This window comes from Sturnira hondurensis, unplaced genomic scaffold (assembly GCF_014824575.4).
Source record: "Sturnira hondurensis isolate 20B ecotype Veracruz unplaced genomic scaffold, ASM1482457v3 Scaffold0018097, whole genome shotgun sequence".
Classification (NCBI taxonomy): domain Eukaryota; kingdom Metazoa; phylum Chordata; class Mammalia; order Chiroptera; family Phyllostomidae; genus Sturnira; species Sturnira hondurensis.
The window spans coordinates 1,891,956-2,374,976 of NW_028090728.1; the positions used below are offsets into that span (position 1 = coordinate 1,891,956).

A 483,021-nucleotide genomic window follows, 5' to 3' on the forward strand; every position below is an offset into this window, starting at 1 on the left:
TTGGTTGGAGCATTGTCCCATAAATTAAAAGGTCGTGTATTCAATTACAGGTCACAGAACATGCCTGGGTAGCAGGTTCTGCCCTAGGGGCTCATAGTAGAGGCAACAGATCTAAATTTCTCTCCCTCTCTCTAAAATCTATCAGCATGGCCCTGGATGGTGTGGCTCAGTGGATTGAGCACTGCACTGCAAACCAAAAGGTTGCCCAATCAGGATTCCCAATCAGGGCACATGCCTAGGTTGTGGAGCAGGTTCCCCATTTGGGGGCATGCCAGATGCAACCACATATTGATACTTGTCTCCTTCTCTTTCTCCCTCCCTTTCCCTCTAAGAAGTCTCATGCACCCCAGCGGGAACCTGGCCTGCAACCCAGACATGTACCCTAGCCTGGGAATTGAACTGGAGATCCCTTGGTTTGCAGGCCAGCACTCAATCCACTGAGGCACACCAGTGAGGCAAATAAATAAAATCTTTAAATAAAAATAATAAAATCAATAGGTATGTTCCCTGGTGAAGATAAAGGGAAAAAAGCATTCAGGAGAGCCTGATTAAGAATTTGGTTAAGGAGACGATCTTTGTCAGCTCTTTTTCCTATATTGTGCAGTCTCTTCACTTTTATTATTCTTATTATTTATATTCTAATATTTATTGAGCCTTTACTGTGTGTCAGACATAATGTAAGTGTTTTAGATCTGTTAATCCTCCTGACAGCCATGCCAGGCAGATCTAATTATCTCCAGTTCAAAAATTAGACATAAGAAACAAAAAGTGAAGAAGTCACTGGCATGGGATTCCACATATACAGAGTAATAGTGAAGAAGTTCGAATCCACCTTTGTCCTAATTAAAGGAACACTATGCTAAACTGTAAATAGGACAATGAAAAAGTTAAATGTAAGCAACTAAATTCACTCCCAACCCAGGGACTACACAAGATGCTGGGACAGACCCGCTCCGCCGCTGTCCTCCGGAAAATCCCCGCTGCCTAGGCTTTGCAGCCAGCCCAACACAGCCCCGCACCCCCCCGGCCTAGGGAATCAGGCGCACCACGCGGCCCTCGCCCGGCACCCAAGCGGGCCTAGGGGCCAGGCCCGCCCACCGCTCCTCCACAGAAGGTCACGCCTCCGCACTCTGATTGGGCACCTCCAGAGGCGGGGCGCGCTGGAGGCGCGCGCCAGGTGTGGAGTAACCCGCAGCTGCCGTGCGCCTTTCGCTCCGGATCCAGCGCGGCGGATTGCCAGCGCGGCGGATTACCCGCGGCCTGTGTAGCGGATTCTGGTCGCTCAGCCATCAGCGTGGGCTAGGTATCGACAGGGTGGTGCGCAGGATCTCTTTTAGGTAGGTGGGCAGCTTCGGGCCTAGGGCCTCGGGGACCTCAGTGCTCGTTGAGCACTTTGCTGTGAGCGTCCTCTGGTGGTACTCCCCACCCCCACGTGGCGCTGAGAGGCCCGAGGAAGTGGGGAGCGCCTTGTTAGTGTGTGAGGTGAAGGGTTGGGCGGCCATGAGGCCGCAGCTTCCGTACCTGGCCACACACAGATGCAGTAGAGGTGGGGGCCTCAGCTTAACGCCTGCCGCTCTCCTAAGCATTCTCCGGTTAAGTATTCAACTTTTAAGCGCAGCCCTTCACCTGCTACAGTATCCTCATAAAAGAGCTGCGAATAGAATACTATCCTGTAGCCCATTTTACAGATGAAGAAGGTGAGGTTCAGAGAGAAGGGCCGATTTAGGTGCGACCCCGCAGCTAGCAAAATGGCACAATCCTCAATCGAACCGAGGCTCACCGAGCCTGCGCTCTCCTGCGCTCTCTACTGTGTTAGTGGTCGCGCTCCTTTCGGAGTGCGACCAAATCCGCCTGGGGGAGGAATGCGCCTTGTCTGCAGTCTGCCGCCCCTGCTCCGGGAGACAGACGTCTCTTTGTTGCGTCCTTGGCTCGGTGCCCTGTGCTTCGAGGTTCTGGAAGTCAAGAGAACCTTGGTCAGCCTAGCACAGCGCAGACACGTGCCACCAATCAGGCAGGTGCTGCTCTGGAACCAGTTTAGATTGTTATGGAATCAAAGTTTTAATTTCTTTCTTGAGGGAACATGCAGTGAAGGTGGGTAATTAGGCTTTTATTTAGTGTAGAGTGATGAAGAAGGGCTTTGGAACTAGAGGTAAAACTGTTCAGATTCTCTTTATTAGGTGACAAACCCTGAGTCTCAGTTTTCTCTTCTGTAGAGATCACAGAATCTGTATGAGACAGGGTGGTTCCAGTTGTGACCAAGGCCCAGGGTCCGAGATTTGGAGGCATGGGGAAGCAGGTGACTTCAGTCTCTCTCCCAAGGGTTGAAGTGAGGGTCATGCCACACTGTTATGCAGTGAGCAGCATCCCTCAGCCCAGTCAAGTTGGTACATCACACTCAGGATCTTTGTCTTTCTTACTGTAATTCAGGATGCCACTGGATTTAATAGATTTAATTGACTTCATAGACAAAATAGGTTATATATATAATTGATGTAATTGAAACAAGACAAAGAATCTTGTACTCTGAATGAAGAATTCAAACTTCATGGTTAAAAAAAGTTTAATATGGACTTGAGGATATGCACCTGTGCAGCCTGGGGTTAAGTTCACCCTGGGGTTAAGAACGAAGTGTGACTTAGAAGTAGCATCTTGAATAAGGAAAACATTTGCAACCAGGGCAGAGGGCAGCAGGTTGACACTCAGAAGTGAAGTGATCAAGATGCAGAGGAAGGCAAGATGCTGTCCTTTTTCCTGAGCACAGTGGAACTGAATGCCTTTCAGAGCGCCTTGTCTGTCTGACCCGCTCACAGGAGAAGGGTTCCATGGGGACTTGAGTTATTCAGTAGTTGGTAGTCTTCTTTGTCACTTGCCATCCTCAAATCCCTTTTAATCTTGACTAATCAATATTTTTTACTGTGTTTTTTCATTACCATTTATCCCCTTTATAGCCCCCCTGCCCCCCCCCCACACACACACACTAGTCAATATTTAAAAGAAGCTTTTCTCTTTTGAGATCCTAAGACCAAGGGTCCTATTTTGGCTCTGGTGCTTTTTTTTGTGGGCCTACCACCTTGCTGAGGGCATTGTGTGTTGGCCTCCACACAGGTACACAGGTTGAATTGGCCATTCTTGAGCACAGAGGTCAGCGTGGAAAAGCCATGGGCAGAGCACCCGAACCATTTACATGCCTCCCCACCTTGGAAGGAAATGCGGGCCTGGCCAGCCACATTCAAGACTGCTGACCATCCTGCCTGCCCTTGGCAAGGTGGCCCAGCTGTTGCCACATGTTTCCATTGCATTTACATATAAGTGCTTCCACCTTTGTTTTGCAGGGTGGCTGCATTTCTAATCTTGTGAGTGTGGTAAAATAATGACTGCTTGAAAGCCCCAATTAGGAATTTCCTGGTTAGAGATTATTGATAGCTTCTTTTTAGGAGCTCTACCAGAGATTAAGGAGGATCACTGTAACTTGGGACTATTGGACTATTTTATTTAATGGGTATTAAATAAAGTACAAGTTAAATAATGTACAAATTAAGTACAGTTTGTCTAGCAAATTGTACTGTGTGTGTACTTGTCTAGGAACAGCTATAACCTTTCTGCTGTGTTTCTCTTTACTCTCACACCACCACCACACTCACGATACTTCTGACAGCAGGTATGTGGGGGTTTCCCACATATCAGCAGTTCAGTGACACCAGCTTGGTGTCTACAGTTCAGTTCTGATAGTAACCTGGGTTAATTTAGTTCCACTGGACCACCCTCCCTCACATATCAATCACAAGGAGTATGTCCCCAGGTTCCCCACAACTTCTGTCCAACTCGGCTATGCATTAAGTTCCCGTGCACCCCCAATTTCCACCATTTGTTAGAGCAGCTCACAGAACTCAGGAAGACCCTTAACATTTACCAGTTTTTAAAAAGATGTGATAAAGGATACAGACAAACAGCCAGGGCAAGGTCTGGGAGAGTCCTGAGCACAGGAGCTTTTGTCCCCGTGGAGCTGGGGTGCATTATCTCCTGGTGTGGATATGATCACACACCTGGAAGCTCTGTGAACCCTTACTATTGGGATTTCATGGAGCTTCCTCACGTGGGTATGATTACCATCACTCCATTTTTAGCCCCTCCCACCTCTGGGGAGATGTGGGGCTGGGTTGAGAATCCCCAGCTTCTAATCAGGGCTTGGTCTCTGGTGACCAACCCATCCAGGAGCCACCCAGTCTCCACATTAGAACAAGAGATGCTCTTTCTGCTCTTACTGCTGAAGAAATCACAAGGGTTGTAGGAGCAGAGACCAGCATGGATTTACTATTTCACAGTACTCTTGGGAAATGGGCTCTTTCATAATGTCCTCTCCTAGCAGAGGCCCCTGATTCTGTGCCCCCAGCACCCAGCTCTTGTCTTTCACGGCATTTTGCTCACTTCCTCCTTCTGCATATAGTGCATTTATTTTGTTTGCTACTCATCTTCCCCACCAGGGAAGTCCCTTGAAGGCAGGACCCCAGTCCGTTAAGTTCACAACTGTATTAGTCAGTTCACAACTGACTTAGCAGTTGTGAACTTCCAGGGGAATAGCAATGCAGGGGCTCCACAGAGAAGTCCTCAATAAATAGTTGTCGAATGAATCAGTTTTGGGTGAAATTAATGGAAAACTACAGAAAAGCTGCCTACTGTTGATAAGGGAGTTTGGGTCCTATTCATATTTAAATTTTCACAGTAGGGGAGATGCCACTGATCACAGATTCTTGTTCTTTGTAGAAACATGTTAAGAAATGTATATTTTTCAGTATTTTAATGGGATGCAGTTTTCTGATGAAAAATATCAACACGTAGATCTGACCTATAATTCTTATGGGGGGTTTATATTTAAGCAAGTGTGTGCTTTGACTTACAGTTCCTGTAGGAACCCTATGGGTATTTGGAGCATGTGATTTGGGGTTTTGAGTCTGACCTTCATGGTCAACTTGCTGTGTAGCCAGGGGCTAAGATACTGTACTTCTCTGGGCCTCACTTCCTGTTTTAAAAGATTTTATTTATTTTTAGAGAGGGGAAGGGAGAGAGAAAGAGAGGGAGAGAAACATCAATGTATGGTTGCCTCTCCAGCACCCCTCACTGGGAACCTGGCCCACAGCCCAGGCATGTGCCCTGACTGGGAATTACCAGTGACCCTTTGGTTCACAGGCTGGCACTCAATCCACTGAGCCACACCAGCCAGGGCTCTGAGCCTCACTTTAATTCTGGAAAAAAATGGAAAAAATAACAGGTAAGTCAGTAATTCATTTGTTCAGGCATTTGGCAAATATTACTTTATGTCTGGCTACACTGGATTCTGTGGGAGATTTAAAAAATAAAAGTAGCACACAGCCTGTGCCTTCAAGGAGGTGAATTTAGTTGGAGAAATAAGCCATACCCAGGAAGAGGCTAGTTGAGAAAAGTCAGCATAGAGCTGTCTGTCGGCTGGGTCAGGGTTCCTAGACGTCAGGCATAGTTCTCATTACTAACAGGATAACAAGCTGACATCCACCATTTAGAAAGGAAGTGGGAGTGCTCGCTTCGGCAGCACATATACTAGAAAGGAAGTGGGAGTCCCGTGCAGTGGTTTTGCAATAGAATATCTTCGTGTTTACTGGGCAGTTTTGAGGGAAAGGGTAGAAAATAGTGTTGGTCCTCCTGGCTGGTGCAGCTCAGTGGACTGAGTGCAGGCCTGTGAACCAAAAGGTCGCTGGTTTGATTCCCAGTCAGGGCACATGCTTGGGTTGCCAGCCATGTCCCCAGTATGGGACATGTGAGAGGCAACCACACATTGATGTTTTTCTCCCTCTCTTTCTTCTTCCCTTCCCCTCTCTCTAAAAATAAATAAATAAAATATTTTAAAAAATAGTGTTGGTTCTTTAGCAACTCAGAGAACTAACAGGTTTCAGTGAGCTTTGAGTAAATTTCATGTTGGAAGTTCTATTTTTAGGCAACTTTGAACCAGTGCAATGGCGACTGAGGTCAACGGGGCTCCCAAGGATGCTGACCTGTGGCGCTCGCATGATAAAATGCTGGCACAGCCGCTGAAAGACAACGACATAGAGGTGAGGTGTAAGGGGTCTTCATGGGTGTTCCTAAAAATAGTTTATTCAGAATAGCCTTGCAATTAGTACAGGAGTGCCAGATTTAAGGCAGCAGCTGACAAAGTGCTAAAGGCCCCTTCTGGGCAAATTTAAGTGCTCTCCAGTTTACAGAGTACCGAGCGCCATGCTGGCTGTGGGGGCTGCAGAAAGGGGTCCCTGAGGTTGGGCCCTTTGATACAGTTCAGAGAGTACATTTAGACACCAAGAAGCAGCTTTTATAATGTATTTTTATAGCAGCTTCATACATGAGATGTCATTCAATTACCATACAAATTATCTATTTAAAATGCACAGTTCAGTAGTTTTTAGTGTTTTCACAGTCAATTTCAGGACACTTTTGCCCTCCCACAAAGAAACCTTGAACCCATATGTAGCAGTTACCTGACCAGGCTCCCAAACCATAGGCGACCACTGGTCTCCTTTCTGTCTTTATTTTAAAGAAGAGAAGTGAGGAATAAGGTTCAGGGAGGAAAAACATGGTGAAATGTAGAACTAAAAATAAGGTGGAATACAATTAAAAGTTAGGTGAGATACTTATTTTAAGTATATCTGAGTTTGGCTATTTGGGTCATGGACAGCTTCTGAGCACAAAACATGGCTCTCTGACGGTGGTTCTTCTCTTCACTAGGTTATGGCTTTGATCAGAGCAAGATGCTGGATTCCAAGATCCAGATGTTTAGCATCTGTTTTTTTCTTTTTTCTTTATCTTATTAATTATGCTATTACAGCTGTCCCATTTTCCCTCCTTCACTCCCCTTCACCCTGTACACCCTCTCCCACCCACATTCCCCCCCTTTAGTTCATGTCCATGTGTCATACTTAAAAGTTCTTTGGCTTCTACATTTCCCATATTATTGTTTTTTTCTCATTAGGTTTACAACATCATTAAGAAGGAAAGCAAACGGCAGAGGGTTGGATTAGAGCTGATCGCCTCAGAGAATTTCGCCAGCAGAGCAGTTTTGGAGGCCCTGGGCTCTTGCCTAAATAACAAGTACTCTGAGGGGTACCCAGGCCAAAGGTATGTGAATGTTATCAAAGGCCTGCTCTGACTTAGTGAGGTGACATCCCAAATCAGCATAGAATCCAAACCACTCGAGGACTCCTGTCCCCTCCTGCTCTCTGACATAACTTTTTTCCAGTGCCCAGCATGTGAGATAGTACTGGTGTTTTAGGAGCAGCTGGACTCAGGGTCACCTTAACAATCCCTCTGGGGCTTTCTAGAATAACAGGCCAGCCCATAGAGCTGCCGAATGGTCGTCCAGCCTCTGGAAGACGGTCAGTAAGTACTCAGAGTGAGGGTGGTGGTTGCCGTCTCAGGATCTGTTTCAGGAGCGGCCCCAAAGTGGAAACTGTTTCCAGAACCTGTGGTACTGGGAACCCTTTCTGCTCCATTAATGTTGGGTTTCCATTTGCAGTGATTGCAGTCCACTCTTTCACCCCAAGAACCTCAAGAACCTCGAGACAGCATGTTCTTTTTTTTTTACAGTTGTCATCAGGCAAAAGTGGTGATTACAGAATCTGATGCGTGTGTTTTGCAAATGTGTACATCTGTGTCCCAAAGGACACAGAGCAAGGAGCGGCCCCCTTGGAGCTGAACTGGCATTCTATCCTGAGATGCCCTGAAGCTCTCTGTAGAAGGGCCCCAAACCAGACCAACTCTTGGACTGCTTATCTTTCTTATGCCGTGAATAACTAACTTTTGCATTGTGCCTTGAAGGGTTCACTGAGTATTTTCACAATTGATATCTCATTTGATCCTCCTGGCAGCGCAGTAGAGAAAGTAGTACTGTGTTCCCCATGTTAAAGACGGGAAAGCTAAGACTCACTCAAATTCAGTGACCCGTCAAGTTTACACGTAGGGAGCAGAGCTGAGTCGAATCCAGGTGTTTTCAAAGTGTGGTATGATCAAAACTACCTGGTTTTTGTGCTTGGTTTCTGGTGCTTGAGCTCCTAAAACTCTTGGGATCATTGGTGATGGGAATGTCTTTGTTTATTCATGGTAAGCATACCTGAGTTTATGTTACAGAGGTGACTCCGGGGGAGGTCTTAGGGAAAGATCCCAATACAGTATTCATTAGCTTTTCCAGATGTATCCTTTCAGGGTCATGGTCTCCACTGATTGGTTGGCATCAGGGCAGGGGGTCTAAACCACATGACCAGCTATATGGCAGGGAAGGAAGAGGCACCCTGGGTATGAGGTCTGGCAGCAGTTTTGTCCGTTGTTAGGCACCCAGTGTCCTGGTAACCTTCTGTATCTGCTGTAAATTGCTCAGCCAGTTTGTTCAGCTGTCTGTCTCACTTTCCCCGTTCTAGTTGCCAAGGAATTTTCCTAGCTTCTTATTAACCAGCCTCATTGTGAGTAAAATCCTTTCATTCCCCCTTTTTCCTTATTGTGGTAAAATTGGCATAGTAGAAAATTTGCCCCTTTTAAATGCCCAGTTCAGTGGCATTAAGTACATTCACAGTATGGTGCCACCATCACCACCATTCATCTCCAGAACTTTTTTATTTTGCATGAACAAAGCTCTGTACCCTTTAAACAGTAACTCCTGCCAACAAGCGCACAAAAAGGTGCTCAACGTCACTATCATTAGAGAAATGCAGATCAAAAGCACAATGAGATACCACCTCACAGCCATTAGGATGGCTACTATCAAAAACAAAACAAGACTTCCACCAAAATAGAGGCATAGCTGGAAACACTGTGTCTTTTCCCACAACCAAGTTTGCATACAACAAAGGTTTAGAGAACAAAGCCACAGCCAAAAAACAGAAAATTGAATTATACGGAAGTCTGACAACCACTAACTGTTCAACGGGGATGGTAAGAGGGGCGGAGCCAGCAGCGGAGCAGGGTCAGGCAGAAAAGATCCCCAGACCTAGGCGCGCAGGTAGCCCGGACCCAGTCAGGGTGTGGGGCAGACTGACCATGGTCACACATTCGCGCACAGGGAGACGGACCACGCAGGCCCCAGGGGGCGAGGGCCCGAAACGCGAGGGCCCGGTGACGGTGGCACCTGCCGCACCTGTGGCTGCGGCTTGGGACTCGGCAGACGGGACACCATTGTTCCTCTTTGACCCCGCCCCCACATACAACGTCACAACCCAGCGACTGAGTTGCCCTGCTCTGGTGAACACCTAGGGATCCGATCCTGCTACCAACAAGCATGAACAGCCCAAAAGATGGCGCAAGAAGAACTCAAAGTCCCAGAGCCGATAACTCTAAGCAACTGAGAAATTACCAGCCTCTCAGAAGCACAATTCAAGACACTGTTTATCAGGATGCTCACAGAACTGGTTGATTATAGTCACAAATTAGAGGAACATATGAAGGCTAAACTAATTGAAAGGAAGGGAGATGTCCAGGAAACCAATAGTGATGGAAAGGAAACTGGGACTCAAATCAATGGAATGGACCAGAAGGAAGAACAAAACATCCAACCAGAAAGGAATGAAGAAATGAGACTTCAAAAAAAATGAGGAGAGGCTTAGGAACCTCCAGGACATCTTTAAACGTTCCAACGTCCGGATTGTAGGGGTACCAGAAGGGGGAAAGAAACAGCCACGAGTGGAAAACTTATTTGAACAAATAATAAAGGAGAACTTCCCCAGTCTGGCAAAGGAAATAGACTTCCAGGAAATCCAGGAAGCTCAGAGAGTCCCAAAGAAGTTGGACCCAAGAAGGAACACACCAAGGCACATCATAATTACATTAGCCAAGACTAAAATGAAGGAGAGAATCCTAGAAGCAGCAAGGGATAAGGGGACAGTCACCTACAAAGGAGTACCCATCAGACTGTCAGCGGATTTCTCAAAAGAGACCTTACAGGCAAGAAGGGGCTGGAAAGAAGTATTCCAAGTCATGAAATCCAAAGACCTACAGCCAAGATTGCTTTATCCAGCAAAGCTTTCATTTAGAATGGAAGGGCAGATAAAGTGCTTCTCAGATAAGGTCAAGTTCAAGGAGTTCATCATCACCAAGCCCTTATTATATGAAATGCTAAAGGGACTTATATAAGAAAAAGAAGATGAAAAATATTAACAGCGAAAGGACAGCAAACTCACAGTTATTAACAACCACACCTAAAACAAAAGCAAACCTAGAGGACAGCTAGATCAGGAGTGGAACCACAGAAATGAACACATGGAGGGTTAGCAATGGGGATGGGAGGAGGAGAAGGGGAGAGAAGGCACAGAAAATAGCATAGACAGTAGATAGAAAATAGATAGGGGGGAGAGCAAGAATAGTAGGGGAAATATAGAATCTAAAGAACTTGAGACACATGGTTATAAACTAAGGGGGGAGAATGGTGGGGGAGGGAGTGTGCGGGTGGAGGGGAATGAAGGGGGGAATAGAACAACTGTAATGGTATAATCAATAAAATATATTAAACAAAACAAGTGTTGGTGAGAACAGAGAGGAATTGTAACCCTTGTGCATTGTCGGTAGAAATGTAAAATGTGCAAGCCACTGTGGAAAACAATATGGAGGTCCCTAAAAAATTAAAAATACAATTTACATGTAACCTAGCAATTACATTTCTGGGTATATATACTGAATAGAATTGGAAGCAGGACCTCAAACATATTTGCACACCCATGTGCACAGCAGCAGTATTCACAAGAGCCAATGGATGGGAGCAACCCAGGGGTCCATCGATGGATAAATGAACAAGCAAATGTAGTATACCCATATAATAGGATGTCCTTCAGCCTTAAAAAAGAAGAAATCCTATCACATGCTACTAGGGTGAATCTTAAGGACATTATGGTAAACGAAATATCCGGATCACAAAAAGACAAATACTGCACGAGCCCACTAATATGCAGTACTTAGAGTAGTCAGAATCATAGAGATGGAAAGTAGAGTGGTGGTCGCTAGGGGCTGGGGGAGGGAGAAGTGGGGGGTTGTCCTTCAGTGGACATAGAGTTTCAGTTTTGCAGAAGGAAAAAGTTCTATCTGGTGGAGCCACAGAAATGGAGATCACATGGAGGGTTAGCAACAGGGGTGTGGGAGGAGGAGAAGGGAAAAGGTACAGAGAATAAGTAGCTTAGATGGTAGGGAGAAAATGGGGAGGGTAAGAATAGTATGGGAAATGCAGAAGCTAAAGAACTTATGACACATGGACTCGAACTAAAGGGGGGAATGTGGGGAGGAGGGGGTGTGCAGGGTGGAGGGGAATGAGGGGGGAAGGGAACAACTAATGGCATAATCAATAAAGTGTATTGTTAAAATTTTAAAAAAGAAAAAAAGTTCTATCTGTTGTACAACATGAATGTACTTATCAATGTGAGGCACTTAACACTGCTTGCTAAACTACATGCTTGAAAAGGGTTAAGATGGAGCCCTTGCAGGTATGTCTCAGCGTAGTCCTGTAACTGAAAGGTTGTGGGTTCGATTTCCAGTCAGGACACATACCTAGGTTTCCGTTCCCATCCCTGGTCCAGGTGAATACAATCCATGCCTGGAAGGCAACCAATTGATGTTTCTCTCACATAGCTGTTTTCCTCCCTCCCTTCCTGTTTCTCTAAAATCAGTGAAAATAGTATGTCCTCAGGTGAGGATTAAAAAAATTATTTCAGCCCTGGCTGGTGTGGCTCAGTGGATTGAGTGCCACCCTGTGAACCAAAGGGTCACAGGTTTGATTCCCAGTGAGGGCACATGCCTGGGTTGTGGGCCAGATCCCCAGTAGGGGGCGCATGAAAGGTAACCACACATTGATGTTTCTCTTCCTCTTTTTCTCTCCCCCTCTGTTTAAAAATAAATAAATAAAGTCTTTAAAAAAATTAGTTGAGTTGGTAAATTTTATGTTATTTTTTTTACTATAATAAAAAATGTATATACATTTAATTTAAAATTTTTAGTGTTTTGTGACCATAAGGCATAAGTGTTAAAATTTTCTTTTGGATTAAATTATGATTATTAGGATGAATACAGATAAAAGCCATAAATGTATGATAAATTTTGATATGTAATTATTCAATGAAAAGTAAAATTTTATTAGCAATGCAAAAAAAACCCCCAAAGCTGTCTCCACCCGTCCTCCCATCCAACCCCACCATTCCATGCTCTGTCTCTGTAAATGTGACTACTCTTGGTACTTTACATAAGGGAGCTCACACAGTCACCACTGGCTTATTCAGTTTGCATAATGCCAATGCACGTTTTGCCCATGTAGCTCTGTCAGAATTTCCTTATAGATGAGGAGACGCTTGTTCAGAGTCACAGCATTTGGCACTGATGGAAGATGAGTCATGTGGAGTCTGTACTGAGTCTCTCCCCTTTTGCTCTTCTGTCCCACCCTGGCTTTGCTGACCTCTCTGCAATCCTAAGCCCCCTGCTTCTCTTACACAGGTATTACGGTGGCACTGAGTTTATCGATGAGCTGGAGACCCTCTGTCAGAAGCGAGCACTGCAGGTCTATGGTCTGGACCCCCAGTGCTGGGGAGTCAATGTCCAGCCCTACTCAGGTAATTACCAGGTCTTATTAGACCTGGGGCTGATGTGCCTGGAGAGGAGTCCTAGGAGGATTGCCCATAAACAGAAGTTACAAATAAGTGAAGCCCATCCTGTGTGTGTGTGTGTGTGTGTGTGTGTATGGTTTTCTCCATGTCCTTGTCCCCTGGTTCTTCTCAGCCCTCAGAGATAGTGCCCTGTCCCTGACCATCCTCCTTTCCTTCCTCTTAAGGGGGTTGGTACAGAGGGTGCAAGGAAGGCCTGATTGTTACCAGTCTAAAGTCCAAGTGCCCTACCCTTTGAAAGGCCAAAGCTCAAAAAGAGTTTGGAGAAAAGATGTATTGATTCACAAGGTGCCAAGATGAGATGGGACACCAAATCCTCAGATCAGGTTCTTTCATGTGAAGGGAAGGGAAAGTGGGAAGGGCTGTTTTTGTAAAAACTCTAGTCCCAAGCAATTTCCTCTCATGATTATCATGTCTGAAGCTAGCTATAAGCCTGAAAACTGTGAAAATGACAGGGATTGGAAGCAGAGGGAGTCAGAGAGGAGCATGTCACTCTGTTACATCATGGTGGACATCTGTTCTGGCCACTTCTGGTTGGTGGCCTAGTGGCCAAGCTTGGGTTCCTGCTGGCTGCCTCATGGACAAAAGCAATGGTGCCACTTCTGGTTTGCCCGGCCCAGGGTCCCCTGCCAACTTTGCAGTGTACACCGCCCTGGTGGAACCCCATGGACGCATCATGGGCCTGGACCTGCCTGATGGAGGCCATCTGACCCACGGGTTCATGACAGATAAGAAGAAAATCTCTGCTACGTCCATCTTTTTTGAATCTATGCCCTACAAGGTAAGAGTGTCCCTCTGCATAGCTCTGTAGTCTGTCTGCTCAGAAAGCCTCCAGTGCTCATGTCTGGCTGCCCTGTAAGAATACGTTTTATTCACCTGGCACTACAGGAGTCTCCACCTTTCACTATTTGTCATTTTCCTACCATGGAGATTCCTCGGACATACAGGGCAAGCTGGGGATAGTTGGGAGGGACACAGGGGCTGAGCTGAGGCACAGAGAGCCAGGCAGGAGAGGCAGATGCACAGGAAGTTCCAGCCACAGCAGGGGTACTGACTGCTCCAGAACTAGGGCTCAGTGACAGCTGGGACAACAGTTTCAGCAGCCAGGGGCACCAGGCCTGGACCCCTAGTGATAGCAATTGCGTCCTTAGCTCCAGCTCTGGAACCAGCAGCCCACCATCAGCACCTAGTCTGTTCTCCTTAGCCCAGTCAGCCAGGCTGTGTGCACACATGGGGCTGATGCGTGCCTGTGTGGGGGCCCTGCTCATCTATAAAGAATTTGGTCAAAACAATGCATGTAAGATTCATGGGCTCATGAAGGGCCTAGTGACTTACCTATAGAGATAATTAAAGAGATGGGTAGAAAAGAGGTAACTTGCAGGCTTGTTTATGGTATACTCTGTGTACAGGATGATTCTTTCTCATGTCCAGAAACTATCTTCTCGCGGTGTGTATTGATGATGGTCTGTTCATGGTTACTTTCATGTGTCCCACCATAAACAAAGGTGTCAGACATGATTTTATCCTTTTAAGAAAATCAAGCCATTGCTTTCTCTTGGTATTCTGAGGTCATTGTTGCATGTCCTTGATTGTTTGCTGTTTTTATTATTAGCCTTTGTCTCAGTTCTAGTATTTGTGGATAAGCTTTTTGTGCACAAGTAACAGCTCTTGTCTCTTCATGGAAAGCCTTGGAGTTTCTGGTGACAGGTATTGCATTGACCAACACTGACCTTGAAGATGGATTTTGAAACATGACAGTAGTAACACAATGTTCTGTCTTTGCCCTTAGACCACAAAAGCCAATTCCTACATTTTCTTTTACAATGAAAAGAATGGTGGCAGGGCAATCAGTGGTTTGCTTTCCATCCTTAGACAAGGCCTCTGGGGGCCTTACACTTTTTGGCTGGTGTCTGCTGTTACTGAAGCATCTTCCTGGCATTAGCAAGCCTGGGGCTGCACCATTTCCCCACAGCCACCCCTGTCTTTGACAGGCACTACACAGGCCACAGCCTGCCCTCCCCAACCCCCGTGAACGCTGTGGGGAGGCCCCACCCAGTAGTGGGCCTGCGAGGTTGTGGAGTGGCTGGGACGGGGACCCTTGCCAGCTCAGCCACCTCACCAGCCAGAGGGACTTCTGTGGTTACCAGCCTTCGTGGTCAGACAGCAGGACACAAACCTGCTGAGCCTCCCACAGCCTCCTCTGCCCATGAGGCTCCTTTCCTGACCCACCCGTCACGCCCCTGCCAGCAGTGGGACTTCTTTCACCCTCTGGGCAGCCGCCCAGCATAAGGCCAGGCATCCCACCTCCCTGTGGGAAACATGTACCTTCTGTTCCATGCCCTCCCCCTTTGTGACTAAGGAACCCTCCTTCCTTCCTGTCCAAGGTCTCTGCACCACTGTGGACCCAGGACAGTTTGTTAAAAATGCCTGTGAATTCTTTCAAGAGCCATTTTATTGTCAAAATTTCAAGATTAAAAAACAAAAAAAACCTTAAAGAAAATCCCACAAGTTTCAAAACAAAATGTGGAGGGAGAGAGTAGCAACAGACTTTGGGGTAATTATGTGTTTAAAAAATTTTGTAGAATGATGTTCATTTTTTTATTGTGGATCAACCATTGATTTTTCATCAAGGTAACAGTTTTTGTTGAGTTCTGGTGACTGAGAAAGAATCAGCTACACCCTTAAACCACAAAACAAAAACTACAAATCACCTCTCAGCCTGCTTTTCCACCTGACTTCTTGGTTCCCGTAACCTTGCACACAGGTTTCTGCCATTGTGTTGAACTGAAAGCCCTTTGTTAATTTGGAAAGGGTAACCACCTCCCCCCAAATCCTTAACCTCCGTGGGGCTTATCCTGTGCAGGGCTTCTGCACGGGAAGTTTCTCACCACCTCCTCCCATGCCCCACATCCCTGAATCTTTCCAACAGTAAACCCCTGCAATTACTTGTACTTTCCCTGAATATAAATGCCTTAACATAACCTTAATAAACTGACCTTACTAAGAAATGTGTTACCAAAAAAGAAAGTGTTTTTATCTTCCACATGTAGATGGATCGCAGTCCATCTGCACTGGGTTTCTGTATGTGGCTGAAGCAGGGGCGCAGGCACCACTGTGTGCACGGTGGGTGTTCGGCCGACCTCGTGCCTTCAGTGGGAAGGCCACACTGGTCCTGCAGGGCCCACGGTGGCCCGGCACAGAGGCTCTCTCTTCCCGGCGCCCTTCTGTTACTAGTCCTTTCACGAGCACATCCAGCTGTCATTACTGTAACATTTTTTACATGTTTTTAAATTTCTCGCAGTAAGGTTTTATGTAGAGGTCTTATACATCTTTTGTTAGATATTTTATGGCTTTTGAAACTATGTAATGATATAATTATTAAAAATTCGTTTTCTGTTTTTTGATGCTTATACATATGGATATAATTGATTTTTGGTTTTTGACCCTCTATCCAGTGACCTTGCTAAATTCACTTACTAATTCTAATAGCTTGCCTCCAGAGTCAGATTTTTCCAGGTACATAACTGTGGTGTCTGAGTAATGTCAGCTTTTTTGTTTTCTAATCCTTATGCCTTTATTCCTTTTTCTGGTCTCATTATACTTGGACTGAAAGTGCTGTTGGCAGGCACTTTGTCTCATTCCTGAAGGTAACTGTGTCTTTGCTTGTCTTCCACTCCTGTGTCATTCTGCAGTGGCTTTTTCATTCCTTCTCATCCCAGAAGAGCCCTGGGGGCAGGGGCTCACTTTTCCCCCTGGGACCCCTTAGGGCATCGTGGGTCCAAGAGTGATACTCGCTTGTCTGTGCCACTTGTGCAGGCCGAATACTCTGGTATCACATTTCACCCCCAAGTCCTGGCCTGGGACATCTTTCCTGTTTTCATGGTGGAGAGGAGCAAACAACTTTGGGCACGTGGAAGAAGTCATCTTGTCCTTGATGGCTGGTGCAAGTTCAGGTGGGGCGGCAGGCAGGCTGGAGAGGGCAGCCTGAGCTTTGTGTCCATGGCATTCCGCAGGTGAACCCAGACACGGGCTACATCAACTATGACCAGCTGGAGGAGAACGCCCGCCTCTTCCACCCGAAGCTGATTATTGCAGGTGACGAATGGGGCAGAAAACAGCTGTCTTAGTCCCAGTCCCGGGCCTCTTACAAAGCTAAGATATGACAGTGTTCCCCACCCTATCCTTGCTCACTGCTAGTTTCTGCCTTGGGTAGCTGAGCTTCTTGGATCTAAGTACATTCTCTTCTTTCAGGACAGGTGTCTGTCTTGTCAACATTAGTACTAGGTGGAATAAGATGTGAGGCTGTCCTCAGAGAAGCATCTAGAAATGTTCATTCTTGACTAATTGGGGATGGTAGTAATAGCTGGAGCCATCCTGACTACCATGACATTGAAGAGGCAGAGATCAGAGCAGTTGCCTTTGGCACAAAGATGTTTTTCAAGAATATTCTTCATTTCCTTTCTCAGATTTTAGACGGAGGAATCTCTAAGCTTTCAAATATGTATATGTCCAGAGGCCACCCTACAGCCGACCCTCAGTTGGCCGAGGGTATTTCTGATAACAGTGACACCTTTGCCATCTTAGGAACCAGCTGCTACTCCCGAAACCTGGACTATGCTCGATTGCGGAAGATTGCTGATGACAATGGGGCGTATCTCATGGCCGACATGGCACACATCAGCGGGCTGGTGGCGGCTGGTGTGGTGCCCTCCCCTTTTGACCACTGCCATGTGGTGTCCACCACCACCCACAAAACCCTGAGAGGCTGCCGAGCTGGCATGATCTTCTACAGGCGAGGTGTGCTCCTGGGTGTGGTGTGCTGGCATTGGCTGGGTATTCACATTTAATTTAGGAAGCTGCAGGAAGTGCTCACTTGGGGTCCCTTGATGATGTTAGGATCCCTGAGAGAGCTACTTAGAAGGGGACAAAAACAGGTTTTATAGAAGGGACCTAGAAAGAAACCCTGAGCACAGTTCTCTGGGTCCTGGGAGAGGAGGAAGGATGTTGTGCTGGGTGCCAGCATTCTTTGGCTCAGCTAATCCTCCTTGTGAGGCAGCTGTTGGGGTGAAAGGAAGGACGTGCACGGCTGGGCAGGCTACCAGAAGGCCTTGCAGTAGAGCGTTATTTTGGTGAACTTGCTGTAGTCCACCATGTTTCTCTCAAAGACTCACACTAATCAAACCATAAGGCATTGATGTATAAATCATAGTGCCAGTTTTATTATCTTAGTAAGGAATTTCTCTTTCCAGTAATGGAACGCTTACGGACCGCAGGTTTGTAGGTGCTCCCACTATTTTGGGGTTCCCATATCTGAGAAATCCAGAGCAGTGGTCAGGCCTCATTCAGCCTGTGGTGGGCCCTGGTGCATGAGCCTGGCAGCAGAGAAAGCAGCCCTCTGGAGACTAGATTTCTCTTTACCCCTAAATCAGGGACTCTAAGCCCCTAGACACGTGCATTTACCCACTGGAAGCCCCTAAACTCCTCTGAGGGTCAGTTGGGCTGTGGGTTCTGCAGCCCGGAGCCCTTCCCACCAGCCTGGGAGATGCTGTTTTTCTCCCTGGTGCCCTGGCTTGTTTGACCCAGCCAACGAGTGCAGACCTTATCTGTGCCCCTCATTTACTGTGGTCTCGGGCTGGTTGTGCACCCTCTTTGTGCCTCGTTTCTTCACTCTAGAGTAGGGATCATAATAGTACCAGTTTCTTTAGACCACTCTTGTGAGGATTCAACGAATTAATTTAGGTAAAGTGCTTAGAGCAGTTCAGGCTCACAAGAAGCTCTATAGTAACATTAGTAGTTGCTATTGCTGATTATTAACTTCTATTCCAAAAGGAACCTCATTTACCCCCTTATCTAGCCACAAAGTAGCTAGATACTTTGTCTCCCTCAAAGTAGTCATCTCAGAAGGCTGCTCTTTGACACTCCTTTGAGGAAATGTGCACATGGAGTGTTCTTTGTTACAATCTCTTTGGAGGGAGATTTTCACCTTTTCATTTCATCTGTGAAAGGGTGGTCTGCCCATGCTTGGAAGTGTGCTTCCTCTTGGAAGTGCCCTCCTCCTCTGCCTGACAGCATTTCACACCAGGGCGCACCTCCAGCAGTAGAGGCCAGGCTTGTGCTGAGTGCCCCGCTAGCCAGCCTGAGTTTGAGTCCAGGCAGGGAGAAAACAAAGGTAATAGCCTATCCGTTGTGCCCATTCTGATGTTTTTCTTCACCCAGGAGTGTGCAGCGTGGATCCCAAAACTGGCAAAGAGATTCTATACAACCTGGAGTCGCTCATCAATTCTGCTGTGTTTCCAGGACTGCAGGGAGGCCCCCACAACCATGCCATTGCTGGTAAAACATCACCAAACCCATCCCAAACCCTCGGACAGTGTACCTCCCCCTGGCGGGCCCCTTGCTGTCAGTCTGTGGGTTCTCCTGCTCTTGTTCATTTTGTGGCCCCTTACTCCAATCTCACCTCCCCACCAAAGTTTGTGCCAGGACTTCCATGCTGGGGATAAACAAGAGGAATATCTCTGTCTAGGAGATCTAACACGGGAGACAAGGGGAACTAGTGACTGGTATAAGGTAGGGACATGGGTGGCCACTCCTGGGCAAAACTGAGGGGCAGGCACATTTTGTGGATAGCCCTCTTTCAGAAATAACGGAAGGAATTTGACAGCTGGAAGAGGGCATAGCAGGGGAGTGCAATGACCAAAGACTAAGTGCCTCTTCCCTGACATCCTGTCCTTCAGCGGGGAAGAGGCACCTGTGTCTGACCCTAGCATCCTGGACTGCGGGGCTGCACCAGCCCCTGGATCTGTCTGACTCCACGACCGCCCAGCAGGCGGTCACTAACTGACTCCTCCTCTCTACAAGTGGCTTAGGAAATTGTGATGATCTCAGGAGTTATTCCATTGTCTTCTTTGGAACAAAGCAATTGCTAGAAGAGCCCAGGACAAAGGTGTAATTTCTCCATCAAGAGAGGCACTAGTGTTTCCAAAGAGGGGAGAGAAGGACACAGTGAATGAGGAACTTAGGCAACAGAGCATAGGACAGGGCATCCACCAGGGTATTTTCTTTTATATTCACTTTCTTTTGTACCTTCAAGCTCAGCACCTGCAGTCCCTTCAACCCTCAGATTGTTGAGGGTTGGCATTACCAACCTCTGAGCCTTTACCACTCATTTCCACACACACTGATTGGAGGCCTCCATGGCCCGTCTTGGGCACATGCATTTTGCATTCACCTCCATTTCCTGTGCCCCCTAGGGGCTCAGGATTGAACACTGCGTACCAGAGCAGTCTGGACGTGCAGGGTAGAACAGGCCTCACCTCACACCTGGACTCTGATCTGAAAGATCTGCATAACTTGGCATCGAAGCATCAGCTTTCAGGGCAGCTAAGCAGTCGTTTTCACATATCAAGCTTTAAAATGACTCTAAAATCTATCTTGCTTAAGAACAACTTTGCTGTGATCATTTTATTAGCACAAAACTTCTGTGCCTGGAAGAAAGGCTACCTCAAAAGCACCTCCTCCAATAGAAGAGGTATGGAGGTTTAGCCAAGTAACCGTAGGGTTAGAAATATGTCAGTGCCCTGGCTGATGTGGCTCAGTGGATTGAGCGCTGGCCTGCAAACAGAAAGGTCGCTGGTTTGATCCTCAGTCAAGGCACATGTCTGGGTTGCGGGCCAGGGCCCCAGTTGGGGGTGTACGAGAGGCAACGGATTGATGTTTCTCTCACACATCAATGTTTTCCTCCCTTTCCTTCTCCCTCCTTTCCCCTCTTCCTAAGAAATAAACAATTTAAAAAATCTTAAAAAAACATATATACATATGTCATTGTTGTTGCAGGGGGGTGGGGCGGCGGGGAGGAATGGATGTAATCCGTGCCCTTCTGTGACACTGAAAAGCAAGGAAGCCTGGGTGGAAAGTGTTTTTTTGTCAGTCTGTCTTTTGATCCTGCCCTTCCTACTTAACTCATTGTTTCTTCCTGCCAGGGGTCGCTGTGGCTCTGAAGCAAGCCCTGTCTCCAGAATTCAGACTTTATCAGCGCCAGGTGGTGGCCAACTGCAGGGTTCTGGCTGATACTTTGATGGAGCTGGGATACAAAGTAGTAACAGGTATCAAAAGAAACTTGGGGGGTGCCCACAGACCCCAAGCTGTGACCCTACCCCTTGTGGTTGCACACAGCCTCACACCATGGCTCGCCCAGTCAGTGTGTGTCTGTAGACTGGTGGCCATGGCATTATGGCTGCAGGTGGGGTATGAGTCAGGACCACGTCCAGAGAAGCAGGTACTGAGTGAGATGGACTTTCCCAGTGAAGGCCTTGCTCACAGGTGCCATCCACCTTGGTCACTGTGCACTTACACAATTAGGATGGCACAGTTTTTCTGGCAGACAGTGTACTTACTTTGTTATCTTTGCTCACACTGCTGCCATGTATGCTAGCAGTAGGTGGTCCAGGAAGGTGGGTCCTGGTACTCTGTAGAGCAGGTGCCTATTCTCTGCCTACTGCCCTCTGTGGGGGTCACAGCCCCCAGTCTGAGGAGTGGGCTCCCCACCAAGCCTTGTGAGCAGCAGAGCTGGGGCAAACACCACCTTCTCAGCAGTCCTGGGTATTTCCTCTTTGCTGTTTTGCTTCACTTCCTTTCTGTGCTTTCTCCTTCACCCTCCACGTATTCCAGTAACAAAGCCCCAGGAACCTCAGTCATCACAAGGATTTAGGCCATACTTTCTCTGGCTACAGGCAGCTCTGGCAGCCCTGCTGCTTGGAGCCTCCCATGGAGTCTCCCCCTTCCTGAGCTCCCGGGCCTGTGATCCTGTCTTGTTTACTCTTCTCTGAAGACTCGATGCAGGCAGCTGAAGCAGATTGTGGTGAATATGCCTGCTGTCGGCATTTCTGAATACCGGCCTCGTGCCCAGCACTGGCCAAGCACTATGTACAGCACCTTACTTACACCTCATGACAGCCTTGTATATTGTTGGTCATGTTTTACAAATGGGCGTCTGAGCTTCCATGGTGTCAAGCTGCCTGACTAGTAGTGGGAGGCTGTAGGGACTGTGACTTAAGCTCTGAGCTGTGGGTCCAGACCTAAGCATTAACTCAGCTCTCATACATCTTGGAAGTCATTGCTGTTGTTCATCAATGACTTGCAAAGGTCTAGGTACTTGAAAGACTTCTGGGTGACCTTGGACCAGTTCTAGAATATTCTTGTAGTGTCATATTTTCACCTGTACCACTTTGATAGTATAACCTTCACAGCATTAGGGATAAAATATATGACAGGCTAGTAGTGCCCGGCACCTAATATGTGCTCAGTGAAGGTAGTGGTTACCCACTGTTACTGTAAATGGAACTACTACCTGCTACTCTGATGCTGCCTCAGAGGGAGTCTTGAGGATTGATTTCAGAGATGTGTGGGAGCTTCCCAAATGTTTTGTCAAAGAAAACAGAAGCCATGGATCTCACTGAGCAAGCTGTCTCTCCCCAGACAAACTTTCGGGCCCTTTCTGGCACCCAGTGTGCTGGGTCATTGCAGTGAGCAGTGTGGCCATTTTCCCCTCAGCCTCAGAGCCTGCCTCTGCATCAGCAGGCACCCTTCTTACACAGCTCTGTCCTCTGTCAAACTCTCAGGTCCTGCAGCATCTTTTCTTTGCAGGTGATTAAAGCCTTTCAGGACACGTGGTGGGGTACTCACCTTCCTGACCCCATCTGCTTTAGCTTTTTCCTCCCATCCCTCATTTCTGAAGAAGAGACATTCCTTCACTTGGCATGGAATTGGCTGTCTGCATTCCTACATGTCCAACTTGGTTTCCAGGTGGTTCTGACAACCATTTGATCCTCGTGGATCTCCGTTCCAAAGGTACAGATGGCGGCAGGGCTGAGAAGGTGCTAGAAGCCTGTTCTATTGCCTGCAACAAGAATACCTGCCCAGGTAAGAATACTCCTTGGTTTTCTCTTCCACACCGCTCCTGTCTGCAATTAAGGGCAGAGGTACAGCTGATGATAACTGTTTTTTGCGGACAAGCATCAGCTGACTGGAGGATAAGTACACTATGCTGGACAGGAACAAAGTTGTGGCTCTCTCCTGGACCACTCTTTGCAACAGACCATCCTGCCAGGAACAGGAGACTGAGGGTGAAGGCTCTGGATGAGGGAGGCAGGGGCCCCTGGAAAAATACAGGCTGGATTTCTCCATGGGTTGTTCCTAAGGTATGGCTGTTGCAATCAAAACCCAGTCAGATGCTAGCCTCACTTGTAGGAGCAGAGGCCACATCACAGTCAAAATGTGCTCACTGCCTGTGCCTTGGCTTCCACCTCTAGTGTGAAAATCACTTGTGCTCTTCAATCCAACTGCCATCTGCAGGCCTGTTCGTTTTGCACAAGTGTCCCTTTGTAGTGCACAGTGGTAAGTTTGGGTGTGACCCAAACACTGCACAGAGCCTCTTTATGTTGAAGGTGACAAAAGTGCACTGCGGCCCAGTGGGCTACGACTGGGGACCCCAGCATTGACGTCCCGAGGACTTCTGGAAAAAGAGTTCCAAAAAGTAGCCCTCTTCATTCATAAAGGTAAGGATGCGGGTTTTCAAGTTTGCTGCATCATATTGTGTATATGGAATCTTTGGACAGTTGAGACCCAGCCACTGAAGGACATTTCTGTGTCAAGGCTGAGTGCTGGGGACAGGAGACAGCAGAAACTGCTTAGCAAATCATCTGGTCTGAGGCATTTATGAACCTGTCCTGCCCAAGGAAGGGCTCATAGAAGAATCAATCGTTTCTGGGATCAACGTTGATACTTACAGCTGTCCTGCCTGAGGTGGGGTATTTGGGCCTTGGGTGTATCTCATAGCCCCAGAGGACTCATTTGTCTCTGTCACACAGGGATAGAATTGACTCTGCAGATTCAAAACGACATTGGTGTCAAGGCCACCCTGAAGGAGTTCAAGGAGAAACTGGCAGGGGATGAGAAACACCTTAGGGGCATCAGAGCTCTCAGGGAGGAGGTAGAGAGCTTTGCATCTCTTTTCCCTCTGCCTGGTCTGCTTGACGCTTAAGAGGAGCCACCCAAGGCGCTTACCCAAGGACACAGTGCCCTTCCCAGGAGAGAAGCACCGCCCCACACAGGACCTGGTCAACTTCTCTACACTGAGGGTTTCTTTGGGGACTTTTCTCATGTTATCTTTACAAATCAAAATCCGTTTAAGCCTCACTGTTAGTATGTGTGGGACAAATTATTAAGTTTAAATCTGAACCTCACTACTATATGTGTAATTATTCTGGAAAAATGAAATATTATTTAGCCTTAATTCATTTAAAGAGTGCGGTAGGACAGAGCTATTGGAAAGATTTCAGTAATTTTACTCACCCTTCTTGTAGAGTTACTGGGTTTCCTCCGACTCAATGAAGTAAAGAAGAAACACAAGTTCACAGCTTGTAAAAGCTGCTCATATTTTTTTACCCAGTGGGTCACCAGAGAACTGAATTAAGACCTTACAACTGAAGAGGGAAATTCTCCTTAAGCTTCTGCTATGTGCTTTCAATCAGAATTCTAAGTTAGACAAGTCTATACAAGGTGCCACCCACTGTGTGGATTTCTCTATTAGCAACTCAGTATGCTGCAGAAATGGTCTTCACCATCCCCACTGGACAGGTTGGAGGGCCTGGGGCACCTGATCCTCACTTGCTCTCAGAATCAGCCACAGGCTCTCCTGCCCTGTTGAGAGACTCCCTTCTGTAATCAGGAAGCCAAATGTCACCTTCCCAAAGAAATTTTATTTTTCATAAAGCTGAAGTGCAAAACATAAATGACCATTTTTAATAAGCACAGATTTTAATCACAGAATGTCTACAATTATAGCTTTAAAAAATACAACCAATTTTTATATTTCAAAAATAACTCAAATAAATTAATTTCTTAAAAAGTACACTTCTCATAGTATTTGTTTGGCATTTACTCTGGTGCAGCCATAGCTACGAGCTGCTGTCATACACCTGTCATACTCTCTCACCCTCGCCACTGTGACAACTGCAGCTCATGTGGTGAGCTCAGGTTCATATTCACAAAGATGGACAAACATGCGGTAATAAAATACTTTTAAAAAAAATAACAAGATTTCCTCACACACTATGCTTTTCACTGCAACCTTAAAGGTGGCATTTCTCTCAGCCCAACTTGTGTAGCCAGCCAGTGTTGGGCAGTCAGTGGGCAAGGAGTCCTGTGGTCCGCCTGGAAGGCACCTGTGGCCTAGGGTCCTGTATGTTGGCATTTATCCTAACCCAGTGGGGACAGCTACTACAGTCTCTCTGGGTGTGGGTGACACACCAGTGCCCACATCTATGCCTCAATTTGGGAACTATTATGCTGCAAAAAAAAAGTCCTATCTTCAAGGGTTTGACTCCTCTCCAGATGAAGACAAAAGGACATTTCTAAGACCCTGTGTAGCCTCCATGTTGGAGCTGAACACTCATTCCCAGGGAGCCAGGGCTTGGAGCACCTGATCAGCAGCCTAGGTCACTGCAAAGTGCTCATTCCATCCCTCCTGCTTCCTCCTCTCCATGTGCATAACTAAACCTCAATAGGTAAGGCCACATTAGGTCAGTGCCAACAGAGAAAGGGCTCCAGCAAACTTGGTGTGCTCCAACCTTACCAGCCGAGACTGTTTCTGCTTCTAGCCAGTAACAACTTGATGCTTTTTCCTTTTTGCAGTCTGTTAACACCATTAACACTTATAAAAGATTCCAGTTTTTTCACTACCACAATATTAGAGAAAAGCCAGGAAGCTGGGTGGTTTGATTCAAAGCATGAACTAAAACCATTCTTACGTGCTCTCCAGGCAAATGGGGGGTAACATCTAATTGTTGGCCTGGCGGGGGGGAAGGGAGGAGGGTGGTCAGTGCCTGCAAAGGCCATCCACACCGACCGTGGCCCCCTGACCCGTTGAGTGCTACCACCTGTGCAAAGACAACAGGTCAACAGCAAAAGGCCCAGGGAGGCAGGGTATGTCATCTGGCAGAAGTAGGAGGTCAGTGAACATGCGAGATCCTCCACTGCTGTTGGCCAACAGATGCATCACTGAAACAACAGGCCTGGCATTTAAGGTAGAATCTATGGGCCTTCCTCAGATTTGAAATGGCATTTGTTTGTTTGGGGTTGGAGTCTATTATAATTTGTAGTAACTAATTTGAAATAAAAGTTAAAAGCTGGATTGGAAATGACAGGTGAGCTATCATGGCCCACTTCCAGATTCTGGTACAATGTGTTTAACTTCAGCCGTTGCAGTCAGTTATGGGAAAGCTACAATTTCTAAAGTCCGAACACTCCTCTAAAGGAGCAAGGTCCCTGGGGAGACAGGTGTGAGGCAGCTGCTCAGGCTGGGTGTCTCAACACCATAGGTGCTGTGAGAGCCTTCAGGCAATCTCTGAAGTGGAGCCCCTGGAATCATTACTGCAGAACTACTGGCCCAGTTGGCTTGTCAACATGGATTGCTTTAAAAAAGGAAGGGAGGCCAGTAATTGGAAGTAAAGAAACCTCACAGTTTCAGTGCCTGGGCCTTCATAGGACTAAGAAATAATAAGGGGCACTGATATCCTTTACTTTCTGGGAAGTTTTTTAATGTTTTATTAACACTTACTAATCTGTAACTAGAGGAAAACCTCAAATGAAAATTCTTGAAGAAAAGAGTAGCCCCATTACATAGGGCTCCCCACCATTAAAATTTACAGATGCATCTGAGACTTCTAGTAGGTCCTAGTCCTCCAAAGTGGGAGGAGGGGGGTTGAGGAGGGTCAGCTTCACAGGCTCAGCTGCCTCAGCCCAAACTGGCTCAGTCCAGGTGCCACTTTGAGAAGAAACATACTTGGCATCAGGCAATCCTTTGAAACTGCTACAGTGAAAAGTCAGATTTTTTTAATCAAAATTTAAATCCTGGAATTCACCCACTAGTCAGTGAAGCCAACCTGCCTTCTTCATGAAGAAACAACTCTGAAAGAAAATGGCTGTAGGTGTGCTTTGTATGAAAGGTGAGCAATCAAGTATCTGTATGTTCAAAAAAAGAAAGAAAACAACTCCAGCGAGATGCTCTTGGTTTGCCCTCGGTTTGCTCTATGGCCGGTCGTGCCATGTTCTCTTTACACTAGACTGGTCTCACCTTGAGTTCTCAGGCATTCGGAAGCATCCCGATGGCAGAGCTTCCGAGCAAACACCCTCCAAGGCAGACATCTAGGGCAGTGTGTGGCCTCCACTTGCAGAAGGCCAGGTCTGGCTGGCCTGCGCTATCAGCTTCCCCAGTGAGAAGTGTTAACTGCAGAGCCCACATCAGTGTGAAACACAGGAACAGCAAGGGTGGTGTCAATGACTACTTTTCATCTTGTCATTGGGGCTCCACAGAGCTTTCTTCCCTTGGACATAAAATGTCACAAACTCATGTCCCTGGAAGCCTGAGTAGGCAGCAATTAGCCACACGGTTAGAAAATAAAATAGCATCTTGAACATGTGGGAGGAGCTCATGGAGAGAAACAGACTTCCTACACAGCCTTTTCTACAGCCACACTTCACATCTCAAAGCTGCCAAGACATTTTAGGAGAGTCGTCTGTGTGAGAATGTGCAATGGACAGAGGTACAAGGGAAAATGATGAGATGTAAGCAGCACCATTTGCCATAGAAGCAAAAACCATGTCCACAAAGAAAGCCACACAGGCCTACCTCCTTCCTGGAGGAAATCCCTGCCATGACAGGACTGGGGACCCTGACCAGCAGCTGATGGGTGGGAGCCAACAAGGTCCTATCATTCTGCAGAGAACAGACCAAAGGAGTGATGTGAGGCAAACCCTCCTTAGTCACCAGGGGTCTCTGACTTTAATGGTGTGCTACAAAGCTGACAGGTAGACCAGGTCTCAACAACAGGGCCCCAACCACACAGAGCATGACTCCAATACATATGCACATGTGGGCTCAGGACACCACTTGTTGCTGGCTCAGGTCTGTTTTATCACAACTTTCTGGGGATAACTTAAAAAGTAGTAATATCAAGAGTTCTTCCTACTTAGGGAAAAAACTGCTTTAAAAAAAAAGCATAAAATTTATGGGTTTCAATAAACCCTCCAATCTACACGTCAGTGGCCATTGTGTAAGCAGCTCAGGGAGGTCATGGTGGGAAATACATGGGAACATCTCCTGAGAAGGTGCAGAGAGTCTCATGATGATGGAAGTGAGCTGCAGTGAGGTGAGCATACTTGGGGGGACTCTGTGGGGATGAGTGAGCTGCTGTGCGGTGCCTGTACTCCAGGCCTGTGAGACCTCCCCAAGCAGATCCATAAGGACAGCCACACAAGAAAGCTTTCCTCACTCCTGGAAGAAATCCCCTCCATGAGTCATTACCACCCGGACTGCCCACCCATGCCAGCCAGCTGAACCCAATTCTGCTGTCACTGTGCCCGTGAGACCTGCAAGAGGTAGCGAAGTGGTTGCAAAGGTTTGCTTTGGGTGAGTGGACAGCGCTAACTCATTCTGGCCAAAAAAAGTGGACCTGCTGGCTCTTCATTGCTTGCACAGTGGTGATGGCCTCATGGCACCTTGGCCCTGCCTGTCTCCTGGGCTCTCTGCCTCCAAGAGCAGTGCTCACTGACAACTAGTGACTACAATGATCTCTCCTGCTGACCTGCGGGAACAGTTTCCAAGGTGAGGGAGCGAGGGTGGGGACGGGGTGCTACTCACCCCCGCTGCAGCACTGGGGTCTGGAGGGTGTACACTTCCCACTGTGCAGCTGGGGCAGAGCTCTCTCCGTTCTCATTCATCCCAGAGCCTCTCCTGGCATGCTGGGCTCCAGGAGACCATTCAGCTGCAATCTGAATGAGGCAATGATGTTCCATCATCCTATTTTCCACCAAATCATTCCAGTGAAACAGGCTGCTTCACTTGATTTTGCTACTCAAGTGTTAAGCAGAGATGAATGTGGCCACCATTTTCCTCCCATTAGGGCTTCATCTTCCTTCCTCTCATCCCACCTCATTGAGGCTTTCCCCTGCCCTGGCTACCAGTCCTCAGTCCTAGGATCACTCCTTAACAAGGAGACAAGAGCTGATACTGTCCTTCCAGACACCTTCAGAGAACGCCAGGCTCTCCCTCTGCCCAAGTCCAACTGGCAGGGTGCCTGGAGCCACCTGGGAACCATAGCTGCCACACTGGTTTCCTTCCCAACTATGACAACATAAATCTACAAAGCTCAGAGGACTGCTTGGTCACACCAACCTTTCCCTTCCCTGTGCCCTGAATCACAGGTCTTGGTCACAGTGGCTGGGACTGACCTCAGATTTTGTGCAAAAAACTGGGGACATAGTCAAACCTAAGCATGGGATGGCTGATCCCAGGAGACTCCTGCATATAGTACAGTTTCAGCAGCTCAGCCAGGTACTTGACCACTTTGACATCTTCATTCACTAGACCCAGATTCAGCTTCAAAAAGCTTGCCTGCCGGCTGGCAACCAACTCCTCTATCTCCTTGTTGTGGGCAGGCAGGTGCAGGTGATGGCAGAAGGTGTAGAGGAAGGCCTTGGAGCAGAGCTGGGTGAGCATGCTCTGGACGTGCAGGTAGTAGGTGCTGCCCCTCTTGATTTGAGTACGGTGGTCTGCCAGCCGGGGCACGAGGGTGCCTCTGTAAAGGGGGCAGCGCAGGGTTTTGTTGTCCAGGTCCAGAATGCTTGTGTAGCGGCTGTAACGGCTCAGAACTTGGAGGGTGCTGGCACTGGCAGGGGATGCCACTCTGAAACACACAGGCCAAAGTCAAGAGGAAGGACAAGGGCCAGGAAGATGAAGGCAAATGCTTGGGTGTGGGGCTTCCTGTCTCTAGGCCAGCTCCCATCCAGCCAACACTCTAGCTCTTTCTGGAAGGTAAATGTGATCATGATCTTTAAAGGGTTCCTCACCACCCTCATGACCAAGTTCAAGTGCCTTGGCATGGCCCACAAGGCCCTATACCACCTGCTTCCTGCTGACCTCTGAGGCTTCATCCGTTACTTCCCCAGTGACTCTCTCTCCCTGGCAGTATGTCAAGCTTTCACAGTGGAGCCTCAAAATCACGGGTCTATTTTCTCTGCCTTCCCTCCCTTTTGTACATGACTTATGCCCACTTAAACTTTCTCCAGCCTTCCCTCATCACCTCTTCTGCTTTCCTGCTATGACTTGGTCAAGCTCCTTAACCTTTCCGAGACTTCTCTGTAAGACACAGATAATAGTTCCTATCTCATGGGGTCATTGTGGAGACACAACAAATGTGCATAGGAGAAATGTGTGGCCCTCAGCATCACCAGTCTGGCACTGACCAGGGTGATGACAACTGTCTGTCTTCTTGTCTCACCCACTGGACAAGAGTTTCTACAGACCCAGGACTGTCCCTGATTTGCCCTTCTGTCCTCACTGTCCTGCACACCAGAAGTAGGCAGGCAGGGTCTGCCCAGTGAGGGAAGGAGGTCAGAGTGGTCAATCTTAGTTATTAGCAGCTCCTTGAATCTCTCTCCCCTACATCAGTTTTCCCAGAGGAACTGTATAGCAAAGATTTGCTGACCAGAAACTTCAGACTGACATACTCTGGAATTTGGGGCTTGTGTTAGACCTAAAATGGTGTGTACAATGGACTGACAGTCACTTGGGACCAAGGTAATCTAGTAATATTTTTTCCTTCCTGAATGTTATTATCTTGCACAATTAACACATTTACTGGGCATCTACTATATTCTCGGTAGTGACCCAGGGGCTAAGCAGGCAGTAAATGAGCCTGGTTTGGTTGGGAAGAAAAGCTGAGTACACTGAGTGAATGGAGATGTGGTCTACCTCTTTGCAGGAGAGGGTCGGGGCCAGAAGGTCCCGGAGGAGTGGCCTTCGAACTGGGGAAGGCATCCAGACTACAGTGTGAGCAAGGTCAAAGGGATGGCAAAGCAGACAGCCAAACGAGCCACACATTCTGAGAACAGTAAAGACAGCATTGGGCTGTGGCCCGCATCCCACGGGCAATGGGAAATTGTAGGCAGCTCATTGGCTTCTCAGGGAGGCAGGCCTTTTCCCACATATACTCAATCCACTCCTGATAAAGCGGCCCAAGGGGGCCAGGCCACGAGCCACACTCCTCCTCAGGCTTGGCACATCTAGCCCACTAAAGGCTCTGCCACAGCAACACAGCCATGCCTCGCCTCATCTTCCTGCTTCTCCATCCCAGCCACCTGTCCTGATGGAACATCCTGGCCTCAGGCCCAGCCTCTGCTGGGAAAGCTCCAACACCCCACCCACTCCCACCTATGGCAGCACCATTTCTTTGAGAAGATGCTGCTCCTTCTAACATTTCTATTTCCCTCAAATTTCCTCATCAGGAGGCCAGACAGCATGGGAAGAAGCGAGTCCCAGGCCTGTCCCTAAGTTATACAACACTCATACTTCACCTCTCACACCTGTTTAGATTCATCACAGTCTGTCCCAAAGGGAGACAAACACTGTATAGAGGAGGACACTGAGGCCCAAAGAGTAGCCAAGGTCACCCAGCTTGAAAGTGGCTGAACCAGGACTCAATCCAGGGCCTCTGGCCCACCCTAGCACTGTTTCTTACCAGAACTGAGCTGTTTTTCAAATAGTGCAGGGCTTGTTATTTCTGTTTAGTAAGCAATAATCCCTGGTTTGAGCTTAAAATAATGGGAGATTGATCTATCTCTTGTACTTATTCTGTGCACAGTTAGGCCCTACTGCAGTAGGAAAAAAACCCCAAACCACCAGTAAGACTGGCAGTTCTAGGGTGGGAGTACTTAAAGAGCTTGTTGTCTGAGCTGGTTTTAGCTGGAGACAAAGCACCCAGGTGGGAAGGGAATCTCCTGAGTCACAAAATTTTGATTCCAGATTAATTTGGCACACAGGACCAATCCTCTTACTAAGCACCCCTACAGATAGGAAGCTCATGACCACACAAAGACAACTCTTATGGTCATACTCTCCATGCTGATCCTCAGATGGGCCTCGGTCTACCTCTGTCTCAATTCTGGGTCTGCCTGTGGGGTGACTCACCGTCCACAACTCCAGCACCTCTGAGGGCTGCCAAGTGCAGCACGAGGGTAGCACACACAGTGCCAGGGACTGGGCCCGCCTCCAGCCCCACAGGGGGGACTGCTGTAGGTCCTACTCACAGACAGGTTCAGTAAGTTTTGCTAAGTGCAGAGATAACTGATCCAAATTCACATAGCTAGTAGGGTTAATACCAGGACCTGAACTCAGCACACCCATTGCCTCCCTCTAACAGCTCCACAACTCCATGGATTTTCATCTCGTGGTACTTTCACATCCTGTCTACTGTTCACCTCACAGAATTTTTTCAAGTGATTCACAGAAAATCCAGTCCTCATTCCACTTCTAGCCCCTCAGCTGACCCTCTAGTGATAGATCCCCTAGGGAACAAGGCCTCCAACCCCTGTCTAACATTCCAAAATGCCCTGCAGGCAGATGCTCCTAATTCTCAGCACATGGGCACACTCAGGAGGTCTGAGCAGGAAAGCTTCACAGGAGAATTTATCACTTCTCCACTTGGGATTCTTGGAAAGATCTCAACTGTCACTCTGACAGGACTCTCATTTTTGCAGAGGGCTGCTTCAAGGCTCTGAAGTCTGGTGGTGTGGGCCACACTCAGCTCTTGCTGCCCTGGCCTGTCTTCCTCAGTCTGTCTGGGCCCTGGTAGGGTATCAGAGCAGAGCTCACACTGCTCAGGCACAGATCAGATGTGATGGGCCTTCCAACCTCTGCAGTCACAAGGAAGGCCTTGTCAGCAACCTCTGCAGATGGAAACAGCCAAGCCTCTCCTTGTCAGGAGAGGCCAGGCTGACAGTGGTGACAGAGCTGGGCTGAAGAGAGGGTTGACTGAGAAGGCCATGCTCCCGCTGTCCTGGGATGTACCACAGCTGCTAATCCTGGCAGTGGGCCCAACAGCTGGCATATAGCCCTCAGTAAGTACTTGGCAAATGATCATTCGGTGACCCAACCCTCTTATTTTCTCCGAAGGAAACAAAGGCTCAAGTGAAGGAGTGACTTGTCCAGTGCCCACTTTGGATGAACAGTGGTAGGGAAGGGGCGCCACAGGACTCAGACCACCTCATACCTCCTCTTCCATTCCAGGGTGCCAAATATATTGCCAGCTACCCCCTGCTGCACCCACAGAGACATCATTAATTGAGACAGCAGGATTTCCAGTGCAGCCCAACCTAGGCCTCAGAATATTTCTCAACAGAGCGCTTCAGTAAGGTACCCAGTAGACTGGAGCTGGTGTAAGAAATGAACCTCTGTGGCCATTCTGGCACATCCTAAGGAGAGAATTTAATGGAAAGCCAGTGGAAAAGGCAAGATTGTGTGAGCCTGGTCCTCAATAAGCCAGCTGACATCAATAGATTGATGTATGTTTTAGATTTTCCACTTTTGAAGTAAAAAAGTCAAAGTTCAAGGGTTGGGATGAGGGGGTCGAGTTGGAGAATAGATGTGTGTGTACACATGCGTGTGTGTGTGGGTGCATGATGCCCACCCATCATCTACCAAGAACAAGCAAAACACAATCTCTGAAAAGCCCTTCCCTTCCTGTGACAGAATGGTTAATCCCAAGAGCACAGAGGTGCCATTAGCTGAGGGTCGGGAATGTGGGAGGAAAGATAAAAGCTGCAAGGGCAATGAGTTCAGTCAGCTAACCTACTAAGCCTTAGATTCTGCATCCTTAAAGGACTTAATGGTTTCCCACGGCGCCCAAGGAATGAGTTTGCCCAGGTGTCTCAGGTACATCACACCAAGCTGCCCATGTTGTCATTCTTCCCCCACAATGGCAAACCAACCCTCCAGGCCATTCAAACCAAAGACCCCCAGGCCTTCTCCCTTCCTCCTTCCCACCTGTCACTAAATTACTCTCTTTTCTTAGAACACACAAAGCACCTGATGTTAGAACACTCATTTTCCTGTATAGTAAGGCTCTAGTCACCTGTCTGCCCCTTCTCCTAAACTACAAATTCTTACAGAGCAGTAACTTTACTCAGGTACCTCCAGAAGGTACCCCTGTAGCCACCAGCACAGCCTGTAGATTCTCAACAAGTGAATCAAGTCCTGACATGGAAGTGATACTTGTTTGAATCCCACCACGACCCTAATGCAGCCAAGGGTAAGTCTGAGTGACCTCTGTACAAAAGGTGAACACAAGGAGACTCAAGGTGGTGACCCCATTGATACTAGGGGCCCATGTAAATGGGAAGTTGGAAAATTAGAATAAACAGGGGTTGACTGCAGTGTGGGAGAAATTGTTTGCCCTTCCTATGTGGCATGGGAAGCGTAGGCTGTGTCAGCAGGGACCCCCATGATCACTTAGCTCAAAACCTTTGCTTTGCAGATGAGCAATGTGGGGTGCAGAGAAGGGACTGAGGAAACGGAACATAGTGCACACACTGAGGGAGAGTCCCTTGACCCAGACAACTTGTCAAGCAGTTTTGAAAAAATAAAAAGAATCCACTACAGCACAAGTAAGGAACACAGGGAAATGATACAGAACGCATTCAGAGAGAGGGAAAAGGAGCTGGCTTTTGCCTTTCCTTATTAAGACAGCCTTCAAAGGCAAACAGGACAGTGGAGCCCTGTAGATGTCCCTCTCACCAGTGATGGCTGCCCTCTTCTATTACCACAGCCCTTTCTCAGAAGTAGATCTCTCATAGTCACCTACACCATAGTATGAATTTGAGAATCAGCAAGAATCTGAGATCTACAAGTCCAGTCTTTTCCCAAACCTTGCTGTACACCTTACTCCAGACCAGCTGAATCAGAATCTTGGAAGTGGGGCCCAGGAATCGTAATTTTAAAAATTCTCCTGTAATTCTGACACAGCAGGGTACAGACCAGGATCAGCAACCACTTAGGAACTACAATCTCCTCATATGACTGACAGACAAGGAAACACAGGGCCAGAGAAGGGAGATGAATTGCCAAGAGTAACAGTGAATTGATGCTGGGCCCGGTCTGGAAGCCAGGCCTCCTGATTTTGGGTCCACCACCCAAACTTTTAACTTCACCCAGAGGGATGTACATTTGAAGCCTCGTCTCTAACTGGACAAGGCCCTTCCCCACTACCTGTAACCAATTACCTCTGCAGGCCAATTAGCTTCCACTTCTGAAAATCCATGATGTGCAGAGGGGAGGAGACCCAGTGCTTCACAGGTTTGGCATAGCGGCTGTAGTTGGGCACGAAGATGGACAATGCTGTCACAAGTTTCCTGACTACGGCCTCGTCCTCCCCCAGGACCACAAGCGTCCTCCCACTGAGCAGGGAATAGATGGCTGGGTGGGCAAAGGGGTACTGGCGGATGAATTTTAAGGCATTCTGGCCAGCCCTCTTTTTATGCCTCTCAGAAGAGGGGCCAGTGAGATGAGCAGAAGGAGTCCGGTCCAAGCTAGTGGAGGCTACACTGCTCACATAGCTGGTGGTGTCTGAGTAGTTGTCCAGGCTGGTCTTACTAATATCCCGGCTAGCCAGCAGGTGGCTTGGGTCCAGCTCATAAGCAGGGAAGCCTTCAGAACTGTTGTCTCGGGAAGAAGGGCTAGCATTTTCCACTGCAAAGTCCATGTGTAATCCTGGGTCCTTCTGCCTGTAGCGCTGTGGGGGGATGCTCACTACTCCATCCTCATCAGAGAGTATGTGGACTGGAGTAGAGAGTGGCACCAGCAGACTATCACTCTCCTTCCCAATGCAGCAGGAGTCTGCTTGTGATGAGGTGTTTTCTAAGCTGCCCTCCTCTGGCTCACCCAGCTCAGCTGGGCTGATGCTTGCCCGGAAGTGGATGGCTCCCTCACTATCATCTGCATATGACTCTTCCTCATTAATAGCACTTGGGTAGCTGGCCCTAAACTCATCAGGGATAAGGGCCTCAGAGGGGCAGGTGCTGAGGACTTCAATGCTGTCCTCACTGATGGTCCTATGGCTGACTGCTTTGCTCCGGATCACCTGAGGGCTCAATGGCACCATGAGGTTAGCCTGGCTGTCAGACTTAAACAGCGCAGAGGTAGACTTCTCCGTGCCTAGAACCTCAATGCTTTCACCACTGCTGATACTGCCTTTCATATCCATATCCAGGTAGTCCAAGTTTTCCTGAAGGTCAAAACTGTTCAACTGTGTTGCCTCCACTTCCTTGTAGTCCTCATCTCCAAGTTCCTGCTCCATCTTAATCAGCACAGACTCCACACTGGACTTGTAAGAGCCAAAACTAATTAACACTTGAGGAACTTGGCATTCTTGTAGAGATCTGGAAGGCAGCCTGTCTTGACTGGGCTTAGATGGTATGCTTTCTTTTGTCTCTACCACCCTGTCATAGACATCCACAAAGTCTTCAAAAAGGAAGTTTGTTATGCTCTGTTGCTTTAGTAGTGTTCTGTCAATCTGGCTAGTCAGAAGATAGCACAGGTCTCCTCTGAACATGTGCTCAATGTGGCTGAGCTGAGCCAGAGTCTTGGTGAAATATTCAGTGTCACAGAGCTCTTCCAAGGTCTTCAATTTCTTGTCAAAGCACTTGGTGGACTTTGCTTTGATGAGTTTCGGGGTGTAGGCAGGTCTGCAGGCGTAAAGGTCTGTGTCAGCACATTCATCAGGATTAGAAGTAGTGGCTGCCTGATCAGGCTGATCCTGAGTATGCTCCATCTCCCCAGAACACACATCAGACCCCTTCAACTTCCGCTGAGGGTATGATCGAATCTGCTTCAGCAAGTCTTGATGTTCGATGATACACTTCTCTACACTAGCCAATTCATTGGCTTTCTCAATTGCTTGAGATGAGTAAAAGCCTTTGTCATTGGCTTTCTTCTGGATCTCCGTTTCAGTGTGCAGCACGGTCCTTGTGTAGTCCAGGTCTTTCAGTTTTTTTTCAAGTTCTACAGCAAAGGCCTTCCTGTTGCCTGTCTTCAAGTACTCAGAAGCTTTGGAAAATTCAGCTGAAAGCTCCTGGAACTGCTGCATGATTTTGTGCTGGTCTGCTGAGATATAAGCCATGCAAAAGGGCCTCACAAAGCCACGGGCCTCCAGGTCGTACAGGGTAAGGTGGTGCACATAAGCAAAGGCTCCCTCTTTGGAGTCTCCCAGTACCACCTTGGAATCCTCCACAAAGTTCAGCTTGGGATAAGCAGAACCAGGGGGATGGCCCACGAAAGAAGCCTGGTAATCCACAGACATTATCCGCAAGGAGAAGTAATTGAGATCAAAAGTACCGAAAACTTTGGTGTCATTGGGGATGGTCAGCAAGGGTTGGGGTCCCACCTGCTCCGAAAACTCGGAAATAAGGATGAAATCCCGAGAAAACTTGGCTCCGGACAATTTGGACCATGGGTTAGCTCCTTGGCTTGCGAAGGGGAAGAGCGGCACCGAGTACTCTTCAGGCAGGGCCGGCTGATTGTAAGGCTCCTCCTCGTAATCATCCTTTTTGGTGAAGGCCACCACGTCAGGGGCGCTGATCATTATTTCCAGATATACGGAGAGAACATTGAGAGGAAGTGAAAAAAGAAGGCTGGGGTAATCAACACAGGGAAGCCAAGACTTTGGAGGAGGAAGCAAAGTCCTTTGCTGTCTTCTTTGCGCCTTTAAGGGTACTTGGCTGCCTCTCACACTGCCGCAAACTCCCGCAGCCCCTCAAAGGTGTGTCTTCCCCAGGGCTCTCCAGGCTTCATGAACTCCGCAGGTCCAGAAGACCGGGAAGGCCGGCCGCCCTTTCTCCACCTCCACCTCCTACCCTGGCGAGGGCAGCCGGCGCAGAGCACCTGCAACGAGGTCACCGGAACTTCTCCGAATTGACCGGTGACAGCAACAGCCTCGGCCCTGAAATGGTGCCTAACGTGGGGCTGCAAGCCGCCACAGAGGCCAACTGAGCGTTGCTGCCCCGACAACCCAAGACAAAACCCGTCGCGGCTGCTTGGACGCCACAACTAAAATCCAGTTATATCGGCGCCGCCATCTTGGTATCACATGATGCGCGGTAGCGGTGCCGTGTGACCCGGAAACCGCCGCGTATACTTCCGAGCGGGAGAGAAAAAAAGATGTGGCAAGGGGGGAAGATGTGGGCGGGACTGTGGAGCACCCTCCTCCAAGAACCAATCGGTGAAACTAACTTCTGTTTGGACGGAGAGGAAATGTGAGGGCGCGGAAACCTGCAGGGACAAGGGGTCTAAGAGCGCGGGGCAGCGTGGGAGTTGTAGTTTTCGGCCCTGTGGACCCGCGCCTGGCGGAAGTGGCGGGAGAAAACGGGAGGGAGCGGAGCGTGGTAGTGCGGGATTTGGCTTGCGGGCGGTGGTGGTGAGGGAGAGGCGAAGAGGCTGCAAATCCGAAGCCCGGCGGGCTGATGGAAGGAGACCGGAACGGTGCCCACGGCACTGGCGGCTCCTGGAGTCTCTAATTCCTTAGGGTGCGCTCGGGGTGGCGCTCAGCTCGATTTCCCCAGCATGCGCGGACACCCGAGATGATCTTCCCCGTAGTCCGCTGCGCGCTCCGCTGTGTGCGTTGGCCTGGAGGACGAAACTTGTCCGCCTCCGCCATGGAGGTGGACTTCCGAGGCGTGCGGAAAGTCCTCTGTGTGGCGGAGAAAAACGACGCGGCCAAGGGGATCGCTGACCTGCTGTCCAACGGTCGCATGAGGCGGGTAAGGATATGCATTTCCTAGCAGCTGTACTTGGTGAGGCCCACGGAGTGGGACATCGTGGTGGGCACCGGAAATAGGGATGAAGGCGACTTCTCTCCCCTGTGGGTCTTCACTGTGTCCCCGAGACCATTGCAATGGCCACCTGTCTTCTCTTAGGACTGACTGATAGACATTTTTAAATGTAGTGAAGAGGTTTCATTCATTTGCTTGAAAACCCTGGGTCCTCCCGCCGTTCACTCGTTCTTTCCTCGGGATTCTAAAACCCGATGAAGCTGGGAATCACTGACCAAGATCCTTTAACTTGGCATTCAAGCTCTGCCTGATCATTCCTAGGGAACCCTATTTTCTACCATACCCCCTGCAGTTCTGCAGACGTGCCGATTCTACAGCTTTTAAGGGCCTACTGACAGAGCAACGCTATACGGTTTGGAGGTTAGAGGCAGATCTCAGACCTTTTCCTAATGCCAATAATGGCCCTTGACTACCAGTTCAACACAGGAATCCCTAACTTGGGGTGCAGTGAAGAAGGAAACTTTATTCAGTGCAAAACAGCCATGGGTCTTTGAGCTTCAGCTGGGGAAACATTCTTAGGTGGACAGGGAAAGTGCTCAGAAGGGAAACTGATTTGTATAGACTTAAGTCCCCGCTCCTGATCCCTAATTAGTCCTTCTTTATGCAAATGAGGACTCCAAATCCTTGCAGTTTGGTCCAAAAGACACTATGGTGATTGGTCAGAATGGAGCCCCGCTGGTTGGTGGGGGAAATATAGTTGCACGACTCAGATGGGTTGGGAAAAGCCTCAGTCCTAGGGGTTGAAATAGAATTCCAGGAATTCCTTTGTAAGGGCTGCTCAGGTGGCAAAAACAGTGCAGGCTGGCAGTTCAGAGGAGGCTTCTCTGTGAAGACCAATTTGCATGAGAGGACCTTGAGTAGAAATGGTTGTTAGGCTCTGTTTTTTAAAAATTTGAGCCCAGTTAGCCAATAGGAGCCCTTAGTGGTTATCTTCTTTCACAGGGTCCCTACGATCATACAAATTCTGAGAGACAGGTAAGAAAGGGATTAGATGTATTGGAGACTCACTGGGGCACAAAGGAAGGGGAGAGTAAGAAAGGGTTTCAAAAGGGAGTTAACGTGAAGGCCTTAAGAGCAGTTCGGGAAAGTCTCTCAAACCACAAAAGTGGAGCCTGAAATGGTTTTCCAGAGAACATTTCTGAGAGCATGGAGTAAAGTTCCCTGTCCTTTTTCTTTCAAATCCCAGGGTCCTTAGAACTGTTGCTAGTGTGTGGCTAGTGGGAGTAGGAGCTAAGGTTGTATGGGTGCTGGGAGGTTCAGCTCTTTCCAATGCCAAGAGTCCTGGTGACCAGCTCAAAGGTTTGTCTACTTCAAGGGCTTTGGGTCTCCTAAAAATGGCCCATCTACACCTAACTTACTTCTGTATTCTTCGGGGCTTTGTTTAAATGTTTCTTCTTCAAGGAACCTTTCCTTGCATTCTCTCCCCCCAACTGGGAGAGGGACACTTCATGGTGTGCTGTCATGGTATGCTGATCTATTTGGAAGATAAGCTACCAATTACAGTGAAATAATGCACTGTGCAGTTATTTCTTTGATGTCTCTCACCACCCCTCCTTGGCCTCTAAGCTCCAAAGGAAAGGGTCTGTGTCTGTTTTGTGCATTGTTGTATTCTTAGTGCCTAACATGGTACCTGGAATACAGGAGTCTTTAAGTCAATAATTGTTAGATGAATGTTTGAGTTGAGACTTGAAAGTCTTACCCGGCAGTGGAAACAGTATGTGTAAAGAACAACCAGTGGCTTGAAACAGTTTGGAGTGTAAAAAAACTGAGAAGTTAGGAGTGGGAGGAGGAATCAGGGAGTTAAGCAAAGAGAGGAAGTTGAAGGCAGATCATAAGGATATTAGAGAGCCATGTAATGTTTTATACACAAGTGTTAAAGTACATGTAACATTTACCATTTAAACTATTTTGAAGTAGCATTTAATAATTTCTCAAATGTTGTGCAACCATCATTTCTATTGAGTTGCAGATTTTTATCACACCACAAGGAAACTCCATAGCCAGTAAGCAGTCACTCCCCATTCTCTACTGCTCCAAGTCCCTGGCGACCACTAATCTGCTTTCTATCCCCAAGAATTTGCTTATTCTGGATATTTCATATAAAAAGAATCATAACATGAGGCCTTTTGTGTCAGGCTTCTTTTACTTAGTGTGCTGTTTCTGAAATTCATCCATGTTGTAGCATGTATTAGTACTGTGTTCGTGAAAGACTGAATAATATTCCATTGTATAGGTAGATCACATTTTGTTATCCATCCACTCACTAGTAGATGACATATGAGTTGGTTCCACCTTGGGCTTTTGTAAAGAGAGCTGCTGCCCTGTCTGGTGTGGCTCAGTGGATTGAGTGCAGGTCTGCGAGCCAGAGGGTTGTAGTTCGATTCCCAGTTGGGGCGCATGCCTGGGTTACAGGCCAGTTCCCAGCAGGGGGCGCATGAGAGGCAACCATACATTGATGTTTCTCTCCCTCTCTCCTTCCCTTCCCCTCTGAAGATAAATAAATGAAAATCTTTTAAAAAAAGAGAGCTGCTGTAAGCATTCATGTACAAGTTTTTGTGTGAATGTCTATTTTCATTTCTTTTTAGCAAATTCCTAGATGTGCAACTATTGGGCCATAACTTCACTCTATAGTTAACTTTTTGAGGAATTGTCGAATTAATTTCCACAGTGGCTGAAACATTTTACGTACTCACCAGCAATGTTTGAAGTTTCTCTACTTCTTCACTAACACTTGCTGGGTTTTTTTTTCATTTCTTTTGATTATGTGGTAGTTTTGATTTGCATTTCCCAAATAACTAATGACACTGAGCATGTTTTCATGAGTTTATTGGTCACTGTGTATCTTCTTTGGAGAAATATCTGTTTATGTCTTCCACCTGTTTTTGAATTGAGTTGTTTGTCTTATATTGAGTTGTAAGAGTTCTTTATATGTTCAGGATTCTAGATCCTTCTTAGATAAACAATTTGCAAATATTTTGTCCTGTTCATTGGGTTGTCTTTTCACTCTCTTGATTGTGTTCTTTGACGCACAAAAGGTTTTAATTTGTATGAACTCCAGTTTACCAGTTCACCTGTTTTTTCTTCTTTTGTGGATTATGCTGTTAGTGTCATATCTAAAGTATTGCCAAATCTAAGATCATGAAGACTTGCCCCTATGTTTTCTTCTAAGAGTTTTAGCTCTTATATTTAGGTCATTGGTCCATTTTTAGTTAATTTTTTCCATATAGTATAAAATAAGAATCCAACTTTATTCTTTTGCATGTGGATATCCAGTTTTTCCCATTTGGTGAAAAGGTGATCCTTTTTTGCCCTGACTGGTGTAGCTCAGTTGGTTGAGCATTGTCCCACAAAAGCAAAAAGTTGCTGGTTCAATTCCCAATCAGGGCACATGGCTGGGTTGCAGCCAGGTTCCCAGTTGGTGCATGTGCAAGAGGCAACTAATTGATGTTTCTCTCCCTCTCTTTCTCCCTCCCTTTCCTCAGCCCAAAAATAAATAAAATCTTTAAAAAAAAAGTAAAAAGACAGACTTTTTCCATTTGGTGGTCTAGGAACCCTTGCCAAAAATCAGTTGACTGTAAATGTTTGGCTTTCTTTCTGGACTTTCAATTCTGTTTCATTTTTCTGTATATCTGGTCTTATGCTAGTATCACACTGTTTTGATTACTGTAGCTTGGTAATAAGTTTTGAAAATGGGCAGTATGAGTCCTTCAACTTACTACACTTTTTGGACTATAAGATGCGCTTGTTTTCCCCCCAAATTTGTTAGGAATAATGGTTGTTAATGCTGCTATTGAGTTCTGTTTACATTTATGTTGGTGAAATATTATGTTATTTATGTTATTAAATATTTTACCACATTTTTTTGCTTCAAAATTTTATTTTCTATTTTTCTCCTCTAAAACCTAGATGTGTCTTATGGTCCAAAAAATGTAGGTAATTCTCTTTTTTTTCAAAAATGCTGTTTTGGCTACCTGGGGCCCTTGCAACTCTATAGGAAATGTAGGATCAGCTTTTCCATTTATTTTGCAAAAAAGGCTATTGGGAGTTTTGTAAGGCTTGCACTGAATCTGTAAATCACTTTGGGGAGTATTACCATCTTAGTATTGTCTGCAGTCTATGAACACAGTCTTTCCATTTATTTAAGTCTTTAAATTCTTTCAGCAATGTGTCGTAGTTTTCATTGGCTTTGGGATGCTGCATAAATGGAATTGTTTTCTTAATGTCCTCTTCAGATTGTTCATTACTACTGGAGTTTTTTTGTGTGTGTAAGTTATATCCTGCAAATATACTGGATTTTTTTAAATCAGTACTAATAGTTGTTTTTGGTTTGTTTTGTTTTGTTTTGTTTTTGGCTTCTTTAAGATTTCTGTCTATAAAGTCTTATCATGTGTGAATAGAAGTATTTCTCCTTCCTTTCCAATTGGAATGTTTTTCTTTCTTTCTTTCTTGTTTGTTTTTGTTTTTGTTTGTATCTAATTGCTCTGGCTAAAATCTAGTAATCTTGGGTACAACAGTGAAACAGACATTCTTGTCTTATTCTTCATCTTAGAGGAAAAGCTTTCACTGTTCTGCCATTGAGTATCATGATGTTAGCTGTGGCGTTTCGTTATGAAGGATGTTGAGTATTTATTTATTAAGGCTTTTTCTGCATCTGTTGACATGAGCGATGTAGGGTTTTTTTAATCTTCATCTGAGGATATATGTTTCTTGAGAGAGAAACATTGATCAATTGCCTCCTATACACACCCCCACCAGGGATTGAACCTCCATCTTAGATATGTGCTCTGACTGGGAATTGAACCTGCAACCTTTTGGTACATGGGATAATGCTCCAACCAACTGAGCCACCTGGTCAGGGCAGCAACACAGGTTTAAGTGGGGGAGTACTGGGGTCATGTTTGTGTCAGAATCACTCTGGCAGCATAGGATTTGAAGAGTGAACACCTAGAGTTGAGGCAACAGCTGTTGGAGTTCCACTTGTGAAAGGTCAAAGGCCTGAACTCTAGAACCCATGGAATAATTCAAATAGGAGCAGAGGGAACTGAAAGGAAGGGAGTGATAGAAACTGAGTTTAAAAGTTCACCATGCTTTTATGAATCTTGGTCCCTCTTCTAGAATGATAATTTCCTTCTTTTTTCCTAATGAACTCTTTGTCTTTTAAAAAAGAAATGAAAGGCAACCTAATTGTAAACTCTTTTGTGAAGTCGTTCCTAATGTCCTCTTTATCCATTTCCTTCTCTGCTTCCAGATGCATTTTCATCTCTCTTGATGGTAGCAGTCATCATGAGTGGAGTTATCTAGCTATTTGTCTATCTGTCCTATGGTGTGTCACCTCCCCAAGAACAGTGACAGCTCCTATTCATTTTTTCAGCCCTCAAACAGAGCCAGCTACATGAAAAACACATGGTAAATGTTCATCACATGTCATAATCTCTACCATTTAAGGGACTTAAATTCTGTGGAGGTGCTAAAACATACAGATACACACAGATCAAAATCAAATGTTGGCCATTTTAGCTTTATAAGAGCAAGGAACTGAAATAACAAGAACCGATAATAGAAATGGTTAAATAAATTGTATGTAATTTGTGATGGATTATTAGACATTTGTTATGGAAAACACTTTAATATATGTTTTAAACATATATATATATACACATATATTTGAAAGAAATTCAAGAAATATTAAAGAGTTAGAATTTTTCACTTTTTTCTTTAACAATAGTTAAACACTTGTAATTATTGCACAGAATTCAGAGAATACATACATATATCAAGAAGTAAACCACCCCCACCAGCCACAGCAACCGCTACTAATAACTAATAGATCCTTGAGGATGTTTTTATGTGTGCACAAGTTTTCCATGATTTTATTTTTATATTCAAAAGGAAAAATTTTTTAAAGATTTTATTTATCTATTTTTAGAGAGAGGGTAAAGGAAGGAGAAAGAGGGGGAGAGAAACGTCAACATGTGGTTGCCTCTTGTGCATCCCACACTGGTGACCCAGCCTATAACCTAGGCATGTGCCCCAACTAGGAATCAAACCTGCAACCCTCTGGTTTGCAGGCTGGCACTCAATCCACTGAGCCACACCAACCAGGGCGTAAAAGGAGAAATCTTAAAAAGAATCCTAGTACAGATTAAGTGGCAGCAATGTGATCAGTTTCTACGAAGTACTTAGAGAAGATGTGACTTAGACTCTTTTTTAGTAGAGTGGATAGCAAAGACATCTCAGAGCTACATTCTTAGTCTATCTACTAGGTTTTCTTTCTCTGGGCTCCAAAACACTATAATTGGGAGTGGCCTCATGCATCTGAGAACTTCATCTAAGGGGTAGAATCACACATGGGAATTACAGGGAGATTTGAAATACCAGGAAAATATTTCACATCCTTAAGACTCTCCATTGGTAGAGGAGACTGCCTAGGAGAGTCCTGAACCTGGGGTCATCCATGTTATTTGCTAAATCATTTACCTGGAGATGATTAGAACAGTGGTGTTCAGACTGAGTGGGGAAAGGTTGAGTTAGCAGGACTCAGCCTTGTTGCAGCCAGGGTACTTCAACCTTGTTATGTGTCAGGATCTTTATCTGCCCTTTGATTCTAAATGATAGGTTTGCTGGGTAGAACAGTCTTGGTTGTAGGTCCCTGATTTTCACTACTTTGAATATTTCTTGCCAGTCCCTCTTAGCCTGCAATGTTTCTTTTCGGAAATCAGCTGACAATGTTATGGGAACTGCCCTGGAGGTAACTCTCTGCTTTTCTCTTGCTGCTTGTTAAAGATAAAGATTCCCTCTTTACTTTTAACATTTGGCATTTTAATTATTGTGGGAGCGATTTCTCTCTCGAGTCCCCCCCCCGAGTGCCACGGACAAAAGTGAATAATGACTGAGACATGCCAAGATCTGTTTGGGGAGGAGGAGTGGGCTGTGGCCAGTTTCTCAGGGGAGACAAAGGCCAGCAGCAGCCAGTTTCTCCAAGGAGAAAAAGACCCTGAGCGCCTTTCTCCATAGCCTTTTATTGGGTTGTAATACACAGGAATACAGGGCAGCAAGGATCAAACAGTACCTAACATTTCAAAGATATCTGAGGGCTTCAGAGTCTGAGTCAGTGTCTGTCAGGAAGAGTTACAGAAACTTTGGGAGACATACTCATTTCCTCTTGGACCCTAATCATATGAATGAAAGCACCCTTAGCAGACCAGATTTCACAGGTTTATCAGGAAGTCTTTGTGATGCCAGATTTTTTCCCCAGGACACGCTCTAGCAAGGCAAGGAGCTGCACCTCTCCCCAACAGGTACTCAGGCTTAAGGGGATTAGAGCCAGGAAGCACTTCTCCCAGAAAACATGGGGACTCAGGCTATGTCAAAGCTGGGGGGCGAGAGTCCATTGCTCTTTGTTGAAGCCCCCCCGAGTCCTTCCATTAAGGCCTCCCAAGTGATTGAGTCTGGCTTAGGTTGCCCCCAGCTGTGAGGGGTCTTACCCGTCATTGACTTCTGACCAAGTTTTGGGGGCAGGGAGAGGAACTGAAGCAGCATTTGCTACCAGAGACAAGCTTTGTCTCCTGTGGCTGGCATTCCAAAGGTCATCCCTCGCCCTTAGCCACCAGGGGTACAGATACAATTCCTAAAACCAGGCAGAGCGGTCTACAGCAAATTGTGATGTGACTTGGTGTGTTCCTCTTTGGGTCCAACTTGTCTGGGACTCTCCGTGCTTCCTGGACTTGCATGTCTATTTCTTTCATCAAATTAGGGGAGCTTTCTGTCTTTCTTTTCCAAATTTCCAATTTCTTGCTCTTAATCTTCTCCTTCTGGTACCCCTATGATGTGAATGTTGGATTGCTTGAAGTTGTCCCAGTGAATCCTTATACTATGCTTGTTTTTTTTTTATTTTTTTTCTTATTGTTGTTCCGCATGGTTGTTTTTTTCTTCCTTGTGTTCCAAATTATTGATTTGATTCTCAGCTTCATTCACTGTACTGTTGTTCCCTGTAAATTGTTCTTTATTTCAGTTAGTGTATCCTTCATTTCTTGTTTTTGAATATATTTTATTGATTATACCATTACAGTTGTTCTATTCCCCCCTTCATTCCCCTCTACCTGCACACTCCCTCCCCCACCATTCTCCCCCCTTTAGTTTATAACCACGTGTCTCAAGTTCTTTAGATTCTATATTTCCCCCACTATTCTTGCCCCCCCCATCTATTTTCTACCTACTGTCTATGCTATTTTCTGTACCTTCTCCCCGCTTCTCCTCCTCCCACTCCCCTGTTGCTAACCCTCCATGCGTTCTTCATTTCTATGGTTCCATTCCTGATCTAGCTGTCCTCTAGGTTTGCTTCTGTTTTAGGTGTGGTTGTTAATAACTGTGAGTTTGCTGTCCTTTCGCTGTTAATATTTTTCATCTTCTTTTTTTTTAAATTTTATTTATTTATCTTTTAGAAGGGAAGGGAAAGGGAGAAGGAGAGAAATATCAATATATGGTTGCTTTTGGTGCATCCCCTGCTGGGAACTGGCCCCTGCTGGGAACTGGCCTGCAACCCAGTCATGTGCCCTGACGGGGAATCGAACCTCCATCTTCTGGTTCGCAGGCCCGTGCTCAATCCACTGAGCTACACCAGCCAGGGCCATCTTCTTTTTCTTATATAAGTCCCTTTAGGCCCTGGCTGGTGTAGCTCAGTGGATAGAGCATGGGCCTGCGAACCAGACGATCGCGGTTCTGTTCCCAGTCAGGGCACATGCCTGGGTTGCAGGCCAGTTTCCGGCAGGGGCCAGTTCCCTGCAGGGGATGCACGAGAAGCAACCATACATTGATGTTTCCTCCTCTCTCCTTCCCTTCCCCTCTAAAGATAAATAAATAAAAACATATTTTTAAAAAAAAAGTCCTTTTAGCATTTCATATAATAAGGGCTTGGTGATGATGAACTCCTTGAACTTGACTTTATCTGAGAAGCACTTTATCTGCCCTTCCATTCTAAATGAAAACTTAGCTAGATAAAGCAATCTTGGATGTAGGTCTTTGGATTTCATGACTTGGAATACTTCTTTCCAGCCCCTTCTTGCCTGTGAGGTCTCTTTTGAGAAATCCGCTGACAGTCTGATGGGTACTCCTTTGTAGGTGACTGTCCCCTTATCTCTTGCTGCTTCTAGGATTCTCTCCTTCATTTTAGTCTTGGCTAGTGTAATTATGATGTGCCTTGGTGTGTTCCTTCTTGGGTCCAACTTCTTTGGGACTCTCTGAGCTTCCTGGATTTCCTGGAAGTCTATTTCCTTTGCCAGACTGGGGAAGTTCTCCTTTATTATTTGTTCAAATAAGTGTTCCACTCGTGGCTGTTTCTTTCCCCCTTCTGGTACCCCTACAATCCGGATGTTGGAACGTTCAAAGATGTCCTGGAGGTTCCTAAGCCTCTCCTCATTTTTTTGAAGTCTCATTTCTTCATTCCTTTCTGGTTGGATGTTTTGTTCTTCCTTCTGGTCCATTCCATTGATTTGAGTCCCAGTTTCCTTTCCATCACTATTGGTTTCCTGGACATCTCCCTTCCTTTCAATTAGTTTAGCCTTCATATGTTCCTCTAATTTGTGACTATAATCAACCAGTTCTGTGAGCATCCTGATAAACAGTGTCTTGAATTGTGCTTCTGAGAGGCTGGTAATTTCTCAGTTGCTTAGAGTTATCGGCTCTGGGACTTTGAGTTCTTCTTGCGCCATCTTTTGGGCTGTTCATGCCTGTTGGTAGCAGGATCGGATCCCTAGGTGTTCACCAGAGCTGGGCAACTCAGTCGCTGGGTTGTGACGTTGTATGTGGGGGCGGGGTCAAAGAGGAACAATGGTGTCCCATCTGCTGTCTCCTGCCGCGGCTCCCACAGGTGCGACAGCTGCCACCGTCACCAGGCCCATGTGTTTCGTCCCACTGCACGCAAGTGTGCCACCGCCATCAGCCCTCGCCCCCTGGGGCCTGCGTGGTCCGTCTCACTGTGTGCGAATGTGCGACCGCGGTCAGTCTGCCCCGCACCCTGACTGGGTCCGGGCCACTTGCGCTCCTATGTCTGAGGATCTTTCCTGCCCGACCCTGCTCTGCTGCTGGCTCCGCCCCTCTTACCGTCCCCGTTGAACGGTTAGTGGTTGTCGGACTTCTGTATAATTCAGTTTTCTGTTTTGTGGCTGTGTCTTTGTTCTCCAAACCTTTGTTGTATTCAAACTTGGTTGTGGGAGAAGGCAGTGTTTCCACCTATGCCTCCATCTTGGCGGAAGTCCTATCCTTCATTTCTGACTGCATCTTTTTCATGCTGTTGAGATCCTAACTTCCTTGAGCATCCTTATAACCAGTGTTTTGAATTCTGCATCTCGTAGGTGAACTCTATCCCACAGATCTCTCCTGGCCAACGTGGATGAGAATAAATCGTCCCAGACACAATCTGTTGTTCCAGCAGGAAAGAGGGTGGTGATTCCCTCTAGTGGGGAATGCCCCAAGCCCATCTCCCAAAAGGCTTTTATTGAGTTTAGCTTGCATAGGGATGCATATCAAAGAAAGGAGATAAGGTTTACAGATAACATTTCTGGGATCAAGGGGGTCCTTTTGAGTCAGGGTCTGGTAGACAGGGTGATGCCAATTAGCCATGAAACCTGGGGAAACAAACTCATTTGTGCTTGGACCCTAAACGTTTAAATTGAGGGCATTCTTAGCAAAACAAGTTTCACAGAATTTAATGCATTCTTTCTCAGGCTTGATCTGCCCCCTCCCCGACTTGGAACCTCGGTTCTGGCCCAGGGCTGCATCCCATTTTGGCATTGTAACAGGCCTGAATCAGGTGAGGGAAGCAAGGCAGCCAAGAGATTAGGAGACTTTTTACAGATGTAATGAGGACTCGGGCTATGATAAAACTGAAGGGTGGGGGCCTTTTGTCCCTCCTCCACAATCCTCTAACTCCTTCCCTGATGGCTCCTTTGTGAAAACTGTGTCTATCTTAGGTTGTTCCTTCCTTGAGGAATCTTACCTGTCATTGACTATCCAGCCATCCTCCAGGGGCCAAGCAGGGTGAAGTAAAAGGGGGCAGAGGCTGCATCCCTGCCGGGGGGGGGGGGTGAGGGGGGGTGGGGATAAGTTTTGTCTCGTTAGTGGCTTATGGTCCCAAGGTTCCCCTAGCCGTGGGGCCTTTTTGCCTTTTTGTGGGGTTACAGCTCCTGAAACCAGGCGGGACGGTTCCCAACAGCATTTGGTAGATATCTTATGTCAATTTTGTTTAGTTTGTTTTCTGGAGTTTTGATCTTTTCTTTCATTTAGGCCATGTTTCTTTGTCTCCTCATTTGGGCAGCTTCCCTGTGTTTGTTTCTGTGTACTAGGTAGAGCTGCTATGACTCCCTGTCTTGGTAGTGTGGCCTGATGTAGTAGGTGTCCTGCTGAGTCCAGTGGCACAGCCTCCCCTATGACCCAAGCTGGGTACTTGAGGTGTGCCCTTCATATGGGCTGAGTACAGCCTCTTCTTATAGTAGAGCTTTGCTTTTGGCAGGTCAGTGGGAATGATTTACCCAGCCAGTAAGCTCTGAGGACTGGCTGTGACCACTGACCACCAATCTCCACACTCTGTAGAGAATCAGCTATGCAGGAGCTCTGGGTTTTTCTGGGTGGTACAGGCCAAGGTCAGCCCCCATCTAGGTTCAGCCTGAGGCCTCCCTGCCTGAGCTGTGAAGCAATCTGAGATGGCTGTTACTTGTGCTGGGCTTGGAGGTTCCCAGGCAAAGTCAAGCTGTGAATCTAGGCTAACTGCTGCTTACTGAAGCCGACTGTTGTTTGTTTGATTGGATTTAGGAATTTGTGTGGCATGAGTCAAGATGAGTCATTCATATAGAAAAGTCATGGTTAACAGTTTGGGTGCAACCATAAGTTGGGAGGGACTGAGTCTTGGGATCTTTAGGGCTGGGCAAACAGTGATAACCAGGTTGATGGAGTCTCGGATGTGGTACCCGCCTGCCGGCTCTGTGGCTCTGTGGCTCTGTGGCTCTGTGGAGGGAGGATTTAGAAAAGGGACAGTGGCCTCTGCCCACCTTTCTGTCTGGGAGAAAGCTGTCCCCCAACTTCCACCTTGATGCCAGACACTTTAGTTCCTTTCTGCATGCCACTGGTGCCTTTCAAGCTGCTACCCCACTGCTGGAGCTCAGAGAGGGTGAGTCCGAGTAAGTCCATGTGCGGGTTCTTTAAGAGGAACTATTTGGGATTACAGAAGTTTCTTCCTCCAGTTCAGTCCCCACTGGTTTTTGCAGCCAAAAGTTATGGGGATTTATCTTACTGACACTGGAACCCTGGGCTGGGGGGCCTTTTGTGGGGCCGGGACTCCTTGCTCCTGAGATATCCCTCCTGAATTTTTGTCCACTACATGTGGGTGTGCGACCAGCACGTTCCACATCTCCACCTCTCTTACCAGTCTGGATGGATGTGGTTTCTTTAATTCCCATTGTCAGACTTCCATTCAGCTTGGTTTCTGATGGTTTCTGCATGATTGTTGTTCTATAACTTAGTTGTAGTTTTGATGTGGTTGTGTGAGGAGGTCAGCAGTGTTTACCTATGCTGCCATCTTGACCAGAAGTTCTGGAATGTTCAAGCTTAATGCTAAATCTGATGCAGATTCATTGCTCTCCTCACTCAGTCATTTTGAATGTGATAGCCACACAGTACACATGCTTACTCCATGACGTCTGCTGCACCCACCGACTAGTACAGTGAAGTCATCATTGATCACACATGCACATTCCAGTCCACTGTCCTTGGCTGCCAGATTACATCAATGTTACGCAAACCATTCTCGTTATGTTAACAGGGGTTGTACTTTTTTCCTGACAGTCCTTTTATAGGGTTCAGTAATATTTGAGGTTTTGAGGATCTACTGGGGTTCTTGGAATGTAAACCCTGAGGATAGGAGGGGACTACTGTACTAAAAATGCTTAACTAGTATTTAGGATTATAGAGGGGAGTTTCTTTTCTTGGCAACCATTAGAATAATGAACTCTCAGCTATCTATCAAATACTAAAATAAATTCCCTCCTTAAATTTGCTATTTATAAAGAACCTCATTCAGTGTTCCACACAGAAGAATTGTATTTGTGAGCCTGAGGGAGGATCTTGTCGACCCTGATTTTGCTTGGCCCTTGAACATTTCCCCAGTTTCCAGTTTGCCTTTCTCTTGTCTTCTGTGCAGTTGGTGTGAAACTCACATACAAAAGTACAGTTGACCCTCAAACAACACAAGTGTGAATGTATGCAGCTTTATGTATGCATTTTTTCCCAGTAAATACGTGCAGTACTATAAATATATTTTTCTTAATAACATTTTCTTTTCCCTACGTTACTCTACTGTAAGAATACAGTATATAGTACATGAAACAAACAAAATATATGTCGACTATTTGTTATCATTAAGCCTTCAGTCAAAGTAAGCTAGTAGTAGTTAAGTTTTGGGGGGAGGGACAAAAGTGATATGCAGATTTTTTGTGGCATTGTAGGGGTTTGCATCACAGCCCTGTTTGTGGAAGAAGGTGGGATATATCTAGTGAGAGTCTTACTCGTCGGTAAGTGCAGTTGAAGAAGTGCTGTGTAGACTGGATTCCAATCCTGACTGGGTCTCATAGGTGTTAATGGATTTCAGAGCCAGAGGGACCTTGGAGGTAACTTCATTCAAGAATAAATTGAGGTAACCCTGGCCAGTTTAGAGCATCTTTCCAGTACACCAAAGTTGTGGGTTTGATATCTGGTCAGGGCACATACAAGAAACAATGTATGCATGCATGAATAAGTGGAACAACAAATCGATGTTTCTTTCTCTCCCTCCCTCCCTCCTTTCCTCCCTCCCTGTCTCTAAAATTAGTCAATAAAATAAAAATTAAAAAAATAATAATAAATTGCCCTGGCTGGTGTGGCTCAATGGATTGAATGCCAGCCTGCAAACTGAAAGCTCACCAGTTTGATTCCCAGTCAAGGCATATGCCTGGGTTGTGGGCCAGGTACCCAGTTGGAGGTGTGCGGTAATCATTGCCATTTCTCTCTCACATCAATGTTTCCCTCCCTTTCTTTCTCCCTCCCTCCCCCTCTCTCTAAAAGTAAATAAAACTAAAAGCTTTTTTAAAAAAGAGAGTAAGTTGAGGTTCAGAAAAGCAAATGATTTGCCCACATTCACCAGTTTATTGGAACAGTTGTATAGCCAGGAAGTGGTAGTAATATGTGGAGAGGAAAGAGAAAATTGAGAGTTATGCCCTAATCCTTTCTTGGCCATTAATTTTTCTTGTGACCTTAGATAAGTCCATTCTCATGTATAAAAAGATGTATATTCACTCAAGGTTACTTTCCAAAATAAAAACTCCCTGGACTCTATCAAGTAGAAACTTAGTAAGTGATTTTTTTTAAGAATTTTTATTTATTGATTTTGAGAGAGAGGAGAAAGGAGAGAGAAACATCAGTTTGTTGTTCCAATTATTTATGTATCTATTGGTTGATTCTTATCTGTGCCTTGACTAGGGATCGAACCTGCAACCTTGGCTTATCTGGGTGATGCTCTAACCAACTGAGCTAACTGGCCAGGGCCGATAGCTGTGTTTTGAGGGACCACTTAATAAATGATGTTGGTAATTTAGCATAGTTTTTATCTATAGGAAATACTGTTACATTTTTAATATCCCCACTTAGCAGAGTTTTGCTTGATCTTTATGCTAAGGAATCCTTTTTATGTAGTTCATGTATTTTCTTTATTTCTGTTTTGTCTTACAGAGGGAAGGACTTTCGAAATTCAACAAGATCTATGAATTTGATTATCATCTCTATGGCCAGGTATAGTAGCATTTCCATTATATAACTAAAGCCTGCTTTTAGGTCATGTGCCATTTTGGTGTACATTTATTGGGTTTTTAATTATGACTAAAAAAGAGCAGCTTTTTACAAGTCCTCTTTAAATTGCTGTGCTTCAGAATTATTTGATCAAGAAGTGTTAGCCAGCCTAGCCGTTAGAGAATACGTCACTGTCTTTTAAGAGTAGCTATTGTTATGAACTGAAGATCTCTGGTTATAGGTGATCATTTTAATAAAATATGGTCCCATCTCAGCTCTTTATAACAAGAAAGAAGCAGATATACAATAGTTTGAGGAAATTTAAAGTGCTACAAAAAGCATCATGGTCATAGAGTTAGAATGGCAATTGTCATTTATTACTGTGACTTTTAGCTTCAGTAAGCTATGTTTATGTTTGTTTCTTCCCAGTTCGTTTTTGCTTTGTTTTGTTCTTTATCAGCTTAATTTTGTTAGAGCAGTTTCAGGTTCACAGTGAACTTGAGGGGAAGGTGCAGAGAGTTTCCACATACCTTCTGCTCCCGCACACACGCATGGCCTCCCCCATTATCAGCATCCCGCATCACAGTCCATTTGTTGTATTAATGAGCCAAACTTGACACATGATCACCCAGAGTCCATGGTTTACACTGAGGTTCACTCCATGTTGTACTGTCTGTGGGTTTGGACAAATGTATATGTAAACATATCCATCATTATAATATACAGAGTTTTTCATTGCCCTAAAAATTCTCTGTGCTCCACCTATTCATTCCTTCCCCTTTGCCCTCAACCCCTTTTTCTCTTTACTAGAAGTTTCTTCCTTTTATTTAAATGATCTGGCAAAATATAGTTGCTAAAAGACTAACTCAAATTTTGTTATCATTTAGAATGTTACCATGGTAATGACTTCAGTTTCTGGACATTTGCTGGCTCATGATTTCCAGATGCAGTTTCGCAAATGGTCAGTACAGTTCCGGGGGGAGGTCCTATCAGATTATTGAAGTCAATTGTAAAAGACTACAGGCATTTTAAGGCATGTTGATTTTACTGTGTAACCTATAATACTCTGATGACTCTCTGAGTCAATTCAGGCTGCTGTAATGAGATCCCACAGACTGGTTGATCAACTGCAAATTTACTTCTCCCAGTTATGGAGGCTGGGAATAGGAGATCATAGTGCCAGCATGGTCGGATGAGGGCCTTCTGGTTGCAGACTGTTGGCCTCTCCCTGTGTCCTTGCCTGGTAGAAGGTCTAGGGAGCTCTGTGGGGCCTCTTTTATAAGCACACTAGTCCCACTCATGAGCTCCCACCCCCATGACCTGATCACCATCCAAAGGCCCCACCTTCTACACCATCACTTGGTATTAGGATTTGAGCATATAAATTGGGGGGTGGGGAGTGGACAAACTATAGAGACTGTAGAAGTGACCTAGGATTAACTGACTTATTGTGAATTTTTACCATATGTTTAAAATAAATAGCTACTTTTATTTGTGCTCTCCAAAATAGCCAGAATTTTTCATTCAGTCGTTGGATTGCATTTGTCCTATTGCAGATAGGCCTGAAAGGGTTCTAGCATTTCTTCTTAGCAGCTCAGTGGTGCAGAATCTTGCTCTTAACACTGTGGCATTTTCATGTGGGACTTTTTCTGTTAGGGATCCATGTGTGAGTGCAATGGAGCAAATTTTCCTCATTAAAATGGAGGATCCTCCATTTGTGCTTTTTGTGTTTTCATTTCTTCTCTAGGCAGAGTTGCAATCCCCTTGTCCTCTTTGAAGCAGAAATTGAAAAGTATTGCCCAGAGAACTTTGTAGACATCAAGGTAGGATCTTTTGGAAGACCTATGGCACTGGAGTTGAACAACCACAAAATAATTGAACTGAATGACTTCTGTATTTTCAATTTATTGGAATTTAGAGATGAGATTTTCCACCAAACTAGGTACCATGACCTAAAAATTATTCTCACTCATTTTATAAATGAGGCCATTTAAACCAAGTGGACGAGGGACTGAGATAAAGCCTTTTTATGAATAGGAGTTGTTTATCTAAGTATTGTTAAATTACTAATTCTAGCTCCTACCCCACCTCTGGTTAGAATGAAGAAACTACAAAGTAATATAAATAGTTCTTTAATAGTAAATTTTGAGTTTTCAAGCAGTCAGAGCACCTGTAATTAGTTCAATGGTAATTGGGAAACCTTGGGATGAAACTCAGATGAGAAGTTTATTTTATTTATTTTTTTACCAGAACATAACCAGACCCATTAGAGTTAGACGTATGTGTTAGAACTGAGTTTTAGCATGCTGTTATAACTACATTCAACCCTCAGTCTTCTAGAAGCTCATGAATGGGTCTGTGATTCTAAGCTGGAGGGTTGATTAGTTACTTCACCATCCTTAGAACTGGTAAGAATAGTTTTTTCTGGTTTCTTTTTCTCACCAAGTTGACATATTTTAAGAACATTATGAATATTCAGTCAGATCTGTTTAGTATAGAGGTATAAATTAATTGCTCTGTGGGCTGGGCTCTCATTGTGTGTTTCCCATTGGGAACTGCAGAAAACTCTGGAACGAGAGACTCAGCAGTGTCAGGCCCTGGTGATTTGGACTGACTGTGACAGAGAAGGTGAAAATATTGGGTTTGAGATTATCCACGTATGCAAGGCTGGTAAGTGATGCCAATTCTGAGTTTCTGTGCCTTGGGACCACGTAAATAGATGATTATCCTGCATATGTGTGCAAGGGGCTATGCCTAAGTTCCTCCCTGTATACTCTTCTCCTGCGTTCATCTGCCATTCTCATTGGCTTAGAGCAAGTCTCTGGCCCCTTGGATGCTTGGACTTCCTCATCTGGAAAGTCAGGCCAGTCTGGTACAGATTCTAGAGCAGTATGAGGACTGAATGAGCCAACAGGTGGCACAGACCCTGAAGCCCAGGGCTTATCCTGTTAGCTCCAGTAGATAGCTAACTCCTCGAGAACAGGGACTTATGTCCTATTTTTTTTATTATATATTGAATATGTACAAAAGAATGTAAGCACCCTAGGTAAAGTATGAAGATTAATTCTAGAATACTTCATTTGGCCCTGGCTAGTGTGGCTCTGTTGGTTGGAGCGTTGTCCTGTGCACTGAAAGGTCACAGGTTCAATTCCCAGTCAGGGCACATACCCAGGTTGTAGGTTCAATCCTGTTGGGATGTGTATGGGAGGCAACCAATCAATGTTTCTCTCTCACATCAATATTGCTATTTCTTTCTCTTTCTCTCTCTCAAATCAGTAAATGTATCCTTGGGCAAGGATTTAAAAAAAATAAAATATTTCACCCTGGCTGGCGTAGCTCAGTGGATTGAGCTCGGGCCTGCGAACCACACGATCGCGGTTCGATTCCCAGTCAGGGCACATGCCTGGGTTGCAGGCCAGTTCCCAGCAGGGGACTCACGAGAGGCAACCATACATTGATACTTCTCTCCTTCCCTTCCCCTCGATAAATAAATAAAATACTTAAAAAATATATTTCAACTGTTTTAGTTGTTTTTTTTTAAAGATTTTATTTATTTATCTTAGAGGGGAAGGGAAGGGAAGGAGAGAGAGAGAGAGAGAGAGAGAGAGAGAGAGAGAGAGAGAGAGAGAGAGAGAGATAGATAGAGAGAGAGAAATATCAATGTATGGTTGCCTCTCGTGCGTCCCCCGCCAGGAACTGGGAACTGGCCTGCAACTCAGGCACGTGCCCTGACTGGGAATCGAACCGCGATCGTGTGGTTCGCAGGCCCGTGCTCAATCCACTGAGCTACACCAGCCAGGGCAGTTGTTTTCTTTTTTTAAATTAAGTTTATTGTTAATAACATAATTTTTAGGTGTGCAAGATTCACTTTTTTTAATCTATATTAATTTATTTTTATTATTGACATTGGAGGGAGAGAGAAGCATTGATTTGTTGTTCCACCCATTTATGCATTCATTAATTGCCTCTTGTTCATGCCCTGACCAGGGGTAAAACTCACAACGCTGGCACATTGAGACTCTGTTCTAACCAGCTGAGCTACCCAGTCAGGGCAATCTCCTATGTCAATTTTATCCTATAAACATTAATAAATGTTGAAGTGAACTGCAATGATGCATACAGGGTTAATTATTTCAGATAACTTAGAGCCGGGGTGTCAAACTTATTTTCACTGAGGGGCCATATCAGCCACCCGGTTGCCTTTAAAAAACCAAATGTAATTTTAGGACTGTATAAATGTCACTACTCCTTAACTAGGGGCAAGGAGCTTGGCGCTACCACCGGGTGGAAACAAGGTGCTGGGCCAGATAAAACAAGGTGGAGGGCGGGATTCGGCCCTCAGGTCTTGCTTTTGCCACCTATAATTTAAAGGAAGTGATGTGCAGGCCATCGCAGGCTTCAAAGACTGGGGGTGTTGCTGTTTTCCCTACGTGTTCTTGAGTTTGAAGCTATAGTAACTCCTGTGGTTTAAATACATTGCCTTTCAGGGACAATGTATATATGTCCTATGTTACTTCCATGACAGGATGTTAAATGCCCCTGTAGGGCCCTCACTGGCATAGCTCAGTGGATTGAGCACGGGCCTGTGAATCAAAGGATCACCATTCAATTCCCAGTCAGGGCACATGCCTGGGTTGCAGGCCAGTTCCCAGCAGGGGACGCACGAGAGACAACCATACTTCGATATTTCTCTCCCTCTCTCCTTCCCTTTCCCTCTAAAGATAAATAAATAAAATCTTTAAAAAATTTCCCTGTAGAGACCTTTGAATTAACATTTTTCTTTTCCCAAAAGGTCTAAGAAAGCAAATGAGATTAAAGTCTTGAAAGGCTCACCCAGAGAATTTTAGTTAATAGCTAAATTCAGTGCACTTCTATTTCTGACAGTACTCAGTTTGGTAGTTATAATGAAGTTTACCTCTTAGAGAGCATACTGTCCATTTAACCTAACCAATAAAATTAGATGCAGCTTCTTGAACTGCTTCCCTCTTGTTCAAGGCTGTTTAAGGAAAAGCAAGCCCTTGGTGATGAGAGGCAATGTGACTTGACTCTGACCGCAGTGAGTCTCTCTGTTCTGCAGTGAAACCCACTCTACAGGTGTTGAGAGCCCGTTTCTCTGAGATCACTCCCCGAGCCATCAGGATGGCTTGTGAGAACCTGACTGAGCCTGACCAGAGGGTGAGCGATGCTGTGGACGTGAGGCAGGAGCTGGACCTCAGGATTGGTGAGGAGCCGGGCTTATGCCTCTGAAGGCCCAGGTGGCCTCTGGGCATTGGGTTATAGAAGCCAAAGTGAGGTTTGTTTGTACAGTAAATATGTGCAGCTAACTCTGGCCTTGCAGTTGGTCATTTTCTTGTTTTTCCTGTTTTCCCTGTCCTTCCTCACTTTCCAGGAGCTGCCTTCACTAGGTTCCAGACCCTGAGGCTTCAGAGGATATTTCCCGAGGTGTTGGCGGAGCAGCTGATCAGTTATGGCAGCTGCCAGTTCCCAACACTGGGGTTTGTGGTGGAGAGGTTCAAAGCCATTCAGGCTTTTGTGCCAGAAGTCTTCCACAAAATTAAAGGTAGGGCTGGGTGAGTTATTTATGGCATGGAACCTCTTATTCGACGGGCCAAGGTCCTAGAGAACCTTAGCATGTTGTCAGTCTGGAGGACCAGCTATGAAAGGCATGGGGTTATAAGGACCTATGTGTGCACCCGTGGCAGCCAGCCCATGCAGTTGGACCACCACCCAGACTTTCCCAGTATGAAATTATACAGAGAACATAACACACGGGGTGCACAGGGGTGGGGGAGTGGGAAGGCCATGCTCTTGCTCACGTGCAAGCTGTGTGGGGCCAAAACACAGGCTGCTGCTCTGCAGTTGTTTACAATCCAGGCTCATGTCCAAGAACAATTTCTGTTGGGCCATTTCGTTTGTTTGTTTGTTTGTTTGTTTGCAAGGTCGGTCCCACAGTCACTTCCTGATGCTCTCATCATACCCTCACAGGGTGGGAGGGGCAGTTAGAGCTTAGGAAGGGGCCTGTGGTCCCCTTTGCTGTGCAGAACCTCAGGGCCCATTGAATGACCACAGGCGCTGTGGGCCAGCGGGGGTGCCCTGACAGTGCTCGGGTTTCCCAGCAATCCTGTCTGTTTCATATCCCTTTGACTGTCACTGTAGTACTACTGTTTTTCTCTGTCATGTCACGTAGCTCTGAGTCATGGCCTTCCTGTTTGTGTTCCCCTGGTAGTAACTCATGACCACAGAGATGGCATCGTTGAATTCAGCTGGAAAAGGCACCGTCTCTTTAACCACACGGCATGTCTTGTCCTCTATCACCTGTGCATGGAGGTAGGAAACAGTTTGAAGCTCCCCTGGTCTGGGACAGCTGATCTCTGCACTGGGAGGGGCGGTCCTGCTCTTTTCCCTCTGAGCTGCAGGTGTCTCAATCTGAATCTCAGGAGATCACTTTTGGGGACCAGTAAAGAATAGGACCCCACAAAAACAGCACTAAAAATGTGGAAGAAAAGGATCTGTAGAACTTTTAGGTAATGTCAAAATTTTAGGAAATATATGGCTGAAATTTTTCCCTAAAGCAGAGTACTATCATTAGTAAGTAATAAGAATTGCCTGGCTCTGTCTGCTAGGCCAAGGTTGCAGGTCTGATCCCTGGTCACAGCACACACAAGAAGCAACCAGTGAGTGCATGGATAGGTGGAACAGTGAATTGGTAACTGTCTGTCTCTGTCTCTCTCTCCCCCTCTCAAAAATCAATAAATAAAAAGAAATAATAAGGATCAGCTAGACCAGCCTAGGCCACAGACCCCTACAGCTAGAGAGAGAGGTTGCAAAGCATCTGGTCCAACGCTGCCATTGGTCAAATGACATCTTAAGAGATGGAAGTCACAACCGAGTGAACAAGTTAATTTTACACAATGACAAATGACGGGGGAAACAGGAAGGGGACTGTTCTAGGCATGGTGGACGTGAAGGACATGTCAAGGTTGACATTTGAGTGAAAGCCAGAGTGATTGGCAGGAGGCAGCCACAGGAGGACCTAGGGAAGATGTGTGTCAGCAAAGAGAGCAACACATGCAAAGGACCATGCTGGCTCAGGCCACCAGCCAGTCAGAGGCCCAGGTGCATCCCTCAGACTGATGGGCCACTTTAGGATGCCACTTCCTGTCAGTGCATGACTACCTGTATTAACCCAGGGGCTGCACACAGTGGTTACCTGCATAAAACTTGGGGCTCTCTAGGTTGGATTAGTCAGCTGTGTTTCTTGGTTGTAGCACATTGGTGGGTTTAGCATTGTTTTGCTAAGGGGACCAAAGACTGTTGAGCCCCTGCTACATGTCAGACACACTCCATATTTACATGTCATTTTCTCTAGTCCCGATAGTGCCTGTGCAGGTGGGCTTGCTTTTTTATATGACAGGTGAGGAAGCTAGACAAAGTGAAGGGACTGTATGGACCCATCAGGGCTAGGAAGGGGCCGAGCACAGGTCAGCTCCCCAGACCACACTGCTTCACCCTTTACCTGAAAGCCACACAGTCACCCTGCATATCTGTCTGTTCAGTACAGAAGTCCTGCGTTCTGTTGTGCTCTACTAGGATGTGGTGCAAAAAAAGCAGGTGGGCTACTTTGAACTCCTTGTCAAGAGCACTGGTCCCAGTCTATTTGGAAAGAGAAATTTGGATTTTGATACACAAATATTCTCATTAACAAATCACTTAAGCTGAGTTCTTTGTCCATTTGAAGTCTCTTAAAAGTGTGAAATTGGCCTTAAGTTTAGAGTTCTCCAGGTTGTATTACATAATTTCTTCTATTTCTAACTCTATCATAAAGAATTTAAAAAAAAAGAGTAACACCCTGGATGAGAGATAGGAAACTAAGGAGGTGTGTGGGCTTCTGTGTTTCACGGGCTCCAGAGGGGGCTTATGAGATTGCCCCTCTGAGTCTGGGCTTGAGTGGGGAAGAGGTGCTGGCATCAGCCCTGCTGTGGGCTGCAGGCCAGGGTCAGTGAAAGCTTGCCTGGGATGGCTCAGGGGGCTCTGCAAAAGGTGGCTGTGACCCAGAGGAGCAGGGGCTCCTTCTGAGAAGCTGGGGAAAATACCTCTGCAGGTTAGAATGGCATCTGCTTTTTTTGGGTTTCTAGGATCCCATGGCAACCGTGGTGGAGGTCAGTTCTAAGGCAAAGAGCAAGTGGAGACCTCAAGCTTTGGACACTGTGGTATGTTCTGGAGGGATTACACCAGCCCCTGACTTCTGGTTTTTGGGACCAAGGTTCTGCTGCAGGCAATGGCCCAGTGACATTACTACTCCCGGGGCCACATAGGAAAGCACTTGGAGAAAACAGAAACTCCAAACCGTGGGCCTGCTTGGCCTCAGTGCTTTTTTTTACATGAGTTATTAGTGCAGTATAACTGCTTTACATGGGGTTGGAGAAACAAAAAGAGACAGATAAGTCACCACTCACCATGCCATTCTTGTGTAATCACAGAGAAAATCTTGATATCGTCTCTTCCTATTTTTTTCATGTGCTTATTTTTTATGGATTAAAATTGGAATAGTTTTTCTAGCCAAGTATTTTTCTTTAATGTTTCTGTATAATCTGTGTAAACATTTAAGTATCTGCTTTATAAGCCTATCCTAGAACAGGTCTTCTCAAAATTTTTGACCCTAAGAAGAGCCACCCCCATGGGACCCAAGTCTGAGTAAACACGTTAGGGAGCCCCTTTCTAGTCAGCACTCTGCAGGAAAATTCAGAGTATAATTCCTGCGGAGGCTAACTCTAGAGGTAGAGTATGCAGAATGTATAGACTCAGAAACATGCAGGACTAGTAGGCAATGCAGTCTCTGTCTTGGATGTGATGCTGTGTGTGTGTGCATATGCACTGAGGGATGATGGGAGAGTTGAGATTTGATTTCACGGTAGGCATAAGTGTTTTATTCCTCATGGGTTGAATATGCTTTGACATGTAGCCAATCATTGTTGGAATGTCATCAAGGGGAAAAGACAGTCGATTATCTATCTTCTCAGGAGGCCTGGAAAATGGGCATTCACATTCAGGGGGACTTGCTGGGTCTCCAGTCGTGTTCCCCAAGGGCAGTTCTCAGACTACCTGTGTCAGTGTCAGTGTGTCAGGTAATTGCTTGTTAAAGGGGCAGATTCCAGCCTCTTTCCCTGCTCTCCTGTCAGAATCCCGAGTGCTTGGGGCCCAGGGATCTGCTTGCTTCTTAGGTGGACCTTGCTTCTGCACATCAGGGTCAGGGAAGCACTAGAGCGGAATCTGGCTCTGCCCGGAAGGCCCAGAAGTCTCTCCTGAGCATTGTCCTCTCTCTGTGTGACAGACAGTAGTTGGAGAGACCAGGGCCAGATGGTCTGAGGATGAGCTGTGTGGTTGTGTAGTGCCCTCTGACTCACACATGATGCCCTAACATGCCTTTTGACACTTTCAACAGGAGCTCGAGAAACTGGCTTCTCGAAAGTTGAGAATAAGTGCTAAAGAAACAATGAGGATTGCGGAAAAGCTTTACACTCAAGGGTAAATATTACACATCTGGAAGTAGAATTTGATATGTGAAGTAATTTAGAAATGGAGCTCATGGGGAAATAAAAACTGTCTAGATGTCACCTAATCTCTGAAGTAGAAGAATGTTGACAGTGATTTCTCTTTTCTGATAATGGGAAAGCAATTTCAAAATCTTTTCTAAAACAAGGCCCATAGGGTAAATCCAAATCCCAGCCTTGATCCCCCAGCAGCTCCCCCTGGGGTCCTAGCAGGTGGTGGGAAGCACCTTTAGGAGTGGTTTGCCCATTGTAAAGCATGCTGCCTCTAGGGCCTTGAGCACCCCAGCCCATCCAGTGTCTGGGATCCTCATGGACACGTGTGGCAGCCACATGCTCTAGCTGACTATTGAGTCCTTGAAATTTGGGTTGTTCAAATTGGGGTGTGCTTAAATGTGAAATGTTATCCTGGGTTTCAAAGATTTGTATGAAAAAAAGAATGCAAACAATCTCAATAATGTTGAAGTGGCTAACAGAAAATGTATAGTTGCATATAGGGCCCACATTATAGTTTGCATTGTTGGAGGCACTGTTGTTTCTATACTTCAGGAAAGATGGTAGAGTCCTGGCTGGTGTGGGGCAGTGAGTTGAGTGCCAGCCTGCAAACCAAAAGGTCTGCCTGTCCAATGCCTGCTCGGGGCACACGCCTGGGTTGCAATCCAGGTCCCCAATTGAGGGGTCAACATATTGATGTTTCTTTCCCCCTCTTTCTCTCCCTTCTCTCTCTAAAGAATTTTTTTTTAAGTTTTTTTTAAGATGTTATTTATTTATACATCTTTAGAGGGGAAGGAGAGAGGGAGAGAAACATCAATGTATGGTTGCCTTTTGTGCATCCCCTGCTGGGAGTTGGCCTGCAGGGAACCAGCCTGCAACCCAGGCATGTGCCCTGACTGGGAATCAAACCGTGATCCTCTGGTTCACAGGCCTGTGCTCAATCCACTGAGCTACACCAGCCAGGGCTAAAGAATTTTTTTTTTAAAAATCAAAAAAGGAAGCTGGCAGAGGCACACTCTGTTGCATTGTCGGGGTCATTGGGCTCACGTGGGTTGCTCTGTCAGACTGTCGCTGGACAGGGCCAGCGACATGCCCTAGCCACACAGCTGCAGGCTGAGCTGTAGCCAGTGTGCCCTACGCTGTGCCATTCCGTCATCTATCCTTTGGCTGTTTTGCGGATCCTAGCAGGAGAGCCTGCTGCTTCTCAGCTCATTGCGGGGTGAGGGGTCACATCTCAGAACTTTCCTCCATGAAGGTAACCAAGGTTGCCTTCTCTTGAGTTGGCTGGATCAAGTGGTTTCAATCTAATTCAGTTGTTTACAGACCAATTTCTTATTCTGTTTGTTTGCCTTCGTATTAGGTACATCAGCTATCCCAGAACTGAAACAAACATTTTCCCCAAAGACTTAAACCTGACAGCACTGGTGGAGCAGCAGACCCCTGATCCACACTGGGGGTCCTTTGCCCAGAGCATTCTAGAGCAGGGTGGCCCCACCCCACGCAACGGGAACAAGTCTGACCAAGCTCACCCTCCCATCCATCCCACCAAGTACACCAGCAGCTTACAGGTTTGTTCCCCCAGCTCTTCGGCCCGTTGTGGCCCCAGGGAGGCAGGGTTGGTGGTGGGGCTTGGATATACTCTGGGCTCTCGCTGCAGGGACTCAGTGATTTTGAAATGTCTCCTGCACTGCAGAAAAGTGGTGTCGGTGTCACATTCTCCTAGGTCACAGTTCTGCCTGGCTTCCCTGGGAGACCCCCATGGTGGAGGCTGCTCTCCAGCCAGCCCCACCCATGTCCCACTCTGCCCTGCCCCCCACGCAGAGCCGCCTAGCCCCCTTGTCCCCTTGTCAGCAGGAAGAACCCTGCTCATCCTCCTAGGACTGGAGCAGTCCCACCACCCGCTCAAACTCATGTCCACTCCTGTCATACTCCAGTCACAGTGGGACTGGCACACTTAGCACTTTCTCATCATCTTCTTTTAATAACAGAGTATTCGTTCTGATTTTCTGATTTTAAAGGTAATACATGTTCATTTTAGACAATTCAGAAAATATAAATGATTGTAAGGGGGGAAATTGCCTCTAATCTTACCTCCTACTGAGAACTGCTTTTTGTTTATACGTGAGTATAATATTCTTACATTAAAATTATAACCTTAGTTTCATAAACTACTTTTTTTCATTTTATATTTTTGATGTGCTGGAATATTTTAAAGTATATTTAAAAGTTGCATAGTTGTACCGTAATGTATTTTGCCTAATCTGTTTTTTAAGGATTGAGTTGTTTCCTTCTTTTTGATACATGATACACTAAAATCAACATTTGTATATATGAATATTAGTGTGGATCTCTCACTTTCTTAGAAGGAGAGTTAATGGATGTGAGTATGAACATCTTTCAGCTTTTGATAGATTGAGCCTCATCAACTGCTTGATTACTGAATTGATGGGAAATCACCATGACCCCTGTGTTCACGAAGTTGGTCTAAAGCTGCTGGATGCATATCTCACTGTATATCTCATGTGTACAAGGGTGTCTGGTTAACTGCTTAATGCTTTCACCTTGTTTTCTGCTTAGGTTGGGTTTACACCAAAAGAATCACTTCTCAGCCCTGGCCCCATGGCTCAGTTAGTTGGAGCATGGTCCCATAGACCAAAAGGTTGTGGGTTTGATCCCTGGTCAGGGCACATACCTAGGTATGGATTTAATCTCCAGTCATTGCACGTATAAGAGACAGCATGTCAGTGTCTCTCTCGCTTGCTCTCACCTTTTTTCTATCTATAAAATCAATAAATACATCCTTGGGTGAGGAATTTTAAAAATTAATAACTAAATAAATAAAAGAATCGCTACCCAGTCTTGAGGGCAACATGACTCCCTTGCTTTTCTCTGCCTGATGAGAGTTGTGCAGTTTACCAGCCTAAACCCATGAGCGCACAGTGCTACAGCTGCCTGGCACTGTGTGTTAGTTCAGGGGCTTCAGCAGTGGTGTGCCCTATTCTGCGCGGAAATTTGGACTGACAGGTGGCCTGCACCAGGTGAAACTACCAATGATGCTGAGATCCTTGAGCACTGTTATTCTGTAGGGAGGTTCAGACTTTCTTTTCTTCACAGGGAGATGAACAGCGACTGTATGAGTTCATCGTTCGTCATTTCCTAGCTTGCTGTTCCCAGGATGCTCAGGGGCAGGAGACCACTGTGGAGATTGACATCGCTCAGGAACGGTTTGTGGCCCATGGTCTCATGATTCTGGCTCGAAACTATCTGGACGTGTACCCATATGATCGCTGGAGTGACAAGGTGATAAATCATAGGTGCAATCAGATGTTGGAATCCACGTCTCACCCCATGGGCCTTAGGGAGGAGGGGACAACAGTCCTGGTCCTGTCTTAGGGCTGCTGGATGCACCAGGGCATGTTTGAGCTGCAGGTTGTCTTTGTCCACATGCCATGGCAGAGTGATTTGACTGACACTTCTGCTGCTCTCTGTAGACCCTCCCTGTCTATGAGAGAGGCTCCTGCTTTCAGCCCAGCACCATGCAGATGGTGGACGGGGAGACCAGCCCCCCTCAGCTGCTCACTGAAGCCGACCTCATAGCCCTCATGGAAAAGCACGGCATTGGTCAGTAGCTTGTCATCATGGTAACTTGTGGCTCTGGAGCACAACAACTGTAATGTGGGTGTTACATTCTAGACCCTGCTTTATAGCTGATGTGAGGCTTAGAGAAAGTAACAACTTACCCTACAGTCACAAAATGTGTGAGTTATTAAAACAGGTCTAAGAAACTCTGTGGTTCATGCTCTGCACCCTCCGGATGTAGGCACCTCAGAGCTACCGGGGGTTTGGTTCCAGACCACTACAATAAAGGCAGTCACACTAGTTTTTTGGTTTTCCAGTATATATAAAAGTTAGGCTTACACTATACTATAGTATGTTAAGTGTGCAATAACATGTCTTAAAAAAAAACCCACTGTATATACTTTATTTTTTTAAGCTTTTATTTATTTGTTCATCCTGAAGAGAAGATTTATTGACTTTTAGAGAGAGGGAAGGGAGGGAAACATCAGCGTATGAGAGATACATATATTGGTTGCCTCTTGCATGCCCCCCAACTGGGGACCTGGCCAGCAACCCAGGCGCATGCCCTACCTGGGAATCAAACTGGCAGCCTTTCAGTTTGCAGGCTGGCACTCAATCTACTGAACCACACCAGCCAGGGCTATACTTTAATTTTAGACTATTTTACTGCTAAAAATGCTAATAATCATCCAAGACTCCAGAGAGTCACCATGTTTATACTAATGAGGCAGGGGGTCTTGCCTTGATGTGGCTATAACTGCAGTATCTGAAAGGGCAATAAAATGAGGTGTGCCTGGCAAGACAAGCATCTTCCCATGACTTGGGGTCACAGCTGAGAGCAGGGGCTGCCCGTAGACTGAGTTTTTTTGACTTATGCTGGGATTTATTTCTTTGTTTGTTTGAGTAAGGTGCCAACATGTAAAACTTAGGAAATTTCACGTAAAAATCTGTCTCCTTCATCTTTTGAATTATCAGGAGATCTGGCAGCCTGAGCCTCTGCTCCCACTTGGACAGTTTGGAGTCGAATGGCAAGGAACCAGGGGCCTCAGTTTGCCAGCCTGCTGTCAGGTGTGGGGAGCCCTACTCTTAGGTTTTTGTTAAAGTATTTCCCAGAATTGTTTAAGAATCAGAAAGTAGGTTCATATGGTGGTACATGGGTGCTAGATTTATCAGGTGATCATTTCATAGTTATAAAACTGGGTGGGTTTTTTTTAAAGATTTTATTTATTCATTTCTAGAGAGAAGGACAGGGAGGGAGAAGGATAGAGAAACATTAGTGTTTGGTTGCCTCTCATGCTTCCCCTACTGCAGCTAAGGCATGACTAGGATTCAGACCGGTGACCCTTTGCTTCACAGGCCCATGCTCAATCCACTGAGCTACACCAGCCAGGCCTCATAGTTATATAAATGTTTAATCAATGGGTAGTGCACCCCAAACTAACATAATATTGTACATCAACTGTAATTGAGAAATAAATAGTATCTTTTTTAAAGAAAGAAAATAGGTTTAAAAATAAGAGATAGGCCAAAATGGTTATTTCCACTAAGTCCCTGTAGACAACCCACTGCCTGTGGTCAGTTCTCACCACAACGCTGAGGAGGATTGTCTCTGGAAGCCTCATTGCGAAGGGCCAGTGCAAGCTGGAGAGGGGGAGGGGTGAAGGGAGAGGATAGCTCCCTGGGCATGGTGTGGAAGCAAACCATTGCCTCTGGGGTGCAGCTGCCTCCCTACAAAGTGAGTGTTGTCAGTCTGAAGCTCAGGAAGACATGCCCTCACCTGGAGTCCCCTAGCCAGAACTGGACTATGCAGAGCCCATACATTTGGGTAAAATTAGAGATAGTTTACCCCCTTGTGATTTATTTTTTTTAATTTGTGTATCTTAGAGGGGAAGGGAAGGAGAGAGAGAGAAAAAAAATATCAATGTATGGTTGCCTCTCATTTGTCCCCTGCCGGGAACCGGGAACTGGCCTGCAACCCAGGCATGTGCCCTGACTGGGAATCGAACCGCAATCGTGTGGTTCACAGGCTCGCACTCAATCCACTGAGCTACACCAGCCAGGGCTGTGATTTATTTATTAAGAACATACAAAGCATGCCCTGAATGGTGTGGCTCAGTGGGTTGAGCATCATCCCTCAGGCCAGAAGGTTGCTGGTTCAATTCCTGGTCAGACACATGCCTGGGTTGTGGGTCATGTCCCAGTTGGGGGCAAACAAGAGGCAAGTGATCAATGTTTCTCTTGCATATCAATGTTCCTCTTCCTCTCTTTCTCCCTCCTTTCCCTCTCTAAAAATAAATAAAATCTCTGGGAGGAAAAAAATGTATGAGATTTAGGCCTTTAGTACACAAAGAGGACTACTGCCTAGTCTGTCCCTTCAAGGGCTCATCAGGCAGGAGAAATAGTCCAAACCAACACATTAGATACAATGTAATGGGTTCTGAGGGGGCCTGAAAACCTCACAGTAAGAATTCTCTGATGAACAAAGGCAAGCCTAGCAGTGCAGAAAGCACACAGACAGGACAGGGTGGGGGGTCAAGGTCATAGAAATGAGGCCAGAGAGGTGGTCTGAACCATGCTGAGCCAAGCAAAGGGGCTGATCAGCACAGAGCTATCTTAAGATTTCTAAGGAAAGGAGCAATGTAGATCTGTGTTTTTTTTTAAATGTTAATAGCTTTATTGAGACATAATTTTGATATATAATTCATTGATTTAATGCAGTACTTAGTATACAAGGCTTATCCAGAAAGTATCCAGTAGTGTAATCTGAAATAGAGACATTTATAGAAGATACAAGAAACATTGTACATAGGACAATGACATCTCAGTCCCCTTCAAAGTAGGCATCTTGGGTCCTCACACAAGATTTCCTAGTGCCTGCAGTTCAAAACACTGGTGATCAGGATGCTCACAGAACTGGTTGATTATAGTCACAAATTAGAGGAACATATGAAGGCTAAACTAATTGAAATGAAGGGAGATGTCCAGGAAACCAATAGCGATGGAAAGGAAACTGGGACAAATCAATGGAGTGGACCAGAAGGAAGAACAAAACATCCAACCAGAAAAGAATGAAGAAACAAGAATTCAAAAAAATGAGGAGAGGCTTAGGAACCTCCAGGACATCTTTAAACGTTCCAACATCTGAATTATAGGGGTACCAGAAGGGGGAAAGAAACAGCCACGAGTGGAACACTTACTTGAACAAATAATAAAGGAGAACTTCCCCAGTCTGGCAAAGGAAATAGACTTCCAGGAAATCCAGGAAGCTCAGAGAGTCCCAAAGAAGTTGGATCCAAGAAGGAACACACCAAGGCACATCATCATTACATTAGCCAAGACCAAAATGAAGGAGAGAATCCTAGAAGCAGCAAGGGATAAGGGGACAGTCACCTACAAAGGAGTTCCCATCAGACTGTCAGCTGATTTCTCAAAAGAGACCTTACAGGCAAGAAGGAGCTGGAAGGAAGTATTCCAAGTCATGAAATCCAAAGACCTACATCCAAGATTGCTCTATCCAGCAAAGCTTTCATTTAGAATGGAAGGGCAGATAAAGTGCTTCTCAGATAAGATCAAATTCAAGGAGTTCATCATCACCGAGCCCTTATTATATGAAATGTTAAAGGGACTTATCTAAGAAAATGAAGATAAAAAATATGAACAGTGAAAGGACAGCAAACTCACAGTTACTAACAACCACACCTAAAACAGAAGCAAACTAAGAGGACAGCTAGATCAGGAGTGGAACCATAGAAATGAAGAACACATGGAGGGTTAGCAACAGGGGAGTGGGAGGAGGAGAAGCGGGGAGAAGGTACAGAAAATAGCATAGACAGTAGGTAGAAAATAGATAGGGGGAAGGGCAAGAATAGTAGGGGAAATATAGAATCTAAAGAACTTGAGACATGAGGTCATAAACTGAAGGGGGGAATAGAACAACTGTAATGGTATAATCAATAAAATATATTTTTAAATAATTAATTAATTTAAAAAAAGATTTCCTAGTGCCTGTTCCAGTGTTCAAAACACTGCAAAATTTTTTGTTGGAATCTCCGTCTGTTGCCCTGTCACATTTACCTGGATTTCATTGTCAGTCTGAAATCTCTTTCCTTTCACCGGTGATTTTAGTTTTAGGAAAAGCCAGATGTTACAGGGTGCCAAATCTGGGCTGTAGTGGGACTTAGTCACCTGGATGATTTGATGTTTCGCCAACAAACTGCCCAGGTTGAGATGTATGAGTGGGCATATTTTCATGATGAAGCTGCCAATCACCAGTTGCCTGTAGCGCAGCCATTTTCATTATATTGCATCTCTCAACCAGCAAAGAACATTGAGGCAGTACTCATTAATTGTTTGGTGCAGAGGAGTGTACTCGTGTTAGACACCTTCCCAACTGAAAAACAGTTAACAGGGTCTTGATCTTTCTGCAGCTTTGCTGTGCCTTCTTCTTCGGGCATGGAGAACCAGGTGACTTCCATTGGGATGACTGGGCCTTTGTTTCTGGACCATAACTGTACATCCACAATTCATCCCTGGTTATGTATGACCTTCTGGAGGAAATTTGGTTCACTGGTAGTGATTTAAATCAAGTCATCAGCAACTGCAGCACAACGTTCTTTCTGCTCTGGTAGCTGAAGCCACACAGCAGATTTTGCTATGACATATTTACTGCCAAGAGCCTACATCAAAATCTCAGGCACAGTAGATTTTGGAATCCCCAGATCAGCTTTTAGGCTTCCACTGATAGTCACCAATCTTTGTTGATTGCAGCCTGTACAAGTTCAACATTGTATTCTGCTTATTGCAGGCCTTCCAGAATGTGAATTGCTCTCAACAGATTCTTGACCATCTTTGAAGCGTTTGTGCCACACTTTTATTTCCACTATACTCACTGCATGATCCCCAAAAGCCTTCTGAATCACCTGAATAGTTTCCATGGAGTAATGTCCAAGTTTAACACAAAATTGGATGCAGATTTATTGCTTTCCTCACTCAGTTATCTTGAACCTGAGGGCCACACAGTACATGTGTTCACTCAACAGCGTCTACCACCCCCACTGACTAGTACAATGAAGTCATCAGTTGTTCACCCATTTGAATTCCAGTCCACTCTCCTTGGCTGCCAGGTCATGTCACTGTTGCGTAAACCATTCTTGTTGTATTAACAGTGACTGTATTTTTCTGGACAAAATATGCAGCTGCCACTACAAATCAAACCTTTCCATTACCTCTAAAAGAAATGCTGTATCCAGTCACTCCCCATTTCCCCTTCTTTCCATCTCCCCAGCCCTAGGCAATCACTGATCTTTGTGACTCAGGAGATCTGCCTATTTTAGACATTTCCTATAAATGGAATTAATTATACAGTATCTGGTCTTTTGTAACTTGCTTCTTCCACTTAGCATGTTTTCAAGGTTTATCCATGGTGTAGTGTGTTTCAGCACCTGGTTCCTTTTTTAAAAAATATTTTTATTTATTTATTTTTTAAAGATTTTATTTATTTATCTTTAGAGGGGGAAGGGAAGGAGAGAGGGAGAGAAATATCAATGTATGGTTGCCTCTGGGGTGTCCCTTGCCGGGAACTGGCCTGCAACCCAGGCATGTGCCCTGACTGGGAATCGAACCGCGATCGTGTGGTTGGCAGGCCCGCGCGCTCAATCCACTGAGCTACACCATCCAGGGCTGGTTCCTTTTTATTACGAATACTATTCTGCATTTTTTTCAGTTGACAGACTTCTGGGTTGTTCCCATTTCATGGCTGCTATGAATGCTGCAGTGAACATTTATGTACAAGTTCTTGTATAGATATGTTTTCAGCTCTCTTGAGTATACAACCTAGGAGAATTGCTGAGTCATATGACTCTGTTCAGCCTTTTTAGGAACTTCTTCACAGCAGCTGCACCATGTCCCAACCCTCCAGCAGTGTGTAAGGGTCCCAGTTTCTGCATGCCCTCACCAACATTTGTTATGGTCTTTGCTTTTCATTATATTGATCCAAGTATGCATGAAGTGACATTTCCTTGTGGGTTTACTTTGCATATCCCTGATGGCAGAGTTATGTTTTAAAAGGTCCCTTTAGCTACAGCATGAAGAATGGGGTGGGTTGAGGAAGCAACCAGAGTGGAGGAGACTGGGGGTATAATGTAATGACGCAGATGAGATGATGTAGACTGGCTATAGCTCTGACACATGGGGTTGAGGAGCTTAGAACTTCAAAGCTGGTGTTGACAGCTTTAGTGAGTTAGCAGACATGAGGGAGAGGCGAGGTGGCCACTGTGGTTTCTATTATGGGCCAGATGTGAGTGGAGGTGTCTTACTGAGAATAGGAGGTCCAGGCAGAAGAAGGGGGCCCACAGACACCTGGGAAGAAGGATGTCTGGATTAACCTGAGTAACCTGGAGTGGCTTTCAGGCACTGATGCAACACACGCGGAGCACATTGAGACAATCAAAGCCCGGATGTACGTCGGGCTCACCCCAGACAAGCGGTTTCTCCCTGGGCATCTAGGCATGGGACTTGTGGAAGGTAAGCAGAAGGGAGCTGCAGGGAGTAGCTGGGGAGGCCCTGTTGCTAAAGTTCCTAAGTTGTGTTGTGTGGGCCGCACCGAACACTGCTCTTCTCCCTGCAGGTTATGATGCCATGGGCTACGAGATGTCCAAGCCTGACCTCCGGGCTGAGCTGGAGGCTGATTTAAAGCTGATCTGTGAGGGAAGGAAGGATAAGTGTGTGGTTCTAAGGCAGCAGGTCCAGAAATACAAGCAGGTTTTCATTGAAGCTGTGGCTAAAGCTAAGAAGTGAGTGCTCAGCCCTGCTCTTCAGCACAAGGGGTAGTTAGCTCTGCGGCCTTGGCCCTGCTGTTTCCCTAAGAAGTGGGAGTTCTTGAGGAGATTCCCCAGAAACCAGGTGTTCTCATAACCATGCCTTTTGAGGTTGGTAAGTCCCCACCAGTGGCCTTGTTTACTGGCTCCTCCCCTTTGGGTTTTCCCCCTGGGTTTTGTTTGTTCCTTTCCACAGAGCTCTGTCAATGTAGAAACAGTCAACAAAGATCTGGTCCAGTTATTCTGGGCTGTTGGCTTTAGAAATGCCATTCTCCTGATTTTAAATCTGTCTTGAAGTAGTATAGGCAATACACTCATAATCAGTAAATCCAAGTGCTGGTGTGTGACCTGTTCTCTGGAGCATTTGGAGTGGCCATTTAGCAAGTAGCATGCATGCATTTTTTTAAGATTTAATTATTTTATTTTATTTTTTTAGAGGGGAAGGGAGGGAGAAAAAAGGGGAGAGAAAATCAACGTGCAGTTGCCTCTCATGTGCCCCCTACTGGGGACCTGGTATGTCCGCAACCCAGGCATGTGTCCTGACTGGGAATCGAACTGGCAACCCTTTGGTTCTCAGGCCAGCACTCAGTCCACCGAGCCACACCAGCCAGGGCAGCATGTGTGCAGTTTGGTAGGCATGTTTTCTGCCCATGCCAATTTGGAACAATGCATGATCTAGTTTAAACTTTACCTCAGACACTTGAGGAGTGTATGCGTGGACCCTATGCAGTTACATTTGGCGTGAGACCACTGATGGGGCAACATGCCTGCCTGGTAGCTGGACCCCTCCTGGGAGCTGCCAGGAGTCACCAGAGCCAGGGTCTGTTACCCAGTGCAGTTCTCTGTTGGCTTCCATTCTTTGTGTCAGGCCTGAGGCTGACCAGCCAACCCCTTCCCTGGGCCACACATGTTGTATGCACGTAAGGAAATTCACATATGCTTTGTTGTGTCTTCAGATTGGACGAGGCCTTGTCCCAGTACTTTGGGGAAGGTGTAGAGGTGGCCCAGCAAGAAACCATCTACCCGGCCAAGCCAGAACCTGTCAGGAAGTGTCCACAGTGCAACAAGGACATGGTCCTCAAGACCAAGAAGAGTGGCGGGTCAGTGCCCAACTTTGCCCCCCACCCCTGCCCCTTGTGTTCACCTGGTACCTACCAGGTCTGCTAAACAGCTTGCACAAGGCCCTGACATTTTATTTGTGTTGTTACTCGAAGGCGGCCTGCACTTGCCAGATCCCAGACTAAGTCCTGAGACAGACCGGTGGCCGATGGGGCGCTGGTGTGCAGTGCTGTGGGATGCAAGGGAGGGCGGGGGCCGAGCGGTGGTGGGGCTGGTGTCCTCTGTTGGTAGCACTTACCTCCTCTGGTGTGGAGAGAAGGGTGGGGAAGCATGAGCTATAGACCCAAGTGGGTCTACATTGAATTCCACTTGGACCAGTTACAAGCTTTGTGCCCTAAAGCAGGTTACTTAACTACTCTGAGCCCCAGTTTTCTCTTCCAGAAATTCAGGGCAGTGATACCTAGTCTACCTCACAAAACTGAGAAGGGTGAGGATTCAGTGGAAAGAGTCACTGGTCTAAGAGCGCCTAATATGTTAGAGATACTCAACAACACTGATTTGCTTCTCTCCTTGTTTTAGCCCTGCATGGGGTCTGAACATCTTAAATCCCTCTTCATTTCCATGCATTCTTTCAGAGTGGGCAGGTCACCTGGAGGCTCAGGCTGCCTGACCTGGCCTAGCTGTCCATGCCAACACCTGGTGCAGGAGGAAGTTCAGGCTGGAGTGGTGGACTTGGTGGCAGCCATCATTCATCACGTGCCATTGCTGCGGCTGGCCTGATGCAGGGTGCTCAACAGCCATTATCTTATTTGACTCCATAACTACCCCACAGGAGAGGTGTTTTTATTCCAGCTTTCTAAGGAGCAACGACCGAGGCTTAGCAGGCTGAGGTGGCTTGTCTACAGCAGGCAGCCCGAGGGAGCGGGAGAGGCAGAATGTGAACCCAAGCCTTCATAGCCCTCTATTCTGCCGGCCCCTCTGGCTGCAGCACTGGTCACTGCTATGCTGCTGTGTGAGCGGGTGGTTTCCCTGACTCTCAGGAGCTAGAGGCTGGTGAGCTGGGCCTAGCAGCGGTGGCAGGGCGTGTGCTGCCCACAAACATATAAGCCGTTGCCACTGTAGGCTTAGAACAGTGCCTGATGGCCACATGTAAGCACCTAATAAATGCTGTTGATGGCTTTTCTTTGCCACAAGTGGGTAAGTGGACTAGTAATCATTGGAATAGAAAGGGGAAAAGTACTTGCTTTTGTGTAAGTTCTGAATTTTCTAAGTCCTTGGTTCACCTGTGTATATCTGGAGACTTGTGACATTTACCACTCCAGGCTTAATGTGATCATTTTCATTTCTGGGTTTTGGGGCTTGCTATTTGAATAATTGGGGTTTGTGATTTGTTGGTTTGTTTCACTTGGTCTGGTCATATACCCAAACGTGCAAAAACATTGTAAATTGTGTGTATGTTGGCTAATCCAGCCCTGGAGTTTCATGACTGGAAGACATTGAGAAATGGCCAAAAAAGATGTGGTGCAAGTGTTAAGAGTAAAGGCTCTTGCATCAGACAGATTGGGTTCTAGTCCTAACTCTGCAACTCTCCTCACATGCATCCTGGGGCAGATGACCATGCTGCCCCAAGCCACACTTCGCTCCAGTGGAAGCTGACTCTTGTCATGAGAAAGAGGCGGGGGCGGGGGGCGGTACGACAGCACTTGGCAAGGAGCCTGAGTAGAGCCCTCAGTACTTGGTGGGGCTGTGGCCCCAGTGTCGGTAGGGTGGTTGGCTGTTTTTCAGTAGAAAGCAGAGTCAGCTGTAGCAGTTTCATTTTTTAGGGAGGTGAGTAATAAATGCAGGTCAGTATTTCTAAGTGATTTTATTACCAGTGACTGCATCCATTTAAGTGTTCTCTAGACAAGTACACATCTTTAGTCAGCTGAAGAAACATTTTCTTGCTATTTCCCATTTCCTATGGTCTTGTGGCTCCTGCCTAACCCTGGTCCCCATGCCCACAGGTTCTACCTCAGCTGTGTGGGTTTCCCAGAATGTCGATCTGTTGTGTGGTTCCCTGACTCTGTGCTGGAGGCCAGCAGGGATGGGAGTGTGTGTCCAGTGTGTCGGCCACACCCTGTTTACAGGTAAGCTGGGCACCTTACTCAGCGCTAAGACATAGCACAGGTAGAGACACTCAGGAACCAGAATCTCTGGGCACCTTAGGGAGGATGTTCCCCGTGCTCCGCAGCAACCAGGTCAGCAGGCCTACATAGCTCCAGGTCCCATGGACGCCATTTCTGATGCGGAAGCCAGCCTCGAGGGCAGGTCCCCCTTTCCCTGACCTCTCCTGCTAGATCACCAGAATACATATGTACACAAGGCTGTTCCCAGGCTCTTCCCCACAGCCTGGAGTCTTCAAACCTACTGGTTATGGGACCCCTACACTTGTAAAAATCATTGAGGAATCTACAGAGCTTTTGTTGTGGGTTATGTTTATCAATATTTACCATATTCTAAATTAAAGGGAAGACATCTTCTGGAATTTAGTGTCTTAATTTGTTTAAAACATGCATTGCACACTAACATAAATAACATTTTTAGGCTAAAATACCTAATTTTCTTTTTTTTTAAATTTTATTTATTTATCTTTAGAGGGGAAGGAGAGAGGGAGAGAAACATCAATGTATGGTTGCCTCTCCTGCATCCCCTGCTGGGAGTTGGCCTGCAACCCAGGCATGTGTCCTGACTGGGAATTGAACCGCGATACTCTGGTTCACAGGCCTGTGCTCAATCCACTGGGCTACACCAGCCAGGGCTAAAATACCTAATTTTCAAAGCAAAAAAATAATAAGAAATCCATTTTTGCAAGGCTTCATAGGAGACAGTTGGATTCTCCTATCTGCTTCCACGGCCAGTCTGCTGAGTTTATTGCGTGTGTTGGCGCCTCTGGAAAGCTCTCCTGCACACACTTGGAAGAATAGGAGCACAACAGACTTACCTTCCTTAGCATGGTTACAAAATATTTTTGACCTCAACTTGAAAGGTCCCGGGATGCTCCAGAGCCCACTGGAGCCCACTTTGAGAACTTTCAGAGGCTTCTGTGTTGTGGTGATTCACTGGGGTCTCAGGTTTCATCTGCCTCCCACTCTGCACTTTTGTGAAGACTGAAGGGGCTAGTGGTTGGCCAGTGCATGTGTGAGCTTCCTAGGGCATGGTGCCAAGGGGAGACCTAGGGCAGGTGCGGCCCTCTGTGGACCAAGAAGAAGCCTCTTGCATCAGGTGGTAATTTTTTTTTTTTTTTTTACCTTTTGTCCATTAGGTTGAAGTTCAAGTTTAAACGTGGTAGCCTTCCCCCGACCATGCCCCTGGAATTCATAGGCTGCATCGGCGGATGTGATGAAACCCTGAGGGAGATCTTAGACCTAAGGTTTTCACAGGGTGCCCCCAGAGCTGGCCCACCAGCCAGCCAGCCCTCTGGCTACCTGCAGGCTAGCCGGAACTCAAACAGAATGGACAGCAACCAGCACAGCCACCCTCAGCCTCCTGGCGCCAGGCAGACCAGGCCCTTGAAGGCTCTGGCCCAGAATCAACCTCTACCCACTGCTGCTGGTGAAAGCAACTCTGTGGTCTGCAACTGTGGCCGGGAAGCCCTGCTGCTCACTGTTCGGAAGGAGGGTCCCAACCAGGGCCGGCAGTTCTATAAGTGCCAGGGTGGCGGCTGCAGCTTCTTCCTGTGGGCCAACAGCAGCCACCCAGAAGCAGGAGGGCCTCCTTCCTCCTCAGCAAGACACCCCGCTGTCTCAGGGAACCACCCACATGGGTTTGGTAGCCCTGGTGATGACTCTGGTGGTGGCACATCTTGCCTATGTAGTCAGGCCACTGTCACACGGACTGTGCAAAAGGATGGGCCCAACAAGGGCCGCCAGTTCCACACATGTTCCAAGCCAAGAGAGCAGCAGTGTGGCTTCTTCCAGTGGGTAGACGAGAACATGGCCCCAGGTGAGGAGCGCGCCCTTTGCCACAGCAGCACTACAGGGAGCAGCTCCAGGGCTGGGCAGGGTGGGGCGTGCAGAGCCCTGCCTCAGACCCAGGGCAGGGTGAGGTGGTGGTGGGAGTGTGAAGACCACTGGGTCGTCTTGCTCCTTTGTCTTCTCACTCGCTCCCTTCCAGCAAGGTAGTGAATGGTATCATCTTTATTCCAAATGAAACAGTAGCTACTGTGAGCTACTTGCTGTGTGCCCGTCACTATGCTGAGTAGGGTGTGCTAAAATAGGCATCTTCCATCATCACCAGGTAAGCATATGATCACAATTTTACAAATGAGGAAGGCGAGGCCCCAACAAACAACGTGACTACTCAGGTCACATAGCAACACAACCCAAGACTGGAAAGTAGGTGGGGCTAACCCCACAGCCCTGTGCTCCAGTAGCCTTTGTAAACCCTAGGGAACTGTTATCATTAGCCTCGTTTGTTCTGATGGAGAAACTAGTCCTTAGGATGTCTAGGAACCGACTTGGGTCTGGCACCTGGACGTTGGATCAAAGTAGATAATATATTGAAGGCACTTTGAAATGGCCCCTGTCTGCCCTGGTACACAGCAGAAGCTTAAATATCTGAGAATGACCAAAAGGCCTAGTGGGAGCTTTGTCCACACAGAGCTGGTTCCCAAACCCAGCTAACCTTGAACAAACGAGTTGGCCTCTCAGCCTATTTCCTTGGTAAGATGGGAACCTGCCTATCTTTACTGCAGTCCCTATTTTATAAAGGAGTGTAGTCTCAGACTGTGGTTCGAACACATGTGTCCTCAGCTCTGCGTGTACAGGAAGAACCCAGCAGGCCTGGTGCAAGCGCAGGGCTGGTGGCCAGGGCCAGAAGAGCCCCAGGGACAACCACTGCTGTGACAGCCTCTCATCAGGAGTGGGTGGGGAGTAATCAAGTGTGCAAGGGCCCCTTGCCTTCCCAGTGAAGGGAAGTAGTGTACAGCCTCCAGGCCAGCTGAGCAGTTATCCTGGACAGTCAGGTGGTCAACACTAAAAAGCCTGTGTAAGGAATGGACGGATCCAGAAATCTGAGTTCTTTGCATGGAAGATGGGAAGCGGGTTGTTGGTTCCAGGACCATTTGTCTTTGCCTCCTCACTGCGCGACCTCAGGCCAGCTGCTTGCATGGTTTCCACTTCACTAACAAGTATGTACAAATTGACACAGGCCCCTCACTGGGACAGTAAGAGGGGGCCAAGGCTTTCAAGAGCACAGGGTTCAGGCATTGACACTGTGTTGGTGCAGAGTGAGGAGAGCCTGTCCTCTCAGCGGGGGTGACTACCCTCCTTTAGAGGACACCCTGTACCCAACACTAACCTGTATTTCCTTTCACTTTAGTATGTCTTTCTGAACTTAGACTTCCTCTGACTCTTCCCATAGGGACTGTGGGGGCTCCACCTTGGCCAGGAGGCAGAGGGAAAACCCATGGACTGGAATCCAGAAGCAAAAGAGCCCGGGCCAGTTCCTCAGACCCTGGGTCCACGGCCAAGAAACCTCGGAAATGCAGTCTTTGCCATCAGCCTGGGCACACTCGTCCCTTCTGCCCTCAGAACAGATAAGGGCAGGGTAGTGACCATGGCCACTACTGAGAAGTCACAAGCTGCTCCCTGAGATCCCACAGGGGTTGTTGCCGTGAATGCCATGGAGAAGCAGGGAGCCAGAGCACTTAGCAGTGGAGCAGCATGTCCTGCAGCTGTGGCCTCTGGGGCTTCCTCCACCTCCGTGAGAGACCAGTGCTCCCAGAGCAGGCTTGGAGTAGCCAGGAAGGGGCTTCTCCACACATAACCTGAGAAAGGAAGGTGGGGTCCAAGGAAATGGCTCTTGTTCCAGACTTACATCTGCAGAAGATTTCTTTCTATCTAGAACCTGCTGTGGCCAGGATGCTCCCAGCTCACGTGCCTCAATAAAGAAGTTTCCCCTTTACTTGAGTGCATATGATGCAGTGTCTGGGGAATGGTGGCAGGAGCAGAGGGTATAGATACCAGCCAGTGCCCAAGGACCCCTTGCCAGCACCTGACCCTCACGATGTCCCCTCCTAGTCCCAGTCCAAGTGGCAAATGTTAAGCCCAACTGCTCGCAGCCCTACAACCAACCACCTCCAGAGGTTGCCATATTTCTTACTTGCCTTTACTTTGTAATACATAACCATGTTGGCTGTATTGTCTGGTTGTGACTGGGGTGGGTTGCCCAGTCACATCGCTGGCTGTTGAACAGATGAATTTTCTTGAGGTCTTGGCACTCTGGGCCCCATACCATTCAGTTAGACCACAGGCTCTGCTCTGGCTGGATGGCAGGGGGTAGTCTTCAAAGTGTAGATGTCTGGAATTACTCCTGGAGCACCTCATCAGTTAGTGTGGGGCCTGGTCTTGCATTTGTGGGGTTTTGGGCTCTCCTCAGCCCTGGAAACCACTAGTCCGCTTTCTGCTGTTGTTTTTATCCATTCTGAACATTTCATGTAAATGGGATCATAACAGAATGTCAGCTGTGTCTGACATGTTTCACTTAACCTAGTATTTTGCAAGGCTCATCCATGTTAGAAGCATATTGGCTGTTCATTCCTTTCCATGACAGTGATACTCCATTGTGCGGGTGGACTCCATCAAGTTCATTCTTCAAAGTTCATTCTTCAGCAGATGGACTTTGGGTTGTTGATTACCTTGTGGCTGTCGTCAATAGTGCTGCTGCACACTGTCATGCACAAGTGTTTGAACACCTCAGTTCTTTCAGGTACGTGTAGGAGTGCAGTGGTGGGTCATACAGGAATTGTTTAATCACCAAACGAGTTTACACAGCAGCTACACCATTTTACATTCCCATCAACAATGCAAGAAGGTTCCATTTCTCCACATTCTCACCAATACTATACCTTTTTTTTTTTTTCTTATTACAGCCACCCTAGAGTGTGTAAAGGGAAATCTTATTGTGGTTTTGACTTGCATTTTCTAAATGACCTCTGACATTGAACATCTAGTTTTGTGTGCGTTGGCCACTGTATATCTTTTTTTTTTTAAGATTTTATTTATTTATTTATCTTTAGAGGGGAAGGAGAGAGGGAGAGAAACATCAATGTATGGTTGCCTTTTGTGCGTCCCCTGCTGGGAGTTGGCCTGCAAGGAACCAGCCTGCAACCCAGGCATGTGCCCTGACTGGGAATCGAACCGCGATCGTCTGGTTCACAGGCCCGCGCTCAATCCACTGAGCTACACCAGCCAGGGCTCACTTTATATCTTTGGATAAATACCTGTTCAAGTCTTTTGCCCACTTTTCAACTATGTTGTTCGTTGCTGAGTTGCAGAAGTTCTTTATAAATTCTGGGTACTAGATGCATTTGTGGGTTATAATCTTTCTACAAGTAGCTTCCCCTGTGTGTCAAGACCAAGAACTGCTAGGCTGGACTGCCCGAAGGACACACCACCTCAGGTCCTGATGCCCCACCAGCACCAGCGTTGTCTTCGCCACTGCGCCCAAGTAGCCTCATTGTGGCACACAGCGTTAGTCACCTGGAGGCTCCTTGGTGTAGGGTGTCAGGCCCAATCACAGTGCAGTCTTCATGAACAACAGCCTGTGAGGGAATTTCCCACATCTCTGGGTGGCTCACTCACCCAGCGCACTAAATTGAACCTCCGATGGTGGCTGGAAGGGTTTGAACTCTATCTCCTATGGCCTGCACAATGCAGGACAGAGTAAAATGACCCACCCCCGCCCTTACTTACTAAGCCCAGCCCTAGCTGCAACTAAGAATTAGGCCACATAATTGACCACCCCATGTTTCTCAGCCTCCCAGCTCTCCTGCTAGGGACACGGGGGCTCTGATGAGTAAATGCCTTCCCTGGCAGCAGCTGAATGGGAACTGAAACAGTCTGCCTTCACTTCTACACCTCAGAGCTCTTGGAGTATCCACATCATCTCCATGCTGAAGAGAGCCACCTGCTGTTCCTCAGAGAAGGGGGAAGCCTGGCTTCTGCCTAAGACATCCCCACAGTAACTCTGCCCACCCCAGTCTGGCAAACAGCAAGAGTAGCTGTCCCACACAGCTGCTGCTGCTGGAGGGGAACTGTCTCTGGTGCATCCTGCTCCTGGAGCAGCTGGAAGCAGAAAACTAGGCCCCATTCCCTCCTGCAGCCTGCCACTCTGAGCACAGGTCCAGTGCCCAGCAGCACTGTGTGGACGTCAGGCACCAGATCTGGGACACTGGGAGGAGACACTGCTAACACTTGGGGTGAATTCACAGCTGCCTTTCCTTCTGGGGCCTGTTGTAGCCCAGAACCCAGGATTCCTGACTAGAATACAAAGATGGCATGGGGTCGACTAGCAAGCCGGTGCAGTGCCACTCACTCCCGGTAGCCCGTCCTGCTAGGGACATATGTATGCTCCATCCCTGCCTCAGGCCATCCATGCTCACACTGGGAGGTGCTGCTGGGGGCAGCCTGACTGGCCTTCCTGCCAGCTGGCCCCAGCCAATTAAACTGTGCTGTCTCGGAAAACTAGCAGCAGTGTAAAGATGATCCAAAACACCATCCTCAGCCATTTGTGCTGGCCTTTGGAATACACTCTGGGTCTCATCCACTACACCCTTAGCTTCCTCGTTGAATTAGATGCAACCAAATTGTAATGTTACTGGGATTTTAAAAAAACTTTTTTTTTTTTTTGCCCTGGCTGGTGTGGCTCAGTGGATTGAGCGCCAGACTGCAAAGCAAAGGCACTCAATCTGGTCAGGGCACATGCCTGGGTTGAGGGCCAGGTCCCTGGTTGGGGGCGTTTAAAAATGAACAGGTAAAACCTTTTTTAAAAAAAGATTTTATGTATTTTTAGAGAGGGGAAGGGAGAGAGAAGAGAGGGAGAGAAACATCAATGTGTGGGTGCCTCTCACACACTCCCAACCAGGGACCTGGCCCGCCGCAACCCAGGCCTGTGCCGACTGGGAATCAAACCAGCAACATTTCAGTTTGGGGGATGGTGTCCGACCCAGTGAGCCACACCAGTCAGGGCAAGGGTTTTTTTGGCCTAGTTTTCTCATTAGAAAAGAAAAATACACTTTTGAAAAATGCAATTGGTGTCATGTACCAGGCTGATGGTCCCTTGTTTTAGAACAGGGAAGAGGTGGAACAGTAGCCCAGGGCTATGGGCTTCAGGCTGAGCTGTGCCTGACTCTGACCCTGACCCTGACTTTGACCCTGGGCCCAGCACTCTTCCCATACCTGGAGGAGGGAATGAATGCCTGTACTAGAGCCCCTGCAGGTTACGTGTCTATTCTCTGGGACTCCAAGCCTGACCTCTTGGCCAGCTAAATCCCAGGTCTTAAAGGGAAAGGCCCATTTGGAACCAAAGTCAGAAAGTAAAGTGCTTTCCTTGTGTGGCTTGCACACTAGCTCAGGGGCAGTTATTCTGGAGGTAGATTCTGGCTCATTAAGGTCCTCAAACCAGGTGGCTCCTGAGCTAACCCTGAATTGGTTCCACTTTTCCTCAGCGTGCACCAGGGCACAGGCATCACTAAGTGGGAGTAGGAACTGCACTTATATTTTCCACTCAAAGCAGGAAGATGTCATAATATCAGGAGAAGGCAGGATGCAGTCAGTGGTGAGTGTCTGGGCGAGCCTGGTGGAGAGCTGGGCCACACACTTCCCTACCAAACGCAGCCTCTTTTCCCTTTCCGCTCCACTGGGCAAGCCACAGCTCAGGGCTTTCGAAAGGCTGGTTTTCTGGCCTGCTGGCCGAAGCCCTTTCAAAAGGCAGTTTAGCCAGATCCCTCAGAATCTGAACTATGTTTGAGTGCTTTCCATTCCCAGGAATCCCCTAATGAGAAAGCTTGTGTACAAGCTTTGTCCCCCAAGCCTGTGTACAAAGACTCTCTTCAGGCCTTAAGACTGAAACAACTGGGCAGACCTGCTGCAGGACGACTGGCACTGCCCCTTGACAGAACATCACGCAGTTAAGTTTGCTTCTTAGCAGCCAAGTATTTCTGAGGAGACATTCTTATGAGTGACTTCACAAAAACAATGTGTTTGATCTCTGGTAAGAAGTATTCTTGAATTAGGTGGGTACCATTTTAAATTTTTAAGTCCCTGTTTGCCATGTTCGTGGTGGTATTTTATTGGCTCTGGCATTCCTTTAATTCTGAGCAAGTGGCATCACTGCTGTACCAGAGTTGTCACAATTCCAGGCCTTGGGTCACTTGGTAAAGTTAAACCAAAGGCGTGGATTGACAGGTTTTGGCACCACAGCTGAAGGGTCTCAGCATTAACACATTCAGACCTTGGGCCAAGACGGCACCTAGCTCAGAGCTGGAACTGTCCTGTGTACAAAGAGAGTGGCCCAGAGCAGCAATGCCCCATGCAGTTGGCACAGACCGGGGCTGAGCTGAGCTCCTCCTGCACAGAGTCCTAGCAAAATGGTGAATGGTTGCATTTCTCCAGCTAGGAACCGAAGTCCCAGGTGTTAACCATACAACAGTACTGTGACCACAAACACCTCATTTCTCTCCCTTTTAATCCATCCCAGTTTTTTTTTTTAAGATTTTATTTATCTTTAGAGGGGAAGGGAAGGAGATAGGGAGAGAAATATCAATGTATGGTTGCCTCTCATGTGTCCCGTGCTGGGAACTGGCCTGCAACCCAGTCATGTGCCCTGACTGGGAATTGAACCGTGATCCTCTGGTTCGCAGGCCCACACTCAATCTATTGAGCTACACCAGCCGGGGCTCCAGTTTTTTTTCTTACTGAAATTATGGTGTGTGAGGGGAAGTTCAGAACCACTGAAAGCATGAGGCCTGCCCAGATGGGGCCACATGTGGGGTTCAGTCATCTAGGAGGGCCTCTGGACCAGGCTCACTTCCTGGCCCACTGCTCTGGCCATGCCCAGGCCAGCCTTCCCCAGGCCACTGGTTATCCTGAGGAGCACAGCCATGGTCAGGCACAGGCTGGGCAGCGGAGGGCCCCTTGTGCTCCAGCTCTGTGCTATTGGGCCAGCAAGTCTCTCTGGTTTGCGGGGGTCACCCGCTTCAGGCCAGGCTCTGTGCTAACACTCCCACCAAAAATTACTCCTCGCAACCACCCTAGGAAACGGGTGTCACATAATCCCCACTCTACAGGAGAATCCTGAAGCACAACCTCTGCCTCCAGCCTGTTCCCTCACCAGCCCTCAGCTGCTTGAGGGAAGCAGCTCCTGAGACAAGTTAACCGAATGGCCCTCAGCTTAGCCACCTCCTGCCCTTTGACCCTGGCCAGAGCCTGAGTGCAGCCCTCCAGCTGTCTAGGTGCTGGAGAGGCCTCATGACTTCCAGAGGCAGCCCTGGACCCTGCAGCCAGAGGTGCACACAAGCATCTGTCCCATGTGACAGCCCCTCGGATGAAGTAGCACTCTAATCCTGTCCTCGCTTGTCATGTAATCGCAGTTGGAAGGAGGGTGGTCACCTTAGAAAGTACAATGGATTGAAAGGGGACAAGCAAGTGGGAATGGTACAGCTGTGGTGCCCACACCCCAAATATACACGGTCTCGTTTGTCATATGGGGACAATGGAGATAAGCCCCAGCTTTGGCTTCTTTTGGGACACTGATGTACTTGCCTCTCCATGTGTTCGGGGAAGGTTGCCCCCCATTTGTGAAGCAACAAGGAGAAACAAGGAAGGTGAAAAAAAATCACACTTCTCTAATGATATTAGCTGAAAGGCTTGGGGCAGCTCTAGCCATCTGAGAAATCAAAGGGGTTTTGAACTACAAAATTCGGGCTTTGGGAAGAAACAAAACCCTAGTTGGTTCCCATTACAAAAGCAAGACATCACACCAGGACTCTTGTAATCATCTCCCTCCAGATAACCTCTACCAGTTAAACTATGCTACCTCCAGGTGGGTCCCAAGACCCTCTGACAAGTTTCCAGAACTCCAAAGAACTGCTTATGAGAGCTCAGCATGAGTCACATAAATCCTTGTGAATCCTTGCTTTTATTCTTGTTCACATTCTTCGAGGCACAGGTCTGCTTCAGCAGGAAGGATACCAAAGACAGGAGGAACACCTGGGAGGGGAGGCAGACCCTCCCTTTCCTATCCCCCACCTTGCCAAGCTTCAGTGAGAACACAGGCGTCAGCTGAGGGCAGTCATTTTGGCACTGGGGAGGCCAGCCGACGATGCACCAGCCTCTGCTCTCTTGCCGGGCCCACCAGTATCTAGCGGGACACCTTGGCTCTGGGGAAGGCAGGCGGCACAGAACCTTGGCTCCTCCGGTGGAGAAGAGGCCCTCCCAGGGGCTTCCACTGCCCGAAGAGGACGCTCACCTGGTGGAGGGCAGAAGGCCCTCCATGAAGGAATGAGGCGGGCTGCTCATCAAGCTAAGCCCCCACTCCAGGCTGGAGGAGAGCTCGACCAGCAAACTAGACCACAGATGACATCGGAAAACCCCAGCCTCAAAGCCAGCCAAAGCTGCATCCTGCAGGTACCAGGTAACAATGCCCATGAGGGTGAACAAACACACAGTGTTTACCATCCTACACCAGAGACCTAGAGATGCCTGGAGCTGGCACCCAAGCAAAGCACCGAACTCACCCTCTCAACAGAAAAACAGAGCTGGCCTTATCCACTGCCTAGAACGGCAGAAGCCATATTCTGTCAATGGAGTCACTGCTGGTGACAATGGACCAAGCCCAAGTCCAGGGTCAGTCTAGAAGGCCGAAGGGGAGAGGCTGGCATTCCAGGCTGCCTGAGAGGTGGCACAGCCGTGCTCAGGTGACAGCAACCCAAGCTCTCTGGACTTAGAAGTTCCAGCAACTGTTGCCTATGCGCATGCTAACCCTGCAGGCCTAGGTAATGCACCCTCTTTCATTCTGGTGAAAAGCAAAAGAAAAACTGCCCTCTAAATCCTTGGGAGAGAGGAGCATGCAGCTCACCAGCATCAGAACACGTGCTGCCAGCCCTGTCCCACCCATCTACAGCAGCCCCTCTGGGGTCTGCAGGCCAAAGTATAGTGCGTAACCCATGTCGTCAATCTCCTGTGGGTGCAGGCTGTCGAAGAGGTTCACAGCAGGGTTGAAATGGCAGGGTAGGCTGGCCTGCTCTAGGCTGCCGATGAGCAGCTCCACTGCCTGCAGGAAGCGTGTGCCCAAGGCCTCTTCAGCCCAGTTCACATCCTCCTCTCCCAGACGGAGAACAACCTGGGTCAGGTGGCTCCGGCTCAGCTGCCGCAGGGCCGGATGGCCTTGGCAGACACTACACAGCAGCAGCAGCAGCCGCCGGCGGGTCCCCAAATCATGGTCATCCAAAGCTCGCAGCCTGGCAGCCTCTGCCAGGTACAAATCCTGCAGCCAGAAGTTCCCAGCCACCCCCTCCAGGGGCCAGGCCAGAAGGAGCCGATCCTCCGTGTCAGCCCCAGTGACCACCAGGAGCACAGCAACAGTGAACTCCAGGCGCTCATTCTGTACCTCAAGCAGCAGCTCCTCTGAGGCCATGTTGGGCTGGATCAAGCACCCGAGAAGGCTGCCAATAGCTGGCCAGTTGACGGAAGCGGCCAGGGCCTTACGGAGCAGTTCCAGCAGGACACGGGAAGAGAGATAGCCTCCCACCAGAAAGCGGTCCCATGGGCTACTTCCACGGGGGCAGAATTCAAGCTGAGTCCTACGCACAGCCCAGCAGCGAGGGTCCCTGGCCACAGTGTCCACGCCAGGCACTAGGCTCCACAGGCCTGGCTCCAGCACCAGGGGCACCAGGAGACGCACATGGTCGGCAGCCCCTGCCTGCAGGCCATCATAAAGTGGCCCCCCAGGCACAAGCGCCCCAAAAGGTAGTTCTGGGAACTTGCTCTGCAAGTAGGCCTGCAGCTCCAGGGCAATGTCACCGGCCAACTGCTTGGCCAGAGCCACATGAGACACTGGGATGCTCACACGGTCTCGCTCGTATGCCAGCAGCCTTTCCTGGAACGTCAGGCACAGTGGTGCTGGAGAGCTAAGCTGAGGAGCTGGCTGAGGGTCAGCATCTGCAGGCCCCTCTGCAGAGTGAAAGGCCAGGGAACATGTCAGAAGCCCTGTGACAGACCAAGAGAATGCTACAGAACTACTAGCTGTGTATCGGCCCTGGGTTTCATTTTCCTCACCCATAGGATGACCACCTGAGAAGGCACTTAGCTTAGGTGCCCACATATGCACAGTGGTCTGATAACAAATTCTCTGGAGCCAAAACAGCTTCATGCAGAGTAGACAGTTGCTACTCTGGACCTCAGTTTCCCCCTCTGAGGCCCCCCAGAGTCTTAAGGCTACTGCCCTGCTCTATACCACCCCCAAAGTCCACATGTCCCAGTGGTTGGCAGGAGGGCGGGAAAACACACCATTAAACATGCAGGGAGCCCACAGCCCTGGGGCAGGAGCATCTTGCACAGGTCATAGTCAGTCAGCAGCAGAGCCTGGGCTGTATACATCTCCTCAGTGTGACCACCAAAGGGGGACCCACCCAATTAGAGGAATAGGGGTGCCATTCACCTGGAGCAACGAGTGAGGGGGCTGAGAGAAGCACAGGATGGCTGAGGGCAGCAGGTGAGGACCGGGGCTGTTGGCATGGCGTGGCCTTGAGCAGGCTCAGTTCCTTCCAACTGTCCTCCCGGCATGTAGCATCTCCCTTGATGTCATCCTCGTCCTGAGGGCTGGTAGCCCTGTCAATGAGCTGCAGACAGAGGGGTACAGGTCAGAGTGTCTGAAGCCTGGGCAGCATGGTAAAGCCCTGGGGCAAAGCAAACAAGGTTTCTGGGTGACAGCCTTGGACAGTCCCCACCCCACCTCCCAGGGCCCCACTGCAGGCCCCAGCCCTGTGGTCTTCTTTTGGAAGCCCCAAGTGTTAACTGGCCCAGCATGGCCTTACCCGCTTCACAGCCAGGGTGGCAATACCCAGCATGGCAGCCCCACTCACACCCAGTACCAGGCGGGCATTGGCCAGGAGGAAGTCCACAGCGCTGCCCCACACGTCGTCATCATGCCGCTTCCCCCGTTTCTGGGAGAACTGTGCCATGTCTGTCTGCCTGAAAGAGAGCCAGGGTGCAGAGACCGCCAAGTCTGGGGGGAGCCAGGCTGACAGCAGGGCACCTATGGGTGAGCACTCTGGTTGCCATCCTGCTGTGGTTGCTGACTTAAGCCCACCAGGGGTTCCTGAGAGTTTTGTGACAAAGAGGCTGCTTCCAAGGTTTCTTGTGGGGGGAAGGAGAACTGCCTGAGCCCCCTTCCCCAAATCTGCAAACTTTCCACCCACCCCTTGGACAGGTCGGCTCACATAAGAAAGGTCAGGGAAGAGGCCCATTTCCCCAACCCTATCCTCCAGGATTCCTGACATCACCAAAAGACCTGTGAGGAGGGCCTTATCATCACCCCAAGTTTACAGAGAAACAGGCTGCTGAGGCACACAGTGAACAATGGGTGCTTGGACCCACGCTGCAAAGCCTCCAGGCTCTCTCTCGCCCACCTCCAGAGTCCCTGAAGGCTGCTTCATCCCAGTTCTTAACCAGGGCTGGGCACAGCAGGGGGCAGGAGCTGCTTGTCAGTGGGTATGTGCCAGTCAAGGCCAAAGGCCCTGCTGTGCGGACAGCAAATAAAGTAACTCTACACTGCGAAAGTTCCAACAGAGGACTGGCCCAGTACCTAGGGACGGTGCCTTTGGGCTTGGGACAATGGGAATGGGGAGCCGTCCTCAGCTGCGGGGAGCCTAAGCAACAGAGAAGGGAAGCAGAGGGCCTGGAGCCCCAGCCACCTGCTCACCTGTAAAGTGGCCCAGACATCGGGGAGGAAGGGTTAGAAGTGAGAAGTCTAGAAGTTGGGGAGTGTAGGCAGAGACCTTTCCCGGGGCTCCATGCACCAGGCCCCGGCCTCAGGTTCTTCCAGAGGGACTCCTGCCCTTAGGCCCTGAGAGCTGAGGGTGAAGGTGATCAAGGAGCAAGCCCAGAGGACCAGCCAGGCACCAGGCAGAACTGTCTTTTCCAGGGCCGATGACCCTGAGCTCAGGGCCAGCTCTGAGGTCACCAAGGACATCTGTCCTCCCTGTTCAGCTGTGGGTGCCCAGGACTGTTGCCAGGTGAGGAGATGCCTGGAATAGCTGAAGCCTGACTCACCCGGGGACCTCAGCCCCAGCTCCAATCCCCCATGCCCCGAGACTCAAAAGCAGACTCTAGGGTCTGGGTTGGTCAAAGGCTGACTGACGGGATGCCCACCACGGCCCAGCAACTGCTACCCGCCTCCAGCGGAACTAGGAGTACGCTTTACAAACTATAAAGCTCTTTCAATGCCCGCCGCTTGTCTAACCTGGGACTCAAGCGAATCCCTGGAGGGGTCACGCAGGCCCCAACCCAAAGCTTTCCAACTCCGGGAAGGGGGAAAGGGAGCGGGTGGTTAAAAATAAACCGACTCTGCGCAGCCGGGCCCTCAACGCCTTGGGAGGCCAACTGTCTTCCCCCTCCTCTGCCAAACCCAGGGTCGGGGCACCCGCAGTAATTCCTGGGGGCCTGTTAAGGCCCGGGCCACAGGGGAAGGCACAGAGGCTCTGAGAAACTAAGCGATGTACCCAAGTATGGGATTCGAACTCCGGCCTGGAGGTCCAAAGCCATTGCCTCATTTCACTACCGGGGCCCCGGACCCTCGCGGAGGCCACGCCCCCGGACCGGCGTCCAAGCACGCTCCACGCCGGAGGACCGGTGACCCTGGACGGGCCGTCGCGCTCTGGCTGTACCTGCGTTGAGACTTCAGCACAGCGACCGGCGGACGCAGCAAGTCTCTCCGGGTCCCAAATCCAGACCCGCCTGGGAACGGAATGTGAAGAACTCAGGACCCGAATGTTTAGGCCCCGGAGGCGGCCGCAGACTCCGAAACTCACGCAGAGCGGAAGGCCCTGCCTCCAATCAGAGCGCTCAAGCCCCGTGTCCTTGCTCCAAAATATTACTTGGTTCTGCCAGTGGCTAGCAGGCCACGCCCCCTACCGAGTTGCACGCTTCCTTGGGGGCGGGACTTTCTGTAGCACCCCGAATTTAAAGGTGCAAGATTGTGTCCGAGTGGGCGGCTAGACAGTGTGGTGGCAGTTCATCGGTTTGCGGAATGAGCCGGCCCCCAGAACCTGTAGTGACGCGTGTGCACTGGTAATATGAGCCTCCGGTGTGGAGAAAGGGGTGTGAGCCCACCTTACTCCCTGGGGCTAGGCAGACTGACGCACCAGGCCCCTCGCCCCAGTCTGTGAGGCTAACCCTTCAGGTCACCTCTGTGAGAGTGCCTTGGAGACATGCTTAGTCTTATCTATAGGCCCACACAGGGCACACAATGTGAGCCGGAAACCTTCCCCTGCGGCCCACTCCTTGTGACCTTGTGCGGGCTCCTCTCCACCCTCAGTTTTCTTTGAAACGGGAACACCAGAACCCCATCGCCCCCTGACAAGGATGGTTGTGCATATACCCTGTGGTTTATTTGGCATTTATTTCTTGGGGGCCTACTATGTGCCGGTCGGAGGAGGTGCGGCAAGTAAGCAAATAAACTGACTGTGTGTGTGGAGGTGAGGAACGTTGGCTTGAAGCTGGAATAGTAACGTGACACTGAGTGCCGGCTGTATGCATTGAGCTACACCCGCCTTTGTTCATTTGTTTCTGGCGACGACCTCAGGAAGCATTTCACAGATGACGGAACAGGCCGAGAGCAGCCCTGGGCTTGCTCAGAGCTCTGGGACCAAGGGCCCAGCCCAGGCATCCTACTCCAGTGGGCGCCATGCAGCGCCCTGCGTGCAGATAAAGACTCCCGGGCAGGGCAGCTGCGTCCCCGGGCCTGGGTTCCAGAACCAGGGAGGCAACTTCAACACTTGCTCCACCGCAGCAGCCCTGGAGATAGGTGCTGCAGAGCTCGGGGCGCACCACTGCCCGGGGCGCGCGGGGACTTCTTAGCCTGGAGGTTATGAAGCCTCCTGCGCGAGCACACGGGGCCCCCGAACTCCTCGAAGCCCCTCCAGTCCTGGAACAGACGGGGAAGTAGAGGCCGGGGCAGGCCTAAACCCTCCCGGGGCGGGGACCGGCGCTTCCCGCGGTGCCTGGGGGCGCCGGGGCTGGAGGAACTGAGCCCAGGCTCCGCCTTTCCGCCCGACGGGGCCCGGGAGGAGTTAAAGGGGCGGGGCCAGCGGTGGCTCAGCCGGGAGCTCTCTCACCACCCTCCAGCGCCTGGCCGGGCCTTGCAGTGAGAGCGGCGCCATGGAGGCCACTGGAGTGCTGCCGTTCGTGCGCGGCGTGGACCTCAGCGGCAACGACTTCAAGGTGAGCCGGACGGGTGGTGGGCCGGGCTCCCCTCCGGGTCCTCTGGTCCGCTCCAGTCCGCTCCGGTCTCTGCTTCCTGTCTTGTCTGCCTCGGGGCCTAGTGAATGAGGGCGGGGCCGGGTGGGGCTCTCCTGGGGCTTGGATCGCGGGCTCAGGGCCCGCACCGGAGACCGAGGCTGGGTCGGGGTGGCTGCGACGCCTGAGCTCTGAGTCACGCTAGGGGGTGGGCTGGGAGCCCCTACCCCATGTACCCGTCCTGGTATTTGGGCAGGGGTCAGTGAATTCTGCCACCACTTTCCCACCCTTCCTTTCCCGTCCCGCTGAGGTCATACGTTCAGGCCAGGCTCTGAGTCACTGCCGCACCACGGGCAGTCCGGGCAGTCCGGGCAGTCCGAGTGCCTTGGTTGGGTCTGCAGCTCATCACTACCACTACCTTGTTCCTGCCAGCCCCACCCTGTGTGGTCTTGGGCAAGTCCCTTCCCTTCAGTTTTCTTATTCTGTGAAAGGGCTTAAAAGTTACCCTCTTGGAGATGAGGATTAGTAGTTGGTTTGGAGAGTGTGCCAGGCAAGTGTGGGAGGCCCCGGGTGGCAGCTGCCAGACTGATGGACCAGGGCCACCAAGAGCCGTAGCCCAGCCTTCCAACCACTTGTGGGTAGGGACTTTCGAAAGCGTGAAGGATGAGGCGGGCAGGGCGTGACCAGAGGAGCCTGGGTGGGAGCTGAGGGAGGTGAGAGCTGGCCTGGTGGTACTAGGAGACCCCACCCAGGCTGAAGGGTGGGAGAGTGGGCAGACTCAGACTGGAGTCAGTTTAATGTCAGCCTGGTGTGTAGAGTCAGGGAGCCCAGATGTCAGTTGGGGTCAGGGGTTTGTCCGGCCAAGGCTAAAGAGGTAGGCAGGTTCTTTCTGCATTTATCCATATATGCATGCACTTTGACCCTACATATAGGTGACCACACCACTTTCCTCTACCTTCATGCCCACCATCCTCACCTGGGGTCTCCATGTGTCCTCTTCAGACTGAAAGTCTGAGTCACTGCCCAGAAATGTGGCTGTAGGGGAAGGGGACACCAGACAAGGACACTGAAGGCACATGCTACCCCAGGCTCCCTGCCACAAGGTTTGGGGGCTACTGAGGTGGGCATTCATTGAATATGGGAATGAATGAATGAACGAGGCAGTACCTGTGCATGGTTGGGAGATGGGGCTTTGCACCAGGGCTTTGGACCTTGTCACAAATGGCTTGTATGCTGATGATGAAGGGCACAGGTAGGACCATGGTAGAGGCTCAGGGGCTACCCCCACAGCAGAGGGCACAGGCAGAGCCTGGAATGCTGGTCAAAAGCATTTGAACCAAGCTGACCACATAGTGGGTGCTGGGATTCCATCTTGACTCTCCTGGGGCTCAGAACCAGCAAGAGATACAGATCTTAGGCCAGCAGTCATCCAATAATTAGTTGGTTCTCACAACACTTCTATCATGAGGGGGCTTCTATGAGCCCTGTTTTATGTTGAGAAAATTGAGGCACAGAGAGGCAGAGTGACTTGTCCGGGGGTCACACAGCTGGTGAGAGTTGACTGCCTTGCTTCCCAAAAGTTTCCATGGGCAGCTGGGGGCCATAGTGGGTGGTAGAGCAGGGACGTGCCTCTCCCAGATCAGCCTAACCATCAATACCCCCCCAGGGAGGCTACTTCCCTGAAAATATCAAAGCCATGACCAGTCTGCGATGGCTGAAGCTGAACCGCACCGGCCTCTGCTACCTGCCTGAGGAGTTGGCTGCCCTGCAGAAGCTGGTGAGGGCTTTTCAGTGGGTAGGGTGGGTGCCCGTGGATGGGGCTAGACCAGGTACAGAAGGCAGATGACAGAGAAGGATGCTGATAGCCATGAGCAAAGCTGGCAAAGAGGGAAGAAGCACTCTGTCCTGGGAAGCATGCAAGGTGGGGTCTGTGGGGCTGGGGTGCTGCAGAGGTGGACTGGGCCTGTGTAGCCAAAGGACCCCTGACTGGGCAAAGTTGTGGAGGCAGATGGAGACCCCATAGATACCCCTCTCACCCCACTGAGCCTCTGCCCCCTTGTCCTGGCCCAGGAGCACCTCTCTGTGAGCCACAACCACCTAACCACGCTTCATGGGGAGCTGTCCAGCCTGCCGTCTCTTCGGGTAAGTGTAGCTGGGGGGCCACCAAGTTTGGGGTGGGGACTGGGCCCACCAGCCAGGGGCATGAGGGCAGGGCCAGACCCCAGGCTAGAGCATCACCTCTTCCTACAATAGCTGTTTTGAGAAACAGCTACAATAATAACAACTGGTAGTGGTTAGAAAATGTTCTAACTATTCCATGTGGATTTTACCTTTTAATCCTGACCTCCACCAAGTTCACAGATGAGGATATTTGGACACAGAGGTCACTTGGCAGAGGTCATATAGCCAGGTGTGATAGAGCTAGGGTGGGGGTTTTGGCCAGAAGGGGAGGTGGTCAGTGTGGCTTGCTCACACTTCTGCTCTTCTTAGAGCTTCTGACATTCCAGAACAATAGGCTCCTGGCAAGACCCTTCAGGCCTTAGCCAAAGGTCATTCCCAACCAAAGCTAAAGTCCTGGATCTTAAGGACTAAGGCTGCTTGAGTTCAAATTGGCTCTGCCACTTCTTGCCTGCTGACCTCAGACAAGTCCCACTATCTGGGAAGCTTTCGATGGGGGATCATTGTGAAGGCACAGGGCACCACACAGACACAGAACTAAAGGAGGGGCAGTGGCAGCCCTGGACCCTGCTGTTACTTGCAATCCCAGCACCATTCCCCGACCTCTCCTCTGCTCCTTGACCTTTTTATGTCCTTAGGAGAAAACTTCATTGGCAGCATGAAGTTTCTGTCCTTGGGAAAAAACACAGACCTGCTTAGTCCACACTGATTTCTCATTGGGCCAAGCTTCTCTCTCTGTTCTAGGAGCCCTGACTCAGAGATTCATCCCTGTCTTGCCCTCTGGAAAGAAGAAGAGGGATTGTTCAATCAGAAAAATTTTGCCCCAGCTGGTGTAGCTTAGTGGATTGAGTGCGGGCCTGTGAACCAGAGGATCGCAGTTCGATTCCCAGTCAGGGCATATGCCTGGGTTGCAGGCCAGTTCCCAGCAGGGGACACACGAGAGGCAATCATACATTGATATTTCTCTCCCTCTCTCCTTCCCTTCCCCTCTAAAGATAAATAAATTTAAAAAAAAAATTTAAAAAGAAAAGTTTCCCTAGGGATGCTGTGCTGGGCTCTGGGGCTCATTTGAGCTGGGCTTTGAGGTGTGAATAGGAGCTCGTGGGGAGAAGAGGAAGAGCCTGCCAGGTGGAGTGACTGTGAGCAAAGGCCAGGGTGGGAGAGCATTCAGGCCTGGCCTCCAGTGAGCTTCCTAAGGAGGGTCCCTCCCTCATCTCTCTGCATCTCCTGAGGGAGAAGCCAAGAATCACAGACTTTCATGGTTTACCCCCAGGCCATTGTGGCTCGAGCCAACAACCTGAAGAATTCTGGAGTGCCAGATGACATCTTCAAGCTGGAGGACCTGTCAGTCCTGGTCAGTGGTTACCCACCCACGACAATGGTCTTTGGGACCAAAGACCATTTTTGTCTCATTTTATAGATGAGGAGACTGAGGCTTAGAATAGGCAGTGCCTTGCCCAAGGTTATTCATGGAGTCAGAGCCTTAGCCTAGGTACCCTGGGTCCTGGCTGTCTGGGGTCCTGGCTGGGGACCCCAGGGTCCTGGCTGTCTCCTTTTGGCCCCCAAAACCCCTCATCTGCCCCCTTCTCAGTGCCCTGCCTGATCTCCCAGGCTGACGGAGGACTGGCAAGGTGGGACCAGCACTGACTCCTGACCTGGCCTTACCCCTCTTAACCAGGACTTGAGCTACAACCAGCTGACAGAATGCCCTCGGGAGCTGGAAAACGCCAAGAACATGCTGGTGCTGAACCTCAGCCATAACAGGTGCCTGTCAGGCCTGGAGGGTGAGCCAGGCAGGGCCACGATGCAGCAGGAGTCAGGTGGGTCCCAAAGGCAGGCATGTGGCACTGACCTGGTGGCCCCGCTGGCCCTGTCCTCTTTCTCCCTCTTCCCACAGCATTGACACCATCCCCAACCAGCTCTTCATCAATCTCACCGACCTGCTGTACCTGGACCTCAGTGAGAACCACCTGGAGAGCTTACCCCCGCAGATGCGCCGCCTGCTGCACCTGCAAACACTCGTTCTCAATGGGAACCCACTGCAGCACGCCCAGCTCCGGTCGGCACTGCACGGGCCTGGGCCCTCTGCTCCCCAGCAGCCCTTACCCTTCCTATCCTGGGTTCAATGTGGGCTGTGCCCCTCAGCCAGGCCCTACCCCAGTCCTCTTTCCTGTCACCTCACCCCACAGCTGTCTTGGGCCTTCCCCTGGCCTGACCACCCACATGGCCCTGCAGGCAGCTCCCAGCTCTGACAGCCCTGCAGACCCTGCACCTGAAGAACACCCAGCGCACCCAGAGCAACCTCCCCACCAGCCTTGAGGGTCTGAGCAACCTCACAGGTCAGCAGTCCCTGGGTGGCCCATCAGCCTCTGGTCCCCTCAGGTACCTCACTTCCCATGGAGGAAGGGGTTGACCCTGCTTCTCTGACCATCTCCCAGGAGGAGAGGCTAGCATGTGGTTATGTTGTGCTTGTCTCTGCCATGACTGTGATGACCAGTGGTAACACCCAGTCCTGAGCATTGACTTTTTTATGCTCAGAACCCCCTATAAGGGAGTCTGTCCTGAGGCTCAGGGAGGTTAAGTCACTCACTAAAAGCCACACAGCCTGCAGGTGGTGAAACCAGGCTTCCAGTGAGATCTGGCTGCCTCGGGCCCTGGCTGACACACCCCACCCTGTGTCCCAGATGTGGACCTGTCCTGCAACAACCTGACTCGGGTGCCCGAGTGCCTGTACACCCTCTCCAGCCTGCGACGCCTCAACCTCAGCAGCAACCAGATCACAGAGCTGTCCCTGTGCATTGACCAGTGGGTACATGTGGAGACCTTGAACCTGTCCCGAAATCAGCTCACCTCACTGCCTGTGAGTCCAGGACTGGGGAGGGATAGGAAGGCCACTGGGCCATCCTAGCTGCTACCATGACTCCCGCCTCTTTCTGCTTTCCCTCCAGTCGGCCATTTGCAAGCTGACCAAGCTGAGGAAGCTGTACCTGAACTCCAACAATCTGGACTTTGATGGACTGCCCTCAGGCATCGGCAAGCTGGCTAGCCTAGAGGAGTTCATGGCCGCCAATAACAACCTGGAGCTGATCCCAGAGAGCCTCTGCAGGTATCAGAGCAAGGCTGGGCCAGTGGGGTGGGGGCAGCCACAGCTCAGGAAACCCCAGAGTGACAACAGGAACCCCCTGTGGTCTTCGTGTGTCGTACAGAATGGAGGAGTTGATTTGGCTTTTTGGGTGGACTAACTACTCAGGCCTGGGCTTGTGTTAACCTGCAAACTGGGCCAATGACTCCCAGTTTGGGTTCCCCAGAGCACCCTCTGGAAGGACACTGATTGGGTCGAGGCCAGAGGGGTTCCAGTGCCATGTGAGTTTGGGGCACAGTGCTGCTTCCACACCCCTTTCTGGAGGTTACAGTGTCCTCTCACGTGGCCTCCTGGCTCTAAGTCCTTCAGGCAGAACAGAGATCCCCCACCCCAGCAGCTTCCAAGCCAATTTGACACAGAACACATTTTTTCGTGTTTGTATCCAGGGAACTTTAATCTGCAGAAGGTCACCTGGACAAATTTTGCTCTGTCAGAGTCACAAGAGAACTTCACAGTCAGCTGTGAGAAGATCCCAGTTCCATGTGCTCAGTTTTGTCTGCCTTTTTAGCACGTTCAAGCTCACTGATTTCTTAACTAGCCAGATCTGTCAGTCCTCTGGCCTGCCTGCCTCCCCTTTCCCAGGACTGGAAGTTTCCCTGCCCCTCACCTCTCTGAAGCTTTGGTTCTGTCCTCACAGGTGCACAAAGCTGAGGAAACTTGTCCTGAACAAGAACCGCTTGGTGACCCTGCCAGAGGCCATCCACTTCCTGACAGAGATCCAGGTCGGGGCAGACGGGGCTACGCCAAGGGTTGGGAGCAGGGTTTGGCCGGGAGCGCAGAGGTATAGATAGGCCCTCAGGGAAGACCAACCACAGGGGTGTCACTGGAGTAAGAGGTACCCAGCAGAGGCCTCCTGGAATGGTGGCTGTCGCCAGAGTGCTTCTGCGGAGGAGGTGAGCCACATCCCTGTATCTGTATCCTGCTGGCCAGCATACAGACTTAAGTCCCTCAGCCAGCCTGCAAGGTCACAGTTCCCTGAAGGGATGGTCACTCACTGAGCTGGGAGGGGAACACAAGCCCCCAGCCCCAGCCCTGGGCCTCTCAAACCTGGCAGCTGCAAAGAGCAAGAAACAGGTGTGGCAGAGAAGTGGGACTTGGGCTCAGTGCCCCCTGCTCACCCATGAGGCAGGTCCTGGACGTTCGGGAGAACCCCAGCCTGGTCATGCCTCCCAAGCCTGCTGACCGCACCGCCGAGTGGTACAACATAGACTTCTCACTGCAGAACCAGCTGCGGCTGGCAGGTGCCTCCCCCGCCACAGTGGCTGCTGCAGCAGTTGGTAAGCAGGGGAGGGTCTGGCCTGAGAGTGTGGGGCCTCTCTTGGGCTCCACGTACCCATCTGTAAGTTGAGTGGGACACAGCTCTCTGGACACTGGTGTGCAGATTGGCCCCTGGTTGGCTGGATGCCCCAGGGGCAGGCCACATCAGGGCTTAGCTATTTGCCCCCCTCCCCTAAGTAGGGGGTGGGCCCAAGGACCCCCTTGCTCGAAAGATGAGACTACGGAGGCGCAAGGACTCAGCCCAGGATGACCAGGCCAAGCAGGTGCTGAAGGGCATGTCAGACGTGGCTCAGGAGAAAAACAAAAAGCAGGAGGTAAGTCAGGTCATGGGCTAGGTCAGGGCAGGTGGTCCTGGGCTCTGCTCAAGATAGCATGACCCAGACCCAGAGGCAGAGGGGACCCTGGGCACAGGCCCTGAGGTGGGTGCTGAGTAGAGCAACCGGTCTGAGTGGACACTTGTGGCTATAACCCCAGGAAATCACCGACAGCCGAGCCCCGGGGGGCAGGGCGAGGCGCTGGGACCAGGGCCTGGAGAAACCGCGCCTCGACTACTCGGAGTTCTTCACAGAGGACGTGGGCCAGTTGCCTGGCCTGACCATCTGGCAGATTGAGAACTTCATACCTGTGCTGGTGGAGGAAGCCTTACATGGCAAGTTCTACGAGGCTGACTGCTACATCGTGCTCAAGGTAGAAGTCAGGCGCACTGCTGGGGACTATGAGACTCCCACTGACCTTACCTTAGATAGCTCGGAATCCCCAACTCCACAGCTTTGTTTACTGAGGCAAGCTGGGAGGGAAGGTTTTGCCAAGGAGACCAGGGGCAAGGGCCCCAGCACGGGGGTGGCAGTGCACCCCATCCTGGGCTGGGGAGTCGGTGCCCATCAGAGCGGCATCTGTGGGGAGCTACCAAAACTGCCTGGTGAGGGCTGACAAGACCGTGCCCTGGCCCCCAGACCTTTCTGGATGACAGCAGCTCTCTGAACTGGGAGATCTACTACTGGATTGGTGGGGAGGCCACCCTGGACAAGAAGGCTTGCTCTGCTATCCACGCGGTGAACCTGCGCAACTACCTGGGTGCAGAGTGCCGCACTGTGCGGGAGGAAATGGGCGATGAGAGCGAGGAGTTCCTGCAGGTGCCAGTGGGCTGGGAGGGCCTTGGGGGGGGCGGGGCAAGGGTGATGGGCATAACTAATGGGGCGGGGCAGGGAGCTGGGACAAAAAACTTTTGGGTTCAGACCTAAAGTAGAAGGCAGGCACAAAAAAAGGTAAAGTCAGAGAGCAAGATGAGGCCAAAGGTGGGGGAGCCTGGGTCATTGAAGGCCAAGAAAGAGATGGGGAACTGGAACCAATATGGCTAGGGGGCAGGGCCATCAGCTGGGTACCAAGGAGGCAAGGTCAAAGGCCAAGCCCAATGAGCAGGCTAGCAAGTCATGCCAGCCCTCCTCCAGCTGATCCCCTGTTGGGGAGGCCACACACGAGATTTTACCCAGATGCACCCAAGGACCCTCCATAGCCCTGCTTGCTTCTGCCCCCTGACGCATGCTTTCCATGTCTAAACTGGCACAGGAGTGAACCCATTCATACATTCATACATCTTAACACTTTGATCGATATGTGTCCATGTTTACAGACACAGACTGTATTCTTCCCCTTCAGCTTCTGTGCACAGGCAGGGTGGTATTTGGTGGGAAGTGGTGGGAGCTCGGTGACAAAGGGCTGCACCCTCACACATGCAGGTGTTTGACAACGACATCGCCTACATTGAGGGTGGAACAGCCAGTGGCTTCTACACTGTAGAGGACACACACTATGTCACCAGGTGAGGGGTGCGTGGTTGGGCAGCACTGACTTGGATGCAGCTTGGAAGAATTGGGGGAAGAGTGTTAGGGGTAAGTTGGTCCCTTGGAATCCCCTCCAAGCCACTTGTGCTGTGGCCTCTAGGATGTACCGTGTGTATGGGAAAAAGAACATCAAGTTGGAGCCTGTGCCACTCAAGGGAGCCTCTCTGGACCCCAGGTGAGCGTCCATGAGGTGAGGCAGGAGTGCTTGACCCTGAAGTTCCTCCCCGCCACTAGTGAAGAACAGATGTGGGCTCTAGAAGAAGTCTTCCAGCAACCACTTAAAAAAACATTTTAGTAAATGTGTCCAGGTGACATAAGCAACTCTCTTAGCCCCATAATGAGAGACTTGGGGCGGAGTTGGGACCTGGAAGTGGTCACTGCCTGTGCCTGTCACAGCCCCCCCCCATCCCTGCCCCTCCTATCCAGGTTCGTTTTCCTGCTAGACCGAGGGCTGGACCTCTATGTGTGGCGGGGGGCCCAGGCCACTCTGAGTAGCACAACCAAGGCCAGGTATGAGGGTTGCGCCCTGCTCAGATATGGTGGGGGGTTTGTGTGAAGAAAAACTCACCTACAAAAGGGTATGGCCTTTCTAAGGGATTTGCACCTGCTCTCAGGCTCTTTGCAGAAAAAATTAACAAGAATGAGCGGAAAGGGAAGGCAGAGATCACACTGCTGGTGCAGGGCCAGGAGCTCCCAGAGTTCTGGGAGGCACTTGGTGGTGAGCCCTCTGAGATCAAGAAGCATGTGCCTGATGACTTCTGGCCACCCCAGCCCAAGCTGTATAAGGTGAGCTGGGCGCAGGGTGGGCCTGACTTCACTAGGGGTCAGGTTGTGGGGAAGGGCCTTGTGGTAACTAGTCTTCCATCTGGACTTTGGTGTGGAGAGGACACCACCTTCTGGTCAGGTAGTAGCCTGAGCCAAGATCTGGAGGCTGGCTCTTGGGTCAAGCCAGAAGAGTGTTAGGGTGTTTTTCCTGGAAGGTGGAGCTGGAAAGGGAGGCTGAGAAGTGCCTGGGGACCAGGCCTGAGAGCCTAGCCTTAATTCTGTAGGTGATGAGAAGCCTTTTCCTGTGACCATGGAAAAGACAAGTTAGATAATTAGAAACAATAGTAAGTTCTAGACAGAGCAGGCAAAGAAAGCACCATTTAACAGTCCTTCCACTGATAAGATATCCTTAAAATGATCTTGGAGTGGAGGGGGGAAACAAGCCTAGCGAGGAGCAGGCAGTGGCCCTGAATGCACACAGTAAATCAAGGCTAGGCTCCAAATCCTGGGCTATTGTGGGTGGGGCTCATGTCCTCAGATCCTACCCCTACAATGCTTACCTTTCTCCTACTAGGTGGGCCTGGGTCTCGGTTACCTGGAGCTGCCCCAGATCAACTACAGGCTGTCAGTGGAGCATAAGACACCTCCCAAGGTGGAACTGCTGCCCAGGATGCGGCTGGTGAGACGCACTGGGAGGTGGGTGAGGAGGCGGGATCCTTTCCTGATAGCCCAGCACTGGTTAACCTCCAGTCCCTCGCCCCACAGCTACAGAGCCTCCTGGACACGCGCTGTGTGTACATCCTGGACTGCTGGTCCGATGTGTTCATCTGGCTTGGCCGCAAGTCCCCACGCCTTGTGCGAGCCGCAGCCCTCAAACTGGGCCAGGAGCTGTGCGGGATGTTGCACCGTCCACGTCACACCATGGTCAGCCGCAGCCTCGAGGGCACTGAGGCACAGGTAGTCAGTGCAGTCCAGCCACACAGGCCACGCGCCCGAGGCCTCCTCCCCAAGATCCTGAGGACCCTTCAAACCCTGACCCTTCTGTGAATGTTCCTGCCCTACAGAACTGAACCCAAGCCCACCCCTTCCCCTTCACTGCCTAAGCCCCGCCCCCTCTAATCTCTCCCTCTTACTCCGGGTTCCTTGGCCCTGCTTCCTCCTAGGCCTTGGGTTCCACCCTTCTGTAACGTGCCCCTCCCACTTCCTGTTCTTAAGCCCCGCCCCTGCCTCCCGGGGCCCTGCCTCCCAAGCCTCCCCTGACATCCTCCCACCCCAACCTTAACCGTGCTGGACCCCACTCCAGCTCATGCTTTCTGCCCCTTGGTAGGTGTTCAAGGCCAAGTTCAAGAATTGGGATGATGTGTTGACGGTGGACTACACACGCAATGCAGAGGCCGTGCTGCAGGGCCAGGGACTTGCCGGGAAGGTGAAGCGCGACTCTGAGAAGAAAGATGAGATGAAGGCTGATCTCACTGCGCTCTTCCTGCCAAGGCAGCCTCCCATGGCGCTGGCTGAGGTGGGGCGGGCCTCTTGTGATGGGGCGGAGCCTGGGAGGAGGCTATGTGGGTCCCCTGCCTGGGGAGGAGGTACCAGCCCCAGCCCACCAGCGGGGGTCCCCTGCAGGCTGAGCAGCTCATGGAGGAATGGAACGAGGACCTGGACGGCATGGAGGGCTTCGTGCTCGAGGGTAAGAAGTTCGCACGGCTGCCTGAGGAGGAATTCGGCCACTTCTACACGCAGGACTGCTACGTCTTCCTCTGCAGGTGCTGCCCAGACCGCCTCCCTCGCCCCGCCCTCCCCACCATGGGGCTTCTGCTCACTGCCCCTGGCCCTGCAGGTACTGGGTCCCAGTGGAGTACGAGGAGGAGGAGGAGAAGAAGGAAGAGAAAGACGGGGAGAAGGCTGGGGCCGAGGGCAAAGAAGGCGAGGAGACAGCGGCCGAGGTGGAAGAGAAGCAGCCTGAGGAGGATTTCCAGTGTATCGTGTACTTCTGGCAGGGCCGGGAAGCCTCCAACATGGGCTGGCTCACCTTCACCTTCAGCCTGCAGAAGAAGTTTGAAAGCCTCTTCCCTGGCAAGCTAGAGGTGCGCTTGCCATGCTCCCGCTCTGCCCGCACAGCCTCTGGATGTGGTGCTGTGGGGACGAGACTCAGCCTGGGAAGGCTTGGCCCACAAGGGGCAGAGTGGGGGATCCAGGGAGCTGCCCCTGACACTTCCACACATCCAGGTGGTGCGCATGACTCAGCAGCAGGAGAACCCCAAGTTCCTGTCCCATTTCAAGAGGAAGTTCATCATCCACCGGGGCAGGCGGAAGGTGGCTCAGGGTGCCCTGCACCCCAGCCTCTACCAGATTCGCACCAACGGCAGCGCCCTCTGTACCCGGTGCCTGGCTGGGGAAGGGGTATAGGTGGGCAGGTGGGGTCAGTGAGCCACCTTCACTCCTTGCTGACACTCCCCCTGCCCCAGGTGCATCCAGATCAACACTGACTCCAGTCTTCTCAACTCTGAGTTCTGCTTCATCCTCAAGGTGGGATCATGGGAATGACCAGCACTATGGGTCAGGGTGGGGAGATGTTGGTTGCGCCTGACCTGAACCCTGTGCACTCTCCAGGTTCCCTTTGAGAGTGAAGACAACCAGGGCATCGTGTATGCATGGGTGGGCCGGGCATCAGACCCTGATGAAGCCAAGCTGGCGGAGGATATACTGAACACCATGTTTGATGCCTCCTACAGCAAGCAGGTGACCAGGGCAGGCGGAGGCCAGGTAGGCAGGAGAGGGCAGACAGGGACCGTGGGCTGGACCAACTTTTTACCCACAGGTCATCAATGAAGGTGAAGAGCCGGAGAACTTCTTCTGGGTGGGCATAGGCGCACAGAAGCCTTATGACGATGACGCTGAATATATGAAGCATACCCGGCTCTTCCGGTAAGGCTGGGCCCAGACCCCTGCCCCAGCTACCTCCTGAGCTCCAGTCCTGCTGTTGTTGACCCTTAGTCCCCCCTGACCCTTGACCCCCAGGTGCTCCAATGAGAAGGGTTACTTCGCAGTGACTGAGAAATGTTCTGACTTCTGCCAAGATGACCTGGCAGATGATGACATCATGTTGTTAGACAATGGCCAAGAGGTGAGACCCCTGAGGACCCTGCCCATTCGAGGAGCCCACCCACTTTAGGCCAGAAGGTGGGGGAGCTCCTGAGTCCCCCATGAGACCATCTTCCGGCCACACCCACAGGTCTATATGTGGGTGGGGACCCAGACGAGCCAGGTAGAGATCAAGCTGAGTCTCAAGGCCTGCCAGGTAAGCTGGGTTGAGGGGGGTGCTGAGGCCAACCTGGGAACCTGGAAGGCTGGCCCGAGGCTCACACACATACATCCTGCTCACCAGGTATACATCCAGCACCTACGCGCTAAAGAGCACGAGCAGCGCCGCCGCCTACGCCTGGTCCGTAAGGGTAATGAGCAGCATGCCTTCACTCGCTGCTTCCATGCCTGGAGTACCTTCCGAGAGCCCCTGGCCTAGGGTGACTGCAGGGTCCCACGGGAACCCTAAGCTCTGGGTGAGGGGGGAGAAGGGTCTTTCTCACCCACCACCTGCCAACAGAGGCTAGGTGCAGGTGGCTTCCCCCGCTTTGGGTATCCCCCAGTGCCAACAGGGGTAATGCTGCCTGGTGCCCTAAGGGGTCTTGGCAACCAGACTCCCTCCAGTGTGAGCTCATGTATGGTACCCCTTCCCTGCCAGGGATAAAGCAGATGTGGTTGTCCTTTAAGAGATATTAAATGCTTTTATTTTCAATATTAAAAACCAGCATTTTTAATATTAAAACAGTGCTAGTGTTAACAAAATGACAGCAAAATCCCCAAGGTACAATCTACAGGGAAAACCCATTCTGACCCACCCCCCACACACACACCTGACAGGCCTGTCTGGGGTGCCCAGGTGGCTCCCAGTCTCTCTCACTCTCACACACATTTCATGTGCAAGCTGGGGGGTGGGGGACACGCTAGCCCAGAAGCAAGTACCAAAATAGTTTTAGAAGTAACTGTCCAGCCTGGCACTGTCCAGTCCAGACATTAGAAAAATATTCTTTGCAAAAGGAAGGGGAAGGAAGGTAGAGAGGTGGCATGGGCTGTGTGCCCCACCTGTCCTTGCCCTGTGGCACCTGGCCTCCAGGGTATTGCCTATAGAAGGGGCCAGTCCCAATATACCCCAGAGTTCCAGGACCACACCCTGGGGCCAGGGTGGGTGGGTGTCACTGGAGCCTACAGGTTAGCAGGCACAGGTCTATGTGAAGGGCTGGGAAGAGCCGGGGGTCCTGGATACCAGCTCCAAGCAAGGCAGGTGGTGGCCAAGTGGTTCTGACCTTCCTGGTAAAGGAAAAAGGCGTCAGAGAAGGCCAGGGAGGCCAAAGGGGGCTACTCAGGTGCCACCGCTCAGCCTCCTCTCCAGGTCAGGTAAGAAGGTCCCACCCACCTGGGATGAGGGCCCTGCAGTTAACAGCCTGAGGATAACTGGTCAAGTCTCTGACCATTGACCATATCCTCCCCACTGAGGCCAGGGTGTCCCCAGCAAGACAGCTGGGGCATATGCCTGGTTGTGTGGGTAGGGACCCTAGGTAGCAAATAGGCTGGACAGACTTATGGGCCCCAGATCTGGACATAGAGCCACAGTGAGATTGGAGTAATGGCCAATCTCAAGCCAGGCCCCATTCTCAAGGCTTACCAAGGAGGGCCCAGCCTTGTGCCTGGGTGCTCTGAAATGAGCTGGCCAAAGCAGTGCCAGCCCCAGACTGCCCCACCTCTGTTCGAAATGCCACCTATGACATCTGCAGGCTAATGGGCTGGCTCTTTTTTTTAATACCCAATTATAGGGATCATGTCTGTGTGGGCCCCCAAAGCCTCTGCCGGACATGCCTGGGCAGCAGCCAGGCCTCAAGGAATGATATCAGTATACAGCCTGCTAGGATTCCGGGTGTGAAACCAGGGTGGGTGTGGGGGGCCAGAGGCTGAGAACCAGGTAGGGCTGGATCCCCCAGACTTGCAGCACCTCATTTTATCAGGATGGCACAGGCTCGAGCCTCATCTTCTACCAGGTTCCTCAGATTCTTCTCAGATTCCTCTGAAGTGCTAGGGAAAGTGGTGGCAATCAGGGTCTGGAGCTGGCCCCTCCTAGGCCCCTCCTAGATCCTGCACACCCAGCTCGGACATTAGGTTGCTTTATGGTGGGGGAGGGAGGCTGAGGATCCTGCCCGCCCACCTCACCCCAGGAAATCCTTCACGTCCTCCACTGTGATGTCCCCTATTGTGTCCAGAGTTGTGTCCGCACTGGTGGCCGAGTCGATGGACATAGGTGAGAGTACAGCCTCAGGCAGCTCAGGGGTGTCTGCAGGGAGATGGTCAGATCTCTGTGAGACCCTGAACGCCCTCTATACCCGGGGACCCAGTCCCAAACCCAGCCCAGCAATGAAAGGCCCCATACCCCTCTCCTGCTCAGCACACCCCACCCCTCTCCAGACTTCTGGCCTTGGCTCAGCTGCTGCCTCTTGCAGAGGCCTGTACTGACATCTGGGCTGATTTGTGTCCCATTGTCCCAATCAGCCCCTCACCAGCTCTCTGGCTGTGGACAGGATTAGGGCTTCCGTCACGGCTCTGTGGCGCCAGGATGATCCCTGGGGTCCCGTTAGCCTGGCTCAGCTTGGGCAACTCTTGGAAGCTGTAGCTGCAGAGACAGGGCCATGACGGGGTCACAGGCAAGCATCTGAAGGGCCACCCTTGCTCCAGGCACAATGTAGGGGTGTGAGGATGACACTGGCCTTGGGTGAAGGCCTCCTGAGCCAGGGGCTACCCCTCCATGCACCTGGCACAGGCAGCACCATGGGGCCAGCTGAGGTCCAGAGAGCAGAGCGGCTCTGTGATGTTCCGGGCACTTAGGGAGAAGCGTTCAAACTCCGATGGGGAAATAAGGTAAAAACCTGGGTGGGTGGGAGACAAGAAAGGAAAACGGCACTTAGGAGATGATTCCAACCACAGCCCCAGAGCCAGCCTCTGCCGTGCACACACTGTGTGGCCCTCCCCAACCCTGGCCGGTGCTGTGCCCCCAACCTGGACTGCCCCTTCTGCTGACACTGCCTGGGAACTCTTCAGGATCCACCTGGGTCCCTTGCACCTAAAAACCTTTGCCTCACCCTGGCCATGGCGTGTGAAGACACAGGAGGCGATGCCGCTAATGTCCTCCTTGCGGATACAGGAGTAATGCACCTGGGGCCGCAGGCCCGGCACGGAGAAGATGTGCACATCCCCCAGGTTGGTGAGGCAGGCCAGGCAGGTCTCAGCATAGTCCTCGCAGGCCACGCTAGCAAATGTGGCCAGTGCCACCTTACGCACACGACAGCCCTCGTGGGCCGTCAGCTTGAACTTGGTCTTGGCACTCACCTTGGGTAGTGTAAACACCTGGGAACGCAGATGGCCAGTGAGCATAGCCTGATCCTACCCACGCCCCCAGCCCCTACTTGGAGCCCAGCCTGCCACACAGGCCTGTGCCCCTGGCCACACTACCACCGCTGCCTGAATCCCCTCCCACCCTGAGCTGCCACCCTCCCTCAGACTTGACCTGGGCCTCACTCTGCGTCCAGGAACCTCCAAGGCCCCCTCCTATGAGAACCTGGCAAAACCAGGCACACTGAGCTATAAGGGTTAGACAGCTGGTGTCCCCCCCACACCATGACTTCCTGCCAGACGGAGCCCTGTGGGCAGTCAAGGGGCCTGGTGCAGACTTGGGGGAGAGTCCTACAGGAATACAGCAAGCTGAGTGAGTCATCAGGGTTTTTCAGGGGCACCTCTGCTGGCTGGGTGAGGTCTTGGAGGGGAGTTCTCAGCAGGCAGGGGATACAGGCAGGGAAGAGGTTGTAGGGGGTCCAGTGGTATCTAGGAGGTGGGAGCCTGGAGGAGGTCTCCAGAGCAGCTCACCTTGAATTGCTCCTCAGATGCGATGAGCACTGCATGGCCACCCTGCATGTCTGGTGCCTGTGCCAGGTCCTGAGAGGCCTCGTAGGGCTCGGGCAGTGGGCGGCCACGCCCATCCAACACGGCAATGGCCACCACGGGCGCGCGATGCATCAGCTGCACCTCCTTGCCCAGCACAGCCTCCACCACCCGCTCAGGCCGCTTCTCACTGCCTGCCACTGCTACTGGCACCTCCAGTGCATAGGCAAACACGGAGCCCGAGTTGGTGCCTGCCCACATGGTGGGTCCATGGTGGGCCGCTGTGGGGCAAGAGGCTGATGAGGCAGGTGTCTGCCCATTTACCACAGGTTCCTCCCCTCCTCTGCTGACACTCTGGGACCCAGGACTGGTTCTCTTCTGTCCCACTTCTTGTGGTTTTAGGCACCTTCCCTATACTGCTGACCACAATCAGCTGCTGTGCAGCTCTCCTGAAGAGGCAGAAACAGCCTCTCAGGTATCTCTGCGGGGACAGCAACGGCACTAACTGGACCCTAATCTCTGCAACCCCATTCCACTGCACCCTCAGCTCCATCACAAATCCCCAACTCTCCCATCCCCCACCGCCCATCACCAGTCCTGTCAGTACACTCGAATAGCTGCCTCAAAGGTGCATCAGGGTTCCGACCACATCCCTGCTTCTTTCAGTGTGTCCTCCATGTGGCAGTCAGACACGGAGTCCAGCCCTGGGCTGAAATGAACTGAACTGTCTCACTTACCTCCCTGTGTGAGCTAAACCTCTGGAGAAGACCCTTTAGTGGAGAATCAAAGCTAAAAAGCTAAGAGCCAAGGTGGGCCTGAGCAGTCATGGCTGTGTCCCCTGAGTAAATGGAGGACCTTGGCAACAACCACCAGGGCAGCCAAGCCCCAGCAACAAGTCAGTGAACACCTCATGCAGCTGACACCTGGTGCCCAGGCACCTGAGGACTGAGCCCCATGGGCCTTCTCACACGGACTGGGCAGCATGGAATAAGGTACAGGCTCCTAGGGCTGCCACATCCAAACAGTAGGAAAACCCACTCGGTAAAGGCCCCCAACAAACAATACTACAAGGGGGCCCTCCCTCAGACGCAGAGACTAACAGCTGTGAAATACCACATGTGGACTGCTGGATGGTGACCCAGCAGCAACTATAAGAAGGCATTTTGAGAGAGCCACCTGTGGACCAAGTGTGACAAGACTCTGCGATCAGCGTCAGCTCTGAAGGGTGCAATGCAGGCACCATGGCTGGAGGTTATATCTGTCACACAAACTGAAGTGCTCTACCAAGGTAAACAACACAGTACGCAGTGGCAGCAGCTCCAGCTGATGCGGGGTGTGTGGTGGGGGGTGTGAATATTTATTTTGGTGTGTGGTTGAAAGTCTGTAAGTTAAAAATCAATGAATGAATTACTGAATAAACCTGACCACCTGGGGTCAAAGCCAGCTCCTTAGCAAGGCAGATGGTACCAGCAGCCCCCAGTGCCCTTTCCCTTCACTGAGGGCAGCCTCCCAGCCTACCCAGGGCCTTGGCACTGGCAGATCTCATACTCTCCTACCCCCAGTCTTGAGCTTTCAGATCTTAGAGGTCCTGCTGGCCCACTCACCAGCCCTGCATCACCAGAAACTGCCAGGGAGCTGTTCTGGTGCAGGGCAGCCTGTTGCCAGTGCAACACATAGGAAGCACCCCGTAATGCTGTCCAACCCCTAGAAGATGCTGCCTCCCCTCCCCCTTCCCATTTCCTGGAGGCCAACTGAAGCCCATTTCTCCAACCCGTCCCTTCCCTGGGCTTACCATCTCGGAGAAACGTGTCAGCGAAGTAGAGGCAGCGCACCACGCCGGACAGGCAGTCATCTGCCGAACGTGGCTCAATGCGTCGCTGCACAGGTGTCATTTCCACGTCATGGGGGCAGGCCTGTTCTGCCAGCTGCGCATTGGCCTCCTGCAGCTGGAGAAGTGCGGGGCTCCTGGACACTGCCTTTTTCCTCCCACACAGCTCAGCACCCCGTCACCCTCCCCAGCTCACTCTGATCCATCCAGGGGCTGGGGAATGCTGAAGGGTGGGCAACAGACAGTGAACACACACAGGGCTCCTCGTTAGGGCCCAAGCCTGGCTCCACTTCTACACTACAGCCTGGGGAGATTCTGCCTGCCAGCCTGGCCCCAGCTCACCTTGCTGTTGGCATTAGCAGCCCGCTTCTTGCCTGAAACTCGGCTCTTGCGGATGCGCCGGAAAGACTGGCGCAGTGACTTCTTGAGTGACTTCACCCGGGAGAGTGGCCCCTCCATGGCCAGCGAGTCATTGGGATGAAGCGTGCACCTGGGGGCAGACGGGCACCAGATGTGCCATGAAGCAGCCTCCTGGAATAGCCCCTGTGCTCCTGCTGGCCCCAGGGGCATCAAAGGTCCCAGGTCAAAAGCCCAAGACCCTTTCTGCTGCCCTGCCAAGCCAGCAGCTGGTAGGCTTAGAACTCTACCCACAGCACTTCACATAAAGTTGAAGCTGACAAAAGCAACAGAGCCACCTTCATCACACCCAGTCTTACGGGGAAACTGAGGCCTAGGTGGGAGAGGGCATATACCAGAGGTCCCACAGGAGCCAGGAGCTGGGCGGAGGTGTAGCCCCCACCTTGCCTGGCTACAGCCCGCCCCCACACACCTGGCCAGCACAGGGCTCTTGCGCTGGTAGTCAAAGAGGCCAAAGCCATGACTGGTGCCAAAGGCCACGAGGCTCCACTCTGTGTGCAGCGTGACCGCAGTGACGGCGGCAGGCGGCAGGCACTGAACGAGCACTCGGGGCTGGAAGCCAGCAGGCCAGGGCAGGGGCCCTGTGCGTGGGCTCAGCCGCTCATGCCCCTTCCATGTGAAGCCCTCTCGGTCCTGGAGGAGGTCCACACTGGCCACACTGACCGCCTGCTCCAATGGCACATCACTGAGCTCCAGCACCAGCACCTGAGCCCACAGCCAGGTAGGGGAGAGGTCAGCATAGAGGACCGGGCCACCCATGCCCCACCTGAGACTGCAAAGCCACTGCCAGGGAGGCCCCAGAATTGTCTCCAGTTTATCCACTGAGTAAGTAAGTATTTACTGAATGCCTACTATTTACTAGAACTTGCACTGAGGAACCCAGTGGTGACCAAGACCCACGGGCCTCTGTGTGCTAGAACGAAGTACTCCCCTGCCACACCATCTCCCACACAGAGTAAGCACACACGAAGCACCTTCTGTACACTCTCCAAGTGCTGACCCAGGCCCACTGGCCCCTGCCCTCCCAGGGCTCATCTAATACCTGTGCTGCTCCGGCCCTGGCCCTAACAACAGGCCCACCTCCTTGCTGGCCTCACCCAAGCCAGCCCAACCTGGGACCCCACTCCTACCTCTGGGCTTTTGCCCATGCCAGTCCCTCTCCCTCTTCACCAGACCCTTCAGTTTGGTCCCACCTTTTCCAAAACCCCAACCCTGGGAACATCCCAGGTTTACCTGGCCCGCAGTGCCAGCCACCACCATCTGAGCTGTGTACTTGCAGAGTGCCACCTTCTGCACCCCTAGCCGAGGATCATCACTGTAGGGATCAAAGCAGCCCACCTGGGGAGTGGGATGGAGGGATGACACAGGGCAGAGCCAGGACCAGGCTCCTTGGGGGAGGGGGAGGGGCCCACCTTGCGGAAGGGCGGCCAGTCATCCTCAGTAGCCTGGGCCAGACTGTCAGCATGCTCACAGTCCGTCTGGAAGAGGCCGGCTGTGCTCAGCTTGTAGAGCGGTTGCAGTGCCACGCCAGAGGCGTCCCAGAACCGCACGGTGCCATCCTCGTGGCTGCAAGGGGCAAGACATCAAGCCCACACCAGAACCCTGCACATTCCTCCATCCACTCATCCAGTGACCACTCACTGAGCACCTACTGCATAAGCCAGACAGTGACCAAACTACTGTATAGGGGAAGTAGGAAGCACCTACGGATTAAGGCAAAGACATACTGAGCACCTACTATATGCCAGCCCACATGAACCTGAGCCTGTCAAACAGAGTGAGAGGTGGGGAAACACTCACCAGTGTGATGAACAGGAAATGGAAAAGAGGGTAACCCAAGGAACAAAAGACTAAGAGGTTCTGCACCCACTGGGCCATCTATAAAAGGTGGTCAGGAGTTAGCAAGTCACAGAGCAGGGATCATCTGGGGCACGAGGCCGCAGAAGGAGAGGAAGGGAGGGGAGGCAGGTCCATCTGGGGTGCTGACTCAGAAGAAAAGCCAGGCACAAGAAGAAGTGTGAGTCTGTGGGGCTGCAGGCTGGGTGGGAAGCCTCCAGCAGCCCTGAAGGCCACAGTAACATTTTTAAGCAGGAGTGGGGGCAGAGCTAGAGGCCCCAAGATCCCAGCACAAGCAAGCAGCAGGGGCAGGGCAAGAAGTGAGAGCCTGAGTCATTGGGCACGTCAGCACCCGCCAGGCCCAGGCCCTCCATCCAGTACCTGCCCTGGGCAGCTCTGCATGGGCCAGCCCAGATTTTCCAGTCCTAGGGCAGGCTGGGTGAGTGGAGCTCAGTTCCAGGCCAAAAGGCAGGGCAGGGAGTGGCTCAAACCAGGGTCGAGTGAAGCTACAAGCCCAACCCACCCTACTAGAGGGGGCAACCAGGTCCTGCCAGGGGCCAGGCCTGAGTCACTAAGCAGGCCAGTACCCGCCTGGCCCAGGTTGAGCTCTCCTGTACCTGGGCTGCACCAAGCCCCACTCGCCCACGCACCCACGCACACATGCATGTCACAACTATGCTTAGCCATGGGACTCGAAGGTCCACCCTACCCAGTGAGCAGCAGCCCTCGCTGAGACGGCTCCTGGGCCAGGCTCCGGCCCCCGGTGATGGGCCAACTCTGGGGAAGGAGGTAGAGATGTCAGCAAAAGGTCAGGACACACGTCTTTCCCCTCTCACCCTAGACCTGGCATCGAGGACCCCAACTGCTTCTGAGTCTCCAGTGTACAAGTGCCACATTCTCAGGGTCTGTGTCTGGGAAGTGCCCTTCACGGGGAACACCTGCCCTCCCCAAGGCACTGCCCTGCAAGGTGCCCAGGTACACACCAAGGCACTGGAGTCAGGCTGGGGGCTCTGCTGCTCGCCAGCGCTCACAATGCGGGCCCACAGCTTGGCAGGGACATTGGCAACGTGGGCCGAGCAGGTGATAGCGGATGAGTGCAGTGGGGCCAGGTACGGGGCAGGCACAACAGGCCAGCCAGGCACTTGCAGGTCTAGCACCACCAGCTCCTCTTCAAGCAACACAGCCAGGGCCTGGGGCTCGTCGAACTCTGCGGGACAGGGGCAGGGTGAGGAGCATGGCCACAGGCAGTGCCCAGTACAAGGTTGGGGAAGGCAACACACCGTCCTCGGGTCGCGTGCTGTGCACCGTGAAGAAGTCAATGATGCGGGAGGTGAAATCCAGTGTCACCAGTGTCTCAGCCCGGAGCACACTGACACAGTGGCGATCGCCATAGCTGGCACGAGGCATGCCACCACTGAAGATGATAAAGTGGCCCCTATACAGGGACCAGGGAGCATGTGAGCCGCCTGGGCCTGGAGCACACACCTACACACCCCAGGGAGAGATCACAGGACATCCCTGTACCGCAAACCCATCCTCTGCTCCCAGCCAGATGTAGCCCCTGACCCACGCCTGAGCCCAGCTCCCCACCTACCCAGATTCACAGCTTCGCCACAGAATCTTATTGATGGCTTTGCAAGGGAAGGGTCCTGGAGAGATGGGATAGTGTCAGGTTCATTTGCTTGTCAGGACCCAAAGATCTGATAGTCAAAATTTCTCACCCCTTCTCTCATCTTGCCCACATCACTCCCCACCTCAGAGATGCTTCCTGCCTTCCTAAGAAAAAGGGTGCTGCCCCAACCATACACCCCCCTAGGGCAGGTCCCACATTTGCAGATTTGGCCTGGCTCTGCCACCCTCCCCAACTCCTCCTGGATGCCCCCACTAAGGCTAGGAAGGTGTAAGTGCCTATGCTTGGGGTTACCTGTCAAAACCTATGCTCAGGCAACAGGCCACCCTCGCCCTGGTCGGCACTCACCGTAGGGCATGGTGGCTACCGTAGGTTGCATCACTGGGGAGGTGCCAGTGTCTGCAGACCAGACAGCGTAGCTGCCGTCGCTGTGCGAGCTGACCAGTGTGCTGCCACTGCGCTCCCAGCACAGGCTCTCCAGCTGCTGTGGGGCAGGGCAGACAGGCATGAGCAAGGCAGCCAGGAGCAGAAGGCCCAGGCTATGAACTCTGGCCTCCCACACACACCTGGTTCCCTAGGAAGATGCAGTCTGCACACTGTGCAGCCTGGTTCCAGATGACCAGCAGGCCCCGGCTGTAGCCAATGAGGATCTTGGTGGGGTCCCGCAGGTGTCCCTGCAGGGACTCCACAGGGCCCAGTGCCTTCCCGCACCGGTAGTCATCTGGCAAACTGCAGAGGGAGCACAGGTGAGCCAGCAGGAGCACTGCCCAGGCACAGGATGGGTGTGGGAAGTCTTCCTGCCTCTCACCTTCGCAGAACCTCATCAGGGCCAAGGGTTTGATCCTCGATCAGCATCAGAGTGGAAACATCCAGGAAGAAGACGCTGCCACCTTCAGTGCCCAGGGCTGCCATGTTGCCAGCAGACACCAGCAGCACCACTGTGACATGGGAAAGGGTGGGTGGGCCACTGTGAGAGACAAGGGAGGGTGTGTGAGGAGATGGGCCCATTCACCTGCTGAGGAGGATGCAGAGGGTGCTGATGAGCTGCTGGTAGCTCATTATGGCCCCTCTGTACTCACTGGACCCTGACTATCCAGTGGGCCGGAGAACTGGGAAGGCAACAGTAGTGGCATTATAATTAACTTGCTCAATTATTCATCAGGATGTCAGTAGGGAGAGGGATAAATATAGGTTCCCCAGGTCTCGGAGATGGGCTCCCAAGCTCCTCCCACCAACCAGGAGGAAAAGGCAGGAACCAGGCTACTGCCCAGGCCAGGTCCAGGAGGCCAAGGACATACAACTCTCCTGAGCCCTACCCAAGAACTCCACCAGCCCTCTGGGGGTTTCCCTGACTTTTTAGAGGAGCCCCAAATCACCTCTGATTTGGTCCAAAGGGAGCCTTTGGTCTCCCTTCCAAAGGCTGGGAGACCCAGTCATCTACCCTTGGGCTAGGGATGGATGGGGCTGTCATCCAGCCCTCAGCAGGAGTAATACAAACCTATCTCACTGAACTGGGGACAAGCATTCTACAGCATGAAGGACTCACCCACTCTGGCCATCTCAGCCAGAGCCAGTGGGGCCAGGGACTGGGACACCCCTTACGCTCCTACCAGAGGTCCAGGACACTCCCTTGTCCCCTGGACCATCCACCTCGCACAGCACAGCATGGCAGGACCTCCTTACGCCCAAACTTGCCCTTTCACTGTACATACTATAGCCAGTCACCCCGCGCTCAGCTAGAGACACCAAGGGATCTTTGCCGATGTCAGCTCAGCTTAGACCTGCCCCAGGCACCTCCACCACAGGGAGGCCCAACCACCAAGCATGAGAAGCCTGGGACGCAACGCACTGCCTCCTGCACCTGCTGGTGTTTCAGTGCTTATGCAACACAAACCCCACCTGCCCACCTCAGGCTCAGCTGGACCTCCCCTTCTAACACCCACCAAGTCCACGCAGCACATCTCACTGAAGAGGGGTCCAAATGCTGCCTTCTGGGACCTAGGCCCACCACCCTGAACCCCAGCCCCCAAAGCAGCCTCCCATCCTCCCACCAAGCCTTTGCAAAGCTGTATGGGAGCAGCCAGACAGTGGCCACGTCCCCCAGTACCTGGCACCATCAAAGCCCAGCCGACTGGGCAGCTGAAAGCTGAGTGCTTCCTCCAAGTGGGCACAGCCATTCTGGTGGACAATCTCCCAAAGATGCAGGCTGCTATCATCCAGCAGGGTCAGGAGGCGGCCCTGGTGGGTGAGCAGAAACCAGGACTGGGCTGGTGGGATGGAGAGGGGGAACCTGGGGGCCTGGAATGAGCCAAACAGTGGCGGCAGAGGCTTACCTGGCCAGGCAGGAAGTGCATCTGGGTGACTGTGGCCATGTCTTGGTGTAGGCCTGTAAATTCCACACCAGGTGCACCATAGCTGAGGGTAGGTCAAGGGTAGAAAGCAGCAGATACAGGCTGAGATGCTCAAGCCTCCTCCTTCTCCAGGACCATTCTGACGGGTCCCAGCCCTGCCTATCTGGGAGCCCTCCCAGTTCAGGTGGGTCCCCCTCCCTGAAGAAACACTGTCCAGCACCCCAAGTTATCCTCAAGCTCAAAATGCAGGCTCCAATCGGCTCCTGTAAGTCACACTGTGGCATGACCCTCACTTCTTCATCTATAAAATGGGACAGGGCTGACACAGGCCAAATGAGACTAAAACATGCTCAGCACACATGGCTCAGTTCTAGTACACGGCTGGGGCTTCACCCTGCGCTAGCTTCACATGTGCCTGTGCACGAGAGCCAGCCCCGCGGGCATGTCGCACAGGCGGAGAGGCCTGGCCAGGACCTGGCAAGGGAAGCCATAGGCAGAAGGGAGCCAGGCTGCCACCCTGCACAATTCCAGGCCCAACACCAGACATGGGAAGGAAACCAGCCTCCCCAGCAGCCCCACCAAGAGAGAGGAGAGGCCGAGGCCTGTGCGTTTCACAAACCAGCAAGCAGAGGCTTAGAGAGGTTGGGTGACCTGCTTCAAGTGCCTGGCATCAGTACCGGAGTCCCAGCAATTCCAGGTTTGACAGTGGACAGCCAGGGCCTAGGGGGCCCTGAGGATGGGGTAAGGGAGGGGTCAGCAGTGTTGCCTAGGGACGAAGCAGGAGCCAAGCTGTTGCTTGGAGCTGGAGTTGGGATTCCCTGCAGGAGCTGGGAGAATACAGAACAGAGAACAAAAGAGGGGGCAGGAGTGCTGGGTAGGAACCAAAGTCACCAAGGAGACAGGGGGAGGGGCAGCTTTTGTCTAAGGCCTCCTTCTCCAGCCTCAGTTTCCCAGCCTAGGGGTAGTTTGGGGGGAGGAGGGAGGGGCCAGGGGAGAGCTCTGGCCTCCACTGAGGCTCTCCTAGTCTGTACAACAGTTCTTTGTAAGGCGGAGGAGCAAGCGCCCAAGAAGGACCAGGACAGCAGGAAGGCCAGCTCAAGATGCTAACAAAGCCTTATGGAACGGGGCACTATGAGATACCAACTACAGCAACATAACACGTGTATGAGACAGGACAGCACCTCCAGGAGCAGGGGCAGCAGGTCAGGAAGCAGGTGGTCTTGGTGTGGTCTTGTGGTTGTGGTCAGTGGGGGGAGAGAGTGTCCAGCCAGCCCAGCCACACCCTCTGCACTTTCCTAGCGCAGGAAAGCTCACCAATTGCAGGCCCCGATGCCCACCCCTTCCCTCCCCTCTACTTTACAGGCATTTACTCATTGTGTGCCATCCAATAACCCCGATAAGGGCAGTGACAACCCAGAGGGTCATGTGGGGAGGGGTGGAGGCAGGCACCAAGTAGCCACCAGACGCTCTGCACCTCAGTTTCCCTGAGTGGCAGGGGGCTCACTGCGGGCAGTGGAGGTGGGATGCTCCACACCAGGCAAGAGGGCATTCAGCTGTCCGCTTGCCCCACCCCACCTCAAGCTTACAGAGAGAATACCACTTTGTGCAGCACACACAGCCCATTGTGCAACCACCAGCATCCAGGTGGGGGCTGAGCTGTGCTCTCCATGCTGAGCCTGGCACTGCCTCCAGCCCCTTGGCTGAACACATGTACCTCACATTCATACACATGTGTGCCCAGTCACCAGGGAAAGGCCCACTGTATGACCCTGGTGCATCCATCGACCTCGACAAGCCCTGAGACTGACCAGCACCCTGCCCTGGCCACCCTGTTGGCTGAAGTGCAGCAAGGGACAGCTGTGACCACTATAAGCTCAGTCCTGCTCCCTGATCTCTGTGAGGAGATATCTTAGGGCAGAAGCTGCACCAGCCCCCACCAGGATCCAGACACCTGTGCATGGCTGCGCAGGCTGGGCCCTGCCTGAGGAGCTCAGCACACAGAGAGCTGCAGGCAGGCAGTCCCCACAGTCCCCAAGGATGCGTCCCTCAAAGGATACATCTTGATAGCCCCAGACCTGGTGCCAATGGCCATAATGCGAAGCTCAGGATCGAAGGCCAGGGCGCTGGGCTGGTTGGGAAAGCCATGTTCCACAGTCTGTGGGGGAGAGGAGGGCACTTGCACAAGCACTGCTGCTCCCGGCCCACCCTGAGGCCCACCCCAACGCAGCCTTCAGGCTCTGCTGCTGCTATACATCGGGACTCAAGCTGGGTCCACCTGTACTCTGTGTCCTTAACTGTGAAATGGACAATCACACCTCCAGTTGGTATAGAAGGGTCTGAGCCCCTAGGCCCAGCAGAGACCCAGGCCAAGTTGCCATCCCTCTTAGCACCTGTGTTCATCCCACTGTGTGCAGGGCTCTGGCATAGACAGGGAGAGCAAGGTTCAGAAGTGGACCTCACCTGCCCCAGGGGACGCTCTGCACACCAGTCCTAGAAGTAGACTGAAGCTTGGTGAGGTGCCAAGCTGTCCAGCATACCCTGCGAGGTTTATGGCATTCCCCACACAGGCTCTCATGTACAAGTCAGAGGCCAATACTTAATACTTTTCTGTGCAGAGGATCTTGACACCCACTCCCCTCAAGAGGTACCCCTCACCCAACCCATAGTCACACAGGGAGACAGAGGGCCAGAGGAGCTTCCTGCCCAGTCCCTGCAAGTGTCACCCACCTCCCAGACTTGGATTCCCCTGGTGGAAATTGAATGACATGATTCTCTCCCCTCATTGCGGGTGAGGATGGTGTGAAGGGGTCCATGTGCTGGTGGTATTAGTGGGATGGCTGCCACCCAGGCCTCTGCTCCTGGCAGGGCCAGTCCTGGTGCAGACTGCTCCCAGCCCCACCAGCCCAGCCTGGGCTTTCCTCCATTGCCCACCCAACCAAAAAGTTCATATACCCCCAAGGCTTAGCTAGGAGGCCCCACCCTGGGAAGCCTACACCCCATATCTTCAACACCAATGTGGTAAACCATCTGTACACCTCAGGTACCTCATGACCACTGCCTCAGCTGGGACACATGTTTCATAATGTATCCCTAGTCCTGTCACCCAGCCTCCCTCCTGCCTAAGCCCATCTAGGCAGGGACTGAGCCCTCTGGACAGCTGGCTTGGCCTTAGGATAGTTACAGCTCTTTTCAAGTCTCAGTTTCCCATCTGGGCACTGGGGGCAGTGAGTCCACCAGAAGGCACAGCTGCTCATTTGGCTGAGGGTGGGGGGCAGCATCCCTGTCCCACCAGCACTGCCATACCAATGCTGGGCCTGACCGGGTATGGCCAGACCCTCCTCTGCTCAGGAACCTGTCCCCATCCCCTGGGGCTCCCAGCTAACTCTGAGTCAAAGCCGAGTTCTCACATCTGGCCTCTGGCCTCCTCCTACTCTCTCCCCAACTCACTTGACTCCAGGCCCACTGCGTTTTCATCTCTAATCTACTGGGCAGGTTCCTGCCTCAAGGCCCTTTGCCTCTACTACCCCTCTGCCTGGAATGCACCTCACCAATGCTCCCCAGGGCGGGCTCTGCCCATCACTCGAGTCTCAGCTTGGGAGTCAGCTCCTACGAGAGCCCCCGAGCCACCCTGGCCATAGCAGCCATCCCTGTCCACGGGCTCCAGGCTCTCACCCTCTTAATTTTATCCACAGCACTGGCCACCACCCAAACTGCTGCATATTTTACTCTTTTGTTTACTTTTCACAGTCTCCCCCACTAGGACATCAGCCCAAGTGATGTGTTTGTCCCTTTTGGTCACTGCAGTGTTCCAAGCACCTACAAGAACTCATGCACGGGAGGTGCTCAGTTTTGCTGACATGGGGCACACATCTTGCAGGCAACGTGAAGATGGGGCTGGGGTGTGGGCCCAAGACTGAGTCCAAAGTTCATGTTCACCCCTGACCCATCCTCCCACCTGCACTAGGAAAACTAGGATCTATTCTCTCTCTCTCTCTTTTTAAATATTATTTTGGGATCTAGTTGCTAGTGACCACCTACCACCCTCTCTGGTGAGCAAGACCCTTGCCCAAGACCACTCCCCTCCCATTATTGTTGCCCATACAGAATGGGGCCTCACTCTCCTTAATGGGGAGCCCTCACCTTTTGCCAAACTATGGCCAGCCAAGGGGCGCTGAGCCTCAGACCCTTCCCACCATCTGTTGCAGGCCCTCACTTCACACCTCAACTCACTGGCTGAGAAAATGACACCTTAGCCCAGTGCCTGCCCCCTTCTCTCACCTCATAGGGCTCATCCTCTTAGCCACCAGCACAGGAAGGGAACCATCTGGGAGCCCCTTTCCTCCAGGCCCTGCAGGCTGCTGGTAGGTTCTTGGGAACCAAATCTGAGGGTCCTGGCAGCACCCCACCACCACCTCGAAAATCCAGCCTGCCCCCAGAAATGTCCTGGTGCCTCAGTCACTCCAGGCCCAGCCATCCCAGAGCCTCTTCCTAGACGAGTCTCCTCTTGGAACACAGCCACCCCTCGAAACTAAAGTCAAATCCTTACCCATAAGGGGAAGCAAGGACAAAGTGACCCAACTCTGTGACTTTGGGCAAGTCACCACCCCGTCTCAACCTCAACTTTCTAACTTGTGTGATGGGGCTAACAACTCAGATCCCCAAGAGGAGGGAGGCACTGTGCAATCTGAGGGCTTTGAGGCTAGACCTGACACCCTGGGAGTAGGTACCAAGGGGCACACTGGGGGCTCTACCTACCACACTTGAGTGCAGAGAGGGGCGATGGCTGAGGGCAGCCCTTTTCTCACCACTGCTCTAAGAAAGAAAGGAGAGGCAGTGCTCCAACCACACCTCTGTCTAGGCTGCAGGGCCCAAGTGACACAGGAAGGCAGAGTCCACAGCAGGGAGGAAAGTGTCTCCATTTCAAGGGAAACTGAGGCACCTGGTGTGCTGTCTGGTACACAGCTAGGCATTTCCCCTGGAGCCCCCCCGCAGAGCAGGGCAGAGCAGGGCAGAGCAGGGCAGAGTCTAAAGCCCTGGGAGAGGGAGGAGATGAACGTGGAAGGGATTTCCCAGTCCCATCCCGCAACATCTGCCTCCTCTCCTCACCTCTCTCTCCCAATCTGGGTGTGAAAGCAAAACAAACCAGCCCTGGGCTGCCCCAAGGGTTGACAGAGATGTGCAGGAGCCCCCAAAGAGGAATAAAAAGATAGTAAGAAACAGAGTGAGAATTCCAGAGGCCCACACAGAGACAGAAAGACTCAGATAGAGAAATAAAGAGACAGAGAGATGAAAAAAACAGAGAGGAGATATGCAGGGACAGAGGTAGGGACGATCCCTCCCCAGACACACGGCCAAAGACTGAGAACAGGGAGGTGGCCACAGTGAGAGAGAGGGGCAGAGACACAGAGACCTGCAGAGAAAGGGCCGGTGAGGCCCACCGACACCCGGAGAGGCAGACCCGGAAAGTCAGTGAGAGACCCCAGAGCCACCCAGAGATCGGTGCAGGGGCGGAGGCCGAGGTGGGGCCCACCAAGAAGCGCCCCATCCCACGCCGCGCTCCAGCCGGGCGCTCCCTCCCCTCGGGCCCTACGTGGCTCCAACCCCCGGCTCCCAGCCCTGGCCCAGACCCTCCCGCCCAGCCCGGGCCGGGCCGCCACCGCCGCACCTTGTTGAAGGCGAAAAGCTCCTGCTTGAGCTTTTCGCGCTGCGGGTCAGCGCCCTGCCGCCGGAACCGAAACTTCATCATCTTGGGTTTAATTGCGGGCGCCGCGCCCGCCGCCGCCACTACCGCCGGTGCCTCCCGCAGGATGCGCCGTACGGCCCGCTGGCCCTGAAGCACAAGCGGGGCGCCAGGAGGTGCGCCAGGCGGCCCAGGCTCCGGCGTGAGGGGCGGAGCCTCCACGGGGGGAGTGGGCACGGAGCGCGACTGACGCACCACTCGACCAATAGGCACGCCCTCAAGGTATCAGCCCCGCCCCTGCAGTCCAAACAGTGGGAGAAGACCGGGCCCTGACGCTCCTCTAGACTCGCGAAGGGTCGTCTGCTGAGCTTGCGCGGCGGCGCAGGGCCTACCGGGACTTGTAGTCCGCGAGCTAAGGTCCCACCATGGGCGGCAAAGGGCGGGCGAGCTTTGGAAGGCGCTGGTGTGTGCTGCCTAAGTTGGAGGGCGCCTTTTCTCTCTTCCAACCAGCGAGAGACGTGCTTGCTCAGGTAATTAAGCAGCCCTATCTCGAACGCCAGAAGAGTTCTGACTGGTATAACTCCCTGGCCCCTCCGCCTCAGTTTCCTCATCTTTGCCACTGGCCCAATGTTGAACAGTTTCCCGGGACACCACTTTGTGCTCCAGTGTGCCAGAACGCCTCCCACCGACATGCTTGTTGCCCCAGCTGTGTGATCAAGATGAAATGAATTAGGGAGGCCCTCAGCCCACAGCCCTTGGGGAACTCCTACACATCCCTCAGGACCCGACGCGGAAGGCTCTATGTGGCATCATAAGGGGTTCTTAGGAGTTCTACCAGCCAAAAAGAGGAACAGAGATCCAACAGAGTGGCTCTTCCTCAGGAGGGCACAGTCGGGAAGGTTCTGAGATTGGATGAGGGCTTTTCCAAGATGGGAAGGGGCCTCCGCTGCCCGGAACGGTGTAAAAACACAGCTGTGCCTCCCTCCACTCTCTGGGGGACAATGGACTTGTTCCCACCCACCTTCAGGGACGGACAATGACTTTGAGGCTGAACTTTTTTTTTCCAGGCTGAAGATAGGCAGCCCTAGGCTAAGAAGGGCTGGGCAGGTTCCAAGTGTCAAAAGCGTGGGTGGGGGCCGATGCACCAGGTCCCAACCCCAGCAGTTGTGTCAAAGGAAGCAGCCTGATTGCTGACCCAGGGAGGCAGTGCCAAGCAACAGGGGCCTGGCCGCCCCTCCACCCATGACAGCCCTGCTCAGGGCCTCCCTGAGCTGGGGGCTGGATCTAGCAGAGGGATGGGGCATGGAGCAGTATGGTCAGAAGGGGGAACATGTGGAGAACAACAAAACTTGAGTGCCTGATATGTAGCATGCACTTATTCAAGACGCTTCCCTCATTTCAACAGATTTAATGCTCTCAACAGTTATGTGAGGGAGGCATCAATGTTACCTCAGTTTTACAGATGAAGATGCTGAGACAGATGGGTTAAGGCAAGAGGGGTGTTGGCTTCAGCCCTGGGCAGAGCTGGCTGGACTGAGAGGGGTTAGCCCCATTCGGCCACCACTCATCCCACACTCAGCACAGGTAACTCAGGCCTGGGTTCTGGGCCCTGCCCTGCCATCCACTGACAAGACCTGAGCTCCAGGTGCCTCTTCCACAAAACGAGGGCCTTGGGCGGGGAAGTGCTAGGACTCTCTCTATTCATTGGTATCCCAACTTCACAATTCAGAAGCTCTAAAAATGTGGATAATACTAGTGCCTACCTCAAAGGGCTGTTGTGAAGACGAAATGAATTAGTATTTGTAAAGCCCTTGGATTGTGCCAGGCAGACAGGAAGAGCCACGTGAGTGTTAGCTGTCATTAGAGTTCTTACTAATAGCTACTTGAGCTCTTCTCCTCTGTCACCCAGGGCAAGTCTCTGCCCTTCCTCAGTCTCCATTCTTTGAGATGGGACTTAGTCAGCAGGTAATAAGCATCCCCACTCAGCTCACAATCTGGGGGGCAGGACAAAGCTGAGCAGGGACCACAGCCACCATGAGTTCACTGTGCTGTGATGGGGGCTCACAGAGGCCCAGCAGAAACATGTGATCCAGGGAAGGTGGGCTGAAACAGGCAGAGGGATAGAGAAGTGTCAGAATCCCCCTACACTTGTTAACAATACAGACTCCACGTCCACCAAATGTGAATGCCCGTGGAGTGGGATCCCAGGATCTGAGTTTTCAGTCAGGCCTTTCCCAAGTGACTCTGAGGCCCAACCAGCACCCCTACAGTCAGGTTGTTGGGGGTTCAGCCGGTATGAGGTACAAATGGGTAAACAGAGACCTGGGCAGATGGGCCCAGCCAGCCCACACAGTCAGGCAGGGTGTAGGAACGGCCCTGGGAAGGGACCATCCCCTAGGCTGGGTCTGGAGCACTGACTGTCTTCTCTCCCCTTGAGCTGGAGCAGCCCAGGCCTGGGATTAGCAGGGCAGCCCAAGGCAACAAAGCCAGGCTGCTGGGCCAGGTCTACTCATTGCTTGAGGTAGGAATTGGAAGCTCAGGGGAGCCCAAGCAAGGGTGTGAGTACGGAGTCGTCAGTGAACTTAGGCACCCCTATACCTATCCTGGGAGATGGAGGAGGAGGCTGCCTGGGCCAGCAGCACTGGAAGGGAAGCTGCTCCCTCCTGCAAACTCAGGTCAACCTCAAGTTAGTGAGGACCTGCTGCCTTCAGATGTTTCCTGTATGAGGTGACCTCTCTTTCCCTTGTTCCTCCTAGGCCACCCTAGGACCCTATCCCAGGCCACCCTAGGACCCTATCCCAGCTCTGAGGTGGGAACTAGGTCTGACTTCAAATCCTAAGCCATCCAACCTTCTTGCTGGGTGACCCCAGGTAAGCCACTTGCCCACCTTTGGCCTCAGTTTCCTCATCTGTAAAATGTCGAGATAATTCAGGACAGGAGTTGAGCACAGGGCTGGGCAGGCTCTGTACCTGGCAAGCCAGCTCTTTTGAGGACTCTCACCCCAGGACATGCTGGCATTCTTCAGGTGCATCAAACAAGCGTTTGCCTGAAGACCTTTGCATTTGCTCTTTCCTTGCCTGGAATGCTTAGGTTCACTTAGTGAAATCTCTCACTTCATACTGGTCATGACTTAAATGACACTTGCTACAGTAAGCCTCCCTGACCTGTTTCCCCCATTCTGGATGCCTCGACCTCTTGTCACCCACCAGACGTCAATATTGCATGTCTTCCCAGCTTGAGAATGTGCTTCCTGAGGGCTAGATTTTTTATGTTGTTCATTGCTGTGTCCCCTGTGCACAGAACAGCGCCTGGCATTCAGTAGGTATTCAACACAATTAAAAAATATTTGTGTAAATTAAAGATCTGAAACAAATATGACAAAATGTTAACGTGTATAGGTAGTGGGTGCTTCTGTTATTTTAAGTATTTTTCACTGTGTTTGAAATATTTCATTAAAAAAATAAAACAATAATTCATGCTATTTAGGAGTCAAGTCCCCAGGAAGTGGTGATTGATGGGATGGGGGGCTGGTGGGTGAGAGGAGGGTCCTGGAGATGGGCCGCATGCATCGAAGGTGTCTAGAGATAAATGCTGTATCTGTCATTTCTCTTTTTGAATGCTTGCGACAACAGCTCTGGAGGTAGAAACAAGGACAATCCCACTTTACAGACAGGAAGTGGAAGCTAAGGGTACAGAATTGACTTGCCTAAAGTCACCTGCAGAGGGAAGGAGGGGAGAAGGGATGACAAGGGGGAAAGTCCCACATGGAGTCCAATTTGGGGCAGCAAGGAACAGGAGAGCTGGGTGGAGGGGAGAGGACCCTGCCCCCAGGAGTTGGCCCAGGTGCCAGCTGAGGCCATAGCTTTCCTCTGTGCCCAAACCATATAAGCAGTTTCTGCTTGGTGGCTCCCCCCAGGGGCCTGGCAGGCAGTGGGTTCCTGGCATGGAGTCTAGGCTGGAGGTGGGGAAGGTGGGACCTGGGCTGGAAGGAGAAGAGGGAAAAAAGCAAGCACGGTTGGGGACAGACCAGGAGGTTCCTGGGGAGCCTGAGCGGGGAGGGGGTGGGTGGTGAGCCCTTCATCCTGTGCAGTGCACTAAGTGAAGGTGGCTCTAAGGGTGCTCTTTAGGGCCCAGGCAGGGGAGGGAGTAGTGGATCTGGGTTCCTCAACCAACAGAGGATGAATAGTGTATTGGGCATCAGTGAAAGAAAAGCCCAACAGGCAGGGGAATATTGAGCAGACCCAGCCTGTCCTCATTTTATAAGGAAGGAAACAGGTTTGGAAAGAAGTGACCTACCCAAGGTCACATGGGGGTAACAGCATGGGTCCCTGGACCTCCAGCCTACTGTGCCTTTCCTGGCTGCAGGGGTCTCACCCCTGAAACTCTCGGAGCCAGGGCCTTGTGATGTTCTTTCCTTGGCTCTTGCTGGGCCACAGAACTTTGGGATTCAAGTGTACCTGCCCCTTGCAGGAGTTTCAGGTTCCAGAGATTGAGCAGGTGACCACTGTCATAGGCCTGTTGTGGGAAGGTGGAGTTCTATGCTTCAGTCCTCTCTGTGGCCCAAGTTCCTGCCTCTGTCACTTCATGTTTCTGGACCTTAGTTTACTCATCTGCAAAATGGGGTAATAATTGCTACCACTTAACAACACTGAACACTTGTCTGTCCCAGGCACCACAGTCATTTGTTTCATCCTATGCCCATTTTACAAAGGAAGAAACCAAGGCCAGAGAGGTTAAGTAATTTGCCCAAAGTCACACAGCTGGTACATGGTAAAGTCAAGCTATGAGCCTAGGCTCCAAAGTGAGGTATTAGAGGCTGTGGTGAGAATGAAATGAGACACTTTGTAAAGGGCCTCACTCATGAGAGTCCAGGAGAGGGCAGAACTAGCTTCTAGTGTCCCACCCTGGAGTGGAAGCACTGGGGCCACACAGCACACTCTGGGCTGTGCTGTGCTGACAAAGCCAGTGGTCTAAGGAGCCCACAGGCAGCACTGAAGAGATTGGAAGACAGGTGACTCCAGCAGGAGCATCCTAGGGCAGAGGGCACTAGCATGTGCAAAATCTCACAGGGGATCCCTGGCTGGTGTGGCTCAGTGGATTGAGCACTGGTGTGCAAACCTAAAGGTTGCAGGTTCAATTCCTAGTCAGGGCACATGCCTAGGTAGCAGGCCAGGTCCCCAGTAGGAGGTGTGCCAATCCATGTAGCAACCAATCCATGTAGCTCTGGCACATGGGATGTTTCTCTCCCTCTTTTTCCCTCCCTCCCTCTATAAAACTAAGTGAATAAAATCTTTTTAAAAAAACAGCTCATAGGGGAGAAAACCCCAGTGAGCTGTGGTTCCTCTGCATTCCCACTGACATTGGGGGCATTGGCTGAACAGGGCAGTAGTAGGGATCCTAAATTGTCTCTGCTGGGCCCAGTTCCCAATCCAAAGCAAAGGACAGCTGGTCTGCTCAACTGTGAAGCACCGTCACTCGGACTCTGCCACCTCACTGTGGGCACAGGGGAGAACTGCACCCTGAAATCTAACTGGAGGATGGCAGTCTCCACAATGACCATAGTGGCTCCAAGAGCTGTCAAATTTTAAGAATTTTTGCAAGTCAGCTGTTAAAGCCATTATTAAAAATCAAACCATATAAAATTAAATTAAAAGTAAAGGTAGTGTTTAAGACTAAGCACTTTCTATTTTATTGTTTTACTATTGTCTGTGCTCTTCAATTCCATCTATTGTTTGTGTGGTGGAGGCGATGTGCTTCTGCACACCTTCACCACTCCTTGTTCAGTTACACTTCATTAGTAGCTTGAAGTCAGCCATGACGGATGTATTTACACCATGGAAATTGGCAAACACCACAAATCAGGCTTGACCTACTGATTTTCTAGACCAGTGCCATCCAATAGAAATATAATGCAAGCCACACATACAATTTTAACTCAAGTACTCAAATTTATTTTTTATTTTTTTTAAACCACAAGTCTTTTTTTAAAAGATTTTATTTATTTATCTTTTAGAGAGGAATGGAAGGAGAGAAGGAGAGAAACATCGATGTATGGTTGCCTCTCGTGAGTCCCCTGCTGGGAACTGGCCCGAAACCCAGGTATGTGCCCTGACTGGGAATCGAACCGCGACCATGTGGTTCGCAGGCCTGCGCTCAATCCACTGAGCTACACTCAGGGCCTTGAGTAGTCAGATTTAAAACAGTAATAGGAAACAGGTGAAATTAAATAGCATATTTTATTTAACCCAGCATATCCAAAATATTATTTCAACACATAATCAAGTAACTAATGATAGATCTTACATTCTCTTTTCATACTAACTCTTCAAATTCTAGGGTTTATTTTACACTTAAAGCATATCTCAATTCCAACTAGCCACATCCTCAGGTGTTCAACGGCCAAATTGTCCAGGGGCTGCTGTATTGGACAGCACAGGTCTAGACTTTAGAAACTGATGGAGAATATAGTAAGAATGCAGATTAAATTTAATAGTGCTGAAGCTGAGAAGTTTCAATCCAATTAACAATCTGTTCCACAAAGAGAAATCAGTAGATCATGTATCAGATTTAATGACGACAAATTTACGGGTAAAAGAGCAGCACAGTAGGCTGAATAGTGGCCCCTAAAGATATTGGGTCCTAATCCCTAGAATTTGTAAGTTTTTTCACACTTTACATTTGACCTTGTAGATGTGATTAAAGATCTTTAGAAGGGAGATTGTTGATTATCCAGCTGGGCCCTAAATCCAGTCACACAAGTGTGGTGGTGAGGGAGGCAAAGGGAGATCTGGTAAACAGAAGAGGGGCCCACGTGGCCACAAGCCTGGAAGCTGTTGGAGGGAAGGACTGGAGTCCCCGGGAGTTTCATGGTCCTGCCAACACCGTGATTTCAGCCCAGTAATAGTGATTTTGGATCTGTGACCACCAGAACTGAGAGAAAATAAACTTCTGTTGGTTGTGGTAATTTGCTGCAGCAGCCACAGGAAACTAATACAAGCAGAGGCAATTCCGTTTACCATATTGTGGGTGAATTAGCACCACAAGTAGGCTACAGACAAGAATTCGGCCCCCCTGCCCCCCCACAAATCAACAAAAGCATTCTGTGAAAAATGACCAACTATACAGAATTTATAATAAAGAGTATTGTATATTTTATTTGTAATTTATGTGCTACACATCTTTTATATCAGTACAATTTATAATAACGTGTGTATATGACATATGCCAGGTCTGTCTTGTATCCTCAGCACCTAGCACAGAGCTTGGCACACAACAGGATACAGATATTTTCTGAATGAATGAATGAACATGACTTTGGACCTCAGTTTCCCCTATCACATAACAGGGTTGGAGAAATGGGATGGGCTCCTCAGGTGGGCAGTACTGGTGCCAGATGTTGTCAGAGCACCTACTGTGTGCGAGGCTGGGCTGGGGACAAAGAGTGATGGGGCACAGCACCCTGACCCAAACAGCTGGTGCCCCAAGATATCTCCCATTTCCTTAAGGCCTTTGCAGGCTTGGGGACTGCTCAAAGGATTGTCGCAGGCCAAAGAGCCACTGTACAGGTGCAGACACTGAAGCCAAGGACAGAGCAGGCCCTGCTACAGCTGGACCCCCTTTTCCTTAGCCTCTCCTGTTTCTCAAGCCTACTGGGCAAAGGGCCTCTTGTATCCAAGAACTAGGAAGAACCCAAGTTCTTCCTAGTCACAGCCTAGTTCTGGCTTTGTCACAGCTACAGAAGAGAGGCCCTCTCAGCTCCCCAGCTCTCCATGTGAGGCCCCATCCCATGTTCCCAGTCAGGGGCCCAGGCATAGAGTGGGGGTGCCCACCTCTACCATGTACAGTCAGCATGATCTTTGGCAAGTTACTTTCCCAATCAGCTCCAATGCCTCCTCTCTGGGGCGTCCAGAGCCCAGCCTGCAGCCCCGTGGCCATCCCTGCAGGCCCAACTGGCCAGATCTGTCAGCAGTTTGCAGGACTGAGCCTTGATTGGAAACTTGTTCCATCTGGACTCTCCTCACTGTTCAATGGGCAGTTAAGTGGCTTGCCAGGTTTCCACAGCAAGAATCTGGCCTAAGAGACTGGCTCAGGGCACTGGAAGCAAATGAGGGAGCCCCTACACCAAAGCCCTGACCAGAACCTAAGAGCCAGGTGTGGGACTTGGAGGTACTAAATCCCTCTGGGCTCCACTCCCACTCCCCGAATGTCTGTCTCGTGCCTGTATCCACATGCCACAACTCTACTGTATGCATTTTGAAAGCAAGGACCAGAAAAGTTTTGCTCACTACTGGGGCCACCGTGTGGGCTTGGCCAGAACAAAAGAACTCAAGAATGTGTTTTATGAGCAAAACCACTTGCCTATCTTCTACAAAGAGCAGGCTCTCCCCCCTGCCTTTGCTCATGCTGTCCGTCCTTCACTAGCACACAGCCTCTATGATCACCCCTTAGGAGGAAGGGCTTCCAGAGCTCAGCAGGGCACGATCCCAACTCCAGGGCACCTGGACACACTGTTTATGAAACCGACCCTCCTGGGAGTGGGAGAGAAAGCAGAAGGCAAGTCCACCCTGTTGGGCAATGAGTTCTGTCCACCACCAACCCCCGTTTGGAGTTTAAAGAGAAAATAAGGGGATTAAGGAAGCACCAAAGGCAAGCCCTCTCTTATGACAGCATCAGACAACTGTTTCAAAATATATTAGATTTGGTTTTTATTGTAGAGCACATGTATGAGGGCAAAGTGCTGCACACACAACTACAAATCATTTTGGGGGGGAAAGCTGTAAAAAAACGAAACAAAAAAACAAATGAAACCCTGCAACTGCTTTAGTTATGTAGTTCCAACTTGAGGAGTCACGCTGGTAAAGGAGTTCTGGCCCCTAAGAAGGGATTCTTGATGTTCGCTGCCCTAAATTCCTGCAGCCTCAGACCCGGTGCCCTGTGAAACAAGGTCCTCCTGTGGTGGAGGCACCCTGGGGACTTCGAGGGCCTTTGCTCTCAGCAGGCCTGGTCTTGGCCCTGGCTGGCAAGGGGACGTTTCTAACGAACCCAGACCAGAAAAACTTCATAGTCCTCGAGAATCTGAGTAGGCGGAAACTGCCAAAGAATACTTTTTCCTTTTATTACTATTTTTTAAAAGCCCTTTTCCAGCTCCCATGCCCCATGGCAGAAGAGACACCAATCCAGTGTGCAGACCTGAGCTCTGGCTGTGGGTGTGGCCGCAGGTGGACAGAGGCGGGCACCTTCCTACAGGGATGGTGTGAGTAGAAGGCCCACACTGGCCAATGCAGAAGAAAGTAAAGGCGAAGAAAAAGACACGAAACTGAAGAAAAAAATAAACTGAAAACAAACCCTTACTACACACCAGAACAGTTTTCCATACCCCAAATGCTAGACTTGGAAGGACACCAGTCCCTCTAGCTAGAAACAATTCCTAAAACTGCTCCAACATGGCAAGTCTAACTGTTCATACAACCACACACACATGCCTGAAAGAAACAATCCAGTGAAGAGGTGTGCTCTTAGTGAGAGGCCAGGACCATTGCAGCCAGGTACCTGTGGGCAGAGCAGGCCAGTGGGTGTGGAGCACGCTGGGACTCAACCTGCAGCTGTGGGGTACAGGGGCTGGCACTGTTTAGGCCCCTGCCTAGTCATCCTGAATGACTCAGCCACAGAAGGAAAAGGGTGTCTGCATGACCTTCCAGAGCCTGGAGAGCAGGTGACAGGTGGAAGTACAGCAGGACCCTTTGGAGCCAGTGAGACCCAGGAGATCTGTACCCAGCTTTGACATGGGAGGGAGGGGGGAGGGACTGAACTTCATTAATAACACTGAGAAGGATTTACATATAAAGCAAAACCAGTAACTTTCTGAACCAAAACATTCTGTGTGTGGTTTTTTGTTTTTTGTTTTTTTGTTGTTTTTTTTTAAATAAAACTGACCTGACACAGCCCCACCTGAAGACAGTTGCCCTGTATGCCTCTACTGGCCACTCCAGAATGAGTTTCTGTTAGCCTTTCTGTCCAGGAAGAAAACCAAAAACTAATTCTGTTCCTCAGCCTTAACAGGCAACAAACCATGGGGAAAAAAGGATCAAACAAAACAAAACAAAACAAAAAGAAAAACGGGGTGGCTACGTGAGGATTAACCAGAGTTCCAGAGAGGGTGCAGCAGGCCTCAGTGCCTCCGCATCTTCACTTTCCTGGTGGGGCTGCCTGTGGCCTCTGGGCAGTCCTCCCCAGACTCGTAGGACTTGCGCCAGTAGTTTTCAGAGCTGAGGCTCCCCCTCCGCCGGTGCGTGGGCAGTAGCACTGAGCGCCGGTTCTCCTCCTTGTCCATCTCCAAGATTCTAGGCCTGCAAGGGGTTGGAGTGGGAGGAGGAGGGAGGGGTTATCCGAGGGGCTGGCCCAGGCCCAAGGCCTCTTACTTCTAAACCCTCTGCACCCGGCACTGGCCCTCACTTGCAAATGGCTCACTCCAGCCTGGTGGTTCTCCCCAAAGGGGTGGCACTGGCAAAAGCAATGGCATCGTGGTCCCTACCAATGAAGTGCTAGTGGCTGCCCTAGTCTTTGAGACATGTCCCAAGTACCCTGTGGATCTGCTTGGTTCTGAGTCTGGTGCTCTGAGTCTGTCAGATAGGAAGAGGCCTTCCCTATCACAGCCTAACACCCTGCACAGTCCTGCCATCTCCCTCTACTTCTCAACCCCCAGCCTACTACTGCCACTTTCTATCTCTGCCCACCTCCTCTCTCTGCTCACCAACCCCACTAGCCCCTGAAACCACCAAGCTCTTCCTGCCTGTGTTTTAGCCCATACAGTATCTCCTGCCTAGACTGCCCTTCCCACAGGTCTTCCTCATCATTCTGGTATAAGCTTACACAGTACTACCTCAGAAACCTTCCCCAATCCTTCCAAAACGGGTTCCTGGTCCACCATCTTCCAAGTCCCAAGCTTCCCTCCCATCATTTATTTTTTATTTTTTTTTAAAAAGATTTCATTCATTTATTTATCTTTAAAGGGGAAGGAGAGAGGGAGGGAAACATCAATGTATGGTTGCCTTTTGTGAGTCCCCTGCTGGGGGACTTGGACTACAAGTCCAAGTCCTCTTGGCCTGCAGGGAACTGGACTACAACCCAGGCATGTGCCCTGACTGGGAATCAAACCAAGATCCTCTGGTTCGCAGGCCTGCGCTCAATCCACTGAGCTACACCAGCCAGGGCTGTTCCCTCCCGTCATTTATGTACAACACACAAGAGTGTCTGGGTGGACTGAAAATGCGAAATTATGGTTAGGCCACAAGCATTTCCACTTGTCGGGGTCTCGACCCAACCTCTTCTTGCTGTGGATATAGGCCATCAGTCAGGGGTCAAGGTGAATGCCACCAATGCCACCAACCCAGGGGAACTAGACATAAAGCTTTAGAAAGCTGGGCAATACCAGGCTCCTAACCACCTATCCCAGGCTTCCCTACCCACCTCACTCTCCGGCTGGGCCATGGGGCTGCTTTGCTAGCCTTTGATGAGGGTCCTACCTGTGAGCAGCATCAGGGTCTGCCTTGCGGTGGGACCGTTTGGGTTTCAGAGCAGGGTCCCTGTTGTTTCCTGATAAGCGATCTGAAGCATAGCTGGGTGGTAACACGGAGCTGCTGAGCGACTTTGTCTCCAGCCGGGGTGCATCTAATCTAGTCCTGCAAAAGAAACAGGCATGGGGATTACCTGTGAGCCTCTGGTGAGGGTACAGATCCTACCAAACCAACTCTCTCTCCAGGCAGGCTGAGTACGGAGGCCAGAAGTTCTGCTCTGTGCCTCAAGTCTCTTGTGGTTCAACCAGGGATTGGTTTGACTGACTTCTGAAGATACTTCTGAAGTTCAGGCTTAGGAGAAGGGAACGAAAGACATTTGTGGATAGGAAGCTGCAGCCCCAGGGGGAAAGATCCCAGGGCACTCTTTCAGTTGGATAAAGCAGCTCAGGCCCAGAGGGTCTCCAGAGCATTTCCACCTACCAGATGGTTGCAGGCCCTCTGGTGGGCACCAACATACTCTAACAGACAACTTCATCCTGGCCTGAAACACCAAGACCGGAAGATTCTCCTGGTCCAGGTCTATGGAAGGGCTGGAGGGAACAGAGTGAGAGTTTCTCCACTCTCTCACACAGGGACACTGAGACCATGGCAGAGCCAGGAGGACCCAGGCCCAACTCCACATTCAAGTGCTCGTCCCACCACAGCCACCTGGAAGCTTTTGTTCCTTCCAGGCTCCTGACTGGGCCAAAGGCTGCCTTTTTTTTTTTTTTTTAAGATTTTATTTATTTAGAGAAAGAAAAAGTTAGGGAGAAAGAGGGGGAGTGAAATATCGACGTGAGAGAGAAACATCACTCAGTTGAGACTTGCACATGCCCCCAACCAGGGACTGAACCCAAAACTCTGCATATATCCTGACTGGGGTATGAAACAGTCAACCTTTCACTTTGTGGGATGAGGCCCAATGAACTGAGCCACACCGGCCAAGGCCCAAGGGCTTTTGAAGGCAAAGTCCCCACCTAGTACCAGGTACGAATTTCAAGGAATATACTGCTTAGTAAAGGAAGAACATGCAAGGTCAGGTCAAGGAAGAGGGGTTGTAGAAACTGGGCAGGGAGGTATCCAGGGCAGTGATCTGAAGCAAGGCCCAGAAAACCTCAAAGAATCCCAAGGCTCCGTCTAGGATACAAGGCTGGCTGGCAAATCAGGCTGGTACAGCAAAGGGGCTGGAGAGAGGCCTGGATGAGGAGTAATGGAGGTACAGCCAGCAGAAGGCCCTGGAAAGCACCTTTCCCATAGGCTGCTGGACACAAAGTAGTAATTTGATTCTAAGGGAATAGGTGCTGTGATTAGGGCAGGAGTCAAAGTGGAGGTAGGATCAGATGCTGTCTTGCCCTGGCTGCCTGGCATTCTTGGTAATAACCACATCCAGTCCTCTAAGGTTCCCCTATCCCTACCGGCTGGCCTGCTGTAAACAGACGGGAAAAACAGGGTCAGAAAAGCAGCAGGTCGCATATCCTGGAAGTCTTGGGAAAAAGGTTTAAGCTTAGGTGAAAATGTAAGCCGGACAGCCAGGAGTCACAGGGCTTTGACCCTGAGCAGAGGTGCTCTCCTGAGGCCAGCAGGGGGAACATACATTCTGATGCTCTCAGGCTCAAACTAGTGGGCAGGCAGGGCAACTGGTCCCTACCCCTTGGCTTTGGCCTCACAGAGGCAGAAGCCAGCAGGGCACAGCTGCCCCAGTCTCAGCCTCCACTCTGGACACTCTAGAATCAGGGAAGCAGGACCCAACAGCAAGAGAAGACCCAGTCCTTGTCACCATCCCTATCTGGGCCTCAGTTTTCCAATCTGGGCAAAGGAGGGAGAAATGGGATGGGCTCTAAGGCCCCTTTAAGTTCTCCAGGTCTACAAACCAAAGACAAGTCGCCTCCCTCAAGGCTAGGATTCACCACCAGGAAGAGGTGGTGCTGGGTAACACCCAGACAGGGAAGAGGAACGTAGAATCACCTGAGCCCTGAAGCCCTCTTCTTTACCAGGCCAGACCTCACATCCCTGGTGCTGAGTTCTAGGTGGCAGAGATCAGACCAAATGAGACATCAGCCATTAAGCTTGACTTCAAGGACTCCAAGGGTCTGAAGTCTTGTGGAGAAACCAGTTCCCTTCTGGCACCACAAAGCTAAGTCCTACACTAAGATCCCACTTGTGCCAAGGAGCATACACTCAGCACAGACAAACTTTTTCAAGCCAAAAGCCCCTGGTGTGTAGGGATGAGCACCCTGGAATTGTTTCCTTGGGTTAGTGACAGATGGCAAATAAACAGCAGAGCCACTAAGAGAGCCCAACCTCCAGGGCTGGAAAACACAACCTCGTCCCGCCACACAGGCACAGCTGTCACAGGCCAAGCCCTGGTACAGCCCCGACCTTCCTGAGCTGCTTATTACCTGAGTGGCTGCTTGAGCAGCCAGAGGGCAGTGGTGGCAGCTCCTCACTATGGGTCTAGGGCTGCTGGAGAATCTGGGGAGAAAGGTATAACCAGTCAAGACTGGATAGGCCAGGAACATGGGCCAGCTCCATTGCTCTTTAGCTGCCTAAATGAGGGAAGGGGGTTGTTCTGCCCATATGGCAGCTCTATAGCTACTGAGGGGCAGCCCTCAGAGGAGGGGTGACCAGAGTTGGCCCACCTGAAGTCCAGACTCCTGTACCCACTTTGGGGACAGTATAAGCTCTGGGACCCCAAAGGGCTCCTGACACCTTCCCTGGGGCTGTTACAAGACACCTCAGAAAAGCTGGAGAAGCTCCTGCCCTCCTTCCACTTCCAAAAAGCCACAAAGCTGCAGGAAGCCAGGCTAGAGCCAGATCCCAAGCCCAGGGCCCACCAGCAGCTTAACTAAGAGCACGTGCCTCCTAAAAGGCAGCAAACGTCCAGGGAACAGGCCAGACCCCTTAGGGTTCAGTGCGCAAAGCCAAAAATTTGGAATAAGAAAGCCCAGTTCTAGCAATAAGGTCTGGGCCTTCTCAGGTGGCAACAGATCTGAGTCAGCATTCAGAGATCCCAGCAAGGCACAGGGGGTTGAGGGCTAAACAGGTCGACTATCACACCAGAAACATCAACCAGGGTGTCAGGACAACCCCCAGGACAAAGCAGGGACAGGGCCTTGGTACAGGGGAAGCCAGAACAAAGGGAGGATGACAGCATTAATGTGACACATTACCATGTGACCTGAGGGGACAGGAGGGAGTTGACCAGTCCCAGGCACTCCCCTCCTGTTCTTTTATCACCCATGGAATCCTTCAGAGAAGCTGCTGGGGAGGACTGCACTGACTGTGGGGATGGGAAGCAATGCTAAATTAGAGAGCAAGTCACTTGCTTAGGTCACACAGCTACAACCCCACGATGGCCTCTGAAGCCCAGGTGGGCTCACTTCACTGCAGCAGAACAGAGCTGAGCAGGTAGACCACCCTTTCTGGGAGGTGGTGAACTGGTCTGCACTTCAGGACCCACTGCCAACCACTCCCCCAAATTCTGACTGCACCCTCACCAAGCACCCTTGAGCTACAAACCCTGGCTCTCCCAAGGGAGGCAGGAAGCAATGTGGTGGGCCTATCTGAGCACCCCTGTCTATTGAGTGACCGAGGCCCCCAGGCCTGAGCTCTAGCACCTATGAGTATCAGACTTCACGAAGCCCAGATCTATACTACTGTCTCCCCTAACCGTATCCACCCCCTTGGGGACAACCCCCGTCTTCTACCAGCCTCCCTCAAATATCACCCCCTCTCTAACTCCTGCCCTGCTTTCCCAGAAGGGGTGGACAGGTATAGAGGCCTGCCATAGTCAGAAGAGCCTAAAAGGCACATGAGGGTTATTACCCAAAGAGAGGGCACCTGTAGACCTCTCCCTTTTAAACACAACCCGAAAGACACCCAGGTCCCAAAGGCAGCCTTGCCAAATCATTCAGCCTGACTACAACAACTGCCCAAGAATCCCCTAGCCCAGGCCTGGTAAAGTCTAGATACCATCCTCCAGGAATTAGAAGCCCAGACACCAGACCTGTTTTCCTTCACCTGAGCCACTGAACAACATGCCTCCTGGAGTCCCTTCCCACCGGCTCCATGTGCCTCTGCTCACACTGCATTGACTGGGCATCGTCTTCCCCAGCACCTACCGTGCCCTGGCAAGGTCAGAGGGGAGGTGTGGGAACGGAGGGAAAGGGAGGGGCTAGGGGAAGCACACATGGCACCACAACTGGTCCAGTTTACAGGTGAGAACATAAGGCTCAGGTCACTCACTGACTTGCATTCAGCAAGGAAGGGTCAGAGCCAGGCCCAGAACCCAAACCAGTGACACACCCCCAGGTGGCCTAATCACCCCTTCTCCTTGGACAGGCTGTGAGTACAACAGGCTGGTCAGGCCAAGTGGGTAGGAAGAATGTGTGGGCACACACTAACTGGACCAGGGAGGAAGAGGTAGAATAGGAGACAAGAATCATGAAGACAGACGTGAGGGTAGGGGTCTCAGCAGGATGATGTCTCAGGCCTGGTCAAGGAAACCAAAACCTGTCCACTCATCCCTACCCACCCAAGGGGGTACCCTCAATTCTCTCCTCAGCTTGTCCACGCACACAGCCCCACGCTAGAGCTGCTCTACTTTCAGGGAGGGTCTCCCCCTGACCCTGGGACCCCTGAGCCTGAATGACCAAATAAACCATTTCGCTCAGCCTCCTATGACAATTTCTCCCATGCCAGTCCCCCACCCCAATGCTCATGCTTCAGTGGCTACCCAGCGCCCTCCAGATTTCTGTGACACAACACAAAGGCTTTTCTACCTTAGACTCTATCAGTCGCTCTAGTCCACCTCTCTTTGTGTTCCAGAATGGACCACCTCAGAGTCCCAGACTCTAAGCCTCTGTAAAGACCATCTCTTCTGCTTGAACTATCTTTACCCCTCAGCCTCTTCTGTGCTGCCTGTGCCCACACATCCTTGATCACCTTCAGGTGGCAGTTCTCTGAAAATCCTTCCTTGGCCAGTTCCAGGTGAGATGCTAAATGTCTGCCTTCCCCCCAAGGACAAAGGGAAGGAGAAGAGACCACATTCCTGGCATTAGCACAGAGCCTAGCTAATATCAGCCTTCCTTAACACTTGGCAAGTAAATCTTCAGCTGGCTTTTCCAGCTTCAGCCTCCTCTGAAGTGAGCACCACTTGACCAAGAAGGGTACTTACACTGCCCTGAGGCACTCCACATGTCTCCTATGCAGACCCAGTGCAGAGATTGGGTGCTTCCTGAAGACCCAGGGATTGGGTGTCCTGGCCACCAACCAGAAGGCCCTGAGGCTCACAAGCTCCCTCCTAATGATCAAGTGTTGATCCAAGGCCTCTTCCCTCACATCACCTCTTAACTACAGAGATCCTCTGTACTTCCTGCCTTCCAGCCTTTGAGCTTAATCACCATTTCTGCCTAGCATGCAGTGTCTAACACAGGAGCCAGATCTACCAGGCCTTTTTATTTTTTTATTTTTTGAGAGTACAATTATTAAAGCTGGAGACAGTGAAACAAGGAAGGGCTTAGGATAGAAGTAGCACCAGGAGAGCCCTGGATGGAGATGCTGTTAGCTCGCTGAGAAGTCAGAGAAAAGGGGCCTTAGAGACCAGGATCAGGGGGTCAGCCCAGGATGACCTGCCACAGCCCACTGTTCCCCTGGTTCTAAGTCTTGTGAGGATCCTTAAGAGTTCAGGAGATGGCACACCTGAGAGGGAAGAAAGGTGTGGGTGTGCCGCTACCAAACCTATCTTGAACACCAGCCCCCTCCTCCCCTGCCCTATAACCCCACCAAGCTGGATGTAATTCCCCACTCCCCTCCAGGCCTCGGGAAACACTCTGCTTCTAGAACAGTGCTCATTCTGCCTGTATTGCACTGGCATGCAAAATACCCACCTATCACATGCCAAGTGCCAAGGGAGCTAAATTTCCTGTATATTTGCTTCAGGTGCCTTGTGCACGATTGATACTTAATGTTTCTAAGCCTGAAATTCCTGCTCAAAGATCCTTCCAAGCTAGCTTTGCAGAGAAGTGCCACCCGAAGGTGGTCAAGCATGCGTGGGCACAAGCAGCACTCCACTCAGTGCCTAGCACCTATGCTAGGTGAGTGCCTGGTATGGGGCAGCTCGCAAGGTCCTTTGGAAGGTGCATACCAGGGAAAAAATGGACCACTGCTACCACCTGCTCTAAACTGTTACACCCGAGAAGTTGGTGAGAGTTCTTTCATTCTCTAACCAGTAATTTAAAACTTTACACCTTCATAAAGGCTAGGTCCAGCTTCCCTGCCCAGGGTGCCAATGATTGACAAAACGTGTGTATTGGGCAGCTTGCCCTGGGTGGGCCGGGAAACAGTGACATTCAGGGAAGTTGGGGAAAGCCACAGAGCTGACCAGCCTGCAGTGACTACCTCACCTCAACCCCCCTCTCTGTAGAGTAGTCCCCTTGTCACTTAAAACACACTTATCAGCTCTCTACTTATACAGCAGAGGCAAGAAAGCCCTTCTGTGTGTTTGTTTCTTAAACTCATAGCATCCATCCCACTGACACACTCAGGCAGGAGCAGGGCTTGGGGTGCACCACTGCACCACCCACCAAGGGACCACAAGACCCAGCACCAGGAGAGCCCTACTCAGCCATTTACTGGTAGGGTCCCCAAATTATAACACTAATAAGCCCAAGGATTCCACTGCAGAGGCTCTCAAGTCACTCCTGGCCTACCAGTTCTCCCTGTGAGAAACAATGACACTACATGCATGAAAAGTGAGCACCACCCATAGTAAAAGGAGCTGCATTCTAGTGAACTAGAAGCACTTGGCAGCCACCCACCCATTTCCCCCCATGAGGCCCTGAGAAAGACCATCCCAGCTGACTGACCTGAGCCAGTGACAGAGCCCCTAGGCCTTCCCTCTAATCTCAAGAGAAGACAGACTGTCTCTACCTCTCTGCTTAAGAGTAGGACCAGGCTCAATGACCAGGTTCTACACATCTGAATGTGACTACACTAGAAGACATCAAGTCAACTGGGTATCCACCAAGGCCACATCCCTGATATCTGGGAAGTGCCTGGGCCAAGATGCTCCCCTTTTCATCTGTCACCAGCTTGTCCTTTTCTCTTTTTTAAAGATTTTCTTCATTTTCAGAGAGGATGGAAGGGAGGAGAAAAGAGAGCCACAGCACATCAATGTGTGAAAGGAACATCGATAGCTGCCTCTCATGTGCCCCCAACAAGGGACCCAGCTGCAACCCAGGCATGTGCCCTCACTGGGAATCAAACTGGCAACCTTTTGGCTCACAAGCCAGCACTCAATCCACTGAGCCACCCAGGCAGGACCAGCTTGTCCTTTACCAAGACAAGCCCCTACAGCTATTCTGGAGCTGCTTCTCCTCAGTCCTCTGGGCCATGCCTCATGCTGAGCTCCTGATGGATCGGGATCTCCCTGCCCCTAGAGAACACAGATTTGGAAATTCACAATGCAAGTGGGTGGGCTATGACAGTTTAAATGGAGAGGAGGTACAGTGAGACTGCTACAGGTGTGTATATAGATGTTCCCTGAAAGTCAAATCAGCCAACACCTAAGCCTTGAGGGATGGCTAGGTTAACCAACTTTCAGTGTGTATATATGGGTCATTTGGGGGGTAGGGTATATAGATCAGAAGCTAAACATGATAGATGGGAAAGCATTCCCAACAAAGGCCACACTGTTCCAAGAGCCCAGGACACAACTCCAAGGAGAACACTAGGAACTGCAGGTGCTTTAACATAAGTGAGGAGTAGAAGAGATTAGGCTGGATGGATAGGCAAAGCCGAACAAGGAGCTTGGACAAGATATTTTATTCTGCAGGCAACAGACAGGCCTGTGCCTCAGCTGCCTGGAGAAGCTGGGGAGCACCCTTACTCCTCATTAGCCCTCTCACACCACAGATCTGTGCCTGCCCTCCAGCCTAGTCCCTGGCTGGCTCTTGGGACCACGCAAGTCAGAAGGTCAAAAAGCTTCAGTCACTCACAATAGCCATTCTCTGAGGTCAGACCACTGCCAGGAGTCCGGGTGGCTAAAGAACTTCCCGGAAGAACTGGTTACCATTACAGACATTTCCGCCCACCAAGGAGCATCGAGGCAGCCAGGTATGGGAGCCACCATTCAAAAAGGAAACAGCTGATGCTTTGGCTATGGCCACCTCCATTTGTACCTCCAGGAAAGATTTCCCTGAGATAAGCTATTTTCAGAAGCTTGGGGGGGACACCTGGAAGTTGCTGCTCTGGTTCTTATCATCTTGGGAGTTCCTTTCTAGTTCCTGGCCTGGGTGGACTACCCAGGCAGCAGCTGGTGGTACCAGGTAGAAACTGAGAAGAAATGAATGGCACTCTGGGCTCCATCACTTCCAGGTTCTAGATTTTGGCCTGTGCTGAGAACTACAAGGCAGATAAACAACCTCCTGATGAATTGTGGGAACATTCTTTGGTTAGAGGAGAGAGGCTGCTAGATGCCAAGCTGACCTGTGTCTGGAGCTCCCAAATATACCCAATGCTCTGCCTGCATCATAGCTCTAAATCACCTCCTTTAACACAGAAGTTCAAAGTTCTGACTTGAAGTAGCAGAGCCAAACCAAAGAAACTTGCCACCACATAATTTTAAATTTCTAGGTCCAAAGTTATCAACTGAAGTTAGAACAACAAAATAAGGCAAGTTAAGGAAATACTTAAAGAGAGCTACCAATGACTAAACCTGGAATAAACTGAGGATAAAATAAATACCCACAAGACCATACTGATGTAAGTAAATGATTAAGTAAAAGAATAGCCCTGGCTGGCGTAGCTCAGTGGATTGAGCGCGGGCCTGCAAACCACACCATCACTGTTCGATTCCCAGTCAGGGCGCATGCCTGGGTTGCAGGCCAGTTCCCAGCAGGGGACTCATGAAAGGCAACCATACACTGATGTTTCTCTCCTTCTCTCCTTCCCTTCCTAAGATAAATAAATAAAATCTTGAAAAAAAAAAAAAACTTAACACATTCCATATTTAGAGGTTAAAAAATAAAGAAAGAAAATAAAGAAATAAATGAGGGAGAAGAAGTCATTCCTGTGCAGAATTCCAAGTACTGTGTGGCTACTTGTCCCTTAAAAAGGGCTACTTTCCCATTTCATGTTAGCTGCACACAGAGACCTCATCCTGGGTATGGTACAGATGGGAGAGAGGTTTAACTCTGGAATGCAGAAATCTAGTGAGCACAACCTCATCCAAATGATTAGTGTCAACAATAGCAATATTAAGTCCCATGCTCTGGACATGACATTGAGGAGAAGAGTACTTTATACCTCTGCGGTCTTCCTCAAGAAGACCTATAACCCCAATCTAACCATGAGAAAAATGAGACATCCCAATTGAGAGATATTAAAAAAACACCTGACCAACGTTACCATGAGTAAGGCAAGTCTGGGAACAGTCACAGCCAAGGAGACTAACTAAGGTGACTAACTAACAACTACAACAACAACAAAAAAGACATTAGGAAAAAAGTAAAGAAATCTGAAAAAGTATAGACTTCAGTTAAATAATCATGGGTCAATGTTCATTTAACTGTAATATAAGATGTTATCAACAGGAGGCAGGGGGTGTAGGAGACATGGGACCTCTTAGCACTAGCTTCACAATTTTCTGTAATCTAAATTGGTTCTAAAAATGTTTTTAAAAAAAAGATGGCAAGCTATAGGATGTTCCAGCCTGGGTCTCAGCACTAGTCATGCTCTTCTCACTAACGTCTCATCTGACCCTGCACTCCATTCTAAAGGCAAGTGTATCTTGACTCAGTGTCTGCCTGGCCCAGTCTATTCACCCCATGAGCAGAAAGAAAAAAGTGCCAGTGAGGCTGGTTGTGGCAGTGCTGATCAGCACATCTCTGACTCCCTGGCCAGAGAGGAGGGACAGCCACAAGCTACACACCTGCAGAACACTGCTGCCTAACCTCCCACCTTCGTTTCCTTCCCTCACTCCCTGTCCTCTCAAGAAAACCTAGGCATTTTTAAAGTAAGCTGCTAAGGCACAGTCTAAAAATAATCTGCAAAAACACACATGACAAAGCAGAATCAAGGAGGTGGGGAAAAGAAGGGGGGGTTTGGAAAAGTGTTCCCCAAATCCTGTCTTAAGACTATTCCCATAAGAACATTAGCAGCATGTGCTTTTGTTCAGTCCTAAGCTCTCTACAGTTAAACAGCCACAGAACTTACTTTTCTAAGGAAGAAAGTATACTTTATTCTCACAGAATTCAAGTTTAAAAAAAAAAAGACTATAGAACCTTTTTCTTCTCTCAGGCTTTAGGTGCCATGCTATTGATACAAAGGAACCAAGTTCTAAGTCACAGGTGGCAAACACAAGGCCACGGGCCGAATGTGGCCCAACACCTTGTTTCTACCCAGGGGCAGTGCTGAGCTCCTTGCCCCTAGTTAAGGAATAGTTACACTTATACAGTCCTAAAATTACCTCTGGCCCTCTGAAGGCAACCACAAGGCTCTTGTGGCCCCTGGTGAAAATGAGTTTCATACCCCTGTTCTAAGGGAACCCAGACCCACACCTTCAGACAGGCAGGCCTGCAGGTGCCAGCCACTTACTTCCTGAGGATGATGACCGCTCTGCGCTCTTTGATGTCCTGAGGCCGTATGCAGTGAGTGATTTCATCAGCAGCATATCCACTGGAAAAAAGAAAACAGAGCATGGCAGAATGGAGAGTAGACAGACAATCACTATTTCTGGGGCATGGGGCAGTGAGAAGAAAAAAATATGGTTCAGGTCTTATGGCGGCCCTCTGCCTCATTATTTGAGAGGGTCCAGGATCTACATGGAAGGCAAATACCATGTTAAGCTCCAGAACACTTCTGTCCAGAAACTACGCACGGAAACCTTAAGGCAGAAGCCAAAGCAAGAATCTCCCAGTACAGGATATAAGGACTTCTTATAAAGGGCCTTCAAAATGGTACACCTCTAGTCACTTTGGAGGCAGCTGGAGTGACTCAGGCCAGACCGTGGTGACAAGAAAAGCATCTCCTCCTCCCTCTTCCCTCCCTCTCCCACCCTTCAGCTTGCTGAGGAAGCCAAGGTAGATGCAATGTTCAAAAAGAGATTGTCTACTTGAAATACAGCTTTCAAAAAACCTCCATTTGGGAGGACATCTTGAAGACAGCTGTGTTTGGGTTATTTTAAGAATTTCCATCACACTCAAATATCTATTTCCATCAAGATACATGACTTTTAAAACTGCTCACCAACCAATGAATGCAGATGGCTGTCCTCTTCACAGCTAACATCTCTCTATCTGATATCTGGAAGCAAACTCAACTTTCCAAGCCTCCTCATTGAGCACATGGCACCCCAAGTTCCTCCTTGGGGAGCCTCAGCCAGAAATACAGTCAGCAGCAGGCCTGGAGGGAGGGGAGTGCCTTCTCTGCCTTCTCCTTCTACTCAGGATTCCCTTGACCACCCTAGACGATATATCTTCCTCTACATGGCTTCTTGTCAGCTCCCTTCTTAAGGACAGCTGTAAAGACATATGCTTAACTGTCACAAACACTGTAGGCCAGCCTGCCCCACTGTGGGCAAGATGCAAGAGCAAATAAAAAAGTTTGAGAGGGAAGCACCTCTGAACTGGAAATCTGATTTGATGTCACATTGTGAGTAGTGAAAATAACCTCAGAGCTGCTCCTAAACCAGAGTTTTTCAGTTTTCTCTGTGAACATCAGTCACTCAAGAGACTATGGACAAGCCCTGGCTGGTGTAGCTCAGTGGATTGAGCGTGGGACTGCGAATCAGACAATCGTGGTTCGATTCCCAGTCAGGGCACATGCCTGGGTTGCAGGCCAGTTCCTGGCAGGGGCCAGTTCCCAGCAGGGGATGCACGAGAAGCAACCATACATTGATGTTTCTCTTCCTCTCTCCTTCCCTCCCCCTCTAGATAAATAAACAAATATTAAAAAAAAAAAGACTATGGACAAAGGCCCACAGTCAAATCAATTTGGAAAATGTTAAGGAGTTTACAGATCTGAGAATTACTATAGTGAAAAAATCTGCTGACTTTAACTGAGCACTGACCAAAGAACCTTCCCTCAAATAACACCCATTAATGTTTGTAGCATGAAAATGCCACACAGGAGTTGAGGAGTTGAAGAGACTTGGATTTGAACCTCAACTCTGCCACCTGCTAGCTTTCCGACCTTAGATAAGTCACTTGCTGGGCCTCAACCTAAGTTTCTTCATCTGTAATAGGTTCTGGGTGTTCATTTTGTTATGCTTTATAACTTGGGTATTCCTTTATGGCCACTAATGATTATAAAATTTTAATATTTAAAAATTTATTCATTGCCCTGGCTGGTGTGGCTCAGTAGATTGAGCGCCAGCCTGTGAACCAAAGGGTTGCTGGTTCCATTCCCAGTCAGGGCACATGCCTGGGTTGTGGGTGTTTCCCAGAAGGGGGGCACTTAAGAGTCAACCACACACTGATGTGTCTCTCCCTCTCCCCCTCCCCTCTCTAAAAATAAATAAATAAAATCTTTAAAAAAATGTATTGATTTTATGGAGAGTTAGGAGGGGGGAGTGGGAAACATCAATTTGTTGTTTCATCCATTCATGCATTCACTGGCTGATTCTGGTATATACCCTGACAAAGGACTGAACCTGCAGCCTCTGCATATTAGGATGATGCTCTAACCAAGGGAGCTACTCGGCCAGAGGTGGTTATAAAATTTTAAAAGGGGAACAGTGCCTTCTCCCTTCCAGGTAGAATTACAGAGTTATATGACTACATGGTTGGCATCCCTGGAAAGAAGCAGTGAGAGGCCTACCCTCAGAGCTGCTATGAGAATTAAGTTAGATAATGCAGGCTGCCTGGAATCCCACTCCCATTTACTAAATATCTGACACAAACCAGATGAGGGCCCTGGACCACCCTCCTGGGGCAATCCAGAGCATTGGATTCAGCACCTGCCAAGAAGATGTGATCCAGGCTCCCCATGCAGGGATCTGCAAGCAGCAGAGGCCTCCTGAGCCCTATTCCCAAGGCTAGAAGCTTTAGCTCTCCTCCTAGGTTCTTATTACTCCACAATGAGGGGAGTGCAGGGCAGTCCCATAGAAACACAGGACTTCCTCAAAAAGCTAAATCCAACCCCCCAAAGATGCTCCAAGGAACATTTCTAAGGCTTAAAATCTGCAATACTGGCTACAGGCCACCTTCCCTACTGTTAACAAGTGTTACTGATCTGACTTTACTACAGGCACTGTCAATGGCCCTGACTTTCTATCTCCAACAAGAAACCCTTCCGTTAATACAGTTCTAGAGAAAATCCAGATGTTTATCAAAGCTTAACAGTCCCTGCACCCCAAAGGGCTCTAGAATGTTAAATAAGCCATGCCAGGTTCCTGCCATGGAGCCCAAGCCTCAGAACTAGTGAGGAGGTGGGACTGCAGAGGCCTACAGAAATGACCATGCTACTGAGCCCCCTGAAAAGCTCATTAGCATTGGTCTCCTAGAGCTTCCTGGCAGCTGGGACACAGCCTGCTGACCCCTCCCTTAAAGTATCAGGCTCCTCTGGGAGCAGGCAGCTCAAAGTCCTGACCAGGGGATGTTTTTCCCGCCAACCTTCAGCAGGAAGGGTCCAGCAGAGACCAGAGGGTTATTTTCTAAGGAACTTACTTGCTACAAGAGAAACTGTTTGCAAGTCCTGGTCTGCCAACCTGAAACTTAATATGCCTGGGTCCAGCCTTACTTGGCATAAAGAAAAGTTCCAGTGCCTCCTGCTCTTTTGTTTTCAGGGTGGGGGGTGGAGTACCGCATGCTGGTCAACCTGCCTGGGCTGAGTCCCCTCATGCAGCAGTGACTAGTATGCTGCCAGCAGAAAGACTCACAGAACATGGCTCTGTCATCCACAAGTTCTGTGCTTTAGGGTGACTCTCAAGAGTCTCCTCCCCTGGAAAGCTTTCCTCATCTCCCTAGGACAGGACTCCCCTACAGTGCCCACCCACGCCTCTCTATTATTACATTCAGTCTTGTGGAAAATGTCTTCCCTACAAGACGAAGCTTTGCAAAGTTTTACTCATCTCTGCCTACAGTGGACACAAAAAAATGTGTTAAGCTTAACTGTTCCACTGCTTTGAAGCCTCAGTTTCTACATCTGCGAAATAGCAAGTTGTTCTTCAGAGGATTGGTGCAGGTTAAATGAGAAACCTGAATAACTCAACAAGAGATTGTAAATTCTCTAGGAGACCATCTTGGAGACTGAGTTGTCAAGGCACATTTCCACAATGGCCCCCAGTCCCCTTCTCTTGTGCCCTGCCTGGCACGGGACAAAACCAGAGATGGAGGGACCAGCCAAGATATTGGCCTTGTGACAGCCTCCCTCTGGCTGGTGCTACCCACTCTGGGCAGCCTCCAGTGATAGGCCTGCATGGCTCAGAAGCTTAAGGTTTTTGCAGACAGCAGACAAGCCACCTGGCACAGGGGTGGGATTGTGAGCTCTAGACCCAAACCTCAAAAACAACACATGGCGTAATTTTGCTGGAAGTCCTGGGACTCCCTATAAAGAAGAGCAACCTTCTCCAAGTCCCAATTCTATAAACACCAAGGTAGAGATAAAGAGTAGCTGAGCAGAGAAAGCAACTCATCTCCGGAGGCACTTTACCTCAATTTCAAGCACCCGGTAATGTGAAAGAGATTCAGTCTTCTATAACAACTCCATAGTATTAACAGGCCCATTTGGCAGAGGAAAACTTAAGTCCCAGAGAGATTAAGTAACATGCTCAAGGTCAAACAACTATAATGATGACACTGGAATGCCAACTGAACTCTTGGTTTCAGTGTCTATGCTACATTTTTGTTTTTTGATTGTGGGTGGGGAATAGGTAATGAGGGGTAGGAAGAAAAGTCCATTTATGTTTCCTGGTGACAAGCTCCAATCTGTCCTTGGGGCCTCACTGGCCTCAGCAATACCTTAGTAACAGCTGCACACCAACCACCCAGCCAAAAATGGCCATCCGGCCCTGAAATTTTTATGGACTGTTTATTTTCTGCTTGCTCTAAGCTTCATGATTAAGACCACAGCTTTCTGCTAGCTTCCTTTTCCTTTGCTGCTATCTGCTTTTTTGTCAGGCCTGGCAGAAGCGAGGTCTGGCCCAGAGCACCTCCTGAGAATGAATGCATAGCCCTGACTTCATATAGAGGTTCCCTTCCCTCCCATGGAATCAAAAGATTCCACATAAGAGATGTGGCCCAGGCCTATATGCCCTACTTTCCAACTATTTTAGGCCAGAAAGCTAAATTTTGCTTTCACCCTTAGCCAAATAAGATCAGCCCTTAGCCCAGAACTGACAGGAGTGCCCACTCCACCTCGTATCAACTGTGAACTAGAAGTCACAGGCTGAGCTCACTTCTTTGTATCCTATGGCTGGGTGAGATATCACAGTCATTTCCAGACAGGTGGCTAAGGCCTGGGTCTCTGACATGTGGCCACCACAACCACTGACCAGGCAATGATTAAAAGTAGCAGCAAGTAAGCAATTAGCCTTGAGGTAATCATTCTAATTAATCCTACTGAAATGTTTTTTTTTAATATTTTTTATTTATCTTTAGAGGGGAAGGGAAGGAGAGAAATATCAATGTATGGTTGCCTCTCGTGCTTCCCCCGCTGGGAACTGGCCTGCAACCCAGGCATGTGCCCTGACTGGGAATCAAACCGCGATCGTGTAGTTTGCAGGCCCGCGCTCAATCCACTGAGCTACACCAGCCAGGACCTGAAATGGTTTTTTTTAATCTCCATTTTTTAAGATATTTTATTTATTTATCTTTAGAGATGAAGAGAAGGAGAGAAGGAGAGAAATATCAATGTATGGTTGCCTCTCTTGAGTCCCCTGCTGGGAACTGGCCTGCAACCCAGGCATGTGCCCTGAGTGGGAATCGAACCGTGATGGTGTGGTTTGCAGGCCTGCGCTCAATCTACTGAGCTACACCAGCCAGGGCCTATTGAAATGTTTTAATGTGCCCATTCACCCTTCAAGAAGTAGGAGGAGTACAGTATAAAGAAGAAGTAAAATATATTTAGCTCTCTAGAGAACAGCATTCAGAGAGGATCCACCAAAGCCCAACAGGGGAAGGCTACAAAAAAACAACTGCTGATTCAGTTTGGAAAGAAGTTTTGCAGCACTTCCAGAAGGGTCTGTGAAACCTTGCTCTAAATGCCTACATTGGGACACTGCTGAATCAATGTGTGACACACACTAATATCCATGGTGACAACTATTAATATAAGAGTATATTCTGGCCCTGGCAAATGTGGCTCAGTGGATTAAATGTCAGCCTATGAACCAAAGGGTTGCTGGTTCAATCCCTGGTCAAGGCACATGCCTGGGTTGCAGACTAGGTCCCTAGTTGGGGGTGCGTAAGAGGCAACTGCCCTTTGATGTTTTTCTCCCTCTTTCTCCAAAAATAAATAAAATCTTTAAAAAAAGGGGGGGGTATTCCAGCCACATTGGCTTGGACAGGTATAGATAGCACTGCCACAAACAAATGAAGTCTGACTCATAAGAATTCCTAGAACCTGCCCTGGCTGGTGTAGCTCAGTGGATTGAGCGCAGGCCTGTGAACCACACAATCACAGTTCGATTCCCAGTCAGGGCACATGCCTGGATTGCAGGCCAGTTCCCAGCAGGGGACTCACGAGAGGCAACCATACACTGATATTTCTCTCTTTCTCTTCCCCTCTATAGATAAATAAATAAAATCTTAAAAAAAAAATTCCTAGAACCCTTCCCCATCTGCAGAGAACCACTCTTTATCAGCCATTCCCTTCCAATGGCAGCCTATACAACTCCTCCTCACCCCTGGGCTGGGACACACACTAGGAAGTGAAAGAAACCTTCACCTTTTTACCAGCTTGGGTTAGAACTTAAGCAGGATTTGAAGAGAACCACTACTAACAAGCACCCACCTGCACACCAAGTAAGCTGAGAGTGCTAACTGAGCAGGTGTTATAAGATTTAAATTAGTGGGGTGCTCAGAACTCAGGAGCAATGGTTCACAATTAGAGATGATTCCGCAACCCCTTAAGGAAATTTGGTAACATCTGGAGATATTTTTGATTGTCATAGGTGTTACTGGCATCTAGTGGATAAAGGCCAGCGATGCTACTAAACATTCTAAAATACATAGGACAGCCCCAGCACAACAAAGAATTAGCCAGCCCAAAAGTCAATAGTACTGCCATTGAGAAACTCTGATCTAGAGCTTTACCAAGGCATGCCTCACCAGACTCACTACTTCAGGTCCAAGCTGGAGGTAAGGACTAATAACTTTACCTGCCTCAAGTCAGCATCTAACCATGCCCCTTACCTATGGCTATTCCCTGCTACTGCAGCCAAAGCCTCATTTGCTTGGCTAACTCCTATTCACCCTTCCAGTTCCAACTTACCTACCCTCAAAACTTCCAACATCCCAGAATGGGTTAAGATGTCCCTTCTCCCTGCTCAACATGCTCCTGCAGTTAACTTCCTGGGCTATAACTGTCGACAGTCTCCACTGCCTTGCAAATTCCATGAAGGGAAAAGCCACGTTTTAGGCTCCACCAAATACCTAGCCCCTTCTCCAAAGAGTAAGGGCAGAGAATCATTAAATGACTGCACAGAAGCAAGTACCCATTTAAGTGCCAGGTCCTGTATCATACACCAAATCATTTAATTCTAATAGGCTTTGGGTGTTGGCATCACCCCCACCTCCACTTTACAGATGAGAAAGCCAGGACAGAGGATGCCCAGGAGATCCCAAAGCAAATGAGGGTTGGATTCAAAGCCTGGGGCAGCACTTTTCAGGACACAGCTAAGCCTTCTACACTAACTGTACAGCCAAGTCAGAATGGCCGGGTGGAGGGGGCGGGACTAGGAAAATTTTAGGACTTTACTATTCTAAAGAAAAGATTGCATTACTGTTCACTAATAGACCTACTTTAAAAAAATTTTTATTTTTCAATTACAATTTACTTCCAGTATTATTTTATATTGGTTTCAGGTATACGATATAGTGGTTAGACAGTCATTCACTTTACAGAGCGTTCCCCAGACCTGCACTTTAAGAACATGAAACTTTACTCTTCAATACAGGGGTGTCCATGTATACCAAGGTGCAGGAGTCTCAAAGTCACAAACTGCCCCTTGTGATCTCATTACACACCTGACTACTGTTAGACCTTCTGATAACCCTAAGGGTCTGTGACTATACGAAAATTAACATCCTATTAAGAGACCAATCGCCCTTGGATAAGATCCTTTCAGCATCTAGTACCCTTCAATGAAGTCAGACACCAACCTGTCTTCCACAGCAAATCACTTGAGAGGGGCTGCTGTGGAAATCCCATCCTAAAGGGCTCTGCTAAGACAACAGTCTGGGAACACCACGTATAGGACTGAGGAGGAGCTGAGAAGCCCAAATGACAAAGAGGCAACTGACACATTAGAAAGCCTAAGTACTGCTTCTGCTGCGACTGACTTCCCAAAATTTCCCAACAGAAGGCCTTGGGTATCACAAGGTTCTGATGCCATTCCAGATATGGAAGCAGCTTCAGCTGTTCAACTCAAATTAGATGACCTGCTCCTGATATGAAGAGGGCTCCAGGGACCCTGCTTCCCCCCTTGATCATGGGCTATATCACACTGCCTGCACTTCAGAGATTAAACTGCTTACAGCAAAACCTCAGCGTGTTCTGATCCCACAGTAGAATCTTGTGGTCAACCAAGCCACTCTGAAGAGCTGAAGACTACACCTCCTAAAAAGTTTAGGGGATTACTGAAGTACACTGCTAGATTTACCTGTTTCAGGACTAGAAGGAGGCAGCTACCAGGTAAATGTTTTGCTTCATATAAACAGCAAAGGGGTTCCAGCAGGCAATCCTCTCTGGGGGCAATGATTAATTCTCAGCAGAATCTCAGGCCTAAAAGAGGTCAAGAACCTAAGTTCTGCTGCTGACATAACTACAAATTCCAGGTAAAGAGACCAGCTTTATTTTGTTTCATTTAATCCTGGTAACAGGTAACACATTCTTACAAAAGACCAATAGGCTCTACTGCACCCACAGGGACTGAGCTTTAAGAGAGGGCTGCCCTCTATGCCTAGCCCAAACACAACACCGTTCAATTCCAGGGAAGTCACTACCCCTCTTGGGAATGGAAAATGTGTAGCAATTAAATATGCTCACGGGCCTTCCTCCATATTTTCTGTTAAGAAATCCAAGAACACTTTCTCTGTTAGGGAAAGCACGAATACCCGAGTTGGAAAGATTTTGAAATGATAAGTTCAACTCATTTTTCAAAAAAATCACATATTTGAAAACGGAGCTCGAAAATAAAAGTGACTTGCTAAAAAACACAGAGATTCCTAAAACCTTACTTAGACTTCTGGAAAGATGAATTCCCAATCATGCCTATGATCATGTCAAACCTACTCTCGGGATACAGAATTCTAGATGGTTCCCTGACCCTTCCCTGCTTTCATATTGCATGTTTTAAACGCAGACCTCTGAACGGGTTAGAACTGTAAAGTGTGGGCTTCAACTGACTCCTGCCACCTGGGTCAGGGTAGGCAGTTAAAGCAGCAGGCCCGCCCTCTCCTCCCAGGTGGGTTACCTGAGCACAGTCACACTCCCCCTGCGCACTGGCAGGGAAAGCACAGGTTCCGACACCCGAATAGGCTTGAACTGGAACTTGCAGCCGAAGCAGAGCGCGGAGTCGCTAAAGAAGGACACAGACACGATGGGGCGCTCGAAGATATGGATGGGGTCCACGTGGGACACGATGCAGCCACCGGGCTGGTAGTCGTTGATGACCGCACTGTTGACAAAGCCCTCAGGGATGACGCGGTGCTCCACCAGCTTCTGGATCACCAGCTGGTGCACCCACTCGGGGATCTCATCCACGTCGCCTGGCGGGTAGAGGCGCTCCTGGCCGGGACCACGCTTCTGCAGCTGGGCGCCATACGTGTAGCCCTCGCCGAAGAAGTACTTGTTGCGCAGTGGAGCCCGGTCCACCGTGTGCTCATTGTACAGGCCCTTCTCGGCACGGGACACCACCTCGTCGATGCGGGCCTCAATCTTGGCGCACTCGTCCTGGCTGAAGAGGCGCATCTGCCGGATGCCGCTCTTCACCTTGCGCGCCTCCTCCTCCTTCTGCAGCTGCTGCTCCTCGTAGTCGCTGCGCTCGGGGTCCGAGTCTTCCTGGTACTTGCGTTTGGCCCCGGACAGCGGGTAAGGCTCAGCGGCAGCCGCGGCGGCGGCGGCGGCTGCCACAGCGGCGGCGGCTGCCGCCGCTGCCTCCCGGCTGCCCGTCTTATAGTTGTCCCGAGACGTCATGGACTTGAGCTTTTCACGCAGGTCCGTGTAACCGCTGGCGGCCGCCATAACCCCGCAACGCTGCTTAGGGTCCTTCGGGGAGGGCAGGGCGGCTGGGCATGGCTCTCTGGAGACGTGCCCCGGGGCCCCCGAAGGGAAGGGGGTCCTCAGCGTCAGGCCCCCATGCGAGGACCCGCCAGGGGAAGTCAAAAGACCAAGTGCTGGGTCGAGCCTCAGAGGCGGCGGGTCATGCAGCGGTGGAAGCTACGGTGCTTCCTCCTCCTCCACCTTCTCCACGTCCCGGGCAGCAGGGGAACCAGCAGCACCTCATTCCGCGGAGGGCCACTGCGCAGGATCGGCTTGACTCCCGGCCAGCCCCTCCGACGCCCGGCCCAGCCCGCACTTTAAAGAGCTCCTCACGACGTCACGCACCGCTCGCTCGACGTCCGCCAGCGCCGCTCCTCAGAAAACTCGTCGACGCGCACGCGCAGTGACGCCGGCCACTGCGGCTCTGCTATCAACGGGCATGCGCGAGCGTGCGGGCCGGGTCAGCAGAGATGTATGCGCAAGCGCAGACGGGAACAGCTCCTCGCCCACCCCTCCCCCACTCTAGGACTCCAAGGGAGCACACTCAAATAGCAACCTGCTTCCACGCCGTGCCACCTTCGCGGCGAAGGGCTCCCTCCAAAGGGGTGCGCTCACACTGCCAACGCTGTCGCTATGCTGCGTCACGGCATAGTCCGACTGCCCGAAAATGCCTCAGCTTCCGACAACCTAGGCTGTCGGTTACCGTCCCTTTTGGCGCTTTCACTTCTTTCAAGGGCCACCAGCCACGCGCTGGGCGGGCCCAGATGGGAGCTTCCTGAAGGTGGTTGGTAATCATGCCTGTCAATCAGGCGTTCGCCTTGGCTACTACATCCGTCACATAATTATCGGCGGGGAGGGCCCCTGAAGGGTGAATAGGTGGCTAAGTAAGTGCCTGAGTGAAGCTCTTACTGGAAGAAAACTCTCAGACGCTTGAAACAACTTCTGACTATGGAGCCAGGAGCCCTGAGTCCCAATTCTGAACTCAGGCAACGATGTTCACAGAACCTGGATGCATTGACCGGGAACTTCACTGCCCGCCACCCGCCCCACCGCTACCTGGAGCGGACGTTCCACGAGTCACGTCCGGGTGGCGGTGGGTGCATGCGCAGTCGGGGGACGCTCCGGGTTTGGCTTAGTTTTTCTTTGGAGGTGGGGTTGGGGGCATCTGTTCCGCGAACGCCCGGAAACTAAAGGGGACAAATGGCTCACGGATAAGGCAAAACTATAGATTATTACTAGAGACAATTCAAAAATTTTGAAGCGTGCGTCTGGGTTCCCGGCGCGAGCAAAGGCGTAGCGATTCGGGGTGCGCAGAGGCGGGTCCACAGATAGTGGTTTCTGCTCAGCCTTCTTCATATGCTTTGCTTGGCGTTCAAAGACCTTTTCTGCCCTTTTCCGTGAACACTGAGCTTCAGTCTCGCCCCCTGACACTATCAGGTCTGCAGACGTACCCTGTAACACCTCCTGGCCTTTACCCAAGCTGCTGCCTCCACCCATCTTTTTTTTTTTTTTTTTTAAATTTCAGTTCACTTCTTTCCAGCACACTTCTTGGGTTTTCAGTGGAGTAATAGGCATATTAAGTTTCATGATCTGATCTCTGCGTCTGCCTTCAACCTCAACTCTCTGGCCATTCTGCGCCTAGCCAGTGTGTCTCCCCTCCCCACCCATAGTGTGTCGAGGCATAAGCACAGACTCTGGATTTGACTTTTGACCTCCTGACAGGCTGTATGACCCTGGGGAAGTGAATTCCCTTTCTGGACCTCAGTCTTCTGGTCTGTAAAGTGGGAGCAATATTAGTGCCCACCTCATATGATAGTTGTGAGGATGAATTGAAGTCATATAAGGCAGAGAGAATTGCTGGGTCTTGAGTCTGGGTTTCAGTTTCTACATCTGTAAACTGAGGGTCCTCCTAACAGGGAGGTTGAGGTTGTTGTGTAGTCATTTGACAAAGCCAAAACATCAGGGTCTGCTGAATGGAGAATTTTGGACCCCTGGGCACTGTCCTCAAGCCCCCTGCTGGGTCACTTGCAAAAGGCCACACAGCAAACCAGCATACATATGTGGAATTTGAACATAGGCCTTTCTGGGTCCACAGCCTGGGCCTTTAACTATCAACCCAAGAGCTTTTGAAGAGTTTGGAGGATTCTGGGCAGGAGGCACCTCTGTGCAGGGGAAGACCAGGGTGGTGTGTAGGTGGTGTGTAGGTGGTGTGTATCTGGAACCTGGCCAAGCCCAACGGGACAGGAGGCAATGGCTTTGATAAGCCATTATTTTTCAGCGTGCAGTTATGGTGCATCTCACTACTCTGGGATCCCAAGCTTGCACCAGTTGTCTCAGGCTACCAGGCCACCCAGACATTTATCCTGTGTTGTTCTCACCCCATGGTAGGCTGTGAACCCTGGGGCTTGGTCCCTCTTCTTTGAATCTCCCCACACCAACTTGGAGTTCCTGTTTCTGTAGGTCTTGGCTCAGATAGGGAGGCCCAACAGGAAGAGTCTGGGGGACACAGCAGGGTCTGACTCTCCTGCCACCCCTAACTCTTTCCAGTCTGCCTCACGGGGATTGTGACCTCTTTTTAAGAGGACTCAACTCTCTTGATGCCAGAGTCACCAGAACAGCTGTTAAAACATGAGCCCTATGTCTTAACGCCCAGGTCCTGAAATGAAATCTAAAAGCTCTGTTTTGCTTAGCCAATGCTCTGTAACAAAGCACCCCAAAACTGAGACCTCAAGTCACTTATCCAGCTTTCAGACCTGCAGTCTGGCCAGGGTTCAGTCAGGAGGCTCCCCTCAGTTCTGTGTGCATCAGCTAGGATGGCTTGACCTGGAGGTTCCACTTCCAGGTGGCTTCACTCATTCGTCCTCCTCATATTCTGAAACTCAAAAGGCCTCTTCACTTTCACCTAGGCAGACCTACTGCAGCAGAGACAGCTCTTTATGGCTCTTTCCCCACTTCCCTTACCTCCCAAATCAGCTGTGTGTAGTGGATTCCTCATCTTGGGGCTTCTGGGGGAAGCCAGCCTGAGGCACTGGTGGAAATGGGACATTCCTGTGGTATCTCTTCCTTAACCCTCCCTGCCTCAGGGTGGTCTGAGTGATCCCTAGTCCTGCTCATTGGACCTCCTAAATCTCTCCCAAGTTAACTTCTCCCAGCCCTGTCACTACCACAGGTGTCCACACCAGTTTCCCAGCTGACACTGCAGCAGTCTCTGCTCTGATCTCCCTGCATCCTGCATGCACTTAGCTTTGTGGTCAGAGCAACCTTTTCAAAATACAATCTTAGCAGGTTGTCCCACCCCAGTGAAAAAACCTTTGAAGGCTCTTCATGGCTTTTGGGAGGAAATCTTGCATAGTCTGCAAAGCCTTAGCCAGTCTACCTCTGCCAGCCTTCCTCCAGTCTCCAGTCTTGTCACTAGTTACATCCACCCCTAGTTCCTGCATGTGCTGTTTCCTCCTCTTATCACCTAGCTGATTCCCACTTACAGGTTTTGTCCTGGTTTATAGTTTGACTGTGAGCTACTCCCGGTGCCTGCACAGTAGGTGCTTAATAGGTAAAGTAAATAAATCCTTCCTCGGACACCATGGCTCCAGCCAATTATGCACCCCCACACCTATCCAGACTTTCTCTCCCAAGTCTAGTGCTCCCCTTCCCCAGTATCCCCCAAACACCAGCAATTCCCATCAACATTCTTTTATTCACATGACAAGTATTTTTCAAGTGCTACTTTGTGTTAGGCATTGTCCTAGGCTCTGGGGGATTTAATAGGAAGCAAACACAATTTTCTCTAGAATGTTCATTCCCCTCCACTCCACCTATTCCTAGCAAACTTCTGCTCATTCTTCAAAACCCAACAGCAAAGTCCTATTCTCTGGGAAGCTCTTTCCCAGACTCCTCTTTCCCCAGCCCCTGCCATGGAATGTCTCTTTCCACTATACCACTGCTGTGTGGCCCATGCAGGGATGGGGGTCGGGTTAGGGCTACCCAAAGAGTATGGAGAGGACATGGGCCTGCAGGGCGAGGTAAGGACAGATGTCTCTGCTGCAAGTTCTGTTCATTGGCAGTGAGTCAGGCACAACAAGGCCTCCAACTCCTGCCCCCTCCCTCAGACTTGTTTTCCAGCCACCCAGCAACTCCATGGAGGAACGGATGCTAGGTGCACCTTTTATTTGCACAGGAATGACCAAGGGTCATGAATCCAAGCTGAGCAGCAGTGCAGCCAGCACCCAAGGAGGACAGGTGAGGAGCTGAGATGTGGAGCAATTTGAACATCACATCCATCAAACCAAAAGCAAAGTCCAGTTCATCCAGGTTTGTGGCTTCCCTGCCACAGGTGGGAGTTGGGCAGAGTCTGCAGTGTGTATGTGGTGGGAGGCCCCATGGGGCAGACTGTGGAAGTTCCTCCTACTATCTGACCCAAGATTGCATGTTTTGACTCCATCCGAATTGTAGATGGGTCTTGGGTTCCTGGGGACTTGGGTTGTTCCTCCTGCCACCTGGTCTCCCCTAAGGTTTTGGCCCTTACAGGGGTCACTGGCCCAGAGAGACCCAGTGACTCCCCTGGGTCCACAGAGCAAGCCTTCTGGCAGAGGCTAGCTGCAGGGCTGGGGCCCAGGTCAGAGCAGCGTGATCTCACTGGGGGGCAGCGTGAGCTGCTTCTCCCTGGCACTGAGCAGGTTCTCCACGTGCACAGCTACCACTCGACACAGCTCCAGGCCCTGTAGCAGAAACAGTGGAGAGCCCACGTTTGGAAAGAGGCTAGTGAGAGATGGAGGCCAGCCTCCCCAGCCCCCCAGGCCCTGGGAGGAGCATGAGAAGCTGGGAGGAGGACAGCTGGGCTGTCTGATGGAAGGGAAAAGCAAGCAGGAGAGCAAGAGCACCTGCCAGCTTTGCTGCATGTGATCTGTGTAACCTGGGGTCTGCTGCTACTCCCTGAGCCTCAGGCCTCATCTGTGGGGTCTCAGTTTACCAGGGCCTGTGCCACAGCACTGTGGTGAGGATTCCATGGGGTTTTATTTTGTGTAAATCCTTTAAGATTTTAAAAAGATTAATCTAGTCCATAAATGGTAAGTTTCTAACTATGTGTGGCCACAGTCACCACCTGGCACCCACAGCCCAGAATAAGGGGTGACCCAGCCTCAGGACTACCAATGTGGGGGATTGGAGCAGCAGGGAACAATGGAAAATCCATCTGTGAGCATAGTTCTCAGGCCACAGCCAACTGGAATCCCCCTGGGAATGTCCTGGGCCAGCAAGAGCTACTCAGAGAGGGTGGAAAGGAGGAAGGCAGCACTTACGGAGTGGCAACTGTGTGTCAGGTATTGTCCTGAGGACTACCCCTGCCAGTCCCCACAGTGTCTCAATGGGGTAGACACTCTTAGATCCCATTCCACTGGTGAGGAAGCTGAGGACAGAGCCATGAAGCCACTTACCCCAGACCTCACAGCAGGTAGGAGGTGCAGATTTGAACCCAGGTGGGAGGAGGTCCAAGGCTGCACTCAACTGCTTTCTGCTGAGGTGAGCTGTGCCTGTCCCACCCTGGGGGACCCTTCAGCGAGTGGGCAGAGAGAGCCTCCCTCCCAAGCAATTTCTGCCCACTTGCTGCAGCGCTCCAGATCTCCCTGGGGTTATTGCCCCACCTGACGGGTGTGGGGATTGAGGCCCAGGGAGAAGCAGGGTTGCTTGAAGTGCCCTCGCACAGCCTGTCAGAAGGAAGCAGGATAGGACCCAGGTCTGTTAGCTGTGTTAGTGCTGCACTCAGATGTCACTACCTCCTGGAAGCCTTTTCCATGCCTTCCCAGGTAGCTCAAGTGTACCCTCTTGGCACTGGTCTTCCTGGTTTATCTGAGAAATTCTTTGATATCTGTTCCCCCCACGAGACTTGGGGCTCAGTAAGGGCCAGGCCCGAGGGGGTTTCAGTCACTTCAGTATCCCCGTTCAGAGCCTGCTCAGTGGTTATGAATGACACTCAAATGAATGAATGTGTCCCCCCGAAACACACACATGCAAGAGGCAGAGGTGGCAACATAGGGGGGTTGGGGGGCTTCAAGGAAGTGGGGAAGTCAAAAAGGCCCCTTCGGTCTACCCATCCACTCACTGAGCATTATTGTGCTGGGCCCAGTGTTATGTATAACAAGAGGGACACAGCCCTGCCCGTGTGTAGCTGACATTCTGGTGGGGGAGACAGACAATAAGTAAATAACTACACCATTTGCAAGCCATAGTGAGGGCTACCAAGGCAGGAAGAGAGGATTACCAGGGAGAAGGGGCAGAGAAGCCTTCTAGAAGAAGGTGATGTTTGTGATGAAACTAGAACAAAGGGGGAGAGAGAGTCCTGTGATTACTGGGTGGGATGGTGTTCTGCAAGCATTCCAGGTAGAGGGGACAGTGAGTACAAAGGGTTTGGGCAGGAAGGGGAGGGCAATCTTGTCATCAGGGAGCTGGAAGAGGCCAGGGTAGCTGGGGCAAGGGATGAGAGCAGAGGGCCACAGAGATCTTGAGAGGAGGGGGCAGTGACAGGGAGGGCTCCTGGGAGGGTTGGGAGGTAAGGTAGCAAGGCCTGCTGGTCTCCAAGGAGATGCTAAGGGGGGCGGGGCAGAAGACAGGACTATGGGGGCTGTCACAGCAAATGGTTGTGGAAGCCTCAGTGGTAGAGGGGGTGCTGGGGGAAAGGCCCAAACTCAGCAACATTTAGAGGCCATCCAGGGAGGAGGCCCCAGGAAAGGACCCAAGAAGGAACAGGTAGTCAGCAGGTCTGAGGGAGGAGGTTCCCTGTGGCGGGAGCTTTGAGAGGAGGGCCTGGGGGAGCAGACTGGGCCAGAGCATAAGGCCAGAGTTGTGGCCTCTGCAGGGGTGAAACTGGGAAACAGTAGGAAGCAGCCGGGGTAGGGGGTGGGGGCTGGTTCTGAGTTAGTTACAGCATGTCTGAGGGACTCTGTCCTGGCCTGTTCCTCAGAGTCAAGGCCAGGGCAGTGGGAGCCCCTCTCTCTTGCTGTGGGAAATCAGCTCCTTCCAGGCAGGCCCTGGCAGGAGGGGTTGTCCTGGGCAACCCACCCCAGTTCTGCTCCATCTGCAAGCCTGAACCCTCTTTCAGTGGGGTGAGAACTCTTGTCCCGCTCCCTCACCCCCACAGGGAGCTGTAACACTTAGGAGCCCAGCAGTCAGTCATGCCTTTCAAGGAGCAGCCACAGTTGCTGCAACTATGAGAAGGCACGGGGCAGGGAGTCTGTTTCCCTGTATGTCACATGGGGGCCCCACTGTCCCTACCCTCAATCCCAGGCCCCATAATTTATCTCCAAGCCTTAGCCCAGGTGAGTGCCCTCAAACTCTTGTGTTGCTGCTCGTTCACCCACCTTCAAGTGTCCTCAGGAGATAGAAAGCCCCAAGTTCTTAGCTTGGCATTCAAGGACCTTCACGATGTCTCCTGCCCTAGCTGTGTCTCCCAGTTCCCTAGCAAACTACTCACTATTCTGCAAATAACCTGGGCCCTTTCCCATGATCCCACCAACCAGACATCGCTGGGAGATTGCTCTAATAACCTGCAGTCTGTGCAGTCTTGGGTTCATTCTGTCCCCTGCACTGGGCAGGGTGTTTCCTGTGGCCCAGCCAGGAGCTGACCTATTTTGGAGCTAGACCCATAGAAGAGCCTAGTGAGTGAAATAAGGGAGCGAGGGGTTGGGTGACAAGGCCTGGGTGCTGAGGCAGGGCCCACCTGCTCCAGCTGCAGCTGCATGGTGCACCGGGCAGCCACGTCCCCCAGCACGATCTCCACATAGGGGTAGCTGGAGCTGGCTGTGGGCCGTTGGGTCCATGTGGACTGGATCTCCTTCAGGGGGAACTTTACCATCAGCTCCTGGGGGGAGGGGCAGACACACTTACATGTGGGACAGTCTTACCCACCCTGATCCCTCCCCTGCAGACCAGATCAAGAGGAGGCAGGACAGCCCCGGGTGAATACTAGTTCCCCAGTGACTTGGAGCAAGTCATCGTTTTACCTCTCTGGACCTCACCTGTAAAACTGATTCAACACACACTTGTGCACACATCTACAACATGCCAGGCACTCCTCTAAATGCTGGGGATGCTGGGGCGCTGTAGGTGTTGGTTGTACCCTGACCTTCACATCAAAGCTGCTTCTTAACACCTGCACCCCTTCGGGGCTTAGCTCCAGGAGCAAGCTCAGAGCACATGTAGGGAAAGCCAGAGCTTTGAGAGTTAATGCCTGGATTAGTGACAGATGGGGACATAGTGGCTAGACACCAGGCCAGAGGGCATCCTCTGTAGGGTGTATTCCATGCCGTCTCCCAAGGCATCCGCTGGACTAGTGCCACAGTGGCAACTTGCTTGCTAGCATGCTCTGCCCAAGGTGTGCGAGATTCCCTCCTGATTTCCCTTCCTCACACCAGGGCTTCCCAGAATCCCCTCCGAGTAAACCATTTGCCCCATCCTCATGCCCAGGCCCACTTCTGGAAGAACTTAAAGGCAGACAACAGGTCCTAATTGTTATGAACTTGTGCTGCCCCAGACCCGTATGTTGAAGCCCTAAACCCCCACACTGCAAGAATGTGACTGTGTTTGGAGACAGGGCCTCTAAAGAGGTGATTCTGTTAAGATGAGGCCATTTGAGTGGGCCCTAATGCGATCTGACTTGTGTCTGTATGAGAAGAGGAGATGTGTACAAAACAAAGACACCAGGAATGTGCATGCAGAGAGAGCAGGTCACAGGAACACATGGAGAAGACAGCTTATACAAGCCAAGGAGAGGGGCCTCAGAGGAAACCAGGCACTGGATCTTGTACGTCCAGCCTCCAGTACTGTGAGACAATTACAACTGATTTCTGTTGCCAAAGGCCCCAGTCTGAAGTACTTTGTTATGACTGCCCCAGGTGACTAAGACACTAGTTGAGTGTTTAGCATGTGTTTTACCTTCATGACAGCCCCATTGGGTGGGTTCTATAATCCCCACATTCCAGATGAGGAAATGAGGCTCAGAGAAGCATCTGAGACATGCCCAAGGTCACCAGTTGTAAATGGGTTGGATTCCACCACTGGAGATCTCGGTCCCTCTGAGATCCTTCTCTGAGGGGTAGGGCTCAGAGAAGAGGGGATGACCATCAAGCAGGCTGAGACTACTCACGTGGGTCTCGATGCTGAGGAAGTTGAGGCCATTCTGGTTGACAGCAAGGATGCTGGGGGCCGGCACAGCAAGGTTGCTGCAGCTCTGGACGAAGAAGAAGGAGGAGCCAAACATGGGTGAGGCGCTGAGGAGGCCTGGGGTGGGAGAGGCACACTCAGCGTGAGAGGCTCATCAGTGACAGCCAGGGCCCTCAACTGCATGTCCACCTGCAGTCCTCTGTCCCTCAAGACTCTCACCTCGGCCTCCATGCCTCCTACCCCCCACTCCCATACTTGCAACTCTTCTCCCTGGCTGCCAGCCCTCTCTGCCAAGGCTCTGCCCAGAGTCTGGGCAGTGCCTTGGTGAGAAAGGTGTTCTTTCCAGGCAGCCCAGCTTAACTAACACCGAAAATGGTGCCTCTATCTCCATCCTCTATGGCCCCCTCCTCAGCAAAGCCCCCCGGGGGCACCTCTCCCAGCCCTGGACTCTTACCCAGAAACTGGGCACGGGCCTGGTGGGGGCTGAGTGCTTGAGTCTGCTGCCAGTGCTGGCTGACCAAGTTGAGCCAGGCTGAGCTGGCCATGGTGTGGTAGAGCTGGGCTGGGACATAATCCTGGACCTCCCGTCTGGATGTGGAAGGCAAAGCAGTCCTGAGCACCTACCACCACATGTGCTCTGCACACACAGTCTCATTCAGTCCTCATTGCAGGCAGTGTGCAAAACAGATTTGATTCCTCCCTGGAAGGCTAACTGCTGGGGAGTGCAGGTGGGTTGAGAATGGGTGCTTGCACAGTACCCTGGCACACAGCAGGTGTTCAATAGCTGCTGGCCAGAACCACTAGGCTTCCTGTTTGAAGATGAGGGAACTGAGGCTCTGAGAAGTTCACTGACTAGTCCAAGGTCACACAGTAACCAAGTGTAAGTCTGAGTCAGGGCTGAGACTTGAATCCAAGGTGGGTTCTTCCTTTTCAGTGCCTACTCACAAGAAGAAGCCCAGGCTGGAGGGGTGAGAAGCACAGAATGGAGTGGCAGGGATGGAAAGACCAGGGTGGGCAAAGCCACCACCAGCACTGGTCAGAGTATGGGGCAGAAGAATGCTGGGGCCCCTCCTTGCAGGGCCACCAGCCCCCCATCCCCACTCCAGTTTCTTCTGACATGCTGGCTTCCTGGGGGCAGCTACTTTGCCTTGGGATGTCCGGAAAATTCCAACAGCAGTCCCAGCCATTCCCGGCTACCCTGGGCTACATACTGGGAAAAGGCTGGCAGAAAATCAGGGGCACTCCCTCCCCCAAGAGACACCTCCCCCACCCCAGCACATCTTTCCTTCTTTGAACTGCTGGGGTGAGAGCCTGGCTTCTGGACCCAGCTTCCCCATGTTTGCATCCTGGTCCTCCCCGCACCTATTAGCTGGGTAAGCTTCGGTAAGCCATGTGACCTTTCTGGGCCTCAGTTGCCTTATCTGTATAAGGGGAAAATAAAGTGCAATTGGGAAGATTAGCTGAGAACATGCATACAGAGGGTGCCTTTCAAAAAATAAGAACTCAATGATTATTTTTACCCAGGATTGAGATGATACTTTTATGTGCTTCCTGTGCTTTTTACTTAAAAGTATAATATAAAAGAGCCTGACACACTGAGCCCTTACTGAATCATGAGCACTAGGACATACTCTGTACCTATATTATCTTACTATCATTCACACCAGGGGCATTCCAAGTGTGGTCGAGGGCCTGGGAAGTCAAAGACACTTCCATAGTAACACTAAGATGTTATTTGCTTTCCCCCTCTTGCCCTCTCACAAGTGCATAGTGGAGCTGGCCTGGGGCTGCACAGACCACAGCAGGCTGACTGCAGAAGCCAGTGTGAGAACACAGCTGTCTGCTGCTAAGCCGGATGATAAAAGCATTTACATAATGCAAAATAGTGCCACTCTTCTCACTAAATTTTTTTGAAGATACAATTTTTGTTCATAAGTTATTTATATTAACATGTAATATTAGTTTATATTATTTGTATTGTAATTATTTCTTATATACTATTATAATTATTAGTTATTTATATTAACATGTAATATATTACCCTTAGTTTTATTTATTTATTTATTTATTTATTTTTTCAATGTACGGTTGCCTTTTTGTGCATCCCCTGCTGGTAGTTAGCCTGCAAGGAACCGGCCTGCAACCCAGGCATGTGCCCTGACTGGGAATTGAACCCCGATCGTCTGGTTCGCAGGCCCACGCTCAATCCACTGAGCTACGCCAGCCAGGGCTTACCCTTAGTTTTAAATTAATTAATAGATCAATATTTTAAATTGTTTCTCAGTTTTCATTTTGAATATGGTAAATATATCAATAGATACAACCCGCATAAACAAAAGCTCTTCGGAGTCCTGTTGTTAGAGAGTAAAAGGTCCTGAGAATAAGTCTAAGAAGGACTGATTCGTCACCTCTTTGAGGACATCAGGTGACAGGCTGTCTAGCACTCAGGATTTATTGTTGGACACAACACTGTGGTGAACGTTCTGCAGCCAAATATTTTTGCATGGCTGTGTCCTGAAAGCCTTTTTATCATTAAATGTGCTCTGATCCACTAATACCAGCTGGGAGCAGCCTGTTTGGGAGGAGGGTTCCCAGCTCACAGGGCGAGCTGCAGGATGTCAGCCCCAGGGCCAGGTCAGCCCCTCCCCAGACAGCCTGCTAGAGCCTGCTAGGGCAAGCCGGGCAGGGCACGCCACCACCCCCCCGCCCCCCGCCCCCCCCCGCCTGGTACATCAGCTCTGAAGAACGTGGAGTGGGGGCTGACAGGTGGGCAGGCGCTCACACACTGGGCGGGTAGGTGTGGTCCTTGGCCCTATGCTGCAGTGAAGAAAGTTTCGATGCTTGCTGCAGCTGTTGTTCGCTGGGCTGACAGGCTGGTGTGCTGCTGAAGAGGCCCTTCAGGTAGTCCGGCAGCACCTGTGGGGGGCGTACTCCATGAGGGACTAGGGCAGGCAGGCATGTACTGGGGCATGGGTCACAGGGGCTGGGGGAGCCACCACAGCGGCTGGGGGATGTGGGTACCACAGTGTGTGGGTGTCTGCTGGGCTGGGGGTTACTGAAAACTGAACCTGCTTGAGTCATTAAAACAGAGTCATGGGCTGCACCCCCAGACTCTGGTTCACTAGATCTGGGGCAAGGCTTAAGGATTAGCATTTTAACAAGTTTCCAAGGGATGCTGCTGGCCTGTAGGCCACACCTAGAGTAACACTGCAGTGGACCGCTTGCGGGATAGTTGGCAACAGCGACACCACGTGGCCACAAAAAGCCAAGTGACCATATTTTGTACTTGGAATTGCAGAAGCTTTGGTAACAGTTCCACAAAAAAACCACTGCCTGTCCAAGCACTTCCACAAATGTTAGCATAGGAGGGAATAAAGAGACTCTATAAACACCAGGATCCTGACTTAGAGGCCCAGGTGTGAAAGGGGAACAGCGCAAAGGCAAGTGTTAGCCAAGGCCTGTCCAGGCATTTGAAAGAGGATCAGGCCATGTGCTCCCAGGAGGAGAAAGTCAGGAGAAATGGGGAAGTCAGAGAACTACCTGGGAGAGGTGCTTTTTGAGGCAGCCTTGCTAGGGAGGGCTTAGAAAGGCAGAGATGTAGGCCAGGCAGGCCAGAGAAAGCGACAGCATTTGCACAGGTCTGAGAACTAAGTGGTGGTGGGGGTCACGTCATTTGGCTGCCCCCCAAGGAGACCATGCAAGGGAGCAGGGGCATGAGCACTAGAAACGTCAGCAGGGACCATCTGCATCATGAAGGCCTCAAACGCCAGGCTGTGCAGCTTGACCTCACAGTCTTAGGGGGAGGCTGTAAGAGACCAGAGCGTCAGAGTGGTCCACGCCTGCTGACCTGGTTATAGTGCATAGTCACGTATAGCTCGTTCTCAAACTTGAGTGGCCGATCCCAGAGCACACGCCGGAACCAGAGCATGTAGCCGCCATCCAGCTGCTCCATCTCTGAGGCCACGTCCAGGATGTAGGTGCAGCGGCTGAGTGGGCACACATGCTGGCCTGTGGAGAGCCAGTGGCAGCTGGGTAGGGGCATGTGTGTGGCCGCATGTGCCTGTGCAAAGTGAGTGTACACACCGCAACCTGACACCACAAGAGCATCACCTCAGATAAGCTTCCTCCCTGCTTTGGGACATGGTGTCCTCAGCCCAGGGGAGCATGTTATGGAACAAGGTGCCCTGGGTTTGGGCACTGTTGATGACCACAGGTGTGAATACCTCCCATTCTAAGCTCCAGCCCCCCAGATGTAGGCAAGCGTATTGGGTTATGCTTAGAGAAAGCACAGTTCATTTTCAGCAGTGGTTAGGGATAAGGAGAACTGAGGCAGGCCTCAGATGTGAGATCCAGTGGGTGCCTTTTGGCAGAACTCCTTCGGGAGAGATCCCTGCTGGACTCCTGAGTGGGCAGGGGGCTTGGAGAACTAGGGTCTAGCACTGAGTGGGTCCGAACCTGTAGGAAAGGCTTAGGTTTTTATTTTCTGCACTGACATTTCTGCTCCTCATCCTGCACCTTCGGTAAAATTTTACCAAAGCCAGGTGGGGGAGGGGGGTTCTCAAGCCAGATTGCCTGGGTTCCCATCCTAACTTTGTGATCTTAGGTAAGTCCCTTAATCTCCATGACAGGCTGATGAATGGCCCTTCCCCGAAGACCTCCGTGTGCTCACCCCTGGAATCTGTGAACACATCACCCTCATGGCAAAAGGGACTTTGAAAAGTGACTAAGTTAAGGGTTTTGGGTTACCCATCCAAGTAGACCCAGTGAGATCTCAAGGGACCTTGTAAGAAAGAGAGCGGAGGGGAGAGGGATGATGAAGCTGGAGGAAGGGCTGTGGGCCGGAGAATGGGGGCAGCCTCTGCAAGTTGGAAAAGGCAAGAGGCCAGTTTCTCCCCTGGAGCCACCCGAAGGGACCAACCCCAGTGACATGGATTTCAGGACTTCTGGCCTCCAGAACTGAAAGATGATAAGCAAGTGTTGTTTTAAGCCCCCGGGTATGTGGTAGTTTGGTACAGCAGCACTAGGAAAGCACTACACCCTCCGTAGGCCTTGGTTTCTCCATCTGTCAATGGTGATGACAATAGTCTCCATTGCATAGGGTTGTTGTGGGGGTTAAAGGAGATGATAGAACTAAACCCTTTGAACTGTGCTTGGGATGTAGTATCTGCTCCATAAATGGCAGTTATTAGGGTTGTTTTGTCATAGCCTTCTTCTCCTGATGTGTCTTGGCTGGACTCTGGGCAAGTGGAGCTAGAGACAGACACATGGTTCAGGGGCGAGGTGGCAGTGGGGGAATTGGTTGGAGGTGGATGGAGCCAACCAGACCATGGTCTAGAGTCAGCGAACAGCAGGTGGAAGGGGCTTTGGGCCACATGAGAAGGACCCAGTGAAACCAAGGGAGGAGCTCTCCAACCAACATTAAGGCACAAATGGCAGGAAAAATGCTTGCATCTGTGGGTTCCAGCAGTCGGGGCCCATGAAGGGAAAGCACCCTAGAATGGAAACCCCGTGAAGGCAGGGCCCATTGAGCAGACCCTGAGGGGCAGAGGGAGGAATCAGAGAGTACCCTGCCGTCCATGAACTCCATGTGGGGGAGACGAGGAACATGTACACACAGAGCAGAGAGGGACAGACAGAGTGCTAGGCGACTTGGTGCCCAGAAGCGGTCTATCCTCATGGGGGGCGGGCGGCTTCTGGCAGGAAGTGGCACCTGGCCTGGACCCCACAGGCCATGTGGTGGGCATGAGAGCATCATGCTCAGTCCTCCTGGCCACTCACCTCGGTTGGTGACAAGAAAGATGACATACTCATCAAAGGCCTCAGGGCGTGTCAGAGCCATCTCAGCACAAATCTCCTTCACCACGTCCAGGACCACCTGGAGCGGGGCAGTGAGGCTGTGCCAGCCAAGCTGACTTCTGTCGCCCAGCCGCCCCCCGCCCCCAGACAGGAGACCGTGGGCAGAGTTCCTCAGGGCCTCTGCACATGGGCGAGGACCCTCTAAGGTTTCTGAGAATGCGCCTTGCGCAGGGGGCAAAGACAGCTTTTGGAGTCTGAGAGGCGCAGGTTTGTCCCTTATTTGCAGTCTGACCCTGAGCTGGAAGCTCCACCTCCCCAAGGCTCAGTCTGCTCCCTTGAGAAAGAAGTCCCACATTGTGGGGCTGTGTGAGAGCCTGGGAGGGGCTCAGTACCCTTGGAGGTCCACTCTGGAGACTGGGGTGACCCTGCCTCTCCAGCAGCTATCTCCTGGAGCCGTTCCCTCACTTACGGTGCATGTTTTGATTTTCAGATGGCGTTCGAGGCCTCCAGGGAGGTAAAAGAGTTGCCTCTTGGAGCTGCGGCCTGCCTGTGAAGAGACAGGACAGGCTGGGCCAAGGGATCTGGGCCAGCACTGTCCCCTGCCATGGGAGTCCCTAAGCCAAGAGGCCTGGGCCAGGTGCAGGCAGGAGCACCTGTGCACCTGCATGGGACAGGCCCCTCTGCATGCACCTGAACACACAACAGGGTCTCATGCTCACCCCAACCCCCATCCCTCTGTGCGCTCACCAGCAAGGCCCGAAGCTCCATGCTGCTAGGGAGCTCCAGGCGGCCACCGAAGCACAAGGTTTTCTGTAGGTTCTGCTCACAGGCCTTGGCGATTCCTACAAAGACAGAGTCAAGGCGTTGGCCAGGGTAGAAAGTGGGAGAAAGGGGCTCCTCTGGCCACCGGCCACCAGCCCGTGGGGTTCTCTACACAACCCATGGGACGAGCTTTTACTGTCCAATTTGATAGTTGAGGAAAAAGTTCCAAGAAGGGCAGAGATGTGCCCAAGGTCAAGGGCTGCAGTCTGAGTGCTGGATTTGAATCCATATTCTGTATGGTTCGGGCCTTCTGTTTAGGCCACAGTTCCCTTGGCTACTTATGAGTCCTGGAAATAGTTCCAGCCCCTTAAGCTGTTAATTGGGGGGCTGGCCCCCAAGTAGACTGTGTGACTGTGATTTGTCTCTGCCCCTGTCAGCCGGGACACCACCCTCCCACCCCCGGGTCCCAATGCAGAGGCCCCTTCATCTGCTCTCCAGTTCCCCGAGGGGCAGGGCTCTCGCCCTGCTCTGGAGAGGGCCAAATCCAGACTCCTAGGGCACACTCAGTGGTCCTCAAGGCTCTGAGGGCACTTTCTCGGAGCTGGGCCCATTCACCACTGAACCTGGGAGTGTTTGTCAATTAAATTAAAGAGGGTCCAAAGGCAGAGAGAGAGAGGCCCCCCCATCTCTTTTGCGGCTGCTGTGGTGACCACAGGGGCCCTGGCCTTTCTGAGGTACACAAAGGCTAAGACCCTGCCACGGGCTTTGGGCCACCCCTGCCTGGGCCCCCTTAAGGCCCTTGTGGGCTTCAAAGATCAGAGAAGTGGGGCCTCGCCCTGGTACCCCAGGCCTGGCCCTCTCCTTCTCTCCTTCCACATGCCATGCTTGCCCACCTCCAGGCTTTGCTCCCGAGTGCCACTCAGCCCACCAAGACATCCCTACCCAGAGCAACAGCTCCTTTGGGAACACACTGCCCTACCCCGCCAATCAGACAGCCCACCGCATCAGCCCAATGGGCCCTCTGCATATGTTTAGTAAGCAATGTCTGAGCACCCTCCTGCTGGCTGCCCGAGTAGGCGGGTCCCCACTTGCTGTTGGCCCCTCACCCTGGAACGGCAGGCCTGGGGTCTGGCTCACATCTTGGAGGAAGTGAAGGAGGTGTGGCTGGAGGACCTCAGAGCAGCCATGGTAGGCAGCTACAATGTACAGCAGCCTCCAGCCTCGCTGGCAGCTGTCCCTGTGAGAACACACATATAGGACCATATCACGGGTGGCCACAGCCATGTCAGGAGTCTCCTGGGATGGGGCTGGAGGTTTCTGGTTTTCAGGCAGCTCCTGTGTTATGAGGATGTTCTTCACTGCCTGGTGAAAGCAGAACTGGTAGTACCGAAGCCACACAGACGGTATGTTCTGCTTGGGAAGCCAAGGTGGGAAGCAGGGAAGGAAGGAGATGTGGCCCCTGACATGCACAAAGAAACACCTTCCCTGGTCGAATCTCTCTGGACAGGCCTCTGGTGAGGGTCCTTGGAGGAGGGCAAAAGGGAACCTGCCAGGGCTGTACAGAGGAAAAGGCAGGTAAAGCGTGCGGTCAGGGTGGGGGGCAGGGGCACAGCTGAGTGGCTCTAAAATTCCCAGGTGGGTGGAGAGCAAGTGGAGGAGGAAGCGGGGATGGGGACAGGACCGTGGGACCAGAGGTAACAGGAGCAGCGCACACTTGGGGCACTTGCTACATGCTGCTCCTATGTGAGCCCAGCTCCCCTTCACACAGCCCTGGTGTGAGGGTTTCACCTGTGGGACCTCTCCTGTCTGGGGCAGCACTCAGCCCCCTTAGAGAAACCCCCACCCTCCCTAAGTCCATGTGCCGCAGAGATGGGCGTGAGAGCCAGGTCTGACCACATGATCGTTAATTACTACATCTTGGGGTATATAATGCACACCCACATTTTTGGCCCAAGTTTTCAGGGAAAAAAATCTTAATTTTTAAATTATTTATTTGTATTTAGAAATAAAACCAATGATTACATTTTAGGGTATCATTTTGCATATGGATATCATATTACTTTCTAGGGTTACATTTTTAATGCATGAGCATAAATAAAAGAATTGGCCCTGGCTGGTGTAGCTCAGTAGACTGAGTGCTGGCCTGTGAACCAGAGGTCACCGGTCCGTTTCCCGGTCAGGGCACACACCTGGGCCCCAGAGCAGGGCACATGAAAGGCAAACAGTCAACACACTGGTGTTTCTTTCACTCTCTCCCTCCCTCCCTTCCCTTCTCTCTAAAAAAATAAATAAATAAAATCTTTAAAAAATAGAAAAATTAAAATTAAAAACATTTATATAGCTACAGAATCAGTGCTACCCATGTACAATGTGCATCCTTATTTTTTCCCCTCAAAAATTTGGGCCAAAAAAGTACACATCATACATGACAATATACAGTAGTTTATTTATTTTTAGAGAGAGGAGAAGAGAGGAAGAAAGAGAGAGAGAGAAACATTGATGTGAGAGAGAAACATCAGTTGGTTGCCCTGACCAGGTACCAAACCTACAACCTGGGCATGTGCCCTGACTGGGAATCAAATTGGTGACATTTTGCTTTGTGGCACGACACCCAACCAGCTGAGCCACACCGATCAGGGCAGGTCTGGCCAAACTAGAGTTTAGCTTCCCTCTGGCTATGGTGATTGGTTTGAGGACAGGAATGTGACCTAGATTCATGCAATCACAACCATTATGGTTTGTTTAGGGACAGACACATGTGTGATCAAGTCAGGCCAACAACACAGGATTTGGGAATTTTGATGCAAATATTAGGTCAATGTTGCTTTCCCTGGGATTCCTAAACTGGGAAATACCTTGCCACTCTACAGGAGATGCTGCTTGGGAATGAAATCCACACAGAGGAAAACAGAGCCAGGAGAGAGAGGAGGCCTGCTCCTGATAACACCTGGGTCTAGCTTTGCCTGAAGCCACATATTGAACTTTCTAGTTACTGGACCCTATGTTGCTTAAACGAGGTCTAACTGATCATATGCGAGTCCGGGAACCTGGTTTCAAACACGATCATTGCCATTTTGCAGAGAGAGAAAACTGAAGCTCCAAGAGCAGGAGTGGCTTGTCTCAGACCAAGCCATTCCAAACACATGTGCTTCACCTGCCAAGTGAAGAAGAGGACTGGAGAGGGGACTCAGGAAGGGACAGGTCTGGGAAGTGGAGGCTCCACTGCCCCTCCTGGACATGGACACAGCAGAGGAGGGGAAGACAGAGGTGAATGCCCAGCTCACTCACTGCTTGGTGCTGGTGTTGTTTGTGATCTGCTTCACCACTTGGCAGTAACATTCGTCCTGCATGACCTCGTGGTCCCTGCACAGCTGTAGGAGGACAAGTCAGTTCATGGGCCACATGTCAGGCACATAAGAACACAGTGGGCACTCAGATCTGCCTGGTGTTCCTTCTCCAGGCCCCTCCCCACCAGTGGGATGCACCCCGCTTTGGGCCACTCAGGAAGCTGCCCACCCCATGGTCCTGCAACTCTGGCTGGCACATGGGGAAACTGAGCCACAGAACAGAAAAGAGAGCCTCTGGCAAAGTGGGCTGGACTGACCTGCAGGAGGGTGCAAAGCACATCCAGTTCGCTCTGGCCCTTCAGCGGGGCATCCCCCATGAACCGCATGACAGCTGCAGGAAATACCTACCCCACTCAGGCTACCAGGCCCCCAGCCACCCACCCACCTCAGGGGACCCCAGGGTCAGGCCTCTCTCTGAGAGGCTGTAGCCAGGGGCAGCTGGGGGTTCTCTTCTCTTGAAGGTGCCCCATGTCTGAGATGGGGGAGGGGGAGCACGTGAGGCACAGAGGAGTACTGATGAGCAGGGGTCAGTGTGGATCCCGCCTGAGCCTGCCCGGAGCCCCTGCCGAAGCCCCACCAGCACACCTAGGAACATGTCCGTGGCCATCTTGTTGAGGCTGCTGTCACTGAGCTCAATGAGGGATTCCTGGAGCGGGGTCTGCAAGGGGAGGAGTTGTGTCACGATGGGGGAGGGGCATGTCTGAATAGAGGAGTGCTGCATACTGGGCCCTGTCTCATGACAGGAGGGTCCAATCCAGGGAAAGGGAGGTAGGCAACACTGGGGATGGATGCCCGCCTCGGACACTCAGGGTGCTGAAGGTGGGGTCTCTCTGGGGACAAGGCTGTTTGCCCCAGGGGCCTGCACCACCATTTTACAGATGAGGAAACTGAGGCTTGGGGCTGGTCACCTTGGTGAAGCAAAGCATGTCCTCCAAGTTTCTGGATTCCCGACCCTCCTTGGATTTCAGCCTGAGGCCATCCCTGCAACAGGAAGTAGACTTGCAGAACACTGGCTTCCTCTGAGCCTCTGGCCACATGCTTTTCCCTTTTCCCACGTGGGAATATTCCTGGCCCAATGTCAGCTGACCAGATAGGAAGGCTCCCAGAATCCCAGGCTGCAGGTAGGCCTCACAGCTGGGTGGCTTCTCTTCCCCTCACCAGAAGTGGGGCCTCCCCACTGGGACAGCTGCAAGAAGCCCATAGGACTTCCTCAAGGTGGGGATGAGGGTTGGGGTCACCACTCACTGGGGCCTCCTCCGAGGGTCTCGGAAATACTTCTGAGCAAACTCCAGCATTGTGCGTGGTGGGAGAGCCAGGCCATCCTCCCCGCGGTCAACTGAGCCAGACCTGGTGGGGGAACCCTGCAGGAGGGCAGGGGCTAGGAGGGCCTGTCCTCCACCTGGCCACCTCCTGCACCCCAGTCAAAGTCGACTCAACGTGGCCCCAGCTGATGGTGCTCAGACATCTCAGGCTGCTCCTCCTGCTGCCTTGCCCACTCCCCAGGCCACACCCGCCATGCCCAGCTGACCTCAGCCCCTGACCCACTTGGCCACACCCCACCACTCAACCCAACTTTGCCCAGGATTGGTGGCCCCAGCTACCTGATTGGGCTCACCTTGCGCCTTACAACTTAGCATTACCTCACTCCATCTTTGCCCCACTCACCTGGCCCCATCTTGCCACATGGGTCTGGTCATAACCTTTCTGCTGACTCTACTCTTCTCTAGCCCTTTTGGCCACACCCCCAACCATCTCTGGTCATATGTCACAGGCTACACGCCTGACCATTCCTATCAGATGCACCCCACCCCAGAACTGTCCAATGCCATAGGCAGACCTTGTTCTCATCCACCTCCAGTAAAGATGACCCCTTGCTGTCTCCACCCAGGTGGCCTGGCCCCATGGGTCTCACCTCTCTCCTACGGCCCACCTCCCAGGCAGCAGCTGTGGAGGCCACGGCGGCAGCTACAGCAGCAGCAAGATGCCGGCTAGGCTCAGAGGGCAGCTGTAGGAAGTCGGGGGCAGCCACAGGCTGCACCAGCTCAGATGGGAAGCGTCCCACTCGACCATGGATGGTCCCAAACCTCCAACCTAGGGGGAGGGGAAGGAGTTTGAGGCAAACAGGAGGGTCTCCTCTTGGGACTTAGGTATCCTCAAGTAGTCTGGCCACTCCCTAAAGCACCATGGGGAGGCCCACCTTGGAACCCCTTTACAGATGAAGAGGCTGGAGGCTTGGGGAAGGGAAGGCATGCCCTCAGTGGGAAGTGCAGCAGCACTTTGGCACAAACATGGAAACATTAATGTCCACAGGCACCCTTCAGCCAGATACGCAGGCAGACAGCTGGCTGGCAGGCCACTAGGAGTCACCTTAGGAGACCTGGCCAGGCCAGACGTGCCCCCTCCCCCCAACCGGGGCCTGAGAGACACACATCCTGCTTATGCAGTATGAGTGCAAGAGGCAAAGTAAGTGCTATTGGAAGGTTCCAGGTTTTGGAGCACAGGAGGTTGGGACACCTACCAAAGTCAGGGCCTTTATGCTGCAGCTCCTCCAGGTACACAACCTTCTTGCGGACAACACAGCCAGCACTGTAGCCTGTGGCCCAGGCTCATGTCAGCAACTGCCAGGGAGGCCCCTTACTCAGCCTCCTCCCCTCATAACCACCCCATCCCAAGGCACCGACCCATTCGAGGTGGTTCCAGGGGCTGCAGGTGGATGATGTCACCCTTGTGGAAGGCCAACAGCGATGGGTCCTCGGGCAGGAAGTTTCTCACAGCAACCACGTAGTCCGAATCCTGGGTCATCCAGGGACAGGGACAGGTGCTACAGTGCCTCCCCATTCCTCCCAGAGACCGGGGGCTACTCCCCTGCCCCGACAGGCATTCCTCCCCAATCCATCAGAGAACATTTTCTAGGTGAAGGAGGGCAGGGCATTCCAGGTGGAAAGAACCACTTTGCAGAGGGTCGGAGGTCTGAGTCTGATACATGTCAGAGCCCTTGTGTGTGCATGACCCCCCCCCCCCAGAAGCTTCTGCACTGAGGCCAGGTGCTGGGCCCGAGGTAGAGATGACCTGTTCTTTGTCCAAGGGGCTGTGCTGTCTGGAGAGAGAGTGGAGGGTAGACAGCAATTGCAGTGAGCAGTGGGGGGCAGTACAGTCACTGCAGGAGGGTGAGGAGTGCAACTGCAGCAGAGTCAGAGGAGGTGCCATGACACCCTTGCCGAGAGCACCGGCAAAGTGTTTGGAAGGGGCCAGCAGAGGCAAAAGGGCATCCCAGGTAGAAGGCATGTCCTGAGCACAGGCCTGAAGGCCTACAAAAGTCTATGGACATGGCCATTGACACACGCACACATGCACTGCCCAGACAGGCGTGAAAGAGATGTATCCGGGGCGGGAGAGCCCTCGGCTACTGCAGGGGGAACATCTGTAGGAGACCCTGACCTTCTTCAGCTCCAGGATGAAGTCATCCACCAGGGTCTTGACCTGGTGAGCTCGGGCTGAGAAGAGGATGACTTTCTCACTGGCTAAGTTGAACTCTAGCATGTTCTGGGAGGGGATGGTCACAAACAGGATGTCCACAAAGCTGGAGGGCAAGATGGCGACATGAGGGCAGGAGCCTGTCACTAGAGGGACACCCTGGACTCCACCCATCTGGCTCCTCTGCCCCTGCCCTGTCCCACTGCTGAAACCCAGCCCCACCTCAGCCCCCCACACCAGCACCCCTGGTACCCCAGGAACTCCCCAGCCTCTCCTTCTTGATCACTCTATGGCTCCAGCTCATTGCCTACTACCCTTTGCACCAACAACATCCCAGGCCCTCCCCACTTTCTGCTATTTGTTTATTTATCTGCCCTGGGACCCAGACTCCCAGGATTTGCCTATACAAATCTATATGTCAGGACCTGGCTGGGTAGCTCAGTTGGTTAGAGCATCATCCTGATACGTCAAGGTTGCAGGTTCGATCTCTAGTCAGGGCACACACAAGAGTCAACCAGTGAACGCGTAAATAAGTAGAACAACAAATTGATGTTTCTCTCTCCCTTCCTCTCTCTCTCTCAAAAAGAAAAAGAGGGGGGAAACCCGCCAAATCTGTCTTTCACTCATTGACCAAATTCTCTCCCTCTTTCAGAGTGAGCCAGCCTCTGTTTCTGTTCCATGCTGTAAAGGACAAAAGCACTGCTGGCCGGCAGTGGTCTTGGGACTTGGACAGCCCAATGGTCTCATGCTGGAGCAACCTTCCCTTTCCAGCTGCACCGGAACACGGCCGCTGACCACCCAGTTGTCCTCCTGCAGTGAGCTGTGTGAGGGTGGGGCTGGTCTGCAGGAAAGCTAGCAGGGTGGGCTCCAAGCTCATCTACTTCCTGGCTGTGTGACCCAAGACAAGCCCCTTCTCTTCCTGAGCCTGTTTCCCCGACTCAAAAATTGACTAGATTAAAGGGAGATACAGAGCCTGCCTGGCACATTGTAGGTGCTTGGTAACTGGCTGTGGACAGGGCCAGTGAGAAAAGGCTGAAGTCAGTCCCTGCCCCAGTGTCCAGCTAGCCCCCTTTCACCCTCCTGCCAGTCACCTGTACGTGCGCAGGACCCGCAGCTGCCCGCTGGCCTCCCGGCTGCCCCTGACCATCTGCAGGAGTTTGATGCCTGTGTGGGACACAGCTAGGAGCTGCACGCCAGTGCCCACGCTACCCTGGAGTGGGGACAAGGGCATATGATGGTCTTCCAGCCTTGTTCTTAAAGTGCCTGGGCTGGGCTGGGCTGGCTGAGGGAGGCTGGCAGGTAGCTCGCACCGTGGCAGGGAAGAGGCGGGAGAAGTAGACCTCCCAGCTGTCACGTGCGGTGTTGACCACAATCCGCTTCACACTCTCTGTCACCAGGGGCCGCTGCTTGTCCAGCTGGTTCTGGGCTAAGGAACAACAGGTTGGGTCAGGATCTTTCCCCCATAACCTGCTGGCCCATGTTGCAGAGAGGGAGGCTGACACTCAGCAAGAACACATGTGACCACTGTGTCCTCAGTGTCCAGACTGGGAAACCGATGTCCAGAGACAGACGAGATGCCCCAGGCCACCCAGACTGTCAGGCAGAGATGGAGTCAGACTTGCCACCTAGCCCTGGCTGGTACAGCTCAGTGGGTTGGGCATCGCCCTGCAAAACAAAAGGTTGCAGGTTCGATCCCCAGTCATGGCACATGCCTCGGTTGCGGACCAGGTCCCTAGTAGGGCGTGCGTAAAAGGCAACCACACATTGATGTTTCTTTCCCTCTCTTTCTCCATTCCTTCCCCTCTTTCTGAAAATAAATAAAATCTTAAAACAAACAAACAAAAAACCTTGTCACCTGTCCATGAGAAAGACCAGCAGCAGACCAAGGAGGAGGATCTGGGAGGTGAATGGGGCTAGGTTCATCCCCCCTTCCCCCAACCCCAGTCCCCCACTGTGGTACCAAACAGGGCCTTCATCTTGAGCCTCTCGTCTTCAGAGATGCGCAGGCAGGCCTTGGAGAACGTATCATGCAGGATCTGTGGGAAGGAGCTGCAATGCAGGTGGCCCAAGGGACCCCCATCTGAGAGCCCAGGCTGGACTGTTCTAGGACAAGTGGGGGCCCCGCATATGCAGCTGTGGGGTCATCTGGGTAAATGAGAACCCACTGCAAGGACACTCTCCTGCCTCCTTAACTCTGCAAGTCACGCCACCCACCCCAGGCCTTCGTTCCCTAACCTAGACAGTGGGACTTGGGTTTGCCCTCTGGGCTCTGTCTAGCTTGGACAAACTGAGTCCACTTAGATAGGACTGTGAGCTTGTTGACCCTAATCATAGGAGTAGAGGATGCAGCAGAATAACTTCCCATCCACACCATGGCCAAGGATCCAACTCCAAGAGTTCATGAGAATTTACAGGCAGCTCGTCCATGTGACCATTGCCCTACTGAGTACACTGAGGCAGAAAGGGAAGATTGGACCTCACCTGCCGGAACAGGAGATCTAGCTGCACAGGGTGGCTGTAGCCGTCCTTCGGGTAAAATACCTGTGGGGGTGGCTTCAGTGAGGGCCTTCCAAAGGCCCCTCACTTTGCTTCACTCTGGCCCCGCCCCCTAGGTACTGCCTGTCTACCAGGAGCAGGTGCCCAACTCAGCTCCACCCTGACCAGGCTCTCCCACCTGGGTGGCCCCGACTCGGCCCCTCCCATGGCTCCAGGCACCTCTTTTCGCAGGAAGATCTGCCAGGGGGTGTCCTGGTAGCCATAGAAGCTGGGGTTGAGGAGGCGGTGTAGCTGTGTCTGCACAGGGTCCTCTGCAGGTTCCAGTGACCGTGAAGGCAGTACTGGGGAGCACAGCAAGTTGGGGAGGTGTGAAGGGGCAGGGTCCGCTGGTGAGGGGACTCTAGGCAAAATCGTGTTTGGGAAGGGGCAGAGGTAGGGTGGCATCCCACAGCCTTGGCCACAGACACACCTGATCACACACACGCATGCAGGAACACTCAAGATAGCCCACCACAAATAGAGCAACTAGTGTGTGCTGGCCTGGCTGGGAATGTCACCATGAACAGGATAGACAAGGTGCCTACCTTGAGTTTAGGGTCTCCTGGCAGGTGTGAGTGAAACAGACAATTCAAAAAATGACAAAGCTCTTAATGCTAGGAGCTACTGGGGAGCGGGGCAGTGGGAAGGGGATAAAACTGGGTAATTTAGGAAAGAGTACAGGGGCTGGTCTGTGAGGGTCCTTCAGTCCAAGCGGCCTGGCAGACCTCTTTGAAGAGGTGATATTTGAGACCTAAATGATAAGAAGTGGCCAGGCACATCTGAATCTTTTTGGGAAGAGCATTCTAGCAGGGGGTACAGCACACACGAAGGCCCTGAGCAGGAGTGGAGTGGGTGTGCTCCAGGAAGGCTGAGGCAACGTAGAGGGGCTGAGCCTGGGGACTGTGTTTTCGCCTGGGGCTTGGCAGGAGCTGGCTTCTCTCTCTCTCTCAGGATTACTGCTGCTGCCGTGAGGAATTGTGGAGGTTAAGGCCCCAACTGTGGTGTTGGAAGGCCAGCCCAGATCAGCCCCCTAGTTTGACATTTTTGCACTGTGTGATCTTGGGCGAGTCACTGAACCTATCTGTGCCTCTGTGCCTCTGTTCCCCCAACTGCACCACCTGTAGATGCTGATAGTGCTGTCTCAAAAGTTCTTAGTGAAGATTTCGTGAGGCTAGAGTAGGCCTGGCCTGGAATCAGTGTTATTTAGCTGCTGATGTAATTACACAAATGTCCACACAGTAGGCATGGCCAAGGACATGGACACACATGCCACTGACATGCAGACAGACTCACCTATGCTCACACAGACTCATGCACTTGGACACTGGCCCTCTTGCCCCTCCCTCCCTCCCTCCCTCCCTTTCTCCCAGCTCGCACCTGGAGTGGGCCCCATGGATGGCCTTGGTGTGCTGGTCACTGGCTTCACCAGGGCCACGGCCTCTCTGGACACCTGTCCCTACCCCAAAGACAGCATTCAGGGGAGGTGGCAGGGCCAGGGCCTACAGGGGTGGTAGGTTCCCAAGGCTCCCCTGGAGACCCCCTTTGTCTCCCAACCTGCCTGGGCCCTGTGAGCTGCTACCCCTCACCCGGGTGCCAGGTGCTGCCGCCTTGTGGCTCATCTGTTCCTTCAGGATCGTCAGGGCTTCCTCATGGGGGTCTGGCCTCTTCACGAACACACGCCTGCCATCCTTCCTGGTGGGTTGGACACTGAGCTCCTCTTCCAAGGCACAAATTCCTATAATACGGACCCTCTTCCTCCACACCCCCACTGTTATGAATGAGAACCCTGACAAGTTCTCACATCAGAGACTGGCCTGAGGTCACACAGCACAAAATAGAAAGCAGTCTGGGCTCCCCTCTGCAAGAAGGGACCATGGGGATGATCTGCATAAATACACTTACTCCTTGACCATTGCTGGGCACTCAAGCACTGTAAGGAGAACCCCACTGTAGGGCTGCAGGGCTGCAGGGTCAGGGGCCTGGGGACAGGGTGCAGGGCTAACCTAAGGGCCTGGGGCTGGCCTCCCAGGGCCGGCTGTCGGCACTGTCTGACAATGTTCTTGATTTGCTGTGTGGGCTGCGGAAAGTGCTCCGAGTTGAGTGTTGAGTACCGGACCAGCTCTGTGCTGGGTAGTGCTGGGGGTAGGGGTGACAGAGTGAGGCCACACATGCCAGTCCCATGCTGGCAAGCTCCACCATCCCCCAACAGGAATAGGACACTCACTGGTTTCTGGAGAAGCCCGGTCCTGAGTTAGAATGGGTGCAGCCACAGGCTTGGTGGGGGGCCTAGGGGCCTTGGCCAGAGGGGCCGGGGCCAAGGGCTTCGGGGTGGAGCGCAGGAGCACGGGCTTGGCTGGGGGCCCAGTGCCGATGGACTGTGGCCATGCCTCTGGTGCTAGAGGTTTCTGTAGAGAGCAGGGTGAGGTGAGCTGCCTGGGAAACACCAACTTGCTCGCAGGGACTCCACATCTGCCCAGGATGGGCTGACAGGTCCTTGCTTAGAGAGGTGCCATGATGCCCTATAGCACTCAGAGGGTAGGCCAGACTCACCTCTAGAGGAAGGGGCCTAGAGCCAGGCCCCAGGGGCTGCTGTTGGAGGGCCATGGCCTGCAGGGTCATCTCCCTGGCCTGGGGGGAGGGGGTGGTTGACCACCAGGCAGGCCCGTGCTCCAGGGCAGCCCCCGCCAATACTGGGGCCCCTGTGCACTCACCAGCAGCACGGCCTGTTTGCGGATGAAGGCTTGCTGCAGAGCCAACGTGGAGGCATCCAGGCCTGGGACTGGGACAGTTGGTCCAAGGGTGCAATTTCCAAGGTACAGGAGATGAGAGAAACAGGAATTTCCTACCACACCCCACCCTGGTGTCTTACCTCCACCATGCCCATGGCGGCCTCCGTTTCAGCACAAGAAGGAGCCCAGAGAATCAATGGGGGCCCCAGCCTTGCCCAACCCTGGAATCAACCCTGGAACCAACCCTGGAACCAACCCTGGGGCAGGCACTGACTTGGCTTTGGCTCTGGGGGTCTCTTGGGGATGTCTTCAGTACTGCTACTGCTACCTCCACCAGGCTGGCTTCCCCCTTTCATTCGGTAGGCAATGGCTGTTGGCTTTTCCAGGTCCTGGGGGCAGTGGGTGGCTCGAGTGACCACTTCAATGCTGTCCTCCCAAGGTTCCAAGGCAACAGGCACCTGACACCAGCCTCCCCCTCCCTCCCAGGGGCCTCCTAGCCGGCAAGCGTGGAGGTGTGCCCAGCCTCGGCCCACTCTCACTCCACTCTGCCCTCCCACACCTTTCGAGCTCCCAACTCACCCCCACCCTTTCGAAGAAGAGTAAACTGATGCTCAAAGAGGGGCTGTGTGCTGCTCAGAGTGGGCACCACACCATGGAGGGGCTGACCCTTGGGGTTCTCAGAATGAGTGAGGGTACCCAGGTGCTGTATCCCATAGACTAGGGCCCTGGGCCTCTATCCAGGAGCCTCTCCAGCCAAGAGGACACCCTCATCTTTTGCTGGGTCCCCAGAAGGGACATGCCACCCCATGGCCTGGGCTGTCACCCCAGAGGTGTGTATGACTTGGTATGTGCATGCTGTCCCTGTGGTCTGCACACACACCCCCATCCCTACCGCATCCCCGTAGGACAGCACAGGGTCGAACAGGCTGTCCAGGTAGCAGTCCAGTCCCTTGTGGGACACAGCGTGCTCTCCAAGGCTGTCCAAGTCTGGCAGTGGGGAGGACACACAAGAGTCAAGTTCTTTTCTCCTTCGGATCATCTCCAGGTTCCCTCCCCACCAGAGACAGTGGCCACTGCTGCTTGACCTTGGTGAGTCATTGTCCCTCTCTGGGCCTCAGTCTTCGCATCTGTACTGTCCTCCTGGTGGCTGCAGTAATCCCTGGAGTCAGCCACTTTGGGCAGATGCCTCTGTGCCTGGGGTCTTGCGGGCACATCCTCATCTGAGTCCCAGCTGTTCCCAAATACCCTGCGGGAAAGGGGACATGGAGCCTCTGACTGCCAGGGGGACACGCAGACCTCCCAGACCTCCCCCTCCTATTGTCCTCTGTACTCTGGCATGGAATGACTCCCTACAAAGGCAAGGCCCTTTGGTAGACCCGCCTCCTTGAGGACCTGGATGCTTAAGTTCAGAACTCAGCCTCTCCCAGCAACCCAGAGGGCGGTCTTGTACAGAGAGAGCAGCCATCTGGATAAGGGGGCCCAGGTAGCCACCTACGCTCTTGGGCCTCCCCTGCTGGCCACAGGCCCTTCTGCGCCCACAATGAAGTAGGACTTCTGTCGTGGGAAGTCCCTGAGCAGCTCCAGGTCTGACACCAGGTCCAGCACATAGTCGTGGCCTGCCAGCTCTGCCCACTGGACCCCATTCTTCATGGCCACTGTCCAGCCTCTCCAGCCATCTGCCAGGCCCCTAGTGACAGTGTATGAAGGGACATCAATGAGGGATGAAGTCGAGAGGTACCCCTGGGGGGACTCTAGGATATGACCCAGACCCCAAGGTTGACCAGAGCAGACCCCATGGGGCCCTTTGGGGGATCTGGCCTCCTTCCCTCCTTCCAAGGTGCACAGAGTGTGCTGGGCAGGGTACTCCAGGAGCCAACCTGTGCCTCAGAATGTCTCCAGCCACCTCTTCCCCCGTGCTCCAGGAGTGTACCGGGCAGGAGAACTGGTCACCTGCGGCAAGGGCAGGTGCTGGGCTCAGCCTGGGAGATCTGCAGGTGGACCCCGTCTGCCGCTGGACCTAGGCCAGCTTCCTGTGCCTGGGCCTCTCACTCCTGCCCAGGGCCCTGGGGCTGCATCTTCTCGCCCTGGCCCCTCTCCCTCATTTCAGGTCCCCCCACACGCACTTGAAGGCCTCTTTCCAGGGGCACAAGCAGCAGGCCCCTGCCCAGCTCTAGAACTGCCTGTGGCTCCTTCTGACCCCAGGGCCTGCTGACTACAGCTGCTGCCCCTGAGAGGGGTGGGAGGGCAGAACAAGGCAGCTCACCATTGAAGCAGGTCACATCCAAAGCCATGCTGGCCTTCTCCTGGGCTGCGACCCACTCGAGCTGGGTGGGAGGGAAGGTCCGTGCAGCCCTGGGGCCCTGCTGCTGGGCCCGGCCCATAGCCTGCATGAGTCTCTGCTGGCAGACTGCCTGGAAGCCATTCCGCCCGTGATCAGACACGAACCTGACAGGCACGAGTTAGAGCAGAGTGAAGAAGAACCTGAAGCTAGCCCAGGATGGGGGAAGATCCTAAGGCTAGTTTAAGGGAGGCTAGTTTAAGATCCTGAGGCTAGTTTAAGGGAGGCCCAGGCTAGGCCAGAGCTTTAAGGGGAGGCCAAAAAGGCCCTAGGCTAGCCCAGAGTTCNGAGTCTCTGCTGGCAGACTGCCTGGAAGCCGTTCCGCCCGTGATCAGACACAAACCTGACAGGCACGAGTTAGAGCAGAGTGAAGAAGAACCTGAAGCTAGCCCAGGATGGGGGAAGATCCTAAGGCTAGTTTAAGGGAGGCTAGTTTAAGATCCTGAGGCTAGTTTAAGGGAGGCCCAGGCTAGGCCAGAGCTTTAAGGGGAGGCCAAAAAGGCCCTAGGCTAGCCCAGAGTTCTAAGACTAGGCTGAAAAAGAAGGGGGCCGGGCTGCCCAGAAGTATTTCAAACCAGCACAGATGCCCAAGGCTAGGCCAGCACAGTTCCAGGATGGTGCATCTGAGCTTGCTAGAGCAAAACACCCCTGACAGGGTGGGTTCTGCAGCACCATGAGGGCAGGAAACGGGGTTCTCGAGCACTCTGCCCCCCTTTCACCAGGCAACCCCAGCTGGGGACCTGCACTCTCTGAGCCGCCCAGCTCTCACCTGCAGGAGAAGGCTGTGAGGGTTCAAGTTGGCCCAGGACCAATGAGCCTGACCCCTGCCAGTAGCAGCATTCCTCACACCTGGACCCCCTGGCCCTTTGCCCTCTCCCAACAGTTGGGGTGGTGACAGCCGTGGCACAGGACCACAGTGGCTATAAGAGGGGATCTGGAGCTGTGCCCACAAGAAGCCTGGACAGGCATGTGGCCCCATCCTATGGCCATAGATTCAGAAGACTGGCCAATGAGCAGCCTACCCCACTGCACCTGGCCTGGGTGAATCTCTGTACACTCTGTAGCTCACAGCCACCCTATAAGGTGGGTCCTGTTACCATCCCTACTTGTAGGTAAGGAAAGGAGTTCAGAGAGGAGCAGTGACATGCCCCAGGCCACACAGCAGGCGAGTGTCACAGCCAGACTTCATACTCAGGGCCTATTTGAGCTCTTTTCCTTGTGAGTCACACTTACTGCCCAGTAGGGTGACCTCCTCCTTCTCCTCCTTCTCCTCCTCAGGAAGCCAATGGTGCATTCTCACACGACACTCACCACATGTTCACGTCTGCTTTCCGCTCTAGGCATCTCACATCTATCCTCACCCAGCCTATGGAGTACGTCCTCTTATCATCCTCATTTTGGACTGAGGAAACTGAGGCTCAGAAAGGTGAAGTAACTCGCCCAAGGTGGCACAGCTCTGATGTGGTGGAGCTGGGACTCGAACACAGATTGTCAGAGTCTATACTTCTAACCACCCCACGATATCCGTATGATGTGAGAGGTCAGTGCCTCAATTCCAATTCTGCACAGCCTGGCTTTGCCGCCCACTGAGTTCTGGAAGTCCTTTACCCAATCTCCCCCAACTCCTACCCTCCAGAGTAAGTCTAGCACAGACGGAGAGCAGCCCTGACCCCGTGCCTGAACTTCTATGCACAGAGACCTCACTCTTGGCCTGGCCTCATACCAGTGTTACCGTCCGCTTCCCACCAGGTCTACTCACTTGAGCAGGTACTTGTTGAGGCGCGAGGATGGTACGAAGCCACTGAGGCAGGCAGCCAGCAAGAGCCATCCCCGCTCGGCATTGTAGGCATTGGGGTTGTGCCACACCTGGTTGGCCAGTTGTGCGAGGATCTCATCCCGCAGCTCGGGCGCTGCTAGACCTTTCTGCACAACGTAGTTCCCAAAGATGTTCTCTTGGGCTCCTTGCAGGTGGGGGTCACCCATGAAACGCAGGATCTGGGCCACAGACAGACTCTCCTGGGCCTCTCAGCAACTTGTTCCTGCCAGATCCCTACCCCAACATGCATCCCTCTCTTGTCCTTCCCATGTGGTCCCCCTGCCCATATAAAAGTCCCCCACGTTACAATATCATAGCTATACCCTACACCAAATGACCAGGCAGTTTACCCCAGCCACGGGAAAAAGTCAAGATCCAACATGCACATGCACCACCATTCCTGTTCATGTCCTTCTATAGCTCCCACACAGCCCCAGCCCTGCCCTGCACCCCAGCCTCCAGCAGGCTCCTCACTTCCTGTGTTTAGATCCCACAGGGGCCACATATCACACCACATCCCTCCCCAGGAGCATGATCCTTGGCTCCATAAGGCCCTTGGAATGAAATCTGAGCTCCAGGTTTGTCAGTCAAGGCCTCATAACCCCTTTCGCCTTTGCTCTAATGCTCTGGTCTAACCACATCCATTTCCTCTGTTCTCTGTGCCTTCTCTACCTGCCCTGGCAGGGAGAGTCCAACCCCTCCTTTGACTCCAGCTCAGAACCCCTCCTCCAGGAAGCTCTCTGACCCTGCCTGGGGCTAGACGGGGGCCTCCCCCTGTCTGTGCTAGTGGTCATAGTCAGATGTGCTCTGCCTCCGCTTTCAGACTAGAAAGCCCTTAAGGAGAGAACCTGGGTCTATTCTCGGTGTCCCTGGGGATGTCCAGAGAGGAAGCCTTTCTGCCAGGAAGATGGCTGCGAGAAGGCATGCCCCCAGTCCCCAGATCCCAGCCCAGGGAGGAGGCCAATGCCCTGATGAGGGAGAGGCCTTGGCTGGTGGCTTTGGCAAGTGAATGGCCCAGGAGGGCAGGGCCAGGAGCCTCACGGCCTGGCCTTAGGCACAGGGGCTACAAATTCAAAGGTGGTTCAGACAGACCCATACCAGCTTAAAGATGCTCACAGCTTCTGCATGGTGCTCTACAGGCAGCTCAGTAAGGGGCATCCTCACGGGCACGGTCAGCATCCCGAAGGCAGGCTCCTGAGGGCACAGGACAGACAGTGGGGCCAGAGCCAGGTCTGCCAGGCACATCTGGATCCACTGCTCTGTGCCAGGCGGGAACACAAGAGGTGAGAGCTCCTGTGCCCAGTGTGTGTATGGGGCAACTGAGGCTTGGAGGGGGCAGACACTGCCCCTCCGCGAGTCAGTGGGAGAGACAGTCTGGGCCCTGGTCTGGGCCCTTTCTGGAGGGCAGAAGATTGAGGCAGGGATGACAAACTGTAGCTCCACTGTTAAATTTCTAACGTATTTCCATACTAGTTGGCAAAAAGCCAAGTGTCAAACCCCTGAGGGCCCTCCACTGCTATCCAGACCCTCTGTGGAGCCCCCAGCCTCTCATGAGGACTCCTACCCGATTCCACAGGGCATGGACAGAAACCTCTCCCAGGCTGAAGACAGCAGCAGTTCTAATTGGCCCGCACCCACTGGCCAGGGCTGCTTGGGCCTATGCCAGCCCTCACCCTGAAGTGGCACCGGACAAACTTGGCCATGGGGTAGTTGTTGATATCCAGAGGCAGCGTGACACGGGGCTCAGCCTGGAGCCGTGGAGTCCGCACAGGGGCCACCTGAGGTACCTGGGCTGGCCTGAGGCCTGTGGAGAGTGGAGGGCATGAGATGCCTGGCTCCCTCATCCACCTGTGCCCACTCCCACCACACTGTCCAGCACTGACATACCCGCCACTGCTTGCAAGAGCCCAGCCAGCTCTGCCGGCACCTCCAGGTGTCCCACAGCTACCACCTCCCTCTTGCTCAGCTCCTGGAGGAAGAGCCCATGGTGAGAGGACAGGCCTGCCACAACCCTGACCTGCTGTCCTCCCTTCCTGTTCCCTGCTGCCACCCGGACCCCCGCACCCACCTCCTGCTCCCGTAGCCGCACCTGCTCCACCTGGAGCCTCCGCTCTGCCCTTAGCTGCAGGAGAGCAGACGGTCAAGGCAAGGAATGGTGGGCAGAGGCCATGGCAGGCTGCAAACCAGGGTCAGGCCAGCCAGCTCATACAAGGTGGCCAGCATGGGAAACAAGGAGGTCAGCTGGCCTGATTTCTGGAGGTGACTGGCCCACTTCACTGGCCCATGCAGAGGCGTGGCCAGAACAACAGGGAGGGAAGAGAGAACAACAGAACAAGAGAGAGACCAAGGCAAGGGGCAGAGAGAGTGACACTGGGGAGAGGGAGGGATACCCTGCACTCCATAAAACCTTCAGGAAAAGCCATTGGTGAACAAGCTTGTCTCCCTGTTGTTGGTTTATATGACAATGGGCCGAGACTGGCATCAAGGTAAGAACCAAACCATATTCAGCATTAGCCCAGTTGCTAAATTCTAATCGCACCCAATTACTGAAGACCCCCTTGAGTGCCCAGCACCAGGCCAAACCTTTCCTGTGCAATATTCATTTAGCCCTTTCCACAGCCCTCAGGAAAAGGCACACTGGAGAGGGGCTGAGGCCACACTGCTAGTGATAGCAGAGAGGGATTCGAACCCAAGACAGTCTCCTCCTGGAGCTAAGTGTCTCCTCCCTGGACCCAGGCAGGACAGGCCTGGCTCCTGGGAGAAGGGTGAGGGAGAGGCCTGCACCTTGAGAAGGCGCCGGTGGCTCATGTAGGTGCTCACGAGGGACTGGAACTTTGCCAGACTCTTTCTCATCTGCTGATACCGTTGCCTGAGGGTAGGGAAGAAAGGAGTGTCTTGGTGGGAGAGCTTAGGGGTTCAGGTCATGGGCAAACAAGGGGCAGAGACACTTGTGCCAGCTTGGCCTGGGTGCCACACTTCGTTCAGGGACCCTTAGGCACTAAGGAAAACCAGAGCTCCAAGGGGAAAGGACTGGGCTAAAGTCCTACAGCAAACTGAGTGGTAGAGCCTGGGTTCAACCACTGGGAACAGTGCTTCTCATTAGGTTGGAATCCCAGGGTCCTAGAGGTGCAGGGTGGGGCCCTTCCTGGCTGGCTGGATTCCCACCCACCAGTCACAAGGGCCAGGGGGTGGGATGAAAGGACTCCAAAAGCAGAGACACAAAGAATCTGGTCATCCCGCCAGCAGAGACCTTCACTCTCAGCTTGCATACCTCCTGGACCAGGGACCTTACCACCTAAGTCCAAGCGCAGCCTTCCCCAAGCCTAGCTGTAGGGCCCCAGAGAGGCCTGCGCTATCTGGGCCGCACCTGGCCAGGTAGCCTCGGGCTCGACTTTGCAGCATGATGATCTTCTGGCGCAAGGAGCAGAAACGCCGTTTGATGAAGAAGCCACGAAGGCAGCGCTGAAGGGTGAGGGCTGACAGGTTCAGGACGTGCCCCCTCATGCTCTCCAACAGCTGGTGCAGGTGTTCCTTAAGGAAGAGCTGAGGGTAGGAGACAAGTGCTGAGGCAGGGAAGGGCGAGGTGATTGGACTCAGGACAAGTCCATGGAGACAGAACCGACAGGGCAGCCTCCTGGAGCCGGGTTGTTTGCAGAGATGGAAGAAAGGGTGCAGGGGCGTCAGGCACTGGGAATGGCCTGAGCAAAGGTTAGCATTTCATTTACTGAGCTCAAGTAGATGGCCCCTAGGGCAATAATCTCTAGCTTGAGCATTTCTGACTCCACAGGCTCCATTTTTGGAGCCCCTGAACTTGGGGCCTCCAGGGCTGAGTGTGGGGTGGGACTCACCTTGCTGATGCCAACACGGTACATATTTGGCATGACTGTGCATAGGCGGCTCAGCACCGACACGCACATATCCCCACTGGCTGGCAGTTTGTTCTCGAGGTGCACTAGACAGCGGTACCTGCACAGGCCCAAATCAGCCACAGCTATGGGACCTACTACGCCGGTGGCCCGCTAGATCACAAAGTCACCACCCCTATCCCCGTCTCCAAGAGGCCCAGGGCCCAGCAGTGGTGCCCTCAGTATCTTTCTAATCAGAAAAAGGCATTCTGTCCTCAAAACCCTGTGTCTCAATGTCAGGTTTCAGTAGATTAAGGCACCTTACTGCCACCTGCTGGGAATGTGTCATAATAACTATTAAAATTGCTTCTTTTTGGAATCAATACATAATCATACTATGAAAAAATGGAAAAACAGTAACAATATATGCCACCCCACAGCTAGCCTGTGGTCTCATGCAGGGCACAACCCAAGCCACTGTGCACAGCAAGCCCTTGCCGCCTGGGCTGTGCATTCCTGGGACCAGACAGGCCGGGGAGGGCAGGCTCTGTGGAGTGAAGGAACCACTGCGACTTGAGGTACCTGTCGATGAACACCTGGAAAGGCAGCCGCACTGGAAAGCCCTCCTTGCGGATCCGCACAGTCTCTAGCACCCCCGAATAGCGTAACTGTGCCATTACCACGTCAGTCTCAAAGAGGCCTGGCTCCTGTGGGGAGGGCACAAAGAGAGGTCTGTACATAGACCAACCATGGGCAAAGGGCACCACCAAAAGCAAATACTCCCATGGTGGACTGCGCAGATAGAAGGCCAGAGAGGTAAAACCACTTGCCCAAGGTCATACAGCGTGGGAAAGAGGATTGGACTCCCAGGGACCTCCTCAGCCATCACATACCTTCTTGTGATTGGGCTTCAGGCAGCGCACAAACAAGGGGTTACACCTGGGCAAGGGTGGAGGAAAGCAATGTAAGGCCCCAGAGAAGGAAAGTGCTCACCCCTGAGGGTCCTAGGGGAGCTAGGCCCCACCTACCTCTCCATCTTTTCCACCAGATCCAGGAGTGACTGCTGGAACTTAGCTGCCACTGTGTGAGCCTTGTGGAGCCGGGTGACGGAGCTACTCTTGCCCAGGCGTTGAGGGGTGGCCTGCGGGGCATGGCTGGAGAAGAGGTGGGCCACCACCTGGGCAGGCAAGGGCAGCAGGCCCCGGGGCATGGTCAAGATTACCAGACAGAGAGGGAGGGGCCCAGAGACAGAAGTGAGAGAGTGAAAAGAATCAAGTCCCTACACCGAGAATGACCAGAAAACCAACCCAGAGTGGCCCTGCCCCCTCTGCAAGGCCACTGTCCCCCTGGCTTCCACATGACTCAAGTCAGGGCGCTCACACCCTGTCCTGCAAACCTGTCCTGTGGTTGGGCTGATTCCTGTCTGGGGAACACACAGGGACTGACTGTGCCTGGGCCTGAGGCAGCCTGTTATACACAGGGCCATGAACGCTGATGGTGACCTCAGCAGGAGGGTGCCCATTTGACAGAGGAAGGAAATGGAGACCCAGAGGAGGGAGAGGTGGCAGAGAATACTGATGAGAGAACCCACTCAAGGAAGGAAAAGGGGGGGTGGGCCCAGGCTGGGTGGCCATGGCCAGGATAGGAGAGATAGGGCAATCCACTGGGGCCAGCCAGGGGCATGGCCCTCTATGGGTGGGGCCAGGAGTGAGAGAAACTACACAGCAAGGCAAGGCTGGGGGGTGGGGGATATGGGGTCAGGGTTGGGATGAGGTCAGGGCCCAGCTAGGGTACATCCCCATTTCTCAGATTGGGACAGCGGCCTGGATGTGGGCTAGGTGCTAGGGGCAGGGCCAGCGCAGGGAGAAGTGAGGCTTGCTCACTCGTGTCCGGCTTCTAACGAACAGGTCCAGCACGTCCTGGCGCACCTGGTCGTGGTTCTTGTCCAGGAACTTGTGCACCTGGAAAGGGGAAATGGCAGGGCAGCTGGGGCTGGGACACTCCCTCCCCGACTATAGCCTGGGAGACAGGGTGGAGGGCTAACCTGCCCCAGCGTGCACCAGCCTGCCAACCCCTGTCTTCTTCCCTTCCTCCCTGCAGCCTTTGGGTGGCCCTGGCCCTGCACCTCCAGGCCTCTGTCTCCCTGTCTGTGCTAGGAAGGAATGGACCCTTCCCCTGCTGTGGTACCCCATCCTGTCCCCACTGTTCTCCCCACTCCCAGGGGAGGCGGCACTAGCCCTTCACAGGAGCAGTGCAGGCCTTGGCCCCTCCTCAGTGGAGGGCACTGTCCTGTGCCCTTCGGGCAGATGAAGAAAAGGAGTCCCCGATGGGACAGAGGCTTACAACCCTGGCCTGAGATACACCAGGGCAGGAGTGTGCCTGCGATAACAGCTATGAGAGTGGCCCCACTGACATTGCTGTGGCAATAGCTACCATTCATCAAACCCGTCTTGGCCCTAGACTCCTCACGCCCAAGAGATGGACACTACCTGTTATTGTCTCCATTTCCCAGACGAGGAAACTGAGGCCCAGAGAGGTAAAGTGATTTGCCCAAGGTCACACAGCTGAGGATCAGCAGGGCCAGGACTGGAACCAGGTGGACGTGTCAGAAGCCAAGGTTGTGCTTCTGAGCCTCCAACAGCAGGAGACTGGTGCTGGAGGCTGTGAGGGCGGTCTCAGGTCTCACCTGGTAGGTGACTTTGCCAGCGTAATGCCTGATGGTGAACTCAGGCAGTGGCATCTTGGGCTTGGAGTAGAGTGGGTTGGCGCCATGGTGATAGTGGCACTTCTGCAGGAACGTGTGGTCTGTGGCCTGGGGCAGGCAGGGTTCAGTGGGTGGGTAGGGGCCTGTGCACCTCAAACATGGCCTAGCAGCCAATTCTCTAGCTCTGATTAATCCCCAGGGAATGCTGGGGAGGAAAACCAAGTCACAGCTCTCCTGGCTGCCCACTGCCCTGGGTGGGGAGGCCTAAGTGGGCCCCTGAAGACAGGTGTGTCTGATTACCTCCCAGCTGCCTCTTCACTGTCTAGTCCCATTGCCCAGAACACCCGTCCCACCCTTGTGGTTTCCAATCAGAATTGGAAGCCCAACTCCAAGGTCACCTCTTCCAGGAAACCTTCTGACTCCCCTTGTCTGGACACCTGCAGCCCTACCCAGCCTCAATCACCTCAGGTTGTAAATGGCAGGTTGGGTGTCCTCAGCCCCCATCCCAGACCAGAGCGGAAAGAAAGGTAGGACTCGGGCCTGATGAGGCCACGAGGCTCAGAGTTGATGAGCAACCTGCAATCTCACACAGGGTTGTGTGCCCACGGCTCACCTGGGGAAAGCAACACTGGTCATCAAGGATGCGCAGGATGCCATAAGGCTTCAGAGAGATGAGGTTGATGCAGGGCTGATTGTCAGTGAAGGTGATCTCCCGCCAGTTGATCTGTTCACGGATGTACTCCTCCTGCAGGCAGCGGGGCTCAGCCTACTAGTCCTGCCTCCTAGGCTGAGTCAATCTAAAGGGGCAGGCAGGGGCACCTCTGCCTGCATACCTCCTAGCACAGGGGGCTCACTTCCTAGCAGGGCAACATGAACCATCTCTTGGCCCCTCTCCTCCCCTCACCTGAGACAGCCTTGCAGAGACTGGAAAGGACACCCCAGAGGCTATTCTCTGGGGTCGTCACCCCGGCACCTTCCCCTCTAGGACACATTCTTCACATGCGTGGCTTTCCCTCCATTCAGTCTATGGACTCCTCCTTAAGGGACCAGCATGTCTGCACCCAGGAGACCATTGCTAGTGGGGGCAGGGATGGGGAGCATGCACGGGACCCCACATACCTGCTCCTCCTGGAAGACGATCTTGTTGAAGAGGTACTGGAGGTTCTCGTTTGCATAGTTGATGCACAGCTGCTCAAAGCTGTTGAAGCTCAGGTCCTGCCAGGCAGGTGATGAGCCTGGGCCTGTTCCCTCTTTGGTAGCAGCCCATCTGTACCCGACCCAGGGCCCTGCCCTCCCCCACACCCAGCTCAGGCTCAGTGCCCACCCTGCCTTCCTCTGCCACAGCTTCCGAGAGCTGGAGCCCTGGCCACAGACCAGCTGCTCAGAAGCCTCTATGGTTTCTACTATGCATAGGTATAAGCCTGACATTCTAGGCCTTGGTGAGAGGTAGCTTAGGTGGTAGGCCCAGGCTCTGGAACCTTCCACCAGGGTTGCAATCTTTCTAACTATGTGACCTTAGACAAGCCCTCCATACCTCAGTTTCCCCATCTGTAAAACAAGGATAATGACCATACCACTTTATAAGGTGGTTGTGAGGATTCCGTGAATTAATGAACATAAAGTATTCAGAGCAAACAGTACTTAACACGTAATGGGTGTGCCTCCAAGAGCAGGAAACTGGTGAATACTAGCTGTCCCTTCCATTGCTTTGACCTTGCCTTGCCTCTCACCTGTCATGCACTTGGCACATCACCACTCCCATACATGACGTCCAGCCACCCCAGACGCCAGGACCCACGCCACCACTCAGCATTCACACACACTCTTCCCTCCACCACTGCTGGTTCCTGAGGAGTAGCTCAGGGATGTCTCCTCTGCTAAGAAGCCTTCCCTGACCCCTGCCCAGCCAAGGGTTTTCTCCAGGCTCCCACACTGCCAGGCTGACTCTGTTATGGCTCTGCCACATGTTTGTCAATGTCTGTCCCCCACGCCCACCCAGACCCTTCCGGAACCTTCCCAAGGGCAGAGCCTAGGTCTGGTCCTTTCCAGGGTCACTCCTGCTACCCAGCACAGGGCCTGGCACACAGAGGCCTCAGGATGGCCTGTGGGTGAGTGAAAGAAATGGTAGCAGACAAGAGAGATAATATAAGGGAGGGGGTCCTGATGGCTGTGCTGTAGGCAGAGAGGAGGGAGATGAAGCCTTATGTCCCTGGCCCCTCACCCATCCATGAAGCCCCACCTCGAAGCCATAGATATCCAAGATGGCGATGGAGAGCGCGTCCTGCTGTGGGGACACCAGTGCGTTGACCCTGGTGATGAGCCATTCAAATAGCAGTGCATACAAGACCTTGGCAACAGCATCCCTGGAGCAGAGGGTGGTTGGGGTGGGTGGGCGCTATGGGAGGCGAGGCCTCGGAGGCTCAGGCCAGGAGGAGGGCAGGCTTACCTGGCATCCACGGCACTTTCCACAGTCAGGGGTGTGAAGATCTTCTCGCGTATCGTCTCCTGGGGAGGGATGTGGCCCCTGAGTGACAGCATGCTGGCCACCACCTCTAAGAAGTCCCCAGAGGATTGGGGGTGGGGAAGGGAGCCAGTGTGACTGGTCTCAGGTACACAGTCAGCCAGGGTGGAACAGGACACCCTTGCCCCACCTGCTGCCAGGGTAGGCCAGTGGGGGCGGGAGCTACTAGTCTAATGGGGAGACAGAGGCATGAGCGGACACCCCCCGGTGAGGTCAGCCTTGGGAAGGGAAGAAGGGCCGGGGGCTATGGAAGGCCAGAGGAGGCACTGACCCAGCCAGGGGTCAGGGACAGCTTCCTGGAGGTAGAGATGCCTGTGTTGGGTCTTAAAGGAGGAGTAGGGGAGAAAAGGAAAGAACATTTCTGGCAGAGGGAGCAGCCTCCGCAAAGACCTGGAGATTGAGCACCTGATGCCTTTGGGGTCTGAGGCGCCCCTCCCCAGAAGGTGGTGGGACAGGGAAGAAAGAGAAGGCGGAGAGAGAGCCCTCACAGGATGGGGCACAAAGCAGCTCTGTGTGGGCGCTAGCAGGAGGCTTTGAGAAAATCTCCGGTGCCCAGAAACTCACAGTCACTTTGAAGGTGATGGCCTTCTGCAGGCCCTCCGGGGAGATCTGCAGCAGCTCCGCCACAGCCTGGATCTCCCGGGCGCTCACCACTGAGGCCACCTCCTGCGCGTCTGTCTGTGTAAAATACCAGCAGGACTATGTTGTCTGCCACATGAGCTGATTTTAAAGTTCATAGAAAAAAAAAGACTATACTTTCAGGGATCATTTCTATAGTTCGTTAAAGTTCATAGAAAAAAAATACAAGCAAGCTAGAAGGGCCAGCAAAATTCTGAAATAGGAGTGCAGGGGGACCTAGGAGATGGAAAACATATTACAAAGTTACAGTAATTAAAACAAATAATAGACACATGGCATGCAAGTAGATTAATGAAGCACCATAGGAAGTCTGGAATTAGGCATAAATGTACGTAGGAATTTAGTACATGACAAATATGTATTTCCCAAGTGGGGTGTCAGACTGCCAGTTGAGATGGTGGTGTAGGCAGGTATGGCTCGCCTCTTTGCACAACTGCATCAAAATTACAACTAGAATATGGAGCAACCATCACTCAGAACCATCAGAAATCAAGTAGGGGGATTAGTATAATTGGGTAACTGCCTGGAAAAAAAGAAATTGGATTCTTGAAAAAAATTATGGAGGAAAGTTGTTATAATTTTAGAGAGGTCTCTGGAAAAATAATAAGTAGTCTAAAATTTATATAAGATTGATTAATGAAATGCCTGCAAGTAATTTTTAAAAGCTGCATGGCAAAAACAAACAACCAAAAAACCCCAAACACCAAAAGACCTGTACATAAAGCCAAAATGTAAATGATACACCAGAAAACATATTTGCATTTCATATCAAAGACTAAGGGCTAACTTCCTTAGCATAAGCAAAGAGACCTCATACATCAATGAGAAAAAAATGAGCAACCCCAATGTGGGGGAAAAAGAATCAATGATGTGTGTGTGGTGTAACCTGAAAGGCAAATACAGATGGTTCCTAGGCCTCTGAAAAGGCGCCGGTGTCCCCAGGGTGTCTGGGCCACAGGGCGGACTGTGCCATTCTCTCACCTCATACTTCTCGAAGTAGACGTTGCCCAGGTGCAGGATGGAGGCCAGGATGCGGAAGATGCTGTCCTGGTCCTCCCCGCTGAAGCCCAGCGCCTCCATGGCGGCCAGGAGTCGGTGGAAGTCGTCTGCGTCGCTCTTCCCTGAGATCTCACAATTCCCACCCTAGGCAAGGGCAGGGCCAGGGGTCAGGGTCCAGGGTGGGATGGGCCACCCCTAAGGCCCCTGCTCTGCCCTGACCTGCAGCAAGGCCCCAGTCGGTCACTCAGACTCATTCCACTGCCACGGACAGGGAGGCGCTGCACAGAGCCTGTGCTGAGAGCTTTGGGTATGTTTCCTCCCTTTAGTCCTCACTGCATTCCTGGGAAGTGGGGCCGTGCTGCCTCATTTTACAGATGAGGAAACTGAGGGCCTAGAGGGAAGTGCAGTAGCTCTAGGCTGCTTGGTTCTGTTCCAGGATCCAGAAAAATGAAGAATCAGGTAGGTCTCCTCTACCCCGGATCTGAACCCCTGTCATGGGTCTGAATCCATGCCATGATGAGACACCTCAAGTCCCAACTTGCCCTCCCAAACTTCCATCATCTTTGCTGGCCATCAGGACACCATGACTTGGCTCTCTCAGCCCACTGGGGTGAAGGGGGGTGACCAGGCCTAACGACCCTCAGATGCCTGCTGGCCCTCACCTGGTTCAGGTAGTAGTAGGTCTCAGCCTCCTGGAGGCTGAAGGCCTGCCGGATCTGGGCAGGCAGCCCAGCCAACAGCTCGTAGAAGATGTGGTAGTTCCTCTCGTTTTTGGCCTGCAGAGTAGGTGAGTGGGTGGGTGCAGAGAGGGGAGCTGCCCACCCATGTGACCCGCAGACACGTACAGGCCAAGGTATGCCCACAAATGTAAGCATGCACACAGGGCTGCGGGTGAGACCTGGCACCTGTGTGTGGAAGGAGCCCCAGCCTGGCTCTGGCTGTGGGTGTGGAGAGGCCCTGGTAAGATGGTGGGGAGGGTGCTCTGGGCAGGGTTTAATTTTGGGGGGGCAGCATTAAGAAAAGGTGGCTCTTCTCCATGTGCACCAGCTCCACACGTCTATGCACATGTGTGTCATAGAGCAGACACAGGTGCCCTGACAGTTTGTTTAGCCAGGGTGGCTGAGCCCCCACCATGGGCCTGGCCCTGCTTCAGGCCCTTGGGATACAGTGGGGAGCAGGGCAGACAGAGGCCCTGGCCTAATGGAGCCTACCTGCCAACCAGGGAGACAGACACTCAGCCAATCCCTGGTTAAAACTTAAAATATGTCAGGTGGTGAGAGGTGCTCTGGGGAGAAATAGAGCAGTGAAGGGGGTGGAGAGCTCATTTTTCAACAAGACAGCTTCCCTGAGCAGGTGACATTTCAGGGAAGACTTGGAGGAGGTGAGGAGTTTGGCCATACAGGTATCTGGGGGAAATGCTCCAGGTAGAAAAAAACAGTAAGTGCAAAGGTCTTGAGGCAGGACCATGCCTCAGGGACAGAGAAGAGCCAATGTGGCTGTAGGGTGTGGGGGAGGGGATTTGTCACAGCTCACACTTACACATGTATTTGTTCATTAATTCAGCCTTTACCCAGCTTGGCCAGGGGCCAGGCTCTGAGTCACTACACACACCCCTTCGACCCCATCCCTTGTCCCAACACACAAGCCCATGGAGGGCCTGACCCACCTGGAACACAATCCTGGATTTCTCAAGCAGGTACTGGGAGGTTATGGCACCGGCAATCGTGCCCCTGGGGTGGGGGGTGCAGGGGTCAGGGGCAGCTTGAGCCCGGGGAGTTGGTGGACAGGGCGATGGGGCTGGTGTGGGCACTGAGGGCTATGTCAGGATGTGGCACGCACAGCCAGGTCTCTGGGGCCCCTCCACTGTCCCACTCACCCCTCCAGAAAGATCTCCACAAACTTCCCAAAGCGGCTGGAGTTGTCATTCCGGACGGTTTTGGCATTGCCGAAGGACTCCAAGAGGGGTGTGGCCTCCAGGATCTGGGACCCAGGAGAAGATGCAGAAACTATTCTGGGGGCCCAGGGTGTGGAGCCTGGAGAGGGCCACCTCTGATGTTCCCAGACACAGACCTCCCCAAAGATCCCCTTCATGAGGGGCGATCAGAGGTGAGCTCCCCCGACCACACGCAGCCCACCCACCCCACTTGCAGGCTCGGCCCCACACAGGGCAGCGCCCAGCCAGGACAGGCGGTTAGACACCGCCTGCTGCCAACCCCACCTCCACACAGAGTGTGCACATGTGCACACACTCACATGCCTCTCACAGGGCCATGGGCATGTACACACACACACGCACACTCCAAATACCTTTATCTTCAGGAGGAGTCAGGAGGCAGAAGAGGAGAGAGGAAAAAGAACAGAAAGAAGGTCACCTGTGGGACTGACCACCTCTCCCCACACAATACCAGGCCCTTCGACCACAGAGGTTCTGGCCGACCCCTTTGGGCCCCTGTGGGGTCAGGAGAGCCACCAGGTAAAAGTGAAGCCAGGAACCTCAGAGACCGTCCCCCCCCCCCCCCAGGCATCTGGGCTCGTGGCCTGCAGTATGGCCCCAGATGTAGATGTCTGCTGTCTGCTGGGCCTACTTTCCAGAAGGGTCTGGAGAGGTCGTCCCCTCCCTCCCCTCCCAGCCATGGGTAACTGGGGTGCCTGGAGGCCTCTGGTCCTGCCTCAGGTCCCTACAGATGCCCTGGGAAAACCCACGCAGGGCACGTCCTCCATAGGAGGCACAAAGCCAAGTCCTCACAGGACCCTCCATAGGAGGAGGCCCTACATAGCCCAGCCCCCACCAGCCTCTCTCTGCCCAGCACTACAGCCCTTGACAGCCAGGCACACACCTGCCTCTGAGCACCAGGAGTCCCTCTCTCAGTAGCCCTCAGCAGCACTGGAAAATGCTCTAATTTCTTTGTATTTTGTCTCCCCCACTACCACACCAACCTCCAAAAAGGTAGGAGTCTGCCTTTTTGCACACAGCCGGGGCCCCAGCATCTACACAGGACTTGGTGCATAGGAGGCCCTCAACAGATAACCTGCTATACAGGTGAAATGTATTTTGTGAGAGCAGAACTAATCATATCTCTCATTTATTAAGCACCTACCATACACTGAATCCTTTGGCCTAATAGTTAACAATCCTATAAAGTAGGCTCTAATATCACCCTTGTACAGATTAGGAGTCTGAGACTCGGAGAGGTGAGGTAACGTGCCTGTAAGTGAGAGCACAACACCATGATGACTGTGTACATAGTTGTGCATACAGTGTTCTCACGCTGACTTGTCTTCTCAGGATAAATTCTTAAGGGAGATGCAGGAGAACCCCAGTCTCTGCCGAAATACCTGTTACCTTGGGGAGAGTGCCAGTTCCCTCCATCTGGTCACTCTTGCAGTTGCAGTTAGTCCAGGAGATACTGCAACCATTGTACAGAGGAGTAGGCTAAGGCCCGGAGAGGAGCAGGAGCCGGCCTGGGGTTGCTCAGTGGGGTCAGGATCTGCCTGGGGCTTCAGTCTGTACTGTCCCTTAGTCTTGGAGTCACTCGAGAGCAACTGAGGGTGAGTCAGCTGCTTCTGCAGGGCTGGACCCTGCTAGTACCCACAGCAGGGCTGGGGTACGTGGCCAGGTGCCAGGGGCCAAGGGCCGGGACAGGTGAGTCAGATGGGTGAACTCCTGGCCCTGTGGGGCCAACAACCTGGCCCCTAGGTAGGCGGTGTAGAGCCTCCAACCTCCCCGCCCTGGGAATCTTGGTCCTGTGAGGACACACAGCCAAAACCAGCTGGTAAGAAAGAGCCCTGAGACTGCTTCCATCCCGTTGGGGGGTGTGGGTTCTGGTTCTGTGGCACCATCTTGCTGACCAGTGGCAGACTGGATGAGGGTGATACCCATACATGAGGAACAAGAGACATCGTTTAAGATCTTGGACCCAGCCACGCATAAAAGTGACCCTAGATCCAGCCTCTCTAGTTACATGAGCAGGACAAGCAGGGCTAGAAAACAAGCCCATGGCTGTCCCAGTGGGCAGGCATGAACTCATGGCCACTGTGCACCCAGCACGGGAGCTCGCAAGCCTGCCATGTCCTACAGCACCAGCCACCCTCCCAACCCTGCCTTCAAGTTCTGCCCTGAACTTCCCACCTCAGCCCCTCTAGCCCCTCACTTTGGGGCACTGGGCAAGCCGACTCCCTCCCAGGCCTCATGGCCCCCACTGTGAATGGGGCCCTGAAGGGACATGACTGAAGAAGGCCCTGCACACAGGCAGGCTCCGTGTGCACAGTCGCCAGCCTGCGTGGCTGGTCCTGCAGGAGTCTACGCACAGAGGTTTTGAAAACCCTGCCTGGGGCTAAGGGATAGGGGTGGCCTGGCTGGCTGCCAGGAGACTCAGGCTGATAGGAGGGGCTAGCAGGCCAAAGTTGGCATCAGAAGGGGCATGCCAAAAATGTAGCCCTTTTGACCAAAGAGCCTGGGCTGACCTGCTCCCCAGGGCTGAGCAGCACCTGCCTGGTGCTCCCAAGATCACCAGCTGAGATCGTCATCATCCTGGTCACTGTGGCCACTTACAAGCCTTCTCGGGCCAGGGTGGGGAATCTAAGAGTCAGGTTCTAAGCAGGCAAACCTTTGTCTCCAGTCCCACCTTCCCTGAGCTTCAGGCTCTGGATGCATCCGCAGATGGTTGCCCAGCAGACCTTTGTGGATGCCCCGCAGACCTCGAGGGCACCACTGCCTGCTCTCTGCAGCCCTGTTTACCCCTGGGCCCGGCTGGCTGGCTGTCTGGCTGGCCACAGCCCCAAGCTTTGGGTGGCTCAGGCCGGATGCCTGGGGTTACCCTTGGACCCTCCCCCTCTATTACAACCTTGTTTGGTTCCTCAGGAGGTTGCTGTCTGGCCTGTGAACTGCTCTGGGGTCTACTTCCTTGGCCTGAGACACCACCATCCCTCACCAGGACTCCATGCTGACACTCTGATGTCCCCTGAGCAGGCCAGGCCTGTTTGCACCCCAGGGCCTGTATGGCCCTGATAGCCTTGGTGCTCCCCTGCCTTTCAGCAGGGCTTCCCCCAACACATCCTTCTCCTCCTTCTTTTCTCCACAGCTCACCACTCTTTCACACGCACATAATTCACTTGTGTGTTGTTTTTCTGTCTCCTCTGCTAGAATAGTCAGTCTCAGCAGAGACTGGAGCCCAGCTCAGGCCTGGCACACAGTGGGTCCTCAGGAAACTTCTACCATTCTCGGGTTCAGAGGTCTTGCACTTGGGGCAGACCTCCAATCCTGCGAACTCTGGCGGGCCTCCTCAGCATCTCTGTATCTGCTAATCACCCTCCTAGGCCTCCCTACACTCAGTCCTCTCCTGCCTCTTCCACAACCTGCTGGGAACCATAGCTAGGAAGCTGAGGCCAGGCTGGGGAGTAGAGGGACGCCTCTTGCCCCTGTGACCTCTACTCTAGCCAGGCCCCAGAAGGTTAGAACCTGGAGCTGCTGGATGCAGGCAGGAGGGGTCCCCCACAGAGGCTCTCTGGGAGGGCAGAGAGAGCCCCAAGCCCCAAGAGCACTCTCAGTGCAAACCTGGGCTGAAACACCCAACCTCCAAGTGGGGCTGAGAAGCCTGGGCTCTGGGGGAACACAGGGGCTACTCTGCTGAGAACCCTGAGCAGACAGACAGACTTACCTGCTGCATGATGCCCCGTTTTTGGTTTATGGTGGCCAGGTAGCGCAGAATCAGCTTGGTGGCCTCAGTTTTTCCAGAGCCGCTCTCTCCACTGTCCAGGCAAAGGGGCAGAGTGAGCTTCAACCGGGCCATTGCCTCTCATGGCTCCCTGACTCCCACCACAAGGCAAGAGGTAGGCTGGCGGGACCCAGAAACTACATGGTTTCCCTAGGTCTGTCTGATGCAGACCTGTTGCCTGAGGACCCTCCCTATATCCCTCTCCACGTGCACAAAGGTCTTCAGCCTCACCTGCTGCTCCCCTGATAGAATTATGTTGCTCACCTGATGATTATGCACTGGTTCTGTTTGGCATCGAGCATTTTGGCGAAGGCAAGGTTCGCAATTGCAAAGAGATGCCTGGAGAGACAGGCCACAGGGAACACTGTGGTGGACCCCTGCCTTCTGTGCATCCAAACCTTCCAGAGGGCAGGTGCAAGGGTGGGGACATCTTTTCCAGCCAAGCAGCCAATCCCCCTCCACTCCCACCCTTGGGGAAGCATTCCCTGCTTGGGGCCACAGTGGCTTCCACCTCGGCAGGAGCTGTGGTCAGGCTTGGAGAAATATTGTCTGGCTGAGCAGGTAGGCTGCCAACTGCCATCAGCCCTGACCCATGGCTGAGGGGCAGCCAGGGACTTGCCAAGCTCAGACAGAGACCCAGGAGAGCCCAGGACTGCTCAGCAGATACTCACGGTGGGTTCTCTCCCAGGGCCCGCCCGCTGTACTGCTGCACCTGCTCCAGCCCATAGATTCCGAACATCTGGTACGGGTTCACTGACACCAGGATGCTGCCGATGTACGTCTGCCTTGCAGACAGTGGTGGCCTCAGTGCCATGACTTCTCCCAACACTGCGTCCCTGTCCTGGCAGCCTGGACTCCTGATTCCCTGGGGACAGGTGTCTGGCTGCCTGTCCTCAGTGTCCGAACCTCGGGCCTCTAACAGCTTGGTGGGTCGTCTGCTCTGGTAGTAGGATTACAAGCACTGTGCTGGCCAAGGCTGGGAGGATTTGGGAGTAAGGAAAGCCCAAGAGTCATGATTCTGTGAAGGGGGGTGGTGTCAGCTGCTGCCTGCTTCCTTCACTCACAGTCAGGGCCAGGCTTCAGGAGACCCCGCCTCATCATGAGGGCAAACCTCCACCTCCTGGAGTGGGGAGGGGACTGGAGGGCAGTGGATTTTGAGATGACCAGAGCCATGCCAGTTGACTCTGCCACCTGCCATGTGGCTCTGGGCTTCTGTCTGTCATTCTGCGGCCAGTGGCTCCCTTCCTACCCTTGGCCTCACCACTCCTGGGACCCAGGTCTGTGGCTTCAAGGACTCTGGAAGCTTTCTCTGTTGGGCTCCCTGTCTCCAGGTCTCTGCCCTGGCAGCTGCCACTCTAGGATGCTGTTTAGGACCTTGGGTTTCAGAGCTCCCAGCTCCAGTAGGTTATGCTCAAAAAGTAGAAACCTCAGAGTGGAAACCAGAGGCCGCAAGTCTGGGGCCACACAGGAGAGATTGATGCTTCCTACCGGGGACCCAGGAGACAGAGAGGCAGCTGCCTGGCAACCCTGAGCCCAGGGCTGAGCTGCCCCAAGACTCACGTAAATGAGGTTCCGTTCAAATCTGGTCTTGAGGTTGGATAGCACGGAGGTCTCCTGGAGGTCTCTGGGAGGGCAGGAAGGAAAAAGGGCAGTCAGGCCAGGCCCACGTCCCCTCAGTGCAGGGTCTTGGCTAGAAGGGCCTGAGTTCAAGCCCTGTCTCTGACACTAACTAACCGTGAGGCCTTGGGAAGTTACTTAGCCTCCCTGTGCCTCAGTTTCTTCATCTGTCCAATGGATATGATAATCGGTGCCCTTATATCACGTGCTGGGTTGAGGATGCTCCGAGCTAGCAGACATAAGGGATGAGCCACCATACCTGGAGAATAACATAGGCCAGCACAGCCCTCACGTTGGGGGCACCACCGGCATGCCAGCACCCTCATAACAACAGCCATCCCACCCACATCTTATAGATGAGAAACTGAGGGGCATGGCTATAAATTGACATGCCCGAGGCCCTCCAGCTGGTAAGTGCTGGGGCAGGGAGTTGAACCCAGGTCCACCTCACTTCCAGAGCTGAACTGTGCACACATTTGGCCTCTGTGACACTGTGTGGCCCTCATGTTATGGATGAGGGAACTGAGGCTCTGAAAATACTGCAGGAGATGAAGGGCACCCTTGGTAGGAAGGGGTGCTCTCCCTGGTGACCCCTCCATGACCCTGCCACACGCCCACTCACTCCAGCTGTGTCATGTCCTCCACACCGTCCTCCCGCTGCTGCCCAAGGACTCGCGTGGATGGCAGGTTTCGGATGGAATGCATCTGTGAGAGAGAGTCTGCGGTCACGGGTCTGAGGTGCTCACGTGGGGCCCCCTGGTTCAGATGCAACTGGGACCTGCTCCTGTTTTGAAGGAGGGACCCCAAAGCACAGCCAGGTGGGGCCCGTGGGCCTCCTTGCCTCGGAAGGCAAGCAGTTGTGGCACCCTACTCAGGGGCAGCAGTGCCCTCTGCTCGAGCATTCCCACAAGCTCTCGTGTCTAACCTGGGTGTGAGCACCACACAGTGCCTGGCCAGAAGCCCTCCTGGCCTGGCCTCCTGAGCTCTCTGAATGCTGACATCCTTTTCCAGGGTGAACCCCAAGTCTTTGCTCATGTGACAACTGGAACATTTGTATCTTGGTGCACGGGGCCTCCAGAAAGACCAAGACCAAGACTGTCCCCACTCTGTGCTGTGCCTTGGTGCCTAGGCTGAGGCGAGCATGGAGCCCACACACACAGACCTGCACACAATGGTATCTGCAGCTCAGACAACTCCCATGCACACCTGTGGGCTTGCAAGGTGCCAGCTGACATGCGGGAAGGCCTGTGGTGCCTGGCTCGAGGCACGTGTTCTCAGCACCCATTTGACACAATGTCATGTGCATGGACACCTCAGGCTGTCCCCACACTTGGGGGGTGCAGTTTCGAGATAAAAGTCCTGATGCCACCTCTGGGCTGCAGGATTTCCTCTGTGCCTGACTGTGTGTATACATGTGACCCCACGAATGCCGTAGCTGCTTAGAGCTTGGTGCACACACACAGGCACCCCTCATGGCTGTGGTATACCCGAGCACACAGCTCAGGCATGCAGGCATGCCTGGGCCCACATGGTTGTCGAGCCTCTCAGGTCTAGCCCACACCCCTCCCTGAGCAGGTGAGGAAAGGGGACACCAGGAGGGAGCCCTGAGTGCTAAGTAGGCCACGGGGAGTATTGCTCTGGGGCCCTGGCCTCCCTCCCACCAGCCTGTTCTCCACGTGTGCCAGTGGCCGCGAACCCTGAATAATTCAGCCACTCACGTATTCCAGGGTGAGGAGGGCCCAGGCATCCTTGCCCCTCACCCCAGGGCGCCCTGCAGCCCGCTCCCGCAACGCTGTGGCCCACACGGCTCTGGGTACCCGCCGCCGGGGCCAGGGCCCCCCCAGCAGCCAGGCTGCCCCTGTCGCCATTGCTGGGCAAGCTGGCTGCCCGATGCACTGGGCACGGTCTGTATAGGTTGAGAACTGCCTGCTGCCCCTGCATGCCCCGCCCACCCCAGGTGTCTCTGGGGAGGCTCTGGTGACCACTCCCCCTTCACTGAAGGCCACTCAGTATGGGGCTCACATTCCACCACGGAGCATGACAGCCAGGCATGGGCTTGGCACCCCTCAGAAAGCTGCCTGCCCCTCACCCACAGGCAGCAAGACTGGGGAGGAGTCTTGGATCAACCCTGATCCACCATGTGACCTTCTGGGTTTCAGTTTCCCCATTGTGCAATGAAGAGCTGGAAGCCTGGTTCTTGAGCCCCTCACCTCAGGGAGTCCAGAATCCTACAGCCCAGGGAACTGCCCTTAAGCAGGAACCCCAGAGAGGAAGAAGACTCCAGCTGGAGGGAGGGTCAGGAGGAAGCGAGAGAAAGTATGAACATGCATTGAGGTGGGACAGGGTGGATAGGCAAGCGCTGCACTTTTGTACTCAGCCAGGATCTCTGAGGGGCAGCTAGGGATAGATATGCCATACAGACTGCACTGCTCAGAGCCCAGGCTAGGGTGAGATCCCTTCCTCAAAGTGACTTGGGAGGAGTTTCCGGTGCCACTGTCATGTGCCTGAGATGATCACCTGCCCCGTTTCCCAGAACAGAACCCCAAGCCCTCCCTCTGATCTGTGTCCCCATACCTTGTTCCACCAGCTTTTGGGGCCAACCTCTTCCCAGGGGTCCCCGTGGGGCAGACAGGCAGCTTCAGCACCCAGGCAGCAGGATGGGGGGCGGGTGTGTGCCTGTGGCCAGGGTCGATGGGTCTTCGCTGGCAGCCAGAGGCAGGACCAGAGCAGACTCCAGGCTCTTGGCTTGGGGCTGGGTTCTGGGTCCTCAGTCAGCTGGGTGTCAGGACCAACTTGCTGCAAAGAGCTTGGCTTTTGTACTTGAGGCATGACTACGGCAAAACGCCCAGGACCTGCTTGGTGCAGCTCACCTGCCTTGGGCAGGGGCCCCAGGGCACGTGTGGGCTGCAAGGGGGCAGGTGCACCAGGCAGTGTTCCCCAGCGGCGCCATGGTGGCCAGGTAGCCCTCATTAGGTCACATTTGGCCAGAGGGTGGGAGAGGCTGAGCCTTAACAACTTCTTCTCTAGGGAGAAATCCTTGGGGTGCATTGGGGTCAGGGGCTCGGGCTCTGCTGGTGGCTGTGAGTCCCCAGTGGAAGTCTCTTCTTTGGGCTTCCCAGGGCTGGGGCTGGCTGATTTGGCCAGCTCTCCAGGCCCCAAGTCGTGGTGTCTACCCAGGAGGACAGTGGTGAAGTCACTGTCCTCCAGCTGGGGGTCAGGTGACAGCACAGGGCCAACTTGCTGGAGAGAGGGGTTTTCGGGTATTGGGGGTGGCCTGGAAGAGGCACGTCCTGGCCAGGGTGAGGATGGACGCTGAATGGGAGGCATGTCCACGTCCCAGCTGGGGACCAGTGGGGGCACTGTCCAGGGCACCTCTGAGTCCTCCGATTCCTGCTGGCTTTCCTGGAGCTCGGGAGCAGCCGCAGCCACAGCCACTGGTGCAGGCCAAGGCCTAGGACTGAGAGGCCCCTGGAAGGACTGGCGCATCCTGGGCTTCACGGCCCTGGCCGGCGGCTCGCTGCGGCGGCGCCATGTGTGTGGGAGGCGCGAGGACAGGTTGAGCGAGTAGTGCCGCTGGCTGGGTCCCAGTAGAGGAGAAGGCAAGGGTGACTGCGGGCCACCCAGCCGCCCAGAGACACGGTGTGGGGTCAGAGGCTCCCGCAGTGATCGGGGACGGCGGGGCAGGGGCGAGAAGGTGGGCTGGAAGGGACCAGCCCGCATGGAAGGCTGAGGGGATGCAGGGCCCAAGGGGGATCGGTAGCCCAGGCCGGGCAGACTCCTTAGAGAGGGCTGGGGAGAAGGCAGAGGCGGCCAGGCGTGCCTTCGAGATGTCGGTGGGGAGGTCCTGGGAAAGCTGAAGGATGCCCCTCGCCGGCGGGAGCCCAGGAAGGAGGGCCGCGGTCCAGAGATGGCCAGCAGGTCGAGAGGCACCTCGGGACTAACGGGAGGGGGCTCCAAGAAGGCCCACCAGCCAGCCTGTGGTGTCAGCGGCACGTGGGCCGGCGCGGCCCAGGGCGGCGGGTGGCGGCGGAGCGAGCCAGGTGGCGGCACGTGGGCCGGCGCGGCCCAGGGCGGCGGGTGGTGGCGGAGCGAGCCATAGGGCGAGGCCGGCCGGGATAGGCCGGAAAGAGCTGGGGAGAAGGGGCTGGAGGGCGGAGGCCCGGGGCTGGGGGTTCGCCGAGGCGCGGGCGGAGAGAGCAGAGCGCTCCAGTGGGCAGGCGGCGCGGGCGCGGGCGCGGGCGCGGGCAGGCCGTGCGAGTTATTGTTGTTGCGTGCCCGCGCCTGGGCCCTCCGCAACACTATGGGCGTGCTGGGCCGGTCGGGGTCCATGCCTGCCAGCTTGTAGCCGAAGCGCTTGTAGGCCGCCTCCCTAACTGCGGGGGCTCCCCGCCGGGCCTTTTGGCTGCCCCTGAGCCGCGAGATGGGCTTCTTTTCCGAAAGCGTCTTTTTCAGAAAGCGTGCAAGTGAGGTGGCCGGGGGAGGCGAGGGCTGGCCGAACTCGGGGCTGAAGCCCAGACCGCGGTGGGCGCGGTGCGCGCGGAAGGCTGACAGGGCCCGCTGGAGGTTGCGCTGTCTCGGCGTAAGGAAGCCCCAGAAGGGGTAGGCGTAGGGGCCGGCGTGCACCCGGGGAACCTGTTCCTCTTCCTCTTCCTCCTCCTCGTCCCCCAAGGGCAGAGGGATGTCCAGGGACGGGGGCAGGGGCACCTCCAGCTTCTCCTTCCCAAACAGCTTCACCTGGGGCCGCGGGAAGAGGCGGAACCTGCGGATGAGAGAGAGCTTGGACCTGGCCGGCTTGTCCATGCCTTGCTGCTCGAAGAAGGTGGCGCTGGGTAGGCGGAAGGAGGTGCCCTGCCGTTCTGCTGCCGCCACCTCCGGCTCCTCCAGCTCCTCCAGCTCCGCGATGTCATCCATGGGATGGGCGTAAGGGTTATGGGGTGATAGAATGGGTGGTGGCACCCATGGGTATGGGAAGGCCGACTCCTCTGGGTAAAGATAGGGCACTTCTGGGGGGTATATAGCCTGGGCCCCACCACCATAGACGCCTTCAGGGTAGAGGTCGCCGTAGGGAGCACTGTAGGGCACACCGTAGGGATCAAAGGCAGGCACACTGTATGGGAGGTCGTAGGGAAGGTATGGCCTGTCGTAAGGGGCGAAGGGGTCCAGGTAGTAGCTGTGAGTGTATGGCTCGCCCTCATAACCATCGTAGTAGCTGTAGGGAGACACATATCCCCCTGGGGGAGCATAGGGGGGCTCGTAATCGTCGTAGCCATAGCTGTAGCCATAGGCAGAGGTGGGGTAGTAAGAGCCACCATAATAGTCCAGGTGGTAGTAGTCATAGGGGTCCTCCAGTGGGTACCCATGGGGGTTGTCTCCATAGGGCGGCCAGGCTGGGTTGTACGGACCATAAGGGCCGTAGGCAGCCGGGTGGGGCTCCTGCTCCTCATACTGGTAGAATGACTGCTGGTCGTAGTAGTCATCACCCTCGCGGTGGTAGTCATAGTACTCGCCCAGGTCTTGGAAGCCCTCCAGCCCATACAGTGACTTGCGGGAGCCTGCGTGCCGGAAAGGGGCCTCGTCCTCAAAGGGCAGGAAACCCACGGGCTCTCCAGACGCGTAGATGCTGTGACTCCGGGGGAACCTCCGCAGGCGGCCTCCAGGCCGCAGGATCTCGGCACCCGATGGGAAGGGCAGCTTGCGGGAGCCTATGTGAGAGCCCGAGCGGTTGAGCCAGGCATCCACTGTGGCCCGCTCGCTACCGGACTCCTCAGCCTTCTTGATGAGGAACTTCTTGGTGAGCCAGTTGATGGCCGTGGACGCCTTGCTGAGTGACTGGGCGCGCGGCCGGAGACGGCCGTAGCCCCGGCGGCCCGGGAAGCGGATGACCATGAAGGATGGCTTTTTGCCCTTCATGGCGCGCTTCTTCTTGCCCATGCGCATCTGAGTCATGAGCTTCGACGTGGACTTAAGCACTGTGCGTGCCTTCTTCTTGCGTTTGGTCTTCTGCGGGCCTGTGTGGAGGCCCCAGAAGAAGGCTGATGCACTCCGGAATTGGCCCTTCTTGGAGATCTTGGGTGTGCGGTCACGGAAGCCCATGAACAGCCGCGACGTCCCCTTGAGGCTCCGTTTGGGCTTCTCCGGCTCCTGCCCCTTCTTCCCCTTCTTTCCTTTCTTCGCTTTTTTCTCATCCTCTTCCTCCTTTGCCATGGTGGCTGCCTACTCCCCACTGGGCTGGGGCTGGTGTCACAAGCCTAGGGACCTGGAGATCAGGGATCCTGCTGGGTCTCTTGCCTGTGGCTCTATAAGCGGCCTCCAGTTCTGAGCAGCTGGGACTGGCCTGGGTGGCCTGGGGAGGGACAGCTAAGTTGCTTCTGGCCGAGACCAGGTTTCCAAGAGGGTGGATCCATAATTCATCTGCTCAGGAGGCCGCCTTGGGTTTCACCCTCAAGCTGTGGTGGAAAGTGCGTGGGTGTCATTTACCCAGAAGAAGGGGAGGCCAGTGAAGCCTGGGCTGGGGGAGACCATCTTGGCCTTGAAGCTGTAACAAGGACCGGTGCTGACCCTCTGGAAAGAGCTCCCTGTGCTTCAGCTGGTTCAGCCCACTGAAGTGAGTGCTTGTGTCACTGCCACGTCACAGAGAAAGGCACTGAGCCCCAAAGAGGGGTGCCACCTTCCCCAAGCCACCCAGCACATCTGCACTGGGTGAAAGTGGAGCTGCATTTCCTGAACCACAGTGGGTTGTTCAGAACCCACCAAGTTGTCTTGGAGGGGAGCCTCATACCCTTCATGTCCCAGGAAAGGGAGTGGGGAGCAGACATGGCAGGTGCCCAGGGCTTTGGTCAGTGTAACTAGAGCTGGCAGGCTCTTGGGAGCATGAATAATGCATTGGGGAGAACCAGGCTGCCAGCCTCAAAGGCAAGTGAGGTGGTGTGTCTTGATGGAGCCCCGGCAGGGCCTGGGAGGCCCCATGCTGGGGCCTGAGGGAACAGAAACAGAGGTGGCTCAGGCCAAGCTCTGATCCCCAGCTCTGCCACTGACTGGCTGTATAGCCTTGGGAAAGCCCTTTGCCCTTCTGGGCCTCATTTTCTTCATCTGTAGGATAGGAGTAATAAGTTGTGCCCTGTGTCCTTCACAAGGGGGAAGCTTCCTGGTAAAGCTGCTGGGGAGCATACGTGGCTGGAGAGGCCACGTGTGTAGTCCGTATCTGAAGTCCCTGACCTCTCCTCCCAGCTCTGGCCCTTGCTGAGAAGCAGTGGCCATCTCTGTGTGTAGCTCATTGATCCAGGGTGGGCACCTGACCCACGGCTATATGCCCGCTGTCAGGCTGATGACTAGCCCCCTTTTGAGAATCTGCACTATAAAAGGCAGAGGCATGGCTTGTTAGAAGCAGAGGGTGGCCCTGGCTGGTGTGGCTCAGTGGATTGGGCATTGGACTGCGAACCAAAGGGTTGAAGTTCAATTCCCAGTCAGGGCACATGCCTGGGTTGTGGGCCAGGTCCCCAGTAGAGGGCGTGCGAGAGCCAACACACATAGATATTTCTCTCCCTCTTTGTTCCTCCCTTCCCCTCTCTAAAAATATTTAAAATCATAAAAAAAAATCAGAGGGTGGAGGGAGAACTTGGTGGTGGCAGCTCTGGGACCTGGGGTCTCAGAACCATTCCTCCGCCTTCTCCCTGCCCAGGATCACAGAACAGGACATACAAGGCTCAGGGTGGCTGAAGACAGCCTTCCAGCTAATGTCCAGCTCTCCACTCACTGAACTTGTGTTTAAGCTTCAGGTCCCAAAGTGAATTATTTGCTCATGAAGTTTTTGCTTAGAAGAACCCAGAATGGAAAGGTTCTGGCCCTGGTTCTGCTACGTACTGACTCTGTGCCTTCGGGCGGTTTTGGAGGCTCAGCTGTGAAACAGGGACAGTGAAAGACCCTTTTCAGGCAAGGGGTGGGGAACTGAGAGGTGAGTGTGTGAGCAAGGTTTCTTTCTCCCCATCTCCTCACTTCCTCTGCCCCTTCACTTTCCTCTTGTCTCTGGTCTTCCTCCCATGGGGTTCACTGAGAGCCAGTCAGGTGCCCAGCAATTCAGGGAGATCATGCCGTGCCAGGGGCTGGTGGTGCCTGCTGTAGGCGACCCCTGGGGAGCAGAAGGAAGCTTGATGGAAAGTAGAGCAATCAGGAGGCTCCTGGGACCATGAGAAGGATTCGGCTTTGACTGTGAGTGAGGCCGGACTATGGGGACATTTTAGCAGAGAAGGGATGGAATTGCGCCTCAGTCATCACAGGGTCCTTCAGGCTGCTGCAGGGGCCTGGACCAGGCTTGGGGCACCGCAGGCAGAGGGAAGTGGCAGGATGCCAGTTGGGATGTGTTGCAGGTAGAGCCCATGGGATTCCAGGGGAGCCCCAAGCACCAAGACTTCTGTCATCAACAAGGGTGAAGACGGAGAAGGCACACCTGAGAGGAGGAATGCTGTGGGAAAGCCGGTAAAGGAGGGACCGGATGTCGACTTTGGAGGTGTGGGTTTCAGATGTCTGTGAGGCACTGCCAGGAAGTTGGGGGAGGGGTGGGTGATCTCTGTTCATCGGAGATCAGGTTGATGATAACAATGACATCAGTGAGGGAGGGAGTCAGTGGCATCAGGTGGTGCTGCAGCCACAGCTCTGGAGGAGGACCCCAGTGCAAAGGGTGGGCAGGCCCCAGGAATGAGCCCTGGGCTGCATGTTTGGGCTCAAGGAGATGCTAATGGCTGAAGAGGAGCTCAGGGCAGCTGCAGCAAATGGGCACGTGGTTCAAGTCACCTGAGGACAGAGAGCGGACCCCTGGAAGCAGCTACACAGCATGACCAGGGTGGTCCCAGACGACTGGTGGGAATGGCGGTTATCACCTGACAGGCAAGGGTTCAAAGAAGAAAGGACTACAGTAGTCACAGGGTATGCGTGCACCCGTGAACCTATCAAAACCCCCTGCGTCGTACACACCTTAGCGGGCTAATCTGTGGGATGTGGATTATATCTCAATGAAGCTGTTACAGAGAAAGGGGTGGGCAGGGAGGAAGGGACCCATCGCTGGAACTGGTACTGTACAGAGCCTGTGCACAAAGGAAATCCTGGATCCAAACTGCTCATCAGCATATTGTAACACACCACGGCACACCCCACCACGCAGTAAAGTACAGGAGCGACCCTAAAGCTCCTGTACTTTACCCGCATAGAGCCATCTCTGTGTGCTGGGAGGGAAGACTCCCCAGGATCTGCTATTGAACAGAGCAGGGTGCAGGACAGTGAGTTGTCTGTAATACACACCTAGGCCTGTCTTTTTGTAAGAAGTGTGTGTGGATAAGAATATAAATTCAGCCCTGGCTGGTGTGGCTCAGTGGATTGAGCACGGGCCTGCGAACCAAAGGATCGCAGTTCGATTCTCAGTCAGGGCACATGCCTGGGTTGCAGGCCAGTTCCCAGCAGGGGATGCACGAGAGGCAACCATACATTGATATTTCTCTTCCTCTATCCTTCCCTTCCCCTCTAAAGGTAAATAAAATCTTTTTTTAAAAAAGTATAAATTCACATTTGCTTTTATTTTCACATAGAAAAATTGTAAAAGATACACAAGAAATTGATGAAAGTGGTTACCTCACTGTAAGCCTTTCTGTGGTTTGATTTTTGGAACATGTGGCTGCATTTCTTTTTTTTTTTAAAGATTTTATTTATTTATCTTTTAGAGGGGAAGGGAAGGAGAGAAGGAGAGAAATATCAATGTATGGTTGCCTCTCATGAGTCCCCTTTTGGGAACTGGCCTGCAACCCAGGCATGTGCCCTGACTGGGAATCGAACCAGGATCATGTGGTTCGCAGGCCCGCGTTCAATCCACTGAGCTACAGCAGCCAGGGCTGAATGCATTTCTGATTCAAAGGAACAAACAAAAAAGTAACACTTAAAAAGAGAAAATGTGAAAATGAGGAAAACAGGAATTGGAGACAGCGAATGGGAACACTCCTTAGAGAGCAACCAGCAGAGCTCAGAGCTGCGGGGTCCACCCTGATTTCTAGGTCTATGTGACATTTGAGGAAACTGGGGAGGGATGGGGGCAGGGCTGTTTCATCCTCAAGGACCCCTGCCAAAGCCCCACTCCCTGCCTCTGGGAGTTTGTCCACAGTCACTTAGAGGCCAGCATCTGCAAGTGGCCAACAGGCTCACCTGGGGCCTACAGCACACCTCAGGCAGGCATCTGTGGGCTCCAGTGCCCGCTGTTCAGATGAAGAGAAGAGCTCGAGAGGAGAGCCACACTGGGAGTCGGCCCATGGTGCTCAGAGGAGCCCAGGGCATGTGGAGCTGGGCTCCTCAGAGCTCTGGGTCAGGTGCAGCTCCTGCCCTGGATCTGACCAGCCCCCGCCCCGGTGCAGCTCATGCAGCCTCTTGGGTCTCCTCACTTGTGAGTGTGGGCTCTAATGGTGCCTCCTGCTCTGGGGCTGAGAGAAGTGAGAAACAGGGAGCTGAGTACAGTGCCTGGTCTGGAGTGAAGGGCCGTTATTGCTGATATTGGTGTCAGCATTGCTGGCCTTGGCTCCGGCCTGCTCGAGGAGGGTGGTCTGGGTGACTGCTGCTGCAGGGCCTGCTCATAGGACCTTTCTGGGCTCTGTTGGCTTCAGGGCCCCACCTCCCTCTTAGGCTTCTCTGCAACAAGCAAAGAGGGGTGTCAGGGCACAAGTCCCATGCATTCGGTTGTGCCAGGCACTGTGCTGCAGTCCTGTGCTGGGTGCTGGAGGTCACATGGTCTCTGCCCTCAGGGAGCTCCAGGATCACAGGGGACTTTAGGCGAAGAGCCACACCAACAAGGGGGAAGCTACTACATGAGAAGATCTATGAAGGCCAGGCCACCATGCAGGTGGCCAAACACCACATTGGAAGGCCAAGGAGCTTCCCTGAGCTGACCATGAGTAGAGATCTGAAGGATGAGAGGGAGCTAATCAAGTGGAAGAGGGAAGTGCTCCTGCAGGTGGGACAGCATGTGCAAAGGCAACCAGGGGAGAAGATGGAGGGGTGGGGCGTGCAGACAGAGCAGCCGCTCAGAGGGCGGGAGGACCCACCCTTGCCCGAGGAGGCCGGGGCAGAACTCTGGTCTCCATCCCCAGAGTAGTGGGGAGCCATGGCACGGTTTAACAGTGCCAAGATCATCGAGACAAGATTCACATTTTGAAAATAGTAAAAATAATTAACACCACCTTGGCCAGGTGGCTCAGTTGGTTGGAGCATTGTCCCATCCACCAAAATGTGGGTTTGATTCCGGGTCAGGGCACATACCGAGGTTGTGGGTGCTGTCCCTGGGGGTGAGATATGGGAGGAAACCGAAGTCCCTCTTTCTCTCCGCCCCCCTCATTTTTTTAAATCAACAGTGCCAGGTCTTACAATGTGCCAGGCTCAGTGCTGCATGCTTTCCTATAACCCACTAGATTCTCACAGTACATAACATGGGAACTGCTATTCCCACTTTATAGACAAAGGACTCCATCTCAAAGAGGTCAGACCACTCAGCCCAGGGCCCATGGTGGGTCAGCAATGGGGCCTGTGCTAAGAACTACCAGGCCACACACTACTTATTCAACCTCCACCACAACTTCGGGAAGTAGGGACTGTCTCCCACTTTACAGACGATGAAATAGGACCAGAGAGGTGTAGAAAGTGGCCTGAGGCCACACAGCTTGAGTGTGAATTTGCTCACGTCATTTTTCCAGCTCTTGAGTGGCTGTGTGGAGCAGGATGGGCAGGGGATGCACCGTGGAGGCAGGGAGAGAGGACAGCGGTTTGGCCTGGGACAGTTGTGGCTCAGGGCAGCGGATACACCCAGTGAGGGCTGCAAAGGGGCTGGGAGAGGGTGGGACCTGGGGGGCCGCTGGGGCTGGCTGAGTGGTGCAGCTGAGTGGACAGGGGAGTCAATGTCTGAGGCAAGGTGGGGATGTGGAAACATGGTAGGTGTGGTATGGGCCAGGGAGGGTCTGGGGGTACTGTGAACGTGCAGGTGGAGAATCAAGGAGGTGGTTCAGGCCCACAGGCTGGGAGAGATGGAGGACGGGGTGGTTCAAGGCTGCCCAGGACAGGGACACAGTGAGAAGAGGGGGTGCAGACTCCAGTCCTGAAGGCTGTGTGGGAACGAGGAGCTGCCAGGGAAGGGGGCTGTGCTGGCTGTGCCCAACTACACCAGGATTGCCCAAGGAGACAGGGCTAGAAATGGTCACTGTAGTGACATGTGGCATCTGGCCTTGGCAGGAGCTGTTTTGGTGGCACCCTGGAGAGGGCTGAGGTGAGAACAATCATGTGGGGTGAGCTGGGGCAGCGAAGCCGTGAGACAGTGCCAGCCCTAGGAATGACATGTCTGGGAGTCCACGACCCAGTGGGAGAGGAGGACCGAGCAAGGCCATATGAAGACAGTGCAAAAGTGACCTCCAGAGAAAACAGCCCAGTCGATACCTTGATTTTGGACTTCTAGCTTCCAGAGCTACGAGGAAGTAAATTTCTGTTGTTTAAGCTACCCAGTGTGTGTGGTCCTTTGTCCTGGCAGCCTGAGCAAATGAGTGCGGATTGCAGGTGACCCTTCAACAAAGTGGAGTTGGGGTGTGTAGCACCTGCTGCAGCAGCAAACCTGTGTAGAAATGCTGACCCCCCACACTCGACTACTAATAGCCTACTATTGACTGGAAAGCTTTACTGATAATAGTCAATTAACACATATTTTTTATGTTATACATATTATGTACTGTATCCTTACAGTGAAGTAGACCAGAGAAAGAAAATGTTACTAAGAAAATTATACGGTTCATCTGTGAATTTTTTCAAAAATGTTTCCCGTGTATTTACTAGGAAAAATTCATGTATAAGTGGACCTGTGCAGTTCAAAACTGTGTTGTTCAAGGGTTACCTGTATGGTTGGCAAATCAGGGCGACAGACCCAGGGGAGAGGGCGGGAGAGGGAGGGAAGTGGAACCTTCCTGTCTCCCACACTGTGATGAGGAGGCCCTGCGGAGGGGCCTTCATCGTGAAGGACTAAGGGGTGCAGAGGAGTGTTCTAGCTGGTATTCCAGAGGAGCGAGTGCCCCCACAGCACTGTGGGGCAGAGGGGGTCCTGGGGAGGAGAGGGGTGCTTTGTGCTTCCTGCCCAAGGAGGATTTCTCTGAAATGGGGACCTGTGAAATCGGAGCTGGAGAGGAAAGGGCATGGAGATAAACAGGGATTGACTGATGGCAGTTCATGCCCTGGGCTCTAGTGCACCCACATCTAGAGCTGCAGGAGGGCCACTCCGAGTGCAGCCATGTAGCCCAGGGACAGGACTGAGTGGGGGTAGGGGCACTGTTGACCTTCACTGGACAACAGAGCTGAGCAGTAAAGTAGTACTGGCCAGAGCCCCCTACACAGAAGGTCCAGGAAGGTGAGGGATAGGAACAAGGTGGCAGCCAGGGGCAGGGCCCAACCCTTGGAATTCATCCTGGTGGGACAGGACATGGAGCTTTGGGAGGTGTCCGGGGACTTCTCCAGCCCTGAATAAGTCACCCCAGGTGCAAGGGCACGGTGAGCTGCCAGTTCGCACCAGCTGGGGCAAGCTCAGCATGCAGTCCCTCTGGCTCTAACTCAGGCTGCTGACAGCATCACCAAGCCACCTAGAGCCAAGGCCAAGGACTCAACAGAGATGCCAGCAACCCTGATGCGTGAACACAGACCAAGCCCAGGAAACAAGTCCAGTCACAGTAAAAAACATGGTGGTCCAGTGGCTGGAGACTCTGACACTGTCACTCAGAGCTTGCACAGCCTGAGGACACTCAGCCCTCTGGCCTCCCCTCCCCTCTGTTAGTGAGCTTGGGGACAATTCTGGATGCCTTGTGAACCTAAGGCCCTTCCCTACCTGTACAGCAGGAAGTGGCAGTGACCATCCCCTGGGCCTTGGGCAGGTAGGCAAGGAGCTGAGCTAAGCCCATGAGCACATACCTGCCTTGGTGATGCCGAGAAAGGGGACCACATGGACATTGTTGTGCCCATTTTACAGATGAAGAAACTGAGGCCGAGAGGGACCTCACAGGCTCCCTCCCACTTCCCACCTGAAAACTTCAGGCATGAAGTTGAGACAGACACCAAGGGTCCAGGATCAGGGCTTCCTTACCTGGGTCCCGTGGCCTGCTCCCTGCCTGCATCCCGCCTACTGCGGGTCCTGTGGCTGGCCCCAGAAGCATGGCCAGCCCCATGGGGCAGCTCAGTGTTGTGGGGGAGGGGGAAAGGAAGCCCAGCCCAATGCGCCTACCGCCTGGGGCCCCCATGTATATTTAATGATGGCTATTATTCCTGTTTTGTCTCTGGAAAAGGGGCTGAGCAGCTGACAGAGGAACCAAGGACAGCCTGGAGAGCTGAGCATTAGGCTCACTCCATACTCCTGCCTGGCCCACAGACCCCCAAGGGGGCTTACCACTATGCCTGCAGGCCCAGTGCCTGGCAGCCTCTAAAACCTATTTGCATTCATCCCCAAAAGGCACACTTCCTCCAGGAAGCCTTCTCTCTGGCTCTGGCATCTGAGGCTGTGGTTCAAACCCCACCTCTGCACTTCTGAGCTGTATAACCCCAAGCAAGTTAGTTGCTGCCCATGGAGAAGAGGCTGCTGTAGAGACGGCCCTGAGCAGCCCCTGGCGCTCAGTGGGGGCTCTGTGCGCATCAGCTGCCACTCCTTGGTACCATGCTAAGGCCCCTCCACCTGTCTTCTGAGGCAACAAGAAATGTACTGGGTCCCCTGCAATCGTGGGGGACCTCCCTGCCACCCCACAAATGACAAGGGCCTTGTGGGGATGCTGCCCACCTTGGCAGTCAGGCCTGGTCTCAGAGCTACCACATCTGGGACCTTCAGCTCCTCACCAACCCCCCAGGGCAAAAGCTGTTCTGGAAGTCCCCACATTCCCCTTCACACCCCGCACTTCAGCAAGGTCCCCCACAGCCCAGGCTGTACCCATTCTTTGGTCACATCTCATTTGTTGCCCACTGACCAAAGCTGGCAGTTCAGAAAACTTACAGAATGGACCACACTCTGAATAGAAATTGTTTTCATCCTTTATTTCAGCATGAGCTGAGATCAGAGGGCGTAGAGAAAATATAAAATCCAAACTCCAGTCCCCAGCCCCGGTGTCTGGGATTTTGTGCTGGGCATGGGCTGCCTGGGAGGGGGGCACTTCAGGACCCATTAAGTTGTGGAGGGCATGGGCTGGGCCTGTATAACCACTGACCTCTAGTCCCCACCCCAGGCACCCTGGGGTGGGGGGTTTTGTCCCAGGAGGCCCCCTCCTGGAGAACCAGAGAAACTGCAGGGGTGGAGAAGCTGAGGTGAGCCTACAGTGAGGCCCAGCTCCCCACACTACACTGAGCAAGCCATCTGCATTAGGCCCAGGCTGGAAAAGTAAGGGGTGACCTGCTCTCTCAGTGCTCAAGCAGGGCCAAGTCCCCACCACAGGGACTAGTCTCAAAGGAAATGCCCCCTACCCAACCTTGTCCCTCCGTCCCACACACTCATCATCATCTGCCTACTGAAGAAACTTCTGGAAAAAGCAGAGACTTGAGAGACCCCTTCCTGGAATACATGTATTTTGTATTCTTCCTGTTTGGGCTTCAGTGTGTCACACTAGATCCAACTCCCCAGGGAGACAGGGTGGGTGGCTTGGTGGCCTGGCCCCGACCACTACTTCTTAACAATCTGGATAACATCTTCATGCTCCATGGTGTGGGTCAGGCCCACCCGCTGCGGGCTGTATTTGGTGCTGGTGCCCTGGGTGGGGAACAGGGCAGAAGGGCTATCAGTTTTAGCACTGACCAAGACCAGGTCTGATGGCCTTGGTCAGTACAGAAGGAAGGTGTGGGGTGAATGCCAGAGTCTAAAGTGGGAGATCCCAGCACCAGCAAACACCAGAGGCCTCAGAGAGTGGGACTCCCCGTGGTCAGATCATTTCTGGATCCTAAAGATGGAGAGGCTGGTGTCCAGTCTGGAATAGCATGAGCACTGTGTGCAATGGGACAGACACACAGGAACCGTGGTCCCCCTACAGAGGGGCAGGGACAGTGTTGGGAATGGCCCCAGCCCACCTCCCCCCTACTCACCCACACCAGCGCGTACTTGAACTGGCTGGCGAGTGACCGGTGGATGCGGTGGCACTAGTGGGAGGGCAGGAGAGGCAGATGGTGAGACGAGACCCCGCCCAACCCCACCAGGCACCAGGTGCATGCCAAGCGGCAGCCATCCCCCAGGCAGGTGCTCCCACAGCTCTGGCCCCTGCCCAGGAACCCCATGTGCTGCATGCACAGCCCCAGTCATGGCCACAGACTGGCTGCCCTGACATTCACACCCCTGGGTCTGCCCCAGGGTTGTGGGACCCCCCCGGATGAGGGGCTGGACAGGCTTGCTGTCAGAGGCCCTCTGCCCACCTTGCCTAAACAGCAGCCCTGACAGATGCCTTTTCAGATGGGCAAGGATGATTTTAGGACACCCCAGCTCAGCCTGGGGTCACCAGGCACACCCACGGTCTCTCAGGCCTCCTGTCCACAGTTGTGACGTGGAGCGCCCCCACATCACATTACCGACTCCCACCTCGGGACAGCGCCCCCAATCCTTTAACACTCCCAGGTAGACATGAAGGTCATGGGGACCTCAGCACTGTCAGGAGACCAGAGGCAGTGGCCTTGGAGGGGCAGCCAGCCTGTCCCCTGAGAATGTGGACCCAGGGTTCAGGCTGGGCACAGTGGAGGTGGGCAGGGAGAAGATGGTGCAACATTGCCTCTCCTCTCTCATGCCCACAGCCTTAGTGGTGCTGACCAGAGACCCAATGCTTTAGCCCAGCATCTGTGGGGACAGAAGTAGGCATGGGGCCTGCAAGAACATTCGCCAAGGAGCCATGCAGTCCAGGTATCCTCTGGGTGAGCAAGGATGCCAAAGCCATGACAGAGAGGGCGCTGTTGCCAGTCACAAGCAGACACCTACACATGTAGCTCCAACACTTGCAGATTTCTAGGCCAGAGAATGAAATCTGGTGGCCTAGAGGTCAGCTCTAGCCTGCAGATGGGTTTTAAGTTTTCCTCAGCTTGCCCAACAATGAAATTAAACCCACTGGCACAGCTGGCAAAACACAGTCCTGCAGTCACAGGGCTCTCCAAGGAGCTGGTGAGCACCGGGGGCACTGACTGCTGCGCACCTGAAGCAGGTGGGGCATGTGCACACCCACTGGCCAGAGGCTCCCGCACGGCCTAGTGTTCCCGACACAGAGGGTAAGTGTTAGCAGCAGGAGCTGCACTCATGTTCCTCGCAGTTGGGGGGAACAAAAGGTCCTCCAAGGCCCTTGTTTCAACACGGGAGAGAGCACAGCACTTGAGGATGAAGATTGTTACTCTTCAGAGTTCACTGCGCCTTGCGATTGGGAAAGCCTGACACGTCCTCTGCCTCTGAGGCTTACGGGTCAGGTTGCTCACAGGCAAGGCCTCTATCAGCTCAGTGAAGACGAAGCAGGGCCTGGGCTGGGCGCATTACGGAGGCCCTGGGTAGGGGGTCACTTACCGACCCTGCCCCACCCAGTTCAAACACTGGGGCACCAGGAGGCTGAGAGTACAGGGACCTGGGAACAGCCCCAGGTCTTCCTTGTTCTGACACCTAAGTCGTTCCTCTCCTTTGGGTCTCTATTTAGTCAGCATCCAGATACCAGGGACAGGTAGTTGTCCCAGGAGGAAGGGTGAGAGAGGAGGGGGTAAAGAATGAAGAGCAGGCCTCTCTGGGACAAAGTCCAAGCTTAGAAGCAAAGCCTGCCCTCAACTGCTGTTTTGGATTCCATGGTGGCTGGGAGCAAACAGCTGGCACTCAGCAGCTCGCTCCTGCCTCTGGGCCTTTGCACCTGTATCTCTACTGCCCGCAAAACCCTTCTGCCCCTGGTGCTTTCTGCTCTGCTTCCCAGATATGGCTGAACCTCACATGCTCTTGGGCAAGCAGCTGAGGCACTGAGAGGGTTGAGGAAACCACCCCCACACAGTGCAGGGTCTCCCCAGGGAAGGCCAGCACCCATGGGCAGCTGCGTGAATGGCCTGCCAGACACTGTAGTCACAGGTCTCAAAACAGGCCCAGGACATAGGGCCTCCCACATAGTAGCTCTTTGGAGCAACCTAAGGGGTGTGGGAGGACAGTCGTGGGTCTCTGTGGCCACCTCCGCTGAGTAAACAGGCTGTCAAGAATGATTTGGGCCAGGCTGCAGGTCCACCTGCCCTAGGACTGAGGACACAAGCTGGAGCAGTGACTTCCGGCTCATGCACTGCAGTAATTCCTAAAACATGCCCATTTAGTCAGGGGCATGGACCTCAGACTGTCAAATACAAAAGTGACAGCAGCCAGCAAAATCATAACCGTCCAGTAGGAATGACTGAAAGCTGTACCTATTTTGCCCTCACTGGTGTGGCTCAGTGGGTTGGGCCTCATTCCGCAAACTGAAAGGTCACTGGTTCAATTCCCAGTCAGGGCACATGCCTGAGGTGCAGGCCAGGTCCCCAGTTGGGGGTGCACAAGAGACAACTGATTGATGATTCTCCCCCTTTCTCCTTCCTTTTCCCTCTCTAAAAATAAATAAGTAAAATAATCCTGGATGCTGTGGCTCAGTGGATTGAGCGCATGACTGTAAACCAAAGGGCTGTGGTTTGATTCCCAGTCAGGGCACATGCCTGGGTTGCGGGCCAGGTCCTCAGTAGTGGGCACAAGAGAGGCTACTACACATTGATGTTTCTCCCCCTCCCCCCCCTCCCTCCCTCCCTCCCTCCCTTCCTTTCTTCCCCTCTGTCTGAAAATAAATAAATAAATTCTGAAACAAACAAACAAATAAATAAATAAATAAGATCTNCTAAAAATAAATAAATAAATTCTGAAACAAATAAATAAATAAATAAATAAGATCTTTAAAAAACTGAATGTTTTTTTTGGGTCGGATTGGCACAAATATGTTTTTTTGGTGCAGAATTATAGTAATTAGTTTATGTGCGCCATAAAATGAAAAAGGTGGAAATCACTGAGCTAGAGGAAAACAAAGCCCAAGAAGATGGCTATATGACCTGGAGCATCATCTTGGCTCTCCTGTCACCTGCTCCAGAGACGGTGCAGGGACACATTCAGGAAGAGGGGACCCCTGTGTCTCTGACAGAGAAACATACCCTCCCTCTCCCTGACCCACCGGCTTGGTCCAGAGCCCTGCCTCACTGCATGCCCTGCTCCCTGCCCGGGGTGCGGGTGGGGATGCGCCTCCTACTGCCACCTTCCTCAGCCAGGTCCTGCTGGTCTCCATCCTCTTCCTTCCCTACACTCACCTTTAGGTGTAACAGCTTAGCTCTGACATTGGGTGTCCGACATCTGTGGACCCCAAAGGACCCTAGTTCTGGCAGGAATGGGATCTACTTTGTTGATGCTCAATAAATTGTGTGGGGTGAAGAAAGCATTCACAGCCACACCCGGGCCAAGGGCAGGATGTGGGAGTAGGGAGGGCAGGCTGTGTTGGGGAGGATGGGGACCTAGAGGCCAGGGGCCACTGGCACGGCAGGTGGCAAATGGGTCCTAGGCCAGCATGAGGAGACACTCCTTGAAATAAATACAAGAATCCACGGGGTCAGGAGCTCCCCTCGACAGAGTGTCTTTGAGGCTCTGAGGAGCCCATAGCACTGAGGTGGGACAGGACAGCAAGAACCACTGCCTCCTGGACATTTACTGTGCACCAGGCAGCATGCTGAGGGCTTCCCACACTTGACCTCCTTCAACACCGCCCCCAGCTACCAGTGGGTGGGCAGCACTCCCCCATCGCACAGCGAACAGAGGCTTGACGTGGAGCCAGGAAGAGTGGTTGGGATGGGATGCATCCCAGGTCCAATGCCAGGGCCTTGGCCCTCTGCTGCTGCAGCATGTACTGTCCAGTCAGCCAAGGACCAGGAGAGCTTCAGGTAGGCCCTTACCCCTAGAGGGGACAGAGGGAGCTCCCTGATCCCTTGTCCGGGCAGGTCTTGCCAACTCACCACATGCTCCACGGAGGCCCCTTTCCGGAGAATGATGGCATCTGAGAAGTCCGGCCTCTCTGCACAGGTAGAGATGGGGGTGGGTGTGACCCATGGTCATGGCCCATGCTCTGGTTCCTTTCCGCAGGTGACAAAGGCCCTTCCCATCACCAGTGTTGGGCTAGCCTCCCCCACCCTTATTTAGCAAACCCTCTTTGTAGATCCCCATGCAGTCTTCTACAACCTTGACCTTAACATGGAAAATCAAAGCAAATACAAGTCCAGGGTTCAAACTGCCTGCAACCCAGTCAGTCATGACAGCCCCAGTTGAGGAAAGCCAGAGGGACCATCTGGAAGGCACTGGTGAGGTGTGACAGCTGCTGGCATCTGGTCATGGGCAGCCACAGCTCTCCCCTTGCTTGCAAGGTCAAGGTCAATGCCGCAGTGGGGGAAAATCAGGAGCAGGGGCCACTGCTGTAGCTGCTAGGGAACTCCAGAGCAGCGTCTATCCCACTGACCCCCACTCTTGCCCCCTAGGGCACCCTCAAGACCAGGAGCCCCAGAGCATAGCATTCTTTGCTACAAGGCTCAGGCTGAGGCCTCTCCCAGCTGAGGTAGAGGCCAGGGTTAGTTCTGAGTAGGGACAAAGTGGGGCTGTGTGCAAGACAAGCTGGGCCAGTGCCCTAGGCCCCTGGGCACCATGTGCAGAGTGCGGTGGCCCTGACAGAGGGTGAGGCTCAGCTGCTTCTTGGGCTATAGGCTGCTCAACTTACGTCCTCTCTTCTTGGTGTAGATGCAGGTCAGGGCCAAGTACTCCCAAAGCATCTCAAGCAAGTAGTCCAGGTTCAGCTTCATACCACAGCTGCTGGGGAGGAAGGTGGCCAGAGGAGCCCCCTGGGTTCAGAGGCCAAGGAGGGATCTCTGCTTCCTCACTGTGGCAGAGGATAACCTCCATCTGGCTGGGCACAGGCACTAAGGTCAGCGTGGCCCAGTTGGAGCTGGTTGGGAGCCAAGCCTATAGTTCTGACAGCAGCGTGACACTTCAGTGGCCAAGGTCTCTAGCCAGCCCTTGGAGTCACGCCCCACAGAACTCAGCTGTGTCTCCCGGGGGTCACCACTGCCCTCTGTGCAGGGCATATGGCAAGTGTAGATGACAGGGATGCCTGGAGGTGGGCCTCCTCTCCTGGCACCTGCTGTGTGGGGGCTGGTGTGGGGCTGTGATGGCATCAGGGACAGGGCAGGACAATCCGGGTTTGCCCCCTTCTGAGAGGGACTGTGGTGACATGGGGGGGATTGGGTGTGTGTGTGGGGGGGCTGGCTGCTGACCCTCCCCAGCTGTCTTGCCCTGCGCAGGTGCCAGCCCTCCACAGAGCCGTTTTGAGCACAATGAGCAGGTAAAGGCACTCTTATCCCCCAAAGACGTGTTCCCAGGAGGTGCCGCAGGGCAACAAACAGGAGGGTGACAAGGTGGGAGGCAGGGCTGAGGCTGTCCTACAGGAAGGATGCTGGCTCTCTGCTGCCCTCATGGCAGCTGACAATGCCCAGGAAAGGTCCTGGTGCTTGCGTCCAGGACCCTCATCCATCATTGGCACAGGCCACCCCCACCTGGCCCTTGAGCACCTTCCTCTCTGCAAGCCATGCCTCACTGTGAGGCTGCAGCATGCCTGGTTTGAGCTGGGAAACCAGCCGAGTGGGACACATAGTCAGCATGCCTCAAAAGAGGAGCCACAGTAATGACGGGAAGTGACATCAGCCAGGGTGCACATGGCCCCAAAACCCACCCACGTGGACAGGGAGCAGGTGGTCAAGGGTTGCTCAGCCCACCTGACGACTCAGCTCCCCTTTCCTCTGCTCTGCACTGATAGGGCCACACTGTCCACCATGTCAGGAGCACTGGCTTACACCCTAGCACCTTCTGGGAGACTGAGTTTAACCACTAACTTATGAAGCCTCTCCACTGTTCTTAACCATTTACCTCAATGGACATTAGCCTTCAGTTTCCTTAACCAGAGTCTACCCCACAAAACTGACACTGTCCACGTCAGCTCAGAGTGGGACTGAGCCAAGATGTCCAGCTACTGGGAGGACGGTCTCTGCCCTGAGCCGCTGTAGAGGCCGCGCAGATGGGCTCACACACAGGAAGAAGCCTCACCTAATGACCACACTGTTGGGTTTCCGGGCCAGGCGATCCACTTCTTCCATTGAGATCTGGTCAATTTTGTTATAAACCTGGGATTGAAAGGTGGAAGTGGGTGCTGGGGAAGGAAAAAAAAAAAGGAGCACAGGACAAGAGCCCCCAAGCAGCCACGCACCTGCCGCAGTCCCTCCCTCTGCACACTGTGGCACAGGGGCTGACGCTAAGTATCCTCCCTCCCCATGTTGTCTCCATCATTGGGAAAGGCAGAAGGGCCCTGAGCGGCCAGCACCCTCAAAAGAAAAGGCTGGGCTAGAACCCCAGTATCAAGTGAGACATGTCTGTAAGACTCAAGGAGCTGCAAGGGTAGAGACGAGATCAGGGTGGAGAAGACAGCTGTGCTCTTTCTGTTCCTCAAAGGAGCCTGTCTCCTATCTGGGTCAAGGGGGCCCAGGGTAAAGGCTCCCCTCCCACAGGGCATGGGGTTGGGGCCTGTGCCACTTACATACAAGCAGGGCATGTACACCCGGTTGCCCACAATCACATCAATGAACTCGTCCGGGGAACAGTCCTCTCGGAAGAGCACCTCTGCGTTGAAGATCTCTGCAGGACTCAGATTAAGGGCCACCTGTGCACTAGCAGCCCCTCGCGCCCACTCTGTGAGGGCCCAGAGCAGCCCATCAGGAAGTGCGCTGGCTCAAAGGGACATTAGAGATCATCTGCATGCAAGGTTTTACAAGATTCTAAAGTTTGAGGAGCCCCTAATTTTTTCAAAAGAAGCCACAATATGTAAAAGTTTCAATCAACAGTTTAAATCTTTGTTGTTAGGCAAGAAAACCTACTTGCAAGAATCCCGAGCAACTCAGTGGACACCCAGGTTTCAGAGCAGGAGTGCCGTCTGAAAGCTCTAGTCTCACCTACCTCCCCCACATGCAGAACTCTCTTCTGGGTGCCATCCTGCCTCTGCTTGCACACCACCAGGTACAGGGGCCTCACCACCTCCATAGGTGCCCTGTCTCACTGTGAGTTCTCCCAATGCTGAGCTCAGAGGCCCTACTCTGACCTCTGGAGCCCCAGAACCCACTCGGCCCCTGACAATACTTTAGTGGTGGGTGCAGAGGCTTCTCTAGACTAGGAGGCCCTGGGCCCCAGGGGCTGTTTCCCTTGCCACCTCATCTTTCTTCCAGAGGTGACCGGCCACCATAGCATCTCGTAACCGGCGAGGAGCCAGGAAGCCACTGCTGAGCACAATCCAGGCTGTAGTCTGGTAAGCCTCCACTTGGAGAGCATGCAGGCAAGGGGTCTGGGAGCCCCTCATGCCATGCTGCTGCCACAGCTTTCTCAGAACCTGCTCCAGGGGTAGAAGGGCCATCTCTGGGGCCCCTCCCATGTCCTGGAGGCTCTGGGCACCCCTCACTACCCATTCATTAAGGATACTGTATTCGTGCAAGATCAGCTGCACCAGCTTCTCTGAACACTGGGTCAGTGTCACGGTCGAATTAAAGGAGATGCCACCACCCTTCTTGGGCTGGAGGAAGAGAGGGGAAGGGAGACCTGCTGACAAGGGGCCAGCTGCAACTGCCCCATGTGCTTCAGCTACTGGCTGACACAGTCCAGAACCACCCGCACTGCAGGCTGCAGGTGACAGGGGCCTCACCTTGAAGTAGATGTTAGGCTTGTGCTTGTTGAGGCGGATGCCCACTGACTCCAGTTCCTTCTCCAGCAAAGACCTGGAAAGAGCCCCCATGGCCTTCACAGGGGCTCAGGGGCAGTCTGCACAGCCTCCCTGCCACACAGGAAACCCCTGTCGCCCTCCTCTACCTGCCCCTAGCAACTTGGAATGTTCTTTCCCAACAACCCAGAGCTGCAGGGGAGCCTCTGGACCCTTTGCCTAATCCAGTGGCGATTGGCCAGGGCTTCAGTCAGTGAGGAGAGGCAGGCCTGGAGTGCCCCTCCACTGGCAAACCGGGCATGAATAGGCTTCTGTTGCTTGGGGCTGGGCTCTGGACAGGTTTGGGGTAATGCCTGGGGCATTGGGCCCTGCGGGTGGGAGCCAGAGCCAGGCCATGCTTCTCTGGCCTTGGACGGCCAGTGCTGCCAGCAAGCTCCTGCTATGAGCTCCCACCAGCGTCCATGCTGGATATTAGCTGCTTGAAGAGGATGCACCAGACCCAGTGCTTTGGGTTTAGCCTGTGGATAGTCCTGCCACTACTTGAACGCAACAGGGCCAAGCATCACTCCGACTGTTCACTGTGGGCTCTAGGACACATCTGCCGGAGCCCAGAGCCTGCCTCCCTACCCCATCCCGCAGACCTCTGCACCTCTCCCTTGGTGGCATCCAGCATCATGATGACGACGTCAGCTGTGCGTGCCACAGCAATCACCTGCCGGCCACGGCCTTTCCCTGGATAGGCAGAAGGGACACGGTCACACAGGGACAGAGGCAGGACCCAAATGACTCCACCCAGCCCACAGCACCTCAGACATCTGGGCCTCACACGCCTGCCACGGTGCCTGCCACGTGCCACCTCCCAGGCTGATTCCTTTGGCATTTTGTTAATCTAGGCATGATCTTACTCATGGAGACTTGCTTTAGGACAGCGACATTGCCACCTCAGGGGGTGGCGGCCCCATGCTAAGTGCTTTGTGAGCACTTTCTCACCTGACCCTTAAAATACCCTGGATGCCCAGTACTTCATCATGCTGACTTCACAGATAAGAAAGCTGAGGCTTGGATTAGAGATACCCAATCACTTGCTCAAGAACACAAAGCCAGTGATGTTAGGACGTGAAACTACCTGCCCTTTCTTGAAAGCCGGGTGACAGAGCACCCAATGGGCTGCAGGGCCCCAGGAGACAGCACAGGTGGAAGCGCTTCAGGGACTGTCGCATAAGGGCCAGACTCCACTATCATTAGATGACCAGAGGAGTCAGGCACCTTGCCAATGTCTCGCAGGGCTGGGGGCCAGAACTGGAGCGCCAGGGTCTACCCAGATCTCTGACCTGAGAATGAGGGGTTGGACAGGTGACATCTGTGGCCTAGCCCCCTCTAGCCTGTGCACTTCCCCCTCATGGGGCAGGCCTCTGCAGGCCCCTAATGTGCCACTGGGTTGGTGTGGGAACCAATACCACTCCCCACCTGGCTCAACAGGCAGGACCTCCCTGGGACAGGCAGTGGGGCACAGGAAGGTCCCTGGCAGGGAGGCACTGGGCCCCCCAGAGAGGAAGCCCGGCCCAGCTCCGCCACTGAACAGCAGAATACATTGTTACTTAGGGCAGACCCTTGAACTTTCTGCACCACCTGCCCCAGGCTCCTCCTGGCTATGAAAAGGAAACAGTGATACTCCCTAAGTCACAGGGCTATTGGGCTATAGGAGAGTTAAGTGAGCTGATGGTCAGCACAGAGCCTGGCACTTAGCATGGGCTGGACAACTGCCAGTTGGTGACCATCTCTGCAAATGCTGCACACGGCCACCGAAAGACACAGGCCCTTTTCTCATCTTAAAAAAAAAAAAGGAAAGAAAACTCAAACCCCAAACAATAAAGGACAGGACAAGAGCACATGGAGGAGAAGCGGGGATTCAAGCCTGTCTGTGAGCTGGGCAACCCTGGGCAAGTCCTTTCACTGCCTATTTCATTGGCTTCAAGGTGGGTCTCTAGGGACTGTACTGGGCTAGGGCCTCCAGGTACAGAGCACTGAGCAGCGTGATAGACAGTGAGTCCCACCCAATTTTAATAATGGGGCTCCCTGCATCCTGAGGGAGGAGGGGAGCCCTGGGTACCCAGCTCGTACCTTGTGCTGCACCTTCGATGATTCCAGGGAGGTCCAGGAGCTGGATGTTGGCTCCTTTATACTAGGAGGCAGAAAAGAGGGCAGTGGAATGAGGATGGGCCGCCCCGGGCTGGGCCCACCTGAGCCCACCTGAGTTGACCTGAGCCCAGGACCCCAACAAACGACCGGCAGCTAGGGGCCGCTGGGAGCTGGGGGTCGGCTTCCAGGGCCATGTCCGGATCTCATCCCCCACTGGGAGCTGAGGAGCCACCCTGGGGAAGACTCTAGAGTTTTTACAATCCCACAACACTCATTGCTGGTGGCAACAGCTCTTCACAATAAAGTGTTTCATTGTGAGAAGCTCAAGGCCACAGGAAGCTGGCAGAACAGGGTTCCCAAGCCTTCCAGGCAGCAGGGTCCAGCCCAGCAGCAGTGGGTGGCCTGAGATGGGGGGGCAGGGGAGTGGGCACAAAGGGCACCAGGACACCTGGTCCCCACAGACCGATCCCTGAACTGTGTCCTGTGTCCACCGAGTCCACGACATAGCACTGCAGGGTGGCTACACCTCTCTTGGGTTTCAGCAGCCAGAGTGCCCAGAAGCACCCAGGCTTCAGGGCACACACACTCAGGATATACTTGCACACAACTAAAAACACAAGCACACACCCCTTGCCCTCCTGGGATCCAGCGAACTCCAACTTACTTCAATGACCCCAGGGATACATGTTAGGGTTGTGAACTCATAGGATGCGGCTTCACTGGCTGTGGAGGTCATCAGACTCAAGAAGGTGGACTAGGAGAAAAAGAAGGTTGTGATATTGAGTCTTGTCCTGGTCTCTCTGGAGAAACCCCAGGCTGCAGGCAGCAGGTAGACCCTCTTCTCACCCTCTGCGTGGTGATGGGGTGGGAGGGTGGGGAGGGGAACAGTGAAGAGAACGACAGTGGGAAAAGTTGCCTCAGGCCCTGTCCAGAAAGGCTGGGTTCCCCTCGGAGGCCTCACACCTGTCTTGGGCACATAGGCACCTAGTCTTCAGGTGAGTTCCCCCACTTCATTCAGGGGCACTTCCCTAGCTCCACAAAAACACTTCAGACCTTCCTGAGCCCCACAGAACTTCCAGCAGGTGGCAGCCCCATGGCACTCAAAGCTGCTGCTTCACCCTGGTAGAGGCAAGATGTGCAGGGAGATGCTGGCCTTCAAAGCCAGGTGGTGGGAGAAGGTGCTAGGGGGAAGGGAGAGTGCCCCTGGGAGGGGCCTGGTGGGAACACTCCTACGATCGTTCACTGCGGAAATGGGGCTAGGGCTTGGCTAAGAGACAAAGACCTGGCCTGGCAGCTCGCCTCTGCTGGGGGACCTGGGCAAGAAACTTCATCCTCTAAGCTTCAGAGTACTGCTACTTGGAGCTGGCATCTGCCCAGTCCCTCTCCCAAGGGGCTGCATGGAGCGGGATGAGATGATATGGCTTGTGTTGCCCCGAGTCCAGGACACAGCAAAGACCATAGCACTGGATGCCGCAGCCTAGGGGCAAGCAAAGCCATGGGCAGCACCAGGAGGAAAAGAAACCTGCCCTGGCCTCAGGCCCACCTAGTCAGCAGGGTACCTGAAACAAGAACCCCAGGATGCAGTTTCGACTGGGATGGTGCTCTGGACTGTGCCTCTCACTGGCAGGCAGGAAGGCTGGGGCATACCTCACTTACACTCCCTGAGACTAAAACTTAGAAGGCAGCATGCAAAGAGAACACAGGCCTCAAATCCAGAAACTCTTTGCCCTGGGGATCTCTGGAAGCAGGGGTGGGATGGTAGAGCAAGGGCTGCTGAAAGACGCCCCTGACCCTGTCTGGCCTCTGCAGGCCAGGCTGGGTCCTCCCACAGCCAGACAGCTGGGATTCCCAGCAGGGCAGTGAGATCTGCCCCAGGGACCCAGCCTAGGAAAGGAGAGCGGTATCCCCCAGCCTACGCATCTCACTTGGGGTAGAAGTCTGTGGCAGACTGCAAGGTGAAATCAAAAGAAAAGGCAGAACCTGAGCCCATAATGATACCTGAAGAATTAGAGCCTGGAACTCCTCACTTGTCACCTGTGGGACAGCTATGAGCTCAACACCTTGCTGGGTCATTTAAGGGCAACATGTAAGCATTTGCCTTGTCCTTCCAGGTGACCTTTTTCAGAGCAACCAAATAGCCCCATGACGAGACAAAGGGCTATTTCACAGGGACCATCAGCTAACCAGTGCAGACGGGTAAGAGAACTAGAGAAGTGCTATTCACAACCACTAACAAAAATATCTGGGCCAGGACCATTCACTGGTGCCAGAGTCACTGAAAGGAGGTGGACAGGCCTAATTTCTGTGAGCACCACAGCAGCACTTGCTCAGGTTTGCTGGCATGGTGCCAAGTGAGACATTCACCACCTACAACCCGGAGCGTGGGCAACACAGCCCCCACTCTCATGTCACAGGAAGTACATAAGCAGGCATACAAGCTAAAGCGCACCACAAGGAAGAAGCAGACCTCTCCAGAGAATGGCCTTTCTGTAGGACAACTGGCCTGGTCTCTTTTGAGAGTCAGGGTCATGACAAAGGGGCTATTTGAGATGAAAGGAGCTGTAGTAACTACACACACAGGGGCTCTGTGTGGTCTAGAATGGACCGTAGCTTGGACAGACCAATTGCAGATGTCCCTTTGGGTTAACTGCTGAAATCAGAATGTAGTCTGGGCATTAGATGATTACTGGATTACTATCAATGTTGTTTGGTGTGCTCTACCAGTTTGTGGCTAAGAAGTAAAATATCCTTATTTGTTGGAGATACAAGCTTAAATACTTAGGGTTCTAGGTTCATAAAATGTGACACCTGTAATTTACTCCTGGATGGTTCAGTCAAAACAGCCCCCCCCACCCTCGCAACACACACATACGTAGAGACAGCAATGAGGCGGTATGTCCCTCTGTGGTGCATCTGAGAGAGGGCGCATTGTACCTGTCCTTTCACCTCCTCTGTGTACTTGGAAATTTTTATTACACAAAATTGGGAAGAATCAGAAAGAATAAAAAAGACAGAGGCCCTGGAAACCACATCAGGAATGAAGCCTGCCAGGGCATTCAGCCATAGGGGGTGCATCTGGGGCAAACCCCGCCCTCTCGGCTGGAGGGTCTCCGGCTTGTCTGGCTCCTTCGGAGGGGCTGAAACAGGAGGCCTCTGGGTGGCTCCACCTGGCTTTTGTGAAATTGGGAGTCATGAGCACGCCATCACTAAAGGAATGTGAGCGCAGGCCAGAAAAAGGCCTGTAAAATGGGTGCTCACATTTTATGGGAGGGTTGCAAGGCATACACGACATGAACAGCAAAAGGCTTGGAGACGTGGGAGCTGTGGGGCGGTTTGCAGCCTAACTCTCATCTGCAGCACCTTTCCCAGTCCCACACTACTTGGCTCAGATGATGACTGAGTTGGCACTGCACTTCCTGAGTCCACACTGAGGGAGGACCAGGAGGAAATGCACACAGCTGGGTACTGGTAATAAAATCCGGCGGGGGTAAGTATGTTCCTGAAGATTAAAAAGCACTCAGCTGCCGCCAGGAAGAAGCCTTTCTGCAGATTCTGAAGCAGAGCCCCGTCCTAGTCTGACTGGCACCCAGCCCAGCACCCAGAACCCCTCCAGGACACAGCACTGTGTACAGTGAGTGCACTAGGAAACACTCCTACCTGCCCCAGATGGAGTCAGCTGGAGTCTCCTTGGTGGGTAATTAGTAAGGCTGATGGCTGCTTTAAAAACCCAAAGCTCTGAGCCACTGGGCACTTCTTCTAGAAACATAAGTGGCAGTGTACAGAGCTTCAAGCACAGAACAGTCTCTGAGGTGCTGCGTGCTTGAACAGAAGCCTGGAGACCTAGCTGCCAGCAGCAGGGGAGGCGGGTAACAGGCCTGATCACAGGGCCACAGCATGACACTCCAGGCAACTGTCAAGAGACGAGGTAATTCTAATGTGTTAATATGAACATGACGGATGTCCTTGGTGAAGTGAAAGTACCAGTGGGAAATGCAGGTGTGACCCTGTGTGCACTGTGTATGTGTGGAGTCAGAGAGCACATCCAGCACCAGCCCCCACAATACACACATACACACACACACACACATCCCAATTATACAGGCAGAGGGAAAAACAAAACAAATGCTTGCAAAGCCAAGTACACTCTCCAGACTGCAACAAGCACTCAAGAAATGGTGGCTGTTACCAACTTCCCCTCTGTGTGGCCCAGAGTAATAGGTTCAGTACATTTTTTAGCTGAACTGATTCAAAAGCTGCTCCACCAGCACGTGGCCCAAGCCACCTGGTCACTGCTTACTTGTACGTAAGCAGCCTCTCCACCAGCCTCCCTACGTCCGGCCTTGTCCCAGCTGTCCCAACTTTTCATTATTGCACAGAGCCAGAGAGACTCTGTTACAAAATAAGTCAGCTCCCTGACCTGGGTTTCTAAATACCACTCTTCAATAAAAAAAAGGGACCAAGGCTCCTTGGAAAAATGACCAATTCCAGGGTTGGGGCAGGGAATAGACAAATGAGCCTGAAGCATCATCCAGTATCAGAAAGTACGGCCCTTGCTGGTGTAGCTCAGTGGATTGAGTACAGGCCTGAAAACCAAAGAACCTTGGTTCAATTCCCAGCCAGGCCACATGCCTAGATTGCAGGCCAATTCCCAGCAGGGGGGACTCATGAGAGGCAACGATACATTGATATTTCTCTCCCTCTCTCTTTCCCTTCCCCTCTAAAGATAAACAAATAAAATCTTAAAAAAAATATGGAAGTACTGAAAAAAAAAAAACCCACAACAGCATTATGTCTAAGAGCCAATTGCAACTGCTTGGAAACTAGAACAATCTGAGTAACAAAATAACACAGGCTGATATTAGAGCCCAAAGTATATAATAAATCCCCACGGGTCCATACTGAAATAAATAAAGGATTAAATAAAATGGAGAGAAGAGACAAATCTCCTGTACAGAACTCTGAAAAATTCGGAGGTAGAACTCAAGGAGGTAGAACTTCTCGAGGAGGCAGAACTAACCCCCCACCCCCATGTGCGGGCTGCACGTAGTGACTCCCTTCTACGAAGACAGTATGAGCATGGGAGGAACACTGAGTTGGCAGTGGAGAAGCCTGACAAATGCTTCCTTGGCCAGGGATCAAGGGCAACATCACCTGAGATTAGTCATGTTGATAGTATGTACCTTGACATGATGCGACAAAAATGGCACTTTCCCTCTGTGGCCTTCCTCCCCAAAAGCCATCACTGTGGTCTAAACATGACAAAAATATCAGACAAACCCCAATGGAGGGGCTTTCTACAAAACATCTGACCAGCATTCCTCAAAACTATCCAAGTCATCAAATCAAGGCAGGTCTAAGAAAAGCCCAAGAAAACATGAAAACTGAGCACAATGTAGTCTCCTGGGGCAGGAAAAACAAAGGAAATTGGCATAAACTGGGTGTGAGGGATACAGGAACTGTACTAGCTTTGCAACTTTTTTGGTAAATACATGATTCTTAAAATTTAAAGTTTACCAGACAATCGCGGTTCGATTCCCAGTCAGGGCACATGCCTGGGTTGCAAACCGGTTCCTTGCAGGCTAACTACCAGCAGGGGATGCACAAAAGGCAACCATACATTGATGTTTCTCTCCCTCTCTCCTTCCCCTCTAAAAATAAATAAATAAATAAAATCAAAAAAAAATTTTTAAGTTTATTTATTTTTATTTATTTATTTTTTAAAATTTTTTATTTATTTATCTTTAGAGGGGAAAGGAAGGAGAGAGGAAGAGAAACATCAATGTATGGTTGCCTCTCGTGCATCCCCTGCTGGGAACTGCCCCCTGCTGGGAACTGGCCTGCAACCCAGGCATGTGCCCTGACTGGGAATCGAACCGCGATCTTCTAGTTCGCAGGCCCATGCTCAATCCACTGAGCCACACCAGCCAGGGCCAAAGTTTATTTTTAAAGAAAGCCAGTCAGCTTAGTCAGTCCTTTTCTGTTCAAAACCCTTCAGTGATGTTTATCTTGCTCCCCACATAAAATTAAATATGAATTTTACCCTAAACTAATACACTTACAGAAGAAACCTTCTAAAACACTCTGTGATGGTTCCCACCTCACTTTTTTTCACCCAAGGCCAAAGTTGTGTGACTCCAAGGCCATCCAGCCGCTACTCTGTATCTCCCACTGCTGCTCACTCAGACCCAGCTGCCCCAGCCCCCTTGACCATACCAAGCAAGCTCCCACCTACAGGCTTTTCCACTCACTGCTCCCTCTGCCTGGGGTGTTCCTTTTCCTAGGGCTCTGCAAGCTCCCACACTTCCTTCAGGCCTTGGCTCCAGTATCTGCTTGCCGGAGCTGCCTTCCCAGACCCCTGACACAAATGGAAGGACCCCAGCCCCCACCTGGCACCCCTCCAAAGCAGTCCCATCTGAGGCACCTGATGCTCGACGAGCTTCCTGTCTTTGCTTCCCTGAGATGGGAGTTCTGTGTGGACAGGAACAGACCTACCTCCTGGCATGTGCTGTTCCTCCAGCAACTCGCACTTGCTGCACACGCAGTAAACGTGAGACACAAAGGGTCTGAGACCAAATGCAGCCACTTCTGCTAGAGTGGAAAGAATGTTCTCCAGCCTTGGCTGGTGGGGCTCAGTTGGCTGGGCATTGTCCCACAAACCAAAAGGTGACTGGTTTGTGGAACATGCCTGGGTTGTAGTTCAGTCCCCAGTCGAGACAGATACGGAAGGCAACTGATCAATGTTTCTCTCTTGCATCGATGTTTCTCTTCCTCTCTTTCTCCCTCCCTCCCCCTCTAAAATCAAAAACAAAATAAAATAATTAAAAAAAAATGTTCTCCATGTTAGGATGATATAGGGGTAGGACCTAATCGTGGCAGAGGCTGGGTCCTCTCTAAGAAGAGGTACTGTCCTGTTTGAAAGGAGACAACCTGCCTTCCTCCCCAAGGCCCAAGGTGACCATCACTGACCTTACCCACCGAGGGAAATCCAATCAGTGCCACACGGGCATCACCTGACTTCATGACATCAAAGCCCTCTCCTTTGGATGAGGCCGATTTGGATGGTTCCAGGAGCTGGGCCCGATACTTGGCAAGTTTTGCTTTCAGCAAGCCCAGGTGGTACTCAGTGGCTGAAAGATGAAGAGTGGGACAAAGGTAAGTGTCCAAAGCATCTGAGCTCCACGGGTCAGGTGGGGCCCCACACAACCATATGCTGGCCAGGAACATCAGGACCAAATGGCAGTCGTTATCAACTGAGGAAATAATACGTTCCCCTCTGCTGAAAATTCCCCTGTGGCTTCTCCCTTCACTCAGAATAAAAGTCTCCTTGTGGAGACCTGGAGACTGTGTGTCAGTGGTTCTCAACGGGCCAAGTGCCACTCATTGGAAGTTCCCAGGGACACTTCCCATGGTCACTGCAAGGTGAGGTTCTCACTGGCATCTACTGGGCAGGGGCCAGGGATGCCAACTGCCCTACAAGGTGAGAGTCAGTCCAGCACAGTCAAAAACTGTCCTGTGTCCCACATGATCCTTCATGTCCCAAAGACTTACAGAGGGAAAACCTGGGTTAGGATCACAAGGGGCCTGAAACCTCATTGTTTTACACATAAACACAGGGCATTTTTGGCAGTGTGAATAAACACTGAAATTTTTAGGAATGCAACTTCTGTGTATACTCATGGAAGACAACAGCACGTTTTGTTTGAAACTTTACCTAGCCATCTGCAGTGGTGTCTCTCAGAGGACAGCTGAGGCACCATAACAACATACCTGCCCTGATCTGCACAGGGGCTGCCACATCCCCAGAGATTCTACCCAGAGGTGCCAGCATCTCACTGCTTCATTAACACTCATTATATCCTGGCTATGATCCGACATTTGCGTATTGAAATAACACAGTATTTTTATTATGAATTACTTTTCTCTTTTTTCCCCTTTATATTACCATCAGGGCATTGTATTGATATTTTTCAAATTCTTTGTATACAAAACTTTCACTATTGGTGGGGAATCACATTTCTGGGCAGTAAAGAGGGTATTACAAAATCTTGCTACAAAAGGAGGATGTGGCTGAGACTGAGAATCAGGGCCCTGAGTGACCTGGTCCATGGCCACGCCCCCAGCAACTCACCACTCTCCAGTTTAGTTACTACATTCGGTGGCTGTCTTTGTTACTTAAGAATATGCTGACACCATTCCTGCCTTGGAACCTTTGCACTTGCTCTTCCTTCCATTTCAACTTTTTCTTTCTGGGGCTTGCTCCTTCTCAACATTCAAGGCTCAACTCAAATGGCACCTTTTCAAAGAGGCCTCCCCTATCTGGCCTTGGGAGACAGCGTCATGCAGAGGTTAAGAGCCCACGTTGAAGCCCCATCCTGCAGTCACTGATCATTTTGCTTTGGATAAGTTACTTAATCTTCTTATGCATTAGTTTTTTAGCCTGCACAATAGGAATGTTAACAATAACTACTTCACTGGACTTTCTGTACACTTACAGAAAGCACTAAGAACAATGACTGGCAAATAGTAAACATCCAATAAAATTGGTTATTATTACTGTCCATAGTAGCCCCACCTTTTCCTAGACCTCACTCTGCCTCACGGTCCCGGTTTGTGCCTGAATGGCTCTTATCACTGTTTGAAACCATCTTGTTTCTTTAGTCCCTTCCCTCCAATAGGACAGGAACTGGGATGGTCAGTTGTACTCTCAGCTTCCTGCACAGGTATGTGGTATAGGCCAAGTGCTCAGGAAATGTTTTAACAAGTGTATGAGTGAACTGGTGGCAGTGAGAACTGGTCAAGAATGGGTTTGGCAACAGTCAGGTTCACATGTTCCTTCCTGTCATCCTAGCTTACAAAGATTCTGAGCCTCTGAGAAAGGAAGGGCTAGGTCTTAATCACCTTTACCTTCTCCTCCTCACGGCTGCCTAAGTGGCAGCGTCTCTAGCCTGCCTGCTACTTTCTTTGGATCCTGTAGATGATGCTCCACAGGGGAGCCTGAGAGGGAGCTTTTAAACAGAAAGCAGACTATGTCTTCCCTGCTTACCACTCTCCACTGGCTCCCACTGCCCTTGGAACACAACTTGAACTTCTCCCATGACCTGCAAGGTTCTACATGATTGGCTCTCTCCCTTTCTCACAGCTTTCCAGACCAAGATCTTCTGGATATCAGACACACCAAGTGTGTTCCTGCCCTGGGCCTTTGCACCAACTGTTCACTCTGCCAAAACAGTCTTCCCCCAGCTTTCTGCATGAATGGCTCCATGTGAAAGTTCTGGTCTCAGCTCAAATGTCTCCTTATGGTGGTCCCCTCTGATCATTTTGCCTCTGACAAGGCCCAGGCCCAGCACTCTGGTTTGTTTGTCTTCACAGAATGCACTGCTATCTGGAATCACCTTGTTTACTTAGTTACTGATTCACAGACTGTCCGCTGGAAGGCCAGCTCCATGAAGGCGGAGAAGTGCCTGTTTGTTCACTGTTCCAACCACACACTGTAGGGCTCAGTAGAGATTTACAGAATGAATGAACGATAGAAGCCACTCAACTCCTCAGCCTTCAGAACTAACTGGAGCCAAGGGAGGACAGACATCAGCCACCTAGCATTCCTTGCTTCTTGCTCCTGCAACCCCACAGCTGGTCTGGCCAGGCCCTGGGCCTCACAAACCCCGGCCAATCTCTTCCCCCATTGCTCCCAGCCTTCCTTCTGATCTAGATTTTTCTCCTCTCTGCCCCATGGACACATCATGCTCCTGAAGACTCCCATTCCATTGCTCCTGACCTGAAATACGAATCTTCCCTCTACCAGCTTCCTCTTGGAAGCCTTCCTGGGTATTACCATTCTTGTCTCCTCACCTCTCTGAGCTCCTTCAGCACTTACAATCTGAAGCCCTGATTTCATCCTTCATCATGTGCCTTCATCACATTGGGAGGTTTACTTTAAATACTGAGTCCTCACCAAGTGCCTAGTGCTCTGCACACACTGTTTGTGGGCTAAGCCGGGTCAAGGGATTATTATCCCCATTTGCAGATGAGGGCATTGAGGCTCAAAGAGGTGAAGTGACTTTCCAAGGTTTCACAGCAGATAAGTGGTTGAGCCAGGGTTCAAGTCCAGGTCGGCCGGCCTCCAGAGCCCTGATTGTTTCCACTACTCCACCTCGGGGCTCCCGGCTGCTCAGTGATGTTTCATCTTTGGGATAGCACCTCCCAGACTTCCAGGAACAAACGGAGAGAGCACCAACTCCCCAAGCCCCATCACGAGCAGGCCCGGCTTCCAACCCTAGCGCTGCTGCTCTGGGTTGGACGCCTGCGCTGTAAGCTGGCATTAGAGAAATGCTCGGTCTCTTCGCCATCCGGCCGAGCACTGACCAGCTGTCCCCGGGAACTGCGTACCTCACTCTACCCCGGCACTTCTCCGCCACCTTAGGGCCGGCTCCAGCTCTACCGCTGGAGTTGCTTCCCTATTTAACACTGAGGAATTCTGAGGCGCGGGGGAGAGGCAGTGAGGAAAGGCAGGCCCCTTCGGGCCGGCGCTCACCCTTGTTCTTCTGCGTCCGAGCGATCTCCTTCTCAATCTCGGATATCTTCTCCAAGATCCCCATGGCCGCAGCTAAGCTGGGAGCACCAACAGACACAGCGGCCAGACACAGCAGCAACACCCGCAACTCCGGCCTCGCGGCGGCTGCCGGAAAACACTGTGCTCGGAAGTTCACGGCTAACGGCGTCCCGTCGCGCCAGGCTCTCCGAGATTCAAAGTCCGGGCGGGCGACGCCGAGCGTACTGCCAGACACAATTGGTTCCGCCCTCTGGGCCCGCCAGGCTGGGGGCCGCCAGGATGTACCGGAAGGGGCTAGGCCGGACAGGGGCTGGGCAACGCTGCGATGAACCCAGGCTAATGTGGGAAGACCCTGAGCCTGGGCGGTACCCAAGCAGTCTTCCTTCGGTGATGAACCTGACCTGCAGTCCCCAGTGTAGCTGAAAGCCTGGTGGCTTTTACTTTACGTGGAGGTTAAAAGTGGGTCCCCATTACCACATTGACTAAGTGTTCAATCTAGCCTTACTATCTGTCATCAGATATCTCTTGAGATGTTGCAGTATGTAGACAATATCCGTGTGAATTCTTGCCAAAAAATACTGCATCTGAGTTTAGACACGAGGAAATGTTAGACAAATCTAGAAAGTGGTTCATTTTCTAAGACAAATGGCTGGAGCACTTCAAAATTGTAAACGATGAGAGAAAGGGCAGGGGGCCTGGAGACTAAAAGATGTTAAATATAATCTGTGTACCTTGCCTAGATTCTGGGTGAAAAGTTTTTAAATATATCTTATTGATTATGCCATTACAGCTGTCCCATTCCCCTCTTTCACTCCCCTCCACTCTTCACACCCCTCCCGCACCATTCCCCCCTTTCGTTTATGACCATGTGTCACAAGTTCTTTAGATTCTGTATTTCCCATAGTATTCCTGCCCTCTCCCCTGTCTATTTTCTACATACCGTCTATGCTTAGTCTCTGTACCTTCTCCCCCCCCTCCTCCTCCCACTCCCCTGTTGCTAACGCTCCATGTGATCTCCATTTCTATGTTTCCGCTCCCAATCTAGCTGTCCTTTTAGTTTGCTTCTGTTTTAGGTGTGGTTGTTAATAACTCTTGAGTTTGTTGTCCTTCACTGTTCATATTTTTTATCTTCTTTTTCTTACATAAGTCCCTTGAACATTTCATATAATAAGGGCTTGGTGATGATGAACTCCTTGAATTTGACCTTATCTGAGAAGCACTTTATCTGCCCTTCCATTCTAAATGAAAGCTTTGCTGGATAGAGCAGTCTTGGATGTAGGTCTTTGGATTTCATGACTTGGAATACTTCTTTCCAGCCCCTTCTTGCCTGGAAGGTCTCTTTTGAGAAATCAGCTGACAGTCTGATGGGTACTCCTTTGTAGGTGACTGTCCCCTTATCTCTTGCTGCTTCTAGAATTCTCTCCTTCATTTTAGTCTTGGCTAATGCAATTATGATGTGCCTTGGTGTGTTCCTTCTTGGGTCCACCTTCTTTGGGACTCTGAGCTTCCTGGATTTCCTGGAAGTCTATTTCCTTTGCCAGACTGGGGAAGTTCTCCTTTATTATTTGTTCAAATAACTTTTCCACTCGTGGCTGTTTCTTTCCCCTTCTGGTACCCCTATAATTCAGATGTTGGAACGTTTAAAGATGTCCTGGAGGTTCCTAAGCCTCTCCTCATTTTTTTTTTTTGAATTCTTGTTCCTTCCTTCTTTTCTGTTTGGTTGTTTCTTTCTTCCTTCTGGTCCACTCCCTTGATCTGAGTCCCAGTTTTCTTTCCATCACTATTGGTTTCCTGTGCATTTCCCTTCATTTCAATCAGTTTAGCCTTCATAAGTTCCTCCAATTTGTGGCTAAAATCAACCAATTCTGTGAGCATCCTGATCACCAGTATTTTGAACTGTGCATCTGAAAGTCTGGCTGTTTCTTGATCACTTAGAATTATAGGCGCTGGAGCTTTGAGCTGTTCTTGAGTCATAATGTTTGGTTTGTTTGCACCTGTTATGTTTGAGGGGTGGAGCCTTAGGTGTTTGTCAGGGCCAGGCGACCCCTCGCTGGGTTGTGACGCTGTATGTGGGGGAGGGGTCAGAGAGGGAAAAAATGGCGCTTTGCCCCACTCTGCTCTCTCTCAGATTTCTGTCCCCTCTGCAACCTCCCATAAGCAAATTGGGCCCCTCTGGTGCTGGTTCACAGGTGTGTGGGCCCGTGTACTCTCCAGGGCCCTGTGGGTCTCTCCAACAAACTCTCTGTGGGCCTGGGAGCCCCTCTTGGCCCCTTGACCCCGAGAAAGTCTTTCCAGTTGGTGCTTTCAGACTAATTCCCGTCACTGGGGCCCTAGCCTGAGTGGTCTGTTTCACTGTCAGCTCCTTTGCTTGGTTTATCTGCACGAATGTGTGACCGCAGTCAACCAGCCACCCTGCGCCCTCACTGGGTCCGCCAGTTGCCACCCCACGCTTGGGATTCACCAACCACCTCCGCCTCGGCCTCCGCCTCCGCCTCCTGGGTCGGTCAGACTGAATGGTCTTTCCTGCCTGACCCTGCTCCGCCACTGACTCTGCCCCTCTCACTGGTCTGATTGAGTGGTTCATTGTTGATGGACTTCCGTACAGTTCACTTTTCACTGTTTTGGCTGTGTTTTTGTTTCTAAAACTTCGCTGCCTTTAAATTCAGTTGTGGGAGGGGGCTCTGGGTGAAAATTTAAAAGCAATTATAAACAGACATTCTGAGGACAATTGAGGAAGTTTTGACTTTGGATAGGATATTGGGTATTACAGAGTAATTCCTGTTTTTCCTGGTGGGATGATTGTAGGAGAATGCCATGGTGTTAGGAGTTGTGTTAGTCTGCTGAGGCTAACATATTAAAATACCACGCACCAGGTGGCTTAAACAATAGATATTTTCTCACGCTCCTGGAGGCTGGAAGTTCATCATGGGCATGCTTAGTGTACTTGGGTTCTGATGGGAGCACCCTTCTTGGCTTGCAGACTGCTGCCTTCTTGGTGAGTGTGCGAAGGGGGAGAGAGAAGTGATGGGGACAGACAGAACTCGCTGGCGTCTCTCTTTATAAGGGTACTGATCCCATTATGAGGACATCATCCCATGACCTCATCTGACCCTAATAACCTCCCAAAGACCCATCTCCATCTCCAAACACCATCATATTGGGGTTTAGAGCTTCAACATACGAATTGAGGCAGGGGAAGGACCACAAACATTCAGTCCATAACACCAGAGAAAGTACATGATATCTGTATATTACTTTCAAGTAGTTCAAAATAGTATGTATACATTAGACAAGGCAACTAAGTAAATGTAGCAATATGTTAACAGTTGTTTAACTTGGAAGAAGTGTATACAAATATTCTCTTGTCCTGGCTGGTGTGCCTCCGTGGATTTGAGCACCAGCCTGTAGACAGAAAGGTCGCTGGTTCAATTCCCAGCCAGGGTACATGCCTGCGGTGCATCTGAGAGTATGCAAGAGGCAGCCAGTCAATGTTTCTCTTGCACTGATGTTTATCTCCCTCCCTTCCCCTCTATCTGAAAATAAATAAAATTTTAAAAAATTCTTTCAACTTTTCTGTATGTTTTTAATAAAAATTGGGTGGGAGTGAGTTCTTGGAAATTAGGTTGTTCAAATTTGAAGTTCACAACTGTGTGAGCTGGGTAAATTTCTTAACCTCTCTGATTCTGTTTCTATACTCTAAAAGTGGGATATGGTTGCTATGAAAATGAAATAAGGTACGTAACAGATGTAGAGAAGCTGACACATAGATGGCTTACTCATAGCTCTTCTCAGGGCCATTGTAAGTCATTTCTCCTGTTTGGTTCTCACACCTGTCCTCAGATTCAATCCATGTTTACTGAACACCTATTATGTACCAGGCTCTGGGCTAAGTAAGGCTTTTGTAAACTGTAAGCTTGCCATTCTCATCCACATTTGCTAATAGAGGCTACAAGCCTTGCAAAGTGTCTGACCTGTTGGCTAAGCTGTTCAATCAGAGGGCTGAGATCTGAAAGCAGAGCTTTCAATTCCAAGTCTGGTCGCCCCTAAGGTAATTTGGAAACTGTGGATAGGGATGTCTACACATACTATTTCTGTAAGGTTGAAGGATGCTATGAGGGAGGTCCATGCAAATGTGGAGGCCTTGAAAGAGCCCTGGCCCACAAGAGGGTCTCTAACTCCTCTCTGCCATCAAATTCTCCATGATTCGGCTCCCTTGGCTTCGATTACTGCCATTTGTGTGCCCACAGAGGCGTGTTCATTTCCAGTTTATGTGTGAAGAAACAAGTATCCTGGAATATGAATCACCTGCCCAGAGTTCTGGCCCCTCTGATACTGTATTTGCTTCAGTCACAATCCCCAGTGGCTTCAGCTTCTTCACAAGTAGTGAGGGAATCATGCCAACTTCAGGAGTTAAGGGAGCTAGCCCTGGCTGGTGTGGCTCAGTGTGTTGAGCCTGCGAACCAGGTTGCTGGTTCCATCCCCAGTCAGGGCACATGCCTCAGTTGCAGGCCAGGTCGCTGGGTGGGGGCATGTGAGAGACAACCAATTGATGTTTCTCTTCCTCTCTTTCTCCCTTCCTATATCTCTAAAATAAATAGAATCTCTTTAAAAAAAGAGTTAAGGGAGATAACCAGGCTTTCTCTACTCAAACCACCCTTTCCTGCTTAGAGGTCCTGGGTCCTCCAACCCCAAACTTGGGAAGCCAGCTATGAACCTTGGTTGTTCATGCTGCCTGAGGAATTCTTGAGATAGAGTGCACAGACTTCTGGAGAGGCTGCATTTGATCTGTGCATCAAAAGATATAGTGGTGGGAGGGGAATATAATGGCGTTAAGTGGTAATGGAAAAAAGTTTGAAAAAGATATAGTGGTACCCTCTTACCAGTTTTTCTTTTGTTTCAGTTACCCGGGACAATCTTGGTCCGAAAATAAACAACTCCTAAATTTTAAATTGTGTGACATTCTGAGGGGCGTGATGAACTCTCACACCATCTCACTACCCTGTTCAGATGTGAGTAATCCCTTTGCCCAGCGTACCCACACTGTGTGCCTGCCCGCTAGTCACTGAGAAGCCCCCTTGGGTATCCAATGGTCCGTGGCAATATCACAGTTCTTGTATTCAGCCACACTTATTTCACTTAATAATGGCCCCAAAAAGCAAGAGTGGTGATGCTGGCAATTCAGATATGCCAGGGAGAAGCTGTAGATTGTTTCCTTTGGGTGAAAAGGTAAGTATGTATGTACAGGAAAAACATAGTATATATAGGGTTTGGTACCACCTGAGGGTTCAGGCATCCACTTTGGGTCTTAGAATATATCCCTGTGGATAAAGGGGTGAGGACCACTGTATTATCAACACAGTGAAAAGGCAATACAGAGAATGGGAGGAAAATATGTGTAAATCATATATCTGATAAGGGCTTAATATCCAAAATATATAAAGAAGACCTAAAACAACAACAAAACCTTTTTTTTCAAATTCTTTTATTCTTTTTCTTTTATATTTTATCAATTATGCTGCTACTTGTGCTGGGCTTGGAGGTTCCTGGGCAAAGCCGGACGATCACCCAAAGTTGGCTGCAGCTAGTGCCAGCACAGGGCACTGAGCCAGAGGTATGGTGCATAGAAGCTCTTTAAGGCTGGTTGTTGCCTGTTTGAGAGGATTTAGGAAGATATGAAGTCTAAGCAGAGACCAGCCATTTATGTGGAAAAGCCACTGTTAACAGCTTTTGTGGGCCAGTAAGCTGGGTGGGGTGGGGCCTCAGGGATTCTTGAGGGCAGAGCAAACCGTGTGAGCCAGAGTGATGGAGTCTCAGATACAGCCCTGTTCTTCGGCTCTGTGGCTCTGTAGGGGGAGGGCTCAGAAAGGTAACAGTGACCTCTGCCCATTTTTCTGTCTGGGAGAAAGCTGTCTCCCAGCTCTCATCCTGATACCAGACATGTCAGTTCCTCCCTGTATGCCATGGGCACTACTCCAGTGCTAGAGCTCAGAGGGAATGAGTCTGAGTGTTTGTGGGCCCTTTTCTTGGGAATCTAATAGTTCCTTTCACCGACTCAGACCCCGCTGGTTTTTACAGCCAGAAGTTATGGGGACTTATCTTCCTGGCTCTAGAACCCTGTGCTGGGGGGCCTGGTATGGGTCTGAGTTACCCATCACTTCCGAGTTATCCCTCCCAAATTTTTATTCACCATACATGTTTGTGGGACCAGCCCATTCTGTGTCTTTGGGTCTCTGTGTCTCCTACCATTCTGGGTGGATGTGGTTTCTTTAGTTCTGTAGTTTTCGGACTTCTATTCAACTCGATTTCTGATATTTCTGAGTGATGGTTCTGCAGTTTAGTTGTAATTTTGACATGGTTGTGCAAGGAGGCGAGCTGTGTTTACCTATGCCTCCATCTTGACTGAAAGTCTGATCCACAACGTAATTTTTTAAATGCGTAAAGAACACAAATACACATTTCTCCAAAGAAGACATACAAATGGACAATAAGCACAAGAAAAGATGCTCAACATCACTAATAATTAGGGACGTGCCAATCATAACTGCAATATCACTTCACACTCATTAGGATGGTTATTCTTTAAAAAACAAAAAATTTTGGGCCCTGGCTGGTGTGGCTCAGTGGATTGAGTGTTGGCTTGCGAACCAAAGGGTTGTAGGTTTGATACCCAGTCAGGGCACACGCCTGAGTTGTGGGCCAGGTGCCCAGTAGGGGGCATTTGAGAGGCAACCGCACATTAATGTTTCTCTCCCTCTTTCTCCCTCCATAAAAATAAATCAGTAAAGCCCTCGCTGGTGTAGCTCAGTGGATTGAGTGTGGGCCCGCGACTCAGATGATTGCGGTTCGATTCTCAGTCAGGGCACATGCCTGGGTTGCAGGCCAGTTCCCTGCAGGCCAATTCCCAGCAGGGGACGCATGAAAGGCAACCATACATTGATGTTTCTCTCCCTCTCTCCTTCCCTTCCCCTCTAAGATAAAGAAATAAAATCTTTAAAAAAAATAAATAAATCAGTAAAATTTTTAAATAAATAAAAGTTTTGGTAAAATTGTGTGCTGCTGGTGGGCACAGGAAATGGTGTTGCTGCTATGGAAAACAGTATGGAGATTTCTCAAAAAGCTAAAAATAGAATTACCATATAATCCAGTAATTCCCCATCCTGGTACGCACCCAAAATAGGAAGCAGGGTCTCAGAGAGAGATCTGCGCACTCGTGTGCAGAGCAACAGTATTTGCAATGGCCGAAAGGTGGGAGCCACCCTGGGGTCTGGTGGATGAATGGGTGATGAAATGTGCAGTGTCATTCAGTGGAATATTATTCAGTTTTTAAAAGAAAGAAAATTCTGACACATACTAAGTGAAGTTACAAAAGAACAAATACTGTATGATGCCATTTATATAATGTATCCAGAGTCATCAAATTCACAGAAATAGAAAGTAAATTAGAGGTTACCAGGGCTGGGGGAGAGAAGGAGTTGGTGTTTAATGGAGACAGCATTTTGTTTGGGATGATGAGAAAGTTCTGGAGACAGATGGTGGTGACAGTTGTACAACAAAGTGAATATACTCAACACCATGGAATTGCCACAAACAAAATGGTTAAAGTGGTAAATTTTATATTGTATATATTTTACCACAAGAGAAACCTCATTATATATGATGGTATAAAATAATTTGCCTAAAAAATACCCCAAACCCCTCTGACCACTGTAACCCCTTTTACCCTTACAGTGAGTTCCTATTTACTTGCTTTCCCTGTGCAGCAAAAACGTGCAAGCTGCCTATTGTCACATCTGTGCTCTCTCCTCCCTCCCCCTTAACCCTGCTTTGCCCCCACCATGCCTTGGAAGCCGCTGCCACCAAGGTCGGAAGCACCATCCCAGAGATGTGCCCTGTGGTCACTGACACAGTCACTGACACAGTCTTCTTCCTCCTAAGGGCACTGGCACTGCATGGCTTTTGGGATAGCAGCTTGCTAGCCTGCCTCTGGCCTCATCAGTTGTTCCTTCTGCTTCCATTGCTGATTCTTCCTCTTGTCTATGAGGGTTTTTTTTTTAAAGATTTTATTTATTTATCTTTAGAGGGGAAGGGAAGGAGAGAGAGAGAGAAATATCAATGTATGGTTGCCTCCGTGCATTCCCTGCTGGGAACTGGCCTGCAACCCAGGCATGTGCCCTGACTGGGAATTGAACTGCGATCGTGTGGTTCGCAGGCCCGCGCTCAATCCACTGAGCTACACCAGCCAGGACCATGAGCTTTTTTTCCCCTTGTCTATGTTTGGGGGGCCCCTCCATTTACCCTCACCCTGTTGGTGTCCTCCTGTCTCATGGATTTGAATGCCCCATCTAGATGCTGACAGCTGTCAACTCTGTATCTCCAGTTCAGGCCTTCCTCCCAAATTCCAGATCCACCTGCCCATCAACACTTGGAAATCTGCTATGTATCTACCTCAGACTGAACGTGCTTGCTCTTCCCTGCCACCCACAGCTGTGCCCTTTAGAACTGACATGTGGTTCACCAAATCCGTTTCCTTGTCCTCTTGGCACCCAGCTAGGTCATACCCCCCACCCCTTGCCCCTGCAGTTAGCTGTGGCCATGAGAACAGGCAGAAGCAACGTCACTCCTTCCAGACCTGTGGTGCAGAAACCCACCATTTGACCCTCCACCTGCCCAGGGTGACCTCAGAAGGCACAAGTTAAAGATGACACAGCTCCTGTCAGTCGAGTCCCTGATGACCCCCCACTCGCCTTGTGACAACTGGACTTAGTGTGAATGAGCAACAAAGTTCTACAGGTCAAGCCACTGAGGGTGCACACTGTATTTTTCCAGCAACAGGTATGCAAGTATGTAAGTATTCTGTGTTTTCTTAGATTCTGGATTTGTCTAGTCAGCATTTATTCATCATAGGGCCAATTATTTTTTTTAAATCCGCACCTGAGGATATGTTTACTGATTTTATAGAGGAGGGGAGAGGGAAACATCGATGTGAGAGAGTTGCCTTCCACATGCGACCGACTGGGTATCAAACCTGCAACCTAGGTATGTGCTCTGACCAGGAATCAAACCTGCAGCTTTTCATTGTATGGGACAACGCTCCAACCAACCGAATCACCTGGCCAGGGCTACTTTATTCTTGATACTTGGGCATTCTCAGCCTCCCTGACTGGAGAGACATGGTCCCTCCCAAGTCTAGCCAATTCTTATAGCACAGAGCTCCCCACTCCCCAGTGTGCCTTTCATAGGAAAACAACCAATCTATAGCCCACACCCCCCACCACTTCCCACTCAAACTCCCACATAGCAAACCAGTATTTCCCTGACCAGGTCCCAGACTACTAGGGATACCCCCATGCTCCAAGGCCCATTGGAATTATTCACACTAACCAATCTTGAACTGTCCCCCCTACCCTGTACTGCCTTTCTCTTGGAAATCCCACTAAGAACCCTGGCTTTCCCCTTGTTCCTTTTGCCTCCTAGCCAAAGCCTGGCGCCCCCTTGTGGTCCTGCGTGGCATAGTATGCCCTTCCTCCCAAGAAATACAGAAATCTTTCACTGGCATTGGCCAATCTGTGTCCTCACTTAGTTACCTAGCCAAGTGGTTAAGTTGGTTGGAGTGTTGTCCCACGCACCAAAGGGCTACGGGATCAGTTCCCCATCAGGGTACGTACCTAGGTTGCAGGTTTGACCTCTGGTTGGGACATACATGGGAGTCCATGTTTCCCTCTCTCTCTAAAATCAATAAACATGTCCTCCAGTGAGGACTGAAACAATTAGGTAGTAACCTTAAGGAATACAGTGGCCACTCTATCCTTCTAGTTGCTGAGGCTAAAAGCCTTGGTTGGAATCACCCTGGACTGTTTTGTTGTTAGACTTCATATCCAGTTCACCAGCAAATAAATCCTTCTGGGTCTCCCTTCAAAATCTGTAGGCACACACTGCTCCTCACTTCTCGGTACTTCACTGACGCTCCTGGGACCTTGCAGCAAGCCTCCTCACTGGTGCCCCTGCTTGCCCCTTGACCCCTTTCAGATCTTTTAGAGCCTAAGTTGGATGATGTCTCTCCTCTGCCCACATCCTCTATGGGCACATCTCTCTCTGAGTGCAACAGGCTCCCAGAGGGTCCGACTCTCCTCCCCCCACACCCGCTGATGACGTTGTCACCTCCTTGCTCTTCCTCCAGCACAGCCAGCTGCCTCCATGGCCTCCAGGCTTTGCTCAGTGAGGCTCAGCCTGATCTTCTTTTTAACAGTTGCAACAGGAGCCTGCCACAGTCTGGAACTCTCAAATCCCTGGCTCTGCTTTTTCTTACCCCACAGTGCGTACCACTCAACATCATGTCTAACATTATATGCATTCTTTATGATATCTGTCCTTATGCATCCCCCACACTGGCCCTAGCAAAACATAGGCCATTCTTGGGATTTCTTCTCTGGTGTGCACTGGTGCACCCTCAGCATACAGAACACAGTAAGTGCTCACAAGTGTTTACTAAATAAAATGAACACCAGGGGCATTTTGCTATTTTAATGTTATGCTACAGAACCTGCATTGCCTCCACCCTATGGGAGCCACACTCAGTGAGCCAAGGTTACCAGCCTGAGAGCCTCTGTCATTTCGGTGGGCAAGGCTTGATTAATCACCCAATTTCCCTGCACACTGTCATTACCTGGGAACTTCAGGGCACTCGGGAGGTCGAGACGGAACTCATCTGGGAGCTTCTACACTTGAGTTTAAATAAACTCCCAAGTAAGCTGACTGGTGTGGCTTAGTGGCTGAGTGCCAGCCTACAAAGCAAAAGGTTCAATTTATCGCAGATTCAATTTCCAGTCAGGGTACATGCCTAGGTTGTGGGCCAGATCCCATAGTAGGCGACGCGTGAGAAACAACCACACATTGATGTTTCTCTTCCTCCCTTTCCCTCTCTCTGACAATAAATAATCAAATCTTTAAAAAAAAACCTCTCAGGTGATTCCAGGATACAACCAGGTCTGAGAAGCTCCACTCCAGTCAGCGCCAGCTGGAGGTGGGGAGGGCGGGGGCTGTGGAGCTATTATGGAGAGAAACAATGACTAATGCAGTGAATGATGAGGCAAGCCAAAAATTCAGAAGGAAAAAATGATAAAATAAACTTGAATCTTAGCATATGCTTTTCTACAAACGAAATGCTTTACATGTTTTTCCTGCTATGAGCAAATGGGAAGCTTCAATCTTCAGATGTTTTGGAAGGAAAATCTGGAAGAAAAAGCTGCTCAATTGCAATTCGGTTTCCAGGCACTTTTTCTGTGTCAAAGCCAGCTGCCTGTTTCAAAACTGAGCAACTTCAATGCCTTCCACCTCTGGTGCAGTTCCAGTCAATGGTGAGAGCACTGATACTTTTAATTTCCGCTTTGTCCTGTCTTGCAGTGGTTTCACACTTAACACACTCTACACATTTTCTACTGTTACTCTTAAAAGTGAAGCAAACTAAAGGTTAAAAATTGAGGGTCTTAGAACTGAGATATGAAAGAGGGGTTTGTTAGCTCTGAGGATCAGAAAATGCCAATTTCCATTCTATTCCAGACTCCAGGAGGGCAGGGAACATGGCTTGTTCCTGCATCATCCCCAATACCCAGAAATGGCACATTTCATGCAGCAGTTCTCAGCAAATAGTTTGTAGCATTATTATTAAGCAAAAACTACATTTTACATGTGTGGAACATTTTTATAGTTTATAAAGTGCTTTCAAGAAAAGCATTGGGCCATAGCTGGTATGGCTCAGTGGACTGAATGCTGGCCTATGAACCAAGGGGTCACCAGTTCGATTCCCAGTCTAGGGCACATGCCTGGGTTGCAGACCAGGTCCCCAATGGGGGTGTGTGGGAGGCAACCACACATTGATGTTTCTCTCCCCCTCTTTCTCCCTCCCTTCCCCCGCTCTAAAAATAAATAAATAAAGCCTTAAAAAAAAGCACCGAATCCTTAACAATTCTCCAACCCAGGGAGCAGTGGTTCTTTCCACTTTCCAAATTCAAGTTCAGCATTTAGTTGGTACACAGGCCCTGTCGGAATGTGGAGGCAGACCCAGGAGAGCCCTGCGTGCCATGGCTTTTTTCATTCTGCCAAACAACTAGTAAGTACCATCTTCATCTAAGAGTTCAGTATCAGGAAGAGTCTATTCCTTTCCTGACACCACACCTCGGGAGAAACAAACTTTTATTATTATCGTTCCGATAACATGAGATCAGGTGGCACACTCTTTATACACACAGGGGAACTTTGCCCTGATTTTAATGTAAATTCTCTAAGGATTTCAGCTTTCTTAAAATTTAAACCTTTTCAACATTATAAACAATTCCTTAAAAATTCAAAGGGTGTTTCCAGCTGTGTTCCTGGACGCACCTAGGGAGGTGGTACCTGAAACCTAACACTGTAACAAGAAAGACGAGCTGTTCTGCCACTAGTCAGCACGGTCTGTCAAAACCCCAATCAAGCCTAACAGGCTGGGTTAGGGCCCTAGGCTACAGGGTGCAGAAAAACCAAGGGCCACAACTTGCCACTTACGTCTGACTTCAGGACACTGGCTGGTGCAGCCTTTCTGCAGACGAAGTGCTTTGGGGCAAGCAAAGCACTTGCCATTTCCTTGGGAGACCAGGTGCAGAGGGGAGATGGGCAGTAGCCTATCCCCAGCCACACTGCCTGTACTGGAACCAGACTGCGAAGCAGATGGTGAACATACAGCTCTGTCTGCCTATTTTCTATGTTAAATAACAGGGCAAATCCAGAGCACATGCAAAAAAATACACAGAAATTAACAAAACAAAGCTCAAACAGAAGTGCTGAGTGTCTGACCACATGGGACTGAGGCGGGAACAGGGCACAGCACCGGGTCAGCTCCAGCGAGGGCCTCGCCCCACTCAAAGCCCACGGGGGCCTTGAGACCTTCGATGGTCCAGAAACCTCCAAAGCCACAGAGCCAGAAAGAGGACTGGTGTTGTCTAACAAAACGGTTTCAGTTTAGAAATAGGACAGACTCACTGCTTAAATACCTTTATTGTTTTTTTTAAAATTATTTGGACATTGATAGCTCTGCAAAATACTTCTCCCACCCCAAACTGGCAAATCCCTTCCGCACATCCTCCCTAAAGAAATAAAACAGTCGTACTTTGCGTCCATTCACATCTAATTTTTAAAAACATACAAGACTCAAAATCAAATATTTTTCTTTCCCAGAACTTGTTAGTAACTTTAAACCAGAATGCAACATACTTAATGGCATTTCTTTTTAAAAATTAGCTTATCAGACTATTTTATGAGGAAAAATCAAGTCAAGGCCTTAGAATAGCGATTCCCTGTTTTGGAAAGTAAATGACATTGAAAAGCCCCTTACTTCCCTGGAGTTTGTAATTTCCTCATCACCAACAGAACCAGTCCACAGGTGGACTTCCTACGGACTTCCTACTTCATATTAGGCATTGCTCAGGTACTTTGGAACCGCAGCTGAAAAGCTGTGAAGTGTGAAAGAAGGGGTTAGTGGGAAGGGACAATTCCAGCACAAAGCAATGACAAGGCTGGGACCACAGAAAGGAAGCTTTCTGAGCAGTGGAATAAAAACAGCCAAATTCCTAAGACCCACACCTCTCGGCAGGATTGTTTGGGGAGAGGAAGACGACAGAAAATCTGCAATCTGCACTAATTTCTGAATGACGAATACAAGTGTCAACCAAAATATTGCACATAATACCAGAGGCATGTAAACCACTGAGAAGGTTCCAGAAAGAATAACTGCAGATGGAGATGATCCCCAAGTGCCTTTGGGAACTGAGCAAGAGAGAAGGAGCTAATGTGATGGCATAGAAGTTACTGTGAGGAGGTGGAAACAATCCCTTCCTTGTCCTCAATAGGCAGGTTTCGTGCAGACAAATCTTCATCACAAACGTGTCCGAAAGATCTAATAAAGGTATCACTTCTCCATTTTCCCCAATACAACTGGTGCACTTCATTATGGGGCTAAAAAAGGAAGAAGGAAATACTACACAGAAGAATCCATCTGGCTAGCTGAACACCATCAATGTTTGCAAATGTCCTTCCCTGGTCATTCAACCAAGCCCACCAACCCGCTGACTGACCTCTTGCAGCCACACAGAGGCCCTGATTTGTTCCAGAAGTGACTTCACCTCCTAGTGTTCTGAGTGACACCTGCACCCTTTGAGGAACTTGCAAAGTGCAGATGCTGTTTGCAAGCATGCAGTGGGAGGAAAGTGGAGGGGGCACGGGCCGGCCAGCATAGCCCCACTGCCTTCTCTACTTGTAGGTGACACCGGGTAGCTAAACTGAAGCCACAGCATGTGTCAGCGCCTCCTCACTGTGTATTCAGCTGGGTTTGAAAAGACCTGCCCACATGTTGCTTTTTGGAACTTTAAACTCAGGAAAACACACCTGACTCATCTCTGAGAATGGCTGTAAGTCATTTTCCTACTGCAAGTACAGAGGCAATGCTCTAGGGCTCCATGGCCCCGGCATCCCTGGATGAACTGGTTACATACACCTCTGCATAAGGCCGAGGACCACACATCGCGGCTGTCCTAATGCTGACTAACTCCTTTCCCATGTCATTCTCCTTTAAGGCGTCCACCCACATTCAGTCTCAGTAACAGACAGTACATATGCCATTAAAAGGAAAGTCACTCCTTAAGAAGAAAATACTCCCCACCACTCATCTAGACTGAGGGCTTTGTGTCCTCTCACACGGCCCATGAGACTCTTGGCCTGTTCTGCTCCCATTATAATGCTCTCCTGTTGTGAAAGCTTTCCTTCCTGTACTCTAAGTCTCGTAAACCACCAGAAAACCAATCCGCCAAAGCCCTGCCCATGTCCGCGGGCCATGACTGACGCCAACTTACTAAGCTTTTCAAACATTAAACAAAAACAAAATACACACATGCACACACACACTTACTTTGGCACGTGAGCCTCGAGTTACTTGAGCACGTTCATGTCCCTACCCCTTCCCGTCACAATGTTTCAGTAGCTCTTCTGGGAGAGTGGCGGCCCCTTATGGGGGTGAAAGAGATCTCCATGAAGCACTGCCGTGCTGAGCAGCAAAGGGGCAGGTGCAAGTGCTGAGCTGGCCCCCGGCACAGTTCTCCTGTTCAGCACTGTGATTTACGCAATGCTGCAAAACTTTAGTACCAGGGTGACTAGTTTCAAACTGCTGGTTGATTAAATATACATTTACATATAGATATAGGTATAAAAATTACTAAGTCAACATTTGCTGTTTTCAATGTGAAAACGATAAAATGTAATTCTGAGTAATTGTGCATTTGCCATAGGGTCCTTGTTAAAGGGATCATAAAAATAATTTTGCAATAAAAAAACTTTTTAAAAAAGTTTAGTATTGCCCTCAAGTTCAAAAGTTTGGAGCAAACGTGCTGAGTGCGCAGGACCAGAATCTATTCCTGCCAGGGATCTGGAAGCCTTAAATTTAGTGAGCCCGGCAACAGACCCAGGGGCTCTGCCAGCCCGACCGGCTTGCTGCGAACATCACAGGGCTGGGCAGCGCCAGGTGACCCGTTAAACGATTAGCCTCTGCTTCGTGCTTCTCGGGCAGATGTTGCTGCAGCTCGCCAACTCCCAGCACAGAGCTCTGGGGGGCACACGGGTCTGGGGCTCTGCTTTTTCTTGAGCTACCAGACTAAGCAACTGGGGGCGGAGGGCCAGGATGGGGACCACTGAGCACCAAGGCTGAGGGTGGCCAGGGGTGGACCTTCTACTAGGCTGGAGGCGGGGATGGAGGAATGGGTATTTCAGTGATACAGAATTTAGCTGTGCAGGAAGGAAAAGTGCATATAAGGTAGTTTAAAAACAGGATCAGGGCAAATGGCCACAGAAAGGAGGAAGAACGGAGACAGCCCCCCACCTGCCCTGCCAGTTGGCCAGGCCTCTGTGGGTCAGCACTCATGCTTTCTGATACAAGTCTGCTCACGAAGAGACAGGAACGCAGGTTCTCCTGGTTCTGGCAGGTACACAGTTTTCTTGGCAAAGTTCTTGTTTGCCAAGTTCAGTTTTATTTGGTTGCTGCTCTGAGCCACTGTCACCGGAATTCATAGATGGGTGCGCTGTGCTCAGGAACGTGAGTTAGGTTGAGCGACTGGTACCTGCAATGGGAGAAAAGACAGAGACAGAAGGTGGTGGTCTCAGCACCCTGGAAATCTGATGAAGGTTGTTCGAAAAGAACCCAACCAGAATGCCAGACAAGCCACACACTTGGGTGGAATGCAAGTTCATCTCGAACTTCTTCAGGTGAGCCGAGTTTGGTTTTACATCAATTTCCTGGGCGTATCCTCCTGAACTATGCATGACCTGAGCTGTGTTTAGGCCTCCTGCATAGCCACGAAGCAATTCCAGTGGCGTGTCTTAGTGAGAGGCTCGGTGAGCTGGAGAGTAGACTTGAGCTGGAGCCTAGTGCTCACTCGCACCCTGCTGCTCCTCCTGCCTCCCTGACATCTAGCATCTCCACTCCCTCTGGAGCGCCAGGCTACAGTCCCCTCGGAGCCTCATGGGGAACACAGGCTCAGCCCAGTTCTCCCAGAACCTGAAGAGAATACAGGGAAGGCCGCTTCATGGCTAACTGTTTCACCCCTTATGTTCCTCTCATCACTCTGTAGGCATGGCTCTTAGACTTGGTGGACACACCCGAGAGCTGGGAGGCACCGACTGCAGTTCCCTGGGCACGGTGCTCCAAGGGGTCAGGTGGGTGGAGGAGAAACAGAAGCCAAGACAACCCTGCATTGGGTGGTGGCCCTCAGGGACAGTCAGAATCACTGGTGTGGGTATCTCTCTCCCCTGATTCCTGTCACCCAGGAGTGGGAAGGGGCAGGAAAAAGCAGTTTACTTCTTACCAAAGTCATCAGGAAGGGTAATGCAACAGCTATTAGAATACATAAATCAAAATCATGCGATACTACTTCACACCCACTAGGACACTATAATCATAAAGACATCATAACACAAGTGCTGCTGAGGATATGGGGAAAGCAGAAGAATTGTAACCCTCACATGTCACTGGTAGGAAATGCAAAATGGTGAAGCTGCTTCTTGGTGGTTCCTCAGAAAGTTAAAAATAGAGTTACCATATGACCCAGAAATTCTACTCCTAGGTATATGGCCAAAGGAACTGAAAGCAAGAACTCAAACACATACTTGTACGCCCACATTCAGACCAGAATTATTCATAACAGCTAAAAGGTGAAAACAACCCCAGTATCTATCAATTGATGAATGGATAAACAAAATGTGGTCTATATCCTTACAATGAAAAATTAGTCGGCAATAAAAGGATTAATACACACTAAAACTTGGTTAAACTTTCAAATCACTATGCTAAGTGAAAGAAGCCAGGCACAAAGGCCACATATATAGCATGTGATTCCATTTATACAAACATTCAGAACAGGCCAATCAGTAGAGACAGACAATTGATCAGTGGTCACCTAGGGTGGGAATGGGATGAGGAGCTGGGGGGTAGCTGAGGGGGCAGCCTGCAGGGCTTCTTCCTGTGCTGGCGGCTGCACACCTCTGCGAACACACCAATAGCCACTGAATTGCACACTTTAAATGAGGTAAATGAATTGCATCTCAATAAAGCTGGTTTTTAAAAGAGAATTACGGAAAGTTTTAGAAACTCTTTTGAAAACAATTCACCAAAACCCTAAAAATGGTGGCCCTCAGAGGCACTGGGCCTGCCCTGAGCCCATGGGTGCAGAACACGAAGTCTGAGCCGACCTAGGGCAGGATCGCTCTCAAGTCACAACGTGTGAGAAATGTGAATGAAAGCAGTATTTCTGTATCCAGAGAAGAAATCAAGTATTTTATAATATGGTTCACTCTTCAGGTATAATAAGATACTTAAAAAGCAGTAAGGAGACAGGAAAATCCCCCAAAAGGTGGTGAAAACTAGCATTCATAGTGGCATCTGGTCCTTCACTGCGAACCAAACACAGGGCAGAACTGTCAACTGCCATGGGCCCGTGGGTCACCAGGCTAAAATCAAGTACGCATGGGATCTGCAAAGCCCTGGGACCAGGAGTATAACCACAAAATTAAAAAGGCTGCTGACAGCAAATTCACAGTCTCCAGCTGGATCTGACCTTTTAGCTACTGACTAGATTTGGGAGGAATGAATACAAAACCACCAAAACTAAGATAAACAATTGTTGCTTGGAGGTGCTCAGCAGTGCACCCCTTTCCCTGGCCCTTCATTCCATCCCATTTGCTCTGCTCTGTGCCTGGGGACAAGCTCCACACGTGAGCAGCTAAAGTCACTTAAAGAGGTCCTTAGCACCCAAACAGAGCATGCACCCCACACAGAGACCGGCATCAAGTTCTCCTTGAACCTGGTGAGCCAGGGACAGCTGGGGCAGCGAGCCTCCGGCCCAGTCTCTGGGGCTCCTTACCATTCTGAGCTCCTATGATAATAGTAGCCCTCTATGGAGGCTGCCGACTTCTGGAAGCAGATATAGTAGAACCCGGCAAAGGAAGCACCGCTGATGTCTTTGATTGTGTGGTCTGGAACCAGGAACTGTTCCTGCACACAGAGAGGAAGGTCAGTAACAGCGCACAGGGAGCCCTCTGGGACCTCCCTGTTAACTGGGTACTAAGGCCCCACTGGTGCAGCCCAGCTTGCTGGGCGATGGAAAGCCTCTGCATCTCTACTGGCCTGTGGAGGGTACCGGAGGGCCTTTTGTGCATCCTAGGTACTGATGTGGGAGACGGTCTTGAGCTTACCAGGATCAGCTACTAAGAGGAGGTGCCATGGCCAATACATCGTATAAACGAATCAACACCTCTTACCTCCCCTTCAGAGCCCACAGACAGAATGGCCTGGGCAGGGAAAGTTTCCACCCCACTCCAGGACCTGTCATGAGGTCCCCAATCACTTTGAGAGCAGTGGGTCACTTCTGTTGACCTGCGGGTCATTCTGAGGGTAGCTCAATCACCACAGCCCTCATCATACCCCCTACAAAGCTCTACGCCTCACCAAAAGGTACCAGGATATTACTCTTCTTGATCAGGCCCCTTCTGAGAGGCAAGCTGGTTATTCAGGCTGAAGCCGAGAGCTGCAAGACCCGTCCTGTTATCTCCTCTCCCAGGGACACCAGGTCAGAGGCCCTGGGCCCAAGAGGTCTGCTGAAAGCCCACAGGTGAGTCACCCTGAGAAACACTTTGGAGACAAAACAACTCCATTGTTTTTTTGATCTTAAGACACCATTTACCCCTTTTCTTCAACCTCTGAAGTTGTAATTTTTTAAATTAATTTTAAAATGAGAATTGTACAAGATGAGTCCAATGGCACACTCCCACCAGAGGGCAAGCCCCCAAGCACAGGGCTCACACCCAGTGGTGCTCCTCAAAGAGGGGCGCCCTTCCCCCCCAATTACTGCCTGCACACAGTGAAGGTGGAGATGGCTCCTCTAAATGACTCATCTACAGCCCTGACAGGCACTGCTCGGTGGGTGTGGCATCGTCTCCCAGACAGAAAGGTCTCTGGATCGATTCTTGGTCAGGACATATGACTGGGTTCCCAGCAGGGGGCGTGTGAGAGGGAATCGAGCAACGCTTCTCCCCCACACCAATGTTTCTTTCCCTTTCTTTCCCCTTCTCTTCCCCTCTTTATAAAAATAATAAAATCTTTAAAAAACAACTTGTCTATATGAAAGCCAGCAAGATTTCAAGATAAAACAACTTTTCCTGTAGACTGGGGAGCAGGCCTTAAAGGTATGTTCACAGAGTGATTTAACAAACTTGCTCCATGATTTTGCTATCTTGTGGCCATAACATAGTAACCATTACGCTACCACAGCAGGGAGCACATGTGAATTCTCAGGCCAAAGCCAACCCAGTGAGTCCAGCCCGATGGAGTTGTCTGAGGGCTGGTGAGTAGAAAACCTGAATTCCATTCCCGATCCCTCACTTTCTGGGCTGGAGGGAGCCCGAGGAGCAGAGACTGTACGAGTGAGCCCTGGGCAAGGACACAATGAGGAACAGTCACTTAAATGGCACTGAAGCCCATGGCTGAGAATAGGGGACAGAGGACGACTGCATTCAAGGAGCATTAGGCTGTCACCTGAGTCCACAGAACATGAGAGCTGCTTCAGCTTGGAGGGCAGAGGGCTTGTCAGGTGGGAGCAAGGGGAGAAGGAGGCACAAATGACAGTGTCAGGTGAGCACCCCGAGGCCTGAGTCCACCTGCTACCACTGACAGTTTGACCACAGGGAAACCACAGGGTGTCCGAAGTAAACCAGAGCACCCGGAGCCACGCAGGTCTTTTATGAGCGTGTGAAGTCCAAGCCAGGAAGACACACAGGACTGGGCACAGGACACAGCGAGCAGGTGGGGCACACCACAGGGGCTGGCGCAGGTGCAGAGCCTCCAAGGGCTTACCTTCCACCTCATGAAGACATAGTCCCCGTTCTTCAGCTCTTCATAATCAAAGTCATCTGAATTAAATGATTTTGCATACTGATAAAAAGCCAGAAACTTGCCCTGGGAGCAAAGAACAGATTAAGAGAATAAGGCTGGCGTGGGGCTGCCCTTGTGCCTGGAGCCAGCGCCCAGTGCCATCTCGGCGGCATGATGGTTGTCTGTGAGGCACCAGAGACGTGGAGGCTGAGGGTGGGAAAGAGAGCCTTGGTCACCCCAACACACTCAGACCCGAGCTCGGGACAGAGGCCTGCCCTCAGCCAGTCCCCGTGGCTGAGGAAGGGCAACAGCACAGAACACATGCAAGTCTGGGAGCCTTTTCTTAGAGCACTTGACCACAGACAGTGTTTGCTTCCTTTAACAAGGGAGTCAGGATCAGTGAACAGATTCCCTGCAGGCAGACAGACAGCAGCCCAGGGACAGGCGGAACCACTCACAGCCCACAAGCCAGGGACAGAGAGCGCTCAGGGAGGCGGGCCCTCTGGCACAGTATAGTGCTGGTGGCTGGCTAGGGAGGTAGACACTGGAAATAGGCAGTATGTGGTTAAGTTTAAAAAAAAAAGGAGACTAGAAATAGGTTACAAAACTGTATCTTATGATCCCCATTTTGTTAAGGAAAAAAGTACAGATACTCAAATAAGACCCAGGAAAAGGTTAATATCTGCTTTAGCTCTGGGTGTTGTCATGATAGGTGACTTTTTTCCTTTTGCTTTTTTTCTCAAATATTTTTACACAAGCATGTATTAGTTTTATAAGAAAACATCTTAAGTGAGGTTACAGAGATATTAAGCCATAGAATGTTACACACATATTTTTATTTTAAGTAGATTAATTATATGGAATCTTGACTTTATAGTACAACTGTAATACCAATGTAAAACACCATACAGAAAAATCTGAGGGTGAAATGCAATGTCTCCGATTCCAGTTTACAACGGAAAAAGGACCTCATGGGTGGAGTCTGTGAGACACTGAATCCCTGACAAACGGAGGTACTGCGCAGACCTGCAGGAGTCCTTTGTGGGCTTGGAGTCCTAGGAGCTGCCGAGCACCGCAGTCCGAAGGCCCAACTTCTTGTTTCACTCTGCCAGCACACCCGTGCCAAGGGTGACCTTTGTCCGTTTTGCTCAAAATATTTCGATTCAGCCTTAACAGAGGCTGGAGTCCCAGATAGTTTCCAGAGTTCTAATGGGAAGTCCATGGGAAAATCAGACTTGCTTTCCAGGTATTTAATGTGCAGCCAAGCTAGCCCCAAACTGGGGTTTCACTGGGCCCTAAAGACCTTGCTTTTTTTGGAAGGACCAATCTGAGATGGAAAACTAAATTGAATGGAGACAAGCTGTGGTTCACAACAAAAAAAGAAGTCCTCCCTGGGGCCATCCAGGAGAGGAAGGAGCTGCCTCCCGAGGTGGTGAGCCACACAGGAAGGGCCCTCACTGGGTGCCACAGAGCCCAATGCCACTCTCGGATGCTGGCCCTCATCGGCTACCACTAGGGCTCTGCCAAACCTTTTGGATACACAAGTCTTGTTAATTCTCTCATATTACGGAGATACAAAGGACTGTCACTGTCATTTTTAGTGGTCTTTTGGCTACAATAGTCAAAACATGTAACTTTCAAAAATGCTCTAAAAAGCTCAAATCTAAATTTAAATTTAATCAAACTCAGTGTTTGATAGATGTTCCTTTCCTAACTCAAGAGAAAAACATTAATAAACAAGGCAGCTTGCCCACGGTGAAGGGAACTCAGATGGGGGTCCGGCTGCAGAGGAGTCTTCTCCGAGCGCCGCTGTGCCGGAGGCAGGAGAGACAGTGAGTCGTCCTCACTAACACAAACGGCCATTTCTGATCAGCTTAGAGGTCCATCAACATGATGGACCTCCTCACTGTTAAACCAAAATGTATCACTGCCGTGGCCAGCTAAGCCAAAGGCTTCTGTGAGAAATGGGTTTTGGACAACAAGACTAGTGTGACAGCTGAAGGGGAGACCAGGGGGCAGAGCTCACTATAGAGGAATGAGACCAGGTCCCACACCTGCCAGTGGAGGCGGGGGCTGGTTTTCTCCACCGGGTCCTGCCAGGACTGGAAACTGGGCCTTGTCTCTCTGGAGCCACGACAAGAGGAAGCCTCCAGTGGTTTTGCCAAGGGGAGGGACAGCCTTCCAGGAGCAGCACCTCTGTCTCGGAACCTCAAGTCTGAGGCCAGAGGCCACCACTGTATGTTTCATAGGATTTCCCCAAGTACAAGAGATTAGAAAGGAACTGTGGACAGGAGATAGACACACAGAAAGGACAGGGGGGATGGTGGTAAGACCCTGAGGGCCAAGTTCCTGGTGGCCCAGGGCAGTCAAAGGTTTACTCACCCAGTGTTTCCGGTCAACATCTTCATCCGCATCCCACTTTCGAGTTAAAAAAGGGTGTTTTTTGCTGATTATTTCTCCTTCAAAGAAGGTTGTAAGGGTTGGATACTCCTATGGTGAAAACCCAAATATCAAAACAAGATGCTGAACAGGAATTTTAACCTTTTACAAAGGAAAAATCAACCTTACTTAGCTTCTTCCCAATATTTAAAACAAACAAACCAACAATCACTCTGCTAACCAACAACCTGGTAATTTGCCAATGGCTATGAAGGGAACCCAAACTGAAGGTGCCCGGAGAGTAGAGTACCTCTTGGACTTCAAGGACTTCACCAGAAGCAGAGAACTTTCTCCAACTTCACTTGTTATGTGTTGATCACTCAAAAGAGAATTTGGACAATTACCACAAGTAAATTCTGAATACTCCAATATGCAAAGAAGATGGTAACTAAGTAGATTGTACTTCCCAAGGAAAACACCCAAACAGCCTCCAAAATCACAGCCCTCACAGCTAAGTCTCCCTCAAACCACAGCCTGGCCCACTGGTTTTCACACTGGCTCAGTGCTTCAACCCCTTTACGTCAATTCTTTGGGTTTCTATTTTTTAGTAGAATACCTTAATATACTTAATACATTTCATTCTATCATCATATAAACAAAGACAATTTATACTAGGAAAATATATGTAAATAGGGTCTGCAATTAAAAATCATAACTGAAAAAGAATTCTGTTGGAAAAATAAATAAGCTGTATTCCTACTTGAATGCTTAGAATACTCCTGTTAATTTTATTTGCTATTTATTCATCTGCTAAAGAGGCACCAAATTAATGAAAAAAAAATAAACATGGTAAAAAGTCTACCATTTCTCTGCATCTGTGAAAAACCACCGCACCCACCCACCCACCCTCAGCCCAGCAGCCAGGCCCTCGGGGTTTGTTGCGGGGTGGTGACGGCAGAGCCCAGAAAACCACAGTCACGGGCCTAACCTCCCTGAGACCCTAGAGGTCCCACTTTCTTCAGGCCCTAAGTTAAGAGTCTCTTGTTCTGCAACAAACATCTATACATGTTTAAAATACGTTTGCTCCAGTGGCTTTGCCTCTTCTCCCAGCTCCAGAAGAATTGGTTACCTCTCAGGTCCCCAGTTAGGGGCACATGAGAGGTAACCGATTGATGTATCTCTCACACATCAATGTTTCTTTTTCTCCCTCTCTTCCTCTCTTTAAAAATAAATAAAATCTTTTTTCAAAAGCTATATATAGGGTGGGGAAAAAGTAGGTTGACAGTTTTTCATATGAAAAATACAATAATAAATAATAGAATAAACTCTGTGTTTACATACAAATAACTGCAATTTTCTCATTCACAACCTTTAATATTTTTCAAATCTTCCTTAAAAGAGAAAATGATAAAATGGTTTATCATAATATAACGAAAATACTTATGGTTCCAATCTCATTTTCCTAATGAATGATTCTGCACTGACTTCTCCCTAAAAACATTTTAGGCAGTATATCAGGGTGACTCTAAAGTCCCATAAATGCAGAGAATTAAATAAAGTACTAAATAAATTAGAGCTACTATGTACAGAAGTTACCAAAAAGACAGTATCTGTCAGCGAAGAACGGGGAACTCAAGCCCAATGAGTGGTATTCCCAGAGCCGCGAACTCTGCTGCAGAGGGGAGGGTGAGGGGCATCAGCGAGAAGAGGCCCAGCCAGCACCCACCCCCCACCCCCTCAAGTCCGTGCAGGCTTCCTACAGTGGACTGGTCATTGCCAGACATTTAAGATGTACCACCCACTCCCTCTCAGATTCCAGGCTCACTGAAAACTGCTGGGTGACAGGTCTGGCTTTCCGTGCTGACCTGCCTCCTAGGGGATCAACATCCAAATAACCAGTAAGTCAAAGAGAACTTCTGGAACACGTACATAACTCGTTTTGTAAATGTGTAAACTAGCACTCTGTTCACACATCGGTCCCTTGTCTCCTTTGTTCTGAGCAGGTTGAGCACAACCTCAGAGGGAGCTTCGAGAGCTTTCCAAACTGGTGTAGTGAACAAGTGGGAGCCTGACGTGACTCCCCCAGGTTGGGGCTCTCCCTAGGCCCCATGCAAGCTGCCTGCCAGAGGCCTCCCCGGGGACGATACCTTCCCCTACTGCTGGCTCAGAACTGCAAAGAGAATGTTACTTGACACCCATTCCTCACAATTCTGGGATTTCATTTACAGAAGGCACCCAAACTTTAAAGCTGTGCTTGTTTGTGAATGTGAGGTCGCAAAGAGGCAAATTAGCTCCAATTTAATAGTTAATTCCATACTGTAAATACAGGAAGACTATAACTAAAACCCAACCATTTAAATAGTTTTATTAAAATAAATTACATACTTGAGACTTTAACAGCTATAAGTAGAAAAGCAAACCAAAATGAATAGCTGCATTTTATAACACTGGTATAAAATCATCTAAGAACGGTCACCCCCTTCTGCATTTTACTAATTACTTACAGTGACTGTATTAGATTTAAAATTTAAAAAGTTATTAAGAATTTGCGCAACACCACACCTATACTAAAAGCCAACGAACAGCACATTTTAAATGGGTAAGCTGTACGGTATGTAAACTATATCTCAGTAAAGTTACTAAAAATGCTATTTAAAAATATAAATTCAAAGAATTCTCAAGTTGAGCACAACTCAGAAGCCTCAGGAAACACATCAGCCTTTAACTCAAAAGCACTTCAGCCCCATAAGTGAGTCCACCACTTAACCTGGAGCTGACCACTCTGGGGAGGGCGTGTGCTCCTGAGGCCACTCCAGGTCCAGGTGGGCAGGACTGGCCAGGAGGGTGGTCTCCGAGTCCAAGCCGCAAACTGCTGTGGCCCTGGGCTGGCCTCCACGAAAGGGCCACGCCAGCACTCTCTCCTCAAGGGAGCCTGGCTATCTGTGACTCAGAGGTGGGGCTACTGGTTCCTGATGGAAAGTTGACAGCAGTTCTGTACACTGTTTGGGAATTTTTAATGCTACTTGGCATTTCTGTGCAGCTTCCTATGACCAGAATGACTGATATTTAGAATCAACATTAAATATTCTGCATTACAAATGTTCCTGGTTTCCTTATGAAGTTAAATGTTTATGTTCTACATTCAATTAATCTGGCTGCTTAAGAGTTGAACATATTCTGTTTACTATGTGTTTTCTACTACCACAAATTCAAAGGTTAGCATCTTTCATTTTGCTAATCCCTGATTGACTGGATAAGTTTCCAGAGGTCACGCAGTGATTACCTTTTCATCTCAACAACAAACTTCATAGGGAATTCTCAACCAAACTCCTGACAGAGAAGAAGGAGAACCAGATGGAACAGAGGAGACAGAAAGAATTGTTTGGAGACTGAGGGATAAGCAGGACCTTGTTGGTATTTCACATTGTATCACATTATAATTGACTGCTTCTATTACACTGTTTCCTCCCCTTGAGTAGACAGAACAGGTATTTTTAATTCTCATTTTATAATGAGGAAACTGAAGGGAAATTAAATGTCATGGAGCCAGTAAGGGACAGAGGGAGAATGCTACCCAGCTCCTTTCCATGGCTCCCTGCAGCACTCACAGACACAGCTGGGCACAGTGAGGACGACTGGGTCCACAAGACACTGCAGCCAGGCCCAGCCCGGCCCTCACCATGGAGTTAGGCGGCCAGTTCAGTCCCCTCCTTCCTTTTCCTGTTTACTCACTAGTGGGAAAAGAAAGGATGCTCTCTCTTGCTTCCTATGTTTCCAGGAGTTCTGTGGTTTAAAAAGTGGTTCAAAGAAAAGAAAATACTCTACATTTCCATAGCAGCTACTTCTATTAGAAAATGGATGGTCACTTTTCACTGCTCCAGTGAACTAAAGAACTTCAAAGACCTTGTTCTTGAAGGACTGATGCTTATTTCAGAAAATATTTAGTCTTATGAGCATGGTAGTTATATTCTTAACGTTTTTTCTCAAAAATGGTTAAAAATGAAGTCAACAGTATTAGTCACATTGTGACTTAGTCATAAACTTTTAAGATTTACAACTCTGTATACTTTTCAACAGGACCCATCAAAACTGCATGCTTTATGTTTACCACACAATAACAACACTTAGAAACAGAGCACTTTCATCAAGACTCCAAGAGGTGAAACTGCTCGCCCTTCACAAGGGGACTGCTGAGTGTGCAGTTTACTTTCTAGTTCTAGTTTGTTTAAATGAGTGCTTACCTCAGTAAGGCCTTTAATCTTCAGGTATCCACAAAGATAAGAGTTGCCCATGTCCACATGCTGAAAAGAAAAGGCACACAGCTTAGTTACAAATGGAGGAAATACCGAAGACAAGCTGGAGTTACTTCCCAGGGGTCATCCTTGAGACCAAGTGGAGAAAGGGAGGCCTGAGGTCAGCATTCAGCCTAGGGGTCACCAGCCTTAGAGACCTGTGTGAGTCTTCTCCACCCATCTGCCCATTCAGATGAAGCTCAACTTCATTCAGCCGAATATCTTGGGACCAAAGTCCCTTCCTGGACCCGCAAGCTCACTCCAGCCTTACTTCTGTACTTTCTTCAACACCAGTCTCCACTGGTTCACAGACTTGGTGCGTCATTGGCCAGTGGGCCTCCATTTCTGCCTGTACATGTGGTGTCACTCCTAACCTGGGCTTCATCTGCTTGCTAACATCTTTCTGGCCTATTTCTGTCTCCACGCTGCGAAGTCACTGGTCTGCCAGTCCACCCCTTCCCTGTATTTACACTAAGCACCACCCCACATTATTTATGAAATGGGCAGGATATTCAGGAAAGGCATGTTTCAAAGACTCATGTGGTGTAAATCTGTTGTTATAAACCAAAAGGACAAGCCCAAATCCAAATAAATCGTGAAGGCCTGCTCTGCCCATTTCATATGAGAGTGCTTGTATTTCTTGATGAGGAGAGGAGCCTAAAATAAACAGAAGTAACAGGTGTAAGTTTTGAGGTTTAACAGCCACCCATCAACCTATTTCCTATTTTTTCATACTGGCAGGGCCCAGATCTTGTTTAATCCTGGCCTTGCAAGACCTGATCAACCCTAATGGATTCAAGGCACACATGTGCCCCCTTCCCCTCGTGAGTTGTCAGTTTAGGGGTGAGTGACCCAGTTCTGGCCAATTACATGCATGTATCAGTCTTTTGGGTCTTCTGGGAAAAAATTCTGACTTTTGGAGAAGCTCTTTTTCTTCCTCTCGTGGTGCAGCCACCTAGAGATCATGAGAAATAGGCTGGGAAACACCCAGGATGGTGGCTCAGAAAGATGGAAAGAAATGGGCCCCGAGTGAGTCAATCCAGACCAAGCCACCTATAAACTTTGTGGTAAGATAACAGGTTCACTTATTCTTGAAGCTATTTGGAAATGGCATGGTTACTTGTACCTGAACACATACTAACTAGTGTATTTTGCCCCAATCTATAGACTCATCCTGAATAGGCAGATTTTCAAATTTTATGACAATTGAGTTTATTTACGAAGTAAACCCCTGGAATTAAAGCAAAACAAAGTACAGTGGTGCTGTAGCACATTGCTATTTTAATGTTAAGGAACTGGAAAATCTTTGTGGAATGTATCATCAGCTTTGGGGACTCAACTGCTTCCAATTATGCTGTAAATCAAATACTAAGGCAACCCTCAAAAACTGTAATGAGCTCACTCAGCCAGATGAGGTCAGCACCAGAGCAAATGGCTTCAATGAAGCTAAAGTGCTCCCAGTTTGGTGCTGGTGACAAAAGTATTCCATGTGAAAACTGCCAAAGCATTTTAAATATTCTCATCTGCTGACCCTGGCATTGGACGTTATCTAGAGCAGCTGATCTGTACTAAGTTGGTTCAGCAAAGAACTTATTGAAGGATATACAGTTCTAACCTGAGGCCTTGAAATTCACATATGCAATTCTCACTGAATTCACTATAGCTTGGGATCTCACAGCTGTTGGAAAGGGTATCCAGTGACAAGGATACTTGCTAATAAGATTAAAACTTTAACTATAAATTGGCTAACACTTTGCATGCATTATCATGAGAATCAGAATTTCAATTTGGCTTCCATTCAACCATGTGTCTCTCTCATTCTGCCCAAATTGATTTTGACGGCTGATGAACTCAAATACACCACAGTGTAGAAAGTTTTAACTGAACAACAGGCCAGCATCTCAGTGAGAGCAACATGGCATTTTCAAGGTCTCACAGAACAGCTGTATCCAACAGCTGCTCTTTTTAATATTCCCTTCACACTGACCCAGGCCCTCACCTTACTCTTGGCTTCTTGGATGGCATAGGAGAAACAACAGCCAGTGACCACCACCACCAACACCCAGTCAGAATCTCACAAAGTTTGAGGAACTCTTTCAACTGGAATCTCAAACCAAGAAAAGCACTCCAATGAGCACACAAAGAGATGTGGAACATCACCGGTCTTTAAGGAAATTCAAAACAAAACCAGAGAGAGATACTTTCTTAACCCCTTGGTTGGCTACAATCAAAAAGAGGGACAACAGCAAGTGTTGGTGAGGATGTGGAGAAATTGGAACCCTCCTACCCTGCTGGTGGGAATGTAAGATGGTGCACACACTTTAGCAATTGGTCTGGCAGTTCCTCAAAATGTTAAATATGGAGTTGGCATGTGACCCAGCCATTCCACTCTTAGGTATCTATCTAGCAGAAATGAAGACATATGTCCACATAAAACACTGTACGTAAGTGTTCACAGCAGCATTATTCTGAATTATTTTCAACACTGGAGCCGCTGCCCAATGTTGAGATTCAGTGGCATGTGAACTGCCCCCTCATCTGTTTTTTTTTTCAGCCAGAAAGAGGAAACAACCCAAATGTCTATCAACTGATCAGTGGATATACAAAATTGTTGTATACCCATGTAATGGACTATTATGCATCAATAAAAAGGAGTGACGCATGCTATAAGGGTGAATCCTGAAAACACTAAAGAAACTAGACACAAAAGGCCACACATTGTATAATGAAATGGCCAGAATAAGTAAATCTTAGAAAACAAATTAGTGGATGCCTAGGGTTGGAGGGGGGTTACAGCTTAGGGGTTTTGTTTTTGTTTCTTGTTTCAGCATGATGAAAATTAGATTAATGATTATACACCTTCTGTGAATATACTAAAAACTATTGAATTGTACACCTTGAATGGGTGACTTGTATGGTATGTAAATTATATCTAAATAAGGCTGTTGGGGAAAAAAAAAAGAAAGTAGAGAAGAAGATGGGTTATAAAAAGGCTGCAGCATTCCAAAAAAAATAGTCCTGGCTGAAAAAAAAAAAAACAGATGAGGGGGCAGTTCACATGCCACTGAATCTCAACACTGGGCAGCAGCTCCCCAGCCAGATAGATGGCGGCATAGCCGCTGTCCCCACCATCACACCCCCTACTCCAGGCTCCCAGCCATCGGCTGGTCTCTGCTCTGGGCCTCCCTGAGACCTAGCAGTCGTGTACCAACTCAGTCACCACTTCTACCAGCTCACAAGGAAACTGGCACTTGACAAAAATTCAGAAACTACATACCACTGACAGAAGACTACAACTATGCTGCAGTAACCGAATCAGACTCCTCTCTGACACTTAGCGCCCCTGCCAGTCCTTCCCTAACTGATCAGAAACCATCAAATTACACAACGGGCACAAACTCAGGATCATCCTAAAAGTCATCCATACCAGGGATCTCATTTTCAGAATTTTATGATTAGTTTTTGCAAAAAACCATGTGCTTTCATGCTGAACTTTTATGTTTCAAGCAAAAGACAGGGGATCACCATGAGGTATTAATTACAGACTGAAATACTTCAGCCATAACAGTTTTTCAATTACAACAAATATCATAGCTCATAATAGAAATTTAAGTTTATGGCCCAAAGATAAGATTAACATGAAGATGCAGCTTTCCCAATCCAGAAAAGAGGGTATTTATTCCCACAAAATAGTAAGAAAAAAAGAAGCTGATCAATGCTCTGCAGTTAGCAGAAATACTTCTGTTGTCTTTTGGGTGGGAGACATACTTGCTCAGAAGAGAGACTGTTTAAGAATTAAAATGCAGAAGGACAAAGAGTGAGTATATGGAAAAGACATTCTACCTTCTGCCCTCATGGCAGCAGTGAGGCAGCACACTAGGACCTCAAAGCTTCTTTGAGGGCTTTGGAAGGGTGTTTGGAAACAGCCTAGGAGGTGGGTGTCGGGCTAGGACAAAGGGGACAGTGAGGCGGGGAGCGGGTCCTGAGGCAGGCCAAGGTGCTACAGAGGAGGAACATTTTTGGAGGGAGGAGAGAGAAAGGGAGCATTTAAAAATTATGAAATGTACTACCATATGCCAAGAGGGATAAGGTACAGGAAAGATGCATGGAGAAATTGGAACCCTCCTACCCTGCTGGTGAGAATGTAAGATGGTGCACACACTTTAGCAATTGGTCTGGCAGTTCCTCAAAATGTTAAATATGGAGTTGGCATGTGACCCAGCCATTCCACTCTTAGGTATCTATCTAGCAGAAATGAAGACATATGTCCACATAAAAGACTGTACATAAGTCTTCACAGCAGCGTTATTCATAACAGCCAGAAAGAGGAAACAACCCAAATGTCTATCAGGTGAGGAAACAACCCAAATGTCTGTCCAGGCAGGTGAGGCTGGAGTTCCAAAGCTATCAATCAGGGGCTGCCATCAAGTACTCAGAAATCCAGGTCCAGTGGTGGGGCGAGGAGGTGGAAGGGCATGGGAAGGAAACATAAGGGTGAGAAATACAACTGGGTGAGGTAGGGCTCCCAGTCCCGCACTCTCTGAGGCTGGGAAGTAGCCTTGGCTGTGTAGATAGAAGTTTAAAAAACCTCTCTTGGAGCTAGAAAGGAGGAAGATGAAGGTACAAGGTGGGAAGCTCTGGGTATTGAGGTCAGGGCAAGAGGCCAGAGAACAGGGGTAGGAGCATGAGAAGCCTGGGTAAAGGGGCCTGGGGGTGAGGCAGCTGTGAGGAGCTGGGCGTGGAGACCAGAGACTGAGGCGGTGGGGGAAAGAGGCAAAGGAGACTCGTTTCTAACAATGTGAGGTGGAGGCCCGGCTTGCTGCACCCAGGATGGGTGTCTGATATGGGGGGGCCAAGGGCCCGGAATCGGTTGTGTTCGGGGGCTCTCAGGCTCAGAGGCGGATGGAGGGAGGGTGCCTCCAAGTCTGAAGAGGCTGATGCAGCTCTCCCAAGAAGGAAACTCTAGGACGAGGTTTCCTGGGACTGAGGAAAGCGGGGGAAAAAGAGGCATGTCTCAGGTCTGCGAAATCTGACGTGGGCCTTGCCACGGAAGGGTCCCGAATCAGAAGAAGCCAACGGAGAGTGCTTCAGGGTCTGAGGGGGGTTGGAGGGAGGGCTGATCTCCGGACGACAGATCGCGGAGAGCAAGGACCCAAGTGTGCGGGTGGCCAGGCACGGGGGGCTTCCGGATCCCAGGAGGGCTGGTCACGGGCTTCAAGTCTGGGAGTGTTTGGGGTCTGCCAGGAGCTGCTCACAACAGGCTCCGGGTGTGAGGGGCAGGTCAGGGTTGGGGCTCGGCGAGTGTAAGACACCAGTTGGGCAGGTCCCGGGGTGAAGCGCCCGGTGCAGGAGGCCCGGCGGCGTGGGCCTGGTCCGCGGCTGCGGGCTCGAGGAGCCGGGGTCAGGCACGGCCCGTGAGCGCCGCGAGGAGGCCCTCGGGCCCCGGCCCGGCCCGGCCCGGGGCTCACCTGCAGCACCACCTCTACGTCGTACGAGTTCCCCTTGCTCTTCTGGTGGCCGCGGAACTTGGAGCCGCTGTAGAGCAGGCTGGTGGCCACGCCGGGCTGCTGGGTGTTGATGGGCGGCGGCGGGATGAGCGAGGCCGCGGAGGCGACCGAGGCACCGGCCGGAGGTGGATACTCGGTGCGGACCGGCATCGCGGGGTCCCCCGGAGCCAGGGCTGGGGGAGGGGGAGAGGAACCGCCGCCGCCGCGCGGGAGCCGTGGAGGGTGGCAAGGAGGGAGGGGCCGGGGCGCGCACGCGCTGGGTTGGGACGGGAGGGGGGGACCACCCGCCCGCTGCCTGCGGACCAACCGCTCCGACCGCCACCAGGCCCCCGGGACCTGCAAGAAGGGCTCCCGGGTCCAGAGCTGAGTACCCCTCCCAACTTGCCCTCGCGCGCGCGCGCGCGCGCACACATATACACACACGGGCGCACGCACACACACACGCACACGCACACACTCTCTCTCACTCGGTCACTCACTCATTCACACACCCCTTCCGATTGGCCCGGACGCGCCTGGGGGTCGGGAGCAGGCTCAGGCGGCGCTTCCACCCATTGGCGGGCAGAAAAAACACGTGGTGGGGTGAACCAGGCGCCCTCTGGGACTTGTAGTCTTTTTGCTGAAGCGCGGCTTAAAGGGGCGGGGCAAGGTGCGTTTGTGATGCTGATTGACTGGGGGTGTGCGCAGGAGGCGCGCCGGAGTGACGATAAGCCGTTTGCGACGTGCGGAAGATGGCGGCGTCCAGAGGAGTCTGAAAGATCTGGGGAGGCCGTGAGAGGTTTCCGTACAATCTCAGCTTGCGCTTAGGGATCCTTTAGCTTGGTGTTTTCTCCTCTAAGGTTCGCACCGGTTGTCCTCCCAGGCCCTCGGGCGCGATGTGGAGATGCCTCTGCCTGCGGGACGGGTGGCGCCGGCTTCTGAGCCGACCCTTAGGTAGTCCCATGGCCTCCGTGAGGACGGGGGCGAACATCCCATCCCTATCCCGGGCCTACGCTCCACTGGCAGGTGAGGAAAAACAGGCCACGTCCCCCTTTGGCCAGGGGCTGAGCCGGGCTAAGGTGGGCTGAAAGGTTCTGCCGAACCGGGTGGAGTAACGGAGGCAGGATTCAGGCTCATCGGGTTACACAGCCCAGTCGGGTCCCGTTATAGATTGGGAAAGAGTACCCCAGACTAGGACTAGGACCACCGGAGGGCACACACCTGCCAGGTCTCACACATCTCTCCAACGCAGGAGACAGTAACTGACATTGGGAACGTGCGGCTTTCTCAAAGTTTATGGCTTTCTTCTCTTTAGTAAGGAAAGCAGAAGTCACCCTTGTTTCCAGACAGGGAAATTCGGGTCTGTATCTGGACTACTCTAAGGTCACAGAGCAGACTCAGAGGTTAGTGGAGAGCAAAGATCTGCTTGTCTGCCTCCTTTCTGTGTCTAAGAAGCCCGCCCAGCAGGGGTCTAGAACCCAGGTCTTCCATCTTGGCCCTCCTACTGCCCTACCACAACCACTGCCACCTTTGCTAACGAGTTGATTGATGCTTCCTGCCTCCTCCTTCCACTTCTGACTCTGATGAGACCTAGGAGAAGGTAACGGCTCATTCATTGCTACTGGGGAGAGATCAGTTAAAAGAATGAAAAGCAGTAACACTCTCCTTACATTTGATTTGTTTTTCTGTGCTTAGGGCAGGAGGCCTGGTGACCTTCCAGACAGGTAGAACACGCTCTCTACCTGGATGGTATTCATTGTCAAGTGCAGGTTATCATATCCTGGTTAAACAGTAGCTTAAGGGAAGTACATAGAAGTTATGAAAACACAAAGACTACATAACTACTCCCATCCTGAGAGTGTCTAAAAGGGTCTTGGGCTTTTGAAAGGACGTTTAGACAGAGAGCTGATAGATGAGTAGGAGTATGGTGTAGAGGAGGAAGAAGCGTGCTGGGCAGCTAGAACACATCTAGAGATGACAGTGGGATATGAGGGATCTTGCTGTGATACTACCTGCTTTCAAAAAATCTACAACTCTACAGGCAGTTGGGCATGATGCCTGGGATACAAATCTGGGTCCTGAGGCTGGTGGAACCTCTGACTGATCACACAACCTCTGTGTGATCTTGGGCCTCATTTTCCTGTGTGATTTGAAGGACTAGGTTGCCTCTGAGCGTCCTTCTGTTAAATTCCACAATTGTATCCAAATGTTGGATGCAGCTGGAAGCTGAGGTCTCACCTGTCAGGGCCTGGGTGAAGAGGAAGAAGGAAGGGCTTCTGTGATAATTATGATTTATAATAAGAAATATATATATATTTGATCTTTGCCCTCTTCTTGGCACACAGCTCCCAAAAGCCATAAGAGCCGGAGAATCTTTTGTTACAATATTTGGTCTTTCGTCCCAGATAGCTCCAGAGTGAGAAAGATGAAAGGGATGTCTTTCAACTACACCTGAGTGTACGTCAGGGAGGTGACTTTTAGAAAACCCCTAAGGATGGGGACTGGTTACCATGGGAACCAACTGTGTGATTAGGGGGTTGAACTTTCAGCCCTACGCCCAGACCTCTAGGGAAGGGAGAGGGGCTGGAGATTGACTTGATCATTAATTGCCTATTTGCCTACATAAATGAAGCTTCCCTAAAATCCTTGAACCATGGGTTCTCAGAGGTTCAGAGAGCTTGCAGATTGGTGAACCTACAGAGATGCCAGGAGAGCAGCATATCCAGAAAGAGTATGGAAGCTCCTTTCCCCTAACCACATACTTTGACTTGTGCATTTATCCTTTTGTCATAAGTGTGTAGTCTAGGAAGTGAATTGTTTTCCTGAGTTTTTGAGCTGCTGTAGCAAACGAATCAAACATGAGAAGTCATCATTGGAACCTCTGATTTATAGCCAGTTGGGTTGGTTAGAAGCACAGCTAACAACCTGGACTTTCCACTGGAGTCTGAAGGGGTCAGAGGGGGTAGATGAGGTGGTCAGTCTCGTGGGATTGGACCCTTAACCTGGGATATGATGCTCACTCAGACCTTAACTGAACTGTGGGACTCCCAGCTGGTGTGGCAGTTGATTGGTGGGAAAACCTTGACTCATTTGGAGTGTCTGTGTGAGTGTGTAAAGCACAGGTGGCAAACACAAGGCCGGCTGGCTGAATTTGGCCCTCCACCTTGTTCCATCCCGCCCAGCTCCGTATTTCTACCTGGCAGCAGTGCCGAGCTCCTTGCCCCTAGTTAAGGAGTGGTTACATTTATATAGTCCTAAAATTACATTCAGCCCTTTAAAGGCTGCAAAGCTGATGTGGCCCCTGGTGAAAATGAGTTTGACATCCCTGATGTAAAGGAAAATGATAGGGTTTTTTTTTTTCTATGCAGCATCCCAGGGAGTTCACTTAAATTGGAAAACATACAGGGTTAGTTTAGGTTAGTGGATGCCACTTCCCATTATAATGGCATTCCATGTGCCATCTCCTTTTCCTTTCTACTGCCACTGACTAGTTTAGGCTCTTGGAAGGACTTGGCACATGGTACGTAGTCATCCATGAAAGAAAATATGAATAAACGAAAGAATAGAGCACAGTGGAAAGGGGGTACCTGAATCAGGCCTCTGAGCAATCTACTGAGACTTCACCAGTTCTGAGATTCTGAGAGTCCCTGGAGTGGTGAAGATTAAATCCAAGTGGAGCCTTTATGGAGACTTTAATTGGCAGGCAGATTGAGCTTGGTCCCTAGGAATGGCCATGTCATTGAGGTTTGTCAGAATGACAGAAGGGAGTTAGGAAAGGGTCGCTGGGGTGTTAGAGAAGTTGCAGCAAGGAGACTTGTGTGAGGTAGTGTGGCAGTCCTGCTCTGCACCAGCTGCTGGGAGGGGAAGGTGTTCAGGAGAGGAAGCATATCTGGCTGAGTGCAAACACCCAGTGAAGTCAAGGTTAGAAGTCTTTTTTAAAAAATATATTTTATGGATTATGATATTACAGCTGTCCCATTTCCCCTGCTTCATTCCTTTCCACCCTGCACACCCCCTCCCACCCACATTCCCCCCCTTTAGTTCATGTCCATGTGTCATAAGTTCTTTAGCTTCTACTTTTTCCATACTATTCTTACCCTTCCCCTATCTTCTACCTACCATCTATGCTACTTATTCTCTGTACCTCCCCCCACCCACCCACCCCCTGATCTCCTCCTCCCACTCCCCTGTTGCTAACTCTTAATGTGATCTCTATTTCTGTGGTTCTGTTCCTGTTCTAGTTGTTTGCTTAGTTTGCTTTTGTTTTAGGTATGGTTGCTAATAACTGTGAGTTTGCTGTCTTTTTACTGTTCATGTTTCTTATCTTTTTTTAGGTAAGTCCCTTTAACATTTTGTATAATAAGGACTTGGTGATGATGAACTCCTTTAACTTGACCTTATCTGTCCTTCCATTCTAAATGAGAGCTTTGCTGGATAGAGCAATCTTGGATGTAGGTCCTTGCCTTTCATGACTTGGAATACTTCTTTCCAGCCCCTTCTTGTCTACTCCATTTACAGATTGCCTGTCACCTGGACAAGTCATTAAGCTTCTCAGAGTCTACCACCTCAGAGGCATCACCTGCCCTGAGTTGCCCTGGTTGCCCTGGCAGCCCTGGTTGTGGTAGATTGAGGGACAATCTGTAGGTAAGGTGTCCAGCCTGCCACCTGTTTTTAAGCAAAGTTTTATTGGCACACGGCCATACTCATTTATTTATGTATTGTCCAGGGCTGCTTTCACTGCAATGGCAGAGTTGACTAGTTGCAACAGACACTGAATGGGCTGCAAAGCCTAAAATATTTACTGTGTTTGGCTCCTTACAGAAAAAAAAAACAACGTCAACCTCTCCTCTTTGGGAAAAGTGTGTTTAGTTATTTAGTCCATTTACGCTATGGAAGATACATTCGGCCTAAAGAATTTTATAACAGATTTATTGAGGTATAATTCACTTACTCTTCACTTATTTAAAGTGCACAATTCAGTGGTCCTCAGTACATTCATGGAGTTATGCAGCCATTGCCACAGTCAATTCTAGAACATATTTATTATCCTGAAAAGAAACCCTGTGACCTTCAGCTCTCATTCCTCCATTGGCCCCATCAGCCCTAGGCTACTTTCTGTCTCTATAGATTTCCCAATTTTGAACATTTTATGTAAATGGAATGTGGTCTTTTTTGACTGGCTTTTTTTCACTTAGACTTTTTTTTTTTACGAGGGAAAGAAACATCAATGTGTGGTTGCCTCTTATGCACCCCCAGTTGGGGACCTGGCCTGCAACCCAGGCATGTGCCCTAACTGGGAATTGAACCAGTGACCTTTTAGTTCACTGGCTGGTTACTCAATCCACTGAGCTATACCAGTCAGGGCTCACTTAGACTGTTTTCAAGGTTTATCTAAGTTGTGGCATTTACCAGTATTCTTTTTGCTAAATAATTGCTGAATAATATTCCATCTTTTTAAAAGTATATTTTATTGATTATACCATTACAGTTGTTCTATTCCCCCCTTCATTACCCTCCACCCGCACACTCCCTCCCCCACCATTCTCCCCCCCTTAGTTTATAACCACGTGTCTCAAGTTCTTTAAATTCTATATTTCCCCCACTATTCTTGCCCTCCCCCCTATCTATTTTCTTGCTATTACTCATACGAGATCGGAAGAGCGTCGTGTGAGTAATAGCAGCNGTCCCTTTAGCATTTCATATAATAAGGGCTTGGTGACGATGAACTCCTTGAACTTGACCTTATCTGAGAAGCACTTTATCTGCCCTTCCATTCTAAATGAAAGCTTTGCTGGATAAAGCAGTCTTGGCTGTAGGTCTTTGGATTTCATGACTTGGAATCCTTCCTTCCAGCTCTTTCTTGCCTGGAAGGTCTCTTTTGAGAAATCAGCTGACAGTCTGATGGGAACTCCTTTGTAGGTGACTGTCCCCTTATCTCTTGCTGCTTCTAGGATTCTCTCCTTCATTTTAATCTTGGCTAGTGTAATTATGATGTGCCTTGGTGTGTTCCTTCTTGGGTCCAACTTCTTTGGGACTCTCTGAGCTTCCTGGATTTCCTGGAAGTCTGTTGCTTTTGCCAGATTGGGGAAGTTCTCCTTTATTGTTTGTTCAAATAAGTTTTCCACTTGTGGCTGTTCCTCTTCCCCTTCTGGTACCCCTATAATCCGGATGTTGGAACATTTAAAGATGTCCTGGAGGTTCCTAAGCCTCTCCTCATTTTTTGAATTCTTATTTCTTCCTTCTTTTCTGTTTCGTTGTTTCTTTCTTCCTTCTGGTCCACTCCCTTGATTTGAGTCCCAGTTTCCTTTCCATCACTATTGGTTTCCTGTGCATTTCCCTTCATTTCAATCAGTTTAGCCTTCATATGTTCCTCTAATTTGTGACTAAAATCAACCAGTTCTGTCTGAAAGGTTGGCTGTTTCTTGGTCACTTAGAATTATAGGCTCTGGGGCTTTGAGTTTTTGAGCCATGTTTTGGTCTGTTCGCACCTGTTATGTATGAGGAGCGGAGCCCTAGGTGTTCACCAGGGCGGGGCAACTCAGTTGCTGGGTTGTGACGCTGTATGTGGGGGCAGTGGCGGTCCCCTCTGCTGCTTCCTGCTGCTGAGGCCTTCATGGTCTGTCTCACTGCTCGCTCCTTCGCTAGTTTATCTGCGCGCGAATGTGTGACCACAGTCAGCCTGCCGCCTTGTGCCCTCACTGGGTCCACCTGTTGCTACCCCACACCTGGGGTCTGCCCACGGCTGCCTTAGCGCCTGGGTCAGGAGGTCTTTCCTGCCTGGTCCCACTCTGCTGCTGGCTCTGCCCCTCTTACTGGTCCGGCTGAACAGTTAGTTGTTGTCAGACTTCCGTAATATTCCATCTTATTTATCCATTCTTTTGTTGATGAACATTTGGGTTGTTTCCATCTTTTCACTATTCTGTGTAATGCTGCTATAAACATTCATATGCAAGTTTTTGTGTGCGCATATGTTTTTATTTCTCATATATCTACCTGTAGAATTTCTGGGTCAAATGGTAACTGTTTAACTTTTTGGGGAACTGCCACACTGCTTTCCAAGTGTTTGCACCATTTTACATTTCCACCAGCAGGGTATGAAAATCCAAATTTCTCCGTATCCTCAGCACTTGTTATTATGTCTTTTTGATTTTAGCCATCCTAGTGAATGTGCAGTTGGTATCTCCTGGTTTTGATTTGCATTTCCCTTTTAAAAATTTTACTGATTCCAGAGAGAGGGGAAGGGGGAGAGAAAGACAGAGAAACATCGATTGGTTGCCTCCTAAAAATTTCCTCGACTGGGACCAAACTTGCAACCTAGGCATATGCCCTGACTGAGAATTGAACCTGGGACCTTCTGGCTTATAGGATGATGCTCCAAACAACCAAGCCACACTAGCCACGCAATTTGCATTTCCCCGATGATGAATGGTATTGAGGGTGTTTTTTATGTGCTTATTGGACATTTGTACATTGTCTTTGGAGAAATGTCTATTCAGATCCTGTGATCATTTTTAATTGGGTTATTTGTCTTTTTATCATTGAGTTGGAAGGGTTCTTTACATAGTTGGCCTGAAGAATTATCATACCAGAAACAAGTTTGTCAGAGCCCACTCTCTTCCCATTATGGATGAAGGGGTACCCAGAGAGAGAGAATTTCAGCTTTAAGGTTAAAGGCCCACCAGATGGCACTGTTTAAAAAAGATAATGGTGGTTAAACAGCTGTGAGAAAGCACTTCTGCCCTTGGTGCACAGTGGGAGTTGTAGTCTTTACACATCAGAGGCCTCCAGTGATTGAAGCTGATGGAAAGATCGCTCACTGGTCCTAAAGCCTGCGCCAGGAGAGCAGGGAAGGGGCGGTGACACAGGACAGGCCTGTTTCTCCATGTGGATTGGAGCAGCGTCACAGGAAGGGGGCCCAATGTTTAGTGCTTTCCAATTCAGCACTCCTCACACGAGCAGGTTTCTCATGGTTAGCTTTTGTACATACCCATTTCTTCGTATCTACACAGTCCACAAAATTGTCTCTTAAAAGGCACTGAGCATGTTTTTGCCATAGAAATAGATGTTCTGTAAAGGGAGGTATTCACACTCAAAACAGACCCAAGTTCTGTGTGACTCTACAAGGCTAGGCTGTTTCTTTTGTCTCTAAAGATGGTGTTCCTGTGGCTCTCACAGGGTCCTATATTCATGGAGACCATGGATGTGTCACAGGCTTCTGGCAGCTGCATGGTTTATCCCGTGTGACCTAAGACCTCTGAGGGCCCAGCTGAAGAACCTTTGTCTTTTGTCATTGTTGGGGAGCATGGCTGCCAGCCCGTAAATTTTCCGGATCATATTTGCCTTTGAGAACTCCTAACCTGGCTTCCTCTATCCTCACTACTGTAACCTGTCTGACCCTTTCTTCCCTGGCCTGGCCTCCACCCACCCTCTCTGGGCATCTCAGACCATTCCCTGTTGGATAGCTGTAGTGGTCTCCTTCTGACCATCTTTCTTGTTCTTCAAAATTCTGTGTTCTCTTGAGGCCTCACACTTCCATGTAAGCTTTTTCCTCTGCTAGAAACTTTTGCACACACACCCTCCAAGAAATGAATCCATCAGTGCAGGCTAACTACTTTCTCTCCAGGTCTCAGAGGGAACTGGCTGCTGGGGCCTTTTCTTTAGTCCATGAGGAGGATGAGCTTCCTGGCATGTGTGTCAGGGTTCCTTGTACTTCCTTGGCCATTGTGGTCTTTTCACTGTTTGTCTGATTCACTGTTTGGGGAGACAGACTCTCCCCACTGGACAGTTACTGCCTCTAGGGTAGGGTTGAGCTTTGAATCCTATTGCCAGGACTTATCATTCTCCCTGGAAAGGGATTAGGACTCACCAAAGTCTGTGTCAGAACTCCCAAGGCTGAAGCCTGCCCTCCTCCTGTCCCCCATCCCATTCCCTTCCAGATTTTCCTTCCTCCGAACAGAGAAGTGGGCCTGGCCAGGATGAGAACCAAGGCCTGACCAGCAAAGCAGGAAATAAAAGGCTTCCCTTGTGGGGCCTCGTGGTCCTCACACCTTTGGGTGGCTCAGCCTGTGCTGTCAGAGGCTGTTCCCTGGCTCAGTGTCTTGGACCCATTTCCCAGGGCTCTGTGGGGCCATGTGCTAGAACTCTCTCCACTAACACTTTCTGCCGAGGGGAGGACCCCCACCCCCGCCCCTGTGGTGAATCAGAACTTCTAGAGCTCTTCCCACTTCCTGCCTGGTCTGGCTTTGGCCGCCATCCTGGACCTCATTGCATCTGTGTCTGAGTGTGCCCTTGAGGGCCTGTAAAGCAGGTAATTTAAAAGCAGCAGGCAGTGTAACCCTCCTACTTTGGTCAGGTGTGAGAGCATCAAAATATTATGATTTCAGAGGAAGGTGGTAAATTGTGTCAGAATAATGTAGCATCATCTCAGTTCTCAGATCTGATCACCTTTTTAAAAATTTAAACTATGAATACAGATTTTTTCTGTTTTATTTACTGTTTTATTCCAAGTTTCTAGAACAGTACCTGGCACATAGTTGGCACAAGTATTTTTTGTGGGAAAACAGTTTGGGTCTTAGTTTAGTAAGTACAGCCATGGGGATGCGATCTCCCCGTGTAAACGTTGGCGACAACGAATGAGATTGATGAAAACATCACGTACGGTGTTTGGAGGAAGGCCAGACACTCTTTCCATGACTCCCTCCCCACACGCACATAAACCAAGTTCTGATTTTCATAGTCTATTGGAATTAATAAGACTTTCAACAGAAGCTTGGTTTAAAACATATTAAAGGAAGTTAAAAAGCATTAAAAACGAATGAAATCTCCTTGTCTTTCACATGCTGCATCATTATTTCCAATAAGTAGCTTTAGTCAGACTCTGGAGGCTTTACGTATCTGGTGAATATGTGAAGGAACAAATGAATAAATGAGTGAGTGAAGGAGTGAAGGTTTTTGTTTGTCATGGGTGGTAAGGACTGAGTTATGGTTTATACCTTTCAAAATGTGACATATTTGTTATTAATTGAAGGAATCTGCATACTTCCTTATGCAGTGCTCTTGGTTTTTAATTCCCCCAAGTGAAAGAGGGGGAATGTGTTTATATTTCCACATTTTATTCAAGTTATTTTCAGAAAGAAACGCAGGACAGATTTTTCCCTTCCTAAAGGAAATGTTTGGAGTTCCTGTTAAACACACAGGCAAGCTGGTTAATTAGGTTAATTAATTAGTATGGAGGATGGGAGATGCTCCTGGGATCTCTAGTCACTGCCTGCACACCACACAAACACGCACATGCATATGAGTGTTCACACTGGCTCTCTGCCCGTGCCTTTGTAGAGGCAATGGACTCTTGTCTGAAATGGGTCTCTGGCTTTATCAAAGTCAGATACCATCTTTAGTTTCCAGTACATGCGCTGGTGCAGGGCAGCACTGGGGTAGGGGTGGGGTGGGGAGGAGCATGCTTAGAAGTCAAAGCAGAAGATGCTGGAAAAGTCTGTCGGGTCATACAGTCTGCAGGTTCTTGATGCTGTGTGATCAGACTGTCCCTGGGCCGGTGGGAGCTTAACCAGTTGTCCTGCTCTCCCTCATCCCTGGAGAGTGAATGCCCACCCCTCCAGCTTTAGTCAGAAGCCATTGATTATGCTGCATAGAGTAGGGCAGACTTGGAATAGCGATATGAAAATCAAGCCAATCTGTCAGCATTATCTGGTCTTCTGTCTCAACATGATTTTAAACTGCCTCTTTGAAAAATCTTTCTCACAGAAAGGAAGAAGTTTTATCAGAATGTCAGCATCACACAGGGTGAAGGTGAGTATCTGAAATTTTGACTGCCTCTTTTTTTTTTCTATGAATGGGTAGAAACATTTTTTATCTTCAGCCAGTTCAGTGGTGAGCTTGCCCTTCGCACTTTTGTTGGATATGTTTCTGAAAGCCCTGTGTGAAGGGGCTCAGGGTTGCCTTTGTTGGTACCAGATCAAGTAGCCATTCCAGATCAGGAATGGTCACTTGATTCCACTTGATGATCCCTGAGAGGTTTTCATTTGATCTTTCAAGGTGGCTTTGAGATAAACTTGGACCACAGGAAGCTGAAAACTCCCCAGGCCAAGCTCTTTACTGTCCCCAGCGAGGCCCTGGCCATCGCAGTGGCCACAGAATGGGACTGCCAGCAGGACACCATCAAGTTCTACACCATGCACCTGGTAACAAACTCCCCTCCTGTGCCTCGGTGCCTGCTGTGGGCTTTCTAGGGTGCCTGGCAAGAATTGAGACTCCTACCCTAATGCAACAAAGTCCTTGGGGATGGGCTCCAGCCACACGTGACTCCTCGAATATGCCAAACATTCCCCCCTGAGCCTGGTCACCTGCAGGTCCCCTGCTCAGAGTGCTGTGTGGGATGGCTGGCTCCTCCTCTGGTCTCAGGACAGACGTTACCCCCCCTTACTGCCCAGTTGTCTTATGTTCTGTCATGGCAGCTGCCCCTTTGTTTCATCAGCACCACAGTTTATAGTATCTGTATTGTATCTGTGCTATGTCTGTGCTGCCTTTTTCAGCACAGAAGGGCAGGGCCACGGCTGTCTTACTAGCACATAGCCAGTTCCTAGTATGAAGTTTAACTGGCACCTGGTATTGGTTCAGAACCCAAGGGGCAGGTGGCTGAGGACCCTATACCATGAAGCTGACCCCACTCCACACAGGGTGACTCACTGAGGCACTAGAGCAGCCTGAGGAAGGGGGCAGCTGGGTTCTCTGGGCACAGGTTCTGCAGCTTCCAAACAGTGACCTTCAGTGAGTTACTGCCACTTTTCAGCCCCAGGCTCCCCATCTGTGAGTGGTGGGGGATGATAGTGCCCACTTGTGGAGGTATTCAGGGCGGTATGAGCTGACACAGCAAGGCCTGGGTGTGGTCATGGTGCCCAGAGAGAGAGAGCGTTCAGTCGACCCTGGTCGACTGGTGCTGTCCTGGCTGACCCAGGGCTGGGTCGACCCAGGGCTGGTGCTGCCCTGGCCACCACTGTGCTTGGCCCTGACACACACACCCAGGCAGGCTGCCACAACATCTTTCCAGCCTGCTGCGGTGCTGGCCTGCACTGGGACTGTCTGATGACATTAGAGTGACAGAACACAAACTAATTGTTCAAGTACCTAAGCAGCCTGCTACTGACTGGGCAAATCTGGAAAATAGTCCCACTTCCATCTTGGCTGATTTGTTCCCTGCTTTCTGAGATGTTTCTGAGAGCCAGCTGGTAAGCTTTCAGTCAGATCCAAATTCCAAAAATGCTTGTGTGTCCTATTTACTGAATTTGACCTCTGTGGGACTCAGTTTCCACATCTCTGAAATAGGAATAATAGTACTCACCCAAAGAGTGGTTGTGAGGATTAAATATAGCGGAGCTTGGTTGTAAGAGGATGAGACCTGGGGAAGCACATAAGTCTCAGGGACAGCACAGTGCACTGTGGGCATGGGACCTGGCTGTCATGAGCTCACAGCTGATGGGCTGCAGCTCAGGTTGTGCAGATACCACAGGTCAAAGGCTTTGGCTTGGCACTGCTGCCTGGTGGCTCTTGCTGACTGGTTCTCCCTGCAGCTGTGGGCTGGAAACAATGAGCTTGGGAAGGCAGCGTTTTTGGTCTAGACTCAGGGGGTGATGATGGGACTTTCTGTCTTTTCATGCAGACCACATTGTGCAACACCTCTTTAGACAACCCAACCCAGCGAAACAAGGACCAGCTGATCCGGGCGGCTGTGAAGTTCCTGGACACTGACACCATTTGGTAATTGACACTTAATGAGCATTTCCTTTGGACCCAGTGAGTCCCTCGGGCTGATCTGTCTTGTTTGCCTAGCTATCAGTGGGAGACGAGGCAGGCCTTCTTCTGCTTTCTCACAGGGCAGGGAAATCAGTCCAGTTGGTATCAACATTTAGCTGCCCTGCAAATCCCCAGAGAGGAGACCTCCTTTGGCTGCAGTGATGTATGTGCAGCTCTTGCAGGCTCCAGGGCCAAGGGGGGCAGTTGCCAACCCCAGCAGGGTCTCTGACCCCAGACCTCCCCCTCCCAGCACACCCTCCTGTAGGCATCCTCATCACTGCTTGTCAGCCTGGGCACAGAGATGGTGCTGGGAGGGGGAGTATTTAGGAGCTGGCTTCCTCCATTTCTAAATTTTCCCTTGGTGTTTGTGTTATTTTATTTTTTTAAGATTTTATTTCTTTAGAGGGAAAGGAGAGAGGGACAGAAATATCAGTGTACGGTTGCCTCTCATACATCCCCTGCTGGGACCTGGCCTGCAACCCAGACATGTGCCCTAACTGGGAATCGAACCACAGTCCTTTGGTTCACAGGTCCGTGCTCAGTCTACTGAGCTATATCAGCCAGGGCTGTGTTCTTTATTTTTTACCTCTTTTGCACTTATATATTTATCGTAGGAATTGGCTCACCCAATTTTATAGGCCAAACAGTCCACAGGCTGCCATCTGCAAGCTAGAGATTTAAAACCAGTGAATTTTATAGCATAATTCAGCCTTGATCTGAAGGCCTTAAAAAAATACACACCCACAAAGAGATTTATTATCAATAATGACTCACAGGAATGTGCAGACTAAGAAATGCCGACATCTTCAGCTGGCACACTGGAGACCCAGGAGAGCTGATGTGTGGTCCAGTCTGTGTGCTGGCAGGCTGGAGGACTAGTGTGAGCCCTGGAGCAAGGCAGGAAAACACCTGATGTCCCAGCTTCAGGCATTCAGGTGGAGGAAGTTCCCTTTTCCACGTCCTTTATCTGATGAATGGTGATATTGAAGGAGAGCTGAAGAAGCCCCATGTCTGCGGCCTGAGAGCCCTGAATCTGACTCTGTCACAGATGACACATGGGTTGGCAATGGGGGCTGAGGAGGGAAAGGTGCTCCTGGATAGGCAGCCAATAGTGCCACTTTTGAGTTGCTCGTCAGAAAGTCCACTCCATATATGCTAGGGACCATTTGATTGCAGGGATCAGAGACATCTTCAGTGTAGCTCAGATAAAAGGGTTTTCTTGAAAATGATACAGGGGCGGGCCCTGGTGAGAAATGAAGGACAGTTGGCCAGCAGGTATGGGAGCTGGAAGACTGGGTCCCAGAGCTCTTTCCTCCGACCTGGGGGAGAATCTGCCCACTCACACACTGATCAGCAGCCCATGCCTTTATAGTCTGTCCTCTTTCTTGTGCCCACACCATACTGGCTTTCCACATTGCCCACTTGGGTTCCTGTCTCATGAGGCCTTATAGTGAAGCTCTCTTCATCCTACTCTGTTAGCCAGAACAAGTAGTATAGCCTAGCCTCAGCTGGTGTCAGCCCTCTGTGGCAGCAGCTACATCCATAGCCAAGAGCCAGGCGGGCTCATGAGGTCCAGACAGGCAACTTGGTCTGTGGCTGAGAACATGCTCTCTTGGAAGGGGTATGGGTAGGTAGGAGTGTAGGGGTATAGGTAGGTGACTGAGGTCCTATATAGCATTTGCATTCTGCATCCTAGGCTGAAGTAGGCACAGCCTTAGTGTTTGGAATGGTGCTAACGCAGTGCTGTAAGCCTGGACCTGTTAGGAAATTCTGGACAGAGCTCTCAAACTCAAGCTCACATCGGAATCCCCCAGAGGGCTTGTGAAAGCAGAGATTTCTGGGCCCACTCCCAGAGGTTCTGCTTTTTGTAGGTGTGGGCTGGGGCCTGAGAATTTGTGCTTACACAAGGTCCCAGGTGGTGCTCTGTGGCTGGCCCTAATGCCTCACTGTGAGAACACTGCTTTAGGGGGAAGAATTGTGGGGCTGGGGCAGTGGTGAAGTTCTCTTTGCTGTTGCCTTATGTGTTTTTCTGTTGTCTGTCACTGAATGAAGGAATTGTACTTTTTTTATTAACGAAGGTGATTTTTACAATGAATTAGCTACAGGGTGGAAGAGCCAGAGACGTTAGTGGAACTTCAGAAGAACGAGTGGGACCCGATCATAGCATGGGCCGAGAAGAGGTAAGATGTGCAACCCCGTGGCACTGGGCAACCCCGTGGCACTGTTAGAGTCTGGGGGCCATGCTGGACCAGCAAAGCCCTGAGGTGGTAAACCTCCTGAGTCTAGAGCACCCTTTGGGGCACTCTCCAGGTGTTTGGGAATGGGACCACTTTGGAAAACATGGTCCACAGATTTTTCTCAGCTGTCACAAAGCAAGTACCCGCTATTAGTAGGCATTGTGCTGATCATAGGTAGGAAGCCCCAGCTCTGCTATGAAGGGCTATTTGGCCTGGAGCTAGTGACTAGATTCTGAGGGTTGGCTTCTTTATCTGTGAGTGGGGCTTTTAAGCCTGACCCATCAGGGCGTTACGAGGCATGAATGAAGTGGTGGCTAGCACCTTGCTTGTTAAACAGGTAAACCGCTTGTTAAACAGTAAACGCTCCCATTCTGGCAGTAATCGCCTTTGCCATTGTCACAGTTACTCCACTGTTAAGATAAATCATAAAATGAACTCACACAGGAAAATGTCTGGATAGTGTCCTACAAAATTATAGGTAAGATTTATCCTATGGATATAAGGTGGCCAGGAATTGATGATACCCAATATTCTTTCTTAATAGGAAGATTCTTATGCAAGCTGAATAGACTATTGATGTGGTGCCAAAATTTAGTTTCATTTCATTCCAAGGGGACTTTGGAAAGGCTACTACCTCAGTATTATCTTGACCCCACAGTATTTTTGTAAGCTTACATGGAGTAGTTTTTGGCATAGTATTTTTCACAACAGTGATGTCTTTCAACCAATCTGTCCCATTTGTACACATTTTCTGAGTGCTCACAATGTACCAGGGATCTTTGGGATCTAGAGCAATAGGCATAGCCAGTATTAAAGGATCAACTAAAATGTAACAACTATGGTAGTGTGTAAGAACTACACAATGGATTCAGTGTTTTGGGGTCTAATGAAATGTAACAATATTTAGGTGCCTGGAGATCTTTGCTGTGATACAATATCATCAGCTTTTTGTGGCGGTTGAGATTTCTTTTAAAAAAAGCCCTTTTTTTAGTCTGGGTTGGTGTGGCTGAGTGGATTGAGTACCAGCCTGTAAACCAGTCACTGGTTTGATGCCAGTTGGAGCACGTCTGGGTTTGGGGCCAGGGCCCCTGTTGGGGGTGTGGGAGAGGGAACCAATCTGGGTATCTCTCGCCATTGAGGTTTTTCTCCCTCTCTTTCTCCCTCACCCTTTCTCTAAAAATAAATTAAAAATTTTTTAACTCATTTATTGATTTTAGAGAGAGAGGGAAAGGGAAAGAGAGACACAGAGAGAGGGACATTGACTTGTTGTTCCACCTGTTCATGCATTCACTGGTTGCTTCCTGTGTGTGTCCTGAAGGAGATCAAACCCACAAACATGGTGTATCAGGACAACGCACTAAGCAACTGACCTACCGAGCCAGGGCAGTAATTTAGATTTATTGTTGTTAATAATTTACAGAAAAACTAGGCTATTTTCTATGTTCTATTTGTACTATTAGAAATTTCGGCAAGAATATTTATAAACCAATGGGAAAAAGCAGTGACATATGAAAGAAAATCATGGCTTCTGGTCAAGATGGCAGAGTAGGTAAACATGGTACTCTCATCTTTCCATGACCACATCAGAATTACAACTAAAGAACAACCATCATTGAAAACCACCTGAAGCCCTGGCTGGTGTAGCTCAGTGGATTGAGCGCAGGCCTGCGAACCAGAGTATCGTGGTTCGATTCCCAGTCAGGGCACATGTCTGGGTTGCAGGCCAGTTCCCAGCAGGAGACTCATGAGAGGCAACCATACATTGATATTTCTCTCCCTCTCTCTTTCCTTTCCCCTCTAAAGATAAATAAATAAATAAATAAATAAATAAATAAAAGAAAACCACCCGAAATCTAGCTGAGCAGAAGTCCCAACACTAATGATATACAGAGAAGCCACATCGAGACTGGTAAAAGGGGTGGAGATGCAGAACTGGCAGGTCCCACACGCATTTGTGGTAGTTTAAAAATTAGGAGGGATATTTTGGCTGACAGAGTCCCCATGAGGAGTGAGGAGTCCTGACCCACACCAGGCTCCCCAGCCCAGTGTTCCAGAACCAGGAAGAGAAGTCCCCATGACTTTGGCTGTAAAAACCAGCAAAGATTGTGGGTGACTGAGAGGGAGGGCTGCTGAAATCCCAGGTGTTCCATTTAAGTCCCACACATGGACTTCCTCTCTTGGAGCTCCTGCACTGGGTTGGCAGCTCAGAAAGGCACCAGGAGTATATGGGAAGAACTAAATGTTATGACTTCATGGTGAGAGCTGGAGGAACAGCTGGCAGAAGGCAGAAGTGCTGGCAGAGGCCACTGTTCCTTTGCTGAGCCCTCCCCCTGCAGGTATAGGTAGGTACCATATCTGAGTGTCCATAAACTTGTCTCACACGGTTCACCTAGCCCTGGTAATAACTCTGAGACACTGCCTCATCCAACTTTTGGGCTCACCCAAGCCACTTCCAGTGGTGTTTCCTCCAAAAATGGCCTGTCTTGGCTCATACTACAGACTTTCCTAAAATTTGCCAAAGGTCCACAAATCTTTTGGAGGTCAGCAACATCTGGACTTGGTGTGTCTTGTACTTTTTTGCAAAACAGCCCCAAGCCCAGCACTAGCAGCAGCCAGCCATGGTTTGCAGCTTGGCTTCTGGGCACCTCCAAGATCAGCACCAGTGGCAGCCATCTGAAAATCACTTTCTAGCTCATGCCTGGTGTTCCTGGAACTATACCTCCCAGGAGGCTCCAGAGCCAGCACACCCAGAGGACAGGTTCAGACCACACTGGAGCACTACCCAACCACCTCCACGAGGAGTGACACATTCAGCCCTGGCTGGTGTGGCACAGTGGATTGAGCATAAGCCTATGAACCAAGGGTTCACCAGTTTGATTCCTGGTCTAGGGCACATGCCTGGGTTGTGGACCAAGTCCCCGGTAGGGAGCATGTGAAACACAACCACACATTGATGTTTCTGTCCTTCTCTTTCTCCTTCCCTTCCCCTCTCTCTAAAAATAAATAAAATCTTTAAAAAAAAGTGACACATTCAAGGGGTAGACTCGACAGGTACTTGATGAAGTGAGTCCTACTCTGTGGGGTGGGCTCCCACACAGCAGCTTTTCAGCTGTAATCTTGCCCAGTCAGCCTGGAGTTCATTCCCTCCCACTGATTTGCCAACAGAAATGAAGGCTCAACTATAAAAGGAGGGTGTACACATCCCTCATGGGGGTGGACGGAATACCTGGAGCACCTCATTCAGGTGCCTGGGGAGGCAGTCTCATAGGATACCTAATACATAAGTCCACTATACAAAGACTGGGAGACACAGCAGCTCTACCTAATACATAGAAACACAGGGAGGCAGCCAGAATGAGGAGACTGTGAAGTACGGCCCAAATGAAAGAACAGAACAAAACTCCAGGAAAAGAACTAAACGAAATTCAGATAAGCCATCTACTAGATGCAGAGTACAAAACACTGGTTGTATCCTGGCTGGTGTAGCTCAGTGGATTGAGCACAGGCCTGTGAATCAAAGGGTCACTTGTTCAATTCCCAGTCAGGCACATGCCTGGGTTGTGGTCCAGGTCCCCAGTAGGGGGCATGCAAGAGGCAACCACACATTGATGTTTCTCTCGTTGATGCTTCTCTCCCTTTCTCCCTTATCCTCTCTCTAAAAATAAATTAAATTAAATTTAAAAACAAACAAACAAAAAACCACTGTTTGTAAGGATGCTCAGTGAACCGTGGGAAGAATAAACTCAGTGAGAACTTCAACAAAGATAGAGAAAACAAAAAAGGATCAATCAGAAATGAAGAATATACTAGAAGGAATCAACAGTAGAGTAGATGAAGCAGAGGACTGAACCAGTGATTGGGAAGAGAAGGCAACAGAAAACACCCAACTAGAACAAGAAAATGAAAACAATAAAAAAAAAAAGAATTGTTGCCCTGGCTGGCGTAGCTCAGTGGCTTGAGCGCAAGCCTATGAACCACACAATTGTGGTTCGATTCCCAGTCAGGGCACATGCCTGGGTTGCAGACCAGTTCCCAGCAGGGGACACAAGAGAGGCAACCATACATTGATATTTCCCTCCTTCTCTCCTTCCCTTCCTCTCTAAAGATAAATAAATAAAATCTTTTAAAAAAAATTGTTTAAGGGACTTCTGGGACAATAGTCAATGTACCAACATTCATATCATGGGAGTGCCAGAAGGGGAAGAGATTGAGTAGGGAATTGAAAACATATTTTAAATAATTACAGAAAAGAATAACTTTGGTGAAGGAAACAGACACACAAGTCCAGGAGCACAGAGTGAGTTCCAAACAAGATGAACCCAGGGAAACTCACACCAAGACACACCATAATTAAATGCAAAAGGTTAGCCCTGGCTGGTGTGGTTCAATGGATTGAGTGCTGGCCTGCGAACCCAAGGGTTGCTGGTTTGATTCCCAATCAGGGCACATGCCTGGGTTGCAGGCCAGGTCCCCAGTGGGGGGTGCACAAGAGGCAACGGCACATTAATGTTTCTCTTCCTCTCCCCTTCTCTCTAAAAATAAATAAATCTTTAAAAAATACAAAAGGTTAAAGACAAAGAGCATTTTAAAAGCAGCAAGAGAAAAGCACTTACCTACAAGGGAGCTCCCGTAAGACTGTCAGATGAATACTCATCAGAAACTGCAGGCCAAGAAGGGATTGGCACAAAATATTCAAACTGATGAAAATCGAGACCTACAATCAAAATTACTCTGTCCAGCAAAACTATCATTTAGAGTCTAAGAACTGATAAAGAGCTTCGCAGACAAGAAAAAGTTAAAGGAGTTTATAACCACCAAACCTGTATTATAAGAAATGTTTAAGGATCCTTAAGAAGAAGAAAAACTCAAGAGTTTGAATAATAAAATGACAAATACCTACCTATCAGCAATTACTTTAAATGCAAATGGATTAAATTGTCCAATCAAAAGACATAGGGTTGCTGAATGAATATGAAGACAAGATCCAAACATATGCTGTCTACAAGAGAGTCACTTCAGATCAAAAGACACACACAGAAATCTATGTGATCCTATTAACATGTCATCCAATATGTTTAATAAAAAAAGACACACAGACTGCAGTAAAGGGATGTGAAAAGTTATTTTATGAAAATGGGAATAAAAAAGCTGGGATAGCAACACACAAAATAGACTTTAAAACAAAGGCTATGATGAGACTTCCAGCCAAGATGGAGTTGTTGGTAGACACACTTCGCCTCTTTGCACAACCATAAGAAGGCTCATAACTAACTTCGGAACTAAACAACCAAGACTGCCAGAAAATTGAACTGTGTGGAAGTCTGACAACCAAGGATTTAAAGAAGAAATATTCTTCCAGATGGTTAGAGGGGCAGAGTCGGGGAGCAGTGGTGGATAGGGTGCAGTTTGGCTGTGGTGGCCAGTGGGACGGGCGGCCCCACATTTATGTGTAGCAGATAAAATCTAGGAGGGACACGTGGGGAGTGAACAATCCTAATGCCAGGCCAGACAGCACAGCCCAGGGTCCCAGTGCTGAACAAATAAATTCTGGCTGTAAAAACCAGTGGGGGGTGGTGGTGGAAGAAACTGCCAGTCTCTCGGGATAGCCTGTTTCGGTCCTAGAATGTGTGCAAACCTACCCACTCTGGAATTCAGCATCAGAGCAGCAGCTAGAAGGGCACCAGTTGCAAACGGGAAGTGGGGGAAGTAACTGGAAATGGAGTGAGAGCCGAGCAGGTGGCACTGTTCACTTTCCAACCCCTCCCCTGCATACAGCACTACAAAATGATGAAGCTGATTGCCCCACTCTGGTGACTATAAAAGCCTCTGCCCCTTATAGTGTAACAGGAGCACCAAGACAGTCAAAGCAGCTCTTCCTAATTCACTGAAAAACACAGGGAGGCTGCAAAATTGAGGAGACAGAAATATGACCTAAATGAAAGAACAGATCAAAACTCCAGAAAAAGAACTAAGTGAAACAGAGATAGCTAACCTATCAGATGCAGAGTTCAAAACACGTAATCAGGATGTTCAGAGAACTCACTGAGTATGACAAACACATAAAGGAAGAAATGAAGGCTACATTAAAAAATTTACAGGGAACTTACAGCAAAGGGAAGGAAACCAGTGTTCAATGATTTCAAATATAAGGAATAAATAAAGAGTCAACCAGAATAGAATGAAGAAGAATTAAAAAAAAATTAGAGAATAAGAAGACTGGGACATCTCCAAACGTGCCAACATCCAAATCATAGGCATGCAAGAAGGAGAAACAGAAGAGAAAGAAATTGAAACCTTATTTGAAAAAAATAATGAAGGAAAATTTCCCTGTTTTGGCAAAGGAAAAGGACATACAAGTCCAAGAAGTACAGAGTCCCAGACAAGTTGGACCCAAACACGGTCACACCAAGACACATCATAATTAAAATACATCATAATAAAAATACCAAAGGTTAAAGAGGGAATCTTAAACACAGCAAGAGAAAAGAAGAGAGTTACCTACAAGGGAGTTCTTATAAGACTGTCAGCCAATTTCTCAAGAAACTTTGCAAGCTAGAAGAGACTCGCAAGGAGTATTCAAAGTAATGAAAGCAGGGACCNAAATTTCCCTGTTTTGGCAAAGGAAAAGGACATACAAGTCCAAGAAGTACAGAGAGTCCCAGACAAGTTGGACCCAAACACAGTCACACCAAGACACATAAAATACATCATAATAAAAATACCAAAGGTTAAAGAGGGAATCTTAAACGCAGCAAGAGAAAAGAAGAGAGTTACCTACAAGGGAGTTCTTATAAGACTGTCAGCCAATTTCTCAAGAAACTTTGCAAGCTAGAAGAGACTCGCAAGGAGTATTCAAAGTAATGAAAAGCAGGGACCTGCAACCTAGATTACTCTATCCAGCAAAGCTATCATTTAGAATGGGAGGACAGATAATATGCCTCCCAGACAAAATGAAGCTAAGGGAGTTCATCATCACCAAGCCATTATTACATGAAGTGTTAAAGGGACTTATCTAAAAAAAGATAAAAACTATGAACATTAAAATGGCAAAAATACACAACTATCAACTGATTCTAAAAAAAACCAAAAAACTAAGCAAACAATTAAAACAGGAACAGAATCACAGAAATGAAGATCACACAGAGAGTTAAGTGGAAAGGGAGAAGGGGGGAATGCGGCAAAAGGTGCAAGAATTAAGAAGCATAATTGGTAGATACAATTAAGGTAGGGGAAGGTTAAGAATATTATTGGAAATGGAGAAGCCAAAGAATTTACATGCATGATCCATGGACATGAACTGAGGGAGGGATTGCTAGAGGGAAATGGAGTGCTGGGCAGAGGGGGGGCAAAGGGAAGAAAATTGGCACAAGTATAATAGCGTAATCAATAAAATATACTTAAAAATAAAATACCTGGCTTGTGAAGAAAAAAACAACAACAAAGGCTATAATGAGACATAAAAGGACTTCCACCAAGATGGAGGCATAGGTGGAAACACTGCCTTCTCCCACAACCAAGTTTGAATACAACAAAGGTTTAGTAAACAAAGACGCAGCCAAAGAACAGAAAATTGAACTATATGGAAGCCTGACAACAATGAACCGTTCTAATGGACCGGTGAGGGGCGGAGCAGCAGCAGAGCAGGGTCTGGCAGGAAAGATCCCCTGACCCAGGCATGCAGGCAGTCAGGGTAGCAGCGCGGACCCAGTGAGGGTGCAGGGCAGGCTGACTGTGGCCACACATTTGTACACAGATAAACCAGCAGAGGAGTGAGCAGTGAGATGGACCGAGCAGACCCCAGTGGCGAACCCAGTGAGTGTGCAAGGCAGTGGGCTGACCACGGTCGCACATTCACGCGCAGTCAGATGGACTGCGTGATGGGAGGCGGCAGAGGGGACTGCCATTGCTTTCCTTTGACCCCGCCCCCACATATAGCGTCACAACCTGGTGACTGAGTTGCCTAGCCCTGGTGAACACCTATGGCTCCACTCCTCATACATAACAGGCACAAACAGTCCAAAAGATGGCTCAAGAAGAACTCAAAGCCCCAGAGCCGATAACTCTGACCAAGAAATAGCCAGCCTCTCAGATGCACAGTTCAAAACACTGGTGATCAGGATGCTCACAGAACTGGTTGATTATAGTCACAAATTAGAGGAACATATGAAGGCTAAACTGATTGAAGTGAAGGGAAATGCACAAGAAACCACCAATAGTGATGGAAAGGAAACTGGGACCCAAGTCAAGGGAGTGGACCAGAGGAAGAAAGAAACATCCAACCAGAAAAGAATGAAGAAACAAGAATTCAAAAAAATGAGGAGAGGCTTAGGAACCTCCAGGACATCTTTAAATGTTCCAACATCCGAATTATAGGGGTACCGGAAGAAGAAAAGAAACAGCCACGAGTGGAAAACTTATTTGAACAAATAATAAAGGAGAACTTTCCCCATCTGGCAAAGGAAATAGACTTCCAGGAAATCCAGGAAGCTCAGAGAGTCCCAAAAAAGTTGGATCCAAGAAGGAACACACCAAGGCACATCATAATTACATTAGCCAAGATTAAAATGAAGGAGAGAATCCTAGAAGCAGCAAGAGATAAGGGGACAGTCACCTACAAAGGAGTACCCATCAGACTGTCAGCTGATTTCTCAGAAGAGACCTTCCAGGCAAGAAGAGGCTGGAAAGAAGTATTCCAAGTCATGAAATCCAAAGACCTACAGCCAAGATTGCTCTATCCAGCAAAGTTTTCATTTAGAATGGAAGGGCAGATAAAGTGCTTCTCAGATAAGGTCAAATTCAAGGAGTTCATCATCACCAAGCCCTTATTACATGAAATGTTAAAGGGGCTTATCTAAGAAAAAGAAGATGAAAAATATTAACAGTGAAAGGACAGCAAACTCACAGTTATTAACAACCACACCTAAAACAAAAGGAAACCAAGAGGACAGCTAGGTCAGGAGTGGAACCATAGAAATGAAGAACACATGGAGGGTTAGCAACAGGGGAGTGGGAGGAGGAGAAGGGGGAAGAAGGTACAGAAAATAACATAGTAGGTAGAAAATAGATGGGGGGGCAAGAATAGTATGGGGAATATAGAATCTAAAGAACTTGAGACACATGGTCATAAACTAAAGGGGGAAATGGTGGGGGAGGGGGTGTGCAGGGTGGAGGGTAATGAAGGGGGGAATAGAACAACTGTAATGGTATAATCAATAAAATAATATATATTTTTAAAAAGATATAAAAGGACCCAGTGATTCCACTTTGGGTAATTATTTAAAGAAACCCAAAGATATGCATCCCTATGTTCACTGCAGAATTATTTAGGATAGCCAAGATATGGAAGCAACCTAAGTGCCCATCAATAGACATACCTGTGGTATGTATACACAGTGAAATANTATATTTTTAAAAAGAGATATAAAAGGACCCAGTGATTCCACTTTGGGTAATTATTTAAAGAAACCCAAAGATATGCATCCCTATGTTCACTGCAGAATTATTTAGGATAGCCAAGATATGGAAGCAACCTAAGTGCCCATCAATAGACATACCTGTGGTATGTATACACAGTGAAATATTAAATCAACAGTAAAAAAGAATGAAATCTTACCATTTGCAACAGCATGGTTGGATCTAGAGGGTGCTGAGTGAAATAAGTCAGAAAGACAAATACCATGTGATTTCACTTTATGTGGAATTTAAAGAGCAACAACAAACAAAACAAACAGACTTATAGAGAAAATGTTGATGGTTGCCATTGGGAAGGGAGATTGGAAGGCAGGGTGAAAAAAGGGAAGGGATTTAAATGGTAGTTACCAATAGTTGTGGGGATGTAAAGTACAGTATAGTGAATATAGTCAATAGTATTGTAGTAATTGTGTGGTACCAGATGGGTACTAGATTTATTGGGATGATCACTTCATAACCTACATGAATGTGTAATGTGTAATGTGGGTTGGTCACCTGAAATTAATATTGTACATCAACTGTAATTTGAAAATTAAAAAATTAAGCAAAAATAGAAAATTTTAAAAACCACATTTACTTACTCCATATGTTTTTCTTGTATTTTATGCAGTTATGGTTGTTCTTGAAAATATATCATTCTGGTAGGTAGATACACTTTGCCTCCTTGCACAACCAAAAGAAGGATGACAACAAATTTAATAACAAAAAACAACCAGAACTGCCAGAAAATTGAACTGTATGGAAGTCTGACAACCAAGGAGTTAAAGAAGAAACATTCATCCAGGCTGGTAGGAGGGGTGGAGGTGGGCAGCTGGGATGGGGAGGCAAGGCAGTGGCTGGAGGGCTGGGTGGGTGAGGTGACTTCTGGTGGACTGGGAAGTCCCACATTTGTGTACAGATAAACTGGGAGGAAGAACTAGGGAACTAGACAGACCATGCAGCCCAGGGTTACAGCATGGGGAAATAAAGCCTCAAAACCTCTGGCTGCGGGGGTTGCAGTAGCGGGAGAAACTCCCAGCCCCACAGGAGAGTTTGTTGGAGAGACACACAGGTTCCTAGAATAGACACAAACCCACCCACCCAGGAATCAGCACCAGAAGGGCCCAATTTGCTTGTGGATGGTGGAGGAAGTGACTGAAAGCTGGGGGAGAGCCCACTAGGCAGTGTTTTTCCCTCTTGGACCCCTCCCCCACACACAGCACAGCGCCACAGCAACATAAGTTGCCCTGCTCTGGAGAATACCTAAAGCTCTGCCCTGAGAATGTGTTACATTCTCTTGTTAAGTAAGAGCTTCGAGACAAAAAAATATGTCTCAAATGAAAGAACAGATCAAAGCTCCAAAAGTAGAAGTAAGCAGAGAAGAGATAGCCAACCTATCAGATGCAGAGTTCAAAGCCCTGGTGATCAAGATGCTCACAGAAATTATTGTGTATGACGCAAAATCAAGGAGGAAGTGAAGGCTATGCAAAGTGAAATAAAGCAAAATATACAAGGAACCAACAGTGAAGGGAAGAAAATCAGGACTCAAATCAATGATTTGGATCAGAAGGAAGAAATAAACATTCAACCAGAACAGAATGAAGAAACAAGAATTTAAAAAAAAAATAATGAGAGGCTTAGAAATCTCCAGGACAACTTTAAATGTTCCAACATCCAAATCATAGGAGTGCCAGAAAGAGAAGAAGAGGAAGAACAAGAAACTGAAATTTTATTTGAACAAATAATGAAGGAGAAATTCCCCAGTGTGACAAAGGAAATAGACTTCCAGGAAGTCCAGGAAGCTCAGAGAGCCCCAAAGAAGTTGGACGCAGGGAAGCACACACCAATGCACATCATAATTACTTTGCCCAGGATTAAAGATAAGGGGAGGATCTTAAAACCAGCAAGAGAAAAGGAGACAGTTACCTACAAAGGAATTTCCATAAGACTATCAGCTGATTTCTCAAAAGAAACCTTGTAGGCCAGAAAGGGCTGGAAAGAAGTATTCCAAGTCATCAAAGGCAAGGGCCTACATCTAAGATTACTCTATCCAGCAAAGCTATCATTTAGAATGGAAGGACAGTTAAAGTGCTTCCCAGATAAGGTCAAGTTAAATGAATTCATCATTACCAAGCTCTTATGTGAAATGTTAAAGGGGCTTGTCTAAGAAAAGATGAAAAATATGAACAGTAAAATGACAACAAACAAGAACCGTCAACAACTGAACCAAACAACAAAAACTAAAACTAAGCAAACAGTAGAACAGGAAAGGAATCACAGAAATGGACATCACATTGAGGGTTATCAGCAGGAAGGGGAGAATGGGGAATAGGTACAGGGAATAAGAAGCATAAATGGTATGTATAAAATAGACAGGAGGAGATTAAGAGTAAGGAATGGAGAAGTCAAAGAATTTATATGTATGACTCATACACATGAACTAAAGGGGGTGGGGAATGCTGGAGGGTAGGTGGGGTGCAGCGTGGAGGGGAATAAAGGGGAGAAAAAATGGGACAACTGTAATATCATAATCAATAAAATATTTAAAAAACAAAAAGGCCAGCTCATGTCCCAGACCAAAAACAATGCCTTGTATGTAGTAGAGGCTTTAATAAACATTTGAAAATGTGATCAAATGATGTAAGACATACACAAATATTATAAGGAAAACAATATTAAAAGAAATCTTGTATGACATCAATGTGAAAATTTTTCTTTAAAAGTTTAAAAATCAGCCTTGGCTGGTGTTGCTCAGTGGATTGAGTGCTTGCCCGTGAACCACAGGGTTGTGGGTTCGATTCCCAGTCAGGGCACGTGCCTGGGTTGAGGGCTAGGTTCCCATATGGGGCACATGAGGGGCAACCACACATTGATGTTTCTCACCCTCTCTTCTCCTTTCTCTAAAAATAAAATGTAAAAATCTTATAAAAATAAGTTTAAAGAGCAGGTAGCCTATGAGTTTGATGGAGAGTCCAGGCAAATAGAATTTCAGGTAGCCTAATGTACCATGCTTGCATAACTTGGGCCTTCATTTAGGGCAATTTCTTGATCCTCTGGCTTTGCTCATGACAGAAATTATTAGGTCAGAAGGTCCCAGTGGCAGTTGCTCCCTGAATCCCCAGGACTGACCTTTTGGCCACGTGCCACAAAGGGGTGCACACCTGCTTCTCAGTGTAGGGCTTTTTGCCTCTGGGCAGAAGCCGAGGTACACAGCACACCAAAGCCTCTTCTTTTCAGGTATGGCGTGGAGATTGCCTCTTCCACCAGCATAATGGGGCCAAGCATCCCAGACAGGACTCGGGAGGTGCTGGTCAGCCACCTGGCATCTTACAACATGTGGGCCTTACAAGGTATGCTTGTCACTTCCTATGGGCCTAGGAATGGGATGGATAGGCTTGGGTGTCCAAAGCCCAGAGTGACAGGAGTGCTCTGGGGTGGCTCTGGTGCTAACTTTGGTTGTCTGAGGGGACAGCACGCTTACCCTTCCAGGAGAAAGTTGGCTCTCTTCAGGAGTTCAAGTCTCACTGACCCAGGTCCCTTGCCTATCCATGAACCAGTCACTGGGCAGGGGTGGAATGTTTGCTGGGCCAGGTTCTGGCCATGTGCTCACCGCAGGCAAGAGCTGAGGAGGGCTCTCCCCCAAGGAAACCCAGATGCTCTTGGAGAATGAAGAAGGGATCCGGAGCTGGCCAAAAAGCCATAGGCTCTGTGACATGTGTCCCCAACCTTGTACCTTTGTACCACAAGGAGGAGGTCCAGCAACTGCCCTTGTTTGGCATGGATGGTCCCTGGGTCCTGATTTGGCTTGTGTCCCTGCAGGGATTGAGTTTGTAGTGACACAACTCAAGTCTGTGGTGCTGACCCTGGGCCTGATTGACCTGCGCCTGACCGTGGAGCAGGCCGTGTTGCTGTCCCGCCTGGAGGAGGAGTACCAGGTGAGGCTGGCCCCCTTTCCCTGCCCCTCCCAGCTTCATTCATTTACTTATTTTTCCTTTTTAATTTAAACTTAATTTGAATTTATTGGTGTGATACTGTTTAACAAAATTCTACAGTTTCAGATGTATAACTGTAACACATCATCCATACACTGCATCCCCTCCCAGATTCATACTGACTGGGGGTGTGGTTTGGCTAACCCACCTGGTTTTATTTTCTGTACGTAACAGAAACCGCAAAAAACAGCAATAAAAAAGAGTAACAGTAAGGACTACCCCTGTGTTCCAGCATTATGCTCAGTCAGGTCTCCCCTTACCATCTCACTTCCTCTTCTAAACAACCTGGTCAAGTGGAAGCTGTTGCTACCCCTATTTTACACAGGAGGAAACCAAGGCATAGGTTATACCCCAGAAAATGCTGGAGCCAGTGTTTTGAAGGTCAAGGTCTTCACCCCACAGTGCAGGTTCATGAGCAAATCGAGATCATGTGGGACTGGCACATCTGCCAGACAGGCCTGTTACAATGACTGGGAGCCACACCTGTGTTCTTGGGAGACGGAGCCTCCCGCCCTGACACTGACACAGCGGGTCTCTGATTGGCAGGGAGCCAAAGGGAGCTGCTTTTTGTGTGCACATTCTGGTTCAGGGGCCTCAGGATTAATAAGGCTTTGCTACACTGTCATTCGTATTTTTAATCTGAGAATTATAGCATCTTTGCGGTCTTTGTTATTTCTCCTACCTCATAAGGTTGATTGCTGTTACAGATTGGCTCCTAGCACATGAAACCCTCCTATAATGACAGTATTGCCCACGGCTGTCAAGTCATCTGCTCAGAAAACTTTCTGGATCACAAAAGAGGCTAGCTCTTCCCTGGATGTTAGAGACAGTTTGGTGGGAGAGGGTGGCCTGGGGAATAGACACTGTAGGAGTTTGGAGAGGTCCAGAGCCAGGAAACCTGGTTTCAGGTCTGTGCCCTGCTTTTGACTCTGGAACCTGAACCAGGCCTTTGTCTTTTGAACCTGATTTGATCTGATGCAAAATGGGTAGTAACCTGGATTACATACGTGAGTTCTCTTCAGATGGCGTAGTACAATTGTCCCGATCAAGATGAGGCCACAGAGCAATGCCGACAGCTTCTGTGGCATGGCAGGTTCCGAGTTCCCGGATGACCAGGGAGAAGAGGCGGGCTTGGCCTGGAGTCTGGAGGGACATCTGGACTGACATCTGGACGGCCGCACTGTGTGTCTGGGCTCTCTCCAGAGTAGTTCTTAGAGTCTGGGCAGAGAGCCTGCCTCCCTGCCCTGAGCACAGAGTAGAGCAGCCTTCACAGTGGTGCAGCTCCCCGGGAGTCAGAAACTAAGTGACCACGGAGCCTGGGTTGATTTCATTGGTTTCGTCCCATCGACGGGGGGCCACGTGCAGCCCAGCCTAGTGGGGCAGCTCATCGAAGGATGACACTTTATAGGCTAACCATACCCACCTCTTTGTGGGAAGAAATGTGAAAGGGCAGCATTCAGCCGGGTTGGGGGCACACAGGTGGTTTTTGTGTCTGGCCTGTCCATAGTGGGAACCACTGGCCAGGCCTGGACTGTACTCCTTAGACCATCCACACCCATAGGACACAGGTGCCTGCTCTGGCCACCTGTGTGTTCTCACCTGCCACTTTCCTACTGTGCATGTTATGTGTTTCAGTAGGATTGGAGCCTATGGCCCTCTGTCCCGCCATAGGATGGTATGTGACTGGCTGGCAGGCAGCAGGGCACTGAGCTACTCCCTCAACACCATTACTTGTCCTCCCCTCAGATCCAAAAGTGGGGCAATGTGGAATGGGCCCACGACTATGAGCTCCAGGAGCTGCGGGCGCGCACGGCCGCTGGCGCCCTCTTTGTCCACCTCTGCTCCGAGAGCACCACGATCAGGCACAAGCTCCTGCAGGACTGAGGCCCAGGGTGCATGCTGCATGCCCACAGGATGGAGGCTCCCTCAGCCCAGGGGTACCGTGGCAGGGCCCACCTGACACCGCCCTGAGAGGCCTGAGACAATGTGGCTGGAGGTCAGCTTGAGTGCAGCCTGGGTGCCCCTGCCCCAGCCAGCACAAGGTGGGGACAGGTTATACAAATGACTTCTCCTGATTTTAATAAATACTTCTCTACCCAGGAAAGGTGTTGATCCCTATTTTCAGTTGCGCCTCCACACATCTTCATTTCTTTCATTACAGCGGTGCCTCACTGAGGGCCACAGCTTCCCCCCACAGCCCCCTGGGACCTGCGGCCTGAGGCTGGGAGCCTCACACTGTGCCAGTCATCAGGTCATGCCTGTGTGGCCTTGACCCTCAGCCCAAGGGCTTTTTTCCCCTGCTTCTTAATCTTTTAAAAAATATTTAGCCAAGGATATGTTTATTAATTTTAGAGAGAGAGAGAGAGAGAGAGAGAGAGAGATGTGAGAAATATTGGTCAGATGCCTCTAGTACACCACCCAGCTAGGGATCGAATCTGTAGCCCAGGCAAGTGCACTGACCGGGGATGGAACCTGTGACCTTTTGGTATATGGGATAAGGCTCCAACCAGCTGAGCCACCCAGCCAGGGCTAAGCAAATGATCATTTGAAAGTAAGTCCTTTTGGCTAAGCCAGTTGTTTTCACTTGTTCCTACTGTTTTAGAAAAAAGAAAACTTATTCTCGAAATAGAAAAAACATATTTCTGGGTTCAAAGCCCTGGCAGACGTGGGCAAGGCAACCTGACAGGTGCATGTAACCCGCCTAGGGAGCCCAGGTGTCCTCCAAACTTGGGCAGGCACAATGGTGTAGTGCCAGACCCCATGGAGAAGGAAACTGGAGAGTCTGGTTTCAGGTGGCAAAGGCTTTCTGAACTGCCTGTCCTTGCATGCTGAGTGACAAAATGGCATCCCTCCCATTCAAGTGGCACTGGCCACAGCCCAGGTGCTTCCCCACACTTGCCTTACATGTTCCCTGGCCCCTTAACTGTGCTCAGAGAAGGTGCTGTCACACCCTCACTGCACAGAGATTCAGGATGCAGGGGGAATATGGGGTCCCCAGCCTGTGTGATGACCTTCCGGAGGGCCCTTGGGTCCTGGCGGCCATGCTTAGACACACAGGGAGCCGCAGCCTCCCCGAGGAGAGCAGGGCCCAGCAGCCTGCCCTGGGCATGGCAGAGGGGATTGCACCCCACTGGCCGGAGGCCACTGCTGAGTGTGCAGCTGGCTGACAGCCCCAGGGAGTTGCTGCAGCAGACTGGTGGAGTGCCTGTCTTGGCCTCTTTCTCCTGCTCATGTATGACTGACATTCTGATGACATCTTCAGAGAATGGAGAAAAGGTAACATAACTCCTTTATTTTTCTCTACCTTTGGAAATTTTCCCAGGGGTGGTGGAGAAATGACTTTATGAGGGTGTGGGTTGAGAAATCCTCAGTAACTCCCTACTGAGGCAGTCAGTGAAGTGGGCACTCCCCTGGTCAGGGCCAAGTGCTGTTTTCAACAGGAGCCTTCTGTGCTGACACACCCCTAATCTATGATGTCACTGCATTCAAGGTTGTCCAGTTCGTTCTGCATGTGGTCAATGTACTGGCTGATTTCCTTCACTCGCCTGCGGTTCCGCATGATCTCATCCTTGTGAATCTGAGGGGTGAACCAAAGCCCAGTATCACTGAGTCAGATAATTGGTTAGTATCTTTCACCAAGTCCGGTTTGGGGGGAAGAAAAGTAGTTCTCATATTTTGCCCTATCTATCTATAGATTTGAGGTAAGAGAAAAATGATGAAGCAATGGGTTTTCAAGTCTGAATGGGTAACACAAAGTCTTCAGTGTAGAATTCTACAATTCTTAACCTTACCTCTTTCTTCATTTCTTATTGCAAAAGTATGTACTCTCTAAGGAAGATTTCCCATTTTCCCCTGGCTGACAGCTCGAGGAGCTGGTGCAGCCTGCTGGACCAGGGACATTTACTCACCTTGTCCACTAAATGTGTACACCAGGAGTTGACCCTGGTCACCAGCTCATCTTCTCGATTGTCAATCTTCAGGAGGTGGATGTCATGTGATGACCCAACAGCATTGACAACTGTGTCTTTGTCCACAAAAAGCTGGGGAGTGAAAGGTCATGTGAGCAAGTGTGTCCTGTGACCCGCTGAGCACATGTCAGCGTGCAGAAGAGGAAGACACACCTGAGAGTCCCCTCACTGGTGGAGGCAGCACAGAGCGGCGGCTGCCAGGCACCCAGGGGAGAGCTGGCCTTTGTGGGTGCGCACTTTTCTCACAGCATAGCTTCCGTTGACAGCCCTCCTTGCCCTGAGCAGTGGTGAGTGTCCTGGGGAAAGGGTCCACCAGGGCACAGACTGCAGTCCTAGTTGGGAGCATGTTTCCTGCAGGGAGAAGGTAGACAGCCCCCCCCCCAGGGGTGACGCACTTGGAACATCAGCTCTCACAATGGTGCTCTCTCAGTTACCCTCAAGCACAACCTGCCCGGATGCTGGCAGGCTGGGTGGGGAGCGTGAGACTGGCTGAGGGTCTCAAGGCTGCTCTGAGGGCAAGAGGGCCCTGCAAAGAGGGGTGCTCCTTCCCCTGGCCAGTGGGGTTTGGTGGGCTTGGCATTGTCCTGCAAACTGAAAGGTTGTGGGTTTCATTGATGGTGAGGCACATACCTAGGTTGCAGGTTTGGTCCCCAGTTGGGGTGTGTATAAGAGGCAACCATCGATGTTTCTCTCCTTCCCTTCCTCTCTAAAATCAATAAGCATGTCCTTGGGTGGGGATAAAAAATTAATAACTAAATATAAAACAGATGGGTGCTCCCCCCACATTGCTTCTCCACTGCTGCTCACATCAACCAAATCAAATCTCATATTGCACTGGGGGTCTCCTGCCTCCTTGCATTCCCGACCTTGTTTTCTGCTTTGTTAAAAGGTGTTGGAAACAACCTTCTTCTGCTGGGCCTGGCTGGTTCTAGGTGTTCCCACTGGCTATTGTGTGCCCAGCACAGATGGAAATCAAGCAGAGCCATCATTCCCCCAAGCAGTGGGAAGCTGGGGGTCCCTGAGCCAGCAACCCTGCAGCCTGGGGAGCCAGACAGCCTGGGGCCAGAGGCACTGTGCTGAGGGGAGGACTGCGAGTGGAAACATGCTCACTTTGTCCTTCTGTATAGCAGTCTCCAAAATACACCATGGGGAATCCTGAGGGTTAATATTTCTGTGAAAAACAGTCTTCTTTGGTCAAATACACTTGGGAGTGTATACGGCCTGGGTCCCTCCTGATGTCACCTGCACAGAGTGTCTCTGCAGAGTCCGGCAGAAAATAAGCTTTTGAACTCATATCTGGCCACAGACTTCCCTTCAGAGTAATACCTGTCACTCTTGGATGGGATGCTGCTGTTGCACAGAGCCCTGTGTGGAAAAGCTGAACCAGCCAATGTGGGGAAGGAGGGGGTATTGGGGGGCCAGGAGCACTGTCACATGGGAGAAATGGCAATAAGTCAGGAAGATCTTCCTCCAAGGCCAGGCTCTGGGAAGGGTTGTACGGACCAGGGACATTTGTGTGGACCAAAGACACACATAGCCTGCCAGCCCACGAGCTTCAGGTCACGCCCTGCAGCAGGTGTGCCAGCTTCTGCAAATAGAGACACAGCCACACTGACCCAGCATGCAGAGGTCCTCATTCTTTGTTTTTAAAAATGGGTCACAGCTGATCATCTAAACCAAGAGAAATCATCCCCCAAAGTCTGAATATGCCGAAGATAGCTTTGGAAGCTGTGGGAAGTGAAGTCTGCTTGGAATGGACACAGTAAGAATTGGTTATTAAAAACTGGCATTTGTAAAATACAATCGAAAGGAATCAGGTTTAAAGAAATGACTTTAAAATACAAGTTTTGAGTTGTTTCTGGACTCCAGGGGGCCTGGAATGGTGGCTGCATCAGTTGCCTTTAAAATAGCTCTACAGGCAGCCTAGCAAGGTCCCCCTCCCATTTCTGCAGGTCTCAAGTGCTGAGGTGGAGGCAGGCGTGTATGGAATTCTCGAGGAGTGGCAGCCATGCCTGGCCCCGGAGCCACCCCACCCTGCTTTGGGAGCCTTGGGGCCATAAAGACACATTTCTTTTAAAGTGACTTTTTGGTGGTGGAGGGGGAGCTTTTGAGGGGGGCATAGCTGGTGCCCCCTCCACAGGCTCTCCAAGAGGCTGGTGGCTTGAGGATTTGTTGCCCTTTGCCCCTGCAGGATCAGATCATTCCATCACACCCATCCTGGGTATCTGCTGACGTTGCAGCCCCTCTACCATAGAGAAAGGCACAGGGATGCCACCTTTTCCAGTCCCTGCTTGGCCAGAGGGGCAATGCCCTGTGCTGCCAGCCCCTCTTCCAAAGTGAAGCCTTCAGGTCTCAGCCAGAGTCTTGTACTGGGGCTGCTGGCCTGTGCCACACCCACTGTCAATTAGCAGACTCCCTGGGCCTCATAAGCCCCTTCGCCTGCCTTGCAGCTGGATACCCACAGGGATGCTCCCAGCAGCAGGGCCCATCTGGCCTCCTGCTGCCCCCTGGATGCAGCAGCGGCACCCTGCAGCGCCAGGCTGGCTCTGGACCTGGGGCTCTACCGGAGCAGCAGACTGCTGACTGCCCACTGTCCTTGTGCAGGCAGCCATGCAGCCTGCGCCACCAGGGCCTCCCTTCCTGCCAGTGCCGGGTCCTCTCCCTGAGCACGTGGGCTCTGCTTTTCCTCCCACAGTGCTCCAGGGCTTTGAAACGCAGGTCTGGCACTAAGCCTGGCACAAACTGGTCGCAATCACGCAGCTGAAGGAAAGTTTTAAAGAGGCCCTCATCTGTGTGACTCTTTACCATGATATACTCATTGGTAGGTACCGGAAGGCAGATATTTTTCAGCCAAAGGCCCTGTCCCTCATCTGAACATTGCCATCTTGGTACAGGCTCAGTGGGCACTTGGTTAAAGGCTTTGAGTCAAACTGCCTGTGCTCAACTCTACTGCTTACATGCTTGCTCTGTGTCTTAGGTGGGTTATTCTCATCTCTGTTCCTCAGTTTCCTCATATGTAAAAAGGAGTCATAATGGTTCTGATATTACTGTGTTGGTGTGGAGATGAAAAGAACAGATATGTGACCAGTGCCTCTCAGCCAGCTGGACCACGAAGGCCCTTGGGCACTGTCAGTTATTTTTGTTACTATTACATTTGACAGGCCATGCTTTTCTCCCTGAGAACAGTGCACCACACTTTGTTGCTTAATTCTAAGGAGACATAAACAACAGTGTAGGGTCATGGCAATGTCTCTAGCTGCAACTGCACATGGTCCCAAAAGGCCAGAGGCTCACACCGGCCTGCAGAGGGAAAGGCATCCAGTAGGTCCTGCTGGCTGCCCACTAACGGGCCTTAAAAGGGTGGCACTGGACACCACCCCTATGAGGGCTCCCAGGAGACCCTTAGCTGAGAGGTAGAGCCCTGTCACCATAGTGCAGGGCCATAGGCAAGCTGGCACACCCAGGCAGTCTGTAGTGGGGGCCCAGTGCCAGCCCTGCGTTCATGGCTGGCGTTCCGCCTCTCTTGGACTAGCCTGAGTCCAGACTCTGGTCCTCACAGGGGGTGTCACCTTGGGCAGTTCCCCTAACTGCACTGAGACCCAGTCATTCCCAGTTCCCCCAGCTGCAGACAGGGGCACTGACAGTCCCAAGGCCATGCAAGCCCCCAGGGGCAGTGCTCTGTACTGCCGTGCATTGGGGCTGGTCCCTGCCCAGTCAGTAGGCACTTGGTATTTCTGGAACCCCAGAAGCAGGTGTGAGGTGGCGCCAGGCAGAGCATCTGCCAGGAAAGAGGGTAGCCACAGGAAGCACCAGCCCAACTGCTTGTCTGCCACTGACCTTAGGCCCATCTTTTTTTGTGTTCCAGTTATCAGGGAGGAAGGTTTCAGTCCTGTGCCTACTGGGTGCCACAGAGCTGGCATCTGTGCCATGAGGAAATTCTGCCCACCTCTTGGTGGTCCATCTGGGGGGCTCCTGAGGGGCCCTCAGGCACAGTCTCCCTGCAGGGTGGGGGAAGGTAGCTTCTCCCTATGTTGGACAACAGCATGCTTCTGTGCTGGGCATCTGTCTCGGCCCAGAAGAGGCTGTGGGAGTGGGGCTGCTGGTCTCGGCATCTGTTGGACTTAGCCCATACTGGGTAGTGGGATCCTGGCACCTCAGCTGGGCTGTGTGCCACTGCCCACTCTAGGGAAGAGTGTGGTGGGGAGGAGGCCGTCCCTGCCTTTCCTTCGTGGAGTGTGCATAGTGACAGAAACAAGGCAACGTAAACCAAAGAGCTTAAACCTGGGATAAAGGCTCTGATGATGACCGGTGAGGTCTGCGACCGACCAGGGTTTTCTGGGAAGGTGGTGAGGGATGGCCTCTCCAAGGAGCTGGCATTTGAGCTGAGCACTGAATGACAAGGACAATCCAGACACGAGGAAACCCAAGGGAAGAGCATGTCTGTTGGGCAGAACCTCATCCGTAAGGAGTGAGCCCTGGAGATGTGGGGGCGGCTCCAAGGCCAGGGACCAGGAGAGGCGGTGGCAGGGCAGCAGGCCTGCAGGGTAGGAGGAATAGTGTCTTCAAGGAATCCCTGGAGCTCCTGGAGGGTGTTGTGGCTGGGTTTTCTGGGGATCTCTGGCTTCTTTGTGGATTCTGTGTGGAGAACGGCCCGCAGAGGAGTGGAAGGGAGGCCAGCATCCACGCACAGGCCAGTGGTGGCAGGATTTGCCTACAGCACGGGGGCGGAGAGGAGAGACTGAGGCTGTAGTGAACAAGGGAATGAAAGGTCCCTGACAGGAAAGTGTCTAGGCCTGAGCCTGTCTATGTCATCAGTGGCTCCTCAGGGACACAACTCACACTGCTCCTGCCCCATTGTAGGCCACCCGCAGGGCTGGGAGCCCAGGCTGCATCTGCTGGTCTGTGACCCTTCATCACTGGGCACTCTGGTGGCAAGTTGGAGGCATCACGCCGAATCAAAAACAGAGCTGGGGCGGCGGTAGGTGCTCATCCTAGAGACTCAAGGGTTAAGAAGGCCTTTGGGAGAAATTTCAGACCTTAGCTTCTATTTTAACTGCCTTTCCTAGAAAGTGCCGGAAGCCCCATAGAAATAAACTTTTGGAAACCAATCTGTTTTTAGGTAGTTGAGACTTTATGAGCTTCTCTGTACTTGAGCCCCACTGAGTCCTCCACCAAGTGTTTTGTTTGCCTTTTTCACCTGCTGACCACCCTACAAAGGGGCATATTATTACCTTTTACAGATGAGGAAACTGAGGCCTCTGAGAATTTCAGGCTTCCTGGAGCCACAAAGCTGGGCTGGACTCTGCCTGGCTCCAGCACCTCCCCCTGCCCCCACGCCCACCCCTCTTACCGCCCGGACTTCATCGGGCAGGTCCTCATCCAGCTCGCCCTTGACCGTCTTCTCAAGAGCACTGATGGCAATCTCCAGGAGCTTCTCATGGTGGTGGTTCTCCAAGTCCCGACACTGTGCCATTGTGTGGTAGGAGTTAAGCAAAGGCCAGGGCTGGAGCAGGCCAGCCGAGGGATTAGGACAGACTCCTAAGGGCTAGCGCATCATTGCCTTTGAGCACCAAGCCCAGGGTTATCCTTCCTGCGCCTGCCCCATGCACACACTTGGCTATCACTGGCCATTGGCCCTGGGCTCCCAAGGGTCCCTCCATCCCACTGCCTCCTCACTTGACAGTAGACTGAGCCCTAGTCTTGGCGCTCACCCTTTCTTCCCACAGTGGCAAGAGAGGGCTGTAGTGATATGAACAGGCCCCTCTCCTCTCCATGACCCCCAACCCCCGCTCTGCTGTAGCCTGAGGGCCTTCTAGGACCCAGGATTCTGACGTTCTCTCAGGACCTTCGCCCAGGCTGCTTCCTCTGCCTGCTAGTTCTCCAAACATTTCCCCCCAGCACCTTGGGCTTTTCCTCAGTGGGCCCTCCCTCTGAGAGGCTGCCAGCCATGGCTCTAGGTCAGCTGCTACTCACTCCCTGCCTCTGTCACTTTCCTTTCCCTGTGGGACTGTGGGCCAGGAGGGCAGGCCAGGGACTACTTTAGGGGTGGAACACAGCAGTTTGCCCCAAACCTGACAGGGCTGAGTCCAGGTGGCAGAGGGTTGGTCATCCCCCAAATGTTGGCTCCTGACCCAGAAAATTAACCTGCTTGGCTCATTATGAATAACGTATCAGTGTCCTTAACTTGGAGGTTGTCCCAGTTGTTCACACAGAGGGCAGCTGGGGATTCTGGGGTGTGGGCTCCCCTTGAGTATTAAGCATTTGAGAAGAAGTGTTACAAAATTTCTATTGCAAACCATGCCCCCCCCCCTCAGCCCCACCCAGAACAGCAGCCCTGCAAGAGTAATGGGAACAAAGCTCGGACCCAGGGCCATTCTCTGAACACCCGAAGTGGTTGCCAAACCTCTATACTTTGAAGGTGAGCTTTTTTCCTTGCTAGAAAACTAGTGGTTTCCCATCCCTCCAATTTCAAAGGTTGAGATTCCCACTCAGTTAGGTCCTGTGATGACTTCGATATCATCTGGGCAAAGGGTATAGATCTTCCTATAAAGCTACTTCTGGTAAGAAGCAAAGTGGCACACTGTGATGGTCTCTGCCAATGTGTTTAGAGCACTGGTGGCTGTGGCAGGGCAGGCAGTGTTCCCACCAGTGGCCACCAGGGAGGGAATCCCACTCAGTGACATCCTGGTTAGTTTGGGACAGAGCAGTACCCTTCCCTGCCTTTTGTTAAAGCTGCAGGAGCCTGTGCCCCAGCCCCCGCTGCAGGCAGGGGGCCGCAGTGGCGTCAGGGTACTTGCCCCTTTCCTGGGCCCAGTCGCCCCTCCCCATGGAAGGCCTCCAAGGAAAGGATATAGGCTTTGGACATTTTCAATAAAGAGCCCCACCAAGTCGATGATGTTCCTTTCAAACATGTTTATAGTCTCCTAGAAATGGTAAAAAACACAGTTAACATACATATTTAGACATGACCTTGACTGGCCTAGCCTCAGAGCCAAAGACTAGGCACCTAGCCTAAAACGTGGCTGGCACCTCCTCTAGTCACAGACCTTCAAGCTCAGGACCAGCCACCTTGGCCTTCCCTGGTAGGTGTTTGTGAGTGACCCCACTTCGCCCTCTTGACCTTGCCCCACAGGTCCATCACCTCCTGGCCATGTCAGTTTGCTCACGACCGCTCGAATGTTCGATGCAACACTTTCTCCAGGCCTCTGCCTGTTCCCTTTGCCAACAGCCCCAGGCCTGGTCTTAACCCATGCCCCCAACACACACAGAGCGCCCCCTTCCTTAGGGCCCTCAGTGGTGTCTCTGTCACCTCCAGAGAAACAGGGAGGGGGTCAGTAAGAGCCATACACCTAGGTCAGTGCCCCAACCCCACCACCACGTGTAACTCCGGAAGGTCTCTGACCTCCCTGGGCCTCCGCTTCTTCGTTCGTGCAATGGGCTTCCTGTGTAGGACTTGTCTCCTGGAGTTTGTGGTGAAGTGTAAAGAGGTCACTTCACACACAATGCTCTGCAAGTTGCCTGGCCATTACCCCAGACCATCCACACCCAGAGGGAGCCCCAGCATAGCTGCATCCTGGTGCTTAGCAAGGCAGACAGTGCCTATGTGGGACTTGATGTTGATGGAAGGAACAACGGCAGATGATGCACGGTGAAGCCTCTGACTGTGTGAGCCCCGGGTGGGTCATGCCCCCAATCCACTAGAATCCAGGGACACGGGGGACACATATGTGGGGAGTCTGTGCAAGCCTGAAGATGGTTTGCAAGCCAAGCCAACTGCACATACTATAGATGCGTGTGAACACTGTTGTGATGAATAAAAACAGCATCATGGAAAAGCATGACTGTGCTCAGAGGCTTTTAGGTGCTGTGCACAGATGTGACCATGACACCAGGACAGCTGTGCCTGGGTTCTGGGAAATTCTGCAATGCTGAGGAAGGGGGTCTCCCTGCTTGAGGAGGTCCTGGGAGGGAGGCATTCCAAAGGAAAGAGCTTACCTGTCCTGCTGCCCGAGCATCACTTGAACTGTATTAAAGGTGGGCCCGGGGCCTATCGGCAGGAAACCATCACCTCTCCAGAAGAAGAGAGCCCGGGAAGGTTCCTGCTTTGAGGGTGGTTTTGCAGCTGCATGGGCAGCTTTGTTTGAATGAGCCTGGCAGTGCACGGTCATTCAAGTCTGTGCCCAGGGCCACAGCCTCACCTCTAGCTGCTCCACCAGCTGCATCTCTAGGGTCATGAGCGTGTTGAACAGCTCACTGATGTCCTTGCTGCACTCCGCTATCTTCGTCTCGAGGTTGCTCAGTTCGGACTCATCTCGGATGGCACTTAAGCTCTGGAAACAAAGCCTGTGCTTTAGGGATCCATCACTGATTGTAATTAGTTAATGACAGGTGACAATTTGGTTTTGGAACCTGGGCTCTGGGTTTGGACTGCTCACGCTCAAGAGGCAGCCCTGTGAGTTCGTAGAAGCTAATTCCCTCTCCAGGCCTCAAGGCCATCAGAGCAGACGCTTGGGTTTTTGCTGGAGGTGGCTTCAGAGTCTGACGAACCTGCATCCCACTCCTCTCTGAGTCACTTATTAGCAACAGGACCTTGAATGAGCCCTTTGTACTAACCAAGATTCAGTTTCCACAAGCAAAGGGGAGAGAACCCGTGCTTCCTGGGAGCCATGGGGGTTGTCAGGTGGTGGGTGTGGGGCCTTGGCTCACAGTGGGGGCTGGACTCATAAAGGCTCAGATAGGGGGCCTGCTGCAGGCCCCAGGCAGGGGGAGATGCGGGGAACGCGAGACAGATTTGGTCTGTGGAAGGTGGTGCACCCACACTGAACTGCTCCAGTGGGCCCAGGGTGCTAGCAGCAAACAGAGCCAGCCCATTTGGAGTGGAGGGTGCTCACAGGCTGCAGAGCACCCTAGGGTCTGTGTGCAATGCTGAATACTAACCCTTTGTTAGGGCCTGGACACTTGGCCACTGGATACAATGTCAGCTTGTTTTCATTGGTGTTTGGTATTAGCTGTGAGGGAGAAGTAACTAGACACAATTGGGGGTGGGGTTGTGAATGATACTTATAGCTGGAGAAGAATCAGGCTCAATCCCTACCTCTACCCTTACATGAAAGTAAATTCCTGACAGAACAAAGACTTAAATATAAAAAGTAAAGCCATGAAAGTACTAGAAAAAAATGAGTTTTTAAAATAAATAATTCCAAAGTGGAGAAGTCCTTTTCCAAAGTGGAGAAGCATAACCAGGAGACTAATAAATTCTATCACATAAAAATTTTAATACTCTGAATGGTAAAAGCACCATAGACAAAATGATAAGATAAAAATCAAACTGGGAAAATGATCTGCAACTTATTTCACTGACTCAGGGCTAATTTCTCAATCTATAAAATGCTCTGACAAAGTCAATTTTTTAAAAAAGAGAAATAGATGGAGGCATAGGTGGAAACACTGTGCCTTCTCCCACAACCAAGTTTGAATACAACAAAAGTTTTGGAGAACTAGGACACACCCAAAGACCAGAAAACGGAATTATACGGAAGTCCGACAACTACGAACCGTTCAACGGGGACGGTAAGAGAGGCGGAGCCAGCAGCGGAGCTGGGTCAGGCGGGACAGATCTCCCGACCTAGGCGCTCAGGCAGCCGGAACCAGTCGGGGTGTGGGGCAGACTGACCAAGGTCGCACATTCGCGCACAGTGAGACAGACCACACAGGCCCCAGGGGGCGAACCCAGTGGTGGAGGGCTGACAGCGGTGGCACACTCGTGTGCAGTGGAACGAAATGCATGGGCCTGGTGATGGTGGTGGCTGCGGTGCCAGTGGGGGTCGAGGCAGCAGGCGGCAGAGGGAAGCTATTGTCCCTCTTTGACCCCGCCCCCACATACAATGTCACAACCCAGCGACTTAGTTACCCTGCTCTAGTGAACACTTTAGGGTTCCGATCCTGCTACGGAACAGGCACCAACAGCCCAAAAGATGGCGCAAGAAGAACTCAAAGTCCCAGAGCCAATAACTCTAAGCGACCAACAGATTGCCAGCCTCTCAGAAGCCCAATTTAAGACACTATTTATCAGGATGCTCACAGAATTGGTAGATTATAGTCACAAATTAGAGGAACATATGAAGGCTAAACTAATTGAAATGAAGGGAGATGTCCAGGAAACCAATAGCGATGGAAAGGAAACTGGGACTCAAATCAATGGAATGGACCAGAAGGAAGAATAAAACATCCAACCAGAATGGAATGAAGAAATCAGAATTCAAAACAATGAGGAGAGGCTTAGGAACCTCCAGGACATCTTTAAACATTCCAACATCCGGATTATAGGGGTACCAGAAGGGGAAAGAAACAGCCACGAGTGGAAAACTTATTTGAACAAATAATAAAGGAGAACTTCCCCAGTCTGGCAAAGGAAATAGACTTCCAGGAAATCCAGGAAGCTCAGAGAGTCCCAAAGAAGTTGGACCCAAGAAGGAACACACCAAGGCACATCATCATTACATTAGCCAAGATTAAAATGAAGGAGAGAATCCTAGAAGCAGCAAGGGATAAGGGGACAGTCACCTACAAAGGAGTACCCATCAGACTGTCAGCGGATTTCTCAGAAGAGACCTTCCAGGCAAGAAGGGGCTGGAAAGAAGTATTCCAAGCCATGAAATCCAAAGACCTACAGCCAAGACTACTTTATCCAGCAAAGCTTTCATTTAGAATGGAAGGACAGATAAAGTGCTTCTCAGATAAGGTCAAGTTCAAGGAGTTCATCATCACCAAGCCCTTATTATATGAAATGTTAGAGGGACTTATGTAAGAAGAAGAAGATAAAACATATGAACAGTGAAAGAAAAGCAAACTCACAGTTATTAACAACCAGACATAAAACAAAAGCAAACCAAGAGGACAGCTAGATCAGGAGTGGAACCATAGAAATGAAGAACACATGGAAGGTTAGAAACAGGGGGGTGGGAGGAGGAGAAGGGGAGAGAAGGTACAGAAAATAGCATAGATGGCAGGTAGAAAATAGGGGGGAGGGCGAGAATAGTGGGGGAAATATAGAATCTAAAGAATTTGAGACACGTGGTTATAAACTAAGGGGGGAGAATAGTGGGGGAGGGAGTGTGCTGGTGGAGGGGAATGAAGGGGGGAATAGAACAACTGTAATGGTATAATCAATAAAATATATTTAAAAAAATAAAATAAAATAAAATAAGAGAAATAGAGATAGAGAAGGAACAATACTAAACAGAAAAACAGGTAAAAGTATATTATGAGAACAGTTCACAAATAAAAATACAAATGTTTGTAAAAGATGTGGTGCTCACTCCCACTTACGAGAAAATAAACATATACTCCTATAAAGCCGGCAAAGATGAGAGCCTTCCACCACGGCCCGCTAAGAGAGCAGGCGGAGTGCAGAGGGCATGACTTCCGAACTAGTCACAGCGGTGATGCACAGAGCCTCCAGGACTTCATCCTGAGGGCCACACTTGTACCAATGGATCCTCTGCAACACTGTTTGAAAGAGCAAGAGAACAGAAAAACCTGACTGCCCATCAGCAGGGACTGGTTTACTAAATTCTGACTCGCCCATGCAATGAGGTATTTTATGACTATTAAAGACATCAAGCCACTTAAGTATTAGAAGGATCTTTAAGCTGCACAGATAAAATAGCAAAGTGTAGAACAGTGGACACTGTTCATCATGTACACATGTGTGCACACATGTACACACAGCCATGAGTGCACTCAGGCATGTGCACACATGCACACACACACAGACACATGGTGTTGGAGGCAGACTCACTGTGCACCCTGTGCACAGTTATGTCCCATGTCTGTGCCTATGCTGGTATCACCTCTCCACTGCCAGTCACCACCTAGTCGCTAGAGTGGCTTCTACCACACAGGGACCATTGGTCACATATGTATGCTGGCTCTGCCCCATCTTGTGGGCCCACCTCAGTCCCTTGGGGTGGTTACCTGTCTCACCAGTGAGGAAAGGGAGGCCAGCAAAGGGTTCCCAGTGAGGGCTCTGCCTAAGCAACCCCTGCTAGGCCCCAGGAGGGGCGTTCTGACAGTCCCTGTCTAGTGGAGGTGGTGAGAGGGGGGCAGAACCGGCTCTTGGAGAGGTCCCTCACAGGCAGTGAACTGAGGGCTTCCTTAGGCCTGTGGAGTCTGTGGGCTTCCAAGATAGTAGGCTCAACCCAGCTGAGCACTGAAGGCCCCAGGAACACTGAGAAACACCAGTGCCAGGCACATCCCTGGGCCAGCACCAGTGTGTTGCCAGGTCCCAGTGGACATTGCCTTGTTGGCTATGTAAGAACCCTGGCTCTTGGCCCTTGGAGAGGAGTGCTCAGGTCCATCTATCCAACCCAGGCAGCCTCTTAGGGTGCCACTATGCAGACCATGCCTAAAGCAGGCACAGCAGGCCGGGAAATGGGCCTGGTGCAGCAGGAGGGCAGCACTGGCAGTGCCCAGCCCACGCCTGCTTCCCAGCAGCATTTGTGGCTGAGGGGCCAGGCCCCCACGTAGGGCTTTGGGAGGAGCTGACTGGCTGACAGCCAGGTGTCCCAAGTCCGGACAAGAAATATCAGGGCAGCTGTGCCAGACAGGGCATGGACAACTGCAGACATGGCCCATACAGAGTGGCCAGCATCGCATGGGCCCCGAAGACAACTACCTCTGAGAAGTGAGCAACCACAATTTTTCTATGAGATCCTCTGTTTTTCAAAGTTATTAGGATATTCAAAATGTTGTAAAACCCTCTATAAGCCAAAGAAAACACACATGTGAGCCAAACGTGCTCCTTTGCTGACAGGTTTGGACTTCTGGTTGAAGGCACAACTCCTCTCCCTACCCCCTGGGTCTGGCTGGTGAGGTTCATGGCACAGGGGTGGGAGAACAGGGCCAGAGAGTGGGGCATGGGTGGTGAACCGCCAGCTATTGCCAACTCCCTTGTATCTGAGCTTTAAAGATATAGGACTCTGCTCTACTTTAAATTGGGACTTCTCAACCTGGAATGTCTCCAGGGGCTCCCCAAAGCCTCTGGTGCTGCAGGCAAGTGTTCACATGGCCTTCCTTAGAATCTCAGAAGGGTTATGGCCTAGAGCGGGGTAGGAATCAGTCTTCCAAAGGAATGCTAACTAAGGAAACGATCCCTGTGAGTACACACAGCCCCGCATAGGCACGGCTCAGCCTGGGTCCAGCTGGTCCTGCTGGTCCTGCATGCCCCAGGGTTCCTCCCTGGGTGAATCCCCTCCTCTTCTTCCTCCACCACCCCTGGATAACTCTTCTTTGTCCCATAAGTTCCAGCCTGAGTTCAAGTGCCCCTGGAAACCCCCAAGGGTCCTTGCTNCCTAGAGCGGGGTAGGAATCAGTCTTCCAAAGGAATGCTAACTAAGGAAACGATCCCTGTGAGTACACACAGCCCCGCATAGGCACGGCTCAGCCTGGGTCCGGCCCTGCTGGTCCTGCATGCCCCAGGGTTCCTCCCTGGGTGAATCCCCTCCTCTTCTTCCTCCACCACCCCTGGATAACTCTTCTTTGTCCCATAAGTTCCAGCCTGAGTTCAAGTGCCCCTGGAAACCCCCAAGGGTCCTTGCTTTCCACCAGGTTAGAGCTGACCTTTCCAGAAGGAAGGAGCCTGGGTGCTAGGCCCAGAGCAGGGTTCATAAAACATAGTCGTTATAGTAGTGGTAATAATAACACCATTACAATAGTGATGATGATGTTACCTTGAACCCTGGGGCCGTTTTAGGTGAAGGAGACCCACAGGCTCCAAGCCTGGCTCAGCCCTGGCCAGCAGAGGAGCTATGGCTGGTGGTGCCAGGGGAAGGCCATACCTGGGCTCAGCCACTGAGCTGTGTGAGCTCTGGCAAATGGGGACAAAGACCATGGGCCTCAGGAGTCATCAGAGGGACAGGGGCTGCAGCCCTCTGGTGGGGCCAGGCCTGCCACAGGGTGGGCAGCAGGGCAGGCAGCAGGGAGGGGTGGGAGGGCAGGCCTTACCAGCAGGTGCTTCTCCTCAAACTCTGCGATCCTGCGTTTGCCCTGCTCCTGGTTCTCCTGGATGGCCTCCTGCACACACTCATTAAAGGTGTCAAGCTCCACTTTCCGCTTTTCCTGCTGTTTCAGTCCATACTCGAAAATGTTCAGGCAGATGATGACAAATTTGTCCTTGTAGGTTAGCGGCTGTTAAGGAAGCTTGAAGCTGTTTCTGGTGCCACATGGTGGCAGCTCCCTCAAAGAGTGAAAAGCCCATGGTGGAGACTTGGAGAGTAAAGTGTCACTGGGGCACCTCCAGCCTTGGCCTGAGGGATTCAAGAACATGACCTTTGGCAGGGGAGGAGGGCGAAGGGGGCAAGGAGGTGGGGCAACAGCAGGAGGCTGCAGAGCAGAGGAGAAAGGAGACTAGGGGTTGGGGGGACCCGAGAAGGCTGGAGACCATGGGAAGCCAGCCCAAGACGTGTGTGTTTTTGCCTCTGTTGTGCTGTCTCGAGGGCACCTGTGCTGAGGGCCTGTCCTCAGGGGCCACAGGGGCCCTGAGGGAAACTGCGGAGGTGGTGGGGTGCAGGCTGGGGGTGCAGAGATCCAGCTGCTTCCCCTGTCTGGGCCTCGGACTCCCACCTGCATGCGAGGACATGGCAGAATCTACTGGATGGGGTCCTTGGGAGGACCTCGAGGCCAGGCAGGTGCTACAGTCTCAGTGCAAGCCCAGGTGGCCCGGCTGGAGCCCATGTGTCTGAGCCAGAGCCCTGCTCTTCATCTTTTGCTCAGCCCCACACCTTACTGTCCCCTCCCCCACTCTTCTCGGAATGCTAAATGTTTAAAAGTGAGTTTTTCTCCTCCCTTTTCTCAGAGATGGTGTTCCACGGGCACACTCTGTGACTTGTTGCTTCATATCCGCACTCTCAGACCAGGAACCCCTCAGTTATCCTGAGCCCCTCAGCTTATAGTTTACGCCAACTGACTGACCACCGCAATCATGGCCTTGATGGCAAATGCTGGCCACATCCTGTGGGCTCTGGTCAGCTGGGGAAAGAGTTCAAGCTCTTAGCCCCACAGACTAGGGTTAGACTCCCAGCTTTTAACTGTGTGACCTGGGACAAGTCAACCTCTCCAAGGTGAGCTTCCCCAACTATAAAATGTGATTACAGAGCAGCACCTGTCTAGTGTGCGAAGCAGCAGCAGGAACCGTAACCATGGCTAAGGAAGGTCAGTGCCACAGATATACGTTTCAGTCAAACTGCCGACCCAACTTGCCTAGCACCAGACCCAGGCCCTGTGGGCCAGCCCTCGGCAAGCCAGGTGCCACTTCCCCTGCAGCTCCGCGGGCCTGGCTCTGCGTGCACTGAAGTAGAGGTCTCACCTCCCAGGGGCTCAAAGACAGCTGGGGAAACCAAGGCCCACAGTGGAAAGGGACTGGCTGCAGGCAGGCAGGGCCCATGGGGCCCAGGCCTGGCCACAGAAGCCACCATGGCCCAGAAAGGATATGCTTCGAGGAGCTCTCCCGCACCATGCAGGCAGGCCAGCTTGTTACCCTCCACGTCCTCCGCGTACATGCTGTCAAACAGGAAGGGGCCATTCAGGTGCTCCACAAATGCAGCCTGTGTCAGAAGAGGCCAGAGACACAGCTGAGCTTAGGCCCTGCACTTGGGCCTATGGGGGGTGGACAATTGGCCCTCTGAGGAGGGCAAGGTGGGGAGGCACGTGCTGGGCTCGGGGCCTGGCACCTGGCGGGGAGGGCCAGAGGCATAAAATGGGCCAATTCACATGGCTTAGTCTGGCTTCAGGGGCAGGAGGGGTGGCAACTGTGGGGAGGAAGGCAGTTAGGGGCTCTGTTGTGAATCCAGGGCCATGCTGAGCCCGGGCTTGAACCTTCCTGGCCACCATGAGGACCTGTCTGAGGAGTTCAGGAAAAGGCTCATTGCTCTGACAAATTGTTCCAGCACAGCCTCCCCAGCCCCTCAGAGGAGATGAGTCAGGTGAGGTCTAGACTCAGGTGGAGCTGGTTCGGGGGAAGGCAGTGGGCAGGGCAAGGCAGGGACCAGGCACCAGCTCTGAGGACAGAGCACAATTTACATGCTTCCTTGGAGCTGGGTTGTGGCCACACAGCATCTGTTTTCAATCACCAAGCAGGTTTCGAGGGTTTGGGCCCTACTGACCTTTGGGGAGCCGACCGGTGCCCTGTGGGCAGCACTTGGAGACAGGGCCAGGAGAGGTGGGGAGTAGGGCTCCTCTGAGCAAGGATACCTTGTGCTCCTCCAGTTTCTCCCGCCAGGCCTGCTCATCCTCCAGCCGGGCCTGAATCAGGCTCTCCCGGTGCTTCAGCTCGTCAATGCTGAACTGGTGTTTAAGCTCCGCCAGCCCTTTCTGGGGGAATGGGAAGTGACATTGTTATCAGAAGATGTCTGGTCCCTTAAAGCCACGCTGATCTCTGCCATCCTGTGGTGTCTCAAGAGTGGGCAGAGGTGTGGATGAGAATGGCTCATGGCCCAGAGGCAGGTTAGTAAAAACCTAGGAAAATTCCCTGGCAAGTAGAAGGAGGAAACAGATAAATGACTGAACAAATGGATGGAAGAGCTGAGCAATTAACAGCCAGCTGACAAATCACAAGACTCTATCCTCACTAACCAAGGACACCTAAGAGCAGGTGGTTTAAACCACTTTAGTTAGGGAGATAGATAACAAAAAACCAGTTAGAGCCAGACTATCCAAGATACAGGTGGAAGTAACCATCATGCACTCATTTTAATATATTGATACACGAAATAACACCCCGGAGGCCTAGTGCATAGCCTGTTGAGATCCTCCCCTGGGACTGCCCCTAGGAGTCCCACCTATAGAAGATATTAATAGATAACCCTTAGGACAAAGGATGCCTGCACGTTCCCTTTGTTGAGCACACCTGCACCCCTCTTTCCTCAGGCGTGTACTTTGCTTCTTCTATCCCAAGATCGAAGGGTCCCAACAAGACCTGCACCCAGGAGAGCAACAGGCAACGGCAGCTCATTCCAGGCTTATCCCCTGATCCTGTCTCCAGGGGCCCTTCCTTTGCCGCAATGTTCCAGACTTTCATAAACTTACTTTCACTTTCACTCTGGCAAGGAAGCTGTCCAGTAACAGCCCTTTTCAAGTGTCTTGGGGAGATTAGGGAAGGACAAAGAGGGGTGCAGAGGCAGCACAGGTAGGTCGAGGACCTGTGAAACAACCCAAGGCTGGGGGCCACAGGGTAAGTGGAGGCCTCCAAGGCCAGTGTTCTAGCTCTCTTTTATGGATGCACCGCAGGAGAGGGGTAAAGTGAGTCACTTGAGTCACAGTCTTGGTCACAAGCGTCTCAGCACTGGCCTCTGTGCCCTGCTACCTGCTAGCCTTCCTCACACACCCAGCTCATCCCCTGTGCCTGCAGGGGGTGCTGGTGTCCCTAGGGCTTGGTCCTCACCCTTCTGGGCTCACTCTATGCACCCCAGGTGTGTAGTCTTCAAGCACAAGGTCCTTTGTCCTCTGACAACACTCGGGTCTTTATGTCCAGCCCAGACCCCAACTGTGAGTGCCAGACATAAGCTCCGGATGGTCTCATGCCCCCTGGCTCCCTCAAGAGCCAACTCACCCTGTCCAACATGCATCTCTGTCCTCCCCGAGTTCCACTGAGGCGGGTGCTCCCCAGACGGCCCATACCCAAGCCAGGGACCTAGGAGCATCGTGGGCCCTCCCCTGCCTCAGACCCAGGCAGTGCCCAGGCCTGTCTGTGCTACCTCCTGGTTGTCACATCATCTCTTGCCAGTGATGCAGGATGGTAAGATGCCAGGAATATTCCTTGGCCAGTGGACTAGGGAAACTGAGACAGATGGCTGAACACAATGGCTGAGCAATTCACAGCTGATACAGATGGTCACCCCCCTGGAGACATCTAGGCCTCAGCTGTGTTTCAGCTTCAGGCTCAGAAAAGCAGTAAAACCAGGTGAGTGAGGCCAGGACCAGCTGCGATGACTAATGGCCCCCTGAAAGTACATACCTGGAAAAGCTGGTGACTCTTCTATGGAGATCCTCCCCTGAGACCTCCCCTAAACTCCCAGCCTTTAAAAACCCTCCAGACCAAGAACCCAGAGTTCGCTCTCCCTCCTGGGAGCAGGCCCACAACTCTTCTTTCCACCCTCTTCTTCCCCTACAGGCATGCATCTCCTAAAGAGACTTGCAGCCAGGGGAGCAGTACACAGTGGCAGCTCCTCCCAGGCCGATCCTCTGAACCTGTCCCCAGGGTTCCTTGTCTCTGGCTTCCCAGTAAGCTAATGCAGCCCAGCCTGGGCTCTCTTGTTGCTTCTTCTAAGCCTTTTCTTGTTTCACTGTCTGCTTTACTGTTTATGCTTTAACACATGTCTCAAAATCACCTGGGCTCATGTTGTGAACTGTTTTCTGCATGAAGTCAAGAGCCCACACACTACCAGTTAGCCTTAGGCAGAAGCATCCTAGGTCTGGTCCCCTTTCTGGTAATACCAGGACCCCTGTCTCAACCTCCTAGCTGGCCTCCCCTATGCACCCTGTCACCGTCCAGTGTGTCCACTCCTCCCCCAAGCAACTAGAGCAGTCTGGTAAATGCAAATCTGAACTGTGTACAAGTATATTGCATGAGGTGAAATTCTTCTAAAGATCTCTTGCTATTCATTGAGCTGTACACTTACATTCTGTTTCCTTATATAGTCATATTTCAATAAATAAGTTTAAGTTTTGAAAAATTTCTAGTATCCAGTCCCTCCTGCTATCTCCATTCCTATAGCACTGAGTGAGGCTACCTCTCTCTCTCTCTCTCTCACACACACACACACATACACACTGTCTGGACCATGGGTCCTACCAACCCTCCCCATCTCTCTCTCTTTTCCTCTAATCCCCAGAACAGTCACCAGATCAGGAATTCTGCTGAGAACTGCTCATGATTCTCCCTGGGCCTCCATCTTCAATCAGATGAGCTCTAAACACCTCCGTGGCCCTGCTGACAGCAACTGCCCATCCTGCCTGTCTCTCCCCTCCCTGCATGGAGCCCCTGAGCTCACAGCCCCTGCCCATCCTGTGTGGTAGACTGAAGGGAGGGCCAGCCTACAGGTGCAGCCCAGGGCCTTCAAAGTGCCTCATAAAAACAGGAGTGGGGGGTGGCTCCTTGGGGCTGGGAGGCACCCAAGAACCTGCCCTAGCTCCATGGTTGGCCCGTGGTGGGGCCCTGCTGACTTGCTGCCTGACCCCTAACAGCACCAAGAGGCTGGGGTCTGGGGCAGCCTGGGGCTGGCCTCAGGATGGACAGTAATCCAGACAGGTTCTCCTGCTTTGCAGAACTTGGCTTTTTTGTTTTTTACTCTCACCTGAGGATTCTTTTTCCCATTGCATTAGAGAGAGAAACATCAATTTGAGAAAGAAGCATCGGTGGGTTGCCTCCCATATGTGCCAGGACGAGGAATCATACACACCAGGACTGGGGATGGAACCTGCAACCCAGGCATGTGCCCTGACTGGAAATCGAACACACATCCTTTCAGTTACAGGATAATCCTCCCATCAGCAAAGCCATGCCAGACAGGGCAGAACTTATTATTTATCTCGATGCTTCTAAGCAGGTCTCTGAACCCTGAAAGCAGCCTTCATTTCCTCAAAGCACAGTGGGGATGCCCAGGCCGTGCTACCTTCACTTTTTGGAAACTTCTGGGGACTGAGGAGAGAATGCATAGGAGGGGCTCTGGAATTGGACAGCCCCATGGTTTCATCAGAGCGAAACGCTAGTGGAGAGCTCCAGACTCAGAGAGCAGCGCAGTCTGCCTGGGGGCAGGACTCTGCTCCTCAGTCCAGGCCCAGGAGGATCAGTGCTCTCCGGGGCTCCGCACACCAATCAGCCTGCCCCAAGCACAGGGTCCTCCCTCCCAGGAAGGCACCAGCTTCCTGTGAGAAGCAGGGGCAGGACAAACAGTCCTCAGTCTCCCTGGCTCCCAACACACAGGGGCATCCCAGTCCTGCTGCCTAAGCCTCACACACTGGGACATTCTCTTGTCTGGTGGTGACAATTCCCACAAACAGATCACACTGCAAAGAAGGAGAAGCAAGTGAAAGGGAACCAGCTTATAACAGGGGAAGTAGGAGAGAAGGGGGCAGTGGACAGAGGCGGCGATGGGCACAGAAAGTGGTGGACAGAGTCAGCAGTGGACAGACCAGGCAGTGGACAGGGTAGGCGGTGGACAGACTAGGTGGTGGACAGGGTAATGCCCCCCTGGCTGGGGGGAGCCTTGCACAACTCTGCTGCTAGACTGCCTGGGTCAGTGCCCAACTTGACTGGCAGTGGCCATGTGACCCTGCGTGAATTGTCTCACTTGTGATCACTTTCCCATTGGCCAGCCGGGGATAAGAGCAGGGCCTGCCTGACAGGTTGTGGTGAAATACTGCAATTTGCTTGACACATAAGTGCACAACAAGTTAGCTGTTAATGTTGTTTCTGGGGTACACTGAGTAGGAATGAATCCTGGCTCCGCCATGGCTGCTGACCCTCACGTTTTTGTCTCCTCAACTTCATCAGAAAATCACATAGTATAGAAGAGCTCTGAAGGTTTGGGCTGGTGGTGTGGACTTTCTTGAAGGGCTCTTGAGGGCAAACTCTGTGGGTATCACAGACTGAGTTGTGTAGCTCTGGGGTGGGGGCCACTCCCCTTCCCCACCTCTGGCACTGCCCATCCCCGACACAGGAGATCCATTAGCCCCACCCTCCCATCTCCCAGTGGCCTCACCTTGCCATGCACTACACAGAAGTGAGCTGGCTGTGGCCAGCATGGGGGCCAGTGTGGCCCTTGTTGTGGCCTCTCCTGGGAGGCTCTCCAGGAGGGAGAGAGCTGTGCGGCTCCAGGGCAGGAGCCACTCTTCCCTCACATGCCTGACCAGCCCGGCAATGCCCGTCCTGTGCAAAGAGAGCTCTCCCTTCACATGCCCCAATCTTGGTCTGTTCAGGCCTGATGAACCCTGCTGCCCTCACCCTGACCACTCCCGGAGACTCCGCCCACCACAAAGGTCCACAGGCACCTGCGGTGCAGGCTGACCTCGCTGTGTCCTGAGAGTTTTGTGGAGTGACCCCATTGCCAGCACTGGCGCTGATGGTGAATCTGTTTCAGTCTGGTGAACAACACTCGTCCCTGCCTGGTGACTCACTGAGAACCTACCTCATGCAACCCACATACCACCAGAGGCCCTTTCAGTGATGAGCCTAAAAGGCAGCCAGCAGGCAGAAGCAGATGTTGGGGAGTCTGGGACCTTTTGCTGACCTGCTCCTGGGGATTGGTGCTAGTAAAAGCCAACCTTGGTGTAAATATCCCCTCCCACACAGACCTAGGCCCAGCAGAGGCAGCCACAAACTATGGATTGCTTTGTGGCTCCAAACAGGTAGGCCAGGACCGGTCACAGGCAGTGCCTAACATGACCTGCACTGGATCCCTCCTAAGAGGCCCCAGAGTCAACACACCTGCTGGCAGGATTCGGACCACATCAAAACAGGACCCAATTTGTTCCACAAGGGGCACACCCAAAGATGGATCTCATCAGGCACAGACCCTGCTGGGGTAACTTCTACTTCACAGGGTCAGCCCTCACAGTTGGCCAGCCCAGGGTCAACCCCACCCACAGATGAGCCAACAGCAATCAAGACTCAACTACCACCCATTCGATATAGCAAAAACAAAATAAAATATCTGGGAATAAACCTAACCAAGGAGGTAAAAGACCTGTATGCAGAAAACTACACAACACTGAGGAAAGAAATCAAGGAAGACACAAACAAATGGAAATATATACTGTGTTCACGGATTGGAAGAATTAACATCATCAAAATGTCCATACTACCCAAAGCAATTTATAGATTCAATGCAATACCTGTTAAAGTACTAATGGCATATTTCACAGACATAGAACAAACACTTCAAAAATTTATATGGAACCATCAAAGATCCCGAATAGCAGCCACAATTTTGAGAAAGAAGAATAAAGTAGGAGGGATCACAATGCCTTATGCCAAACTGTATTACCAGGCCACTGTAGTCAAAACAGCATGGTACTGGCATAAAAACAGGCACATAGACAAATGGAACATAACAGAGAACCCAGAAATAAACCCAATTCTCTACAGTCAATTAATATTCGACAAAGGGGGCAGTAACATAAAATGGAGCAAAAATAGCCTCTTCAACAAATGGTGTTGGGAGAACTGGACAGCTACATGTAAAAAAATGAAACTCGAGCACCAGCTTACACCATACACCAAAATAAATTCAAGGTGGATAAAAGACTTAAATATAAGCCGTGAAACCATTGAAGTCCTAGAGGAGAACATTGGTAGGAAAATCTCAGATATTCCACGCAGCAATATTTTTACTGATACATCTCCTAGAGCAAGGAATATAAAGGAAAGAATAAACAAATGGGATCTCATCAAAATTAAAAGCTTCTGCATGGCTAAGGAAAACAGTATCAAGATAAAAAGAGAAGCAACAGCTTGGGAAAACATATTTGCCAATGATACCTCAGACAAAGGTTTAATCTCCAAAATATACAAAGAACTCACTCGACTCCACTCAAAGAAGATGAGCAACCCAATTAAAAAATGGGCAAAGAACTTTAAGAGACACTTCTCCAAGGAGGAGATACAGAGGATCCAGAGACACATGAAAAGATGCTCAATATCGCTACCTATCAGAGAGATGCAAATTAAAACCACAATGAGATACCACTTTACACCAGTCAGAATGGCTTTCATAAACAAAGAAACAAACAAGGGCTGGAGAGGTTGTGGGGAGAAGGGGACCTTAGTTCACTGTTGGTGGGATTGCAGACTGCTACAACGACTATGGAAAACAGTATGGAATTTTCTAAGAAAACTAAAAATAGACGTGCCTTTTGACCCAGCAATTCCACTGTTAGGAGTATATCCTAAGAACCCTGAAACACCAATCCAAAAGAACCTATGCACCCCGATGTTCATAGCAGCACAATTTACAATAGCCAAGAGTTGGAAGCAACCTAGATGCCCATGGGTAAATGAGTGGATCAAAAAGCTATGGTACATTTACACAATGGAATTCTATGCAGCAGCAAGAAAGAAGGAGCTTCTACCCTTTGCAACATCATGGATGGAACTGGAAAGCATTATGCTGAGCGAAATGAGCCAGGTGGCAAAAGACAAATACCATATGATCTCACCTTTAACAGGGACCTAAACAACAAAACAAACAACCAAGCAAAATATGACCAAAGACACTGAAATACAGAACAGGCTGACAGGGATCAGAGGGGAGAGTGGAGAGAATCACAGGGGAAAAGGGGAAGGACTCACATGAACAAGCATAAAGGACACGTGGACAATAACTAAGGTGGGGGGTGGAAGTGGGTGGGAGATAGGGAGCACGGGGGGGACAGGGCTGGAAATATAAGACAGAAAACTGTACTTGAACAAGAGGTAAATAAAAAAAATTTTTTAAGGGAAAAAAAAAGACTCAACTACCATAGCAGCGTTCACAGAACCCACACAAGGGACATTCCTGGAGCACCTAGCTTAGGTGATCAGGTGCCACTGAGCCCCACAGGACACATACTACATAAGACCTCATGCCAAGACCAGGAGGCATAGAAGCTCTACCTAGCACAGAAACAATTAGAGAGAGCCAGCCAGAATGAGGAGACAAAGAAACAGGCCCCAAATGAAAGAACCAGAGGACTCCCCACCATGGTTGTGAGGGGCCTAGGGGTGGCACACAGACAGAGCCTGAGCACTGTGAACAAGCCCTCTACAGTGACCTCAAGGGGCCTGCTGGAATCGCTCTGACAGAGGCAGGTAAGAGCAAGGAAGAAGGAGCTGCCCTTTCTCTCTGCCTCAGTCCCTTTCTGTGAAACAAGGGGACCTGAAGACTGTCTCACAGAACTGGGAGACCCAGAGAGAGACGCTTGCCATGTGATCGTCGATGCGCCGGGAGTCCAGGTACACGAGGTCAGGAAGGTAGGCCAAGATGAACATGCTATAATCCTCTGACTCGGAGACGGGGTTCCCAGCGAGGCTGAGCGCTCGCAAGTCCTTGAACTGCCGCAGGTAGATGATCTGGGGAGGAGAGGGGAGATGGTCCCTTTTCTTGGCTGCCACAGAACTGAAAACATCCCTGGCAGTCTCTTTCTGGCACCATGGCAGAGTTTGCAGCCAGGCTATAACCGCTTCCGCACTGGAGTGACAGGGGAGGAGGGTGCTTGTGGGGGTCCAGGCTAGATGGCTACACAAAAACCTTTGGTCAGGCCTGGGCTTTCCAAAGAATCAGAAAAACTGAGTTCAAATGCTAGCTGTGAGACAGACAAGTTACTAAATATCTGTGAGCCTCAACTTTCTCATCTACAAAATGGGTATGAGGATGTTATGTAATACATGTGGTGTAAGAATCAAATGAAATAACCTATGAAATGCATGTGGGATAGTGCCTGACACCTACTCAGGAAATGGTAGTTAGTGTTGTTATCATTATTATTGGTCACACAGAATAGGCATGTCTTTTTAGATCATAAAGCCCTGTGGGAAAAGTCCAAATCTCTTAAATTAAATGGAACCCAATTTATAGTTAATCTTGAATCAACTGGCTAATGGCTAGTGGAACATTCCACTAACTGTTTTGTTTTCCTATACTCAATTTTTATTAAAACAGGGGAAAGTCAACCACACAGCTAAAGCAGGCATGCCTCCTTTTCACTGCCTGTGCTTTATTGTGCTTTGCAGCTGTGTTTTCTGCAAATTGAAGGTCTGCAGCAATCCTGTGTTGACCAAGTCTATCGGCACCATTTTTCCAACAGCATTTGCTCACTTTGTGTCTCTGTGTCACATCTTGGTAAGTCTCACAATATTTCAAATTGTATTATTATTACTATTATATTTGTTATGATGATCTGCAATCAATGATCTTTAATGTTGCCATTGTAATTGCTTTGGGGCACCACAAACCACACCCATAAAAGACAGTGAACTTAAATGAAGTGAGTGTTCTGACTGCTCCGCCAATTGCCTGTTCCCATCTCTCCTCCTCTCCTTGGGGCTCCCTATTCCCTGAGACCCAGCAATATTGAAATTAGGCCAATTAATACCTGTAAGTGAAGTGCAGAGTCACATGTCTCTCACTTTAAATCAAAAGCTAGAAATGATTAAGCTTAGTGAGCAAGGTATGTTGAAAGCCAAGACAGGCCGAAAGCTAGGCCTCTTGTGCCAAACACTAGCCAAGTTGTGAATGCAAAGGAAAAGCTACTCCAGGGAATACATGAATGATAAGAAATTGAAACAGCTTTATTTAAGCTGATAGGAAGAAAGTTTTGGTAGTCTGGATGGAAAAGTAAACCACCCCAACATTCCCTTAAGTCACAGGTGGCAACCACAAGGCCCGTGGGCCGAATCCAGCCCTCTACCATGTTTTATCAGGCCCAGAACCTTGTTTCTACCCAGTGGCAGTGCTGAGCTCCTTGCCCCTAGTTAAGGAGTAGTTACATTTGTACAGTCCTAAAATTACACTTGGCCCTTTGAAGGCAACCGAGAGGCTGATGTGGCCCCCAGTGAAAATAAGTTTGACAGCCCTGCCTTAAGTCAAAGCCTAATCCAGAGTGAGATTCTAACTCTCTTCAATTCTGTGAAGACTAAGAGAAGTGAGGAAACTGCACAAGGAAATTTGGAAGCTAGCAGAAGCTGGTTTGTGAGGTTTAATGAAAGAAGCCATTTCCATAACATACAAGTGCAAGGTGAAGCAGCAAGTGCTGATGTGGGAGCTGCAGCAAGGTAACCAAAAGATCTAGCTAAGATAGTAAATGAACTACACTAAACAACCTATTTTCATTGTAGACAAGCCTTATATTAGAAGAGGACACCATCTAGGACTTTCATAGTCAGAGAGGAGAAGTCAGTGCCTGGCTTCAAACCTTCAGAGGACAGACTGACTCTCTTGTTAGCTGCTAATTCAGCTGGTGACTTTAGGTTGAAGTCAGTGCTCATTTTCCATTCCAAACATTCTAGGGCCCTTAACAATTATGCTAAATCTACTCTGTGCTCTATAAATGGAACAACAAAACCTAGATGACAGCACTGGTGTTTACAACATAGTTCACTGAATAATTTAAGCCCACTATTGTGATCTACTGCTCAAAAGAAGAGATTCCTTTCAAGGTATTACTGCTCACTGAGAATGCACCTGGTCACCCAAGTGCTCTGATGGAGGTAGGTATACAATGAGGTTGGTGTAATTTTCCTGCCTGCTAACACAGCATCCATGCCACAGCTCAGGTGTCACAGAGTAAATTTGACTTTCAAGTCTTTTTTAAAAAATATTTTTTATTGATTATTCCATTACAGTTGTCCCATTTCCACCCCCTTCATTCCCCTCCACCCTACACACCCCCTTCCCCACCATTCCCCCCTTTAGTTTATATCCATGTGTCACAAGTTCTTTAGATTCTATATTTCCCATACTATTCTTGTCCTCCCCCCTGTCTATTTTCTACCTACCATCTATGCTACTCATTCTCTGTACCTTCTGCCCCATTCTCCTCCTCCCACTCCCCTGTTGCTAACCCTCCATGTGATCTCCATTTCTATGGTTCTGCTCCTGATTTAGCTGTCCTCTTAGTTTGCTTTTGTTTTAGGTGTGGTTGTTAATAACTGTGAGTTTGCTGTCCTTTCACTGTTCATATTTTTTATCTTCTTTTTCTTAGATAAGTCCCTCTAACACTTCATATAATAAGGGCTTGGTGATGATGAACTCCTTGAATTTCACCTTATCTGAGAAGCACTTTATCTGCCCTTCCATCCTAAATGAAAACTTTGCTGGATAGACTAATCTTGGATGTAGGTCCTTGCCTTTCATAACTTGGAATACTTCTTTCCAGCCCCTTCTTGCCTGTAAGGTCTCTTTTGAGAAATCAGCTGACAGTCTGATGGGAACTCTTTGTAGGTGACGTGTTCCCTTATCTCTTGCTGCTTCTAGGATTCTCTCCTTCATTTTAATCTTGGTTAATGTAATTATGATGTGCCTTGGTGTGTTCCTTCTTGGGTCCAACTTCTTTGGCACTCTCTGAGCTTCCTGGATTTCCTGGAAGTCTATTTCCTTTGCCAGACTGGGGAAGTTCTCCTTTATTATTTGTTCAAACAAGTTTTCCACTTGTGGCTGTTTCTTTCCCCTTCTGGTACCCCTATAATCCGGATGTTGGAACGTCCTGGAGGTTCCTAAGCCTCTCCTCCTTTTTTTGAATTCTTGTTTCTTCACTCTTTTCTATTTGGTCACTTTTTTCTTCCTTTTGGTCCACTCCCTTGATTTGAGTCCCAGTTTCCTTTCCATCAATATTGGTTTCCTGTGCATTTCCCTTCATTTCAATCAGTTTAGCCTTCATATGTTCCTCTAACTTGTGACTAAAATCAACCAGTTCTGTGAGCATCCTGATCACTAGTGTTTTGAACTGTACATGTGATAGGTTGGCTATCTCTTGGTCACTTAGAAGTGTTGGCTCTGGGGCTTTGAACTGTTCTTCTTGAGCCATAATATTTTGGTCTGTTCATGACTGTTAGTATGAGGGACAGAGTCTTAGGTGTTCACCAGAGTGGGGCAACCCAGTTGCTGGGTTGTGACATTGTATGTGGGGGTGGGGTCAGAGAGGGGCAATGGCATCTGTTCTGTTCTCTTGGATTTTGGTCCCTTCTGCTTCCTCCCGAAAGCAAACCCGGCCCCCCGGTGCTGGCTCCCGGGTGTGTGGGCCTGTGCACCCTTCAGGACCCTGTGGGTCTCTCCAACAAACTCTCTGTGAGCCTGGGAGCTTCTCCCGGCATCTCGACCCTGAAAGTCTTTCCAATTTGTGCTTTCAGGCTCTAATTCCCGTTGCTGCGGCCCTAGCCTGCGGGGTCAGTCTCACTGCTCGCTCCTTCATCTGGTTTATCTGTGCGCGATTGTGTGACTGAGGTCAGCCAGCCGCCTTACGCCCTCACTGGGTCCGCCTGTTGCCACCCCACACCTGGGATCTTCCAACCCCTGCCTGTGCTCCTGGGTCGGTCCAGCCGCTGACTCCGCCCCTCTTACCAGTCTGGATGAATGGTTCGTTGTTGTCAGACTTCCGTATAGTTCAATTTTCTGTGTTTTGGTTGCATTTTTGTCACTAAAACTTTGTTGTCTTTAAAGTTGGTTGTGCGAGAAGGCACAGTGTTTCCACCTACGCCTCCATCTTGGCCGAAGTCTGACTTTCAAGTCTTATTACTCAAGAAATATGTTTTTTAAGGCTGCAGCTGCCAAAGAGACTGATTCCTCAGATGGATCTGAGCAAAGTAATCAAAAATCTCTGGACAGGATTCACCATTCCAGATGCCATTAAGAAATTTTGTGATTCATGGGAGGAGGTCAGAATATCAACATTAATAGGAGTTTGGAAGAAGCTGATGCCACTCTCGTGGTTAACTTCGAGAGGTTCAAGGCTTTAGTGGTAGAAGTAATGGAAATAGTAAGAGAACAAGGTGGGGTCTGAAGATGGGACTAAACTGCTGCAATCTCCCTAGGAACTTTAATGGGTGAGCAGTTGCTTCCTGTGGATGACCAAAGAGAATGGTTTACATTCTCTTTGGTTTACAATGTACAGATTGTTGAAATGACAACAAAGGATTTAGAATATTACATAATCCTAGCTGATAAAGTGGCAGCAGGTTTTGAGAGGACTGACTCCAATTCTGAAACAAGGTCTGCTGGGTATAAATGCCATCCGATAGCATCACATGCTGTAGAGAAATCATTCGTGAAAGGAAGAGTTGATCAATGCAGCTCACTTCATTGTTGTCTTAGTTTAAGAAACTGCTGCAGCCGCTCCAGCTTTCAGTCAGCAGCCATCAACACCAAGGCATGACCCTCCACCAGCAAAAAGATTACCACTCCTTGAAGGCTCAAGTGATGGCTAGCCTTTTTTAACAATAAAGTATTCTTTATAGTGAAAGTTTAAAAATTAAATTCATTGGGGTAATATTGATTAAGAATATTAGATAGCTCTGGCTGGTGTGGCTCAGTGGATTGAGTACCAGCCTATAAACCAAAGGGTTGCTAGTTTGATTCCCAGTCAGGGCACATGCCTGGGTTGCAGGCCAGGTCCCCGGTAGGGGGTGAGTGAGAGGTAACCACACCTTGATGTTTCTCTCCCTCCTTTTCTCCCTCCCTCCCCCTCTGTCTAAAAATAAAGAAATAAAATCATTTTTTAAAAAAGAACATTAGATAAATTTCCCATGTGCAACTTGATAATACAACTGTACACTTTATTTTATGTCTACACCAGAAGTCTGGTCTCCATATGTCACATTGCATTTGACTCACTATACCCTCTTCATCTCCCCAACTCCCCTTCCCCACTGGTAACTGCTATTCTGCTTATTGTCTATATTCATGAGTTTCTTCAATTATATATATGTGTGTATATATATATGTATGTATGTATATATAACTGACTATACTATTACTGATTATGCTTGCAATGATATATATATATATCAGTTATATAATGTATATGTAACTGATTATGCTATTACAGTTGTCCCATTTTTCCCCTCCCACCAGCATTCCCCCCACCCCTTAGTTCATATCCATGGGTTGTACATACCAGTTCTTTGGTTTTTACATTTCCTATACTATTCTTAACCTCCCCCTGTTTATTTGTACCTACTATTTATGCTACTTATTCTCTGTACCTTTTCCCCCATTCTCCCCACTCTCCCTCCCTGCTGATAACCCTCCATGTGATCTCCATTTCTGAGATTCTGTTCCTGTTCTAGTTGTTTGTTTATTTCTTTTTGTTTTTGTTTTTTAGGTTTCGTTGTCAGTTTGTTGTCATTTTACTGATCATATTTTCTATCTTCTTCTTTTTCTAAGTCCCTTTAACATTTCATGTAATAAGGGCTTGGTGATGATGAACTCCTTTAACTTCACCTTATCTGGGAAGCACTTTATCTGCCCTTCCATCCTAAAATAAAACTTTGCTGGATAGACTAATCTTGGATGTAGGTCTTTGGATTTCATGACTTGGAATACTCCTTTCCAGCCCCTTCTTGCCTGTAAGGTTTCTTTTGAGAAATCAGCTGATAGTCTTATAGGAACTCCTTTGTAGGTAACTGTCTCCTTTTCTCTTGCTGCTTTTAAGATTCTCCCCTTATCTTTGATCTTGCGTAATGTAATTATGATGTGCCTTGGTGTGTACTTCACTGNTTGTCAGTTTGTTGTCATTTTACTGATCATATTTTTTATCTTCTTCTTTTTCTAAGTCCCTTTAACATTTCATGTAATAAGGGCTTGGTGATGATGAACTCCTTTAACTTCACCTTATCTGGGAAGCACTTTATCTGCCCTTCCATCCTAAATGAAAACTTTGCTGGATAGACTAATCTTGGATGTAGGTCCTTGCCTTTCATAACTTGGAATACTCCTTTCCAGCCCCTTCTTGCCTGTAAGGTTTCTTTTGAGAAATCAGCTGATAGTCTTATAGTCTTATAGGAACTCCTTTGTAGGTAACTGTCTCCTTTTCTCTTGCTGCTTTTAAGATTCTCCCCTTATCTTTGATCTTGGGTAATGTAATTGTGATATGCATTGGTGTGTACTTCACTGGCTTCAACTTCTTTGGGACTCTCTGAGCTTCCTGGACTTCCTAGAAGTCTACTTCCTTTGCCACATTGGGGAAGTTCTCCTTCATTATTTGTTCAAGTAAGATTTCAACTTCTTGCTCTTCCTCTCCTCCCTCTGGCACCCCTACAATTTGGATGTTGGAACATTTAAAGTTGTTCTGGAGATTTCTAAGCCTCTGTTCTGGTTGAATGTTTATTTCTTTTTTCTGCTCCAAATCATTGATTCGAGTCCTGGTTTCCTTCCCTTCACTGTTGGTTCCCTGTATATTTTGCTTTATTTCACTCTGCATAGCCTTCACTTCTTCCTTGATTTTGTGTCATACACAACCAATTGTGTGAGCATCCTGATTACCAGGGCTTTGAACTCTGCATCTGATAGGTTGGCTATCTCTTCATGGCTTACTTCTGTTTTTGGAGCTTTGATCTTGTCTTTCATTTGGACCATATTCCTTTGTCTCCATGTGCCTCTTACATAGTAAGGGGCGGAGCCTTAGATATTCACCAGGGTGGGGCACTCCACATCACTGCTTTGTGGCACTGTATGTGGGGGAGGGGTCTAAGAGGGAACACTGCCACTTGCTTGGCTCTTGGGAGCCTTTTGGTCACTTCTTCTGCTACCCACAAGCAAATTGGGCCCCTCTGATGCTGATTCCTGGATGGATCAGCTTGTGTACATTCTAGGACCCTCTGGGTCTCTCCAATGAACTCTTCTGTGAGGCTGGGAGTTTCTCTCACTGCATCAACCCCCACAGGTTTTGTAATTCAGAGGTTTTGATGCTTTATTTCCCCACACTGGAACCCTGAGTTGTGTGGTCTATCTTGCTCCCCGGTTGTTCCTCCCAGTTTATCTGCACACAAATGTGGGACCGCCTGCTCCACCAGCTGCCGCCTTGCTGTGAGTCCTCTCTGCCCTGGCTGCCTGTCTTTGCCTCTCTTACTGGATGAATGTTTCTTCTTTAACTCCTTGGTTGTTAGACTTCCATACAGTTAGATTTTCTGACAGTTCTGATTGGTTTTTATTTTTAAATTTGTTGTCATCCTTCTTGTGGTTGTGCAAGGAGGCAAAGTGTATCTACCTATGCTTCCATCTTGGCCGGAAGTGCAATAAAGTATTTTTAAATTAAGGTATGTATATTGTTTTTTAGACATAATGCTATTACACTTTTAATAGACTTTAAAAGTTATGTATGAACATAACTTTTATATGCACTGGGAAACCAAAATATTCACCAGACTCACTTAATGGGATACTGGCTTTACTGAGGTAGTCTGGAACCAAACTTGCAGTACCTCCTAGATATGCCTGTATTTCATTTGATAACATCTTCTGAATACCTAGACACTGTACTATGCAATAGATAGATAAAAAATATAGCATGCTTTTCTAAAAGAATTTTTCAGTCATTCATGTATTCATTCAACAAACACACCTACCAGGCCTTAGACACATGCCAGGCCTTGGGGAATCAGGGGGAACAAAGCCCACATGGTTCCTGCCCTTGTAGCAGGAACTTCCATTCCAGGGGCAGGGACAAAAATGTTTTTTAAAGTAAATAAAATAAACACACTTGGTTAAGTACTATAGAAACATAAAGATAGGCCAGGAAAGGAAACAATAGGGAGGGCTTTTTCAATGAGGGAACTTGAGTCTCTGAGACCTGAGGGAGTTGACCTCCTGAGGGCGGAGGAGAGTGTGGAGCTGAAAGCAAAAATGGCACAGGCAAAGGCCGAGGCCGTAGAGAACGGGTGTCTTTCAGGACCTGAGGAAGGCCAGGGTGGCTAGAGCTGGGCTGGGGAGGGGCCTGGGGCAGAACTTGAAGCAAGACTGGAAACAAGGTCAGGGGCTGGGTCATGTAAGACTGGGTCAGAGTTGCAGTCTAGAGTTTGGATTCGTCCTAAGGGCAATGGAAGCCTTTGGAGTGTTAAGTGTATATGGTGTGGGGAGACAGGATGTGATTTAATTTTTAAGAGATCTCCAGTGAAATTCCATTTTTTTTCATCTTTTAGATTGTTTGAAGAGAGAATGGTTTGATAACAAAGTATGTTAGGGTGAGCAGAAACAGGCCTTTTCATGATTGCTGGTGGGTTTGTAAATAGTTTCATTTCCATAGATAACAATTTGGCAGGATTCATCAACATAAAAAATGCACGTGTCCTCAGACCCAGCAATTCCATCTCTAGGAATTCACCTTGCACGTGGCCTTGCCTGGGTGTGAAGTAAGCCCTGTTCAAGGACATCCAGTGTAGCCTGTGTATATGGCATGAGGTTGGAAATAACCTCGGTGCCCACATGTCGGGGACTGAAAAAATATATCATGCTGCATCTAATCGGTGGAACAGTCCAGCAGAGAGGGGGTGACTGAAGGCAGAGGTTTGGAGACGTGACGTTTAAACAAGATGCTTACATAAAGACACATGCAACTCAGAGGCAGCTGTGGCCTCTGGAAGAGGAAGCTTGGACTGAGGCCAGGGATGAGAGGGGCTCTGCTCTGTGTACCCTAAATCCTCCAAAACCTCTGTGAGTTTGTGATGCAATAAACAGGTATTAAAACTAACCTAGTAAATAAATAAATATCAAAAAAGTACATAATTAGATGTCAGATACATAGTGTATGTAAGGGCTAAAATCATAGATGCTCGGGGTTGGCAGATTCCTAAGTCAGACTCCGTGAGTCAAGTCACCAAAGGAGCTGGCACCTTATTAGCTAAAGAAGGTGTAGGGACCCCAGCATCTGTGGGGTGTGTCCAGGCCCCCAGGACAAGAACTACCTCAGTATTCCCTGGCCCAACTACCTCAGTATTCCCTGGCAGCTTCTCCCCAGGTGCCTTCTTCCTTTCTCTCTCTCTGGGGATCAGCTTCACCCATTCCTCTCCTATACTCATGAAGGGCCACCTGGCTCCAAACGCACCACTGGGGAAAGGGGGTGGGGTTTCTTTGGGCCCAGGCCCTGCAGGGTGGGAGGGGAGAATGCTCGAGGCCTGGGTAGGGAGAGGGGTGCCCAGGCCTGGACCTTTGTAAAGGGACAGGGCCTTGGTCCATTGAAGTCTGTGTTGTCCAAGGGATAACAAATCAGAGGAGAGCACTCATTTTAAGCCTGGGGCTATCAGGCCTACCTCAGCAAGAAAAGCTACTAAATGTTCATAAAGGTTTTCCAACAGCAGGTTTGAGGGTTGTTGGGGTATAGCACTTAACCTGAAAATTCCTGAATAACCATCACTTTGCCTATTTAGTGCCAGGTCCTGTGTTGGCATTTAACATTCTGATTGATTCAACCCTCATAACAACCTATTGGGGAAACTAATGTTGTTCTAACTTCACAGATGGGAAAATGGACTCTCGGAATGCTAAGTCCCTGGCCCAAGCTCAGACAGTTGGGAGCTGATTAAGTCTCAGCTCTTGACTGCTGACACGGACCCTCCATGTGCAGCAGCAGTCCTATCCGCCAGCCTTTGGGCACCCTGCCACCACAAAGCAGACAGCAGGCTGAGCGATCAAGACTGGGGCCCTGAAAAGATCGTGAGTTGGGTTTATGTTCTCTTCTCTGGGGTGCAGGGCAAATTCCTGGGCTGCACGGCCTCTGGGGCTTGGGCTCCCGAGATGTAACTCAGGTGTGTGACCCACTCCAGCCACTCATCTAAGCAATTGGCTCTGCTAGTGATTGAGGGGCTGGGGGCCTTGATCACAGTTAAGGGTCATTGTCAGGGGAGATTTCTTGTGCTTGCTGTCCTGCTACATGTAGATGAAGAAGTCTGTGGCCTTGACTACTGACCATGACCATGACAAGAATCAGCCTAGGGAGACACTGAGGACAGTGGAGCCGAGGGGCAGGAGAAGCCTGTGTCCCAGAGCCTGGCCACACCTGCCTGCCCTTGGAGTACCAACTGTCCTGGTGCTGAAGGACCCTGCTGCTGGCTGCGGCTTCAACTGCAGCTGTGATGGACTCCTGCTTTTGGTGCCCATCTCTTCCCTGCTCTCTGTCTGCACTCCTGGAGGCCCAGACTGAAGCAAGGGTGAAAGGGAGTTAATCCCAGGGCCTCCCTCAGCTGCTGGCGGGGGTGGGACTGGGGAATAGAGGCCTTAGGCCCTGGTCCTCCAGCTGTTCATTTCTGGATGGCATTCTGCACAAGCCCAAGGGCTGAGCAGGAGGGAGCCCCAGCACTAACAGCAGCAACCTCTGTCACACGCCCTGCCTTCGGGCTCAGGGCGGCCACCTGAGAACACCTGCCCAATGTACTTCTGTACCCTGAGTCCTTGTAGCCCACCTGCCCTGCAGGTGAAGGCCAGTTTGATGGGGCCATCCTGGCTCGTCCCACTCACATGATCCCACTTGGTCCATCCTCACAGGGTGGTGGTGGTGGGGAGCTTCCCTCCAAACACAGAAGACTTGCCCTGGGCACAACGAAGCACAAAGCCTCCATAGTACCCCTCTATTGACCTGACCCCACCCCCTGACCCCTTCTAGGGGCCTTGAGCTCCTCAAGGGGGCTGCATATTCCCAGGCAGGCATCCCAAGTGCACCTCTGGGCCTTTGCTCAAGCCATTCCCTCCTCCCAGAAAGCTCTTCCTTCCGCTGGATCGCAAAATTCCAATCACCTTTTAATTAATTGGATTCAAAAGCCACCTGGCCTCTTCTGACATTCTAGGAGGGATCTTGGCTCTGACAGTCCTCCCTTTGTTAAGAACAAAGTCCAGCCTGACATTGAATGATGTGCCTCACACTCAGCCTCTCACTTGACCCCTGGCAGGTGAGTTATGACCATTGTCTCCATTTTACAGACGGAGAAACTGAGGTGCAGAGGGCTTGAGCCTTCGGCTTGCAGCTGGATTGGAGCCCAGGCCACCTGACTAACCTAAGCAGAAAAGGAGTCTCGGAGGGTATCAGACAGCTCCCAGGGTTGACTGGCAGGCTGGAGAAACAATTTCCAGCTGCAGGCCTGTCCCTGGAGCTGTCTAGTGATGTCACCTCTGACACAGGCCCCTTATGAATGCTGTCCCAGCCCCAGCCACTGGGATTGTGCTCCCAGCTTGCTGGTGTGAACCCATCTCAGGGAAGGACAGGGGCAGCTCACTTTCCCCCAAATGACCAGTGACCTCTGTCCCCTCACACACATACACCCGGGGGTGGACACCAGCTTCTTATCTATCACCTTGTGTGTCTTGATTATGTGGGTGTGTGCTGGGCTCCTCCACAGAGACCATACCTGTGGGTCTCTGTGTCCACTGGGCACAGGCCAAATGCCCCACACCAAATGGGTCCTTGCCTCAGGAAAGGGCTCAGGAAACAAATAGACCCCACCAAGGCAGGGCATCAACTGGCACCCACAGATGGGTGCTCAGGGTTAAGCATTTTGTGCAAACATTATCAAACCTCATCTGGGTTTCTGACTTTTCTAGGAAAAGGGGGAGGTCTATTGGAAAAGGCTAACCCTGCACTGCCCCTGCAGTGCTTCCCCCAGCAGCTCCCTGCCCCTGCAGGGCCAGCCTCACCCTCTGCCCTTCCAGCTCACGTTCATCATGTTGCTGATGTGGTTGTTGCCCAGCGACAGCACCTGCAGCTTGACCAGGGCGTCCAGAGAGTCTATCTTGGAGATGCGGTTGTTGAACAAGCTCAAGTCCTCCAGGTTCACCAGGGTGTCCAGCCCCTCGATGGCCTCAATGTTGTTGAAGGACAGGTCTAGAGGAAGAGGGCCATGAGGACTGGGTGATGGATTGGTGGGGGTGGAGTACCCTGAAACTAACCCATCAGGGCTACATGTGCTCTATGAGCCAGTGCCAAGGTATCAGCCAGAGCCGACTCACTGTCTGACAGTTTATAGTTTTCTAGAAGCTATGCTTGGATTCCTTCCTGCTGCCCCCAACTTTCATCACCCCCTCCAGTTCTGCTACTAATCATCCTGGCTGGGGGCACATGGGCAAATTCTCAGGTCTATGCTCTGTTGTTATTCTGAGCTGGAAGTGCTCTCTGGCAGGCTTTCAGCAGCTCCTCTTGGGGTGGGGGAGGCAGTGCCCCCTCCCTCACTCCTCTGGGCATTTCAGTGCTAACACCTCCCACCTGCACAGCACTTACTAGCTCATCAAGTGCTTGCGTGAACGTCCCCAGACAACAGCTGCAAGTGGCGGATTGGAATTTCTCTCCCCATTAGCTTGATTGGGAAGCTGAAGCTCGGAAAGGCTCGGTGATGTACTCGAAGCCACACAGCTAATGCTGGTGGTACCAGAGCTGATCCAGGGCTCCTCCCTTGACATAAGGCAGGCCAGGTTCTTCAGGCTCATCAGGTTCATCCAGCTGAACCAGACTCAAACTTCTCCCCAAGCCTAAGCCCAAGCTCAAGTCCAACTGAGATGTCACGATCCTCTCTAGCCCAAGTTTCACATCTTTGGAAATAAAACTGATATTTCTCCACCACAGGTGTTTGGTTGGGGACGGGGCTGCAACCCTGTCCTGGAACTCCAATGGTCCAGAGGCCCAAACTGGGAATTTTTTATGAGCTTGGAAATACGATCATGATAGCTGCCAGCTGTCACATTAAAAAGGTGATTTGGAAAGTCAGTTTCTCCACATCTCAACTGAGCCCCCTTGGTATACCAGGGGGCACTTGCTTGTTGACAGCTGAGACTGGTGATGATTTACTGCCCCTTTCTCTGTGGTCACCCTAAGTGCATTACTTCACTTAATCCTCATGGCACAGGGGTCACCACCTACATTTTATGGATGAGTGAACTAAGTTTAAAGGGCCTCGGTGGTGCCCTGGCTGGTGTGGCTCAGTGGACTGAGCGCCAGCCAGCCTGTGAACCAAAAGGTTGTTGGTTGGATTCCCAGTCAGGACACATGCCTGGGTTGCAGGCCAGGTCCCCAGTAGGGAGTGTGTGAGAGGCAACCAGACAATGATGTTTCTCTCCCTTTTTTTCTCTCTCCCTTCCCCTCTCTCTAAAAATAAATAAATAAAATCTTTTTTTTAAAAGGGGGCCTGGTGGTAATACGCCCAAGATATGCACATAGCACATAAAGAAACTGAGGTTTAGAGGGCTGAAATAACTCATGCAAAATGAGTTAGTACGTTGTCAGAGCTAGGCTAGAACCTGGGGTCTGCTAACTGCCAAGCCCACCCACTTCCTTTCCCACCACAAGCCAGGCTGTGTTCTTTGAAGGCCTGGCCACACACACTAGATTCAATGCTGCAGGCGAATGTTTGACATTTTGGGGTATGGGGAGGGAAGCTCTGATTTGTTGTGCTTGCCGATGTCTGTGGAATGATACTCCCACTATGGCCAATTTCAAGCAATCAACGAGACATCCCTGAATGCAAAAGGGGGATGAGATGTGCACCATCAGCCTTCCAGAGCCAATACTAGCCAGCTCCAGCACACCCTCAGCCCTGGGGCAGCGGACTGGTGGGCCACCTACAGGGTGTGCAGACAGTGGCCATGAGCCCTATTGCCCAGCCCCTGCATCCAGGGACCCAGCTCTCTCTTGCTGTCTGTGGGTACCTAGACTACTAATGCTGGGGCTGGATGAAGGCTGCTTTCTGACTGTCCCAGGGGTACAGCCTGACCTTTTGCTAGAAATTTCCCCTTCTGCTTTCTCATCCCTGTATCACAGAATGCTGGGCATCACAGAGCACCTCTTAGGGACCCGTGGCACTGGTTTTTTATCCGAGGGACAGCTGGGCCTAGGACTGGTAGCTCTGGTCTGAAAGCACTGCATTCAGACAGCCAGTGCTGGCAGGCCTTCCAGAGGGGGCATGGCTCAGGGTCTGGGTTGACCCAGACCCTCTTCTCCTCCTTCATCTCCTGGAGAGACAGATAACTTCTGGTGTGCACCTAGGCCACTTGGTGTGAATGAGTGCTAGAGTGCTGGAAGCAGTGCTGGGGACAAGTGGCCTGGGCCTAGCAGACAGGAGTCCCGGCTGTGGTCAGCCTTTGCTGCCTGCATCCTGTGATGCCAGTGAGCCCTCCAGCCTCTTGGCCTCAGTGGTCGTGCCTGTGAAACTGCAGTGTGACCCTGCCTGGGGGTTGCTGCAGCCACTGTCAGCACTGCGGTATTAAAGACTCTTTTGCAAACTGGGAGGTTCATCGATGCTCTGGGCTGCCTGTTAGGGGCAAGCAGCTTCACAGGTTGCAGGGAATATGGCCTCTGGGGTCAGACAGGCGTGGGTTTGTATCCCGGCTCCACTACTTCCTGGACATGGAGCTATGGCCAGGTGCCTTGGCCTCCCGTAGCTCCAGTTCCTCTTCTGCAGGTTGGGGCTGTAACAGGTCTTTTAGGGCGGCTGTGAAAGCTGAACCAGATGAAGTTAGAAAGAGCTCTCCAGCCAGCCCCCTGTACCTATCAGTGCCCACAGGCCCTCACCAGATGTGAGGCGGCCTCCTGAGTTCAGCAGGTGGGGCCCTGCAGTCCTAGCAGTGAGGGCCAGAGCGCTAGAGTCATCAGAGCTGGGCCGGGAGCCTGATGCCCCTACTACTTGCTGTGTCTTCAGTTTGCTCATCTCTACAATGGGGATACTGTGTGGATTAAAACACCTCACGTACAGCACTGGCCTATGTGGCTCCGTTGGTTGGAGTGTTGTCTTGTAAACTAAAAGGTGATGGGTTTGATTCCTAATCAGGGCACATGCCTGGGTTGTGGGTTTGGTTCCCTTCAGGGCACATGCAGAAGGCAGCCAATCCATGTTTCTCTTCTTCCTTTCCCATCTCTATGAAATCAATAAACATGTCCTCGGGTGAGGATTTTAAAAAATTACCTCATGTGAAAAGCACACAGGCAGATAGTAAGAGCTAAGTGCAACTGGCAGCTGTGATGATTACTTTTGGTGTGATCTGAGTCCCCATGACTGGTGGGACCAACAGTCACCTGTTGACCCAAGCCTAGAGAACAAGAAGGAACCCAAGGCTGCTCCTGTGACACCCTCCATCCCAAAACGGGAGGTTTGACAGGTGGGAGCAGAACATCCTGTCCTGACGTGCCCAAGCACATTTTTGCTGTGTTTACCCAGCACAGCCTCCGGGCTCTTAAAAAGAGCAGTTTTCCTATTCCCTGCAGACAGAGCTTCTGTTGTTCTTGGGCTTGTGGTGGGCCAGCAGCAGAGTATTGTCTGGGGAGACAACCTTGGCAAGCATCATCTTGGCAGGGTGACACCTTTATTTAGGGCAGACACACACAAAAAGGGGCCTTACCCAGCCAGACCAGGTGTATGAGTTTGTCCAGGCCCTCGATCCTCTCAATGACATTATTGTCCAGCTGCAGTTTCCTCAAGTTCTCAAACTGCCAGAGGTTGTCAATTCGGAGGATGTCTGCAATGATCAGAGGAGATGCCTCAGCCTCAGGTGCGAGTTTGGGGCCAGTGTGCCAGAGGATCAAGGTGACCCACACTACGCACACAAGGCACCATGATGCTGCTGCCCTGTGCTGGCGCAGGAGGCCCTGGGAGATGTGGGTTGAGTGCTGAGGAGCTCTGAGCCCCTGTTAGTGTGCAGTGGGTGCTGATGGGTGTCCAGGGCCACAGTAGGGCTGACAGGTCCTTGAGGGTCACAAGGGAGGTCAGTAGGAAGGTGGGCTGAACCTGCTCAGGGTATGGGACTAACTCATGCTGCCTCTAGGGCCAGGCTGGGGGGCTGCCCATGTAGCCAGAACAAGTTGGGGCAGGAGACGCAGGCAAAGGTCCTCTTTTTCCCTCTGCAGTGCGACAAAGAGAATCAAGGTGCAGGGAGAATGCTTCCTTGTGTGCTGTTGGTGGGAGGGTCAGTCAACCAGTTCAGATATTTTATTTATTTTTTATTTTTTATATATTTTATTGATTATACAATTACAGTTGTTCTATTCCCCCCTTCATTCCCCTCCACCCACACACTCCCTCCCCCACCATTCTCCCCCCCTTAGTTTATAACCATGTGTCTCAAGTTCTTTAGATTCTATATTTCCCCTACTATTCTTGCCCTCCCCCCTATCTATTTTCTACCTACTGTCTATGCTATTTTCTGTGCCTTCTCCCCCCTTCTCCTCCTCCCACTCCCCTGTTGCTAACCCTCCTCCATGTGTTCTTCATTTCTGTGGTTCCACTCCTATCTAGCTGTCCTCTTGGTTTGCTTTTGTTTTAGGTGTGGTTGTTAATAACTGTGAGTTTTCTGTCCTTTCACTGTTCATATTTTTCATCTTCTTCTTAGATAAGTCCCTTTAGCATTTCATATAATAAGGGCTTGGTGATGATGAACTCCTTGAACTTGACCTTATCTGAGAAGCACTTTATCTGTCCTTCCATTCTAAATGAAAGTTTTGCTGGATAAAGCAGTCTTGGCTGTAGGTCTTTGGATTTCATGACTTGGAATACTTCTTTCCAGCCCCTTCTTGCCTGTAAGGTCTCTTTTGAGAAATCCGCTGACAGTCTGATGGGTACTCCTTTGTAGGTGACTGTCCCCTTATCTCTTGCTGCTTCTAGGATTCTCTCCTTCATTTTAGTCTTGGCTAATGTAATTATGATGTGCCTTGGTGTGTTCCTTCTTGGGTCCAACTTCTTTGGGACTCTCTGAGCTTCCTGGATTTCCTGGAAGTCTATTTCCTTTGCCAGACTGGGGAAGTTCTCCTTTATTATTTGTTCAAATAAGTTTTCCACTTGTGGCTGTTTCTTTCCCCCTTCTGGTACCCCTATAATCCGGATGTTGGAATGTTTAAAGATGTCCTGGAGGTTTCTAAGCCTCTCCTCATTGTTTTGAAGTCTCATTTCTTCATTCCATTCTGGTTGGATGTTTTATTCTTCCTTCTGGTCCATTCCATTGATTTGAGTCCCAGTTTCCTTTCCATCGCTATTGGTTTCCTGGACATCTCCCTTCATTTCAATTAGTTTAGCCTTCATATGTTCCTCTAATTTGTGACTATAATCTACCAATTCTGTGAGCATCCTGATAAATAGTGTCTTAAATTGGGCTTCTGAGAGGCTGGCAATCTGTTGGTCGCTTAGAGTTATTGGCTCTGGGACTTTGAGTTCTTCTTGCTCCGTCTTTTGGGCTGTTCGTGCCTGTTCCGTAGCAGGATCAGAGCCCTAGGTCTTCACCAGAGCAGGGCAACTAAGTCGCTGGGTTGTGACGCTGTTTGTGGGGGCGGGGTCAGAGAGGAGCAATGGCGTCCCGTCTGCCGTCTCCGGCCTCGGCCCCCACAGGTGCCACAGCTGCCACCGTCACCGGGTCCACGCGTTTCGTCCCACTGCACGCACGTGTGCCACTGCCGTCCGTCAGGCCTCGCCCCCTGGGGCCTGCGCGGTCCGTCTCATTGTGCTGGAATGTGCGACCTCGGTCAGTCTGCCCCACACCCTGACTGAGTCCGGGCCACTTGCGCACCTAGGTCTGAGGATCTTTCCTGCCCGACCCTGCTCTGCTGCTGGCTCTGCCCCTCTTACTGTCCCCGTTGAATGGTTTGTGGTTGTCGGACTTCCGTATAATTCAATTTTCTGTTTTGTGGCGGTGTCTTTGTTCTCCAAACCTTTGTTGTATTCAAACTTGGTTGTGGGAGAAGGCACAGTGTTTCCACCTATGCTTCCAACTTGGCAGAACCCAGTTCAGATATTTTAGAAGGCAACTTGGCCATGTTTACTGAAATAGTTACCGTCTCTGCCCTTTGACCCTGAAGTTTCTCTACTTGGAATCTGTCTGCAAAGACATACTTACATATGTGTCCAAAGAAATACCTACAGGCACTTGAGGGGCAGGAAGACTGGGGGAGCCTCAAATGCCCACATATGGGGAGTAGGATAAACTGCCCGTACAATAGAGAGGCATGTTCCTCCTGTCCCTGAGGCACTTGACCCCATGATCCCTGAGGGCCACCTGCACACTCACCCAGCCAGCCCATTCCCTATATCCTTCACACCAGGCATGTTGGCTTCTGTCACTGGCAGCCACAGAGTTCTGAAAACACTTAAATGTAAATAAGTATATTCTGTGCATGTAAAATTCGAGAGGCCTAAACTGGTCCCCAGGTTTTTCCAGAAGCTACAAATAACTCTGTTGCTTATATGCCCCTTTTTTCTGCATGTGCTTTTGTAATAATTTCTAAAACTTAGAATATGCTCATTATTGTTGTAGACCGCTCTGCCTGGTTTTAGGAATTGTATCTGTATCCCTTGTGGCTAAGGGCAAGGGATGACCTTTGGAATGCCAGCCACAGGAGACAAAGCTTGTCTCTGGTAGCAAACGCTGCCTCAGTTCCTCTTTCTGCCCCCAAAGCTTGGTCGGAAGTCAATGATGGGTAAGACCCTTCACAGTGGGGGGCAACCAAAGCCAGACTCAATCACTTGGGAGTCCTCCATGGAAGGACTGCGGGCGGGGGGGGGGGGTCCCTGCAACAAAGAGCAATGGACTCCACCCCCGCCCCTCGGCTTTGACATAGCCCGAGTCCCCAAGTTCTCTGGGAGAAGCCCTTCTTGGCTCTGATCCCCTTAAGCCTGAATACCTGATGGGGAGGGGTGCAGCTCCTTGCGGTGCTAGAGCGTGTCCTGGGGAAAAATTTGGCATCACAAAGACTTCCTGATAAACCTGTGAAACCTGCTTTGCTAAGAGTGCTTTCATTCATATGATAAGGGTCTGAGAGGAAATGAGTATGTCTCCCAAAGTTTCTGCAACTTTCTTCCCGACACTGACTCAGAGTCTGAAGCCGTCAGATATCTTTGAAATGTTATCTACTGTTTGATACTTGCCGTAATGTATTCCTGTGTATTACAACCCAATAAAAGGCTATGGAGAAAGGTGCTCCTTTCTCCTCAGAGAAACTGGCCGCTGCTGGCCTTTGGCTCCCTTGAGAAACTGGCCACTAGCCTACTCCTCTTCCCCAAGCAGATCACGTCATGTCTCGGCCATTATTCACTCTCCTCTGAGGCACCTGGGAGAAGTCGCCCCCACACATTATATCAATACATAACTGAAAAGGAAAAAAAGATGCCCTTACTAACAGACATTCAGGCAGCAGGTGGCAGTATCAATATTCATTCAGAGGGACAGGGTTTGCCCTGAGGTTGTGAGGCCCCTCTGGTGGCCCTCTTCAAGCCAGGCCTCCCTGTGGGAGGCAGCTGACAGAGGACAGTCTCTCTGATCCAGCAGGCCCCACCTCTCCTGGGGTCCCAGGGCCAGGCAGGACTGGGATCTGTTCTCTGGCTGTCTGGAACCAGATTTCCCAGAATGATTCCAGCTATCATCCCTACTTGTGCTTCTGGGCGGGGGCCCTGTTCCACCTCAGCATCTTGGCCGCCTCCCATCCCAGTCTGGATTTCCTAGGCACCTTCTCTGGCCCTGGCCTTAGACTGACAGCCCGTGGGTGTGGCTGACTTCCTACCAGTACCACTCCCTTTGGTGGCTCCCACACTCCTGGGTGCTCTGCACACTGGCATGTTGGCTTTTCCCTGTATACCAGCACTTCTTGAGGAAAAGCCAAAACAACACACCAAAACCTGATGTATTTGGCAGTGAGCTCTAAATGAGTTACCAGCATGGCAGGACTGCCCAGAAAGCCAATTTGATCTTTTTTTCTTTTATTTTTTTAAAATATATTTTATTGATTATACCATTACAGTTGTTCTATTCCTCCCTTCATTACCCTCCACCCTGCACACCCCCTCCCCCACCCTTCCTCCCCTTTAGTTTATGACCACATGTCTCAAGTTCTTTAGATTCTATATTTCCCCTACTATTCTTGCCCTCCCCCTATCTATTTTTTACCTACTATCTATGCTACTTATTTTCTGTATCTTCTCCCCCCTTCTCCTCCTCCCACTCCCCTGTTGCTAACCCTCCATGTGTTCTTCATTTCTATGGTTCCACTCCTGATCTAGCTGTCCTCTTGGTTTGCTTTTGTTTTAGGTGTGGTTGTTAATAACTGTGAGTTTGCTGTCCTTTCATTGTTCATATGTTTTATCTTTTTTTTCTTAGATAAGTCCCTCTAACACTTCATATAATAAGGGCTTGGTGATGATGAACTCCTTGAATTTGACCTTGTCTGAGAAGCACTTTATCTGCCCTTCCATTCTAAATGAAAGCTTTGCTGGATAGAGCAGTCTTGGATGTTGGATGTAGGTCTTTGGATTTCATGACTTGGAATACTTCCTTCCAGCTCCTTCTTGCCTGTAAGGTCTCTTTTGAGAAATCCGCTGACAGTCTGATGGGAACTCCTTTGCAGGTAACTGTCCCCTTATCCCTTGCTGCTTCTAGGATTCTCTCCTTCATTTTAACCTTGGCTAATGTAATTATGATGTTCCTTGGTGTGTTCCTTCTTGGGTCCAACTTCTTTGGGACTCTCTGAGCTTCCTGGATTTCCTGGAAGTCTATTTCCTTTGCCAGATGGGGGAAGTTCTCCTTTATTATTTGTTCAAATAAGTTTTCCACTTGTGGCTGTTTCTTTCCCCCTTCTGGTACCCCTATAATCTGGATGTTGGAATGCTTAAAGATGTCCTGGAGGTTCCTAAGCCTCTCCTCATTTTTTTTGAAGTCTCATTTCTTCATTCCATTCTGGTTGGATGTTTCATTCTTCCTTCTGGTCCATTCCATTGATTTGAGTCCCAGTTTCCTTTCCATCACTATTGGTTTCCTGGACATCTCCCTTCATTTCAATTAGTTTAGCCTTCATATGTTCCTCTAATTTGTAGCTAAAACCAACCAGTTCTGTGAGGATCCTGATCACCAGTGTCTTGAATTGTGCATCTGAGAGGTTCGCTGTTTCCTGGTCACTTAGCATTATTGGCTCTGGGGCTTTGAGTTCTTCTTGAGCCATATTTTGGACTGTTTGTGCCTGTTACATATGAGGAGCAGAGCCCTAGGTGTTCACCAGGGCCAGGCCACTCAGTTGTTGGGTTGTGATGCTGTATGTGGGGGCGGGCCAAAGGAAAGCAATGGTGGGCACCCTCTGTTGCCTCCCGCTGCCACCACAGGCTGCATGATTGGTCCCACTGGGCGCAAATGTGCGACCATGGTCAGCCGCTGCTGGGTTTGTTGCTGGGGGCTGCGTGGTCCGTCTCACTGCTCACTCCCTCCATCCCGAGCCCTCACTGGGTGTGCCCGACGATACCCCGAATGCCTGGGTGCCTGGGGTTGGGGGATCCTTCTTGCCCCACCCTGCTCCACTGCTGGCTCCGCCCCTCTTACTGGTTAGGTAGAACGGTTCGTTGTTGTTGGACTTCTGTATAGTTCAATTTTCTGTTCTTTGGCTGTGTCTTTGTTCTCCAAGCCTTTGTTGTATTCAAACTTGGTTGTGGGAGAAGGCACAGTGTTTCTACCTACGCCTCCATCTTGGCGGAAGTCTCCCCAATTTGATCTTTAACATGGACATGGAACCATCCCCTACTACCACCCTCCTGGTCCTGGGCCACAGCGGTGGCAGTCTTCCTGGACTCCCTGCTCCAGCCTGTGGTCCCCACAATCATCCCCTGCAGCCAGGCAGATCCTGTGAAAACCTAAATCCCACCCTGTCCCTGCTGTGCTCAGGACCCTCGTAGGGCCCTACCTCAGTCCCTATATAAACCAAGCCCCCCTGCAACTCCCAGAGCAGATGCTGACTGACCCACTGCCTCTTGGTCCTGTCTCCACACAAGCCTGAGCCTTAGGGCTTTTGCACTGGCCCTGCCTCCCTTGCAACTCTTCCCTGGATCTCCACATGGCTCCTCCCCTTACCGCCTTCCAGTTTTTGCTCAAGTGTCATCTTCTTGGTGAGGCCTCTGATCTCCCCATAAAACCCTGCACCCTATCTCCAGTCCCCCCTCCTCTCCTTACTTTATTTTTCTCTATCGCACATAGTACCTTTAGCATACACTATTATTTTCCTTCACTTTATTTTATTTGTGTCTCTCACTTGAATGTCAGCTCCACGAGGACAGGGTTTTTTGTCTTTTTTGTTCACAAATGACTCCCTAGTACCTAGAATAGCACCTGGCATATAACAGGCACTTGATAGATACTGGCTGAATGGACCTTAGGTTGGGGAGGGGAAGCAAATGGAGGGTGGTCAATGCTAAAGCCCCCTCTGATGAAGGCCCTTCTGCCACCCTCTAACCCTTTCGCCACCGAGGCTCAGGGGCCCTCAGTGCTCTGAATGGCCAGCGGGCTCCTGCAGAACTGAGGGCAACCCTGGAGGCCATACTCTGGTGAGGCCCATGGGCATCGAGAGGCTGGGGCCAGGGCCTTGCCCAATGCTGGGTCCCTAGGATCTGGCACAGACCAGCTGAGGCAGGGCCTCAGAGAGGACAAAGAGAGTAAAGGGGATCAACTCCTATGTGGTGACAGAAGGAGATTAGACTCTGGGTGGTGAATGCTCAATGGAGTACACAAATGTTGTGTTACGTAGTTGTACACCTGAAATTTATACAATGTAATGAACCAATGTTGCCCTGATATATTTAATTTTTTTTAAAGAACTTTTTTCTTTTTTTAAAATATTTTATTTCTTTATCTTTAGAGGGAAAGGGAAGGAGAGAGGAAGAGAAACATCAATGTATGGTTGCTTCTTGTGCATCCCCTGCTGGGAACTGGCCCCTGCCGGGAACTGGCCTGCAACCCAGGCATGTGCCCTGACTGGGAATTGAACCGTAATCATCTGGTTTGCAGGCCCGCACTCAGTCCACTGAGCTACACCAGCCAGGCTGATGTATTTAATTTTTTAAAAAGAGAAGCAATTCCCCACCAAAACCAGACAAAAAAAGAAAGAAAGAAAAAAATCCTTGTTATTGAATGGATGCCTTCAGGCCAGTACAGGTACCCAGGAGGGAGTGGTTGTGGCATAGTACCTGAGGGGCTGAGTGCCCCTCTGGCTTTCTCTCCCACCCCTCACCGGCCTTTTTCAGTGAACACTAAACTGCGCACACATTTTCCTACCTTGTCCTCCCAACTGCACTTGGCCTGGGGCTGTGATTACCTGGTTTTGCAGATTGAGATGCTGAGGCACAAGGAGCTACCTGGTCCCCAGCCAGATCTCCCTAGTAGGCTCCTGCCACCCTCGAGGACCCACCCACTCCTGTTTCCTGCCCCTCCTGCAAAGCCCTCTCCCGGGCCCTGCCTCCTCCTCCCCAAAGCTCCTGCCTGCAGGTTTGGGGCTGCCTTCCTGGGTTCCTCCTACCAGGGGTCCTACTCCAAGGACCTTTCTAAGGCCTTTGTGGTTCACTTAGATTTGAGGTGGGAGAATTTTATCATTTTATAGACTTTGCGTGAAATTCTGGGTTTGGGATGTGAAATGGAGAAAGCCAGGGGACCCTGCCTGGTGCCCCTGACCCCTGGATACGCACTCTGGAAGTCCAGCTGTAGGGAGAGGACGTCCTTGAAGAGGATTCCCTCCTGCCTTGCCAGCAGCCCGGCCTCTTCCTGTGGGCCCTGCTCCCCAACGGCCAACTTCAGCATGTCATCATCCATCACTCTCGGCTCCAGTGAGTTGTAGAGCCGGTTCATCTTCCCTGAAAAACATCATGTTCCTGTTCCAGAGTCTACCTCTCCCTTTGTTTGAGGAAAATAGCTGGTGGGAATCCTTTCAAGGGGAGCACTGTGCGAGCCACTGCATCTAGGGGTTAGTACCCCACCTTTGCACTGAGGCTGTCCTAGGGCTTCCCTTGGCAAGCATGTGTGTCCCTCCTACCTGATGCCCCACAGCCACAGCTGGGCCCCTACCCCAGACAAGGATCTCTGAGCCTCTGGAGCTGTTTCCCTTACAACCATGGTCACCTGGGCCTTTGACTTCCTGTGCCCACCCTTGTTCAGGTTTCTTGGCATTGACCACTGAATATGATCCTTGGTGGGCCCAGTGAGGCATACCAGCCTACAGCTGCCTTCTCTGAGAGCTTTGTCCCTTCCAGACAGTGATGTCTAATTTCCTGCCCCCACCACTCACCACAAGTTTGCCCAGGTGAGTGGTATGGGTGGAAAGTGACCCAAGCTCGTCATTCATGTTCTCCCCCACCGCCCCCGAGGAACGTGCACTTGGGGCCTCAGGATAAGAGAGCCCATCAGAGTTGGCTGCTTGATCTGAGGAGGAACTGGGGGGCAGATGGACAGAGAGAAGCAGAGACAGGGACCTGAGTGATCCAGGGGAAAAAAAGACAAAAGGACAGACAGACTGACGCAGACAGAAGCTGCCCTCTTGTTGACATTCCAGCCTCTAATGTCCCTACTTTCAGTCCCTGTGAGGGTTTCTATGGTCCTTTCTGTGAAAGGTTCCTGACTTCTAGCATTAAATCCTCTTTTACTTAAACAAACTCCAGTAAGTTTCTGCTGCTAATGGTCCAAAGGAACTCTACTGAGATGCTTCAGGCAAAGTGGGGGCTGTAGATACAGGCAGTCACTCTGTGAGGCTAACCTGGGCCACTCTTCCTGCCTTGGCAGAGCTGCAGCCCTGGGAAGCCGGATACCTGACCTCCTTCTCATCACCTCCCTCTCCAGGGAGGACACTCAGAAGGGCTGGGCCTGCAGGAAGGCATACTCTATGTCAGTCCACTGGAAACTCCCTGATTCTGCTCCTGGAGCCTCTGGAAACTTAGTTCTCCCACTTTCCACCTCTGCTGCTCACCAACCTGCTGACTTCACCTTCTACCTTTGTCCACATGTGTCCCTAACATCTGAGCTTCCATGAACTTCCTGTTCTCCCATCTCTGCTAGTCCTGGACACTGGGCAGCCCCTGTACTCTGCCCTTTATCCACCGAGTGATACTTGGAGAGACTTTCTGATGGTGGGCTGATGGTGTCCATCACAAACCCAGATGGGCCTGGCAATCCTGCCACCTGGTCTTGGAGACCACCACTGCCTAGCTGCCCTCCCTCCTTCCCCACTATTTACTTGAATGAAGCTTATGTAAATATGCATCTTCCATTTCTAGACTGTGCATGTTCAAATGTCCCAGCACATTTACCTCTTGTACATCCTTTCCTTTGCTCCTCAGAGGAGGCACAGCCTCCCTAACCTCACCCCCATCCCTGGGATCCTTCCCCTGAGCCAATCTCCACCTGCATCTCCCACTTCCCATTCCCTCCAACCTGTCACACTGGCTCCATGTCCTTCGGGTGATTGATCTACTCCTGCCCCTGAAAGACTCTTCCAGTTCTCCGCCTCTCTCTATCTACCCACTCTTCTGAAACAAATTTTTCTAAAATTTCCCATAACTTGACACCAAGCTGCCTTTGGGGAAATTTTAATGTGCTCTATTTGGCAGATGTTACCTGCAAAGTGTTTGTGCTTTTTCAAAGAAAGGTGCTGTCATTTGGGAAATGATTCTTAATTCTGATTTCAAAACTTTAACTGACTTATTCTTCCTCCCACATCAATGACTGGCACCTTGAGATATCAAGGTTGCTTTCAGTCAAGCCCAGCAGTCCCATTGTGGAATAGCTATTATGACCCTGAGGGCAGGATTTGGATCCTGACTGTGTGTCCTTTGGCATCTCACCTCACCTGTCTAAGCCTTGAATTTCCCATCTATAAAAGATGAATAATTCTTCCTGCCTACAACTGTTTAAGATCATTTAGTCTACACACATAATGAATAACTACTACATGTTATGACTACAACAGACAGATCTCCTTACCTTTGTTTCAGGCTGAATCAGATAATTATACAAATATTTAATCACAAACCAGGACAGATTTGTACATCTAGGGAGCTATGACAGCCTACATCAGGGGTACCTGGCCTGGCCAGGGGAAACAGGCTGTGATCTGAAGGAGAAGCAGGAAAGACGGAAGAGGTTACTGCATGGTGGGGGCCCTGATGCAGAACAGAGCAAGACATGCTCCACTTTGGCTGGAGTATCGCAAGGTTGGAGAGGCCTACAGGAGTTGTTATTATCCTAGGATTTCTGGGAAGTTCCTGGGGTTTCATAGGGACAGTGACATGATAAGATTTTAATTTTAAGGAGTTAGTTCTGGCTGTCCTACAGAGAATGGCGAGTCATGGGGTGAGAGATGACCAAGGTGGTGGTGAAATGTGGATTTGAGAGATCTCTATGAACTTAACTTATATGTAGGACTACTCCTTCACAGTTTTCAGATAAGAAAGTGGAAGCTAGTTAGAAGGATTAAGTAACATGCCTAAGTTTATACATCTGGTACAGGGGTGTCAAACTCATTTTCATTGGGGGCCACATCGGCCTCGTGGTTGCCTTCAAAGGGTCAAATGTAATTTTAGGACTGTATAAATGCAACTATTCCTTAGCAGTTAAGTGAGAACTTGGTGCTGCTGCTAGGTAGAAATAAGGTTCCGGGAAGATAAAACAAGGTGGAGGGCCACACTTGGCCCACGGGCCTTGTGTTTACCACCTATGTTCTAGTGTGTAATAAAGCAGGAGAACATGACTCCAGAGCCATTTCCTTAATCGTGACCCAGCTGTGCCCAGGGCACTATAGACCATCATTGGCCCAGTGCATGATGTTTCCCACAGCTCTTCTGGGTCAGTGCAGAGGCCGAACACTCCTTCCCTAGGGGATCTTATCAGTAATTTACCACTCAGCCTGGGTTCCTTTGACTTGCCTGTTGATAGTTTTGCTGGTGAAGACTACAGGTAGGAAGTGGGGAATGTGCCACCATCAACAGAGTAGCTCCTCACTGAGAGAAACAGATCCAGGATTGTTCCGGGAAACAACAATCTGGGATCAATTGGATCTGAAAAATATAGCCCCCATTGGCCATTAATTATTATCAACAGTATACTAAATGCTAATTGTGTACCAAGTGCTCATGTGTTATTTAATGATGTGTTAGCTTTGGAGGCCATTAGAGAAGAGATTCCTAATGGGAAGAAAATTGTCTTATACAAGAAGCAACTGACAAGAAACAGACATGGAACTCGGATCCATATTCCCAGTCAAAGCACTTTAAATTGCACCAAGATGAAGAATAAAAATAAGATAAATAAATTAATGACAATTAAGATGTCAGTTAGATTCTTGAAGCTACCAGTGGATCTTTCTTTGCAGTAACTTTTTAATAAAAAGATCTTATTTATTCATTTTTAGAGAGAGGGGGAAGGGAGGAAGAAAGGGAGAGAAACATGGATCAATGGGAAATGAACGTGCAATCTTCCAGTTCTCAGGCCAGCGCTCAAGCCACTGAGCCACCACAGCCAAGCCTCTGATACTTTTTAATAAAAGGGATCAGGCCAGAAGCCTCGGGGGCGGGGTGGGGGGTGGGGGGCGTCGAACCTCTAAAAAATCTCTTTGGGCATTGACCCCTGAGGAAATGGTTCTTTAGCATTTCTTTCTCATCCACAGGCCTGAAAGCCCAGACTAGTGTTTTGACCGTCTCAGCGTGTCTCAAAGCGTCTGGCAGAGGACCTGTGTGCTCATTTTACAAATGAGAACGGTTGGGTCAGACTCCTTGGAGAAAAAAGTCAGAGAAGAGTTAAGTCGGGCCCTGTTTGTCCCTGCTAGTCCTCCCGGAGTTTCAGCTCCAGCCTCACCTTTCAAGCGCAGGCTACCGGGTTGGTTAGCACAGCAAAAGCATCGCTCAGTTGCTAGGGAAACCAGGAGGCGCCACTCAGTTGCTAAGGGGAAGTTAAAAGGTATACATCCGGGGTGAAAGTTGATAAGTCACGTGACAAAATTTCTGGGTGGGGAAATACTCCTACCACCAACCAGCGGTAGAGAAAACAAATGTTTCTCCAATCAGCACTTTTTATGGGCGGGGATTCTTTTAGCCACGCTTCTTTCTCCCCCGCCCCTATTTGAGTGATTGACTCGTCTGTTCTCCAATAACCGTAGTGATTCTAGATTGACCAATATATAGATGAATTAAAATACACAGGCTCGTTCGGAGGCGGGCCATGTGGGCTGCCTCTACGCTAGACGGAATTCCTATGACTTAGCTTGCTCCACTGCCCAATGGGACGCCGTGGGGTAGGTGGGGCTTCGCTGAGGCAGGGACCAGTCGGAGGAAAACCTGGCAGGCATTGCCCTATAGGGGTGCGACAGGAGCGGGATCGAGAGCCCAGTGTTCCTGAGGGTGGGACGGGGGCAAGTGTACGTCAGGTCCCGAGCGCCAAGGAAGACCGCGGAGATCCCGGCCGCTGCCGTGTTGTCCGTCCACGATGGAGTTCCTCCTGGGGAACCCGTTCAGCACACCGGTGGGGCAGTGCCTTGGTAAGGCCGCGCGAAGGATGTGCGTCTGGTTGGGCTACGGCAGCAGCTGACGCGGGTGGGGACCGCAGGCCTCTATGGGTCACCGGTGCCACCTCTCGGGTGGGCTGGGCATCCTGTCCCGGGCCTCTGCCCACTGGCGGACTGGCCGACTGGGCCTGCTCACGACGCCAGCGCCATTCTGCCAGGAGGCGCCCGGAGGCCCAACTTGGGCTTGGAGATCCGCTGCGCGTCCCTACCCATCAGGGCCCAGCCCTTCCTAGCACCTCAGAGGTGGTGCCTGCAGTTGGTTGGCTCTTGGGAGATGCCACTGCGTGCGCCCTTAACCAGTCTGCTGTCGCTGCTGTCAGGACCCAGTTTCTCCGCATCCTATTTCCTTCACCCCTGTCCCTGCTTTTCAGTTCCAGCAGCTCTCAGACTGGGCACCCTCCCAGGGAATGCTACCTGTTCTAAGACTTGCTAATTAGATCTGCCATTCTGCTGGGGTGTAGGAGGGTTGGGATAGGGGGGAGGGGTTCCTAGAGGATGATTACCGGCGGCGGGGGTGGGGTGAGGTGGGTGGTGGTGGTGGTGGAGGAGGCGGGCTGCAGTTCTGCTAGGAAATAAGGGAGGCCGTGTTATTTACCATTAAGATCCTGGACTGGGAATCTGGAAGCCTGGGCTCCAGTCGGGACTTTGCTAGTAACTTTCTCAATGACCTTGTGCAAGTCACTACTCTTTCTGATTTGACGTTTTCCCTGTCTGACAGATGAGGTATTTGGAAGTAAGATGTGGTAGGTTCCTTCAAATTCCAAAGTTTTGGTATTCCTAGTAGTAGTCTCTGCACATTGCTGCTTCTCTGCAATATTAAATTTACCAAAGTTGAAATGTTCTGGTGGCAATGCAGAGAAAGGGGTACTCAGCAGTACTTGTTAATCCTGTAGAGGGGGTCTGGCACCTGGAAGAGGACACCAGGGGTGACCAGTATCCTGGTTAAGGAGAGCCAGGGCTAAGTGAAGGAATACCAGAGTGGCTGCGGTATGGGATTTCCTCATTAAAAAAGTGGCTTGCTTTTCAACTATGGTAGGAGCTTATGCCAAGTGATCAGTCAAGAATGGTGGTTAGTTTCTTTTAAAACTGAGTTGCTGCCCTGGCTGGTGTGGCTTAGTGGGTTCAGTGCTAGACTGTGAACCAAAAGGTCACTGGTTTGATTCCCAGTCAGGGCATGTGCCTGGGTTGTGGGTCAGGTCCCTGGTTGGGGGTGTGTGAGAGGCAACTGATCAGTGTATCTCTCACACTAGATGTTTCTCTCCACTCTTTCTACCTCCCTTCCCCTCTCTCTAAAAATAAATAAGGTGTAAACATTTTTTTTTTTGAAAACTGAGTTCCGGGTTGAACTGGAAGGACTGGTAAAATATCTTTTATGAGCAAGAGACCTTTGGAGTCCTTATGGACCTAGCTGTTTCAGGCAGTAGTGATTTGTTTATTTTCTGCTCTGATGAACTTTCAGCTTACTTTTCAGCCTTTAGTGAGGCCTGTGAAATCATTGAGGTTGTTCCCCTTGGCTACTTGGCATTTGGGAACCTTTATTCTTTTTGACAAGGAATGATGGACACTGGGTGTTGGGAAAGTGTTTTCCCACCTTTGCACACTGCTGTCTCTGGATTCCCACCCCTCTTTACTCCTCACTTCCTTTCCTCAGCTGCTCTTTCACTGCAGCCACATTCCAGCAACTCATTTCTCATTTCAGTTGAGTGTTGAATTCCAACCAGTTATTGGAGGGAGACAGTAAGCTTGGAGTGGGGTGGAATGCTCATTTTTTTCTACTCCCTTTACAATAGGAAGCTCTACACCTTTTTTTTTTCAACTTTTCAACAGCTTTTATTTATTTATGTTTAGAGGGAGGGGTAAGGAAAGAAACATCAGTGTGTGGTTGCCTCTCACACATCGCATACTGGGAACCTGGCTCTCAGCCCAGGCATGTACTCCGTCGACTGGGAATTGAACCGACCACCTTTTGGTTTGCAGGCTGGCACTGCCGACTGGGAATTGAACTGGCCACCTTTTGGTTTGCAGGCTGGCACTCAGTCTACTCTGTACACCTTTGAAATGCCAAGGTAGTTGTGGGGTAGAACTTAAAGGGGATTTAAAAATATGCAAATATAAAGAATATAGAGGTATATATGGAATGGAAAGAGGTCATATGCTTATGTTGCGAAGACCTGGCTTTTGAATTTTGCCTTGCCCATTTGTTGGCTGTGGGACCCCAGAAAATCGTGTGACCCTTTTGAGCCTTAGTTTGCTGAGAGACAGAGATAGAGATAGAAATAGATAGATTTGTACTCATAGAACAATGAGGTTTAAGTGAGCTGATGGGTGTAAAACACATAGTATATTGCCTGGAACATAGGAGAGGGTCAATAAATTGTAGCTTCCACTGTTAATAACAGAACAGTTAAATTAGGATTGAATTTTTCTATCTGGAGAGGATATGTGGGACAGCTGGCCCATCTGTGACCTGTGAAGGAAAATACCCTTGTCCACCAGCACTTAGAAAAGACACTTGACCACAAAGCGAATGAAGCCTCCTCATTGCTAGCTTAGTTGACTGGTGATGCCTGTGCAATTTCACAGTTCAGTTCTAATGTATATTCTGTACTGTTGTGACATAGTGTGAAAGTTATTTTCATGATGTTTAGTACTGTTAGTATTCTATTAAAAGTGTGTGCTTGGAGGCTGAGGGGAGGGAGGGGATACAGAAATGAAGTAACAACAAAGCTAATGATTCAAAGCAGTAGCTACAGCTTCACAGCAGTTCTACAGCCATTATTTCCTCCTTGTAGCTGCTTTGTGAAGAAGGTATCTGTTAGGTCGGAGTCGCTCAAGAAACTGGTAGGATGCAGCAAGCTAAGGAGAGCAGGGTTTATTAGCGGGGAATAAGAGGGAGAGTGGAGGAAGGTTGGGAAGCCAACCAAAGGATATTAGGGGAAAGTGGAGCCAACCAAGGGAGCTGGGGACTTACTTGGTTGTTCTTAGATCAGGGTTTTTCAACGTAAAAACCTGTGGTTGGGGTATTAGAATCTGATTGGCTAGAGCTGGTTGCTGGGTGAAAGCTGCATCCTGTTATGCCGGAGAAGCCAACCCCAGACCCTAATCTTCCTGGGTAGGGTCTGCAGGTAGCTTCCCACGGTGCCATTTTCTTGCCTGGTGATTTTCATTCCTCCTAGGCCTGCCTAGATCTAACAGTATCCTGTCTTTCACATTAGCGATGAGGCTCCAAGGAATGGAGGGACTGCTCAGCCAGTCAGAGGGAGAGCTGGGATTCCACAGCTGTCCTTGTCACCAAGGGATTTATGGAGAGAGGACAGAGATGCATGTGACAATGATGGCTAAAAGAAGGTCACTCCATAGCTAAGTGCTCAGTTGAGTAGGGGGTCTTGGTGCTGTTCAGAGTCCAAAAGAATTCAGAAGAGCTGGGGCGATGGGACCGGTTTCTTTGAGTCTGAGGCCTGACCATGATAATAGGTGGGAGTTCCAGAGGCAGATAAGAGGGTACTCTGTGCCTGGAGACGGGTACATGGGGTGGACCAGCGGGCCTCTGTGAACACCAATCTGAGTGGTACAGAGCTGGCTGTGGGCAGGAGTGGCGACTAGGGTCAGGGCACAATATGAAGCCCTTTTCTAGGTGCATGACATCAGAGACTATGTTTTTTAGCTGATTTCAACTTTTAGTCTCTCTGGACCTCATTTTCCTCACTCATAAAAAAATACCTGGCAATGGCTGCATGGGGCTTGTACCTGAATAATTTCATCAGTTCCATCCAGTGGGCTATTTGAATGCCTGTTGGGTGCCAGGCTCTGGGACAGAAATATTGAAATGCTGTTCTTAGGGATCCTGCAGTAGAGATAATATGCCCACCAAAGGTGTTCTGGAGCTGCAAAGCATCAGGATCACAGTAGGAGGGGTTAATAATGATCTCTGGCTTGTGCCTGGGCCTCATACGGACATCCTAACCTGGTGCTGTTTGGCGGAACATATAGTTTGCCCATTTCGACTATAGGCAGCTGAGCCCACAGGCTGAAATGCAGTCTGAATTTCTTGCAGCCAGCCTGCTCTTCATTCTGGAAGGTGGTTCCTGAGGAGCATGTGGGCTTCAGAGAGAGCACTAGCAGTGGTGTAAGAGACTAAGTATGAAAGAAAAAGTACTTTTATTTCTGGATTGTCTGTTTTGAAACAAGTTTCAAAATGTGACTGTCTTAGTCTCAACCGTCTACGACCGACCCCTGGGAGCTGGATGTTTGCTGGAGGTGGATGTTATATATCAGAAATTCCCTTAGTCAGGGCCATGGTGCTCTGCAAAGTGGACAAGCGTTCTTGTGGTGGCTACAAGACGTTTTTAGGTAATCATTTTCCAGGAGTAAAGTTTGGATTCATTTACATTAAAAGATCAGTGAATAGTTAGTTAATTCTGATCAGATTATTTGGGTGGTGGGAGAAGGACCATCTGTTGTCTTCATAGTTCTGCTTCAATGAACATGGAAGGAGATACCATGCTGTGGTTTGTTTTCAGATTAGATGGTATTGGACATAAACCACTTCCTAATGCCTGTGAAAGCTAGGTCTTTGATGCCAGCATGGCTGTTTGTACCAAGAATGACTAGTCCTTGCTCAGGTTTGAGAAGCACAGGAAGAAAACTGAAAGAAACTTACAATTATTAAGCACCTACTGTATGCCACCTCTGCACATAGGAGCTCATTTAATCCTTATAACACTTAATGATTTGAGTGCTGTTGTCCCTCTGTTGCTTTTAAGGCAGTTAAGAGAGTAAGAGAATTTTTGTGCAAGGTCAGTGACAGAGTTCAGCCGAATCCACACCTAATCTAGTGCTCATTCTGTGCTTCCGTGTTGCTTTTGGCTCTACTGATCCCATGATTCAGGGTCATGAGAATCACCTGGAGGGTTTGTTAAACCAGATTGCTGGGCCCCACTCTCAGTTCTGATTCAGCAGGTATGGGTTGGGGCTTAGCATTCTGCATTTCTAACAAGTTCCCAAGGACGCCGATGTCGCTGTCCCAGGCAAACGCACTTTGAGAACTCGCTCTAGGTGGAAAGTTCTACTTCTTTAATCTCTCTCACTCTTTTTAAAACCTTTCTTTTAAACATTAAGTGTGTGTCTTATGGACATTAAGTATGATTACTTAGAATTCATTTATTCATTCAGCGGTTTTGTATTGACTGTCTGTAGATAACAAACTAAGCATTTGCCAGGATGTTCAGTCTAGTAAGGGAGATAAAACAGGTGCCTAAATCAGGTTAATAGAAAGTAGTGGCACAAGATTGGACAGATGAGTGAAGTAAAGGAATGGAAGAGGGAAGGGGTTACCTCCAGCAGTGATATTAATAAAGGTGTTTGCTTTCTTTTTTAAAATCCTAACCTGAGGATATGCTTATTGATTTTTTTTAAGAGAAAGAGAAAGGGAGTGGCGGGGGGGAAGAGAGACAGAAACATTGATGTGAGAGAGAAATGGCTATTGGCTACCTCCCATGTGTGCCCGACCAGTGATTGAACCTGCGGCTTAGGTATGTGCCCTGATTGGGGGTTTAAACCTGCAGCCCTTTGATGTGTGGAACAGTGAGCCAACCAACTGAGCTACTCAGCCAGGGCAGGTTTTCTCTCTCTCTTTTTTTTTAAGTTCAGTGTTAATATGTGCCAGAGACTGAGGTAGCATCTTATATATCTACAGTCCTTTAAACCTCATAATAATTCTATGAGTAAGGCACTGTCGTTATTTCCGTTTTGCAGATGGGGATACTGAGGCAATGAGAAGGGCACCCACTAGCAGTAAGGGAACTGGAGGTACAACCTGCATTCTGTTCCAACTCCAAGAAAAACTGCTAGCATTTGTATAGTGGGAGGGGATGAGGAAGAGGGAAGGAAGAACTCAGGAGGACACTGCAGATGGTGACTGCTGAGCAGGGTTTGATTCATACAGAAATAGAAAAGGATGCTTGAAGGGCTCTTTTGGCGGGGACAGCAGCCTGCTCAAAGATTGGCTATTACGGGGCAGGTGCGGGTAATGGAACTGGTTCTATTGCCCAGCAAGGGGAGTGCCTTGGAAGAAGCAGCTGGAAGGCAGGGTAAAGCCTGATTTGGAGGCTGGGCAAGAACGAAGGAGTTGGGCCCCTTTCACTGGTGGCACAGGGGAGCCATGGAAGATTTCTAGGGAGGGGAGTAGCATGAATGTCATTATAGCAGCAGGGAGATTTCTCCTTGACAGTCACCGAAAGGACGTTCTTTCTTACCACCCAAGCCCCTATCTCTGCAGAAGAGGGGTCCTGTAAGGAGGTTGGTAGTGGGCAGTGCCAGCCCCTCTAAGACCTGGAGCTCCCCTGTGAGGAAGAGGCACAGCAGAGACTCAGCAGAGGTGAGCAGGCTGGATGGAGCATGGGAAGAAGTCTGGAGTTGTGAGAGCTCCAGACTTAGAGGGGCTGAGGGGGCTAGACAGGTGGTAAAGCTCCCCAACCTTGAACGTCACGTGGTGAAGTGGCCTGCTCCTGGTCCTGCTCTGCTTTCCCTGTACAAGAATAAGAGCTGAGCCGCGCATGAGGCGTTACTGAGTGAAGGGGTACCACTACTTAGAGTAGGCTCTTTAGGGTGTTAAACATTTTCATAGAATTGTGCTTTTGAACAAACAATGTATAGGTCCTGACTGGTGCGACTTAGTTGGCTGGGAGTTGTCCCACAAAGCTAAAGGTCACTGGTTCGATTCCAGTCAGGGCACATGCCTGGGTTGTAGGCCAGGTCCCTGGTCAGGCACTTCTCTCTCATGTTGATGTTTCTCTTCCACTCTTTCTCCCTCCTTGCCCTTCTCTCTAAAATGAAATAAAATCTTTTTTAAAAACCCCAACAGTGTAAACACATGTAGCAAATTTGAAAAATATCCCAAAAAAATGCAATGGAGAAAAAAAATCACAATGTGCTTTTTAAATAACCTCATTGAGATTCTCATTTCATATAAGAAGTGGAACACTTGTGTATTTTATTTTTCATTTTCTCATACTTTGTGGATGTAATATTGGATAAGCATTCTGTGTACTCTGCCTGGTTTTTGGTTTTGTTTTGGGGGGGAGATTCAAGGTAAGGAAGGGAGTGTAAATACAGTGCCCTGAGGAGCATCCGTTAAGGGATGTTGCTTTCGACCTAAATGTTTTAGGCTAACCTAGTGGTCTGAAAAAATAGAACGTGAGGGCATTTTTGCTGACCCAGCTTGTTGTGGTTAGAAGAGGGGCCTTTTAGAAACCAGTCTTGATTGGGTGCCTGCTTTAGTATCCCCTTCAGTCCTTCTGTCCTAGAAGAATGTCTTTGATCCTCCTCAGACTGTCTACAAGCCTGGTGGCTATCAGCACTCACTGGCCCCTCCAGTCAGCCTTCTTAGACCATCCTGTTCATGGTGCTGAATTTCTTCTCTGAACATGCAGCATTTGTTCCATATCATTCATTTGGCTTTTCTCTCATTTATAAAATAGAGCCTTACCTACCCTTCAGGTTTTTGTGAAAACCAAATGAGAGGATGTGTGTAAAGTCCCTAGCACAGTGTCCTGCACTCAACTAATATACTCAGACTTGTTGATGTCTTTCTTCTGCCTGTGCTGTTTCCTGTTGTTATTTGTCTTGTGTCTTGTCATGTGCTTGTTGCCTTATGTTCCAATTAAGAATGGAGGCTCCTGGGGGACTTCTGACCAAGATGGAGGCGTAGGTGGAAACACTGTGCCCCCTCCCACAACTAAATTTAAAGACAGCGAAGTTTTAGAAATAAAAACGCAGCCAAAACAGTGAAAATTGAACTGTACGGAAGTCTGACAACAACGAACCACTCAGCCAGACCGGTAAGAGCCGAGGAGTCAGCGGCAGCAGCGGAGCGGGATCGGGCTGGAAAGACTGTTCTGTCTGACCAACCCAGGAGCGGAGGCAGAGGCGGTTGGTGGATCCCAGGCATGGGGTGGTGACTGGCAGACCCAGTGAGGGCGCAGGGCGGCTGGCTGACTGCGGTCACACATTTGCGCGCAGATAAACCAAGCGAAGGAGCAAACAGTGAGACAGACCGCTCAGGCTAGGGCCCCAGCGACGGGAATTAGAGTCTGAAAGCACCAACTGGAAAGACTTTCTCAGGATCGAGGGGACAAGAGAGGCTCCCAGGCCCACAGAGTTCATTGGAGAGACCCACAGGGTCCTGGAGAGTACACGGGCCCACACACCTGAGAACCAGCACCAGAGGGCCCAATTTCCTTGTGGGAAGCCACAGAGGGGACAGAAATCTGAGAGAGAGCCGAGCGGAGCAAAGCGCCATTTTTTTCCCTCTCTGACCCTGCCCCCACATACAGCGTCACAGCCCAGTGACTGAGTGGCCCGGCCCTGGTGAACACCTAGGGCTCGGCTCCTCATACATAACAGGCACAAACAGTCCAAAATATGGCTCAGGAAGAACTCAAAGCCCCAGAGCCAATAATGCTAAGTGACCAGGAAATAGCGAACCTCTCAGATGCACAATTCAAGGCACTGGTGATCAGGATCCTCACAGAATTGGTTGATTTTAGCCACAAATTAGAGGAACATATGAAGGCTAAACTGATTGAAATGAAGGGAAATGCACGGGAAGCCAATAGTGATGGAAAGGAAACTGGGACTCAAATCAATGGAATGGACCAGAAGGAAGAACGAAACATCCAACCAGAATGGAATGAAGAAATCAGAATTCAAAACAATGAGGAGAGGCTTAGGAACCTCCAGGACATCTTTAAACGTTCCAACATCCAGATTATAGGGGTACCAGAAGGGGGAAAGAAACAGCCACGAGTGGAAAACGTATTTGAACAAATAATAAAGGAGAACTTCCCCAGTCTGGCAAAGGAAATAGACTTCTAGGAAATCCAGGAAGCTCAGAGTCCCAAAGAAGTTGGACCCAAGAAGGAACACACCAAGGCCCATCATAATTACATTAGCCAAGACTAAAATGAAGGAGAGAATCCTAGAAGCAGCAAGAGATAAGGGGACAGTCACCTACAAAGGAGTACCCATCAGACTGTCAGCTGATTTCTCAAAAGAGACCTTCCAGGCAAGAAGGGGCTGGAAAGAAGTATTCCAAGCCATGAAATCCAAAGACCTACAGCCAAGATTGCTTTATCCAGCAAAGCTTTCATTTAGAATGGAAGGACAGATAAAGTGCTTCTCAGATAAGGTCAAGTTCAAGGAGTTCATCATCACCAAGCCCTTAATATATGAAATGCTAAAGGGACTTATCTAAGAAAAAGAAGATGAAAAATATGAACAGTGAAAGGACAGCAAACTCACAGTTATTAACAACCACACCTAAAACAAAAGCAAACTAAGAGGACAGCTAGATCAGGAGTGGAACCATAGAAATGAAGAACACATGGAGGATTAGCAACAGGGGAGTAGGAGAAGGAGAAGGGGGGAGAAGATACAGAGAATAAGTAGCATAGACGGTAGGTAGAAAATAGGTAGGGGGAGGACAGGAATACTATGGGAAATACAGAATCTAAAGAACTTGTGACACATAGACATGAACAAAAGGGGGGAATGGAGAGGGAGGGGTGTGCAGGGTGGAGGGGAGTGAAGGGGAGGAATGGGGCAACTGTAATGGTATAATCAATAAAATACATAAAAAAAAAAAGGGAGGCTCCTGGGGCCGGATTTGTACCTTGTGTTTTTCTGTCACCCTCATGGCATGTGATAGAGTATACTCTACAAAGTTATTCACTCCAAAGTTCCTTTCTGCCATTCGCATTCTTTTTAGCATCTTTCAAAGCTAAAAATATTAGCTATTATTTACTGTAAGTGCTTTACACATATTTCATTTAAATCTTTTTTCTGAAAACTCCATCAAGTCAGGGGTGTGATCTCCATTTTAGAAAGAAATGGAGAAATGGAGGCTTGGAGGAGTTAAGAAATTGTTAAGGTAGCTCACATAGTCTGAGCCAGGTTTCACACCCAGGGAGGTGAGTTTCCATATAGACAAGAAGGAACCTTAACAGAATGCACAGGGAAGTCCACGAAGGTAGTATAATTCCATCAGTGAATTCCAGAGCAGTGTAGATGCCCATTGCCCTCTCTTCATTCTTTTCCAACATTTGGCACTTTTTTGTTTTGGATTGAGGTCAGTCTTTCTTCTGCCTGTGTGTGACTGCCTTGCGTGAATCCATCAACTGTTAGTACTCAGTGTCCTGAGCTGTAAACAAGGAAGAGGGGTGTGTGTGTGTGTGTTGCTGGTTGAAAAGGGGACCTTCCACAGAGTCACAAGAAAAGTATTCCCAGGGACACACACATGGAAGGATGAGGTGTGGCGGGAAGATTTATTGAAGTAAAAGCAAAGACTGTCCCCAGGTGCCTGTAGCGAAGCTCTGACCATCTTGCCATGGAAGAAGTCCAGCCTTGTCTTCATCAAACCCAGGAGAAGGGCCAGGGCCCAGATATTCTGTGTCCTTGGATCAGTCCAGGCCAAAACTTAGTCCCATACAGTCTCTGTCCCTATCTGGCTACCTCAGTCTCTGTTTCCAGCTGTGCTCCAGCCAGTGATATGCTACTGTATCCAGACCTGCACTCAGAACCTGTGCTTTGACCTTCATGATTGCTAGGCCCACATAGCTGCCAAAGAGAAAGAGGGAGCAGAGGAAGGAACAGGCAGGTGAACGTGTGTTACTGAGAGAGAGGCCCTTGTTAGGCTTTGATTATATTACCTTGGGCTTTCAAACTGACCGATCTCTTTTCCAGTCCTTCTTGGGCTTGTGCTGGCCCTCCCCTTAACCAATCAGTCTTTCCCTAGAGTAGACACCTCCTTTCTATGGTCACCATCTTGGCTCCTTCTGCACATGCCTCAAAGTAGAAGGACCTCCCCTTGTGCCAGCTTGGCTTCTGCTTTGTATGTGTCCAGCTGAAGAATTCACCCCCTTCTACCCCTCATAGTCCAGGCGAGTAGACCAATTGAATCCTAGGGAGATTGGAAAGCCAATCCTTCCTCCCTGCGTGTCAGGGGTGGGGCAGATGGAGGGGTGTTAATACCCTTGGCAGGGCAATGCTACTATCCCCTGTAATGTGTGAAGCTGTAGCTTCCAGCCTAATTAAGCTTAGCCAGTTTTGCGCCCTTCTCTTTTATTAATATCTAGCTACCTACGCTAACATGAATGAGAGAATACTTGTTTTGTCCAATCTCAAAGGCTTAAGCTGATCAGTGAGATAGCACATGTAAAACCAAAATATGTTACTATGTTATATTCTTTCCATGCACCATTTTTCCAGGGGTGTCCAGCCTTTTGATGTCTCTGGGACACAGTGGAAGAAAAAAAGTTGTCTTGGGCCACACATTAAATACACTGTGAAATGTAATCACAAATAAAATCTCATAATGTTTTAAGTAAGTTTATGATTTTGTGTTGGGCCGCATTCACAGCCATCCTGAGCTTCATGCAGCCCGTGGGCCTCAGGTTGGACATCCCGATTAGACTAAGCATTCCACAAGGGCACCTGCTTTCATTTGTATTTATTTATTGATTCATTTACTTTTAGACAATCCCAGTTAAATATGTATAATGCAAAATTTATCATTCTGATCATTTTTCAGTTCCATGACATTGACTACATTCATGTTATTATGCAGCCATCACTACCATCCACCTCCAGGAATTTTTCATCTTGCAAGACTGAAACTCCATACCTGTTAAACACTAACTCCTTGTCCCCCTACCCCAGCCCCTGGCAATGACCATTCTGTTTTCTGTGTCTCTGAATTTGACTGCTATGACGATGTCACATAGTGTTGTGTAGTATTTGTCCTTTTGTCACTGCTCTATGTCACTTGGCATATTGTTTACAAGATTCACCCATGTTGGAACATGTGTCAGATTGTCCTTTTTAAGCCTTAATAATATTTCATTGTATGGGTATACCACATTTTGTTTATCTACTCATTTGTCTTTTGACACTTGGGTTGCTTCTACCTTTTGGCTATTGTGAATAATGCTGCTGTGAACACGGTGAACAAATACCCGTTTGTGACCTAGGGGTGGAATTACTGAATCATATGGTAATTCTATTTATAATATTTTGAGGAAGTACCACCATACTATTTTCCACAGTGATGGTACCATTTTACTCTCCCACCAGCAGTGCACAGGGTCCCAGTTTCTTCATATCCCTGCCATTTTCCTAATCATTAGTGACATTGAGCATCTTTTCATGTGTTTATTGGCCATTTGTACATTTTGGAGAAGTATCTGGTTAAGTCCTTTGCCCATTTTTTCCTTTTCCTTCTTCTTTTTTTTTTGGTTTTATTTTCTTGCCCAATTTTAAATGAGGTTGTTTTTGTTGTTGAGTTTTAGGAGTTCTTTCTATATTTTGGATCTTAATCCCATATTGGATATGTGATTTGCAAATACTTTCTCCCATTCTGTGAATTACCTTTTTACCCTGTTCACTGGGTCCTTAGATACACAAAGGTTTTTAATTTTGATGAAGTCCATTGTGCCCATCTTTTCTTGTTTCCTGTGCCTTTAATGTCATGCCCTTATTTTTCAGTAGGGTCTATGACTTACCTTAAAGACAAGAATGATGATGCTAATAGTACTAGTCAGCATTACTCCTCACCAGACACTGGGTTAAATACCCTTTAATTCTTACAACACCCTCATGGTGCAGGGACCATTACTCAGATTTCTAGAGTGGAAACTGAAGCTTAGAAGTTCAGTACCTTCCCCCTTTCTTTACGAGGCAGAGCGGGGACTTGAATTCCAGAGTTGGTACTCTTAACCACTAAACTGGACAGCTCAGTAATTTATTTGTAGAATTAAGTTCATTCAGGATAAATACCTGAATGAACTTTGTGGCTAAAAATCTGGTAATAGTTGTCTCCAATTCAGATCTGCCTTAGTGTTGCCCATTATTCACCCAGTTTCAGTCCTCCTGTTGTAATTCCGTGTACAAGAGTCCTCATCATCTCAGCCAGTTTTCTGAGGATTTGGTTAAAGGCTTTGATTTCTTACACATCCTTGAAGCTCTTGGTAATAGAAGGCCTACATCATTTAATTTTTCTTTAGATTTGCTTTGGAACTACAGTGTCAAAAAAAGAAAAAAAAGGGGATTTAAACTGTTGCCAAGTTGTCTAACTGACCAACTTGCTTTTAAGACATTATCTCCCAGCTGCTGTTTTAATCATTAATGAAGCACAAGCCTTATAGTCTGGGAGGCATGTCAAAAATCCTGTTTTGGGTTTTGGTTTAAAATTGAGTGTAACGGAGAGAGACTGATTCTTCCATCTGAGAGAATTGGGCTGCAGGTCTTTGAGAGCTGGGAACAAGGACAGGGCCTGTTATAGGACACTGTTGAGTTTTTTTGCCACTGCTTAAAGGAGAAATCACACAAAGTCTGGCATGTCATTAGTCAAAATAGGAAATTAGGCCTGAGAAATTATGTTGCTTGGTGGTTGAAACCAGAATTTGTTAGTGGCTTCCAGAGAGTGAGAATTTCTCATATTAACTCTAGAAATTTTTAAACCAGCAATTCAAAGAATCAGCAAATTCTAGCTGGAGCCTTAGTGTAACTGAGCAAACCAGGGCTCAGTCATGTGGTACTTTGATACATGATATATTAGTGTTGAAGGAAACAGGTTTTTATTTATGCTAGGGGTGTCAAACTCATTTTCACTGGGGGCCACATCAGATTCGTGGTTGCCTTCAAAGGGCTGAATGTAATTTTAGGACTTTATAAATGTAACTACTCCTTAACTAGGGGCAAGGAGCTTGGCACTGCCGCCTGGGTAGAAACATGGAGCTGGGCTGGATGGAACAAGGTAGAGGGTCGGATTCAGCCTTTGGGCCTTGTGTTTGCTACCTCTGATTTATAAAGTTCCAACCTTGGGGTGGGGGGAGGGTTAAGAGCACTCCTGTTCAGAACCCTGTTTTCCCACAAGAGCCAGCCCTTCCCTTGCTCCCCAGAAGGCTTTAAGCCAAAACCATGCCCCAGGAATTCTTCATGTCCTTATCTGTTCTTAAGTCAGCTGTGCAAACAGATCTCCATCCTCTCTGGAATGTGCGCTTGTGGGTTTCAGAGTCACTATCTTCTCACAGCACCTTTCTCCTTCAGGATCTGGGATACATTGTCCTCAGCCTCCATGTAGTGGCTGAAGGAAACATGTGCTAGGTTACACAGGATCAGGTTGGAGTCCGGGGAGACACAGTCCCAAGAGAGTAGTTTCTCTGTATGTCCTTCAGAGAAGCAGAAGTCTGCAACTCAGCACCTCTGGTCACAGTTCAGCTCCAGGCATCTCCCATGAATCCATGCTTGGTTAGGCAGCTCCCTGCAGCTCCATCAGATCTCTTCTCACACCCTTGCAGACCGTGTGGCTGCTTCTCTCTCTCAGCCTCCATGGCTTCTTTTCACACACCAGACCTCATGGCAGACTGGGCCCCTTCTCTTTCAGTTTGTCCTTTTTTAAATGCTTGGCCCAGAACTTCCTATGTGACCTCTTATCTGGTCCGTCCTATGAGTGCCACATTTTCCAGTTCCCTGTACCTTTTACCTTCTTTTAGCTGCCATCTTTAGTCAAAGCAAGAGTTCCCAGTGACTTCCGGGATGAACGTCCACCTCCCCTGGCTCTGTCTTGAGCTACCACTATACTCTCTCAGAGTCATGTGCACCTTTTGCCTTAGGGAGCAGCCCTCCCCATTCAAGAAAGGCATAGCTGTTAACTTGCCATCGTTACGTGAAATATCTTAACCACCGTGTCATCCACTTCCCCTTCCCTTCCCCCAACCAAAGATGTGTGGGCATATGCTCTGCTATTTTCAGGGGACCTGTACTCTGCACCCGTTACATCAGCAGCATTTGATCTAGCCCCCTCATTTTACATTGAGGAAACTGGGGCCCTGAAAGGGTACAGGTCTGTGCTGTTATTACCCAAACAATATTTCTGACACCAAACATGTGGAGTTTTTTTCTAATACCAACTGCGTATTCTAGAATTCAGTTCTTTCCTAACTACCTTGAGTTATCCCAGTCCCCTCCCCCGCCCCTCTCATATACACACACACAGATGAAGGGCTCAGAACCACAGGGCTGCTCCCAGTTCAGACACCAGTGGCAAGTTTCAGGTTTCCACCTGTACTTCTGACCAACTAGCTATAGATTGGGGATTCCCATGACCCTTTCCCCAGTTTGACAGTTGTTACAGTGGCTCATGAAACAATGCTTGCATTTACCGGTTTATTGTAAAGGATAAAAATCAGGAACAGCTAAGTGGAAGAGATGCATGGGACAAGATATGAGGAGAGGGGGCATAGAGCTTTAGTGTCTCTCTCTGGGTACCTCATTGTGTTCACTAACTGGGAAGCTCTCCGAGCCCCATTAAGTAGGCGTGATGGATTAGGTCGTTGCCCATTGGTGACTCACTCAGTCTCCATCCCCTCTCCTCTTGGAGGTTGGAGGTGGGGTGGGCTGAAAGTTCCCCACCCCTTTAGGCCTTTCTGGCAACCAGTCCCCGTCCACCCCCATCCCCCGTTACCTCATTCTCAAGCAAAGATATACATCACTGTGGAGATTCCAAGGATTTGTGGAGCTGTGTGCCACTAATCCAAGACAAAGATAAAATATTCATTTTTTATTATATCACAGTGAGACAGGCCAGTCAGCCAGGACAAGTGGAACAGGGAAAGTGAGATGGACAGTTAGTGAATCTCAAAATCCTATCTTCCCTAACCAAGGACACTTAAGGATGAATGGTTCACACTTCTCCTCCCCAATCAGAGGGTAAATAGCTTAAATCACCTACTTAGGGAGATAGATCACAGAAATCCAGTTAGTGCCATTTGTGCCAACCACACCAGAGGACGGATGGAGTCACGGGAATAAATCTCATGTGGGCACATCAGCATAAGGCAGATGAATATTCTATTGAGATCTTCCCCTAAACTCCCAGTCTTTAAAAACCCTCAAGATGGCCTTGCCAGGTTTGAGCATTGTCCCATACACCAAAAGGTTGCCAGTTTGATCCCTGGGCGGGGCATGTATGGGAGGCAACTGATTGATGTTTCTCTTTCTCTCAAATCAATAAAAATATGTCCTCCAGTGAGGATTAAAAAAAATTAAAAGCCCTTAAGAGGAAGGACCTAGCACTCCCTCTCCATCCCAGGAGCGCACTTGTGTCTTTCCCTTCCCCCACGGGCGTGCACTTCCTGAACTATAAGGGATCTCATAAGACTTGCAACCAGGGAGCACTGGGAAGTAGCGGCTCATCCCTGACTTACCCCCTATCTTGACTCCAAGGCCCCTTTTCCGTCACTTCTCAGTGAGCTGATTTCTTTCCTAAGAAATGGCCCTTGCCATGACGGTTCTAGGGAGCCAAGGCAGCCCTGCCTAGGCCCTCCTGTTGCTTCTTCCACCGAAAGCCTTTCATTGTTTCACTGTCCACAGCTTTAATAAACGTCTCAAAATCACCTGGACTGATATTGTGAAGTCACTCCTGCATGAAGTCTATACAATGTAGGCTGGCCCTAGGCAGACCCGTGAGGGGCCAGGTCCCCTTTCTGGTAACAACAAACAGTAGGTGATCTACCGAAGTCCCACAGGGAGTCAGTGTTAAAACTGGGGAAAGAACTCAATTTATGACTCCCATGTTTTTCTACTTACCTCAAGGCCCTTGCCAGTAATTTGGATACTTGTATATGAGCAGAGTGGCTAAGCAAAGTAGGAAGTCGGCCATTCATGGAGGGGCAGTTCTTGACTTACACTCATGAAGGTAAATACTTACACTCACGAAGGTTAATCTTCTGATTTAGATCTGGCTTGGTGGGGTTGACTGTTTAGCTCCAGGTTTGATGATTGAAATGAAATTAGTTCATAAAATAACCTTTGGTCTTCTGTTTTAATCTGCTTTTTCTGGCACTGATCCAGGACAGAGCAACTGATCCCAGACTAGGACTCGGGAGGTCTGGGATTGATTGCCTCTCTGTTGCTGATTTGCCGTATGATTTTTGGTAGCTCGCGTCCTACTTGTTTGCTCATTTGAAGAACATGGATTGAACCACAGGGTCTCCAAGTTCATTTCCACAGTTAGAGCTTAAGTCCTAAGTAGGATCAAAGTAGCTTTTAGTTTTTCTTAAGGTCTTTAATCTCCATAGGAGAATCTACTTTCTTTCGAATCCAGTTTGTGTGTGTGTGTGTGTGTGTGTATGGATATATTTTAATATTTTTCATTGAGGTGTCATTTGCTTTTGAATTATAATTAGTGAAATGGACGAATCTTAGTTGTTACAGTTTTATCAAATGCATTTACAGTTGTAACCTATACCCCATCAAGATACAGACTTCCAGCATCACTCCAGAAAGTTCCCTCATGCCCCTTCTGGTCAGTCAGTCCTCCCCTGTAACACACCCCTTGCCGACATAACCACTGATTCTAACTCTGTCACCAGTCAGTTTTGCCTGCTCTAGAAGTTCCTAACTGTGGAGTCACACAGTATATGCTCTTTTATATTGAGTCCTAGTAGTATTTTGAGGAATACTCCTTTTTGTTTTCTTCCTCTCGTCCTGAGAAATCATATATATTATTTTCTCCATCTGCCTCTCGAAAGGGCATGTATTTTGGGGTCCTGCTGGTTCCCCAGATCTGCTGTGGTTTGAGAAGGAAGGGCCCTCCGCCACCGTGTTTTCTGCTAGGTGTGATAGAGAGTACAGCTTCATTCCCAGAGACCAGGTCTGCTTTGTTTCTGTTGTCATTGGTCTCACAGTCTTCTCTCTTGTCAGCAGAACAAATCAGGTCCACCAGCAGATTAAAGAGAACTGTGACACCAGAAAATATCACATGTAATGGCACATAGTACCCGTGAGATACACTCATTTCAATTTCATAAGTGCTTTTGAACATGAAGGCAAATTGCTCCAGGAAGCAACAGCAAAAGGAAGGGGGCCTGGAATGGGCTGAACCGATGATGGAGGAGCCACATGGATGTCTTCTGGCCTCTCTTGGCTGTGGAGCTCAGTGCCACTGGGAGGGGTTTTCTTTGTTTTTCTTCATAATGTCGTTAGCCTTTGTTTCTTCTTCTAACTTAGTCTAGTCCTGGTCCTACCTGGGCCGTTGCAGGTGCCATTCAGCTGATCTTTTTCCTTCCACTCTCTCTCCTTCTCTACACTGTGACCACTCAAAATTTCAAATAAATATCCCAGAACTCTTCTGGAACTCTCCATCTCCTTCACAGTGAGTTATAAATGTAGCCTGGTGTTTAAGCCCTCACTGAGTGAGCTTCTTCCTGTCTACTCTTTAGTAGAAGACTGTATGCACTCTTCCATTCCCACCTCCTCCTTGCCTGTGTGCTCATCATTCTTTTCCCCTCCATAGGACTCCTTCTTCTCTCTTGCTCATACTGTTTTCCACAGTGTCTGCACCACTTTACATTCCCACCAACAGTTCATTGGGTCCTGATTTCTCCACACCTTCAACAACACTGCTCTGATTGTAGCTACTCTAGTGGGTTTGAGGTGGTTGCATGCCTTTTGGGGGGGCATGTTATTAAGTACCCATATAGATTGAGGACTGTTCAGAGCCTAAGTGAAGGATGTGTATCTAGAGGAAGGCAGAGCATCAGTTTCATGGGGAATATGTTCATTTTTCAGCATTTCTTATTTACTAGATGATGCTATATGGCTGTTATATAACATTTTTTTGTTGGGAGGGAGGGTGGAAGTGATAGAACAGACAGACTGGAGGGGTCACTTGTGCCTAAGTGACAGAGCGGAAATTATAGCCCTCAGCTGGACTGATAGCATTATCTGGACCCTTAGTGAGGAGGTTTCCTTCTGGAGGAGAAACCTCCTGTCTTGGGGCAAGCTCACCGCCATGGGTACAGCAGGCAGGTTGCAGTGCAAGTGAGAGGGAGGGGGATTGGTGGGACAGACTCCCAGGATTTCTGAGAACCTGCCCTTCTTGGTGCTGGGGGTGTGTAAGATAGCACCCCCAGAGAGTTTCCACTGAGAGGTAGGTGAGTGCATAATTTCAGAACTTCCAAGAAGTTCTATAGGTCAAAGGAGTGACAGCACTTCTTAGGTCCGTTGGAAAAGGATCCGACTGATGGTCCCAGTCTAGTCTCAGTTGTTAGGCAGAGAGGCACTTGGCTAAAGAGATCTGTGGAGGAGAATGTTGGTCCTCGGAGATTGTGATGGGTCTGTTGTTGTGGGTGATTGAGAAGTATGTGGTCTACTGTGGGCTTGACCCTTTCATTAATGGCCCATCTGCGTCTGTTGAAATAGGTGGGTACCAGGTAGGTCTCTAATTGGTTCCATTCTGAAGGAAGGATAGGAATTGCTACTAGTGCCCCTCTGGGAGAGGCATTGGCCCAGATCCAACAGTTCTTGTAGGGCTGAGTAGCCTTATTGTTTAGAAAATTAAGGGCCTCAGTGGCCTGTGGGTAGTTAAGGCCATTGGAAGAGAATGTATCGTGAGGGAGAAAAGATTACAAGAAGTGAAACTAAGGTTCCCAGCAAGGAGAGAGGAGCTCTCTTACCAGGTCTTTTGGCATGGAGTTATAACAGAAGGGGATTACCCAGTGGTACCAGAGCATGTCAGATACTTTCTGGGGCTCGTGTGTCCGTTGGCTGGACTGTAGTGAGGCTAAACTTGGTATCTGAGATTGGCTGGAAGGCAAAGGAGGGAAGAGTGGAGTCCTCGGGCAGTTCCTCCTATGGAGAGTTCTTTGGTAGGTCAGTGGGTTTGAGTCAGGAGAGATGTATCCATGGTGGAACTCCTGAGAGTTTTGCTGCCGTGGGAGTGGTGAGAATTCCTTGAAAGGGGCCATGCATATTGGCAGGGATGGTGCTGAGTGAGGTGTAGGGATTAGGAACAACTGGATGGAAGGGGATGACTGCCTCACTGGTGATTCCAAGATCCTGTCCTAGTTGATGGGAGCCATCTGGTTTCCTGATGGGAGAATAGGAGTGTTGTAAGGAGAGTTGGTGGGTCTTAGTAAGTCTGATTTGAGAAACTTGGTAATGAGGGGTTTGAGGCCCTTGAGGGCCTCTAGCTTAATTGGCAAGGAAAACATGTGGGATCTTTCATGCAGATAGTGATGGGCTGTATGTGATGTGCCTTTCCAGGAATGTCAGTGTTCCAGACCTCTGATGGGACCCTATTTACAACCTCAGGGGGAGTGAAATCTGAGGGGGAAGTTGGGGTTGAAACAGTCCCCAGCAGTTGTAGGGAAGAGGCCCGAGTGTGTAGGAGGATCTGAGTACCTAGCTAAGTCATGAAGTCCCTTTGTAGGAGGAGAGGGGTACGGCAGTGAGGAATAACTAAAAAGACACGAGTGAAGACCTGATCTCCCAGAGTGCAGAGGAGGCTGGGGGTTAGTAGGGTGGCCTGAAGTCTTCCTTCCACCCCTATCATGGAGACAGCAGAGGGAGACAAAGGGCCCAGAAACTTGGGGAGAGCAGAGTAAGTGGCTCCAGAATGGATTAAGAAATCAATTAGGTTACCTGCAATAGGGAGAGTTACTGGAGGCTAGGCCAATTTGATGGTGTGAAGTGGAGCCTGGTCCCATGCCAGGGCCGGGGCCTTTGTCCATGTCTTGGGGAGGCCAAGGAGGCCCGAGGGTATGGAGGGAGCCCCTGATGGTTTGGGAAAGGGAGTTCAGTCTGCTCCCTTGAGAAGAGGGCGGGCATTCCTTCCTCCAGTGCCCTGTCTTTCTGCAATGTGGGTGCAGTTCTGATGGCTGCTGCTTTTTCTTAGGACATTTCTTTGCTCCATTGACCCTTTTGATCCCAGTTGAAACAGGTTTGGGGCCCCGGTGCCACAGATGGATGTCCTTGCTGTTGTGTTGGGGACCTCGGGCAAGCCCCTCCATAAAGAGCCCCCTCAATTGCTGAGGTCACTGTTTGGAAAACCTCTTTTTGCTCCCGAGGTCATCATGGGTCCTGCTCCTTTTTCTCCTCGCGTCGATCCTCACCATAATTGTTTAAGACTTTGAAAGTCAGAACAACTAACTCTGATTGTGGGGTCTGAGGGCCCTTTTCTAGCTTTTGGAGTTGGTGCTGAGAGTCCAGGGCTGACTGAGAGATGAAGTACATCACTAGGATACACTGGCCCTCCCTAGAATCAGCGCCTAGGTTAGTGTGGAGGTGAAAAGCCTCTAAGAGCTTAGGTAGGAAAAGAGCAAGGTTCTCATCTGGCCCTTGGGTAACTTCCTTAACCATGTCATAGTTACAGGCTTAGTAGTGGCCACCTTGATTCCCTCTGTCAGGCAGGAGAACATGTGATCTCATTTACAGTGGTCAGGGGAATTAGCTTGGTAGTCCCAGTTGGGGTCCTAGTCAGGGACAGCCATGGTGTGGGGGGCATAAGCATTAGGCTGCCTCTGATTCAGTCATCTTCATCTCCCATCACTTGGCCCAAATACCGTCTCTTTCTCCTGAATTGATACATGTAGAAAAGATACTGTGGATGTCTCTCCAGGAGACGTCATGGGAGAGGGTGAGATATTCAAACTCCTTTGTAAACTTAGCTGGGTTTGTGGAAAAACTGCTGAGTCTGACCTCAATTTGGAAAGGTTTGACATTGAAAAGGGAGTCTGGAACTGAATAATGGTTTTCAATCCAGCAACCTCACAGAGAGGGAGCTGGATTGCAGGCTTGGGGGCTCCTGAAAGGAGTGGCTGGAACAGGGATGGCCAGGAGAAACCCAATCTAAAGGGTATAGGGGGAGAGGTCTGAGGAGAAGTAGGGAGAAGAGATGGAGGGGGTGTTAAAAAGTCAGGTGAAGGAGTAGAAGGGAGATATGGAGGAGGAGGAGGAGGTGCAGAGAGGGGGAGGTCATCTGAATCTTGGGAAGATGGAAGAGGAAGGGAAGCAGGTGTAAATAAGAGCATTCAACAGAAGGCATGGATATCAGTATGACGAAAAAGCCTGAAAAGGGCTTGGACGTAAGGAACCTCAGGCCATTTCTCAAGGCAGCTACAGTACAGGTCAAGTTGGAGGACAGTATGATAGTTAGGAGATCCCTTCATGTGCCAGACCTCCTGATTCCTTGGTTTGTATTGGGGCAGGCCATACTGCAATAGAAAATCAAGTGCTTGGGCTTGAGGTTGGTAAGTTCAGGAGCCTTCAAGTTCTTAAGGAGACATCCCAGTGGGGAGTCCCTAGGTTGGGTCGATTGAGTATTGCCCATAGATAAGACCTCGGTCAGAGGACAAGACTGAGATTAGAAGGAGATGGTCAAGAGCTGTCCGTAATGGCTGAATCCCAAAAGGAAAGTGATAGGCACTATGCCAGGGCTTGCAACCAGGGCACAACTGGAAAGCTATTGCCTTTGGTTCTGTGAATGTTAGTGTCCTGAGATCCAGAGAGACTTACCTATCACTAGTAGTGAAGGTGGATGAGGAGGAGTCTATCCACAGAGTCTAGAGAGACAGAAAAGGATTAGAATCCTCTCTCCAAACCTCACAGAGACAGGGTTAGGGGATTAGTCTGGGATGACCTTCTGCTGCCCCCTGCTCCCCTGGTTGCAAGTCTCAGGAGGTGGAGAAGAGAGAAATAGAGAATGTCCCCATACAGGCCACCAAAATGTTAGGGTGGCCACTGATGGGAGCTATGAAAGATTTCACAGTGAGAGTGAAATGCAGAGAGCAAGGTTTTATTTATTCACATTGCAAGAGAGGAAAGTGGCCAGGTGTGAAGAATTACACCTGCCCTGAGGGGTTGAGGTTTTGAGCTTTTACTGTATTATAAAGGGTCGGAGTTTGCTGTTGTATGGCCCCTGGGTTGTTAGGGGTGTTGCAACACAGGAAGTTTGCTGGTTTTGTGTAAGCTGCAGTTTGCTCCAGTGTTATCTTTTGCATGTGGCTGTGGGGGTCAGTAAGTCACATTCTGTTCTTGCTTTTCCAGTAGTTTTCCAGTCCCGGGGACATAAGTTCAGAAGAGTAAAATGGCAGTCATGTTTAACAGGGTCATAGGCTTGCTCACCCAAGGGTGCCACAAAAGCTAATGGCACTGGCTTTGTCCTTTCAGTAGATACATACTTCTTTTGCAAACATAGGTACAGGATAGATAGCAGTGAACAATGAACTCAGTAACAATCAGGGGATTTGTGGTCTTCACTCTGGTGTGGTACCTGTTTCAAGAGGTCTGGAAAAAAGAAACGACTTTGACATTCCAAAGGTATGTTGTCATAGATGCAGAAAGACAATAGGCTCAGTTAAGATAAAGATTGAATTTTATGAGGGAGATTCTACCCTAGGACATGGCTACCTGCCATAAACTGCTTTTAGTTACCAAGTTTTAATTTCAGACCATCCTTTGTGGTTACTTTAGGTCTGAGGTAATAAGGCTGCCACACAGGCCTCCCCCAAGATTATCAGGTTTAGTGTGTGGCCCTTTTTTGTCAGGGAACAGTTTGTCATTGAACTTCATAAAATGTATACTCCTGTTTAAGAAATAACCCAAGGGGGACTTCCAGCCAAGATGGAGGTGTAGGTGGAAACACTGCGCCTTATCCGACAACCAAGTTTAAAGAAAACAAAGTTTTAGTAAACAAAAACGCAGCCAAAACACAGAAAATTGAACTATACAGAAGTCTGACAACAACAAACCATTCAACCGGACCAGTAAGAGGGGCAGAGCCAGGGGCGGAGTGGGGTTGGGCAGGAAGGATCCCCCAACCCAGGCGCCCAGGTGGCCGTGGACAGATCCCAGGTGTGGGGTAGCAACAGGCGGACCCAGTGAGGGTGCAAAGCATCAGGCTGACCGCAGTCACACATTCGGGAGCAGATAAACCAGCAAAGGAGCGATCAGTGAGACAGACCGTGCAGGCCGCAGCGGCTGGAAGCAGCCAAGGGGACCTCCATTGCCCCTTCTAACCCTGCCTCCACATACAGCGTCACAACCCAGCGACTTAGTTGCCCTGCTCTGGTGAAGACCTAGGGCTCTGATCCTGCTACGGAACAGGCACGAACAGTCCAAAACATGGCTCAAGGACTCAAAGCCCCAGAGCCAATAATGCTAAGTGACCAAGAAATAGCCAATCTCTCAGATGCACAGTTCAAAACACTGGTGATCAGGATGCTCACAGAATTGGTTGATTTTAGCCACAAATTAGAGGAACATATGAAGGCTAAACTGATTGAAATGAAGGGAAATGCACAGGAAACCAATAGTGATGGAAAGGAAACTGGGACTCAAATCAAGGGAGTAGACCAGAAGGAAGAACGAAACATCCAACTAGAAAAGAATGAAGAAATGAGAATTCAAAAAAATGAGGAGAGGCTTAGGAACCTCCAGGACATCTTTAAATGTTCCAACATCCGGATTATAGGGGTACCAGAAGGGGAAGAGGAAGAGCAACAAGTAGAAAACTTATTTGAACAAATAATAAAGGAGAACTTCCCCAGTCTGGCAAAGAAAATGGACTTCCAGGAAGTCCAGGAAGCTCAGAGGGTCCCAAAGAAGGTGGACCCAAGAAGGAACACACCAAGGCACATCATAATTACATTAGCCAAGACTAAAATGAAGGAGAGAATTCTAGAAGCAGCAAGAGATAAGGGGACAGTCACCTACAAAGGAGTTCCCATCAGACTGTAAGTGGATTTCTCAAAAGAGACCTTGCAGGCAGAAGGGGCTGGAAAGAAGTATTCCAAGTCATGAAATCCAAGGACCTACAGCCAAGACTGCTTTATCCAGCAAAGCTTTCATTTAGAATGGAAGGGCAGATAAAGTGCTTCTCAGATAAGATCAAATTCAAGGAGTTCATCATCGCCAAGCCCTTATTATATGAAGTGTTAGAAGGACTTATCTAAGAAAAAGGAGATAAAAATATGAACAGTGAAAGGACAGCAAACTCACAGTCATTAACAACCACACCTAAAACAAAAGCAAACCAAGAGGACAGCTAGATCAGGAGTGGAACCATAGAAATGGAAATCACATGGAGGGTTAGCAACAGGGGAGTGGGAGGAGGAGAAGGGGGAGAAGATAAGAAAATAAGTAGCATATATGGTAGGTAGAAAATAGACAGAGGGGAGGGCAGGAATAGTATGGGAAATATAGAATCTAAAGAACTTGAGACGTGGTCATAAACTAAAGGGGGGAATGGTGGGGGAGGGGGTGTGCAGGGTGGAGGGGAATGAAGGGGGGAATAGAACAACTGTAATGGTATAATCAATAAAATAAAATTTAAAAAAAAGAGATAAAGAGACAGTAACTTACAGAGGAGTTCCCATCAGACTGTCAGCTAATTTCTCAAAAGAGACCTTGCAGGCAAGACGGGGCTGGAAAGAAGTATTCCAAGTAATGAAAGGCAAGGACCTACATCCAAGATGCTGTCTCCAGCAAAGGTTTCATTTAGAATGAAAGGGCAGATAAAGTGCTTCTCAGATAAGGTCAAGTTAAAAGAGTTCATCATCGCCAACCCCTTATTTTATAAAATGTTAAAGGGACTTATCTAAAAAAAAAGAAGATAAAAAACTTGTATAGTAAAAGGTACAGCAAACTCAAAATTACTAACAGCCACACCTAAAACAAAAAAAACAAACAAACAAAGCAAACACCTAGAACAGGAACAGAACCACAGAAATGGAGATCACATGGAGGGTTACCATCAGGAGAGTGGGAGGAGGAGAGGGGGAAAAGGTACAGAGAATAAGTAGCATAGATGGTAGGTAAAAAATAGACGGGGAGGGCAAGAAAAGTATGGGTACTGTAGAAGTTAAAGAACTTGTGACAAATGGACGTGAACTAGAGGGGGAAATGTGGGTGGGAGAGGGTGTGCAGGGTGCAAGGGAATGAAGGGGGGGAGTGGGACAATTAATAGCATAATCAATAAAATATATTAAAAAAACAAACTGGATAGATTTAGAGAGAAGGGTATGAAATGTAGGTGCTTCAGAGCTCCACTTAGGGGTAGGATGGAAGTGGGTAAAGGCTAGAGTACCAGCATTTTGAGCATGGCCTCCCAGAAGTTCCATTGTAGTGGTCAGAAGGCTGCCTTGGAGAAAGGTGCACACACTCTTCCAGCCTTCTTGTAGGTGACGGAGGAGGATGTAGCACCTTGGGGTAGTTAAGGGGCCTTCCCACAGAGGGTGGACATTCAAATCTTCACTTTCCAGGGTTCCTTTACCCCAGAGGCTGCCTTCTCTTCATCCTTTGTGACAATTCTTTGGTCATTTACCTTTCAGTGAATGGGTGTGTGCTGTCAATGTGAGAAATGTCCAAACCTGTAAGAATTTTTATGAGTTTATTTGAGCCAAACTGATGACAGTTGTCATTGCTGGGAAGCAAAACCTCAGTGGATTGAGAAAATGCTCCAGAGAATGGCTGTTCTGCTCCCTATTTTGTACATTACAATCAAAGGAGGAGGCATACGGGGGTTTTATGAAATCTGTTGCTGATAGATTAGGGAGGCAGGAGAAAGCAAAGCGGGGAGCCTCTGTGATTGGATAAAAGTGAAAGGAATAGACATCCACTTATTGCATACTGGTGGGTGTAGGACAGTTTACAGTGAACAGTTAACATGATAATAACAGTGAAGAGATTTGTGACCTCTGATCTGGTTCAGAGGTTGTGCTTTGAGGGTTGCAGGTGCAGGGAAAGGAAATTACTTTAATATTCCAAAGGTATGTTGTTGGATAAGTTAGCCTAGGTGCAGGGAAAAAAAAAGGAGGACAGGCTCAGTTAAGGTGAAGAATGGCCTTTGTTAGAGAAAAGTGCTGCACTAGGACGTGGCTACCTGCCAGGACCTGCTGGAAGGTTTGAGGTCTCGAGTTGGTAAGACCTGCCTCAAGCCTCCCCTGAGCTTGTCAGGTTTAGTGTGTGGCCCCTTTTTTGTCCACAATGCTATACCCATTCTTATTTTAAAGTTATACAAAAAGTATGTAAAGTGAAAGTAACAGATGTATGTATTGTTTTAAAAAACTAGACGATACAGGCCTAGCCAGTGCGGGTCACTGGGTAGAGCGTTGTCCAGTACAGTAGAAGGTCATGGGTTCAGCTCCCTTTCAGGGTGCATGTGAGAGGCAACAGATCGATGTTTCTCTTACATCTATGTTTTTCTTCCTCTCTCTTCTCCTCCCTTCCCCTCTCTCTAAAATCAATAAGCATGTCCTCAGGTGAGGATTAAAAAAAGCAGGCTATACGGGACTGTATTTTGTATGAAGTGCCAGTCCCCACGTTCCCACCCAAGCTTGGCTCCCCAGAGGTAGGCCCAGCAGCTGCCTAGTGTGTGGTCCTTGTTCCATGAAGTTCCTTTTGTATAACTGGATCCTACTGTAGGTTTCATGTTACAGCTTTCTTTTGTCATACAAGTCTGTATATTTTAGAGATCTTTCATGGCAGCATATTTCAATCTGGCTCACTGTGCATAGCATTCCATAGAGTGGACAACAATTACATAGCCGCTGTCTTACTGGAAGGCAGTATGTTTTTTTCCTTACGAATGATGCTGTTGGTACAATTACACATTTCCTATGGTTTAGAATCCTAGAAGTGAAAACCTGGGTCAGACTGTAGGAGCATTTAAAACTTTTATAGAGACTGCCAAATTGACTTCTAAAAGGGGGTACTGCATTGGACTTGCACTAACAAATCCCAGGAGTACCTAGCTATCTTTACATTTATGCACATCTGAAGAGGGAAAGGGCATTTAGTTGTTGGTGGTCTACGCCCCTGATGGAAAACCGTCTCCAAGTCCTGTTGATTAAACACACTGCCTCAGGCTTGCTGCCTTCCTGAGCACCATGTCCATGGGAGGCGGAGGGACAGTTCCCACTGGCGGAGCTGTGGAGGTGCAGTTTCTCCTGCAGCCTCAGCCTCCCCACTCTGTACCAGCTAGCCAGGATCCGTTCCTCTTGTTGACGGCTTTTTTCCTAAGGACCCTTGGGTCACCATTTCCCAGTTGACCCTCATATGAAGTATCTTTTCTTTTCCCTGTCTGCCTGCTAGTTGTGAGGGAACCATAGCTTTCTATTGCTGTCCAAGAGTAGTAACCTTGATGTTCAAAGTCACACTCCCTGCATGCTAGTGGGCGACTTGTTAGTCTTGAGAATCTACAGGATCTCCCTCCTTGTCTCTAACCCAGTGAGATAGACTGAAATTGGGAGTTTTGCACATCCTTTACTTAGGGTCAGAACAGAGGAGTAAAATTTGGTCCTCCCAAATCTGATGCACATTCTCAGACACCAGATTTTAGATTCGTTCCAGTCAGAGAGCTGGAAAGGGAGTAGGTGAGGGGAGAACTGCCATTTATTGAAGGTTTCTGCTCACTCCCCTGGCAACCCTGGCAACACCAGCAGGTAGTGGTATTATTATTATTTTTTAAGATTTTATTTATTTATCTTATCTTTAGTGGGGAAGGGAAGGAGAGAAAGAGAGAAGTATCAATGTATGGTTGCCTCTCATGATTCCCCCGCTGGGAACTGGCCTGCAACCCAGGCATGTGCCCTGACTGGGAATCGAACCGCGATTGTGTGGTTCACAGGCCCGAGCTCAATCCACTGAGCTACGCCAGCCAGGGCTTAGGTAGTGGTATTATTTACCCTGGTTTGTAGCGAGGCTGAGTCACATGCCAGAGACCTCCCAGAGAGAAAGTGGCAGAGCCAAGACTTGAACTGATGTTTTCCCCAGGTTAAAGCCACTGCTCCTGCTCATAGGTTGGATCCAAATGAATCCCTGAAATGTCATGCCCAAGATCCTCCTTGGAGAGGTGAAAATGAACTAGTGCTGCTTCCTGGTGGACCTCCTCGGCCCATTGGCTGCCTGTAAGAAGAAATCGCAGTTTCTCCTCCTTCCCTTCCCTGAATACCTAGGCTCTGGCTTGGTTGTCCAAATATCGCTGTTTCCATTCACTTCTGGGAACTACCCTCTGGATTTTTAAAAAAAATTGTCATCATTTGCCCTGGCTGGTGTGGTTCAGTAGATTGAGTGCTGGCCTCCAAACCAAAGGCTGACCAGTTCAATTCCCAGTCAGGGCATATGTGTGGGTTGCAGGCCAGGTCCCCGGTGGGAGGCATGTGAGAGGCAGCCATACACTGATGTTTTTCTCCCTTTCTTTCTCCCTCCCTTCCTCTCTCTAAAAATAAATAAAATCTTTTAAAAAATTGTCCTAATCTTTATGTATTTATATCAAATTGCCTTCAATACAAGTTATAATCTGATTAAATTAGATGACCTTTTAAAAATTTTAAAGACAAAAAATTATCTTATGTACAATATCTTTTTTTGTAGAGTCTAGCAAATATAGTACCTTTCATTGTAGAATTTCTAATCAGCATAATAAGCAAAAACAACCAAAAATTATAAAACAAATCCCCCAGTCCCTCAACTCTCAGTATTGAATATGGCATTAAAAAGACAGAGAAAACTTTTTTTTGTTTAGAAATGGAGAATGAATACTTAAGTTAGTAGTAAAAAAGAAAAAAGCACAAAAACAAAACCCCAGGAAAATAACAATCTCCAGGAGTGAGCTTCCCTGCCCGGGAGTTAAGGGCAGCCTGGACCATCTCTCAGTTCCTGTGAGAGCACAGCTTGGGATCCTGCTGGGGACTGTACCAAATAGCATCACCGTGGCGGTCCTGATGCCCACTGCACCAGGACTGTGCAGTTTGTTGCAGAAGACCTCTCTGATGGCTTCAGAGCAGGGCCTCAGTGAGATGCTGGAGAGGATATCCTTCTGGGGGCAGATGGCGGAGATGAATTATTCACTCCCCTAGCTGTGCCATAGCAAGTCAGCGTATAGTGGATGGCTTTTAGCATTTCCCGCTGGGGCTCATTCTTGGATTTCAGCTTGAAGTAGGTGTTTGTGTAAAATTCCTGGAGTTCCTTAATCACCTCATATTTGTGGGAATATCCCCAGGTGGCCACAGCTATTTTAAGGACAAATATCAGCAAGAGGAAGACAACGAATCCCAGCATGCACTGGGACTCCAGCACAGTCACAGCAGCCCAGCAAACCCACCCATGTCATGTCACGGGCAGGGCTGGCTCCAATCCGAATATCAGCTCCTGTGCAGAAGCTAGAATGATTGATCATTTGCTTGCTTGGAGATGCTCTTGGTCTGAAAGTTGAATCAGGGCCATAGCAAAGTCTGATGGCATCAGAGTCCAGTGGCAAAGACTGCAATCCTGGCCAGCCAGAAGGTGAAGTGAAAGCTGAGGAGTAGGTGTTCGATCCACTTGGTGTCTCCTCTGACCTGTGTGGTCCGGGCTGCACTGGTGTGGGATGGGGGCACCACCTTCATGATTTTGGAGTATCTACCAACCACCATGCTGTTATTTAGGAGATAGTCTCTTTATATGGACTCACCTTTTTTAGTTGGGCAAACTTACTTTTAAAGTTCTTTTATCACTATTATAAATTGAAAAGCAGTGTCACTTGGCATTAGTCCAAAGTAACTTAAAAATAATAAATGTAGTGAAACCAAAACAAGGTTATTTTAGCTGAATCCTGTTGCCTACCCAGGGCCCTAGCCCTTGTCCTTGTTAGAGTAGAGAACATTCATAGTGCTGGAATGGCTGAACTGGGGAAGAAGTGGGAGAGCCTCTGACAGCTGACCCAGTGTTACTGAGCTTCCCTGGCCCACCTGGAGCCGAGGTGGACTGGTGGCTCAGGGTGCATGCTTTGGGGAGTGCTCTTGCAGCTTCCATGCACCCCTGCCTCTGGGCCTGTGTAGTGGAAGGCCCTTGCCTTCACCCTTTCTGGGGCACCCTTGCCTTCACCCAAGGGTGCCCTTTCTGGCCCTTGCCTTCACCACCAGGGCACCCTCCTCCTCTTCTCTTGCTTAGGTAGCTCACTGTCTGCTCTTCTAGCAATGGTGGGCTCAGATGCCACAGTCTCTCAAGGCATGTCCTCTGATCACAGAGCCACTGTCGTCCTCACTCTGAGTGTCCTGGCAGAGTACCCTGGAGACTTTCTCCATATTGTCATCCTGGTATAGATTAGAGTAGGTGTGTATGTTTATCCTGGAGACTGAGCTGTGGGAAGAGACGCTTTGTACTTGTACTTCCATCTCAGGAGCCCCTGGGGGCTGGGGTAGACTCCTGTCAGAGGTGAAGCCTCAGCTGTTTCCTGCACCAAGCCCTTGTCTGGCAACGTGAGATGCTCAGCGGTGTTGCTGGGGAGCTGGGTCCTTTGGCAGGCAATCAACAGCTACCACTCCCCATTCTAGAGCAGCACCTTGTCCTGTGAAGAGGCAGGTGTGGGGACTCTGAGTGGCAGATGGCAAGAGCCGCTGTCTGGGGTAGAAGGCACCTGTGTGAGAAATGGCATGAAGCCCCAGTGAGAGGTCCCCAACACTGTTAAAGCTAGGTCCTCTGTAAGTGCCCCAAGGCCATGACGTCTCTTGGCTTCCACCTGCTTTGACGTTCTGGCTCAAGCTCCCCATTCACTTGGTCTTTGGGGCAGTCTGCTCCTCATGTGACCCTTCTGGGTTTTTGACCCCCGCTTGGCACTGTCCCTTTCTGACTTTGCCTATTACGCACTGTGAACAAGCCTGGGTCTGTGTCCCAACCCCTCCCCCGAGTAGGCAGGCCCATGTCTCATGGTCAGGCTGGCTTCCGTCTGGAGGGAACAGAGCCCAGCTCTCCCCAGGGCTCCGGGGTGGACTGTGGGGAGAGCTGCAGGACTGCCGAGCAGGTGGTGCTCTGGTGCTGCTGCTTCTCTGAGTAAGGGGCCTCTTTTCTGATTTGCTCAGAGCTCTCTGGAGAGCTCTTGCCTTTCTTGGTTGGGCAGAGCGTCCCCTCCAAGATAGGGGCTAGGGTGCATTCATCTTGGTATCCGGATAGCTCCATGAATATAGAATGTAGCTTGGCCGGCCTTTCAGAGTGCAACTGTTAGACTGGGGAACTGAATGAAGAACAGATACTGTGCAGTGCTCTGATACAGGCACTGAATGCCTCAAGCCTCAGTTTCCTCAGTTATGACCACTACATATCCCTTAGCTCAAAGTAGATAATGCATGTAAGGCACTTGACTATATGTTTTTGTTCCTACCTCAAAAATATTTCTGAAATTAATGAATTTTGAATTTGGAAGGTGTCTTCTGGGAAGACTACATACTGGCTTTTTAAAATTATAACAAAAATTTTTGTTTGTTTCAATAGTCTACTATCCCCACCTCCCCCCACCCCATGGTATAGAAAGGTTAAAAACACATTTCAAGATGTGTACTTTCTGGAAAGAACGAAAGTTTTGAAATCACTAACTTTAGTTTCACTCCCAGCTCCATTAACATGTTTGAGCCTCAGCTTTCTCATGGTAAATGGGGATAACAGCCCTACTTTTTAAAGCATGTTTATGAGCTAAATCATGAGACATTAAATGAGATGTTTGCTGGGGCTGCTATAACAAAGGACTACACACTGAATGGCTTAAACAACAGAATTCCTTTTCTCACAGTTCTGGATGCCGGAAGTCCAAGATCGAGGGGTCAGCAGGTTTGGTTTCTCTTTCGAGGGCTCTCCTTGGCTTGCAGAAGGCCACCTTCTTGCTGTGCCCTGAGTTGGTCTCACTCCATTCACACACATCCTGGAGTCTCTTTGTAGTGTCCAGATGCCCTTTTATAAGGACACCAGCCAGATTGGATGAGGGCCCACTCTAACCGGCTCATTTTAACTTCATCTCTCTTTCAAAGAGCCCATCTCCAAACACAGTCACATTTGACATAGGAATTTGTCGGGGGCGGGGGGGCTGGAGCACACATAGTTTAGTTCATACCATTTGCAAAACAGAGAGCTCACTGGAGGCAGCTTGCCTTCTTTACCTTGGTGTCCTTGTGTTCTTCACCGTTCCTGTGCCGCATTGTATCTAGTGCTTTGTGTGGTTATCCTGAGGGCTGGTGGTGCTGCTCCTCAGTATTTTTCTAACTGCAAGGCACTTTCTGTTAAAATTAGACCAATGCGATAGACTCATATTTAGAGAGCAATACAGGCCTCCTTCAGCTCCTGGCCCCACAGCTAAGGGTTGATAACACATTGTTCAGCAAAACTCAAGTGAGACTTACAAAGTGAGGAAAGGATTATTCTCTTTTTTAAAAAAAATTAAAATATATTTTTTTACTTATTTTTAGAGAGGGGGAGGGAGAGGGAAGAGAGAGAGAGAAACACCGATATGTGGTTGCCTCTTGCACGCCCCTTACTGGCGACATGGCCTGCAACCTGTGCCCTGACTGGGAATCGAACTGATGACCCTTTGGTTCACAGGCCAGCCCTCAGTCCACTGAGCCACACCAGCCAGGGCCAAAGGATTATTCTTTAAATGTATAAAAATCAAGATGGAAAGGAAACCTAACAAAGTGGGAATAAAAGTTGAATTACATGAAAACATGGTGGCAAGTAAAAGAAGCCAGACACGAAAGGCCACATACTGTATGATTCCATTTAAATGAAATACCCGGGATAGGCCAGTTTATGCATAGAGAAGGCAGATCAGTGGTTTGGGCCTGGAACGAGGGGGATGGGAAGTGAGCGCTAGTGGATGCGGGGTTTGTTTTGGGAGTGCTGAAATTTTCTGGAATGAGACCATGTGGTCACCCAACTCTGTGAACTTGTGCACCTCAGAATGGTGGATTTATTTTATGTGAATTGTATCTCAATAAAGTTGTTACTAAAATTTTAATTAGGATGGTAGTAAGCTTATATAAGTGGCTTTTCTTTTTCTTCTTTTTTTTTCTGTTCCTCAAGTTTTCTGTAATTACTTTTTTTAAGTGGAAAAACCCCAGAGCCCTGCATTTCATGTTGATCACTTGGGATCTAGTTTTGGGTAGTACTAAACGAAAGCCAGGCAAAGAAAGTCTCCATGAAATATTAAAGGGTCACTTCTCCTAAAATATGAACCACTGATTTAAGATTTAAAGGCCTATAAATAGAAAATGGGGATATATGTGATGAGGCTTAACAGTGAGTTGGGTGTGCCCTAATGCTGGTCTCAGAAGGGGTCTGTCTGCGCGCCTGTAGCCCGGCTGTGGTTGAGGCAGTTCTGTCTGTTGTCTGATGGAGCCCAGCTGGGTCAGGTGTTGAAACCCTTGTTTGTGCCTATGTGCGTACGTATGCCCTACAAAAATTTCTTGTTCCCACTCTGACATTGTTTTCAATGCAATGACGAGAGATTTCTGAACCATATATATTTTCAATACATGTTAAAAAATTCATCAAGGAATGTGTGTGTATGTATTGAAACCCTGGTGGCTACCGCACTTGCAATCTGAGTGCTTCTCCCCAGTTTTTAACCATGTTGGTCCTCGAGGCTGTCTGTTTCTTGGCTACTGACAAAATCACCTTTGAAAGGGAAGCTAAAGACTAATGCATTACCTTTTGCCAGCTTCTGCTTTAAATCCACGGTTTGGTATTTGCAAAGGTCAGATGAGCTATTTTGGTGCTAACGGCCATGATTAATGGGAAGGCCCGAGTTTCCATTGGCTGCTGAGGATGAAGGATTAGTGTGGGGTGGCAGCGGAGGAGTGCTGCATCTGCTGTAATGTCAGAAGCGAGGTGTGGGGAACTGCAGGAGCAGCAGGCCCCTGAAAAATGGAGCAGGAGGCCAGCTCCTCTAGCACTAGCCCTGTCAAGTGTTCCTCTGTTTGCAGCGCTGCAGAATCTCTGGGGGCATTTGTTTTCCCCCGTTATACCTTGTTACTGGGAATTTAGTATGGAGAGCACAAGTGCCCTTTTCCTGAGAGGGCTGTGGGTCCTGGGTGCTGTCTCTCATTACCCTGCCAGAAGGCTCCTCAGTTTCCTGTGAGGCATCGTGCTTGTGTTCAGCTTTTCACCCCTCCTTGTAAGAGACATTGATTTTATTCGAAGTCAAATGTAAATTGGTGTGTTGGCCCCAGATGTTCTTTTGTGACCTTTCTTTGCTTCTAAGATACCACATCTCTTATCCCATGATCATAAATATTATTTAGGTTTGTAGCCATGGAGGTAATGGGCACATCACACTGTCATCATCATTTTCTATGTTCTGGAACCTTTGGGAGGGAAACTATTACAGCATTTTAAGGCACTAAATAAGCTCCCTGCAGCCATGGGCCTTTCAGACACCTGAAGGGCACTGCAGTGAGGCGGCCTTAGCCGAGCCAGGAGCGAATGCACTCAGTGCCCCGCTGCCCTTACTCATCCGTCCAGTCATGGTGTAGCCTCTCCCAGTAGCTGCTGTGTTCCTGCCTGTCTACGTTTGGTATTTGCAAAGGGGCTACGTTTTTTAAGTCACCAATAGTGATAATAGACACCTGGTGTCGATCACCTGTCATGTTGACAGGGAACGGTAAGAGATGGCCTCTCCTGCCTCAGAAGCCCCATGCTCATCAAGAAGCGGGCCCACAAACAAGCGTGGCACGCAGGTATCCTGGCAACAGAGGCGGGGCGTGCTATGCTGGGGCAGAGTGAGCAGGTGATGTCTGAGCTCATCCTACAGGACTTTATTGGGAGGCAGGGGTGTGCTGAGAGACCATTAGAGAAAAGGTACCCAGGTGTGTGAGGCAGCTAGACTGCAGGCTTTGGGTATCCGTGTGGGAACCTGGCAAGGGAGAAGGTGGCAGTGAGGGCTTGTTTGTCACAGTCACCCTGAGTGTGAGGCCGGTTTGTTACAGTGACCCTGAGCGTACCTAGAGTTAATTGGGGAGCTCAGGGAGGTTTTTCATGCACAGGGGGAAGATGTGATCAGAGTTCTGTTTGGGGAAGGTCATGCTAGGCAGGGCAAATGGAAGGTTTCGGGAGGGAGACTGGTGGAAGCCACACCAGTCGGGGTTGCAGTGACACCCCCAAAGAGAGCTGAGGAGGCGGAGCTCAGCCTCTGTAGCCAGATTGGTGCACCTGCACGCACCGCTCCTCCCCCCCTTATCTCTTTCTTAACTCCTGTGTCCTCCTTCCAGTCCTTCACACCCTCTTCTTACCCAAGTCCTGTTTCCTCCCTAAGGCCTGTCCTAGCTGCTGCAGGCAGCAGGTGCTCCCTTCCCATGCATCCTCCAGCAGCCTGGGATGCCACCAGGGGACGCTTGGCACAGACTGCCTTGCTGCCTCCAGCTTGGATGAGCAGAACTTCTGGCTCTGCATTGTTACCAGTCCCCAGGCAGGGCTGGGCCAGGGCCAGACTGTGTGGTGAGGCAGGGCAGGAGGAGGGATACCTTCACTCAGTGATTGCAGTGGGTTGGAGGGGACTCAGAAGTTGGGGACAGAACACACCTCAGTTTGAGACCCACTTCACCTTATGCATTCTACAGGAGATAAGGTGGTATTTTTTGTTTTTGCTTTGTATTATGCAAAGTTTTAAACATAAACAAGAATAAGGAAAACAGTGTGGCAAACTTCTCTGTGCCCGTGGCTCAGCTTCAACATCTGGCCAGCCTGACCTTGTTTTGTCTCATTGCTTATCCCACCCCCCACCTCTGCCTCAGCCCTACAGTATTTTGAAGCATATGCCAGACATCAGATAATTTTATTTATAAATATACTGAAGTATATGTCTCTAAAAGATAGGGGCTTTTTATTGAGCTCTAACAGCCTAAACTAGCTGCACCCCAGCTTTCTGACCTGTGAAATGGGAACAGATGTGCTCATCCCAGTGTTGCTGTGAGTAGGGCTCATGAAGGCCTTCGCTGGGGCCACCCTTTCTTTTCACACGCAGTGCACCGAGCGCTGGAATGGCACCGAGAACCCAACCTCGGGGGCAGACAAGCCCGTGTTCCACCCTTAGGTCCAACACTCACCACCTGGGTTGTAGGGGCCCATCAGTCAGTCTGAATGTCAGTGACCTCATCTTTAAAAATGGGGGCAGTAATAGCTCCCTTGTTAGGGTGGTTTTAAAGTTTAAATGAGACACTGTATGTATCAGCAGTAGCTCTTATTATAAACATTCTTTTTTTTTTTTAGAGTTTTCTTTCTTTTTTTAAAAGATTTTATTTATTTATTTATTTATTTATTTTAGAGGGGAAGGAGAGAGGGAGAGAAACATCAATGTATGGTTGCCTTTTGTGTGTCCCATGCTGGTAGTTAGCCTGCAAGGAACTGGCCTGCAACCCAGGCATGTACCCTGACTGGGAATCGAACCGCGATTGTCTGGTTTGCAGGCCTGCGCTCAATCCACTGAGCTACGCCAGCCAGGGCTATAAACATTCTTTAGATATATTATTTTTGATTCTCATAGCAACCCCACAGTGTTAGTTACTATCCCATTTTAATGAAATGACGAAGGCTCAAACCCAAGATTAAGTAACTTGACTAAGGCCTTGGGGTGAATTAATTGCAGAGCCAGGAGTTTGAACCCAGATCTGACTGATGCCAAGGCCCTGCCTTCATCATAACCAGTTCTCTATAGAACTCACCCTGTGGCCTTGTGAAAAAGAACATGCTAATCATAGGTCAGGCAAACCAGGCCAGTATGGTCCTTAACTCTGTCTCATGTTTTAAGCTGTCCAGGTTTTGTAGAAGCTGATGTTTGTGTTGCAGACTTTCCCGAGGCTCTTCTGCCCAGATCTCTTGCCTTCTTCCTGCTTCTGGTTTTAGGGGCTTGTTAGTGATCATAAGCACCTACAAAGAGAGAAGTAAAGAAAACAGGATGAGAAAGAAAATTCAGACTTAAAAAGTTCACATCAGCCATTTTGTGCTTGCTTCGTTTTAGTGTAAAGAGGCTGAAACTCTAAAACAAAACGAGGTTCGTAGGTTACCTGTGGATTTTTGTTTTTCAGTCAGCCAAGATCGTGAGTGGGTGGAGCAGAGCTTGTTTTGCTAGGACTAGGGAAAATTTGAAGATGACGTGGCTGAGCCAGCAATCAAATGCAGGACTGACCAACTCACTGCCTGGCCAGTTCTATTGTTCCACACTGCCCCTTGGTACAGATGGGTCAGAGACCCTCAGAATCCCTTTTCTGAAAGTCTGATCTGGTTCTGGCTTAGTGGGACTCAGTGTAGCCATATACGTAGTCCACCCTTTGTCTGGCTTCTCACACGCTCCATTTTCACAGTACAGTGAGCTTCTCTGTCACCGTTCTTTGTAAACAAGGAAGCCAAGTTGGTTGCCTGTGGCCACTGAAGGGCAGAGCAAGGATTTGAATGGCAGGTGTAGGCCAGGACCAGTCCTCTTCTCACAGTGCCACAAAAGGCCTCCGGAACGTGCTCATCAGCAGTGCCCCCTCTGTCATGTGTACCTCAGAATCCCCAGGCTTGAACAGGAATTCCAGGGGCCATAGCTCCCCAAGCCCAAGGTGCTAGGCAAGCACTGATGGGAGCAGTGACAGCAAATCTAGAGGGCTCTTTACTGAAGTGATCTTTGTCTACTGTTGACTGGAAAATGGTTTCTTCTGTGGCTGTAGGCATATTCTGGTATCGTGTCTGGAGAGCCATCTTCATAGTTTCCCTAAATAAAACACTAGAACAGATTTAAGGGGGAGGTTGAGCATCCCAGTGACACAGATCTTACAGGTCTGATTTGCAAGCTCTGTGAAAATGTCTCCCTTTTTGGTGGGATTGCAAAACCCATCACTTAGTTGCTGTGGGGGAGTAGCCTGGCTTCTTTGGGATCCATCCAAAAAAATAATTCATGAGCCTGACCCACAAATGAAACTAACTAAAGCTTTGGGTGGTCATCCAGATTCCTTAATATGGAAAGCAGAGTTGAAATTGTTCCCTCTGAAACCCTGTGGCTCTTCATTTGAATTAGTGAGGTCACCCCAATGACAGCTATGGAGACCAGTCTTTAATTAGAAGAATTCACCCTGACCTTCCTTGGAATGGCATTTCTGAGGGTCTTGAATGGTATTCTTCCTTACTCCTTTCTGCCTTACCTTACTCCTATTCTTTGGTCAAAGGGCCACAGCTCATTTCTTTCCTAAGCCTTCATTCTCCTCGCTCTCCAATAGTCCCAGGGCTCCTGTGCCCATGGCATGGAGCCCCACCTAAGGCAGAGGGCTGCTTCTGAAATTCAGGCTCCACCTCTTCTGATAGCAAGACCTTTTGGATAAGCTACCTTACTTTTCTGAGCCCCCGTTTGCTCAACTATACAGTGTATACAGTTATTTAAAGCTATCACTTATTGAGTACCTTTGCTTCAGGCCAGACACTATTCTAAATGCTTGTTATGTATAAGTTTATCTCCTCTTAGTAACAATCAGATGAAGCAGACTTCTTAACACCCCCATTTTATACAGGAAGAACTTGAGGTGCAGGGGTCACACTACTGGGTAGACTCGATAAATGTTTATTGAGTCTGAATACCTCCCTCACCTAAATGTCTGTTACACTTACAATCTGTGCCCTATAGTTTTTACTTCAACTTTTCTCTGAGAATATTGAATATGTCAGTCTGTAAATCTGGGTTTACTTTTTTAAATTTTATGTTAGGGAACATTTTAAACATATACAAAAATAGAGAAAATACTGTAACAAACCTCCACTTACCCTTTATGCATCTTCAACAATTATCAACTCATGGCCTATTACATTTTGTCAGTATGTCTACCTATTCCCTCTTCTGTCTTATATTATTTTGAAGTAAATTTCCCAAATCATATTTTTTCAGCCATGTATTTCAATGTGTATGTCTAATAGAAAATGAATTCATTTTAAAAAACAACTATAATATTATTGTACTTAAAACATCATCAATAAGTCCCTAATAGTATGTATTCCGTTAGTATTTAAATTTCTAGTTGTTTCATAATATTATATATTTTTAGAGTTTTGTTCATTTGAATAGGATCTAATAAGGTCCAGCATTACAAATCAGTTGATATTTCCCTTATGTGTCTTTCAATCTATAGGCCCCTCCTCCATATTTATTTCATTGCAGTTTATTTGCTGGAGAAACAAGGTCATTTGTCCTATACAGTTTCCCATAGTCTGGATTTTGCTGATTGTATCTCCATGATATCATTTAACATGTTCACATGTTCCTCTGTTCTCTGTAGTTCATATAAACTGGAAGTTGGGTTTGTGGTCTGATCAAGTTCACCTTTACTTTCTGGACAAGATCACTTTAGAGGTGATATCTCTCAGAGGGACATCATGTCCAGTTGTCTTTCTCCTTGTGACATTCACAGACATTGGTGACCAGTGCCTGGACCCATTGATTCTTTACGGGCCGTGCAATGGTCGCCAGGCTGGGATTCAACCTCCATGAGGGCCTGTTCCTCATGATGCCTGTCTCAGAACTGGGCACAGAAAAGGCTTCAATGAGAGTTAGTACTACGTAATGAATTCTTGCTTCTCTTATCAGCGGTGTCAAATTCATTTTCACCGGGGGCCACATCAGCCTCACAGTAGCCTTCAAAGGGCCAAAATAATTTTAGGACTGTATAAATGTAACTACCCTTTAACTGTTAAGGAGTTGAAATTACATTTGGCCCTTTGAAGGCAACTGCCAAGCTGATGTGGCCCCTAGCGAAAATAAGTTTGACACCCCTGTCTTAGATGTTACTGGTAACTGTGTCTGGATTTCTTTCTCTGTATTGCTTGTATATCAATAAAAAATCACTACCATTCTAAAATCACTAACATTTTTACTCACCCCCTCCAAGCTTATGTTTTGTCATTATTTTTTCCTTTTGTGTTGTGTGTGTGTATGTGTCTGTGTATCCTTTGGTTTACTGTTGTAATTACTTTTGCCTTTTAACCTTTGTACTAGCTTTAGTGTTGGTTGATACACTGCTTTTATTATGTGTTTGCCTTTGTCAGTGAGAATTTTTTTCTTTGTGATATTTTCTTTTTCATAGATTTGATCCTTTCCTTCTTTTTAAAGAAGACTTTAACATTTCTTATAATCCTGGTTTGGTGTTGATGAACTCCTTTAACTTTTTATTGTCTGGGAAGGTCTTTATTTCTCCTTCAATTCTAAAAGATAGTTTTATTGGGTAGAATAATCTTGGTTATAGGTCCTTGCTTTTTATCACTTTGAATATTTCATGTCAGTCTCTTCTGACATGAAAGGACAAACAAAGGACAGACTTTCTCAACAAAGTCTGTTGAGAAATCAGCTGACAATCTTTTGGGAGCTCCCTTGTAGGTAACTAACTGCTTTTCTCTTGCTGCTATTAAAATTCTCTTTTTGTCTTTAATCTTTGGTGTTTTAATTATAACTCTCTGGGTTCATTTTGTTTGGGATGCTCTGTACTTCCTGGATTTGTATGTCTGTTTCCTTCACCATGCTATGGAAGTTTTCTTTTATTAGTTCTTGTTCTCTTTCTTCTCTTCTAGTACCTCTAATATGTGAATGTTGTTATGTTTGATGTTGTCCCAGATGTCCTTTAAACTATCCTCATTTTAAAAAATTATTTTTTCTGCCCTGGCTCATGTGGCTCAGTGGATTGAGTGCCGGCCTGCAAACGAAAGAGTCACCAGTTCGATTCCCAGTCAGGGCATAAGCGCGGGTTGTGGGCCAGGCCCCCAGTAGGGGGTGCACAAGAGGCAACCGCACATTGATGTTTCCCTTTCTTTCTCCTTCCTTTCCCGTCTCTCTCTCCTTCCTTTCCCCTCTCTCTAGAAAAAAATTCTTTTTTCTTTTTGCAGGTCCAGATTGAGTATTTTCTGATACCTTGTCTTTCAAATCACTGATTTAACCCTCTGTATCATCTAATTTGCTGTTGATTCCATCTAATGTATTCTTTTTTTTTAAAAGATTTTTATTTATTTATTTTTAGAGAGAGAGGAAGGGGAATAGAAAGAGAGAAATAATAGTGTGTGGTTGCTTCTTGCATGCCCCATTCTGGGGACCTGGCCCACAACCCAGGCATGTGCCCCAGCTGGGAATCAAACCAGTGACCCTTTGGTTCGCAGCTCACACTCAACCCACTGAGCTATACCAGCCAGGGCTCTAATGTATTCTTCATTCCAGTTATTATATTCTTCATTTCTGACAAGTTTTTTTTATGTTTCCTGTCTCTGTGGAAGTTCTCACTGAGATCATTTATACTTTCCCCTGAGTTTATTGAGCATCTTTATAACCAGTGTTTTGAACTCTGCATTTGGTAGATTACTTGTCTCTATTTTGTTTAGCTCTTTTTATGGAGTCTTGTTCTTTTATTTGAGACATGTTTTTAGTCCCCTCATTTTGGCTGCTTCCCTGTGTTTGTTTCTGTGTATTAGGTAGAGCTGCTACATCTTTTGTCTTGACAGAGTGGCCTTATATAGGTGTCCTTTGGGGGCCTAGTGGTGCACTCTCCCTGTTCAACTGAGCCGGGTGCTCCAGGGGTGTCCCTTGTGGGTTGTGTGTACACTCCTGTTGTTCTTGAGCCTCGACCACTGTTGGCACATTGGTGGGGGGGATTGACCCTCAAGCCGATTGGCCATGAGCACTGGTCATGACTACAGCAGACCAGCTCTTGTGCAGGGGCAGATCCATAGAGTGGGACTGGCTTAGTAGGATTCTGGTGCGTGCCAGGTTCACCTTTTGGGTCTGTCATTTGTGGCACTAATTAGGTGGTGCTGTAGTGTGATCTGAATCTGAGCACACAGGTGTGTTGGTTTGGGCCTCCTGGGAGGGACTTTGGTTCAGGCCAAGGTCAGCCACTGTCTGTGTCCAGCCTGGGGTCCCTTGGTAAGAGCTGCCAAGTGATCCGTGGCTGGGAGGTGTCTGTGCCGAGCTTGGAGGCACCTGGGAGTGACTATGCTGTGAACCAAAGCCAGCTAGCTGCCACTAGTGCCAGGCTTGGGGCCATTTAGCAAGAGGTACAGAGCCTACTGAGGCCCGCCACTGTTTGGGGATTTTAGGAAAGTCCACAGCCTAGGCTCAAGCCAGCCACTTGGGATTAGACTCTTAAGGGAATTCAGGCTGCGTGTGTGAATGTTGTGGGGTGGGTACCGAGAGAATCACCAGGGCTAGGTGAGGGTGGTGGTACCAGGCTGATGGAGACTCAGAGTTGATGTCAGGCTGTGTGGGGGCAGAACTCAACAAAGAAACAGGGCACCTGCCAGCACTTCAGCTCAGGAGAGAGCTGCCCCTCCAGCCATCCAACTTAGTTCTTCCACATATATCCCTGGCACTTTTCAAGTAGCTGTCCCTTCTCTGAAGTTTAGGGCAACTGTTTGTGAATGAGTGAGTCTGTGCGAGGTCCTTTAAGAGGATGTCTGGATCTATAGCAGCCCTCAGTCTCAGCTGAATGGAATCCTTGCTGCTTTTCACAGCCAGATGTTGTGGGGACTCCTCTTGGTGTGGAGCTGAGACTCCACCAGGAGTTAAACATCTAAGTAAGAGTTAACACCTTTAAATGTAGTTACACATGGATTTTTGTATTTTAGAGTGTCAAGAGTCTTCTCCATGAATCTCTCTGAAGATGAAACATCTTCGTAGAAACATTTTTGTAAAAGCATCAGAGTAAAACAGTAATTGTCTGTAAATAACAAAAGACTTTTTAAAAGATTAGAGTTCAGATACATACATCTTAAGATCCCTTCTCAGTGAACCTTGTGCAATGCATACACACCTTTTGCAATATGCACTGAGGGTCTGTAACTTACATATATCTTTCCCCTTTTGTCCTATCTTTTCTCTCCTCGTTTTAAAAACAATCATTTTATTCTAGGGCATAATTATTTTTCCTTTTTCTTTATCAATAAAACACATGTCCTTTATATATTTCGTTATTTAAAAACATGTTTTATTTTTTCCTTCTGCAAAAGTATACCTCTCTTTTCCATACCTTCTTTACCAAAAATATACAACCTATTCTAAATACATGTATAATTAAAGATTTAGCACCAAATGGGAGTTCCCTATAGAGCAGATGCTCTATCCAATGGAAACACAGGCTAGTAATGTCCTGACAAGTTGCCCATTGACTCACCAAGCGTGCACACCAGGCCAAGAGGGTGTCCATCTAGAAGAGTTTCCTCTGTGTTACCAGATTTGTTACTAACCTCGAGGGGTTCGCCCTGGGGGGTCCCATTCAAGGAGACCTGGCTGTTGCAAGGTAGCTTTATTTACTTGCAGCAAGTAAAGGACAGGGGTCACAGTCAAAGCTGTGTCTCGGGGAAGGGAGGCTTAGCCACTGCTTGTACATACTATTTGGTCAGTTATATGTTGATTTCTTCTTTGCAGTCAGTTGTGTTGGGTTGTCAGGTGCATCCAGTTAAAGCTGGTCTGTAAAATACTGTTCTACATTTTAACATTTAGCAAGAATAGCAGTTAGTAAGAGCCATGGCCTTGAGTCCCTTGCCCCATCTAATGGTTTTACTGTAACCTTTCCAGCGGTGGGTATTATTCTTTTAAAGGTGTTAATTTAAAATAAGGGTTTGACTTTGTTGTCTTAATATGGGTGTTTTCATCATTAGCTGCTGTTCTTCCTAGGAGGAAGCCTCTAGGCATAGGGACAATCAGCTCGTATTTGAGCCTCACTGTGATGGGTTGTTCCTGGCTGCTCCCCACAGATGCCCAGAGCGCTGCGGAGGCTCTGCTGGTAGCAGGGAGAGTGTTTCTTTTTGCTTAGTTCCAAAGGACAGCTCTTTGCTCATCTCGTCAGAGCTCTGTGGCTTTTCTAAGCATGACAGGCATGAGCCCTGGGTACCTTTAGGGAGGTTTTCTCCAGGCTTGGAGTTTCATTGTCATGCTCTGAGGCAGAAAGGGGACTGTCCTTTTGGACTGGCTGCTACTCTGAGGGACTGGTCAACAGAAGAACACCCTGTCCTGGTCCAGCCTGCTTGTGCTCTAAGGAGGGCTTGCTTGGGGTGGCCTCTTCCCCCTGCTTAGGGACTGCTGTGAGTGCCTCAGAGGCCACTGCCTATCCTCTGGCCTTGCCTGTGTGCCTGTGGTCTTCCCTGAGGGACTGTCCTCTTGATACATGCGTGAAGAGTTGGAGTTTGTATTTATTGCGTGCTCACTGAGTGCCAGGTTCCTCGCTTTGTGTTTTATCTTACTAATTCATTGGTATGACTCTTTTTGCCCATTTTATAGATGACTAAACTGAAGTTCAGAGGTGAAGAAATTTGCCCAGAATCAAATGACCCAGAAATGACCCTAGCGTATTAAATTCAAAACTATGCCTTTGACCAAGTGCTGCCCTGCCCCCCCTTCTCTGAGCAGTTGTGACCAACCTGATCCTGCTCCCTACCTGTGTCTCTGTGCGGTGCATTCCAGCACAGCCCCATGCCAGTCCCAGAGTGACCTGTTGGTTCTTTTGGGAAGCCCCTCCCCCTGACCCCTGCGGAAAGCAGATTCCTAGAAAATGAAAGTGCTCTCCCCAGCTGGCCTCCTCTCCTTCTCCACAGCCCAGCGTTTCCTTCCAGTCCTGGCAGGCCTTTAGATCTCTGCTCAGCCTGTTCCTGCTACCTCCCTCTCTTCCAGATTCCTGCTCTTTCATTTCGCCAGGTCCTTCCTTCAGCTTTCACAGAACCTTCCTCTCCCCTCTTCAGCATGATTAGCTATTCCTTGGTCATCTCCTGGCATGTGAGCCTTTCTTTCTTTCATACACTCCTATTCTAATGCTCCTTGCATTGGGTACGGGCTGCTTGTTTGCAGGTGTCCTGCCTGGTGACCTTCTTATTGGTAGGCCATCCATCTTGCTTGCTTTTTCTGTCCCATCCTCGTAGGGTGCCTAGCAGGGTGAGGCCTCTCAGTTAAAGTTTTTAAGTTGAAATGGGAAGCCTTTGGGTGGCCTTACCTGTTCCCCCGCCCTCAGGACGCTCAAGTCTTCTCTGAGCAGGTACATCTCTGCAGTCAGGAGCAGCTGGAACAGGGCCTGGGTGCAGGCAGTGCACGGTGAAAGTGGCTGGCCATCTCCTCTCCCTCAGAGTGCACAGGGGCCAGGTGAACAGTCCCCAGAAAGAGCTCTGGAAAGGAAGCAATTGGCAGCATATCTTCTGAGCTTCAATGCAGTTCTAACCAGAGCACCAGCTTCCAGGGGACCTTTTATCTTCCCAATGGCTCACCCGCCTGGCCTGCCTGGCCCACCTGGCCGTTAGAGAGCAGCCCCTGGGCAGGCTGGCCCTGCAGGGGTCCCTCTCCCCCAGTGGCCCATTGTCACCCCAGCCCTAAATCAGTGTCTCCCCCCAACTCCTCTCTCACACTCTTGGGTGCTCCACAGGTAATACTCTGTTAAATACAAGGATGGAAATACATCAAACCAGTAGCTCTGCTTGTAGGGAACACACCCCAGATGCATTTTAAATCTGTGCATTCTCCTCAAGGGAATTCCAGTTAAAAAAGAGCTTGGGTCAGCAGCCTCTGGCCTGTGTGCCAACAAGCTTCCCTTTTCTCTGTTGTCTGCCTGGTCTGAAGGGCTCCTTTGTTCCGGGCGTGGGAGGGTGTGATGTCCTAATTAGGCCTGGTGTGGGATCTCGAGCTCAGAGGAGCTGCCCTTCAGAACGGAGTGCTCCAGACAGGAGGCTAAGTTCGCAGTGATTTTGTGAGTTTGCTGGTCTTGAAAGAAAAGAGAAGATTTACAAGGTGAGACACTAAATGCAGTGTGCCATCCGGATTGGCTCCTGGACAAAAATGGGCATTAGTAGGAAAATTGGAACATTCCTAATCCAGTCTGGAGTTTAGTGAACAGTACTGTGCTAATGTTCATTTTTTATTTGGACAAGTGAACTGGGAAGCCTTTGGGTGGCCTTACCTGTTCATTTTTTATTTGGACAAATGAACATTGGTTATGTAAGACATTGACATTAACAGAAACTGGGAGAAGAGCATATGGGGACCCTTTATATAATCTTTGCAACTTCCCAGTAATTCTAAAATTACTCCAAAATTAAAAGTTTATTGATAAAGAAAGAACAAGGTAAAAAGGCTAACCCAGCAGCTAATTGAACCCGACCCTTCATCAGGGCCATCCTTTACACTTCTTGCCCCAGGGTTTTAGCCTTCACCTGCAAAATCATGAGGGTAAGCTGCATGTAGGAACCCTTTCCCAATCTGCTCTTGAGGCAAGGGTGGTTTTTGCCGCACTCCCACCCTCTGTTTGGGGTCCAAGGCCAAGTCTACTAGGAAAACCTGGGTCATGTGGTTGGCAGTGCTGCTACTTACCAGCTGTACACTGTCAGTCAACAATCTGGGCTTTGTTTTCTTCATCTATTAGGAGATGGATAACCTCTCTGGAGTGGGGAAGAGGGTTACATAGGATAATGCATGTGAAGAACTTGACCCAGACCGAGTATTCGGCTCGGCAAAATTGGTTTTGATTCTCTCCCTGCTTCTTTGTGTCTGTGTGTGTGTTTGAAGGAAATGAGTGCTATTTTCTTGAAGACTTGAGAACAGTGGGTCAGTGGTAGCTTGGAGGTCATGGACGCTGCCAGTGGGGAGCCAGTAGCAGCACTGTGCCCCTGCGCCCCCCACATTTCTAGAGATCTGGGGAATGTGACGTCTGTTTTGAGTAACTCATGTGGAATCTCCTTTACCAGATGGTCTCTGAGGCCTCTCAGAGTTTTAATATTTGAATTCCAGGAAATTGTGCTGTGGCTGTTTCTTCATCTTGAGGGTGGGCCAGGTTGTTTGGGGGCTTCCTTCTGGAATGGGAGCTGCCCCTGGTGCTTCTTCTGGGTATGGAGTGCTCCTGGCTCAGAAAACCAGAAATCAGAAAGGCTGGAGATATTTGCAGGATCCAAGGGCACTGAGTCTGCTGGGCATGGCTTGTGGATGGCCGCTTACCTGTAGGTGGCAGTGGAGACATGGTAATTGCAGGGTGCAAGGGGAGTGCAGGCAGAATCCCTTTGAGAAGAGCGGTCGTAAAAGTAGTCATGATGACCACTGACCACAGTGTGGCGGACCGTTACTCTGTGTCTGGGGCTTTGTCAGGTGCTCTGTATGTGTTATGTAGTTTACTCTCAGAACAACTATGTGGGAAAAGTGCTATAATAAGCACATTTTACAGATGGCAGAAAGCTTGGAAAGGTCAAGTTACTGCCCTGGTGTTACACAACAATTGACAGAACTAAGACTCACACCACAGTCTGAGTTCAACCCCCTGCTTACACTCTACTATGATGCCATTTCTCCTGCTCCTGCGTCCAAAGGGGAATGCAGGGATGACTGGGAGCCTAACTCTGATCTCCCCACACTGTGCAGTGCCTGTCATCCCAGGGCCTCACTCATCATTTCATTTATAAAGGACTCTTGTCATCAAAAGTTTGGGCCCTTGTGAGGAAATGAAGACATCCTCCCTTCATGCATCTTCAGGTTTAGATACAGAATCTACTCATGTCTTGCTAAACCAGTGAGATTGGAGGAACCTTTCAGAACAGCATTAGCACTGTGTAGAAAGCCCAGTTCTTGCATGGATGATGCTTCCAGGTGCTAGAGCCTGTCAGAAGATCTCTTGGGGAAGCATTGGAGGAGGCTCTGGAGAAGAGAGAGGGTTGGAGCTGAGCATGGGCAGGCAGGCTGCAGTGTAGGCTTTCTGACCACAGAAGTCTTGAGATGCTGTCCTCAGGGCTAGAAGCAGAGAGCCAAGGTCCCTTGACTTACAGAGTCTTCCAGACACTGATGCGCTTGCTTCTTTGGTCCTTCAGCAAATAATTTGCTTTTCTGTGGAATGAGGACTCAGGTGGGCCTTTCCTTCAGCTTTGCCTACTTTTCCAGAGGGTGGTCGGATTGTGTAAAAGTGTACATAAGCCCAAGGAAGCCTGCTTTCCTCACTTCTATTTGGCACAAGATTGAAAGTCCTACCTAAAAGAAAACTTCAGGCCAATATCGCTGATGAACATAGATGCTAAAATCCTCAATAAAATATTGGCAAATCACATCCAGCAATACATTAAAAAGATCATACACCATGACCAAGTGGGATTCATCCCAGGGATGCAAGGATGGTTCAGTATTCGCAAAGCAGTAAATGTAATACATCACATAAACAAAAGCAAAGACAAAAACCACATGATCATATCAATAGATGGGGATAAAGCTTTTGATAAGGTACAACACCCATTTATGATAAAGGTACTCAGAAAACTGGGAATAGAGGGAGCATTCCACAATATAATAAAGGCCATATATGAAAGACCTACAGCCAACATCATACTCAATGGGCAAAAACTAAAAGCTTTTTCACTAAGATCAGGAACAAGACAAGGTTGTCCACTTTCACCACTTCTATTCAATATAGTATTAGAAGTTTTAGCCACAGCGATCAGACAAGAAAAGGAAATAAAAGGCATCCAAATTGCAAAGGAGGAAACAAAACTATCATTGTTTGCAGATGACATGATAGTGTACATGGAAAATCCTATAAACTCTACCAAAAAACTGCTCGAACTAATAAATGAATTTGGCAAAACAGCGGGATACAAAGTCAATATCCAGAAATCAAAGGCATTTTTGTATACTAACAATGAATTGGCAGAAGCAGAAATCAAGAAAAAAATCCCATTCGATATAGCAAAAACAAAAATAAAATATCTGGGAATAAACCTAACCAAGGAGGTAAAAGACCTGTATGCAGAAAACTACACAACACTGAAGAAAGAAATCAAAGAAGACACAAACAAATGGAAACATATACCGTGTTCATGGATTGGAAGAATTAACATCATCAAAATGTCCATACTCCCAAAGCAACTTACAGATTCAATGCAATACCTATTAAAGTACCAATGGCATATTTCACAGACATAGAACAAATGCTTCAAAAATTTATATGGAACCATAAACGACCTTCAATAGCAGCTGCAATTTTGAGAAAGAAGGACAAAGTAGGAGGCATCACAATACCTGATATCAAACTGTATTACAAGGCCACTGTAATCAAAACAGCCTGGTACTGGCATAAAAGCAGGCACATAGACCGATGGAACAGAACAGAGAGCCCAGAAATAAACCCAAATCTCTACAGTCAATATTTGACAAAGGGGGCAGTAACATAAAATGAAGCAAAAATAGCCTCTTCAGCAAATGGTGTTGGGAGAACTGGAACCAGCTACATGCAAAAAAAATGAAACTTGAGCACCAACTTACACTATACACCAAAATAAATTCAAGGTGGATAAAAGACTTAAATATAAGCCGTGACACCATTAAAGTCCTAGAGGAGAACATTGGCAGGAAAATCTCGGATATTTCACACAGCAACATTTTTACTAATATGTCCCCTAGAGCAAGGAATATAAAGGAAAGAATAAACAAATGTGATCATACCAAAATAGAAAGCTTCTGCATGGCTAAAGAAGACAGCATTAAAATAAAAAGACAACCAACTGTATGGGAAAACATATTTGCCAATGATACCTCAGACAAAGGTTTAATCTCCAAAATATACAAAGAACTCACACGACTCCACTCAAAGAAGATGAGCAACCCAATTAAAAAGTGGGCAAAGGACTTGAACAGACAGTTCTCCAAGGAGGACATACAGAGGATCCAGAGACACATGAAAAGATGCTCAATATCACTAGCTATCAGAGAGATGCAAATTAAAATCACAATGAGATACCACTTTACACTGGTAAGAATGGCCATCATAAACAAAGCAACAAACAACAAATGTTGGAGAAGTTGTGGGGAAAAGGGGACCCTAGTTCACTGTTGGTGGGATTGCAGACTGGTACAACCATTATGGAAAACAGTATGGAATTTTCTCAGAAAACTAAAAATGGACCTGCCTTTTGACCCAGCAATTCCACTGCTGGGATTATATCCTAAGAACCCTGAAACACCAATCCAAAAGAACCTATGCACCCCAGTGTTCCTAGCAGCACAATTTACAATAGCCAAGAAAGAGCTGGAAGCAACCTAGGTGCCCATCAGTAAATGAATGGATCAAAAAATTATGGTATACACAATGGAATTCTGTGCAGCAGAAAGAAAGAAAGAGCTCCTATTCTTTGCAACATCATGGATGGGACTGGAAAGCATTATGCTGAGTGAAATAAGGCAGGTGGTGAAAGACAAATACCATATGATCTCACCTTTAACAGGAAGCTAAACAACAAAACAAACAAGCAAGCAAAATAAAAACAAAGACACTGAAATAGAAAACAGGGAGTCAGCGACCAGAGGGGAGAGGGGAGGGAATTTCAGGGGAAAAAGGGGAAGGATTTACAGGAACTAGTATAAAGGACTCATGGACAACAACTAAGGCGGTTGGAAATGGGAGGGAGGGGGGAGCACAGGGGGCGGGGTAGGCTGGGATGGGAGTAAAAGACAGAAAACTGTACTTGAACAATAATTAAATAAATAAATTTAAAAGTCCTGCCCAGAGCAATTAAGGAGGAAAAAGAAATAAAAAGCATCCCAATGGGATAGGAAGAAGTAAAATTATCTCTGTAGGTGACATGACCTTATATGTAGAAAACCCTAAACATTTCATGGAAAAAAAGACTTTTAGAACTAATAAATCCAGCAAAGTTGCAAGAATACAAAATCGGCACTAAAAATCAGCTGTTTCTATACACTAACAATGAACAATCCAAAAAGGAAATTAAGAAAACAATTTCATTTGCAATAGTATGTAAAAGAACAAAATCCCTAGGAATTAATCAAGGAGGCAAAGGCTTATACACGGGGAAGCTACAACACACTGCTGAAAGAAATTAAAGAAGACATAAATAAATGGAAAGACAGCTCATGTTCATGGATTAAAAGACTTAATATTTTTAAGGTGATACTACTACCCAAAGTGATTTATAGACTCAATTTAATCCCAATCAAAATCCAACATTTTTCTTTGCAGAAATTAAAAAAAAAAAAAGCCATCCTAAAATCCATATGGAAACTCAAGAGTGCCCAAACAGCCAAAACAACCTTGAGAAAAAAGGACAAAGTTGGAGGACTCATAGTTCCTGATTTCAAAACTTAGCCCTGGCCAGGTAGCTCAGCTGGTTAGAGTGTTGTCCTGATACACCAAGGTCGCAGGTTCCATACCTGGTCAGGGCACAGACAAGAGTCAACCAATGAATCTGTAAATAAAGTGCAGCAACAAATGATCTCTTTCTCTCTCTCAAATCAATAGAAAAGTTTGAAACTTAAAATAATTACAACACTGTGGTGCTGGCACAAGGATAGACATATCAACCAGTGGAATAGAATAAAGACTTTGGAAATAAACCCTCCCATATATAATCAACTGATTTTCCACAAGGGTTCCAAAACCATTCAAGAGAGAAAGGACAGCCTTTTCAACAAATGGTGCTTTTCAACAAAAGCTGGATATTCACATGCAAAAGAATGAAGTTGGATGCTTACCTTAAAATGGTAAATTTTTGGTCATGTATGTTTTACCACAAAATTACCCACAAGAAGAAAAGTATACACAGGCCAACATCCTATCAGAGTGTGGTAGGGGAGCTGGAAGGGATGAGTGAGGATCGGAGATCATCTGGGCTGTTATCTCAGCCCAAATGATTACCGCTCAGCCCTAGGTTTGGTAGGAAACCTAGGGCCCAGAGAGGAAAAGGGACTAAATAGCTGAGGAGCTTGGGATCATCATTGGCAAAGTCAGAACTGGAACCAGGATCATTTGCTCCTCTCCTGACCCGCTCTGGGCTGTGAGCCCCAGCAGGACTGGAGCAAGGTCTGTCTTACCCTCCCCTGTGTTCCCAGCACTCAGCACTAGGCAGTTCTGCAGTCCATTTGGCTGGATGACTGTTGACCTTCCTTGCTCTGAAGTAGGGTTCTCAGCCCAGCTGCACATTGAACCATGTGGGGAGCTCTTAGAGCACATCAGTATCTGGGCCTTGGACCTCACAGGTACTGATTGGAAGGCATGGGGTGGATACAGGCAAGAATATTTTTAAAGGCTTCCAGGGGATTGTAACCTACAGCCAAGTTTGGGAACCACTGCTCTATATCTTGCTTTCCCTGGTGCTCTCTCTAGCTGGGAGTGAAGGACAGAAGTTTAGTAGACCCCTCTTGAACTTCACACAGTCTCCGGCTGGTTTATTCTGTCTTCTCTTGTCCTGTGTGCTCTGCCTAAAGAGGCATGTTACAGTGTGTGTGGTGGAGTTGCCATGAGTTCCTTCTCAGCTCTGTGGCACAAGGGCACAGCTGTCAAAGCCGCCCAGAGTGCCATGGTTGTCCTCTGCTCCAGGCTGGCCCACCCCATGTCTGATGCCTCTCTGCAGCTCTGAGGACAGTCCGTGGCACATCTCAGGTCCTGCAACCTTGAGTAAATGGCACGAGGACCCTGGAGTTTCCTTTTGCCTTAAAGTTCCAGAGAAAACTGCCTCGCAGTGGTCTGCAGGCTGGTAAATGGCAGTTTGTGCACCTCCTTCTGGCCGTTCTTTCTTCCTTCTTGTAGGGGCGATGGAGGAGTGGGGACAGCTGCCATAAGAAAAGACAGCCTGCAAAGTTAGGGATGTGTATTTGGAATTCATTCTTTTAACTTCCCAGTGGAAGCGGGGTGGGGTCTGCATTAACATTCATGAAGCTTGTCAGGAATCTGAAGCAGTAGACAGTAATGATTTTTTGGTAGGATGTCAAGGTTGATTTTTCTACCTGACTGGCAGTTGCCAGCCTGCCTGACTAGCATACAGTAATCCAGAAGGTTCATCTCATATTATCAGCCCGTGATACAAGCTGAGCTTCCTGCTCATCCAAACCCCTTCTTTCCTTTCTCCACACCTGGCACAAAGAACTCTGAGTGCTGTTCCTTTGTGCTGCCACCTCTGGGCTCCTGCCCATACCCTCGATGGGTAGAGAAGCAGATAATTTGGCTGATTTTCCTCTATTCTCACCAAAAGGATGTTGCTAAATGCAAAAACCAGCTCTTGGGTAAAAGAGCTGGTTTTCGCTCTCTTTTACCTTCTGGTGCTGGCTGCTTCGGAAGTCACTATATTTAACATCAAAGTATGGAAAGCAGCAGCCAAGAAACCAAGTCCCTGGACTGTGAGGCTCCTCCCCTCAGGACTGCTGTGGACTTCAGACTACATGGTGGGGGGCGGTGCGGGGGAGGGTGGTGGCAGGGAAGCTGAGCCCCAGGAAGCACTGACAATTGCAGTGCTGAGGCTGCAGGGCATCCCTGGCCTCTGGCCTGCACCAAGAGGGAGGCAGTGTTTTCTGAGTAGAGAAAATGTCATGGGAACAGAATCAGGATGACATATTCTTTCGCTCTGAATGTTTAATGGGAGTGGTATGTCTCCCTGCCAAGCCCTGCTCTACCCTACCCTGCCTGGCTCTGCTCAGCCCTGCCCTGCCCTGCCCAGACCAGCCCTGCCTAGCTCCTGGCTGTCAGCGTATCACCAAGACCTATGAGAGATCACTGCTTTGCAACCATGGTCATCGGTGTTTTGATCTTCATCCCACCCGATGGCTGGCTGGTAGGAATGACTTGCCTCCTTGCTTCCTGGAGCATTGTGTTTCTGCTGTTGCAGCAGGATTTGTTTCAGGTTTTGACAATTCACGTGACCAAAGAAATGAGGTTGAACTTCGCTTCCTCTGGCCTAGGGCAGGATGGAGTGGGGGAGCCCACACTGAGTGGCTGCAGTTCCAGAGGCAATCAAACACAGCTTTACTCCCATGGCGGCTGGGGGTGTTTGTGTGAGGAGAGAAGAGTAAGAGTTGCTGTGAGGGCCTGCGTCAGCACTGCTCCCCATTGGCTGTTTTAGCAGAACCAGGTACCCCTGGCTGAGTCTGTGTGGCATCTCAAACAAAACGAAAAGAAAAGCATTCTTTTGGGGTTGGTTCTTCATAATCAAAACAAGTTTATATCTTGTAGCTTGAAAATGCTGAATCCCAGTAATTGAATAGAATACACTGACTGTGAGGATGAGTTATTATGCCTTTGAACCTCTTCTCGGTATTCTTAGCTGGAAGGGAGGGGGTGAATATAAGGTTAATGGATTCTGCTGCTAAACTGAACTTGGAAATGAGATTTCATTGATTTAATATTTCCTCTATTAACCTCCTAAGACAGTGTCCCTTGTGGCCCTACCAAAGTGCAGCCTCGATACTTTCTTTCCCGTGAGAGTATGGTGCTATTGCCCTTGCTATGACAGGGACAGATGATGAGTGCAGGATGACTCTTTGGCCAGCTGGCCTCTCCCCTTGCTGTCTGAGAAGGGTAGCAAGCCCTGGCCAGCAGGCAGAGGTACTTTATTAGGATTGGCCCTCTTCTGAGGAGGCTGCCAGGTCCATGGCTGCAGACAGTCCTCTGCTGCATGTGGCTGTGGGTGTGAGTCACACCTGGGAGTGGGAGCCGGGAAGGAGAGGGCTGTTCAGAGACCAGCAAGAAGAGCAGGGCTGCAGGCACAGATCATTTTATGCACCCTCCTCCCTGCCCACAAGAGGCCAGGGGCCTTTGCTGCAGCCTCCAGACTGCTGTCTGGGGCCTCTCCTGCCTCTGGGTGAAGCATGCTGGTCCGAGCATCTATGGCCTTGCTGGGTGCTGCCTCCTGCTGCTGCCTCCTGCTGCCCCTGTAGCCCCTGCCCTCAGGCTTTTGTTCACTAGACTCCATAGTGCTTTCATCCATTCTTCCTGGGTATCTGCCCCTCCCCAACCCTTCTTACCCTGGCTGTACCCACCATGGCTCTAATTTCCCCTGGAGGTCCCCTGGCAGCACTTGCAGGTTTGTGAGGGGGCCTCTTTCCCAGAGGCATGCCACAGGCAGGGAAGGTGAGGAGACCCCTGGGGCCTGCCTGGCTCTGAGCAGGCTCCAAGGAGTCCTTGTCCTCTCTCTCTCTCTCTCTCTGTCTCTCTTTCTCTCTTTCTTTCTGTCCCTGCACACACACTTCCCTCCTCTTGTGGGCAGGCAGCAAACACTGTCTCTGTCTCTGCCAGACTGGCACTGTCTGTGGACTTTGCTTACAGGTCCTGCTGATCTTGGAGCATCCTCTGCACCCTGCCCCATCTGTTGCTCTGTGGCATTTGTCCAGGGAAAGTTCTCACTCTTCACGGGTAGGTTTGCTTCTTCAGGGGGTAAAGAGTACTTGGGTGCCAAGGGCAGTAAATAAAGAGGGTGAAAAGTTGGTGATACAGCTTTCTTGGTCAAAATTAAAACAGTGAGGCCTTTTAATCCAGAATGAAGGCTGTTGCATGAATATTTTGAGCAATAGCAGTATTTTTGGAGTGTGTTGTCACTGTAAGTACAGCCTTTGTTTGGATGTGTGGGTCCTAATATGTTATGTAAAAAACAAGTATCACTTCTCCAGAGCTGCATCTAGTGAAACATGGATGCTCCCAGCTTGGACAGAGCTCATCTCTTTTATTCTTTGAGTATCAGTGTGGGTTGTGTAAAGCTTTTGTTAAAATGGTGGTGATGGTATTCCTCTCATGAGTCATACAATTAGGGTGGGGCAGGTTTAGACTTCATCTAAGATACCAACTTTGTATCTGAACCCTGCCTTTGCTGGCATGTGGCTTAGCATCAGGCAAGCGCCTGGGCTTCAGGGATAGACAGGCCTGGGCTGAAGTAACGGTACCACAGCTCACCCTGAGGGTCAGCACTTCTGTTCATTTACTGGGATTCAGTGTTCGGTTCGGTTCTGCAATACTGGCCAAGGACCCACCCTTCTTGAACCTTGTTTCCTTCTTTACAGTGTTTGGTTTTTTTTTCTGTTTGGTTAATTTCACTTAGCACAATGTCCTCAGAGTTCATCCATGTAGCATATGTCAGAATTTTCTTATTAAGGCTGAACAATATTCCATGGTGTGTACACACCACGTTTTGTCACTTTGTTCACTAGTGGCCACCAGGGTAACTTCCCCCCTCAGGCTGTTGTGAGGGATGCTGCCGTGCGTCTGGGTGTACAGATCTCTCTTTGAGACCCTTTCTTCAGTTCTTTCGGGTGCAAACCCAGAAGTGAAGCTGCTGGATCAAATGGTAATTCTTTTTGTAATTTGTTGAGGATCTGCCAGACTACTTTCCACAGCAGCTGCTTCATTTTATGTTCCCACCGACAGTGCGCCAAGGTTCTGATTTCTCCACATCCTTGCCAGCACTTGTTATATTCTGGGTTTTTTATAGCAGCTGTCCTAATGGGTATGAGGTGGTATCTCATTGTGGGTTTGATTTACATATTCCTAATCCTGGACATTATTGAGCATTTTTTAATGTACTTGTTGACTATTTAAATTTGAAGAAATGTCTGTTCTGATCCTTTCCCCGTTTTCATTTATTTGTGTTTTAGAGAGAAGGGAAGGGAGGGAGAAAGAGAGGGAGAAAAATATCAATGTGTGTTTACCTCTCATGCATCCCCTACTGGGAGCATGGCCTGCAACCCAGGCATGTGCCCTGACTGGGAATCAAACCTACGACCCTTTGCTTCACAGGCTTGTGCTCAATCCACTGAGCTACACCAGATAGGGCTCCTTTCCCCATTTTTTACTTGAGGTTTTTATTGTTGAGGTGTGAAAGTTCTTTAAACATTATGGATATTAATTACTTATATGGGACTTGCAAATATTTTCTCACATGCCATAAGTTACCTCTTTACTCTCTTGAATGCTCTATTCTGTGTGTCCTTTGATGCACAAAAAGGTTTTATTTTTTTGTCGCCCAATTTATCTAATTTTTTTCCTGTTGCTTGTGTTTTTGGTGTCATATCCATGAAATTATTATTAAATCCCAAGTTACAAAGCATTTTTTAAAATGTTTTCTTCTGAGAGTTTTACCTTATAGGTTTACATCTTTTATCCATGTTGAGTTAATGCTTACCTGTGGTATAGGAAGAAGGCCCATTTTCACCCTTTGGTGTGGGACTTCCAGTTTTCCCAGCGCCTTTTGTTGGAAAGACTGTCCTTTTCCACTGAATGGCCAGGAAGTCATTCTGTGACTAAAATAAAATACTGTACATGAAACACCTAACACCATGCCTAGCAGTATCTTAAAAAAAAATGGTGGCCCCTCTATCTCCCTCTTGTTCAAGACACAGTTTTTAACTACTAAAGTTGATTATTAAAATTATAATAGCAACTACCTAATAGTCCCAACTCTGTCTTAGGCTCTATTCCAAGGGCCTTACACACGCACATATTAATCCTTACCCGAGGATATGTTTATTGATTTGGGGGTGTGGGAAGGGGAGGAGAGACGTCAATGTGAGAGAGAAATATTGATTGGTTGCCTCCCATACAGGCCCTGACCAGAATCCAACTTGCAGCCTTTTGGTGTACAGGACGATGCTCCAACCAACTGAGCAGGCGGCCTGGCCGGGGTGGGCTTTACTTTGAATCATCATAACAGCTATATGGGGTAGTTTACAAATGAGGAAATTGGGCACATAGAAGTTAAGTAGTTTGCCCAAGTCACATAGCTAGTAAGTGGTGGAACTTGTATTCACATCCAGGTAGTTTGGCTCCAGAATCTGTGGGCTAGTAAACTTAACATTCTCCCTGTTTGGATTTTTTTTTCTTTTGGCGGGGTGCAGTGAACATTATTGATGGTGCTTGATATGGTAGGGTTCCCTAAGCCCCTCCCCTTCTTCAGGGATGGAATCTGCGGAGACAGGGGATTCTCATTGTATTGGAGGCAATTTGGGGCAAGAATTCCCCAGCAGCTGAGGGCCTCTCTTCCTCTTTCTGGGGCTGGTGGTCCAGGGGGCTCTTACCCCTGGGAGGCCATGTGGACCATAAGGTCCACCACCCTGTTCTGTAGCCAAATTCATTGTCATACCAGGAAATGAACTTGACAAAGTGATCATTGTGGGCCATGCCAGCCCTGGCATCGAAGGTGCAGGAGTGTGTGGTAAAGATATCCCTGAGCTCCGTGGCACACTCCACACTGGCATCACCCATTTGATGTTGGCACAGTCTTGCTGCTGGAAGATAGAGATAGGCTTTCCATTGATGACGAGCTTCCCATTCTCAGCCTTGACTATGCCTTTGAATTTGTCATGAGTAGACTCATGCTGGAACGTGTAGAGCATGTAGTTGAGGTCAATGAAAGGGTCATGGATGGCGACAGTATCCACTTTTGATAGAGTAAAAAAGACGGCCCTGGTGACCAGACACCCAATACAGCCAAATCGGTTCAATCTGACCTTCACTATCCTGTCTCAGGGGCGCAACTCCTTTTACCTGGCTGCGCAGGAAGACACAGCTGTCTGTTGAATGGGAGGCACAGAGAGCTTTGGGTGATTTTTAATAGCATAGGCCTGTCATGAGCTTTTCAGTCTGGTATTTGGTGGACGAAGGACAGAGTTATGACATTGGCCTCCAGGCCCAGATCTCATGCTGGGTGTTCTCTTGTGAAAGCAGAACCCCCAGAACTGCTCTGTTGGCTCAGCCCATCAGTTTGGGAGAATGTGGTGATTCTGGTCCCCTCCTGTTTCCTGCCAGGGCCCCTTGTTCAAGAGAAATGTCAACCAGTTTTTTCTCTGACTTTACAGAAAAGGCCACAGATGGCTCCCTGCAGAGCGAGGACTGGACGCTGAACATGGAGATCTGCGACATCATCAATGAGACAGATGAAGGGTACGTGTGACCTTGCCAACCCCGTAGGAAGCTGTAAGCTCCTGGTGAAACTCAAAGCCTGTCTGGGTTTAAGGGTGTTGGGTATTGTACTTCTTGTTTTGTTTTTAGCTTGTTTTGGCATTTAATACCTGATGGCATTTAATACCTGATGACGTTTAATACCTGACACTCTTAATTCTCTTTCCTCTTCCTACCCACTCCTCCACCTCCCCAGTGGCATTGCATAGTTAGAGCACTGACACCCTCTTTTAATAACCTGCTTTTAATTGCAAGTGAAAATGAAGTTGCTTGGTTACTTGGTTCCCAGAGGTCGTTGGTCTCTTTGGCCAGAGCAGCCCCTCTGCCCTCCTCTCCTTCCTGACCTCTGTCCTTCCTTCGCAGACATGAGACTATGTCCTCTTGCTTTGCTGGACTGGGGCCTAGCAATCAGAGAGAGAGGCTGCTATGTCCACAAAGGGAGGCAGGCTGTGAGCAAGTACGCCTGTGGTCAGAGCAGCCAGGGGCTCTGTAGTGGGTGGGCTTTCACTTGACTTCCGGCCAAGACGGAGGCGTAGGGCACATTGGGCCCCTTTCTGTCATTGGACACATTAGGGCCCCTGTCTACATTGCAGCTGCATTCTCGTCCCAATTCTTCCCAAGTAGCCTGTGTTTGCCCTCTGTCCACACCATAAAAATGGAACCTACCGTCACCATGTTATCTTAAACCATTTCTGGAGTGGTAGGAGAGGAGCCGGACTCAGGTATCCCTGAGCTTGCACTATGACACTGTCACAGCCTGGTCAGATATAAAATGGGGACTAGCCTCCTAAGGTTGCTCCTGCTTTCATTCAGCACATGTGCTGTGAGTGGTGACCTTGTGCTGGGCACTGGTATCCGTCCTGAGGTCGCAGCAGGGCACAGGGCAGGAGAGGGCTGAGAATTAACAATTTTAAATGGGATAATCAAGGAAAGCCTCACAGAAGGTGCACCGAACAAAGATGTGTAGGAAATGAGGGGGTGAGGAGTGAGGATTATACCAGAGAAGAACTTTGGGGGAATTATACCAGAGGGAATAGCAAGCACAGAAGTCCTGGGACTGAGGGTGTCTGGTGTGTTTCAAAATAGCAAAGAGGCCCTGGCTGGTGTGGCTCAGTGGATTGGGTGCTGACCTGCAAACTGGAGGGTTGCCGGTTCGATTCCCGAGTGGGGCGCATGCCTGGGTTGTGGGCTGGGGCCCTGGTGGGGCGTGTGCAGGAGGCGGCCCCACTTTGATGTTTCTCTCCCTCCCTATCTCCCTCCTTTCCCCTCTCTCTAAAAATAAATAAATAGAATCTTTTTTAAAAAAATAGCAAGGAGGTCAGTGGGGCTGGAATGGAGTGGGCGAGGAGGAGGGTACCAGGAGGGGAAGTCAGAGAGGTCTGGGCCCAGACAACAAAGGCACCAGGACCTTGGGCTTGACCTCAGTGGGTGGGGGTGGGGTGGGGGGAAGGGATCCCTTGGATGATCTGAGCAGAGCTAAGGCATGGTCTAACTTTCATTTCAAAGAGATCACTCTGGCTACTATGTGCAGAGTGGCCTGGCTGGGAATGGACCAAGGGCAGAAACGGAGAATCCGTTAGGAGGTTCTTACCGTCATCCTGTTGTATGAGGTGGCAGCTTTGACTTGGATGATGGCAGAGGAGGCAGTGAGAGATGACCAGGTACTGAATATATTTAGAAGGGGGAACCAATGAATGTGCTGACGTGGAAGTGAGGGAGGAGTCAAGGATACAGGGATGGAGCGGACTGCGGGTGCAGAGGTCAGCAGTGCAGACTGACTTGCCAGTGAAGCCCCAGTGCCCACCACTGAAGATTCTGAAGGGGGCTGGCACAGAGGAGGCTGGAACTGGGGGTAGTGGCCCATGCTGGAGATGGGCATTTGGGAGTGCTTAGTGAAAGATGGCTCATTTCTGCAGTCTAAGGGCATGCACTCACCTCGGTGCCTGGCACACAGATTGGAATCACACAGTCGTTAGGGATCTCCACCATTCTAAGGCCATTGTCTCTGGGCTCCTTTCCTCTTCACATCCACCTTAGATGCCACTCATTTACTTCTTTATCTAGTTGCTATGCCACATGGGGAGGCCCAGATACCAAGGTGAGTGTGTGGCTGTTCTCGAGGTGTTCCCCATGCAGAGCTAGCTGGGCTGCGTAGAAGAGCACGTGGCAGACTCAAAGAAGCAGCAGAACTTCTCCTGGAAGCCGGCCTGGGCCTGTGCCCCCAGGACAGCAGGGAAAGAAGCATGCTCTGTAGCTATGGGGAGCATGGAAGGGGCAGCAGGGTGGGGTATGGGTGGTCATGGGGTGCAGCAAGGAAGTGGGGAGGGGGTTGTCTGGAACAGAGGGGGTTCAGGTCAGGTTGTGAAGAGCCTTCTTCCTGTGTCGCCCCCCAGAGATGGGCTGCACCCTTGGGCAACCCACCGACCTTTGCCTCTTTCTCTCTGTCTGCCCTCTGTGCTGCAGGCAGGGGACTCAGAGATGCAGGACTCACAAAGCCACTCCCTTGCCAACAAGTATTCTCTTGGGGTAAAAATCCTCCACACACCCTGTGGGATAACTGGGCCCCTCTGCCACTCCATTTGGGGTCCTCTCCCCTCACCCTCCCCTCTCAGCCCCACAGATCCCTTGAGATTTCCCAAGCCCTGTACCCTGTTTACAGTTCTCCACAAACAGGAGGGACATAGACACAAATGTGCTGGCATGGGACCCACTCACTCTAAAAGGACTGAGGCCTCTTTCCAAGATCTGCAGCGGGGTCTGCTGCTCTCACAGTCCTCAGAGCACCTTCCTGCTGAAGTGACCCACTCTTCTGTTCGTGCACTTTTCAGAGGGCGCCCTTGTGCCTCCCGGGACTTCCTGCCCTCACCTCTACTGTGAGGTGACCACAAGCTTCTCCCCACATGTCCCCTGCCCACTTCGTCCTGCTTCGGGGCTGCAGGCCTAGTGTTCCCTCTGCCCCTCCGCAGCACTCTGTCCCTGACTAGTCTTTCATTTACTGCACCTCCTTTCCCTGATGCCACCCCTCCTGACTTGGACAAGCCCCCCTGTTGTATGGTTTCATAACACCCTGTTTGACACTCACTCTCATCACAGTTTAAACTTACGTATTTGCGTGACATTTGTTAGACTCTCTGTCTCATCTCCAGCTCCCTCTGGAGTGTGCTCTCCCTTCAGGCAAGAATTCTGTTTTGCCACTGTTTTACCCCCAGCATCCAACATAGTGTGCACATAACTGGCTCTTGACAAACATTTGTTAACTAAGTGAATAAATAAATTAAGTCCCTATGAGGAATGGAGGTATGTGAATATAATCATAACACGCTGTGACAAGTCCTCTGAGAAAGAAGTTTAGAGAGCCAACTGGAGGGACTGTCACAAAGGCAGTGAGCCAGCCTGGAGCCGTCACAAGGAAAGGATTCTTGGAGAAGGGGACGCCCAAGTAGAATCTAGGGTCAGCCAAGTGAAGAGGTGGATGGGGGTGGTATACATAGGAAGGGGAGTGTAGTGAGCTTAGGGGCATGGAGCCTGGAGGCACCAGCCTGGGCTGTGGTCCTAGGGCCTCCACTCACTTGTCATGTGGCCCTGAGTGAGTTACCTAATCTCTCTGTGTCTTGGTTTCCTCATTAACAAATAGGGGACAGGTGTGGTGCCAAGCTCTGGGTCGAACCAGCTCATGCAGCACCCTACTCCCTCCTGACAGCCCCGTGCAGTGGGGACAGTCCACATTAATGTTAGGGGTCAGGTCCAGAGTAGGCTGGTCACTTGCCAAAAGTCTCACCCCACAGCTCTGAAGTTCAGGTGCAAGCCAACAACACTATGCCTGCACTGATTTTATTTATTCAGAGCTCTGCCTCTGGGAGGCTGGGGTCCTGACGGGGCCCCCCACAGCTCCTCCCTGCACTTTCCCTGACTTCCAGGGCTGGGGCTGTGAGTGGCAGCCCCATGTGTCCTGGATCTTTTGTCATTAATCAGGAGTGCCTGGCCAAGTTGTCTACCCAGGAAGGTTTTCGACCCTGTTTACCGGGCCTCTCACCCTGTTCTACCTAATTAGGGCATAGGCACATGGATTTGGTAAGCACTCTTTGTTTCTGGTGTGCGGCTCTGATGAGGACCCGTTGACCTGGGTCATGCTCGTAATGTGGCTGGGTCTTCCCAACTCACTGAAGCTCTGTCTGTTTCCCAGCCTCTAGGCAGTAGGGGGCAAAGAAGAGTGACATCTGGAAAAATGCAGTAGAGCTAGAGAATAGCTGAGTGGGGGTGGGGCAGGAGGGAGAGGAGGTGTTCAGGGTGAGCGGGTGGGGGCAGCTATGTCCTCCATCAGGGAATAAGGAGAAAACATTTCTGGAATGGCATTTCTGGAGCTGAAGGACAAGATGGGTTCAGTATGGCTGGAAAGAAGTTCTCTTATGAGGCTGTGGTCGGAGGTCACTTTGGGAAGGCTGAAGACAGTCCTGAGGCCAGATCCAAGGCCCTGGGTGCAGAGCCCTGAGGGGCGCAACCTTTCCCTCCAAAGCTCTTGTGGGTGTTGGGGCGTCTCACACACATCATTGCCTCATGGTTCTTCCTGCTCCATCTTGGCTCTTGATTCTTCCTTCTGTCTTTTCTCCCTGTTTCTAACTCCTTGCTGTCTAATCTGCTGCTGATGCTTGAAACTTTGCAGTTCCTCTGACATGCCTTTGATCCTCCTCCCTGGAGCTTCTTTCCCAGGGAGAGAGGTAAATACTCGTTTTTTGTGCTCACTCATCTTTCCCAGGCAGTACTTCCTGAGGATGAATTTTCATTTTAACTCCAAGCCGAGAGCCTGCTGACTCTAATTTCCCTCCGCCACATTGCCTCCACACCAGGAGAGCTCTGGCGGTGCTATACTCTGTGAGTTCGGTGTGATTGCAGCCCTGGAGTTTGTACCCATTTTTCTGCTCCATGGACACTCAAGAGGAGAGGAGTGAGACTAGACTGAGAGGGATGGCAGCCATGGATCAGGGCTAGCTATGGCTTGGTGCAGAGCCCTTGAGAGATGAAATCAATCAGTGCTCCTGGCCAGTAGCTGCTGACCTTCACCAACTCAAGTTCACAACCAGTCCTCCAAGCCAAGAGCTTGCCAAGTCCCATATTTGCAGAAATCAGCATTCCTATTTGGAAACTGCAGCCATACTGCAAACACACTTGGCAGGGGCCCCTTCCCCAGGAAGCTTTGTCCCATTAGCCCTTGGACTCAAAAGCCAAGAATTCCTGCAGGCAGTCATTTTTCAAGTTGGGAATGGGAAATAGGTTCCCATTTTCTTAAGCTCAATGTTTAAGTCTTTTTGCTCTCTTTCTTATTTTTTTAATTGTTCTTTGTCTTTTATTATTATTTTTTTAATATATGTTCTTGATTATGCCATTACAGTTGTCCCATTTCTCCCCCTTCATTCCTCTCCACCCTGCACACTCCCCCACCATTCCCCCCCTTTAGTTTATGTCCACGTGTCACAAGTCCTTTAGATTCTATATTTCCCATACTGTTCTTGCCCTCCCCCCTGTCTATTTTCTACCTACCATCTATGCTACTTACTCTCTGTACCTTCGCCCCCCTTCTCCTCCTTCCACTCTCCTGTTGCTAACCCTCCATGTGATCTCCATTTCTGTGGTTCTGCTCCTGATCTAGCTGTCCTCTTAGTTTGCTTTTGTTTTAGGTGTGGTTGTTAATAACTGTGAGTTTGCTTTTCTTTCACTGTTCATATGTTTTATCTTCTTCTTCTTAGATAAGTCCCTCTAACATTTCATATAATAAGGGCATGGTGATGAATTCCTTGAATTTGACCTTATCTGAGAAGCACTTTATCTTCCCTTCCATTCTAAATGAAAGCTTTGCTGGATAGAGCAATCTTGGATGTAGGTCTTTGGATTTCATGACTTGGAATACTTCTTTCCAGCCCCTTCTTGCCTGGGAGGTCTCTTTTGAGAAATCAGCTGACAGTCTGATGGGTACTCCTTTGTAGGTGACGTGTCCCCTTATCTCTTGCTGCTTCTAGGATTCTCTCCTTCATTTTAATCTTGGCTAATGTAATTATGATGTGCCTTGGTGTGTTCCTTCTTGGGTCCAGCTTCTTTGGGACTCTCTGAGCTTCCTGGATTTCCTGGAAGTCTATTTCTTTTGCCAGACTGGGGGATTTCTCCTTTATTATTTGTTCAAATAACTTTTCCACTTGTTGCCCTTCCTCTTCTCTTTCTGGTACCCCTATAATTCAGATGTTGGAATGTTTCAAGATGTCCTGGAAGTTCTTAAGCCTCTCCTCCTTTTTTTAAATTCTTGTTTCTTCATTCTTTTCTGTTTGGTTGTTCCTTTCTTCCTTCTGATCCACTCCATTGATTTGAGTCCCAGTTTCCTTTCCATCACTATTGGAAAGAAAATTTTCCTTTCCTGTGCATTTCCCTTCATTTCAATTAGTTTAGCCTTCATATGTTCCTCTAATCTGTGACTAAAATCAACCAGGTCTGTGAGCATCCTGATCACTAGTGTTTTGAACTGTGCATCTGATAGGTTGGCTATCTCTTGGTCGCTTAGAATTATTGGCTCTGGGGCTTTGAGCTGTTCTTGAGCCATAATGTTTTGGTCAGGTCATGCCTATTACATATGAGAGGCGGAGCCTTAGGTGTTCACCAGGGTGGGGCGACCCAGTTGCTGGGTTTTGATGCTGTGCGTGGGGGCGGGGTCAGAGAGGGGCAATGGCGTTTGTTCCACTCTCTCAGATTTTGGTCCCTTCTGCTGCTTCCCGAAAGCAAACCTGGCCCCCCTGGTGCTTGCTCCTGGGTGTGTGGGCCTGTGCACCCTCCAGGACCCTGTGGGTCTCTCCGACAAACTCTCTGTGATCCTGGGAGCTTCTCCAGGCACCTCGACCCCCAAAGTTTTTCCAATTGGTGCTTTTAGGCTTTAATTGCCAGCGCTGGGGGCCTGGCCTGCTCGGTCTGTCTCACTGCTAGCTCCTTTGCCTGGTTTATCTGCACATGAATGTGACCACGGTCAACCAGCCGCCTCGTGCCCCCACTGGGTCTGCTCGTTGCCCCTACGCCTGGGATCTGCCAACCACTACATGCGCTCCTGGGTTCGGTCAGGCTGCTTTTTCCTGCTCGACCCTGACTCTGCCCCTCTTACTGGTCTGGCTGAATGGTTCGTTGTTTTTGGACTTCCATATAGTTCAGTATTCTGTGTTTTGATTGTTTTTTGTTACTAAAACTTTGTTGTCTTTAAACTTGGTTGTGCAAGGAGGCACAGTGTTTCCACCTACGCCTCCGTCTTGGCCGGAAGTCAAGTCCTCACTCTCTTATTAATAACTAGTTAACTACCTACAGTAACAGAAGCCTTGCTTTGCTACAGTGTGTTTCTGTCTAAATTGGGCTGATTAGCAGCACTTCTACCCCACCCCCACTCCAACTTCCTCATACACATTTGAAAGGCCTTTTCTGTTTGGGAACTAGATGATAAATATTTTAGACCTGTAGGACTAGGAGGTTACTGACTTTACCAACCTTCATCTTTGGAAAGACCCAGATGTATCGACATGTCAGGCTGCAGAAGTCTGGAGCCCACTCGTGATAGCAAAAGGCAGTCCCTGCAGCCGGGCTGGGACTCCCCAGAGCTCAAGTGACAGGGCATTCATGGGCAGGGCTTCATGCCAAAGGGAGCTCTTAGTCCTATACCTTTGTTTTATCTTGACTGAGTAAATTAAATAGCATTAAACATAAGAACTGTACCTAATAGGTGCTCTTAGATGGCTGGCTGTGGACTCGAACTCCCAGCTCTAACAGTGATTTAAGGAAGGTTGTGTTCCAAGTTCCAAATAATCAGCTTATAAGTGAACTTTTAAATATGGCCCACTTGTAAACTGGGGAGGTTGTGAGGTTGTCTTTGGGAATCCACATAAGATCCATCACCTAAAAGCACGCAATTCCTGGGGTTTTTAGGAGACTGAAGTTTTCTTGGGAAAAAAGGCGTCCCAAAGAACTGAGAAGGGCCTGAACATCCCCGCCTAAGCAGGTGCCTGGCCATTGTCTCTGCGGTTTCTTCAGTGTACCCATGCACCAGTATGTCGTTTATGGTTTTGGATAAATAATACTTGCGTATGATACAAATTTCAAAAGGGCTACAAATATACAATCCAGTGAAAAACTTGCCTGTCACCTCTGTCACCCAGTGCCCCTCCTAAGGGGCAGCCCAAGTTACGGGCTTCTCGTGGCTCTCTCTGGAGAGTCTCTTCTTGTGCAGGCATGCGTGCTGTCTGTATGCTGTCCTATGTAACTCAAGTAGTAGCGTGCGCCACGCACTGCTCTGCAGATGACTCTTCCCAAAGTTTGCTCCATGTTGGTGCATAAGGAGTATTGATTCTCTTTTTAAAATAGCATATATTTATAATCCTTACCTGAGGACATGCTTATTGATTTTAGAGAGAAAGGCACGGATCGAGAAAGATCAGTCAGTTGCCCCCTGTACACACCCCAAGCAAGGCTAGAACTCACCACTAATATGTGCCCTGACCAGGAATCAAGCTTGCAGCCTTTTGGTGTGCAGGATGACACTCCAACCAACTGAAACATCTGGCCAGGGCAAAGATGTCTGTTTTTTTTTGTTTGTTTGTTTGTTTGTTTTTGCAGCTGCATAGTGTTTCATATGTGGATAAACACGATTTAATTTAACCTGTTTCATTTAGCCTGTTTCATGTTGATGGACATTTAGTGTTGTTTACACTCTTTTGCATTTATAAACCTCCTGCAGCGAGTAACTGTATATATGCTAGTTCACACAAATGGGAATGAATTTGTAGGACAGGGACCTGAAGCATAATTTTCAGGGATTTTTTAAAAAATATTTTATTTATTTATCTTTAGAGGGGAAGGGAAGGACAGAGGAAGGAAACAGAGGAAGGAAACATCAATGTATGGTTGCTTCTCGTGCATCCCCTGCAGGGAACTGGCCCCTGCCGGAAACTGGCCTGCAACCCAAGCATGTGCTCTGAGTGGGAATCGAACCACGATCGTCTGGTTTGCAGGCCTGCGCTCAATCCACTGAGCTACACCAGCCAGGGCTCCAGGGATCTTAATGTGTCCTTTTCTCCAGGCCAAAGGATGCCATTCGAGCCCTGAAGAAGCGGCTTAACGGGAACCGGAACTACAAAGAAGTGATGCTGGCATTAACAGTGAGTGCCGTCCTCTGGTGGGTGGGGCGGCATCTGGGCACATCCCTGCTCCTGCCCTTGCCCCACCCTCAGGGCCTTCCCTCTGTCCACTCAGCACACCCTCTAGCATGTGCCTTTGGGTGGCTTGGTGTATGTGCTGCTAGGGGCCAGTGGAGCCTTCCGTAGCGCCCATGGGTTTTCCTGTCACCTTTGAAATGGGGAGTGAACTTCAGTCTGGTGTATGCCAGTGGAAGATAAGGCACGGGCAACAGTGATTGACCCAGAAGCCCGGAGCAGAGAAGCCTGAGAGGCTTGGGTCTGCCTCTGGCCACCAGCCTGCTGTGAGACATCTAGGCTTGCTGCTTCCCTAGGTATCACTTGTCTCCAGAAAATGCTAGCTTCGACCCCCAAACCTGCATGCTGCTGAGCTTTCCAGATGTTAATGCAGATATTTACAATAACCTTCCAAAACAGGGTCCGTCATCCCCCTCACCGGGATGGAAAAACCGAGGCTCAGGAGATGCCTAGGGGTTTGCCCAGACTTCCTGCTAATGAGGTGCCCTGCTTCAGACTGTGGAATAAGGACCGATCACCACTGGGAGGGTCTTGGAGAAGTTGGCCACGTGACTCCTGACAGGAAGGAACAGAGCAGATTTTTGCCCTTAATTAAAATGTCAGAAAATTCAAGTGGACAACATCAAGTGTTATTCTGTCTTAAAAGCTAACAGTTTTTCAGATGTGGCCAAATGTGGACCACAGTGAATTCTTTTTTATTTAATATATTTTTAATTTTTAAATTACAGTTGTACAATATTATTTTAGTTTCATGTGTATAGCCCTGTGATTAGATATTTATGGAACTTAACAGAGTTAATGATCCCAATAAATCTAGTACCCATCTGATATCATATATAGTTATTATAATATTGCCTATATTTGCTATGCTGTACTTTACATCTCTGTGACTATCCTGTAACAACCCATTTGTGCTTCTTAATCCCTTCACCTTCTTCACCCACCCGTCTTCCCCACACCCCCTCCCATCTGGCAACTGTCAGAATAGTCTCTGTCTCTGAGAGTCTGGGTTTTTTGTGTGCTTATTTGTGTATTTTGTTTGTTAGATTCTACATATAACTGAAATCATCTGGCATTTTGTCTTCGTCTGTCTGACTGACTTCACTCAGCACAGTACCCTCTGTTCATCCACGTTGTTACTGATGGCAAGGTTTCATTCTTTTTTATGACCAAGTCATATTTCGCTGTAAATATGCCCCACTTCTTTATCCATTCATCTGTTAATGGGCACTTAGGTTGCTTCCATATCTTACTGTTGGAAATAATGCTACAGGAAACATGAATGCCTGTATCTTTTTCAGTTTAGTGTTTGGGGTTTCTTCGGGTAGATACCTAGAAGTGGAATTGAATTGTTGGGTACTACTTTGTCTGTTGTTATAGCCTTGCTTTTAAAGTCTGTTTTTCTTGTCTAAGTATTTCTACTGCAGCTTTTTGGTATTTGTTTCCATTTTCATGAAATATCTATTTCTATCCCTTTACTTTCTTTTTGTGTGGGTCTTTCAATCTGAAGTGAGTCTCTCGTAGACAGCTTATATGATGGTCTTGTTTTGTTATCCATTCAGCCACCATATGTATTTTGATTGGGGTATTTAAAGTAATTGTTGATAGATAGGTATTTATTGCCATTTTATTGTTCATATTTTTATCCTTCATTTTTCTTCTTAAAGAAGACTCTAACATTTCTTGTAATGCTGGTTTGGTGGTGATGAAGTCCTTCAGCTTTTTTGTATATGGGAAACTCTTTATGATGTTCTTTGATTCTAAACAGTAGCTTTGCTGCATACAGTAATCTTGGTTGTAGGTCCTTGCTTTTTCATCCCTTAAATATTTTGTGCCATTTCCAAAGATTCTGTTGGGAAATCAACTGACAGTCTTATGAGAGTTCCCTTATAGGTAACTGACTGCTTTTCTCTTGCTGCTTTTGAGACTCTTCATCTTTTTTTTAAAAAGATTTTATTTATTTATCTTTAGAGGGGTAGAGAAGGAGAGGGGTAAGAAATATCAATGTATGGTTGCCTGCCATGGTCCCCTGCTGGGAACTGGCCTGCAACCCAGGCATGTGCCCTGACTGGGAATTGAACCACGATCCTTTGGTTCACAGGCTCGTGCTCAATCCACTGAGCTATGTCAACCAGGGCAAGACTCTTCATCTTTAATGCCATTTTAATTATGATATGTCTTGTTGTGGGTCTCCTTTGGTCTGTCTTGTTTGGAACTCTGTGCTTCCTGGATTTGTGTGTCTATTTCCTTTAGCAAGTAAGGGAAATTTTCTGTTATTATTTTTAATGGTTTTTCAATACACTTGCTATTTTTCCAGAAGCCCCTTAAACTATCCTCATTTAAAAAAATTTTTTTCTTTCTGCTGTTCTGATGGGTGTTTTCTGTTGTTTTATCTTTTAAACTGCTAATTTAAGTCTCTGCTTCTACTCTATTGTTGATTCTCAATAATGTATTCTTCACTTCAGTTGGTGTATTCTTCATCTGACTGGTTCTTTTTATGTTTTCTATCTTTGTTTTTATGTTTCATATCTCTTTGTGGAAGTTCTAAGTTCCTCTGCTCTCTTGCTAAGTTTGCTGAGCATCCATATAACCAGTATTTTTAACTCTGCATCTACGAGATTGCTTGTCTCCATTTTACTTAGCTCTTTTTCTGGAGTTTTGTCCTTTCTTTCATTTGGGATATGTTTCTTTGTTCTCCTCACTTTGGCTGTGTCCCTGTATTTATTTCTGTGTTAGGTAGAGCTGCTACATATCCCAGACTTGGTAGAGTGGTATTGTGGAGAAGGTGTTCTATAGGGCCCAGTGGTGCCCTTACCTGATCTGGGCACTCCAGATGTACGCCCCATGAGGACGGTGTGTACCCGCCTGTTGTACTTGAGCCTTGATTGCTGTTGGCATGTCAATGGGAGCGATTGATTTCCCAGGCTGATTGGCTGTGAGGACTGGCTGCAACCACAGTGAAGGATCTGCTGTCAGGGACTGACCCCATGGCGCAGAACTCACTTTAATGGGGTTCAGGTACCTACCAAGTCCACTCGAGAGTGTTGCTTGCAGAGGTGGTCGGGTGGTGCTTTCACAGGGTCTGTAGCTGTGTGCTAGGTACGCTGTCTTTGGCCTCCTGGCAGGTGCAGGCCAGAGTCAGCTGCCACCTGTGTCCTGTCCAGGGCCACCTGGAATGAGCTATAAAGCTATCTGCAGATGGCTCGGAGGTTCCTGAGAGAGGCCAAGCTGTGAACCAAGGCCAGCTTCTGCTAGTGCTGGTTCTGGGGCCACTTAGTAGGAAGTATAGTGCGCACAGAGGCCAGATGCTGTGTGTTTGAGAGATTTTAGGAAAGTTGGCCCCATGAGCCAAGACAGGCCATTTGTATGGAAAATACACTAGAAAGGTTTGTGTGGGCCCAAAAGTTGGGTAGAACAAGGTCTCAGGGAATCACCAGGGTAGGGCAAATGGTATTACCCAGGTTGATGGAGATTCAGGTACCTTGCCTCTGTGCGGGGAGGGGTCAGCAAAGGAGCAGTGGCCTTTGCCAGCACTTTTGTCTGGAAGAAAGCTGACACCCAGCTTTTGCCCTGATGCCAGACAATTCAGTTCCTCCTTGTATATCCCTGATTCCCAGCACTGTGGTTCAGAAAGAGTGAGTCTGAATGACTCCTTTCTGGCCCTTTAAGAGGAACTGCCTGGGATTCCAGAAGCCCTCCTCACTCATCCACAGTCTCTGCTGGTTTTTACAGCTGGAAGGTATGGGGACTTTGCTGCCTGGGTTGGGGGGCCTGGTGTGAGGCTGGGACCCCTGGCTCCTTAGGAGGACCTTGGAAGATGGGTGTGGGACCTGCCGATTCTGAAACTCTGCTACCTCTACAAGTCTCAATGTGGCTTCTTTATATCCTCAGCTATAGAACTTTTGTTCATCTGGATTTCAGGTGGTTCTACGTGGTGGTGGTTCTGTCGTTTCGTTGTAATTTTGATGTGGTTATGGTTGGTTCCAAGTACTGTGTTTTCATGTGCTGCCATCCTGACTGGAGATAATCTGCAGTTAGTTCTTACCACGGAAACTGTTGACAGGTCAGCACTGAGCTTCTCTGTAGGTTTTAATAGTGTGTTACTTATTCCAAACTGTTATAATATGTTTCCTTTTAAACACAAAGAAACGATTTACATTTTTTGCTCAAGTGAAAACTCGACATTAGGAGCATTCTCTCTGCCAGGGGATTGGGATCTGAATAATAAAGGAGAAAAAGACTGTTGAGAAATAGGAAGTTGAAGCCTTTTTAAAAAATCCCCATCTGAGGACATGCTTATTAGTTTTAGAGAGGAGGGAAGGAAGGAAGAACGAGTGGGAGGAAAACATTAATGTGAGACACATTGATCGCATCCTCCCATAGGCACCCTAATCAGGAATTGAACCCGCAACCTAGACATGTGCCCTGACCAGGGATTGAACCCATGATCTTGCGGTTTATGGGATGACACTGAAACCCACTGAGTCACACAGGCAAGGGTTAAAGCTTTAATTTTTTTTTTTTTCAGAATTTGAGCCATGGCATTCATTAAACCCAGAGTGTGCCCAAAATCAATTGTTGTCAGTAACTGAAATCATGAGGGAACGAATTCTAACATGTCAGGACACTTTCCTGGTGTCTGAGATGCAGCCTTTATGTGCCCAATTTCACGGTGGCCATGTTGGACAGAAACCTTTCTACAGCGGCACCACCTTTGTTTCCTTCCTACAGCAGAGCAGTGGGCATTGGTTCATCTCTCCTGATGGTCAGGTCTCATTTAGTATTATTATTTTTCCCAGCTTTATTGAAATGTTATTGACATATAACACATGTAAGTTTAAAGGTGTGCAGTGTGATAATTTGATGCACATATATTTCAAAATGATTACCACTATGTTAATCCTCTGTTTCCTCACATCATTATATTTGTGTATGTGTGTGTCTATGGAGACACAAATCTATGTGTGTGTCTACAGTATTTAAGATCTACTTTCCTAACAACTTTCAAGTATATACTATAGTATTGTTAATTATAGTCGTCATACTATGCATTAAAACTTACTCATGTTACATCTCTCTTTTTCCCCCAGCCCATGACAGCCAGCATTCTAGTCCCTTGTACAAGTTGCGCTTTTGTAGATTTGTATGAGTACGTAAGAGAGCACTTGCCTTTCTCTGTCTGACTTCATTCACTCAGCCTAATGACCTCCAACTCCATCTGTGTTGCAAAAGACAGGGTTTTATTCCTTTTTCTGGCTGAATCATATTTGATTGTATACAGTACACACCACATTTTCCTTATGCATCCATTCATCAGTGGGCACTTGCGTTGTTTCCATGTCTTCACTGTTGTGCATGATACTGCAGTGAACATGGGGGTGCAGATATCATTTTAAGCTAGTGTTTTCTTTTCTTTGGATAAGTATGCAGAAGTAAAATCTCTTGATTATATGGTAGTTCTATTTTTAGTTGTTTGAGGAATCTTCATACTGTTGTCCACAGTGGCTGCACCGGGTGCATTCCCACCACCAGTGCACAGGGTTCCCTTTCTCCACAGCCTCACCGGCACTTGTTACTTCTCCTATTTTTGATGACAGCTGTTCTGACAGGTATCTCATTGTGGTTTTGATTTGCAGCTCCCTTATAATTAGTGATGTCGAGTATCTTTTCACGGACCTGTTGGGCATTTATGTGTCTTCTTTGGCAAAATGTCTACTTAAGTCCTTTGTGCATTTTAAAATAGAATTATGAGGGGTTTTCTTGGTATTGCATTGTGTAAGTTTCTTATATACATTTTATATTAACCCCTCATCTGATGATAGTTTGTAAATATGTTCTCCCATTCTGTGGGTTGCCTTGTATTTTCCCAATTGTTTCTTCTGTCGTGAAGACACTTTTTAGTTAGATGTAGTCCCACTTGTCTATTTTTTATTTTGTTGCCTTTGCTTTTGGTGTCAGATCCAAAAAAATCTTTGCCAAGATCAACGTCAAGGAACTTTCTCCCTGTTTTCTTTTAGTAGTTTTACAGTTTCTTCAGTAGTGTTACGTTTAAGTCTTTAGTCCATTTCGAGTTCGTTTTTGTAAGTGGTGTAAGACAGGGGTTCAGTTTTATCCCTTCGCATGTGGACATCGGTTTTTTCCACCACCGTTATCAGAGAGATTGTCCTTTCCCCCACTGAGTCTTCTTGACTCCCTTGTCAAATGTAGTTGACTGTGTATGTGTGGATTTACTTCTGGGCTCTTTTTTTTTTAAATTAATTTATTTATTTATCTTTAGAGGGGAAGGAGAGGGGGAGAAAGACATCAATGTATGGTTGCCTTTCGCCCGTCCCCTGCTGGGAGTTGGCCTGCAGGGAACTGGCCTGCAACCCAGGCATGTGCCCTGACTGGGAATTGAACCTTGATCCTCTGGTTCAAAGGCCTGTGCTCAATCCACTGAGCTACGCCAGCCAGGTACTTCTGGGCTCTTGATTCTGTTCCATTGGTCTGTATTTCTTTTTATGCCAGTACAACACTGTTTTGCCTACTATAACTTTGCAATATAGTTTGAAATCAGGCATTGTGATACAGGATTGCTTTGGCTACTTTTGGGCCTTTTGTAGTTCTATATGAATTTTAGGACTGCTTTTCCTGTTTCTGTGAAATCTATAGATGGCTTTGGGTAGTACTGACATCTTAATAATATTCTTCCAATCCATGAACACAGGATATCTTTCTATTTATGTGTGTCTTCAGTTTCTCTCATCATGGTTTATAATTTTCAGGGTACAGATCTTTTACCTTCCTGATTAAATTTATTCCTGAGTATTTTTAATTTTTAATATTTTAATTTTTTAGCAATCAGGTCTTTGAAAATCCAGTGATGCCTTTGGAGACTCATGAATATTCAGATCCCTTGCCTGCACATTTCAGAGGCCCTGGTCTGATGTGTGTGCATGGTCCATGTCTGCTTTTATGGCTTCTTTGTCTTTGTCTTCACTTACCCTATTAGTCCCTCTCAGTTCTCTGCTTGGACCTAGTGTATGGACGGAAGACTCCTGTTTCTCATTGTTTAGATGCATCTTCTGCTAACTCTGTGGGCTTTGGCTGCATTTGGAAAATTGCTACTGTGTATTTCATGCCCTACAACCCACAGGGACAGATTTTTCCGAGGACCTTTTTGGTAGAGCCACTTGAAATGGTCACTGGGCCTCCTTGGGCTGGGTGGTCCTTGGCAGCCAGGGCAGACCTCCTGCATCTCCTGCTCTGTTCGGCTTTGGGGCTGCTCTGTAGCTCAGGCCACCTCTGTCCAGGACATTTCCAAGCCTGTGTGTCTGAGCTCCACAGTGTCTGGCTGTAAAGGCTGCTATGCAGGGGAACGCAAGGCCCTGCTCCCTCGGGGTGGAGTGCGTCCTGGTCCAGGGCTGCCCTGCATGCGGGGGCAGAGCTCGGCCACCCTGCTGCCTCAGCCACCCTGCCACCGCAGCCACCCTGCTCCTTTTCTCCGTGCTCTCTCCCACCACACCTGTTCTTCCCCAGCCTCCTTTTCATCCTTTTTCTGGCTCCTCGTGAAAGAAGCCATTCTTCCTGCCACCAGCCTTGGCCTCAGCAGCCCACTGCCTGTGTAGGTAAAGTTAGGAGGAGGTTTTAGAGGATCCTCAAAAGAAGGGTGGTGGTGACTTCCTGAGGGCAGGAAGACTACCCGTGTTCATCTTGGCAGTTCCACAGGTCACTATGAGAGACCTGCTGACCTGCGGTTCAGCATTTACCACAGGGCACAGGTAAATGCTGTTACCTCTAGTCACCTGGAGTCCAGTGTGAGCAGAGGCAGACCTCAGTGGCCGAGGACGCTGAGCTGCAGAGACATCCTTGGCAGGCCAAGTGGAAGCTGGCATCTCATCTCCCGGGGGTGGGCAGTGGTGGAGGAGGAACAGCTCTGACCAGTGGGGAGCTGCCAGGCTCAGGGGGGCCTCCAGCCCTGGTCTCCTCAGGGAACTTTCCAGCATCTCCAGATCTCAGCTTCCTCATTGCTACAGGGGGATGACACCCACCTCATAGCTAATGAGGAATTCAGCATGTCCTGCCTGTCACCTCTTGGGTGAGGAGATAAGGGCTCCAGAGAAGGCTGGTGGCAGTCCCACCCTGCGTCTAGCACTGACCAGCAACTTTGACCCAGACCAGTTTCTTCACTTTTCTAAGCCTCCTAACTCTAAGAAGATGGGGTAATAGCACCCACTTAAAATAGGTTGTGAGAAGCAAATGAAATTAAGTAGAATGGGAAGGAATCCTTTGCATTGCCTGGCATGCAGTCTGCAGTTAATGGTAAGGTCATGCCTGTCTTTGTGGTGATCCTTTGTCCAGGTGGTGACTCATTGTATGAACTGAGTTCTGTGCAATGCTGCATAAGGTGGCCAGTGGTCAGGTCAGTGGGGCAAATGTCTCCTGTTGCTGGTGATGTCCTGCCAAGGAGACATTCCCCACTAGCCAGCTGTGGCATTAGGGGACGCTAACAGAAGAGGACCAGGTAATTGCGTGGGCTGACTTTCCAGAGAGCTAAACAGTTCAGAAAGCTGTGTCAAAGCCAGGGAGAGCTCGAAGGTGTCCCACAGCCTCCTAGTGGTAATCATATAATTGTGGCTGTCATTCTCCTGCCCTCCCTGTGCAGGCTCTGTTTCACCCTCACCACAGGCCTGGAAGGGGGTGCTCACATGCCCACTTTACAGATGAGGACGCTGAGCCTCCAGTAGACTTGTTCTAGGCCATTCAGGGAAAAAGTGGTGGCACTGAGGGTCAAGCACATACTGGCCTTCTGGCCAGAACCTACACATGCTTGTGCTTTTCTGAGTGGGTGGGACTAAGGCCCGTGTCACCCATTTTACTGGGAGGAGTGGGTGGGGTTTGAAGTGTACAAGAACTTTAAAGCTGCCACAGCAACAGAGGCCCCAGCCTTTCAGTAAGAATGGAAATCCTTCTGTTGTTTTCACTTTCAGTAGCAGAGGCAGGGTCGTGTATCTGTGAGAGGTGTGTATGTGCATGTTTGCCTCCTCACATAAAAGGGCCAATAACTCACTGGGTAGTTCAGGCTGTCATAGCAGCCTTCTCTGTAGCAGAGCATGTGTCCCATTGGCTAATTCCTCACATTCAGAAGCCCAGAGAGAGGAGTTAAAATACTAATTTTCAGAGATCACTCAGTTATTTGGATCCCACTGAAACACCATCATATTTCTCATGCAAGACAGTTGCCTAAGTGAACAACGAAGTGCCGATTGCTGCACAGGGGCAGTCAACCAAGGGCTGCCTCCTCACCAAGAAGCATGAATTGGTGGCAGAGGCCTGTGCCACTTAGGTTCAGCTCCAAAGGAGACTGCCAGGGAGATGACCTGGGAGAAGGGCAGAGGGGTGGTGGAGACTCTGCGGCCTTCCTCGGTGCCTGGCTCCCGCAGTGATTACCCCCTTCCTTCCCTCCCATACCAGGTGCTGGAGACATGTGTGAAGAACTGTGGCCACCGTTTCCATGTCCTTGTGGCCAGCCGAGATTTCATCGACAGTGTTCTGGTCAAAATCATCTCTCCCAAGAACAACCCTCCTACCATCGTACAGGACAAGGTGCTTGCTTTGATCCAGGTAGGTCAGCTCCTCTTGTCCAGTGTGTTGGGCTGGAGGAAGATGGGGCATCTTCTCAGTGAGTCCTCATGCTCACCCATCATTTGCAAGAAAGAGTGGAGGCTTCTGCATGTAGGTAGTTGTTGCAAAATACTTCTTTTTTACACTCATCCCACTGGATTGAGACCCTAAGCAGTGGCTCTCCAGCTGGTTGACAGAGGCTTCCCTGAAATTTATGGGTGCCTGGCCCTCTGCTGCCCACAGGGCATGTGTGGCATGGGCAGCACCCTGAGCCATCAGGGACAAGGTGGAATAGGAAGGTCGTCATATCAGAGCTGTGTTCAGGGCTAGTGAGTCACATGGCGGGGCAGCTCCAGGGCAGGCAGGGGGGTAGCGGGCAGGTGGCATTGACGAGGAGTTTACTAAGGAGATAACATTTTTGTTGTACGGTGTAGGATGGTGAGGAAAGTGGTGAGCATGTGAGAAGCATCTCAGGCAAGGAGAATAGCACATACAAAGGCCCAGGTGCATTAAAGAGGGTAGTCAACACATTCGGGATGTATTCTTCATTCATTGTTCTGTAACAAATTATCCCCAAGTTTAGCAGCTTAAAACAATACATGTTCATTACCTCACAGTTTCCGTGGGTCAGGAATTCAAAAGAAGCTTAGCTAGGTGACCCTGGCTCAGGAGCTTGTGAGGTTGCAGTGAAGATGTTGGCTGGCCGGGCTTCATCTGAAGGCTTAAATGAAGCCGGAGAAGCCACTTCCAAGGTGGCTAACCCCCATGGATCCTTGCTAACTGCTGGTAAGATGTCTGGGTTTCTTGTCACATGGCCCTCTTGAGTGTCCTTGTGCTGTGGCAGTTGGTTTTCCCTAGAGCAAGTGACCCGAAGGAGCATGTGGAAGAAGCTGCAGTGCCTGGTGGGACTGTGTCGCAGAAGTCATACACCATCTTTTCTGTCACTCAGTTTGTTAGAAGGAGTCAGCAGGTCCAGCCTCAAAAATAAGGGAGTCTGCCTTGGCTAGTGTGGCTCAGTGAATTGAGTGCCAGCCTGCCAACCAAAGGGTCGCTGGTTCAATTCCCAGTCAGGGCACGTGCCTGGGTTGCAGGCCAGGTCCCCAGTAGGGGTGTGCAAGAGGCAATGATACCTTGAAGTTTATCTTCCTCTTTCTCCCTCCTTTCTCCCCTTTCTAAAAAATACATAAGTAAAATTAAAAGAAAGAAAAAGTAAGGGAACTAAGCTGTATCTCTTAAAGAGAAGATGTTTTAAAACTATCACATGGAGAAGGGAGTATAATGAAGAATGTCTGGGGCCAGGAGATAAGCCCAGAAAGATGGTCAGGGCTTATGGGCCATATACAGTGAGGAGTTGCTTCTTCAGCCTGTCAGCAGTGGGGAGCAGTGAAGGTTTCTGAGCTAGGTGTATACAGTCAGATCTGGATTTTAGACAGAGCACCCTGGTGACAGGTTCAAAGGCAAACATGTCAAGAAGCTCATCCAATGTGGGGTGTTAGTGCTGTGATACAGGAAAGTTAAGGTTCTGTAGGAGCCAAGAGGAGAGGGGAGAGCCAACTGGGGGTGGGGGCAGGGCTAAGAAGGCAGGGGCAGTGTGATTAGGGTGTGGGCTTTGGAGGTCGTGTGGCCCTTGAGGCTAGAGAGAAGAGAGGGCCTGAGCCCAGGAGTCTGCCGACTCTCCCTGGAAGCGTTACCCAGCACTTGGGTCAGCTGGCTTGCCCCCAATTCAGACAGCCCTCAGAGGCCTCCCACCCAGGTCTGCAGCGCATGTCACACCCTTTCCCATCACCCACTTTTGGTCTCCAGCTACTTCTGTGTGAATGTCCCCATCCCATCTCCCTCTGAGCTCCCCAAGAGCTGAGGGATATTCCATCCCAGGGACTAGAGCCCTGACATCATGAGTTGTTCAGTAAGTTGCTGTTTCTCTTAAGGAATGAATGACTGTTGTTTGCTGGAGCTCTAAGGAAGGGAGTAGTGTGGGTGGCCACAGAGCCCTTGTGTGGTCCCTCAGTTCGTTCCTGTGCCTTCGTTCCACCTACCAGACTTCTCTCCCTTTCTCTCCCTCTCTCTGTTTCTCTCTCTCTCTCTCTCACACACACACACAGATGCAAATCTTCTCATCCCCTGCCCGCCCTACCCACGCCCCAACAAACCCCTCATTCTGGATGTCCCCAGTATACTCTCTTGCCTCAGCACCCTGAGTATTTGATGTCAGGAAAGTGAACAGTGGTTTTTTCTCACAAAGGATGGGGCATCGTAGCTTGAACCAGGCAAGCCCACGGGAGCCCCAGGTACAGTCTCTCTGGATTCCAGCTGGGAAGGAGAACTTCCTGTGGCCAGGCCCAGAGAGGCCTGTCTCCAGGCAAGCCATGGCTGTGTGGGGATCCCTGCTGAGGGTATCTCTCCCTGGGCTGCCAGCCCAGCACACCCTGCCCTGACCTCCAGCGCTTTCCTGTGGGAGTCAGCACTGCCTCAGCACTGCTGCTTCCCACTCCATGACCTGGGCAGGAGTTTTAACCTCCTTATGTGTGAGATGGGGGCCTGCATTCCTGCCTTTCTGCTCCCAGCCCTGAGTCTGTTAGTCCATCAGAGCAGGACAGTTGTCTGCACCCATATCTGGAGGACATCTCCTGCTGACCTGGCAACAGCATGTGTACCCGTGTCTGGAAGAGAGTGGATGGAGCCTTGAGGGCTTTGCAGGCCCCTGCGAGGCCAGGACACTCTGGACAATGTCTCCTGGGTCCAGCTGGGAAAGTGCAAGGGGTTTTAGGTAAGGGTGCTTCCAGGTGGGCTTAAAAACCTAACAGGGGAGAGTTCTTCCTGCCCAGGTTTAGAAGCTTCCTAAAGAATGTTCAGCCCTGGCTGGTGTGGCTCAGTGGATTGAGCACCAGCCTGCAAACCAAAGGGTCTCCAGTTTGACTCGCAGTCAGGGCACGTTGCTTGGGTTGTGGGCCGGGTCCCTGGTTGGGGGTGCAAGAGCGGCAACTACACATTAAAGTTACTTTCCCTCTCCTTCTACCTCCCTTCTTCTCTCTCTAAAAATAAATAAAATCATTTTTAAAAAAAGAATGTTCATCTTTGGTCATGGCTAAGCAACAGAGGAAAGCAGGCAGCATTCAGAGCTGGCAAGGTAGCTTGGCTTCTGCAATGGGCTGGGCCAAAAAATAAATAAGATCGGCCTTTTTGTTTACCTTTTATTGAATTATATATTCAGGAAATGGAATATTTAAAAATACATACAACTTGACAAATTTTCATAAACTGAACATACTCCTGTAACCAGCCCCCATTTTGTGAAGCAAACTGGCACACAGCCAGAAGCCCCACCCCACTGGCGTGACCACTTGCCTGGCCTCTCACTGCATAGATGGGCTCTTCTGTCCTCGAACTTAATCAGTGGAGGCTGTGTTCCAGCATGCTGGTGTCTGTGGGCCTGGCTGTGCTGTGGCCCTCACTGCGTCACTGGACAGCAGTCAGGTCACTGGGCTGTAGCTGCTGGGTATGTGCCCTGCAGATCCTTTATCCTTCACCCTGCTGGCAGGCCCTGGTATTTGGGGGGGCTGGCATGGAAAAGACTGCTATAAGCATCCAGCACGTCTTTTGGTGAGAATACGTGTCCATTTTTATTGGGTACATATTAAGTTAATAGGGGGAACTGCCACTGCCATCTTTGTTGGTCAAAATGGTCAAATATTAGCCATTTCATGTGGTTCGACCTAGTATTGAAAAGTGGAACTGCCAGGTGGCAGGGAATGCCTGTGCTCCGGCCTGGCCATCACACCAGCGGCCTGTGCTCTCCTCTGCTGGCATGAGCGTTGTAGTTGGCTTCACATCCTCCCCAGGGCGTGGCATCTTCATTGCACCCCATCTGACAAGCACGTAGGGGTATTGCATCCTGTCAACCTTTTTTAACCCCTTTGAGAAAGAAGGTGATTTTATTGACGTGATGAATGTAAATAAAGTCCCCCAGAGAGTCTGGAAGAGCAAGAGCAAGTGTACTCCCTGGTGAGACACGGCTAGGGGTCGGGGTACAGACCACTGGCTCTCTTGCCAGACTATGAGTGGCAGCAGGCCACCATAGAGCTCCAGCTAGATGGAAGAGAATCCGGCTACAGGTGTGGGTGCCAGGGCTCTGCAGTCCTCTTCATCCCTGTTCTCGGGACATTCCCGGTGCTCATCACAGCCCAGTTGTTGGAAGGTGGAGCCGGGTCAGCCCAGCCCTGCCCTCAGGGTGTGCGGCTCTGACAGTGGTGCCTGCTTGGGGGTGAGTGCTCAGTGCTCCCTGCCCTGCTGCGGGTGCTGGCCCTTCCGGGAGGGCACCCTCTCCCTCGTAGCCTGGGAGGAAAGGTGTTGAGAGCAGGGCCACCTTATGAGCAGCTTTCCAACTCTCACTCCCAGCCTTTGAACCTCTCGCAACTTTCAGCTTTTTGGCTGCATTTCTTTCTGTTTCGTAGTGAGTCCTGTCTGTGGGGGATGCAAGGAGAGTATGTGTGCCACCCCTTAGCCTTCCCTTGATACTGCTCTCAGAAGCAGAAATGCTGTCATCCTGGTAGGGTGGCCTCGCTATGGACACGCCTGTCCTGCTTCTCTCCCTCCTACCGTGCCCTGAATTAGAGTCAAAAAATACTCTCTTCCCAATGAAGGAAGTGGTGCAGGTGGGCCGGAGCAAGGGGAGCTGGGGGTGTGGTGTTCTTAGAAGGTGGAAATGCTGGTGGTGGGCCTGTGGCTGGATTCGTGTGGACTGGCAGCTTTTCAGGGACCCTGCCTCTGGGAACAACAGTCTGGTCCAGGGATGTGAGCAGGACATGGCAGGAGCCTCCTGTGGTGCAGAGAACAGAACCCACCATTTAAATCAGTAATTGTTTATTGGCCTGAAATTTGATGATTTAAAACTTTGGGTATAGAAATGAATAGGATATGGTTCATCTGGGGTTTGATGTATAAACCAAAGGAAAAAGGAGATAAAAGCATGGCTTTTTCCCCCCATTAGACCTTCCCCTGGGTCTTTCAAGCCCCTAATACTGTAGGTGCATAGGCAGGAAAAGCAAGAACTACATAAAGAGCAGTGCGGTGGCCTCTTGGTCATTAACCAGCCAGCGCCTGTGACAGGGACCCCTCACAAGGTGCCAGCACTGCCCTATTACTTTGCTTTTTGATAAGATAGCCTGCCAGCACCACCTCTGTGGTTCCTGGGCTTCAAGTTGGGGACCCAGGCCACCTGAGGTTTTCCATTTCTCCTGGAGAACAGATTCTCCGTTCTCTGGGTCAGCTTTCTAGAGGGCCCTCTGCTTTACCATGACACCTTAGTCTGGTGACAGCCCAGGTGGCCATCTTGCTCGGTTTTCTGAAGTAAGACAGTAGGGTCGTTTAGTACCTGTGAGGACTGAATTCAGTCTCACGTAACAATTGCTGACTGGCTGCCTTCTCTGGCAAGGGTGAGGCATTTGGGCATTGTCCCAGCGAGATGTCCAAGGCACATGGCGTCTCTGGATTGCTCCTGCTTCTCTGTTTCCACATACAACTGTTCTTGTAAAGGCGCCCTGTGCCCGCCCCATTCCCCTGTTGGCAGCATCTTGTTCAGTGCAGATGCTGCCCTGACATATGTTTTCTTAGCAGCCACCTGACTGAAACTGTGCAGGGGTGTCCTACAGGGGTTGAAATAGCAGCAGGCGGGAAGGTGTGGATTAGCCAAGTCTGCTCAGTTGCATAGTAGATGCCAACTCTGGCTTGCCCAGGCAGAGGAAAGTTTGTCATGTAAAGGCAAGGCTGCTTAGAACCCTGGGGTATGATGGGGCCTGTGGAAGGGACAGACGGGATAAGAAAAACCCTCCAAATCTTCTCCTGTGTGTCTGCACCTCTCAGCACACAAGCTGCGCCATTTCAAGTGTACAGGACCAGGGCTGGCACAAAGTGGCCAGGCCCATGTCTGGTGAGGACAGTTTTCACCTACCCACAGAGTAGCCCAGCAGTCTCCAGGCCCCAGGCCAAGCCCAGGGCAGATGAAAAGCTGATTGGCCCAACTTGGGATGTGTCTTTCCCCCTCCCTTCCTGGTGCCGTAGAAGAAGGTCCTGTTGATTTGGTGTTTGGGCAGATGCCCCAAGAATTAACAACTGACTAGAGAGAAGAGCAGTGGTTCACTAATCTTCGTTCTTCTCATCTCCTATTTAGCCCAGGTGAAGAGGTCCCCTGAGCTGTTTGTCCTCCCATGGCAACAGAGGCTGAGAGCCACACCAGGAAGAACTAGCGTGCTGTTTTCTCCCCAGCCTCCCTTGGAGGCTATGAAACTAATCTTACTTTTCTTGAATTTTTTTATTTATTGATTTTTTAGAAAGAGAGAGGTAAGGGGAAATAGGGAGAAGAAAACAAAAAGCATTGATTTGTTGATCTACCCATTCATGCATTCATCAGGTGCCTCTTGTATGTGCCCTGACAGAGATGGAACTTGCAACCCTGGCACTTTGGGACTTTGCTTCAGTCCAGCGAGCTATTTGACCAGGGCTACGGAACTAGGCTTAGACGCTAAAGTTTAGACCCTAAACTCAAAATGCTAGTGCTTTTGAAGATGGAGTCACAAGCCTCCACTGGAGTTTGAATCAGGTGGCTGATGCCAAAGCAGCTGGTGGAAGGTGGGGCTCAGGAGTGCTCCCGAAGGGCAGCCTCCCCCATTGTTGCTGCCCCCCTGCTAGTCCGCCCCCAGACAGGCTTCAGCAAGCGCCCTCGGCCCCATTCAGACTCCAGAAGGAAGTGTTGGCCAACCCAGAAGGGATTGTGCTGATGCAGGGGATTAAATCCTGGAGTATGCAACTTAAATAAGTGGATTGAGGAAGTCAGAGTGACTATATTAAGTGAGATGCATCAATTGTAATTAATAAGACTTTGGAAACTGACCTTTTAATTTCAAGTAGGTATGCTGGTTAGAGAGAGAGATTCTGTGGCTGCCTGAGGATTGGCTGGAACCTGTTGCGGCAGCCAGGGAGGCATTTAAGTGCTGGAGACAACAGAATTAGCAACAGAGGCCTGGGCATCAGGGAATCTGCCTTCTTCCATAGGTTGTATGGTGATGGGGTGACTCTGAAGAGCTAGACCCTGCTTGGGAGAGTCATTTTGGTGTACTTTTTAAAACTGTATTTTGTAACTTCCAAGGAACAGATCTTTTTTAAAAAAATTTTTTAGAGTATCAGCAGCCCTCTGTGGTGTGGTTCAGATGATTGGGCGTCATTCTGTAAAGTGAAAGGTTGCTGGCTTGATTCCTGGTCAGGGCGCAAGCCTGGGTTCGCGGGTTTGCTCTGGGTGGGGGTGTGTATGAGAGGCAACTGATTGCTGTTTCTCTCTCACATCGATGTTTCTATCTCACATCGATGTTTCTCTCCCTCTCTTTCTCCCTCCCTTCCCCTCTCTCTAAAATAAATAAATAAAACCTTTAAAAATAAAGAGTTTCATGAGTCAATGGTAAGTGGCAGCCTGTTTAGAATCTGTCCTTCCCTGTCTGTACTGTTTTATCTTTGGGAATCTGGTGGTCACACACGTCTGCCCCGAGCTGCGCAGGCCTAGCAGCATCTCCTTTAGCATCCTCTCACCTCCCTAGAAATCCTAGAGTTAGCCAGTTTTTCAGTCACACCTCAGTGTCTCCTTTCCACCCAATCTGCCTCTGGCTCCTGCCCCATCCACAACCCCAGGAGAGCTCTGCAGAGTGCGAGCGGGCAGTCCCACAGTGGCCTCTCCACGCCCTTCGACTGCACATCACTGGGAGTCAAGGTCCTTGTGGTCAGGGAAACGCCTGCAGTTTAGGACACTCCACAGAGCTAGGGTAGAATCTCTCTGGCTCCTCTCCACGGAAACGCTGCATAGGCTGCACTGAGTTTGGTGTGTTGTTCATGCTCAACAGCACCATTGCAAGACCAGGGTGTTGCCGTCTGCACTGTGACAGCACTGGCAGAAGGTGGGGCCAAGTGGGCTTGGCCAGGGCTCTTGCATCCGGGGACAGGGCACACTGGCCTCTGAAACAGCAAGCTGAGCTGCTTGGACTTTCAAGCCCTGGGAAAGGCGGTGAGAAATGCTCCCTAACAGGCCTCTTATCCTCCCAGGCATGGGCGGATGCCTTTCGAAGCAGTCCTGACCTCACAGGCGTCGTGCATATATATGAGGAGCTGAAGAGGAAGGGGGTTGAGTTTCCTATGGCAGATTTGGACGCTCTGTCTCCCATACACACACCACAGCGGGTAAGCTTCCAGCTGGCGTTTTCTAAAAAGACCTATGGCAGAGCACGCGAGCTACTGCCACTGCCCTTCTGCGGCTCCATTTGAATTATTCAGCGTGTCATCACGCCTTCTCAAAGCTCGAGGGCATTTCTTTTTAGCCACAAGGTTGAATGCAAGAGTGAGACAGCTGGTTGACTGGGGATTAAGTGGCTGCAGCATCTCCCCTATTTTCATACTGACTGTGGGAGAATAGAGCAGAGGAATCGGTTCAGACATGTTCATGGCAATGGCTGCCTGGGGAAACCACTTTTTGAGGGTCATTAGCACCTGCTTTTCAGAGGCTCCAGGATCTGGCGTGGGGGTGCCAGCATCTCCCTTTGAGAGTACCAGTACACTGGGTGTCGGCAGTGCAGTGGCTGAGCTCGTCTTGGAGGTGGAGCAGAGAGCTGCTTCTGATTTTTTCAGCTGTACAGGTTAACCAGGTGGATCTAAAAGGACCCATTATCAAATGTATTTAAAATTTACTTTGCAATATGAGTGTTCAGCATCAGCCCATACACGCTTGGGATTCAAAGCCCGGGAAGGACCCATTTAGAGGCCTCCCACTGAGGTTCCTACCACATGCAGGTGAAGCCCATCATCCTTTGCTAGGGAATCTGGTGTCCACCTCTGCTGGCTAGGAGTCAGCGCTGGCCTGGGGGAGAGCCAGGGAGCTCTGTGGTCTGGGAGAGGCACCCCGTCCCAGAGCACTCTGCCGTGTTGGCCCTTGTTTGCCTGTCTCTGAACTGGGGCGAGAAGGACAGCGTGCCTGTACAGGTCTCGTGTGTAAACACAGCTAATGCTCAAGAGGTTGCTGGAGATGCCCATAGGGAAAACCAAAGGGGCTATACTTTCCAAAGCAGTATTCTCATTATGATCCCTCCAGACCATCTCCTATGCTTTGTGGAATAAGTATGGCCTGTTTTATTCTTCCAATAATGACACAGACCTACAAGGGAGAGACCCAAATAAAACCAGAATTTATAAGAAATTGTGTATTCTTACATATTCAAACTTCAGTTACCTTCAAAGTACCCTGCATTTGACGCAATATACCTATCAAGACGTTTTTTCACTGCTCAGAGGTTTTTTAACTCATTGATTTTGATGCTTTTTAGTGCTTCTGCTGTTTTTTGTTTCGCTTCTTCCACATTGGCAAAACATTTCCCTTTAAGGACTTTTCTTCATCTGGGGAAGCAAAAAATGTTGCTCGGGGTGAGATGGGGTGAAAGGGGAGGGTCGTGGCACAGGAGTCATGCTGTTTTGGTCAAAAACTGCTACGTGCTCAGTGCAGTGTGGGCAGGTGTGCTCCTAAATCACCTATCATGAAATAGGCCAATGTGTTGAAAGAGTCTTCAGAAAAATTTCACTGGAGTGGAATGGCAGCCTCTCACAACACCAGCTGGCACACTGATGCACATGGGCTCCTAGAACATTCACCTAGCAGGGGAAGCCTGTGCCACAAGGGGCCCACCCTCCAGAAGAGAATTCTGGTCTTTTTGGGGTTCCCCCTTGTGTGTTGTTTTTCCTGTAATTACAAAGAACATTCATTAAATTGCATAATTAGTGTTTACATTACACTACTTGTAAAAGCCAAAATGTAATCTTCTGATTCCAAATAAGGATTTGTGAGAAACAAAACTTAATAGCAGCCCCACCTACCAGGTCCCTTGGTGGTGCTCACATAGGGAACCCTGACCAGAGCCCTGTCAGAGCACCTTTACTACTGCCTTTGGAGTTGCTGTACTTGGCTGCGCGGTGAGCAGAGGGAGGAGCCGTTGGGAGCCCCCTCCTCAGTGGAGAGCCTGGGAGCAGAGGGTACCCTGCAGCATTACAAGGCTGCTATAGTGCTGGGCCCCCACCTATCTGTGGGCAGCTATGGTAGGAAGCGCTGCCTTGGATGGGGCGGGTGCCAGGCCCAGCAGCACAGGCATCCTAGGTAAACAGAGGACTTTTGTTGCTGTGCCAGAGTGTCCCTGAAGTGGATCCAGCTGCCACCAGGTCCTGGTCCCAGCTGCAGCAGAGGACAAGTTCCGGCTCCTATTCCTCACCTCCTCCCGCTCCCTACTCTGCTCCACAGGCCCCGGTGCTGAGTGTGACCAGCCCCATCACAGCCAACTCAGAACAGGTACTCATATCCTCCCAGGCCACAGGCACACCAGCCAGCCATCCTCACCCACCCTTTCTGGGGATACAAGCTGGGCCTCCCAGACTAGGCACTGTGCTAGGTGTCAGTGGCCCACAGACTGAAGGGCCAGCCCCTCTCCTGAGGACTGAGAGACAAGGTTGGGGGACAGGTGTGAAGACAGGAGAGTGTGGTCACTGGTGCAGGGCAGTCTGCACAGGTTCTGAGAGCAGAGCTGCACAGTCTCTGGCAGGCAGCCCAGGGCATGGGGCTACTAAAGGTCTGGAAGTTGGAGCGGGACCTTGCCTGGTGAGGTGTGTTGGCAGGGGGCACAGAGTATGGGGCTGTAGCAGCAGGGGGTGGTTTGTAGGATGGGTGGTGGGGAGGAAACTGGCAGCAGGTGAGGCTAAGAGCACAGGAATAGAGTTCAGAGAGGGTCAGACTTATTTCATGAGGAAGGCCAGCCATCAGCAAGGCCCTTGCAAGGCCCTGCTTATCTGTGGAGGCTGAGGTGGGACCCGGAGGCCTTCAGGAAGTGCCCTTCCTGCTTTTGTCCCGTGTGTCTGCCTTTGCTGAGTGACTTCCTGAGAAGCTGGTGCCCTTTAACCCCAGACTGGCCTTTTTTTAGCTGGGATGTGGAGCCTGGTCTTTGGGTAAATCTCTAGAATTTACATTAGTTAAAATTTGAGGATGGGTCAGACTTGGAAAAAATCCATACAATGTTTATACTTTTTAAATCCTTATTTAATATTTTCAACAATGTCATTATTAGGAGCCTCATCTAATACCAGGGCATGCAATTCTGACTGGCTAAGGGAAGGGCTGTGCCAGTGCCTGCCGTCCTGCTCTCACCCCTAGGCCAAGGAGGGGTGAGGCAAGCAGAGGAGGAGCTGCTCCTCCCAGCAGCCAGCCTTCACCCCTGCCACCCCCGTGGTACTGGACAGTCTTAGACTCCTGAGGGGCAGCTGAGGGAAATGCATACCTAAGTGCTATGTGCACTGCTGAGGAGAGACAGTGAAGCCCCGTGTGGATACATGGGGATCACACAAACTGGGCCTCGATGCACTGGAGGGGCCAGGACCAGGCCTGAAAAGGAGCCCTGGGAAAGAAGGCCTCTGGCTCCAGGCTCTGCTCCTCTGGGCAGAACTGAGCCACCCTCTCCCCAGAGGGAAGATGAACATATCGCAAGCAGGGTGGCCACTGTGCCCCTCCGCTAACTTGCATTCAGTGCGTGGGAGCTCACGAGGAGGTCTCCCCACAGCCAGAGCAGGCAATGTGGAGTGTGGGGTGGACGAGAGGGTGTGAGTGCTGACTGCCCTGGGGGAAGGAGGCAGAGGCAGGCAGGGAGCCAGCTGCAGAGCCACCAGGTTTCTCACTGTCACAATGTGGGGCTTCCCTAGCCACAAACCTCTCCTTGGCAAGACGTGGGCCCCCACCCTTCAGGAAAGCCAGAGGCAGAGGGGAGCCTGTCGTCCTGTTGACCAGAAAGGCCTGCCAAAGGAGGGAGGAGTGCCCGGTGGCACCTTGGGGAGGGCAGGGAGAATCCAGGAAGGCTTCACTGTTAGTGCAGGTCACATGCAATTAGAGCGGTAGCAAAACCCCACTCTCTGGACGCTGCAGCAGTGTGGGCACGTGCATGCCAGCTCTGTGCGGACATTCTCACGTCAGTTACTCACAGCAGCCCTGTGAGATGATGGGTATTATCCTCGCCTTTCTAAGGTGATGAAACTGAGGTCCAGAGGGCTTAAGGCTTGTCCTTATTGTGTTCCTGCTGCAGGAGAGATGGCCCAGGCCCAGGCTTTGGGGAGCTCTGTTGGGTGGGCAGGTTGGAAAGCTTTTAGGGGTTGTGTTATCCCTTGGTAGGGAGCTAGGAGGAGTGGGTCTCCCTGTAGTCTTTTCTCAGTCCCTCTCCCTCACTCTTGCCACACCAGGAAAGCATGGTTAACACTGGCCAGCCTCTCAGAAGACCACAGTAGTTAGAGGAGCTGGAGCCTGTAACTCTTTGGTTCCTTAGCAAGGATCCCAACGCTGAATGGGCCTTAGGGATCACGCACTCCACCCTTCACTTGAAAGAGCAGCAGCAGAGCCTGAGAGAATAATTCCCTCCTCAAGGTCCTGTGATGGGAGAGCTAAGACTGCAGACCAGCTCAGTTCGCTTTGCACCCCGCATGCCGTGCCTGCACAGTGCTGCCTCAACGTCCTAGGCAGAGCCCCCATGCTCTCAGGGGGCCTCACTCCCCCATCAGCACCCTGTAGGAGCTGCCAACCTCCTTACATGCAGACCAGAGGGAGATGAGAAGGCTTCACTGCTGTACTCATTCAGCAGTGTGACTTAGGTGTCACTGTGCATGGGCCTGTCACAAGCCAGGAACAGGCGACTGACCTCTCCTTCCTCCTGGCCCCAACAGATCGCCAGGCTGCGGAGTGAACTGGACATTGTCCGAGGAAACACAAAAGTTATGTCTGAGATGCTGACGGAAATGGTGCCTGGGCAGGAGGACTCGTCCGATCTGGAGTTGCTCCAGGTAGGGGACCTCACCCTGTGGGAGCCCTGGGCCCCAGGAGGCAGCAGAGTGGGAGGGACCAAGCCTGGGTAGGCCAGGCCCAGCCTCGCACTGGTGGAAACAGCCAGAGGCTGGTGCCAGGCTCTCTCTTGTTTTATTTTCCTTAATAACATTTTTTCCTGATTACAAAATGCCAGTTGCAGAATAGATGCCCATCTAAAGAAAAGGAAGTTCAAAGGAGAAAATGATAATTTTCTTTAATGCCAGCATCCACAAATTACCACAGTTGATGCTTTGAGGTATTTTCTTTGAGATTTTTTTCTGTTTATTCAAATGTAATTGAGATGCTCTGGTACTATATGTGTGATTCTGTGCATTACTTTGCTCCCTCAATACCATTGCATGCCGTGCGCATTTGCAGTGGGACTTCACCCTCTCCTGTACATGGGAACCAGCCACCCTGAGACCAAGATGAAGCTGAAGCCCCTTTTCTGTTCCCAAACACTGAGGATTCCCAGGCCAAGGCCGCTCATGTAGCAGCTCCCGAGGCTATCTTGCTGATTGGATGCTGTGCATGTCCAGAAGCATGGCAGCAAGGTGTCCAGGAGCAAGGCTGGCCTGTAGGGATGCCCTCAGGTTAGACCCTGCTTCCAAGGCTAGCCAGGCCCATACCAGCAGCCAGATCTCCACCACACCTCTCCCAGAGGGCTATGGCCTTTGTAGAGAATGCCAGTGGCTCTGCCCTTAGAAGCAGTGACCTCCGCAGGGGATGGAGAAAGGATGCTGTGCACTCCCAGGTGCCAGATCTTTTCAGTGGGAGGCAAGATACTTGAGTAAACAAATCAGGAGCCAGATTGGCCTGGTGCACTGGCAGGAGTCCTCAGGACTTGCCTTCTGTTGCTATTCTTGCCTGTACTCGGGGCTGTCATCCCCAGCCCCTCCGGGCCACACCTCCCACCTTGCTGTTGGTACACACTTGCTGCCTGGGAAGGCTCGACTCTCATGGCCCTGTCCCTTAGGCACACACACTGCCAAGTGGCTGCTCCTGGTCCTGAGCTGTTTCTTGTCAAGCCCCCTCTATCCTCTGAAGCCATCGGCTCCGGCGGGGAGAGGATGGGTGGAAGCCTGTTCTGGGCCTAACACAGAGCAAAGCCCCAGAGGCCCACAGGTACACTGGCTGAGATCCCTGCTCTGGAGGAACTCACAGCTTAGTGCAAGAGACAGAAGAACAGCTCATCTCCACAGCACTGTGTGATTGGGCTGCTCTTGGAGCCAGAGTGCACACCGGCTGCCAGCCCCACCCTGGTTCCCAAACCTCACCCCCATTCCAGCAGCGTACCAGGATTGCCACAGCTGAGTAGGTCCAGCTGTCCACATGCCACACTCCATGGGACCCAGCATCCTGTCAGTGTGTTCTCAGCCTCCACTCCCAGCCTACGGTGGGGGGTTCTTCTGGGCGTTACCGAAGGTACCAGGGTCTGAGATCAGTCTGAAAACAGCATAGAAACCAAGAGGGCTTCTCAAAGCAGCTCTGTGCTTTGTCAGCATCGGAATTCCTGCTGACAAGGAGCCCACAGTGGACAGAACAGACCTCCTGGCAGCAGGGGGAGGCTGAACAAAGCCAGCGTGCTTCCAGACAGCCAGGGCAGACCCAGACAGCAAGGGTACTCTGTGTGTGTGCGTCAGAGTGTGTATGTGTGTGTGTTTTAAAACAAACCCATCAGCCAAGACAAACAACCTAATCTCCTGGCGTCAGCTCACAGTTTTCAAAAATAGGTTTCTTCCCATGACGTTTTCCTCCCCTCTGTTTTGTTCCAACTCTGAGCCTACCAGCCCACACTGCTGTCTTATAAATCAAGCAGGAAAGAACGGTGCTGGGGACCAGTGGGAGGCTGTCCTTTCAGCGTGGAAGATTCAGGAGCCAGGCAGCTCTATGTGAACAGACACAGCTCCCCTGGCTGCCGGTCTTACTCTCAGTCATTTCTGGTGTCTCCTCCTCTTTCTCCCCCATCAGTCAAAAGGCAGTCAGGCAGGGTCTCCAAGTGCTGGGGCCAGACTGAACAGTGAGCCTTCCAGATGGGAAAATGGCACAGTTGCTTGGAAAGTGACAGGATCAGAATGTGCCCTGAGGACCCCTCAGTCGAGTTGGAGGGCAGCCAGACTGCTCAGAGTGGAAGCTGTCTAGAGAGCTCGCAGTGTTGGCCAGGGCCACGGAAATAAACACTTTTGTCACCAACCCAATTGTTCACGCCAACAAAAGCTGCTCCTATCTCGAGTGTAAATTGCTGGGTGGGAGGTAGAGGAAATGGGAAGAGAGGAAATTGGAGGTGTCAGCCCCAGGATGCACTGGTGTGACCTGCCACAGTTATGGGTGGGTTATGTCCCCATTGTTTCCTGTAAGTCACAAAGCACTTTGAGGTGCAGCCTCGCCACAGCCCTGTAAAGCCTCAGAGAAGCTTTCTGGGGAGAGCAGTTTGCCTAAGGACTTTGGGGGATAACTTGTGGCTGAGGGAGGCTGAGGCTTCTTCACTCCGCTGTGTTGTCAGCCTAGCTGGAGCTCCAGGGGAAAGTGAGGCGAGAGCTCAGAGGGAGCCAGCAGCCCCTCTCAGCATATGGAGCCCTTTGCTCCAAGTTGGAAGAGACCTTGCAGGTAGCTGGTCCGGCTCTACACTGTGCTGTGATTCCCCCGACAGCAATTTGCCTGCCTCGTTTTCCTTAACATCCTCAGCAATAAGCTGTTCAGGTCAGCCCGTGGAAGCACGTTCTTTCCAAATGCACCTGTTGGCTGGACATTGGAAGGCAGCACAGCAGTGAAAGAAAAGCAAGGGCCAAGGAGTCTGTGGTTCGTGTCTAGGTCCAACCACTTATGGCCGATGCCACTAGTCCCCTACCCCTAGGAGGTCAGAGTAATCAGCACCACCAGGGAGGGAGAAGGGAAACTGTCTATTTCCAGTGCTAGCTCAGGGCTGGACACAGACAGGTCCTCTGCAAGTTGGAGCTGCTGTGATTATATCCATCACATCGCCCTATAACTGCTGCCCTGGTCTGCCTTCCTGAACAACAGTAGAAAACAAATTTCTCTTCACATGGTAGGTCCTTAAACATTTGAAGACTGCCCACAGCCCAGTTGCTGTGTGGTACAGATGTGGCTGTGGGCAGCCCACCTTGTAGGTAACCAGGCAGTTCTCAGCAGGAGACATCCACTGAAAACCCTGCATCTCTTTCTTGTGTGGCTGCTGAGTTGTGCCTGCCCCACCCTGTACATGGCCACGTGGGGATGGGCCTATAATAGGAGGTTCTGCATCTAGGTCTGCTGAAGGGAGACCCTCACACCCTCAGCTGCAGCCTCTGAGTCAAACCTTCTGGAGTCTAATGATCCTAATGCTGTCATTTGGTACCTTCTGTCCTTTCAGATTAGCTTCTTGAATTTTGTTTTCAATTAATAATAACTTTCAGTTAGTTCAGTGATGCCAAAACTTGGCATGTCTGCATGACCACCCATCAGATAAGAAAAGAAGCCTTCCTGCGTGTTGTTTCTTCAAGTAGCAGTTGGGAGGTGTCTCCCCCACTTGCTGCTTTCTTCTTGCATCTCCTTTCAACAAAGACTGGAAGGCCAGGCCATTTTATTTCTCTAGAGAAATCTAGTTCATTCTCCACATTTAGCTTCATTGTTTCCACTTTCTCTTCAACAGAGAATTTTTTTCTCCCTCCCTCCTCCTCTGCAGCTCTAGGAAGCAGACCTTCAGGACCTTATTCCATGTTCTTTAGAACGTGGAGAAGGTTCAGAGGACACCCATCATGATGGTTCACAGGTTTTTATGAGGTGGGCATGTGCGTGTCCCTGGAAGAAGAGATAAAGGCATTGGGAGTTAGTTACTAGAAAAGAGAGGATACTTTAATAAGATGTTCTGATAGACAAAGGGCTTTTGCACAGGGAAAGGAACGAGCTGTTCTCCCTCTCCATTGAGAACCAGACACAGGAGGCCAACACTGAAATCATCAACATTAATGAGCTTCCCGTCCCAGCTGCTGCCCAGTGGGAAGGGCCACCTGGGCCAGCAGTTAGCTCCCAGCATCCTCTGGTGGGGGAGAGTCACTGTCTGGAGGTGTGGATGTGGGGACAGGGCAGAGGAAAGTCTGCCTGCTGTGCCTGCTATAGTCTGGCTGTGGGTGATCCCGGGGAGGCTGGGCAGGCTGCTAGCTGGTATTCGTGGTGGCAGAAATCTTAACGTTCTGGTCCTCCTCTCACCTCTGATCTCTGTGTTTTTTCTTCCTATTTAATTACATTTTAAGACAATAACTTACCAGGTTAAAGCTTGGGGATGGTAAAGCTTCCTCTCTGCAGAGATCTCTCTAGAGGTCCCTAATTCAGTAACCCCAGGCCGGCACTCTGGGTGCCCCTCTGCCAATTGGGTCAGGGCTGTTTCCCCCACACTCCCACCACTGAAGGCAGCACACATAAGGTCGAAGCAGATGTTTCTCAGGCTCACGCTCCATGACATCGAGGCGTGCCGTGCCCTGGGCTCTCACTCCTCCTTCGGGGTTAGAGCTGGCAGAGGTCTCAGAAGCCATCCTCCATTTCCCAAACATTCTGTCCAGTATTGAAACCTATTTCTCCTCAAATAAAATACTACAGAGAACCAAAATGTTTAGAATGGGTAAAAGCAGAGCCGTCCTGGCTGCCATAGGGTGGGGTGCCACTATCCCCATGCCATGAAGCCACCTTGGTGGCCCTCTGCAGAGGTTTGCCATTTCTCTACCCCCTTGTGCCCAGGGAGAAACAGGCCCAGAGAGCTGATGTGGGTAACTAAGCCAGGTCTGCTATGGGGAGCTGGGGGTTTGGGCAGACCGAGGGTTGAGGGCACTCGAGAGTCAAAGCCCTCATCCTCTTCCCTCCGGCCCCAGCCTAGCTCTGACCTCCCCCTCCTCTGCATCTCCACTGCTGGGGGGTACGTTACCACCCACCTGGCCTGGCCTGGCCTGGGTACAGCTAGTATCTGGAGTGCCAGGTAGGATGGTAGGGAGAGAGGAGTTATGAGTATCCAGTGATTTGCTAGAAGCCTTCTCCAAACCCTAGAATGGTAATCATAGGAGAACCAAGAGTGAAAATGTTCAGAGAAAAACCCAGGAGGCCCAGGCATGGGGCTTGCCATCCATGTTGACTAAGAAACCCTGACAGCTCCATTCTTGTTGTGCAGAGGGCTAGCAGCAGGGCAGAACCAAGATGAAGGGCAGTGTTTCCATAACCAGGCAGATGGAGCCCAAGCACCCAGCAAGCCAGAGAATCTCCAGATGAAGTGATTGTGGCTTTAGGGTGAACACCAGGCTCTTGATACCCAGCTGCCTAAATCTAGATCCCTTATGTCTTTAAAAAATGTAGCTATACTGGAATGATTTTGGGCTGCCCCACTTGGTCAGCTGCCCCCACTCCCCAGGAAAGAGCCTCCACAGGCCAAGCAGCCACAGGGGAGTGGCTGCGGAAGTAGCATCCAGACCTGTGTCTGGTGGGCTGTGATCTACTTCTGCTGTGGGGAGTTGGTCAGTCAAGCTTCCACCTTACCCTTACCTACAGGATCCAGTCTCGGGTGCTCATCACCCTTTAGCACTGAATACCTAATGGTGTCCTAAAGCACACTCCTGCCACTGCTGGAGTGTAAATAAATGGGTCTCACGTTTTTGAAGGGTCCTTAACCAATTTTCTAAATGACCATACCCTTTCCTCCAGATATCTCACTGGTGCAAATGCATAAGCATTTATGTGTACAAATGTCTGCTGCTGCATTAAATTAGTCAGCCAAAAAAGAGACTGCAACCTAAATGCTCCAAAATAGAAGAATGTTGTGCTACATTATAACACACACACACACACACACACATATGATGAGGCAGTCTGTATGAAGTGATGGGCAGAGGTGTCCAGAATATTCTGTTGAAAAGGCAAGCTGCAAAGAATAATATATTTTAAAAATGCTTTGTACAAACATACTTCAGGACACCTGACAGTCTATAGGTGTGGACATTTGTCTGTCAGCTGAGGAAGAGTTACTCGCCCCTGGAGCTCAGAGGGGCCAGTGAGGGAGGCCTGCTGCCTGGTGTCCCACACACACCTACCTTTGTGGACAGGAACATACTTCTGCTGTGACTTTTAGGAAGCAGTACACATTTTCTTGAAAGAAATAGAATGTGACAAAAAGCACAGCCAGCAGGTGGCCAAAGGTATGTGTCTCCTAGGAGCTGAACAGGACCTGCCGGGCCATGCAGCAGCGCATTGTGGAGCTCATCTCCCGCGTGTCCAACGAGGAGGTCACCGAGGAGCTGCTGCACGTCAATGATGACCTCAACAACGTCTTCCTCCGATATGAGAGGTGGGGGCAGCTCCTCTTCCCTGGAAAAGGTTATCACCATAACAGAGGGGTTTCTTTCATGCACAAGATGGAGAGAGATACTAGATTTGGAAAACACTCATCACGGATGCTAATTTGTCCCCAGATGGCAGGGGAAATGCTCCTGTTCTCCGAGGAGCACAGCAGCAGGCAGGTGACTGCAGAACGAGGCTCTGCCTTTTGTGAGTCTCACGCTGCTCTGCCTCTCTCACCAACCCACCCCTCTGGGAGGGCACTTGGAGGCCCTGGAGCTTCTGCACCTGCTGCTTTGAAGAGCCTTTGCATTTGGAAAGGATGAAAGGGAAGAAAATCTCTACTAAGGAAAAAAGATTTTTTTATCCTTAAAAAGAGTTTTTTTCCCCTTTCCTTTGCAAACATTACTGCGTGTAGCATGTTCAGCAGCAGGCAGGGCATGCATGCTGGCACGCAGCTGTGGAGGGAAATGCACACATGTTTGTTCAACCCTTTCCTCAGCCAGATCATGTCTGGGTTTGAGGTAACAAACTTGTACATTCTTTTCCCTTTCAAAACCTCCCTCCAGAAAATGTGCATAGCCTCTGACTCAGATGCACTGTTCAGTGGAGACGCAACGCAAGCTCATGTCCATCCCTCCCTGTGGTGGCCACCCCCGGCTTTCCGGGGTCACCTGACCTGAATCACCCGGTGTCAGCCCAGCAGGCACCCTGACTGGGACAACCTTTTCCTTCTAAGTTTAAGCCCCAGGTCCCCTGGAGACTCAGAGTCCTGCCCCGTGCTGCTGACTCGGGTCATGCCAATCTGGCACCAGTTAAGGTCAGTGTGACGGATACTCATTTGCACTGGGATCTTAGAGGATGATTTTCCTGTAACTGTCATAACCCTGGGCTTTATCTCAGCTTTACCTGTGTCAGTAGTCAAGGGTGGCCTTGTGTCCGCCTGGAAGGTGAAGAAACCTCTGCAGGAAAAATGTGGGGCCACCTGGGGTGTGCCAGCCAGAGAATAGGAACAGATCTGAGGTGCCTTGACTCCAGCCCGAGACCTCTTGGTCTTGCCATGTGCTTCCATTTCTCCACTCTAAATGGGCTTGACTTTTAACCTGTTATACCCATCTTAGCCCTTTCTAGAGTAGGATGATAGGAGCTAATGTGGGCATTTTCAACTGAGTGGGCCGGTCCCAGGGTCACCACAGATTTGGAATTGAAGCCTAAGGCCAGCGGCCCTGCAGCGCCATCCTGGCTGAGTGGTATGGGGAAGGCACTCTGGGAAGAGAAATCCTTCAGATGAGTTAATACTACTCCGTATAGACAGGGGTGTCAAACTTATTTTCACCAGGGGCCATATCAGCCTCGAGGTTGCCTTCAAAGGGCCGAAATAATTTTAGGACTGTATAATTGTAACTACTCCTTAACTGTTATGGAGTTGAAATTACATTCGGTCTATAATATAGACCGTGGTTGGGAAAAACCACACAAGTCTCTCTTAAAACCACAGCCAGTACACACGTCATAACCAGATTGTTCCTTGTGGAGACCCCTGCTCTTCGGGCATGTCCCCTGCACACAGGAGCCCAGCATGGAGCAGCAGATCCCAGGGAAGGGGTTTCTCTAGGGTCCAGCTGTAGGACACCTCTTAGCTACCTCTTTGCCCTTGGCATTTGGGAGTTCTTAAATGTGGCAGCACCCACAGACATCCTCACAGTTGCTCTTCTCCACCCCCCATCCTGCATGAAAATAATGTGCATAAGAGAGACGAGAGATGAGGGTCCCTACAGCTGCTCTGAGCCAAGTCCCATCCTTGGCCTGTCTGTAGCCAGCAGGCTGGGGGCTGGGCCTGGAGACCTGCTGGCAGCCCCTCCGGGAATCCTTTCACTAGGCCAGAGGCCTTTGCTTGTCTTCTTCTTCCAGGTGCCTGCCCTCTGGGAAATAGGGTTTGGTGCCTGACTTTGCCCCCAGGTAAATAAATGGTTGGCCCACCTTCCCCTCCAGTGATAAGAGGGACACCTGGGCCAGGGCCTGAGGGAGGGACAGCTGGAGATGCTTCTAATGGTACCCTCCTTGCCTCATATCAGGGTGTCCGTGGGTGAGGCTGGGTGGCCTGTCCTCCTTGGAGGAGAGAGCCCCACCCAGGGGAAGGCATGGTGAAGTGTGCTCATGGGTCTGTTCTCCCAAAACAGGCCTGATGGTTCTCCTTTCCTAGAACCTCCGTCCCCAGAAGCTCCTCACAGGATCTGTAAAGGTCACAGTGCCCCCACCCTCCCTCCTCATTCTGCGTTTCCTTCCTGGTAGGTTTGAGCGATACAGGTCTGGCCGGTTGGTTCCAAATGCCAGTAATGGAGTAAGTATTCCTTCAGAATTCTCTCATCTCCGGAACCCAGAAGCTGCCTCAGTTTGGTCGCACTTCTGTTTTTTTTTTTTTTTCTATTTGTTTTAAATATTTGGTTAACTGAACAGCAAGCTCTGGTTGATGGGACACTGAGCAAGAGCTAGCAGGCACATCCCCGGGGGAGAGGTGGCAATGACAACCCTGCCCTGTCCCGGTGACTGACTCAGCCCTGCGTCCACTGAGGGGGATGCCCAGGCACACAGGGGATCCCTGATGTCAGGGCGAGGGACATGCCTTGCTCCTATATTGGTGCAGTGCTGGGACTCTGCATGAAGCCTGCGGGCTTTGCTCTCGGAGACTGGCACATGCAGACTCTGGAGCCCACTGCCATCTAATGTCTGACAGGTGCTGAACGAAGTGACTGAAGATAATCTGATAGACCTGGGGCCGGGATCTCCAGCCGTGGTGAGCCCAATGGTGGGGAGCACGGCCCCTCCATCTTCCCTCTCATCTCAGCTTGCCGGCTTGGGTGAGTATCTTGTAGGGGCATTAGTAACCTCCTTTGTGGGTCACTGCCTGGTCAGGAGGCTGGCCTGAGGCCCCTTTCCCTCTCTTGGTAGGAAGGCCCGAAGAGAACCTCTTGGGGAGTCCATGGGAAAGTATCTCACTGAGTCCTGGCCCATTGTACCACCTTCAGTTCATAATTTCTCTCCCTAAACTTTAAAGTTTAAACTGATGTCGGAAAGCAGGAGTTGGGGGGTTCCAAGGAAAAGGAAGTTGTTTGCCTTTTAAAAGATAGTTGGCTGCTGTGTTTTATCTGGAATATTTCTTATGGTTGAAGTGATTTCTTTCTCAGTATCAAGCAGGCCAAAGATGGCAGATAAGCTTCAGCTCACTGGCTGCTTGGAATACAGGTCTAAGAAGAATGCTGAATTCTCGTCAGGGCTTGGAAGAGTAGTCTGTGATTGATTAGTGATGCCTGCCCCGGGCTTGGCAACAGCAAGTGAGGGTACCAAGATGCTTGCTGTCCTTGACCTGGCACCAGCCCACAGAGTTCCGCTGTCTGGAATTATAAACGAGAAACACTGCCTTTCCACAGTCGTTCTGTTTCAAAGTGTCTGACACAAGGTCCTGCATGCCGAGGGCCACACAGTGTGATGCCAATGTGCAACCCCATTGTAGTATTGGAATAACACACATGGCCCTCTCAAAATTCTTTCTCCTACCTTTTTTGTTGCTTAAGATTTATCTGTATGCCTTCATTTTGTTTCAGTTGAATTGAGCTTTTATTTCTGGCTTTTCAAAATGTCCTGTCTGTGTCCCTGTTTCTCTTAGAGAACAGGTTTCTCTGCCTGTCATCCATCTAGCACATGGCCACCGGATTTAATATCCAAAGTTCAAATTTAATTATGCTGCCTCCCTTCTTTAAAAAGGTCCAGTGTTTTTTCCATCAGCTCCTTTTCCTGGCATTGGCCACCTTGCACCTGCCTTTCCAGCCTCTCCCCCATGACCACTGCTCACTCCACACACCGTGGACTTCCAGGTGCTGTGCCTCTGTCCCTGCCTGCCTCTTACCTCTTCTCCCTGGAGCGTGGTCCCTTGTGTCCTTAGAGATTCATTCTGTGTCAGTCCAGAGTCTTTTTCAGCATCTCAAGTTAAGTACACTGTTGTCTGTCTGTCTCCCACCTACTCTGTGCACTCCTTGGGACCAAGGGCCACATCAGATTCAATTTGGTCCACTGAGGCTCTAGTTCTGAACATGCTGGGCACCTGAGAAATATTTCCCAAATAACTAAATGGCCCAGGTCCTCAGACACTGTGATTGAGTTGAGGAGGAGGCCCCTGATACAGGCGTTCTGGGGAACCTGAGGGACGCTGGCCCCAGGCCCCATTCCCCACTGCCAGCATTCTCCCTATCATAGTGGCCTTCCCCCACCTCAGAGCTGCTTGAGGGACAAGTGGTAGTTCTCTATCTGGCCTCTACCCGTGGCTTCTCCTGCACGTGGTAGCCTGGGAGTGCTGAGAAATGTATAGTGTCCCCCTTTGTGCCCCTTACCTGCTACCCCCAGAACTTCAACCTGCTGGACTAGCACCTTAACTTGGGGATCCTCCATGAAGTTTGTGTTCCTCATTCTATTCTCATCCCCCTCTTGTTTGTTTTTTTTTTGTCATAGACTTGGGAACCGAGAGTGTCAGCGGCACCCTCAGTTCACTCCAGCAGTGTCACCCTCATGATGGCTTTGACATGTTTGCCCAAACAAGAGGGAACTCCTTGGCCGAGCAACGCAAGACGTACGTGGGGTCATTTCTGTGGCTCTCGGAAGATGGTAGGGGAGGCCTGGTCCAGGCCTGGCCACAGCCAGCACAGAGAGGCCTGCTTATCAGGTCTGAGGTGGAGCAAAACTTGGAAATGGTGGCTGTGAGAACTTGGCAGTGGACATGGTTGTTGGCTGACAGCCAGCCTTGCCTGCCTGGGGGTCGCTTGTAACAGAGTTTCTTCTGTTGGTCATGGGAGAGGGCCCTGCTTCTCCCTCTGCTTGTGCTACTGCTGCAGAAACCTTATCTGGAGGAGGGGCCAGGAGCAGCAGAGCACAGCCGGGCAGGGACTGAACTGGGTCCTAGCAGTGAGGCTTTCCTACCCAGGGGTTGGGTGGAAGCTTCCCTGACAGCAGCTCTGGCCAGGGCAAGCCATGTGGAACTGAGGGATTTATTCCAAAGTAGACAATCCGTGCATCTCAGGGAGGCCCAGGAACAAGCTTGGAGCTTTCCAGTCAGCCTGTAGACAGGTTAGGAATGCTTTTCCCAGCTTTTCCCAACCTCTCCCAAGGACTCAGCATTGATGCATTCAGCTTTCTGAGGTCTGTGCTCCAGAATCAGCTGGTTGACCAGAAACCCAAAGCCCCATGCACCTTTCATGAGCAAACGTTGCTTTTGATATGGTGATACGGATATGGTGAAAGGGGTCATATCATATATTGATATGATATGGATATGGTGAAAGGGGTCAAGGAACAAAGGAAGACAGCCATCAGAATCAGTGACAGGCCTCTGTCCCAGACCTTCCTTATCAAATGCCACTGAGGCTGCTGCCTTTAAAACAGGAAGGAATAACACTTGCCTTCATCTCACGCCTCCCTCTGAGCAGTCTCAGGGCACCCCCGATACCCTGTCACCGACCTTTAGAGACGCTTGCCCGCTGCTATGAGGGTAATATGGAGGCACACGGCATTCTGACCCTGGAAGAGACAAGCAGCTGAGCTGGTGCTGGGAACCAGGCAGGGCTCCTGATTTTGGTGGCAGAGAAACCCAACAGATGAGCCCTGGCCTCTGCCCAAATGCCAAGGACTGTGCCTCTGGAGGACTGACTCTGCTTGTGCTGCTTCATCTCCAGGGTTACCTACGAGGATCCCCAGGCTGTTGGAGGACTTGCCTCTGCCCTAGACAGTCGGAAACAGATCTCTGAAGCGGTAGGTCTGGGACCCTGTTTGTCTGCCTGGAGGCCTCTGATGGTGAAGTCAGGCAGTTTGGTAAAGCTGGCTGGATAACTTAGCAGTGGCTGGCTTGCTTGGAGGGTGGGACACGCTCGGGAAGACTGGAATGAGAAACTGTTAACCACATGGAGTCTTCACCCTACCCCATGGTGACACCTGGGTCAGCTTTCCCATGACACCCAAGAGGAAACAGGCTCCCAGCGAGCAGGCAGCAGGCAGGGGTCCACACCTAGGAGATCTGACCCCAGGATCCTGCTCTCCTTCTCGTGGTGGCTCTGGGCTCTCAGGCCACAGGTCTCCTGTAGCCAGACGAGGTCTCTCCTCAGATGCTCCTTAGTGCTCTGGGGTGGGCAGCGCTCTGACAAAACAATGACCTTTATCAGGATGGGGAATGCGGACCCAGCCATGGCTCTGCTGACCATGGGTAGCTGGCCAAGTGGAGCAGTTCCCACCTCATCAGAGGGGAGCTGATGGTCAGAGTTTGTTTGGGAAGCTGGGGTGGAAGGCATGGGAGGAACAGTTGGGGGTGTCTAGGAAGCTGTCCCTAGAAGTTCCTTGTCTGGAAGGAAGACCACAGCTGCTGGCAGAGGTACTTGGAAGTGGAGGGAAGTGTTAGAGCCCCAGGCACACCCTGGTTTCTGCAGGACTTCAGGTAATTGTAGGGGAAAGGATTTGTATCTCAATGCTTCTCCTGAGATTGCTCCCCTTTTGCCTAAGAAATGGGTGTGCCAGTGTTTAAACGAATGCTTGTTTGCAGGGGTGGGAGAGGGGAGGGAGGGGAGGGCTAGAACTTCTTTCAAGGCCACCCAACTCTGCTAAAAAAGGGACAGTGCTCCTCTTTCTGCTGGACGGGGAGGTTGGCCTGCAGCAGCCCCTGTCCACATGGGTCCAGGAGGCAGCAGTGCTGCAACCTGGTATGCCTTGAGAAAGCTTGTGGCTGGGAGGACTGGGAGGACTGGGAGGACTGGGACCCCTCATCCTCCTGACTTGATAAGAAGGCTCTGCATCCCTGTGCACTGGCCGCCAGGGGGCACAGGAGAGCCAGCCCAGTGGCCTTGGTCTCTCAGTACCCCTGCCTTTCCACCGAAGGGCGGGCAGTGCCACCCGAGGTTGGGAATCCCAGAATCTGTGCATGGTTCTGGTTCTCCCATTACTTAGAATGTCCTCCCACCTAATTCAGGAAAGGCATTTGGGAGCCAGGCTGAGAGCCTACCAGCAACTTGCCAGATGAGGGCATCCCTCCACCTAGCCCCACCTGGCCAGCTGCCCCGCCTTCTGCCAGGCTGACCTGGTTTGCTTCACTCAGTCTCCAGGGCCTGCATGCCCATGCCAGTGCTGTCCTACCACATCTTTGCCATGGCCAGTGCCCACGCCTGGGCCCGAGCCTAGGAGACAGGACTGGCTGCCCACCTTCACCCTCTGGGTGTGGCTTGGCTGGTCTCCATTGTCAAAGGTCTTAATGACGCCAGCATGTTTTCCATATGATGGTGGTTGGGTACTTTTCATGTTTGCTGCTGGGTGAGGCGGTGCTGGCAAGCAGGGTTTGTGTAGGCTGTGTGTGTCTCTGTGTGTCTCTATGTGCCTGTGACAGTGTCTTTGTGTGTGTGTATCTTCGTGTCCACGTGCCTGTGTGTGCGTGTGTACCTCTGTGTATGTCTGTGTCTGTGTCTCTGTGTGTGTCTGTGTCCTTGTGTGTCTGTGTCTCTGTGTGTCTGTCTCTGTTGTGTCTGTGTGTATCTGTGTGTCTGTCTGTATATCTGTGTACTCACATGCATCTTCAGGTTACGCTGTTCCATGTACTGAAACAGGCTGGCCTGGAAATGGGAACTGGGTCGAGAGAAATTAGAAATACAGTAAGGGGGTGTTATATAGCCACACCTCCACAATGCAGCCAAATTCAGTTGTCTTAACTTTAAATACTTTGTCATACTTTAAATACTTTTAAATACTTTGCCATGCTTTAAATACTTTTAAATATTCTGTCATTTTAAAAAGAAGGTGCCCTGGCTGGGTAGGTCAGTTGATTGCAGGTTTATCCTGGTTGGAACACATACAGGAGGCAACTGATTGCTGTTTCTCTCTCCCCGCTCCCCCTGACCCCGTCTCCCTCTCTCTCCCCTTCCATCTCTTTCTAAAATCAGTAAAAATATCCTTGGGTGAGGATTAAAAAACAATTGTTTAAAAAGGTAATATACCCAAGTTTAGAGTTTAAGAGTTTGGAAAAAGAACATATGGGTAACTGAGGAGGAAAGGGGGAAGAAAAAGTAAATATAAGTTAGAAAAAAGTAGAAATGATTTTGTAAAAGCTGGTCCTTTGATAAGCTGGCCCTTTGCCCACCCGGGGAGCCCACGTGGGGAGAGGCTGCCTGGGGCAAGCTCTGTGGCCTTTCGAAGTCTTTCCGGGTGCGCGGGAGCGGGCAGCTGAGTGTATGTGGCCCTGTTGCGATTCTTGGTTACTAAACTTCTGTTTTCCAGGTAGGTGAGGGGGGCATGCTAGGGGGTGGGGATGTGTCAGGCCATATATCCTTATGTGCTTATGTGGCGGATGATCGGCTGTGAACAGGGGCTTCTCTGTTTCTGTGAGATGTGCACTATTGCCTCTTTATCATGGGTCTTGCTGTGATTTTCTGTCCTCCATCCAGAAGAGAGTTAAAGGTGGGGACTCTGACCTGGAGCCTATAGACAGCTGGCTCATTACCCAGGGAATGGTGAGAGGTCACCAGCTGAGCAGAGCCCTTGTCCCCCCAGCGCTTAACCTGTGTTACCTGCTAAGTAAGCCCTTGTGAGTCAGACAGAACAAGGCCGTTCTCTCCTTCTGACTGGGTGCCAAATTTTCTCCTGTTGCTGCATAATCTCCTTAAGCCACAGGCTTCCAGCCCCAGGAAACACCTGCTCTGGTTTTCTGCTGAGGTCTATGCCCTGGGGCCTTTGGGTCTCTGTGTGTGTGGGAGTAAGGGAGGCTCACAGCACTCACTGTTCCAGGGCCAGCACAGGGGCTTTGGTTTCGCTACTCGGGGAAGAGACTCAAAGCACCTGACCAGCTGGTGAAGCCCTTGCAGCCAGTGAACTTGGCAGTCCTAGGCTGATGGGCTCCACTCTACTACAGGATAGCAGTGACCTGTGTCCCCTGTGTCCCCAGAGAGATTGAGACTACTTGAAGAAACACACAAACATGATAGAAACAGAATAAAAAGACAAAGCCGCAGGATTTAATATCATAAACACATTACTCAAGAAGTAAAGTTTTTCTGGGACACAGGCCTGAGGGGGCCTTTCCTCCCTCATCTGGTCAGGCGGCCCGAAGCCGGTACCTAGAGAGAGGGTGACCTTGCTCTAGGCTTTGGGCATTGGAATGATTGTGGCCCCTCACTGAAGCTACAGCCCTCCCTGTCACCCTGACGTAGAGGTCAGAGGTCTACGTGAGTGTGGCTGCCACAGCAGCAGTGGCGGGGTGGGGTAGAGCTGCCGCAGAGGAGGAAGGGACAAAAGCAGTGAGATCGGAGAACTGTCCCTGCAGTTGGAGCTGGGCAGGCACTGGTCCCTTCCCGGGGAAGAAACACCACTGACCCCTCCAGGACTGTGCCAGGCTGTGGCCCCGAGAGGGGTGTTCAGGCAGGGCCCTAGCATCAAGGCAGTGGGCCCTGCTGAGCTGTCAGAACCATGGGGCTTGGAGCTGGTGACGTTTACACAGCCATGTGCAGGTGGGGCCTGTCCCCCTCCACCTACGGGAGCAGCGGCCTCCCCCCACCCCGCCTTACTCTGTTCTGCACCAGACCCCATGGCCACTCTTAGAGACAGGGCTGCCTGAGCCCCCTGTTGGCTGATTCAGGGATGGGCTGGTGCTTTGGCCCACGTGTGTGGGTGGCTACAGAGCAGGAGGACTCCTGGAGACCGTGTCCCCTCCATTGTCCAAATTGGGAGAATTCAGCCATGAGTCCTTGTGCCTGTTAATCCTGCCAAAAAAAAATTTACCCGAGTGCGGCCTTGGCAGCTGGGGGTGATGCCTGCCCCACCCACGCAGGCCACCCTCTGGCTATCCTGTCTCCCCCTAGAGCTGCAGTTCCTGACTCCCTAGCAAGAAGCCCCACTAACAGCTAACCCGGTCTTCCGCCTAGCTGCAGTGTTTTTTGTTTAAATGATGTACATTAATTTGCTTTGCCTTATTTCCTGTAGTGTAGAACCCTGAACCACACAGGCACAGATTCTTTATTTGGAAACTTTTTGTACTATTGAGAGAAACCAAAGGGCTCGCAGACCTTGCCTCAGGGTGGGGTGGCGGTGAGAGCCCTGTGGGAAGGTTTCGAACCTTCCCAGAGGAGCACACCTGAGCTGCAGAAACAGCTCCCATTGCATTGGAAATCAGATTGCTAGGTTTCCGTGGGGCTTGGAGCTGTGGGAGAAAGACCCTCACTCTCCTGGGACTTCCAGGACCAGAGTTAACAGCAGGCTCCTTAGCAATTGAAGAAAGCCCTGAGAACCTTCCTGAACCAGTCTGCCCAGAGACTGCTAGTGCTAGTGCTCTCCCTGCCCTCCAGCTTTCCGGCCTTTTTTGGCTGTTGTTAGAGAGGAGTGTCCCCCCACAGGCTGTGTCCACCCAGGAGGTTGTCTGGAAGTGAGTGCCTGTGAGTTGCAGTAAGAACAGAAGTAGGTTAGTAAAAAGAGGCCACTGCCAAATCCCAGGTTTAGGGTAGGGGTGGGGGCTCACTACTCAGACCTGGAGGACCCCAGACACCACCAGCCTGAGGTCAAAGGGAGCACTGGCTGCAACCAAGCCAGTGGCAGCACTGCTTCCCTTTGGGCAGGTGGCCCTCCTGCACCCTAAGCAGCACTGCTCTCCCTGCAGGCACATGAGGACCAGCCAATAGCAGAGCTGGCCCACAGCTGTGGCCCATCTACCGCTGGCACCTACATGCCAGTTTCTCTTTGGTCTCGGCTGGTGAACCTGGCACTCCTCACTACTGCCTCCACCAAGCCATCCCTGCCCGCCTGTCCTTAAAGGGAGTTAGCTTGAGTCCCCAGTCTTTGTGGAGGGTGGCGTTTATTTTTCTTTCTTCATATCTCTTTTCCCCTTTCTGTCTCCCTCCTCCAACTCACTCTTCTTCAAACCCCATGGACCAGCCTTCAGCTCAGATAATGACCCAAGAAGATGCTAAAACCACAGGAGGACAGAGCCCATAGTCTTTTAGGGATAAGCTGGGCTGGTCCTTGTTTGATGGCTGAGAACATGGAGGCCTCACAGGCCCAGTGACATGCCTGGTGCCACGGAGCAATGGCCAAGGCCAGTGTCCTCTCTTCTAGTCGAGGCGTCCCCTTACATCTGAAGGACCCTGGAGCATCCTCTCCCTCCCTCGTAGTTCTTCTAGGCCCTGTGGGTGCCCCTTCCATTCAGTCTGAGAGCTCATGCACTGTGAGGAGGGATTGCACTGTGGTGCTATCCTTATGGCCTTGGCGTAGTGGGGTGAGGGGCAGGAGGGCTCCGTAGCCGAGGCGTTGCGTCTGGCCAGCATGGTCAGCCCCTGCCTTCTTCCATGAGTGCTTCACTGTTAGCCCACCCCTGGGTGCAAGGTTCATGCCCCAAAGCCAAGCACCTTTCAAACTCTAAGGAGTCAATTCCAGTAATTTCTGACATCCATGGGTTTCTTTCTTTCTTTTTAAAAATTTTTTAAAAACTGGTAGGCAATCTATTAAAAAGGTTCATTTAAGCATCCATAGTTGTGACTTCAGCCTCGACTGCTGGCTCTCTATGGATGGAAGGGGTCCGCTTAACAGCCCAGAAGGGCCATGCAAGTCAGCGAGTCACTCGTGGACCCTCACCCGAAACCCACCCCATCTCAGGATGCTCTCCACAGGGAGTTTTGTCTGTAGCAACTCTTGCCGTCCTGGTGGGCATCAGACCTGTCCTCCCACTTTCTGAGATCCCTTTCCTTTGACCCTCTGACCTAGTAAGCACCCACCTTCTCCAAAGACCTGGCACTGCCGCTGGGTAGAGCAATTCTGACTCTGAGAGTCGCCACCTCTGGTCCCATGGGGGTCTTCCCAGTCTTTAAAAGCATGGCCAGGGCACAGCTTCTTGACCACGTGTTCCTCCGTGAGAGCCAACAGCTGTGAGTCTAGAGCAGGAGTGGGCAGGACAGAGCTCTGCCCCTGGGTTTCTGAATTTAAAAACACACACCTGCCTTAAAGTGAAGGGGCTTAGAACCATGAATTGCGAATGCTATGTACTACCGAACTATCATCCTGTTTCACAGATGAGGAAACTGAGGCCACGAATTGCCCAAGCCCTTACCCCTCTTCCTGCCTCTCCACACAAGGCTCAAGGCTTGGAGGCTTCTTAGGAAAGCCAAGCCTCTGGAGCCCTTGGGTGAAAAAGAATTCCAGAGAGAAGGGACTTGGCAGACCCGACCCCAGTGAGCTCAGGACCCAGCGGGCCCAGCCTGCTCTGGGTCTCGCCTGCAGAATGCCTTTCCATAAGCACACAGCAGTGTGTGGGGAGGTCAAGGAGAGGGAAGAAAAGAGAAGTGTTCCCATGATCCAGCCTTAGGGGAACTTCCTTTAGCCTGTGAGGAGTGTCTCCAGTGTCAGTGTTTATTTTCTGAGCACACGGCTTCTCAAGACTAATCCTCATAGGAGAAAACCTGGAGCATGATCCCGGGGCACAAGGGACTTATTTTTGAATGGTAACAACAACAAAAAAAGAAATTACAAGCAAAATCTAAAGGTTTAAGGCGCATGACCCCTTAATGTCTCTTTTCAAGCTTTGCAACACCCTAGGCAGCCCTGTCTGTGGGCCGTCATCTCCCCTGGGCAGACTACAGCTGGGAGATAAAAAGCCCCACCTGCCCTCCAACAGCCGCCACTAGCGTTTCTCTCTTTGGAGATGGGGCAGACTCTCCGAGCATCAGCTCTGAGAGCCTGGTACTCATCCTTCCAGGGGCCTGATGTTTTGACCTAGAAGCATCAAGGTGTAAGAATTGGCATGTCCTGTCAGGGGACATGTGAAGGCAGAGCCCGGCCCCAAGTATGGAGCAAGCCAGTCAGTTGCTCCCCACGGGCTCTGCTGCTTACTTTCAGTGGGGAAGGCGGAGCCATCGTCCTCGGCACTCTTGGTCCCTCCACTGGGCCTAAGTGCCCTCCAATGTGAGAGTCACGTGGTCTTTGTCCCTAGGAGTCATTTCAGGGTGATTGGAACTCCTTGATATTTTTTCATTCCAACATTCTTAAGTCCTTAGTAAGTCAAAGAAATAAAACAAAAGCAGGGAACCTTGAACCGTTAGGAAAGTACGTGAGGACTGCCCATGCTGGGCCTACAGTTAGGCCTGAGAAGGCTGCCAGTTAGGCCTACAGAAGGCTGCCTACAGAAGGCTGCCACAGTTAGGCCTACAGAAGGCTGCCACAGTTCTCCAGGGTGACGGGTCTTCGGCCTCAGTGAGTGAGTGTGTGAGGCTCCAGCCAAATCTCAGGCACCTATTCAGTGTGCGTGGGGGGGACTTCCCTCATCCCCTGCCCACCCAGACCTGTCGGTGGTAGGTGTCTACCTTGAGGAGTAGCCTGTCACAGTAGGGCAGGGCTGGTGGTAAGAAGTCTTTGTTCTCCTTAGTTGAGGTCATGTTACTTTTTAGATCCGGCAAACTTGGAGATAGTCCTCTTACTATCTTATTTCATTGTTACCCCAGATTGTGACATTGTGGGCTTGTAAGTGAGCCACTTGGAGATACTTCTTGAACCCAGGCTAGTTGGGAAAGCCAGTCACTTCAAGTAAGGTCAGTCAGCTCATTCTTCTAGGCTGAGGAACACCATTTCATTAACGTTACTTCCAGAGGGTTAAAGGTTACCCATACTTCTCATCACATTATAGCTGACAGCAACTGAAATATTCTAGCCAAATGTATTTTTAGAACATTGCCCCCAAGGCCCTGGGCTGGTATCCCCGAGTGGACCGTGCTCAGGCACCAATGAGGTGCATCTCTTTGCTGGGGTCTGCCCTGACCACCGCTGCCCAGACCATGGCTGAACTTCGTTTTGACTGCCGAAAGCCCCAAAGGAGGGGCAAGGCTATGGAAGCCATTGCACTCAGACTTCCTTAGTCTCCTGAAGAGGCACGAAGATGGCCAAAGCCCTGTGGTCCCTCCCTTTGTCACTGAAGTCTCTGTTCTTGTTTCTGTCGATGGTGAAATGTGCTGCCTTATGTAGGCCACACCCAGACCCCAGTGCCTCTCTCCTACTCAGAGATGCACTGGGACACTTTCTGAAATACTCTCAGTGAGCACACAGAACCCCAGTGGGCTCCCGGGGCTGGATGCGGAGCCACCAGACCACCAAACCCTGGCTCTGGGGAGACTGCCGCTTGGCCCCTCCCTAGTGGCCTAGGGGGCCACTGGTGGCTCCTGAGTCACCCTGCCCCCAGGGACTCGGTCAGCAGCAACCAGATAGCACTCCTGCAACTGCCAGCACCAGAGTTCAAAACCAGCTTGCAGTCCCTGGCTGGCGTAGCTCAGTGGGTTGAGCGCGGGCCTGTGAACCAGGGGGTCGCAGTTCGATTCCCAGTTGGGGCACATGCCTGGGTTGCAGGCCAGTTCCCTGCAGAACAACTCCCAGCAGGGCATGCACAAAAGGCAACCATACATTGATGTTTCTCTCCCTCTCTTCTTCCCCTCTAAAGGTAAATAAATAAATAAATCTTTAAAAAAAAAATCAGCTTGCAGGAGCGGCACACTGATGAGATTAGACCGCGCTTTGCAGCCTGGCGTGCAGACTGACACCACAGTCAAAAAGTTCTCCATTTCAAGAATGTGTGCTGCCCCCCCTTCCTTCCACNCCAGCACCAGAGCTCAAAACCAGCTTGCAGTCCCTGGCTGGTGTAGCTCAGTGGATTGAGCACAGGCCTGTGAACCAGAGGATCACGGTTCGATTCCCAGTCAGGGCACATGCCTGGGTTGCAGGCCAGTTCCCTGCAGAACAACTCCCAGCAGGGCATGCACAAAAGACAACCATACATTGATGTTTCTCTCCCTCTCTTCTTCCCCTCTAAAGGTAAATAAATAAATAAATCTTTAAAAAAAAAATCAGCTTGCAGGAGCGGCACACTGATGAGATTAGACCGCGCTTTGCAGCCTGGCGTGCAGGCTGACACCACAGTCAAAAAGTTCTCCATTTCAAGAATGTGTGCTGCCCCCCCTCCCTGCCACTGGCTAGTCCTGCTTCCCAGAACCAGCCTCCTTACTGCTTCCTCCCCCGTCATTTCATGTGGCTGCCTCGTGTTTCCCACACCCACTGTGCCAATGTAGTTTTTGTTTTTATTTTCATTTTTGCTCTGTGTATGTTTTGGTTTCATTTGGGGGTTGCTTTTGATGATTTACTCTGTCTGGTGTTCTGTCTTCCCTCGCCTGGCTGTGTGGCTGCCTGGCCCACTGCTTGCCGCCTCCATAGATCCCCGTTGCGCAGCCCTCTGTCATGGACGACATAGAGGTGTGGCTCAGGACGGACCTGGTGAGACTCGACTTTTCTCTTTCAAGTGGTGGGGTGTGGCAAGGACAGGCCTGGGGACACCCCCAGGGGTCTGCTTCCCCAGGGGTTGGTGGAGGAGGGAGGCAGGGGCAGGTATGGCTCCTGCAGTCCCCTGAGCCCTCCACTGGCCTTCCCCCCACCCCTGTGGCCAGTGGAGGCCAGCTGTGTGGCGGACCTGTGAGCCCAGGCCCTTAGCCTGCTGGTGGCGAGGTGCAGCTAGGGTACACCTGGTTCCAGCCAGCTACAAAACACACGCTTACGTTTCCCCAGTCACTTTTCAATTTCAGGTGTGTGTGTGTGCTTGGGTTCTTTTGTTTTTTGTTTTCTTCTGGTTTTGTCTTTTGCAGAGGGTCTGTTTTTGAGGGGGAGTTTGTTTTTTGCTTTTCATTTCTTTCAACTGTGACATATACACAAGAGGAACGGGGTGTTAAATCCACTGTTGTCTCCCTCCCCTGGTATCTTCTGTCTTGAGTTTAAGAGAACCCCTGCCCCGGAGACTGTTGTCTTTGTAGCCAGAGATGGGGCAGGGGTTGAGGACATGTGTGTCTGCCCGTGCACCTGGCCCTTAGGACCGCTGGCGTCAGGGCCAGCCCCTCCTCCACTCCTTGCAGAGCACTTTTACTCTCAGTCACCTGTGCTGTGGGTGAGTGGGCACTGTTGGCTGACGACTGATGAAGAAATGCTCTCTGGAAGGGAAAGGGGCTTGCCGAAGGTCATGGGCTGGGACTGGCTGGATTCTTCCCCAGACCTGCAGATACCTCATCTCTTGCTCCTAGCTGCCTTCTTGGAGTCTGGAAGTCCTTGAATCACAGGGCCAGCCTAGCTAGCTGTGAGCTCCCTTGGCCCCCACACACAAAGTGAGCAGGCCTGAGATAGGGCTTCCCACTGCTTGGGGCCACCTCCCTGGAGGGTCAGGTTTCCCAGCAACACTACTGGCCACCCAGATGCCATGCCGTGGGAGGAAGAAAGTGCCCCATTATGCCTTTACCAAGGGAGTGCCTGGAAAAGAGATAGCTCCCCTCACAGTAGCAAAGCAGGAGGGGCCAAAGCCCTCATTCCCCAAGGGGTAGGTGCCCCAAGGTCCAGAAATGGGGAGAGACGTGCCTGGGAGGACTGTGGAGCAGGCCAGCTGCAGAGCAAGAAGGGAAGCCTGGTCTCCTGCTCATCTGCTCAGCCCAGGGCCTCACCCGCATCTCATCTGGCTCTGTTCTTGTCACTAGCAGTGCAGTGGGTTCTCAGTGGCCACTGCGTTCTCCCACTAAAACCAAGTCTCATTATTAAGAGGAGACAAAGCCTCCATGGCTCCTCAGGAACGGTAGCGGGCGACAGAATCTGGGCCACAGGACAAAGTTGGCGCAGCTCCTGGGCAGCCACGGGACATGGCTCCCAGCCAGACAGTGCTCCGTGGCCAGGCACTGCCTGGTGTCAGGCCCTGTGCCGTGGCTTCATGGCTCTGGCCCTTCCAAGCTTTCTGTATTCTCCAGCTATTGGCATGGACGGTGACTTTCTGGAAGCCTGCAGCTGGCTGCAAAGCAGTGCTGAGTGGCGGAGCTCCTGGGGGGCCCTGAGCATGCCTCGTGGCCCCTCTGGGAAAGATAAGTAGGCACAGGCTTCCCATGGTCCTGCTCCCCAGCTGAGCCCCAATAGCCGACTTGCACCTTTTCCTGGATTTTTCTTTTGGGCCCTTCTGGAGGATCAAAACCTAGAACCTTCTTAAGTGGTTTTCGCTTTTGCTTTCTAAAAAACAAAGCTTGTATTTCTCCAATAAGATAAACAGTACCTGACTGTTACAGAACTTGGGATGGGGAGCCAGACTGTGGAGGTGAGGGGCGGGCTGGTGGGGTCCTGATGGGCTCTCTCTGCTCCTCCCACAGAAGGGCGATGACCTGGAGGAGGGCGTCACCAGTGAAGGTACGGCAGCCGGCCACGCCACAGCTTCCCAGCACCCCACCCTCTGGCTGTTCTCTCCCAGGCTCTGGGGTGCACAGGGGCTGGCACTCCTGCTGCTGGGTGCCATCTGGTACCTGGCCTAAGCTGGGCCCCTTGGGCAGGAGCTTTTTGATTGTCCCATCCTAGCCTCATGCTGGTGAGGGAAGTGTCACAGAGCTAGTGAATAGTAGGTATATATTGCCATCCTGTATCTGCATGACCCCAAAACCTGTGCTCCTAACCAGTTTGCTCCACCCCCAAATACTCAATTCCGGCTGAGGCCAGACCTGTGCTATGCAGTCCACAGGGCACGTGGGGACCTCCGCAGGCTTGGAGTCTGTGGCCTCCCTCCAGGGAGCCAGCTTTATGGGCCATCACACAAATGGCATTCAGGTCACACATATGAATTGAGCAGAGTACATACCCACAGGCACACACAGGCACATGCACACATGGGCACACACATTCACTCACATGTACACCTACACAGACACATGTACATCTATGCACAGAGCTATTCCTGGGTCCTGGCTTTATGCAGGCACTTGTTTGCAGGGTTCTCTCATTTCTGGCACTTGGAGTTTCTCCACTGCGTTCTCCCACCAAAACCAAGACTGACCCCCTCTCAGGGGTCAGATGGAGGCCCTCATCGTGGTCCCTGCACTTCGCTCCCTTTCTCACCTCCTTCTTCTTCCATTGCACCCTGTACCTCCCCTCGGCCCACCAGCCTTCACTTACTCTGTGTGGGCTCCTCACTCAGTCTGAACACTTGGCCAGGCCCCCTGCAGGCACAGGACCCTGCTTTCCATCTGGTGGGGGGAGATTCCCTGTCAAGGTTAAGTTGGGCCACCCCTCCAGCTCTCCCTGCCCTGCTTCCAGTGCTAAGCAGGACAGTGGAAAAGCTCCCAGTTGCAGGGGACAGGAATGTAACTGTCCTTGTCCCCCACACCCGCTCACAGCTGGGAGTTAGTTCCCTGCTCATCCGGAGGCAGAGTCCAAGAACCAGGCCAGACCCTAAGCAGCGGCGTGCCCAGAGGCACTCCTGCTCTGGCTGCTTGGTCCCCTGTCACTCCCTGGCAGGTGGTGCAGACCAGTGTAGCCAGGGCAGGCACTCATGCTAGGGTGACCCTGTGGGCACAAGTGAGTGGCACTCTGGGGAGCAGGTAGGATGAGGCTGTTTGAGCCTCATATGGGCCTGACCCTCCACCAATCCTGGCTCCTGCCTTGGTTTTGTATTGCAGAGTTTGATAAATTCCTTGAAGAAAGAGCCAAAGCTGCTGAAATGGTCCCCAACCTCCCCTCGCCCCCTGTGGAGGCCCCAGCCCCGGCCTCCAACGCTCCCGGCCGAAAGAAGTCTGAGCGATCAGAGGACGCCCTCTTCGCCCTGTGAGCTGGTCTGTGGTGTGGCTCCTCAGATGGCAGGTCCCTCTTGTCTCCAGCCACTGGCCCCTCCTCCTGTCCCCAGCCCCCACAAGGCCCTGTGGCCCTGCGCTGCTGTCTCCGTGGAAATGCCGCTGTATTTGCTTGCAGGCCTCCCACTGGTCAGGATAGCTTTAGCCACCTTTTCTCCAGGTGGTAGGTGGTGGGACAGTATCGCTGTGACTGGGGGGGGGCCCTTCCCACCCAGAGGCTCCCTCTGCTCATGGTCCCTCCCAGGAGAATCAGGCAGCAGAGTACAGCCTCAGGCAAGGTCACCTGCCCACAGAGAAGGGGGTCAGACCCTGGCCCCTTCCTTCATATGCCCCTGCCCCTTCCCTGGCTCAGTAGGTCTCAGGCTGGCCTGCCCTCCCTGCTCCTCTGTTTCAGAAAGGGCTTGTCTGCCCCTGTAGGCTCCATCTCCCTCCTGGGCTGCTGCTTCTGGGCAGGTGTCACCTGGTGGCACATGGCATGCTTTGCACTTTAGAAGGCTCTCTGGGGTGCCTCTGTATGGTGGCTCTCCTCTTGAACCTCTCTCTGGGACTCAGTGGTGGAGCCTGGGACCAGCGGCCCCTCCGGCCCTACACACTGCTGGCATCAGGGGAGGGCAGGTCTGCCAATTAGCGAACACTACCGAAAACCAAACTGTCCACACTACATGCTCCCTCCCTCTGCCGCCGTCTGTGGAGGGCTACCCAGGAGGCCTTGCTCTGTGAGTTTGTGAGCATGCTGGGCGGGGAGCGGGGGTGTCCTTCAGCCTGGTCTGTGGCAGCCTCTGAGCCCCCCACCTGCAGGGCCCAGCCACAGACAGCTTTGTGCCATGCTTGGATCCAAAGCAAAACTAAGGTCTCTCTCCTCCTTGGCATGGGCCTGGGCCTTCTCCACAGGCTGTTCTGACATCCTCACCTCCTCCCACCCCAAAGTCCCCCAAGGCCACAGATTTGTATTCTCTGTCCAAGCCAACCAGGATAGCTGGCAGCTTGGAGTTGCCAGGGCCCATGATACCTGCTCCCATCCTGAGTCCCGGCTGCCATGTCTGTGGCTGTGGGAGAGGTGCTCCAGGCTCAGTCCAAGCCACCTTCGGCCTGATGCCTGCCTGTGCCATTGCGCTGCTGCCGCCACCCAAAAACAAACAGGCTGCACAGCAGCTCCACGCCACCCCATGGTCTCTGGGGCCCAGGCCAGTGCTCCGGCCTGCACTGCCCAGGTATCGCTGCCCAGACCTGGCCAGGCCTCGCCAGGCCTCGCATGCTCCTACCCCACCATGCAATCAGCCTTTCCCGCCTGGCAGCCATGCGGGAGGAGGAGCTGGGCTGACGCAGGTGAGTGCTGCCTAGCACCTTGTCAGCTTCCTCCAGAAAGAAGGCTTTGGGATCTGGCTGGGGGTCCATCTGGCAGGACCAGTTAGAGACGTCACACTGCAGGTCCTCAGAGGACACCCAGGGAGCAGCTGAGAGCTCTGCCAGACCTCCACTCTCCCTCACCCTGGCCCTGGCTAGCCCACACCTCTCCTCACATTCCCTGAGGGCAGAGGCCCCTAGGCCAGTCTGGGCATTAACATGTCTGAAGTCCGAAGGCTTGACCTGAGCTTCAGAGAAGGTGGCTGCAGTTGCAGTCATACCCAGCAACCCCAGGGAGCATCCCTAGCCCTTTCTTGCTGATGGCCAGGGCTCACCTTTGCTAGTGTGCCAGCCTGTGTTTGTGGGAAGCCAAGCATCAGATGGGCAGCCCTGCGGGAGCCACAGCCCCACAGCAGCCATCCAGTGTCCTGTGACAGAAGAGCCAGCCTTCACCTCTTGTAGGAGAGGAAGTCTCCACAGACCAGGGTGTGAGGGGAGAGCAGGCTCCTGGCATCAAATGAAGCTGAAGCCTGCTTCTGCCTTGGGAAACCGCAGCACAGCTGCACCTAACGCATACCCATGGTCCAGAGCTGCCCCAGCTCCAGCTGGGTAGCAGGGGCTGGTGGACTCCTGCAGGCTGGCAAGAAGGCATTGCTGCATACACAGTAGTGTCACCTGCCTTCTGGGCCTGGAGCCACCCCCCCGGCTCACACGTCACCTCCAGAGGCAGTTTGCCCCTACATTGAAGCAGGTGATGCGTGCTTGAGGCCTGCACAGGAAGCACAGATAGGCCCAGGTGCCAGTGAGGGAAAGGGTGCCACTCAGCCCTTCCTGTCCCGGGGCCATAGGCTCCCTGGACTGAGTCCCCTCCATCTTCCATCTGGGAGCGGAGCCCTCTAGGAGAGTGGGACCCTCCCAAGCTACCAGCCTCTCCAACAAGTGTTAGAAATCACAGATAAAGTGTGTACTTAATGACACTAAATTATTTCTGCAATTCCTTATAAGCACTAATTATACCTGATCATAGGTTAAAGTATTTATTTTGTCAGAATATTCTGTTGGGGACATGTTTAACCTTCTGTGTGTTCATTGTGTGCTGAGACGCGGAACCTAACCATTTTCCCCGCCGGCCTTTGTGGTGGTGGGCCGAAGGGATGGCGTGAGGTGCAGTCTGACCCAGGGCACTGGTGGGCCTTTGGCCAGAGTGTCCCTCCCCAGGATCCCGGGCACCCAGCAGGGACGCCAGATCTCATCAGCATCCATGGGATGAGGGGGTTCAGAGCTAAGAGGGCTTGTTGCTGGCCTGGGCTGGGGAGGGGAAGGGGACTGGTCATCTCGCCTGCCCTCCTGTCATTAGCCCCACAGTATGAGTGGCTGTGCTACCTGCCCTGGCTCACAGCCCTTCCTTCTTCACCGAGGTCCAGAGCAAGAGGTCCTAGGAGGTGTGGGGCCTGTGCTGTCACTCAGCCCCTCAACTGGAAGAGCTGCAGCAAGGTTTCTCGTGGCACCGGAGAGCTGCAGACACTGACTCTGGCGTCACTGGGCCAGATGCCACCCACTGTCCCCTCTCTCGCCCCTCTTCCTGCCTCCATTCCCCCAGTTCACCTCTCCAGACAGTGCTAACTCAGTTCAGCCCAGTGTGAAGTGGGGGGGCTCCAGGGAGCTGAGGGCCAGCCAGGGAAAGGCGCCCTGGAAGAGCAGTGGGCTGGCAGACTGGCCTCATGCAGCCTGCTGTCTGTCTGTCTTCTGTGAGGACCAGGGCTCCTCTCCCCTGTCCATCCACAGGGGAACAGCCAGCTTCACCACCCATGACTAAGGGCGTATACACCCAGAAGATGCCCCCATGGTACCCCCCTCTCCCGGTGCCTAGCCTGCCCGTGGGGCCCTAGCCAGTCTTCCCCGGTAGCACCGCCCACCCACCCCAACAACTGTCAGCCCCAGGGTCACACCGCTTCCTTCCTGGAAAATCTCCAGGCTGTCCTGGAAAAAGGAGGATAGATGTTTATTTCCTAAAGTTTGAAATTCATTTGTGAGGGTTGTCAGGATTGTTGGGGAATGTTGAGGGAAAGAATGAGTTGAGTCTGTTGTCCACTCATCCCCGAGGTCTGGTCTTTCATCGCTATGGTGTGTTTCTGCAGGCAGAGCCGGCTCTGGAGGGCAGGTCAGTGCACTGGGGGTTCAGTGCCACACCAGAGCACCCACCCACCCACTGGCTCTCCTTCCAGATAGTGTCTTTCAAGTTTGGGTTCTTGCATGTAAAGTATTTCCACAATAAACAAACAAACAGCTCGTTCCTCTGTGATCTGTGGAGTGGGCTGTGATCGTCCAGGATTTGGTTGGACCCGACCACCTGTCTTCTTTCAGCAGGAGCCGCCGCAAGTCCCTGATAGTGGGGCAGTCGGGGAAGCCCACTGCAGGCCTGCCCCCAAGGCCCAGCTGCTAGGGCCGTCGGGCTGGAGGAAAGTCCCCATGCCTGGGACATAGCCACTTTGGGAGCACTGGTTGCAGCAGGCGTAAAGCCAGCACAGCTGCTTGGGAGCTCCAGACCGGGACCTGGGCCCTGTGTCTTATCCCAGTCCCAGTGTGTCTTATCTGACACCTTGAGCAAGCAGGCCTGAGACGCCACCACAGCTGGGCTTCCTGAACTTGGCTGGGCCTTTGAATTTTCTACAGAACAAGTTCTACAGAGCTTGACAGCTGCCACTCCAATTGCCCCCCCTTCAGTAACAGCTTTACTGAGATGTAATTCACATGGCATATAGTCCACTAGTCTAAAGTCCTTTCCAGTGCCTGTAGAATTGTGCACAGTGACTTCAGAGCATTTTCATCATCCCAAGAGAAGCCTCTACTCTGGAGCAGTCACTCCCACTGTCCCCACCCACCCCACCCCCTCTCCCTTTTAAGAAGATCCCTCCTGTGAGCCGGGCACCCTGGGCACTGCTGCCAGGTGGTGTCCATCGAAAGCCAGCTCCGCGCGCCCCATGGGGGTAGGGGCTGTGGAAGCCTTGAGGTGCCTACCCCTTTAGTCTCTTTACCTCCCTGAGTTAGAGGGTGGACCTCAAGTGAGGCAGATTCATAACAGTATGAAGGTAAACCTGGGATCGTTGCAGAGGCATCTGCCCAGCCTCTCATGTGCAGGTAAAGAAGTGAGGTCTGAAAAGAGCTGTACACTTGCCTAGGGTCACTCGGAGGAGTGGGCATGAAGGGCACTGTCTCCGTGGCCAGTAGTGAGACTGCTCGCTTGCTCGGAACCCCTGCTCCCCAGGGGTGGGTAGCTGAAGGAGGGCTGTCCTGCCTGATGGTAGGAAGCAGAGGGGATGGAGTTAGAGGGTCACACTGGGACAGGCCAGAAGTGACAGCACTGAGCTGCTTTCAGCCAGGCACCTGCCTGGGCTCCAGGGAGCTGCAGAGCACCCCCCACCCCCATTTCCAGCCAGTCAGTGGGAGACGTGGACTCCCTCTGAAGCATGGAGACTGGCCAGCCTCAGGCCCTGTGAATAGAATGGAAGGTGTGCATCCTGAGCCCTTGCTGTGCCCTTGGCCCTGCTGAAGTACTGGGGGTGCCCAGAGGGGCCTGGGCTATGCCCTGTCCCATGGAGAGGGAGCTGGACCTGAGACCTACCATAAACTGGTGCTTTCAGCTTCAGTCCCTCAGAGCCCACTCTGAGCCAGGAGAATGGGGCTCCGGGCCTGACTCAATTCCCAGAGTCAAGGGCACCCTGCAGCCAGAAGCACTGGCGCCCCTTCTGGGGCAGCAGAAGGGAGGCTAGGGGAGCAGGAGGCTGCCAGCCACAAGTGAGAGAGGGTGACCATGCAATGAACCCTACCCAGCCAGCCAGTCTCCAAGGAGGCCCTCCAGAGTCCCAGCAGACACTCACCGAGAGGCATTTTCCCCATACAGTAGCAGCTGTGCCTTCAAAGGAGGGGTTTGTTCAGGAGGTTTGGGAAGTGCTAGAGTAAAGTTGAACAGTGTCAGCTCCTCTCTTGTCCCAGATGATGATAGTTTGTAACCCCGACTCCTCATTTATGTAAGGCATATTGGAACTTTTTTGTTTGTGGCACAAACAGGTTTGATTTCACCATCAAGAGGAATTCACTGGCACGTGGAACTGAGAAGTTCAGGTGGTTCCAAGTCAGGGACAGCTGGACGAAGGTGCTTAGGGGCCTGGTCAGGAACTGGCTCCTCTCTCGCTTTGCTGTTCCATGTGGCTGCCTGAGGTACCCACAGCTCCAGCCTCTCCCAGGAGTTTCGGCAGGAGCCCCAGAGTCACCCCCCACCCCCAAACCAGAGGTTTGGCAGAGGCAGGAGGAACTCTGGGGAGGCACAAACAATCCATGGTCAGTGCACACCCAGGGCACTCCGCCCCACCCCCATGCTCCCTCCAGGCCACCTGCTATGCCCTGCTCGTGGAGCTCTAGGCTCTCCCCAGAGACCCGGGAAGGGCAGCATGGGCCCTGCCTGCTGCCCTCCTGGAAGCACTGAGGAGCCTTTTCTAACCTGACTCTTTTGTAAAGGTAAGGGTCTCTTTTGAGTCCCTAGGGGGTGGGGCAGGCAGGACCCAGAGGCCTTCAATAGGCATGAGTAATCCAGAAATTCCAGCTTATTTCAAAGGACCCCCTGCCCATTCTTGCTGGGTGGCTGGCCCCCCAAGAGCCCCAGCCTGGACCTCCAAGCCCAGGCTCCAGGGAGCACAGTCTCAGCACTAGGGAATCAGCTGAATGTTTTGGGGGACAAAGCAGACTCCTCCATCTGGAGCTGTCTCCTCTCCACCCCCCACACGCAACGCTCTGAGAGCACCCTAACCCAGGGCTACAGGCTACACTGTAGGTCCCTGAGCAAGTCACTGCCCTTTGCTGTTCCCTTCCCTGACCTGTTAAAGCGAACCACAGGTGGTAAATCCACTGCCCACACTCATTTGTAACGAGGGAAGTGAGGCCCGGGCTGCAGGAGAGCTCACAGCCCTGGCTGGCTGAAAGGGTGCCCAGTTACGGAGTCCAGGGTCACTGGGGAAGTCTACACTGGACAGTTACCTCCAGATCAGGACCCATGTATAGCTGGATTCAGCCTGTGACACCTGGGGTTCCCATTCACTCTCCCTGCCACCAACTCAACCCAGCCCATTCTGGGGGATCCCCTCAGTCTACACTTGGCCTCTCCCCAAATAGCCAGTTAGCCTCCCACGGAACAGATGTCTCCCTTCACTTGTCATGTCTGTGAACCTCACTCCACACTGTGGAGGCAGCTTTGGTTTTCAACCAACTCTTGTGTGGAGGGTCTAGTGAGTGACTCATGATAACCCTGGAGGTGACCTGGAAAGGATTGGAGCTAGAAATAACTTACCCACTGCACAGCAGAGGCCAATATGGAACGAAAATACAGAATCATCCATGTCAACGGCCACCTGATTCCATTGCATCCAGATGGAAAAGGGAGTGGAGGGGAACCCACCCAGGGCTCCAAGTGTCTCTGTGCTTTGGCCCCCTCAGCCATAACCTGGGTAGGTTTGGCTTAGCTACTGCGGAAGTGAAGTATAAGTGGAAGGTGGCAGGACCTCCAGAGGTGGAGAGGAGTTTTAATGGCCTCCTAGGCCATGCCCAGGGTGACTAGGCCCAGCTCCACCCATAGTGGGCAGGGCTCAGCACAAGTGGCCTTGGAGAGCCCCTGCCGGTGTTGGACACCTGCCCCGAATGGCTTGGAACTCACAGAAGATGCTTTTCATCTCTAAGATGCTCGGAAACACCTGGGGAAGGAAGGGGGAAGATGTACCTACCCCCTCCATCTCACAGTTGGCAAAACCAAAGTCAGGCAGGGAGGGGCCTGGCTTTTTGACCACATCCCCAAGGTGGGGGGCCTTGGAGTAGAGGGTGGGACCGCCTGGGTCAGCCCTGCCTGGGTGTCCAGGACACACCTGGCAGCAATCCCAACCAGGTGTTGGGCCTGGAGGCCCTGCTGAGAAAGCGGGCCCAGCTGGCCCCAGACCCTGCCAGCCAGTGCCATGGCTCCTCCCCACCACCCAGGTCGAAGAGGCAGAAAGCATGTGACCCAGGGCCTGGCTCCCAGTAGTTTCTCGATGACGCCACGTCACCCCACTCCAGGCAGGGAGCCTACTGGCTGTGCCAGGGCCTTGGGGTGAGGCTTGTCTGGCTCTATGCCCCAACTCCCTCTGGGTCTCCAGCAGCGGCCCTGCCCCAGACTGCTGAGTGACAAGCCAGCCCAGCTCCCTGGGCAAGTCATTTCACCTCCCCCTGCCTCAGTTTCCTCATCTGTAAAGTGGGAATGACAACAGCCCAGTCCTTTTACAACTGTTGGGAGGACTGAATGGGTTAAGTGGGAAAGCACCCAGTGACTGTGCCTAGTGCAGGCACAGCCAGCAGTGTCACTGTCAGCCGGGCTGGGCCCCATCCCTCCCAGGCACACCAGGACAGACCAGTCCACCACTACAGTTTGTGCTGCCCAGTGCCCTGACACCTGTTACTTGGGTGAGTTCAGCTCTCCCAGCCAAGAGAAGCCTGAAGAGCTTGTGTGGGGGTCTCAGAATCTTTGAGGGGGAGGAGCCACCTCAAAGAGAAGCAGGTTCCCCTGATGAACAGCAGCTCCCAGCCCGACTTTCCCCCCATCACCTTGGGGACTGCCCTGGGAATCCCAGGCTGCGGAGCAAAGTTTTGCATCTTTGGTGGCAAAGATTTAACACTCCCTTGCCCATCCCCTACCTATGCCACAAGTAAAGAGGCTTCTGCCAGGTCTCAGTTTCAATGGGTGTTTTTAGTCTGGGCTTTAGGTCTCCTGTTGACCTCACCTTACCCTTTCCCCTAACTCCTGCAGTTAGGCATGCATATTAAGCCATGCTGTTTACATGTGTGGTAAACTCATTCAAAGGGCAGTGACTGCAACATGCCCTGCATCCCTCTGCAGAGTGATTGTAGGAAGTTATTCCCACTTTAGTGGAGACTCAAAAAGGTGAAGTAAGTGGCTCCTGGCCACACAGCAAGTTGGTGAAAAAGCAGACTTGCTTCCTGGCTGTGAAGAAAGTGTTCTTTGGGCTCACTCCTCAGCCCTTCCCTCCCCACACTCCTCCCCACTCC

At 50.3% G+C, this 483,021-nt stretch overlaps 13 protein-coding genes and 1 pseudogene across 41 annotated transcripts; 5 read left to right on the plus strand and 9 right to left on the minus strand.

Moving 5' to 3' along the window:
- The first annotated feature begins 1,198 nt into the window (after positions 1 to 1,198).
- SHMT1 (serine hydroxymethyltransferase 1) lies at positions 1,199 to 24,503 on the plus strand. 3 transcript variants are annotated; one of them, XM_037068763.1, is made up of 12 exons: positions 1,199 to 1,337; positions 5,954 to 6,080; positions 6,992 to 7,137; positions 12,475 to 12,590; positions 13,262 to 13,422; positions 16,655 to 16,736; positions 17,226 to 17,438; positions 18,858 to 18,974; positions 20,621 to 20,743; positions 22,443 to 22,559; positions 23,084 to 23,194; positions 23,507 to 24,503. In XM_037068763.1, the coding sequence occupies exons 2-12, from the start codon at positions 5,985 to 5,987 to the stop codon at positions 23,677 to 23,679; spliced, it is 1,455 nt and encodes a 484-aa protein (XP_036924658.1). In that variant the 5' UTR covers positions 1,199 to 1,337; positions 5,954 to 5,984; the 3' UTR covers positions 23,680 to 24,503. The 3 variants fall into 3 exon arrangements, with proteins under 3 accessions (XP_036924658.1, XP_036924657.1, XP_036924659.1); XM_037068762.1 differs by having other exon boundaries at positions 5,966 to 6,080; XM_037068764.1 differs by lacking the exons at positions 1,199 to 1,337; positions 6,992 to 7,137 and having other exon boundaries at positions 5,993 to 6,080.
- Positions 23,787 to 37,679, minus strand: SMCR8 (SMCR8-C9orf72 complex subunit). The gene is made up of 2 exons (XM_037068760.1): positions 34,755 to 37,679; positions 23,787 to 29,383 (listed from the first exon to the last, which is right to left on the minus strand). Exons 1-2 carry the CDS (start codon positions 37,109 to 37,111, stop codon positions 28,930 to 28,932), a joined length of 2,811 nt encoding a protein of 936 aa, XP_036924655.1. The 5' UTR covers positions 37,112 to 37,679; the 3' UTR covers positions 23,787 to 28,929.
- A 228-nt stretch (positions 37,680 to 37,907) lies between these two features.
- On the plus strand, positions 37,908 to 80,103 carry TOP3A (DNA topoisomerase III alpha). Its single transcript, XM_037068759.1, has 19 exons — positions 37,908 to 38,285; positions 53,109 to 53,168; positions 54,053 to 54,126; positions 54,913 to 54,988; positions 55,727 to 55,835; positions 58,243 to 58,386; positions 58,555 to 58,725; positions 59,392 to 59,492; positions 61,301 to 61,375; positions 62,608 to 62,690; positions 64,068 to 64,275; positions 65,822 to 66,007; positions 66,199 to 66,328; positions 72,695 to 72,808; positions 72,912 to 73,077; positions 74,058 to 74,201; positions 76,164 to 76,286; positions 77,462 to 78,141; positions 79,561 to 80,103. Exons 1-19 carry the CDS (start codon positions 38,106 to 38,108, stop codon positions 79,737 to 79,739), a joined length of 3,003 nt encoding a protein of 1,000 aa, XP_036924654.1. The 5' UTR covers positions 37,908 to 38,105; the 3' UTR covers positions 79,740 to 80,103.
- A 4,779-nt stretch (positions 80,104 to 84,882) lies between these two features.
- On the minus strand, positions 84,883 to 91,774 carry MIEF2 (mitochondrial elongation factor 2). Of its 4 annotated transcripts, none has more exons than XM_037068848.1 (4): positions 91,717 to 91,774; positions 89,015 to 89,167; positions 88,639 to 88,819; positions 84,883 to 88,187 (listed from the first exon to the last, which is right to left on the minus strand). In XM_037068848.1, the coding sequence occupies exons 2-4, from the start codon at positions 89,159 to 89,161 to the stop codon at positions 87,097 to 87,099; spliced, it is 1,419 nt and encodes a 472-aa protein (XP_036924743.1). In that variant the 5' UTR covers positions 89,162 to 89,167; positions 91,717 to 91,774; the 3' UTR covers positions 84,883 to 87,096. The 4 variants fall into 4 exon arrangements, with proteins under 4 accessions (XP_036924743.1, XP_036924742.1, XP_036924744.1 ...); XM_037068847.1 differs by lacking the exon at positions 91,717 to 91,774 and adding an exon at positions 90,866 to 91,067; XM_037068849.1 differs by lacking the exon at positions 91,717 to 91,774 and adding an exon at positions 90,866 to 91,067 and having other exon boundaries at positions 84,883 to 88,151; positions 89,015 to 89,171.
- A 510-nt stretch (positions 91,775 to 92,284) lies between these two features.
- FLII (FLII actin remodeling protein) lies at positions 92,285 to 105,434 on the plus strand. 2 transcript variants are annotated; one of them, XM_037068839.1, is made up of 30 exons: positions 92,285 to 92,420; positions 94,102 to 94,212; positions 94,506 to 94,577; positions 95,887 to 95,967; positions 96,292 to 96,377; positions 96,511 to 96,672; positions 96,849 to 96,952; positions 97,298 to 97,473; positions 97,562 to 97,719; positions 98,393 to 98,477; positions 98,885 to 99,032; positions 99,211 to 99,347; positions 99,508 to 99,720; positions 99,987 to 100,166; positions 100,770 to 100,852; positions 100,975 to 101,049; positions 101,301 to 101,384; positions 101,489 to 101,660; positions 102,214 to 102,318; positions 102,405 to 102,596; positions 102,967 to 103,155; positions 103,263 to 103,402; positions 103,477 to 103,723; positions 103,866 to 104,020; positions 104,105 to 104,165; positions 104,250 to 104,378; positions 104,458 to 104,564; positions 104,658 to 104,763; positions 104,872 to 104,937; positions 105,025 to 105,434. In XM_037068839.1, exons 1-30 carry the CDS (start codon positions 92,358 to 92,360, stop codon positions 105,157 to 105,159), a joined length of 3,822 nt encoding a protein of 1,273 aa, XP_036924734.1. In that variant the 5' UTR covers positions 92,285 to 92,357; the 3' UTR covers positions 105,160 to 105,434. The 2 variants fall into 2 exon arrangements, with proteins under 2 accessions (XP_036924734.1, XP_036924735.1); XM_037068840.1 differs by having other exon boundaries at positions 99,214 to 99,347.
- Positions 105,435 to 105,455: 21 nt separating this feature from the next.
- LLGL1 (LLGL scribble cell polarity complex component 1) lies at positions 105,456 to 122,576 on the minus strand. Of its 5 annotated transcripts, none has more exons than XM_037068843.1 (23): positions 122,345 to 122,576; positions 118,737 to 118,834; positions 116,662 to 116,743; positions 116,436 to 116,590; positions 115,137 to 115,295; positions 114,895 to 115,057; positions 114,677 to 114,812; positions 114,293 to 114,347; positions 113,979 to 114,112; positions 113,682 to 113,905; positions 113,408 to 113,475; positions 112,275 to 112,428; positions 112,096 to 112,200; positions 111,275 to 111,567; positions 110,788 to 110,935; positions 110,410 to 110,563; positions 108,603 to 108,898; positions 107,822 to 108,086; positions 107,494 to 107,608; positions 107,243 to 107,355; positions 106,899 to 107,019; positions 106,684 to 106,763; positions 105,456 to 106,004 (listed from the first exon to the last, which is right to left on the minus strand). In XM_037068843.1, exons 1-22 carry the CDS (start codon positions 122,423 to 122,425, stop codon positions 106,685 to 106,687), a joined length of 3,198 nt encoding a protein of 1,065 aa, XP_036924738.1. In that variant the 5' UTR covers positions 122,426 to 122,576; the 3' UTR covers positions 105,456 to 106,004; position 106,684. The 5 variants fall into 5 exon arrangements, with proteins under 5 accessions (XP_036924738.1, XP_036924739.1, XP_036924737.1 ...); XM_037068844.1 differs by having other exon boundaries at positions 113,979 to 114,133; positions 116,436 to 116,566; positions 122,345 to 122,575; XM_037068842.1 differs by having other exon boundaries at positions 113,979 to 114,133; positions 114,677 to 114,809; positions 122,345 to 122,575.
- Positions 122,577 to 129,525: 6,949 nt separating this feature from the next.
- ALKBH5 (alkB homolog 5, RNA demethylase) lies at positions 129,526 to 155,361 on the minus strand. Its single transcript, XM_037068765.1, has 4 exons — positions 153,548 to 155,361; positions 144,508 to 144,588; positions 133,882 to 134,037; positions 129,526 to 132,705 (listed from the first exon to the last, which is right to left on the minus strand). Exons 1-4 carry the CDS (start codon positions 154,315 to 154,317, stop codon positions 132,528 to 132,530), a joined length of 1,185 nt encoding a protein of 394 aa, XP_036924660.1. The 5' UTR covers positions 154,318 to 155,361; the 3' UTR covers positions 129,526 to 132,527.
- A 3,312-nt stretch (positions 155,362 to 158,673) lies between these two features.
- MYO15A (myosin XVA) lies at positions 158,674 to 210,525 on the minus strand. Its single transcript, XM_037068837.1, has 65 exons — positions 206,896 to 210,525; positions 204,944 to 205,026; positions 204,265 to 204,328; positions 203,376 to 203,485; positions 202,969 to 203,043; positions 202,648 to 202,738; positions 199,298 to 199,303; positions 198,867 to 198,970; positions 198,657 to 198,720; positions 197,653 to 197,766; positions 196,973 to 197,134; positions 195,917 to 196,030; positions 195,278 to 195,336; positions 195,071 to 195,194; positions 193,951 to 194,046; positions 193,445 to 193,576; positions 192,814 to 192,939; positions 192,011 to 192,088; positions 191,156 to 191,304; positions 191,021 to 191,066; positions 190,710 to 190,834; positions 190,131 to 190,248; positions 189,650 to 189,825; positions 189,067 to 189,151; positions 188,351 to 188,404; positions 188,170 to 188,251; positions 187,956 to 188,086; positions 187,381 to 187,476; positions 186,226 to 186,461; positions 184,392 to 184,573; positions 184,006 to 184,078; positions 183,624 to 183,815; positions 183,214 to 183,374; positions 183,021 to 183,115; positions 182,403 to 182,517; positions 182,111 to 182,178; positions 181,950 to 182,027; positions 181,624 to 181,804; positions 181,403 to 181,535; positions 180,986 to 181,091; positions 180,777 to 180,849; positions 179,580 to 179,701; positions 179,346 to 179,405; positions 178,825 to 178,900; positions 178,175 to 178,290; positions 177,956 to 178,074; positions 176,829 to 176,970; positions 176,072 to 176,183; positions 175,909 to 175,983; positions 175,303 to 175,481; positions 174,636 to 174,751; positions 174,299 to 174,371; positions 173,976 to 174,048; positions 173,648 to 173,721; positions 173,332 to 173,414; positions 171,150 to 171,280; positions 170,029 to 170,123; positions 169,751 to 169,828; positions 169,264 to 169,360; positions 167,333 to 167,493; positions 166,268 to 166,401; positions 163,940 to 164,073; positions 163,469 to 163,602; positions 162,044 to 162,184; positions 158,674 to 159,050 (listed from the first exon to the last, which is right to left on the minus strand). Exons 1-65 carry the CDS (start codon positions 210,523 to 210,525, stop codon positions 158,949 to 158,951), a joined length of 10,614 nt encoding a protein of 3,537 aa, XP_036924732.1. The 3' UTR covers positions 158,674 to 158,948.
- An 8,843-nt stretch (positions 210,526 to 219,368) lies between these two features.
- Positions 219,369 to 240,975, minus strand: DRG2 (developmentally regulated GTP binding protein 2). 4 transcript variants are annotated; one of them, XM_037068860.1, is made up of 13 exons: positions 240,802 to 240,975; positions 237,246 to 237,397; positions 230,935 to 231,024; positions 230,253 to 230,313; positions 228,773 to 228,863; positions 228,117 to 228,189; positions 227,897 to 227,987; positions 226,965 to 227,062; positions 226,478 to 226,554; positions 225,099 to 225,187; positions 224,347 to 224,405; positions 220,423 to 220,476; positions 219,369 to 220,093 (listed from the first exon to the last, which is right to left on the minus strand). In XM_037068860.1, exons 1-13 carry the CDS (start codon positions 240,863 to 240,865, stop codon positions 220,007 to 220,009), a joined length of 1,086 nt encoding a protein of 361 aa, XP_036924755.1. In that variant the 5' UTR covers positions 240,866 to 240,975; the 3' UTR covers positions 219,369 to 220,006. The 4 variants fall into 4 exon arrangements, with proteins under 4 accessions (XP_036924755.1, XP_036924756.1, XP_036924754.1 ...); XM_037068861.1 differs by having other exon boundaries at positions 220,439 to 220,476; positions 237,237 to 237,397; positions 240,802 to 240,972; XM_037068859.1 differs by having other exon boundaries at positions 237,237 to 237,397; positions 240,802 to 240,971.
- A 13,051-nt stretch (positions 240,976 to 254,026) lies between these two features.
- Positions 254,027 to 273,885, minus strand: GID4 (GID complex subunit 4 homolog). Its single transcript, XM_037068863.1, has 6 exons — positions 273,396 to 273,885; positions 267,877 to 267,936; positions 263,639 to 263,746; positions 261,239 to 261,340; positions 259,251 to 259,381; positions 254,027 to 256,952 (listed from the first exon to the last, which is right to left on the minus strand). Exons 1-6 carry the CDS (start codon positions 273,582 to 273,584, stop codon positions 256,889 to 256,891), a joined length of 654 nt encoding a protein of 217 aa, XP_036924758.1. The 5' UTR covers positions 273,585 to 273,885; the 3' UTR covers positions 254,027 to 256,888.
- A 232-nt stretch (positions 273,886 to 274,117) lies between these two features.
- On the plus strand, positions 274,118 to 304,003 carry ATPAF2 (ATP synthase mitochondrial F1 complex assembly factor 2). Of its 3 annotated transcripts, XM_037068812.1 has the most exons (8): positions 274,120 to 274,439; positions 284,175 to 284,219; positions 284,466 to 284,611; positions 286,087 to 286,184; positions 288,320 to 288,400; positions 301,145 to 301,257; positions 301,727 to 301,842; positions 303,646 to 304,003. In XM_037068812.1, the coding sequence occupies exons 1-8, from the start codon at positions 274,310 to 274,312 to the stop codon at positions 303,781 to 303,783; spliced, it is 867 nt and encodes a 288-aa protein (XP_036924707.1). In that variant the 5' UTR covers positions 274,120 to 274,309; the 3' UTR covers positions 303,784 to 304,003. The 3 variants fall into 3 exon arrangements, with proteins under 3 accessions (XP_036924709.1, XP_036924708.1, XP_036924707.1); XM_037068814.1 differs by lacking the exon at positions 288,320 to 288,400 and having other exon boundaries at positions 274,118 to 274,439; XM_037068813.1 differs by lacking the exon at positions 284,175 to 284,219 and having other exon boundaries at positions 274,119 to 274,439.
- A 1,166-nt stretch (positions 304,004 to 305,169) lies between these two features.
- Positions 305,170 to 358,027, minus strand: DRC3 (dynein regulatory complex subunit 3). Of its 3 annotated transcripts, none has more exons than XM_037068830.1 (14): positions 357,923 to 358,027; positions 356,995 to 357,126; positions 353,770 to 353,934; positions 345,698 to 345,814; positions 342,073 to 342,197; positions 329,824 to 329,970; positions 322,116 to 322,235; positions 321,357 to 321,469; positions 319,872 to 320,046; positions 314,066 to 314,197; positions 312,720 to 312,790; positions 311,218 to 311,341; positions 305,808 to 305,939; positions 305,170 to 305,476 (listed from the first exon to the last, which is right to left on the minus strand). In XM_037068830.1, exons 3-14 carry the CDS (start codon positions 353,927 to 353,929, stop codon positions 305,363 to 305,365), a joined length of 1,530 nt encoding a protein of 509 aa, XP_036924725.1. In that variant the 5' UTR covers positions 353,930 to 353,934; positions 356,995 to 357,126; positions 357,923 to 358,027; the 3' UTR covers positions 305,170 to 305,362. The 3 variants fall into 3 exon arrangements, with proteins under 3 accessions (XP_036924725.1, XP_036924724.1, XP_036924726.1); XM_037068829.1 differs by having other exon boundaries at positions 342,031 to 342,197; XM_037068831.1 differs by lacking the exon at positions 329,824 to 329,970 and having other exon boundaries at positions 342,031 to 342,197.
- A 383-nt stretch (positions 358,028 to 358,410) lies between these two features.
- TOM1L2 (target of myb1 like 2 membrane trafficking protein) lies at positions 358,411 to 478,240 on the plus strand. Of its 12 annotated transcripts, XM_037068751.1 has the most exons (16): positions 358,412 to 358,601; positions 417,781 to 417,865; positions 426,975 to 427,053; positions 436,561 to 436,710; positions 444,793 to 444,927; positions 446,915 to 447,073; positions 449,479 to 449,595; positions 455,806 to 455,939; positions 458,222 to 458,270; positions 458,664 to 458,787; positions 460,433 to 460,550; positions 461,650 to 461,725; positions 464,392 to 464,457; positions 471,176 to 471,235; positions 473,128 to 473,164; positions 474,424 to 474,670. In XM_037068751.1, exons 1-16 carry the CDS (start codon positions 358,550 to 358,552, stop codon positions 474,570 to 474,572), a joined length of 1,590 nt encoding a protein of 529 aa, XP_036924646.1. In that variant the 5' UTR covers positions 358,412 to 358,549; the 3' UTR covers positions 474,573 to 474,670. The 12 variants fall into 12 exon arrangements, with proteins under 12 accessions (XP_036924642.1, XP_036924648.1, XP_036924644.1 ...); XM_037068754.1 differs by lacking the exon at positions 464,392 to 464,457 and having other exon boundaries at positions 358,413 to 358,601; XM_037068756.1 differs by lacking the exons at positions 444,793 to 444,927; positions 464,392 to 464,457.
- LOC119002706 (CD9 antigen-like) lies at positions 387,946 to 389,091 on the minus strand (annotated as a pseudogene).
- Positions 478,241 to 483,021: the final 4,781 nt, after the last annotated feature.

Excerpts from the sequence above, each read along its gene's own strand:
- SHMT1 (XM_037068763.1), top strand. The coding sequence starts at position 5,985 with ATGGCGACTGAGGTCAACGGGGCTCCCAAGGATGCTGACCTGTGGCGC. Across the intron at positions 17,439-18,857 it reads CATGATCTTCTACAGGCGAG|GAGTGTGCAGCGTGGATCCC; the intron begins GTGTGCTCCTGG and ends TTCTTCACCCAG. Across the intron at positions 18,975-20,620 it reads CCACAACCATGCCATTGCTG|GGGTCGCTGTGGCTCTGAAG; the intron begins GTAAAACATCAC and ends TCTTCCTGCCAG.
- SMCR8 (XM_037068760.1), bottom strand. The coding sequence starts at position 37,111 with ATGATCAGCGCCCCTGACGTGGTGGCCTTCACCAAAAAGGATGATTAC. Across the intron at positions 29,384-34,754 it reads AAGCTAATTGGCCTGCAGAG|AGTGGCATCCCCTGCCAGTG; the intron begins GTAATTGGTTAC and ends TGTGTGTTTCAG.
- TOP3A (XM_037068759.1), top strand. The coding sequence starts at position 38,106 with ATGATCTTCCCCGTAGTCCGCTGCGCGCTCCGCTGTGTGCGTTGGCCT. Across the intron at positions 54,989-55,726 it reads AGAACTTTGTAGACATCAAG|AAAACTCTGGAACGAGAGAC; the intron begins GTAGGATCTTTT and ends TGGGAACTGCAG. Across the intron at positions 55,836-58,242 it reads TATCCACGTATGCAAGGCTG|TGAAACCCACTCTACAGGTG; the intron begins GTAAGTGATGCC and ends TCTGTTCTGCAG.
- MIEF2 (XM_037068848.1), bottom strand. The coding sequence starts at position 89,161 with ATGGCACAGTTCTCCCAGAAACGGGGGAAGCGGCATGATGACGACGTG. Across the intron at positions 88,820-89,014 it reads CCACCCTGGCTGTGAAGCGG|CTCATTGACAGGGCTACCAG; the intron begins GTAAGGCCATGC and ends CTCTGTCTGCAG. Across the intron at positions 88,188-88,638 it reads CCCCTCACTCGTTGCTCCAG|GGCTTCTGACATGTTCCCTG; the intron begins GTGAATGGCACC and ends GGTCTGTCACAG.
- FLII (XM_037068839.1), top strand. The coding sequence starts at position 92,358 with ATGGAGGCCACTGGAGTGCTGCCGTTCGTGCGCGGCGTGGACCTCAGC. Across the intron at positions 97,474-97,561 it reads ATCAGCTCACCTCACTGCCT|TCGGCCATTTGCAAGCTGAC; the intron begins GTGAGTCCAGGA and ends CTTTCCCTCCAG. Across the intron at positions 101,661-102,213 it reads CCCAGCCCAAGCTGTATAAG|GTGGGCCTGGGTCTCGGTTA; the intron begins GTGAGCTGGGCG and ends TTCTCCTACTAG.
- LLGL1 (XM_037068841.1), bottom strand. The coding sequence starts at position 122,425 with ATGATGAAGTTTCGGTTCCGGCGGCAGGGCGCTGACCCGCAGCGCGAA. Across the intron at positions 114,813-114,894 it reads GCATCTTCCTAGGGAACCAG|CAGCTGGAGAGCCTGTGCTG; the intron begins GTGTGTGTGGGA and ends CCTGCCCCACAG. Across the intron at positions 110,936-111,274 it reads AAGAGCCCTGTGCTGGCCAG|GTGCACGCTTCATCCCAATG; the intron begins GTGTGTGGGGGC and ends GTCTGCCCCCAG.
- ALKBH5 (XM_037068765.1), bottom strand. The coding sequence starts at position 154,317 with ATGGCGGCCGCCAGCGGTTACACGGACCTGCGTGAAAAGCTCAAGTCC. Across the intron at positions 144,589-153,547 it reads GGGAGTGTGACTGTGCTCAG|TGGATATGCTGCTGATGAAA; the intron begins GTAACCCACCTG and ends TCTTTTTTCCAG. Across the intron at positions 134,038-144,507 it reads GCGGTCATCATCCTCAGGAA|GACTAGATTAGATGCACCCC; the intron begins GTAAGTGGCTGG and ends TTTCTTTTGCAG.
- MYO15A (XM_037068837.1), bottom strand. The coding sequence starts at position 210,525 with ATGGCAAAGGAGGAAGAGGATGAGAAAAAAGCGAAGAAAGGAAAGAAG. Across the intron at positions 203,044-203,375 it reads GCCCTGGGAGAGAACCCACC|GCATCTCTTTGCAATTGCGA; the intron begins GTGAGTATCTGC and ends CTGTCTCTCCAG. Across the intron at positions 196,031-196,972 it reads TCTACTTCGAGAAGTATGAG|ACAGACGCGCAGGAGGTGGC; the intron begins GTGAGAGAATGG and ends TATTTTACACAG.
- DRG2 (XM_037068859.1), bottom strand. The coding sequence starts at position 240,865 with ATGGGGATCTTGGAGAAGATATCCGAGATTGAGAAGGAGATCGCTCGG. Across the intron at positions 237,398-240,801 it reads TCGGACGCAGAAGAACAAGG|CCACTGAGTACCACCTGGGC; the intron begins GTGAGCGCCGGC and ends TTCATCTTTCAG. Across the intron at positions 230,314-230,934 it reads GTATCCCTGGGGTCATTGAA|TATAAAGGAGCCAACATCCA; the intron begins GTAAGTTGGAGT and ends TCTGCCTCCTAG.
- GID4 (XM_037068863.1), bottom strand. The coding sequence starts at position 273,584 with ATGCCGGTCCGCACCGAGTATCCACCTCCGGCCGGTGCCTCGGTCGCC. Across the intron at positions 267,937-273,395 it reads ACGTAGAGGTGGTGCTGCAG|CATGTGGACATGGGCAACTC; the intron begins GTGAGCCCCGGG and ends TTTTCTTTTCAG. Across the intron at positions 259,382-261,238 it reads ATGTCTTCATGAGGTGGAAG|GAACAGTTCCTGGTTCCAGA; the intron begins GTAAGCCCTTGG and ends CTCTGTGTGCAG.
- ATPAF2 (XM_037068812.1), top strand. The coding sequence starts at position 274,310 with ATGTGGAGATGCCTCTGCCTGCGGGACGGGTGGCGCCGGCTTCTGAGC. Across the intron at positions 286,185-288,319 it reads CTGGACACTGACACCATTTG|CTACAGGGTGGAAGAGCCAG; the intron begins GTAATTGACACT and ends ACAATGAATTAG. Across the intron at positions 301,258-301,726 it reads CAACATGTGGGCCTTACAAG|GGATTGAGTTTGTAGTGACA; the intron begins GTATGCTTGTCA and ends GTGTCCCTGCAG.
- DRC3 (XM_037068829.1), bottom strand. The coding sequence starts at position 353,929 with ATGAACCGGCTCTACAACTCACTGGAGCCGAGAGTGATGGATGATGAC. Across the intron at positions 329,971-342,030 it reads ACATCAGCAACATGATGAAC|ATCATCTACCTGCGGCAGTT; the intron begins GTGAGCTGGAAG and ends TCTCCTCCCCAG. Across the intron at positions 321,470-322,115 it reads AGAAACTGGAGGAGCACAAG|GCTGCATTTGTGGAGCACCT; the intron begins GTATCCTTGCTC and ends CTTCTGACACAG.
- TOM1L2 (XM_037068746.1), top strand. The coding sequence starts at position 358,550 with ATGGAGTTCCTCCTGGGGAACCCGTTCAGCACACCGGTGGGGCAGTGC. Across the intron at positions 455,940-458,221 it reads GTCTTCCTCCGATATGAGAG|GTTTGAGCGATACAGGTCTG; the intron begins GTGGGGGCAGCT and ends CCTTCCTGGTAG. Across the intron at positions 461,726-474,423 it reads GGAAACAGATCTCTGAAGCG|AGTTTGATAAATTCCTTGAA; the intron begins GTAGGTCTGGGA and ends TTTGTATTGCAG.